We start from the raw sequence: 568,115 nt of genomic DNA, 5'->3' as shown, positions 1-568,115 counted from the left end.
CGGTTGTGTGGGCTTTGTCTAGGTAACAACTATTGATCCAAGAGCCTCTTCTCCTGCATAAAAGGCTTTGGCTGTGGAAACACGTCAATCCTAACTGTCATTATGGGAAGACTAAAGCCTCTGTTCACTGACAAGATCTATTGCATCCATCTTGTGGCATAAGAGCCTGAGTTACCTTGCTATGTGGTTAAGTAAATGTTAAGATAAGGTTTTCTCAAATTCAGTTGTGGCATCTGAAATGGCACTAGGCATGCTCTGCAGACAGAGGGCGCTATCAACATATAGATTAACAGAAAATCCTGTTTTTCACATGAATTTCTCTACTGTCAGTATGCCTGTATGGGCTTTCTTGATTTTTACAGAGTCAGATGTTTGAGCATCTGGGCCATGTTGCACACAAATGTCAACTGTTTCATATTTTGCAAAATAAAAGTGTTTTGAAGATTTTTTTTAAGGTGCAGCACACACTGAGTTCAACCTGATTCATGTTTTTGTTCATTCTGATGGGGTTAATATATTAACACCTGGCAGGAAGCATCAGTATGCAGGTGAAGTTATGGCAGCAGCAACTGGTGGCAGATGTCAAAAGACAGTATTGATCCCTTTAGTCATCTAATTTACCGTTAACACAAGACTCTAGTATAATAAGAAACAGGGCACAGCTTTCACAGTTGATTTTTTGAGACTAGGAGGTCTTAGTTCAGGAGAACCAGTTTCAAATCACTAAAAATATAAAGAATGCCTGCATAGCATCAAAAGCAGCATATTTGTCCTGTCTCATGAAGGTTACTCTGCAAAGGATAAACTGATTATCTGACCTCAAAATAAGCCCCACAGTTCATAAAACCCAAAAAGCTTTTTCAAGCTCCTCTCCATCAGCTGAATCTCCTCATCTCTGGGAGGAGATAGCAGCCAATATCAATATTTCATAAACAAATGAAAGACTGGATGGAGGCTAGCATCAGAGCGGCCCCGGAGGGGAGAGTCGATCAATGGTAGGATAGCTCAGTCCACTGATGTCTGCCAATCCTGGCCCAGGATAATGCTATTACCCCTCAGTCCGAGTGGACCATCGACCAGCCTGCTGCTTTTTAAGTGGACTAATCCGATAAAAAGCATTAAAACATTTGTTCAGTGACACACTGGCTTCAGGTTGGCCCAGGAACCCAAGAACTTCTCTAAGGTCCAACTTGATCCCTCCTGCAAAAGTTTTACTCCTGTAGGGCATCAGTACCGCTTTGTAAGACTATGGTGCATTACAAACCTCCAAGTAACCACTTCAGGTGTCATTTTGAAAATCCAGTAGAATGACTTTGTGCAAATGGTTTCTGAATATACAGCAACATGAAAAAATAAATAAAATGAAAAACATTTTCTTGGTATCAATAATTTTATAATCAAAAGTGAACGGTATGATTAATTTAAGCTGTAGCTTGGAATGTATAAACCAAATTTGCCTTAAAAACCTGATTTTTGGTATTAATTGCCAACTAATAACCAGCAGGCTAATTCAGGAAAGAAGCAGCTGTTGTTTATGTTAATGCACAACTGCTAAGCACTATTAAAACTACTTCCTGCTATAGCCAGCAGGCATTTCAGATGCTATCATTATCTAAAAAACACAAAACCACAATCAGATGTGTCAGTGTCAATGGTGAAAGGATCAGTTTCAGTCCAAGAAAAGAAAAAAAAATCATTTGAATGTTGCTCAGATGAGCTGTACAATCGGACACAAACCCAGCTGAGTGAGTGGTGGATATGGTTTTCGGATGGCTGGCCTCAGAGGGAAACAAAACTTGAATCCTGACAAGTGAAAAGTGCCATGCCACATTCCTAGAGCTGCAGAGGATCTCTGTGTTTATGTGCCTGGAACGTCTGGAGAACCCATCTGTGTGATGAAGTTTAAAAGTCAAAGCCTGCTGAGTGGTGAACATGTCTCTTGGCCATCTGCAGCGCCTAAAAATTTCCCTCATGTTTTCCAGCTTCCTTTCCGCTCTGATGCCCTTTTTGCCTGCCTTCCCTCCTCAAGGCCCCAGTTTTGTGTGTGTTGTGTGTCTGTGTGTGGTGTTGCTCCACTTACCCATCCCCTTCCCCCACATGCTGCTGTAATCTCCCCGAGTTAGATTCCTCACCCCCTGATTAGCAGCAGGTCGTAGACTCCATCAGCACTAAGGAATCTCAGCATTTTTCTCTGTCTTTGTTCTCTCTAACCTTTACTTACCTCCATTTTTCTGTCTTGGCAGCTAGCTCATCTGTCTTTCTTCACGCTCAGTCTGCAGCTCTCTACCTGTCTGTCTGTCTCCTCTCATTCTGCTCTTTGTTTGTTTATGTGATACAAACTAGAGCCCCTCTATGCTCTTAAAAACTAACATCTGATGTTCACAAATTGTGCTGATCTATGACGGCAACCAAAGATTAGCATCCCATTAATCTGTTAAGTTCACAGTAAAAATCCTGAAAATCACATTGCAGATACTTGTTTCATCGATCAATAATGCAGGCGTATCGGTAATCTGTGATGAGTTACATGTTGAAATCAACTTTCACAATCCTCGTTTGGAGCTAATCATTTTCTGAGCAGTTAGAAAATCCAGTTTCTTGGGTCTTATTGACTTCAGCAGAGGGTGAGGGGTCTGCTGTAATGTCCCCAAGGATGTGGGAGCAGAGCGTGAGAAACAGGAAATGAGAAAGAAAGAGGAAAATCAGGAAATATTCCATCGCAGTATCACTGCCTACAGCAAACACAGCGTAATCTTTCGCAATCTACACCAGAGGATTGCATGCAGGGGCGGGCCTAGGGGTATGGGGGCCCCGGGCAAAGACAGGCCCGGGTTCCCCCTGAATACCAGTCCTTACTATTTTCTTTTAATCCATCCTTTAGAGAGAAAGATTTTTTGCCTTTGCCATCAGGAGGTCATGACAGTGTGGATACCTGACAGAAAAAGACACTGAATCCGCTCTACTTAGAACCTTCTTAAGCTCCAACAGTGCAAAATGTAAATTCTTGCAATTTCTCAACTGGTCTTAAGATTTTGATCAGGAGTGTATATATATATATATATATATAGATATAGATAGATAGATAGATAGATAGATAGATAGATAGATAGATAGATAGATAGATAGATAGATAGATAGATAGATAGATAGATAGATAGATAGATTCAAGTTGAGACACAGCAAGGTCTAGTAATCTATGGCAAGTGGCAAAACGGTGACACACGTATATAGTGTCATTGCTATATTTGGGTTCTGGCCATCATCTTCCTCATTTCCGCAATATATCTGCTGTTGTTTGCCCTTGGCTCTAGACATCATCTTGTCCAGAGTTTACATTTACTTGAGGCATGTTTATCTCAGTGGCAGCAGTAACCTACCAAGTCGTCTCTGTGGTGGAAAGTTTCTTGAAAAAACCCTATTTCTCTTGCCTCATAGCCGCTATCGAGTCGGATGACACAAAGAGAGACTGAGGGGTTTGAGATAAAGACGCCACGGGTGTAGGAGTAGAGTGAGTAAAAGCAAAGAAGAAATGACAGCGAGGAAAGTCATGAAATATTCCATCACAGTGATTCAGCCATCACAGGGTCATATTTTGCAATCTGCATTAAGCCTGAATTAGTGATTCAAGGGCACAGGGCAAAAGCACGGGCATATGAATATCAACATTCACACTTTTGTTTTCACTGTTTGCTCTTTGAGTGTCTTCTTTTTATACTGCATATTCAAGCACTAAAAAAATAAAGGGCCCAGCTGTTGCTACATGTTTTTCTGCGCCATTCACATAGCTTTACCACAGTTTTCTTGCTCCAAGTAATGGATTGGTAAAGAAAAATAGCAAATTAATTTCCAATGTGCTAGAGGGCAAGCACAATAGCAAGTCATAGCCTGAGTGAAAGAAAAAAAAGAAAAAAAACAAAAAACAATTTACTGTACCAAAAACAAGAGCTGTGTTTCCCAAAGGTTACCTTTATTTTACATGGTTAAAAGATAACTTTATATCAGTTCTAGACTTGTCTTTTGTTGGGCCTCCTGACTGTTTGGGCCAGAGGAAGTCACTCATGTTTTCCCTAATACTCTATAACTAACACAGTGTGGTTTTCTAAAGAGATGGTATAATTTTAGACGCGTTCCAGGGGATGTTGAAGTTAAACCTCAGCATCCAGGGAGGCTCTAGGAGTTTCCCTCCTGGTAAGACTGTAAACAATCCCTTAGGCGTTTTTTCAGTCCACAAAACCATTAGTGAATTAAAGTTGTAATTGCTATATTGATCTGCTCTGTAAAACATGTTCTCTCTCTCTTGCATCAGTCCCTGGCTTTGCATAGTCCCAGCGGCTGTTCGATGGAAAGACGCTCCCAGAAAAATGTTCACCATAAATACAGCCGTTAGAGTTTGACAGGAATGTGTTTTCTTTTGGTAATTTTACCATTTTGCCACATTGTTCTTAATCATTTGCCCACCTGGTCAGCTCCTATTGCACACCTGAGTTTTTTCTTGCCTGCAATGAGAGTTAAGTGACGGGGCTGTTGTCCTGTTTTGTTTCTGTAAACCTGTGGGTCTGCAAAGTCAAGACTGTAAAAAAAAAAAATGTTTTTAGGGCTCTAAATAAAGAGAACAAGACAAAAAATAATAAAAAAAAATCAATACATCTTCATGTATTGCGCCCTGTCTATTGTTGAGTGTCAAAACCAAAGTACAAAACTGAACAAACGACTGAACAAAAATCAAATCAATGCAATGGTTTTTGCCTTAAACATTGCTACTGCATTACATTTCTGAAATCAGAAATGTGATGCAGTGAAATTTCTTTGTTTGTTTGGCTAGGGTTGAAAATCAGAGACAAGTCAGTTGACGAATGGGACAGCCACAAAGAAATCGTGTAATCCTCAGCCAGCAATACTAATAAACCTGTGTATAAACTGGAAACCAGCCCACTCGACTGTATTGTGGCATTATAGAAAACAGATCAATCAAAAATTAACATTACTTATTTTTTAATACTCTGAAGTCGGCTCAATCATTGCATTGTCTGTAAAGTTAGACTGTACAGGCCTTTTTTGGAAGCTCTCAGTAAGAGGCAGTAAATCGAGAGTGAAACAATATGATTAAACAAAATGCTTGACAGCGAGAGTAATTGGATTTCCAATTTACATGGAGCTTGAAGGTGGTTTGACTCGGTTTTGTAAGGGCAAAGATAGACTCTGGGGTGAATTTTCCTGTAATCAATAAGCTGCCCCCTCCCAGCCCCCTGAACCTTTATCTATTTCCTCAGATCGAGCCCGAGTTTGTATTGATCTGTGCCAGTGACAGATGGGCTTGTATCCGCCTCCGAGGTTGCCGATACAGACTGACGTTGCTCGCTGTGGTGGAGTCACTGTTGTGCATACAGATCAGCGGGACACATATCAGGCAGGTCAAAGTTCACTTGTGTTATGCATCATGAGCCAAATGTACATAGCTACACAATAAAAACAGGCCACGCAGAGGTAAGTCCAGGATACAGTAAATTTACACTGTTACACTTCAAATGGGCTATTAATGATACTCAAGTAAAATAATGGTGTCTTGAAATAAGAAGATGCTGACTGGATTGATGGGATTATGTTAGGAATAATGAATGATTCAGGTCATGTTTCTTTCTTTTTTTGCCTTTTGGTTTCCAAAATGCCTATATTTTACCTATGCTTTTTTATATATATAACTTCAATACAGTCTTTCCTTTGAATAATTAAATAGTAGGTAGTTAGATAATGCAATGGTTTTAGTTTAACAGTTTTTAAAACATTTGTATTCTCTTCTTTGCGATTTCTCTCACAATACTGCAATATTACATCAAAGGTGGGCTTCATGTGCAAGATTAGCAGTGACCGATCAACAAAAAGCCCCAGACGGCTCTTTGGAAAATTTCTATTTTTTTGTGGACCCGCCCTTTAATCCAAATGAGGAAGTACTTTCCGTCCATTCCCTCCTTGGGGTTTGTCCCAGTGCTCACACTTGCGGTCTTTGTGTCTAACCACTTGAGTTGTGCATTTCCAGAAACTGGCCAAAGTGTGTAAGCAGGCATGAGGACTGCAAATGTTCAGAGGTTTTGTCAGCGCACGTCAAGACAAAAGGAAGGAAATGATGTCTGCACTGGTTTTTATGACCCTAAGATGAAATAGACAGGATACATTTTCTATGTACTTAAAGGCCAAATTAGCGATCCAAACAGCAGGGTGACTACAATCATAATACAGAAATAAAGATGTCAGTAAACAAGGTAATTATTAGATCACACTTACCTACTGGGGATAGAAGTTAATGTAAGTTTTACTTGCATAGAAATGTTTTCTCACTGGTATCTAACTTCATCGAGGCATACAAACTTCTGATGAAGTTTTAGATGCACTTGCAGACTAAAATACTGCTCCCTAATTAGGAATAAAGGTCATTAAAGTGAAAGCACACCTATGTTCGGGTATTTTCAGACATGTTATGGTCTCTAATACTTCCTCAGTATTGTGTGAACACACACTCAAGGCCGCACGACTACAAGTGAGAGCACTGGAGCACAGCCAGTGCTCAGTCTGTCACCGTCCGCCCTGTCGTCTCTGACCTGGAAACATCTGGAGAGGGACGGGGGATGGCTGGCGCTCAAGATGAGTTAAACACCACCTGAAACCAAATCTAAAGAGACATTCCTATCAAAATATATGGTTACAGGCTGTGTTGTTTCATCACAAAATTCCCTCAGGCTAAAGTTCAGACACAAATGAGTACATATGTTAAATATATTGCAGTCTCACAAAGAATAAAACTGTGAATGTGTGCAACAGCAGGAGCAGAAACGTGATAATAAAATATTTAAAAGTGCAAAAGTGCATACAAGCCACAGTCTGTCTCTCTTCACTGAAAATAGTGTTTACAATCAAACAGGATTTTTGCTTATTTGTGCACATTCAGGGGAGATATTTAGCTTTCCAGGATATCAGATATAATATTGTGTAAAATGACACTTGCACGCTGCACTGATGTTGTCTCGGTAGTTCACTGAGCAGTGTTACACGTCAGCAGGTCTTTGTCAGGGAATCCGTTTTCCATTTCATTGTCTCCGCCTCTGTCTCAAACACTTGTGAGTACATTCCCTCTTGCCATTCAAATCAATGCAGTTTTGATGGAATAAAAGCTGATAGCGTGAACATGACCCAGCTTTTCCTGTTGGTGTTTGGAGCCTCTGGCAAAATCCCGCAGTTAAGCGGTCAGTACACCAAGAATACACTTTTATTTTGGCAACTGAGCCATATTCAAAGGACCTGGCAGTCCGGCCCACATTTATTTTCCCACGGGAGTAAATCCAGGATGACGGTTACTAAATCCTGTCTTTCCCAATAACCACTTTCTATTTGTGTAGCAATCCTTTCTTACACTGGGTTAATGCCAGAGTACAGATATGTGGAACAAAAAAGCAAATCTGTGTAAACACATTGTTATCGCTTAGCATTTAACCTGTCATTATCGCCTGCGCCCTGGCCTACATTGTGTGCATGCAATCTAACAAAATGGTTTGAAAATTTGATAGACACTTGTGGATACACAAAACATAATAAAACAGTATTTATCTTTGCTGATCTACCCTGTCATTTACATTTTTCTCAACTAACATTTGCATGGCTCTGCTAAATGTCATTTTCTATCATATATCTACCATCTCTTTTCCCTGTGTACAGTGCAGTCTCTTCCTCTTTCATATGATACAATCTCTTATAATAAATACCTATTATCTCTTCTTATGTGCTCGTGCTGTATCGTCACATCATGAATAGCGCTACTGACATTATCAAATAGCAGCCCCTCTGGAAAATAACATGTATGTGCTGCCGTGGGATGAACCACTGGGGGCTTTTCCTGTGAACTGAAGAGACATCTTGTGGTGAGGAGGAGACAAACCTATAGGCCAAGGTCAAAAAGATAAAATGTGATCAATAGCTTGACTGGATATGGAAGTCATTTATCATTTCAGCGTCCAGATGTGCACCATAAGGACAGGACAACCTTTGTGATTATTTTTCATGATTTGATTTATTTCCGTGAGCTAAAACAGCTGAACTAGCTCAAACTGCCCGTATGTTTAAGGAAATAATGGCCTCTTAGTGTCATATGTAATAGACTTTAATATGTGAATGTGCAGGCCTCTTATTTAGGTGTGCTTTGCAATCAATAATTTGATTAACCACTTACCGAAAGATGATCTCCCAAATTTCAATAGAAAGCAGTGTGATGAATGAAGGTTACATTTATCATTTGATGGACAATTTTTTCATCTTATCGTACAACTAGTGCATATATTTCTGCTGTAGTGGCGCCAGAGTAAATAAAACCTCAAATACTCACAGAGTTAATGCCATAGTCTGCCCACTCAGTCAGTGTGCATAAAAGACCACATACTGGTGCATTAAAAATGAATCTGTTACTCTCAGGCAGGAATCCCTATATTTCAGTTTTGCAGGCATCGAACATGGTGAACGCAGGATTGTTTACCTGATGCATCTGCAGGTTAAGTAAAGCCGGGCAAAACAACAGCTAGACGTACACTAGACGTATGTCTCTGTTCCACCTTCCTCAGCCGGTTGTCATTATCGCAAATATTTTACCAGTGTTCCACCTGGTGCACAAAACCACAAACAACAAAAGGAAATACTCTTCTGGGCAGAAAAAAAAAAAAAAAACACTTTCCATTGAAGCTCGTTAAAAGCCCATGCTTTCTTGTTCAGCTCCAAGCTTCTAATGCTGGCTCACTGTCTGTGTATTATGGATCATGTTCATACTTTTCCAATATAAAAGGAATTTTCTGTCTTGGAAAGAAGGGGCAAAGGAATAAGTGCACAACCCTCATAGAAAGGAGGTGATTTTTCCCAGCAGAGTGACATCACACTTAGGCCTCCACAGTGTGTGTATGTGTGTGTGTTTACCGGCATCAGTGTGTACCGCCCATCACGCCACATACTGTTGAGTCCCTGCGAAGCCTATTCTCCCCTTTCTGATGGTACCAAGCTGGGATAGTGTGAGATCTGACAGTGGGACGACACAGGGAGACCCGAGAAAACAGGAAGTGCTGGGCGGCCTCGCCGAGTCCTCCTCTGCCCAGCAGACCAGCATCATTTTTCTTTAAATGTCACCTCGTCCTCTTCCTCGCTCCACTTCCCTGTGTTCCATTTAACAGTAGAGCTGATGGTGATATCGGTCTGTGTGTGCCACAGTCTGGTTTATAATGCACAGCGGCCATGACTGAGGGCTGACTGTCATGGTGTGTGCTCACAAACACAGAGGCTCTTTCACTGGCTGTCACTGTGACGGACTGATTTTGAAAGTGCTGCTTCTGCTGGGGGGGAATTTCATCCCTTCTTATGATGCTTGAAGTGACCAATAACTTCCTCCCACTCCTGATGTCATTCCCGGATTGCGGCAGTTCAACATCCCACATGATCACAAAAGTATTATTCTCATTTTCCTGAAATAGCATTTTGGCTGCATGACTGTGTAATGTTATTACACTACTTGTCACTTCTTACTTACCGTGAACACCAAATGCCCAAAAATCTCTGTGGCTGGGTTATGTTTTTGAGCATGCACACTTTTGAAAAATTTAGAGGAACCGGTACCGTGGTCATGGCAACCATGGTGAAACTGCAACAAGAAGGGTTTTGTCTTAGTGGCAAAAGGGCCTCTTAGCTGCCCCTACTGTGACTGGCCTCCTTTTTATGCAGTCTGTGTCTGACTCTCTCTCTGTCTCTTTCTAGCTCTCTCTCTCTCTCTCTCTCTCTCTCTCTCTCTCTCTCTCTCTCTCTCTCGCTGTCTCTCTAGCTCTCTCTCTCTCTCTCTCTCTCTCTCTCTCTCTCTCTCTCCCTCTCTCTCTCTCTCTCCACGACACAGGCACAGACACTGAGAAACCAGTCTATTTTCTTTATTTTCCCAAGGTGCAGGGTGTCCCTGCATGGGGAGTGTTTACAGGATGTTATCTGTCTCAGTGCCGGCCCCTCATCCATCTGAGTGGGTTTCCGTGGAATGTGTGAGGGAGAAGAGTTCCAAAGGGGGAGTGACAACAGGGAGAGAGAGAGAGAGAGGGAGAGAGAGAGAGTCTATATATACATCCCAAGGAGGCTGGTGCGCAAAGGCACAGCTGGACTGTTGGATAAGTAGACTGGACCCCACTGGATACTTTAGCTTGTAAGGTGAGTTTTTATTCTGCTCTAATTTGTCTTTTTCCTGAAAATGGAATAAAAACATCATTAAGTTAGTTTTTCTCAGATTTTGCCACCATTATTGCAAGCTGACCTTGATTAACAGCTGTGGGAACTGGGAGACTTTGGAGAAGCTGGATTGAAAATGTATTTTTCTTTGGACTTGTGCAGCAAAACAGGCTGTGTAATACAATTTCGCTGAAACTGCTATGTCACAGGCAGAGATGGTATATGGTTGACGGATGTGGTCTTGTTGATGCCTTAAGACTTAAAGGATGTGGTCTCCACGAGGCTCCTATAGATTGGTGGTTGATCAAGCACTGTGTGGGACTCGCCTTTTTTTTCTTTCTCATAAAGTAATTATATCTTTGATATTCCTTTAAAGAAGACAAACTTTGATTTTACAAGGGAAGATATTTCCAAGCACAAACCAAGACAGTTAATCAGTAAGTATTTTCTTTCACTGTTTTATTTATTTTTTTCTTCTTTAGCTTAGAATGCCTATAGTTCAATTTAAAATGAGTCACAATTAAATTCCACTACTTAATTCCGAATTCCAGTGTACAGCTGTACCTTTGTTGTCATTTACATCAACTGTTTCAAATAGGAATGTGAAAAATTGTTTAGGCTCTGATGGTATCTGACTGAACAAAGGAAAATGTAATTAGTGCAGTGATAGTCCTTAGGACAGCCTGTAAAATGACACCATTGATCTCATCACTGCAGCAATTACTGGTAAGAACAGGATCAGTGGATGTAGATATTAACCTGTATTTTTTTTTTTTTTTTTTTTCTGTTATTTCATACCTGATGGTTATAAAACACAGTATATTGTATGTGCTTGGTAGTTTTGGTTTCAGTGACATTAGAGGTTGTTATTAGAGGGGAAGTATGGTTGCCATTACAGAACAAGTGTAGTAGTGGGGATTTTCTTCTTTCAGACCTGGGTGTGCCTTTTTCTGAACTGGAGATGGGCTCCAGGGACTGAGACATGTGTTAGGTCATCTCTCCTGTGTGTTTTACATAGAAAACCACAATACAGTTGGCAAAGTAAATCCCCGTTTTTCCCATGTTGTGAACATCTGTGTTTGCTTTGGGTCTTGGCTATTGTTAGAGCAGTAATTTACATCCCAAAGGGCTGATATACTGCCATGTTGCACAATATACCACGTCATAATTTGTGAATACACATACCATGTTTGTTATTTGTTCTGAGCTGCCACACTTGTTTACTCTAAGCTTCATTTGAGCAATTTCATCCGTTTTTTGCTATGTGCGTCAGTGCCACCAAGGCTCTAATCGAGTCCCTCTCATTAAATGAGGGTGCGGCATGAAACTGGATACCTGCATGTGCTGACATGACCTACCGTTTGCTTTATTGTAGGGTTTGTTTGTCAGAAAGGTGTTCAGTGAAAGAATGACTTAATGTCCATTGGTGTTTCTTCAAAGTGGGTTTATTACTGTAATAAAAAAGAGGACAGCTAAAAATTATCTGAAATGTGATATCACACTACAATCAAGTTTACAAGGGTTTCATGTTTCTTCTTCTTTCAGGCACCGGCATAGTCTCTGGCGGTGGAAATTCCAAGGTTGGATTAGTTAGACTACAACAAATAACCTAAAGATGAACAGTGTGGCAGATTGGCTCCTACAGAACAGGGGCAAGATTGAGAAAGGCGTGGAGATCATGGGGCAAGCCTCTGAAGTGCTTGCAGCCACTGTAGGCCAACTTCACCCGGTCTTGGAGGCTGTGTTTGTTGCCTCTGCCGAAATCCTCAGCAACCCGGAGGGGAAGGAGGCACGCTACCTGACGGAGCAATTTGACCTGGTCAACCAGAAACTTGAGGGAATCCAAGATGAGATAGATAAAATTGGCCTGGAGTTGCAGAGAACATCTATGAACAAGCAGAACTTTGATCGAGAAGCCCAGATGCTCACCCAGTATGAAAAGTTCCAGGATTTTGTCAATGCTAAGCCAAAGTTCAAAGAGAAGAAGATGGAGAAGTTCCTCAGCCAGTACGAGAACACAGATGGCGACTTGAACTTGGACGCCCTCTACAATGCTGTCACTGGGGAGAACACCTCAGGAGATCCCATGCTGGATACTGTAGTCGCCATAGAGCAGAGAAGCAGAAGGGCAGTTGAGGATTTCTGTGCCCGGCTGAAGAAGCTTTTTGTGGTGGGCATTATTGCTGTTATGGGCTATGCCGCCCTCAAAGAAGGGGTCGTGGGGGAGGAGATGGTCAAGAAGTGGCAGGACCGAATGGAGGATGTGGAGAAACGAATGAAAGCTGCAGTTGACGACTGCACAGAGAACTTTGCTGATCAGGCCAAACTGGACATGGAGCACCAGGTTCAGGAGAAACCCGGCAGCGTCGACCTTGACTACACCAAATCCCTTTTGGATTCACTTGTTAAGAAATACGATTGGGTGAACTGGTCCATCAGGGTCTTCAATGACAAGGAGCGCATTTTCTTTTTCAACTGGCTGGCAGGGAAAAAGTACCACGGAAGTGGAGGCGGCGTTAACTACTTTGACATTTTGACCAAGAACAACATCAAAGTGGTGATCTCGTTTTGTGTTAACCCCAAGCCTATTAACAAGAGTCAGATCCAAGAGGAGATTGAGAAGCAGAAGCTGAAGGGAAACATGATGGATGTGGCACAGTCTTTGAGCAGGAGGTTCCCGAGCTGCCTGGTCCATGCTGTCAGCCATTACAAGGAGGTGGTGGAGGCCAACAACTTCCTTGAGGATTGTTACTACTATGGAAAACACAAGAGAGCCTACTTATGTATCCACCCTGAGTAATCTTACGACAACATAGAATAAAACATATGCATATGAGGAGAACCAGCTCCAAATACAATTCATGAATGTTTTTCTTTCGTTTTTTTTTTTTTACCAGAGTCCTATAGAGATGTCTTCATTGTAAAAGTGATTATTGATAAATACAATCATTGCTCATAATCTGCTTTGCTTGGGGTCTGGAACGTGAATCGCTTCACTTGCATTGACTTTTATCCTTCAACAGAATGTGTTCCTGTTCTCTGTGGATAAGACACAGTATTTGCCTTGACAGCTTTGGATTTATCTACAGGTGTTTAGTGTGCCATAGAAGTTTCACTAATGTGGCATTCCAGCTTTTTCAGAGCCATACATATCCATGCCAGCTTCAACTTAAATGTGTTATGGAAAACATAGAATGACTTTCCACCCACTGGGTATTACAGTATATATATATATATAAAAAAAACTTCCACTCCAAACATGCTGTTGTGGGTGCAATAGATTACTGCAGGGTTATAATCTCTTTAGTCCACTTTTTTTAATGACTGTTTATTTTCATTTGTAATAAATCAAATATGAATGATTTTGTCATCATTGGTCATCATTAACTGCTATTAAATATCATTTTTAAATGTTATAAGCTGATTAGCAGGCCTGTCACCATTACTGAAAATTATTATGCACTAGGAAATAATTGTTATATTTGCTTTTCACCAAAGTTTCATTAGAAGATATTATGCTTTAACTACGTGCGATTATTTATCAAAGGGGTGGAGGTGCCGCTGTAATAATATAGCAGCAGTCCATTATGTTCAGCAACTTCGTTTTCCACCACCCAAGTTCTGTTTTTTTTTTTTTTTTTCTCCCTTCTGCCTGCCTGGGTGTGTCTCTCCTAACATGAGAACCACATGACCAATAGAAAGACAAACAGTCGGGAAGTTAGTGTGTCTTCCGCAAACTTTTTTAAGGTGAGTTCATCTCTGATCACAATGATTAAACAGCGGCCACGGACATTTAACGCAGCCTATGTGTAATAATTAGTGTCTCCTTGACGCTTTAAGAGTAAATGTTGGATTTATTTGACTCGGGTCGCTCGTTACATAACCGAGCACTTTGCACTTTTTCACTCTGGCCTGGTCTGGATTTAAATGCCTTATGCGTCTTCATTTTCAATGAAGTTTCAGCTTTGTATGGTCTGATTAGATGAAGTAGCAAGTTTTTGCGCTGATAAAACAATAATTTCATTATGGGCGTTGGCTGCCAGCTCTATCACTGCTTCTTTTTTTTTTTTTTTTTTTAATTCCAGGAAGTGTCCAACTTCTAAGGCGTAATACTGTAGGCTTGATGTGGCAGCGTTGTAACATAATCCAATCCGCCGTGTTAACCTTTGGTGTTTGTTTGTCTCGCTGTCCTCGGGCGGTGTATGATACAATTAGAGCCCCTTGTACACGTAGTGATCAATACATTTTCCATTAAGTGGGCGCATTAACAGACCGTTTAGTTTTTATGTCAGCTGCAGGGCTTTCCCTCGCTGCCCGCAGGCTGGACGGTCAGTGCTGCCGGAGGAGCCGCTTGGCCCTCTTCGTGTTTAGAAAAAGCGTCGACAGACAATCTGAAGTGAAACATGAACTTGTTACAGCCCAACAAAGCCGGATACTCTAGTGCTTCCATGTATAACTCCCCTATGCCGTCTTGTGTATGTGTGCAGATGTAGATGGCAGCAGACAAAGCCACTATGTTGTGGTTCAACATATTAAATAAATATATAAATAAATAAATACTGAATGTTACTAAATTAAGTGGTATTGCTAGTATGCCAGAAAAATAACAGATATGAACATTATGAACATATTATGCAAATTAAATGTAATAAATGCTGTATGCAAATATGTGCATATTATTTCATAAAAGTGAATATTGCTGTTTGGAAAATCTGTGTGGTTATGCTTGTTGCCTCCATCGCCTTGCATCTGTATTTCTGTTACATGAGCTGCAAATGCACCTCCAGCTCCTTGTGTCTGAGGATGTGATTTCTCCAAGCACTGTCTGGTTATACTTGTAATGTCTGTGCAGAGGTGCCTGGCATGCACTCAGTTTAACAACCTGCGGGAACCTGAGAGAGGAGATTTCAGTGGGGAAAAACAGGAATCACATGTTTTAGCATGGCCAAATCAAATGAGAAACAGGATTATAAATGCTGTTACATTCGACTGGCATTGCTTGTGATTTTTGGTTTTGTCCTGAACAATAAAAGGCAACCATGCAAGTAATAGTTTTTGTATATTCCACTGGTGACTGTTTCAGTTATGTGGCCAACATTCATAAGATGCTCATGAATGTAAATGGGAAAGCATCAGACAGATAGCTGCGTCCACAGCTGTGTGTCTGTGCTGCAGTTTAAACAGCAGTGCGTGTTTTCTGTGGAAGCTTCACTACCCAGGGCTGCGTCTGACAGCTGCAGAGGTGTGTGATGTGTCGAGCTGAGAAATGGGTGCCATCTCACTGCAATCCTCTGCAGTGTAAAGAAAACCCCCGGGGACAGACATCAGCAGTGGGCTGAACGAGCTGACAGAATAATTTCCATTGTCTGGTTGCCTTGGTAACTTGCTGAGTTGCGATGGAAAACGCACCCTTGCCCAGCAAGTTTAACCTCTTCCAGTTAATCACTTCCCACGCCCGCTGCACCAGTATTGACTAGGCTGGCTGAACGAGAGACAACACTGCTGTTTAAATGTGCACACCACTCGGTATAAAAAATAGAATTGCAACACCTCTCTTTCAAAGCCAAGAAACAGAAAACCGAGACACAAACCTGTGATAACGGGTATTATTTTTAGAGCTGCACCAGACAGCTGATGTTAAGATTCATGGAGCTAAAAGAAGATTATTTGAACTCCTGTACCAAAGTTGCCTTTCCTCTTGTAGACCTTAAACTAGATTGCACATAGAGATGAATTTGCATACCCGGAAAACTGACCTTCGGTGCTTTTCAAGTTTCAGTCTTAGTTCTCTGTTTTCTGGCTTAATGAGGAGTTGTTTGTGTGCACCAGTACTGATTTGAATGTGCTAAACCATGAGAATAACAAGGCCTGCACAGCCTTAATCATTTCACCCCAGCTGGGTTACTGCGGGGAGTTCACATTTTTAAAGGGCAATGCTCTTGACTGGAAATACTTTATCTTGCATAGCAATAGTCCACCTGTTTCAGAAAATACATTCACCTTTGAAAAAATAATAACTTAACCTTTACATAACTATATTAGTACAACTGAGATCAAGTATGTCTCTGAGTAAAAGAGCAGCAGATGTATTTAGAGACAGAACAACAAAACATTTTCATCAAATGTCAATACATAAAGTAGGGTGAAACTACCATTTACCATTTTTTTTAATCAGTCAATTTTAATTATTTATAGTGTTATACATGAAGCAGTTTTGGATAACATAGTGAAAACCTGTGCATGATGAAACCAAACTGTGCTGCTCCATGTTTCTCCATGTTCAAGATAGGAATCCTAATGAATGAACTGGCCCTTTTACTTAATTGTTGGTATCCCAATTGTGAAGCCATTTGCAGGTACAAGTTTCACAACTCCTGTGTGTAACTCTATACCTCCTGGTCTTCCCTCACTGTTGAATGTCTGTTGCATTGTTGACTCATTGCTCATAGGGTGTGCCCAGCTACAATCCCAGCAGGCACTGCGCACACAGCACTGAAACTCACTTTGCTTGTTGTTTTCCTTTTTCCTTATCAGTTTTCAGTGTGTGGTAAGAAGAGCAAGACAGCCGGCCGCAGTCCAACCACACCAGAATAGTGCTGTAAGTAAAATAAGACAACCATGTATTTGGTTTTGTTGGTAAATTGATACAGCTAGTTTTGTCTTCCTTCTGTTTTTTATGCTTTAAAGCTCAAGGTGTATTGTGCTTTTTTGAAATGTGTTATTTTAAATCAAAAGTTTGAGACATTGTTTTGACCATGCCACTATTTTTTTTTCTTGTTAGAGTCTCCTGGAATATATTTTCACATCGCTTAACCTGAACTACATCAGCAAAGATGACAGACCAGCTACAGAAGCTAGTGGCAGAGAAGAAGGACATGGTGGAGACGGTGATGGAAGTGTTTGAACAAGGAGCTGAAGTAATAGCCAGTATCGCTGGTGACCTCTTCCCTGTTTTCTCCATCGCTGCTCCAATAGTGAAGCTGGCGCTGGACAATGTTGAGAGCAAAGAGGCCGCGTTTATGAAAGAGCAATTCCAGAAGGTCCGTGACCGTCTGGAGGTGGTCTCGGAGGAGATTCAGCGGATCAATGATGAAATCAAGAAAAGTGGAGTGGATGCTGCGTATTTCTCAGTGGAGGAGAACATCACCAACCAGTTCAGGAAGTACATGGACATCCTCAATGCGAAACCCAAGTTCCGTGAGGTCAAGAAGAAGCTTTTCCTGGAACATTTTGTCAAGACTGGTGGTGACAAAAACCTTCACACCCTCTACAGCGCTGTGACAGGAGACAACTTCTCCGGGGAGTCTGTGCTCGAGATAACTCTAAACTATGAGGAGAAAAGTCGGCGACCGATGGAGGACTTCTGCGCCAGAATGAAGAAGCTCTTCTGCATCGGTATCATCGCCTTGATGGGCTACAGTGCCCTGAAAGAATGTGATGATGAGGACGAACTTCTTAAAGACTGGGGTGCGAAGATGAAGGATGTGCAGGCTAAAATGAATGCTGTAATTGAAGACTGCATTATCAGCTTCCCCAAACAGGCTGAGCTGGATTCCCGTCGACTGGTGAGAGACCACTCCGACCTCTCCAACCAGCAGCTAGCCGATGCCCTCATACAGAAGCTGAAGAAGAAATATGACTGGGTGTGCTGGTCTGTGCGTATATTCAGGTCTCCTTCCGGCTTGTTTGCCAGCAAAAAGGAATTCCACTGCCAGACAGGGAAGAGTCGCTTCCAAGTCCCATCATCGGATGACAAACTTAATGTCATGGTGTCCTACAGTGAGTCACCTGAGCCTGTGGACAAGACGCGTATCGAGCAGCTGATCCAAAGTCAGAAGAAGAACACCGTGGTGAATGTAGCCGAGCTTCTGTTTAAGGAGTTGCCTGGTCAGTGTGTGGTCCACACGGTCAAAACCAGCAAAGACCTGGCCTGCTCCTGGAGCTTCTCCGAGGAGCTTCACTACTGGGAGGAGCACAAGAACTTCTACATCTGTGTTCACTCTGCTTGAGGTTTTAAATAGCTCAAGAATCAAAAGCAATAGTTCCGAGGTTGATAGGCTATTACATATTTGCACAGATTCTGACTTTGCCAAGCAATCTGTTCTGCCTCTCTACTGTGCCTTTGCATCCAAACACTACACAGTAGTTGCCTTAATGTTGCACCTCTATCCTGTTTTCATTGAAATATTTCTCCTTTCTTAAGAACCTTTTATTTTCTTGCATACAAATGGGTCATTCCAAAGAAACCTAGATAGCCTCCGTATCTAATAATAATTTATCACTGTCATCCCACAATATAATATAATACAGTTCTTTTTTCACGGCAGCCTTCCTCCAGCCTTTGTGCAGAATACTAATGATGTTTACAGTATTACAGTGTCTTCTATTAGTAATCAGTGTAGTTGTTTGTGAAATATAGTAATCTTCTCCAAGTTGTGCAGTTAGGAGAAATTATTTCATTATTTTGGAAATCTATTGCATTATATGCACCATTATAAATTTGAATTGGGCAGATGACTTTTTTGCTTGTCGTGAGAAGTGTCAACCATCTGTTCCAGCTAAATGCTGCAACGTATGTTAGTTTGAGGGATCGAACCAAGCTGTCGCAGAGAGATTACATTATGGTGGTAGTGATAAGCAGTGAGGCCACCATGCTGAATACATGTAGACCACAGCCGCATGAAAAAAAAAAAAAAAAAAAAGCCACTCCAGAGCCGACATCATGCACTGGGTGATACAGTGTGGACAGTTTCAGTTGAGCATAGATGGGAGCTTTGATGCAGCTTGCAGAGCAAAGTGCATTGCAACTCACAGCACATGACAGCAGCTCTGTGAGCATCACCCTGCATGGTTGGTACCCATTGCATGAAATTGCATCTTCCCACTGGAGAGGCACGCCAAGGCCTAGTGATGGTGTGAGGATGGCGGGAGTGTGTTAACCCTAACCCTAACACCCTAGCTTGGATGTTGAAATCTTTACCTGTGGTACTCTGCAACAGAAACTGGAGTCCTGTGGCTGCTCGAAACTCTCCAATCTAGTGTCCTTTCACTTTAAAAGAACATTTATACAGAGGGTATTCCTTTGCTGGGGAAATTGCACATTTAGACCAATACGTTTTAAATCTTGTCATTGTAAATCCTCTTAAATCTTAGGCTATTTTTTTCCTAAGATTTTGATCACAATTTGCATAATATTGTCTGTCTGGGTAGCATTTCAATGTGGAGATATAAACTGACGCTACTTAAAAATGAAAATGAAAATATAGAAAAAAACCTACATCTTGTCAACCACTGAGTTAATGTGCTTCCTCTGTTTTTGATATACAGATTTTTTAAAAAAATATTTTAAAATCACTGCATTTTGTGATTTTCCCAGCACATCTGACGTTTTTCTTATGTGTAGTGTTTACTGTATACTGTGCACATGTTTTTTAAGTAATAAATATACATTTGGTTAGCTGAACAAAACATGCAACCCATTTAAAATTATCAATACAGAAATGTTATTGATAAAGAAAAGTTATTGATAATAATGTATTTCTATTTTACAACTGTTTAAGAAATTGATATCTGATATATGCTTGTCTCCAAGAATGAGGAGTCAAGTTGATTTGATTGATTTTTACTTTATTTTTCTATATTCATTGTTTGCTGGTGTCTCACAGAGAATATTCCTTTATGAAACACTCCGCCAAAGAAATGAATGTAACAAACTTTCAAAATAAAACATTCCAAATAAAACCCATTTCTTTGAGTGTGCATTTTTAACTTGGAACTGATGTGATAAAAGTTTATGAATGAAGTTTCTTGAATGAAGTTTACCTCAAGCACTTTCTGTCAGAAAAAAAAAATTGCACCGTCCATCCTTAACCTTAACCCTAACCTTAACCTTAACCTTAACCCTAACCTTAACCATGACCTTTACTTTATTTCCTGAAAGAAAGGGCATGAGTCAAATGTCTGTGTTACAACTCCGGGGGCTGACACATCAACATCTTCTGTGCGCACCAACTGAAAAAACATGCAGAAAAAAGTCATACTGATGATGGAAATACCATTTTTTAAGGGGAATTTTTAAAACACGTCAGAATTGTTTTGCAATTGTCATCGTCCTGCTGTTCAAGACAAGGTGAGGTAATACAGGTATATGGTCGCCGTTATTTGTTGTCACTGTTGAAGAGCACTTTATTTACCCAGGGAACATGTCTTCATCGTGCTTACTTCATCATCGCCCCACTTAGAACTATCAGAGTGTTTATTTTATTTTGTTGTTGTTGTTTGGAATATTTTATCGAACTGTGCAGAACAGCAGATGCTCACTAACATGTAGCACTGACACCAGAGTACTCTTAAATTGCAGCTTATTTAGGCCTCCTTTAGTCCAGTAAACACGCTGTTGCTTTGGATATTTACGTATACATAATTAAGAATTTATAGCCAGCAAATAGATCTTTAAAAATGCTTGAATGAGACTGAAATATTTCTGAATATCTTGTTCACAGCAGGTTTTCTCAAACTGTTGTTATGTTATTTTTTGGATACAGTGGAGAAAGACAGGAGAGAGGGGATGATTTGCAGCAAAAGACCCAGGCCAGAATTGAAAGGATATGGCCTCAGTTGTAGTTTGTATGCGCCGTACATGGTGAATCACTGGGGCGCCTCAGTCACACCATTTATTCTAATTACAACAAATTAGTGTGAAAATATGTAATCTTGTTTGAGAAATACCATTTGAGCAAATTTTTTTTTTTCTCAACGTAACTCTTGGTAGTGAGGTAAGACTGGATTCTACTTGCTTGGATTCTTGCTAAACAAAAAAATAAATAGTTTTTTATTGGTATGAAAAGGGGGGCAGGGAATGAGCTGCTCTATCTGCCTGTGCCACTGAGCCGGTGCCATTGAGCAAGGCATTTAACCCCTGATTGTGCTTATGGAAACTTTGTCTTATGGCAGACGGCAAAGAGAACAAGAATGCTACGGTTTGCTAGTTTGGAAACACCCATGGTGCTCTGTAATTATGTGGCCGAGGCCTTTCTATCTTTGGGATGTGAAGTCTCGTGTCCCTGTTTTACACAGGCGGGTCAAGCTCCCCACAGAGGAGCAAGTGCACAAAAAACAGCCCAATGTCAAATTTTATTTAGTGTTTCAATGTATTTTTTGCACTCATACTTGGATATGAGCAAAAGGGAAATCATATTGGTCAGGTTAAGAGAAATCATCAACATCTCTTTTGTGGATGAAACAGTTTCTCTGGCCCTCAACGATCATATTTTGACATTTTGACCACAGGAAACATGCTGCCACTTTTCAATCACCAGCTCCTCCTGTCTCCAGTCAGCTTTGTCAAGGCTTCTCTGCACTGGTGACCATGGTGTTTCTGGTCTTCTTCCACAAAAACAAAGACAAACTAAGAGTACTAATGAAGAGCTTTTTACAAAACGTCATCACAAAGTGCTTGTGAAAACCTGCTAGTGGTGTTGGTCATGTGCCACTTTCCTCTCTGTGCAGTCTACACATGTGGAAAAGTCTGCAATATCATCAGAGACTGCATCATAATCTTGGAGATCAGGTTATTCTTGGAAAAATAAACGCCAACCTTGAGTTTTAGGACTGGACCTTTTTTGTTTGGATTCTTGTTTGCCAGTGGAACAAGACTGAGATGGAAGAAAGTAAAACTGTCTTTTTGGCTCTTTATGGATCAACTCCTGAGTCCTGAATCAATCCTGAGTGTTTTCCATATTTCCAGCAGCTGGTGATCCAGTTACATTTATGCTCCGTGATTCCATCCATGGCTTCATCTGAAACCAAGAACACATTTGCACCATATTTGCTATGATGTAATGCTCAAGACTCCTGAAGATATCTGTGGTTGAACTGGACTGAAGTCAATGAAATCCACAAAGTGAACACAAGCGACACCAAGACAATGACCAGCATGATCAGAAATGGCTAAATAAATTGATGCAGAGACACAGAGTTGAGGAAAAGGGGGAAAAATCGATCTCTATATCCGTATGTGTCCTTATACAATATATATTGACTGCGAGAAACCATGTTAACACATTATACTGCTTTAAAGTCTTGAAATTATATAATTATGAAACAATATAAGTTAGATTTCTTAGAAGATGGAATAAAATTCAGCCAACAGAGCTGTATATGGCAGCTGGCAGCGTTTTGTCATACACTTCAGCTCTGTCCTCCATCTGGATAGGCTCTACAGGCCAGTTTCTGTCCACGCCCAGGTGGGTCGGGTTCTGTCCACACAAAACTAGTGAATAAGCAAAGAGATGCTTTTAATCAGACCAGAATTACTCTTACATGAATATGATTTGGCCACACAGCCCTGTATTGAGACCGGCCCATCAGGTGACCTCAGGAACGCAGAAAAACATCACGTGGCAACGAAACGATTCGCCCGCCATGCAGGGATACATTGTACTGCCACCCGTCACCTCAACCTAACCCTCAATTCAGGCTTAATTTTGTCTCAATGGAAATAGCATTCAGTTTGTCTTTAAAAAAGTACCCATAAATTTTAATCAGGTGGTGGGTTCCAGCAATTTGCTGGCTGCATCACAAGGCCCTAATGCTCACTGCTGGGAGTGGCCGGACTTTCTGAGACGCATCAGATGCTCGGGTCTCTGAACGCAGCACAACTGAAGACCTGCAGTCATGCTTATTGGGTTTCTATCAGGAGGAACTTAACAGATGTTGCATGTCCACTGATGTTTAAAGAAACTGAGGAGGAAAATCACTGGAGAGACTTCAGAGGAAATCCAATCCAAGCAAGGAAGTTGCCCCAGCTCGTGTTTGAATCAGTCTTTTCACTGAGAAAAGACTGATTGGTCAACAACACTCAAGCTATGTTGTATGTATGCATATATTTATATCTATATCTATATATAGATACAGATATAGATAGATATAGATAGATAAAGATATAGATACAGATATATGCCTTTAGAAGACCGATAAGTTGATTTTTTTTTTTTTTGACAACAGGTATGGTACAACTAAATAAAAGAGTGCGCTTACAAGAAAACTGCCTTTTTTATGCTTTACTAGATACTTTTCTTCTTGATCAAACTTGTTGTTTCATATGAAAGTGGATTTTTTCTACAACATTGTGAATGGCTTTTGTTTCAAAAAAAAAAAAAAAAAAAAAACATACAGTAATTCAAAGCAAAGCCAACAGCTTAAACTGAAACCTTGTCCTTCCTTTTTCATACAGACTGCCACATACAGTAAGAAAAGTCTTGACTGGTGTAAAACCCTTGCATAATGAAAATGTTATGACTCAGGGTTCTGCCTCGCTGCCTAAATATAGAGCTGTGTCAGTAAATGGAATTTGTAAAAAGAACATCTGAGAGGATAAACTCCTTGACTTGTAATATCTGTCTTCAAAAACCATATAAGTTTCACTCCACACCATTTGGTCCCCTTGTTCATCCATGTTACTGCTGTCCTCTCGTACTCCCTTCCTTGCATACCGATTTCTGTGCAAGACCCGACAAGTTCGTCTGACACTGCCATCCGACTGTGTGTCAAAGAAACCCTCCACTAAGGAATTTTGCAGATGCTATCACTGTGACGTCTGGTGTTGTTTGCAAAATGTGACCCAAGTTTTCCTCCGGAGCCTTTCATACCCTCTGCCTAAAAGACACAGCGCAAACAAAGTGTTCAATGTCTGTTATTGACTTAATTACAAACAATGATGTCAGCACAAAGTGAGGCATTGTTACTGTAAGTCCTTTTTTTTTTTTAAAACCTCATTATGGGTTTCCCTCCCAAAAAGACACTAAGCCATGGTCTCATCTTTATTAAACCATGGTGAACACCCTGAGCACTTTCTCTGAGAGAGCACAGGCATGAAAATGGAGCTGGAGGTTGATGCCTGGGAACTTGATGTTTTAGTAGAAGAGAATAGAACAGAATAGAATATCTTTATTGTTATTGTACATGTGCAACAAAATTGAATGCAACCTTCTCAGTGCAAAGATCAAGCTTTTAAAAATTAAAAAACAAACAAACAAACAAACAAACAAAAACAAACAAACAGATAAATAGTAAAAGCAAAGAGGTTTTTGAGTGGCTGGGAAAAGCTGTACATGGGAACTGATGGAGTAACATCCTCCCCTCCCCACCGACAACTGTCAATGTGCCCTTGAGCAAAACACTCACCCGCAGCAGCACATCTACAACTTGACAGTGGAAGACTGTGTCGTTTCATGTGCTGTTGTGAATGCTCGTATGAAGGAGGGCATCTCTGGAAAACATTGTGGGCGTTCAGGGAAACTTCCCTAGGTAAATAAAGGTTAAATAGGAGAGCCTCACCATTCCTGATTGATGAGAAGCACAGCCATAGCTGTGGCTCTGCTTTAAGACACTCTCTATGCAACAGGAATTCAGCGTGCATCGACAAGTCCAGCTCAGGCACCTGCTGCAGGAATCGCAGAGTTCAGAATATTTTTAGATTGTGCAATATATGACAGGTGCCTCAATTTGCTCCTGTGGAAATAAATGAGTATAAGAAATCCTGAAAGAAAAGAATCCAAGGCATACTCTCTTAAGTGAAAAAAGTAAAAAGCCTTTACTGAAGTGGCTGATGCATGGCAAGATTAAAAATGTATTGATGCAAATAAGTAAGTAAATAAGTACATAAACAAATAAACAGACAGCATGTATGGTTTTGTTCTGACATTGTCACTTATTTAGGTGAGTGGTGAGTGCTAGAGGAGGTATCTTCCAGTAGCATACCAGCAGTGGCATCTAGCTGTATCCGGGTCACTCAGAGTTCACATTGAGAATACCTGCTGTCAGACAAGAAGTTTGACTGACAGATGAACCAAGTCAAATATGAGCATTCCTGCAAAGTAGTTTGGGTGTGTTATTTACACAAACAACATTACTTTCAGGATTGTAGGAATGTGATTTAAGTTTCAAGTTAAGTTATGTTGTTATGTCATGTGAAATTGAATTTTGAAGTGTATCATCACTTGAAACTTCCCTGCAATCAAACTGCTCTCAGTCATACTGACTGATATGGCAACAAAGTATTGAAAGTTGAAATTTGAATTTATGATCTTTGATTGTAAAGCAGGTGCAGGATTTGTGTTTACTTCTCAGATCTTTCATATGTGGAGTTTGCATGTTCTCTTTGTATGTTCCTGTGTGGGCAAGTCACACACACAGACAGAGCAACAACCCTGTGATGGATGGTGACCTGTCCGGGGTTTCAACCTGTGTTTCACCCAATGCATGCTGGGATAGGCCACCTGTGACCCTGAACAGGAAAGGGCAGGTAAAGACAGTGAAAGATGTGTGAAGTAGTTGGCCTTGAGGGTGGCTTTTAATTCCTGAAGTGAAACAGGACCGGCCCACTGTACACTCTGAGACGATCTCTAAATTTAATTCTGGCCCATAAAAATCAAGCCCTGCACCGAGCTGCATCAGGATGAACTGAGGCTTGGACTTAAATCCAAGTTCAAGTCAGAAATATACAGTAGATACAGTATATGCTCAGAGTCCACTCCATCAGCTCCACCTATACAGTCTAATGCAGTTCAGTGCAACAGCTCGGCCTTAAATTCTACCTTTTAGGAAAGTTTATAATGTTCAGTTTCTGTTGACATTGTGGAGAATGTGTAAATTTAATTATTTTAATTATTATTGAGGTTGTAGTTTGCAGAGGTCTTGATCTGGACTACATTATATTGAGAGGTTTTTCTAATTTTTTGTCCACCTTATATATATATACATGAGGGGGACAGAATAGTGGAAACACCCCTCAATAAAAATGCAGTCCAACAGCAGCACTAACTATGAGCTCAATGCCAAACATAGAAGTGAATGAACACCTCTATTACTGTGACAAAAAAAAAAAAAACCTGAGCATTATAGGCAGCAGAAAAGTAAACTTTATGGCAGAACAGCTGGATTGGATTAGATTATATTGTACAAGTGGAGCTGATGAAGTGGCCACTGAGTGTATAAATTCACCTATGGAAAACAACAACAACAACAACAACAACAACAACAACAACAACAACAACAACAGCAAAACATGGCTGTTAACCTATGACTGACTTGCATAGCCAAATGTGCTCTGAATATGCTCAGAATAAAGTCTTTCTGCAAGTGAGAATATTACATCTGATTATAGTAATTAGAGAATTATAAAGCAGTTCAAAGCTTAATCGAGTTCAACTGGTCCTTGACATTTGTACAGTAAACCATGTGCATCTGGTTGACTAAACTGCTGCTCAAATGAGTTTAACACTTAATCTAATGTTGTGAGAGCAAAAAAAAAAAAAAACGTTTCTACAGTAGAAATAAGAAACAGTTTAACAGTAATAATACAAATTTGTCGAGCAGCCAACCTTGGCCTCCAGACGCTCAGACAGTCTGGTCTACCTGGCCTGAGACAGACTCAGATAATCCTGCTCTCGACGAGGACAAAGCAAAACTGTTAGGGCTTTGTGATAATAATGGTTTGTTTAGACTGTCTCAAGCCATGAGTCACTTTTCATTCTAACAAGCAATCATTTGTTGATGGAAGTGTATGATGCAGAAACTTTTAAAACTTCCTTTTATGTTATTAAAAAAAAAAAAAAAAAAAAAAAAAAAAACACCAAGATGCCTCTTTTATTTCCTATGAGCTCATCACCAAAGTTTAAATACACAAGTATGAACCGAGATTTGAAAAATGTCATGAAAAACCTGATTTCTTGTTCATACTTAGTCTCTTAACATTTACATTTGGTATTCCATAAACTAATTTTCAACTAATTTCACAGACTGAAGCCCAAAACATCAAGTTATGGCCAGATTAATGTTTCCCAGTCATAATTAACAAAATAATTTAATTTAAATATATAATCCATTTATGTGTGTGTGTGTGTGTGTGTGTGTGTGTGTGTGTGTGTGTGTGTGGACTGTATAATGAGTGTATGCCATCTAGTGGCAATGTTTAGAAAGCATTGTGTATTTACCTCAAGTACAGTATTGTCATCACAGGTTTAATTTACAGGTTGGGTAAAGTCACCTGTTACTTTAGATTTGATAGAAATCAACAACAATGTTTTAGCATACACACAACGCTTACTAATGACAAACAAAGATAAACAATCAATAGATGAAAAATCCCATTATGAAAAGGCTTACAAAGAAAACAAAAGAAAAAAAAATCAAAATATCCTCCTCACAGAAGGCCTCAAATATTTAATAAAAAATCGTCAGCTGTCATGATGTCTCCCTTATAGGTGAGCCCTAAAATGTTTGAAGAAAAAAAAAGAAAAAATCATCCACAGGGTTGTAATTTTTGGATTTAATTGCGTCATTCGACATGGTAAATTATTCTAGGAAGTGTTTTGGGCAAACAGACATCCCGTACTTTCTGGCAAAACACATCACCTCTAAACTAAACTGACTTACTGGGCCTGCATACACAGCATGCCTACTCTGACTCTGACTGGCTAACCCTAAACCTAACCTTAACCAACCCATAACCAACAAAGCCAATGATTACAAGCCAATCAGAGGCAGAGTAGGGCAGGAATGGCTGCCCAGCATGTCGACTGAGTCTCTCCAGTCCCCATTCACTGATTTTTTTTTTTTTTTCTGTGATGGTGAAGGCATGACCTTGTTGATTTACCCACATTCCCTAATCATAGCCATAACCGACTTATGCCTAAACCTAACCCTAACCTTAAGCTATCTTTTACTTAATATTAACCTTGATCAATAAGTTAAATGAAAACTCAAAATGTAAACAACTGACTTTAGCTCGGCCCTCAGAGGGGCGGAGGGCGGAGATGGTTGATTATGTGAGCATTTACGATTCTGGGACCCTAAGACCCGGATGTTTGGTCAGACTCAAATTCTGAAAAATGAAGAGCTTTATTGGTTTGTCATTTGGCTCTTGAGAATAAAGTTATCATAATAAATCTGAAGGACAAATGCTGTTGAAGAGAGTGAGGTGACAGAGGTACTGAGCTGCACATGGTGATAAATCAAGCGCTAAAGGTAACAGGACGTTGCACTTCCTTATGAATGACTGACATGTGATGTTTCTGATGAGCTTCTGTTCTTGGGTTTGGATTCGGGCCCTTCTGGGATTATTTTGCTGCAACATAATGTGAAAGTTTCGGCTATTAGTCAAGTTTACAAGAGTTTACAACATCAGTGCGCTGGGAAGGATGGAGTGGCAGGTGTGTGTCTGTGTGTATTACTGCACCACAGGCCTTAGACATTTCTGATCAAACGTTTCATTCAGTGTTAGAGAGGTTCACCCCTTTGTCAGAGGAACAAAGTTCAAGCACAGATGAACAACCTTTTCAGCGCTGATTCAGTTCTTTCACATCCTCTTTTCCTTTCCGTTTAGGTTCTCTGCTTTGGGTAGATTGATCCTGTACACAACCATCCTCACCTCACTAGTTCAGTTTGAAAGTAGGCACGTTGTGGTACAAATTAAAGCCCTCAGTGGTACAGTTTTTCTTTGAAACTGAAGGCTACTTTTTGCAAAACTCTCCACACACTAACCACAAAACCTTGTACCAAACCAGCAAAATATTATACAACTCTTGCAATAGATATTGAATAAGCACATGAAGCACCAACTACTAAAGCACTGATAGAATAAATAAATAATAATAATAATAAAAATGTGACTTTTGTTTTTTGGCTTTTTTTTTTGCAATAAAGTTTTCCATACATGAGGTAAACGCAGACACACACACACACACACACACACACACACACACACACACACAGGTACCTAAATGTGTAAAGTATGGATGTGTATCACAAAACAATTTTTTTTTTTTCCTCAAAATATTCTATTGTAACACTCCTCAAACAACAAAAGCACAGTGGAAGAAAACAAAAATATTGCTAGAATAAAAGAGCAAAAAATAACATCCCCTCTTCATCCTCTTCCTCCTCTTTCTCCTCCTCCTCTTCAGCCTCTCTCCCCTCTCCCCCTCTGTCCTCCACTGTTGCCCAAACCGAATATGTACCTGTGGTTCAATCTGATCTGATTTGTAAGTGAGCTCATTATTTATGTAAAAGTGTTTTCACATGTGTCCGTGTGGAAACTGTCAAAATAGTGTGGCAAATTGCAAACTGACAGTAAAGCAGTGAGTTGTGTTTATAGTTATAGTTTATAGTAGCTGCAAGTGGTTTCAGAGATAGTGCTTCATGAAATACTGTTAGTGTTTACACGCTCAGGAAAAAAAAAAAAAAAAACGTAGCAGCGTCACTGCTCCCCCTAGTGGGGGTTAGGCATGATGTGAGATCTGACTGTATGACTACAAATAGAAACCCGAGGTGAAACCGGGTGATCTCACTTTGATGCAGATGTCCCTTCCTCATCTTCCTCACTCCTTGCCTTTGATTTAACAGCAGCTGATTGTGGTATCAGGCTTTGAATGCCGATGTCCTGTGTGAAAAGCACAAAGGCCATGGGGGAGCACTGACACTGTGCTTGCACTATCTTTGAAAGTGCAGCCTCTGCAGGGAAAATAGCATTATTTTCCCGAAATAGCCATTTTGGAGGATGCATAGAATCTAAACTTTGGCTGAATGACTGTGTGAAACCATTAGTTAGGCTATAAACCTGCTTTGAATGCCAGCTAGCACAAAAAGAAAACGAACAAACTGAGGAGCTGAATTAAGCTTTTGAGCATGCACGTTCTTGAAGAGTTTAGCGGAACTGGTGCTGTGGTCATGACAGCCTTGGCCGAACCACAATAAGAAGGGTTTTGTGCTGAAGGCATAAAGGCCACTAAGCTGTCTGGTCTCCTTTTCATTATCTCTCTATCAGTCTTTATGTCCTCCTTCCTCTGTCTCACGCATACACACAGAGACATGTATGCACAAGCAGAGTCCATTTTCCCTCTTTTCTCTGCATCTGAGGCTCTTAAGGAGGAGTGTCGAGAGAGAGAGAGAGAGAGAGAGAGAGAGAGAGAGAGAGAGAGAGAGAGAGAGAGAGAGAGAGTATAAATACATCCAAAAAGGTGGTGCACAAAGGCACAGCTGGACTACCGGGGAACTAGACTGGACAAAACTGCAAACTTTAGTTGCACAGTGAGTTTTGCTCCTGCTCTAACCTGCGTTTTTACCTGAAAACAGAATTGAAACAAACAAACAAAAAAAAGCAACCTTAAGCTTTGTTTGCTCAGAGCTTCCCTCTCCATTATGGCAATCTGACCTTGTTTAGGAACTGAGGGAACTTTGAGACGTTTGATGAAATGGAGAGTGATCATATTACAGGCTGTTGGGAGGAAAGGAATGTGGCTGTCTAGAGCACGAGCAGTAGTGGGGTTTTCTCCCCAGACTTGGGTGTGCCATTTTCTGAATATGGGCTCCAGGGAATGAGATATGTGTTCGGTCATCTCTCATGCGTATTTTGCACCGACTACTTTGGGTCTTGGCTATTGTTGGGCGGTAAATTAATCCTCATTAAGGGCCACTACTGCAAATGTTGTAGAAACTTGGTGTTATAATTCACGAGTGCTCATAACAGGCATGACATTTCTAATGGCATACTTGTTTACTGAGTGCCTTGTCTGTGAACTTGCATGCACTTTTTTTTTTTTAATATGTGGTCCTGTCATTAAATTAGACTCCAAGGGTGCAGCATGAAGGTGAAAGCCTGCATGTTCTGACAAGAACTGCCATTTGCTTTATTGTAGGGTTTGTTTGTCAAGAAACTGTGAAGAAAAGAAGACTTAATGTTCATAGGCGTATCTTGAAAGTGGATTAAAGAAAAAGTTTTATATGATGTTTTATAAGTGTTCCATCTTTCTTTTTCAGGCACCAGCATAGTCTCTAGCTGTGGACATTGAACGTTTGGAATAGCTTATCTCCAAAAAAAATAACCTAAAAATGAACCGTGTGGCAGATTGGCTCCTACTGAACAAGGATAAGATCGAGAAAGGTGCAGACCTTCTGGGCCAAGCGTCTGAAGCGCTTGCAGGCAGTGTAGGCAAGCTTCACCCCGTCTTGGAGACTGTGTTTGTGACCTTTGCAAAGATACTCAAAACTCCGAAGGGGGGCGAAGCTGGCCACTTGGCAGACACGTTTGAGGTGGTCACACAGACACTCGTTGGATTCCAGAATGATATGGATCAAATTTATCGGGAGCAACAGAGGACGGCAATGAACAAGAGGAACTTTGGGAAAGAGAACCAGATCCTCAACCAGTATGAAAGGTTAGAAGACTATGCGAACGCGAGGCCTCAGGACAAACAGAGGAAGAAGGAGAAGTTCCTCAACTATTACATGGAGAAAGGTGGTGATTTGAACGTGAATGCCCTCTACAGCGATGTCATCACAGACAACCTGCTGGAAAAAATAGCCACCATAGAGCAGAAAAACTCAAGGGCAGTGAAGTATTTCTATGCTCGGTTGATTAACCTGTTTGCAAAGGGCATTTCTACTGTGCTTAGCCACGCTGCTCTCACACAAAGCAATGATAGAGAGGCGCTGGCAATGCAATGGCGGGAACGAATGGTAGATATGGAAAATCAAATGAAAACTGTCTTGGATGACTGTACAGAAAATGTTACTGATTAAGCCAAACTGGACAAGGCGCACAGGCTGCAGGAGAAACCCGGCAGTGTTGACCTCGACTTCAACAGATTGCATTTGGATTGACATCTGCATGATGGGATGAATAGGTCCAGAAGAAACATGCTGCAAATTCTAGACATGTTTCAGTGCAATATAGGGAGCATTCATCCATGTCAACTATGCTTATAATCCAATCCAAAAAAGTAATCAAGTAACTCCTTAATTTCTACTAATTTCTCTCTCTAAAATGTAAATACTCTTTTTGCATTCATTTTTTCCTCTGTAGTAAATATTTGTTGATAAAAATCTATCACTCTGCCTGTCTGTTTATCTTGTTAGTTACATCAGTACTGGATATACTTGTTTTCCTCTACTTTTAATTTTCTCTTTTTTCTTTGTTTTTGACAATACATTGATATCCTTCATAGTTGTGTTGCTAAACAACATTTCTATGTCATCAGTTGTAACTATAACACTGATGTCAATTGCTTGTGGTGAGGACACACTGAAAATTAAAGGACATTATATTGAAAACTGTGTCCTTGGTTTGTAACATTAGGGGAGCTAGTTTTGGTGCTACATGGCATCCATCCATACCCACTTCTTTCTATTCAGGGCGACGGGGGGATGGAGTCTCACACAGCCCCAGGAAAAAAATACCAAACAGAGCTGCAACGTTCTCTAGTCTCCCATTCCAGGTGTGGTGAAGGGCCAGCTTTCCCAAAGTGAGGCAGGGGCAGCGGTCTGGGGCCACCAAACACTTGGCAAAGTGTTTGCTATATGTTTTTGCAAAGGGCCAGTGAGTAAGGCTCATATCTTGCTAGCATTTTGATGTAATCTCTGATATAATCTGCACTGTCCCAGTTGTTTTAATTGTTAGAGTAGCCTTTAGGTTCAGTGTTAAAACTTACATCCACTCCACCTGTACAGGTGTTCAGTTTCAGCCACAGCCCCTTTCCAGGGTTCAGCTGTCAGAGGGACTCAAGAAGTCCAGAAGGAATCAAGAAGAAATGTCCTAAAAGTCCTTCCCTAAGGAAATTATTTTAATTTGCACAAACATCTATAGGACTTTAAAGACAGGTGTGCATTGCTTTTTCATTCAAGAGTGGGTTTAGCTATTATTAGTAGTAGTAGTAGTAGTAGTAGTAGTATTATTATTATCATTATCATTTTTTTAAGCTATAAAGTGAAACTTTAGCATGACATACAAGTTTAAAGCCCTGAGAACCATATCTTTGTATTACTAATGTGAACAAAACTGAATGTGTGAAAACCACTTTGGAAAAGTGCTCCTCTTAAATACAGTCAGAACAAATCAGTTTCTTTTTACAAACATTCAATCTCACAGTAAGAGGGGTGGCAGGAGCCTCAAGGTGACCAGCCAGTTGCTGGTTTGAACCTGAGGCTGACTGAATTGGGGGGAGGGAGGGGGTCGGGTGAACACACTCGCCTTCCTCAACAACTAGACAGCAAGGTGCCCACGAAGAAGGCTACTAACCTGAAACTGCACCAGTGGAGCTGCTCAGTGCACAGTTTCTACATGTTCTTAAAGGAATACTCAAACATTTTGGGTAAAATAGCCCTTTACCAGTTTAACCAGACTGAGAAGAGATTTTCGGCACCACACCTGAATCCGCATGTCGATGGTTCAGTTCCTATGGCTGGTAATTTATACCCACTGCTTTTTTTTTTTTTTTTTTTTTTTTTTTTTTGCCACAAATTGGTCGTAATTCAATTTAAAATAGTGTAAAGAGTGTTCAAATGACTTAAATTTAACTTGATAAAATGTGCAGCAACCCTGTCAGTGGCCAACAGTGGTTTCACAGCCTGTGGTTTTACTGGGCAGCTCCCAGGTTCCCGTGTGTGGAAGTGAGTTTATATGAGGCAGGGTGGGGCTGAAAAAGACGATACATCTATCCGTCATCTATCCCCAAATAAATAAAGGTTTATGTCAACAACTATTCACATGTGTCTGAGCTGTAAACTGTTTTAACCTGGACTCCAAGTGCCTCTTCACCATGTAGTAGGGTGGTGGCGCCACCTGCAGTATTCTTAATGGTACTACAGGTGTCTAGCAGACAGGCAATGAACAATACCCACGCATATACCAAACTCTCTCTCTCTCTCTCTCTCTCTCTCACACACACACACACACACACACACACACACAGGCAGTAAGGCTACACTATCAAACAGTCATTCGTTAGACTGAGCAGAAAAGTTCACAAAAATGTTATGGATGATGCCTATTTTACAGAAAAAAATGCATTAATTTTCTACATTTTCTATCTCAAATGTCTTGAGGAAATATGTTAGAAACCTATGTTACCTAAAACTCTGCTCTGCTCTATAAGGATCAACTCTGACCAGCTGCATGGTCCTGTTCCCCACATATTTGAACCGTAACATCTCACATGACATCTACCACTTTCACAGATTCAGAATTAACACACAGAAGATATTAAAAATCGGATGTTTTTCCAGTTATGTGGCCAACTGTTCAGTCCTGCTCCCTGTAATGAGTGTATTGGACGTATGCTGAGAATGAATACAGTTTGTATCGTGGTTTAAAAAAGAAAAAGGAGAAGAAGTAAAAGAAGAAGGTGGCAAGGTGGCTGTACCTGCGTGGGGCGGCTGGTCATGTGACTCCTAGATGGAGAGTTCTTGACAGATAGGCTTCTTGCTTCTGTCTCTCTCAACACACACTAAGCCTAACCCTCTTACCATTAGATGTAAATACTATCTATCTATCTCTATCGATCTCTATCTGGGTTGGTCAGTGGTTCTGTGCCATTGTCTTACAAAGTCCTCATGATTAATAAAATGAAACTAACCTCTTGAAAATTACAAACTTCAGCTGGAAGTCCTCTGAAAGTCCTCGGCCCCACAGCGCTGGACCCTCATCTTAGGAAAAAAGGATGATGAAGGAGTATGTTGGACTTTTTTTTAATAAACCCCATGGCCTATTTATATCATGACCATTTCCCCATAGCATCCACTTGATGGCAGTGTAAGATCACAAAACTCAAGAAGGCCAGGAAGAAACTGCTGCTGGACATCATTTCTGATGTTTAGTTTTGAAGATAATGGTGGTGGGTGTGAATTATAATTTACATTGTGACCACTAACCTATGTTTTAAAAAAAAAAAAAATCAGCGGAGGCCTTTGTCTTTTTATGAGTATGTTCTGGTGATTGTAAAAGAGAAGCCTTCAGTCTAGAGCAGCATGTTCATGTTGATATTTGAGGATAGAGGTGGTCTGCTGTTTATGCTCTAAAAATAATCTGTTTCTTGTTCTCTGACATGAGGTTACTGTAAAAAACATGAAGGTGATGAAATAGTTGATAAGAAGTAGTTTTCATGTGTTATTGTTGAGAGCGGGGTTAGTCTGTCTCACAGATGAAGTGGCTCAGACTGCAGGCGCAGCGTTGTGGATGGACCAATTTTTTAAAAGTTTAAATTAGTTAAATATAATATCAAATTAAATATTTTGGTTCAAACAAAGTGGTGGTTCAAATCTGTAATTCCGGAAACGTAACTGCAGAAGGCAGTCCTGATTGGAGGGAAATATTAATCAACTTTAATCGGTTTTGATGCTATTATACAGTGTCCTGATTGGCAAAGTCCTCTGACAGCACTCATGCCGGAACTGTGCCGATACTCACAACCACTAAGCATAGTCATTACGCACAGCCATTACGCACGGCTTTATCTATTCATGGGGCTTTAAATGACTTATAATGACACATGCGCCTCCACATCAGTCCGCAATCGCATCTGCATGTGTGACACACTGCAACAGACATATTTTCACTCAAAATGCAAAAATAAATAAATAAATAAATAAACAGGCTTGAACAAAATCATACAAGCACAATGAAACTGGATGTTAAAGGTACTTGGAATGGAATAACAAAGTTTAATGTCGCGTAAATTCCCTCTGTCATGTTGTTCTCTGCCACCTTTCCATCAGCCTGCAGCCAAGAAGTTTGTGTACACACGACGTGACGTGTTGTGGAGGAACGCACATTCTTTTTTTTATATAAATCCCAATTTCTGTGTAGAAAGCGATGTGTGCAGGTTTATGTGTATGCGCAGCGTTTATGCAGCGGGCCCCAGCAGGTTGTGTGGCTGCTAACAACAAGATCCAGGCGGATTTATAACATGTGTAGAACCCGCGGGTCAAACGCACATATATGGGGTCGATAAATCAGAATAAAATGATTTCCATCTCAATTGTTGTTGGTGCTGCTTCAGTGTAGGAGGAGACAATGCAAGATATTACACCTGAGCAATGTGAACATATTTTGTTTTTATGTGAGATGTTCGTGCATAAGGAACAAATGCAGTTTTAAAAACAGTAATGTACAAAGTGTTTACAGATTGTGTTTTAACACACGGCACAGGGTCAGTCACATGCTATCTGAGGAGCTCATAATGAAAGTGAAGGTAGTGGAGTAGAAGGGGTAGTACTGCGGTTGCTCCTTTCATCATAAGTTTATTCTCTGGAAGTGCTGTTATCACTCACCTGTGATTACACACGTCTGACCTTTGCAGATTCCATGGAAGTGAGGCGAATTGTTTGCACTCCACAGGGTAATAAAACAACAAACAAAAAAAACATCGCATGCTCTCAAGAGTGCCCCTTCATGCAATGAGTAAATAATAATAAATAATGATAAATGAGGTGCTCCTCTAATGGAGGAATAAATAAAATATGATGCAGTGCTGTAAAGGCTGTCCCTGCATGAGTGAGAATGTGGAAGTTTTAAGTTTTACTTAGTTGAACCACCTTTGGCAGCAATTACAGCCTCAAGGCTTTTTGGGTATGATGCAACAAGCTTTGCACACCTGGATTGGGGGGTTTTCTGCCATTTTTCTTTGCGAATCCTCTCAAGCTCGGTCAGGTTGGATGGGGACCGTCGGTGGACGGTCATTTTCAGGTCTCTCCAGTCATGTTCCATAGGGTTCAAGTCAGGGCTCAGGCTGGGCCACTCCAGGACATTCACAGAGATGTCCCTAAGCCACTCCTGTGTTGTCTTGGCTGTGTGCTTAGAGTCACTGTCATGGTGGAAGGTGAACCCTTGCCCCGGTCTGAGGCCCTGAGCGCTGTGGAACAGGTTTTCATTGAGGATATCTCTGTACTTTGCTCCATTCAGCTTTCTCTCAACCCTGACCAGTCTCCCAGTCCCTGTTGCTGAAAAACACCCCCACAACAGATGCTGCCACCACCATGTTTATTGCTTCACTGTTGGGATGGTATTGGGCAGGTGATAAGCGGTGTCTGGTTTCCTCCAGATATCATTTGGAACTGAGGCCAAACAGTTCAATCTTGGTTTCATCAACCAGAGAATCTTGTTCCTCACAGTCTGAGAGTCCTTCAGCTACTTTTTTACAAACTCCAAGCAGACTTTCATTTCTTTTGCAATGAGGAGAGGCTTCCGTTGAGCCACTCTGCCAAAAAGCCCAGCTCGGTGGCGGGCCACAGTGATGGTTGTCCCTCTGGAGCTTTGTCCCGTCTCCACACAGGATCTCTGGAGCTCAGTCAGAGTGACCCTCAGGTTCTTGGTAACCTTTCTTACTAAGACCCTTCTCCCACAATTTCTCAGTTTGGCCGGGCGACCAGCTCTTGGAAGAGTCCTGGTTGTGCCAAACTTCTTCCATTTGAGAATTATGGAGGCCACTGGACTCTTGATCTTGATCTGTGTCTTGCAACAATCCTGTCTCTGAGCTCTGCAGGCAGCTCCTTTGACCTTATGGCTTGGTTTTTGCTCTGACATGCATTGTCAGCTGTGAGGCCCTCTATAAAGAGCTGTGCGCCTTTCCAAATCATGTCCAATCAATTTAATTTAATTTACCACAGGTGGACTCTAATCAAGGTGTAGAAATATGAGAAATGGGAGGCACCTGAGCTAAATTTCAAATGTTGTTGCAAAGGGTCTGAATACTGTGATATTTCAGTTTTTCCTTTTTAATAAATTTGCAAAAAATTCTACAACTCTGTTTTCACTTTGTCATTATGGGCTACTTAGTGTAGATTCATGAGAGGAAAAAAATGAATTTAAAAGATTGTAGCATCAGGCTGCAACATAACAAAAGTGAAAAAAAGTGAAGGGGGTCTGAATACTTTCCGAGCACATTGAATGTGGATCTGTGTGTGTGCCTGTGTGTGTGTGTGTGTGTGTGTGTGTGTCTGTGTGACAGAATGGACTCAACTACGCTGTGCCACTTATCTACCTGTTCATCATTTCACCTTTGTTTGTTGAGTTTCATTGCCTGTTAGATAATAGCACCAATAGACATTACTGGGCTGTTCATCATTCTTAATCTCCTGGGTCAACACAGTAAAGATAGACATATCATGAAAGTGAAGGTGTGTATCTGGTTTTAAAGGGCCTGCTCCTACCAACAACAACAACAGCAGGTTTCATATTAAGTTTATTCTCTGGGAGTGCCGTTATCACTAACCCCTTCTTCCATGTAACTGTGATGAAACACGTCTCACCTTTTGACATATTTTTATTATTCTCTCTCTCTCTCTCTCTCTCTCTCTCTCATTCTCTTTTTGTTTTTAATTGCAATTATATTTAATTATTATTAATACAAATTATGTTATTTGTTCTGGACTATTTCATCATACATAATGCATCATATCGCCCTGTGAGCGCTGGGATTGGCTCCAGCAACCCCCCGCGACCCTAGTGAGGATAAACGGTTTAGAAGATGAATGAATGAATCAATAATGCCTCATAGCTTTTTGTGCACTGGTAGGACCGCCTGTTGTGCAGTAGGTGCCTTTTTAAATTTTTTTTCTCCCCTGCTGCATCCTGAGTCTGCCGCTGATCAGACTCACACAGTCACACTCACATGGAGGGGAATTTTAGGGTCCCCTGCATGTCTTTGGACTGTGAGAGGAAACTGGAGCAAACCTTTGTGCTCCAACCCGCTCAGTTCACAAAAACGTTGTGGATGATGTCTGTTTTAAAGAAAAAATACATTAATTTTCTATAAAATGTGTCTCAAATGTCTTGAGGAAATATGTTAAAAACCTATGTTGCCTAAAACTCTGCTCTGCTCTATAAGGATCAACTCTGACCAGCTGCATGGACCTGTTCCCCACATATTTGAACCGTAACATCTCACATAACATCTACCACTTTCACAGATTCAGAGTTAACACATACAGGATATTGAAAATTTAAATTATTTAAACCATCTGAGGAGCTCATAATGAAAGTGAAGGTATGGGTAGGTATGGGGTTGTACTGCGGTCGCTCCTTTCATCATAAGTTTATTCTCTGGAAGTGCTGTTATCACTCACCTGTGATTACACACGTCTCACCTTCGCAGATTCCATGGAAGTGACACTGACATGCTTTTATTATTTGACTCTATTAAAAAGTTGAGGAAGGATGCTGGAGTGTGTTTTATGACTTAACTCCAGGATGTCCTTGTGTGATAATGACACAGAAGGTGTGTATCTGGCTCTGCTGCGGTCACTCCTGTCAGCAGCTTTCACAGTTATGTTTCTCCAGAATTGCTGTTATCACTTATTACCCTTTTATTTATAACTTGTTACACAGAATTATACCTGGATTGCCTCACTGCCACCATCACTTTTGGGAAGGAAGGGCCCATGCTGGCAATTGGGATACAGTGCCCTCTAGAGGACCCAACAAGAGTGAAATTGTCTGCCCTCCACATGGCAAAAAAAAACATTGCATGTCCCCTAGACTACCCCTTCATACAATGAATAAATAATAATAATAAATAATGATAAATGAGGTGCTCCTTTAATGTTGAAGTGCCCCTCCGGTGGATAAAGTGTGATGCTGTGTTGTAAAGGCTGTCCCTGTGTGAGTGAGAATGTGGAAGTTACTTTATGGATGAGCCTCCAGTGGAGAAAATGTGATGTGATGCTACAGGACAGGGGCCCAACAGGAGAAACACGAGGTTCCCCAGGTGCCTTTCTGATGAAGAAAACTCAGAAGGTGCCCTCTCAGATGCCCTTTCAAGTGAGAAAACACCATGAAGTGCCTTTGCAATGGAGAGAAAAAATACCAGTGAAAAAATATTAGATGAGGCGCTCTCTAGTCTCCATTCCAGGCGTGGTGTAGGGCCAACATTCCCAAACTGAGGCAGGGATAGCAGTATGGGGCCACCAAACACTTCACAAAGTGTTTGCTATACATTTTTCAAAGGGCCAATAAGTTAGGCTCTTATCTTGCTAGGATTCTGATGTAATCTCTGATATAATCTGCACTGTCCCTGTTGTTTTAATTTTTAAAGTAGCAGTTAGGTTCAGTGTTAAAACTTACATCCACTCCACCTGTACAGGTGATCAGTTTCAGCCACGGCCCCTTTCCAGTGTTCAGATGTCAGAGGGACTCACAGAGTCTGAGCTGGAACCTTTTTCACTTTTTCATTTAATGTAAGAGTGGGTTGTGTGTTTGTGTGTATATGTCTGTGTGTGTGTGAAACAAATGTTAATGGTTGCTTCTGTGTTTTACTTCGGAGGCATTTGTGAATAAAAATGTCAAATTTGGTAACTTCCCTGCATGTGTATTTTCTCAGTGTTTTACTTTCTTATCTGCATTATCTAATAACAATGCTGATCTTAATCACTGCCACTCTGCCATAAAGTCCAGATCGGTGGAGGGCCGCAGTGATGGTTGTCCCTCTGAAGCTTTGTCCCATCTCCACACAGGATCTCTGGAGCTCAGTCAAAGTGACCATCGGGTTCTTGGTAACCTTTTCTTACTAAGACCCTTCTCCCACAATTTCTCAGTTTGGCCGGGCGACCAGCTCTTGGAAGAGTCCTGGTTGTGCTAAACTTCTTCCATTTGAGAATTATGGAGGCCACTGAGCTCTTGAGATCCTTCAGTGCAGAGGAAATGTTTTTGTTGCCCTCCCTGGATCTGTGCCTTGCAACAATCCTGTCTCTGAGCTCTGCAGGCAGCTCCTTTGACCTCATGGCTTGGTTTTTGCATTGTCAGCTGTGAGGCCCTCTATAGATAGCTGTGTGCCTTTCCAAATCACGTCCAATCAATTTAATTTACCACAGTTGGACTCTAATCAAGGTGTAGAAACATCTCAGCAACCATCAAGAGAAATGGGAGGCACCTGAGCTAAATTTCAAGTGCCGTTGCAAAGGATCTGAATACTTATGTCAGTGAGATATTTCTGGTTTTCCCTTTTTAATAAATTTGAAAAATTTCTACAACTCTGTTTTCACTTTGGCATGATGGGGTACTGAGTGTAGATTAATTATATTAATTAGATTAATGAGAGAAAAAATGAATTTAAACAATTGTATCATCAGGCCGCAACATAGTGGACTCAACATTTTTCACCTTTGTTTGTTTAGTTTCATTGCCTGTTAGGTAATAGCCAGGTAATGGCACCAATACACATTACTGGGCTGTTTGTGGTTAATGTTATCTTCCATCATTCTTAATGATCATTCTTAATCTCCTGAGTCAATACAGTAAAGATAGACATATCATGAAAGTGAAGGTGTGTATCCGGTTTTAAAGGGCCTGCTCCTACCAATAACAACAACAGCAGCTTATCACTAACCCCTTCTACCATGTAACTGTGATGAAGCACGTCTCACCTTTCCATGGAAGTGACAGTGACCTGCTTTTATTACTTTCTCTTTCTCTTTCTCTCTCTCTCTCTCTCTCTCTCTCTCTCTTTCTAATTTACTTTTAGTCTTAACATTATTTTTGTGCAATTTTTGTGTAGATTATTTTTATTTCCTAACATGTTATTGTTACATCTAAGTACTTTTTTAAGTGACACTATTTGTCACTTATCGACCTGTTCATTTCAGCTTTGTTTGTTTAGTTTGATTACCTGTTAAGTTAACCACAAATTCCAGTTAATAGTGCCGATATGATTACTATCCTGTTTATGTTTAGTGTTATATTCCATTGTTCTTAATCTTAGGTCAACACAGTAATGATGGACAGGCATTGTTGTTGTTTTTTTTTTTTTTTCTATGTTGGAGTGTGATAGAGTGTGTTTTAAGACATAGCTCAAGGACATTCACATTCTGTTCGAAGAGGTCATAATGAAATGGAAAGTTTTATCTGGTTGTACTGCAGCTTTCATAACATGTTTATTCTCCGAAGTGCTGTTAAACATTGACGCCTATATCTGATTCCAGAGAACTCACACTCCTTCTTCGCAATAACACACCATAAACGTGACACTGAACGGTGTGAATTTCCCCAAATTGCAAGAAAACCCTCTGTGAAAAGTTCAAAACCAGGTCAACAGACCAGTGTTTTCTCACGCGTTAATTTATCAATTTTGAACATAAGACTGATATCATGACATGAAATGGGTATCAGAGGTCTGTAGGAATGTGTGCGCCCCAGAACATTCAACACACATGGAAGTGTCCTTTTTTCAGAAATTGTTGTGAAGAGAAAAAAGGAGGCTGCTGAGGTTAGGGCTTTGGAGAAGGGGGTCTATGGAGAGGCACTCTGAACAGGAAAGAAACACGATGTTCCTCTGTGACTAAAGGCACTAAGAACACAACTCAAACAAGCTCTGACTTGTGTATCTGAAAATTTCAAGTTCAAGTTCAAGTGCATATGAATTTAGATCACAATATCAATTCTCAACAGGATGATTTTTTTTTTTTTTTGCCTGCTATGTGTAAGAAAAAACTGCCAACAAAGCAGAGCATAGCTGAACAGGAAAACATGGAAGAAATCTTGAGAGGGAGGCAGAAGACACACACACAGGACAATGACCAGCCAGGGTTAGGGCACACCTGAGAGGAAGATAGCCAGGCTCTGGAATACACCGTGCCAGCAGGGGGAGCAGGACCTGGTACAGCAGGGCACAGGGACAGAGCCAGGCAGTCGACCTAAAGCGGCAAAATGCTGTGGATGCTTGTGGAAAACAGCTCCACTGCTCACTTCATTGTCTTCTGTCTTCTTCCATTGGAGCAAACAGATTCAGGGCCTGTGTCTTGTCTCCTACAAGGTGAGGGGTGGAGGGCAGGAAATGATGAGGAGCTGGTCAGTGTAGCTTCTGGATTGTTTCTGATGGTACTTCCTGTTATTTAGCGATAACATTTCATTTCAGCCTATTGTGTAACTGTTTTTTTTTTCTTCCCCTGTTGAGCCAGTGCTGTCCCGTCAGTAGGCTGTAGACCCACAACATTCAGAGACATTATAATTAGGGTTGGGATCATGGGTGTGCAGGTGAGTGCAGGTGCCCAGCCCATTGGAGGTGCCGTGGGCCAAATTCAATCAAACACCTGTAAGAGGAGGTGCTCACCTCATAATCCCAGTGACTGTGGTGTACTGGCACATTGCTGCAGCTCTAATAGTTTTGTAGATTTATAACAGCATAACCTGATGGCCTCCACAGTGGCAATTAGCATGTTAGAGCATCATTCTGTTGGCATCTGAATTGGGCCTCTGAATGAATGCGTGTCCTGGGTTAGGGCACGAGGGATTTTTACCCTCACGTGTACCAGTGCATGTTTCTTGGAGTGAAGCAGACTTCTATATGCACACCGTGCAGGGTCACAGCAACACAAGCTCACTCTCTGTGCAGTCTTTAAGCAAGGCCTCGGTCATGTTGAACCTCAGCGAGATCAAGCGAGATCCCTTGTCCAGCCTCGCAGTATGAGTGTGTCGTTCACAGTCACGTCAGTCCTAAACAGATTTGGAATGGTGCAAACAATTTAAAGTCAGAAACACGTGCACATACCAATGGGAGTTTTTCATTGGTTATGTTAAAACATGTGAGTGTGACTCTGCAAACACACAGCTGACTATGAAAAGGAGAGAGAAACTGTGGTTGTTGACTGGAGTAAACCTCACACTGAAGGACACTGAGGGCAGGAGGAGACTGTACACAAAGGGTCTAGTTGATCCCTCTACAAACCCTGTACTGCTCTTCATTAGGGAGCTCTGCCGAACACACAAAGGGCCTATTAAAGATAAACAGCTTCCACATATTGCCTAAATTATGGACAAGAGGTCTGCGATTAGAAATTCAATTAAATGCCAATCAGCTGATTCTGTGAATTCTTGAATGATTGCTGCATCATAATGCAAGGTAACAGTCTATCCTTTGGTACTCACTTGATTTCTGTGGACCTGGAAGTCCACAATGTGTGCAATGTGCTGAGAATAACACATGAAAAATTTGAATAAAAAATAACAAATTCCACGTTGTCAACTAGCTTTCCAGAAAAAACAAAGTGAGAGACTGAGGAGAATCTGACAAAAACTGGGGCGTCGGCAGAGATGTCTAGAATCGCCTCCTCATCCTGCAAGAAAACCGACAGAAGTCGCAGCTCCATCTTAAACACAGGGGTTCACAACTCTGCCTGTAGATGCCTGTGTTTGTGTTTGTGTGCTTGCATGAAGAACTGGCACATTGTTTCTACTCACAGAGGAGCCGTTTTGTGCTGATGAGAAGCAACATAATTCGTCACGAGGAGCTGGCCAGTGACAGCCAGGTCAGCTGTGCTGTTATTTTAGATTGCACGTTTGACACTAGATAGTGGCTACAGAAAGCTGACCGGCAGTGTTTTGAGGCTTTAATGAGACCCGGGTTTGAAAACAAGACTTTTGAGAAGACTTACATTTAAAGACAAACGGCAGTCCCATATAACAGTGAGCACCACACTGCTGGCTGGCATCAACATAAATATTAAGCCGCCTGCAAAGCAGACACAGTGTAAGGGAGAAAGCATATGAACTGCGTCACTGTCAGCTGGTTTGTAAGAGCCACCATGCCTCACAAAGTGTCCTCTGTAAGGTGAGGGTCTACTTCAGATTTGTGTCCTCTTGCTCATCTTTATCTGTCTTTTGTAACACAAGCTTCCTCTGTCAGAGAGCGGATCCACTGTATCCTCATTCTTCAGGAAGAAGAGCTGTATTCTGAAACTCTGGTGAACAACTTTCCCCTGAGGATGAATAAGACAGACGACGTTCACACAGAAGAGCAAAAGGTTCTGTGTTTGATGAATGATACTTGGTTGTTTATATGACTGAAATCTCAGCATCTGCTTGTGTGGGATAGGAGTGAAACCTTCCATAGTGAATAAGGAAACAAAAGTTTCCAACCCAAGGTGGCATTACAATTCATAAAAAATGAGAGACTAAAAGGGATCAAACTATATTCTACAAATGCAGAGAGGGTTCATAGGTCCATGTTTACTTGTAGTCTTTTCATTCTCATGAATAAAACAGAAATTAGTGGAAATGAGGGTGGCAGGCTGATGTGTTAAGGAGAGCTATTTAATGTCCCCATGCACAACAATGAGAGTTTTCACTTGGGTGGTTTATATCTGAGGGAAAGGAATGTGCTCAGTGTGAACTGTGGCTGTGCACTTTCAACAACAGAGGTGCAAAAAAAGAGGACTGACTACGTTCCTCATAATCTGTGGTTCTATGTATGGCTCCGTCACATGTGCCGTCCAGTGAGATGAGTAAGGAAAGACCAAAAGACAAATATTTCCTGTCACGATCAATATAGTAACATAAAACAAATAAAAAAGAACACAGTTCCAGGGGCAAAAGACACAAAGTCCATAGGTAAAAAAAAAAAAAAAAAGAAAATTAGCCAACAAAAAGAAATAACTGATGCAGATAAACTGATGATGCTGTTTCTCTTGACTTAGCAACTTACTCAGTAGCAGTCCAGTTCATGATTATAAACATAAAATCCATTGTAAAACCAAGTGATTCAGAAAAACAAAAGTGCAGCTAGGCCTCATACCATAAACAGGGGGTTACGAGTTTTGCCTTTGCCACAACTGCTCTGCACATCTATACAGTAACATTGCAGTAAGAGTCATATCACTTGAAACTCATTCACTAAACACACACTCACTCATGTGGTATAAAAGATTTTTTATTTATAAGGATAATTGCATTGCTTTGATATAGTGTATGATGAAGGAATTCTGTTTATGAGACACTGATAAACCATTAAACAATTTTCAGTACTGATTATTAGTATCTTAAAATATCTCCCAGTATTTGAAAAAAGAAAATTGAATATGTGCAATGTTTCAGTAATAATTCATAGTAGAAAATCAGATTGTTGAACATAATAGGTTGTTATTCCGGCTATAGAATGATAGAAAAACCTCCACCCGTTTTATTTAAAAAAAAAAAAAAAAAAAAAAAAAAATCATGTTATTAAAGCATAAAGTGTTTTTTTTAATGTATTTTTATGCATTTCTCATATTACACACATTAAAAAAATATACCTGAAAATTATGTGTTACTGATGACAATAAAAATGTGCACTGCAAAATTAGTACCATTAGTAGCAAAAATTCTATTGTATCTTATCATCGAAGAAAATGAAAATTGTTGAGAACAAAGAATTCAGTGCAGGTAGTTAATCCATTTCAGACTCACGTCTTTTGTGAAAGACGTGAATTTCTGTTGATTTGTATGTTGACACGACTCTGTGACCCAGTCCTTTACTGCGTTTCTCGACTGTATGAGCTCATCCAAGTGCTGATTGTAGATTATAAAACTAAAGCTGTAGTCAGGATCAATGCATCAGTGAAATCAATGAAATCAATATGGGTTTCTGTTGCCAAGAGTACTTTGGGCCATTTTAAAGTCCCCATGAAATGACCACACATAACTTCTACTTTCTGTTAAACAGAGCATCTTATAAAGTGACAGCGTCCTGCACTAGTGGATGAAAATTAATATTTCAACCAATAAAACCCTCTGAAAACTTTACACATCCTCTCTCATCCACCTGTTTATCTCCCAAACTGTTACTCTACTGGGTTAGAGTTAGGTCTGTCCTGCTTGTGAAGGATCCTTCCCTGCACCATGTCCCGCCCAAACATCCTGTTTCAACAGGACAAACATCAAATCAAGAAAATAAGAGTCCATTTCATTTCATGGGGTCTTTAAAGGGTACATGCACCTAAAGTGCTTCCTAATTAAGAGATGGGCGCTAGATTACATTTCTCTATACATTTAATAACTGGGTCTGGTCATACTTATTACCAAATCATCCTATATGTTGAGTTTATGTCAGCTTTACTCTGAGTGCACGTACACTGCCACGTTCTTTTTTGTCCCCCAGTAGTAGCAATCATCTGGAAAGCTCCATTCAGCTTTACCGTTCTTTTCCGGACTAACAGCATGGATCACAAACCCAGGGGGGAGCTGATCCTTCAACATATCAGCCACTGCCTGGGCATCTCCCTTCTTCGCCTGCTTCTCCATCACCTGCTGGATGAGGTTGTGGGGCACCTGCTGTGGTTTGGTGCTGTATGACACCACCAGGTTAACTTTATTCACCGGGGAAACAGAAAAATGGTTCTGCCCAATCACATGGTGGAAGTGTTTTCCAGCTCGCCATTTCAAAAGGGAATCTTCTGACTCACTAATCCGCAGCACTGACCAGCTGACCCAATCATACTTCTTTTTCAGGAATTCAAGAAGCTCCTTGGCGGTACCTGCAGGATCCTTTTCTCCCTTCTCTACAAAGAGGCACTGAGTATCCTCTTCTGCATGCTCTGGGAAAGCTTCCATACAGGACTCTATGGTCGACTTCATCTTTAACTCTACATCTTTTAATTTGCTGCGCCATTCTTCGGCTTTCTCCTTTGCTCTTTCTGCGCTCATTTCCTGGTTTAGGGCGCAGTGGCCCAGCAGAGCAGCCACGCCCTTCATGAGAAGATTCATCAGCCGAACACAGAAATCCTCCAGGAGGCCTCGATCCCCTGCTGCATGGCTGCAAAACAGAGGGAACATTTTACATTATATTCAAATTTTAGACATGTGGTGGTGGTCAAGGCCAACTTTAGAATAAACCCAAAATGTAGATTGGCAGTATTACAGCACTAGTACTGCGAGTGTCATGTCAGTTCACCAAGACCACTCATCCCGCTGGTGTGGATGATGAGAACTACAACACATGCAGAAATATATATACATTTGATATTTAATATAGTAAACCTTTACCTTTTCATTACATCTAAGACAGACTCTCCAGACAGGCCTTTCCCCATCACAGCATTATACAATGAGTCCAGATTGCTGTCTTCACCAGCGTGGACAAACTGTTCCAGAAAAATTTCCTTCTTTTCCTCCTTGAACTTCTCCTCTGCTTCCAAGATGTCAATGAACTTCTCATACTGGTACCGAATGTTGCTCTCTATTTTAAAATACTTCAAATCCACTAAGCTCTTTTTCATCTCACTGGTGATTTCCTTCTGTTGGGCAGAGATCACATCAAGATTGTTCTTCAAAGTCAGGATCTCCTCCTTGACGAAGGAGACCTCTTTGCTCTGAAGGTTGTTTAGGAACTGGCGTAGAACAGGGGCAGCCTGCTCAAGAAAGGGCTTAGCAAAATTCACCACTTTCTCAATGGTCCCCACTGTCTGGGTCACAACTTCCAGTACACTGGTCATGTTCTGAGAAACAGAGACCAAATCAGGTATAAAATATAACAATAACAGATAGATTAAAATAACAGCCTCTAGTTTTTATCATATGAAAAGCTGAAGAACCGTGCCCAATGTGTTTGGTCCCATGTCTTTCATCAAGCATGCAAAACTCATATTCTGTGAGCAGAAGACTAGTGCTTTCTTAGTCTCAGGCAAGCCTCTAGGCCAGAGGGCAGACAGCTTTTCAATCTAATTTGGAGATTCTCCACTGTCAGTATTTGTGGGCTAGAAAACCCTCTTCCCCACAGAGCATCAAATTCTACTGGACCGTATGACATATGCTAGGAAACCTTTTCACCTTTAATGTTCACAGAAATATTAAACAGAACAGTTTTTACTAAGCTTGTTCGTGATTTTGCTCTTGGGTTAGGGTTAGGGTTAGGGTTAAGGTTTAAGGCTAGTGTGAATGTTTAATTTTACTTACTTACTTACTTATTTATTTATTTATTTATTTATTTTAAATGTCTTTAACTCCAGAAGTTGATGTTCTTACTATCTTTAAGAAAATAGCCAGAAGCTTCACAGTAACTAATGGTAATCTGCCCAAAAAGGTAATGACATCATAGGTGGACATGCTATGCTTCAATGAGAAAATGACACATTATGGTCTTCAATGTGTTAATGATTCATTTCAGAGCAGCAAACCATGTTTAAAAATTTCGTTTAAACATCTCTCGCTACCTGACATCAATTATTATAATCAGATGTTTACAAAATAGTTTATGAATGGACCCTAGATCCTGCATCATCCAACTTTGCGGAAAAAAATAATTCACTGCAAAGGACATCACAGAATTTTCATACGTTTCATACGAAAAATACGTTTCCATTTTCTGTAATTCTATAATTTTAAATTAAAACGGCCAAATCAGAAAAAAATAATATAGCACACCTCAGGCAGACCTAACAGTATGATCATACATCAAGAGAGAGAAGAAGTCTATTCCAAGTCTAGGCCTACCTGTAGCAACTGTTTGTTTTTCTGAGCCTGAAAGAAATTAGTCGCAGTTTGATGAAATTCGCAGGTTTTCTCACCCACTGTTGAGTCGAGGACTGTGCAGGGAGGATGCAGTCAAAGAAACGATGCGCTCCATTTATATGAAATCCAAAGAGAGAGAGAGAGGGAGGGAGAGTGAGAGAGGGAGGGGAGGAGGGAGGAGGGTGCACGTTTTCGCACCTGACACAGCCACATCACTAAAATATGCATGGCATAAGAGGATCTCTGGTAAACTGCATAGGGAATTACATATTTAAATACATTTGTGTGTATGTTTTTGCCTCCTTTGTTTTTATCCAAACACCCAGTTTGAGCTGTAGAAATCCCACTAGTGGCACACTGTGCAGACCTGTTTCTGGAAATGTGTCGCGGTGCATCGGTCCTGATATTGCAGCATATATATATTGCTGCTATTTGCTATTTAATTGTTATTATTTATTAATAATTACTAGAGTAGTGTACTGTGCATGTGTCTCATCCAAATATGGTGAGGGCAAAGTGACAGTGTGCGTTTCCACTTGTTATGCATGGTGAGTTACGGTTCCCTTGCCACTTTTCTGACTGCAATGATGCGATGAACTGAAGACTAATGGCGTTTTCATCAAGTCACCTTCTTTCATAATTTAATTATCAGTTCTATTCTTAATTTTTAATAAGGGCTGCAGCTCTAAGTACACCTGCAACAGTGGTTTTCTGAAAGATTTACCGATGAAGCCCCTGTCAAAGACAAACTGCTCACCGCATCCTTACCGAAACATTTTTGCGCCTTCATGAACTTTTGGGAGTCCTCTGGGTCTTACCTGCTCCATCATTTCAGCTCTGCTCCGACTGAACAGCCTGCAAGTCAAAAGCTCCGCCCAGCAGCCTAAAGGCAAACACACACGACTGTCATCACACAGTCGAGGCAGGTGCGAGGCAAGTGCTGTCTGCGAAGTGCAGTAGGTGCAGATTATACAGCACTCTAAATATAAGGGCCTTTTTACTCTATTCTAAAACCAAACCAAAACAAAACAAACAAAAAAAAAATCTAAATGCATTTAACCCTCCTGTTCCTTTCAGATGTAGCCTACTAACATTATCTAATTTAAACCTCCAGAAAAATAATAAGAAAAATACAAAAGTTGTCACCCAAGTTTAGGTGCCATGTAATCATCTTTTCCCACTCACTAACTAACTATCTATCAGTGGTAATCACTATGACAGGTGTGGGTATTTTAGGTGAGAGCCCTAAAGCAGACGAAAGTTTTTTGAGGATAAATTGCAAGGGCTGTCATACCAAAAACACAGTATTTATTTAACAATATTAAACCTGGAACTAGTCAATGCATAAAAAAAAAAAGAAAACTCAACACATGGGACACAACAGGGGTGCGAAAGTAAAGAGGTGAGCATGAGGGTTTACCCAAGACACATCACACACCACATGATGAACTTAAACAAACAGCAAATGACGGACAAATTGCAAACAAGGTTGCGCCAAACAAAGCAACTTTACACAATTCAGGGCAAATTAATGCACACCAAAAGAACAAACAACAAACAAAAAAACAACCTGAACTGAATGAATGCAGGGAAAGAGGCTGGGGTTGCCCCCGTTCCTCTTGACCTCTCCTACTCAGCTGGGTCCTGGTGCCAATCACTGTCTTCCAGTGAGGTTTCCCAGTCCCACCACTCTCCCCACTACGTGTTTTATACAACTAAAACAGTCTGGGGTCAAACTGACTCCAAATAAACACCCATGAATTCAAATTATATAATGTGTAAATTTCATGTTTACCCACTTTTCCTCATTTAATTAGGAAAGGATATGAAATATGAACCTTAAAAAAATATATATGTTAATCTATAATGTATTAAGAGGTGTTTGAATTGAATGGGGACAAATTGTCCCCAAGACAAAAGGAGGGTTAAGTATGCAAATCTAGGATGTTTACCAAAATCCTACTGAAACCCAAAATAATATCTGAGATATCAGTAAGTAAGTAAGTTTAATGTACACACATGCACGCACACACACACAGACACACACACACAGACACACACAGGCACACACACACACACACACACACACACACACACACACACACACACACACACACACACACACACTCACACACACACACACATGCACACACACACATAGATACACTTGCTTTGGTGCAAATGAAAGACAACAACAGGTGCAAGGGAGAGGCAACAGCAAGACAACCACCAAAAAGGGAGTGGTTTTGCATGTAGTGGCAACAGACAATTGCTCTTTCTTAATCCTTCCTCTTGGGGTCCTGTTGATGTCGTACAGCTTCAAGCATTCCAGTATCCATGTGTGTGGTGAGTCATAGGCTTTCTTCCAGTTGATCCAGGCAGTGTACTGGTTGGTGTTTCTGGTCTTGCAGTCCCGAGCTATTGGTCTATTGACCAGTAGCTGGTGTTTGGCCCCATTGGTGATGCTGTCAATTCTCTTCTAGTCTCTGCTCATGTTTAATACCATTTCTACCCAGTGGATGTCATGCTATTGATCTGGTACTACACACTGTTATTGGCTGGGAGCTGCACACCCACTGCCCAAAGGTCAACACCCAGAGAAGTCTCGTACAACTAAAGAAGTTTTGGCCCTTACGGTCAACTGATAGGTGGGTATGCTTGATACACTTTCTGAATGTGTGGTTTACTTCATCCAAGGTCTTACAGATGATATTCTGAACTGCAGTGACAGCACTGAACTCATCAGCCTTGTGTTATAATTTGTAGAGCGTGGTCCTTACCTGCTCTACCTGTAAAGCGTCATGAGATAACTTCTGTTGTGATTTGACGCTATATAAATAAAGTTTGATTGATTGATTAATTGATTGTGATTCTGGTTTTCACTGTTTCTCCATTCCTATAAAGAAAAATGTCTATAGTATTGTTGCTGTTAACTATAATATTGTACACTGATGTCACTACAGTACTTAAAGGCAGAATCAGTAGGACTTTCCTCAAAAACAATGTATACATTCATACAAAAATAATCCCTCTCAATCATCACTTATGAGCCACTACAAGTGTGTGTTGGTGTGTGTGTCTGCAGAGACCCAGCCCTCTGCCTGGATTTTCTTGTTTTGAAGAGGTAACTTAAGACTCTTCGCACATACAGCCTTTGGGCAGTGGATGTGTTGCTCCCAGCCAAAAGGTCCATAGTATTGATAGTACAATATCTAAAACAAATATCTAACATCTAATACAAAGCTGTGGAAATCACGGACTGCAGAATGTGGAAAAAGTTAACCATTGCAAGGGGGAATGCAGGGCAGACAAAGCTTGTTCTTTAACAAGAGTGAATCTGGGTTTTGGCTTTCACCAGCTGGTGTGCACTGAGGATGAGGATGAGGAGTGATGTGGTGTTTTGCCAGTGCCAGTTTTCTGTTGGACAGGAAGGTGCCAGCAGGTGTTCATTCTGTCGCCATTCTTTGAAATGAAAACTCGCTGCCAGCAGTTAGCTTAGCCGTGGAGGAGGGGCCAACTTTGAATGTTGTGTTTCTGCCCTCAAAAAAGAAAAAGGGTCATTCCATGTCATTTCAACAAATTTTCAGGACATCCCACGCACTTGGGTCTCAAAAAATTCGGAACTTTTCACCAGTTGTTTCGTATATTTATCCAATAGGCATTTTTCTGTCCTTATTTTTGGTACCGTAATACACCTCCACCTACTCACTCTCAGAATATACAAAAAGATCTGTCATGGGTACTTTACTGTGGAAATAGCCATTTGGAAACAGAAACCCAAACTGTATGAATGTGCAGTTTAAGAGATTAATCTCTTAAGCTGCACATTCATACAGTGAATGAATGTGCAGCTTCACATTCATTCATACAGTGAATGAATGTGCAGCTTCACATTCATTCATACAGTGAATGAATGTGCAGCTTCACATTCATTCATAGAGAAACAATTTTTCTTCATGCAAGTTCATTTTTTTTTTTTTTTTTGATCCGAAATATGAGGCTATTTCACCACTTGCAAATATTGAAATTCCTCAATATTAGACCATTGTAGCTTCCTTCTGTGGCTTATATTAATTTATTGCTTATTATTTGTTCATTATTAACCTAAAATATAATGACCATTGCATCAGAAATGCATTTATTTGTCACAACATCAACATTTTCATAAACTTTTTACCAAATCTCTTAAGCTGCACATTCATACAGTTTGGGTTTCTGTTTCCAAATGGCTATTTCCACAGTAAAGTACCCATTCTGAATTTCACCGCGGCCACCTGGTCAGGTCTGCCGGATCTTACAGCTGAGCGGCCGGCTCGGCCGGCTCGCCTGATGCTGGCTGGTGCCACGCCCACCCGGTCAGGTCTGCCGGATCTGACAGCTGAGTGGCGCACACATACTGCCATATATACCTTTCATTATAAATCAACTTTTTTTCATACGCGGCTGCAGCAGCACAACGGACAATGACACAGACAACATGGTTGATTATTGACTGCGCAATGCGGCCATTCGCCGGTAACCGCGGCATCAGGCGAGCCTACCTACAGTACAATACATGTGTATTTGCTTAGACCCCCAATATTAGACGAGGGCGTTTTTTCAGGGCATTTTCAATGGAAAAAATGTCGTCTTATGTTCGGATGAATACGGTAACTTGATATAGCTGTACAAAAATACTACCGTGTGTACAATTCATGTCTGGTGTTGCCATCTAGTGGTTGAACATGAAAACCACATTAAACAATGCAATGCAATGTAACAGTGTAAAGTTAGCTATCTGACTTTTATTTATTATTATTTTTATATTTATTATTATTATTTATATTATTATACTTTGAAGCTGAGAATCCGTGTGTCCAGCACAGATCCTCGTTGACTTTCAGTGGACACTGTTTGTGTGGTGACAACACGGAATTAAAACCATAGAAATCTATGATTAAAACAGTTTTCGTGCGAGGAGCACGCAATGCGTTATTAAGAGGTCGTGCTCATTTCACTGATTTCTGTGAGAGCAGGTTGGGCAGACTCTATTTGGTCTTTAAGTGTGACGTAACACCCTTTCAAAATACTATTTCCGGGTCCAAACGCTCTGACCGATACTCAAAACAAACGACAATGGCTTAACCGGTGAACTTGTTTACAATCACTACTTTCTCCGGTGAGGTACCTGCGAGGGTGAAAAAAGGCTAAAACTCCTTCAATTCCAACAAAAAAAGAGTTTACGAGGTTGAGGTGAGTTAGAAGTTAGCAGTAAGCTAGCTAGCTAGTTGACATCTTAAGATGATATGCCAAAAAAAAAAAAACGTCCAGGGGTCCGTTTCACAAAGCAGGTTTAGTGAAGACTCTGAGTCTGTTAACCCTGAAATGAGGGAAACTGAGAGAAAGAGGGGTAACTCCAGCCTGTTTCACAGAGGGAGGTAACTTAAGCTCTCGGTCAGTTACTGCAGTAACAGACTCCATGAAACTAACCTGGTCGGGACCGTGTGTGGCTGAAAGAGTGTCCGCCCTCTTTCAGCCACACACGGTATTTAACTTCCTCATTCATTCAGTCAGCAGGCCAGTTTTGGTGTGGCATATTTGTTCTGCCGTCTATTATTAAAAAAAAAAAAAAAAAAAAAACAGTCAGTAGGCCTTTATTAGAAGTCCATTAGTAGTTAGGTGGAGACTTTTTTTTCACGAACATGGCATGTCCTTTCGACAGCGATCCCGTGGATGAAGGTGCAGTGTTACTGCGCAGAGAATTAAATATTCGTCGGGAGATGGTTACAAGACCACGCATGAGATTATGTCGGAGTCTTACCTGTTTGAACAATGTTTTTATATTTCATCTTAAACTGCCGCCAAGTGCCCTTCTCCCCCGCGGGATTGCACCTAAATGATATAAATTAATAGGCTACCATTCAAGCAGTTTTCCCCTGTAATATTATTGTGATTGCAACGGACTACATTTAAACTTACGCATTGACCGGAGCAGCAATGTCCTCCCACGCCGTCTCCTTCTCCTTTGCAGCTGCAGCGGTGTTGCAGTTTTTTTTTTTTTTTTTTTTAAACATTTGCAAACTCGCTGTATGAATGCATTAAGATTTCCAATTCAGCTGTAGTGAAAAACGCAGCCCGACGCTTCCCCGTTGCCATGGTGACTCGTCAAATCGGGGCTCCATTGACGCTGTCATTTCTTTTTATAGTTGTGGTGCACACACTTAACTCCAGGTGAAACTACTCTGAGTTGATAAAACTAACTCAAATCAGCTGTTCTGGAACTGAAAACTCAGTGCTTCCTATCTAGAGTTCAGGGTAAGACTCGGAGTTTGTTGAACCTGCTTCGTCAAACGGACCCCTGGACTGCTATAAAAACTTAATATTTATATATGTTTTCTTTCTCGTCGCTAGGAAAGCGTTAGAATGACAATGGTATCGTTTTTTAGACTCAGATCTGTTAGAACAACCAGGAACACAGCACTGCGGCATATTGAAATGACGAGGATTGGACCCGGAAATAGTATTTTGAAAAGGTGTTACGTCACGACTTAAAGACCGGATTACCACGTTATATGACGCAGAAAACGTTACGTTACCATGACAACAAAGAGAGAGAGAGCAACTCGGTCCGTGACCGACATCAACTTCCTTCCGGTTCGTTGTTAATAGCGTCCGTGGCTACCACCTTAGCAACAACAAAAACGTATTTTTACTACAATTTCGTAGAGAGATCTGAAAGAATGCACGTCGAAACAACAAAACTACGGCTTGTATACATAAACCGAATGGATACTATGAAAAGAAAGTGTACATTTGTCGCTAGAAAAGTTATCAAAACAAAGCTAAAGCCACAAGCTATCTTAAAATATAGCAATTTCCACCGAAAGTAGAAGGGATGTCCGCCATGTTTTTTGTTTACGCCGGGGAGAAACTGGGCAGTCACGTGACCGAAAGTATGCCCACAGAAAAGACTAGGCAGATAAAACGTACCCATGTCACAATTTCAGAGCCGTTTTTGTGAAATGACTACGTTTTGCCTTGTGGACCAACATAGCTATTACACAATTTGGAGTGAGACTGGGTTGCAAAATCGCACCAAAATCGACACATAACCCCCTCATTAACTTGGCCATATCTCAAAAAGTATCCATCCGAGCAAACTAAAATTTTACAGTGTGCCTATTGGATAAATAAGGAACAACTGGTGATTTTCAGAATTTTTTGAGACCCAAGTGCATGGGCCATTTATTGAAATGACATGGAATGACCCAAAAGAAATAAAAAAATATACTTTACCCTACAAACTAAGCATCACACAAAAAGTAAGGAAATTTGTGTTTGGTAGATTATTTCTTTGTTGTAACAATGCTTCTTGGCAATAAATCTTATACCGTTGGAAAGCTTGTTCATTTCCCTTTTAAATGGTGCCACATTTGCAAGGAACATGCATTTGTGGGATGTGCTGTAGAGCTGAGAATGTGGGTTGCGCCCATGAATAATTTGCCAAATCTTCTCTGCCAATGCCAAACAGCTTATTTTGCTGTTGCTACTGACTCTTGTTTTGAGCTTCTGGTATCCCCAGGTGCTGCAATCAGGCCACGAAGTGGGCGTCTCAAGAAGACGACACCCCAAGAAGACCATTTCCTCACCCTGTCAGCACTTAGGTACCGTAGGCTGTCTTGTACAGATTTGCAGTCAAGGTCTGCAGGATGATATGGCTGATGGCTCTCTGCCCAGAAAATCCAGAACAGACTGCATGCAGCCAATCTCTGGTGTGGAAAAGACACGGAGAACGCTATGCTGATTGTTGCACCGATAGAGTAACATCTTTTGGTTAAGGCAGTGTGATGGTGTGGGGCGGCATCTCCCTCACTGGAAAAACAAGGCTTGTCATCATTGGAGGCAATCTCAATGCAGAGAGATATCGTGATGAGATTCTGCAACCAGTGGCAATCCCATATCTCCACAGTCTGGGACCAAACTCTCTCCTCCAAGATGACAACGTTTGCGCCCACAGAGCGGGGTTTATCAGAGACTACCTCCAGAATTTGGGAGTGGAGAGGATGGAATGGCCTGCCAGCAGTCCTGACCTCAACCCCATTGAACACTTGTGGGATCAGCTTGGGCGTGCTGTTCATGCCAGAGTGACCAACACAACCACGTTGGCTGACTTGCGACAAATGCTGGTTGAAGAATGGGATGCCATCCCACAGCAGTGTGTGTCAAGGCTGTAGACCAGCATGAGGAGGAGGTGCCAGGCTGTTGTGGCTGTGTATGGTTCTTCCACACGCTACTGAGGCTCCTGTTTGTTAATAAATTGTTAAATTGCCAATATGTCCTGTTTCTTCAAACTTCAATCATCCAATCTACCAAACACCAAACAAGAGTCAATGGTAGAATAAGCTGTTTGGCATTGGCAGAGAAGATCTGGCAACTTTTTCATGGGAACCCACATACTCAGCTCTGCTGCACATCCCACAAATGCCAGTTCCTTACAAATGTGGCACCACTTAAAAGAGAAATAAACAGGCTTTCCAACGATATAAGATTTATTGCCAAGAAGCATTGTTACAACAAAGAAATAATCTACCAAACACAAATTTCCTTACTTTTTGTGCTATGTTTATTTAAACTCTTAACTACAGACCTTGCGTTAAACCAGTCTATTTATAATTTCTTCTTCCTTGTATGTATTAAGTAGTGAGCAGAGCATGTATCTCATTGTGGTTTTCTCACCCAGCAGGTTCTTAGACAAGCTCTTGCCTCATAATGCAGGTCAGGAGTGTGACACATAATGTTAATCATTCTGATTGAGTCAGAAAGATCATGTTTCCACCTGTTTGTGCCTGGCTGACATGCTGACAGTGGTGGAGAGAGTACCACAAATTGCCCCAAGTAGAAGTACTGTTACTTTGCTGCTACTTTACTTACACTATATTACCAAAAGTATTCGCTCACCTGCCTTTACTCATACTATGAACTGAAGTGCCATCCCATTCCTAACCCATAGAGTTCAATATGATGTCGGTCCACCTTTTGCAGCTATTACAGCTTCAACTCTTCTGGGAAGACTGTCCACAAGGTTGAGGAGAGTGTTTATAGGAATTTTTGACCATTCTTCCAAAAGCGCATTGGTGAGGTCACACACTGATGTTGGTCGAGAAGGCCTGGCTCTCAGTCTCCGCTCTAATTCATCCCAAAGGTGTTCTATCGGGTTCAGGTCAGGACTCTGTGCAGGCCAGTCAAGTTCATCCACACCAGACTCTGTCATCCATGTCTTTATGGACCTTGCTTTGTGCACTGGTGCACAGTCATGTTGGAAGAGGAAGGGGCCCGCTCCAAACTGTTCCCACAAGGTTGGGAGCATGGAATTGTCCAAAATGTTTTGGTATCCTGAAGCATTCAAAGTTCCTTTCACTGGAACTAAGGGGCCAAGCCCAGCTCCTGAAAAACAACCCCACACCATAATTCCTCCTCCACCAAATTTCACAGTCGGCACAATGCAGTCTGAAATGTACCGTTCTCCTGGCAACCTCCAAACCCAGACTCGTCCATCAGATTGCCAGATGGAAAAGCGTGATTCATCACTCCAGAGAATGCGTCTCCACTGCTCTAGAGGCCAGTGGCGGCGTGCTTTACACCATTGCATCCGACGCTTTGCATTGCACTTGGTGATGTGCGGCTTGGCTGCAGCTGCTCGGCCATGGAAACCCATTCCATGAAGCTCTCTGCGTACTGTACTTGGGCTAATCTGAAGGTCACATGAAGTTTGTAGCTCTGTAGCAATTGACTGTGCAGAAAGTCGGCGACCTCTTTGCACTATGCGCTTCAGCATCCGCTGACCCCTCTCCGTCACTTTACGTGGCCTACCACTTCGTGGCTGAGTTGCTGTTGTTCCCAAACGCTTCCATTTTGTTATAATAGAGCTGACAGTTGACTGTGGAATATTTAGGAGCGAGGAAATTTCACGACTGGATTTGTTGCACAGGTGGCATCCTATGACAGTTCCACGCTGGAATTCACTGAGCTCCTGAGAGCGGCCCATTCTTTCACAAATGTCTTGTTTCACAGTCTGCATGCCTGAGTGCTTGATTTTATACACCTGTGGCCAGGCCAAGTGATTAGGACACCTGATTCTGATCATTTGAATGGGTGAGCGAATACTTTTGGTAATATAGTGTAAGTACAAATGGAACCTCTGCCCAAAATAAAAGTAAAAAAAAAAGTGTCTCATTTGAAATGTACACAAAAGTACTTCATTTTAAATCCGATCCATTACAGAGATCAAATGATCAGTGACAGATTTATTCCACATTTGTCAGCTGAGTCTACAGAATCCTCACTTCAAGCAACCCTCAGTTTAGCGTAATGCCCCTTTAAAAGAAAGTAGTTTGAAATGTGTTCCCTCCTTATTTTCTAACTGCATGAAAAACATCAAACCTAACACAGTTACTGTTTGGAAAAAGTAACTCAGTCACTTTTATGTATTCTCTTGCATGGAGCACTGAGCTATGATTGTCGTTCATCAGAATAATACCTGTCTCTGGCAATTCTTTTTACAGTTTAATGCCTGACAGGAGCTCAGGTCTTTTGGGCCTCCCCCTTAACTGGCCAAATGTATTGTTTGATATAAGCTTATTTGAGTTAGTGAGAGAATGACAGAGAGCAGGTCATAGTTCATTGAACATGGTCTTCACTGAAAGTTTTCCTCATGAGGCCCAGCAGTAAACTCCACTGTCTCACATTTTGGAGAATGGAGGTACATGTTAAGTCATGATCTACGTTGAGCCCTGGATGGCAAACGCTCAGCAAATAGCTATTGTGGAATGTACCTGCAGTGTTTTTTCAAAGTGCTTCATCCATATCATCCTGTTTCACCTGAAAGTGTACTGTTTCACAACAGTACCATTGCTTTCCTTTCCACTTCAAATAAGTTTCCTCAGTATAGCTCATCAGATTTTATAGTGTGGTAGTGTTTACAGTGCCAGATCAACCATTACAATGAATCAGATGTGTTATTATAACCATCTTACCCAGTTTAATCCCTTAGGATGAGGTATGATAATTTGCTGTGGTCTCTACTTGTGGTCTTACATTCATATGACATGGTAGCCTAAACTCATTTCCTGTTCCACTTTTAATTCAAATTAGTTATGCCTTTAGTGTTCATGTTTAAAAAGTGCATATCATTATGGATATAAATGGCTTATTTTGTGAAACTGGGATATATGTACAGGGCTTGACACAGACACACATGCACGCACACACACATATAAATTGAACCACAAAGAAAATCTTCATGTTTCTGAAATTCATTTATTTGTTGATTATTATTCTTTTCCAGCAGCATTAAATGGATCAAAAACACAGCCAAGACATTGCTAAATTGGTACCAGAGAAACCACTCCCATCACATTGAGCACAAGTAAAATGAAATGTGTTGTTAACTGAAGCTAAAAATTATCTCTCAGTTACTACAGTATCTACAATTGGCATCTCTACATTTCCCTAGAAACTCATCAGTGACCTGATTTGAGAGATGAAGGCTATTCCATGAGTGCCAAGAAACTCAAGATCTTGTACTAATGTGTGCACTGCTGTCTTGAAAGCAGATAGAAAACTGGATGTAGTTGGACAGAAGTGGAGAAGTGAAAGGCCTGCAGCTGCCAGTTGATGACTTGCAAGGTTAGGGTTGGGGTTAGAGATTGTGTCCTCTTGCAAAGTCATGTAATTGTGCTCTCTACTTATTTTTCGATTCTGTTAAATCCAGTTTGATCTGTTCTTTCTATCTTTCTTTCTTTTCTACAATTTTTTTAAGTAATTCAACGACAATATGCATGCAACTCTATCATGAAATGTTTGCTAAATATATTCATTCAAAATGTGCAGAAAATGAATGATTATTATGGCTACTGCTAAGTATTAAGCACAATCTTCCCCAAGTGACGCTGTGTTCTGGTAATCAAACAGAATCAGACAAGCAGAGGAGGAAATAACCCTCTTTGCCTTCACTTGCACTTGGCAAGAGCCTCCTGCATCTTCTTTTGCACCTCATTCATCTTCTCTTCCCACTTCTTTTTCGGTTCCTCCAGGTCATACCCTTTGATGGCGACATAGCCCATGTAGGTGATGACACCAATGGTGAACAGGGAGTAGAGGTGTTTGCAGAGCTCCTCCATGATGCAGCGAGCGCCGTCTTTTCCTTTTGTGTAGTCCAGATAAACCTCGAGGATTGGCTGGCTGAAGGTCATGTCGTTCTTTGTCACACCATCATAGAGCGTATTCAGATGTTTCTCTCCCATCTCTCTGGAATATTTCTTTTTAAACTCGTTCTTCATTTCCTCACGGCGGGCTGGGTCTGCTTGCATAATACCCTCGTACATTTCAAAATGCTGGCGCAGCTTGGAGACCACCTCAGAGTATTGCTCATCGAGTGTATTCTTCCTGTTCTCCAGCAGAGAGTTGTGATGCTGCTTGGAAAGCTCATCCAGGGTCTGGTTGATTGATTTGAACTCACGCTTCAACTCAGTGCAGCTGTTCTCATCATTCACACCTTTCTGTATCACCTTTATCAGGGAAGCAGCAATGCCAAAAACAGGGTGGATCTCAGAAAATACTGAGAAGACAGCTGAGGCAGCTGAGGCAGCAAATCCTAGGATCTCAATCAGCTGCAGACTGCCTTTGTCCTCGATTTTGTTTCCTGACATCGTGGCAATTGGAGGTTGGAGATGTTCGGGTCAGACTGTAAAGATGTAAAGATGAATGTCTGTGTGAAAGAGAGAGGAAGAGAGAGAGAGAGATGCATTCACAGTCATTATTTGATATCACACATTTCAGAGAACAGTTGACCGGTGCATGAACTGCAGTCACATAAATCAAAATGCAAAATGAGCGGATCTGAGAACAGATTGCTTTGTAAGTCAGTAATCCTGGCACACTATTCAAAAGCATTCAGCTTTAAAAATGTTAAGGTGGCACATCCCGATAATCTTTAGTTAAAAGGGATGCAATACATTTTCTCATTTCACGCTGTTTCAGCCACAAAAGCTTTCAGACAAAACTGCATGGTTCCCAGATGCTTAGTCAGTTCATATGTCATCACAGCCGGCTGTTGGGCCCACAGGGTAGTCAGTCACAATCATGGGTGTGATTGCAGGATAGCCAGTCATTGGATATTTTTTGGATTCACTTCTGACTGAAAATCACACTGAACTTCTACTGATCTACTACAGAGCATTCATTGTGGGGAAACTGGGAGTAGAAAAGACCAGACTGACTTAAAAACTAAATCACTGCACAGACAGTTTGCAGACATGCTGTGTCGTCCTGGGTATGTGCTTTCATATATTCTGTGATTTGCATTGATTTGCCAATTGTTTTACTAACATTTTCTCATCCAAGTTATGGAAGTATTAGTAAATCTCCTTTTGTTAAACCACCAGATGCTGTGTTAATGGTAAGCCCTTAAGAGATTGTCCTGTCAGTTAAAATGTCCATTTTTAAATTTAAAATGTAATTTTTTGAAATATATACATTTTCTGTGCAGATACACATCAAAAAATAAATGACCAAGTTTGAAAACTTTTTTTCCTCCATGTATTAAATATATAGCATGTATTTCAGTACACAGAACTGGATCAAATACTCAGAGAGAAACACTGGTCTTCAATATGATTTCCTGTACTTTCTTTACATTTATCTTTTCTTTAGTTTTCAGGTATTTGGATAGAAAAGTTGCTTCTAATATGTTTGCCTTCCATTATTTTCCATTTCCCAGGGGATAAAATGCACATAATAACTTGGGTCAAGAGAAAATGATATAAACTCCATTTGCAGCGCATCAGTTTCATGTACTCCACTGGAATGATGTTAAATGTTCAAACAGAATCAAATTAAATAAAAAAAAAAAAAAAATAGATAAATTCATAAATACAATTAAGTCCTAAGACATCAAAAAACTACATCTGTGAACCATGCCATCTCTACCACTGATGTGCCACAACAATTTAGGCTTTTTTTCTGAGTACAAAACACACTTAACTGCATGTGCAACCAAGTTGTCTCCAAGTTTCCACAGCTAAATCAAAGTCACCTCACCATTGACAGAAAATCACAGCAAAAACTTAATCTTGTTCTGTTTTATCATCATTATTACCGTTTGTATTCTCATCAATCTTTATTGTTATCATTACAATTGTTATAAAAAAAAAAAAATAGACAAATCAGAGCAGAATCACAACTCACCTTACTAGCTCAAGTGTCCAGTAGGGTTCAATCCAGTTATCAAAAAGCCCAGCTGTACCTTGGAGTATCAGCAGCTTTGGAATGCATACATATATATACATCCCAAATATGCATAAATCTCTAGTCACTCCTCCTTTTGAAGTTATCCATCCCCCTCAAGAAGTCCTGAAAACCCACTGAGAATGAGGGGCAGGCACTGACTCAGATAATATCCTGTAAACACTCCCCATCCAGAGATATGCACTCTGGGAAAACAGACAAATAACTGGACAGGCTACACCATTTCTGGATGTAGGGGTGTTTTTTTTTTTTTTTTCATATTTAAATGGCTGAAAAGCTAAATATTCATTATAAATGGCTACATGCACATTTTTTCAAAAATACTGTGTTTTCAGAAATGTGTTAACACACAAACTAAATCCAGATTGGATTGTTTTTAACTCAGGTGCTGAGCAAATATTGGACAGCACACATCCTTATTTCAACCCAACAGGTTGGGTTAGCCATTACAATCCAGCACACTGTTGTTGTTTTTTTTATTGTTACCATCTGATGGCTGGGTTTTATTAACTAATCTGGGTCAACTAAACCTTTTAGATGGTTTATATTTTTCATTTTATTTATTTATTTTATTTTTATTTTTATTTACAGTGCACTCAAAAAAGTGTTGGGTTATTATTATTTATATTGCACCACAAGTGTTAGTCTACCTAAAACCTGGGTTAAAGCATCAAGTGGAGAGGTTTATCTTGTCAATGACAGCCAGCAGAGATGGCTGAGAGGTAGACCCTGATGTTAGAGAAGGACCTGAGGTTTAAACCAATCAAGTTCAATCAGGAAGACTCTCTCTATCCTCTCATTTCCTATAGTGAGCCACTCCGTGCAGACTCTCTCAGCCCATCAGTGCTTGCCCCATTCACTCCCCCATTCACAATTCATCATCATTCATCTGTTCCTTTTGAGGCACTTGAGGCGGCCTAAGTGAAAACCTATCAGCTCACCTGCCTTTCTCATCAAGCTCCAATCAGAGCCCCTGCCTCCCACTCATCTAATTACTCCCATTTATATGAACGCCCGTCATTCCTGCTTGCACTGTCATTTAGATCTGACTCATTGAGCGCTCCTCCAGCTCCCCAACTCCACCAAAGTAAAACCTCAAGAAATATGTCTATTTGCTCCTCAAGTGGACATTTTCAGTTTAGTGTCTCCTAATTGAATTGCCCTCACACCATGGTCTGGGTGAATACCCCTTTCTGATTGGCCAGCAAGTGTGTGTTCTACAGCACATGCATAGCGGCTCAACATGTGCACTCAAGTCATCCGCTACCGAGCCAAACCAAAGGAAGGAAACCACACCGGCCACACTATTAAATGGTTTTGACGCACACCTTAACGCACCCACCATAACTTGCTTATCCATCAAGCATGTCCAGACCCACTGATGGTGCACCACATTTCAAATCCTTACCTTCAGTGTATTGTGAATTGGTGGAGAGTGGCAGTAACAATGCAGGTGGAAAGTCCAAATGTGTCTCTTATGGGACTCACATAGGAGAGCCATCTGATTTGGATGAGGACTGTCCTGTTACCTGTGACAAAATACATGTGAACTGTGAGAAAACAAGGCTGTGTATGAAGGAGGCGGATCTGATGGGGCAATTGGGAGGAAAAACACAGACAAGCACATTAGGCAATTCGTAAACCGGTGGATCAACCTCAGAGGTGCATTCTTGACCTTTACAGCCGGGAAGTATGTAGTAACAGGGTGTAAGCACATGATGTCACTGTAGTCAAGAGAGAAATGGACATTTACTGATATGACTAGGAGCTCCAGCTGGTTGATACGCTTAGGTGGCCGCATCCTGTACACCAGTGGTTCCCAAACCAGTCCTCAAGGCCCCCCCTGTCCTGCCTGTGCTGCCCTGCAGGTTTTTGTCACAGCTCAACTCTTTCACACCTGATCCATTTAAAGGCTTCATGAACAGGGTTAGGGTTCATGCATGCCCTCAAACAGGGCCATGAGGTCTTGTAGCCTGGTGCCTATGTGAAACCATGCTCTCAAGTTCAGGTTGAATTGCATTCCCTGATTGATAAAATCAGATTTGCAGATAGACAATAACACAGTGAGAAAGAGTTTAACTGAATATGTCCCTACATGGGAAAAAAAATTAATCATCCAGATCAGTTCACATGAGTCAGTCAGCCTGTAATTGAATGTGAAAGGGTAATTTACTGATTTTTAGGTTGTATTGACTAAAACGTTTTCTCGGCACTCTGTAGTTTATTATAGTCTACAAGACGGATAACAAGAGGAGAAACTTGAATGGCTTTAACCTCAGAGCAGCACACAGATCATATCATCATTCCAGTGAGGAGATTTCCTCCTACAGTAGCTGTGCTGAACTCTCTGTGGTTGGAGAATAAATGACAAATTGCTTTAGTCTGTTGTCTGTAGCACCTTCTCCAGGGGCAGCACAGCCTGTAGTACCCGAGTGCTGCTCACAAGAGGCCCTGCTGCTGCAGCACCCAGGGAGCATGCACAACCAGGTGACACCACGTTGAAAAGTGGAGCTTGTGCGCCACCCAGTGGGGAAACAGGGCAGGGGTGTTGATTCCATTTTATTTCATGTTACTTTATTTTTTTAATTTATTCTGATGTCTACAAGCAAATTGGGAATGTCAGGGTCGTGTTTTGCAAACTGTGTTGGAAACACTGCCTGTGCATTTACTGTCTCTCTCCCATGGACCCAGCAGAGCGCAGGGACGGCAGACTGTGGCTGGGGTGTGTGTGTGTGTGTGTGTGTGTGTGCACTTTTTTTTTGCCCGACTTGAGTGTGGCAAGCAGGAGTTGGTTGTTGAAAACTGGAGCTGGTGCTCCACCCTGTGGTGAAACAGGGGAGGGTTTATACACTTATTCAGAATTGATCTATCTATCTATCTATCTATCTATCTATCTGTCTGTCTGTCTGTCTGTCTGTCTGTATGCCTTACTGCAAAGCAACAAATGCGTACAATTTCCTGATATTCTTTGAAAACACTTCTCTAATATTCATTTATGAACATGAACATTGGGAACCCTGTTCGATAACTTCCTTGGGGAAAAAAAAGGTGCCCACTTTATGAAAATGGTTGCTTGATCTAAATTAGCGTTGTTTTTCTTGTCCTGTGTGTCTCACTTAATGCACATGTACAATATGTGCAGTAATCACTGATTCATGGGAATTTGGATAAATCATGTCCCACTAAGAAAAAATGCTATTTATGTTGGAAATTTAGAACATTTTAGTGAATAAAAAGAATCAAGGGCATAATCAGGGGGTCCTTTGCACATTTGTAAGGTTCTTTTATAGGTTTATTTTTAATTTTTATTAATTTAATGATTATATGTTGGCCCATGGCCTACAAAACCAGTTGTCCTCGGATAGGAGATAATCATTTCAACTTGAGTAAAACAACAAAAAGTAATAATTTCATTGAATAATATCTTTACCACATGAAAGAGTACATCATAATATGTTTTAAAAACTACAAATGAGTTTTGAACAATATTTACTATTATTTTGTGGTTGCTCAAAATGTGTCCCACATATCCGTCACCACCGTCAGATATTGATTTAAAAAAAAAAAAAAAAAAAACTCTACAAATATAAGGTCAATACAAGGTCAATTACATTCCTGATCCCTTTTCAAACCTTCAGCTCTACTGCATGCTTCAAGACCACCAATTTGCTATTTTCTCTTAAATCTCTTCATATTTTGGGACACCGCTACTGTCACAACCATAACATGTCAACACTGTCACTTTTGTATAAAAAATACTAGATTATGGCATAAATGTATACTTTTTAAGAAGAGGTCTGATGTACAAGCTGGCTAATGTGAACAACTCATGCTTATCATGTGAAAGAGCAGGTTTTTGTCACCACCGTCAGACGTCACCACCGTCAGGTTTTCTGTCTGACAGTGATGACTGAAGTCTGAAAAATGCTTATAACAGTGCTCAGGATTGTTATTTTTTGTACCAAATAGTTAAATAAAGTTGTTAAGCAAGAAGCCATTGACTTGAGTGATATAAATTTTGGAACTGTATGTTGTAATGAGGCCACTGTCACCACCAGATTAGTGTCACCACCATCAGAGGCAGTTATATTTGTTTTAAATGAATATACGTACAATATGTTTCTTTGGTGCTGTTGAGTTATTAAAGTATTAGTCTATTTTAATACAAAAATATGTTTTTCAAATAAAAAAAAAAAAAAAAAAAACATTATGGTGACGGTGTTGACAAAAGCAAAGTAGCCTAATAACTGGAAAAACACCTATTTTATGAAAAAAATGCAAAATGAGGAGGTTGCACCGGTACATTGCTGAACAGCCAAGACCTTGGCCTATAATGATATACCTTCAGATTTTGCAATTTATCTCACTTTTTTTTTTTTTTTTTTTTTTTATTCAAAATTAAAACCTGTTTTATCCAAATTCCCAAGAATCAGTGTAATCCAACGTCATCACATCAGGGCAGGAGGGAAATCCAAGGAGTGAACAGCCTACTGTAATAACAAGAAACATTTTGGAAAAAAAAAAAAAAAAAGAAAGAAACATTTTGGATATGAACCAGGTCTGTTTCTGTAGACGTTCATTCTTTCTTGCTCTCTTAACTAATTTTGATCACTATTAATTATGTTACATGTCATCTTGTAATAATTTAGTGGTGATTTCTATAAGCGCTGACTCTCAAGCTCAAGTTACCCTTAATTTGCAAATGCATTTTTTTTTCTGATTGCATTGGCAGTATCTCTAAAACTAGAAGCTATTTTTGCAAAACTCTACACACTAACAGCACATTTTTATTTTCAAAATGTATGACTGTGGCTGTCCTCAAAAAAAAAAAAAAAATCACAGTAGAAGAAAATAAAAAAATGTTGCTTTTGTGCTACAAAAAAAGACAAGAACCTCTTCACCTCCTCGTCCTCCTCTTCCTCACCTCTCTTCCTCTCTGTCCTCTGGCCTACGCTGTTGTCCAAATCAAACGTTCACCTGTGGCTCCAGCTCTGATTTGTAACCATAACCTTAACCGTTTCAGAAATAGTGCTTCAAGAATCACTGTTAGTGTTTAAACATTCAGAAAAAAAACTGTTATACCAAATAGACAGGGGAGGAAGGAACTGCCAACTGTAAACTGATAATATAAAAACTGAAATGAGATGGGGAAGAAATACTCAGCTGCATGACAGAAACTAAACAGCCATGGCCGGCTTTTGGCATAGGCGGTATAGGCAGTTGCCTCGGGCACCATCTGCTGGAGGGGCGCCGCTAGTGGAGTGCCACCATAGGTAGAGCCGGCACTGTAAACAGCAATAAACTCCAGAAGGAAATGCCATAAAACGACAAATATGGGAAACAGAAAACTGGGAAACACGCTTTTCAAAAAGAGACTGCAGGTCAGAGCCACAAGCATCAAAATATCCCAAACTATTTTTAAATGTTGTCATAATCAAACCAGATTAAATTTAGTGGTGATACAGTTAGAAGTCAGTGATAGGGACAGAATATTATCATCTAATCCACTCTCCCATTTAATGTGTTAACACCTCTAAATACACTGCTGGCATCATGTTTGTTGTTGTCGCACTTATTTAATGGAGACATTTAAGCATAAAAAAAACAAAACATGATGGTATGTTTTCAGTGTCCTGTACACATTTGCCATTGGGTGCAGTTTCACCCCAGGCTGTGTAAAACATATCAGAAATATCAATATTTTACACACATTTGCTGGAGTTGATTGGGCAACACTGAGAAACTATAACATGCCATGTGATTTGTAATTTCACTTTTATTGAAGGGAGATTAGATTTTATTCAAAAAGCTATTTAGGTAGTCAACAAGAAACATAAAGTACCTGACATATAAACTTATCTGGAGGTTGAAGTAAATTTGAAGGTACCGGGAGGGTTAAAGTAACAGCAATAAGAGAATAGGCAGCAACACATGGTTACATATCCTGCAAATTCATCCTGTAAAATTAGAAACCTGTAAACCGCAGTAAACTGTAAACTAAAACTAAACTGTAAATCTATTAGTAACACATAGTAACACATTAGTAACACATACTAAGTCATCATTTTATTTGTATGCTTTATTGGTGCTGTTTCTATCCTCTTTGTTCACAAGGCCTCACCTCTATTCTGTGCTGAAGCAAGGACACAGCTGCTCATTGTAACATTTTGTTCTTTTTAGCCTTTTTTTTTTTTTTTTTTTTCTTAAGATGGCTATGTGAATTTGCTCTTAGTTTATCAGAAGAGGAATTTTGTACAGGCCCTTCTCTGCTGAGTTCATGAGGTCTTCCTTCAGAAGAGGCTCATCATCCTGGATAGTGAGAGAGAAGATAAAAACAGCCATATATCACCTGATTAATATTATTATTAATTATTATTATAATTAGTATTAAGAAGCAGAACTAGTAGAGCTAATAGATTTAAGTCATGTGGGAGTAATAGAGATAGTCTAGTAGTAATTGTTTGTTAGCAGTAATATGATTAGTATTTGTACCAGTGTTAGTGTTAATATCACTATCAGTACTTGTATTACTGCCCTTTACCTCGTCTTCCTTGTTTTTGTTGTGGCTCATCGCCTCCATAGCAAACACGGAGGTGCTGATGTTGATCCCAATCTGGAGCAAAGCAAGGACTGCCAGCACCACCCTCAGGATGCCGTACAGGTTAGCGATGTAGAAGCCAAGGCTTGTGAGGGCCTGCGCAGCAGCTGCCAGGTTCACCACCACACTGAGGAACACCTGCACAGCAAGCAACAAGGAGGCGTTCACTGACAAATCCTTACCATCTGAAAAGGTGTATTCCACAGTGTTTTGCCATCGTGTTCCCTGTAGTCAAGATTCAAACTAAATCTTGAAGGAAGATCCACCTCAGATTACAGTCACGCTGTTAGACGCCATCATTAGTCAGGGTATTAATTACATTCCAGGTTTTATTTTGTGATTAAGTGTGGTTTTTCTTTTTTGGTACACCCACTCTACTTCCTCTGGTGATTTCCTACATTTCCCAGAATGACTCAGTGGCAAGAGTAAGTTATCCAGAGAGACACAAGTGTTTGAGTGTTTGTTTGTTTGTTTGTTTGTTTGTTTGTTTGTTTTCTCCATCTGTCATTTTGTGATAGCAGGTATTACTTCTTTCACATGATTGACATCTGAATTTGGAGCATTTGCCTGATGAAAACACACAGAGATGAACACCCTGAGGTGTTGTTTAATGACTTATTGTTTGTACTACTGAGGAATTACAAGACAGATGTTTAAGTCACAGCTTTGACAAACACGATTCAGTGCTGTTGCAATGATATGCAACAGGAGAGAAAATCTGGAAACTCTTTTGATTCCCATTAATGTAATTAAAGCAAAGCAAAGCAAAACAAAACAAAACACATAAAACAAACAAATAATTCATTTTCTGTTTCATGTTCCACAGCACTGTAATGCTGCATGGTACGAGAGTTTGACCGGTACTTTAATATCCAAATAGCCACAGCAAATAAAATGAAGACCTGTTCAAAGATGGTGGGACAAACCTCTTGAGAAACTTTATGGAAAAAAAAACAAACAAACACATTATTAAAGCATTTTTATTGCATCAAACAACATTTGCACCCAATTATTGCCAACTATGTTTAGTAAGCAAAAAAAAAGAAGTTATGATTATTTGATTTATTTATTATTAATGATAATAATAATGATAATAAATTGAGTACAGAATCGTCCAGAAGTAAAGGAAAAACCAGCAGGCTAGTTGCTACACAGAGCAGTTCTCTATTCTGCTCAATGTAATTCTACATTATGTGTTATTTTTGTGGGCCAACATGCAATTTCTCACTGACTGGAGGGCTACAAATCAATTGATTTAAAATAACAAATGAGAAAATAGCCTAAAATTTGCATGTGTGGCTCTCTACCTGATATGAGTCTGACACCCCGGGTCCAGACTGAAGCCCTCAGTGGGATTTTTTTATGAATAATGAGAAGAAATTAGTGAGGATCTGTTCATGCTGTTACTCACCAAACAGTGGGAGGGCCTTTCCTCTGCACGAACACTCACAATGCCAGACACAAGCACCTAAAGTAGGACAAAAATCAATGGATCAGGTATTGCAAAGTCTTAGCTTGGTGTTTATAACTGAATGAGATATGTCATGCTACATCGTATTGTATGCAATAATAATAGTAATTATAACAAAAACAGTAATCTCCACAAAAAGAGAAATAAAGACATGTTTAGGCTTTTAGGCATGTTTTTTTAAATCAGTGGGTCTTCTTGAGACTTTTAAATTACAGGCCATAAAAAGTAGGCATCAAGCCCGAAGTTTCATGCATAAAAATGACATCCATGTTATCCATTTATCAAATTGTATAGTTGTTATATTACATGCCTACAGCTGTTGAAATTCAACGGGATGATAAAATATGATAGGCCTACTTTATTGTCCTTTTAGGCTATTTTTTTGGACTCCAGTGTCACAGATTTACAACCAGTCATCATATACCTAAATACAAGTAGCCTAACAAATAATACTTTGAATGAAACATGCATACATACTTAGACATACCTCAACAGTGTGATCAAAGAAACCTTCAATAGCATAATACACAGTTTCGAGCATACACAAAAAAATAAATAATGGAAAAAATGCTCTTGTATTTTGTGCCATGATGAGGTTAAAGAGCAGTCCTGAAGACAACGGAGCTGAAAAGTGTCAACCTATGGCCCACATGAATTTGGCAGCTAAATGCTAAATTAGTTTTGGAGACATTAATAGGCGAGATTTAAAGAAAAAAAAATCAACTGCTGGTGTCAGATTTCTCTAGGCAACATGAATCCTGTCTGCAAACTTTATGGCAATCCACCCAGTAGATGTGATTTGAGATGTGCCCTCTGCACATGACTGACTGACATGATGGGGAAAAAAAAAATTAAAGACATCTCACCACAATGTTGAGCCAGTTCATGCAGGAGAACGAGAGATTGTTTCTGTACTCGGCCATCAGAAACAAGTTTGCGATGCCCAACAGTATCTGCACAGCCTGCAAAGAGAGCAGGGGATCATGACGTAATGTCAAACCTCAGGACAGTGTGTATGTGTGTGTGTGTGTGTGTGTGTGTGTGTGTGTGTGTGTGTGTGTGTGTGTGTGGTTGTGTGAGAGAGGTGGATATGAAGTGGAACTTAATAGCACCACAGTGATAACCTCTGACCTCTATCTCAGGTTTTTACAAGCTTATCTTTACAGCGCTGGGGTCTTATCTTCTTGTCGTTATGCTGTTGCATATGCAAATATCTTTGCCTCCTCTACGGCAAAGAGACACAAGCACAATAACACCTAATAATATTTAAATGTACAGATGATGAGAACCATGGGAACTCAACCATCAAATTATGAGTTCATTCCATTTCTTTTTTTTTTACACAGCCTTTAACTGTCCCTTTTTGCAGCTGACAAATTATGCATAATGCACCTTTAAATCTACTTGAAAATCACTCGGCATTTATGACTTCTATCAATCTCTGTCTGCATCAAGAAGGAATTACATCGACAACACTTTCCCCTGGAGAAGATTGGGAGTGGCTAGAAACTGCAGTGGCTACAGCGGTTAGGTTTCATTTGAAAACAAAGCATGGCCTGAAAAGAGAGTTTTAATGCCATTATTGTTGTTGTTGTGGCTACAAGGCGGTAAGTCTTACTTTTGCCCTTTTTGCCCCACTGATGCCAAGACGTGATATTTCAGAGGCAGCTTGGGGTTCACTTTGGGCTGTGTGCCTTTGAACTCTAGTGTCTGACTGTGTATTGCGGTGCGGACGAGTCACTTACTCCCAGAGTTCTGTGATGTCGCACGTGGAGACCGAGCTTCGCATTCGCCTTAAGATCAGGGATTTTCGGGCTCATGTTCCAAATGATCTGGCACAGGGGTGGCCAGTAGCTCTCTGGGTCAGAGGTCACCTTGACCACAAAGAGCCCCTGTTCCCTGGTCACAGTCAGTGACATGCTGGTCAAAACAACACTCAAATATCCTATAAAAGCAGAGGAGAAGTAAAATGAGTCTTCTTATGCACCAGCAGGTTCTTTTAAGCCTCATCCTCATGGATATTTTCTCTCTCAGGTATTGTTATATTTCATCCTACATGACATTTAAGGATGAAAGTGAAACTGTAAACTTAATCACATGTTACATCACAGCTACATGTCACAGCAGGCTTTTGTTCTGACAGAGAAGCAGGATTATTATGCATATTTCAATATCAGTTGAGTTTGTTTTGCTTTGTTATGTAAGTGAAAGATTTTCCAGGCATTTCAACTAGCAGATGTAAATTTTGAAAGTCATTTTTATTGTTTATCATTGTGATATTGGGAAATGAGTTGACTATAATCTAATTGACAGAGTTCATGATAAATGCTATCAAGAGTCAGTATCATGGTTGATAAAACAATATATCAGACATTAATTAAAAACAGTGTCACAGAACAAACAAACAAATGAAACACTAAGTATGTGTTTTAATAACTTCTGGCGGTGGTTGTTTTGCTGACGTGCAAATTTTATCATGTTTATAATCTCATTTGTCAAAACTATTTTAACCTACCATGAGAACTAACATTTAAAAATTGGAAAAATTCCCTATTTCAAAGATTGTCACAATCTGTGCAATGTAAACATGCGTGAAGAACATTGTGCTCACCTGCTGCTGGAGTGCGTGGTTGTCGCTGCAGCGAATAGTCTATTTGTTTCACTTACAAGGAAGTTCCCATCTATCACCCACCATTTCCTGGGCAAAGTCTGCCAGGAAAGGTGGGTGTAACAGGTTTGACTAGTACTGTGTGTGTGTGTGTGTGTGTGTGTGTGTGTGTGTGTGTGTGTGTGTGTTTGTGTGTGTACTGTAACAGGGTCACTGACTAGACTGACTAGACTGAGCCCTAATTTCGTTGCATTATTATACGTATATGATTGTGCAATGACAATAAAAATCTATCTATCTTTCATTTCATTTCATTTCATTTCATATACTTTATTGTCCCCGCAGGGAAATTTGTCGTGGACTCTCTGATGTTCCTGCAGTTAACAGTACAAAGGACAGCAGCCTTGTGTGGTCGCACCAGGCAACACACAACACACATAAAAAATCAGTAAACAAAACAAAAACAACGTAATAGTCACTGCAATGCAGTGCAATGCAGACAACATCAGTCCATATCAATACAGTGCGCAGCAACAATAAATAGCAATCATTCGCACCAGCAGCAACGATAATTGTCCATCCATCAGTTACCCGTGCCATTACAGCACACGGCGGCAATGAGTGTTAATCAATCAATTACCCGTACTGTTACAGCACACAGCAGCAATATATAAATAAATCAACCTGCACACAGCAGCAATATATAAATAAATCAAATACCCGCACCGTTACAGCACACAGCAGCAATATATAAATAAATCAGATACCCGCACCGTTACAGCACACAGCAGCAATATATAAATAAATCAGATACCCGCACCGTTACAGCACACAGCAGCAATAAAAAAAAAAATAAATCAGATACCCGCACCATTACAGCACACAGTGGTCAGTAGGACAGATAACAATCAATCTCCCACACCCCCCCGGCACACAGCAACAGTAATGTCAATTACCCGAGCCCTTACAATACACAGTGTATCTGACAATACACACTAAACTACATATGAGTGTTAAGGATCCTAATCGATGTTGGGATAAAAGAATGCTTATAGCGGTTCAGCCTGCTCCTAGGGACTCTAAATCTCCTCCCAGAGGGAAGCAGCTGGTACTCTGCATGGAGAATATGAGATTGATCAGACAGAATTTTCTGTGCGTGTCTCATAATGGATTGCTCATAAATGGATTGAAGAGAAACATGATGTTTAACATTCATAGTTTTCATGGCATGTTGTACCAGACGGTTAATCTGTGTCTTCAGCTGTACAGACAAGTTCCCGTACCAGGCCGTAATTCCGTACCTTATAGTACTCTCCAGTACGGCATGATAAAACAACAACATGAATTTCTGCTCAACACCAAAAACTCTCAATCTGCGCAGAAAGTACAATCTCTGTTGCAGTCTGGAGCAGAGACTCTCCACATGGGCCCTCCAGCTGAGTGTGTCATCGATATAAACTCCCAAATACTTATAAGAAGAGACCTGAGTGATGGGTTCATTGTGGATGACCACCGGCCTCAGATCATCCACAGCTTTAAGGTTGAACACCATCTCTTCAGTTTTCTTTACATTAAGCAACAGATAGTTAGAGTCACACCACTGAACAAACTTACAGATCTCAGAATGGTAAGCTGCTGGACTGCCATCTTTATGCAGTAAACCCAAGATCGCAGTATCATCTGAGAATTTGATGATGTAATTATCAGGATGGACTTTTGTGCAATCATTTGTATACAATGTAAAGAGCACAGGGGAGCTCACGCATCCCTGAGGGGCACCGGTGCTGGAGAGTCTGGGCTCAGAAAGGGCATTGTTGACTCTGACATGCTGTATACGTTTAGTTAGGAAAGACATATACCATTTCAGTATGAAGGGATTAACATTCATGTTCTTCAGTTTCTCAATCAGTAGATGTGGCTGCAGCGTGTTAAACGCTGAACTAAAATCGACAAGCAACAACCGAACATAAGCTTTGGGGTCTTCCAGATGTTTAGTGACCAGATGAGTAATGCTGTTAATTGCGTCATCTGTGCCACGCCCCTGCTTATATGCAAACTGAAAAGGATCAAGCAGTGAATTAACCTCCTTCTTGAGTGATGACACCATGATTCTCTCAAAGCATTTAAATACATTTGATGTTAGTGCAACAGGACGAAAATCATTATTTTCCTTTGGACAAGGCTTTTTTGGTATAGGTGTTATAACTGATTTCTTCCAGAGGGTGGGAACAGTGTGCTGATCTACAGATTTCTGGAAAATAGGACACAGTGCAGGTGTCAGCTCCTCTGCACAAGTTTTAAGAAGAAATGCAGAGATGCCGTCTGGCCCTGTGGCTTTTTTAGCACAGCCATGTTTAAAAAAAGACTGCACCTCGCAGGGGTCAATCAACACTCTGGCGTCCTGGTCGGTGACACATATGGATTGTAAAATATTGTCACACTCTGCGGAGAAATCATGGGTCTCAAATCTCATAAAGAAGTCATTTAGTTCATTTGCTTTTTGCAAGTCATCAGGAGTACTAAGACATTTCTTGGCTGGGGTCATGTTAGTGATGGCCTTCATAGTATCCCACAGCTTCTTAGAGTTCATAGCAAGACAGTTTTGTTCAATAATTTCCTTATGTCTGTTCCTCGCTTCCCTGAGCATGCAGTTAAGTTCTTTTTGTACAGTTTTCAGTTGCATTCTGTCCTGGTTCTTAAATGCCATCTTTTTGCGATTAATGCACTCTTTCACCTCTTTAGTTATGTAAAGTTTGTTGTTTGGGTATACAGTTATTTTTTTATGCGGTATAACATTGTCCACACAAAACTGAATGTAATCAGTAACAGTCTCAGCAGCATCATTCACATCCATCTTATGAAAGATGCTCCACTCAGTAGACAAGAAGCATCCTTTGAGGGCCTCAATACTGTCACTGGTCCAGATCTTAACAGTTTTGGTTTGTGGTTTGCTGCTTTTGAGAGCAGTTCTGTAAGTGGGGATGAGATACACTGTATTGTGATCCGAATTTGACAGTGGAGGTTTGGCTCTGCCCACATATGCATTGCTCACGTTGCCATAACATTTATCCAAAATTTTGTCCTCTCGTGTACCACATTTGATATACTGTTGGAACCCCGGAAGTGATAACTCGAGTTTGCAATGGTTGAAGTCTCCTAAAATAAAGATAGGTGCCTCGGGGGTGCGTAGTAGTTGTTCTATCTATCTATGTATCAAGTATTCAGTGCAAATTCTTCCCCATGACTTGTAGCTTACTTTGGAAAGGCTGATTCTTAACAAATGTATGTAAACTTGCATGGCCTCCCCACTTGCTCTCAGATGTGCTCATGCTCACCAAACTTTGCACAAAGGTCCAGTCCCATGCCAGATTTCCTCAGCTCAAAACTTTGAAAATTTATAATAAATCAACCATATGTGCTACAGCTTTGCAACTTTCATCAAAATGTAGCCCCAATACTGAAGAAACCTTTGTACCTTTTACACTTAAAGCCAGTTTTTCACATGTGGAACAAATCAATCATTGTTAAAAACAAATTACCAACACCTCCATGCTGTTGTTAGCACCCGATTCTTTTGTTGAAAGCCCAAGAACAAACCGGAGTAAATCTTCAGTTCTCAGATGAAATAATTATTATGGTCACATATTAAGCAGGCAGCGCTGGGCTCAGGGTGACAGAGCAGTCGCAGGATCTCTGTCAGAATGAGCCCCGATATTAGGAAATGATACACATTTATCCTCTTGGGCTGGGCCTGCCCCGTACAGAGGTTGGACTTACAGGCAAACGAGTGTAATTGGCCAGTTACCCGGACATGGACAGGCCAACCGCTGTCCACGTCTTGTTGCTAGAATGTGTTATGCTAGTGTGTGGATGTTGACTGGGCGTGTATCTAATGCAGCAGACCTAACTGACAAGATAGAGGAGTACATCTGGCTTACAGTACATCCGGTTTTATCTGTTCTCTGTTATGCTGAGCTTCAAGTGGACAAGCTGTTCTATAGATATGAACTATATGATGCATTGGATAATACTACGGCCAATTATAACACTGTCTAGATGCAATATGTGTATTTTCAGATTTTTGTCTTGATGACTGATTTTTTTTTTTTTTTTTTTTTTTACAGTGGTTTGAAATCTGCCTTTCCATGCATAGGTGACTGCTGTCATGTGACAGGCTTAGTCAATTTGTGAAGCCTCACATGAGTTGATACTTGTCAATTAGCTCAGCGAGATAGAGCATTGCCCTTCATGCCAGAAATTGTGAGTTCATGCTGGCAATTCCAAAACATGATGTGTTTTGCAATAGCGGATATGGCCCAAGGGATACAGTGCCCTCTAGAGAACCCAACAAGAGGCAACTTGTCTGCCCTTCACATGGCAAAAAAAAAAAAAAAAAAAAAAAAAAAAAAAAACATTGCATGTCCTCTAGAGTGGCCCTTCATGCAATGAATAAATAATAATAATAAATGATGATAAATGAGGTGCTCATCTAATGGAGAAGTGCCCCTCCAGTGGAGAAAATGTGATGTGATGCTAAAGGACAGGGGCCCTTACAACAGGAGAGACACGAGGTTCCTCAGGTGCCTTTCTGATGAAGAAAACTCAGAAGGTGCCCTCTCAGATGCCCTTTCAAGTGAGAAAACACCATGAAGTGCCTTTGCAATGGAGAGAAAAAATACCAGTGAAAAAATTAGATGAAGCGCTCTCTAGTCTCCATTCCAGGTGTGGTGTAGGGCCGACGTTCCCAAACTGAGGCTTCGTATCATCACAGACAGAAATTAAGTAGTTACAAAATTATAAATTACATTATACTTTTTGTTACACTACAGTCATCATAGTTACCTTGTGAAATAGACGAAGCTGTTTGCTTTTCTCCTTGAGCTTCTGGAGAGCTCCGGGAGGCTGAGCAGAGGCTCACTGGAAACATACAGGCCCTCTCTCTCTGATAATATGAAAATGTAAAATAATACAATTAATTACAATTAAAGAATCTCTTTGAGAAAGATGGGGCTGGTTTGGCCAGTATGGTTTATCTTTATGTGGTAGATATACAGGTATATCTATCTATCTATCTATCTATCTATCTATCCCTCAAGAAGTCTCCATCCAGGAGTCACAAAGTCCTTATGATGATTAATAAAATACAACTAACCTCTTGAAAATTACAAACTTCACCTGAAAGTCCTCTGAAAGTCCTTGGCCCTACAGTGCTGGACCCTCATTTGACACCCACTGACCATCTTAGGAAAAAAGAGGAAGTACTATGTTGGACTTTTTTTTAAATAAACCCCATGGCCTATTTATATCATGATCATTTCCCCTGAATATCCACTTGATGGCAGTGTAAGATCACAAAACTCAAGAAGGCCAGAACAAAACTGCTGTTGCACATCATTTCTAGTGTTTAGTGGTGCGCAGGAGTTTTGAGGATAATGGTGGTGGGTATGAATTATAATTTACATTGTGACCATTAACTTATGTTTAAAAAAAAAAAAAAAAAAATCAGCTGTCTTTTTATGAGCATGTTCTGATGATTGCAAAAGAGAAGATTCCAGTCTAGAGCAGCACATTCATTTTGTTTATAGAAAAATGTAGATATTTGAGGCTAGCAGTGGTCCACTGTTTATGCTGTCTTGTTCTCTGACATGAGGTTACTGTAAAAACATGAAGGTGATGAAATAGTTGATAAGAAGTAGTTTTCATGTGTTATTGTTGAGAGCGGGGTTACTCAAGTCTGTCTCACAGATGAAGTGGCTCAGACTGCAGGCGCAGCTTTGTGGGTGGGCAATTCATTCATTCATTCATCTTCTAAACCGCTTATCCTCACTAGGGTCGCGGGGGGGTGCTGGAGCCAATCCCAGCGCTCATAGGGCAAAGTGTCAATTTTTTTTTATTTTTTTTTTATTCAAATTAGTCAAATATAATTTCAGGTTAACTATTTCAGTTGATAAGTGGTGGTTCGAATCTGTATTTCTGGAAACGTAACTGCAGAATGCAGTCCTGATGACCATCGGTTTCTTGGTAACCTTTTTTACTAAGGCCCTTCTCCCATGATTGCTCAGTTTGGCCGGGAGACCAGCTCTTGAGTTCTGGTTGTGCCAAACTTCTTCCATTTGAGAATTATGGAGGCCACTGTACTCTTAGGAACCTTCAGTGCAGAAGAAATGTTTTTGTAGCCCTCCCCAGATCTGTGCCTTGCAACAATCCTGTCTCTGAACTCTGCAGGCAGCTCCTTTGACCTCATGGCTTGGTTTTTGCTCTGATATGCATTGTCAGCTGTGAGGCCCTCTATAGAGAGCTGTGTACCTTTCCAAATTATGTCCAATCAATTTAATTTACCACAGTTGGACTCTAATCAAGGTGTAGAAACATCTCAGCAACCATCAAGAGAAATGGGAGGCACCTGAGCTAAATTTAAAGTGTTGTTGCAAAGGGTCTGAATACTGTGATATTTCTGGTTTTCCTTTTTAATACATTTACAAAACTTTTTACGATTCTGTTTTCACTTTGTCATTATGGGGTACTGAGTGTAGATTAGTGGGAGAAAAAATGAAGCATCAGGCTGCAACATAACAAAAGTGAAAAAAAGTGAAGGGGGTCTGAATACTTTCTGAGTGCACTGTATGAGGATCTGTGTGTGTGCGTGTGTGTGTGTGTGTGTGTGTGTGTGTGTGTGTGTGTGTGACAGAGTGGACTCAACTACGCTATTTGTCACTTTTCGCCCTGTTCATTTCACCTTTGTTTGTTTAGTTTCATTGCCTGTTTGACTGCCTCATTCTTAATGATCATTCTTAATCTCCTGGGTCAACACAGTAAAGATAGACATATCATGAAAGTGAAGGTGTGTATCCGGTTTTGAAGCGGCTGTTCCTACCAATAACAACAGCAGGTTTCATATTAAGTTTATTCTCTGGGAGTGCCGTTATCACTAACCCCTTCTTCCATGTAACTGTGATGAAGCACGTCTCACCTTTCCATGGAAGTGACAGTGACATGCTTGGATTACTTTCTCTCTCTCTCTCTCTCTCTCTCTCTCTTTTTTTTTTTTTTTTTATAAAAGATGTAACTAAATCATAAGGGGAAAAAAAACCCAGAAGTTTAAAAACAAACTCAGGAAGGATGACAGGGTGCATTTTAGGACCGTCTGTTTGAACAGATCATAATGAATCGTGTTTGACTGCGGCCCCTCTTACCGGCAGGTTTCACAATAAATGTCGAGAAGCGAGGTGTGGTAACAGCAGTTACCGCACCTCGCTTCTTCCTTGTATGTTTCTGTGTTACCCTTAATAACATGTGCATTTTCTCAAGGTCACAAATTTGTCACTTTGGAGCAGGAAAGTGGACTCAAATACACTATTTGTCACTTATCTACCTGTTCATTTCAGCTTTGTTTGTTTAGTTTGATTACCTGTTAAGTTATCCACAAAGTCCAGTTAATAGTGCCGATATGATTACTATCCTGTTTATGTTTAGTGTTATATTCAATCGTTCTTAATCTTAGGTCAAAACAGTAATGATAGACAGGCATTGTTGTTGTTGTTTTTTTTTCTATGTTGGAGTGTGATAGAGTGTATTTTAAGATGTGCCCACATTCTGTTCGAAGAGGTCATGATGAAATGACGAGTTTTATCTGGTTGTACTGCAGCCTCTCTTGCCAGCAGCTTTCATAACATGTTTATTCTCTGAAGCAATGTTAAACACTGACACCTATATCTGATTCCAGTGAACTCACCCTTCCTCTTTCTTTGTAATCGCAATAACGCACCATGAATATGACGCTGAAAGATGTGAATTTCCCCAAATTGCAAGAAAACGCGAAAAGTTCAAAACCAGGTCAACAGACCGGTGTTTTCGCAAGCCTCAATTTATCATTTTTGAACATGAGACTGATATCATGACATGAAATGGGCATCAGAGGTCTGTAGGAATGTGTGCGCCCCAGAACATTCAACACACATGGAAGTGTCATTTTTTCAGAAATTGTTGTGAAGAGGAAAAAAAAGGAGGCTGCTGAGGTTAGGGCTTTGGAGAGGGGGTGTATGGAGAGGCACTTTTAACAGGAAAGAAACACGATGTTCCTCTGTGACGAAAGGTGCTAAAGGTTACAGAAGTATGATCTATATGTTAGATCATCTTCTTGGGAAAGAGGTTTTCAGACGTAGTTTGTAACACATTCCTGTCTCCTTAGTGGTTGGGGTCGGCTTCTCTGCAGAAGGGAGTACCAAGAACACAGCTCAAACAAGCTCTGACTTGTTTATCTGAAAAATACCATTTTCAAGTTCAAGTTCAAGTTCAAGTGCATTTATTTAGAGCACAATATCACTGTTTATTCCCAACATTCTCAACATGATGACACCCCAGACTTTTTTTTTTGCCTGCTATGTGCAAGAAAAAAACTCCCAACAAACCCAGCTGAACAGGGAAAAATGGAAGAAATCTTGAGAGGGAGGCAGCAGACACACACGCAGGACGATGACCACCTACAGGGGAAGCTGCAGCAGCAGGATAAAGATAAAGGGGATGACAATGACAAGCAGATGACAGCAGGGGGGCAAGAGTACTTTGCCGCTACTTTGTTTTCCTGTGTCGCTTTTATATTGTTTTAATGCCTTTATGTTCAATGTAAAGCACTTTGAATTGCCTTGTTGCTGAAATGTGCTCTACAAATAAACTTGCCTTGCGTTGCCTTGCCTTGCGAAGAGTACTTTGGGCCCTTTTAAAGTCCCCATGAAATGACTACACATAACTTCTACTTCCCGTTAAACAGGTCATCTTATAAGTTGACAGCGTCCTGCACTAGTGGATGAAAATTAACATTTCAACCAATAAAACCCTCTGAAAACTTTACACATCCTCTCTCATCCACTTGTTTCTCTCCCAAACTGTTACTCTACTGGGTTAGAGTTAGGTCTGTCCTGCTTGTGAAGGATCCTTCCCTGCACCATGTCCCGCCCAAACATCCTGTTTCAACAGGACAAACATCAAATCAAGAAAATAAGAGTCCATTTCATGGGGTCTTTAAAGGGCACATGCACCTAAAGTGCTTCCTAATTAAGAGATGGGCTCTAGATTACATTTCTCTATACATTTAATAACTGGGTCTGGTCATACTTATTACCAAATCATCCTATATGCTGAGTTTATATCAGCTTTACTCTGAGTGCACGCACACTGCCACGTTCTTGTTTGTCCCCCAGTAGTAGCAATCATCTGGAAAGCTCCATTCAGCTTTACTGTTCTTGTCCTGACTAACAGCATGGATCACAAACCCGCGGAGCTGATCCTTCAACATATAAGCCACTTCCTGGGCATCTCCCTTGTTCCCCTGGTCCTTCATCACCTGCTGGATGAGGTCGTGGGGCACCTGCTGTGGTTTGGTGCTGTATGACACCACCAGGTTAACTTTATTCACCGGGGGAACAAAAAACCAGTTCTGCCCAATCACATGGTGGAAGTGTTTTCCCGCTAGCCAATTCAAAAAGAAATTTTCTGAATCACTAATCAGCAGCACTGACCAGCTGACCCAATCATACTTCTTTTTCAGGAATTCAAGAAGCTCCTTGGCGGTACCTGCAGGATCCTTTTCTCCCTTCTCTACAAAGAGGCGCTGAGTATCCGCTTTTGCATGCTCTGGGAAAGCTTCCATACAGGACTCTATGGTCAACTTCATCTTTAACTCTACATCTTTTATTTTGCTGCGCCATTCTTCCGTTTTCTCCTTTACTCTTTCTGCACTCATTTCCTGGTTAAGGCCGCAGTGGCCCAGCAGAGCAGTCAAGCCCTTCATGAGGAGCTTCATCAGCCGAACACAGAAATCCACCAGGAGGCCTCGATCCCCTGCTGCATGTCTGCGGAACAGAGGGAACATTTTACATTATTTTCAAATTTTAGACATGTGGTGGTGGTCACAGCCAACTTTAGAATAAACCCAAATTGTAGATTGCCAGTATTACAGCACTAGTCCTGCGAGTGTCATGTCATTTCATCAAGACCACTAGTTCTCTTCATCCACTGGTGTGAATAATGAGAACTACAACACATGCAGAAATATATATAAATTTGATAGGTAATATAGTAAACCTTTACCTATTTACTACATCTAAAATAGACTTTTCAGACAGGCCTTTCCCCATCACAGCGTCATACAATGAGTCCAGATTGCTGTCATCACCAGTGTGGACAAATTGTTCCAGAAAAATTTCCTTCTTTTCTTCCTGTAACTTCTCCTCTGCTTCCAAGATGTCAATGAACTTCTCATACTGGTACCGAATGTTGCTCTCTATTTTAAAATACTGCAAATCCATTGAGCTCTTTTCCATCTCTCTGCTGATTTCCTTCTGTTGGGCGGAGATCACATCAAGTTTGTTCTTCAAAGTCAGGATCTGCTCCTTGACGAAGGAGACCTCTTTGCTCTGAACGTTGTTTATGAACTGGTGTAGAGCAGGGGCAGCCAGCTCAAGAAAGGGCTTAGCAATATTCACCACTTCTTTAATGGTCTCCATTTTCTTGGCCACAACTTCCCATCGACTGGTCACGTTCTGAGAAACAGAGACCAAATCAGGTATAAAATATAACAATAACATGAGGAGAATGCAGTACTATAGATTAAAATAACAGCCTCTAGTTTTTTCATATGAAAAGCTGAAGAACCGTGCCAAATGTGTTTGGTCCCATGTCTTTCATCAAGTATGCAAAACTCATATTCTGTGAGCAGAAGACTAGTGCTTTCTTAGTCTCAGGCAAGCCTCTAGGCCAGAGGGCAGACAGCTTTTCAATCTAATTTGGAGATTCTCCACTGTCAGTATTTGTGGGCTAGAAAACCCTCTTCCCCACAGAGCATCAAATTCTACTGGACAGTATGGCATATGCTAGGAAACCTTTTCACCTTTAATGTTCACAGAAATATTAAACAGAACAATTTTTACTAAGCTTGTTCGTGATTTTGCTCTTGAATTTTGCATCTTGGTCTCTAAAGTAGCACTGCGTTTTGTGTGACTTAAGGCTAGTATGAATGTTTAATTTAATTTATTATTATTTTTTTTTAAATGTCTTTAACTCCAGAAGTTGATGTTGTTACTATCTTTAAGAAAATAGCCAGAAGCTTTGCAGTAACTAATGGTAATCTGCCCAAAAAGGTAATGACATCATAGGTGGACATGCTATGCTTCAATGAGAAAATGACACATTATGGTCTTTGATGTGTTAATGATTCATTTCAGAGCAGCAAACCATGTTTAAAAAATCTCGTTTCAACATCTCTCTCTACCTGACATCAATTATTATAATCAGATGTTTACAAAATAGTTTATGAATGGACCCTAGATCCTGCATCATCCAACTTTGCGGGAAAAATTCAAATAAATAATTCACTGCAAAGGACATCACAGAATTTTCACAGGTGATTAAATGCGTTTCCATTTTCTGTAATTCTGTAATTCAAATTAAGACAGCCAATTCAGAAATGCCTCATGAGAGATAAGAAGTCTTTTCCAAGTCAAGGCCTACCTGTAGCAACTGTTTTTTGTTTTTTTTGTTTTTTTTCCTGAGCCTGAAAGAAATTAGTCGCAGTTTGATGAAATTCGCAGGTTTTCTCACCCACTGTTGAGTCGAGGACTGTGCAGGGAGGATGTAGTCAAAGAAACGATGCGCTCCATTTATATGAAATCCAAAGAGAGAGAGAGAGGGAGGGGGGGTGAGAGAGGGAGTGGAGGAGGGAGGAGGGTGCACGTTGTCGCACCTGACACAGCCACATCTCTAAAATATGCATGGCATAAGAGGGTCTCTGGTAAACTGCATAGGGAGTTTTAATTACATATTTAAATGCATTTGTGTGTATGTTTTTGCCTCCTTTGTTTTATCCAAACACCCAGTTTGAGCTGTAGAAATCCCACTCGTGGCACACTGTGCAGACCTGTTTCTGGAAATGTGTCGCGGTGCATCGGTCCTGATATTGCAGCAGCTGCTATTTGCCATTTACTTATTATTATTTATTAATAATTACTAGAGTAGTGTACTGTGCATGTGTCTCATCCAAATATGGTGAGGGCAAAGTGACAGTGTGCGTTTCCTCTTGTTATGCATGGTGAGTTACGGGTCCTTTGCCGCTCTTCTGATTGCAATGATGCGATGAACTGAAGACGAAAGGCGTTTTCATCAAGTCACCTTCTTTCAACATTTAATATATGTTCTATTCTTATTTTTTAATAAGGGCTGCAGCTCTAAGTACACCTGCAACAGTGGTTTTCTGAAAGATTTACCCCTGTCAGCCCCTGTCAAAGACAAACTGCTCCCCTCATTCTTACCGAAACCTTTCAGCCTTCATGAACTTTTGGGAGTCCTCTGGGTCTTACCTGCTCCATCATTTCAGCTCTGCTCCGACTGAACAGCCTGCAAGTCAAAAGCTCCGCCCAGCAGCCTAAAGGCAAACACACACGACTGTCATCACACTGTCGAGGCAGGTGCGAGGCAAGTTCTGTCTGCGAAGTGCAGTAGGTGCAGATTATACAGCACTCTAAATATAAGGGCCTTTTTACTCTATTGTTAAAAAAAAAAAAATTAACCTGTTCCTTTCAAAGGTCTGTATTTTGTGTATTATTAACGACCTAAAAAGCCCTTTAAACAAAACTACCACCCCACCCTCCATGCATCACAGACCTTGTGGGAATCATCTTTTTCCCACTCAAATGTCACATTAACTATCAGTGGAAATCACTATGACAGGTGTGGGTATTTTAGGTGAGAGCCCTCAAGCAGAGGGAAGTTTTTTGAGGATAAATTGCAAGGGCTGTCATACCAAAGTATTTATTTAACAATATTAAACCTGGAACTAGTCAATGCATAAAAATAAAGAGAACTCAACACAGGGGACACAACAGGGGTGCAACTGGACAGTAAAGAGGTGAGCATGAGGGTTTACCCAAGACACATATAGTCGGGCTGCAGGGCCCGGCACCGGTCCGCGGACCGGTGGTTGGGGACCGCTGACGTAGATTATCAAACAGATGCATTGTTCGGCTTTTAAATAAACTCCATGTGTGCCAGTTGTTTCGTTAAATTTGACGTGTTACCTCCCTTGCATGACATTGCTTTAAGGCATCTGTTGCGTGTCCAGAGTCTGCATCCTCCTTAGACGTGAAATGTAGCCAAACCTTAGACGTTTTGCCTTCGGCATCTTTATTCATCCTCTCACGATCAGTTCTGATCAACAAGTGTGCAGAGTAGCGGCGCTGGCGTCACCTTCAACAACCGCAAGTTGTGAGACGAGAACACCAGCGGCCGGTCTCGTTACTACCGTTTACGTCGGAACCGGTGCCCTATTGGCACCGCGTTTCGGTACCCAACCCTAATTCACACACGCACGCACACACACAGACACACACACACACACACTTGCTTTGGTGCAAATGAAAAACAACAGGTGCAAGGAGAGGCAACAGCAAGACCACCAAAAAGGGAGTGGTTTTGCATGTAGTGGCAACAGACAATTGCTCTTTCTTAATCCTTCCTCTTGGGGTCCTGTTGATGTTGTACAGCTTCAAGCATTCCAGTATCCATGTGTGTGGTGAGTCATAGGCTTTCTTCCAGTTGATCCAGGCAGTGCACTGGTTGGTGTTCCTGGTCTTGCAGTCCCGAGCTATTGGTCTATTGACCAGTAGCTGGTGTTTGGCCCCATTGGTGTTGCTGTCAATTCTCTTCTAGTCCCTGCTCATGTTTAATACCATTTCTACCCAGTGGATGTCATGCTATTGATCTGGTACTACACGCCATTATTGGCTGGAAGCTGCACACCCACTGCCCAAAGGCCAACACCCAGAGAAGTCTCGTGCACTGAAGGTGGGTACATAGGTGAGTATCCTGGATACACTTTCTGAATGTGTGGTTTACTTCATCCAAGGTCTTACAAATGCTATTCTGAACTGCAGTGACAGCACTGAACTTGTCAGCCTTGTGTGATTCTGGTTTTCACTGTTTCTCCATTCCTAAAAGGAAAATGTCTATAGTATTGTTGCTGTTAACTATAATATTGTACATTGATGTCACTACAGTACTTAAAGGCAGAATCAGCACGATTTTCCTCAAAAACAATGTATACATTGTTTTTGAAAAAACAATGTATACATTGTTTTTGAAAAAACAATGTATACATTGTTTTTGAACGTCAAGTCAAGAAAACTGTTTCTATGTGTATTTCTATCCGCAATAGATAGGAACGTCTGAACGTCAAGAAAACTGTTTCTATGTGTATTTCTATCCGCAATAAGCCTGTGAACGATCTGTTTGAGGTGAAGATTAGAAATGAAATACTTGCTGAGGTGAATGAGGTCAAATACTTGGGGATTATATTAGATAAGAACTTAAAATTTGATAAACAAGTACAGTACATCTGCAAGAAGGTTAAACCAAACCTCAACTGTTTTCGTTTTATCCGAAAAGACCTGTCATGCAAAGCAGCTCAACTTTACATGCATGCTATGATTCTCTCTCATTTGTCATACTGTATCACATCATGGTCACAAGCTTCTCAAGTCATTTTGAAACCCGTAGTAGCAATATATAAGCAAGCAATAAAAATTATGGATCAAAAACCAATGAGATGGCACCACTGTGGCATCCTGAGAAAACACAACCTTCTTGCATTTGAAAACTTCATAATTTACATCAATATCAGATTGGTTTTTAAATGTCTTTATAATTATGTATCACCCCTGTTTTCTGCACTGATAAAAAGACGTCAGAGCTCAAGCCAAATAAATACACGGGCCTCCTATAATGGTGACTGCATTGTTCCTAGGTGTACAACATCATTTGGACAGTCTGCCTTCTCAGTAAAAGGCGTTAACCTATGGAACACTCTACCCACTCACCTGAAACTGGAGACCGATACAAATGCTTTTAACAGAGGACTAAAAGCATGGTTAAAAGCAAAACAACAATGTTCACACGTATAAATATTAGACTTAGTTTATTATTGTTACTAATATCACTGTTGCGAACATGAATTCTGTTTTTATTATTGTTGATCATATGCTCTGTGTGTTTTAGAAAAGCCGCCTATGGACTGGTGTTGAAAATTAGCACGTGTGCTATAATCACCCAAGCAAAGCATCTGGTCTGTCCACTGCGACAGTGTCAATGTATTTGTGATGTCCATATCAAATAAAAACAACAATAAACAATAAACAATAAACATTCATACAAAAATAATCCCTTTCAATCATCACTTATGAGCCACTACAAGTGTGTGTTGGTGTGTGTGTCTGCAGAGACCCAGCCCTCTGCCTGGATTTTCTTGTTTTGAAGAGGTTAAGACTCTTCACACATACAACCTTTGGGCAGTGGATGTGTTGCTCCCAGCCAGAAGTTCAATAGTATTGATAGTAATATCTAATACAAATACCTAATATCTAATACAAAGCTGTGAAAATCACGGACTGCAGAATGTGAAAGAAGTTAACCATTGCAAGGGGGAATGCAGGGCAGACAAAGCTTGTTCTTTAACAAGAGTGAATCTGGGTTTTGGCTTTCATCAGCTGGTGTGCACTGAGGATGAGGATGAGGAGAGATGTGGTGTTTTGCCGGTGCCAGTTTTCTGTTGGACAGGAAGGTGTCAGCAGGTGTTTATTCTGTCACCATTCTTGGAAATGAAAACTCGCTGCCAGCAGATAGCTTAGCTAGGGAGGAGGGGCCAACTTTGAATGTTGTGTTTCTGCCCTCAAAAAAGAAAAAGGGTCATTCCATGTCATTTCAACAAATTTTCAGGACATCCCACACACTTGGGTCTCAAAATATTCAGAACTTTTCACCAGTTGTTCCTTATTTATCCAATAGGCACACTGTAAAATTTTAGTTTGCTCGGATGGATACTTTTTGAGATACGGCCAATTTAGTGAGGGGGTTTGGAGAAGATTTGGCAAATTTTTCATGGGGGCAACCCACATACTCAGCTCTGCTGCACATCTCACAAATACCAGTTCCTTATGGCACCACTTAAAAGAGAAATAAACAGGCTTTCCAACGATATAAGATTTATTGCCAAGAAGCATTGTTACAACAAAGAAATAATCTACCCAACACAAATTTCCTTACTTTTTGTGCAATGTTTATTTAAACTCTTAACTGCAGACCTTGCGTTAAACCAGTCTATTTATAATTTCTTCTTCCTTGTATGTATTAAGTAGTGAGCAGAGCATGTATTTCCTTGTGGTTTTCTCACGCAGCAGGTTCTTAGACAAGCTCTTGCCTCATAATGCAGGTCAGGAGTGTGACACATACTGTTAATCATTCTGATTGAGTCAGCAAAGATCATGTTTCCACCTGTTTGTGCCTGGCTGACATACTGACAGTGGTGGAAAGAGTCCCACAAATTGCCCCAAGTAGAAGTACTGTTACTTTGCTGCTACTTTACTTAAGTACAAATGGAACTTCTGCCCAAAATAAAAGTAAACAAAGTGTCTCATTTGAAATGTACTCATAAAAGTGACTGAGTTACTGACACTGACACCAGCAGTAAACTCCACTGTCTCATATTTTGGAGAATGGAGGTACATGTTAAGTCATGATCTACATTGAGCCCTGGATGGCAAACGCTCAGCAAATAGCTATTGTGGAATGTACCTGCAGTGCTTCATCCTTATCATCCTGTTTCACCTGAAAGGTGCAAGAAGTCACAAACTTGAGAGAAATTGGTCTTTATTGATCTTTATTGTTTTCCTTTCCACTTCAAATAAGTTTCCTCAGTATAGCTCATCAGATTTTATAGTGTGGTAGTGTTTACAGTGCCAGATCTACCATTACAATGAATCGGATGTGTTATTATTTAACCATCTTACCCAGTTTAATCCCTTAGGATGAGGTATGATAATTTGCTGTGGTCTCTACTTGTGGTCTTACATTCATATGACATGGTATCCTAAACTCATTTCCTGTTCCACTTTTAATTCAAATTAGTTATGCCTTTAGTGTTCATGTTTAAAAAGTGCATATCATTATGGATATAAATGGCTTATTTTGTGAAACTGGGATATATGTACAGGGCTTGACACAGACACACATGCACGCACACACACATATAAATTGAACCACAAAGAAAATCTTTATGTTTCTGAAACTCATTTATTTGTTGATTATTATTCTTTTCCAGCAGCATTAAATGGATCAAAAATACAGCCAAGACATTGCTAAATTGGTACCAGAGAAATCACTCCCATTACATTAAGCACAAGTAAAATGAAATGTGTTGTTAACTGAAGCTAAAAATTATCTCTCAGTTACTACAGTATCGACAGTCATGCACTGGCATCTCTACATTTCCCTAGAAACTCATCAGTCAGCTGTTTTGAGAGATGAAGGCTATTCCATGAGTCCCCAAGTGACGCTGTGTTCTGGTAATCAAACAGAATCAGACAAGCAGAGGAGGAAATAACCCTCTTTGTCTTCACTTGCACTTGGCAAGAGCCTCCTGCATCTTCTTTTGCACCTCACTCATCTTCTTCGCCCACGTCTCTTTCCGACTCTCCTGGTCGTACCCTTTGATGGCGGCATAGCCCATGTAGGCGATGAGACCAATGGTGAACAGGTAGTTGAGGTGTTTGCAGAGCCCCTCCATGGTGCAGCGAGCGCAGCTGGTTCCTTCTGCATACTCCAGATAAACCTCGAGGACTGGCCGGCTGAAGGTCATGTCGTTCTTTGTCACACCATCATAGAGCGTATTCAGATGTTTCTCTCCCATCTCTCTAGAATATTTCTCCTTAAACTCGTTCTTCATTTCCTCACGGCGGGCTGGGTCTGCCTGCATAATACCCTCGTACATTTCAAAATGGCGGTGCAGCATGGAGACCACCTCAGAGTATTGCGCATCGAGTGTATTCTTCTTGATCTCCAGCAGAGTTTTGTGATGCTGCTTGGAAAGCTCGTCCAGGGTCTGGTTGATTGATTTGAACTCACTCTTCAACTCGGTGCAGATGTTCTCATCATCCACACCTTTCTGCATCGCCTTGATCAGGGAAGCAGCAATGCCAAAACCAGGGTGGATCACAGATAATGCTGAGACGGCAGATCCTAGGATCCCAATCAGCTGCAGACTGCCTTTGTTCTCGATTTTGTTTCCTGACATCGTGGCAGTTGGAGGTTGAAGATGTTCGGGTCAGACTGTAAAGATGTAAAGATGAATGTCTGTGTGAAAGAGAGAGAAAGAGAGAGAGAGAGAGAGAGAGAGAGAGAGAGAGAGATGCATTCACAGTCATTATTTGATGTCATCACATTTCAGAGAACAGTTGACCGGTGCATGAACTGCAATTACATAAATCAAAATGCAAAATGAGCAGATCTGAGAACAGATTGCTTTGTAAGTCAGTAATCCTGGCACACTGTTCAAAAGCATGTAGCTTTAAAAATGTTAAGGTGGCACATCCCGAAAATCTTTAGTCAAAAGGGATGCAATACATTTTCTCATTTCACACTGTTTCAGCCACAAAAGCTTTCTGACGAAGCCGCATGGTTCCCAGATGCTTAGTCTGTTCATATGTCATTACAGCCAGCTGTGATGACACAGGGTAGTCAGTCACAATCATGGGTGTGATTTCAGGATAGCTAGTCATTGGATATTTTTTGGATTCACTTCTGACTGAAAATCACACTGAACTTCCACTGATCTACGACAGAGCATTCATTGTGGGGAAACTGGGAGTAGAAAAGACCAGACTGACTTAAAAACTAAATCACTGCACAGACAGTTTTCAGACATGCTGTGTCGTCCTGGGTATGTGCTTCCATACATTCTGTGATTTGCATTGATTTGCCAATTGTTTTACTAACATTTTCTCATCAAAGTTATGGAAGTATTAGTAAATCTCCTTTTGTTAAACCACTAGATGCTGTGTTAATGGTAAGCCCTTAAGAGATTGTCCTGTCAGTTAAAATGTCCATTTTTAAAAGGGATTTTTTTGAAATATATATATATTTTGTGCAGATACACATCAAAAAATAAATGACCAAGTTTGAAAACTTTTTTTTTCCCTCCATGTATTCAATCTATAGCATGTATTTCAGTACACAGAACTGGATCAAATACTCAGAGAGATAAACACTGGTCTGTACTTTCTTTACTTTTATCTTTACCGTAGTTTTCAGGTATTTGGATAGAAATGTTGCTTCTAATATGTTTGCCTTCCATTATTTTCCATTTCCCAAGAGATAAAATGCACATAATAACTTGGGTCAAGAGCTGAAAATGATATAAACTCTATTTGCAGCGCATCAGTTTCATGTACTCCGCTGGAATGATGTTAAATGTTCAAACAGAATCAAATTATATTTAAAAATTAGATAAATTAATAAATAAAATTGAGTCCTAAGACATCAAGAAAGTACATCTGTGAACCATGCCATCTCTACCACTGATGTGCCACAACAATTTAGGCTGTTTTCTGAGTACCAAACACACTTTTCTGTTTCTTTATTGGTATCATTACTATTGTTAAAAAAAAAAAAAAATAGACAAATCAGAGAAGAATCACAACTCACCTTACTAGCTCAAGTGTCCAGTAGGGTTCGATCCAGTTATCAAAAAGCCCCGCTGTACCTTGGAGTATCAGCAGCTTTGGAATGCATACATATATATACATCCCAAATATGCATAAATCTGTAGTCACGCCTCCTTTTGAAGTTATCCATCCCCCTCAAGAAGTCCTTGAAAACCCACTGAGAATCAGGGGCAGGCACTGACTCAGATAATATCCTGTAAACACTCCCCATCCAGAGATATGCACTCTGGGAAAACAGACAAATAACTGGACAGGCTACATCATTTCTGGATGTAGGGTTGTGTCTTTTTTCATATTTAGATAACTGAAAAGCTAAATATTCATCATAAATGGCAACATGCACATTTTTTCAAATATACTGTGGTTTCAGAAACATGTCAACACAAAAACTAAATCCAGATTGGATCGTTTTTAACTCATCATTTAATTCATCATTTTCTCTTTGTTCCTTTTAAGGCACTTGAGGCGGCCTAAGTGAAAGCCTATCAGCTCGCCTGCCTTTCTCATCAAGCTCCAATCAGAGCCCCTGCCTCCCACTCATCTAATTGCTCCCATTTATATACACGCCCGTCATTCCTGCCTGTACTGTCATTTAGATCTGACTCATTGAGCGCTCCTCCAGCTTCTCCCGATCCGCTACTAAACCAAACCAAAGGAAGGAAACCACACCGGCCACACCGTTAAATGGTTTTGACGCACACCTTAACGCACCCACCATAACTTCCTTATCGATCAACCATGTCCAGACCCACTGATGGCGCACCACATTTCAAATCCTTACCTTCAGTGTATTGTGAATTGGTGGAGAGTGGCAGTAACAATGCAGGTGGAAAGTCCAAATGTGTCTCTTATGGGACTCTCATAGGAGAGCTATCTGATTTGGATGAGGACTGTCATGTCACCTGTGACAAAATACATGTGAAATGTGAGAAAACAAGGCTGTGTATGAACGAGGCGGATCTGATGGGACAATGGGGAGGAAAAACACAGACAAGCACATTAGGCAATTCGTGAACCGGTGGATCAACCTCAGAGGTGCATTCTTGGCTTTTACAAACAGGAAGTATGTAGTAACAGGGTGTAAGCACATGTTGTCACTGTAGTCAAGAGAGAAATGGACATTTACTGATATGACTAGGAGCTCCAGCTGGTTGATACGCTTAGGTGGCCGCATCCTGTACACCAGTGGTTCCCAAACCAGTCCTCAAGGCCCCCCCTGTCCTGCCTGTGCTGCCCTGCAGGTTTTTGTTACAGCTCAACTCTTTCACACTTGATCCATTTAAAGGCTTCATGAACAGGGTTAGGGTTCATGCATGCCCTTGAACAGGGCCATAAGGTCTTGTAGCCTGGTGCCTATGTGAAACCATGCTCTCAAGTTCAGGTTGAACTGCATTCCCTGATTGATAAAATCAGATTTGCACATAGACAATAACACAGTGAGAAAGAGTTTAAGTGAATATATCCCTACATGGGAAAAAATGAATCATCCAGATCAGTTCAGATGAGTCAGTCAGCCTCACTGATTCTTGAGAATTTGGATAGATCATGTCCCACTAAGAAAAATGCTATTTCTGTTGGAAATTTAGAACATTTTAGTGAATAAAAAGAATCAAGGGCATAATCAGGGGGTCCTTTGCACATTTGTAAGGTTCTTTTATAGGTTTATTTTTAATTTGTATTAATTTAATGATTATATGTTGGCCCATGGCCTACAAAACCAGTTGTCCTCGGATAGGAGATAATCATTTCAACTTGATTAAAACAACAAAAAGTAATAATTTCACTGAATAATATCTTTACCACATGAAAGAGTACATCATAATATTAAAAACTACAAACAATGGGTTTTGAACAATATTTACTATTATTTTGTGGTTGCTCAAAATGTGTCCCAGATATTCGTCACCACCGTCAGATATTTATTTAAAAAATAATAATAATAAAAAAACTACAAGGTCAATTACATTCCTGAGGAGCCCTTTTCAAACCTTCAGCTCTACTGCATGCTACTGCAACTCTGGAAGTTTTCTATTTTCTCTTAAATCTCTTCATATTTTTGGATACTGCTACTGTCACAACCATGAATTGTCAACGCCGTCACTTCTGTATAAAAAATATTAAATTAGATTATGGAATAAATGTATACATTTTAAGAAGAGGTCTGATGCAGGTAGCAACAGGGCGAAAACAAGCTGGCTAATGTGAACAATTCATGCTTATTATGTGAAAGAGCAGGTTTTTGTCACCACTGTCAGACGTCACCACCGTCAGGTTTTCTGTCTGACAGTGATGACTGAAGTCTGAAAAATGCTTATAACAGTGTTCAGGATTGTTATTTTTTATACCAAATAGTTAAATAAAGTTGTTAAGCAAGAAGCCATTGACTTGAGTGGTATAAATTTTGGAAATGTATGTTTTAATGAGGCAACTGTCACCACCGTCAGATTAGTGTCACCACCATCAGAGGCAGTTATATTTGTTTTAAATGAATATGCTTACAATATGTCTCTTTGGTGCTGTTGAGTTATTAAAGTAATAGTCTCTTTAATACAAAAATATGTTTTTCAAATTTAAAAAAAAAAACATTACGGTGACAGTGTTGACAAAAACAAAGTAGCCTAATAACTGGAAAAACCTATTTTATGAAAAAAATGCAAAATGAGGAGGTTGCACCGGTACATTGCTGAACAGCCAAGACCTTGGCCTATAATGATATGCCTTCAGATTTTGTAATTTAACTCACTTTTTTTTTTCAAAATTAAAACCTGTTTTATCCAAATTCCCAAGAATCAGTGGCCTGTAATTGCATGTGAAAGGGTAAAGTGCTGATTTTTAAGTTGTATTGACTAAAACATTTTCTCAGCACTCCATAGTCTTTTATAGTCTACATGACAGATAACAAGAGGAGAAACTTGAATGGCTTTAACCTCAGAGCAGGACACAGATCATATCATCATTCCAGTGAGGAGATTTCTTCCTACAGTAGCTGTGCTGAACTCTCTGTGGTTGGAGAATAAATGACAAATTGCTTTAGTCTGTTGTCTGTAGCACCTTCTCCAGGGGCAGCACAGCCTGTAGTACCCGAGTGCCGCTCACAAGAGGCCCTGCTGCTGCAGCACCCAGGGAGCATGCACAACCAGGTGACACCACGTTGAAAAGTGGAGCTTGTGCGTCACCCAGTGGGGAAACAGGGCAGGGGTGTTGATTCCATTTCATTTCATGTTACTTTATTTCTTTAATTTATTCTGATGTCTGCAAGCAAATTGGGAATGTCAGGGTCGTGTTTTGCAAACTGTGTTGGAAACACTGCCTGTGCATTTACTGTCTCTCTCCCATGGACCCAGCAGAGCGCAGGGACGGCAGACTGTGGCTGGGCTGTGTGTGTGTATGTGCGTGTGTGTGTGTGTGTGTGTGTGTGTGTGTGTGTGTGTGTGTGTGTGTGTGTGTGTGTGTGGAGCTGGTTGTTGAAAACTGGAGCTGGTGCTCTACCCAGTGCTGAAACAGGGGAGGGTTTATACACTTATTCAGAATCTATCTATCTATCTATCTATCTATCTATCTATTTGTCTGTCTGTCTGTCTGTCTGTATGCCTTACTGCAAAACAACAAATGCATACAGTTTCCTGATATTCTTTGAAAACACTTCTCTAATATTAATTTATGAACATGAACATGGGGAACCCTGTTCGATAACTTCCTTGGGGAGAAAAAAAGGTGCCCACTTTATGAAAATGGTTGCTTGATCTAATGCACATGTACAGTATGTGCAGTAATCCAACGTTGTCACATCAGGACAGGAGGGAAATCCAAGGAGTGAACAACCTACTGTATTTATAAAAAACCTTTTGGATTAGCCTGCATATGAACCAGGTCTGTTTCTGAGGGACGACTTCTGAAAATAGACTTTTTTTTTTAATTTAATTTTATTTTTTTTGTAATTGTCGTTGTTTACAGACAGATTTTTTTTTTTTTTTTTTTTTTATGACTGTGGGCTTTTTCTACACACCGTCTTGTTGGAAACATGCTCTGTGGCATTGTAATTTTTTTTTTTCTTTTTTTTTTTTTTAACAAGGACTTAGTTACAGGTCTGTTTTTTGTGTGTGACTGCCACCTACTGGCAGAACAGCTTACAGTTTTTCTCAATTGCTTAGACACAAGTCCTGGAACAACTCACCATTTTCTCAAATCTTCAGCAACGATTTACATCGTTACATATTGTAAAGCAAGTACCAAAAGCCAATATTTCCCTCAAACAACTCAACTTATGCCCAAATGAGTAGATTCCTTCAATCAGCTCTACTGTACTGTAACACAGGTGACAACACAATACAAAATACAGCGATCAGTTTGAACAAGGTTCTCCTGTGTGCTACACATTCAAATGTGAACTTACTGTAAAGAATTGCATCCAAACTCAGAAAAACTTTGAAGTGAAATTTTACTGTATTGATGGCAAAAACTGAAATACTGTAATTCACATACAGTTACACAGAAAAAAATACAGAATACAATTTATAGGCCCCTTTTTTGTAGGTGCATACTGATTGATTGGTGAATGGTGATTTGTGGAAAGGGTAGTGATGCAGGTGGACTAGTGATTTCACAGTAATGCAGGTGCAAAAGAGTGTGAAAAATGTGTGAATCCAATGAAAAGGTATGAACACATTTACAAAAGAAAACTTCTGCTGTGGTTTGGAGGTGAAGTTGATGACAAAGTGGATCCCAGTTTCATTATACTGGAAAAAGTGATTGAAAAAACTGTACTGTAAAGTACAATATACTATATACTGTACACAATTGACAGAGTTGACACCTTTCGTATTTATTTTTAGTTTTTGGTTATTTTGGAAACAGTTGTCACTGTGAAAAAGATGCTTAATTTCTATTTTGAGCTTTGCAGAACTCTTTTTGAAGAAATAAATGCAAAGCAGTAAAAAATGCAGTGTTTTGTGTTAAGTATATTATTGTGTTGCCTGCTGCTGTGAAAGTATGTTCATATGATGGAAATGTGTATCCTTTTGTCATCAGAGTTACATTTTGACAAAGGATTGTTAAGTTTTGATGACTAAGTTTCAGTTTGCCATAAATGTGAATGGTTTATTTCCAGGTGTTGTGTCTTACTTGTGTTGTGTTTAGAGTTTTGGCACAGTGAGCGAAGCATTTGCAAAATGAGTTCAAGCAATCAAAAAAACTGTAATAGAGACATGTAAGCATTAACAAAAAAAAAAAAAAAACATGATAGTATGTTTTCAGTGTCATGTACACATTTAGTACCACCATTAGAAATATCAGTATTTTACACACATTTGCTGGAGTTGATTGGGTAACACTGAGAAACTATAACATGCCATGTGATTTGTAATTTTACTTTGATTGAAGGGAGATTAGATTTTATTCAAAAAGCTATTTAGGTAGTCAACAAGAAACATAAAGTACCTGACATATAAACTTTTCTGAAGGTACTGGGAGGGTTAAAGTAACAGCAATATAAGAATAGGCAGCAACATATGGTAACAAATCTTGCAAATTCATCCTGTAAAATTAGAAACCTGTAAACCACAGACACTTAAAACTGTAAATCTATTAGTAACACATACTGAGTAACACATTAGTAACACATACTGACTCATCATTTTATTTGTATGCTTTATCGCTGGGGTTTCTATCCTTCAGTGGCTTTCACTAGTTGTTAATAAGGCTTCACCTCTGTTCTGTGCTTCAGCACAGAACAGAGGTAACATTTCTTTCTTTTTAGTCTGAATTTCTTTTTTTTTTTAAGATGGCAATGTAAATTTGCTCTTAGTTTATCAGAAGAGGAATTTTGTACAGGCCCTTCTCTGCTGAGTTCATGAGGTCTTCCTTCAGAAGAGGCTCATCATCCTGGATAGTGAGAGAGAAGATAAAAACAGCCATATATCACCTGATTAATATTATTATTAATTATCATTATAATTAGTATTAAGAAGCAGAACTAGTAGAGCTCGGAGTAATAGAGATAGACTAGCAGTAGATGTTTCTTAGCAGTAATATGATTAGTATTTGTACCAGTGTTAGTGTTAATATCACTATCAGTACTTGTATTACTGCCCTTTACCTCGTCTTCCTTGTTTTTGTGGCTCATCGCCTCCATAGCAAACACGGAGGTGCTGATGTTGATCCCAATCTGGAGCAAAGCGAGGATTATCAGCACCACCCTCAGGATGCCGTACAGGTCAGTGATGTAGAAGCCGATGCTTGTGAGGGCCAGCGCAGCAGCCGCCAGGTTCACCACCACACTGAGGAGAACCTGCACAGCAAGCAACAAGGAGGCGTTCACTGACAATCTTTACCATCTGAAAAGGTGTATTCCACAGTGTTTTGCCATCATGTTCCCTGGAGTCAAGATTCAAACAAAATCCTGAAGGGAAGATCCACCTCAGATTACAGTCACGCTGTTAGACGTCATTATTAGTCAGGGTATTAATTACATTCCAGGTTTTATTTTGTGATGTAGTGTAGTTTTTCTTTTTTGGTGCTCCCACTCTACTTCCTCTGGTGATTTCCTACATTTCCCAGAATGACTCAGTGGCAGAAGTAAGTTGTTAGTGTAGTAAGTGTTTGAGTGCTTGTTTGTTTTTTTCTGCATCTGTCATTTTGTGATAGCAGGTATCACTTCTTTTACATGACTGACATCTGAATTTGGAGCATTTGCCTGATGAAAACACATGATTTAGTAATAAGGCTTCTCAATAATGCACTCAACTGAAGGAACAACTTAAAACAAAAGCACACAATTATAAATTAGTGAGAAAATAGCAAGGCAGCAGGAACAGCGAGGCAACACAGCAGGGAGCAGCAGGGTACGCTTTCACCCCCTATTTTAGGTCTTTACATTTCACATTGCAAGCACTACAACCATCAAACAAACATTGATGAGCTTCTGGTGATTTATGAATGTGATTTAATGACTTATTGTCTGTAGAACTGAGGAATTACAAGACAGATGTTTAGGTCACAGCCTTGATAAACACGATTCAGTGCTGTTGCAATGATATGCAACAGGAGAGAAAATCTGAAAACAGCTATTTTTAATCAAACATTAAACTCTTTCATAAAATCAATTTCCACAGTTCCCTTTTGGTTCCCATTAATGTAATTAATGCAAAAAGACCAAACAAATCATTTATTTTCTCTTTAGCTCTTATGATGCCAGTAAACAATTTCTATTGTTATTTTTGTACTTCTGTGATTATGCATGTTCCACAGCACTGTAATGCTGCATGGTACAAGAGTTTGACCTGTACTTTAATATCCAAATAGCCACAGCAAATAAAATGAAAACCTGTTTCAGATGGTGGGACAAACCTCTTGAGAAACTTTATTGGAAAAAAAAAAAAAAAAAAAAAAAAAAAAAAATCAAACAAACACATTATTAAAGCATTTTTATTGCATCCAACAAAAATTGCACCCAATTATTGCCAACTATGTGTAATAAGCAAAATAATAGGTCATGATAAATTGATCAGTATCTTATTAATGATAAATTGTGATAAATTAAGTACAGCATCGTCCAGAAGTAAAGGAAAAACCAGCAGGCTAGTTGCTACACAGAACATTTCTCTCTTCTGCTTGATGTAATTCTACATTATGTGTTATTTTCATTTGCCAACATGCAATTTCTCATTTATTTGAAAGCAACAAATTAACTGATTTGAAATAACAAATCAGAAAGTAGCCTAAAATGTGCATGTGTGGCTCTCTACTTGACACCCCTGGTCACCCCTGGTCCAGACTGAAGCCCTCAGTGGGATTTTTTTAGGAATAATGAGAAGAAATTAGTGAGGATCTGTTCATGCTGTTACTCACCAAACAGCGGGAGGGCCTTTCCTCTGCAAGAACACTCACAATGCCAGATATAAGGACCTACAGTAGGATGAAAATCAAAAGACCAGGTACTGCAAAGTACGGTTACACAGGTACAAGTACAGTTGTGAATTCCAGCTTCTCCTGTTCAGACGGAGCTATTTGGTCCCTAAATGCAAGACGAAACGTTATAGGAGCAGTTTTGTTCCTGCTGCCATCATAGAGCTATAACTACATACTGTGCACAGGCCTTATTTATTCAGTATTTATTTATTTATTTATTTTGAATCTTTGTTATCTGATTGTATCTTAGTATCCGGGTTTTTAAACTCTTTGTAGCCTTGTTTTAAACTCGTTCCCCTCATCATTTTGTGTTTTAGGAAGTCCGTGTGATTATTGGTGGAGCCTTGACCTATGGAGCACTTTTACCATGGTTTCTGTTCATTATGTTTGTATGATGCAATGTCTGTATGTGTATGTGTGTATGGACAACTCAGTGCAGGACAAATCTACCTACGGATATGAATAAAGTAACCAGAACCTGAACCTGCAAAGTCTTGGCTTGGTGTTTATAAGTGAATGAGATTTGTCATGCTATATCTTATTATATGCAATAATAAAAAACAGTAATCTCTGCAAAAAGAGAAACAAAGATATGTTTAGGCTTTGCCCCAACATCCTGCTGTTAAGCTTTTGGAATACAAGGTTTTTATTGAGTTTGATGGTATTTTTACCCCCATGTATGGATTTTATGGGCCTTTTGTATTTTTGTAATCTTAATCTTAATTTTCTCATAGTTTTTCTCACGTTCAGAAAACTATGACTCTTGTTTATATTCCACTTTTTTTTTTTAAATCAGTGGGTCTTCTTGAGACTTGTAAATTACGTGCCAAACACACCATAAAAAGTAGGCTCGAAGTTTCATTCATAAAAATGACATCTGTGTTATCCGTTTATCAAATTGAAGGGTTGTTACATGCCTACAGCTGTTGAAATGCAACAGGATGATAAATTTTATTGCCCTGTTAAGCTAATTTTCTTTGGAGTACAGTGTCACAGATTTACAACCAGTCATCATAACACATAAATACAAGTAGCCTAACATAATAGCTTGAATGAAACATGCATACATACATAGACATACCTCAACAGTATGATAAATGAAGCCTCCAACAGCATAATACACAAAGCATACAGCATACATAAAAACATAAATAATGCAAGAAAATGCTCCTGCATTTTGTGTTATGATGAGGCTAAAGAGCACTCCTGAACTCCTGAAGTATTTCTAAGTTCTATTATTTTGAGAATAGAGTATATATTCATCATTCTTTACCACATCACAACAAGGTGGGATGGCCTCCCATTTGAAACTGCATCATCTGCATTTAAATTACTGAAGTTACTTGATTTTTTAAAATAATTTTGAACGCTGTGCTTCACATTGCTTTAATGGCAGTCCATTACTGAGAGAGTGTTATTTTTAATGCAGATAGGCCGGGTGGTGGCACTACAGGAGGGAAGGTCATGAAGACAACGGAGCTGAAAAGTGTCAACCTATGGCCAACATGAATTTGGCAGCTAAATGCTAAATTAGTTTTGGAGACATTAGTGTGCGAAATTAAAAAAAAAAAAAAAAATCAACTGCTGGTGTCAGATTTCATTCTCTAGGCAACATGAATGCCATCCGCAAACTTTATGGCAATCCACCCAGTAGATTTGACATGACTGGACATGACTGACTGACATGATAGGAAAAAAAATTAAAGACATCTCACCACAATGCCGAGCCAGTTCATGCAGGAGAATGAGAGATTGTTCCCGTGCACGGCCATCAGAAACAAGTCTGTGATGCCCAACAATATCTGCGCAGCCTGCGAAGAGAGCAGGGGATCATGACACTATGTCAAACCTCAGGACAGTGTGTATGTGCATGCGTGTGTGTGTGGTTGTGTGAGAGAGATGGATATGAGGTGGAACTTAATAGCACCACAGTGATAACCTCTGACCTCTATCTCAGGTTTTTACAAACTTATCTTTACAGCGCTGGGGTCTTATCTCTGTGTTGTTACGCTGTTGCATATGCAAATATATTTGCCTCCTCTATGGCAAAGAGACACAAGCACAGCAACACCTATTAATATTTAAATGTACAGATGATGAGAACCATGGGAACTCAACCATCAAATAATGAGTTTATTCCATTTTTTTACACAGCCCTCAGCTGTCCCTTTTTGCAGCCAAATTTAGCATAATGCACCTTTAATTCTACTCGAAAATCACTCGGCATTTATGACTTCCATCAATCTCTGTCTGCATCAAAAAGGAATTACATCGACAACACTTTCCCCTGGAGAAGATTGGGAGTGGCTAGAAACTGCAGTGGCTACAGCGGTTAGGTTTCATTTGAAAACAAAGCATGGCCTGAAAAGAGAGTTTTGAATGCCATTATTGTTGTTGTTGTGGCTACAAGGCGGTAAAAGTCTTACTTTTGCCCGTTTTGCCCCACTGATGCCAAGACGTGTTATTTCAGATGCAGCTTGGGGTTCACTTTGGGGTGTATGCCTTTGAACTCTGGTGTCTGACTGTGTATTGCGGTGCGGATGAGTCACTTACTCCCAGAGTTCTGTGATGTCGCACGTGGAGACCGAGCTTCGCATTCGCCTTAAGATCAGGGATTTTCGGGCTCATGTTCCAAATGATCTGGCACAGGGGTGGCCAGTAGCTCTCCGGGTCAGAGGTCACCTTGACCACAAAGAGCCCCTGTTCCCTGGTCACAGTCAGTGACATGCTGGTCAAAACAACACTCAAATATCCTATAAAAGCAGAGGAGAAGTAAAATGAGTCTTCTTATGCACCAGCAGGTTCTTTTAAGCCTCATCCTTATGGATATTTTCTCTCTCAGGTATCGTTATATTTCATCCTACATGACATTTAAGGATGAAAAGTGAAACTGTAAATTTAATCACGTTTTATATTACAGCTACATGTCACAGCTGACTTTTGCTTGACTCAGTTTGTTTTGCTTTGTTATGTAAGTGAAAGAGTCTCCAGGCATTTCAACTGGGCCATAGGCGGAAATCCCAGAGGGGTCAGGGGACAAGACCCCTCCATCCATAAAGTTGTCCACCCTCCAGGGAGAAAAAAAAAAAAAAAAAAAAAAAAAAATCCTTGTTAACACTAATAAATAATTTTGAATAATATAGCAATATTCAATGAAAGCAAAATGCAAACTGTGCTAATTATAAATGTAAAATAGTGTGTTTTTAAGTGTTAAAAAGTTCCTATTCTGCAGCACCAGCCCATGCTAGCTTTAAACTCAGTTCGGGGGATGTTGAGCTCTGTGCAACTTCAAGTGCTTTTTGCTGCATCACAGCCCTCGTACCTGGCAGTCCTTCACTACGTTTCTCATTCATTCACAAAATCGCACACCCTCCTGTCAGTCTCGTTGAATCGACCAGTTTTTGCACCACGAAAAGCCCTTCTCTGGCTGTGGGCATTTTTTAGCTCTTCTTTCTGAGACCGCCACCGTCTCACATTGCACTCAGGGCCATGCTTAAGGGATGTTTATTTACCTTGACAGTTTCGGAGGTAACTTCAGAAAGCGTCCAACTGACAGCTGGAGCGGCACGTCAGCTGGCTGCTACATTCAACCGGGTGGCGGCCGGCACCGCGCCCACCCGGTCAGGTCTGCCGGATTTGACAGGTGCGTGGCGCGCACAGACTGCTCTATATACCTTTCATCATAAATCAGCTTTTGTTTATTCGCGGTTGCAGCAGCACAATGGACAATGACACAGACAACATGGTTGATTATTGACTGCGCGACGCGGCCATTCGCCGGTAATCGCGCTGCGCATTAAACGATTTTGCGGAGGCAGGAGGAAAGTTGCATGATTTACGTTGTATCCACGTTCGCGCGCTGCGTGCGTGACTGTGCATGTGCTCGTGCATGAACGCCCGGACCGTGCTGGAGCACACCCCTTCCAACCGTGCCAGCTGAGAAGTGTAGCCTACTGTATTCAAGCATGGAACAAGTAGCCTACAATACATGTTTATTTGCTTATTCCCCCAATATTAGACGAGGGCGTTTTTTCAGGGCATTTTCAATGGAAAAATATCGTCTTGTATTCAGATCAATAAGGTAATGTTGTACACCTGAGCTGCTTTGACCAAAACAGGAGATCAGCTCCTTGACTTGCTTACTTTCTGTAAACAATGAAATAAAAGTGTAAACAAAAAAAATGACAGCTCTGAAATAATACTACAGTCCCATGCTTTATGACTTCTTCTACAGAGTAAATTAAAGCAAAAAAACAAAGAAACTGGGAACTGGCTCGTTCATTTCAAAGAGCCGGTTCAATCGTTCACTTCAAAGAGCCGTTCAAAAGAATCGACTCGTTCGCGAACGACCCATAACTAACCTTCAGTCAGTCCGTCAGCCTGAGAGGCAGCAGCCAGTGGGTCATTTATCACACCACTTGTTCACCAAGCACAAGGTTGTAATATGAAAAGCGATATTTTTCCCCTGCTTGGTCCAAAAGCTGCCTCTTTCAGCTCACTGGTTAGTTGTTAGGGTTAGCGGGGGAGGCTCACATTTTGCTGACCGCATTGGCAGTGATTTTAAATGTTGTTTGGTTCACAGTTTTTAACAATAAAGGTAGGCTATGAAACGCAGCATCGGATAATCGCTTTATTGGCAGCCAGCCAGCGAGTCAAGCAGGTAAAATTCCCTCGTCTTAGCCTCTCGGCTATATCAAAATGGTTGTTGATAGTCACATAATAGTTGGCGAAAGGCAGCACATGTTCCTTTGTTCATAAAACATGCTAAGTTAGTAAAGATACTGTAGTTCCGCACAAAATGGTTTAATTTAGCACCAAACTGTTATCCCGTTCTTCTCTCTCTCCTTCTGCTTCATGCCTGCCAGAACCCGAAGCCCTATAGCCTACCTACCCGACCAATTCACATACATTTTAGGCCCGACCCTACCCGAAAATGTCGGGTTCGGGCAGAATTTGAGAACTCTTGGACAGACCACAGGAGGAGCAAATACTGAGCTTTTTATTCTTTCAAAAGGTCTGTCAGGATATTAATGTCAGAGATAGTTCATATTTTACGGATATTTTGAGTTTGTCTAGATAGATAGATATTTTTTTGCATTTTAAGTTGCATTATTTTGTGGCATAGTTTCATTTCATTTTCTTCTGTTTCTTCTGTTACCTAAAAGGGACAGTGTACAGCTCAAACATATACTGTATGTCACCATTTGATGCCATATCTTGCTTTGTTTTTTGTTGACACTGCAATAAATGTTTTTTGAAGAATAGTTTGCTGTAGTTGGATTATTCAAGGTGTTTCCTCTAGTTTTTGAGCTTATTTTGAGTTTCTAGTTCTTGTAAAGCTACTTTGATGGACTGTAGTGGAAATAGAACAGTGAGCAAAGAAATTTGTTCAGAGGATTATTGCTTTTAATACCATTATTTAAAACATATGAACATGCTGAGGGCTCAACACTATACGGCAAATTTCAAAGGAGCATAAGAGAGAAAGAGGGAGCTACAGTCGTGCCAGACAGAAATTTTTTCATGTCCTCCCCGGGAATTACTCTCTGAAGTTTTGTTGTTTATTGCCCCCCCCCCCCCCCCCCCCCCCCCCCCCCCCTTCACCCTCCCCCTCCCCCCCACCAACAATGAAATGGGATTTTCACCCCTGCAACTGGCAGATGTAAATTTCAAAAAGTGATTTTTATTGTTTATCATTGCGATATTGGGAAATGAGTTGCCTATAGTCTAATTGAGAGAGTTCATGACAAATGCTATCAAGAGTCAGTATCATGTTTGATAAAACAATATATCAGACATTAATTAAAAACAGTGTCACAGAACAAACAAACAAATGAAACACTAAGTATGTGTTATAATAACTTCTGGCGGTGGTTGTTTTGCTGACGTGCAAATTTTATCATGATTATAATCTCATTTGTCAAAACTATTCTAACCTACCATGAGAACTAACATTTAAAAATCGGAAAAATTCCCTATTTCAAAGATTGTCACAATCTGTGCAATGTAAACATGCGTGAAGAACATTGTGCTCACCTGCTACTGGAGTGCGTGGTTGTCGCTGCAGCGAATAGTCTATTTGTTTCACTTACAAGGAAGTTCCCATCTATCACCCACCATTTCCTGGGCAAAGTCTGCCAGGAAATGGTGGGTGTAACAGGTTTGACTAGTACTGGATGTGTGTGTGTGTGTGTGTGTGTGTGTGTGTGTGTGTGTGTGTGTGTGTGTGTGTGTGTGTGTGTGTGTGTGTGTGTGTGTGTGTGTGTGTTTGTGTGTGTACTGTAACAGGGTCACGGGTCATGTATCAAGTATTCAGTGCAAATTCTTCCCCATGACTTGTAGCTTACTTTGGAAAGGCTGATTCTTAACAAATGTATATAAACTTGCATGGCCTCCAGCCTCCCACTTGCTCTCAGATGTGCTCATTTGTTCAACTGAAGACAACTATGCAGCTGAGTCAGTTTTGTGTGGAAAAATGATGATTAAAGTCTGTACTTTTTTTCTGTGAACTGCAGTAAAAAAACAAAGTCAAAAGGAAACTAACTCCAACCTTAACCTTAACCCTGACCTCAACCAAGTTTCTTCCCTTGCCTAAACTTAACTGTAAATACCAGTTTATCAGATCCACCTGTATACAGTCTAATGCAGCTCAATGCAACAGCTCTGCCATAAATTCAAACTTTTAACAAAGTTTATCATGTTCAGTTTTTGCTGACATTGTAGAGAATGTGTAAATCTGATTTTATGTTTATTATTGAGGTTGTAGTTCACAGAGGTTTTGCACAGGACTACATTATATTGAGAGGTGTTTCTAAATTTTTGTCCACCCTATTCATATACATTAGGGGAGGACAGAATACTGGAAACAGCTCTCCACATAACAGTAGCACTATTTATGAACTCAGTGCTAAACATAGAACTGAATGAACACCTCTATTACTTATTGGATTGTATTTGATTGCGCAGGTGGACCTAAGAAAGTGGCTGTGTTTGTGGTCAGTTGCTATAGCGACAGTACACATTTATGGCTATCTGACCATCTGGCTATTTGAATTGGAAAGTCGGTTTTATTCCAATCCAAGGTCTATGGCCCTAATTTTGTAATACTTACTGTAAGCCAAACACCAAATTCTGAATTCAGGGGGTGAGAGAAATTTCATGTGATGAAAATCTGAAAATGGCATGTTCAACTGCTTCTATGATCCCATAATCCTCTTGTGAGTTCAAGTATGTCACCTCTTCAGAGTTCATGGTTGTTTCACAAAATGTTGTGACCACAACAGGAGCACTAACACATTCTGGATGTCCTGAACCAGCCTACCATATAAAGAGGAAATTAAGATACCAACAAAACCAACCATAGTTACTGGAATTTCTTGCTTTATTGAGGAATATTTTCTTTAAAAATTCATTCCCATGCTACTGCAGTGGAAAATATTTCAACATTCGACAAACTTAAACATTGTGAAATACCAATTTCATTGATCCAGAGTGAGAATTTTCTATACAAAGCCCTGTGATGCATGAACTATGACACTCCATGAATTCCGTGACCTACATATAATTAATATATATATATATATATATATATATATATATATATATATATCATCACAAAATAATGCAGTTTGGAAAAATAATACATAGGTGTAAACCTAGATAAAAGAAAAGAAAAGAAAACCCAGATGATTCTGTCCCCAAATCATTGCGTAAGAGAAGATGATATGGAGGGATATTGCTATTTATAATATAATGCCTTTGTAGTACACCATGACGTAAAGTTCAGTAGGGCGGTGTGTTTTAAGCGGTGATGGTGATGTCCTTTAGCAGCGGCTTATACCGCTCCACATCCTGGCCCCCCTGTCGGCACAAAACAAAAACTCAAGCTTACACAGCAAAAACAGGACAAAACCAACCAGTGTGAACTTTAAAATTCTCCTTTCTTGAATCAGTTTAAACATTTCAAATTGCATGATCTCGTTGCTCATACTGTCACTAAATTACTTCCAGCACCATGAGTACTAATACTAAAAACTAAATAATAACAACACCAAGGGTTTCATAAAGGCAGGTACAGATGAGATCTAAAAAAATACAGATATTACTTCAAAAGGTGAATGTGGTGAGTGATGACTTAATGTCCATTTTATCAGCCAGTAAATCATGGAATCAAGATAAACATATGTGCTGCATGTTGAATAATGTGTCTTCCCTTTGTGGAATTTGTTTACTTTATTCATCATTACTATTACCAGCATTAGTATTTAGTTTTTTGTTGTTTTTTTTTTTTGTTTTTTTTTGAAGGGTTGGCAAGTTGGACAGGATAGTATTTATTAGCAATTCATTTATTTACTGGTGGGAAATAATGTAAAATTAAATTAAATTAATAAATATATAAAAAATATAAAATGAAGTAAAATAAAATAAAATAAAATAAGCCTGGACAATGGATGCATTACTATAGCAATTATCAATAAAGTTATTAATTAATTCCCCCTGTCTCCTTGTGTGCATGCTGTTTTTAGTTCCTACCTCTCCACTGCTCCCCACACGTCTGATCAAAGCCTTGATGCAGAGAGCAGCGACGCTCACACTGACACACAGCTGAAGAACGGCCAGGATGATCAGGGTGATGTCCATGGACATCAGCAGCCTCTGATGGAAGACAAATGAAGAACAGTTCAGTCTCAAATGCAGGAGCTTCTATCTTGAATCACAATTTTCACTTGCAATTTAGGTCTCAATCATTTAACCAGAGCAATCAATCAGCTCATAAATAAATAGATCAATATATTCCAAGTCTAATATGGGAATGCTGACATTGTGCAACAGCCAAATTAAATGTCAAATCAGATTATCAAGTTGCAGGTCAGTAGTGCCTCTGGTATATTGCCAGTCAGGCCATGTATGATCATGTTCTCAGGTCTTATTTCAGGTGTCGCTCACCTGGGCAAAGAACACCACACGGTCGCAGTTGTCTTCGTAGTGCTGCTTCATTTTCAGTTGCATCGCCTTTTCTGCACTTGTGTCTGTCTCGTATCTGCGATAGTATCCGTCATAACCATAACCATAACCATAATCACTGTAGTAGTTCCAAGACCTGCACATCCAGGTGAGAGAGTCCTCGCTCAGGTCGATGGCATACAGCACAATGCCAGTGATGGCAAAGATAGTGCCGACGATGTTCATGAACGCGGTGAAGCCCACCTGGAAGACAACATTCCTTAAATTAATTAAAAAGCTCTTTTCAGGCAACTTAGCAGTAAAAAACATAGGGAAATTGCACCACTATGATAAGGAGCACAAAGAATTCAGGTCCAGGTCCAACTGTGGGTTACAAAATTAAAATCTTGATGCAGAGGGCAAAGAAAACATCAAAAACACTGATGCATGTCAGCACTGGGACTTCCTCAGGAATTTCCTTTGATATTTTAATATTTGGCAGTGCTTGGTATGTCACCTGATGCAGATGACACATTTCTCTATTGAAGAGTTGTGATAATATAGGCCAGTGATACTCAAAGTCCGGCCCGTGGGCCACTTCCGGCCTGTGACGCATTTTTGACTGGCCCCCCAAGCAATCAATCAAAAATAAAAATAAAATGACAAAATACAAAATAATAATAATAATAATAGTAATAATAATAATAATTAATAACTCATATAAACAGGCAAGACTGCCCTCACTCAGAAAAGACTTGTGTTGAATGTGGGCCAAGTTTTAAATGACAGTGAATTGAAAGAGATGAGCTCAGGTATCTTCAGTGTTAACCCACCTGACAGCAGACAGACGTACACAAAGCTATTAATGTACATTTGTTGTTCATGTAAAAATTGTTTGTGTTGAATGTACAAATTGCACTTACAGAATTATTCAACATTGAGGAAAAATGTGGCAAATTCATTTGATTACAAACTGTGTCGTGGACATAATAGAAATGAAAAGCCAAGCCATAAAAGACTATCATTGCACTTACTTTTTGATACGTTTTGTGAAAATATAAACAAATGAAAGAGAGAAGTAATCAAGTATCATTAATGTTGTCATTTTATCAGCTGGACCCTGGCCCCTTGCCATTTTCCTAAAGTGGCCCCCATGTTTAGCTATTGAAGTAATATGCACTTTTCAATAGCTTTTAGTAGATTGTATAAGTAAAGAGGATTTCACTCACCAAGCAAGGGGAAGGATACACTCCAGCCAAAAGGCACAAGATGCCTGAAAGGATGTACTGAAGCGAAGTGAGAAGACAGTCCCAGTTAATGAAAATCAAGCATAAAAAATATCTATTGTTTCATGAACAAAGGAATGTCTTCATTAACTGTCTCTAACTCTAAATGTTGGTTTTGGAACTTATTTATTCTAGTGCTTGATGTTGGTCCAGTTTGTTCTTATGTTGTTTTGTTACACCTATGTAGCCTACATTATAGATTAAATACTAATGCATGCTTACATATAATTATAAAATATTGTTCTGCTTCAGCCATAATGGTTTTTACTATCATACTACACACTGTGTGGCCACTTTATTAGGTCCACCTACACAGTCTAATACAATATAATCCAACTGCTGTGCCATAAAGTTTACTTTTATGATGCCTATAATGCTCAGGTTTTCTTCTTGTCACAGTAATAGAGGTGTTCATTTGGTTCTCTGTTTGGCATTGAGCTCATAGTTGGTGCTGCTGTTAGACTGGACTGCATTTTATTGAGAGCTGTTTCCACTATTCTGCCCCCCTCAGGTATAATAAATAGGGAGGACAAAAAATTAGAAACCCCTCTCAATATAATGTAGCCCGGCACAAGACCTCTACAAAGTACAACTGTACAGGTGGACCTGATAAAATGGACACTGAGTGTAGTACTGTATAATTACTATATAGTCTATACTACAATACTGACGCACCACACCACCAAGCCAGTAAGCAGCTCCCAAATTGGCCAAATCGTCAGGATGTGTGCTTGTGCGTCCTGGCCCCAGTCCAATGTTGAAGAGGCCCACCATGATCTGTAGAGTCTGTAAAAGATTCAAAACAGTTTAATTTTCTCACATTCATGCATCTAACCATGTTTAAATCATCACCTTTCTGAATAACATTTGATCATAAATCTAAATTTGTCTTTGTCTGTGTTCTTTAAATTCCTCTCACCCCGAGAGCAGCCGGCACACAGGCGTGCAGCATCTCTGGGGACACGGAGCAGCATGCCGGGCTGTAGCAAAGAGCTTTAAAGATTTCCCACAGCGCTGGACAAGTGCTGTCTCCGTTGGCTGCGATGGTGACCACCGTCACCCCCTTGTTTTTGGCCACCGTTACCGACATCCCAGACACTCCTGAGGGCACACCTGTGACACAAAATGGAGTCACATGTCAATCACAGATTATTAGAGCAATGGAAAACAGCTGGGACAGGGGTGTCAGACTTGAGCCATGGAGGGCCAAGAGGCTGCAGGTTTTCATTCCAACCAAAAACTCCACCAAACTGATTTCACTGACTGGTTCCTCCTTTCCTCTTGGAGGTGAGGTGATCAGTGAACTCACCTAGTGGAGTTTTTGATTGGAATGAAAACCTGCAGCCTCTTGACCCTGCATGGCACCAGTCTGACACATGTGAGCTATAGGATCTCCTTTCCAAAGAACATATATCCTCCTGATATATCCATGCACACACACTCCTCCAGTGCCCTTGATTTACAGTTCTTTGTAATTCACACAAACAACAAAGTCACATTTACAATTTTTTTTTTTTTTTTTTTTGAGGTTGGGAATGCTTTTTTTAACATTTTCAGCATGTCTTGCAACTATCATTGATTCATTATAGTATCAAGACAAAAAGATTTTGTGTGTGTGTGTGTGCTGGGCAGGAAGGAGTCAAATGTCTTGAACGTGCTGGTAGTGCTATCAACATACTAAAATGCAACGTACCAGTCGCCATTTTAGTTGCTGCATGGCTGGAGCTGGTGTGAGCTATGAAACAGCAAAAGTCAACCTCCTGCCTCCCTAAAATATAAAGGCTCCAGCACTTAACTTGTCTACATTTTTTAAAAAGTGCCATTATGGAGTCTTGTTATCACACCTCTGCCTCAGCCCTCTGTCTCCTTTTTTAAAGGCTGATATGTGAAATGTGAAATGGAAAAAAAAAAAAAAAAATCATGGTTTGAGGAAAAGGAGCAAGTGGACAATATGGATCCTTTCCTTTCCAAAGCAGACGCAGTCACTGCAACTGTATTATTTGAAGTATTTGCTGCTTGATGTACTGTGGTTTTGTTTTGTTCTCACTCTTGAGGCTCTTTCTCCCGCAAAATAAGGGGGGGTATGGTATTCCGTTTTGAAGCTGACTAATAGGTTGTGTTTACTGGAAGCCAGGAGAGTTTCAGATTCCCAGAAAAATGGGACATTTTTTTTTAGGGAGCGTCACTTCCTTGTTTACTTTTTGCATGTCTTTGTTTGCTGCCTGAACTTCTTTGTGTCAGCTATCCAAAAGCTAACAATAAAGTGAATTCAACACATTGAACGTGAACTTGAATATGGTCCATGGATATGCATGCACGCGCACACATGCACGCACTCACTCACACACACACACACACACACACACACACACATACACACAGATTCATAAAACACACAACTTGTAGGCATAAATCATGGTGACATCGTATTCTTCATTACTCACTTCACTCACAGTCTGTTGTATTTAAATATTAAAAAAAAATTAACATTTTTTAAAAAGTCAGAAAAAAAAGCCAAACTCTCACAGCATAGCATTCACCCAAAACCCATCGTCTATTTAATGCTCATGTCTTACAATCTTAGATGCATTTCTTAATTATAGATTGTTATAAGTTTTGTTCAAAAAGCTCACCTGCTTCTATATCGTGCTTGCGGCTTCCTTACTGTAACAGTGACAGACGACGCTGTGTGTCTGATTTCCCAGCATGCAGGATGAGAGGAGGGACCATCAGCGTGGTTACAGTCCCTCCCTCCCAGCTGAAAGTGTTCAATTTCAAACACGACTGCCTGAAACTGAGGTTGAGCCCATTTTACACAAACAAACCACGCCAGGTTTCTACTGTTTCAAAGCTTAAAATCCCTCTCTGACTGATCTGCATCTCCTCTTCTGTTCTTGGTATAGATTTAATAAAACACTGAAAAAAAACTTAAATAACAGAAATCAAATGAGCCTGTCTTGATCCTCTTTTTTTTCCTTTTCTGTTTTCCCTTCGTGTCTCTTGTATTTTCTCTCTCTCTGTTCCTCATTTGCCCGTGCTGCGAGGTTCTGTTCCTTTTTCTGTCTTTTTCCCACTGTGATGCATTTTTTTGATTCTCGTTTGCTGATTTATTTGCCTCGTTGGACTCCTGCTGCCTTTATTGGTTTCAGCGATAATCATAATAAATAAAAGACCTTTTCTGCCATCTGCCTGATCCTAATCCTGAAACCCTGAAAGAAATTAAGAAATATAACAAACTTTGGAACAACAAGCAAATAAAATAAGCACTGTACTGGAAAAAAACATGATGTCAAATTATTATTATTAGCGATTTCAATTGCTCATTTTATACTCAGTTTGTACAATTATACCCTTCATCTTTTGTCTAACTTTTGAGTTTCATGTTATCTGATATTGTGATTAGCCAAACATTATATATACATATAATTACTATATGCATGTACAACTAGAACATAATTTAAAAGAGATCATGTAGCAGTGATATTCCAGATCTCATCCTTATATCGTCTGAGGAACGATCTCCACAGGTGGCAGCTTGCAGGCTCCAAATGTGGCCTCATTCTGCAAAATCTACATTTCAGACTAAATGAATGACATTTATATGATTTAAATCAACGGTTCTCAAACTTTTTTTTTTTTTACTAATGTGCCCTCTTTGAAATATTTCTGCTCCCTAACCAGTGCAAAAAAAAAAAAAAAAAAAAAAAAAAACCTTTATAAAGAAGTACAATGCAGCTCCCCCGGGGTCTGAGACAACAACCTCATACTGATGACATTTTGTTTTGTTGGCTTGTTTTTTCTTCTTTTTCACTTCTTTCTTGTGGTTTTTAGTTGCTTGGCTGCTATGTTTCAAATCCTTCTTTTTTTTTTTTGTCTTGGCTTCCCAGTCACAGATTTAAGGGATTCAGGGCTCACAATTTTGTTTACATGCAGATTTACTATACAAAAATGCATCTACTACGCTTCTGTTTGATTCATAGTCCCCCAAAATGATTTTTATATTCTTGACATGGTAGCGTTTGTGTATTAACAAGCTCCGTCAATGTAACCAAATATTTCTGGCAGGACTACACTTTTACTTTTCAGACATTTAGAGTTAGCGTGTAACACTGGAATAATCTAAATTATCAACATGATACGCATCAGGCAGGTTTGGAGACTTGAAAACACCTCAGTTGTGTAATGTGGGAATTTCCAGAAAAATCCCACAGATGCCAAAACACAACGCAGCCACCCAACCAGAAATGATGAATCTTCACACAGAACAATTTAGGATTTGCTGGTGGGGGTCAGGGTTAGTTTACTTTTTAAATTATTAATCCTAAAAACAAATCAGCACTGCTCTGCTAATGCCAGATTGACTCACTGATTGATTTGATCATAGGTGTATTTTACAGTACAAATGTTTAAAATGTTGCATCCTCTTTCTTAACTAAATCAGTAAAAATTTGAAGCCTGTTTTCTGTTGCCATGTCAACACTTGACCCTTTCCATGTATTCATTTCATACAAACTTACAACTTACAACAACTTACAACAAACCATATTCTTTGGTGGTATTTACAGACATTCTATGCCAGTACTGGACATCTATTGATGTGGGGTTTATTCTTTTTCTTTTGATTTTTTGTATATTTCCTGTGGGATGCACATCCTCCCTTTTATGACATGTCAATATGGCCTTTAGCGCCCTCTGTTGTATATACATTGTGTCAAACTGAACATCAACTTCACCTGTATATAATTGAGATTGATTGATTGTCAGACCCTGAAGACTGTTAGTCCAATCACGAAGGTCTGCCAGTTGCCTTGCTCCAAAATTATTCACTTAAAAATAATTATTGTTTACCAGAAGACGGAGTGCCTCAGTTCCTTTTCCTTGGTTGTCTGCACTTTTTACAGAGTATAGGACTTCCTTGGTTTATGTTTGAGCTCTACTATTCACCTGCCCAACTGAAGAGCACCTGCCGAGCAAAAAGCCCTATAATATCCAAGCAGCGCTTCCTTTCTCTCTTTTTACAACAAACTACTTTACTCAACACTAATTTCACACAAGTGAGCTTAATGTAGTTGGTTTATTTGCATAGGAAAATCACACAACACAGAACAAAGACGGCAAATTAATATAAGGTAAAGAAATTCTTTATGTCATGTTTATAAAATCATCTCTCACTAAACAAACGAACAAACAAAAGGCTCTTTGGGTTGACCTCTTCTACAGGCAGACAGTTACTTTTTTTTTTCACTGAGATCTGGAGATTTCACTTTTTTCATACTCACTGTGATTGAAATATTTAAACCATTTTTTTTTTTTTTTTTGAAAAATCACATATTATTTTATTTCAAGCCCCAAATCATTACTGCTGATTCAAACCTAAAGTGTACTTTCAAAGAATACAGGAAACTGTTCAGAAAAAAAACAAAACAAAACAAAAAAACAAACAAACAAACAAAAAAAAAAAAACATATGGTATACCAGTTCCTTTACATGAAAAAGTTATTGGATGTTGATTTTTCTCTACAGAGGCACAATTATGTCATTTCATTTTGACTTTCATTTGGTCAGAAACCTTAGTAGATACTGGCATTAAAAGCATACCCGCTGTTTTATTTGTTTATTAATTTTCAGTTTTTGTAAAGGGGTGGGGGCTTCATTTTCTATTAACTCATTGAATTTCTCACATAAACCAGTGGGCACGGCCAGTAGAATATCTGCTACTGTGTTTCCCAGTCAAACTTTAACATAGATCTTTCAAAATAACTGCATCCCATGAACAGAAATTTCAAAACAACAATAATGTGTACAATCATCTATATGCTGGGTGCCTTTATTTCTTAACACAGGCTTCTACACTGCTAAAAATAACCTAAAACCCAAATCCGTTTGTCAGTCTCACACTGTAAATGAATAACACCTGCAGGACACAAAGTTGGACTACAAAGAACCGAAAAGACTGAAAAATAATCAGTGGTAACATAGGTATAGTGCCAATATTGGGCTATAATGCAGTACAAGTACGGAAGTGCAGTATCATATGCCATTTGGTGCATATTTTTACCAAGAGCGCTCTAAAATACTACAAGTGTGTTCATTTTTAGAGGAAGCAGGCCCTGCAGGAGAAGACCCATGACCCTGGTAGAGTTTATACCGGCTGAATTTGTGTAATCACACAGGACTTCAACACCACGGAGCAGGATGTTCTCCTCTAGACTATGGGGTTAGCGGTGACCTCCTCCAGCAGCGGTTTGTAAGGCTCTGTTTCCACAGCGCTCTAAAGAGAGCAAACAAACAAACACATTATACAAAAAAAACAAAAAAAAAACACACACACCAGAATGAAAAGTACAAACTTAAAACTTAGCCATACACTTTAGGAAATGCTCAGAGCTTTGGCACATAGTCCTCGTGAATCTCTCTCTCTCTGCTCTCACTTCTGGGGTGGATTTGATAAGAATCTGTGAGCAGAGTTGTGACGTTGCTACCAATGAGCTAAATTTGGTAATTTCTTCCGTTCTCAAGAAATTTTCAGAGGCACTGATAATTTCTGTTGCGGTGATGCCTGACGATGCAAACAGTTTACCTGCTCTGATTGGTGCATCCAATGTGAGTGAGAAACACACACACACACACACACAGACAAGCACACACACACTCTCACCAAATATTCTGTCCACATTCATTGGAGTGAGGCACTTGACCTGCAAACATTAAACTGTGGCTGAACTGAGCTGCGTGAAACTGTATGACTGTGATGCTGAAAGAGAGCAAGTGTGTTCGTCAACCTCTCCTGAATGAATTAATTAAAAAAAAAAAAAAAAAAAATTAAATAAAAAATTCTGCACGCCATACCGCTTTCATGTCCTTTGCATTCTTCCTCAGAGACTTGATGCCCAGGACGGCACAGCTGATGGCAACGCAGAGCTGAAGGACTGACAGCACAATCAGGATGCCGTTGGTGGCTCTCATAAGAATCTGGAGAGGGGGGGCAGAGGTACCAGTGTTAGTTTTCTTTATTTGCCAACTTTTAATTCAGCTTTTAGTGTTTCTCTCATTGACTTCTATTTATTTGTTTTGTTCTCTGCAAAGCACGAGAAGTCTTCATTCGAAAAGTACTTCATTATATTATTAAAATCAAATGCACGCAAATGGAAAATGTGCCTGGATTGCGTCCATTATTAAAAGATTACCTGTAAATTATTTCAATCTGAGCATTTTTCACCTCATACAGCTGGATTGTACTGTGTCCCGACGTTGTCAGCGCTTACCAGAATGATATCTCTGCCCTCCTGACATCTCTCCTTGAAGAACATCTCCGAGGAGGAAGGAGTTGGTTGTGTCTGTCGATCGTACCAGTAGTAGTCATCACGGTCACAAAGCCACCAGAATCTCATGTCCGCGATGTTGATGCTGTAGAGCACGATGGCCGCGATGGCGAAACAAACTCCCGACAGATTCAAAATCACATTGGTGATGACCTAAAGTAGAAGAGATGCCGGCTGAAATGTTTGTGTAGAGTATCAGGATGTAACCAAATCCAGTTACCATGTTTTACAAGAAGCAGTACACTTAAAGAGTACTGCAGTATTTAAGTAATTAATTGAGTGTTAAAGGGATACTCAAAGGGGATATGTGGAAAGACACATTTCATTTACCCTCTGTCAAGTACTGATCCATTTTATTACTCAAAAAAATAAGTCCTGTCAGATAAAACTGTTTTTAAAAAAAGAGGTTACAGAAATACCAGGCACTCTCCAAAAAGGACTTATTATATGGTAATTGATGAGGATTTTTTTTTTTTTTTTTTTTTGGTCTTTTTATCTTCTCAGGCACTGTATACACTTTTTTTTAGCGATACATTATTTTTGAGCTGTATTAAATAATTTACTGATGTTTTGTTTTGATTTGTTTTGTTTTGTTTTTAATGTAATGGTAGTGGCATTAATTGGTTGGTAGTGACTTATGGGGATCTAAATAAATAAATGAATTAATTAATCAATTAAATAATGTGCTATATTGATAAACTACTCACCAGGCATGGACTGGGGAACTTCTCAGACAAAATGCAGATGATGCCGAATACAATGAACTAGAAAAAGACAAAAAAAAAAAAAAAGTTTGCATTAAGCTCCATACTTAAATTATGTTATTTATATTTCCTTTAACAGAATGAACAATATTAAGTTTTTTTGTTCTTTTTCCATACCATTTAATCTATCAATACCACTTCATGTACATAGTAAAGAGAGTACATGTACATAAGTACTGTTCTAGTTTAAAACTTGTTAACTCACTTGTAAAATGTAAAATGGGTCAAGTGTGTAATTATCATGAAGTGCAACACAATTCAAAGCATTTTACTGACATGTTGTGCTTGCTGATGTCACACCCTGCATGCAAATAATTCTCAACTAGGAAACATGCAGAATCACAGCAGGTCAACAAAGCGGCTCATGAAAATATTTCTCATGATGAAAGTCAACGCTATGTTCTCTTGGCTCTAACAATAAAAGAGATAAAAATGTTTTTGTCTGGTAGACTTTGGCTCTAAAAACAAACACATTTTACAAATCAGTAACACCAAAGCAAAGAACGTTAGCTTGCTTACAAAAGCTGCAAGCCAATATGGATATGCGTATACATCCATTTCCCAGCCAGATCCACCACCGCTGACGCTGAGGATGACCCCGAGGCCGATGTTGAGCAGCCCTATCATAATCTGCACAGCCTGTGAAGGAGAAAACATGATGTATAGCATTAAATATAATAAACAACAAAAAGACAGTGTGTGTTTTGCCTCTTTAGTCCACAGTTTATGTTTGTAAGGTTAAATGACGTGCTGGTTTCGACATGTTGCTCTGCCTCATGAACAGGACTACATCTGGTGGCCCAAGCCAGGAACAGCTTCAGAATAGTTATGGTGTAATGGAAAATCCCAGTAAGGGTGTAGCAAATAATCACCACATGCATATAAACAATGTGCCTGCAGTGTGATTGAGTAAAAGAATAATTAGGAGGACTTACAATTGAGGCAGGACCCATTTAAACACTACACTGTGATCGTGTGATTATATTGTTTGTTGGAAAAAGCACTGCATGTCCAAATGACCTGAATTCTCTGTTTAGGCGTCCAATTCAAAAACACTCATTCCATATGTAACTCGGTGTTACGTGTCACTTTGTAAAAATGATGCAAATCCACTATTCTCTTACTCTTATCATTGGCAGTAGTAATACAATTGCACATGTGTAAAAAACAAAAAACTCTAGATGTTTTGGTCAATAAGTCAAAATGAGTAATGGAGACAATGCCTCTGTGCAATGAAAAATGTCATGTAATTTGAGCTGTGCCACTCACCCCCAGTGCTGACTGAGAAGTGCTCTGGATCTTCTTCAGATGCTGGGACACAGAGCAACATAGTGGGTTGTAGCAAAGGGCCCCCAACATTTGGCACATTGGAGGGCAAGAGCTTTTTGGGTCAGAAGTCACGGTGAACACCATCACCCCCTGGCCTTTGGTAACGGTACACGGCATCCTGCTCACTGCTGGGGACTGAGAAAAGAGTAAAAGTACAGCATCATTAGGTGTTGCTACAATGTCTTTTCCACAAAAAAGTTCTGGTTCGGTTCAAGGCGCAAACTAAGGAACTGACCCACATTTCGGCCAGTTTTTGGACCGGCATCATCGATGGTGGGCGTGCACAGGAAAAGTTAATGCTCTAGCTGGCAGCCTGCTATCAACCGCAGCACAGAGCCCGACCTGTCATACCCATTGGACTAATTAACCTACAAAATCTGAGCTTGATGGGGTTCACATTGAGAATAATAAGCTCTAAATCATGTCGGTACTTTAGCCAGCGTGCTGATTCTGTCCTGGAGAAATAAGGAGGACGTGACAAGACAAGCACAGCTGCTGCCCGTAGACAGGCTTCTGTAAAATGTTTTTATTTGCAGACGCAAGTGTGTGGGAATCTGTTTACTGTTGGCAAAAACCTGTTTAACCGGACCACAACGATTCTTGCCAGTCATCTTTATCCTGCCATTCCTCGTAGAATAATACATGCCCAATCGGTTCACACTTGACGACGACTATTTTCCGGTACCAGCTGAGAACCAGTCGATTTTGGCAAAGAATCTTTCAAAATCTGATGCGCGAACCAGAATGGAAAGCTGGTTGAAGATTTGAGTTAGAAGATTATTAAACATGAGATATCTAATATTAAAAAAACAAAACAAAAAACAAACAAACAAAAAAAACAATATGGACTCATTTTTAGCTGCTCTGACAAAATGATCAAAGTGTTTGACAAGACAACTGTGGTGGGCACTGACTGCAGTGTTTGAGGCTGAGATTTTGGCTCAAACTTAAGTGTTGCCCCTTGTGGTTGTGAAGCTGGGAGTGATTTCATGACGCCGCCCTCACTGGCTGGTTTAGGAGCCTGTGGCATTACTGATCTATCCTTATAATTTATGAGGCGTGCACAGACGGTGCCGTGAGCGTGAAATGTGCCAGAGGTGCTGGTAAGAACTATAGTTCAGTGATGTGGGATTACTCTGCGTGGGATAATTGAGCCAATGTTATAAGATATGGTATAATACACTCTGATGGAGCCAAAAACAATTATTTTTGGGGGCCAGAGCAGAGATCCTCATGCATACCATACGCAATATACAACAGATAAACTTGTTAACCATATATGCCATCTGTAAGAATAGACAGCCAGTGTTTTCTTCGTAATTTTGTTCACTGTACTATTAGCCCTCATGAAATACAAATGCTCTGACAAACATTTTCATGTGCCTCGTCATAGTCAAACAGTAATGGTAGCAATTCATAGGCTCCGGAGGCCGGGAGGGGAACCAACCCCATTTACGTGTGCAATTCACAGGAAGATTAGAATGCATCATACATCAAGCTATCACAACCAAAACTAAATTACAACATACTCAATAAACAGTATTCAGTATTTAAAATGTTGAACCCAATTGTAAAAGGGGACCCGGTTACAGGAAATGTGACAGGTTTCTATCTTTGTTTAGACAAAATGGCTCCACTGCACTGAATTCCAACCGGACGGATCATGTTGACAATGTCTCCTCCTCTTGAGGAAGTATGGACTTTTTTGATTCCTCAAATTACAGTGAGGCAAGGGAGCCATGTTCTGAGAGGAAAAACAATGGCATGCAACTGAATAAACCACAACATCCCCTGTAAACTGCTGCCACCCCTGCCTCCTCCACACTACATGGACATTTTAAAAAGCTGAGTAGGGTGTAATGCTGCTATTGATTACTGAACTCATTTAATATTTTCTAACAGTAGGATAAGACAAGTATTAGATAAAAAAAATAATGGTTCTGTATCGATAACTCTCCGTAAGACCCATTTGCTGATTTCACTCTGAGATGACCACAATATCAAATTCTTATTAACTGTAATTTTCTCCAGCACTTTTCTTATTCAGCTTTCTCCTCCATTCAAAACTAACATTTTCCCCATGAAATAAAGATATAATAATATAACAGCCTGCATGGCTACTCTGAGATTTTCAAACTCTTGCCTTTTGTCTATGAGAGCAAAGTAAATACCTTCATAAATGTTAATCAAGGAGCAAAGTCCTCTGGAAAATCATTTCCAGCTGTAAATAACAACCAGACTAAACTCCTCCCTTTCTGCCATCAAATTATGAATATAATCTGAATCCCACCGAGCAGTTTCAGAACTGCAAAATCCTGGTTTCTATTAAATTTGGCCTAAACATGAGCAAGGCATTATTTTCAAATCACATGTTGTGAGTTTAATCACTCTGCTCAAGTCTCTAAAACAACACTCATACGCTGTCTCAGACTCATTTAGGTTATTTCGCTACTTCACATATCAAGAGGAAGTTCAGGACTTAAATTAAAAAGTGGTTTTAACCTGTTCTGGTGGATTTTGGTCGGGCAGCTCAGCCTGAATGTTGCTCTGCACTTCCTGAAGTCTGGCTGCTCTCAGGGTTTGTTGCGCAGTTTGTTAATGTTGGGAAGCGGAGCGGAGCGCTGCCAGCTTGTTACCGGTAGTCCCTCCCTCATCCGCAGGCAAACATTTGGAAACTTAACCCTTCTCTGGCTGAAAATAATGCATTACTGTCGCTTTCAGCAGTGTCATCCCAAAGATAGACATTTCTCTGTTTGATTTTCACCTACTGATTTTCAAAATAAAATCAAGATTTTAAGAGGACAATAAAAACTGGTGACATGAAATTGTTTCCAGTATCATCCTGACCTTAAATGGCTTTACAGTTAATAGCTGAAGGATGTAGGCTGTAAACTTCATGGATGGCAAATTACATATGTTCAATTATTACATTGCATTTGGTTTAAGCAGTCCATTCGTGTATATTTTTATTAGAACAAAAAGTCTTTATTGTCATTGTATAACAAATTAGCAGCGCTCCTCCTGAACAGTGCAATTACTAAGACAATTAAAGACAGGCAACAAGCACACATCCAATAAATGTGAAACTAAAATAAATACTATTTATTATATAAAACAAATTTTTTAACTCTTTGTCTCACTTTGAAATATATTTTTGTGCATGATTCTAAGTTGTCTTTTTGGTATTGAAAAGACAACAGCTGCAGGTCGTGTGTAGCCTGCAGTGTTAATTGGTCATTAGAGACTGCAGGCTGGGGTTTTCTTTACCCAGGTCCCATGGGGTCAGAGCCCGCATCTCTCAGCCTTGTTTTAGTCACCTTGCATGCAGTTTGGGTGGCTGATCAGAGGACACACTTGCAGCTAGTTGCTGATCAGGGGGGACCAACCAGTGTGTCAGGCAGGAGAGCACCCTCAATTTCCACCTCTTGGCCACTTGGACATGCCTTGTGTTGCCCAAGCTAAAGCTTTGTGTTGCTGTTGCTGCTGTGATTGACTGGGTTGTCAAACTTTTGTGCTGCCATTTCATTCATCTGTCTCTTTCTCTCTCTAAGTTTTTAGAATTTTTAGAATACTTCAAATCAGCTTCTCAAAAACAGAGCATACTTTTGGGATGTAATCCCTTACTAGTCATATTAATGAAGAGCTCTTGAAGGCAGCATTTTTCATCTCACCAGCAACACCGTGGTAACTCATTTTATTTTGGGATTATATAATGCTTTGCTACTTTATTAGAGAGTATGCAGGTAGGAGAATTGGGTATTTTGAATCATGTTTCTCATGCGGTATACAGTATACTGTGGACAAAGACACTGACAGCATCAATTTGTTGTTATTTTTAGTCACGTCTGCTTTATTAGGCAATAACAGAAGATACATAAAGCACTGGATTCAACCCTTTTTTCACTAAGACACACACAATAGATTTACCACCAGTTTAAACCAAGCACAGTTTGAATGAGGTCGATGCCAGGGAAGTCCATGGCAATGACGCCAAAGCATGGTCTGGGCTGATTAGGGTAAAACTGCCTTAGGTACTGATTTAGCCATGGGTTCACCTTTTCTGCCAGCCTTTTTGGAGTCAGAAGCATGCCCCAGAACGTACCGAAGCCAGTACCACTAGAGAAGGTGAGAACGACATTATCGCCTCCACAGGCATCAGTGGCTTGGTTCAGCTGTTTGATTATTGCGTTGTCTTTATCTTTAACGTCGGTAACTTTAATGCTAGCTTTACTCTCAGTATCTATGAGGGGAATTCCTAGTGTGAAGGTGCTTTGCTGCACAAACACTATTTTCCCTCTGACCTGACCCATGTTGGGCATCCCAGAGCTCACCCAGACATGTTTGTTGTTGATAATAAGACTCTGCACCATCTGGTTGACGCTGCTTTTATCAAAAAACTCTGGTCTTACTCGGATGAGAACAGCCTCAGTCTTAAACTCTGACAGGAAGGCTTGGACGGTGTCCAGCACTTCCCTCAATGTGCTGTGCTGGTACATCACCCCGTGCATGACATACAGGGTGTCATCCACTGCAAACACCTTGAGATCCAGGAAGCGTATGCCAGCCCTCAGCTGGTCCCTCAGGGGCAGCGCCTGACATTCAGCCTCTGGGCCTCCGTGCAGAGCCATGCTGTCGTGGGTACCAGGGATGGTGATGAGAGAAAGGGTGCGGAAATCCTCGATGCCTGCCATCCAGGGAATGTTGTAGGACCCTGGGAGTATGAGATTTCCCTTGTCGTTGAAGAAAAGGTCTTTCCCATGGCACAAAATCCTGAATATAGATCAAGATTTAAAGAGGAGCACTAAATCACCAAGCTGTAACACCCATGTACCATAATCTTTTCAGCTGCATAACTATTAAAACTATACTTACATGAGAGAGAGCACAGTCAAGTGGAAAAGCAGACACCTGCGGCCGGTCTCCATTTTCACAGAACAATCAACAATCTAGCAAAGCATTTGAATGAAAAAAAGTTATGCATGGCTTGTTCTTTTTAGAAAAATTAAGATAACTTGCAGTAAATTAATTTGAAACAGCCTATAATCCAAGGTAAGGCTACACTTGTGAAACATTTTATCAACAATATCAGCTAAAATGTCCTAAATTTGCTCTCATACCTTACAGCCCGGAGGATTTCACAGCTCACACACTCAGACGGTCAGGACCATGGGCATCTGCCTCAGTGGTGAACTGGACGAAAACTTATATTGCCTGGTTATCTGTAAAATTCTGGGTGTGGGCTGTGAAAATTTATCATATGATGTTGACTTTTTGTTAATGGTTGATCCAGGTCAGTGGAGTATGTTTGTATTCCCTGCTGCTCTAATTGTTTCAAGAGTATTTGTGAAGGTGGAACCCTGCAGAAAGTCAATGCGAAATAATTTGGGCCAGATTAGACTTGATTTCTTCATTATTATGCTAAACAAAAAATAGAAATTATCAGAATGTAGCCACGCCAATGCAACGAGAAAAGATAACTACAACATTGGTGGTAATCTTGATACCGCAGTGTGCAATAGAAGCCAAAGAAACAAAAAGGTGTAACTTTATGTAACTGCTGAGATTTGAGAGTGTACCAACAGGTCCTGACTAACCAAAACCTTATCATACATCGACTGAAAACAGGCCAATGTTGTGAAATAGTTAGATGTTTCCAAGTTGGCTTGAAATATACAGCTGTCTAGAAACAAATTAGAAATAGACTTTTATATACACTATATTACCAAAAGTATTCGCTCACCTGCCTTTACTCATACTATGAACTGAAGTGCCATCCCATTCCTAACCCATAGAGTTCAATATGATGTCGGTCCACCTTTTGCAGCTATTACAGCTTCAACTCTTCTGGGAAGACTGTCCACAAGGTTGAGGAGAGTGTTTATAGGAATTTTTGACCATTCTTCCAAAAGCGCATTGGTGAGGTCACACACTGATGTTGGTCGAGAAGGCCTGGCTCTCAGTCTCCGCTCTAATTCATCCCAAAGGTGTTCTATCGGGTTCAGGTCAGGACTCTGTGCAGGCCAGTCAAGTTCATCCACACCAGACTCTGTCATCCATGTCTTTATGGACCTTGCTTTGTGCACTGGTGCACAGTCATGTTGGAAGAGGCCCGCTCCAAACTGTTCCCACAAGGTTGGGAGCATGGAATTGTCCAAAATGTTTTGGTATCCTGAAGCATTCAAAGTTCCTTTCACTGGAACTAAGGGGCCAAGCCCAGCTCCTGAAAAACAACCCCACACCATAATTCCTCCTCCACCAAATTTCACAGTCGGCACAACGCAGTCTGAAATGTACCGTTCTCCTGGCAACCTCCAAACCCAGACTCGTCCATCAGATTGCCAGATGGAAAAGCGTGATTCATCACTCCAGAGAACGCGTCTCCACTGCTCTAGAGGCCAGTGGCGGCGTGCTTTACACCATTGCATCCGACGCTTTGCATTGCACTTGGTGATGTGTGGCTTGGCTGCAGCTGCTCGGCCATGGAAACCCATTCCATGAAGCTCTCTGCGCTACTGTACTTGGGCTAATCTGAAGGTCACATGAAGTTTGTAGCTCTGTAGCAATTGACTGTGCAGAAAGTCGGCGACCTCTTTGCTCTATGCGCTTCAGCATCCGCTGACCCCTCTCCGTCACTTTACGTGGCCTACCACTTCGTGGCTGAGTTGCTGTTGTTCCCAAACGCTTCCATTTTGTTATAATAGAGCTGACAGTTGACTGTGGAATATTTAGGAGCGAGGAAATTTCACGACTGGATTTGTTGCACAGGTGGCATCCTATGACAGTTCCATGCTGGAATTCACTGAGCTCCTGAGAGCGGCCCATTCTTTCACAAATGTCTTGTTTCACAGTCTGCATGCCTGAGTGCTTGATTTTATACACCTGTGGCCAGGCCAAGTGATTAGGACACCTGATTCTGATCATTTGAATGGGTGAGCGAATACTTTTGGTAATATAGTGTATATTGTTGAAATCATCTGTGGAGAAAATGCACTTGCAATACTGAAATAGTTTTAAGAAAGATCCCATTCACTTTTTTAAAATGAGTCAAGTTTAGACGTTCACCTTCAAAATCTGGACAAGAACAAACCAAAAAAAAAAAAAAAAAAGACAACTAATGCATACACACTGTTTATCATCAACTTTAATGTTTTTACAGTTTTTACAGTATCTCTAAACAAATATCACTGTAATCTTCTTAGAATATTGGGAATACACAATATGATGTGTTTGTGTCTTCTCAAGGCAGACCTAATTATAGTACTTTATGGTATCTCTATGCTATGGCATTCCAGTAACATGAATAAAAATTAGAGGACAAAACTCAGAGAGGATAGATGAGTGTCCTGGTGTGTGTTAATGTGTTAATGGATCTGTGAAAACATACTGCATGAAAGCTCTGCTCTAATTTATCAGCCTTTAGTGGAATGAAACTACTTCTTGCTTATTATTTTATTGCCAGACTCTCTCTGAGACATTCAACAGACATATTTTTCATATCATCCTTAATATGAAAACCTGTAAAAGAGCTGATGGCTGATAAGGACACTGGATAATCATGCAGAAAAAAGGAAGGCAACACTGTGCCTCATGTTGCCTCATGCATCAGTGACATTCAACCCCCACTGCATGCTCTTACCAAACAATGAATTTTGCTTTACATACTTGTTATACAGCGATAAGAGGCTTTTACTGTGATGTTATGTGACCCAAATAAGGGAGGTGCTACAGAGAACTGTGTGACAGGTGTTTATATCATGCAGTCATAAGTTGATTTGCAAGTGTTGCCATTTGCACAGCACCAAAGCATAAGTCAACCCAAAGTAATGAATATCACACAGTCATCCAAACAGAAAATACACCACACCAAATCCTCAGTCTACTGTAAAAAGTATTTGTAATATTGTATAGTCATCTGAACAGAGAATACATCATTACCACTTAATTATTTTTAAATTAATAGAGTAATTCTACAAAAAATGAATTAATAAAAGGATTTAAAAAAAAAAAAAAAAAAAAAAAAAAAAACAGTATCTCTCTGCTCTGAGATGTGTCTGCAATCTTCCAAAAGGAAAATGTAAAGTTTTACAGTTACTGAGACAAAATATATGCCACTAGGCTTCACTGTTGTGATTCTCGCTCAGTGTTTTTACTCAGCTTTGTCATTCTTGTCGGCTCGATGATGCTTATGAGGCCTTCATGTGGTGTCGGAACAAAACCACGAGCTAACTCAGATTAAGGAAGCGACAAAAAAAACGGAGAGAGACTGGACTTAGTATGATGCCAAATTGCGAAAACCGCGGGTGGCATATTTGTATGCTGCTTGATTTCTAAATTAAAATGACAGCTACCAAAACCTGCTGTTGCGGAAGGACAAGCCGCATTTTAAACACCCACCCGCAGAAATGAGAAGTGACGAGGGACACCTGAAGGCGGCACAAGGAGTAGTAAAGATGGCGGAGAACAGCGGCACAGACCCCAGTGTGGATGCCAACGTAGATAAAAATGCTGCTCAAGACGGGACCATGATTGTGGTCACTGTCAAAACCCCGAAAGATAAAGAGGAAATTGTGATTTCGGAGGATTCTTCAGTCGCTCAGGTACGCGTACCTCACATATTTTCTTCACATCTGGCAATGGGAGTAACGCTACGAGTCTGCCCTGAGTTAGCCTGGCTAACTTTACGTTACGTTACCGTTAGCCGAGCATTAAGAACTAACGTCGGCGTCAGGTTACTGTCTGGAAAATAACGCCAACTTCAAATAATGACGGCTGTTTCTCGTCACGATGACTGGTCATTTTCCTTCAGGTGTTTATCAGTTTATCTTATCATGTTTTCCGGACTAGACCGATTAACGTCACATTGAGTAGACTGAAGTTAAGGTAGCATCAGAGCTAACGCTAAGGTTTTATGTGTGGGGTATTGCGACAGTCAAGTGCGTTACGTTATCAAAGTTAAAATAACATCAAAGCAAAGTTGCTTTTGGTAACCCAAATGTCGTGTTGAAGCAGCGCTGAAGCTTGTTTGTTATATTCAGATAGTTTATAGTCACTTGGCCACTAAACGTCAAGTCAGTGGAGCAGGTCACTCGCCTCTTATCTCGACGGGAGGGAGGGCTGATTCCTGACTGACATCAGCTTACAGTGTGATAGAGATCCACATGGTTACCTTTGCCTTGAAACACTGTGCAGAGCCTTGCTTCATTTTTACCCCTCTTTTAACCCATTCATCCAGTTTAAACAAGAGATATCCAAGAGGTTCAAAGCCACGCAGGAGCAGCTGGTGTTGATTTTCGCTGGAAAGATCCTGAAGGATGGGGATACTTTAAACCAGCATGGCATCAAAGACGGACTCACTGTTCATCTCGTCATCAAGACCGCTCACAAGTATGTGGAACAGACACAAAAAGAAATCTAGTGGTTATGGGGGAAAAAAGAAACATGCCTGTTAAAGTCTGATCTTATGTCTCTCCAGATCCACGGCTGGTAGTGCATCTCCGACGACGAGCTCCGGTGCTGCCACGCCACAAGCCAGCAGCAGTAGCCGCACCAGCCCCGCTGCAGCTTCCAGCACAGGGGGTGGCGCAGGCGTGACACCAGCACAGCCAGCTAATATACTGAGTAAGGATTTGCACACATATTATTTCAGGTTCTGTTTTTCACATTGCAGTGAGGCCTATTTTCTCCTAATTACCATCTGTGAAGTGATACTTAGATTGTCAAGACTGTAAACTAGATCCCATCACATCAGTTTCACTGTCATCTTCCCTAACCTGTGCTCCTTTATGCCATAAATAAAAGTGGGCGTAGGGGCGTGGATCACCAGAGGCCCCGCAATATAATATTGTCATGATACTTAAGTTATAGTGTGACAGTATTGAGGTTTTAAACATTTTGTGATATCCTGAGTATTGTGGTAACATGTATTACAATAAATTACAATTTATTACCTTATTTCACCTGCAAATTATGTCCCCAAGGGAAAAGTTTGTCAGCATCTGTTTTATCTAACAAGATAAAGTTTTCATTCGCTTCATCTCACTTCAGTCATTTTTTGATTGCAGCGAAATGGGATTTTCAAGCAGACAGACTGACCAGCACTGTCATAAATGTTGCATAGATTCTTGATGATACAATTTTGATACTTGGCAGCCATGTATTGATACAATATTGCTACACAAAACATTGCAATACTGTGCTGTATCATTGCAACACCTAGGCTGGCCCCCAGCAACACGCGCTCACACACACACACACACACACACACACACATTTACACATAACTGCCAGTAACTAATCTCCAGCGTTGCCCATCCTCAGGTGGGCTCGGCGACCTCTCCGCTCTGTCAGGCCTGGGTATGGGGTCGTCCAACTTCATGGAGCTGCAGCAGCAGATGCAGAGACAGTTGATGTCCAACCCAGAGATGCTGTCTCAAATCATGGAGAACCCGCTTGTGCAGAACATGATGTCCAACCCGGACCTGATGAGGCAGATGTTTGTGGGCAATCCTCAGATGCAGCAGCTCATGGAGCGCAACCCTGAGATCTCCCACATGCTGAATAACCCTGAGCTCATGAGACAGGTGAGCGCAGAGCTTCTCTTTAGGTCAGTGTTGGAGCTCATAATTATTTCATCACCATTTCATTTTTTTTGAGTCTGTGATTCAGAGGTTGCATGTTTTGTCCTCTCCCCTCCCTTTCCCTTGTACTTGCAGCTGATCGTGCTGCTGTCATTTATAATTTCTGTGTGGGTCTTGTTTTTTGCCTTTGTACTTCTCTATTGTTCATGGCTGTCCTAGGGATAAAAGAATATTTGTTTAATCTATTGTTTTTTCTGCTTCTCTGGATTCTTATGTTCCTGACTCTTGGCTTGTTGTCAATTTTGGGGATTTGTACGCATGCTGCTCCACTTGTGCTGTTTGTCTTGTTTCATTTCAAGCAATATTTAGGGAAGTAAAATTCAGCTACTCATATTAAATGTACAATTACATTCAGCATTCAAGTATGGCACCAGTCCTATTAGCGTTAGCAGAGGATAATCCACAGCTCCTAAGCATTGATTGTTTTTCCCGACATTTATTTATCCAGAGAAGTTTAACTGGTTTACTTGATAATTTTGCTCATGTTGTTGCAAAGATTCACACCCAGGTGTGGGAGCAGCACAGATTTTGCCAGCAAGTGTAGGCTTCAATGTAATGGCTATCCAGTTAGATACCTGCTTCTCTAACCTCTAGGCTACTGCAGCTCTCATTGTTTTTGTTATCTTAATCTTCTTTTGCTTCAACAGACTATGGAGTTGGCAAGGAACCCAGCAATGATGCAAGAGATGATGCGTAACCAGGACCGGGCGCTTAGCAACCTTGAGAGCATCCCTGGGGGTTATAATGCTCTACGGAGAATGTACACAGACATCCAGGAGCCTATGTTCAGTGCTGCTAGGGAACAGGTGGGTTAGAGCTGCCTGTTTTTTCTGTCTTTGTTTATATCATTTCTTGTGAGTCAATTCTGAAGGCAAAAGTTGAACCAAAAAGTACTTTTGTATCAAGCTATTCTTGTAAAGCACGGTCATTCCCATGTGTCATAGTTTGGAAACAACCCGTTCTCCGCCTTGGGGAGTAACGCAGACAGCTCTGGAGCACAGCCGTCCAGAACAGAGAATAGAGAGCCGCTACCAAACCCATGGGGACCCCCAGCAACATCAGCATCAGAGAATCGAGCAACAGGCACCTCTACGTCATCCACCTCCACAGGAGGCACTGCCCCCAACCTCTCAAACCCCCTGGGTATCAATGCCATGGGCCTTGGCAATGGTAAATGCTTCTCAGCTAATATGGAATATTGCGTGATCCTCACTACTGGAGGTTCTGCAGTTTTCTGATGAGTAAATCAGTGTCATTGCAGTCTGCTTAATCACTGACTAGTTTCCTCAGTACTATTCACACGGTCTCACACAACACCATGAAACAGAGTTTTAAAGTCACAGTAAAAAGAAAAATGAGCAGAATAGGAAACGGACAGCATGTTATCTCATTCTCCTGATCATATCATACACATATTTCACCATAATATTTGGCATTTTGGCATTTTGTTGTTTCAGAAAGTTCATACTCAATTTCCTCTGTCTAGGTGTCTTCAGTAGCCCTGGTATGCAGAGCCTGATGCAGCAGCTCACAGAAAATCCACAGCTGATGCAGAATATAATGTCAGCGCCATACATGCGCAGCGCAGTGCAATCAATGGCACAAAACCCAGACCTGGCGTCACAGGTTTGCACAATTTTTTTGTTTGTTTTATTTTTATTTTTGTATATTTCACAACAAAGAACAATTATTTGCTGGGTTGATTAAGTGGTGTCAGGAGGGAGAGGGCTTCATTCACGTTTTTTAAACAATTTGTGTCACATGTTCCTTCATACTCCACAGGCCTTGCTGAACAACCCACTATTTGCTGGTAACCCCCAGTTACAGGAGCAAATGAGAAGTCAACTTCCTTTTTTTCTCCAGCAGGTTAGCTTTCTCACACTGATCCTTTTTTCTAGTGGCACCCTGCGATTTCTTAAGTTAGTAATTTGAAGTGAGCTATGTAGTGTGAAACTCATCAATTTATTCATATTGATGAGTTTCAGTGATTGAGCATTAATAATGACAATGACAAAGATAGTACTCCAACCACTAATGAAATTCTAATAATGTACTGTAATATGAAACAGTTATAAAATAGGAACTTATCTAGCACCAAAATGGCATACAGACATCAAAGCAAAAAATAAAAGTCAGTAGAGAGGAAAATGGATAAAATTAATGGTCTAAAATGTTTTTAAAGGTCTATACAGAAGTAATATACAGATGTGTTTATATTTATCTTGAATGGGAAAAAAGGTTTTGATTAGATTACACCTGTGTGTTGTTTGTCATTAAACAGATGCAGAATCCTGAAGCCCAGTCTGTGCTGACCAACCCTAGAGCCATGCAGGCCCTCATGCAGATCCAGCAAGGCCTGCAGACCTTACAGGCGGAGGCCCCAGGCCTCATGCCCAGGTTTGTCCACCAGCCACATCACTCACCTGTCTGCTCAAAGTCAAATACCGTCATAGATTAATATGTCAGAGCCAACAGAATCAGCAGGTGTAAAACAAACCAGCCACCTCTAAATACAACATACAAAAAAACAAACCTGAAAATTTTAGCAAACAAACTAAACTGCTGTAACTGGGGTTCCAAGAGTCACTGCAAAGTAAAGACCCCCTAAATAACAGTGAGAAAGGGCTCCATCTAGAGAAAGCAGCTTTGACAAACTTTAGACAGTTGGCTTTGTTAACATTTGGCTGAGAGGATGTGGGCTGCTGAACAGGAGCATGTGGTTTACTGTTTACCTCTCTCTACCACTTGGAGCCGCCAGCATGCCAGATTGCCTACTGTAGCTTTGATTTTCAGCTTGATACAAAAAGATCTAGTAATTTTTGAAGAAGTAGTAGATCAAATAACAAAAATTATGATACCGATAGCTCACAAAAACAAATATTTGTGGTGATCATTGTACCGTTTTATCATGGACTTTGTAAGTCATAGAATCTATTAAGTGAGAATGTGTAGAAACCCTGTAAAATGCTGTACATGTTTGCAGAGAATGTTTTTTTTTTTTTTGTCAAATGAAAAAAAAAATGACAAACTTCTTTCTTCTCCCCCAGCATGATTCCCACAGGTCTGCCTGTAGTTCCTCCCACCACAGGGGGCAGTGTGCCTCAAGAGAACCCTCCTGCCTCAGCACCAGGGTCCACTCCCTCTCAGCAACAGCAGCAGTTCATGCAGCAGATGTTACAGATGTTTGTGGGTGGAGAGCCACCAGTAAGTGTCTTCTGCCGGTCTTAACTTTGTATTTGTCAGAGTCATGGCATTACATCCTCAGTAACCAAGGTTTGACTGATTGTCTTTTGTGACATTTCCATCAGATAGTTAACATGCAGTTAAAGTAATTTTTGTTTTGAAAGTGGGCGTGTGGCTTGAACACACCAGTTGAGATCCAGTACATTTCTAAACATTTTGATACTTTCCAGGTTTATAAATAAGTAAATAATGAATGAATGAATAAATAAATAATACAGAAAGTATGTAACATACTCCTTGGGTTATTACTCTTGTTGAAGGAATAGTAGTCCAAATAAGTTAAAGTGATAGCTGATGTTTGCCAGCACAAGACGAAGGCAGCCGCTTGGCAAACAAATTTTTTTTTTTATGCTGTATGTTTTAGTCAAGAATATCTGACTTTGCACCAACACATTTCCTCACAATTAAAAATCATCAGGGCACAGATAAGATTACAACAGGATGTGTGGCACAGTATTGATTAATATCATAGCTGTATTAAGTAAATAAACCGATTGTGATAGGATTATAATTAGAAGTGCAAATGTTATGTACAAATGATAGATCAGTTGGTATAATGAAAAGGCAGACATGTTTAGAAAGCCATGGGGGGGAAAAAGTCAAGTTTAGTTGTTGCCATTTGAACCATTATCCAAATCTCCACAGTGTCCAAAAATTTCCAGCATTTTTGATGTTCAGTATCTGAGTTTGTTCCTCGTCTCCTTCCCAGTCTCAGACCCCTGAGGTTCGGTTCCATCAGCAGCTAGACCAGCTCAACGCCATGGGCTTCATCAACCGTGAGGCCAATTTGCAGGCACTCATCGCTACAGGAGGAGACATCAACGCTGCCATTGAGAGACTGCTGGGCTCTCAGCCCTCCTAACTCAACTCAGCCCCCCTCAGCTCACTGTGGGGGTGTTGGGGGTGGAAAAAAATGACAAAGAGAAGGGGAAGCGGGATTCTGGGGGTGAAGTTTGAAGACTGGTAGGGTTGAGGGCTGGGATGGGAGATCAGAAAAATAAACGAACACTGTCCTTGATCACATGCAAGTCAGCAACCCTCAAACGGACTCAGTGGAATTCCAGTCACTTCTAATCTCTTCAGCAGATCTGTGAACGATAGGAAAATATAGACAGGCAGGTTGGGAGGTCTTAGTGGGAGAGGGCGAGGGATAGTGTTGCCGGTTTCAGTCCCTAACAGAAATGGTCCTGTGCTAATGCTGTGCAATGACAATATCGCTGTGAAACGCCGCCGCAACTAACGCCGCCACCATCGCCGTGTTACTCCCGCCAGCGAAGCCTGAGATGATTTCTGACATGACGAGTGCTCATTCATTGGACATCTGCATGAGGGTACCAAGGAATTAACACATAATTTTTAACATTGTATTTAGGTGGTGACTTAGAGTTTTCAAAAGTGCGATTTGAACTGGAGTGATGTTGCTGTTGTTTGGAAGACTCACTCTGCTCTCTGTCTGGAGAACGTGCTTGTTTTTTCATCACTTTTTTTTTTCTTCTGTATCCTTAATTCTGCCTGATTGACTAGTATTTATTGCAAGAGTTGTTGAAATTATCCACTGTCTCTTCCCTTACATTTCTGGATATTTTGTCTTTTGTTTTGTTTTCTTCCCAAAGTCTAGGGTTGGAATAATGTTTGTATAGTCCTCACAGCTGCCTAAGATTTTTTTTTTTTTTTTGGGAGGGAGGGGGGGGTCGTCAGGTTGATTTTTCAGGTTGAGAGACTAGTAAGGTAGTTCATCAACCCTGCAATAACTATATATAAATATATATATATATATTATCAACAATCTGTTGTAATGATCAGTTGAGGCTCTTACGGAGTAGACAATGTGAAAAAATATCGGTGAAATGTTTTTAAACTGATTAAAAATGAAAAGATGAATCCTTTTACCTTAACAATGTTGTGTATTTTCATACAAGCAGTGTAGTGCCTAAATATATCGCATTGGCTTCAGCAATACATGGCAAAATTATCTATCAAATCTCATGGTAGCTGTTTGCTCATATCTAATTTTTTTTCTGATCTGTTTCCCCCTTAATCCAATTCATTATTTCGAATACCAGCCCTCAAAGGAAATCAGTTCAGCTCTGCCTTTTTTTTTTTTTTTTTGGACTCCATTCTCTCTATCTTGCTGAGTAATACCCTTTTAAAAATCTGAAGTATGTATGAATAATTTATTGTTAGTTGAAATTGGGAAGGTGTGCTATTTAATTCTTGCTTGGCGTATCGATGTAGACCTGCAGTGTGCGTTGCCTTGAGGTAGTAAAACAGAGTGGCCTATGACGGATTGCTTGCTTCTTCCAGTGATATCTGTATGGTCTGACAAGTATATTACTACTCCTCAGAGATCAAAATAAATGTTTATACACACTGTGGCTTGGAGGAACGCGCTACTGCTGTGCACATTTTGTGGGCGGATGTGTTGGTCGCTGACCCTCATCGCTGGTGCAATCGTGTGTCACATGAAAGAGTGGTCTCAGACACTACAGCAATAATAAACTTGACATGCGCATTATGTCACACTTTTCCAAACTGTAAGTGCTTCACAGGACAAATTTTTCAATGGATACATACAATTAAAGTGCATGAAAAGGGAAACAGGTACACATCAATATAAAAGAAACCACAAAAATTAAATTATAGATAAAAAGTACAAGTGGTATCATTTCCTAAATCTATTACACTACTCACAAAAAGTTAGGGATATTCGGCTTTCGGGTGAAATTTCAGGATGAACCTAAAATGCATTATAACCTTTACAGGTGAACTTAATGTGACCTTCTGTAAACTTTTGAATGCACATGTCCAACTTTTCAGTGTTTCAGTACTTTTTGCACAAGTTGCTGTTCTCTAACAAGGAGTTTAACGGCAAAATTCACATCAGGTGTCTGATGCTCCAGCTCATCGAGGTCGTATCATTAGGGAACGGCTGCTGGAGACTGGGGTACCTCAAATGGAGTGGCCTGCACTTTCTCAGACCTGAATCCCATAGAAAACCTATGGGATCAGCTGAGTCGCCGTGTAGAGGCTCAGAGCTCTGTACCCCAGAACCTCAATGTCCTGAGGGCCGCCCTTCAAGAAGAGTGGGATGCCATGCCTCAGCAGACAATAAGTCGACTTGTGAACAACATGAGACGTCGTTGTCAAGCTGTAATTGATGCTCAAGGGCACATGACAAGTTATTGACACTGACATTTTTTGTTGTGGTATATCCACCACTGTTGTTGGCTTTTGTTTCAAGAAATTGTTTGAGATGAGGAAATCACCAGTGTATGCTTCTACTTAAATGCCCTACTTTCATGATATAATATCACTGTAGCGTGAACTTTTTACATTTTCCATAAATTTCACCCAAAAGCCAAATATCCCTAACTTTTTGTGAGTAGTGTATTTAAATCAATTTGCACTAGTGGAGTTTGCAATCCAGTTAAAAATCAGGGCTTCAGAGAGATTTGTAAACTACAACTCCCAGAATGCACTGCGAATGTATCCGTAAAGGGAAGAAAACATCAGCTGACTTGATTGTAGTTGGAGCTGAGTTGAGGAGGTTGTGTGAGGATTTATCGGCAGAGTTACAGCTTTTAGGCTTTAGGTTTCCGTAACGTAATAACAGGTTAGTGAATAGACAGCCATGTTACGACCAAAGGCGCTGACACAGGTGCTCAGCCAGGCCAACACCAGCGGCGTCCAAAGCACACTGTGAGTACTGCCAGCTAGCAGGCTAGCTCGATGCGGCTAGCTCACCAAGCTAGACACACACAGCCTAACAGTTCAGTCACTTTTTTTTTTTTTTACAAACACGGAAATTTTGTACCATTGACTGCTTCTCCTGATGAGTCAAGTTTTCTCCAGAATGATCTTGTAAAACTGGTCAGCCGTGGCATACTCGTCAAAGTGTTAGCTTGGTGTATCCTAAATGAAAAATGAGGGGGAAAAAATCAACTTAATTTCTATCGTACTAACGTTAGGTGACCGTCTCAAGGCCAACCAACCAACCAACAGTGTGAATAAAAAAAAAAAATAAAAAAAAAAAGGAATTATTGTGACTTTACATAGACTTTTATTTTGTAAAAGCCTTATATTCGTAGCTGCAACTTTAGCTAGCTTGCGTTTCTTTGAGACTTGCCCTGCGTTCCAATACCCATACTACCATACTATTTAGTAGGGGAAAAAAGAATTAGTATGTCCCAATACATACTAAACTACATACTTTGTAAGGGCAGCTGCAGTACATACTAAAAGTAAAAAGTATAAGTATGCGATTTGGAACGCAGGGTGGGTTTTCATCCTTGGCCAAACATTCAAGGGACCAATGAATTTTATGCTTAAGTCTGCTGATGCTGATGAAAGCATAAAATAATAAATTCAGTTTATATGGGTGAGAGTTAAAGCTTGACTAAAAACATGTCACATGCCAGGCTGCTGGGTGATTAAATGAAATCCTGTGCTCTCTGTTTCCCCCAGATTACTGAATAACGAAGGCTCGCTTCTTGCCTACTCGGGGTACGGGGACACGGACGCCCGGGTGACAGCTGCTATTGCCAGCAACATCTGGGCAGCCTACGACAAGAACGGCCATCAAGCCTTCAATGAAGACAAACTCAAATTCATCTTGATGGATTGTATGGTAAGAGCTGCAACACCTCTGCTGGGATGACATGTTTATCTCCCACTTTGGTACTATCACAGTACTTTGGTGTTGATTTGATATGCATTGCGACCCTACAAGTATTGCGATACTTGCAGTATTACAATTTGTTGTGTCTTTTGTTTTTTGCATTATCCTCTAGTTTGTGGATGTAAAGTTTAATGAGGCTGTGATCATCTTAAAGGTGACATTGGGTCATTTTATACAGTGACGTCAAGATCTAAAAAATGTCCTCACTACTATGAGATGTCTACTATAGGGCTAACATCATCACACATGAATCAAATGTTGCTCACTAAATCCACAGTTGTGTCAGCTTTCCAGCCAAACCCAATTTATACAACTCCAAGGCTGTTAAGGCCCCAGCATGCAGAAATGCACAGTTTTAGAATATCATGCATCCATTTGTACTGCATGCAAAAAACTGCATGGTTTGTGCTCCAGATTGCGTGGGATTAGCATAAAACGTGCATGTTTGCAAAGGGGAGAGCTGTAGGTGCCCAGAGAACCCATTTTCATTTAGATATCTGAAGGTCAAAGGTCAAGGGACACCTTTGAAAATAGCCATGCTATATTTTCTGTCGCCCTAATTTAGCCTAACTTTGGAGTGATATTTATCCACCACAAAAGCCTAATTAATAAAAAAAAAATTCAATCAAAAAATCTTAAAAAGAATAGCAATACTTAAGTGAATAATTTTCTCCCCATTCCTATGCAGCACTATCATTTTGGACATCTTTGCAGTGGTTTATTCTCCAGCACATGCTGGTGTGTGTTGTGAGAAGGATTTGGGCTATCTTATCCCCAGTTTGACAGAAGGATCCTCTTTTCTTTTCAGGAGGGCAGGGTGGCCATCACACGGGTTGCCAACCTGCTCCTGTGCATGTACGCCAAAGAGACAGTGGGCTTTGGAATGCTTAAAGCAAAGGTGAGACCTTTACAAACTTTGGGTTTCACACCTTTTCCATCATCGCTGAAGTGTGCAGTGTAATACAGCAAATACAACACAACAAATGAACTTCAAGCTGTTTCACTATCAACTTGGGTCAAATATGTTCACTTTTCAGTAGATATACGTCAATATAAAATAAATGAGCAGTTAATCACTGAAATTAGCTGTGTATATAATAAATAGGGGCTGCCAACATTCAAGATTTTTTTCCTTCAAAGGCTTTTTGGACCTGCAAGCAAAAAGTTTTAATAAGAGTTTGAAATAATGGAAAATTTTAAAAAATCGCAGAGTTTCTACTACCATGCATGTGTTAAAGACTTTGAATCATATTTCAAAATCAATTCCAGTAAGCGACCAGCTCCAGCTTTATCCTGAGCAGTTTGCTTATCTAAAGATCCTATGAAATGGACTCTAACCGGTAGAATATCAAAAACACAGTTTTATTTGAAGGGATAGGTGGATGAGAGATAAAGTTTAAAGATTTATAAAGTTTTTTATTGGTTGAAATTTTAATTTACTCCCACTAGTGCAGGATGATGTCACTATTTAAGTAACTGATTTACAGCAAGTAAAAGTCATGTGAGTGACTTTAATAGTGAACCTGCTACTATAACAATGATGGTAAATGTCGTAACTACTGAACACACAGTGTCACAAAACAAGACGGAGCTGCTTGCTTGACTTAACAAGTAAACTAACCACGTGGTGATCATTACCTGAGGAAATACTGCATTTATATCTCCCCTAAAATTCCTCAGCTGGCCTAGGTGTGACAGTATTAACCTAGTTATGGCAATATATACTTCCATTTCAGACTTGTCATTGAAGCTCATATTCAGAGCATATTTTAGAGGGAAATCAGTCATTGTAACAGCATTCACACTGGTTAACAGCAGAAAGCCCCTTAGAAGTCACATTTGGAGAGGTCTGGCTGTAGAGACAGGCATACATAAGGGCAAAGGCTTAACAAGACAATCTGATTACTGCCTTTAACACCGTGCTGCTGTACATCCATTGTTATATCCGTTCTGTCCGTGTTGTATTTGCAGGCAGAAGCCCTGGTGCAGTACCTGGAGGAACCTTTGACCCAAGTGGCAGCTTCATAGGGAAAATCAGGCTGAAGCTCCCAAGTTTTGGCTCTGTCTGACTTGCCAAGAAAGCGTGGTGTCATCCAGTTTATACATGGAGTACTGTGACATTCTGTGTGTTTGCATCGTATACATGGGTATCTGAGTGAGTGAGGGTGTGTGGTTGTGTGTGCAGAATGTGTGTATTTATAATCAGGCTATCAATACTAATCCTGTGTATGGGTTCCTAACTGTTTGTCCCCCCCTGTTGCTCCATTCACTTCAAAAGTCCAAACAGTATGTCGGCGGCAAGTCTGTATTTAGAGCTGCTGAAGTGATTCCACTCTCAACTGGTGCAATGATCAATTCAGTCAACTGCAGCTTTATTTCAGATATGCTGATCATATTTAGCAGTACAGAGAATATTTTGAATCCTTTAAGGGGGTAAAGACATGTAAAGTGTAAGGAAATTTATTCAGTTGAAGTTTTTTTTCACTGGTAAGACAAGATCAATGGCTATTTTTTGTTTCAAACTTGTATAATAAACAATTTGTGGATTGATATTCACAACTTGATTTGTTTGTTAAGATCTTTATTGTCACTTAATGGTACACGACCTGCATACATGGAAGTGAAACATCTCAGCAACATAAAGCAAGCAACACACCACAAAATGCCATTAAAAGAAACAGTAGTGATAAATATTGTTAAGTGCATTAAGAAATTACTTCATCAGTCCTATAGGAAGAGAGAAAGTGGTAGGTTTAGTGTGGGCCAGTTCAGATCAATTCAATTCAATTCATTTTTTTTTTTTACATTGGTAAAGACAAACTCATACATCAGTTAGGATTTTCATCAGCTCAGTCTTACGTTACATGCTGTCACATTTATTCCAGTGGCAAGCCAGCTCGGTATATAAACAAATGTCCTGTCATCGAGGTACATTCAATCTCTGCAAAAGCCAAAGTGTCCATCGCTGTTGACCCTGAGCATGGCTGAACCTCTGCCTTTTTGTGGGCATAGCTCTCCTGTTTTGATCCCTCCAGTGAAATGGACACTTGTACTGTGTGTGTGCCTGAGTGAAATCAATCCTACCTGTGATTGTGTAAGTAAAAATATCTAGTATGGGAGGTAAAATGGCATGATTTCTGCTCCCCTGCCCAGCTAAAATATTACACCCTCACTGTCAGGATGTTTTTTGGATTCAATGTGACACCGGCTACCTCCTTCACAGTCCAGCAGGAGGCGCCTGGGAGTCCCTCTCAGCTGTACCTGTGAGTCACCTCACCTGTCCAACCTGCCATCGTCCCTAGGAAACACCTCCCTCCTTGGCCTGCCCCTCCCCGACCCAACCTCCCTGCACTGCAGCAGAACAACCTGGCTGTGCACAGCACGTCTTGTTCAAACAAGCTAGCTTTCTATTAACAAATAGGGAAGGGTAGTGAAGGACAGGCTAGTGGTTGGCATTCATGTGGCAAAACATTTTTGCAGCCATTTTGTTACCTGGAATCTGAGGATTCAAAGGAGAGTTTGCACAGTAGTTTGTATTAGTGTCATATTACATCTTCCTATCAATCTGTGGCTGCTGGAGTTGGAGAAAAGGCAGCGCACTGTGCGGCGGCAACACTGAATGGGGAGAGTTATGGGATCAGATGAGGCCTACAGTTTTGTCTTTAAAGGTGAGTGTGTGCAATCTCCTATTACACGATTGAATGCCCAAATAGACACTTTTCTTAAGTCTTTTACAGGTTTCATTTTATAACCTTCCTTGGTTCACATTAAAGTGCATAGTTTTTGATATCATATGGGGGATGTACAGAGACATTAATGTTTGTTGTGTGCCAACAGAACGCATTAAATCCCAGTTAGCCTGAATGTCAGTTAAGGTCCTGAGTTTGTGTTTATGTGGATGCAGGTACGGGCTTTTGCAGGATATAGCTTGTAATGTGTTTTAGAGCTGTTTATCTCAAAACGTAATGTAGATATTATTCTCAGTGCTTAAGAGTATCAAAAGATCTTTGAATAAAAGTTGTACAACCTGAATGAAATCACCAATCATGAAATCACCGGCATCTTGTCTGTGCTGATGCATGCACATAATATCAGAGGGTCTTTTGTTGCAACCAGGATGTTTACTTGTAATCCTCTTTATCAGTAACTTTCCATTCAAAAAAATTGCAGCATGCAGAGGACCTTGGTGTCTAAACAATATATCCACTTACGCCACACAGTGTCTCCAAAATTGAAAGGATCCATTCTGCTAAAGTGTTTTTTTATTGCATTGCAACCGTGGACTTGATAGTTGGCTTAATACTGTGTTGCCAATCACTGTAAGGTCAAGTGAGACACAAAACACTCCACTTATTCTCCTCTCAAATAAGGAAAACATGTGATAGGCTTCATTACATGGCACGGTGATTGATGATATGCCACCGGCTCATGTAACAGATGTCTCTTAACAGACAGAAGGGAAGTGAGAGACACACGCAAAGAGAGGGAATATGATTCACGTTAAGGTTAAGTGATCCAACAACAGCAAGCACTCTGGTGCTGGTGGGAGAGTGGGGTTTGCACATTTTGGCCTGAGGGTGATGCTAGGGGAAAGGTCAGGATGTTACCAAAGTTGCCTGGGTCCATCCAATGGGAAGTGTGAATGTGCTTTGCAAATTTCATGACAACCTGCCGAATATATTTTGAGATATTAAATTTGACATTTTGTCCTAAGGTTGAGGCTAAAGACAAGGTGATGAGGTCATCAAAATCAAGGGGAATCCTCCTTTGGGGAGAATGAATGCTCTCAGCAATTACTATGACAATCCGCTGATTAGATTTAGTGATATTTCATGTGCAAGGTTGACATTTTGGCACTATAGGAAAGGTCAAGAGGTCACCAAAATTGATTGGGTGCATCATTTGGGGAGCATGGATGTGCTCACCACATTTCATGACAATCTGTCCAAGAGATCGTGAGATATTAAATCTGACATTTTGGCCTAAGGGTATAGGTAAGGTGATGGTAATGGTTAATTCTCAGGGAAGCACGACTATGTTCAACTAATAACTCGGTAATCTGTCCTTCACATTTATGCAGTATGTAAAAAGTTGTGCCACATACTGTACAGTAGCTAAGGTCATGAAAAAGGAAAATTCAGTCCTTTGGGCAAGGCGTCATGTTCTTCCCAACTTCCTCAGAAGGGACAAACCCGACCACTGGAGAGTCTAAGGGCCTCTTGTCTCACATCACCATGGAAACCAGGGGTATTGTTTGCATAAGAAGTTACTCAGTTGTGGAGGAGAGGGGGAAAAAAAACAACCATGCTCATTTCAACAGGACAGCGATCTGGCTGCAGAGTGAACAATTACCCAAAACAAACCAAAGTAATGGCAACTTGTAAAGCATTCTTTGCCGCTGCCTTTATTTGCACTCCAGGTTAAACATAAGACCAGAGCTGAGCACGGGCTACACTCCAGAGTGCGCTTTTATGAGAATGAGCAGATGTTTGGGTAATGGTGTCAGCATTTCTAATCACAGTTCTTTGAAAATAGCAAACAAATGGTTTGTAGATGCCAAGATGAACTCCAGTTTAATATGAATTTGAATTTACTGTAACTTTAAACAGAGATCCCATTTCTTTTATCTCTAAAAAAGCAGAATTATTGTGGCCTTGGGCATTTCAATAAATATGTGAGTGTGGATCTAAATACCACAGTCTTGTTTACCGTGTTATTGTTATTTATGCATATGATGAGTTTTTCTCTTTACTTTACTTAACTCTGAATTTTAAAAGCAATCCAGTTTCATTTTTCACTGTGGTGTTGTTACAAAGATTTGCATTACTATCTTAGCACTGTACACAAACTTCAGCCTAAACGCTCGCAGAAAGCAGAAACTGCATCTTATCCAGCTGATTGATCCAAGTATCACAGTGACTTCATGGTGTGGGCAAAGTTTCTTATCTGTGTCAAATAAACCAAGCCTGTTTCTTTCTGAGTCAGCAAAGGAAGTGAAACCCAAACATGACTCACTGAAATGCAGGGAAAGGTGGTCAGTTGTTCCTTTGTCCTACCATTTACCCTAACAGAGAGGCTTCTCCAGCCAACATAAAAGGAAGTTGCAACTTAACCTGTTCCACCTGATTTGGAGTTGTTTCCCCTCTTAGAGAAACTATTCAGTGCTGGAAACAAAAGTACACCTTTAAGAGAATTTTCTGTCCACGCTTTTCGGGTGTTTTTTTTTTTTTTTTCTTTTTCTTTTTAAGAAGTAAGGTGTGTATGAGCATGTGTTTGCATGGACATTATGATAGCCGTCCTTGCTCCTTTGCATGAGCAGCTGATAAGTCAGTTTTTCTTTAACTGTTTGATGTCCAAAATTATGTCATTTCCAAAATATCAAGGCCAAAATAAACATATACACTAATGCCCTGTGACTTAACCAAATACTTTAACCTTTTGAGCTTTAATTTCCTTGAACTTTTATGGGCCTTCACACCCTGACCCCCTTTCTGGCAAATGTCTAGTGAAGGGTAAATCACCAGTAAACTTTAAAAAATATCTAATGTGAAGCCCCTCACTTCTGAAACTACATCTGTTCTCTCACTAACAAAGGTTTGAAGCCTGCCAGAGCTGTGAATCCTCTATTTTATCCAAATAGATTCCACTGTCTCTATAAATAATTTGGAAAAAAGTACCAACGGTGAACCTCATAATGTCAAATTCCCTCTTTCCCAATCAATACTTTGTTGTTTTAAGTTATCGCTCCTGGACATATTTTGCTCAGACGGTCCTCTGCCTGCGCCATGTTTGTTCTCAGTTGGAGTTATTGTCTCATTTACTATGCGGGTGTGGTGCTGTTTTTAAAATAGGATACCATCGCCCCAGTGATATAATAATAAGCCACAGCATCAGACAGCTAAGGCTAGGGGTTTATGTTAAGATTAGCGAAATCAAGAAGGACACACCTAGACTGTAAGCGTCACTTAATAATGGCCCTGAAATGGAGGAGGAGCAGGCGGGCATCACAGGAACAGCTCATGTTAAAGTCTGTGAATGTAGAAGAGGAGTTTTGTCTACTTGGTGTACTCTGTAGGGTGCTGAAGACATATTGGGTGTAGTCTTTCAACAGACAAAAATAAGACACTCAGAACCATCACAAATGTGCTTTTGTGTCCAGGAACAGTGTCTTCAAGTGCTGCACTCAACACCTTTTCTTCCCACTTCATTTGCAGAAGCTTTTTGACACAGAGCAAAAAGAGAGGGCCTTGCAACTGCAGGGGATTCGTACAGCGATTATTCTCCCAACATCAGCTGTACAAAGATATTCATTTGCAGCAGCCTATTACCTTATCATGCATCTATTGGGGAAAAAAATCCCTTTCAAATTAAAACTAATGTGTGCATCTAAATCTAGCTTGGATGTGAGAGGAGAGGGAGGGATGCGTGTCCTTCGGGTTAACAAGTCAGATTTGTTCTTGACGATGCCTGTCCACTCTGTCCCATCTCTCTTCTCCAGTGGTTCTCATAGGAGAGTCTGGTGTAGGCAAGAGCAACCTGCTGTCCCGCTTCACCAGGAATGAGTTCAACCACGACAGCCGCACCACCATCGGGGTGGAGTTCAGCACTCGGACGGTGCAGGTCCACGGCCTCAGCATCAAGGCCCAGATCTGGGACACAGCTGGGCTGGAGAGATACCGGGCCATCACCTCTGCGTGAGTACCAAGGTTATGACAGTTAACTAAAACTAAACTGAAAAGTAAAACTGTGTGTGGAAAAAAAAAACATTTTAGTTAACTGAAATAAAAATAAAAATAGACTTTAGAGAGGGGAAAAAAATCTTAAACAGTACTGTGTACTTAAAAACTAACAATAAAATGTCTTTAGTTATAGTCTTTGTCACTTTGGTCAAATTTATCAACACCACAAGCATGAGGAGGCGTTGGTGCTGATGTTTACTGAGACTGGGACGTCGACATGACTGGTAGCCTTCATAAAGTGTTGTGTTTGTATTGTAATGCCTATTCTGAACTTCTTGAATATTACCCCTGACAAATACCTCCCATATAATAATAATAATAATAAATGAACTAAAACTAATTAAAACTAATAAAAACTAAACAAAAAATGAAACATTTTTAAAGAATAAAAACTGAACTGAAAAGAGCAAACCCATTTTATAAACTAACTGAAATTGAATTGAAAACAAAAAATGAAAAACATAATAAATAATACAAAAAAAAATACAAAACTGTAAGAACTCTGGTGAGTACAGAGGGCCATCACATCCTTAGGCAGGACGCCTGGTCTAGATTTACACATGTACTCCATCTCTCATCTTCAATGTACCTGTCAGATAAGTCTTTGATATAATCAATTTGTCATGTTCAGTGCATTCCAGGATCGTTGTTTTAATTTATTTTTTGGTGTACCCACTTCTCCTCAACCTGTCTTATCTACTTTTGCTGTAGTTGTGATTTCTTGCATTTCCCAGGATGAGGGAGTTAACTTGTTATTTCACTCAAAAGTGGACATATGGCTGCATAAATCTACTTAACATGCTTTCAGTTGAATTGTTTCAGTGGGTTATGGCATCTACAAGTGAACATGACATCTTGGGGTTTGATTCTAGACCTGGACCTTTGTCCCTTTTCATGCCCCTATCTTCCCTGTCTCTCTCTCTGCACATTGAACTGTTCAAAAAGGACAAAAAAGATAGCTGAAATATTTTCTGTTACCAAACTTCTCCTTATCTGTGTTGACAACATCTTTACACCACCATACAACAAAATGAGCTGAGGAATACACATGGCAGATAGTTCCCTTTTTAAACAGTAGTGCAGTGTTTTTGAGTTTGTTTCCTTTGAAGCACCATTAGGTAAAGTGGCATTTTGGCCGCCCACAGGGGAAGAGGGAAGTAGCTCCGAATTTGATAAAATCTGAAGGCTTTCATTACCCAGAAATAATATCAAGTGAGTGACCTCAGTAGACTGATCATTCCTAGTACCTAAAATTTCTCTTTCTAGTTGCTGGCAGTGGTGGAGGAAAAAAAAAATCACAGTAACGTCAGCCACCACTGGTGAATCCAGTTCTTTAAAAAATGAAAAACTGGCTCACTTCTCTTTTGGGAACAATTTTGTGGTTCATTCTTGCATTTTAAATTGTGACTCCCTGTATGTCACGGTAGGTCTCCCACCAGTGACCGAACCCAGCACCTTAAAGCAATTTGGGAAAATAGGTTCACAGCTCAAGTCTATCTTTTAGTCTGTGTATTTTTACATAAAATCTTTCCAAGTGCAGCCATCAGAAAGAACATACAGTACATGTATTTTCCAAGTATGTGTTATCCCACACTACATGCACTAATCTGATTGCAATTGTACAAACATACCATGCTTGTCTTGTTTGTCCCACAGTTGTTAGGCAACCTGTATGTTGATGGTAGTGCTGGGAAAAGTAGTCTTGTTATCAGTTAATACACACAAAAGGGCAAAAACTGTTCATCTGTTTCCTCCTAAATAATCTGGAAAACAACCAACAGATTCTCATTTCTTGGCTCTTTCAAACTGCTATACTTGGTTAAAAAAAACATCAACTTGGTTCGAACAGAGACCTTAATTTGAACGCTCAACCCTCAGAAACTCCGTTCTAGCTGAGGAAATCCCCGATTTGTTCATTTTGTAATGAAGCTGGGGGGATTACCAGTGCGGAAGCGTATTTTAAAACAATAGAGCCATGTCCGTTTAATTTTTACGACACGAAAAATCTAAGGATATGCTACACCACTGTAGGATTAGCTCTTTTCTGACAGCCTGGCTTTTTGAGTAATTACTTTGCTGACTTATTCCACTATGCTAATTTCCACTCCCATGGAATTTCCCATTTGTACTTTAACAAGTCGCTAAAACCTATTAAACTGGAATTAATCACGCTGGAAGTGAGGAACTTACAAGGGGAACTTGTAAAAGAAGGAAATATTGATTGGTTTATGACTTCAGAGCAGTCTTTAGTGACAGAAAAATCTTTGAAATGACACCAAAAAAAAAAACCTCTTGCTATGAATGATCCTATTATGCTTAAAAAAAATATATAGTTGACTTAAATTTAACTATACAGCTCCATCAGCCATGAAAGCAGCATCATGGAACAGCAAATAATTAATCACTGTACTGTCAATCTTCTCTAACCAGGTATTACCGAGGGGCTGTTGGGGCCCTGCTGGTCTATGATATCACCAAACACCTCACCTATGAGAGTGTGGAGCGCTGGCTGAAGGAGCTGTACGACCACGCTGACCCCCACATTGTGGTCATGCTTGTAGGCAACAAGGCTGACTTGGCATCAGAGAGATCTGTACCTACTGAGGAGGCCAAAGACTTTGCAGGTACAAGTCCAGAGTCATAAAGGAACAGTCCATCTACAATGCAGAAATATATGTATATATGTTTCCCCACTTCCCCCCAGTGCACTTTATCCATCTAAATAGCTCCTGTGTGATTTGGCAAGGTTTTCCAGTCTGTCTCGCTTCACCGGAATACAGCTGGGCTGGGTGGGTCGTTCATTCATTTTGTGGAGCTCAAACTGCCAAAATTTTTTACACAACAGCAACAACTCTCTCCAAAAATAATGACGCATACACCTGACTTAATCAACAGCCCTCGAGAGTGAAGAGTTTCTTTGGGGATTATTTGGTACCAACTAACACTGGGAAACTGTATCTGTCCAACTCTAATTTGACTGATTGGGGGCAGGTAGACACAGTTTCCTCTTCAGAAATACTTCTCAATGAAACTCTTTGCCGCATACACACATACAAATAATAATAATTATTATTATAATAAGCTCTTCTATTAAGCCCAAGGGAGACAGAGTGGAAACCTGGCCAGTTCACACAGAAACTAGCTGGAAAGAGACTGAACACAAGGTAAATGGGAGAGTATGTTTTTTTGTATTTTGGGTGAAGTGTTCCTTTAAAGTGTGAAAGTGTATGAACCACTGCAAATGGTTTGTATGTTCATTGCATTTCTTTTATGAAAAATGGGCTCTTGCTGATTGTTAAATGCTTCCATGTAGAGCTGTCTAGTTTCTATAGCTGCACTGCCACTTTGCACTGTGTGTGAGCTCTTTCTTTCTTTTTTTTTTTTCCTGCATCGTGTGCCAGTACATACTGTGAAATTGTGTTAGCTGTCACGGCACCGAGATCACAAGATGAATTCCTCCTCGTTTATTCTACTCGGCGATTAAAGTGACTAAATCTGATAAGCAATAGATTGTTTGGAAGCATGAGGTTCACTACATTTCTTTTGTGAACACTCATCAGTTTCAAATAAAAACAGTGGATGAGCTTGGAAGCAACAAAAACATGCTTTTGATGAATAATATCATATCAATATTCATGAATTTATTCATTCATTAGATTTTTTAATATCTCAGAAAACACATTGAGGGAGAACCCTCATTTTTAATGGGATAAAGATGTACACAATAAATGCAGACACAACTAAAATCTAAAAGTGATTAAAAAAAATACATGGTTATATTACTTAAAAACAAGGTAAAGTTAAGGAAGGTAAAATGTAAAAGTGTACAAATTGATAGTGAGATAAGAACAATAAGAATAAGAACAATAAAAACAAATAAAAATAAAAACAGTGACAATTACAGTCAATACCATTAGCAATTAAACCTTGAAAATGACTCAATGATATTAATGAGGTCAACTTACAGTTCTGTTGAAGCATCTTCCAAGTGTGTAGGGCAAAGTAACAAGAAGCAGATTTTCCAAACACCCTATATAAAAATAATTCATTACTTTTTTTCCCTTTCAGATAAGAGAGGTCTGCTGTTTCTGGAGACCTCGGCCTTGGAGTCCACTAATGTCGAGGCAGCGTTCAACGATGTGCTAGCAGGTCTTTAATATACCTGTATTTCCTATACTTTTCAATCAGTGTCTGGATACTTTATTTTAACCTTCATACTAGTCTTTTCTAAAGCTCATGAGATCAAGAGAAATCAGGTGGACTGGAGACTCTAAATAAATGTGAGTCAGCATGTTTGCACTGATAGATTTCCAGCCACGTCCCAGCATGCATTACTTCTATTCCATGCATACTGGGACAGGCTACAGCACCCTGTGACCCTGAATAATAACAGCAACATAATCATGCACTCCCTTTTTAACACCAAGGTGCTATGCCACTATTTCTGTTACCGGCTGGGCACACTGCAGCCTCTTTCAATGCCACAGCATAATATATACACTCAGTGTCACTTTATCAGGTCCACCTGTACAGTCTAACGCTGTTCAGTACAACAGCTCTGGCATGAATTCTACCTTTTAAGAAAGTTTATAATGTTCAATTTGTGGAGAATGTGTAAATTTAATTCTGTGTTTATTACTGAGGTTGTAGTTTACAGAGGTCTTGTACTGGACTACATTATATTAAGAGGTGTTTCCAATTTTTTGTCCTCCCTATTCATATAGACATGAGGGGGACAGAATAGTGGAAACATCTCTCAATAAAATGCAGTCCAGTACAACAGCAGCACTAACTATAAGCTTAATGCCAAACATAAAATTGAATGAAAACATCTATTACTGTGACAAAAAGAAAACCTGAGCATTATAGGCAGCAGAAGAGTAAACTTCATGGCAGAACAGGTGTATTGGATTGTATTAGATTGTGCAGGTGGACATAATAAAGTGACCACTGAGTATAGCTACTGCATCATATATGTACTTCCCCTCAGAAATTCACAGGAAAGTGAGCAGTAAGGAGGTGATTCGGGGCTCCATCAATGCTGTGTCGCTGACCAGCCCTGGCTCAAAAGGGGAAAACTCAGAGGAGAAGAAACCCTGCTGCAGGAACATCTGATTACGCTCAGCTCCCAGCTGGACAAGGGCCTCAGGGTGGCTGACAGGGGAGCTCGTCCTCCCACTGCCCTGTACTGCAGCCTGATGAGAGAAAGGCATCAGGGAAACCTTGGGTACCTTAACACTACAGTACTGGCTCAAGTGATGCCAGTCTAAAATGACTGATGTGTAAGCTGCACTGCTACGTGGTAGCATTGTACATTCAAAAGGTTATGAAATGTGAATGAGTGTGGCTGGAGTTTTTGTTAATTATCTGAATATAGGCGAAAGGAAAAAAACACCAACACTGTGTTACGTGTAAGATGATAGAAATGTTTTGAATCAACCCAGAGGAGGGCAAAAGCTTAGGCTTATGTGTGTGTGGCGTGAGATGTTTTAAATGTAAATTACAAGTGAATGTTTTATGTTTTATTCAACTCTGCAATTTCCATGTTATTTACATATGATGTTTTAGGTGCTGAAAATGAGTCTTGCTGTCACTGCTTTGAATGAGCTCCAGCTGATGATCCATGATGAGACTGACTGCATTCCTGTTTTTAAATATGATGATTTATGGTGACAAACTGAAAATAAATTTGCCCTACATTTCATTTGTGTGTTGCAATAAACATCAGTAAAACTTGCAGATAATTATTTTAGTTTGATTTAGCCTGCCCGGAGTACCAAATGAGCAGGGTTTTCCCTCATCAGATTCAATTTCAAATGTCACATCATGCTCGCTGTCAGTGACAAAGGAATACACCACTAAACCACTTTGCTGTGATAATTTAAACTTTCTGACACAGAGAGTATAATCTTGTGAGTCAAAAAAAAAAAAAAAAAAAAAAAAAAAAAACATTTCTCTGCCCGTTGAGTCTTCTCAAAATCTGCTTGCATCAGACGTTCCCAATCTTATCTCACAGAGAGCCCTATTATTATTTTTCACCACAGGAAGTCATTCCTTCCTGTGACCATCAGACTTTTTAATGCCTCCCAAGGAGAGTCAGATAACCCAGGTTATGGGACTATATAACTGTACACTATTTAAATTGTTTATTTAACCATTTAACAGTGCAATAATTTATACCTGTAGGACTTGACAGCATTTCAACAGCACAATATCCCTGTGTATATATGGTGTATAAAGGTTGACTTCTTAATATTTCTTATATCTGCATTTATTGTTGTAATATTGTGTAGAGTCAATGCACATATTTAGACATAATGCACATACCTTTTTAACTAAAATTATTGCACAATCATGATTAATGCACATATTTTTAACACTTTTCTAAACACATTTCTAAGGTACTTGTCCTTATATTTATTATTTCTTTTTCAGTTTCTTAAAATTTAATTATTTTCTTCAGAATTTGAGCAACTGCAGCTGACCCAGTTTCCAATCAATAAAGCACTTCTTATTCTTATTCTGATTATGAAATCTGAAAGTTCTGAAATGTAAAAGATGTGAGAATTTTACGATGGTGGGAGATGTCATCCCAGTGAATTCAACTACAGTCCAAGTGTGTGTGTGTGTGTGTGTGTGTTTGTGTGTATGTGTGTGTGTGTGTGTGTGTTTGTGTGTATGTGTGTGTGTGTGTGTGTGTGTGTGTGTGTGTGTGTTTGTGTGTATGTGTGTGTGTGTGTGTGTGGGGGGGGGGGGGGGGGGGGGGGGGGGTCCCTGGATCTCAATTTGAGATCCACATAATTATTCTCTGTGTACAGACGGCAAGATTTGGGTCACCTTGAATTATGTGTCCTCATTGAAGGAAGAGGGGGGGAGATTTGATTAAATATGGGTTTTCTTTGACCTCTCCAGGGAGCCTCAGTCTTCTCGGATCTGCTGTGGCTGCACTGTGGGCTGCAGTGACACGTGTTGCAGCGACATAATTGTCATTCTGCTGTATGCCGGCTGAGCTCTGCTAACCTGAGGCTCAACATACCTGTAGAGGCTTGGGGGCTGAAGACGTCAGCCGAACAACGACGAACGGTCAAATCATGAGCGACGGCAAAGCGGACCAATCGCATCAACGTCAGCGGGAGGAGTCGATCGGCGATAGACCAATGGGAAACGAGAAAGGGGCGGATCTACAGCAACTGACGCTACGTAGTTCGGAAATGGCAAATGACAGAGGGTGAGGAAGACGAGGCGAAAGTTTTGGAGGCCAGTTAGTAGGCTAGTTGTTATTGGAAATCTGATGCTTGTGAGCAACAACAGTGGTGTATCGTGTTTTGTTTAATTTTCACTTTTAATAATTCCGCGTTGCTGTCAAAGTCAGCGTTGACCTCTCTTGTGAGACGAGAAGTCGTGTTTAAACGGCGGCGGGTCGGTTGAAGCCGAGATAAATAACAAGAGAAGTTTGTTCGAGGGACGTAGCGATAAATTCGCAGCGACTAGCCGGAGAGAAGAAACTATGACCAGCAGAGAAGACGAATATGACTATCTTTTTAAAGGTGAGTCGTTGTTTGTGACTGGTATGTTCGCGTTTACATTATATTCCCTTTACCTTCAGCGGTTCCCTGTGAGTAAATTTCATTAGCTACCGAGTTGTTACCCGTGTATCACCGGCAACAACTTGTCAAACGCTGCCATACTCCAACGAAAGGTCGCCAGCGGATAAAAAAAAAAAAAAAAAAAAAACAGGTTTAAGGTAATAGTGTGGTGTGTAACTTTGTTTCTGTGTAGTTTTGTGGGACAGGGACATATGGCATTGTATTATAGCGAGGCTGGCCCGTTGATGGCAACAGGATGGGCAGCTAATAAGGGCTCTTAAGTATCGTATTAAGAAGCATCTGCTGTGGAGTCATCATCTTGCAGGCCGATGATGCAATCATCTTGGGATGCAGTGCTGGTCAACAAGGGGTCATAAGCTGTGGCAGGATGACACATCAAAATAGGGCTGATCCCGACTTGTTTTGGGGGAGAAAACACAGTCAGCTGTAACACAATACGCATAATCTATTGTATTTGAGAACAAAACACAGTCTGCTGTAACATAATACGCATAATGTATTATATTTGAGCACTTCATTGTCTACAGGAAATCATCCTAGTGTGTGTGGTATGAATTTGTTCAGATCTTGGCACTTGAGCTAAGCCATCTCTCTCTTACTCTCTCTCCTACTGTCTATAACAAAGATTTAACGCCAGCAATTACACTACTTAACATTTGTAAATAGGCCTTAATGAATAGCTCTTTAAAAGATACTTGATGTAGATGTCGCTAAGAGGAAAAATCCCGTATAAACAGTAGTTCCCTTGTATCTTGTGGGGAAATTAAGTGCTCATGGTCCTTTGTTCAAATGTGGATCACCAAACAAGCATGTGTAGTCAAACCTGAAATACCTGCATGCAGTTAGAGTGCGTTTGTCTGTCTCTTTGTCTGTCTCTTTGTGTGTGTGTGTGTGTGTGTGTGTGTGTGTGTGTGTGTCCATACAGAAGCTCACTGACAAAAAAAAGAGAGAATATAAGAGATCAGATTTACTCAAATTTTTTGGTGGCCCTGCCCACATACAAAATTATCTCTGTGTAGTAGTGCAACACTGCAAGGACAAGGTGTCAGACTGCCATTGTGGTTCAGTATGAAATAGCTGGTGTACCTGTTAAGACTTATTCAGTAATATCACTTACGTTATCCCTGGTTGTTGGATAGCATGAGTCAAGTCAGGTGAGTTGTCAGTGAGTCACAGAGTTTGTTACTGGGGTAAATTTCAGCACAGCGAGTCACCCAGCTCTTGTTTTAGCCCTACCTTAGTCCACACAGTGTTAATTGCTGTTTCAGTGATTATGTATGAACACACTAAGATGAGTCACTGGGGATGGTCAGAAACGGTTGAATCGGGTACAGATTTGAATACCTCAGATTCAGATTTGTTCTTTTTTTTTTCTTTTTGATGGGCATTGTCAAGGGATAGTTTCAGTGAAAAAGCTGAAGACTCAGTGTAACAAAGCATTATTTTTAAGCTTTCTGATAAATTTTGAAAACTTAAAATCAGTATTGATAAAAAAAAAAAAAAATACTACTGTATTGGAAGGTATTACTTTTTTATTACAAGTCTTTGCCAGATGTATCATACCTCACTTTCACATGAATGGAAAGGAATGCAATGGATGAACTTAAACATATGAAAGTACTCTTTCTTTTCATTGGCATGGATTCAGGGGATATTGACAGCTCTCACTACAGAGATGGACTCAGATTCTCACATTGCATTTTTCATCCATCTGAAAATTTTTTTGATGTGAATTGTCCCTTTAAACTTCATTCCTACAATCTCGGGCAAACGCAGGCCATGCCACGTCATTTGTGCAGGGTTACATCCTATAATAGAAAGGTGTCGTATCATTTTCAGCTGAGGAATGCAAAGCTACACAAAAGGCTGGTGAAAGGGTGTGTAACTTGGCCATGCTATTACATTTCTGATGGCAAAGGACCTGGAAATGGTTGCATAATGATTTTTGTCCTCCACCCAAGATCTTTTGTGCCAGACAAAATGGAGAATGTCAGTGTTACCTTTTTGGCATGTTGGGAAGCGTAGTCCCCAGAGGCCTACAGTTGAAAGAAACTGTGACTCTTTCTTGTTTGAGCTACAGTTCTAACCAAGGCAGCGTTAAACAGAGATGGCCTTTTGGACAAGAGGACAAGTATTTGACTTTTTCAGGTAGAGCCAGCTTCACCACTGTCAACAGGTTTCTGCCTGCCTGTTACACCATAGTTGCATGTGAAGAACGTTAATGCACACACTTGGTGTTGAGCGCTGGAGCATTGCTTAAATGCACATGTAGACACAGTGGTTGATTTGTTAATGTGATTTCAACATTTCACAACCAATTCCTATTTCCTAATAATAGGGTGGTGTGCTGCTGAGCTGGTGGAGGTTCCTTCTGACAGACTGACTCACCTGACAGCTTCCCCATTGTGCCTGCTCCACTTTTGGGGAGGGAGGGGCACAAAGTACAGAAACTGTCATCATCATGATTGAATACTGCACATTAATGGAATAATTTCTACTTAATGACTGCATTTTAATTTGGGGTGAGGGGGGAACTATTCCTTTATACACATATTCTGCAACAGAGGTTTTCAACGTGGGGGTCTGCGGACAGCCAGGGGTACTTTAGTTGCTTCCAGGGGCGTCCTCAGCAAAATGAGAAATAGTGGTACACTATGCAAAATTATCATGGGTTGGTTAAAGTGAAGACTCCTTAAACTCAACTAGCAAAAAATGTGAAAGTCGAATTAATTTTGATGGTTGAATCTGCATGATCCTCATAATTGACCTGATTCAGTTGTAAATTATGTTTTAATCCACAATCCGTGATCCATTTTTGTCAGCTGAGTCCTAATCGTCCTCATTTCAATCTACCTACAGTTTCCCAAAAAATGTAGCCTATACTAGGAGAGATTACTGTAACATTATGTTCTAATCTCACCACTTTGAAGTTGTCAGTATACATGTACGACACCGAAACTGTTTAATACACAGACCAAGATATCTTTTCATGTCAAGGTCCCTAGAGCAACTCAAAATGGGGGTCTGTTGCTTAATTAAAGTCAGCTGTGGGGTCTGGAGCATGAAAAATTTTAGAAAAAGAAGTCTACAAAACATTACAGTGACCATACTAATATTAATTTGCATAACACTGCTGTCCAACCAAAACCTTGTATAATATCAACTTTTCAGACACTAAGGAAAACAGTCTTCCCTCTAGGTTGACAACTGTACATTTTTCAGTTCACATAATTAGTTTTGTAAAGGTTTCATAGCCCCAAGAGTTGTACCCTCTGAATCTATAGAGGACCTTGCAAATACTCAAATTAAATTAAAACATGAAAATCATCAAAATTGGAGACACAAGGTTTTGCCCAGGACAGCGATGACAATCTGTCTCAGTTTAAAATCTTTCTTAGACTGGTTTACTCCCCTTTTTTGATATCTCTGTATGACTGAAGTGAATATGATGGCTGAAATCTGTAAAGGATCACTGGTTTCACCTGGATTACACTAAACTGTCTGTTTCTTGGAAAGAACAGGTGGTTCTAGCGTTTTGCACTCTGAGCTGTATCCCCTGAGTTTTCACTTGACCTTGGCTGAGAGCTGTCGACATATAAGACTTCATTTGTGATGCTTTCTGTCTCCTAGAATCACAATGAATGTCTCCTTTACACAATGAATGTTAGATTCTGTCACACTGACTAGTTCATAATTGTCATTGGCAGACTTAACAATGAACCGACCCTGATGCTGATTGTGTTTTTTTTTTTTCTCTCTGCCTGAACCCCCCTTCCTCCTATAGTGGTGCTGATTGGAGACTCGGGTGTAGGGAAAAGTAACCTGCTGTCCCGCTTCACCCGGAATGAATTCAATCTGGAGAGTAAAAGCACCATTGGGGTGGAGTTTGCCACCCGTAGCATCCAGGTAGAAGGCAAGACCATCAAGGCTCAGATCTGGGACACAGCTGGGCAGGAGCGTTACAGAGCCATCACCTCCGCGTGAGTGCCATGCAACAGCCGTCATCGCTACACACTCTTTTCTTCTCTCTTGCTCACACATGCACAAACACAAACTTAACGCAAACTTGTACATATGTACAGAAAATAACGAATCTTTTTAAACTTTAAAGACATTGACTCTTAGTCATCAATTAGGTAGAATATTTATGACATCTTCACAGCTGAAACAGGTATGTTCTCAACATGGAGATTTGTACTAAACAAAAGGCTTCTTTGACCAAAAATGCTCCAATACAAATGCAGATGTCCTGTGACATCCCTGAAAACTTGGGTTGGATAGCTTTGATATAAAAGTGGGCACATGGCACTGAGGGCAGCTTCATGCACTTACATTAATCAGTAATTTTGTCATCTTGTCTCAACAGAACAACGTTCTCTTCTAATTTAGTGATATTGGTCTGGACACTAGAGGTCACAACTTTTTAAGCAATAAAAACTGATTGTAAAACTAACCTTTTTGACAGTTTTATCATTTGTAAAATAGCTTTGAAGGGGATACCCTAAAATCCTTAAAGCTACATCTTTTAGGATTTTGCCCTGAGTTAGCGAGATGTTTGTTAGTTTCTCCCTTCTCCTTTCTCTGTTCTCTTTTGGTCAAGTTCTTACATCACTGTTTGTTACTCATCTTGATGAGCTGTTTACCTTGAAATGGCATCTGGCTTGAGGCTGAGGTAGTCGGCATGCATAAATTTGCCATAGGTGTCAAAGCAGCAGACGACCAACGCCGCCAATCTGAAATAAGAAAACAAGTGCCAGTGTTCATTTGTGTTGTCTAACAAGACTTGTCTGCAGAGTTGGTTTTTAGTTTCTTCCTGCTTCCTGCCACAGCTACAGTTGTTCTGACTTCCTTGCCCTTGATTCCTACAAGCTACATGGATGCTGTCAGCTCACCACTGACTGCATCCATATGACACACACCTGCACAGCAAATGGTACACCCAAAAACACCAAACATCATAAAGCCAGTTTCAGGAAAAAGGGGAATTTAGGCATTGTCACAGACAGACACACAAACTGACTGACTGTTAAAGATATTTAATTACTGTTACTTCAATGTGAAAAAGGATATATGCTGAAGTTTTAACTGTGGGTTAGTATTTGTACCTGACATAAGAGACAAACCTGTAACCAGAAGGTGTCAGCTCTGTGGAACAGTGTTTGAGCAAGACACTGAATCCCTCTGGGCTTCTGGCACACTGCTCTGTCTCACCCTGGTGTTTGACCTCTCTGTGGAGGTGGACAGGTGACAAAGATGAACCCCCCCCAACCCTTCTCCTCAAGGAACAGTACACTGTGTGGGGAAAAAAAGATTGTGTACTCCAACTTATGTTTTTTTCATCTCTTCTTCTGTTGTTCAGGTACTACCGTGGGGCAGTTGGAGCTCTTCTGGTGTATGACATTGCCAAGCACCTGACATATGAAAATGCTGAGCGTTGGCTAAAGGAGCTGCAGGACCATGCCGACAGCAACATTGTCATCATGCTGGTGGGCAACAAAAGTGATCTACGCCACCTAAGGGCGGTGCCCACAGACGAGGCCAAGGCCTTTGCAGGTAGCCTCACTTTAATGGCATTATATATGTATGTGGGCCAGGCTTTTGATACGGGTAGATATGTGATTCCATTACTCTGCCCTGCTAAGTTATTGCCAGGGTAAAGGTATGGTAATGAGCATAGTTCGGCTGACCCCACCCGCTTTAATAAGGTCCTCATGTCGCCTCAGCTACTGTATAACACATTATCAAGTGTATTGTTGACATGGAGTGTAATTAATGCATTCTTAAGATTAGATTCCTTTTCTTGTTATTTTTACTGTTTGTTATAGTCTCGTGGTAACACTGCCAAAGTTAGGGGCTAAATTCTCTCTGGCAGCACCCATGTTGCAGATGTATGCACTTGTGATACTGTAATGTACTTTATGTTGTATGCACTCAGCTCTCATGGAAACACACAACTAGGTCAAAAGGACTTGATTTGAATTCACTGAACTTCTCATTTATCTTGGCCCCAGGAGAATTCCAGGGCATTATTTCAGAACAGGGTTAATTTTTTACAGGCAGCCTGGCAGTCCACTCATGTATGACTTTGTCAACCTTTTGCCATTTTTATTATTGTAGATTGTTTGGGCCTGTGTGTTTGCTCTTGACCTTGAATTCATTGGCTTGTGTCCGATTCAGTGTGTTGCATATGCTTTGACTTGTAAATGACTCTCGATAAGAGTGGCTGGAACAAAGACAAATACATGAGTCCTCTTGATCCATTTTAGAATCCAGTGAGAAAGTAAGCAGGTTTCTTTGCTAGATAAATTACTTTATCATTTTATTACAGTACTATTTCTTTGTCCAGTGCATTTTTCTGTGTGGTCCACTGATTTGATAACTACTACACCGATGTCATCCGGCACAGACCTTTATCAAAAGTGTATTCCAATGTCAAGAGTGCACACATTTTTGCATGAAGTGGGAATCAAACCTTTAATCCTTGTATTGCTAATATTATACAGGATCAGTACATTAGAGTCAGTCAAGTGGATTGAAATTATGAAATGAAAAAGGCCTATCGGCAAATCAGTATGCTGTGTCATATCATTGTGGGCTTGTTTGTTTCACAGAGAAGCATGGCTTGTCTTTCCTGGAGACATCAGCGTTAGACTCATCCAATGTGGAGCTGGCTTTCCAGACTATACTCACAGGTCAGTTTCACATTTGTGTTTGGTTTATGCCTTGTTTGAGCTTATTTCACTTAACAGCAGAGGGGTATTCCAGGGTTTAACAAACTCTAACAGAAACCCAGTAGTCAGGGTTGGTTAAACCAAATGTGGCATACTCAGGGTTAGGGGTTGCAAAACAGCTGATCATAATGAGTTCACTTACCTCTGATTTGTTTGAACCTAACTGAGGTGTGTGAACTTCATCAACATCATCAGTGAAGCGTAGAGAAAAAGATTCACAACAGCAACCAACAAAAAGGAAACCAGAGTGAAATATTCTATGCCTCTTGAATTGGAAGTTTTAATGCAATGCAATGGGAAGTGCGAACATAGGTGATGGTAAGAAAAAAGTATCACAGCAATTCATAAGTTTCATCAAATGAGCACAAGATTTGTTTGTTATAAATGCTATTCAGTTGAAATCTGACTAGCAAACAACCCAGATTGGCAGCAGTTTTAAATATAAAAACATCATTCAGAATGGTTAAATATTTTGATACTGTGTACCTGTGGCAGAGGTATGGCTGGTGTGTGTGTGTGTGTGTGTGTGTGTTAGCTTGTGGCGAACTCTATATCAAACACTCAAGCCTCAGTTGAGTAAATTTGAGTAAAAATATTATGTTGTCTATTTTGACTCTGAAGCAAATCTGAAATTATTTTCTCTTTAGCAACCAATGATAAAATAATGAGAGAAACCAGAGTTGTCACTTTCTTGTCAAGCAAGGAATCCAGACTTTATAACAATTTGCAACTAAGAATCTTGTTACTGTGAACAATAAAATGGACTTCACTGTGGACGGACTACCAAAAAGGGCACGTCATGTCCTTGACAACTATCTCCCAGTTTAAATGCTGCAGGCTCAACAGGTTTTCTGACCATATACTCAAGGTTTGTTCAAGTAAACCTGCTACCAAGTAGGTAAGCTTCAAAATGTAAGTTACCATAGTGACTGTCCAGAGTTGATAGAATCTCGCTTCTTGGAACCGAAATCCCCAAGTCTCCCTAAACTCTGGCTTAATAAAGGCAGTTTAGTCCGTAAACTCATTCTCTGGAGGACACCCCAGAAATGCAGTTGATTGTGAAGGGTACTAATATCTGGAGCTCTCAAGGCTCTGTCCTGAGAGCTTGAGTGTTTTAATATATTGATTCATTACAAAGTTGTATCCATCTGAGAGTTGGCTATAATGCTTTACATGATGGTGCCTTCCTTCCACCACTAGATGGCAGCAAAATCCAGCACATCAGTTAGCTGTGCCCATCATTAATGTGCAGCCACTGGCATGAACATCACCTGAATGTTTTTTTAAGGTCAAAAGCATAGGTAATTGGCACACTGAAAGGCCACTCAGACAGTTAGGCCTGGTGAGAGCCTCTATGAGGATGGCCATTCCCCATCAAACCACTAAGCCCTTGTCTTTGTTTGTGGTCGCAAAGCCACTCTGGAAGTCCCAACCTGCCAGATGCATCTGCTTGTTCAGAAGGACATTTTTATACTGGTTCACAGATATGTCCTATTAAGGTTACAGATATGTCCAAGAGGCATGTTTAGTCACCCTAACAAATACATTTGATGTTAGTAACACAGAGAAAACAGCAATTTCCAGTGACTGTCTCAACCCCTGGAGTGCCTAAAGGCACGGTCTAACAGCTGAATGTTGCTTCCAGTTCAGTTGCTTCAGGGGTTATCAGTCAGTGAGTGTGCGCTACCTCCCATCTGTATTCTGTGTCTCCCTGTTTAAATGCCCCCTGCCTCCATTTGAACAATTAGCCATTCTGCCCATGCCACGTCTTCAGCAGTAATTTCTAATACATAAAAACTTCAAACCAACAAGCCCCATTGAGCTAACGACTGTGCTAATTAACTCATTAAGGGAGAAGAACAAAGGGAGCTAGCAGTGCATTAGCAGGTCAGAAGGAACTGAACTTACGATCCACTGGAGCAAAATATACATGCCAGGTGTTGACAGAAGCAACAGGCAGATTCCAGGTTAGCAAGGGTCATCCTGTCAGGCCTATACTCTGAGCCAGGAGCAATTTTGTTTTTTTGTTGTTTTTTTTTTGTTTGTTTGTTTGTTTGTTTGTTTTCTACATATGGAACCTTCCTGTTCCATATGTAGTTTGTTCCTCAGTGAAGTGTTTTTAGTCCCGCCCTCCTCCTCTTAGTCTGTCAAGTTGCTGCCCCAACACTTGTCACTCATCTTGATAAGCTGTCTACGTACAAACGGCATCCGACTTGAGGTTGTGGTAACTGGCATCCATAAAGCCACCACAGGTGTTAAAGAGGCAGATGGCAAACACAGGCAATTTGTAACAGAACAGCAATGCTAAAGTTCTCCCTGTTGTTGAACAGGACTTTTATAATATTCTTGAGCTCCACTGTACTTTATTTTACTGCTTTCTGTCAGTGTTGTTTCTGATAAAACATGCCAGCACACCGCACGCTACCCTCTCGTGGATAGTCACAAACCAGCACACTGGGAATGTTACATACCCCCGAAATGCTACAAATGTCACTGCAAAAGCCAAAACTTTAAGTGGAATGTAAACATGAACACACTGGGCCACAGAAACCCACAGATTGGAAATGAACAGTATATCATATTATTTACTGTTCTTTAATGTGATAAAAGTTGCACATTGCAGGTCTAAGGAATAAATAAATAGCCCTGATGTCACCAGAGGATGTTACAGTGTTAGTTTAAGATGCAGAGTCTTATGCGTTGTGGTCCATATGTTACCTTTTTTGTGTTATGCCATCCTATTTGTCATTATCAAACAGACTTCCTTTATCTATCTGTTACCAACTCTAACCCCTTCCATCTCACCTTTCTCTCTCCCACAGCCATCTACAACATTGTGTCACAGAGGCAGATGTCAGGACGCAGTGACTCGGACTTCTCGCCCGGCTCCAATGTAGTACCCATCACGGTCCAGCCCACCCAGAACTCAGCCAAGCAGGGTCTCTGCTGCCAGAACAACTGAGACCTTGCCATCGACCTCCACCTTCCTTCACCTCCAGGCAATGGAGAAACAGCCAGATAGAAAGACAGAGACAGACAGATGGACAGGGGAGACGGGGAGACAGGTAGCGAGAATCATTTCACATGAGGATACTTGTGCTGAGGTTGATTTGGTCCATTGTTTAAGAAAAATGTATTCAAAGAGGGGAAACATGGGAGAAGTTTAGATAAACAGACAGGGAAAGGGGGCAGGATTAGTACAGATGGAATGAAGGCAGCAGGTGACTATCAACTTTGCTTCCTTAACATGTATATTGTATTCTTTCCACTGAGACGGTTGCCCGTATCCAGTCCACTATGCTTTGCAGTTCCGCTTGGAGCTTGATCAACTTTTAAATGTGAAAGAGGCACATGAGCAGAATTGGATACACAACAAAATGAGAAATCAAGCACATTGTAAGGTTCCCTTGTATCTTGTCTCATTTTCTGTCATTGTGAACTACCCTCTCATTGAAAGCTCTATTTAACAAGCCTGCAAAAGCTGGCTCTCATATCTCCCCTACTAGGACAATGGGCAATAAAATCTGCATTGAAGAGACCTGGCATCTCTGAACTGTAACCCCTCTGTCTCCATAGTCATTCCCATCATCCCAAAATGTATTTAGAATTTATGTGGCTTTATAATATTTATTGAACACTAGATTAAGGTCTCATTTGGCCAAAGGATTTGCGTATTAACATTGGGTGGTTTCGATTTTCCACACTGATTACTTCCCAGTGAAGGGAGTTCTCTTGCTTTCTGCTTTTGCACATAATCAAATCCTCTTTATGAAGGAGCTGTTAAGGTCAACTACCCCACACTAATGGAGGAACAAGGAGGTACAACCATCCTCCAAAATGCACCTGCTGGAATTTGGTTGAAATTGATTGGTTCAAGTAGTGTTCCACAGGGCATCTCAAAGCAATAACCTCCGTCCCTAATCTTGATGTATGTAATTTCTCTTTTGATTGCTTTTGATCTGTGCTTGGAAGACATTCCTGGTCTGTGCACACTTTGTATTCTACAGATAAGCCGTGTTCTTGCAAGCTTTTCAGGGTGTTGTATAAACTCTAGATAGGATGGGATAACCGCATTGTTGATATTTCGTTGTTGTTGGATGGGATAACTGCCTCACAATTGGATGGGATAACCGCATTGGCACTGCTGATGACCGTTTTACCCCTGAACCTTTGGGTAGAGGGGGAAGAGATGAGGGAATTGGCGTAAATGCATGGACAACCCTGTGCTGCTGCCTGCGTGCTAGCTAGGATGGATGGATAATGTTTCAGGGGATGGGGTAGTGAGGGCACTCAGCCCTGCCCTGCTCCCGTGGTCTCTGATGTACCCAAGATGGCTTGTTTTACTGTAAGTGAAATCCTCCACTGCCTGCCCGCCTACTCCCCTCTCTCTCTACAGCGTATGTAACTGGAACAGGACTATGCCTTCTGGGATCTCCCTGAGGAGTGTCCCCACTCTCACTTGTCTTTATTTCCTGGAGGGTGGGGGGTGGGGGAGCGGTGGGAACAGGAATGCTTTGGTTGGTATCTAATAGTCTGGTAGATGAGGAGAAGGAGAGGGATTGATAGTGTTAAGGGCAGCATGATTAAAGCCAACAGGCATGCACACAAATGATTATTATCCTGCTGAGGTGTTTCCACATCAACACGGAATTCTGTTGACTTCACTGGTCCTCAACTGGGTGGTGTAGGTTAGGGGTTTTTAAATGTTTATTGTAATATCTGTATATTTTGACTGCGTATATATATGAATAAATCTCATTTGTTAATAGCCGGCTCTTCTTATTCCTCTTTAAGATTTGGATTTTTTTTTTAACAGTTGTAAGTAGCAGCAGCGGCTTTAAGTAGCCGCTCCCCTGGCATTTCATTAGTGTATCTAGGAGGGATGAATATCTGATTGGATATAATTGCATTATTCACCATAATTTTAGTTACTTCAGTTAACTGTAGAATGTTGACATGGCTATACTGAATAATTTTACTTAGATTGTCCATATTTGACAATGCACAGAGGAAATGCCATAAGTGATTATTGTCACTAAGATCACTGAGGCTAAAACCTCATCAATTACACATGATAACGCTATTTCAGGAAATGATCAGGTTTATCATTTCAGCCATAATTTCCTTCCCGGAATCTTATGACAAAAAACAAACCAAAACAAATTACACAATGAGTTTCAATTGGAGATTATTTCATTTTTGTTTTATTAGAAACATTTACAATACATCTTGAATCTTGGAAAAATAACAAAGAACCAAAACTAATATGGCGCAGATACAATAATAATAAAAATGTCTCCAAAAGATGTAATTCACAAAAAACATGTGCTATAAGAAATAAACCTGCAATATCACATGCCTTGTAAGGGCACGGTACACTGTAACAGAGTTCAAAGACTTTTTTTTCCATCCATCAAAGTTGACGGTCAGCCACGGAGGGCCACATGGGGAACCCTCTCTCACTGTTCACAGAGAAACCAGAAACTAATGCCAGATGATGCTGGCCCAAAAACTAATGCACTAAGACCACTATTAGACCGGTATGAAACACCTCTACTGTGCTGGAAGAATCGGAAACGCTACCAAAGACAAACTGTCAGACTGTATCGGCCCCTTTGGAAGAGGTTGTGAGTTTTAACAGTGAGTGCCACTTCAGTCCCCATGCTTCACATGTGGCGGAAAACGTGCCATTGTAGTGTTTTTTTTTTTTTTTTTTTTTCTTTTTTGTCAAGTTTTCTCTCTATTAAATATCTACTCCTACACCAACTAAGAACTTCAAGTCAGTCCATAAGATGAGGTGCCTGCAGCTTTTCAACCTTTTCTGGCAACTGAACAGAAAATCAGGTATGGAAACAGACATGGGGACTGAAATGGTCTCTTTTTGCCTGGCCTCAAACTCGTCAACATTCTTGTTTCCAAAGAGACTCCAACTATGAAAATCTACAGAGGAGAAACAGCTCCAGAGTGCTGATGTTAATGCAGGATAACACAGGACCTGTGCTATTTCTCCCATCTAAGTGACCATACAACATACATGCAAACTAGTACAGATATGAATCTGCTGTTGTGTGTATATGTGTGTGCAGCTAAGTTACATAGATCTACTACACGGTGCACTGTTCTCCACTCTTAGATGCCTCCGCTCAATTTGCGCACTGTCTTATTAACACATTAGGGAAACTCACTCATAAAGGCTTTGATTCTCTCTTCCTCAAGCTAATTACGCTCTGCCACTATTGATCGCAAACTGTCCCGAGTAGTAGATATACAAAATGCATGAATGAAAATGTGTACAAGTTATGTGTGACCCTCTTGAAAGGGTCACAGCTGCCTCATTCATTCCAAGCATTGCAGTCATAACATGTTTTATACGTTTGATAAGTAAAAGCGAGTTTAGATTACAGAGGAAATGAGTAATGGGTTCAGTCAGTAACATGGGGTTAGTTGAAGGGGGAGAAGGGTTACAGCAAGCAGCACTGCACAAAGAATGCTGATGCAGGAAAAATATATAATTGAGGCACAAAATTGATGCTCTGTGACTAAAATATCTCCAAATCCTAAAAAATATTATATTATTTTCTGTCATTATTCCATCGTGAATGCACTGATGTTTGAAATAGTGCATGTCTGAAGTTAAAATTTAAGCTATGGGGGACTCGCATCCCATTTACTTCATTTACCTTGAAGTATATGGAAAAGGTGAGTGTCCATAACTTTCATAAATAAAACTTCTAAACTTTTCTCACTTTAATTATTAGTAGAAACTGACTTCCCTGTGTTTAGAAATATATTAACTTCTTGTAATTTTAATTAAAAAACAAAACGTCTTGAGGTTACTCATAAATATGTTGCTTCATATTTTTTTTAATTTTTCATAAATAACATCCAGATACTGACTTTTTCCTCCGCTTTCTATGAAATAATAACCCATGTTAGCAAAATAGATTTGAGAAACTGTAATATGTTTTTTTTTTTAATTCATTTTAAGTTACTTTCTATAAATGTACGTGGAAGAACTCAAATATAGTCTACGTTGAAAACCTCTCGCAAATTCTTTCCAAAAAACAAACAAAAACTTAAAGCTCACTTGTAAATTGACAAAACAATAAGCGTAAGGAGTGCATTAAGTTGAGTGGTCATTTTTTTACATTCAAATGCATTACTTGCTCACCGTGTGATTTAGACAGGTTGGTACAATTGCTTAAGTGCATCGATCGAAATAAGGATTTCCTATCACTCCTTAAAAGGGATTCTACATAAATGCATAAAGACCTTTTCATATAAAGAGAAGAAAAACACCAACAGTTTCTACCATTACTATTATAGTAAGCTTAATACAATATTGTAAATAATACTAACAAGAAATTAATGAATCAAATGTCACCATATGAGTCGTCCCACATCTTTGTTTCTCCACTGTATCAAAGTGTATTTCATACTGGGCGAGTTGGATAAATGAAACTTACACCTTAGCATATTTATAAGAATCATAATTAAACTTTCTATATCAATTAGTTAAACTACAAGGTAAATATATGAATTTAAACTGACGTCCATTTTAAGGTCTTAAAGCTTTTTATACACTTCGGGTATCAGGTTGATGAATTCTTTATGGGATCTTAACTTTTTTCTGATAAATCTTACCTACTGTACTATATTGTCCTAACATGCAATTAAACTTAAGAATACAGTTAATGGCTCTAAACGATATTAAACTAAAACCACAGTGTCATTTCATTCAAACAAGGTGGTGCCATTACACTTTAAGCTCATTAACGTCTTAGATACCGGATTACTGCTTACTCTGGGAGTCCTGAAAATCAGAAATTCAACCTGAATGTTTACTGGCTTGTCCGCATAACTCCATATCCTTTTTTTTTTTTTATTATTATTATTACTGGGGCACTCTCGTTCATCTTCACTTTTTCAGCTGGGGCAAGGTATTCAAAGACATGAATACATTCCCTGGATATTATTTTTCAAAATCAAACCTGGACAATAGAAAACTACTCGTAAAAGAATAACACACCTGTATAAGTGCCATGATGTGCTATAAGGTGGCCTCTTTGGGGAGTAGTAAGTCAGTTCCCGGTGCCTCTGTAGTATTAAACTAATCTTACAACACTGAAACATGATATGCCTTCATTTCACAGATATTGATTGACTGCTCTCTCTAAGACTTTTGGATAAACAGTCAAGAGGAATTATATGAAAGCTGATTATTTATTACATTAAGCTTAATCATCCTGATTCAATAAACTCTAATCCATGTTGATTTTCAAACTAAAAAATAAGTTAACTGATGCGTTAAGTTAGCTCATGTCCTTGAAACTCTCCTTGTGTTTTGTTCTTTGGCTACATTTGACCTTTTTCTTTCAAAAACGATACAGATGGGAAAAAAAAAAAAGAAGTCGCAGCACTAAAAAGCATCAGTGCCATGAAGTCGGAAACTTAACATCTTCACTAAGTAAACACAGCTAGTCTCAAGATATGCTTTATCTGAGAAATTTGTCTCTATCTATAAGTAAATACAAAGTAATGATTGTAAAATAACAGCTCACCATTAGGCTCATAACATTTCACATGGACGACATAATGATTGCAGTAAGGGTGTGAGAGGTATACGTCAGCATGGAGTCCTACCTCCTAATTCTTACCACTGTGTCTACATTTTTGACCAAAGCCTCCAGAAACATCAATCTGTCACAACTGGAGCAACCAATTCCCACTTTCTGACAAACAGGAAACACCTCAGTGTTCATGCTGTATTCTTGAAATGCATTGTTTGTTTACACTTGAGTGCTCACTTTACAGCGCATGGAGGTTTTCTTCTAAGTCACAGAAATTGCATTCTCATAATTTCACAGCTACTCGAGGGAAGGAGTCTTTAAGGTTGATGTTGGCCCACCCTGGCTGTCTTGGAGTCTGATTGATATTCAACATGAAAAGACAGGGAATTAAGCAATCATAAATGACTAACAACCTGATGAACACAACAAAAACAATTACTGTGCCTGAAACCGTTACTAATTAATTATATCTCTCTTTCTACATTGGCATGAATCCATAATGCATTTAAAGCAGATATGAAACAGAAATGCGATGGTATTATTAATCAAGGTCAAATTCTGAATAGCGTATGATTTTTAAGAACAGACTAAGCAGGCTCCTCTGTTTAATGTCCCAGTATAGTCCTATTATTGCTTTTCATCCTATAAAAACATAGAAACTGATTCATTCAAACTGTTTTGGGGATAAATTATTACACATACTATTCATTTTTTTCTATTTGAGAATTTGGATTTATACATCAGCGGGTTCATAAAGGATATTCATCATTACTGTATACGTATAGTAGTGTCTGGTTAATTTCTTTATCTACATACTTGGATGAAATACTAAGTTAATCCGCTTAAATAATATTTCTTACATGTATGGATCTATCTAATATACTATTTTAATTGAAAGGATGAGGGGACGTGTATATAAAAATTTGTTCTCCCTAAAAGTCAGAGACATTTTTGAATTTCATACGCTAAAAAGGTTGACAATGACATTTGCAGTTTGTAAAAATAATTAAAACCTCACTTTTAAGTGGGCCTTTGTCTGGATGTTCATAACTGATACACATATATACATACGTAAATGCTCAGAGTCCTTTCCCATAAGGTACAATACTCATTAACTTATACAGCGTCTAAACAGGGAGAATGTCCAATAAGCCCTCTCTTAATTAAACCAGTGCAAAACTCAACCAAGTCATCAGTATCGACTGAATGGATGAGAGGTCTCCCAAATTACCACTAGTACTACTATTAGGAATAACAAGAAACACCATAATACAAAAGATGATAGGGAATCCTTATGTGCATGTCTCAAATCCTATGAAGAAATATTCACCATCAGTGGTCGGTTTGGTATTAATCAAATGCGCATGTTTTGTAATAAGGTGCTTTACTCTACGTTTTAAGTAAAGTGTTTTAAGAGCCTAATTTCCTGAATCCCTCTAATCCCCACCCACACAGGTTGATTCACATTCTTTTCTCTAAAAATAAGTACTTTAAAAGTTGTTTGGGGGGCAATACTATCAAAAGACCCAAGTTGCTACCTTGCATGCCAAAGTGAAGGCAATATTAATGTAATAATACAAAACATTAAGGCGGACAAAAAAACCAACAACAAAAATACTAAGTTCAAAGAACAGTGTTATACTGCCTTAAATTTGACATTAAAAGCTTAGGCCAAACCACTGTGCAATTTCCCCATCCATAAAATGCTTGCTATTATTTATTTCTAAATCTGATAGAATTCAGGGTACTTTTTGCAAGTATAGTGCTTTCTTTACAGTCCACACACAAAGTGAGTGGTCTGCCAATAATATAAAAAAGACAAGGGCGAGGGGCTGTCCTTGTATAATAGACAACAGTTTGCTGTAATTATTCATCCTTTTTTTTCCTGTTTTTTTTTTTTTTTTTTTTTTTTTTTTTTACACAAGCCGAGCCGAATTCTTTCCCAATACAATAGATGCCTGCTGAATCACTAGTGTTCACCTGTCATCACTATTGGCCCACATGTGGCAGCACCTCAGACTCTGCAAGACTTGAACGATCCATAAAAATCACCGAATCTGCAAGGTCTTCCTCACTCTTTTTTTTTTTTTTTTTTTTTTTTAAAGAGCAGACTTCTCTCTGTCTCTCCCCAAAACGAATATACCCCCCTATCCCCCAACAGCTTTAATCCCTACCCCCATCCCTCTCCTCTAGCCCTCTGAAATCCCCAGGCCGGGGCTAAGGCAGACGCAGAGGGTGTGTAATTTGATTCAGCATGAGTGGTGGCTAAATGGGGCGTTTCCTCTGCTTTCCTGTCAATTACAATTGTCTGATTTCATTCTGGAAGCTCGAAGCTGCCATTGGCTGAGGCCCGGGTGACCATGGTGAATGGGCAGCTGCAGGATGTCCCATACAGTAGGGAGATGGCAGGGGGAGCCTGGAGGTAAGGAGGGGCGTGGGCTCTGTGGAAACTTCGATCTGCGCTAGCACTGTGACACAAGCAGGCCTCCTTCCAAATTTCAGGGTGGTACGCTTGGGAGCTAATGCTGCACCCCTGATCATGTAATCGTGTTGATTCTGTAGCGTGTGAACCCATATTTTTTCGCCGTCTCGAAAGGATACACTATACATTGTGTGTTTCAGTAAAGTTGAAATAGGTAACTCATATATCTACTGATAACTGGAGATTTATTTTGCTCCTAAGCCTCCTCATTTTACAGACGCTGCCAAATGCGGCTAGTCTCTTTTCTTTCATTTTATTATTTTTTTTTTTGTGTGTGTGTTGGGACAAAAGAGGCCCCTCTCCCCAGTAGGGATAGCACAGAGCAGCAGAGAAGGAAAGGAAAGGGGAGGGAGGAAGGGGCAAGGAAGGAATGGAAGGAGGGGGTCCTATTCGCCCAGCTGCATCCAGTCTAGTCTGACTAGCCCCCTCCATGCTTTTAACAGTGGGGCGGGGCAGTGAGCGGCTCACTGCGGGACCCTGTCCTAGCCTCTATACAGCTCCAGAGTCCCCACACGGTCCGCACCTGGACCAGTCCATTTGCCTAATTATCAATGAGTAGATCCAGGCCGTGTCCGAGCACTCCGCAGCCCACGCCACTACTGGGCCCAGACAATACATCCACTCAGGGAGGCAAGGCATTGTGGGACGGCTGCAGTCATTATGGCCTTCGAAAGCCAACGATCGAACTGTAAGCGGGGGGGAGGAATAAAGGCCACTCCCAAAGAAAAGAGAGAAAGAGAGGGGGCTAAGCGACACCTCCAACTTGAGGTCACAGCCACAGTATACCATGAAACACCTGCTCCTGTACAGCTCTGCTAATTACAGGGGAGACAGCAGGCCCCTCAGAGCTCGCATACAAAGCTGCTAGCATGGGAGACGTGGAGTAAAGATTAATGATTTGGGCCTCCGTAGTTTACAGTGTTGACTATTTGAATTCTTTTGCTAAATCGGGAAACAGCTATATGTTTTACTTTGCTTCGGTCCACACACTAATTCTCTTGCTTATTTACACTGTGTACACCTCAGAGAAATGCTTGTTGACTGGAGCTCTGGTTTTGTCCTATATCGTTCAGCGATTGTGGCCAAATGACCACATAAGACAATAAAGCGCGGTTAAGGTGGCTTTGAAACGAGTCCATCAGGGAGACAGATCTCGAGAACTAGCCAACTGGATGAATTCCAAGGCTTTCGGCCTCACAAATTAAATCAGTGCTTAACGCCAACCGAGGAACCACATGCTTTTCAAGTGCCACGAGGAGCAAGCATTGCTGAATCTTTTCAACAAACTGCAGTGACCAAGGTGTAATCAATGAATATTGGAAAGAAAATTGTACTCATATATTTTGTATAACTTTCATCTATCTCTGTGAATAGTGACACCAATAAAATATAACCAAATACTATAAATAAGTGATGGAATGTCCTAACCCTATGAATTGTTAATCTGGTTTACTACCAGGTATAAGAATGCACTAGGGGTTGCTTTTTCCTCTTTTTCATAAAGATGACAAAGCTTTGACCACAATCAGTCTATTTTTTCCCTTCAATTTGTTAAAATGAATATCCATTTGGACCAATTATATCAAATCACAATCACAATAAAAAAGAGCAGGCTGAATTCACCTTCACATCAGCTCCCTAAATTTGAAGGTGTGATTGACAATCCTATTTGAGACCAAGATGATTGTAAGGTGCGATGATTTTTTTTTTCTCTCCTTCTAATAATTACATATTGACTGGCTAGGTCAATCAGGTGCAGAATGGGTACCTAAACAATCATCCTCTTCCTTCCATATAAACCCACTTCATGGTAAAATAAAAAAATTTGAATAATAAAATGTTCACATTACTATCTACTCCTGCCCACACTGTGATTCATGAATGAAAAACAGCAGCAGTCAAAAAACTGAAAATGCAAGGTACTATACTTCTCTTATAAACAAAACTTTTATAAAATATATATGCATATATATATATAAAAGAAAAACTTAAAAATATTTCTTATACTTTTTAGTAAAGCAAGCAGTGCCTTCTAAAATATCTGCTTGGTTGTTTTAAATTTTCTGAAAAACAAAAAAAGTACTTACGTATAATAATAATAATAATAATAACAATAACAATAATAATAATAATAACAGTAAATAATTATTGAACAAACACTGATGAAACTAATGATAAAAACTGATGTGGTTTTTCCTTAAGAGAATATTCGGATGGCCTGTGTGACCAGGGTGTGGCACACTGGGCACTCTGGGTGGTTGAGCTCACAGATTCGGATGGCACACTCCATGCAGAAGAGGTTATGGCCACAGGGCACCAAGGCAGCCGTCACTTTGCTCTCGAAGCAGGTCATGCAGTCCCGCACAGTGGCCGGCGGTGAGTCCGGCACCGGCAGACGGCCAGGGAAACCCCCACCAGCCGAAGTGGGCTCACTGTGGGCACGGCGGGCCTGAGCATGGGGTGAGCCAGCCACGGCCACAATGCTGGTGACTGAAGAGTTGGTGGTGCTTCCTCCCCCGCAGGGCTCAGGCAGACCTGGAGAGAGTCTGGTCAGCGGGAGGGGCAGGCCTCCAAAGCTCTTGGAACGCTGCTGGGCATAGAAGGCCACCTGTTTGGGATAGTCGGGGTCACCCCAGCTCTGGGTGCCCTCTGATCCAAAATAAGAGCAAGGCTTCTCTCCGGGGCTGGAGAAGTTTCCCTTGGTGTAGATTCCCCCTCCCTCACTTCCTCCTCCCCCTCCCCCTCCAACCATGGCATCTGAGAAGTTCTGGCGGTAGCTGCTGGTGAGAGGCTTGCGCTGGCCCCCCTGCAGCCCCCACACCTGCTGTAGCCGGCTCTCCAGACCACCGCTGCTGCCCGCTGGGCTGCTTCCGCCATCCGGCCCCAGACAGTCGTTCTCATTATTGTGGTCATGCAGGCCTCCTGTGCGGAAGGCGATGTGTGCCTCAATCTCCTCGCGGGCCCGTTCGGCGTTGCTTGGTGACCCGGTGATCTCAAAGACAGGATCGCGGTCCCGACTTGGAGTGACGATGTAGGTGCAAGTTTGCTGCTGGATGCGTTTTATGGTAGAGCCCTTGGGCCCCACTACCAGCCCCACAACACGGTATGGCACTCTCACCTGGATGGTGGTCTGGCCTGGCAGAGGCGTGGGCGGGGAGCCGCTGAAGGACACACCCAGCTTGTTGCGGGATGCCCGGAGCATGGAAAAGTGCTCTGCAGCAGAGATTATTTCACGGCGGGCCAATGCAACATCTTCCTTCCGGCCAGTGATTAAGAACACAGGCTCCTCTCCTCTAACGGGGGTTTTGATGTAGGTGTTAGTCTTGGCCCGCAGGGCTTTGATCTTGCAACCTGCAGAGACACCAGCACACATTTCAACAAAGCCAAGTGTGATACACACATAAATATATGTGTGTACTTTATTATGATACTTTCTGTATCACAATACACAAAGTATATCAAATGACAAAATTAGAAATGTGAAAACACACAACTGTTTTTGTCAAGCTGAGCTAGAAGAAATCCTAAATTCTCCTTTGTTTGGTACATCTTCATATTTTTCACCTTTTCTGACCAGTTTATGGTAATCATGTTGTAATATCTTGCATAATTTCCTTGGCAAGAAAGTTACAGAATAATCTACCGTAATTTATGATATTTCCAACACCTAAGCAGTAGTGTACTTATCAAGTGTACTTATTACTGTCTAGTAAATCAAATACACCACTTTCAAAGAGATACATGGATGCTGCAGAGCTACTGGCCAGCAGAAAAATAATAGTTTTGTTTAAGTGTGAAAGCCAGCATAGATGCAATGAATTTGCAGTATGCTTGTAAGCAATCAGTTTCTGACCTCTCCTTGAACTTAAAAGAGAATACAGCCAGGCTAAACATGCATCATTTTTGTGCCATTCTTTGCTCTGCATTTGCCCTGTTTTTTGATCAGTGTGTAATAGCTTACTCTATTAAGTGCTTTTAAGGGAGAGTCTTGATGTGAGAGAGTGCAGGTTAATGTTATTTCATGTCATATTACCTGAGTCTGTGCTGGCATTGGAATGGGACAAAACAGGACATAAATGAGTAATTGTTGAGGATTGTCAGACACATTCGAGGTCAAGAGGGACATGTTAAGAAAAGACACAGCATTCTTGTTATGGAACACCCTATGAGCAATGGATCAAGCCATTAAGCGCGTCCATTTCCATTCAGAAATCCAAGCAGCTTTCTCATTAAGACTGACGCAGTTATTGACGAGTCGACCGTGCCTTTCCTGTCTCAGCAATGTCTTGAAGAAATCAGACTGTCTCAGATCTGGCAACAATCATTAGGCGTCTATTCAATGAGCAAATCTCAGCTCATCTCACCAGACTCCAGGTGCATCAGATAACACAGCGTACCATTACGTTAGCTGCCAGAAAATCACAGCAGCATGTATCAAAAGGTTTAAAGACACCTCAGGTTGAAGACAAAGTCTCTCCCTAATGCTGTTAAATAGCCTCACTTACTTCTGGAACACTTACTTCTCTGGCAGTTACTGGCAGAGAGTAATATTCTGGGGTTTACTAGTTCATACTCAAAATGTGAGAACACCATTTGTGGCCAGTGCCTGATATTAGGCTAATAAACTTCTCCATGCCATTTGGGGTCAAACACCAATTGTCAAAGCCATAATCTTAAGAGTACATCACACATTGAAATCCACATAAATTGTTAACGTCACAATTAAAGAATAATCAGTGACCAAAATTTGCAAGGATTAATTAATTATAACAAACACTAACGGCCATCACAGATAAAGACTACATGAATAGCTAAAATGAATTTCTGGAAGTCATTCACTAAAGTCTGTAGCCTGTAACAGGTGAAAGACAAAGATCATACAAGATCAGTTCAAAGCTGCATGATTTGTGGTGTGTTTCTTCCCCTTCAACTGGGCTGGGGAGCATGCTTTTCATTGCTGTGATGTGAGGGGTGCATGTGGTGCAAATAAAGCCCACCCGTTATTTGGTGTGGTAATGAAAGAGTTCCAGAAAAAAGGTACACGAGTATCCCCTGGAATCAATGTCTGTGACTTTGACAGAGGAGAACACAATCATATCCATGCCTTTTCTCCATGACCGGATGCTCCACTCGCCGGATTCACCAGGCGGGCTACGATGCATGGTCCTGAGAAGAAGGGGTGTGTAGTGCCAACTAACGAAGGCCCTGAATCAAAAGCAGCTCATCTCAAATCCCCCCAAATCAGCACTTCTTCTCGGTCAAGGCAAAAGGGCCCTCTTGCTGCACTTGTGCTCACTGGATCCACCCTCCGGCTGTCTTCAGTTACCCCATTAAAATTCAAAGCTTACACTTCAGAGTAACGAACAGGAGCCGCAATGGGAGATGAGGGGCACTTAGCGGCACAAACTAAATCCACATTACCACAGCAGCAGAGCAGGAAAGGGGAGTACAGCTAAAAGAAGCCATCCCAACTCCTCTGGACCCACTTGACATTGTGGAGACCTGTTTATTTTGTGGCACAAAGATAAATTAGGATTCACTGATGATACCCTCCCACCCCACTGTCTCCCTCGCTGTCTCACCTCCTCTTTCTCCCTTTCCTCCTGACTTAGGCGACCATGTGGTATTGAGAGTGTGCAGTGAAGTAGGGCTCATGAGGAGCCCTTGTGTTGAGCTCCTAGGCGTGACACCCATTCAGCTTTTGGATGCGACTGCCCCCTCCATCCATCCGTCAATCCCTGTTTTTCCTGCCACTCTCACCCAATTGGGCTCATCACAACAGTCAACAATGGTTGCAGCCATATAAACACCACCACCAAGCACAAAGAAAGGGAGAAAAAATCAACTTCTGGTTCTTCTGGGTCTGAGAGAAAATCTGCTGAGGTCCCAGCTTGTTCAACAACTTGGACTGACTGAAAATTTACCTAACAACAGCTTTACTAAAATGAGCTCAAACAATAGGCTATTCTGTTTTTATCAGAAAAAGACAAAGACTAACCCACAGAAAAAAAAATCATATGATTCCCACTTAATGGTGTAACTTCTCGCTGAGTCACCCTTCAAGACCATCCCGTGTGCCAAGTAGCAACACTGTCTAATAAGGCGCCCCTCCCCTCACCCCCCCACTTTCACACCTTTGTTTGACAGCTGCTGTCATTCAAGTTCACATACTGGTTTTTTCAACAAAAACCTCCTACTGTAAGAAAAACGGACCGAATCTGAACTTTGACTGGGATTCAACTTTCAAACTCACTCCCCTAAATAAAGGGGGAAACAAACTCGCTCTATTGTCCAATTGTGTCACTGGGGCAGTGCGCAACATAAACAATGAGCTGAATAAATTTGGAGAGAAGCAAAACAGCTTCCACCACCACAACCAAATGGGCTAATTGTATTATTTTTTCAGTAAAACGTTCAAACCGAAACACATTCCTCTTTTCACCAGCTGCACGTTGCCTTTTTTGAACAATCTGGCGCGTTTCAGACGACAAAGGAAGCAAGTGCTCTCCCTGCTCCAGTGTGCGTCTGTGCGCTGACATTGATGGCGTGGATGTAGAATAATGCGCCCAGGAGGGAACGGATCCACTCATGCTTTTGTGCTATTCACTTAAAGCACAAGGAGCACAAAGGAGCGAACGACTTGTTACAATGGATCACCGTTATGATGAGTGCACGGGAACTTGCAACATTGTAGCAAAAGTGGGAGGCTGATGTCTCGGGGGAGTACAAAAAAAAACCACACACGCACACACACCACTCCCTTTTCTTTGTCAATAACACCAGGTAACACTTAGGGAACAAAAAACAAAATACACTGGAAACCACGGCAATGATAATGCAGCACCGTTAGTAGGACAATAGAATAACTTTGGAGGGAAAGATTTTGCAACCCAGCGGTTTACCTTGTCTCCCCACTATTTCGGCCACATGTTCAGAGCTGGGCACTGGGACGCATTCTGTTATGTTGCAGCCTCGTCCTTTCGTCTCACTTGAGGAGCTCTCGTACAGGGCGCACAACTTGCTTTTCCCTTGCAGAATCCCCGTGTCCCCGCCACCTCCGACGTTGTTCGTATGGTTGTGGTGGTTGTTGTTATTGTTACTCCGGTCCTGTACTCCTGTTGTTGGGGCTCCGCCGCCGTCCTCGCCTTCCCCGAGCCCCAGCAGAGACAACTGGCCCAGCGCGACCCTGAGGGCACGGGAGTCGTCTTCCTCTTCATCGGGCGGCACAAGGAGACCCTCGCTTCCGAAGCCGGAGCCGGCCAGATCCCCGCCGTAGCCCCCATTTTTCTCCATGATCCCTGCTAGAACCAGCAGGCTAGGCATGGCTAACAAAAGAGTGTGTGAGACAAAGACAGGGGAAAGAGACTGGAGAAACAGCACCCGTGCCGCCTCCTCCTCGCCCCCCTCCTCCTTCCAATTCCCCCCTTTGCGCTAGTCCCTCCCATAGACCGGCCCCCTCTCTCTCCGTCCGCCAGACTTTCAATACAGCAGTCTCTCTCCAAGCTCTAGGCAAACGGGACACAAGGCCGTCTGCACGATAGATGGGGCTAGGCGATGTATTGCTCCACCCAGTCTGGTTTACACAGTCCCCCTCCTCACCGAGACAAAACGAGCCGCCCTCCCGTTGTACCATTCCGTCTCAGGTTCCCAAGCCTGTGGCATCTCACATCTAGCAGCCTGCTTTCACCTATAGAAAAGAAGAAAATAAATTCCGCCGTTTCCCCTCTGCACCGCACTCATATTCGTTAGAACCAGAGGCGCTATTGCTGCAACGTAAAGACCGCATTTTGGCGATTTATGTAAGGATACGAGGATGGAAACAATTGCGCATTAAAGGTGCAAAGACCGTGTGCAGTTATAGTCTGCACGTGGTCACCTAGAAGAGCTGTGGAAAAAATGTCAGCTGTATCATTAATAAATAAAATGAGCAGATTCTTTGTACTGGACGCTATATTATGGACTATCCGGCATGTTATTCGAGAATGAAGGAGTTAAAGTGACATTTTTTTGGGGGGGGGGGGGTCCGCCCACCTCTCTCTAGCCGTGGTTTGCGGCAGGTCACCGCGTTGTTGTCTCCGGCGCCGCTGCGCATGGGGCTGTTATGTATAGGAGAAAAGGGGGTATCGGGGGTGGGGACTCTATATGAGGAGGAGAAGAGAAAGGGAGTTGTCAGACAGGCGTTGCAGACCCTATGCAGCGGGGGAACATCAGAAAAGCCCTCGTACATTTCCCGTAAAAGCGAGGCTTTTGCAGCAGCCCTGGTGAACAAAGAACCGCGCCGTTCGTTTCGCGTAACAGACTCCCCAAGATGTCCTCGACAGAGGCCACGCCTGACGGCATGGTTGTACAATAACACAAAGACTCAATTGCTATAACAACAACTGCAACTATAATAACAATAATAAAGGCAATGCTTTGATTTTTTTTTTCTTTTTTTTTTTTTTTTAGGTTTCACAGGGGCGTCAATTAATTAGACTACAGGGAAGGGCAAAGTCCCTCCATCTCATGCCGTTTGTCATAAAAACCTGAAAAAAAAATATTTATAGCCACAAAATTCACTGGCAAGAATTCTGGCAAGATATTATCATTTGATTATCATGTGGTAAATTACTGGACCGACCAATTCATCAGGCGGGTACAGCTTGGAGGGAACATGAGGCCACGAGGCTCCCCTGATGTGAATTTTTGGATACTGCCTCCAAATTAATTTTTGGCAACCTTGGCTTGACCCCTTGGTCTTCATTACATTGATAAAAAAAAAAATAAAAAATTAATTAAAAAAAAAAAACAGGATCAAATTTGAACTGACTAACTTAGACAAAGTGGTGAAAATCCATCCATGTTTTCAAAGGTTTCCACCTCTACAAAGTGACAGACACTCACACTCAAGTGCTAAACATTACCTGTCCCCACTGCCTGTACATGGTTGGATGTACAGTATAGATGTGCTTGACAAGGGTATCTGAATGGCACAGCAGGCTCTGGGGATGTCTGCACTGAGAAAACATTAGACAGTTCATTTGAACAGAAACCAGCCATCTACTTTGCCTCTCCATGCCACAAGAAACTGAGAACCTCCAATTTTTTTTATATGCATGCTTTCAAAATAATCACACCAATTGGTTGATGGGTTAGGTACCTGGAATCATGAAAATTGTTGTAAATTGCTGTTAAATTAAATTGCTTTTCAATCTGTTGACTGTAAACTGTCCTCGTGTGTGTGTGCATGTGTTTCTTATGTGTGTGTGTTTGTGTGTGTGTGTGTGTGTGTGTGTGTGCTTTGTGTTCCCAAGGGAGGTGTTGAATTCACTCTGTTGTCTTATCCAGATTATCTGTGCATTTTAACCCCATTTATTAAATTCAATTTATCATTCACCATCATATGTGTTTTCCCACACTGAAACTGGGTTACAGCTCTAATAACAAAAACAACAACAACACAAAGTCTTTCATTTGGGCTTATATGACAGACTGAGTGTGGCATGTGACTCAGCATGAATATTTTAGCGTTTCTAGTGTGAATGCCTTCTGCCTTTTAATAACACACAGAACAGAACAAAACAACCACAAAGTTCCAAGCTCCGTGTCTGAAAATAGAAACAATCTAAATGTTGAGATAAAATGTTACTAGAAAGACAAGAGCAGGTGTATTTACATGCATAATCATAGTCTAGACTTCCTCGCTGGGTGCCAATCAGGAAGGGGCTCATTCCCCAAGGGCACGCTGCAGATGAGGACTCACAGGGAGACTCCTGGTATGAGGCCAGGATTAAACCATCCTCCATTCCACCCAATAACACAGATAAATAAAAAAAATAAAAAGCAGCAGCAAGGGGAGAGCAGGATGGAGTGATGCATGAAGGACCAGCGGGTACGCCCTGGGGGTCTGAACACCCCCACCCCCACCCCCCAACACACACAAATACATCCACACACCCTTACTCAGTGGAAATCTCTGAGAATTGGGTGAGAGCATGGCAGGGATGAGGATGGGGTTGGGGATGGGGACGCCACAAGGGCCAGCTTTTCAGTGGTGCGCCAAGTGTGCCAGTGTGTCCAAGAGGTCATCTGGCTCCATTAAATGGGATCCGCTGGGAGCTGAAGGCCCCAATCAATAAACAGGATGGATCAGGGATAGTGTTTCCCCCCTCCTTCCACAAACCCCTCTCTGTCTGGGTGTGTGAGTTTAGTGTGGCTGTTGGAAGCCTTGTTTTGTGATGCTGCCGTGCCTGTTTCCTCTGTCTGGCCCGTTCTGTCACACATGACCTGCGTGACCCGGAGATGAACCTGCTTCACTACCAGCTACACTTCATCTGGCTCTGAAATCTAAACAGGGCACTGCAAGCCTGGTTTATATTCAGACCTTAATGCCTAGTTGAAGGCTATAGTTTCAGTTGTACGCATGTGTTTTGTTTGTGCGTATGTGTGTGTGTGCTGGTTTATGTGCGCAAGTATGTGTGTGTGTGTGTGTGTGTGTGTGTGTATGTTATGGGATACTTATAAAACTCAGAGTGCTGAGGTCATGTTACTTGCACATAAAAAACTCTCAATGATCTTGACCATCTGGTTGTCAGACCAGTCCTTTCTCTTTTTTTTTTTTTGCCCCTATGAAAGAGAGGCTGCATCTTCGGCAAGATGCTTTGGTTTTACAATGCCGAAGAGACAGACACCAATCTCTTTGTCCAACAGCCCATGCAAATATAGTATTCACCTATGGACAGTATCCTTCTTTCAAAGAAGACAGGCTTAATAGGCTGTAAAGACATCTCTGAGAATCCCAAAAGGGCATCTCTTTGACTTCCATGGCCAGATGTCCTTTTCATGACATTTCTGGTGCCCCGCTGTCACTTGAATGAGGCTGCCGAGAGCACAAAGGGACATGTTGGCTAAGCACCACGTGCTGATGCCATAGTGAACCAGCACTCAGGGATGATGTAAGACTTCATGCAAATGATACATCTTGCACTCCGTAGCTGATGAGAGCCCTGCCTTGAGAAAAGTCGATAGACTGAAACAATGAAATGGCACATGCGGAGGTGACGTTATGTGCCAGGCTTTCTCTGTTATATATTAAAGGAGTCAAACCTTTTGTTTATTTATTTATCACACAATATAAGACATTTAACATTTAAGTATAAAATAAAACAGTTTAAACAGTGAACAGAAGGAAGAAAGAGGGGGAAAGGAAGGATGTCATTATACCGAAAGCACTGACAATTTGTGATAGATTCATCTTCCCTTGATTTGCAGTTTTGTGGGAAAAAAAAAAAAAAAAAAAAAAAAAACCTCATTAAGAGTCACCAGTTCCTTTAGTTTCAAGTGTTTCTGCAGGATTTTTCCTGCAGTGGAAGAGATCATGAGGGTTTTCTTCCCAAACTCTGTGTGACAGTCAGCAAAAAATAAATCCTGAGATCTCAAAACCGTACAGAGCTCCACATATAAAGGCACACATTCCACATATTACAGACATTCAATCACATTATTGGCAGTAAAGCATAGTTATCTCTGTGTTGTCTTCATGGATGCTCTTTTCCCTGAAACATTCCAGACAAGACTTGTCATGCAGGCTCTCCATAAGGGGTTCAGTTACTGCTGATTATTTTCAGGCACAGCCAGATGAAATCACTCTCATTTACATGTAATTCGTTTCAAATTTAGGTTGTCTTTGCTCCCTGGAGTCAGCCCTATTGGTTTTGCTTATTCACCTGTATGCCTCTTGAATGCTGGGGGATTCTCTGAATGAGCTGTGTGACCCGTTAGTACGGCCACGGCAAACTCCAGCAGTTCATGCATCTCTTGTTCCCAGTGCCGGCTGTTTATGAGAATGTGTGTGTAGCGGGGGGCTGGTGCGACAAATATCCACTCTCTCCCCCCACAAAAACCAGTGCACTTTGTTGACCCACACACTCGGGCAAACACAATCTCCCCTCACCTGCGAGCAAATACATGCATACACCCCCACACAGAGGCTGTTGACCCACACAGATACAATCTTCCCTCACCTTCTGACAGGCACACAACACACACACATACACACAAAGGGATGTTATGATTGGGAGAGCTACTGTCAGCTGGGAATATGAGTCAGGTGCAATGACTTCATTGCTTTTTTCGGGTATTAGGTCATCTCTCTCTCACTCACTCTTCCCCTCCTTCTCCCATCTCTCTCTCTCTCTCTCTAATCACATTGATGCTGTACAGCTACTGACACGCCTAGTGATGAGTAAGGTTCACCTCACTGCTTGCTTCCCGTACGCTGGTGATCTCACACACGTTGCACCGAGCTTTGAACTGAGAATCATGCTTGGGCTTCACTTACCTCTGGCATCCATGTCTCATTTTATTGAATGTAATGTAATGCAGATAATGTATTATGAGGTTGGTTCAGATATTGTTCATGCTGTACTACACCGCAGCACAATGAAACAGCGGGTGAATATTAAAGCAGTACTTTTAACTACAAAACACTGAGTCACAAAATCAGTATCACAGATTGAAAAAAAAATATTGATTATTCTGAATTTTAATTAAGCATTTTTATCAATGAAAAAACTGTAATGCTAAATTAAAATTAAACCTCACACACTGACATTCCACTAACAGCGAATGCAACTATAATGTAGTGTAGGCTCTTTGGAGGAAATTGTGGGTGGATAGGCCTACAGTGGGTGAATATTAAAGCTGTGTTTATTCCACTTTCAGACATTTATCATGCATGAGGAGTTGTAAACTGGCTTCTCGCAACTTTCTCACCATGATACCTCCAAGTGACCCACAGCCCTGTTGTTATCCATCATTTATGAACATTAGAAATGTAAACAAATCATTTAACTGCTTGGTAACATCAGCCATGTAATATTCATGGTCAGCTGTTACATAATATGCATGTCCATGAAGAACTGTGTGTGTGTGTGTGTGTGTGTGTGTGTGGGAGGGGGGGGGCAACAAGTTTAGTTTATTATAAGGATCCTCCAGCAAGTCTTGGGATTCAAGTCAACATTAGTCAGCACACTTATACAGTCTAATTGGGGTGGGGGGGGGGGGGGTCACTAACGCAGTCATCCCTTAAGTGGAGTCTGGAGCCCTTGAAAAGGCTCCAGGAGGTTCCCAGGAAAATGAGGAACATTTTAATTTCACTTTTTTGAGGTCATTTCATCCATCTGAATTTAGTGTGATAATAGTTGAGGGATGGCTTTTGATCGGAGGTGTTATCTTCCCTCCTAAAAAGCTGCCCAGATTGTCCTAAATTCAATAAGCACAATGCCCCTCAGACCAAAAAAAAAAAAAAAAAAGGATCAAATTATAACCACTGACAAAGTTGTATTGCTTTGTATTGACAAATTGCAAGACATAAGAACTCCGACAAAAAAGGCGTGTAAACACTTTTCATAGTCTTTGAAAAACCTTACCTCTATTTTCATCAGATTCCCCATCCACTAAAGGCTACGAAGCGGACGGAGGGATTAATTATGGTCGCCAGGTGGCGCGTTAGGCTGCAGTGTAATTAAAAGAGATTGGCAGTCCAATCAAGTATGTTGATTTGCAGGTGGCTGCTGGCACGGCTTTAACTTGCCTTCACCGATTCGTTAAAACCAAGTCGCCTCAGTGGATATTTTATTTAGCAGGACTGTCGACTTTCAAAAGGTCCACAGTGAGAGAGGTGAGTGAAAACACATTTTGACTGACAGTGAGGCGGATAATCGGTGTTATTTCCCAAAAGAGAGAAATTGAAAGCAGTTAAATTGACTGCACTGTTTAGGCAAAGCTTGTCTCAGTTTAATATGTGTGCAGGGTGTAATATTTTTGCTCAGTCTATATTTTGCAAGCCGACAAACTGCTGAAATGGTTCATAAACTCAGCGACCTACTCGGAGATGTATCACCCACTTGGCAGCATAACTTTTCATTCTAGTTGTTAGCCGGTGGATGGCGCTTATTATCTTTTTCTGTGCTTGGGGGATGACTTGATGTGTGGCTCCCTGCTCCAAAACAGCGAGCAAGAAAAGCAGGGGGCGCCCAAGCTGTGACAGTGTGGGAGCTGCAGCATCACTGATGAGGGAAGCAGACAGGAACATCAGGAATATGTCACTAAGAAAGGATGAAAAAAGTAAATTTATTGCCTTTTTTTTTTTTTTTTTGCAGTGCATGTGTTTTTTTTCCCGAGAGGATAAAGTCAGCAGCTCTCTCCCTTGCCCTGCTGTGTGTTCTCCCTGTGAGTTTCACCAGGCATCCACTGGTTTTTGAAAGGACACTTGGCAAGTCCACTCCAGTTAGTGTTTCTTTACTGAGACAGCAGACCAAACTTTATTTAGTGTGCCTTACAGTTAAACAAAACAGAACATTAAAGAGTATTTAAGTACAGGAAATGTCATAAATGCTTATAGACTGTAATTTAGTACAGAAAAACACTCTGTTCCCTCGTAGTACAGCATAGAACAAACTCTATACCAATGGGAACAAACCTCCAAACAAATTAATAGACCCTAAGTCTCATAAACAATAATAATAAAATTTTAAAATGGAATACAAATTTAGTAATAAGTAACAGAAAAAGGCTGAAGAGAATATGAATACACAAATAAAAGCAGAGTGAGAAAAGAGAGCAGAAATGATGCTCGGAGAAATAGGAGTCTTGTTCCAAGTCCAAAACACCAAGGTGCTTTTGAAGAAATGGTGCATGGATAGAGAGCACAAAAAAAAAGAGGCTTGGGGCAAACTTCGGGAAAAACGTCATGCACTTTGGCGTTCAGAAGAAAGGGCAGATGTGAAAGATGAGTTAAAGTACCTTGATTAGAAGTGGCATGTAAAATCTCAAGTATAGGCACAAAGCTCAAAATAAATAGGCAGGAAGAATCAAAATAAATGATAATGCCAAAATGTCAGAAATAAATGAAAGCAAAAGGCAAAAAAGTAATTATGAAATAAGATCAACTTCAATAATAAAATGAAATAGCAGAGAGGAAGAATAAAGTAGAGAAATGGGGCAACAGTTTCTGGCAGGGACACATGTGGCTCCAGAGGTGATTTCCCCATCCATCACACCAACCCCGTGCACTCAAATATGATTTTATTTAAGATTTATTTAGACTGGATTCCAGCACGCATGCTCTCTCTTACACAGTTTCATTCATTTCTCCTGGGACAGTAATCTTGTTGTGTAGTTAATTGGCCTTGATGAGACTGGAGTGTTTGATCCTTCCTCCCTTGTGGTTGCATATCTGGTAGGACCCACCCAAGAAAGGATGTCCCCTCAACAAAGTTAATGCATTGTATTGCTTATCCCAGCAGTGTTTTCTCCACTTTGTCAGCATGTTATGAGCATTCAAATCGGAGATTACATGAATCCCGACTCGATAGTTTTGACTCATCATTTGCATCACAGAAAGCCCAGAGCAATGCTAACAAAACAACTCTTGGAAGTGTTTTGACATTGCACACATGCTCTCAACAGAATCCAACCAAACATCAAACTCAGTGTGACTGCATGGGAAAATCACAGAGGTATTTGTTCTATCTATCACTCTCTATTTGATTGTGATTTCCAAAGCAAATCTGCAACTTGTGCTTTGGCTGGGGATACAGCAAAGGTCTTTTATAAACAATTTCATATAGGTGATGTGTGAACAATGCACCCGGTTCAGCAGATGTATGGAGGATTACTCATTTGGTCCCCAGAGATAACACGGTGACAGAGTGTTTTACAATGATATTGTTTTGGCACAAAGCAAGCACAGATGTACACTCAAGGGCAGTTAACATGCTTTTGAGTAAAGGTGAGCATATAGGTTTGTAAAATGACTGATAAAGGTGCATGCAGACAATATGACTCCTCAAATCAGTCGTTGCATTGCCACGTTATCTGAGATATGATAAAGATTTAGATATACATCTGGGGGTGTCAATGGAGCCGAGGTGATAAGGAAATTAAATGAACCAGGGAAGTATTCATATGCTGCCAGTGTGAGTTGCTCCTCAGGTTTTGAAACTAGAATGACTGCCCCTGAGAATCAGACAATGTTTTGAATACTTGCCTGCAAAAAAAGAAAGAGAAAGAGCATTAAATATTTGCATGGCCAACTTCTTCCTTGTTGTTGCCCTTTTCTCCCAGGGCAGTAGTACTTAGCCTCTAGATTGCTCAATGGGCTCGTGTTGTGTTTTTGTTGCCCTCTTGGAATGCAGCCGTGGGGGTGTGTGGAGGAGTGTGAGCATACTGTTCGTTGCTTGTCATGTCTGGTGAGTTGCATCACAGTCTGTCATGCCTGCTCCTGTCTCTTGACTTGATGCATGCGTCCTGGATTTAGACTCCTCCTGTGTCTCGAACAAGCCTGCTGAGGACATGCATGCACTGTTGCCAGTCTGCCAATAGTTATGAGATAATCGTTTCCTCTTTGAAATTGCCATTATTTACCATTTTTAAAGCAGCATTTCTTGATCACTGACCCATAATTGCCTTTTAGTCTGTAACTGTCACAAGCAACAATCAGCCCTTTTCACGACAGAAACAAGTAGGCTAGCTTATTAAAGGAGAGAACCAACAGAAATACCCACTGAAGAGGTGATAATCTTAATTAGTGGTGGACTGATATGGGTTTTTCAATGCCCGATGCCAGTATTTAATAATAAATAATAATACATTTTATTTATAGGCACCTTTCAAAACACTCAATGTCACCTTACAAGGCAGTTAAAAGAAATAATTAAAAAAAAAAAAACTAACAATAAATGAAACGATTTAGCAAGACAAATTTACAATGTATAAAATCATTTGTGATGTGTATGATGGATAACAATCAAACTGAATATGCCAGTTTAAAGAGATGTGTTTTGTGATGAGATTTAAAAATAGAGACAGAGTCAATGTGAGTGTATTGATGTGGAGGAGTTCAGAGAGGTACACAGGAGCGAGGTTGGGGATGGCCTTAAAGGTGACGAGCAGAATCTGGAAATCAATGTGATATTTGACCGGGAGCCAATGAGGCTGTTGAAGGACAGGAGAGATGTGATTAATGGAGGGGGTTCTGGTCATGATGCGAGCAGCAGAGTTCTGGACCAGTCAGAGTTTATAGATGGACATGAGAGGGAGAGGAGAGAGTTACAGTAGCCGACATGTGATATGACCAGGGTGTGAACAAGAATGGCGGTACTGTTAGGTGTGAAGGACGGGCATAGACGATTAATGTTACGTAGATGGTAATACGCAGACTGAGTGACATTATTGATGTGAGCTTTGAATGATAGTGTGCTGTCAAGGATGACACCCAGACCCTTAACGTCAGGGGATGGAGAACTGAGGAGTTGTCTGTGGTGATGGAAAAACTATCAGGTTCAGTCAGGGTGGATTTTGTGCCTATGAGGAGAACCACGGTTTTATGGCTGTTTCGTTTAAGCAAGTTGCAAGAGAACCAGGATTTGATTTCCTGTTGGCAACCAGAGAGGGACGTGGGCAGGAGGATGGAGGTGGGTTTGGTAGACAGGTAGAGCTGGATGTCACCTGCATAGCAATGGAAATAGATGCTAAATTTATGGAAGACACGGCCAAGAGGAAGTAGATAGATGATGAAGAGAAGGGGCCCCAGGACAGAGCCCTGCGGAACACCGTTAGTAACTGGAAAAGGCTGGGATTTGAAAGTTTTGAGTTGGATGAACTGAGTGCAACCAGAGAGAGAGAGGATTTAAACCAATCCAAGGCTGTACCAGTGATTCCAGTGGAGGCTACTCTGTCAAGGAGGATGTTAGGAGAGATTAAGTGTCAAACAGAGAGAGCAGAGTGGACGATGGCCAATGCAGAATGCTGTTAATGTTGTTTTTGGTTATGTGCTTGTTTGTTTGTTTGTTTGTTTTTGCATCTGATAAAATACAGCAATTTAATATTTAAAACAAATGAGACAAAATTATAGAACAAACAAAATAACAACTTATGACAAGTAAATAAAATTTTAGTGCACTTGACGACAGCAACATTGTGTCACTGCTTGCACTGTGCTGTGCAATGCAGCAGGCACACTGACAGGCTTTTCTATTTATCGGCCTGGTGAGGCCAGATATCAGCCAGTGCTGATTAGCTCAAAATGCCAGATATCTGTAATCAAAATGCAAAGTAAAAATCATCTTTGTCTCTGCTTTATAAAAATGTGATTTATTTATTTATTTATTTATTTATTGTTGTTGCTTAAGAATAAGACTTTTCAGCCTTTGCAGCTGAAATGTCTTGTGATGCTTGTCCCTTGCTTGTAGCTCTGTTCTCCATTACTGAACATTTGAAAGTGGGTGCTGGTGTGTATGTGTGTTTGTGGATGTGGGTGTGTGTGCAGGGTTGGGCCTTGGGAGTGTCTTCAAATTCCAGTGGGTGGAGAGTCTTTGTTACAAAACCAAGAGTCTGAGCCAGGGATTGAGTTTTGAAATGCAGAAATGTCAGCATCAGGTTAAGTATTCATTTTGTCATTAGCAGCGATCAACAAGCCTATCAACCCCCTGCAGATATAATATGGTTAATTTGTTGTATTGGGTGCCAGAGATATTACTCTTTGACCTTTTAACCCTGCTTTTATGATTTAGCTCGCTTCATAGCTGAGCATCCCCGTGTCACTGTGGCAGCTTTTGTGGTTGAGAGAAAAAAAAATTTCATTACTTTTTGTTGACACAGACAGTACATTGCTCCCATAGAAAAAGATTTCCAGAGTCGAACACAAGCTCGTTAAAGAGAAATATTTGGGCTGCCGAGCTTGGCGTCCTTTTGTTGCTGCAGATTCCATGGAAACACGAGGGCTGAGAAACAGAGAGAGAGAGAGAGAGAGGCAGACGGGAGGAGGAGGAGGAGGGTGCTGAACAAACGGGCTGTTTGTATAGGGATGTGTGACTCAGAGAGGCAAGGCCAGAGACTGACGGCTCCTTTCCACTGCAAGGCCACAGCCGGGATACTCCCTCAGCCACCGGGCCTGCCCCATGCCCAAAAACAGAGATGCCGTCTAGCCCCTTGTTTAACCGCATGCACACACACAGACACACACACGCAAATAGACTAACTTTAATTTCCATGGTGAGGAGACACACATTCATGCACTCACACTGACACACACTCAGCTGTCTATTCGCTGCATCAGAACTTGATTGGACCTGTGATTCCATTAACTCCACCCCTAGGCAATAAATATGAGACCAGAAACAAGTTGGTGTTGAGTGTTAGACCTGTAGATTTTGAAGATGACCTGTGGGCATTATCCCGTCAGTCAGTGGGAATACAGCAGCAGAGACTTATGGATTTTTTCCTCCTTGGATTCGGTGGACTACTTTGTTCACAGGTTATTTTCCTCCTATGGATAACACCAGAGCTGCATTATGAGGTGATAAAGGGTTTGCATGTACTTTGGACTTTCCTGATTACTGTTCTTTGTAGTGTGCGAGTGGCAAAATTGTATTTGCTCCCTTTTGCGGCATTGAACTTTTTTTTTGCCCTGTGTAATAAAAAAAAGGAAAAAAAATCCTTCAGTCGCTTCCTCTCTGCTTCCTTTTAAATGGAAGGCTCTGAAAATCTTTTTTGAAGTGGCAAGCGGATGAAGAATACATTTTAGTTTGCAACCGGAGAGGTGGTGTAGCTGCAGGAGGTGGAGGGGTCCACAAATTCACATACTCTCTCACACAGCTGGGAGATGCGGTGTATCACCAGTCACCACTTTTCCTGACAGAGCACTTGCAGCAGCATCAGCAGCTGAGGTCAGTCTGTCTGCAAACTGTCTGTCTGAAAGAAAGAGGAAATGGAAAGCTAGGGACAGCGTAGAGAGAGATAAAGCACAGCAGCTGCTTTGTGTGTGTGTGTGTGTGTGTGTGTCCACTGTCCTGCCAGGCTCCTCCTTGCAGCCCCACCCTCCCTCTCTCCCCTCATTGCCTCCGCCCCCTTCTCCCTCTTGAGTGCTAGGTACATGTGCAGTGTGCGAGTGCTAAGAAGCCAGTTCAGGGCACAAGCCAAAGGCGCACACACCCACCAGAGAGCACGGCTGCATTATTCAACAGATCCTCTTCCCAACGCTTCTCAGGGGTACGACACACACACACACAAATACAGACACTCACACCAGCAGCTAAACTTCTAGAAAGGTCCGGCTGTACACTCAGTCTCAGTCCTTCCAGTAGGCTGCAGCTGAGAAGTTCTCACACAACCAAGGTAAGACTGAGAGAGTTGACTTTGATTTTTTTTTTTTTTTTTTTTTTATTGGAGCGGTCATAAATTCAGTTTTATTGGCATTATATAGTCGTGGTGTTGATGCTGCAGTGATAATGTAATGCTTGTTGAGGTTGTAATGGTATTCTTAGTTCAAAAGTATGAACTTTGAAATAACTAATTGGTGTGGTTCATTTTAATGCATGCCCTCAGTCAAGAGTGGAATATTAGACAGCACTTAAAAATTCTTGGTATGTTTTTGGGGCTAAAATGGAAGTGCGGTTTATTCAAAGTTAGTTGTGGTAGTGTTGGACTTGGTAGGTATGTCTTTGCTTGTGTGGGTGTGTGCACATCATGTACAAGCATGTGTGCCCCCACCCACATGGGCGTGCATGTCCTTACGTGCACTTCTTGTAATGGCCGGTGACGGCCGGATGCATGGCAAACTTTGGGAATTAACCCTCTGCCACACCAGACTGGAATCGGCTCCCGCATAATCTAATGATGGGAAAGCTGGGAGTGGAGCAGCCACATACAGATAAAGCATGCCATGTGCTTGGCTGCATGATTTTTGTAATACTCAGGGTTGGATGATAATGCGATGAATAATAAATAAATTTTACTGTTAAAGGCCTTATTCATAATAGCAGTGTAGTGCTCTCTAATGAGACAATCAAGCCCTATTGCTCTTTTATCTACTGGGCTTTTATGGAGGATTGAAGTCATTTTGATTTACTGTCTGATACTGTCTGTTTTTGATAAAAGACCAGCCAATGTGTGACACATAAATATGAATTCTGGGTTTTAAAAGTAATGTTTTGTTTGTTTTATATTTGTAATATTTGCAAATACTTTTGAGTTGTTCTGTATTTTAAAAAAAAGTTCAGTAAAACTACAAGTGAGACCAAAGTCCGTAATGTGAATTTACTACAAAATTTAAATACAGTAAATTAAGAATAAACTCTGGTTTGTGTTTTAAAAAATGCTCCCTCATTCATTTTACTAGTACCGCCCATCCAAACAGGCACAAACTGGTTTCATGTCCTTATCAGGGAATCCTGCTGTGTTTGTTTAAATAATGAATCAACACTGTGGTATTATGAATTAGGATGAAGCAAGTGGATGTGGGTGGAGACCTCCTCTAAACACATCGATCACAGTTAATGAGTAGATGCAATTAGCCGCCTGTTTATTGCTCACTGCCTCCTTTTCACTAAGAACTACAGTATGTGGACAATACAGATGAACGAGGAGAATGTTGGTATTTATTTTGGTGTTCCTCGGGTGCGGTTGCATATTTTCGAGCTCCTACGAATGTGTGTAACCACCTTGTGAGCAAGTTTTAGTAGGCGTGTATGTCTGTGGGAAATTGGTAGTTGCAGAGCAAGCTGAACAAAGTGGTTTAACTACACGGGCAAAAATATAATGAAGCCAGACGAGGTGCAGTGTTGATTCAAGTGCAAGTTTTATGTGACCGTGTGTTACACTTTGCTCTGTAACTGCTAATCTGAACAAGGGATGTGATCAGCAACAGTGCAAAGTCATGAAAACTGCACTGTCTTACCTTTATAAATGAGTAGGAAATATTAATGCTGCACAATAGAAGTATGGCATTAAGGGTGGTTTTTGAATGAAGTTTTACAATAGCTGTGACTCACTATGGAAAAATCATCCTGAAGTCAATTATCATGCATAACCATAAACAGACCCAGGGCTTGTGGGCAAGGATTGAGGTTATGCAAGACTGGAATTTTTTTCAGTGCAGAAGCCATTGAAATGTGATTCAGCTCATGATTTGGTGTATTGTGTTACCAACATAGATAGAGTTTGAACCAACTCTTTTTACTTCTTCCTCCTCCTCCACAGCTCGTGACTCACCCCTCTGCCTGCATCTCTTGCTGAGCCACCTCCATCATTACCATGGAAACCCCGAGCCAGAAACGCACCAGCCGTGGTGCCACCACCCCGCTCTCCCCAGCCCGCATCACCCGGCTGCAGGAGAAGGAGGACCTGATGAACCTCAATGACCGGCTGGCCATCTACATTGACAAGGTGCGCTCACTGGAGGTGGAGAACGCCGGGCTGCGGCTGCGCATCACCGAGTCAGACACGGAGATCAGCCGCGAGCTGTCAGGCATGAAGGCAGCTTATGAGACAGAGCTGGCCGACGCCCGCAAGACCCTGGACCAGGTGGCCAAGGAGCGGGCACGCCTGCAGCTGGAGCTCGGCAAGATCAAGGAGGAGTACAAGGAGCTCAAGGCCAGGTAGGAGGAGCATGTGGCGATATGGAGAGGTGGAGCTTGAAATGGGAGGGACCTTTGTGTTCTGGTAATGCCGTAAAGTGGATGTGGTTACACATGGGCCTGCATTTGATTATGATCAGAAAAACAGAATTTATTATGACTGTATCTACTAGAGAAAACAATATAAGAAGAATACTATCTACCCAGGATTCATCTTACATCTTTTTCCTCTTTGCAGTGCATCATCTGTGATAATGAAGGCGTTATTGTTTATATGGCAAACTTTGTGACAATAAGACCAACCTGCGTCCACACTTCCAACTCAGCAGATGCACCATTATCCATCCATAAATATTTCATGTTCTGCAGTTTTGAAAACATAGCTTTCATTTGTTTGGCTACCTCAGTCCTTCATGTGGGAATATGATTTAAGCAGGCATTTGTCATTATGTCTGGAAAATTCCTGTGCTCCTAGTTCTTAAATGCATAAAAAAATCTATGTAATTTGTATTGTTTACATTTTACATTTAAGGATAATCATGAAGTGAAGATAATCGTTGTTTCATCCAGTGTATAGGGGGATAAAATCAAAGAACTTGCTTATCTTAATAAGACATATTTTAAGGTTACAGTATATCCTCACACAGCCAGTGCAAGTTTCTTCTTGCACTCAAATTACTCTGTTCCTCTAACATCAATATCATTCTGAATGCAGTGTTGCAAAGGCATCAGCATTTCAACCTGGAGTTTGACACTTTGATGTGTTTCCAGCCTCTAACAGCACTGGTACAGGCAGTACATCAATCATAACAACTGAACATGTAAAAGTGTAATTTTATCTTTTGTGGTGTTCTGCCTTCAGTTCACACCTGTTTTGCAATACAGTTAAAGTGGTGTTACCTGTTAATCTTCTATGAAGAACACACAGCAGGCCACTGGTCCAACACCCTCAGCCTCAAAAATGTTCTTTTGTTCCTCAAAAATTCCTCTGAGTGAAGTGTAGAATTTGCCATTTGTAGTTCACATTCCTGGTGTTTGAATGTGCATGGGATCCCTGGCTGTAAATACAGTTATGCCACTTTTAAGCCCCTAGGGGTGTTGGAAGTGACTCAAAGGAGCTCCACCTTTAACACACACCTTTCTTTGTTAAATTAGAGTTACTGATCTGTTGGCTTATTGTCTTCTGCTGCAGTGTATGACTAGTGCTGTGCAAGCAGCAGAGTTTCAGGCACTTACTCATCATATGCATAATTACATTTGTGTTTTTTACCCCTCATTTCTCTTGAGACACATGTATGCTTTTCTCGGGAGGAATGCAGTGACCAATGTCACCAGCTTGCTTAGAGTAATTTTTTTTAATTTGGGCAGATTGCCATAGTAATGTCAGCCTCAGCGTTGATTACAGCTATATAGGTGAATCTTTAGAAGCCTTAGCATTTTCTGCTGCCGCAGGCCTCAGCCTGCAGTGACTTCCCAGGAATGTGTCCTGGCAAAATGCACTTGACATTAGAGAGAGATAATCTGAGAAAATGAAAGTGTAACTGTAAGTTATGCATTTGTACTCTTCTTTCTAGAACACAGACATATTTGATTTATCTACTTCTCAACTCCATATGTTTTTTGGCCTGTGCATGGAGATAAAGGAGAAGAAGCATATAGAACTACAACTCTTGAGACACAAACACTGTCGATAGCATCATGTTCAAAGCATCAAGCAAATTTCAACATGGTTTATTTTCAGTATTGAGACAACAGAGTTTGTACACAAATTAAACATTAAAGGGTGGGGACCTAATGTTTCAAAGCTCTGTTGCATTTAGCATTATTGTGTTCTCATCAAGTTAACATTGCTTTTGAATTTGAACTGAAGCATATCCAGATTGATGCTCCGTGCTGCGGGTGTGGTTAGCCTGGGATAACTTGTATCGTGCAGCCCTGTGCTCGGGTGGTTGTGGTGTTGGCAACAATGGTGTCCTATAATGATTTTAATTATGGCATGGAGATTTGTACATATGTTGTTGGGGATACTGACTTTGCTGTGAGGCAGGGATAAAGCAAGGTTTTACAAAATAATACTATTAACCTGTGTTCACGTCCAAGTTGTTCCCCATTGTATTGTCATGTTTATAGTTCAGAGATACATGGCTAGAAATACAGCAACGGCCTCCACCGCTGTATTGTTTTCCTAAAGGAAGTAGACCTTTTGACGCACGTGCGGTGGAAAGGAATCACTCAGTCCAGCCTGGGCCAGCTTCGTCGGTTACCCGACGTGTTATTGTCAGTGTTTGGTTGCCATGCCGCCCCGGGAGTTTTGGCATTGCCTTGTGACGGGGTGGTGACTCAGAGGTTTTTCATGGCCTCTCAGCCTCTGGAATGAGCTGACTATGGGCTCACTGTATTCCACACTAACGGGAAGTCGAGCACTGACGTTCAAGAACAGGAGTTGTGTGTCAGGGTTATTAATACACCCTGACAGGCTATTCTGAATTGGCTAAGTGCTGGGCTTCAGGCAGCGACAGCAACAGACGGCGGTGCAACACATACTGGACAGCTATGTCTCACCACAACATGATTTTTTATTATTAAACATTTTGTGCAGTGTCCTTGTCTATTTCTCCCAAGTCTGACACACACCAGGCACAGCAACAGGTGGAGCATTCAGTACTGAACTCTGTTGACTGGACACACCTGTTTAGCCTCCAGCCACGACGTTGTGTCTTTTCCACACAGACGTCTTTGTATGCATAACTACTGCAAGAAACACATGCTGTCCCCCCCGAGGCAAGACCTCAAGCTGTTGGGCTAGGATGCCAACCGTTTCCCTAACACATTATTTGACTTGTAAATAATTAACAACTGTAGAAGAAAAATGCTTGGCTGAATCAGGTGTAGGTGGAATGTTAACTTATCAAAGGATGCCTAAACCTGAAGTTTGGTTCCAGAAATGGAGGTGGCAAGGTGAGAAGCGGGAAAAGCATTAGCCCCCGAGCTACAGCGAGAGCAACAGGACCTGGCCCCGTGTTCACAGATTTGTCAGGGCCCTGTTTAGTCATCTTTCCTTTCATACTGAGGAAGGGCGCCTGTCTGGTGTCTCGTGCCCGATCTAACCTCCAGCTCTGCCGGTGGCTGTGAAACATGAGTCTGTGTGGGGAAACCGGCTCCTCGGTTTCACTGGCAAGACTTGATCCTTAAATCCCTCCCTGACACTCCACCCAGGCAGATGAATATGTATTATTTTCTGTGATGAGAGCAGAGCAATTGCATACCAAATTTGCAGAAACACATCTAGATTGCTTGCAATGATTTCCTTCATTTGTATTTAAATTTTTGCAAAAGGCAATGCAATGCTTATATCAAAAAGGAATGGAAATAATAAAATATTAATTATTGGTGTCAAATGGTGTGAACTACATATTGCTGAATATTTACTGTAAAAGTAAATTTGCAAGCTAATGCCTCTATTTAATGGATATTCTAACATTTGAATGACACCGGACTGAAAGGTTTCAAAACTAAACAGCAGTTCCTATCTCTGGATTTTCAAATGTGCTTTGAATACATGAAGGCAGGGATTTACCCAAGCTTAGTGTGCCACACCCATTGGCACAGAGTAGTATGACTCAGGGTGAGGCAGAAGGTAGATGAAGCTGTTAGACAATTGCAGTCAATTTCACCAGATGCTCTTTTATGGACAGGGCTGCAAAAAAATGATTAAATAAATGCAGTGTACAGTGGATATAATTTGGCAAAACATGTCCTGCTGCAGCATAGAATGAAACTGAAAGTTGTAATGTTGTATTCAGGAACTGATATATAATGTGGATCCCATACAAACGTCTGGCATTCACAGCTATCAGAGAACACAGCAGGAAATGCACTTATCATGTAGCACAACCCATTTCCTTAATGCATACCATTTTCTTTAAAAAGTAAATTATAACTGGTATTATATTTTTATTTTTCCAATACTATACATTTTATTATAATAATCCTTCTAAATGATGCATTCTCTCTAACCTTTGCTTGTTACCGGAGAATGACCTCATTAGCCAGGTGCACAAGCTATATATAGGAATATGTCTTGTTACTGAAACAAAGACATATTGAGTTCACAGTACATACTGACACTTGTAGTACACGGAAAACTTGACTTCCCACAGCTTTCATTATATGGCCACCTTGTATCCTGTGCGGAAAAGGGGGAAGGAAAAAAAGGAGAGCTTAATGGAGAGGTTGAAGGGAGGGGAGGCACTATCACAAGAAATCAAGTGCTCTATTATTGGTCATAAATATTTGTGATAGCCATAGTTTCAAGTGAGTCAGTTCCTATTTTTAACTCAAGGGAAATGTTAAATACATCTCCAAGGTAACACAATATACATCCACTCCATTATTAGCCTGAGCCAAATTATGGATAACAGGAGGACTCGTTCAAGCTGTTGATGTCAATTTTGTTGAGATAAAATGTCTTTAACGTCTCTCCCTAAAAAGGACAAGAGCGAGCTTGTAGGCTGCTTCCACGGTGATTCAGTTAAGCCTCTCAAATGCCTTTGCTCTTTTTATGGCTAAGCCTCCTTTCAACTGTCTGGTGGTCTGCAGAACGTCACTGCTCTCACTGTACTCCTTCACTGGAGTGAATGGGAAAGTGCCAGACAGACTATGGCATTTATTGATAAGTAATTGTTTTGAAGGACAAAATAAAAGACATAATTTTAGATAAAAGATCTTTAGGGAAGGTTTGGAAACTGCCAAAGTGATTAACAACAAAAAGTCTTCTGTTCCTTAAGTATAATTGAGAGATAAATTACACAGCCTTTGTGTGATAAAGATTTTTAGAGAAACATCCTTGCATCAAAATCTAAACTATGGAATGTTGTAAGACATAATCTCTCATTAAAAAAATATTATCTAAATGTTTTGGGGAATTAGTTAAGCAATAATTGTAAGCAAGCTATTATTAGGATAGTGCAGTTAATAATTAATTAGTTGAATAAGTCAGCCTTTATTCCAGTGTAGTCAATCTTTAATCAAGTGTAATCATTCAAATTTTCGGTCTGAAATTCATAACTTACAGTAAATCTGAGGTGGAGCTCACAGATCAGTTTTGAAACCCACCTCTGCAGGCATGACATCTGACGTTTTCACGGTTCACCTCATCCCCTTTTACACAGCGATAGTAACCATCAGAGAACTGTTCACGAGCACTGCAACAGCCACTGCACTCTTTCCTTGTTTTAATGTTGAGGACCCGTTGAATTTCATGGAGCATAATCGGGCTCAAAGTTTTATGCCCTTCTCCCTGAGGTAAGAAATGTGACAACACATCACCATCCACTCCACCGCCATCAGATTTTATTGTGCTATAACTTTTCCCATGTGGTTTGATGACATTCTCCTTTGTTCTTCTGACTGCCTCCAGGGGGAAAGCCTGTGTTCCCCCACAATGACCTCAGCATGTATTATGTGACAGCAGACAACTCTCTGTCAAGTTGAGTCGTGCCAGGGCAGACTGGCGCTCACAGAGCATCGCCTGATTTTTGGATGTCATCCAACGCTGATGTGTCTTGGATCACATCACTTTTTGTAATGGTGTCACGACATTGCTGGGTGTCTTTCATGTTGAATAATTGGCTAGTAAGAAAAAAAAAATGGTTTAGTCTTTCATGTGTAGGGAACGGTGTTGATGCGTAATTATCTTAACGAGACACATTCACACCTTTTATTTTTGTTTTTTTTCTTTATGTAGGTTAACTGGATATTTTTTGGCATGCAGTGTGTCCCTGTAGTGGCTTGTAACATTGTTGGCATTGATTGTTTGAGCCATGGGGCACAACCGGCTGCAAACTGGCCCTTCAGCTTCAATGAGGAATGCTTATAAAGCTGACAACAAATTTAATGGAAGTTGAAGGAGTATTTTTTTTTTTTATCTGCAATGTGCCAAATGTTTGGAGAATAACACTAAAACTCACATTATTGATTAAAGTTTTCCCTTATTTACAGGCAGTTTACTCTTTATGCTATCAGGGGTCCAACTGTGCACAGCGCAGTGTGCTAGGAAGTCTATTCACAGCAGCACTACGATGTGTAGCCTTTCTTGTAAATCTCTTTGTCTCCTCAAACAGGTATTTTGCAAATATTTTAAATAGGTGCCATAAGTCCACCCGAGTGTGTGGCTGTTCCAGTCCTGTGGCTACTTGTTCTTCTAGTCTAAAACAGAGTCCTGGGCGATAGAAAACAGATGTGGCAGGCCTGCAAATGTGTTGGACGGCTGTCTCTGCTGGGTTTAGTGTTGTGTGAGTAATGAGAGAGTTGGGCTTGGAGTTCGGTGGACCAGAACTTGGTACCGAGCGGTGGTTTTGGCAGACTGCAGAGTGTGTGTGTGTGTGTGTGTGTGTGTGTGTGTGTGTGGGGGTGAGTGGAGTTTATAGATCAGAGTTTCCATAGCACAGGGTTCTCTTTACGATCCCGCCAAACTGAATGAGTCACTCACTTCTCGGACTGAGTAAATCACTTAAAGATGATCAGACTCCACGGAGTAATACACACACACACACACACACACACACACACACACACGCATGCTTTTTGCTCAAGGACGTTCCCATCTAGGAGTTGGCAAGGTGGGTGTAACCCCAACCATTCCCATCTGGTTAGTTATGTAAGAGCTGTTGGATTTCCATAGCCATGAAAGCTCGTTTACTCTCAGATGCATGTGAGATGAATAGGATGTTTGGAACATTTCCATATAATCTAAACATGGTGCAGAGTTTGTATATGGGAGACCTTTCAATCAATAGGAGGCATCCCCACATGTTGTGCATTAACAATTGTTCTTGTTTATTTGAGCTGAGGAAGTGAATTAGGAGTTTTGGTTTTGATGTGGTTGCTAATCAGTTACAGTTCTGCAGTCTTACGGTTTATTCCTGGAAACAAGGGGGGACTCTTTTAGTTTCGGCAAACATTTTTATCCTATATCAGCTGGTTTTGAGTGCGTCTGTGTTGCGCTTTTGCACCCACTCTTCCACTCTGACTCTGCTTCTGTGGCTGCAAGTGTCTTTTTAACCTTCTCACAGTTTCCCTAAATTGATGGTTTCTTATTTTTAACCATTTGCATATTCCCACACTCACACTCTCATTGCTCAACTACTATTTGGAAAATACTTTGCATGTTTTTTTTTTTTTTTCCATAGTGTGTGTCATTGCCAGATGGGTGGGGTTTGCCACACAGAGCAGTACACCGAGTACCAGAAAGTTTAGACAATCACAGGAAAACTTATATATCAGTGTTTTCTGTTTTACAACTCAACTAACACTCTCTGAATTGTCCTGATGCAGTAAAAGCCTCCTTTTTCCCTGATGGGTGGTGCTAAGAACTTGTTTGAGGTATTGGTAACTGTTGTACTCTGATCTGTGCCCAGTTTTTCCCTCTGCCTGAGCTGCCGCTGAATGAGTCAGTGAGTTCCCCATTGTTTCCTGTATTTCCACATGAGATGCCAGTGTACTGTAGCGTCGCGTGAGAGCGCATCACAGGCAGGCTCATCCCAAAACCACAGCTTGGTCGTGCTCCAGACTTCTTAGGCTAGCGCCAGCTAAGGAATGCTCAGTTAGCCGTCCTCAAAACTCCTCATGGCTTTTGTTTAGCTCTATGCTAACATTAGCACCACTCCCTCCTGTCTGCTCGTGGAGCTTTTTATTGTATCTCAGTGCAGCTGGATATCACTGTAACCTGTTGTGAGCATAAAGGAGGGCGGCAGCACACCGATCAGTTTTCTTGGTCATTTGGACGACAAGTAAATTGAGACACTGGGTCAGAAACATTCAAACCAGAATAACTGAAATTACCAGCTTAAGAAACACAACAAATGTACAGCACGTGTTGGTGACATTGATGCAGAAACCCACTGACAAGTTTCACCGCATCAAAGCAAAACTGCTGATGTAACTCAGCTGATAGTGGCACCTTAAAGGTTGCCAAGTTTATTGGTGCCTTGAGGCTGATAAAGGCCGCGTACTCCAGCGCTTAATGAAAAAGATCATTTGGGTGCAGGTTCAGATGTAATCATTGTTTAGCTTGCAATTAAAGAACATAAAACTCAATTACCTCTAAATCTGTTTTTACTGGGAAGTTTAGGGATGAATGTCCACTCCGAACAGTGTGTGTTTTGAGGATAATGTATGGTTAACATAGTTACCATTTTAACGTTTCTTATCTTAATACCTGTGTTGGTGTGCACTGTTGCCTGAACAACGACTCTATAAAAAGGGCACATGAAAGGGCAAAATGGCCGGTTGTGTACCCGAGCCCTGGATTTTATCACCACAGATAATCTAATCAAATGCTAGTGAGAGCTGGCCCTTATGTAAACACACAGACACAAAGAGCGGGCACCAGGCTGACAAATCACACAACGATGATTCATCAACTAATCATGCAAGGAGGAACAAAGGCTGTGTTTCATATGCCTTTGCTGTTATGTATACACAAACACACACACACACACACACACACACACACACACAGAGGATAAAATACTTTATCAGTGGGCAAAACGATGCTCTTTTTCTTCCCTCGCTGGCTACCATTGTTTGGCTGGCGCTGTGTTTGAAGAAAACATATTGCAGGATGCACATTGCAATAGGCATGAATGGAAAAGTACGTCTCTGTTTTTTTTTTTTTTTTTTTCTCCCAGTTTGAAAGTGTTTCTTTTCTTGTTCAATTGCGTGACATCCTCAACAAAGCCATGAGTTTGAGATGAGAGAACATTGTGGCCTCTGTCCTCTCGGCTTCCCCTCCGTCTGTGGTCGTCTTGTAGAGCTCGGTTCCCCGGAGGCTCACAGCCACGGTCAGCATTTGCTCTGCGTCAGGAGCAGCAACACTAAGAACTCTGTTCCCATCTGCCGCATGTGGATGTGTATGGGTGGCCCCTGGCAAAGGCCGCGTTGTTGTTGGTTTCTGGTGAAGTACACACACACACATACACACACATGAATATACACACACACACACACACATTTAAAAGCAATCCTGTTTAGTGTGCTCTTCATCCTGATAGACACATGAAATAGTCATGTGCCAGCTTGCATTTTTTTTTTTTTTTTGGTATTTTTATTGCACACATTTTTTTGATTATGTGAGAGCCCATGTGGATTACTATTGTTTTGAATTTGTGACCTGGAATGACTTATCCTTCTACTTCTTCTTCTTCTTTTATAATAATGATAATAATAATAATTATTTAATCATATCAATCCTCAGTCAATACATGTGACACATGTGTTTCTGTTAATTGGGCAGGCCTGGTGGCTCACCTGATAGAGCACACACCGCATCATCAAGTCTGTGTCCTCACCACAGCGGTCTGGGTTTCTCTCTGAGCCGAGCCCGTGCGGCACGTCATCCCCTCTCTCTCCCCTGCCTTTCCTCTCTCACTCTACTATCGCTATCAAATAGAAAAACAATCCGGTGGGGAAAAACCCCTCCCTGTTCATCTAGGTGTGGGTTTGGTGGGTTACACCTATGGAACACATGCCATCATTTTGTTTTTCTTAGTGTATTGCTTATTAGTGCAGCAATTCATATTTGAGGTGTCCCAGAGGCTGCAATCATCCTCTGTCTATATGTCAAAGCATGTCAGTGCTAAGTTGCATACCGTTGGATGTAGTGGTTTATTGGAATGCCCATTATTAAAACGGTGTGTACCCTGTCTGGTGTTATTGCCGTCAGTTCTATTCCTGGGCTCGTTTGTTTACTAAAAGACCCCATTATTCAGGAGCCTTCCTCTTAGTCATTTTTTCCTGTGAGTGTCCTCCATACACAGCGGCTCCACGAGCGGCTAAACTAAATGTAGTGAAAAAGAATATAGGAAAGGTGGGCTATAATTGGAGACTGGAACCTTTGAAACAATCCATAGGGAAGCTGGGGATCCCCTTTTTCCCCCCTCGCGAATGTTTGAACAGTGACTCACCGAGGAACCCCACCCACATGTGGCCACACATGCCTGCCAGACGTTGTGTGTGTGTGTTTGTGTGTGAGTGTGTGTGTGTGTGTCTGCGTACTATCATATGGATCAATCAACACTCACACCTCCCCTGAATGGATTTTATAGTTGGTGCGTCAGGAAATTAAAGAGGTGATGAGAAGTGTTTGCAAACAACGCCCTTAATCGTGTGGCAGTAAGTAACCCTTAAGGTTAGAGAGGAAAGTGTTGACCAGAGGTCACTGGTGTGAATGCAACGCACCCTCCTTTTCCCCCACAATGTCTGTAGTTGTGTCGAGCTGCTCGGTGGTAAATACAGTACAATAATGCAGTTATACTGGACAGCTCCCAGGTTTGAATGTATGTATTCACCTCTTGACCTTGCAGCTACTTCCACAAGCCAGGGTTATAACTAGGAATATATTTGTCGACTTTTCTTATTAAATAAACGTTGATAGTAAGTAGTTTTTACAGCTTTCCTGATTGAGCGCTGCGTCAGAGATTATGGCATCACAGGGATTTTGAATTAACCACTGCAGCACAGACTAGTAGTCTGTGTTGAGTTTCAGAAATGGAGCAATGATTTGGTTTGCAAAACAGATGGGACAGGTCTCGGGTGCAAGGCTTAAAAGTGTGCTGAGCGAACCATGAGTTTAAAAAAAATATTATTTACACAGATTTTATTCTGTCAGTACTTATGTTGTTGTTTTGTGAAAATCCATTGTAGTAACTGCACACAGCAACAGTGCCACAGATGCTATGCATTATGAATTACAGGCACAAATGTCATACATTCCTCCTTGCTTTCTCATGCAGTCGTGTTGTTATGGATTCACACATCTATTTACTCTAAAATGACTCAAATCATATGTCTGAGTTTTAGGTTTTGTTTTAGTCCCCAGTAGTGATAACTACCAGGTACTTAGGCATCAGCATTGCTAAGGTCTTATAAAACCCTTTTAGACTGTGTGGTTTGAGTAATGCTTCTGCCAAATTGTTGAAATTATAGGTTAGAATTTCCATCAGAAACATAGAAGAAGGGAAGGTTTTCCACACACTCTGAGTCTTAAACATATTTTAAAAATCTGCAGAGAAAAATCTACTCCCTTTTCCATTGCGTCCACAGCGTGGTGGAAAAGGCATACTAGCAGGCCTGATGACAAGGCCTCGGTTGTCATGGCAACGGTACAGCAAAACAGGGAATTGTGGGCTTTTTTCTCTCCCTCTCTCCACGAGGCGGGCTTTATTTCTCGTTACTGTGGTGGACAAAGATAGCTGTGAGTCATCCTTGAGACTGGGAGCTGAGCCGACACATTCCTCCTCCTCTTCCTCTTTGGATTTCTTGTCTCTATTATTCCTCCTCTTTCTCCTGTTCTTTCTGTTTCTTTCTTTTCACATTTCCATCTCACACTGTCCCTCCCCTCCACCCTCTCCTTCTCTCCCCCATCTCACACTATCTTTCTGTCCAATAGCTCCCATTTTGTCTCGGTGCCGCAAAATGTGTCATTCACTCGATTTGCTCTGTACAAGCTTTGATATTGCAGCTGAAAAGAGTGAAATGATGCCTAAAGGTTTTTTTTTTTTTTTTTTTTTTTTTTTTAAAGACTGCAGACATTGGTGTGTGGGAGTAATGCTGTTGACTACATGATGAAAGCATGGCAGTCAAAGAAGACAACTGGTCTGCACTCTAAAAACAAGATTCAGCCTTGCCTAATTTGCACTTATTTTCCTCTCTTTTATTCAAATTATCAGTGCAAAATCCAAAACATGCACAGGCCAACCCTTTTGACTCTAAAGGCTTCCTCGCTTGGCAGGCTTCAAGAAAGTTCTGCAGCCTTGTTATGTATGCAACAGATTTCCCATATCTTGATGAAACAGGCTGGTGTCTATTTATCCACTCTATTTACCCCATTTCCCAAATCTGCTCTGCATTTGTTTACTCATCCTTTGGCTCGCAGCCATTCCCAGTACCATATTTGTTGGTCTCATGACGCTGACAGTTTACTGTATTGTAAATATTAATAGTGTGATTGTGAGAAGTAACTGCAGAGCGACTCCATGCACATCTGCTTTTGAGGCAGGGTTTGGTGGCTTCGAGCTTTGAAGGAGCAGAATGTAAACAGCATAACACAGAATTCATACTGAGGCTCTGTAATTACACAATTCATACTGTGTTATGTAAACGGGTTGGCCCAGGCAAACATATGCATGCAGGGACACATGCACTGCACAGGATTATGTAAAGTAAGAGAAAGGGGAACACATGCATACATGAACATGCACACGGACCCATGCACTCACAGACACATTTCATAATGCATGAAATTAACAGTTGATGCCACTTGAACACACACAACACGACATAGATGCACACAAACACTTAAAGCCCACCAAACACACACCAACCTGTACATGTTAATACACACAGATGTTGCTGTCAGCACTCCCATACACAGACGGTGCAAAATGTATCCAAGCAAGCACAAATACACCCACACACACACACACACACATGCATGGATAAGCGCACACACACAGAGAATCAAGGTTTTCTACTGTCCTCACACTGTCCTTAGATGTAATAAGCCTACAGTGTTTTAAAGTAAAACCTGGAGCTCTGGATCCTGCAGAAGCACAGAAAAAGACATTCCATCACAGTACAGTGTAGACTAGAGCATTGAAATCCTTTTTCATCATGTGTGCATGTATACATGTATGTTTGTATATCTATATATCTATAAATCTATATTTAGATAGATACAGATATATACATGAATAGATAGATAGATATACACACTCAATTCTGGCGACATCTTTTGTCTATACAGTCACGACAAAATAACTTGTGTGTGGCATCTTCTCCTTCCTTTGTTTATTTTCCTGAATTTTTGTGTTTGCTTTCTTTTCTTTTCTTCTGTTAACTCAGAACAAACTGCTTTTAATGCCGCTTTCAATGTAAAACACACCAATTCCTGTTTGCCATAGGATTTTTCCTATCATCGCATGTTGACCGCACCAACCTGCTGCGGCTCCACAGTGCTGTTTGAGCTCAGAGGACCACTGAACAAGCTAATTATGTGTTGACTTAGCCATTACAGTTAGAATATGTCACCAGGCTTCTTCCTTGTATGTGAGCGCACCTTGTTTGACTCCTACTGCGCTGCCTGGTGTGTGAGGGCACATTGCATTTCCCTTATGCAGGGCTCTGTGGGACCTAAAGAGAGCATGCCATAACTCTCCTAAGCTCTGCACATTGCAAAAACGCTATGCATGCACAAATAAAGACAGTCATAATTAGACACTCCAAAGTACATAATAATGATACTGATAATATTAATAACTTCATTGGTTCTCAAAGGGAAATTCTCTTGTCACACCTCTAACAGAGAGGTCAGTATAGATGCTGTCTATGTTTAAAGGCTGGCCCCTTATCATTGTACCGCCCTGTGGTCCATAAATGTCTTTATGGTTTTATGTCATTATTTTTATTTTATCAAAATGCACTGGGCAGTGGATGGCACTTACATTGCAGTGTTAAGGCCTCCATCTCCTGTGTAGTGTAATGGATAGAGCTAACATCAGCACTGCCATGGTTAGGGGTTTCATTGTCACCGGGGCCACCGATACTAAAATTATAATCATGGTGCTGTAAGGTGCTGATGTAAGGTATCCTCTCTGTCTACATTCCGTCCTGCCACATTTATGTATGAGGAGAACACAAATATTCATGTAGTATGTCACCATACCCATTTCCATCCATTAAGTCACTGCTGGAGCTGATCCACTGGGCCCATTAGCCCTAATGAACGTCATCGCGGCCACCTACACACACTCAGAAGCATTCATCTACCCACGGAATTGGACTGCTAAAATGTCTCATTGAAACAATATTAATGTCTAGACAAAGGGCTTTATAGTTTCAAGCAATGTTTAGCTCGGGTTGTAAACAAATGTTGGATATGAGTGCACACATATACACACCAATGTCTAATGCATTCACACTTCACACGGTCCAGCTCGATAAAAACCTTTCTCCTCATCACACTCTTTCTCTCTCTCTCATTACACAATTCTGTTTTGGTTGATCTGAGTTTATCCAAGTCCATAATATGTTAATGACAAGTATTGTGGTGAATTTAAAATGTTCCACAATAACAGCAACAACAGCCTCTCAACATTTGGAAAAGTGAGGTTTTATCACAGCCATGTGTTCCTTTGGGAGCATGTCCTAACCACAGGTGGTTAAACCCTATTATCTTTTTTTAATTCTGATCATTAAAGCATCATTTTGCAGTAGCAGCTATATTTAATTTTACCCTGGTTACCAATCTGCCTGTCTAATGTAGGCATTTGTGGCAGAGATTGATAGGTGACTTTAGTGTGCGGTAACAGTCTGTCTGTCATCTCCGATCCTTGCATATTCAAGAAGTCCTGGAATGTTCCCAGGTGTGAAGTGGTTGTGTATTTACTAGTATAGACATTTCTGCAGGTAACTTCTTCCGCGCTACTCTACTTTCAGTGTGCTCTTGAGCAAGGCTTTTAGCACCAACTGCTCAGTGGCCAACAGCAGAGGACAGCTCCTGGGTCTGAATGTGGTCAACTATACATGTGAAGCAGGGCATCGCTGAAAAAAAAAAAAAAAAAGAATGAAAATCCAGACTCTCTGAAAAATGACTTAAGTATTTTAATGCATGTCTGCAGACGGATGTGCTTTTGCCAGCATTTACAAATCAATAATCCACCCCACCTTCTATAATTTAAGTTGCGTCATCAGAAATAAAAGCAATAAAATGAGTAATAAAAATATGTGAATTAAAAAATGCACAACATATTCAAACAGTATCGCACCCGTGTAGTGGTGAGTGCATTCATAGAAAATTATCCCAGACTAGTTCCTCATTGAGTCCTGACTGAAAATAGGCATGCATGGTCAGCAAACCTTCCCTGGAGAAGTAAGGGTTAAAAAAAAAAAAAAAAAAAAAAAAAAAAAAAAGCAAAAGCTGGTGGGTTGAGCTGTTGGCTCTGTTTGACCCCAGCATCTGGTCGTAAAAATTGGGTTAAGGGGTCTTCAGTCTGGAAAAAGCATGAATTGTTCTGTGAGTTCCCACAGAACAGATAAGAAATCCATCCAGATCCTCTCTGATCCCTTTGTTCTGTGTGGATTTGCATATCGAGAGCACGTGTCTTCATTCACTCTGATACAGATGATTGAGAACACATTGATGCAAGATGTGTGTGTGTGTGTGTTTGATTCTGGGAGTTACTGATTTGTGTGTGTGTGTGTTTGTTATTTTAGTTGATTTGCATGCCTGTGCTTTGTGTGTGAGTGAGTGGGTGGCCATGATGGAGAGGGTTACTAGGTTTGTACTCGGTTACACAGTTAAACACTGGGCTTTTCCTTTTGTAATCTGAGAGATGACTGGTCTTAGGGGCTGTTTTTTTCTTTGAAAGCATAATTATCTAGTACAGTTGTGATGCAGTGCCCCTTTGTGCGTAAGATTGTACATCTGTGAAGCATCAGATATTTGATTTTAGATTTTTTTTTTCCCTTTCAGAGTACGTCACCCATTCATTTCTTTTTTTCATTTCTAACCCTAACCCTGCTTCTGATTACAGCCCTGAAGCATTCAACAGTGCTACAGTTTTATTATACCACCAGTATGCATTGTCTGTGGCTCAGTACGTGACAGAAAGTGGATGATTATTGAAACATTTCGTATCAAAAAGGCTTACGTGTCCTATCTTGAATGCTGTGATTGAGACTGAGGCCATGTTGTCAACCAATAATAACAGTTTCACTTAAAGTTTTGGGTTAATTGCTGGTGAACGGACTCGAGCTCTGCTGTGAATCATCAGGAAATCTGCAGTGAAGTGTGTCATTATGTGTCTGTGCCTGGGTGAAAGTGTATCTGTCGCTCTCCCTGCATGCTCGTCCCTGAACTGGCTATCCTACACCAGGCTGGCAGTGACCAGGGAACTGTGAGGTCTGTGTAAGCAGCCTGGAAGCCATCTACCCTAGCAGATGGCCATTATTAGTGACAATGAAGACTAGACCACAGGGGCCAAATAGAATAACAGGGAGTCCATTTCCTTTTTGGCTGTGCAAGAAGCTATACTACAGCCACTGTCTCTCTCTCTCGTTCTCACTCGCTCATATAATCTTGTGCTGTGGCTATATTGTTTTTCCATGGGCAGATCCAAGGTTTTTTTATTTTTTTTTCTTAACCAGTACTCTAAGTTGGCTCCTGTGGAGAGGGTAGATGAGAGGCCTCGCACACAAGTGCAAGCACATGCACAACAAACGTGAATTCTCTTAATTCAACACAGATTCCCCCGAGAGAGAGAGAGCTTAATGGGCACTTATTCAGTACTGAAAGCCAAGAACAGTAAGTTGATGTGTTGGCTTCAGTTCACTTCACATCAATAGTGTTGTACAACTGCTGCGCTTACTGTACAATGGTGATTTGTGCCTTCCACAGCTCAGTGTATCATTCTGGAGACGCTCATTGCATACACTGTAATCACCGCTGTAATTTCCACTTATCCACTCCCTATCAACTATCTCGTTGTTTGTTCAGAATGAATGGGAAGAGACTGTAGGTTGTGTATCCCTGTTACTATTACCACAACATATAAGAGTCTTTGCTAGGCAGGGTTAACACTTTACTCAGTGAAACCTCATGTGAACTGAAAATAAAATGCAGCTCAATGTTGCTGATCACTTGAAACATATTTGGTGGACAGTCATGTTTACTCAAACGGCAGATTGACATACACACGTTTCCTGGCTTTTGTCTCTACAGGAACAGTAAGAAGGAGTCTGACCTGGAGGTGGCCCTGGCCCGCCTGAAGGACCTGGAGGCTCTCCTCAACTCTAAAGATGCTTCTCTGACCACTGCCCTGGGGGAGAAACGCACCCTGGAGGCTGAGGTCAAAGACCTGAAGGCCCAACTGGCCAAGGTAAGTACAGTTTTATCTGAACTGAAGGTGTAAACGGTGCTAACACAGTTGCACAGTGCTAGAGCACAGATGGGCAATCATGAGCCACGCTGGGCTGAGGGCTTAGCAGTCCAATCGCTCTCTACAGCAGGTGATTTTTCTCTGACTTGTGCCTTATTGGTGGATGAAAGTTTGCTCATCGCTGGAATCGGCTGGAATCTTTGGGCTGGAATGAAAAAGTGCATACTTATGGTTTCCTTTCCCTGGCCTAAACCTTATGACACCCATTCCAAAAAAGAAAAAAAAAGATTAAAACAAAGCAATTTATTGTCATCCAACTGAAATTAAATGTCTCAAAAAAATAGAGATTTTGAAAAAATAAAGTTTTCATGCTGAAGCACTTACAAGCAAACTGTGCACCAATGCCAACATGATAGTCTAGTAGAAATGGATTAATCCCAGTAATCTGAAATACTGTTTAGGTGTAGAAAGCAGCTGTACTCATTCCAGCTAACAGGAAACATCATCTCCATGAGACATTACTCTGAATTATGTACCGTATAGAAATACTTTTATGATGTTTAGCTGACTCTGCTCTACTCATGGGCTTTCATTGATTGCAACAGTAAATAAGTTAAAAATCCTAAATCTCCGAACGACAGCAGAGCTGCTGGTAGTTGTAGGAGTGCAGCGGTCAAAGCTGCAGAGTCTGACATTTGGAGATGATGGTGATTTCTGTTCTTCATTTGTGCTTAAATTCCTCAAAGAAACTGGTAATTTTGCTGAACCGCTCCAGGCCGTTGACTGTGAATGAGGACAAGAGCTCATGCAGCCTCTGCTGTTTGTTTTATCAATGAAAGTTACAGTACCACACTCACATGGGCAGAATTATAGCCTTGCCCCACCTACTGGTCAAAATGAGGAACGACAGGTTTTCTCAAAGATCATGAATTGGCTCTCTCTGTCATAGTTAACAAATAACAACAAATTAAAATGCTACACAGATCAGACACTGAATTGCACTTTATTTAATCTGTTTTGTTGTTTTTGAGTTGTGTATTCGCTTACATGCCTAAACTGGATAACATTTCCTCTCTCTCTGTCCTCCTTTACCCCCCATCCCCTCCTCCTCCTCCTCCTCCTCCTCTATCTCCCAGTTGGAGGCCAACCTAGCCGATGCCAAGAGGCAGCTCCAGGATGAGATGCTGAGGAGGGTGGACGCTGAGAACCGCCTGCAGACCCTGAAGGAGGAGCTGGAGTTCCAGAAGAACATCTACAACGAGGTCCCACTCTTCACCTCAGCCCTTCTATATTTATTTAGCTATCTAGTCATCTCTCCCTTTGTATCTTTTGCACAAGATATTGATTTCCAGCCACCTACTTGTTTGTTTTTCATTTCCCCTTCAAATCCATTTGATGTAGTCTATAATTTTATACTTGTCCCATTTTATCTGCTTTACTTTACCTTAAGTGTATTTTAGTTTATTTATTTGCGGATTTAAAATGATAAAACTCGGAACTGAATTATTTACAGATTGTAGGGATGAGATTAAAAAAAAAAATTACCTCAGAAGACACAAAGAAGAGTTTAGATTTCACATTTTTTATTTTATGTTTCATCCTTAATGCCATAAAAGACCAGAGCCAGAACGGCATGACTCCTGTTCAACACCAAGACATGATATATCTACATATGAATATAATAATTAAGGTGTTTCTCAAGGCTCAGCAAAAATGCAGAAGTACCTGCAGGGGCTCTGCACTGAAACTTTCAAGATTCAAATAATTACTGTATAGGAATTGACTGATCAATACAAGTTTATGGATGAGGTTTCTACAGGGGAAATCTAGTCCCTGGGAGAAAATACACCAAACATTAAGATAATGACCCCCTTTTATAGGATTTGGATGGGAAAGAAAAAGCTGATACAAGTCAGTGAAAACAGGCACGTGACTGAGACAAATCCAAGATGTCAGGAAAGTGTTTTATGAGAGCAGACTTGAGCGTTACGGCCCTGGCTGCTGCCCATAACCAACAGTGAGTATGTGTTTGCCCGGCACCTTATGTTCGTCTTCCTCTCCCTGACGGTCTGAAGGAGCTGCGTGAGTCCAAGCGCCGCCACGAGACTCGCATGGTGGAGATTGACAGCGGGCGGCAGTTGGAGTTTGAGAGCAAGCTGGCCGAGGCCCTGGCTGAGCTGAGAGCGCAGCACGAAAACCAGGTCCAAATCTACAAGGACGAGATCGAGAAGACCTACAACGCGAAGGTGCGCCTCGCTGCTGCAAACACACTGTTATGGTGCCACCTACAGATGAACCAGTGGTTTGTAGCAGCCTGAGTAGCCTGCTAGTTTTTTGCTTGTTTTGCATTTGAATGCATACAGATACACCCCCCACACCCACACACACCCACACAGACACACACCCATATCCAGATAATGTACCAAACTGATTTACACCCCTTTCTAACAGACCATATCTCAGTTTATCTTGGTGCTTAAAGCCCTTTTTTTACTTCTCTCCTCCCTTTCATTCACCTCTTCCCAAGACGTTGTTTGCACGTTGTCAACACATTTGCACATTGTTAGCATGTTGTTAATGTGTCAACTTTATTACACACAAACATCAGGTCGTACAGTTCACAAACAGCATATTGACATCCATATAATTTGAGAATTTGGCCACTTTGTCCATTTTGAATCATTCCAAGATGCCTTTCTGCGAAGAACAGCTGACATTTACGTAAGTCATTGAATATGTCCAAAAGAGTGGGACCCCTGAAAGTGATTTTAATTAGCAGAATCATTGTTATGTGGAAATCTTAGTGACTTGGATAGCTGACTTGGATAACTTGGATAAACAGCAGATTTTGTCACCGCTCTTTTCTTGTAAAGGAAACTAAATGAAACCATTCATAGATTATCAAAGTAGATTTCCTCAAATTAGTCCAGTAAAGGAGTCTTTGCTGTATAGGTTTTCAGTTTGGCTTACTGTGCATTCATCAAAAACACAGTAAAACCTTTAATGCATTTCAGAATTGATTTTACAAAATAAGTCACAGGTACATTTCTCTTGTGGTCCTTGGTTTTGAAACTTGTCGTTTCATCATTATCATAAAAATCCATCTTCACGCCACATTTTTTAAGGTGCTAACTGGTGTTGCACACCAGCACAGTTTTGCTTAGGTGCCCTGTCGGCAAGCTCTTCCTGTTTTAAACCGCTGCCAACAGCTGACCCGCCGTCTGTCTGTCTGTCTGTCTGTCTGTCTGTCAGCTGGAGAACGCCCGTCAGTCCGCTGACAGGAACAGCCACTTGGTCGGTGCCGCCCACGAGGAGCTGCAGCAGACCCGGGTTCGACTGGAGAGCATGTCGGCCCAGCTCAGCCAGCTGCAGAAACAGGTACACACACACACACACACACACACACACACATACACACACACCACACATTTCACTCTCACACATTTACACCTCACTCTCTACACACATGCAGGCTCACACACGCACACACATGCACACAGTCTGCGGGTCACGCCATCTGTCTGTCAGGGTTTTCTGTCTGGTGGTGATTTCAGTGACTGTGCTGTGATGCAGCCGACTGATATCGTCATGTATTGAAACATTTGAAGCAGCAATTCAATGTTTTTTCTCCACATCTAAACAATATTGATATTGTTAAGCTCCACTTGACCCATCAGCCACACTAATCACTGTTGAAGCACGGTCGGCAGTGTTTGAGCTGGTTGAGCTGTGTGCAGACTGCTTGATTAGCTCGTTTCACCTTGTGTGTGTGTGTGTGTGTGTGTGTGTTTTCTCCAAATCAGCTGGCGGCAAGGGAGGCCAAAGTGCGAGAGCTGGAGGAGGCTCTGGGGCGGGAGCGGGACCTGATGCGGCGGCGGCTGGACGATAAGGAGCGGGAGATGTCTGAAATGCGAACCAGGATGCAGCAGCAGCTGGACGAGTACCAGGAGCTGCTGGACATCAAGCTGGCCCTGGACATGGAGATCAGCGCTTACAGGAAGCTGCTGGAGGGAGAGGAGGAGAGGTGAGGCGACCTGTGAAACAACGGATACACAACATAAGCCATCATTTTGAAAACTGCAGAGGAAGAGGAGTTGTCCTGTTTGAATCATTAGGTGAATGTTGGCACTGGGAGCTTTGGTACAGTACAGTTCCCACTCGGGCCAAATGCATTAAATTAAGTATACAATCATAAAGTATATTGTGTTTGGACACTGTCCGAACCCAAAAAGGGAGATGAGGGCCGCGGCACAGAAACGAGCATAAACACTGTCAAACAAAGTCCTACAATTACTCGATTTAAATTATTATATGTTTTTAATTTTTAATTAACTTTTATAACTGTTTTATTGTCTTAAATCATTTTTATGTTTCTGTGTTTAAATTGGTGTATTTTTTAATCCATTGTTTGCTATATTTTATTTTGTTAATTATTTTTTTTATGTGAAGTGTTTTGGAACTGTGTGTTTTTAAAAATGCCATAAAAATAAAACTATTCTCATTATACTGAGATGAATGGGGCTCTTTAGGAAGTCAGAGTAAAAGAGGAGTCACATACTAACCAGTCAGTTTGTTTATAATGGAGACGTACTGAAGTCATTAGCTGGCATGTTATCTTTGCCATTCCAATGTGCATACGTGTTCTGTAGTGTGATAAATAACCTTTTTAGAGGCAACATGGTTGTTTCATGAACAACCAACAATGCAAACTATTTCTGAGAATTATTTTGAAAAAATGAGCAAACATATGCAATTCAAATTTATCCTAGATGCTGTGTTCATTTAGGGTATATCTATATTAATATTACATTTGCCCAGCTGGTCTCCATCTACAGTCTAAATCATATCCACCATCCCTCCCCAGGCTGCGTCTGTCCCCCAGCCCTCCGCCCACCAGGGTCACCGTCACCCGGACCTCCGGCTCGGGTCAGAGCCACACCAGCCGCCTCCTCCACTCCAGCACTGTTGCCTCCAGCAGCCGTAACTCCTCGGGCACCGCCAAGAAGCGCCGTCTGAACGATAACGACAGCGAGACGTCCAGCATGGCAGGAGGCACCGTGACCAAGACGCGCATCGCCCAGCAGGCCTCGGCCAGTGGCCGCGTCACCGTGGATGAGGTCGACCTGGAGGGCAAATACGTCCGTCTGAGCAACAAGGCCGACGAGGTAATGTGTGTGTGAGTGGGTGTGTGCTGTACGTGTTGGCGGAGGAGGAAAGTTTGTCTGGGATGTGCTGTGTGTTTCTGAGTGTCTGTGTGTGGTTGCCTGTTTCTCACTGTAGTAAAAGAAGTAAAACATGATAATTTCATGTAAATAAATGTGAGTTTCGCTGTTCTCACTAAGTCACTCATATAACAAGTAGTGATTCAACCTGCTAGCCAGTTTATGAAAGACAAAGAAAAGAACGGTTCCTGCACAAACTCAGTTTTTATCAACAGAAAATCTAAGGAACAAAGACAGGATTGGCACAATGATGTTTGACTGACAGCTGATCTGGAAATCTGGAAAAAGAAACAAAAAAACACCACAGCGATGGGTGCTTATCACCAAAAATGTCATCAAAATAAAAATAAAAAAACGCTTATTTTGCAGATTAGCAGTTTTTATGCAGATGTTTCACTGTGTAGAAAGTAGGTGACGTGTTTGCAGTCCTTGAAACAGTGACTTAAAAGACACTTTACAGTCCTGTTGGTATAATAATATTAATTTGTAAGTCATGCTCCGTCACTTTCTCCTGTTTTTTCCCCACACAGGACCAGCAGCTGGCCCACTGGCTGGTGAAGAGACAGGTCGGGAGCGGCAGCCCCATCGTCTACAAATTTCCTCCCAAGTTCACCCTGAAGGCCGGAGGCACCGTCACTGTGAGTTACACACGACACCTTGGTGTGTGTGTTACATCATCACCTTTATTTGTTTTACAATCTTGGTTTGGTTTGGTTTGTTTATTTACACATATAAGAAACTTTATAAAAGATAGAATATAAAATGAACAGGGAAATGTGAGGGAGAATTGCCTAAAAACCCTCAGGGGGCTTGAAAAGTGGCGTTCTCCATGCAGCGCATCACTGGAAGTAAGCATGCACAAATTATGTGTCATACCAAATAATTACAAAAAGGTAATAGAAAAGAAAAAGAAACACGGCATTTGACAACAGTACATCCCATAAATACCAGTCTGTTACACAGTTGTACTGAATTCAGTGATGGTCATAAGACACTCATTATCATTAACAGACAAATAACATGCACTCATGCGATATGGCTAATAGATCCATAAAACAAGAAGGATAAAATAACATCATCACAAACAATTTGAAAAAAATAAAAAATAGGCAGTATTCATAAAAGGCCTTTGGACTTTGACACATCGGTGTGACCCAGCTCAAATAGGCAGTCCAAATGGAAAATATTAAATAATAAAATATTTTGTTTATTTGCTCTTTCATTGATCCTTTCATTTTGTTTCCTGCTTTTTGTTTTTTTTTCTCTTTTTCAAAGTATCTTGTGACTGCTCAGGCTCACGTTTATGTAGAGCCATTAATCACTGCTTATGGTCTCAAAGGGCTTCACACACTCACAGTGTGTAGTAGACAAAATGACCCCCTGACCTGAATCTTCATGGCTGTTAAGAAAAAACTCCCCCAAAACCAGTAATCGCTAAAAAAACGGAAAAAAAAATGGGGAAAAAAAATATCTTGGGAAAGCTCACAGAGGGAGGGAAGCCCCTTCCTGGCCATCCAGGAAAGCAACGGGTGCCAAGCGGGCAACTGTCATCTCAAATCAAATCCAGTCAGCTCAAATAAAGTCCTATCGAATCACATCTAATCAGGACTAATTATGGCAATTATGACAAAAAGAAAAAGAGCAAAACATCAAACAAGTACACAAAGAGAAAGGAAAGATCAAGCAGGAGACGGCATTAATACATTTGAATTTGACAGATTTAGTTAGTAAGTAATTTATTTATGTAGCGCTTTTCACAGATAAAATCACAAAGTGCTTTTTCAGTGCATACAAGGAGTAAAAAGCAAAGGCAGAGCATCACTTTGTGTCCCCACTTCCTGTATGTCAGCTGCATTCCAAGCCAAAAAAAGGAGCTCCCTCTGACCCTGTGACCTCTTGTCCTTTACAGATCTGGGCCTCAGCCGGCGGTGGAAGCCACAACCCCCCCAGCGACCTGGTGTGGAAGACCCAGAGCTCCTGGGGCACCGGCGACCTCCTCCAGACCACCCTGATCAGCGCCAACGGAGAGGTCTGACCTCACATCAGCTCACATCAAACACCCCGACACTGAATTATACATCCCACCGTACTTTCACACACGTCTTTATTTGAGCTGATCTTCCCTTTCTGCTCCATTTATCAACGAAAATCAGACCACTTTGCTTCTTTTCCCGTTGCTAGGAAATGGCCATGAGGAAGGTCACACGCACGCTGTTCCAGGATGACGACGATGATGACATGGTACGTCTCTCTGAATTACACGGCGTGTTTGAAGTGAGACAGCATACATTATACACCGGGAGCGGCACGCGTGACAGCAGCTCCCAGTCACTGCAGCGTCTCTCACTTGAGCAACAGTAGGAAGTAACTCATCGTGTCGCCCCCTGCAGGGAGCTCACAGCACGAGCGGTGTAGAGAGCGAGTACAACCTGCGGAGCCGCACGGTGATCTGTGACTCCTGCGGGCAGCCGTCGGATCGCGGCTCGGGCTCATGCGGCAGCGGGGGAGGTCTATCAGAGGGCCTTGTGGGACACTCCTTCATCATGGGCACCAACCAGCCCAGACAGGTAACAGGGGGTATGGTTAATATGGGGGGTGGAGGGTGGGAGTGTTAAAATATGAGTGAATACATGAGAGGAAGCAGAGCGATGCTACACAGCTCATTATATGGCTCTTTATCCAAAATGTCAGTATTTGGACTCTGTGTATGTCAAAAAATAACATTTAAATGGTTTTTAATGGTCATTAAAATCGGCTACGCAGCTCAGCTAAATAATCAGAGAGTCAGTACTACTACAAATTGTACTGTACGTCGGAGCTCCCTTCTTGTTTTACTTGGCCAAGTCATCATCCAGTCATCCTGTAAGCCTCGGATGGCAAGTTTTTGTTCTGTATTCTTTTTTTGGACTTGTACCATTTGATGTTATGTCAGCTCTTTTATGCATAATAACACACAAGAGAAAGGCTGATCGCACAAAATGGCCTGTTATCGGGAAATGACAGATCTCAAAATGCATTCACTGACCCAAAAAAAAAAGAAAAAAGAAAATAGAAAACCCTGAGCATTCAGCAAAACTATAATTAAATAATAATAGGCTTTTTGTAGCTGTTTTGTAACAATAGTACAGTCACAAATACATAATAAAGAAAAAACATCAGTCCTGACTGTAACAGGTTACCCAAGTCGGTTTATTTTAACCATTTAGTGACAGCTTCACTCTGCTGAGCCTCATGTGCCGGTGTTGTAGCTGCCGTTAATCCGGCTTCTTTGTTTGCTTAGCTGTCCTCATATCCTCCTTCCTGTCTTCTCACTTCCTCTTCCTTTGTGTCCCATTTGTCACTTCCTCTTGCAGGGGCGCGCCAAACCGGAGAACTGCTCCATCATGTAAAACCAGACACCTCACCTGAATCCACAACCTCCTGCACCCCACATTGAAAACTTATTTTCTACCATTGGAATGTCATCCTTGGTGTTTTTTTTTTTTTTTTTGTCTTTACGTTTTATATGATCTTGTCTTATTTTGTATTCAGAATAATCTGCAGGATAGATTTGCTTCGAGGTTTGGCAAAGGGCATAGGATTTCCTTGTTTTACTTTTGAGTTTGTATATTCAAGTTATGCAATTGCATGTGTGCTGCGCTGCTGCTTGTCCTGTATTCTGCTCTGCCCACAGGCACACACACACTCACACACTCACACACACACACACACACACACACACACAGCTCCATTGACCAGCGCTTTCCGCCATGATCTGAGCTGGGGTTTCACATCTAATAGGCAGGCTGTCAACACTCAACACGCACAGCTAGTGAACCCTGTGAGGAGCAGGTCTGGGGGGAGGGGGGCGTTCAGGCCTGCTGCAGCCAGGGGGTCAGGGCCCTGGTACACCCACACACGATACACACCCTCTTTCTGAATCCTGCCTAATTGAGGAGGATTTAGCCCCGTCCCAACCTGGTGGATTAGTGGGCAGGAATTACATGCAATGCTTGTCTGTTTTTGTACAGCGGTGCAGAGGCGATGCACACCAAAGGAAAATTCATACTGTGGGGGGTTTTTTCATTGTGTCCATTGAATATGGTCATTAGATATATCCAATCTTTCCATCAAGTGATGATGAAGTTTACAATTGATGTGTTATTATGAAACAAAATATATTTTCCTCGAGTTTTGAGTTTTGGTACAGTATTGCGCTGTTTTTTTTTTTTTTTTTGTATTCTATGGAGATGGTAAAGTTTTTTTGCTGGAAAAAAAAAAGAAATAAAAGTTGCAAATAGATCGCACAGGAAGGAAGCAGAAATACTGTACGGTCAGGTTAAGGAAGCTCAGGGTGTTTAGTAGGTGTTTCCTTATTTCATCTATCATCACCTTTGCCTTAAAGAAACGCACGCCCTGCTGCATTTTCTGTTCAGATATTAGTCGTATCACAGGGCAGCTCTGGCTTAGACGAAGAAAAGAACGATTTCAGATGAATATTGATTGTCAGTTGAAAGCCTGATTTCGAAAAAAAAAAAAAAGGTTTTTGTGTATTTTGAAAGTCTGTGGACATAAGGGATTGTTTGATTCATCACAGTGTCACGCTTGGTTAGATGTACATTAGAAGCTTTTTTTTATGACGATACCAAAGATGTTTTTTTCTTGATACCAGGAAGTATATTTTTTTCTACCTGTATATGGAATAGCTAGCTCGTACTGTGGAGTTATTACTGACTATTTTTCAGCATAGCAGAAGATGGTGCCATATATTTTTACAGGATTTCTCAGCCTATTTGACCGTTATGTCAATATTATCTTTATAGAGCGCTGTCTGCAGCTGTTTGCAGTGTACAATGGCTACTTTTTGTAACACTTTAAAGACACTCTTTATTACAGATTCACTGAACACACAAATGTGCCTTTGTACAGTTTGTAGAGGACAGAAAGTATGTACATGTCGTGGCCCTGGTCGCACTCTCTGCTCACCCGCTTTGAGTTGCAGTCTCGTGACTGTCAGTCGTCCGCTGGTCACTCTCCCAAAGACTGGTCATAAGGGCTTTTTTTTTTCTTTTTTCTTTTTTTTTTAAGCTTACTGGCTTTGCAAATCCTCAGGCTTGCTTCTGGGACGTCAGCTGGGTTGTGGGACATGTATTCCTTGTGACTTTGGCTTAATGTGCTGCATTTATTGATGGCCTTGCCACTTATGCACAGCAGGTAGATTTGTACTGTAGTGTGGCAGCTTGAATTGTTAATTCTCCAAAGAAAAGCATATCGAAGCATTTACGGAGAGTACTTGATAGCTTTTTTTCTCCTTTTGTTTTGTTTTGTATTGTACTTGTATGCAACATATTACTGCAACATTTGATTATTTTTTCCTTTTTTTTTTTTTTTTTTTTTTACTGTTATAGCAGTGAAACTGATGAAAATGCCTTGAGTAGATGTCTGATTATGACATTAAGAACCCCCAGGTGCCTTAAGGAAGTCCACATTTCGATGCTCATTATAGACAGTAATGAACAATATGTGACGAGAAATAGCCAGCTGCAAAGAGATTTAGTATAATTACAGAAGATATGATTCCATAATTGCATGGTTACCGTCTGTAGGTTTACATTAATCAGACGATTACTGTATGTTCACATATCATAACCAAACCATCAGCAGTGACTTAAACGGTGCAGTCAGGGTTTCCAAAGGCCTGTCTTACTGATAACAAACAGTCTATAAAGACGATTTAAAAGTATTTTTTTTATAGTTTGGTGAAGAAATTAACAGTGGCCCTTTGTTAACATCTGCCTGTAGTTCAAGAAAAAAAAAAACACTACACATTTCTATCACAGTCCCTCTCAGCCTGCACTTGAGCTCAAAAAGCTGGAGGAATAAATACTGGACATTCAGAAAGACCCGCAGTGGAACGGTTCAGCTCCCCTGTGTCATCCACTAGCATTGTTAGTAAATGCTTACAGATGCCTGATGCCACAAATAAACCTCTTTGAAAGGCCTTTATGAAATCCCAAATCTGCCCTTTTTAAGTCTCGATGTGCACTACATGAATCATTTGTAGTACTTGAGGCTTTAAAATGTCACTGAAAGGGATTTAATGTTAGCCTTCATCGCCAAGGTTATAATTTGCAGTGGAATGTGTCGTATCTGTCGTAACAATGCTATCGCCATTGTGGAGAAGCCATGCAATCAGTCGTTGAATGTCTGTTAATGCCTTTTCTCTTTTCTAAAATAAGCCAAAAAAAAAAAAAAAAAGTAAAATATTTTTTTTTCCCCAGTGATTGTGGTCTTTGTAATTATTCCCATTATTTTTCTGGATTTGATATAAGTACATTTGCCATTTGAAAAAAAAGGAAAAAAACAACTCATGAAAAGTGCAGCCATTTTTATTCACATTATATACATCATGTTGCATGGTTACATTCAGAAATATATGGACATACATATGTAACAAGCAGGAGCGCTACTGTACAAAACTATGCCATTTAAAGCACAGATAAAGACGTCTCTCTTACAGGGGGTTTCTGTGTTTGTCCACGGGAAGTTAACTTGGCAGAAATATGAAAGAGCATGAAAAGAGTTCGACTCCAAAATGAAGAGGAGCAACATTCGAGAAGTGCAACACCTCCTCCCACAAAATAACTGACAGCACAAAACTGAAATGTATTACAGGTATTATTTTACAGGTTTTTTTTTTCTTTGGCAACTCAAAAGCTTGACAAAATAAAAGCTTGGACTGGCACATCCAAAAGTGAAGAGAGGCTTGATATGTGCGTGTAACTCTGCAGTGACATTCGTGATGCTGCTTCGCTTTGGCTTGTTAATACCAATTTGGGTGATTTTTTTTACAGCATTTCCTTGATTTCACATTTTGCATGTTCCTTAATGTTTTGGGCAGCTCTCATATCCCCTTGGTCCCACAGAAACCATCAGAAACCTGTAACACACTTTGAAAATCAAAAAGGCTGCTCTTCTAAATTCTTGTAAAGCTGTTTTTTATATATTTTTTTATTTTATGCTTTGGTTTGGTTTTTGGAGATTTTATAAGGTTTTCATCTGACAGCAGCAGTAAGTAAGCCACATTTGGTTAGAAAACAAGGCACTCATGCATCCTTGTGTCCGTGCTGCATTCATGTCACATGGGGAAAATGGTAAAAATGAGCTTACTACTTCAAAATACTGTCCAGCTCAGGTTTCAGGAGGTAAACTTGACTTGGGAACTCTTTGTACTTCATGTCTGACATGGAAATGCCAGTATCCAAGTGTAGGGAATGGTGTGCTCATTTAAAAAAAAAAAAAAAATCAAGGAAATAAGCAATTTTCGTCAAATACTTTGATAATTATTACTCTCGAAAACTGCTTGCTGGATTTTTCATTTGTGGTTGACGTTGCAGTGTTTGGTTTTCTGTAACCCATGAACTCAAATGTATCACTTACTAAAGACACATATTACAGGTCCCTTTTTTCAGTTTTCAGCATTTTAGCAGCTGTCGAGTGGTGGGAGCCAATCACGACCAAATCTAGGTGTGTTGTGTTGAGTGGCTTTAAAAAAAAAAAACAATTTTGAAAATGACATACCTTTACGTTTAATCACTGAAACAGAACGACATTATAGATTTATACATTAATTATCTTTGGTCATATATGTTTATGAATAAAATTAAACAATACTGTAGGGCTCCTTTAAAGGTGTGAAACAGCTGATTAGTAGCAACCAGAGATTACAAAAAAAAACTTGAGCTCTAGTGTTTTGACAGGTTCAGTTGAGTTCAAATACATTAAGAGTTTCCGAAAAATGGTGGGTTTTTTTTTTGTTTTTTTTTTGTCGTGTAAAGTCAATTGACGGTTTTTCCCTATGGGACATGAATGCAGCATTAGCCCCGCTGGCGTCGCCACAGCCCAGCCTTCCGCACCGCAGCCCTCTGGCTCCTCAGTCTGGATCACAAGTCTGTCATGGTGAGGCATGTAGTACCACTTTGGTCCACAAGGGGGCAGCGTTTCCTCCCAATACATTGACTTGAATGGGGGCATCCTCGTAAAATAAGTCGATTCCTCTGCGGGACAGACCCAACCCCCCTCCCCCCGGTCCCTGCTGGTCTGTGGGTGGTCTTTACTGGGTGGGGCTCTGATTGTCAGGCAGGAGCTCCACTCTCCTGGGAGCACAGGCGTAATTTCATCCCCGCAGTGATGAGGGAAAGCGTAACTTGCTCCACCGTGGTCACTGAGGTGTTCTCCTGCGGGACGGGGAGGGGGGTCGGCGGACCGGAGGCAGGTCGTAGTGTCCCGGGATGTGGCTGTTGACTGGGAGGTCGTAGTGGTTCTGGGTGTCCTGGTCTGGAGCGTGACCGAGGGAACTCTGACGCTCTGGTGGCCAAAAAGAAATGATCAAATTTTATAAGGTGTCTTTCTATACTCTTGCACGTTGATTTTGTTAAATCTAAACTCACACATCGTACTCCTTTCTTCACTACATTTAATAAATCAAATACAAGGGCTGCAGTGTTTGAAGTCCAGTCCCCTCTGTGTCATCTTGGACTTGTCTCAGTCTCGGTCTCTGTTTTGAATCAGACTTGTTGTTGCTCTTGACCACTTCATGTTGACGCAACTTTTTCCAACCAACCCATTTACATTTTGTTTTCACTTCATTTCTCACCACACCTGGTTCACCTTATTTTAGATTCTCCTCAGCACTGCAAACAAATTACAGGGCTGTGTATAATGCATAATGGTCCTTAAACGTCTTTGCAATGATTAGTTAGTTTGTATGCACTGAATACTTGGATTTACGACTGTGTTCATCCTTAACTCACTCCTCCAGCTTTATTTTTACATTTGGAAAAGCACATCCAAGTTTTTTTCTTCTTTTTTCTTTTATTGATTTTGGTCTTTCTCCAGAAGAGGACTTCATTTGCTCTGGTCTTGACTCAAAACTTGCCTGGATGTGGTATTGCACTACCTTGGACTCAATTGTGTTGATTTTAATTAAAACTCTGTATTATTCTACTTATATGCTAACACCTCAGGGTAGAAAAAGACATCATGCTGCTATTACCCACATTTATTATACAGCTACTGGTGGAGAGTGTCTCCTGGACAGAAACCTCACTGGGTCTCAAAGCAAATATCCTAGAAAATACGTTTACTTTTAAAGAACTATACAGCAAAATCCTTGGTTCTTTGAATGAAAAGCATTTGCATAAAAATGATGAAATAAGTTAATAACGACGCTGACCTTTCCCATGTAAAGCCAATCAACTTCAAGAGGAAGCAATCAGCAAATTTAACTGAGCCATGGTCGTCTTTAGTTCAACCTGAGGAGGTTAATGCTTCAAACACAAATCACTTCCTAACTCTGGACTCCAAGTGCAGTATATGGCTGCATACGATCGAATAGTTAAATGTGGGAACACGCTATTAAACATTTAGAGACGCGGGCATTTGTGTTCTTTTTCTAATGCTTTCCACAGTCTTTAAGATTTAAGCAGAGACTTTCAGGCCAGGCTCATTAAAGACATTATGTAATGTCAGTGGCCTGGTTTTTATCTGCAGCATCACTGCTGATAAGTTATTTAATACTTAGTCCGTGTCTAGCTTGTCTGTCTGATGGAGCTTGGCTTGTGCTCACGAGGTCAACAGGATCATTGGGTTTATCAAAATTCAACAATTAATGACAAAAATTGATCTTTATTTATTTATTCAGTGAAAATTCACTGACTATGCACGCTTTTTCTCAATAACCGCAGCTTTTTGCTTCCATTAGAGCCAGCCAGGGTCAAGTGTCAGTGTTTGTTGGTGAAGGAACGAGTTCCCCACCAAAATTTTCTCAGCCAATCCAGCATTCATGTGATGAAGCTCTCTAACCTTCTGGCTGCTGCAATCTGAAGAGAAACAACAAACCAGAAAACAGACCGAGAGGGAAAAAGCCACAGTATTTCCATCTAATCTGATTCTCCTAACCTGCTACAACAGCAGTTTCCCAGCCCTCATGACAATAATTGAAACTTAATATGCTGATGATTTGTCCAGGTCTCCCTGCTGTGCACCCTTGGCCTTCATTAACCCAGATAAATAAATGTTTAATGAGATAAAATTAAAAATTATGAAATGAAAAGGTAATAAAATTTGAGGGGAAAAACACAGGAAGATAATAGTCTAGTGTGGAGGCAGAAATGATTTCAGAGCTCAGAATGGCTCTACCCCCTACCCTCATCTTTCTCCTCCTCTTCCTCCTCTAAGTGGGGGCTCCTGCTGTAGGGACACTCATTGGCTAATTCCTTTTTTTTTTGTAGCCAATCAACATCAACCCCTTGCTGTGGAGAACAACCCCCTTCGCCCAAGTATAAATCTTAGAGCCCCAAGCTCACAGGTGATTTCTTTTGTGGTGCATTGGGAGCTTCTCCTTTGTTTGTACTTACTGTCCAAATTCAATATCAAAATACATTTCATAAAAGATTATTGGCCTCATTATCGAATTCCACAACTGGTTTCCATCTTCAACATGGCCTTTGCTGACTTATAAATGGTGTTTATTCATCTGGCCTTGCCTTGAGGAAGTCCATCCTTCCCATCTGTCAAACTGCTCATAAGTTACAAATGTCCTGCTCTCGTGTCGTTTTGGTCAGGTCTCTAGAGAAAAAAGTTCGACTACACACACAGTTTTCTGCAAAACTTTCCAGCAAAAAAAGAGGTATGATGCATTTTGGCAGTGTGATCTGTCGTTTAAGGAGCTGCACTGATAGACTTGAAGGGGATGATAAGAATTAAAGGGTTATTCTGCCAAATATGACTTCTTCAGGTTTATTTGAGGTTGTTATTTGCTAAGATTTTCTCTCTTATGCATGATCATTCTCGGTTCAGACTCTTGCACTGTTAGTTTTAGTTGTTTGCAACACTGCTCACCCAACAAACAGGCTTATTCTACCATCGCACTCACTTTTAATCACTCCAAATCAAAAACTTAAAAATGTTAACATCTATCCTCAAAACTTCCTATGCTGCTAACTGAGATGAAGAACTTTTCTGGATCCTGAAAGCTGCACATATCAGTACGCTGAACCTCAAAGACCTGTGAAGTCTTGCTCACCCCTGCGTAAGGTGGCAGTGTTGAAGGGCGGAGGGCTGATCTCGGTGTACGCCCGCTCTCTGGGCACGGCCGACTTCATCTCCATGTAGCTGCTCTCCGGCGGACAGAAGGGCAGGCCGGGCAGGTCTTTGATGGTAGCGTACGGGTTCTCGCTGTTCAGAGAGCTGCTGCTCACCGCCACTGTGTCCTTCAGCTCTGTCATCAGGCACAGGAAGAGAAGTTAAAACTCGTCTGAAGCACCGGAGAGTCCGAGCGCGGCACAGCGGCGCACTGCAACGGAGCTGCCGCCGACTGAGTGCACACGCTGAAAAATTAAAGTGTTACTCCATCAAAACTCACAGTAGACATCTTCCTTAACACTTCCCACGCACTTTTTTTTTTGCATTCCCAAGGAGAAGCAAAGTGCAGTCATGAGATGTAAAACACATAAGAAACTGCCTGGGATGGTTTAAAGAGAGCTTGATGGACAGCTGTTTATTATGAAACATGAATAATGCAATCAAATCTTTATGCAACCCATGTGTTTGTGGTATTTTCCTGTGCATTATCTGTAGTTTGTCCACAATTTTCCACGGCCTGTAAGTTGTAACATATGTGAAATGATGTCAGCTGTCAATTACAGTGATAAAAACAAAAGTGTCAGAGAAGGAAATTTATATATGAGATATTATTACCAAGGTAATGAGTTGTTAGATTATAATCTGGGATCAATATTGTGTGAATTTGTTCAATGTGTTGTTTTACGTCTTCCACAAAAGAAGGATTTTTCATTTTGTAGACTAGGTAATGGGACAGGTAATGGGAAAATAGGGTGATAAAGTACCTTTGTTGTAATATTTCCCGAGGCTGGCACTGTAGCTGTAACTCCGATCAATTCCAAAAGCCCCTGTAGCCATTAAAAGACAAATGTGGCATTTTCATTTTCATTCATAGCGAGAACTAATAAAAAGCAGATAGTCTGTCTTGGAAACATGCAAAATCAATACCAGGTGATGGCGTGGCAGTGAGTGAATGTTGGCCCCGCACCTAATGTTTTTTTATGATGTCCTTATTGTTTTTATTGTCTCGTATTAACTGTGTCTTTGTGTCTGTCTCGCTGAGCCCATGACTAATAAAAAGGATTTTCTATCCAAAGCAAATCTGATGGTCGATAAAGTGTCCTCAATATGGGGAAAAAAATCTACATTTTCTCCTCAGCTCTTGTTTTATTTCCTCATCTTGTATTTCTTTTATGATCTGTCTACACTGACAGGAATATTTTGTTACATCTATTTTTCATACCTTTCATTTCTTACTTAATTTCACCCCATATGAGTTTTTGAAGGCTAAAACCAATAAATTATTCTGTCACTGAAGTCACCAATATCTGACATTTTCTACCAATATTCAAATGTTTTAATACCATTTGATGAAGTTTTGGCTCTGGAGGGGTTGAAAAGACACATGGCACAAAAACTCTCCATGGAAATCCAGATTACAAGATTATTTTAGGTGACTTTGCAGCTTTACAGCACTAGATTGAGGGAAACTCAGGATATATCATGAACTTAAGTAAAGAATTCATTCACTAAAAACATAATTAAGCAACATAATGTGCAGAGGAAAAAAAGTGTTCTTGCAGGTTTTACAGAGAGTTTGCCTTTTTTATGTTGATGCAGTCAGAAAAGAAGAAGAAAATGGCCCAATAATATCTGCAAATGACTGTTTTGCTATAATGTTAATCCAGGAATTCAGTCTTATTCTACTGTTGCATGTTACTCCACCGAAACATGACAGCTAAATGCATCAAATGTAAATAGCACAGATGACCGACCTGAGTCTTTGCGGGGCTCGTGGTGTTTCCAGTCTGCAGGCAGGGTGGCGTTGGTTTCCACCCCAAACAGGCCCCGCCTCTCCCTCTCCATGTTCTTCACGCTGCAGAACAGCTGGTTATTGGTGTTCTGCATGACGACACATAAATAACCAATCAGAGGTGATACGTGTGAACAAAACACACCCAATATTGCTTCGGGAATGCAGTGACAGCAGTAAAGTGTAACAGCAATGAGTCAAGGCTGTGATTCACCGGGAAATATTTTGGGTGGTGCCCTTGCAATGATTACATAGCGCCTTCCTGTTGGCTGGATATGCTGTGTGTGTTTTTTTTTTTTTTTTTTCAGCGGAGGGTTTCCTGGGATCATGGCGGAGCTGCGGTGCCACAGCAGAGCCGACACTCACCTTGATGGTGCGGTCGTGGTTGTTGGGGAGGTGCGGCAGCGGGGGCCTGTTCTGACTCAGGGTGTGATAGCTGGGGTTGGAGTAGTAGTGGTGGTAACTGTGAGGAACATCTGAAAACCAAAGCAGATACAAGGGATCAAAGTTACCCCAAGCTCAATAACACTTGGTTTGGTGCTCCATATTTTCTATATTGTTTCAACATTCCAATGCTTTGCAAGCACGGGTCAGAGGGCATCACTCCGGTCCTCATTTGCATTGGTTACAGGTGAAATACATTGTTTTTTTTGTTTGTTTTTTTTAAGGTCCAACATGGATTAGCGCCACAATACATTACTGATGTGCTGATTCCACAGTCTGCTCCCCAGGTCATTTAGGTCAAACAAACTAAAACTCCTCTCACGCCTCAAAACCAAAGTTGACCAGGCTTTTTCTGTCGCTGCTCCCAGGCTCTGCAACAGCCTCCCGTCCCAGATTAAGACACACTTTTAAATCAAAATTAAAGACTCGCTTTTTTTCTCTCTTCTTTTTAGTTCATTCTGAGGTTGCCCAATTTTTTTTCTACGCTTAATTTATCTCTTAGACCTCTCACTGCGATTTAATATGTTGATGTTTTTATTTTGTTTTTCTGGTTTTATTCATTTCCTCCTTTTTTTTTTTTTTTTTTACTGTAAATCGTTCTGCCGTGGTTGTAAAGCACATTGGGTCAAGTCCTGTTGTTCTTAAATGTGCTATTTACATACAAGTGACTTTGATTTGACTTAACATTTACAGGACTGATGCTGCAATCAGTTTTCACAACACTGTATCAGCTCCAGCCCCTTGTACTGACATGCATTGTTTATACACTTCATTTTCATATGATGAAATGTTAGCGCACTGTGTTAATTCAGCACATTGTGTTGATTCTGTTATAACGAGTTGGTGTTATGCAAGTGATATGCAGTCGGTTCTGTTTTAAGCTCTGCTAATACATTACAGTAATACATTAATACCATATCATGACCTGTGATCATTGCCTGTACTCCGACTTATATATACAGTATTTTATGCAAACAGATTTAATAATTATTACCATATTACTTTTGAAACATTCATGTTTACCATAAACAAACAAAGTCAAATCCAAGAAGAAATGTTTGGTATGATATGAGAGTGTTTGTGTGCTGTAATTATGTGTTACAGTACAAATAGTTTCTGTACCTGGAACGGCGTACTCGGAGTTGACCGTGCGCGTGGTGGAGAAGGAGACAGTGGGTGTGTTGTTCTGCTTGTCTTTCTGCCTGCGGCGGTAAAGCAGCAGGAGAGCGAGCAGCAAGACCACCAGGATGACGAGCACGACGATGCCGCCGATGGCTCCCCACGACTCCCTCTCACCAGGCGGAAGAGGCACCATGACGCTCCCTGACAGCTCCGTCGAGTCTGCCAAAGAGGAGGTGGAGAGAGAATTCAATTACAGCGAGTGGAGCACTTTTCATCATTAGATATTTTTCACCTCTTAATGGAGGCACGAAACTGTGACTAGGAACAGGGAGGGCACGTTCTTCATTTTCAGCCATTAATTTACAAACTGTCAAGGCAACGGCGTGCAGCTTTAGTCTGTTAAAACGCAGGATCGCTGGTGCTCTCCATGAGACAGGCTGACCAGGTGAATCCAGATGAAAGCTATTATCCCCTCCCAATTTCAACTGTTCAAAACCACTTCCATCGTGAAGAGCTGACACGCATAAAGGAACGGAGACAGACGGAAGAGGTGTGAAGTGGGTGTAATTTCATATTATTTTTGCTAAGCCCATGGGACAACTTGTTTGTGTGTGTACCTTGTTTACAGTCATCTCCAGTCTCGCACAGGCAGTTGCCAGTGAAGCGGTCACAGATGGAGTTGGGTGGACAGGAGCAGGTCTGCGTGCAGAACGGGCCAAACCTCCCGGGACTACAGGCTGCAGACACCAGGTAAAAAAAAATTCATGAGGTCCATGCATACCTGACAACCAGGTAAACCCATGTAGCAAAGATCTAAAAACTACTGTGCAAGGATAACATATTTGAGTAAATTAAAAAATACTGCAGTTTTGGTTAAATAATCTAATTGCACAGAGACACTTTTCAACGATGCTGACAATGCCCATAGAGCACAGCACAGAAAAAAAAGGAATTGGCTGCAGCGCTCACTTCTGCAGGGATCTAGTCAGAGATCTTTCATAAAAAGCCAGTGCAGTGATTTCCTCTCACTTGGGACACGTCTGATGTTGATTTGCTCGTAGGACTGAATGAAAGCCTAACCATCTCTATCATTTTGCCGTCCAAATATTTCTGTCTGTAGGGGTCCAGTGTTGGAACTGTGACTTTGGCTACTTTGGAAAATAGTTGCCTGGCTGTGGGCCACCTCCTGTCAACCAATCAGTACACTCATTAAAACCTGGATGTAGGTAACACCATTTACTTCAGGAAGTGGACAATTCTCCAAATCTGTTTTTCATTCTGTTCTGTTGACAACCAGAGCAGAGTCTCTCAAAGGGCATTAGTCAAATTTCCAAAAAGCTGACAAATATAATAATCTGGCTGAATTAACATTAACAGGTCCTTTATTAAATTACACTGTGAATGAAAAAGCATTTTTCATTGAATTGGCCTTTACTCATGTTTCATCCTTATGAACAAATTTTTTCACAGAAACATGAGACAGTAAATATGCATTGGTAACCAAAGCCACAATACCTAAGAATGTCATCACTGCAATTACCCCATGGCAAAATTTAGATTATATTGAAGCGCCCTTTGTGGCTGTTTTTGCTGTATCTAAACATGTCACACTCACGTATGGAGCAGTCAGTTGCGGTCCAGCCAGGCAGGCATTCACAGTGACCGTCCCGGTGGTCGCATGTCGAGTTGTTGGCACAGTTGACACACACCTCAGAACACTGCTTGCCATAGTAACCGGCTGGACAAACTGGAAATTAAACCGATTCGAACGTTAAAACACACAACAGACTCGCATTAGTTCACCGAGCACAGTATATAATTTTTCCTCTAAGCCATGTTTCTTTGTGGGTGCTCACCCTGGGTTAACAGCACAAGGCATAGCCACATTTAGAGCATGCATACCAGCAGAGGCAAAGATCCCCAGGCTTTGAACATTTGCATACAGAATGCAGTGTTCTTGGTGTTAATGCTGACCTTGATCGCAGTGGGGTCCAGTGAACCCAGGGAGGCAATCACATTCGCCCGTCACATGGTGGCAGCGGTAGGTCTGGCTACATGATGGGCACGACATGCTGCACTGGTCGCCGTACATCCCAGCTCTGCATTCTGAGAGGAGGGAGAGCGAGAGAGAGAAGACACTGCTAAGCTGCTATAAGAAAGTATTATAGGTATTTATTTTAGACATTAGGAAACCAAAATCCCTCATGTGTTATAAGTCAAGCGCACATCAGGGTTTGTTGTGACTTCATTTCTGCAGCATTTCAGCCGCTCTAACAGCACTCACTGGTCTGGCAGGTGATTCCCCAGTAGCCGGGGCGACACACACAAGCCCCGGTGTCCTTTGCACAAGTGTCACTGTTAAGGCAATGCTTGAAGCAGGTCTGGTTGCAGTGGGGCCCCCACAGGCCGTCCTGACATGGCTTGTTACAGCGGGGACCTGGGAAAACATTCAGTGATGTGGGTGAATGAAGAGATGGAGGGTAAGAGCGAGGCTAGGAGCAGGAGTGAGGAATTAGTGAACCATCTCTAATTATCCTGAGCTAGTTTCAAAAAAGCATCTGTGACGGGTCGTGGTGTGAATCTTTGTCTCAGCCGGGATTCAGTTCAATTCACGACTCACTACTGTAGTTGGTGATTTGATTTAAGAATAGTTTTTCTTTTGTGGAATGACTCAATTTGATATAAGTTTGTAAACCACAGTTCAAATGTCCAAATTGATTCAGAAGTTTTAGCAAGTTTTATATCCAGTTTTAGACAAAAGTAGAGCTTGAACATTAATTATTAAAAACAAAATTGACAAAAAACATGATTGATAAAAAAAAAAGAAAAAGATCAGCACAACATTTGAGCTTTAATTTTTACGGATAGTGAATGAATTGATTCAAAGCATTTCATAGTGCTTCAGGCCAAAGTCAGAACGATTTATTTTGTTTATTCATTTTAGTAGACTGATGCAGTTGAATTGGCAGAAATTATAATTGATGCATCAATGCAATGAATGAATCATTACACCTCTAGTAATGACAAATGTCAACTTGATAAACCCAGAAACCTACCTTCCCTCACATTTCCTTCTTTTCTAAAATGATAACCAGGTTTATATTTATTTTTGTGTTTATTCCTGTAGCACACTGGATCATTTCATCATATCCAGTGTATCGGTAAATGCAACTTACTGGTTTCACAGTTTGTTCAACACAGAGATATCAGCTAGGAAAAAAGGGACAGGGCTGTGAAGTCAGAGATCAGTGCAGTCAAACGAAGGCTGGAGAGAGAGAACGGTTGAAAACCTGTGGCTCACAGGTTTTTGGACGGGACTTATCGCTGGTATGAAAGCCAAGCTGGGAGGGGCAGCAGGAGAGCGTCATCACTTACCCGACCAACCTGGCAGACACTGGCACTCTCCGCTGGTGGCTTGGCAGCCGTCGGCGTGAACACAATCACACCTCTTCAGGCAGCCTGGCCCGAACGTGCCCATCTGTACATGTGAACCAATGCCAATGGGCAAAGCATCGTCAGGGGAATCTCTTGAGCATTTGGCCAACTCAGCCAGAGTCAAACAAAATACTACATTGGCAATGTGTTGTTGTATAGACGGCGTGGCTGGTTGGCATGGCAAAGACAAGAGGGGTGCACATGCAAAACACGGAAAAGTTGGACAACACCACTATAATACAGACCAATCCAATCAGAGCTGCCAGGAACAACTGTATCACGGTGAAAGCCCTTGTGACTGTGTGTTAGTGTTATCAAAGTTTGCTTCATTTACTCAACTTGAAATATTGCACTTGTCTTCTATTATGCAGTCCTTATGTCTTTTTTATGAAGCAGAGTGTTTTTGTATATTGCAGTGGCCTGAGCCAGGGACATGTTTTGTTGTTTACCAATCATTTTTGCATGATACTGACAATAAACTGATATACAGTGCACAGTGATACAAATTTTAGGTGGGAAAGTATTAATAAATTAATGCAGTCTTGAAAATCGAACTGATTTGTAGTCAAGTTGGTGTCTGTTTGCCTTACGATACACCGACTGAAGGTCATATTTTACCCACCAAAACATCACTGGTGATATTTATAACCTACTCTCTATGTGTAGAGTGTATGAGTATATATGTTTGGGCTAATGGACTTTTGCTTACATTGGTGGTTGTTTGACTTATGATGAATTTCCCCTCCTAAAGCCAAAAGATCTGTACTAAAAATAATCTTTTAGTCATTATACTGCATGTTAAACATTCATTCTAATTCTTACCCTAGTGCCAGGCCTTTTTTTTTTTTAGCCTGTGAAACATGCACTTACCTGGCATGGTTGGTTGCACAGCGCCCCCTGCCAGCCGGCTGTGCAGGTGCAGGATCCATCTGCAGGCTTGCATTTTGCCCCATTGGCGCAGTGGCAGGTGGCGTTGCATCCGGGGCCCCAGGTTCCCTCGGAGCAGGGCACGGAGCAATCCCGCCCACGCCAGCCTGTACACACACACACGAAGGACGGTGAAAAATCCTGGCTGATGGAAATGACTTTCCTATTCTTTAATGACAAGGAACATGTGGTTCAAGTAATACATTTGCAAGTCTGTTGATCAGTCGATGTGTGTGACCTCCAGGCAGCTCGTCACTTAATCCTTAGATCTCACCTCTATCTAAACGTTACCTTCTTTGCAGAAGCAGGTCCCGTCGATCGCTGAGCAGTCGATGAAGTTTTTGCAGGAGCATTCCAGGGAGCAGTTCTTGCCGTAGGTGCCGCTCTTACAGGGTTTCTCACAGTGAACCCCCTGGAAGATAAACACATCTGAGTTAGACATTTAAGACATCTTTGTGGTCCTGTATAGGTTAGTGTGAGGAGCACGGCACTGACGGTTTGGTTCCCACTGAGCCTGAGAACGTGCACCAACAGAGTTTGTAAGGCACTGTCGGATCTTTTAGCTGATAAAATTAATAAAAACACCTAAATGTCACAAGCAATTGATGGCAGAGGATGACAGAGGATGAAGGGAGGAGAGGATGTGTACCGGGGCAAAGGAAAGTTAAAAAAAAAAAAAAAAAGAGGAAGACAATAAATAATAAATACTTCTTGAAGACATGAGTTACAGGGTTACACACCAGCAAATTAATATTGCACATGATGCTTAATGGTCTATAGCGAACAATGCACACCTGTATTTTCTACACTGTTATCACCTGATCTACAGGCAGCGACTGAGCAGGTTAAGTTAGTAGATCTGAGAGCCATATACTAAAAAGAAAATGAAAGACATGTAATTAATTCATATTAAATGAGTAAGTGCATGTCCATATCTAACTTCACCACTCACCGTGTACCCGGGCGCACACTGGCATTGGCCCGTGGCACTATCACACACCCCTCCATTCACACACAGGCACGGCTCCAGGCAGCCGTGACCATAGAAACCGTGAGCGCAGGTCTCGTTGCAGAACAGTCCTGCCCACCCCGGCTGGCACGTGCACTCGCCTTTCATCGGGTGGCAGCTTTCCAGTGAAAACAAAGGCACATATTAGTTAATGAAGTTGCTGAGCTAGCACATTAAATAAAGAGCTGATTTACAAAACACTTAGTCTGCACAAAAAAGCAGTATAACATCTCTCTGCAATGAAAAACTGTACCTGTAATTACATGCTGTAAACTTTAAAACTGTGACTAATGTGCACACTAGTGATTTTGCACATGTTTAGCAAGTGTGTGTGTGTGTGTGTGTGTGTGTGTGTGTGTGTGTGTGTCATGCTTATTATATGCATTCACCCTTTTCCCTGCAGGTTGGAGTTTTAATTGTGTAAATGTTTCTTGAAGGCAGTTTTTAAGCTAACTGGCAAATCTGATTTGCAAAGAAAGAATACTGGTCAAAAATGCAAATTTTAAAAATGCAAATCAAAAAAATATTATAATTGGAAATGAGATTTTCTAATGAATGCATGGAAATGAGAACCCTTCAGACTCAACTGACAAAAAAAATGTGAATAAACATAGGAATACGCATTTAATTTATTAAGGACTGGCCAATTATGAGAACCACAGGGACTGAACCATTAAATGACATGCTCATTTCTATGCTGGAGCCAAAAAACTGTTTTTTCTATCTAAGTAAGGTTAGAGTGAAACCTAATGAAACATTAAGGGGAGTTATCAAGCCCATCACCTCTGCTGCAAACTGGAAGCACAGTCTGGTCACACTAACAAACAGCTAATTAGGCCTAATTGACCTTCGTAGATCAATGAGCCACACTGAGGCGAGCTAGCCTGTTCAACTTCCATGATCAGTGCCAAGGTCATGAATAAATGATAAAAGAAAACATTCCCATTTGCATTTTTATTTTTACCAGAGCTCCTTTGCCTCCAGTTTGCCAGTAGCTAAAATCTGTAGCAGGTTCTGTTGAGATTTAACTCGACCTAACAGGCGATCTCTGCCTCTAAGAAGCGCTTGTGCAACTAAAAGTCCGGCGCCCTCCCGACGCCCACCTGAGGGTGTGCTTGTCTTGGCAGAGGCATGTGCGTTCACAGTGCATGCCGTAGGAGCCGTGCGGACACATCCTGTCTCTGCAGTGTGGACCTCGGAAGCCCGACTCGCACAGACAGCCTCCGTCGATGTTGTAGCACCGTGCACCGTTGGCACAGTCGCACACACCTTTGCAGTCCTGACCGTAAGAGCCTACAGGGCATTCCTCATTACACCTGAGGGAGGAGCAGAAGAGGTCACACAAATATCCAGAAAAGAGGGAAAAAACAGGAAATGAAACACACGTCTGAAACTGTAGCTTCCCAGCCGAACCGCACAGTTACACACTTGTTAAACTCTATCTGCTGCATATATCAATTTTGTTTTGTTGTTAGCCTGTCATGATGTTATGTCAGCTCTAACATATTTGGCCGCCTTCACTGTCAGCAGACTGTAAAACAGTAAGAATTAATAACTTTGTAATAGAAACAGGCATCGAGCTGCACTGGGGAATTTGGGTCTCTGGCAGCTGGCAGCGAGAGCTTTCACTTGTTTGAAAACTGTTTAAACTTTAATATCCAGAATTAGTATTGTGTGATTTTTTTGAACCAAAGGGGCGAGGGAGGCAAAGGATCAAACACTGGTGAGTCCAGCTCTTCTCTGCATGAATACAGTTGTTGAAGAGACAGTTTTGTGTTTCTGTTCATCATTTTGTGGCCTCTGACCGTACCAGCCATCACAGTCTCACAAATCTACATGGTCTCTATTGAAGGCAATTAAACACTCTTCTCTGTTCCAATCCCACTTAGGTTGATGGGGCAGGTGTGCTTTCATTTTGTAAAAAAAAAAATATCTAATGTATCTAAGCTGTTAGTACCCTGCAAGTGTCCAGATGGCATGTGTGAATATTTGGGCAGGGTTAATGCACACAGGTTGGCACACACCCGGTCTCACACAATGGCATAAAAACACACACGTACCTGTTCCCAGTGAAACCCTCGGCACACTGGCACTGTCCCGTTTCGGGGTCACAGTGGCCCCTGTTGTGACAAACACACTCCTGGGTGCAGTTTGGTCCGTACCTCCCCTCCGGACAGCGCTGCGTACACACAGCGCCCTGCAGAGAGAGACGGAGCGAAAAGGTGGAGAGAGAGGAGGAGATTACAATGAAAGTGAATGCATCACTCAGTGAAATATAAAACAAAAAACAGAGAGACATGTAACAGCTGGAGCAGGTTACGCTGATTTATCAATGCCAGCATTTGTCATTTTTTTTTAAATATCTCATGTCTATGTCTTCCCTCCAATACAAAAAGGTTTTCCTTTTGCTCTCTTTTTTATTTGCATGTACAACATTCTCTTTGTTCATTTTGTTTATTCAAACATTTCATAAAAAAAGATTTACTGTAGTTATATTTCTTGCATAGCAGCTTGCAAGTGTAAAGATACTGAACATCAACACAAAATATTGGCTATAAAAAGATCAGAATCAGCATCAGTCTTAAAAAACATATCAGTGGAACCCTCAGCTGGAGACAAGTTTATTATTCCTCATTGTTTTGTCTGTCACGCTGGAAAATAATATGCTATTTTGCTTGCTGAGGCGATCGCAGTCATGTTTCTTTGCCTATAGGTCTTTCATAAACAAAGGGCTGTGGGAAATGAAAATGAAATGGTGACCTGTCAGCATAACACAGCACTGTGCGTGGTTTCCAGAAGTGACAGAGTATGTCCAAAGTGTTTCAGCAATATAAGTGTGACAGGCTGTGTAAGCGTGTGAGGAGAAAGAGCCAGCTCATTCACGGATTGGGAAACATCATTAGACTGCTTATCCAAAAATCAGGGCCAGCTGGAATGCAGCGCAAGATTGAATTTAAAATCTGGCAACCTCCACGGACATGACGAAGGTCGGAGTCCATGTATAAAACTCCATCAAACTTGGAGACGTACCATCCATCCAGGGGGGCAGGCACAGACCCCTTTGCCTTGACAAATACCGCCATTCTGGCAGGGGCATCTCACGGGGCATCGGCTCTTGGGACACGCCTTCTCACAGCTGGGGAACAGGATGGAGACAAAGCTTAATAACAGCCTAATGGGCCACTTTAGTTAAAAACACTCCGCTGCAACAAAACATGTGTCCTGTGACATTCCCGAAGGCTTGAGTAAATGTTTTGTTGTACACAAAATAACTGTTTTCTCAAAATCAAAGAGGTCATATTCAAAACAAACAAATATCAGTGTCACAGCTGCAGATAGATAACTCCATAAAACTGATATACATCACAAAAGATCGTCTCATATTCAGCCTTAAAATCTTGTTTTTCTTAAAAGAAGTGAAAAACAAACTGCCAATAGGATGAGCTAATCCCACTTGTTTCCAATACTGATCAACTTCTATCCAACATTTTTTTGAGTCATTTCATATCTTGACACTAGTGGGCTGATCTGCCTTATTCTGCCTAGTTTCAGGATAGTTATACTTTATCTCATCCCACTTGTTTCAAGAAAAAACACAATTTTAAGATCGAATATCAGACTAAATGTTGTTAAGATGGAGATTTTTGCAGTGTAGTAATAGCATATATTTATAATGACAGTGGATTATGTCTTCATGGGCTTTCAGACAGTAGTTATCAATTCATATGTATAGTCTAAAACCGTTTCCTCATAGTATGTTGGGAGCAAACAAGACAGACCAAGAAAAAAAAATCAAATATAATGGCTTCTTACTATTTCTGCAAGGGGTTTGGCAATGGCTTTCCATGTTTTATGGGAATTATCAGCGTGGATGGAGCATGTATTTGACCAATCAGATCGTTTGGCTAACAACCTGTCATATACTGATGGGATAACATATTTTCTTGATACACCCTGGATGGACTTCAAATGTACAATATTCACCAAGGAGCTTTATGCCTTAGTTGCGTGCGCCAAACCCTTTTTTATAAAGCGCAAAATGGTGTATTGAGTTTTCACGTTGGCTGCTTAAGAGTTTCCACGAATGTGTTGCGGTGAAGTGTTTTCATTGTTTACTCATCCTCAGGGATATGTAAAAAAAAAAAAAAAAAAAAAAAACAGGGTGTAACAGATGACTCATGCACTATAATGTAGTACACCGAGGTCTTTTTTTCCCCTTTTTTAAATGAAGCAAATAATGCCCTAAGCCTCAGCAGAAGTATATCTGACAGTACTCGCCGTCTACCTCCTTGTAAAATCAAGATGATGCATGAGGAGTCTCTCTAAAATGAGATAACAATGTGGCGTAACACTTAAACACGGTTTCAAAGGAGTCATTTTCACTTTACTTACAATGTGCCGGTGAATCCCTCCCAACACACACACTCTCCGGTCGCTTTATCGCAGGATCCGCCGGTCCCACACTTGCACCTCTGCAGGCAGCCCTTCCCGAAGTTGCCCGCTGGACAGGGATCCTCGCAGTAGCGCCCGATGTATCCCGGCGGACACTGGCAGGTTCCTCTCACGGGGTCGCAGAAAGCTCCGTTCTCACACTTGCACTGCTGGCTGCAGCTTGGCCCCCAGTGCTTGTCATCACACGCTGAAAGATAACAGCCAAAAGAAAATAATCTATGTCGTCTATGTCTGTGTTTACTAAAGATATAGTAAGATTTGACTCCTAATCCTTGTGGTGTGTTCTTATTCTAGTGTCTTTGTGCAAGACTGTGGTATATTTAGACTTTAATATATTAATCTTTAGTCAATTTAAGCATCTTGCATTGAGAGATTATATATGATATACTAGCAGGTGATGTAAATTCATTCAGTTCTTTATTAAATGTTCTGCTCATAAAACCTGTGGTATGCTTATGGTAATATGATGTCATTCAAAACTGACATGAATCCCATTAAATTCAATTTGTTTTGCAGCGTGGGACTTTCATATCAAGCAAGAAAGCAGAAACGACAACAAAACGGGAACAAGAGAAGATGAGTGCAAGTGATCACTCTCCAGGGGCGACATATATTACATACACACACACACACACACACACACACATTACTGAGGATCTCCAACGTGCACTAATGTTGCTTCCATGTCCAAGTCCGCCCCTTAGCTCAGGAGTGTTATATTACCGGCATGTGATTTACAGTTGGCAGGGAGATTTGCTTGGGGCCGACAAGACGGATGAGGTTTAAATAGTTAATTTTACAGAAGCCTAAGGAGCAGCTTAAGGGGTTAGCCTGCAGTGGTGATTCACACAAGGTTTGGATTTCAATCATGATGAAGAGATCTCTGTCCAATAGGCCTCCTTTGTGAAAACCCAGATTGGTCATACATGCATTCCTCAGATTTCTCATCTATAACTTCAGCTCTCTTGGGCATTGGGAAAGAGTGATATCCAATATGACTGACATCACAAATGGTTGGCTTTCCAGTTATCTTCTCTAACACTAAAACGGATAATAACACTTCCAGCCTGGACTCCTTGTTTTTTGCTCCAAGATGTTGTGGTTTCACCGATGTGGTTTCACCGACGTGTGAATCATCGCTTTTACAATATTTTTGCTGGACACACAGAAATCCAAGCACAAAACTGACTCCACGCGCCGCACCGAGGCTGGAGCTACACCTCACCTCTGCCTCTGCCGCACATATGCTCTGTCACAGCTTTGAAAAGTACAAGGACTGCTTTGACAATTACACATAGGGTAAAGTACAGCCAAATTTGGCTTGGATCGAAAGCGCTGCCACGGGGTGTAGTGTTTATTGCTCTAACTCAGAGCAGGACCTTTGCCTCTTTTGTTTAAATGAATCATAAATTCACTTGTTCTCTGTGTGGGCATTGGAGAGGGTTTCCGTTGGCAAGTGTCACGTTGAGTAATGAGAAACTCAGCTGGAGCGGCAATAATGTTTACACAGACATTCTCCAGGACAGCAGTGGAGATTACTGAAGGGTCTGTGGGGTCGTCCGTATAAGAGCTAAGGGCGGATAAAGCCAGACATGGTGGGCGAGTGAACGGGTGGAAATGAGCAGTTTGGACAAGCCTGTTTGCTTATTTGTACGTAAACACAGATCATAAAGTGCAGCACTCTTCCCGACAGCGTTTCTGAAAGTGTTTACCTGTATCTGGACTTCTGATGGATGTCAGCTGGATATGGCAGGAACATCAGCTTGCCACATCCAAACCAACACATCAGAACAGCCATGCCTGCCAAAAATGTATTTGGAACCCCTACCTAACCCAAAAACTAAAACAAACTAAACTACAAATAAATAAATGCACGAATAAATAAATAAATACATACGTAACACAGAAATAAAGAAAGAAATTCCAATCAGGGAAGCATTCATAATTAGTCCTATTTCTATGTGAAAAATAGTTTAATTATTTATCAAACTGACCCAGGAGTAGTAACTCGTCAGTCATCAGAATTTAAAGGTATAATAAGTAATTTTACAATGCTTTAGCACCATCTAGTGGCTATATGTAAGTGTCTGTATACAAAATCAGGAGGAGTATTTCATGTATCCTAGTTAGATGCAATATTTTCACCCCACAATACAAGTTAGGATTACAAATAAGATTAAAAATGCCTAAAGGCGACACAAGTAGTATCAGCTCAAGTAACAACCACAGGAAATAAGGTAAATAATACATATAATCTACAAGAAGCTGGGATGAGAGAGCAGTAGCAGTGTTTGGTGAAGCTACACACAGCATTATGTTGCTTGCCTAAAAAAAAAAAAAAAAAAAAAAAAATCTCGTTTAGTTAGTCTGTGATGATACTTGATGTTTTTCCAGGCAGACTCAACAAGTCTAAGCATTGAGCAGCTTGAAATGCACCCCTGCTGCTGCGTTGGTCATTTGCTCATGCAAGCAAGTCAAGCAAGTGCATTATTACATATTGCCCCTTTAATTGGAGCAGCAGTTTTGATGTGAAATTATATTACATGCAGGGGTGTGTTCCCTACTTTGGGGTTTAATGAATTGATGATGCTGAAGACACTCCAAGACACTCAAGCACTCTGTTTCTGAATGAGCGTCACGCACCATTTGCAATGACCTTGATGGGCTCATATCCTTATAATGAGAAACCTGAACATAACCGGGCTACTGAGGCATGAAAACACCTTCTCCCACCCACTGCTGGAGCTGTCTGCGGCCCGTACACGTTCAGTTTCCATAATAATATTCAGGATGTTCCTGCTTATTCGTGTGTGTGTGTGATGAGGACATGAAGATGTATGTAAACAGATGATAGCGAGCATGACCTTCACATGGATATGGACTAGTATCTGGAGTACCATGTGCATGTGTAAAGCCCACCGATTGATGTGCACTTGAAAACTGGCAGCTCTTCACTGCGCTTTATGAGGAATGCACAAAGATATGGTGGGAAAATTCCTCCCTTTCCCCAGTGTATTGTCCGAGTGATGGTTTAGGCCTCGCCTGCGTCCAAACTACACATAATCTCCCAGTCATCTCACCATCCCCGTGATCTGTTCGTTTTTTTTTTTTTTTTAATCCAGCTTTCTTTGGTCTTTCTATCAAAATCTCCAAAATAGGGCATGGGTAAAGCAAATCACCCTATCGTTGACCCACACTCGTTGTACTCTCTTCCCTCAGTCATCGTTACCACCATCTTCCCCTCCTTCGCTTCATTTCTCATTCTCTCCCATGTCTTCGCCCTCCTCCCCTTGCTTTGGCCTCTCCCTGTTTTGCGTTCGGGCCTAAGAGCATGCAGCACACTTCTCTCCCCTCGCCCCTCGCCCCTTCTCTTTCTATTTTCCTCTGTCTTACTTGGGCAAACAGTGCTCAAGGAGTGTTCAGTACAAAAAACCTCAGCCCCTCTCCTCTTTCCCACAGCCAGATAGCTCAACACACAGGCATTCAGGAAGTGTCAGGTCTTATTCTGCCAGAAAGGCTCTATTATAGGCTGATACAGTGGAGCCAAGGCCTGAGAGAGGGAGAGGGAGAGAGTGTTGAAAAAGGAGAGAAACGGGGAATGGAGCAGGAAAGGAGAGGAAAAAGTAAAAACTTCAGTGGGGAATCGTGAGGGGAGATGAGAGAGGTAGGGAAGAGGGAAGGAAAGGAGAGAAGGGGAGGACTGGGGCATGCGAGAGAGTGACAGAGAAAAAGAGAGAGAGAGAGAGAGAGGGAGTGGGGTAACATTTTCCATTTCCCCTTCCCATCATCCCCCTGTCAGGACATCAACCACTGCCTGTTAGAGCCAAATCCCTCTCTCTTTAGAGGAGTAGGGAAAATGGAGGAGGGCCGTGTACTATTGACCCAGCTGAGTACGATGAAACGGGCAGAAAGTAGTGGAAAACTTAATTTCAGTGACGGCACAGCAAGCCTGCGAAATCTGGTTCTGGTTTCACACTGCACATTGTTTTGGTGATTGTATTTTAACGTGATTTTTTTTTTTTACATAACACAAACAAACTTCCACTCACTGGAAGCTGAAGTGCTGAACTCTTGAATTACGACGGGTCTGCCGGCTTTGTTTCTCAAAACCTATCAGCTCAGATTGTGAGGAAAACAGCCGGTTTAACATCTTTATCTTGACACTCTTCCCCTAAACTAAACTGTAATGCGAGTGGTGCTTTTATTGTCGTTGTTAATATTTGTTTGGTTCCTTTTACTTTGCAGCACTTTGTTAAAAAAAAAAAAAAAAAGCGCAATAAAAGTGGGTTATTTTTATTAATGTTGAATAACAGCTGTCAGTGAGCTCGCCGTCCTCCTGGACTAGTAAACTGGTTTCTGGACTGAGGCTGACATTAACGACGCATGGCTGTGTGCTCAGAAAGGCTCCCTCGCTGTTTCCATTGGAACGGCCTCCTGCGTGATGGAACGGTGTACGCGAAGATCAGCCATTTGACTAATGGCCATTTGTCATTTCCTGTTGTGAATTTTAAGTGTTTGTGTGTGTGTGTATGTGGAGAGAGAGAGAGAGAGAAAATGACAGTGAAAGAAAAAGAGATGGTGGAGGGATGGAGGAGAGTGAAAAAAGAGAAGGAACAGCTGTGTGAGAGAGTGAGAGGGTTCAAAATGGGGGACAGAGAGTTAAACAGAGCGAACGAGAAGGAAAATGGGGGAGACAAAGCAAAGCAGAGAGAGAAAGAGAGAAAAAGAGAGAGAGTGAGAGGGCGAGGGGGGAAAAAGAGTTGTCTCATACCACTGGAACAGTCATCGCCTCGCCAGCCTCCCTCACACTGGCAGCGATCTGGGGCGACACACCGGCCGTGCACACACTCCTTGGTGCAGCGAGCTGTTGATGAGAAACACATGTGAGCGCAAATTCTGATACATGTTGCATTAATGTCCAATACGCAAGCGGTCATATGGATTATCTAAAAGTGCGGCACTGTGCAGGGAGCAAAAATCCCAGAAGCATGGCGGAGCATTTGCCCAAGACATTGCATAAGACATTCAACACCAGCTACATGTGTCATTTCTGCTAAGAAGTCTTAGGCTGAAGCCTCTCTTAATCTCAAAGCAACCTGCAGTCCACGTTACAGGCAATATAAAACCACAGGCCTGATCAAACTGATGCAGAAGCACGCTGCAGAGTTTAGGTTTTTTTTTTTATTATTATTATTCTGTCAAAAAAACTATTCGACTCGCTGCACTCGCCCCTGAAAAAAACATTCACTCCACCCATCCCAAACAGTGAAGTCAGCGAGACAGCTGGGCTCATCCATGCAATTGAAGGCATGGCACTGATGTCAGATGTCATTCACGCTGTCAGAAAGCTTCCTCTTCTGTGCCAGTTCACGGCGAACGGGCTCTGTATGCGCTAACCAGTCTGATCAATGCTGATGGTGTCGCTCAAGCTGATTCAGATACGCATTTCTGGTTAAGAGCAAATCATTCTGCAAGACTTCTTTGGCTCTTGTGCACAAGTTGTATCAAACCCACGTGCCACCGTGAGTCTAGCACATCCAGGTTTTCTTTCCAGCCCTACACTGCACCATGTCACTCCACTGATTAGTTTCTCCAAGGTGTGTCGGCATTAGAAACAAAGACGGTTGATAAAATACAAGCTCCTACGCCCACTTCCCGACATAATTACGTGATTACATAAAAAATCATCATCAGGGCGGCAGGAAATCCCAGAGCGGTCAGGCCAGACAGGTATGGCAGCCCAGAAGGTTCAGTGCATGTAGTTTTGTTGTTTGTGCTGAGAAAAATGAGAAACTTGCCGTATCAGTGGAGATATTTTCTATTAGCAATATCTAACCCTAACACAAGCCAGAGTTTCAAAAAGTTGCAAGCATTATTGATAAACTGAGCAAAAATAATGTTGTTGTGTTGAGTAGTTATTGAAAGAAAGACTATTTGAAAAAAATAATTTGAGGGTGGCTTCATTATTATGGTTTTCCTAAAGTTTTTTAACACTTCCAAGTTTCACCAAAGGAGCAGAAGGACTGAGCAGTGACTTCAGGTAGATGTTGCAAGTTTCTCACAATTAAGTGCATTATCTTTGTTTTTTATCCACCATCTGTGGTTGAAAAGGCAAGTGCATTTTGGAGATCGAAGACAGCGGGTCTGCAGGTTTTCATTCCCACCAAAAACTCCACCAGGTGAGTTCACTGATGGGTTCCTCCTCTCTGCTTGAAAGTGAGGTGATCAATGAAGTCACCTGGTGGAGTTTTTGGTGGGAATATAAACCTGCAGACTCTCGGCTCACTATGGCACATAGTTGCCGACCCCCTGATCTAAAAAAAAGGCCAGGACGTAATTACATCCAGGGAGTAAACAGAATTACATCTCCTGGCTCCTTGCAGTGTTTTGTAAATGTAACAACAATGGTTTGTGCAGAGGGTCGGTCCGGGAAAAGGCACAGAGGACATTCTCAAAGCCGAAATTACTTCGATTGTAAAATTCAAACCAGCAGTCAGTCGAGTGCATCTTGGCTTCACTGCCGTTAATCAGTGAAATCAGCGGCTGTGGTGTTTGGTTGGAGAGGAAATGCGGACATGGCTCTCGGCCTCATGTGGTTGGAGGACGGCGGAGTAGACGGTTCAACAATGAGAAATAAAATCAATGCATATTGATCCTGTGTGGTTAAAAAAATGTCTCTCAAAAATGTCTGTTTACTTAATTTATTCGCTAACTTTGCCACTGTGTATATTCAAGTTTATTCAGTTATGTCTGGAAGCGTTTTATAACCCCGGGGATTGCAGAAGTCCCTCAGCCCATAGAGGGCCATGTAATCACAGATATTTTCACCATGGGAAGCCACAGCGGGAATCAAACCTCTAACCTTGATGATGACAGCGCTCTGTGCTCCCCGGCGAGTTGTGAGGTTTGACCTTTAAAATTTTGTTGCACCACACGACAAAACAAATTTCCATCTTAACAAATCATTTAGTCTGATATTGATGCTGTAAAATCATGTTATTCTTAAAACCAGTGAAAAAAAGCTGCCAGTGGGATGAGATTATCCCACTTGTCTCCAATGCTCATCAACATGTTTCCAGGATTTGCTTGAATCAAGTGTCTTTTTCTTGTCTTGATACCGGCCGATCTGTCTTACTCTGCGTTGTTTCAACATATTTACACTTTCCTGAAACAAGTCAAACTGCACTGGAAACACGTGGGATTATCTCATCACTGATTGTTTTGCATTTGTTTTAAGAGAAAAATGTTTTTTTTTTTTAAGTCTGAACATGTGACTAAATGACTTGTTAAGATTTTTTTTTTTTTTTTTGCAGGGTAGGCATTTCCACAGCATCGACAATGTGAATGATATGATGTGAGCGCCTGTTGGACGGAGCTGGTTCGATGTTTGTTCTGGTGATGGCGCAGCGTTTAAGACCTCTGTCTCCGAACCCACACAGCCTCCCTCTGGCCAAGGCCTGAATCCTGCCAAACCCTCTCCTCTGTTACTTCCTGCCACTGTTTCCTCTCTCAGCGTCACTACTGTCCATTTCGGTGAAGACAAAGTACAATACAAAGTTCTGGTTTCACAATGAGTTTTTGCAGGAGGAACCATTACTTACGGACACATTTATCTCTGCTTTCATAATAGCCCGGACAGCACTGGTATCTCCTGCGGTAATCTGTCTTCACTGCCTGCCGGTACGCCGTCTTGTAGGTGATCCTAAAACAAAAACACAAGCAGACAGGACACAGTGACCCTCCAATGGCCGGAACAGGAAGTCAGGCCGACAGGAAGAGAGTGAGCAAACTGTCGCTACCTGTGGCGCATGCATCTGTAGGACGTCCGAGGATCAGAGCAGGGCTCCTCTGTCACCTGGTCGTACGGATGGGAGTAAGACTCCTTCACCGAGGTTGTGAAGCTGAAAAACACAACAGAGAGCACAAATATACATAAATATATCTGGACATCCTGCTGGATTTGAAGCGAAATGTCAAAACGCTTCACTTTTTAACTAAAAACACTTTACATTGATGATGGACATGAAGGAAAAATAGAAAGACATGAATGCGAAACAATAAAATGCTATTATATCAGCAATCGCGTTTCAAAGTGGAATGTTTCACGGCCCCTGAGCTCCTTCTTTATCCAAATATTTCCCTTCACTTCTCATGTGTCTACTCTTTCAGCCCTCTTCTTAGGATTTAGGGATTTCTTGTCCTTCAAAATTAGAAAATTTAAATAAAATTAGTCTGCATAAGAGCACAAAATGGATCAACGGTGATGCTGTTTCTGGCGGCAAAAGCGACATCTTCTCATTTTTATTTTTCTAAGATTTAAGTGACGGCTACATATTAATGTAAAACTCTTAGACAAACAGTAGTGCCCAGCCACCGGTCCCAGTGGTTGTTAATTTTGGTTTTGGCTGATCAGCTTGTTTACTCTTCTGGGCGCTTTGGCAGATAACCAACCACTCCATTTCTACTCCCAAAAGCAGTTTGGTTAGTAAAAACAGCCATCTGGCCACTTTGGTGAATGAGAAAGTTCGTTTACTGCCTCGACTGAGCGAACATACAGTATATCGCTATAGGAGACAATGAAGCATTACTACCTTTGGTGTGGTTTTTGCTCTGTTTTTTCTCACTTCAATTAAAAGCTTACTTAGTCATTTATGTGTTGAGTCAGTTTCTTGAAACTTGCGCACATGAAAACTCTTAAAACTGTATAGTTTGAACAGAACGTGGGTGTCTACTGTATGAGAAAATGCTTATCCTTTCTTTATTCTTTAGAAGCCTCTCTTTTTTTTTTTGTTTGGCAGATGTGCAGTTTTCATCCAACAACAGCGACATTCATTTTCTTTGTTGCAGTTCAATGGGTCTCACCTCTCCCACAGACTGCACACGTTGGGATCTCTTGGGTTTAGGGAGCTGGACGGGCCGATCAGGAAGCTAAAAACCAGCAGGACAGCAGAGCTCGGCACAGTCGGCATCATCCTGAGGAGAAAAAGGAACAGATATTTTCTCATAAGTTACAAAATACAATAGAGCTGCCCAAATGTTTTGGTAAGGAGGGTAAAAAGGCCAAAAAGTAAGAACGTTGGAAACTGATTGGGAACAAATTATATGCTCGTTAATATGCCATTTTTAAAAAATCAAAATAACATCTTACTTGGTTAGCAAACTGAACTGAAGGAAAACATATCAATTACACACTATTGTGCACTGTTTTGAACCGATTGGAGAGCTGAATTCGAGCAGCCTGGAAACACAGCAAAATATACTGTAGTCTAAGAGGCTGTAGTGCAGTGGAAAATTTTTTCGCACACACAGCTGCTAAATCTAAAAAAATACCCACTTTAACTCTCAGCTATGGATTTACATTCACTGTTATTCTTGCATATTTACTCTAACTGAAACTTTGTTTATCCTCACTTCGTCTTAGAATGAAAATGACATGCAACTTAATAGGGTAACAGCAAGAACCATCCATTCAATTCATTTTATTTCTGCTGGTTCTAATGATATCCTCATTACCTATAAATTGTGGTAAAGATTTAGCTCTTGTAAAAAAAAAAAGAGTTCATTAAACACTCAGCAGAGGTGAGGCAATGAGCCAAACTTAAACCGTTTTAACCTTGCCTGCTCTCCACGGAGCTCCACGCTGTCTCAACATGGTACATAAAACACAAGCACTGGAGACAAGCAGACGGGGGGAAGGATGGATGGGTTAGTGAGAGTGAGAGAGAGAGAGAGAGCGAGAGAGAGAGTAAATGAGAGAGAAAATGGAGAGGAGGGCTCAGAGTGAAGAAATGTGACTCCTGGCTTCATCCTGGCCACTATCAATCAGAGCCTGAGTGAGGCCTCCACACTCCTCTGCTGTCCCCTTCCACACTCCAGCAACATCTGGATCTGATCAGCGCGCCGGGCCCAGGAGAGCGCCTCGACATGGGGACCCGTTTAGGCTCTCAGGGAGCAACAGGGAGGAAGACTTCTCTATTTTTTTTTCTCTTTCCTCATAAAAAAAAATCTCCCGTGGAAATGGACAGCAGCCCAGCGGCATGGGCCTCCTGAAAACGGCCATCGTGGGAATGAGACGGCATTTTGAGAGAGGGGGACCGTCATGTTGACACAGGATTGGTCAGGCTTGCTCCCTTCTGTTTTCTCAACAAGTCCCCCGCGACAGAATTACTGCACCGCAGCTTCTCATGTCATCTACTCCCGGCCCGCGGGGATTCCGATACGTTACAACAACAACGCTGCAAACCAGAGTTTTTTCTCGGGTCAAGTGCATCATAAAGAAATTTCTTCATTAGTCATATCAACAAATGCAATAGCTGTGCAATGCATCACATAAACACTAAAAAAGGACATATAAGTGACAACAGATGTCTCCCTTACCCTCACGACTTAAGTCTCTTTTTTTTCATGCTTTATGTCAGCTTTGGTTTTCTCTTCAAATTTACAATCTCGGTCTTTAAGGTGAAGTCAAACATTTGTCAACAGTCTGAAACACAACTCTGAAACGGAGATAACGCCCTGCATGAATTATGTGAAGCTGATGTTCCTCCACCACACATTATTTTGACATTTTCACCTGTTGCTGGTTAGAAAACAGTCAATTAAAGAGCAATTAAAACAGCAGAGTAAGGTTTTGGTTAGGGCTGGGTTCTTCATGACATGATACATGGGGCACGATACGATTGGTATCACAACACATAGCGATACTCTGCAGAACAGCCTGAAAATGCCAAATTAGAGCTTAAAATACACCTGGGTGGACAAATACAATATAGTACATATTAAAACTGACTCAAAGCAGTTTAATTCAAATTTCCCTAAATACTAAACAATGTGCAAATAATATGTACAGATTTTTTTGCATAGCTGTAGTTTCAGTCATGCCATGAGTTGGGTATTGTATCCATATGCAATACTGTGCTGTTTCAGTGTTTCTACTTGTGTCTGCTGCACAATGTCTTTCCATGCATGGTGATGAAATTTTGGGAGACCAGGCTTAAGGGTTTTGCTACATCTCAGAGTAATACATGCATCTAGTAAAGCCAGTGTTAGGGTCTGATTCCCACCCATATAATGTGTTTAAATATGTATATAAAATGTATGTGTTCTGCGAGGTTCTTTGGACAAGAACTTGCTCCAGAAAGTGTCACATTTGATGAGTTGTCAAAGAGTGAACACCCTCCACGTCTATGAAATCAATCACACGTTCATTAAGTAGATTTACATCTGCAGTTATGTGCCCTATCTTCTGTTTTCGATACACTCCCTCTCACCACCCTCGTACCGAGCGCCAGGAGTTAATTCACTCGCTGGCACGAACGCTAACGCCAAAAGAAAGCCTCGCCACAAAAACAGAATTTTATAGGAGCAAGCGTATGGCTTTTATTAAGAGGAGCAATCAACTTCACCAGCCACTTCATTGGGCTGGGGGTAAATATTTTTCATTACCTTCTTCTCATTTTAATTGTGCTTCATTACGGAAAGGCTTCAAACCACATCGGGAATTCTTAAATGCTGAGAAAGAGAGCGGGGCAGGCCTGCTTAATGAGTCGCGGGGAGAGACTGGGCTGTTTTGAAGTCGAGCTCAGCTGCAGTTCGCATTACATGTTTGGGTTACCTTCAGTCGGAGGGCGGGTAGGTAGACGTCTGCTGCTCCAGGTGGTAGTATCATCGCCTGGCAAGGGAGCTCATCAAGGAGGAAACCCCTTCCTCTTGGTGGGGTGAAGGAGGGCAGGTGCTCTGAAAATGATTGCAGAATAATTTTTATATGCAGCTCCACCCCAACCTGTCGACTGATTATTGTTTCAAGCCCTTGGCTCTGCTTCACATAATAGCCTTCAACTTCATTAAATCCAGCTCTAAGTTATCATCATATTTCCCATGAGCTTGTTCTTTAAGACTTCTTTTATTTCCATTCTGATTTTTTTTTTTTTTTTTTTTTAATTTTGACTCAGACAACCTTGGCTATGTGGCAAGAAAAGCACAAGTGCCACGGACATTTCTTTCCAATCGGTTTTGATATCTTCACAGCTGTTTTCAGGCTGTAATGTACACTATTCACACCTCCACAGTTCACAGCCACTGGTCACAGAGGTAAAGGCTGGACCGACTTCAGTAAAAAAACACCATGCTTGTGGTTGCTGAAACACTTTTTGGGGCTTGTTTGAAATGAAGAAAGCAGACAATCGCATCCAGCTCAGTCAAACTTTCATGTGGCCCTATAAAACAGTAGAACATGGACAAAATACCACACACACACACAGACATACTCACACTCATATGAGCACACACACAAAATCCCTTATTCCCTCATGGGCTGATCATTTGTTTTCATGTTCTTGAGACGTTACACACACAAAATGAGTCCCATACGCGCAGCAGAGAAAGGCTATTTTTAGAATCGGAGGACTTTTTGCTAATTCACCGAGCTTCTCTTGGCTCATAATGTCAAGACCCAAAGCGGCGGCCCACGCGCGGTACATGCATCGTACCAACTGAGGAATGCTGCGAGCTGGTTTCAGAGGCCCTGCAACACTGTTTCCAGAACCACACAGGGGCTTCAGTGAAAACAAAGAGCAAATGAAAACAGATGCAGATGGTTTTATATTAATCTCGCCAGACACTCGTGCCCATGTTATTACCGTACTCAGTTTCAATCATGGTCCCTTCAGGACGCATAAGCGCTGACAACTAAAAAATTATTTTGATTTGATTTCATGCATGAGAGCCATTTTCTTGACAGATGAGCATTCCCACTGCACTGGCTGTTTGTGCTGCTTAAACGGTCAGGCCCGTTATTACTGTACACCCATGCAGAGGCAGGACCTGCTTATCTGGCATGAGCCGAGGCATTAAGTGACAACAAAATTTGAGCGGCCCTCCCATTCCAATTTAACCGCCATTTAGGACAGCGTTGAATGTAAAACCACATGAAGTTACAACACAAAATCGCTATTAAGTACCCCTCCAAAAAAAAACTGTCCTGAGTTTCAGCCATTATTCCCATTTAGAAAACCACTTTATTCAAGCCGGTTAATGTCTTAAATGCAGTGTTCAGACCTCGGTGAGGCATTACCTGTGACAGCTGACCACTTGAATCACAGTGAGCAATCAATGTCATGCATACGAATTCAGCAGATAACAATCATTTAACACCAAACACGTCACATTTCTGTACATTTGTAGTATTCTTGGCTTTCTGTGATCTTATTCTCTCGAGTACGGATTGGCTAAATTGGATAACAAGCTACTTAGAGAAGAGAAGTACATTTTTCATTCGGGTGAAATTCTACACAAAGCATATAATCAAACTATTTCCCTCCCACTGACGTCCTATATTTCTCCCTCTCCCCCACTCTCTCTCTTTTTTTTTCTCACTACAGCTTTTCCATTCTGTTTTGCTCTCTCTTTCTGAGGAGCCGCAGTGCTAATTAAAGGAGAAAATATTAGTCACCCCTTGGACGGGAAAGTAGCGGGGGAAAGGAAAATAAAATAGAGGGAACAACATATTGACTGTGCATTGGAGAGAGTGAGAGTGTCTGAGGGAGAGAGACGGAGACGGAGAGGCTGAAAGAGCGAGACAGACAGACAGACAGGCAGACAGGCAGGGATGCCAAATGCAATGTATCCATGTCAAGGTGCTCTTATGTCAGAGGCAGACAAAGAAACTACAGAATATGTTTCTTCTTCCCAGTCCTTATTTCTCAAAGCCGCTCCTGGGGATTGCCTTGGCCTTGCCGAATCCAGCGTATTCATCCAGGATCAATAGCATGCATAAAAACTTTTTTACCAGGCTTTACTCCACGCACTGTTTGAAAACTCCAGCCTTGGTTACTGAAGGTCAGCGGAGAGAGATAACACTAAATTTTGCTGCAGTCTTTCCGCATCAGAGCAACAGAGAGCTCCAGATTTATGACAGAAACACAAGATCCTGCAGGTGGAACTTATTTTGTCTTTGGTGCAGTTGCATGAATCAAACTTCTGGTAGTTAATGTTTTGTTTCAAGCGGTCATGGTAAAAAAAGCAGTCCTAATCCTGGTGTTAGATGCAAACCAAACAGGACAACTTCATAAAAGGGAAACCAACATCCGAATAGGGGACGTTAATGATGGTGCATCCTGGGTGGGAAGGGAAAACTTTCAGAGAGAAATCGAGAAACTCAGAAGGAAATTTAAATAGTAGCAGGTGTTCTACATCTTTATGTAACGTGGCAGGAGAGAAATTGTGCTATATAAATTTCCAACACTCACTTCTAATGAACTTTTGAACTTGAAATATTGTGATTTAAATTATTTAAAATAACCTGTAACTTTTTATCTTGGTAATGGAAAACATTGGAAGTGAAAAAGAAGTCACAAAATCAGAGGAGAATGCTCATTTTGGATTATTTAATTGAATTTGGATGAGGTAATTAGTAACTAGTAACTGTTACGTAATACATTTCTAGGCTTGTTGATACAATTAGCCACTTATTCCCAATGAGGGAAATGAGCAACAGTTACATTTGGATTACAATTGAATGAATCCAATGGGAGAACATTAAAAAAAAGAACGGATATTCTCTTCTAAGGTTTTATTCCCCACTGCTCTCTCCCCCTATAGTGGAAGCTGTGTTGAGTTCAACTGTATCTAACAACTGAAACAGGGAAACAAGGAAGAAGAACAAGGAAAATCTCCTCAAATTGGCCTCGCTGGAACAAAATCTCACCAAATGGAGGTTTCGCGGCTTAATGCATATGCATTTAAGGGTCACTGGCAAGAAGAAGTTCAGGAACCCCAGCACGAAGCTATATTTGGATCATTCTAAATTGTTGAAAAAAAAAAAAAAACACACACACGCAAAAAAGGGAGACTGGGGAATAGAAATGTATTCAAATGTTTCCTGGAAACAAGATGGTCAGTGCATGATTAAAGCAGTGAAGTGCACCATTACACTTCAAAGTTGGCCTAAACGCTGCGGTGTGTATCGGTGCTTTAGGCGGATTTAAACGATCGGCCTCTGATTGTGATCATCGCCGCTATCAAACAAACCTCGACACGAGAATGCAGTCATCCTTGAGCTAAGGTTTGTGTCACAAATTCACAGCTCAGGCCTTGGAATAACAAATCTATAAAAGTGCTCGAGGGCTGAAACTGACAGAATCTGCCAGTTGGAATGAATTATCCAGAACCCTCCATGTGACACACCGACCGCAGCCACAGTCCCCTCTCCCCATCCCACCCTCACATTAAACCAGAGTTACTGTAAACTGAATATAAAACCCATAATCCTTTGCATCTGGGTTCTCGTCTTGGCACACAGGATCGGTTCGGCTCCTCAACCACAGCGAGGCTGGCACACACCGCCGAGTCGCTGCCGTGCCACATGTTGGGGTGGTGCATGGTGGGAGATTGGGGAGGGAGGGGGGCTTGGAGGAACAATGACATGCCACACCCAAAATGTAACGTGAGAACATGTTAAACTCCAAAACACACACACACACACACACACACAGTCACATGCACACATTTCTTTGCATATCACATTACTTTCGGCTATGCTCAATTTCAAGTTTACCCAGGGAAACGCCTGCGTCATAACACACTGCAGACTGTTTACAGCCAGCCGTCGTATACGGTAAAAGGTGGTACTCAGCCGCAAAAGAGCTGAGCCCCCACACTGGAAAAGATTTTGGGTGGAAAACTCTTGGCAGCTAATAGTATTTGACGGTTCTCGTGGGAGTTGCGTGACAAAAGGATGATCTAGGAGGAGGAGACGGCCTCGCAGAGCTCTTGGAGGTCTGAATTTCGCTGAGTGAGCTCTGGAGGATTTGCTATCTACAAGATTGATGCGAGTGAGCCGGGAATGTGTGAACTTTCGACCTTTGAACTCCGTGCACCTTTGCACTTTCAATTCCTGCTTTTTTTTGTCTTATTTTCAGGCATCATAATTATATTATTATCATTAATCCTAATATCTTCTAATTATGTCAGCATTAAATCTGGCCCCTAGTTTCACCGGGGGTTTCCAGGAAAAGCAGAGGGCTGAATAGTTTGGATGCTTTCCAACAAGACACCTCTTAGCAACAGGCTCTTGAATGCAAAGACAGATGCCCAGCGGAGTCCTTGGGTTCAAGTCATTTTAAAAGCTGTGTTAATTACGGGAGTTGCAATGGAAAATTTAATGAAGTCACCTCAAGTCAACTCTATGTCATGCTGTGACAGCCTAATGCCAGTCTACATTTGGCAGCCCCGGGCCCCCGTGGCGTGGGATCATTATTCTGCTGGGGAAAAACAGGATATGTGTGCCCTCTTCCACACAGTCATCCAAGCTTAGGCTCCAGCGGGAACCAACATCTGCTATCTCTGCAGACTCACCAGGCCACTTCTACCTTAAACATCAGAGGGAAAATGGAAAAAAAGCAGAAATGCAGGCGTGTCTCAGCGGAGATGCAATGCACAGCGGCCGCGCCCGTTCCTGCGGCGCTTAAGAGCAGCTTAGCGCCAGGAGATAAGCCGGAGCTGGTCGGCTGTTTGTGCTGGAGAGAGGTCGGAGGATACTGTAGGGCAGCGGTGCTTATGTCACAGCCTCTGTCCCCACGGCGACAGAGAACAGAACCCACTAATAACAGAGGTCGGGGGGTGATAAGGTCACCATGGTAACGCTGTTGTTTTGAGACCACATGAGGACATCAACATGAGGTCAACGCAGTGCAGAGCAGTCAGCTGCGGACGACGTGCCTGGCTCTGGCGGTTACAACCGATGTGTGATCTGGGACTTTTATCAGCCTGTATTGGCAGCCAGAGCTGAAATAAAATCAAGTGAGAAATGTCTGCAAAAGAAGTATTTGTTGTAAAATATGGAAACAAACGAAGCTCGGCTCGACTCAGCTCAACATGTTGCAGTCAGCCAGACCCTAGTGACGAAAAGTGGTTTGAAAACGAATGAGTGAACGTATGAATGAATGTTCCCACGTGCGATGTTAAAGGTGACGGTGCATTTGAGCATTTCCAACTCTTGGATGGGCATGAAACTCTCCCCTCTGAATAATCGGTACAAAGAAATCGCAATGCATTAAAATAATTCATGTTCACTGAAAAAAAAAAAGAAAAAAAAGTCAAAGGTCAGTTGCGAGTCCACAGAGCGATGCCTCAAGAAACATTCAGTCTCCAAGCTTAAAATCCTACTAGCAGCACTCCACGTTGAGCTTTGAAGGTTTGAGCCAATTTTATACAAACGTGCTTTGATTATTTAATCTATTTTAGTGCAATTTTTTGTTCCTATTTGCAAGTATCAATCTGGAATACATGGATACACTGCATTCTGGTTGGTTTCCTTCATCGCACTCAGCAAAGAAGCTGGGGATTCGACTGATCGGATTTTTTTTTGTCATAGTTTTCTATGAGCTAGCTAATGAAACCAGTAAAATTTTGTCACTGAGCTGAAAAATAAGACGAGGTGGCAGTGTGGACTGAATGCTCGCTTTCCTAATTTCATTCAGCGACATCACTATATTACTATCAATAAGGCTTGTGGGAAGCATTTGACACACCAAAAGAAAATTTTTAACTTGTCAGAAACAAAGTTGAAACAGCACGATCATCATAGCATTATCCGGGAGTGTTGTGCATTAATTCACGAGACTCCCGGGACCAAGTGTTGAGCTACTGCATATTGCTCTTATCATTAAATTGGAGAAAATATTTCTGGTGGCCAGGACTCCTCCCATTTTGCTGTATTACATCATTGCCAAGCACTCTGTAGTCCTGAAATAGTGTTCCTTCACATGACTCCTCCTCCAGAAGCATGTGCTGACCCCTTTCAAAAACACACAGATGAGAGCTTCCAAGCCAAATGTCACTGTCAGTTTCTGCCGCTAAATCATCCAAAATGTGCTTGTTTACTGGTTGCTACGGCTCTTTTTAGCAACACCGAGTCACATGATGTCGATAATACTTTGGAGCCCGTGAACGCAACCAAAGTTGGAGATGCTGTATGTCATGCATTCGTAAACTCGAGGAGGCTTTGAGCGCTCTCAGGACATCAAGAGAGTATTCCTTCCAGAGGTCATTTCCCAAGACACCAAGGTTCTTTATACTCACACTCAGGAAGAAATCCAAAGCTTTGAGATGATCTGTGAAGACAAGGGGAGGGAAAAAAAAAAAATCCACTCTTCACACACAGGAAAAGAAAGAATGATGCTCTGATTGGCTGGAAGGGCTGCTGGCTTGAAAACAACACGGCATGTTTGTTTTCAAGCGGCTGAGATCATAAGTGACCTGTCAAAGTCGAGTTGGAAAGTGAACTCTGAAAGCCAGAAATCTCAGAACCTGGTGAAGTGATCGCTGAGGTGCTGTTATTACTGATCAATAACCCACACAATCCCATCACAAATTTTGCATTTGTTTTTTCTGTAGGGCTGTTTGCTCCTTCAAGATTCAAAGGCTTCGATTTTTATGACCAGTTTTATTAATATGATGTGATACATATGATTTCTGGTGCTATCACAGCTAAAAAAAAACAAAACTGTGCTGCAAATACAGTTTTGCTGGGGATTTATGGGGACAATTTTGTTGATGAAAAAATCTGCAAGTCAGGATTGTTTTCTTCGTTTCCACAATGATTCCTTTTTGCAGATGTGTGTGATCTCATTTGACAATAGTGCTCTGTTTTGTTTCATTTTTTTCTGGGTTGTTATACTGAGTCCAGCGGGAGGCTTCCTCTCTCTCCTCTCTCCTCTCTCCTGTCTCTCTGCAGCCCTGACACATACGAGGCTCGTGCGCTGTCGTGCGCGGACCCACAGTGCAAACTACCGCTTGGTCCTCCACACTCCAGACCATAACCACAGGCAGAATGACTGTGGCTTCATCGGTCAGAGAAAGTGAAGGGGTCCTCAGAAACAAACTCGAGCTCTCAAATGCGAACCGTCTGCGACAAATAAACAAACTCCCATCTGCTGTGTACAACAAAATATACAAAAACGCAGATGTACACCTTTGGCTGGAATCGCCGCTGGTATCTTTGAACCAGCCCGGTGTTTTATCCAAACTTCAGCGAGTGAAATGGTGGAAAACCCAAAATGGAGGCCCCGGCTGAGGTTTCAGAAGGACATGACCATACAGCCCTGTAATTACATGTGCTGTAATGCGCTGTGGATCATAATGTGTGCAGAGACACATAGAATCCTTGTAAAAAAAAAGAGAAAAAAACAGCCTTTCCGCAAACCGTGACCGAAAAAACACATTCTGGCATTGTAAATTCTCACAGTAAGAACACAGGCAAAAAAAAAAAAAAAATCACTTAGTATACAACACGAGATCATCATTCATACACCACCAGTACCACTTCAAATTTCACAGTGCAGAGAGCCAAGAGGTTTTATGCTACAATAAACAACACAACAATACGTTTTCACATTAATATGAATAGTGTGCAACGATGTGAAGGATGCTGACTCTGTAACTCCATTCAGGAGAGCGAGATCATTACAAAAAAAAAAAAAAAACTCACAATGTGCATGTATAGAAAAATGAAAACAGCCATTCAGTGTCACCTTGGTGGTAAAAGAAAGAGAGACTCAATCACTTGAATCTAATCGAGTGCACTTCAAAATTATGCAATATAACAAAGAAGAGATTCAAAAAAAGGACTTGCTAATTCACTAGACCATAAGGATATGGTTAAAAAAATATAATATTGCAATTATTTTGACAGATCTTTCAAGTGTGTTCTTATGTTTGCAGAATACCATTTGTGTGCCAGGACAAACACAACACTTCCTTTGTAATGGTGCTCTGTGATACATTTGATCCTTCTCAGATACAACAGATATCGCACTTGGCCATATCACATTTTGAATGATATTTTGATTAATTGCTCAGCCCTAATGTTCATTTTTCAGTTTCCACTTTTTTTTTTCATTTAAACTAGGAGGAGCTACAGGTTGGAGCCAGTGTGTCCAACCGAAAGGCAACAAATAAGAAGGTTTTCCCGGCAATTTTACCCCCTTCGACGACACACGTGCATTAATGTTTCACATAAATCTGCACAAACACAGATTCCTCATTGCACTGTACGTCACAGGATTATTGAAGTGGTTTAAAAATAAAATCCAACCCTTTTATGATGCGCTGATGAAAAAAAAAAAAAAAAAAGACAAGTGACCACATAATTTCAGAAGAATCCGGGAGGTTGACATGTCATGCTGCAAGGCTTTGAAAACATCTCTTGAGATAATGATTTGTGCAGCGCGGCGCTCTAATGGCCGCGATGCTTGATTGATACGCTGGAATGTTCATTGTTCCATTGTTCCTGCATGAATCATTAGCGCAGTGTTTTTTCAGACGCTCGGCTCCTCCTCCTCCTCGCTTCCTGTGCCTCTGCTGTCAAGTGACTCCTCCTGTGATACGGCTCTGCTGTCACACAGGGAGTTCCCTGCACTCTGGATGTGATGGGCGCTGTGACTCATATTATGCTCTTCAATGCCATTGTATCATGTTATAATAAAGCCATGATGCTTCTAATCTTCCTGAAGCAGTCATTTGTATTTTTCTTTTTTTTTTACTATTTCCTTATCGTGATAGAATACAGCATGAGCAATAGCAATGGCATTTAAACAATTTCAACAAGTGCTCTCTCACTTTCTTTCTTTCTCTTTATTTCTTTCAGTCTGTCTAGAAAGGGATTGTTAAGGGTAGGAATAATCTTTTCATCTAAAATGGTAAAGGATGTCCTTGCTTTAAAATGTTTCCAGCAAATGAAATTTTACAAAAGGATACTTTAAAATCTGGCCTTGGCCTAAAGGTAACACATATACCGATCTTCCTAATCACCCCAGTCATTTATGAGAATGAGATTAATTGGTTTTATTGATTCTAAATTTCACAAAAAGTCCCTTTTAGTATAAATTGTGAGTTCTGCCGTTCATCTAATTGGTGTACAAAAAGATAGATGCTTGAGTTCATCCTATTTTGTTCTTTTACATGCACACTGGAAAAACACCAGTTTCTCGTAACATTTGCATGTCATGTTGCGTAAACACAAGTCAACCTCACTGCGATCAACAACCAGAGAAAGTTTGGATGTATGTGCATTAAAGCTGTGACAGCTGGCAGTGCGGCTCGCATGAACAATACCTCGGCGCAGAGAAAAGCCCAGGACGGAGCTGCGACTGCACAGCCACATTTTCCCCAAACTGTAGCGTGTCTTCCATCATGTTACCAACATATAATCCCTCTGACGTGTGTCCCAGTTCCTCTCACACATCAGAGCCTCATCCTCATCCTCAATTTCCTACCATGACAGGATAATTTCCTTAATAATAAGTTACAGCTTGGCATGTGTTTCTCTTTGCTTAATATTGCTCAAAATACAAATTTTCTGTCCTCCTTTTGGGGTCAAAAAGTTGTGGGAAGCAAAGCTCAAAATAAAGATTCATCAAGTGCTTTAGACGCCGTGTCTTCAGCTGATCTTCCCATGATAAAAAGGCAGAGAGGTCAACACTTTTTCATCCGTGTTTATTAGTACTCCCTACATACACAAAAAAAGGGTCAGGGGGTCAAGAGTCTTTGAAATCTTCAGAGAAGCTTAAGGAAACAGAAACAGGCTCCTCTGAACTCTTACAACAACTATCAACTGTTGCTGTTAGTGCTTTCTTTAAGCCGAGCAACTCCTCTGCTAAGAGATAAAAGTTGCAAATCTTATTTTAAAGAGCAAAACCGAGCTGAGACGGTACAGAGCTATAGTGTTCAAGCCCAGTCGCACACTTTTCTGATGAAACCTTTTCTGGCCTAACTACAAATATTCAACAAATATGGTCATTTTGTTGATGTTTATTTTCTCTCCAGCTCCAAAAACAGTGTGAGGGATTTCAGAAACTTAATACAGCCACTCAGACTCCTACAGTATGCATGATGATTAGACCATTCCTACACATTAATTAGTTGAATGTTGAAGAAAACAGTACAGTGGATTCATTCTTATAATATTCGAATGCACATATTTATACATAATGCACATACTTTTTAAACAAATTTCTGATGCACATATATATATATTTTCTTCTCTTGAGAATTTTAGCAACTGCAACAGACCCAATTTCCCCTCGGCAAACAATAAAGTGTTTCTTATTCTGATTGTGATTCAGAGCTGATAGTTCTGCATCTGCTCATCTGCAAGAAAGTTAATAATCATTATTTTTACACTTGAAAAGAAAAGTTCATTGTCAGTTTTGGCCTTGGCCTTGAATGAAACTCAAATGATTTTGGTGTCAGTCTCAATTCTGAAGTCCTTTGGAGCTCCTATTGGAAATGACTTGGATTATACAGCGCAGTGTTTACAGCACAGCCTGATGAACACTTGAGTTCCATTGGCTGGAGGGTATTTATTATATAGACAGCCTTCTCGACTAATGAAGTAGCTCCAGCCGCAGTTCCAAATGACTTGCTGGCAACTTACCTAACCATCACAAGCCTGACAACAGTTTACAAATGTTAGCTTAAAACAAAAAACAAACAAACAAAAAAGGCTACCAAAAAAAATCCACTACAGTAGCTCCACTGCTTGCTGAAAAGAAATACAGCCATTCTCTAACTTACAGTGACGTTATGGTTACATAAAGACTATCAGGGGTTCATATAGATGATGAATTGTCTGCAGGGTGTCATATGTTTATTGCACTTTATGTGCTTTGTGCGCATCTGGGTTTACTACAGCTGTGGTAGCAGATGCAAAAACAATCTTAATCCATGTCGCAGCTTTGCTAAATTTTACAGTCTATCACTCACTGGCCAATCAATCAGTGGGGTGCAGTGCCCCGATCACATGTCTCGACCTGTAGTTTTTTACTGAGGGAAACAGCCGATCAGACTGCAGCCGCTGCGGGGGAAACGCTGAGCCGCTACACGCAGCCAAAACTGCCAAGTCATCACTAAAGTCTCTGCATAAACACAGATGTGGACACAGAGAGCTGGCTTTTATGTGGACCCTGCCTGTTCTGTGCAGACACACACACAAACACACACAAACACACACACACACACACACATGCTTCTTTTCTTTCCACCATGACCTTTGCTTTGGCTGAGGAGCGTGCAGATTGCTTACTCTTGTGGTCCTGACCCCAGTTGTAGGGGAGCAGCAGTCCAAAAGCTCTGTTGGAGAGGTGTGAAATCAAACCCCATCTGCCTTGGCAAATACCTACCACGAGCACAGAAGCTGACAGAGCCACAGTGTCTGCGCTGCCTCATTACAAGCCAGCGTCAATCCTGCAGAGCTCGGGGGGGGTGGAATGCTCCCTCTTAAATTCAAAAGTGTTGCGCATGGGACAAGATCTACATCATAATTCAGTTTCAGCAATTTGGTGTATTGCTTAAATGTGTTTTGGGACAACGCTGCCTGCGTGGGGGGTCTGACTGACTGTAACAAGATTATACTGATTCCTCTGAATATCTGTGGCATCTGACTAATATCAGGAGAATATCTGCGGTATGTGACTAATATCAGGGGAAGCGGTGTCCTTGACTGTCACACATTGTTTGGGAATGACAGATTCCATATTGTGGATAAAGCTCCCATGCAATAGCTTTAACATGAGTCTTTAAGTCATGGTTCTGTGAAGGAGAGAGAGCAATTTACGGTAACACACTACGACCACGCCGCATCTGGTTTCGATTAAGACAACACTCCTAATGTGACTGGATGGCATTTTTTTCCCCCTTCTTCTTTTTGCAGCTGCTGAGATACAGCTAGCTGGGATCCATTTGGGTTGTATCTTTTTTTTTTTTCTGCTGTTTTTGTTTTTTTGTTTTGTTGCTATTCTTTTAAAGGATGGACCTGGGTACTATTTCCTGTCTGGGGGGAATAAAATAACCATAACGATGCGCCACCTGGGTACGTGTATTAGCAAAGACCCGAGCGCCGCTGCCTGCAGGGTGGTTCGGTCATTATGAAAACAGTTTTCAGAGACTGAGAGCTGCACACCAGGACACAGATGTGCATCTCGACTGGTGCCATTTGGTCAAGTGTCTTGCTGTAATTGAGGCACCATGATAACGAATGCAGGCTTCGGGGAACATTAACCCAAGCGGCAGCAGTAGAGAAGCCCCAGGTAACATCACAGCGACATAGCTTATCAGTCACTCCCTCCATCTCTCTCTCTCTCTCCTTCTCTATCTCTCTATTTACAGGAAGTCCAGTCTGGGCCAGTAAATTCCTAAAAGTTAAACCCCACTGATTTACTAGCCTACCTCTGGCACATGGTGTGCTGCCTTTCTGGAGGACTAGGTGGAAACCTGCAACTTATTAAAGTGATCATTTTAGCTCAGTTTTTTCTACACGCTGCTCAAAATGTTCCTTCCCCCATCTCACTATTCTCTCTATCTCTCTCTCTAACTCTCTCTCTCTAGCTCTCTCTGTCTGTCTCTCTGTCTCTCCTGTCCCTCTTTCTCCAGATGGGCTTCATCTTTCAAGCATCTGGAAGTTAAAGCCCTATTTTATTTTCTAAAAAACTCGGGCCACGTGTGCTTACCCTGAAGGTGAACCCTCAAAGAAGTTTGTTTATTCTTTGTGCTTTTTCCCAGCAGTGTCACCGGGCTGCCAAACTCTGTAGGTAGTGCCATTAATTCACTTGCCTGGACGTCTTGGTGGCTGATGAAAGATGAAAGGAACCGTAGGGCTCTGCAGAATGTGGTCAAGTTAATTAAAAACCCACGCATGGTCATCTGCGTGGTGCACACGTTTGAACTGCACCGCGCAACGCTCGCGCCTCTGGGGACGTTTTACTGTGACACCTGCATGTCTGCCCTGCACAACAGGAAGACGAGGGGCAAGAGGAGACAAGAGCCAGATACAAGCCGCCACACAGGACATCCTGGGCAAACAACACTGTGGGCAGCCATAGATGGGAGGAGGCATAGAGAGGGGGATGTCGTTTTGTTTGGGTATGATGTTCACTACTCAAGGAAACCAAGTGAAGGGGAAACTGTTAACACTTTTCTTTTTCTGGATGCCCAGAAGGAAACAGCGTCAGCGTGAAACACAGCAGGTCCACTGTGTGTTTTGGATGCATATCAACTAGTATCACAGTGGAGCTTCTCCCGGCTTTTCAAACGCTTTTCAGCAGGGAAATTATTGATTTCAGGTGGCAACTACAAAGCCGTTTCAACTATTTAGCAGCTAATGCGCAAGCAATTTTGTCGTTAACACACCATTAAAGTAAATGTTACGATGGAATATCTTTTCATGGATGATATCCTTGAAAATAAGATGACCCTTGCTTTTATCAGCACTTTTTACAATAAATGATTACAACCTCTTGGTTCATTGTGTCTGCGTATATCTCTTATTTTCACTTCTGCAGGATTGAACTGAGTTTTACTGACATTTTACTTGCTGCATGCAGTTTCTGCGCTTTAAAAAATGCAAACAGAAAATAAAAAGTGCAGCTATTGATGACGCAAAAACCCTCCCAGTTCCCCATATTCCCCACAGTCCTTCAGGTTCACATTCCCCTCTATGCTCGCTCATCCTTGCAGGGCGCCAGGGGAAAGAAAACTGGGACAAACAATAGGAAGCTGATAGGAAACATCTTGCGAGTAGACCCAGGTCTGCATCCCAACATTCTCTTCCTCTGACATGTAAACACAAGTGAGATGGGAGCAAAGTCAGGCTGGTAAAAGGGAAAAAAGTCCTTGAATGATTTGAATGATGTCAAGCCTGCACTGGCACAACTACAACCACTTTTTTGTCTGACAGTAAGCCTGCGTTTTTTATTCCCAGACAGAACTTGTATTGTTTTGAGTGACAGGGATTCTGACAAATCGTTATAATCTGTCATTCTGCCTTCCCTACACCTCGCTTTTGTCTCTCAATAGCAGCTTGGAAGACGGAAATTTTGGGGAAAAAAAGAGACGGTCCTCTCATAAAATGCAAGATGGACGGCCTGAAGAGTCATAGCTCGACACAGCTGGTGGAATGGATCTGGGTTTTGCTCAAGAAAAACATCAAATAGAGTTCTAGCAGTTCATGTCTGTGTGGTGCCAAGCATGACATAAAGGCCATTTGTTTTTCACATGCAGAATTCGCTTTATGCATGGTAAACTCATGACTTTTCATCTCATAACTGACAAAATAAACATCCCACACTCCATCTGTACAATGGATTTCACTTGAGCAAAGATTTAAAAAACAACAACAAAACAACAATAAAAACAGAAAATAACCACTTTCATCACGGAGATATAAAAAAACAGCAAGAAGCCCTCTGGGACTTGAATTTGGTGCTACATTTCGTCTAACTCCACATCTCAGGTTTCATTTGGTTCCAGTCATCCTGCAGAGACACCACAGTGAGGCACAGACACCAGCAAAAGCCCCTGAAATCTTAATGAACAATGTCTCCACTGCTGCTCCACCCTCTACCCCAAACGCCACCCACCAACCACCAACATAAGCAACTCCAGGAAAGACCCTCACCACAGTACAAGTACTCTGCGGTCACTCCATCAACCCCGTCCTGGCTCCTCCTTCTGTTCCTGCACCAAACCCCTTAACCCCTGTTTTTTTTTTTTTTTTTTTTTTTTTTATGATTGGTTATTTGAGCCAGAGCCTATTGAAACTGTACGTGTTCCACAGTCAGAGTGGAGAAAGTGACCCAAAACCCCCGAGCTGGAGGGCTGCTGTCGAATCTGCTCCAAATTATTTGCACGGCTGCAGAGCACATGGGGTTGAAAGGCTTATATAAGCCTGTGGTAGGAGTATGCAGTCCATGTCACCTTCTTCTCAGTGCCCTGCGCTCTTTGTGTTTTTCATCAAGACTGTTTTAGCATAAAAAAGTAGAAGTCTGGAAGCTGGTCAGAGGGCTCTCTTTTTTTTTTATCTAATTGACTTTCATAAGGAATACATTATCATCAATGCGTAAAAATGAGTGATGAACGTGCCAGTGGAATTAATTCCATAGTAATAACCAGGAATTAATGCCAATTTTGCCACTCTCTATTACTGATACATATAACACAACAGCAGTTCGCACTATACAGCGAGGTCTTTCGTTTTTACATTTGCTGCTCTGAACACGAAGCATGTGAGTGGTATTTCCTTGGAAAACCTCGGAGCACATAACATAACACACACGGAAAAAAAGATCTGGTGCACAAGAAGTGAAGTGCAAGAAGTGCAATTTATATTTCTAGCAGGGGCAGCAGTTGTTTGGAACAAATTGAGGAGGGGCTGGCTAGGTAGCATGAGCAACGTTAGCCGCATGGCTGACCGGACAAAGAAAAGAGCACCACCTATAGACACTCAAACTCCATTGAGAGACAATCCAAGAAAAAAGATGCGATATTCCCGCCCCGCTGGTAAGTGCAGCACAAAAACGCCACAGTGATAAGCGCTGGCACCAAAGGAGACTTTTTTTTTTGCATTTTCATTTTAAAATAAACTGTAATTGCTACATTCAAGTACTTTTAAGCTTAATTTATTCTATTAGATGTGGTGTCCAAACTGGCATGCTCCAATAGAAGACACAAACAAAGACGAAAAGCCGTGATCTCACTTCAACAACATACAAAATGGTTTGCGGCCGTCCATTATAAACTTGTCAGAAAAAGTTGTGGCTTTCAAAAGACAACGTGCAGGCACTCCTTGCGCTCTGTTTGGCCTTCCAATGAGTTTCAGCCAACAAAAACGTCCTGGCGCTGATGAGTCCTAACTACACTTACCTCACCTCTACTATTTCTATTTCTACCTTGGCTTTTGTGTCTCTGGCCAGTGTCATCTCCAACCAAAACATATCCGATAGCTCGCCTGAGCCCAAGCGCTCTCCTGGACAAACAGCCGGTGAGTCGGCCAGATCTGCAGCTGTCAGAGAAGAGTTTGCTGCTAGGCCAGACGAAGAAAAGAAAAAAAAAGGGGTCGCCATTATGCTGCTGATAGCTGAAACAGCCGGGTTCAAGAGCTATTTTCCACTACTGCAGATCTCATATGAACAGGGCAGGAAAAAAAAGAGTTGAAAAAAAGATTTTTGACATATTGTTATGTCTAGTTTAGCACAGCCCACAGTTGTGTGACTTGTCAACCCTATGTGTGCCCAACAATGACAAAATGTTCTTCTTTTATGAGCTGACATTGTGATAAGTAGAGCAAATCGCCTGTATATTGATGTAAACTGGACACACAGCCCTTTTGAAAGTGACACACTCTTTTGATGCACACATGGAGAAAGGGAAAGTGTTCAGACTAGAGGCAGGGAGCTTTCCTGGAGATTTTTGCTTGCTGGAGCAGATGGGAGGTAGGACGTCCAGACCAGGTGGCAGAGATTTACTGAGGAAGTTAATCATATCTCTCTTTCCTCACAGTTGTTTTTATGTGCTACATGGTGCCAGGGTTTCCTTAATCCAAAGGCTTTCATTCGTATATAATAAGCCAACGCAGAGAAGTGCTGACCTTACTCCACTAGGGAGAGGGCATGAGGAGTTTGTTTCCAAAATGGTGGATATCTTTAAAAAAAAAAAAATGTGAAAGTTTCTGAGTTTGATGTTTAATTCTCTACTCGTAATCATTTTGTAAGAGTATATGGCTGTATTTATGGTGTATATGTCTTTTTTGGAACAAACTCTCAATGAAAATGGAAAGATGATCAGTGCAGAAAAGAATGATGAACCTCATTTGCAGCTTTAACTGATCATAACCACGATAATCAATGCACCCTCACACACACACACAGCTGTAAAGCATGTCTTCCATCATGTTTGTCCTGAGCCACACATGCACAACATAAGCAATGGAAGCGCAGCCAGTCCACTGCAGTCCATCCGTTCCAGAGAGAGAGAGAGAGAAACAACGCGGCATCTTCCTCTGTTTCATCTGATAAGCCTGACAGACTGGACAGCTGACTCACGCAGTCACACACACACACAATATGTCACACAGTTGTACGCCACGTTTCACCGCCGTGAGTCACAGCTCCTCTGTGACCAAGACATGGACCACAAGAGTGGATCCGCATCTTGGATCAGGTCTGAACTGCTTAATGAAACACAAACACAACAGAGGAGGAGGAGGAGGAGGAGGTGAGCAGCGAGGAAACAACAGACCTACTCCCATTGACTTCCTCTGCGATGAATCGACAGTGGAGGTCTGCCAGAGCACCGCAGCCTCACTGAGTCACAGTCTCTGATAGTGACTGAATAAGTGCACAAAGGAAAATGGGACGCCAACAAACCAAGTCAGGAAAAGTAGAACAAGTGCATGATGTGCTAACCGGCTGCCAGGAATTAACTGGAGCAAGTGGTTTATATTAACTCACTGAGCTGAGCCAAGTGACAATAATAACCTGTTAAACTGTTTATATACAGTTATGGAGAGATTTTATTATTTGTGTGTTGGGGAGGAGGGGGAGAGGGGGTCATTCACAAAAAGCTGGACACAGAAAAACAAAGAAGTGAGGGACCAAAGTGTGAAGAGAAAGCATACACTGCACCTTCTGTTCATGCTGGCCTCATCTACACCTCCAGAAGTTAGTGCCCATGAGTAAAATAATCAAAGACGACATGATAATCAATCACTGCCCGCGGGGACCATCTTTTAAAAATGCAATCATCTCATAATCCAATTTAGAAGGATACTAAACAAATATCTCAGGAGACTGCACCATGTAGTTACTGTACATCAAAAATGTCCCATAGCAGATTAAAAAATAACCACAAAGTATGGATAGGTCACCATAAGCTCACTACCAAGCATATCATCCTGTAAAATGTTATAAAGATATTACAGTTTTCTTTTCTTTTTGTGCAGCTTATGTTAATGTAAAAACTGGACTCCCTGCATGGCATCGCACTTTAGAGACGGTGGCATGCAGTTTTCCACAACAGCACATTCCCAAACAAATGCATTAATTTATAAAGCCGTTTCAATATTAGGCTGCAAATGTTGTGACATGACGTTCGTAATAAACCAGTGAATTAATAATAATATTTTTTTAAGCGCTGCAAGTTTACAGTCTTCGCAAATATAACACAACATCTCACTCACCTTGCCGGCCAACAATCCCGAGATTATTTGTCGCTTCAGTGTTTCTGTGTATAAACCGACTTCCCGGGGCAAAAGCGAGGAGAAAATGCCGTTTCTTTAAGGGCTTACACACTTGAAAAAATCTTGAAGCGGTGTAAACATTTAGAGAGTGTAAAGAGAGAGAGAGAGAGATCAGTGGCATCCAGTTGGGGAGGGTCCTGAAGTGAAGCCAAAGAAACTGGAAAAACTGTGACAGCTAAACGACTGGAGGAGGAGGAGGAGAAGGAGGAGAGAGAGAGAGAGAGAGAGAGAGAGAGAGAGAGAGAGAGAGAGAGAGAGAGAGAGAGACTGTTGTTTTTGTCTTCAGCAGACCTCGGTGTGTGTCTGTATGTGCGCGCGTGTGCGTGCGTGTGCAGGAATTTTTGTTCCAGAGAGGATAAATATGAAGGCTCCGCTGGGATAATACCTGATGGAAAAGCACAGATTCATGCAGGTGGAAAAGATGTGGCTCATTTTTATCTTCGTGCAGCCAAAACAGAGACACTTTTCTCCATTTAATTTAATTTTGTTTATTTTCACCCACAAAATGAAATGCTACGGAATAAAAAAAAAAAGAAAAAGAAAAGAAAAAACAACAGTACCAACATTGTAATATTTCAACACAACAAATGATGCATGTAAAGAGTTAAAAACCATTAACAACTCTACCACCTTCACACATAGATAGATAGATAGATAGATAGATAGATAGATAGATAGATAGATAGATAGATCAAACACCTTTTATAGTACACATTAGTTTTTTCTATTGTTGACAATTCTTATTTTTTATTATAAGGTTGGTACATTTATTTTATCTCCCTGCCTCCAACTTTCACCCTCACTTTTTCTCTTTTCCACACATAAGCTCACACAAACTCTCGCTTTCTCTCTCTCTCTCTCTCTCTCTCTCACACACACACACACACACACACACACACACACACATACACACAGTTTCACACTTTATTGACAGCAGGGTAATAACCACTTTATTGTGATAAGTGTCAGTGAGTCTGTAGCGTGGCCAGCCTTGATAACTGGCTGCTTGCTGCGGGACAGTGTCTCTGTCCCCCCGCTGAGTGTTGACACAGATAAACAGCGCATGGTCGGCGGCCTGGAGAAGAGCACATCCTCGCTGCACGGAAACTGAAAACAGGGGAAAATAAAACTGTTTCCTGGTGGCCAGATAGGGGCCAGGCAGCAGAGCTCAGTCCACAGTGTTTCCAGAGGACTGGGCTGCATGGCTTTTAGCTGTCTGGGTGAATTCAGAGTGCAAACCCCTTTACTGTGTGTTGGCTTTTGAATCAAGCCAGTTTACAGTAAAGTTTCATTGTTAGGGCTCAGAGTGACCCTCTAAAGGTGGAAAACTCAAATTCAAACATATTCAAAACACATTCAGAGGGTTTTTGTTTGTTTGTTTGTTTTTGTCTGACAGACAGACAAACATCACAGCCAAAAAGAAGCTGTGCCATTTGATGGAATAAAGAGGAGAGTGAAAGAAAAAAAAAAATACTAAAATGCCTGTTTTTCCCAGTACTGTCTTGGAGTTTGTTCAGCACCTCTGCGCAGCTGAGACCCTGAGCCTTTGTTCAGTCAGGCAACATGATGATAGAGATCTGGAATTTGATGAAGAATCTCATGAAGGGGGATCCAATAAGTGCTAACACAGCCGTTTGTTGAATAAAGTCAGTGTCACAGAGGTTTTGTGATCAGAGTAAAGGACAGCCAACTCCTGCAGCTCCCTCGTCAAGATGCAGAGATGTTTGCATGTGGCCAGATTTAATAAAACATTAAATCTCATTTCGTGTGTTTTATTCATATTGTTGGCGTCAAAGAACACAGTCTCTTTGTGCCTGGGAAGCCTTTGTCTAAATGTTTTAGTAACATGATAGTCCCTTGATTTTTTTTATTATTTGTCTGGTGTGAAATGCTGCCATCTAGTGCCTCCCAGGAGCTCCCAACAACTTTGTCCAGCAGATAAAAACCTGACAACTACAGTGGATCAAAAAACAGGGAATAATAATGTTACTACTACTACTACTACTACTACTACTACTACTACTAATAATAATAATAATAATAATAATAATAAGTATTACGGCTGCCGTTTATACCACTGAGTGAGCTTTTAATAAGTTAAATAACCTTTCTCTACCCCCCCCCTCTCCTCTTCCTCCTCCTCCCCCTTCTTCTTCTTCTTCTTCTTCTTCTTCTTCTTCTTCATCATCATCAGCTTCTTCTTCTTCTTCTTCTTCTTCTGTGAAATTTCCCCACCGTGGGACTAATAAAGGCATATCTTATCTCCTTCTTCTTCTTCTTCTTCTTCTTCTTCTTCTTCTTCTTCTTCTTCTTCTTCTTCTTCTTCTTCCTCCAGCTGCCAGGCAGAGTTGTCCTTTGTCTCCCAGTATGTTTTGGATTTCATTTCATATGGTCAGTGTAGGGACTTAAATGCATCCGTATTTTGCCAATAGAAATAAATTCATGAGCTGTAAATGAAAGTACTCATGTTCACCTTTAGCGTGTTTCTGTCAATAAACAAATATTAAAACATTAAGCCTACATTACGTTATTGTACAGCGGAAGAGACGAGAAAGTGCTGTAAAGTGACTCATGTGAGTGGCTCGACTGGGATTTTGATACATTAATTATATTTTCAAAATCTTTAATAATATTATTGCCCCGGTTATTCCAGACAGAGCGGTAATGCCCCTGCGACGCGCCTGGTCTGCCGCAAATGTACACAGAGAAGAAGACGGAAGCCGCAGTGACGTACTTCCTGTGTCATGTCAGCTCTCTGCTGAAGCCGCATGGCTGCAGGCTGATGCCGGATTTCAATGAGCGTTTTTCCAGTCCGGCGGGTTTAGCGATGCAGCTGTAATGATACAAGGCGTCACAAGGTAAATGTTTTATCGTCGGTATGATTGTGTCCGAGCAGAAGGCTGGAAGAGCAGCGACACCGTGTCCGCTGAGCCAGGCTCTGACTGGCAGCATCAGGGCCGCAGCTGGGAGCCACAAAACGGGAAAATGTTATATTTATTGCACATTTTGACGCCAGAATCACCGGGACCAACCAGGTTTCCTCATCTGCCTGCATCCTCGAACCCCTTTCTGCCGCCTGACGTAAACACTGCGTCGGAAAACATCTGTAATTTAGTGTAAAGAATCACTTTGTGGCTGGTTCAGGTCTGGTTTGTACCAGTCTGCAGCGCCCAAAGTGCTGCCTGCCTGTTTTTCTCCGTTCTGTTTCTGTTTAGCTGCAGATGACTGGCACCGTGCATGTATGAAGTATGATGACCAGCACCAGACACATTCATAATATTTAACAGGAGCTGAGTTGCTTTAAAATAGACATTTACCAGCTGCACTGTTTCTTTTTAAATTGTTTTTGAATCGCGGCACAGTATCTCGTTTTTATGTTCCAGCATAAAAATGACACAGTGAATGTGTTTGCACTGCTAAGATCTAATAATATTGGTAGGTTTCAGCTGTGTATTGTTTTTAATGATATTGGCTGGTAATATAAAAGTTCTTTTACTTCATGGAAATCGTTTGTCTGTATTTACTTGTGTATCAAAGCTTATATTTAAGGTTCATTTAATAATATCATCACATATTTTTGGATCCCCGTCCTCTTTGAACTCCGCACCTCCCGTCATATCAAATTTACAACTTCACAACTTAGACAAAACATGTGCAAAGCAATTTTAAACCTATTTGCACACTATCCTCTTGATGTCCCACCCCGAGCGTCTTATTCCAACTGTATATGCCTCATTATGGGAGTGAGACACCATCAGAATGTGATTTTTCTCGTGACTTAAGTCTCTCCTGCTCTCTGTTCATGCAGAAGCTGCCAGACCACGCTCTGTCCACCTTCAGCTCTGACCGGGATATCGTTGAACACAACTTTTCTTTTTTCAATTGTGCATTTATGCAGCACACAATGAAAGAAAGCACACTTGTGTTATAATAGATGAGCTAAAACCAGATGTCTGTCCTTTGCTCAGATGGCAGGAACTGCAACAGAGAAAAGTCGTGGCTTGAAGTTCGCTGAGCAGCAGCTTCTGCGTCACGGCTGGGAACACGGTAAGACTCAACGCTGGTTTCTGGCCAACACACTGTGACTGAGTGTGACAGCGTGTGTGTGTGTGTATCTTACACAAGCCACTCTGTCTTCAGGTAAAGGGCTCGGGCGGGAAGAGAATGGCATATCTAAAGCTATCAAAGTGAAAGTGAAATGCGACAAAGGAGGGGTGAGTATCTCTGCCTGTAAATCAGAGCGCCGCCGTGCAACGACACACAAACCACATTTGGTGCGATGAAGCTCCTCCTGTAATTTTGATATCGAAGCGCGTTCCGTAGAAATTGGCTGTGGTTTGGATGCTGCAACCCGCAGAGTTTTGGTTCCTATTCTGTTTTTATACAGATTATTGTTTGGAAACTGAGACACTGCCTTCCCCTGTCAGGTCGGCCACAAGCAAGGCGAGCAGTTCACCTTCCACTGGTGGGATCATGTCTTCAACAAGGCGTCGGCCAGTCTGCAGGTGGAATCCGACCAGGTAGATCTGACATTATGTCACACACACACACACAGAGCATGATCGGTGCATCAAACACGGAGCTAAACAAGCCCGCAGACAGTCAAGTGTCATGTGTTGTGTGTCTGGTGCAGAACGGTGTTAAGGTGAAGAAGACGGTGGAGGAAGATGACGAGGGCATGATCTCCAATAAGAGGCCAACTAAAGCGGCACTGGCCAAAGCTAAGCTGTATGGATGCTTTGTCAAGGTACATTTACTGTGTTTTCTTTCTTTATTGGTTATTACCTCACCCAGTGCATCACTAACCCGAGGGACATATTTACTGAAGGTGCTTTCTGCCGTCCATAGTTTGTCTGGTATTGAATGTGAGATCTTGTCTTTTTACCACGTATATTGATATGAGAATTTATCATAACACCTCGAGTTGTTATTTGGTTTGGTTTGGTCGTAGTGGGAAAGTTCACTTCCCATTTTTGCTTTTGGCTGGTTTTTGGCTCACACCGCCTAATGACAGGTAAACCAAGGCTCGTAAATAAAAGTAAAGAGACCGGGGCATCATTTCTGCCCTCGGTTCATTTCGCTGTGCTGGGCTTTGCAGCCGTTTTCAAGCATCAGGCAGGATGTGAAAACGTATTTTCACATCTGGACAAACAAACCGAACGAAAGCAGTGAACGCTCCGGAGGTTAAATTAACCACTCCAAACACCCTCTAAGTAGGGCTGGGCCAAAAAATAAAATCTCAATTTTTATTTTAATTGGTTTATTTGATTTTTAGTTCATGCTCATGCGTTTCTGGGCATGCACGTTCTATGTGAGCATGCACACATTCACATGAGATGAATGAATGTGGGCTCGTTTGACAGCGCTTAGTGGCTGGTATATTGTCATAAATAGTACAAATCTTGATTTTACAATTCAGCTGTTTGTTGCATCAAATTAAAACATAAATCCAAATTAACCAGTTTAATTGATTTATCGCCCAGCCCTACGTCTCAGTCATCAGTTTGTTTGTTATTGCAGCTGAAAATGCAGGTCGTTCTTGTGATTTGAACTGACGGTCACTGTTTCCTCCACACTTCCCTCTCAGTCAGCCACGCTTCTGTCAGGTGAGGAGCAGCCGGAGCCCAAGTCCTCCAACTCAGACGACAGCAGCAGCTCGGATGATGATGATGATGATGATGAGCAGCTGGATCTGTCCAGCACCACCAAGTAAGACCTTCATCCTGTAAAACCTGTTTTGACAAATGTCTTTTTGTTCAAAATGCCGTTCAGCGTAAGGGACAAATAAAAAGCTCTTCTTTAAAATTCATGCATCTTCATCGACCTCATACCATCCTTTTTTGTTTGTGTTTTTGTCTGCTGTTAAAATAAAATGAATCATTAATATTCAACAGGCTGTCAGATGATGATCTAATGAAGGCTTGTGGTGGACGCACCGCTCACAAGTAAGACATTTCATAAAATTCTGCAAAATTTGAGTTTTAATTCTCATGAAAGAATTTGCTCCTTTTAGTTGTTATGTTTTAGGGATGCACCGATATGTCTGATATCTTTCCATCCGCTAACAGCCAATAATTGATGAGTGTGTTCGTAAAAACTGGAGTACAGATGCAAATATATCTTCTTTTTAATTATTTAATTAACTTTATTGAAGGGCACCATGTTAGTTTCACCGTCTCGCTAATTTAACAGCTATAAGAAGTGATTTACTTGCAGAATCCAAATTTTTAAATATCAGCAGTAAAAATCATATTAGCCTGATTTTGATATTGCCTATTAAAGCTGATGGACTGACACTAATAGTCTGCCAATATATCGGTCCATCCTTATAATATTTGTGCTTTAATTTCTATATTTGTATAAGTGAAAATCTTAAAGAACAATGAAACACATGCTCTTTGTCTATGTTCCTCCAGAGGAGCCAGGCACGGCTTGACCATGAGCGCCAAGTTAGCCCGGCTGGAGCAGCAGGAGGCGGAGTTCATGGCCAAGTACGGCAAGAAGAGCCAATCAGCAGCCGCATCTCCAGTTTGTGTCACACCAACCACCCAATCAGCTGCCCCGAGCCCCGAGAGGCAGGAGGAGACAGCGCAGGCTTCCCAGAGTAAAAAGACGAAAAGGAAGAAACCTGCTGGAGACGTTTGTGAAAATGGAGCGGCGTTAAATGGAGAAGCGCTCTCAGAAAGCTCTGAGGTGGACATTAGACCCAAAAAGAAGAAAAAGAAAAAGAAGGAAAATTCAGACGAGGGCATTGATCCAGCACCGGTCGGACTTTCCGTTGAGGAAAACTTAAGCTCTGTAGAAACTGGTGGTGCTGATCGTTGCCAGATATCAAAGAAGAAACATAAAAAGAAGAAAAAGAACGCAGAGGAGGATGGAGAAGCGAGTCGCTGCACAACGCCGTCTTCGAATTTGGAGGCAGCTGCAGATGTTTCCTCAGAGGCCGACACAGACGCTAAAACCAAGAAGAAGAAAAAGAAGAAGAAGAAGAAATCAGAGCGTCACAGTGAGGACGCCGTGGCGGCAGAAAGTAATGACCCAGAGCCCGGCCAATCAGAGCTCGTCCAGGACTGCGCTCCAAAAAAGAAAAAGAGAAAAGGTGCCATAACTAACGAGGACGCAGAAGTTGTGGAGGAGGATTCGGCGGTAAAGCAGAGAAGGAAGAAGTGTAAAGCAGACAGGCAGAGGACTGAGGACAGTGTAAACAAAGAGGCAGTTCCTCCAAAGAAGAAAAAGAAGAAGTCCAAAGAATAGAATTACAGAAAACACTGTGGATAGGAATAGATTTGACTCGGCCGATCGGGAAGTACCTTGAATCAGTGAAGCTTGTGCCACATTGGCAGGGTCTCTAACTGGACTGGCCTTCGGACGAATTCTTGACATTGTTTTCCCGTTTGGCTGCAGAGTATCTTTAATGACAACCATCAGCAGCCAGATAGAGGGCGAAAAGCAGCAGACCTGTTTCTTAATCCTTGAACAGCCTCACTATATGGTGTCTTGATAGATTTTTCTAACAATAATTAGTGCCAAGCCGGAGTATTTGTCACTTTGCCTTTCACAAACTCCAAAGTGACTGACAAAATAGGACAGTTTGGCATTTGTTGCAGATGGAGGCTATGGTAATGATACCTGTTACCTAATGATGACGATGATGATGATATCTTTTTAAGACTGTCACATGCATGAAATAAGTCACTCAGTAGATCATGTGGTTCAGTAACACCAGTCGATGTTCACGATGCCACCCACACCCCGTATTTCTGAACTGGCACCAAACAGCTTGCAGTTCAAAATGACTTTTCAGCTGTTTTCACTGTAGGATGAGAAACAGCATTAAGTCGACTGTGTCTGGAAACGCATGGTCCTGATTTTGGAGCGTAACCTGACCACTTTCTAATCTGTGTAATGCACATTTATTTACAATGCAACTTAAAAATGAACATGAAATGCTAAGAATAGAGTGTAGCCTTTGAGAATATTATAACTCGTGCCTCTATCATTGCAATGAAGGTGGCAGGTTGATAATTAATCACTGTGCCACATTTTTTTTTTTTATAAGGGCCAAAGACCTAGAAATACAGATAAGATACATTAACATGAGGTTATAAACTCTGCAAACAAATGACGTAAGATCCACAAATTTGTGATTGCAATGACCCATGTTTTCCAGTTGGTGGTAGTTCAAGAAATAAATTCTGACAGGCAAATTTCATCCAAAACACAACGAGTAACACAAATCCCACTGGTTTGGTTATCCACAGGACTGTGAACCGTTGTGTTAAGTCTCATTGAAATGATGTACACTGCACAGCCGATGAGAAATAAGCTCAAACTTCAGAGTAGGAGATGGTGGAAAAATACACTTTTCATGGCAACCCACCCAAACCTCTTTGAGATATCAAATTTGACGTTTTCCCATCATGCTGGAGACTTGTCCAGCCAGTCTGCAGCAACAACCTTACACAAAGCGAAGGGGAAATTGACATTGTCCATGATTATACTCACCAAATGTCTCAGTAATCTGTCTAATATATTGTGATATATCAAATTTGGCATTTTGGGCTACAGGAAAGGTGATGGAGATGCCAAAATTGGTTTGTTGTGGAAATCTTAAAATAAAGAAGACCATCCGAGGTTGTGTTTTGTCTTTTTAAATATTGCAGTAATGAAGAAGCAGTATACCTGCAGTGTCTCAGGTCCTTGGTGTAGGCTCACAAAGAAAATCTTCGACACTCACTCTGAATTTGATGCTGTGACAAGGTGATTATTAATTGGTCAGTCAGCTGCGGCTGGAGGGCAGAGCTTATTCCCTTTTATAGTTGGGAGTCAGAGAAGTCAAAGCAGGATATGCACATTAACAGTGTCTGTCTCTGCAGGCACATCAAGGGGGCTGTGTCTGAGGTTTGGGTTTTGGCATGAGCCGCACAGACACACACACAGACTGTCTGTCCTTTCCCCACTCCAAGCAAACCAACACTGAACCACTGAGTTCAAAAAATTACCAAAACTCAGCATATAATGGTTTTCAGCTATTACTATTGGATGTGTTAGTGAGTTAAGCACAAAATACTCTTGAATAATAAAATTATCCATAACTTGCCTTACTTTCATTTTAGCAATATTTTGATAAGTGGCAGGTTTTTGTTTATTTCATTTCATTTTATTTTATTTTTTCAAATCGTTCATTTCATCTTGAAACAAAATTAAGAATTGTTGGCAGAGGTAGAAACTACATTTTGAGTCACATCCATGACAGAACAAATGATCAATGACAAATTGTGGAACCTTTCACAATAAAAGCTCAGTAAGTAAAGATGAGAATCTGGTTCTTTGTTGGTTCTACTTTCTGTCATTTCCAAATTTCACTATAAAAGCTGCACAATAGAAAAAAAATGCAATTGGGCAATGAGAGCAAGGACGGTATAGACTCAGCTGGTGAAAAAATGTGGAGCAGGTGTGGACTCAACCATCTTGTGCCTATTCCTCATTTGTCAGCTGAGTCCACAGGGCCCTCACTTCAGTCAACCCTCTGCAGTTTTGCATAATGCACCTTTAAAAATGTAGTTTGAAGCATGTTCTTTCCTCCTTTTCTAACTGCATGGGGGAAAAAACACAGGTAACAGTTACTGTTTGGAAAAAGGAACTCAGTCACTTCTACTCCCAGCACATTTTATGAGCCACATTTCACTTTTACTGCAGTGAATTTTTACAGTACAACTTCTACTAAAGTAAAGTAACAGTATTTCTACTTGAGTAGCAGTTTATAGCGCTCCTTACACCTCTGAGTGTTAGACCTTATCATATTTTGTAAACCTCGCCTTAAAAGTAAAGTTTCTTGATATCATCGTCTAAGTTTGCTTTATCAGTTCAGAATTTGGTTCTTGTCTCCAAAAAATCTCCATGTTTTCATTCATTCCCAACCATTTTCCAAAGGAATGATAATAGTTTTCAATGCAACAACTCCATAGTAACCTTGATAAGCTTGTTTGTAGCCCTCTGCTCTCAGATAAGCTGCTAGGCATTAAGACCATGATTTATTATGACTAATGTAGTCATCAAGCATCATTAGGCAACTTTGTCGTTCGTTGGAGGATGTAGTAATGTGGTCTTTCAGGACTTCCTCAATTAACTATAGATGTGTATAGAAATGCCAAGATTTTTTTTTTTTTTTATGTGCTAGTTTTTTTTATGCACTACTAAAATGTATTATGTCTCAGGTATAACACATGCCATGTACATGTACAAAGGTACAAATCTTTATCAAAACCATCTTGAAACATTCACATTTTAGGAATTTAGATAATGTCCATATCCAGGGTCATACACAATAAGAACTCCCGTCAGTAGAGAAATGTTGTTTTTTTTAATCAGACAACTGGAACTGCACAGATCTTAATTTAACATTTAATTCAACAAACCATAAAAAAACAAGTGACGTGATCGTGAAGTAGTAAGGACATACATACTGATCAAAAAAAAAAAAAAATAAATCACAAGTGCAATGAAACACAATGAAGTTGGGTCATGAACTCTAACAGAACATGTCTTGCCCCATTCTTATGTAACGTTGGAAAGATTTGTGAGCCAGCGCTGCGTGATACGAACACAGAGACTTGTGCTCTGAAATAAATCACATGCAGCCGGATGGTCACAGCGACAAATATTATTTCATCACAGGACAGGAAGCAATTTACAGACCTTTGATGCAGAGGACACTTATTTTGACGAAACTGTGGCAATAATGTGGCAAGTGTAGTGAGAGCTGATGTAACACCTCTACATTTGATGGATTATCTTTTAGAAATATTCTATATATTTGATTATATAAGACGGAATGGGTATAGTATTTTGGAAATTAACTTTTCACATTCACGAACGAATGTGGGCAAAAATAAATTCAGATAACAAGCATAGTCCAACTAATCAGACTTGAAGAGGACTTTACTTTCACAGATGAACTTGTTTACCACCCAGCACCGAGATTCATCCCAGCTGACCGTGGGATCCCTCCCCGGGATCGACAGCGTGCAGTAATTTGGTTTAACATCAGGCTCTGTCTTCCAGTACCTTCAAACACAAAACATGAACATCACAGCCTTTAACAGCAATTCACCCCCCACCCCACCCAAAAAAAAATGTTTGTCAGTAGACGTCAAAAGATGATAGTGATATTGCCACTTTAAAACCGTGTTTTTGTAATGCACTTTGTCAAAATGCCAGAGGAGCAAACATCAGCTGCTGATGTGGCCAACAGACTCACTTTTTCCTGTGGCAATTTCAAGTTGACAAATAGGAAATGAAACACAATCTCTGTCACCTTTGGGTTATGTGTACAAGTAAATCTAAGTTGTTTTCACTTGTGACAATCTCTGCTCGTGAAACGTAAAAGGCATCACCTCCTGTATTTGTTAGGTTTCTCAGATGTGGACAAGTGTCTTTGGGATTTGTGATGACGATAAGAAAGTCAGCAGGGCGGCTTTCACGTGGACTCCTGACACACAGGAGCCTCATGTAACGACGACTGGGGCTCGGCGCTCACCCTAAAAAATGTGTGTTAGGCTTCTTGAAGTGGCTTTAATCCTTTACTGGCAATGGAACAACACTGCAGCAAGTTTTCATTTGTTTTTCATAGTTATATTTTCTTTTGGCTTGGCTGGTGACAGTGTAAGGAGCACTCAAAAGGTTTGTAAAGCCTTTTTTTTTTTTGCGTACTTTTTTTGACAGAGTGTACTTTTTTAAAGTGGGTCCTTTCCAAAGTGAAGATGGGGTTTTATAGTTTATAGTATATGCAGTTTAAAACAACAGCACAGTAGTAGTAGCCAGTGTGATGGGGATACATTTGTTGCACTTTTACAAAGCAGAGGAATAATGTGACTCCAAAAAAAAAAAAAAAAGACCAGGAACAGAGTCTTTAACCTTGACCTGTGATTTGCCAGAAAGGCATAAGGGTCATGATGTTCTGCTGAGTAAACTGAATCTTTCTTGAGGAATTAATTGTTTGCTCACTGTTGCAGAAAACATTTTTTCTTACCCCAGAGTTTGATTACTTCCATCAACCCAGAGCCATTTGTTGTCCTCAGTTTTACTCAAACCAATCCAGAAGCCACGAGAATTATAGTAGTACTCAGTGTGATTATTGATGAATTCCTGAAAAGCATACGATACCGTGGCAGTCAAGAACATGTATACTTTCAACAATGTACGCAGCAATTTTGATCAAACATGAAAACGTCTCCAAAAAAATTAAATTTCCAGGAAACAAAAGACACATTTGAAATCCAGGCTTAAATCTAAATTAATTTACTCTAAACTCTGATTTTTTTTTTTCTTTTTTAAAAAAAAAAGGGGGAATAATTTTGAATTGTTTTGTAGAAGTCACCTGTTCCTGTAGACTTCCAATAATGACCAGGTCTGCTGCGGTCTCTTGGCAGAACAAACGGCTGTCGTGCCACGACCTCCAAACGTCATCATCAACGGAGAAAAGGTAGCAGCTTTCTTGAAACAGAAGCCACCCTTTTGGACAGCGGTTGCACTGTCCTTTGACGTTCAGTGAGAAGAGAAATACAACAAGATTAGTCTGGAGCAAACAGTCCACCTTACTGTAGATATGCCTCTACATACACTGATAGGGCTGTATGTTACATTTAACTTCAATATGGTATCACCACATTCATTTTTATACATTATAACCACAATCACAGCCATTGCTGAGAAATCTGAGAAATCTCCATCAGCCTCTATGCAGCATTTTTATGTGTTTGCCACTAATTTTTTTTCTGCAAGATTGCTTTATGGCACAAAATAAGAAGGAGGGTACTGTTCTCAGCTAAAACATTCACATTTTCTGGCAATAAACTAGTGGCCAACAGAGTAAAATGGCCTCCAACATGTTATCCCCTTTAGCTCAGTGGAAAATGCAAAATAGGAGACGGCACAAACATCCTAACACTAACACTGACGATGCAGATGGAGCGAGACAGAGGCTCTCAGTTGTTCATGCTCTCATTTGCAATAAAAACACTCACCTCTCTGTGGGCAGTATTTCTTTACCGGGAAGCTGTCAGATCCAAAGATGACACCCAGCGTCCAGTTAAGACCGTCGTTCGCTCTGTTCAGCTCCTCTTTCTCTCTGCTCAGCTCTCCTATCCGTCTCTGTAAGACCGTCCCCTCCGTCCTCAGCTCCACATTTTGTGCTGTGAGGTTGCTGAGGTTTGCCCTCTGTTCAGTAACTACCACACCGACTATGGTGAGAAGGAGAAACCACATGTAAGTACCAATCAGTCAGCAGGTGCATTTGCTGAGGTCAGAGAAGCAAACATTATTTTAACACTCACCCTGAAAGCATATATATAGATATTAAATCTGCACTCAGCAGTATATTTATTTTAAAAATACACTTCTCTTATGTGTCTACATCATAAAGTAGGGCAGCAAGTCAGAAAATTATCACACAATATTCCCCCAAATTAAGACAATATTGATTTGCGCTATTTACCCACATTAAATTCTGGTTTTAGAAAATATATATGCATATTTTAGATCTATAAAATACATCAATAACAGCCTCCAAAACAGCAGCAAACAAGCACTCTGTCTAGTCAAAGCTGCATTCACCAGTGTTGCATCTTCTGCCTCTCTCATCTCTATAAAGTGAGTCTTCTGGTTGGTCATCATGCATCTTACTGATGACCCATGACCTTTACTAAAAAAAAAAAAAAAAGCAGTGGATTGCCGAAAGGAACGTCCAAAAAGTCTAAAGCGCTCACTGCAGAGTTACAAATGCATTTGCATGGCTGAGAACAGAGCTCAAACACATTGCAGCTACAACCCATGCACAGTGCATTCTATAGCCCTAATTAAGTTATACTCCAATTTTCCTTTTTTTTAGTACATATGACATGACCTGGAATGGAGGTTCAGAAATTTCAGCAACCCTTCGCTGCCGTTTGGAGCCATACCCGCATGCATAATGGCCCGATGCAGCTTTAAATAATTCAGATAGTTTGATGGAGTTTACACGGCGTCTTGAACTCAGAACTCACAGTGGATGATGGTGATGATGGCTGCCACCAGAAGAACACAAATTATCCCCAAGCATGCAGCCAGCAGCCGAAAGCGCCTAATGTGTGCAGCTGTTCCACCATCTGCTGGTAACGATAAGATCTCATGTTGAAATCATGATGAGAACTCAATCAAGTCATTCATTATCAGCAATCAAACGGCTGCATCAAAGTGTTGCTGTCTTTTTGCATTGTAATGCCCTGGCACACACGCTTGATGAACACTTGCACACCAGAGCCTAAGCAGTACGTGTACCTGTGTTTTTCCTCATTTCGTGAGACTGAACCAATAGATACACACAAAGCCCACATAGGAAATGCATAAATGTGCCACAGAGTGAGGAAAATTATTGGTCAATATGAAATACAGTTACTAAAATTAACCTGTAAAAGGCAAACATCAACATGGCAGGATAATTTGTTGTAAAAATGCACTTTAAGTCATTCAAAATTTCAAACCACTAAGAGAAGGCCCTCATATTTTAAAGTTTTTTTTCTGGGTTTCCATGAATGATGTAGCAGATGATGATGTACAACAACCAAACTGTTGCAAATGAGAGGAAGGTGCAGTACTTGTCAGTTTTCTGTAACATACTTGGCACAGGGGTACTTTTATCAGCAGCATCTCCTTTCTTTTTAACTTCAGCATAGATTGTCTCGTCTTCTTTTTTCTCTAGATATTGGGAAGAAAAGCTAGATGAGATACAGTTCAAGTAATGACTGAAAGTACACTGAAATGGATTTGACGTAAAAAAAAAAAAAGTGCTTTGGTATTGTTTGTTTTAGCATGGGAATAATGTAGAGAAAAGTCATTCAAATGTGTGAACCAGTGGGGTAGAAGCAAAGTACAGTTTTATTTGACGGGTGGAAGCAGAGATATGATGCATTTCAAAATCCTGTCATGGTTTCATTAGAAGGATTTTTTTTTTTTTTTTTTTTTTTGTACATGTTCTATTTATGAGGAGGCAACCACTTTCCAGGATGTTAATATAATGTGATTTTGCTATACAAATACTAGAAAATCAACACGGTGTAATCTTTTGGCATTCATAGTGACGTAGATACATTTAATGGTATGGCAAATCATCTTAAAAAAGACAGAATTTTATTACTTCCTGCCACTCGGAGAACTTACAGAAAACTTAAGTACTGTAAAACAAGATTGATTATGAATTACAAAAAAAGAAAAAGAAACACACACACACACACACACACACACACACACACACACACACACACACACACACACACACACACACAGAATTAACCTTGTGCATTGATTTCAAATTCTAGGTATACCATAACTATTTTTAGTTAATAAAGATGCAGGCACTTACTGATTGGTGTTGGGCCATTATTTCTGAAAACCACAGTGGAATAATTGACCTCTTCCTCCATTGTTAAAATTTGCTTGTCGCAGCTTGTACTTTCAGCCGCACACAACATGAGATCGAACAGAAACAGGTGGCTCTGTCTTAGAAGGAAAGGACTGGACCAAAATTCACTCTCTTACCACAGAGGAAATTAATAGTTCCTCTTTTTCTTGTGCTTTGCGTCGACTGAAATATGCTCCAATCGTGACGTCAGTGAACACATTTTGCTGCACACCACAAAACATGATGCAAGAGAGGCAAATTGTTATTTACTTGCATTTATCCCTGACGATCAGTGTCCACATAAACAACATGTCAGCGTAGTATAAAAGAAAGACTGATTCAGTATCAATTCTGTGCCTCAGAATTTAATTTATGTGTGAATATAAGCAGATTACAACATCTAGTCATGTACAAAAGAGCACTTGTACTACTACTAGACCATTAGCAGTACTATGACGACCACACAACTTCGACTACCACCACTGCTATTGCTGCTGCTAACACAACTACAGTAAGCATACTGCTACTAATATAAAAAATAATAATAAATGCTTATATGTAAATAGTTTAATTCGCTTTCTGCTCTATTCAGTATGCTATATACAAACTTTCCTTACTCCATAATCCAGCCAAATGATTTGCGTATTGAGTATTGTGTCTTGATAACATACTCTGCTAGAACTCTGTAGAACTGAATACAAGCATAAAGAAAAAGTAAATAAGTAAATACTAAATACATACATACATACATACACAAACACATATATACTGTATATACACTGTATATATACACATACATGGGATTAATATAACAGCATACACTGCTTGCATAGCAATTTACTCTGCATTTCATGCTCCAAAAAAACAAAAAACAAAAAAAACATTAATGCTATGCTGTCAAACACAAACACCTGAAGTGGTAAAAGCAATACAGAGTGGACCACACTGCATAATACAGAACCAGTCCTGTCTTTCCGTCAGCATGCTCATATCCACCTTCATGCATGCAAAGTAAAAATAAAATATATATTAGGTATGAGAAAAAGTTATTTAACCCTCCTGTTAAATTTTAATTAATACATTTTCTAACACCTTTTATCTTTAGGGTCAATTTGACCTCAGCAATTTAAACCAATTTAAATCTAAACCAATTTAAACAAAGCTGCAATTAAAATTGTTCACTACTTAAACAGCCCCTTAAATAAAACATGGTCCCCCTTATGAATCAAGGTTCTTGTGGGAATTATGTTTTCCCCTCTGCAATTTCATGTGATCTGTCAGCGGCTCTAACATACAGGTGTGGTTGTGTTTGGCAGAGGGAAGTTTTTTGAGAGAGCTAAAAATACCTGAGGTCAAATAAAAGGTTACAAGAAAATAACCTGAAAATTTCCAACAAAAAAGAAAAAGAAGAAAGCCAAAAAAAACAAGAAAATGACCTGAAATTAAGCAATCAGAGTCTCAAAAACTAAAAACAAGAAAGAAAGAAAGAAAGAAAGAAAGAAAGAAAGAAAGAAAGAAAATGATCTGAAAATCAACCATTTTTCCCCTGTAACATAATTTTCCTGGAAATTTTAGACAATGGGGACAACTGATATCAAAAAGGTTTTGGGGGGTTAATTACAAAATTCAGTGAAGATATTTATCATAAGGCTCAAATAACTAATAGGCTAACTTTAATGGTTCTCTATAATGAGTTTTACTTTATGACTAGCACTCATTTTGCCAGATCAAGTGTCACATGTCACCTGCAGTAAATGCTTTGTGTTAGTAATGGCTCCCTACTAAGACTTGATCAAGGCTTTGGTTTCACAGATCCAGCGGTTCTTCATGTCACAGCCGACTTTGTCCCAGTTGTCCAGGAGGTTTTTCTGTGGCACAGTTAGCATGCAGGAGCCGAGCTTTGCGCTCATCCAGTATCTGGTGAGGAGAAAGATGACCTCACATGCAGGTCAAGCTTTACTTTTCTCAGGACAGAACAATACAGCTCGCTGAAATGTGAATATAATCAAAAGCTAGGCTGGCTGATTAACGTAACATATAAGTAACCTATTGTGAAAAATTGAAAACATGGTTTCTACTCCACATGTAGTGATAAAATTACCCGCTTAACTCAGTTGTGGTATTAGCAGATACACTCAGCAGTTCAATGCAACCATAAATTTTACCTTTTAACAAAATTTATAATGTTCAGTTTTTGTTGACATTGTGTAAATGTGTAAATTTAATTATGTTTATTATTGAGGTTGTAGTTCACAGAGGTCTTGTACTGGGTGACTTTACATTGAGAGGTGTTTCTCTTTTTTTGTCCTCCCAGTATAAATTTACATGGGGGGGACATAATATTGGAAACAGCTCTCAATAAAATACAGTCCAGTACAACAGCAGCACTAACTATGAGCACCTCTATTACTGTGACAAAAACAAAACCTGAGCGTTAAAGGCAGCAGAGAAGGAAACTTTATGGCAGAACAGGTGTATTGGATTGTATTAGATTGTGCAGATGTACCTAATAAAGTCGCCACTGAGTGAATATTTTGACAATTTTTTCAAAAGTGGGCACAGGGGGTGGGAGTGTGCTCAGGAATATCAGTGCCCTCTTTGTATTTAGTGCTGCCCTACAGATTTCACTGCAAACTGGACCCAGTGTCACACCAACTAAATTAAATTAGAGGCAGGGAGAGGCTGCCAGTCCTCTGGTTTCTTCTTGTCTCAAGTTCAAGTCACAGAAGTTCACGCTTGAACTTCCTCTGGTATCAGAATGGCAACCTTTACTGTGATTCTGGCTCTAAAAGTGACTGGCTCTAAAAGTGACACTGGCTCTGTTCCCACCTGGTATTAAAATGCGTCCTTGGTAATCAACCTGTAATATTTCTGTGGTATTCCTGTAATAACTGCAACACACACAAACACACAGCCACTTATAATATTTCTGTAGCATTCCTACAGTAACTCTAAGAGCATGTTTAATCCCACCAGTGCACGAAATTTAAGAACGGCTGATGCCTCTGAATTTTATATGGAAGAAAAAACCCTGAATATTGTCAATGCATATTTCAGACACTCTGATTCTCATTGTGTTTGTGTGTGTGTTTGTGTGTGTGTATAAGTGTGTGTGTGTGTGTGTGTGTGTGTGTGTGTGTGTGTGTGTGTGTTACTGTAGGACGTGGTGCTTACGTCACATTGGTGGAGCTTCCATCGACCCACCGCCATTCTCCATCCATCTTTGAAAAGCCAGTCCAGTAACCATGCAGGTCGTCATGGTACCATGTGCTGTGGTTACTGATGAATTCCTGCGTATAAGATACAGCTGCTCAGTCTCTCCATCCTCGAGTATTTTTTATCAGGCCATGTGATACACACTTACAATATTTAACAGCAGTTAGTCACAGCCAGTGTTTCCTTTGTGACTGTTTTGTAGCAGCAGTGTTTGGGGGTTTAGTTTTGGTTCGATACCTCTGTCCCTTTTTTGTTCAAAATTATAGTTTCAGTACAGGTTGCAATGTCAAAAAAAAAAAAAAAAGTTTTTGTTTTCACCAGCAGTGGTGGTAATTGTCTTGCTACAGGACACATACAGAGACAAAAAACAAAACAAAACAAAACAAAACAAAAACAACTGCTATGGATTTCATGCATCTCCTGCAGTGTATAAATGTTTAGTTTTGTGTACCTGCTCCTCTTCACTTCCGATCACCACCAAATGTGCCTTGTATTCTCTGCAGTGCTGTTGACTTTCCGTCCAGTTCTTCCACAGGGAAGAAAAATTCTGCTTTGTAAAAAAGTAACAGCTGGACTGAAACAGCTCCCAGCCCTCCAGGCAAGGTTTACACACTGTGTACAAAACAAGAAGCAGAAACCAATTCCATAAGTGTTTGTTTGTTTTTTTTTTCTTTAAATCAACCTCTACTTAACCAATCAGTCCCACTGAAATTAAAAATGTATTTTACCAGAAAGGTCTAGCCAGGAAGGTTAAGCCATGAGAAAAAAAAAAAAAAACTCTCAGACAAACCACCAACAGCAATGGACTTGAGCAAGAATACCACCAAAATAAAAAATTGAATGAAAGTAAAATGAAAATGTAAAATTCACAAAATGCACTTTTTTTTCAGCCAATGTCCGATAACTTCCCACCCATAACAGCTTCTACTGATGCTGAATGTTTTTTTTTTTTTTTTTTGGTGAAGGAAGTAGGAAGTAGGAAGTGTAGGCAAGTGCAAAAGACGCTAAAATTTTTAGATAATCTGTTTTAAGAATTTTTTTCTCCAAAAAAAGACCTCTGTGGCTACTCTGTTATTAATTTGACAGGTTTTTATAAAACTAATCACTAGGAAAAAAAAAAAAAAAAAAAAGGTCACACAAATGCCAATTCCACAATCAGCCAAACATCAGCAATAAAAATAATATTGGATTGATATAACATTGCTTTTTAAAGCTGATACTGATTGATACCAATATCCTGTCCATATGACAGAAGTCAGTTGTCGGCTGCTGGCCCAGCAGGCCCAGTCAAGCCTAAATAGACCATGGATAAACAGATAACTTTGTTCTCTTTTGGGAAAGACTTTGACATACATTTTATATACATTTTCACCTTTTTGTGAGCAGTAGGAGTTTACTGAGAAGTTGTCATATTCGAGGATGATCCCAACAGTCCAGTTGAGGGCGTCTCTCTCTCTGGTAAGTTCCTTTGTCTGTCGCTCCAAGCTGGTCTTCTCGGCCCACAGCTGCTGATTTTGTGCCGTCAAGTTGTTGTAATGCATGCGGCTCTCAGAGGTAGCTGCTTCCACTGTAGGCGGAGGAGAAACCATCACATTTCCACTCGCATGTTAGTGTCAGACTGCTCGTCATGGCATAGAAAGACAGACATACATGCAGACTTGTAGTAGACGGTGAGGAGGACGATGACTGATATCAGGACGACACAAAGAATCCCCAAACAAGCCGCCGCCACCTGAAGAGGAGTAGAAGATGGAGCTGTCTTCCTGTTTTCTACCAAAAACAGCAACCAATCAAATTACCATTTAAAGTCACCTCTGGCACATAAACATCATAATTCATTTGAGCTGTCTTTACAAACTTCAGATAACCTGATATGATTGGAGGGGTGTCATCCCATGTCTGCTCATGCATCTTCACCTCACCGTAGATCGTGTTTTCCACATAATTTATGTGTTTCTCTGAAAAAATGGAAGGCAGATGATCAACAGTGAAGCCCATAACTCTGAACAAGTGTAATAAATCTGCAGGGTGTTAATAAGGTTGTTGTTCAGTATCATTTACTTGATAATTACTTCACCAGGTACTGAGATGCTCACTTTCTGCCCTATCCCTTATTTGTCGTAAAATAAAAAGTCTATACTGGACAGTGGGTGATTTTTTTAAACATCTGTGCAGACTGGAAGGTCTAAGATGGAAACCTCCTGTTTGACTTTGAAGGATTGACCTCAAAACCTGATCTTTACAGTTGATAAATAGATTGGTGAAAGAAAAAATGCATCATATCTTCTATGCTTGGCCTGTTTTCTTCTCTAGGAATGAGAAAATGCAACATTAAACAAATAAGTCCAGACATGCAAAGTACACCACTAAAAGTAAAAAAAATAAATAATAATAATAATAATAAAGCAGTTACACAATTTTAGGGTGGATTTTTCTACTTAAGCCTGTATATAATCATTTTTTTAAAAACTTGATTTGCTGAACTGTTGTTTTTCATAATGTCATACTACTGTGTCATAGTACACATTCGAACACTTAAAAATACGTGACAGTGGCCCAGTAAAGGCCCTAAAGTAAAGAGATTACTCACCCTGTGTAGAAGCACCATTATACTTGAAATTCACTGAGGCGTAATTAAGTTCTTCCTCCATTCTTCACAGCCGTCATGAACAGCATTCACCTTCTCTCAGCAAACATGGGATCATTCATTTATGACAGCTTTAATTTTAGTCTTTCAAGTATCCAGAAGATGTTTTTCTGTCACACAATGACACAGAAAGAGCGGCCTCTTCCTGCAACCATGTAGTTCTTCTTTTTGACAGGATGCATTACGACACTGATGATAAATTTGCCTATGTTCCTGCTAATATTATTATCTCACTCACGTATTCATTTTTTCCTACAGTTTTGATCCTTTTACGAGGTCAGGGCCTATTGCAGCATAGACCAGACAGAAAGCTAAACACACTGAAATACAGTTAAAATGATGAAATTGTTAACAGTGCAGCTCTCCAGACCTTTTTCCATGGTGGCCACATGGTGGCTTTGGAGGGGGAATAACATGTACTGATTGTCTTTGTCACATGCCAGCTCCTTTTTCACTTTCAGCAGTCCTGTCACCCTGATATATTAAGACTTGTCAAGTCTCCGGCTGTGACTCTACTTTTTCCTTGTGTTTCTTTGAGTTTCTCTGTCTCCCTTGTGTTCTTGTCTTCCCCTGTTTGTCACTGTGTCTCTGGGTCTATGTGTGTGTGTGTGTGTGTGTGTGTGTGTCGAGGGCATGGCTAGCGTCTCTCTCTCTCCCAGACTCCTGCTTCACCTCCTCACCTGCCTTCAGTCAACTCATCAGCCCAACAGTATGAGAATGCCGGCACTGCCTCCACTCATCGCCAGATTTTTTCAGCCTGCTGCAGTGGAAGCGACTCTCTTGGCCGCTCCACTGTTTCCTTAAGATATTTCTCCATGTTGCCTTCGTGCCTCCTGGGTTTAACCCGGTGTATCTCTGGGCCCAGGATCCCTCCGCTTGCCTAGCCCTCTACTTGCACAGCCTCAGCCTCTGCTCGCTCTCCAACATCCATGATGCACCGGGACTCCAACCCTCCTGCCTCCACAGTCTGACCTCATCACCATCTACAACAAATCCCTCATTTTTACATCCGCTCTGTGTCTGGGTCCACGTATGGGTCCTGCCAAAACTACTACGTAACAAGATTGTCTTTCAAACATCCTCATCAGTCCAGACTTTAATGTCATGTCTGGTCTTTGCACATATTCTGAGAGAAAAGGCATCTTTAGTGCACAGAGAAGCTGGAACTGAAATACAGTGAGTGTAAAGCGAGAAAGAGAATGATGACTCCTGCTCCCTCTCCTTTATCCTGACAGCTGCTGCAGGGTCACACCTTGCCTGTCAATCTGAAAACATCAATGTCACAATTTTAACCGTAAAAGTTTCACTGTGAACCCAAACCTGTGATTGACTCCAAACTAGAGAGCTTATGGTTATCAAATAGAAAAAAATAATAATTTTAAGGCAGATTTGAGGACCAGCTCCTGAGGCGTCCACATCTACACCCTGTTTCTGCCCCCTGCTGACTCATGACTTGATAAAACTGCACTGCTCATGCCTCATGGGCCCAAATTATATCTGACAAGATTACAGTAATTAGATTTTATGAAATATGACGGTTGAGTTTTCCAAAAGAAACATGAAATGCTGATCCTTCAGGTGGAGCAAAACAAAACTGAGATATATTTCTGAGGCCAAAAATTAGGTTCAAGTGGATCCCACTGGAATTGGTAGATTCCTGGTGCGGCTACAAATGTTAAAAAATTATAATGTATATTACATAAAACTGTGACAACTTCTGAGAATAGGAACATTCAGCTTATCATGAATATAGATGAAAAATACAACTTAATGAACAAAACCTTTAAAAAAAAAAAAAAAAAAAAAAAAAAAAAACAGGACCAGATGGACAGTCAGAGAAACAGTAGGCCTACGTTTTATTGTGAATCTTGTGATAAAGGGCTATTACAGTTTTTTTATGGATCACTTACACACCATAACTGGGCCAATTAACTCGACATCCCAAACCATAACGTCACCTACCGAAAGCCACACATCTCCCAAACCTGTGTCCCTGTTTTCACACATTATCTAGATTTGCTATTGTTATTATTATTATTAATAATAATAATAATAATCAACCTTTATTTGACTTCGAAAGACCATTGAGGAGGTTTGTGTCAGTGTCAGTCTTCACTCATCTGCTCTGGTTCAACACTTGTTCACTGAAAACCCAAGTTTCAGCAACACCTTTCTCCCTGAATATTCAACCCCATAGAGGAGTTTTATTTTTCCAGCATGGTGGAGGAAGGTCTGTCGCCAAAACCCTTCTTCCAGGCCATGAACAAGGCTTGTTTAGATATTATGGCTGTGGCTTGCCAGGGGTGGAGAAGGTACACAAGGAGCTTTTTGGCCTGACCTGGCCCAGAGACAGGACGCTGACCTGCTTTTAGTTTTTTATGAATGTATTTACTCACTGATTGATTTTTAAATTTGTTTATTTTTGTAAACATATGGAAATTATTCGTCTGTCGGCTGCATTTTTAATCGATATCAGGTTATTCTGCTACAGTAGGCTAGATGTATACATACAGTATACATGTTTTGTGTCTTTATATTGTGTTTATTATGTAAAGAGGCCCTGAGGTGAGAGGGTGACATAGGCGCCATTATTCATTGCAGTACCAGGTTTTTACAGCAGTGTTTTGGACTTACCTCAGCAGTGTGTTAAGTCTAGTGTGTGTGAATTTGATGGCTTGTGTGTGCGATGTCTGAAGGCAAAGTTTAGTTCCCACTGAATGAGTTTTTGCATTTGCATATTTATAGTTTTAGAAAATGGAGCATTATTTCACAAAATACCGCAAATATGGATGCAGACTTGATCTTGTGCAATTCGCCTCAAAATAGTCCTGATCTTTTTTTTAAACAAAACTTACAGCAAGATCAATTGAAAATAAAAAATCAACTAAATGAGCAAAATCCAGCAAAACCTAACCCCTTAGCACATAAATATCTTGTAAATGCAATGATGCCTTTGCTGAAAACATATAGCTCCACCTCATATTCTCACTAATAAAACCTCTGAAGTGTGTGTGTGTGTGTGTGTGTGTGTGTGTGTGTGTGTGTGTGTGTGTGTGTGTGTGTGAGTGTGAGTGTGAGTGAGTGAGTGAGTGATTCATCTCATGGATCTGAGGTTTCAGTGACACAACACGATGGAATTATTCGCAGGAAGGTCGGAGGGGGATAATTTCTAACTTCGAGTTACAACTTTGAGACAATTGACCAATCAGTGTGCAGACTCATCAGGAAACGCTGCTGTATTGGCGCTTACCACTTTATTTTTTCTCCCACCCGCATTCTGAAAAGACCCGCCCTACTCTGCCTGTGATTGGCTAGAAGTCGTTGCCTCTGTTGGTTTGATTGGTTAAGACTAGGGTTAGCCAATCAGAGGCTGAATGCGGGTGGGTAAAAAATTAAGGCGTCTGTACCTGTTGCGCGGCAGGAAGCCAAGCAGACACCTGACCACAGAGGTTTATGATTAAAGAAGTGTTTTCTCCTGTCGTGTCGGGAAAACTGGGGAACTCTAGAAACAGAAGTAGTTAGTAAAAACTAATCTAGGAGCAGCGATGGTTTGCGGCGGCTTCGTTTGCACCAAGAACTCCCTCTGCGCTCTCAATGTGCTCTATGTGGTGAGTAGGCATCGCCCTCTTGTTACCATATGTAGGTTCAAGCCGTGTAGGGCATCTCTCCAGACACTGTAAAACTGTGCAACTATTGCGCCACTGTAAACATGACAGATCTTTGTCCAGTCTTCCGCGTCTTTATTATAGAGCAGTGTTATGTATACCAGTGAACTTGTTATTTTAACAGAGAAAGCGCATTTGCCTCATTCTCTGCGTGTTTCCTGGCCAGTTTCGTTGCTGTGGAAATGCAACACACAGGTGATACATGGATAAATGATTACTGGGAGCCTGGCTTGTGTGTGTGTCTGTAAAATCGTCACAGTCAACTGAGCTGACTGTGTGTCAAAAAAAAAAAATCAGCACTGTCACTGTTTACACATCCACACCCATCAGACAATTTGACGCTTAGTTTTTCATCTCAGTGAGAAAAACTCCCCGGTCAGCACCTGCCAGCATCCTTTTATTATTGTCCCTCTGGGAAATTTATTGAGAATCGATCCACAGTGACTAATATGTTTAATGACTGTCAGTCAAGTGTTAGAACAGGTGCAGGTTTTCATCCCACAGACACACAGATCAGTAATTGATTAGTTAATGAAAAGGTGGAGGACAAAAGCAACTAATTAATTCAGCAGTGCACAATTTGTTGTAATCATTCTGCAGGTAAAAAAATATCAAACATTTGGTGATTGCAGCTCTGCTAAAAGCACTGATTTTAAGATTTGCTTACTTTTTTGTTCATATCATTGCACTCTATATTATATATCTGTCTATCTATGTATTTGAGCTGCTGGTCAGACTAAAGCAGTAATTTTAAGACATCACTTTGAGCTCTGGTAACTTCCAGTGACCATTTGTTTTTTGACACTTTATAGACTAAATGATTCATTGGTTAGTTTGGAAAAAAAAAATAGATTAATCAACAATGAAAAAGTTTAGATGCAGCCCTACTGTGCAGTAACAGGGGTATTAGTGACTCGACATGATGGCTGCCTGCTCCTGCACCACAGTCTTCCTTGGCAGGACTGCGACCTTTCAGACTGCTTCCTTCCTGTAGTCGTCTCTCATCAAGCTGGCTTGTTTTGGCTCCTCAGCTGGTCAGCCTGCTGCTGATCGGAGTGGCAGCCGGGGGGAAATGGTTCGGCCTGGTCACCAGCATCAGGGTGGTGGCCGGGGTCATCGGCGTGGGCGTCTTCCTGCTCCTGGTGGCCTTCGTGGGGCTCTGCGGGGCCCTGAGGCACCACCAGGTCCTGCTCTTCTTTGTATCCTTCAGTGTGTTTGTTTGTGAGGTTTGTTTGCAGGAGAGCAGGAATGAGTCTGTCACCTTTTGAGCATCATTTTTTTTGCTAAAGTAGGAGGAACAGAAAAGCTTAAAAAAAAAAAAAAAAACTATACTGCTTGGACTATCTGTTCCAATTTATGGAAGAGAAAGTAACTAATTACATTTACTCATGCTACTGTAAATGAGTAGCTCTTTGGTGTATTTTTTTTTCTTAAGTCAGTAATTTTAATTTTACCCAGGTACATTTCTGTTGTCTGAGTATTGTAATTGACTACATTTTAAATCACATCCATTACAGAGAGCAAATGATCAGTGGCAGATTGTGGAACCTTTCACAATAAAAGCTCCGTTAGTAAAGATGAGAAGAGGAATCTGGTTCTTCTTTGTTGGTTCTACTTTTTGTCATTTCCAAATTTCACAATAAAAGCTGCACAATGGAAAATACTGCAGATGGTCAATGGAAACGAGGACTATTTACACTCAAATGGCAAAAATGTGGAGTAAGTTTGGGGGTAAAATAGAGAAAAATATCAGTGAGTTGACCTGACGATGAGAACCATATAGACTTAACCATCTTATTATCATGCTTATTCCACATTTGTCAGTTGAGTCTGCAGGGTCCTCACTTCAGCTGAGTGTAATGCCCCTTTACAAGAATGTAGTTTGCAGCTTGTTCTCAGCCAAACACAGTTACTGTTTGGTTGTGTAGCAGCGGCAGTGTCGAGTTTCAGGATATTTTTCAGGACGTTTACTGCCATGTTGAGTTTCGTTAACTGGCTCCAGTACATGATCATCTTGTTCATGGTGTTCGTCGTGCAGTTCGCAGTGTCCTGTGCTTGTCTGGCCCTCAGTAAAGACCAACAGGTTTGTATTTTTGACTTAAACATAAGTACATAAGCCGAAATATCAAATATTATTCCTGTGTTGGTTGTTTGTTGCTGATCCTAAGAGGTGATGGTGGTTAGTTTTATTTGCATAAACCAGGGCTCGTCATGTTCACATTTGTGATTTTATACTAGAGTGCACGCAGAGTTTCTACACTTGAAGAGATACATGACCGCCAGTGTATTAACATAAAGATATTTTTAAATCGTTTTTTTTGGCTGTGACCACAGGACCACCTGCTGGAGGTCGGATGGAACAAGTCGGAGGCCACTCAGAGGGATGTGGAGAAGACGCTGGACTGTTGCGGCTTCTCACATCTCGAAAGCAACACCACGTGTGCTGCTGTAAGTAAATGTCTTGCATTTTTTAGTTGTTCTTTTTTCCTCCCCCTCAGCAGCAACTTGATCTCAGAGAGCAGTGGGAACTGTTGAGTTTCCTTGTTTATTTCCTCCTTCTCTAGAGCTGCTTTCACAGTCAGCGCCCTTGTAAGACCTGCTCAGCAACCATCGAGGAGTACACTGGGGAGGTGCTGCATTTTGTGGGTGGCATTGGACTCTTCTTCAGTTTTACAGAGGTCAGTAAAATGTCATGGCAACAGCGCTAACATGCTTTAAAAACGTGGAATTCGGTGAGAAACATTGCTGGTGGCGAAGATGTTGCTCTGGTACAGTTTTACCTCCCACTTTCTGAACACAAGCATCCACACTGCCTGAGATTTACTCCGTTATTATTCTGTTTTTATTTCAGATCCTGGGAGTTTGGCTGACCCACAGATACAGAAACCTCAAGGATCCTCGTTCAAATCCTGGAGCCTTTCTATAAATAATGAGAATTTAAATCACCAAATGTTGCACTACTGATTTTTTTTTTTTTAACTCTGTAAATCGCATGTATCAAATTGTTATATTTCATTTTTGCTCTGAATTATTTTCATAGAATTTTTTTTTTTTTTTTGCCATTTGTGTTAATGAAAGCTCTTGGCCAGTTAGGTCATGAACATTACCTGCCTCTGTCTACGTGAAATCTGAGAACTGTTTGTTTAAATTGTGATCTGTGTCAAAGAGATAAGAGTCAGGAGCAATTGTGTATGTTCACCTCACACACCCTTTGCAAATAAAATGCAGGATCAAGACTATGTTGGCTGATCGGCTGTGGACTCGTCATTCCAAGACAAACTGTTCCCGGTCGATCACACACTGGAGTCTTTGTTGCAGACTGGGTGTCGGGGTATTGGATGTCACAAGGCCCGAGATTCAGCTCTGCCAGGCATGCTGAGCTCCGGTAAAGGTCAAACCTGTTGCAGCTCGAGTGCTAAAAACAAAAGACAAATTGTATTTAATCAGGTTTTATCTCTTTATATGTGTATGATTCCTCTTTGATATTGTAAAGCACATTTACATACGCGTTTATGCGGCGTATCTCAAAACTGGAGTTCTGGTCATTTTCCTCGTCCTAAGCAAACATGGACGCTTGCATGGTACATGGTGTGTTTTAATGAGTTGTTCAGTGCCTCCCATGCAGATCCACAATTAACAGCAAGTGTTTTCACTCCGCAGTAGGTGACGTGGTGCCACACTTGACTCCCACACATTCCTGTAACCCAAACAGGATGTCAAGCAGGAACTGCACTCGCTGTTAAGATTCCTCTGCAGACTGGACTCTGTGCAGGCAGTCCAACCTGTTCGCCAGCGAAGGTATTTACAGAATCTCCACGCAGCAATTTTTTTTTTTTTTTTCAAAAGTCCTTGAATTCTCGGCATCGGACTGACAGATGAGATAACATCCACATTTAGATATGGCGATAAACTATTACAAGTTTCTGTTTTTGCAAGACAAGATGACATCATTCTACAAATAAAGTGGGGTTCATGGCCCCATATTTACATCTTTTTCTATCTTTCTTGTAAAAATCATAAAACCCACAAAAGCCAGAATGATCCATGAAATATCTTCAGGTTCGTTTGAGGAGAGGCAGATGGGAAGCGCAGACTACCTTTACTCTTCATATTTCATAAAAGCAATATTTTTTTATTTATTTACATTTAGGTGTTTACAGTTTACGCTACTGTGACAAAATGTGCGACTTTGACAAAAGGTTGGGGGCTGCTGTCACTGTTTTTAAAGAGTTCATACACACTAAATCACAAATGGGAGAAAACGTCTGCTGCTCTGCCCTCCAAAGCCTGAGACTTTGAGGCGTGTTGGACCTCTGGCCACAGCCAATCACTGACGTCACGGTGACCGCACCTGGGGACACACACCTGACACATACCTGAGAGTTTCAACCTTTGCAGGGCCAGTGCGGCAGAATATTTTTCTCTGCTGGTCTGTGCAGATTCTTTAATCTGAGAGATCTGAACCAGAGGCATTTTCCAAATGTCAGCTTTCAAGGAGTTAAGATACTCAGCCTGGCTTTCAGCTTGACTATGCTGCATTTTTGACTTTATTCTATGACCTCCCAAAGGTTTCCAAAAAGGTAAAAGTGACAGAACTTTCCCAGTCCATAGGGAATATAGCACCATAGTCCACCACACACCCTTTTAAACTTCTTCAGCCTCTTTGAGCACAAACATCCAGGGAATCCAGGTGTGATAATTACAACTACAAGAGCAGAATTAGACAGAAAACCTGCGAGAAAAGCCTCAACAGTTTGATGTTGGTTTGTAATGAGGAATGCAGCCTTTTCTGAGTCCATCAATGCTCTCATCGTGACACCTTCCATCAAGTTATGCTTCTGAGGCGTCTCGGCGTTAACAGGCTGAATGAGGGGCTCCAGACAAAACCTCAGTGACGGTGGAGTGAGTGAACATCCCGCTCTCAAACTCCAAACCTGTGAGCTCGAGTCATAACTCAGATTGTTCAGATTTCTCCCTTTTTTTTTTCAGCAGAATCTTAGTGTGTGAAATTCTTCTGATAACCTGTCACACCTCAGCCACCTCAGCGGAACAGATCCGTCCACTTCAGCGTCCCTGCATCGACTTTCAGTCCAACTCCTGGAGTCGGTCGTTTGCTGTGTGTAGCGTTCTTAAAAGCATCAGTGCACGCTTGGATGCGGTTGCCACGCCTGTGTCGGCCTGGATTGCGAATGTGCTCCATGACACTTTGCAAACTCTCTGCAAAAATCAAAGTCAAAATCTTGCAGTCGGTGTTAAACACGTATAAAAAGCTACAGTCTTGCACGTTCACCTGCTGTGGTTTACTCTCTACAGTAGTTAAGGTCATTTAATGCGGTGGGGTCGACGGTGAAGTATTCACTGAAAACAGCTGCTGTGAAACGGAGCTGGCATGTGAAACCTTGGTAGGATTTGACATGCAAACCATCAGGAAGTGGTCTGTCTGAATCACTGCGGGACAGGATGCCTGAAAGGATTTCTGCCTTTGTGATTTCCTCAACTAGACCTGCTCTTACAAGTGGATTGTAGTTCCTCAGATTTCATTGTGTTGTGCAGTTTGTCTTAGTATAATCCATACTCTGATTCTTTACTCAGCTTTACTCGGAGACACTGCATCCCTCACTGAGGCTGGACCTATTAATTAATAAATAAAATAAAATAAAATAGAAAACAGTGAAATCACATTGTAACAGCTACTTGCTCCTTTAATGTATCTTGCACCCTCACACCCTGTTCAGGACTTGCAGTGGGACAAAGAAATAGTCTTGTCTTGAGTTTCCCTTCCTTGAGTCATCAAAGAAAAGCAGCATTTTTCCTCCAGGGTAAAGACATCGCCGCTCGTTAACTAAGTTGAAGACTTCTAAAAAGCCCCTCAGCGTTTTTAGCATGTGAGCGCGGGTTTTAATACTTGACGTCTCAAGTCTGCTGTTACAACCAAGTTATCAGACTCAGTTGTCAGACCCAAGCAAAGTCGATCTTTTTGTCTTTTGGGCAATAGACTTTAACAAAAAAAAAAAAAAAAAAAAAAACTCCCTCTCTGAGATTATACAGAATATGTTGGTGTGAAACTCAGCTGTGAACTCTGAGCTGTAGCTAGAAGAATGTGAGAGAAAAAAGTTTGTGTATTTGTATTTGGAGACCCTAGGGACCAAAACAGTGATATTTTACATGTTTAGTGCAATATCTACAAAATGTATACTTCAATTTTCTGCTTATCTTTTCCCAAAGTTGTACTACATAATTTTTCCTACCTTTTATCCAACCATTGATTCCACCACAATAAGAAAACTGTACTGCACTGTTGTGTTTTGATGACTTGACGGAGAATTAATTATTAATTCTGTGGTTTATGAATGGCGACAAGCTTGTTAGACACTGATACAGAACATACAGAATATAAATAATAAATATCTGTATAAGGCGGGTGTTTCAACCAAAAATCATAATTGAAAATCAAAGGATTTTGATTGTATGTTGTGAAATATTTAGTACCCCTACATGATAACTGTGTTGGAGGGTTAGGCAAAACAGCTCATTTCTAGCTTCAGACAGCTGTCTACAGTATAATTTTACTCTTGGAAGCACATGTATTCATTTACCAATAGACTGGATATGTTATTACAATAGTCCTTCTGTCATAATGAAGGTGAGCCCTCATACAGAGGCTCAGTTCAGAGTTTAACAAAATGATATGCTGCCATGCAAATGAGCACCATAGGTAACAGACTATACTGCCGTAAGTCTACAGGGCCATAAGACAGGCAGCAGCACTCATCTGCTACCTACTCTAGTATTCATAGAGTGATTGTATGCAAGTTGAACCAGTATTTTTTTAACTTGGCTCTGAAGGTAAAAGAATTTGGAGTCCTGGCTACACAGACATGAACTCGAGTAGAAAAAACCTGGATGTTATTTTAGACACAGATCATAGTTTCAAAGCTTGTTTTAATGCCTTAACTAAAACTTCCTTCTTCCTCCTGTGTTAACATAGCCCAGGTCAGACCTTTTGTTAACACAGTGTGATGCAGAAAAGCTTGTCCATGCAGCCCTCCAGAGTTTTCAAAGAAACTGGATTTGCTGCCTTTACTCATTGTGCCCTGAACTCTTGAATAGTCTTCTTATAAATATTAGAGTGAAGGATGTATTTATTTGGTCTAGCATTTTTTTAAAATATATATTATAAATGTTTTCCCTTTCTTTCTGTAAAGCACTTTGACCTAAAAACTGCAAACAACTTCCTTCACAGATGTTTTTTTTTTTTTTTTTATTCGACACACCAAGAATGGTCAGTTGCCAGCGGCCCATAAACACACCTCTCTTAACACAGTCCTGGTCCAACGTGCCGCTGTCAGCTGCGTGTTTCTTACCAACTACACTACTTCACACAGTGCGATCAATATTCCTTTTTATTCCACAACGTGCACCTTCACACTGTAGCTGTGCACCACATCACCCCACACAATTACACACTATAGAAAGTGCAAGCTGCATCTGAACCCAGCAGAGCGGGAGCCCAAAAAACATCAATTTAACGGGAGTAGTTGTGTTCACTTAGAAAGTGAGATGAGACACTCAAAGTGGTCTGTATGTGTGTGTGTGTGTGTGTGTGTGCGTGTGTTTGAATGCTATGTGGTTCCTGTGTCTGTCTTGGAAAATGTGTAAGCGTATCCCAGTGAGCACGACTACTTCCATTAGGTTTATTTATTTATTTTTGCATACAAGGAAGCTCTGCCCCTTTTTTTTAAGCTTCATTTGAATGCCATGACCCACAAAAAGGTGTGAAGCCACCCTCATTGCTTACCAAACTAAAGCTATGGCAGTAATTACATTTTACTGAAAAAAATGACATCATGACATTGCTCTACATGGTTACTGTAACAGAGGCTTAATTTTTATAGTTTGTATAGCTGAAATTTGTATGCTAAGATTTATGCTGATAGACAATGTGACTGTCACTCTCTCTTTATAGCTGAAGATGATTCTTTGGCACAGCAATTCCCACAGAAATGGCGGAAAGGTAGAGGCTCCACAGTCACACAAAAATATAGTCATGTTTCTCCATAAAAATTTAATCTGTTATGGAGCTGCTAAGGTCACCATAAAAAGTAATGTGATGTAATTTTCGGAGAAAAATGTAAAGATACAGCAGGGCCAGTTGAAGCTGCTGGTAAATCTGAGTAGCAAATGATTTACTGATTTAAACATATCGTTTTAAAGATGACAAGATGAAAATATTAGTTTCATTGACCACCGATTTCCAAACCTCCTAAAAGCGGGCATTCATCCAGAGAACTACATTCGACTCATGTTCGTGATAAAGGACTACTCTCTTGTGTGTCAATAGTTTTATTAAGCTTACTGTACATTTTTTTTACCAATTCTCATCAAATGAAAGAGGAATCTTGAACTAGAAAGTATCAAGAGAGGAAGGTAGAAATCCATTAAATCATGATAATCCAGGCTCAATATTAACATAGCAACACAAGGATAAGAAGGCAGACGGATAACAGTTGTAAATGGACTTTGTACAAATGTATCCATAAAGAAATAAGGTAACCCGATTTAGTTCAACTTAAATCCAACAAAACACCTTTATTAAGGAACATTCTCTCAGCAAAAGGTGGACAAAAAAGAAAGAAAAAAAAAAAACACAAAGCAATAAATAGGCACTAGGAAAGTAGTCACATAGAAGCCAGAGGCAATTAGTCGAGAGAGGTGCTAAGTGTTCAAAAGGTGTAAAGGTAGCTCTGGGGATGAAGCTGCATCGAGTGGTACTCAAACAAGATTTAAAAAAAAATAATAATAATAAGTTGAGGGTGAAAAGAGCTAGAGTGCTTGCAGATTAGTTATGAGCTGTACTTGTTCAGGTTATGAATCTGATGAAAAGGCTCTGTGTGCGTTGGGGAACTGCTGAGGGCTGAAATCTGGGTCTTCCCTCACTCGTTTCTTGATGTCTGCTTTCACCTGGAAGGGGAAAAAAAAAACAGGGTTGTTATAATGGGACAATCGCTATGTCAGCAGAAGACAAAATGTCTGTCCTGTTTCAGTGTCCTTGATCAAGACACTGAATCTCTACCAGGTCCAGCGTGGCTGACCCTTGCTTTGAACCCCGAGGGAACTAAGGCCAGTGAAAAGATGAATTTTTCCTGCAATGATCAATGGATCACCATAAAAAAAATCCTTCCCATGATGAATGGCAGATTGCAGAAATCATTTGACTGAACAGACTGAAAAACCTCAGCATTACATGAAGTACTTTACTACTGACATTTGAAGAATGACTTCTTTCATGTCACAATGCACAAACTTTTGATGTTAGCCGAGTTCTAATGGCACAAAATCCCCTTATTTCACAAAAACAGGAACTTTTGGGCAATTGTACTTAAACTGTTGATGAAGTTTGACTTTATGTAGTTGGGACTTTTTCTTCACCTGTTCAGCCAAATCGTTTATTGCTGCTCATCCTATCTATCCAGTTTTTCTTGGTCTTTCCCAAGAAACAGAACTAAAACATTCATGAAAATGGAGGACTGGTCTTACCACTCTATGTAAATCATCTTGTGCTCAACTCTTACTGGCTATAGGCGCCTCTACCAATTTGAGCCACTGACCAGCTCATACTGAAAGTGTATATCCAGTATATCAGACGGTTTACTCTTTTTGTGCTCTCTTCTCATATTTTTCCAGACAAAATGAGTGAGCACCTTACATCTGTTTCTGCTTTCCCCAGCAGGAACAATGCAGAAGTTCACTGCAGTTTCCAGACAGTTTAAAAAAAAAAAAAAAAAAAAAAAAAAAACACAAAGCAGCGGCGTTCACTTCATTTGCTGATACTCTCTGTAAGTATGGGTATCTTCACTGAAACTACTGCCTACTATTTATTTTTTTCAAATTCGCTCCCTCACGTAGCATTTTGTTTATGAGTAGGCTGAAGCACATTTAAGATCTACCTGTTCTGCATAGGCCTCCTGGAGATCGTGGTTCTCTAGCTCCTCCTGCAACCGATCAGCAGTGGTGATGGGCTTCACTCCTGCTGTCCGGGCAGCCTGACTCACTGCATCAGAGAGGGAGAGGAGGGTTCCACCCCCCTGCCCTGTCTGTAAACAAACACACACACTCACTAAAGCACCCAAAATGAGGACAGATGACAGGCAATGAGTAAGGAAGATTACACCAGTCAAATTACCTTCCTGCGTTTGGCGGGCATCCCATGTAAATAGGCATCAGACAATGGAGGCTGAGCCTTCATCTTCCTCTGGGTGACCAGGTCACATCTGATGATGGGCACCCATTCCTACAGCATACACATGGACAGGGAATAAATGGATCATGGGTGACCAAGGGTAAGGCTAAACACTTAACTTCAGCAACATTACACAGTGCAGTCAGGAGGAATTACTGTCAGGCTCGTAATGATCTCCAAGCAGAAGTTCAAAGTCCCCTCTGTTTCAAGTGGTAACATGCAACATGCACTTTTTTCATATTTGGTCCTAAGTGGTCATTAAGATAATGGTTTTGTACTGTGACATCTTTGTAATTGGATTTTCTGTTGAAGAAGCTGATTTACTGTAGAGGGCGCTCTTTTCCTTATTTGTTAATTTACAGAGGCTATGACTGTTTATGCCAGCCACCAAGTTCTGCTTCTATTTATTGTTAACAAACCACTGTTGCTGTTTCTGGCGATGTAAAACACATCACTTCCTGTGTGACAGAGAACTTTTCCCCGTGTTGTCATGTGCTTAAAAATGCTAAGAACAGTCATGTATAGAGTGTTTCCTTGTAGAATCAATGGAAACTTTCATTTTCTGTAATTTTGTGATATGTTTTCAAAGCCAAGCAGCAGAAAACAATCCACAACAAGGGGATGCTCATTTTTAAGGAAAACAAATTCTGATTCAACCATGGAAAACAGCTTCTTAACACTGCTAAGAGCAGAAATATTTACACACATTCATAAACTGGGTGTAGGTTGTTGTATCAATTTGCAATAGACAATAGAAAAACAGATAAAAAAGTACAAAAATGTCAGGCATCATTACTTAAACTCTGTAGGGGCAACCTTAACAAGAGCATGGAAATATCTGCATGTGAAGCAGCATGGTGCTATAAAGTGTTTATAGCAGATAAATAAATTAAAAACGCGGGTTGAAAAAAAAAAAAGACAATAAACAGGTTGTGTGAACTCTTACAGGAGGTACAGCAGCCACCCAGGCCTCTGATTCTCTACTAGCCTCCTCACTCCCTCCTTCAGCTCCTGCTGCTGCCATGGCGCCACCTAATGGTGCAGCTCCTCCAGAGGCTCCCACTTCTCCCGGCAACACCCGTGTTTCCTGTGATGACGCCCTCGTCTCTTGTGATGCCGACATGGCCTCCTCGGCTGTGGTAGCTGCAGCTGGTGAGTGGGTGTCCTCAATCTTGGAAGTGGAGGAGAGCAAAAGGAGGTCACCGAAAACAGCAGCATCAAGAGGTAATATATCAGACTAAGTTCATCTGGAAGGATATCAAAGATAAACCGTACTTACAGTTACACTTTGTGCCCGTTCAGGCCCTTGTGAGCCACTTGCAGAAGACTGCTCTCTCTGTGAAAGAATGTCATCCAATATTTATTAGCCATTTCAGACGAGTTGTCTGATGTAACAGGATATGTAACAGCCATCAGACACTTTTAAGAGAGACTGGTTTCTCTTTGTGTAACCTGTGCGTGTGTGTTTTGTTCTGCAGAACGGAAATAAAATGTAAAAACATCAAATTCAGGAAATAAAACTGAGACTTGAATACTGGAAAGCATAATTTGACAAAAACAAAGGATTTGAAAACACTGAGTGTGACTTTGTGCATATTGGTGGCCTGGAGGCTACAGATGCCACAACCCATAACAAATGGTCACAGGCAGAGGCTGACATTAGATCAGTCATCCCATGGGACATGAGGGGTATCCCATTTTGATGCTAGGAGTGGGACAGGGGGGGAAAAAAGCAGTGAGAGTGGACGGAGTTGAGAGGAATTAATGTCTGTTTGGTTATGATTATCTGAAAGAACTTTTAAAATGTGTAAAGTTGTCATTTGATAATTGTCTTGATTTATATGTAAAAGGCTTTCATTTACACACCCCCTCCCAATCCCCACACGTTTAGTCAGTGTCGTCTCGCTCACTTACTGGTGCAGCTGCATCTTTAGTCTTTCATTTTCAAAATTAAAAGGGTTACTAGACTTTAAGGTTGAAAATAAAAGGACAGCAGGAATGTTTCTGGAGTCCACCAATCAACTGGTGTGCTCTGGAGAGGGGAATACAGTTGAGGAAAGGAGAGAAGGAAAGTTAGGTCCACATAAAAAGTGATACTGTCTCAATAATAATACTACTACTAGTAATAATAATAATAATAATAATAATAATAATAATAATAATAATTAAATAAAAAAAAAAAAAGAAAAAAAAATTATCCAGGAACTCAAGTGGATTACAAAAGTTGCTCCCTGAAGAAGGCATTTTTTCCATTATGAGTGGGTGTATTTTTATTATGGTGTATTTTTAACAATATAGTCCTCAGAGTAAAGACTGCTTAACTTTTGTAATCCACTTGAGTTTCTGAATTTTTGTGCTACTATCACTTTTTATGGACACAATTTTTCTCTCTTTTCCTGACCTTAAGATTGTTTGGGGAGAAAGTTCTGTGACTGCAAACAGGAAATAACTGGGCTACAACAGGAATAGGAGGGGACGATATTGGCAATGGCAAAAGTCATGGGACCAGGGTGGAACAAATGAATCGGGATTGGGCCAGATGGGAAAACAATTTCGCTCCTGTGTCACGCTCTAGTCACAGGTTCAGTCCCTGCAAGAGTCAATGTTTGTCCATCCATACTGAAGTAATTTACTAAACTGACCTTGAGCAAGACACCCAGAGCTAAAGCCCTTCAATGCAATGTCAGTGCAGTATGCGGTGATGTGTGTCCAGTCCATCACCTGTGTGTGGACTATGTAGGCCTGGATCTGCTCCTGTGTGACGGGGATGTGCTCCAAAATGACCTGCAGCCTCATCGTCATCATGCTGGTCATCCAGTTGACCAGGCTGGGGCTCATGTCACTGGACATCCTCCTCTGAAGCCACACAAGAAGCCAGGGTAAGAAAAAAAAATGTAGCTTTTTGCAATATAGATAGGTACATCATTATATTTCCCTATATATTTTTGTTGTCTCAGTACCCACATTCCTCTCATAATTGTCTAAAAATATCCCTCTACTGCTGCCCTGAGCTCTTATTTCCTTTCCTAGCAATGTAAAATAATGTCATGTCTATTAAAGGTAAATTTTATTGAATTACCTGTGACTTTTACATAATCCTTTGTGGCTCAATAAATGTAATCAAGTTCAGTGTCAGAGGTACAGACCTAATTTCTAAGTCAGTAAGCTGTTTAATCCAGAGGAAGCTACAATAAGCACAAACAAGCCATCGCATTTCCCACTGTCAAAATCTGTCTGTCTTTTCCCTCTCACAACACACATCAGAAAATTGGTCTTCAATTTGGACATTACTTTGAATTTTGCCATGTACAATTTATTTTGATCGCAGTGTGAGCTAATGCGAGAAAAGCATGAACTATTTAAGTATTCTAGTGCTTTGATTCAGTACAAGTCAACTACTATTTTATTTTTGCAATGACACGTTGCTAATTACTGGTCAAAGTATTGTAGAAGCCAATACAAGTGTTTTGCTTCAGCATAGGGTGAAATGGGGGCACTAAAACAAAAGCAACATCCAGGGATAATTGGTCAGACTAAATTCATCTTGGAGGACATTAAAAGGTACATCATACTTACTCCTAACATCTTGTGCCCAAAAAAGATAGACCAAAAAATAAAAACTAAGATAGTACAATCAACAGTCTTCACTTTCATTCACAGGAATCAGAAGAGCCAGTGTAATAGCCAGAACAATAAAATGTTTTTTTTATTATTATTATGGGAATTCCCCATCTAGATTATTTTTAGTAGACTTGCCCACCAGTGATGGTTGGTGACCTGGACAAGTGGCTGGTAAAGTAGGCCAACTGCCAAATTTACCAGCATTTGACTGGTAGCAATTTTCCCCTCACTAAAACTAAGTGAGTTCAAGTATAGGGCAGACATTCGCCTTACCAATTCACCACTTCTGACCCAGTGACTGAGAATGTACCAGACCACAGATTTGCTTCTACACTAACTTGTGACTTAAGCAACCTGACATGAACTTATACATGATTTTAAAATGAGAGTGTGAAAAAGTGACTAGACAGAGAGCAGTTGAATGAAAAGGGGGTGGACAGAGGGAAGAAAGAAAGTATCAGAGAGAGAGGAATACTTAAGCAAATAGAAACTGGGTGAGTGAATTAGTGAGTCACTGTGGGCACTGACTATGCGGTGGTTGATGACTGCGGTGAGGGCGCCCTGGTCTCCTCTTAGGCAATGTAGGTTGAGGGCCAGACACTCAAACAATGCCTGGTTGCACATCTGCAGCAACCGAGGCCCAAATGAGTCATCTGCGTGGGACAAATGTTGATATAAAATTACTAATAAATAAATCTCTCAGTCTTCGTTCATTCATTCCCTTACTTTCAGTAATGTATCACACTATAGAGAACGGGAAATTAATAATTTAGATTTAGCCAATTCACTTTACAAAACATGTATGTACAGCTGCAGCATTCACTGTTCAGAAACCATTCTTTGTAGTCTAAGAATTAATAAAAAGAAACTTTAATGTTGCTATCAGCACCTGAAAACAAGTCGAACAGTTGTAAAACCTAAATCATGATGTCAAATCTTGGGGGAAAATACTAACAAAAACATTATCAAATGGTTACACTTTTCCGACCCTACATGATACAACTGATTCACGCTGTGTTTTGCTTACCAGTGCAACACAAAATGTGTGTGGCAATACGTGTCAGCTGTTGTCTGAAGAAGGACATGTTGGTCTGTGTGATGTCGACCCCCTCCAACACAGTGACTGAGGACTCTCTCTGTGTGAGATGAAGAGTGAAGTGCAGTGATTATGAGTTACATTTTTTTTAAAGGAGATGAATTACACTATCTATTTTGTTAACTTTCATTTCACCAGGAAAAAATCCCATCAACATGAAAAACCTCTTTTGCAAGGACAACAGAGAGACAATAAGACGCCAATAAATAAGAAATAAAAGGGAAAAGCATTAGAAACATGTGGCCAACAACTTGGGCTGCACCCATTGATTGGCCTGAGATCAGAATCAGCTGATTTTACACCAGATTAGCAGGTCTGTCTGACTATAAAGCCAGTTGTATTAGCTGATCTCAGGCACCAGAAAATGAGAAAATGGATCAACTGTGCATCAATAGCGGCTACAACCAGGTTTTTCCACTACCAGGCACTGACTTTAAGTGAACATCTCTTCTCTTGCTGTGACTGTTAAAAATCACTGGTTGTCCCCCTAAGTTAACTGACGGTCAAGACCTGTGAAAAATATGATTCTGATGTTCTGATACCAACCATTCTCCCCTGTCAAGCGAGTCAAACAAGTTGTTCTGACCATCAACACCGGGGAACTGCATATTACCCATATACAAAGTTTGAAATTTTGAGTGGTTTGCACTGACTTAAGGATAGATAAAATTGTTTTTCGGGATAGAACAGGGACAGTGGTGAAAAAGGTTAGTCTGAAGCCTTGCCATCACCCTGATGAGCATACTCGCTTTCTAGGTATAAAAATCCTTTTGCAGACTGTTATATATATTAAATTAAAGAAAACTGGAACTGTGTGGGATCGGTTTTGACAGGTCAGGCTTAATCGAAAATTAGAAGCAGCCCCAAAAAAAAAAAAAAAATTAAATTTTTTTAAAAATTGGTGTATTCTTACTAACTATATAGAAGCATACCATGTGCTCAACACCCAAGTGAATCTGCCTCCAAATCTTTCATTTTACATTTAAAAGTAGCCAGTGAGATCAAGTCTTTTAATTTTATTGTAGCAACGCCTTAAGTGTATCAGCCATCCATTGTCTAGAGCACGCCATCCTACCACAGTGTGTAATAATAGGCCAGTTACCAGACAATGGTATCTAATCTATCTGGCTGTAAAATATCTGGCTGCCACATACTGAGGGAGGGTGGTACGCATCTGTTTACTTTTGTTAAATCTAAGCTAAGATACTTTAAAGCTTTGGCAAAGTAAGAGTGATCTTCTTGTGTCAGTGAATCCTCTTGTCCTGAACATGATGTGGTGGCATTTAATCACATTGTCTGCACTATGAAAGGAGGATAGATGAACCCCGAGCACTTACAAAGCTCTCAGTGATGTACTCCTCCAGTTCGTTGACAAGACCCTCAGCAGCAGCCTGGGCACAGAAAACAGACAGCATGGCAGGAAGAGAAAACAGAAAAACAGATACATGGAGAGGGAAGAAGAACATCAGCAGTTAGTGAGGCCTGATAGTAAAAGGAAAAATCCACCCTTGAATATGCTTCTGCTGTTAGATATAATCAATGTGTCATGTCTAACACATGCATTCCAGGATTTATTTTGTGTTTATGTATTGTGATTTACTGTTTTGGAGTAACCACCTTCCCCTAACCTGCTTGGTGTGCCTTTCGCTCCAGTTATTGATTTGTGATCTTTCCCAAAATGACTTTCATCAGCTTGGAAGACTGACAGTCACACCCCTAACTAAAAAACAACATGGTTTGGGTTTACACTGCAGTCATCTACTGAAGCTACAGCAGCTGGACAAATAGGTATTTCTGATTGTTGAAAGTCAGTACAAAATACTGAGCCAGGAAAGTCTCGTTCTTTGATCTTGAGAGGCTGACACCAAAACCTGTTTTTTACTGCTGACAGTTTGTGATTTGATATTTAAAAATGTTTCTGCTATCCAATTCCAGTATGGCTGTGCCGAAAATGTCAATGTCACATGATGTCACAGCGATTGTGTGGCCAGTTATCCATGGGAATAAGCAAAATGCAAGGTACATCACTGATATCCATTTTTAAAAATAGTCTAATGGTGGACTTTTCCTTTGAGGAAATCAGGATCTACAAGAAGAGCCCATCTATATTGCAGATGGTGAGAGGTACTGACAGCGATGTTCTCGTCAGTGGGCTCTCTGCCATTGAGGTAGTTCTGGGTGAAGAACTGGGCCAGCTGGGGCTGGATGCGGCCCAGGGGATGATGCTGACCATGGAGGAGTGCCACCAGGTCTGACATCGTGAATGTCTGGCACACCAACGTCAGCAACTCTCCAAAAAACCCTGGGAAAGATAAGACACAGAAGGGTCAACAACTGAAACTGAAACTGTGTGTGTGTGTGTGTGTGTGTGTTTGACTGAGACCAACGGTTAATTAAAAAAAAACCCAGTGTTATTACAATATTTACAAACAGGGTGGCGGTGAGTGTGATATGAGAAAGAATGAGGAACAGAACTGGTAGCTTTTAGAAACTAACTGTGCAGTGGTTGAAACAAAGTTGATACAGACAACCACACAAAGAGAAAAACATGAAAATGAAAACAAAACAACCAACAGAAAAAATGAAAGAGGCAAGTGCAACAAAATACAGAAGAACAGTTCTCTGATCTGCTAGTTGACCATCAATAAAGACAATCATGACCCTTGGCTGCTGTGCTGAGGTTAACGTGTTTGTTATGTACCAGTAGGATCCTCAGGGCTGATGAAGATGTTGGTGGTCTGAGAGAGCCTCTGCATAAACTGGGCGATGCTCTCCGTGTCATTCTGGGTCTGGCCCAGTGAACCCATCATGGTGGTTAGGACGCCGCGAACAATGCCTGTGAACAGCTCTGGGTTGAGGGCCTCAGCTGCATTGGGGGCGTTGGGTGTGGGGGTTGTCCCTGCAGGGGGAGGAGGAGCAGTACCAGTGGGAGGAGGGGGCGGCTGGAAGACCGGCTGGGATGCCTAGAAATGAAACAAGTAGAATGAGCAAGGACATGTACACACTATTCCACATTTTCCCTCAAAATGCCAGTGGCATTTATTTTAATACATACACAATTTACAATTCCCACAGAAAAGGGGGGAATAGCTTTTTGATTATTAAGCTAAGTTGGTGTGGGAACCGAATGGCTATGTGTTTGACGGATGTGCCAAAAATCAAACTGACCAAATACAATTTGCAAACTAAGACTTTGAGATGACATCATTCCAGTGGAACAATCATCACATATGGTCTGCATACAGGTTCTACTTTCATAAGAAACCATATACAAAAAATAAAAGTCTTATGCAAACTCAAACAAGTATACCCATTCACATGGTAACACTTATATTCAGCAAGTTACCTGCTGCATGAAGTCTGTCACTCCCTGGATAAAAGCTGGGACACCTGATGTGGTGACGGTGATGGATGGGGCCCCTACTGGCCCCACACCAGCACCCCCCATGAGAGAGCCCAGCAGCTGGCTGAGGTCTGGAGGTATCCCCTGGGCTTGGGGCTGGCCTGGGGTTGCCTCAGGTTGGCTGGGTGCAGTGTTGGAGTCTGCGGCCGGAGGAGGAGCAGGGCCCGAGGTGGAGAAGGAAAAGGAGGAGGATGTGGAGGAGGAAGAGGAGGAGGAGGAGGTGGCTGTTTGACCAGCTGTGAAAATAAAATAAAAAAATGGGTGTGAATAACAGAGGTTAACAATTCCATCCTTCTTCGATTCTTTTTTTTTAATTAATATTACTATCATTCAAATCTCTGTTCTCTCACAAGATGTGACTTCATTCTTTATTCTTTAGAAAGATATTACAATTACAGTGAATTATTGCTACTGGAGCCCAAACCAAGTCTAACAAATGGACCAGCTTACCCATCTGTCCTGGCATCAGAAGTTGTCCAACCAATCCACTAATCATCTGGTTGAGAGCAGCAGGGTTGAAAGGCTGTGAAGCAAAGATTTTTTTTGTTGATCATAAACATTAGCAGCCTATGCACACTTAATCAATAAGCAAAAAAACAAGAATTCCTCCAATCTCCAAAGACATTATTCTCACCTGTCCTGGCTGCTGACCCGGCATGGCTGCACTCACATTGATGGTGGCTCCACGGGTGCCAAAGACTGGAGGGGGCATGCGGGCTGGGCGGCGGAACGACATCCTGGCCTGAGGCCGGGGGCCTGTATCAGGAGGTGGAGGGGCAGTAGGGGTGGTGGTGGGTGTATTTGGACCTGTGGTAGCAGTTGAGGAGGTGGCTGTGGAGGTGTAGCCAGGAGCAGTGGGCTGGGGTGGGACTGGTTGGCCAGTGGCAGCAGCGGTGGTGGCGCTTGTAGCCACGGCAGCAGCATACTGGCTGATCTGTTGCATGAGATTCCGCATAAAGTCGGGAGGGAGGGTGCCTGAGGGAAGAGGAGACAGCAATAATAAAGATTTAATTAATCTACTGCTGCTGTCGGTCGGGAGAAAAGTTTTCAGGGGTTAAAAAGATTACTTAAGTTTGTCATAAATACCCATATATTTTATGTAGTTGAGGCATTTTGCAAAAGAACTGTCTGCTATTAAAAAGATTGACGTGCTATGGCACATCATCTCTGGTGTAGTGGTGGAGAGAAACGAAACAACTAAATCAGTAGTATGCCAACACGCAACGCCATACCTGGCTGCCCAGGAACCTGCTGGCCAGCTGTTTGAGGGTTAGGGCCAGCGCCTGCACATAAAACAAATACACAACAAAACAGTTTGAACTCACCTAAATATTCCTGCAGCATTTATCAGTGTAATATTCTCCACAGAACCCCGCATGCAATAACAGCCATCATTCAACAAACATGACAAAAAAATCCTGTATGATTTGAGCCTACAAATCAGACAAATCCCAAGCTCGAGCCCATTTCATTCTTTAGATCACTGCAAACTCAGCAAATGCAGTGGAGATAATGCATAAAGGATGCAGTGGTGTAGTAAGAGCAACCATTTAACTCTAATGTGCTGCCACATGGCAATCTGACCAACAGCTTTGGTGTGGTGGACAATTCAATCAGTGGCGGGTAGGGGACAACACACCGTCCGTGTTCATCTGCATCATGACCACCGGAACTGCCTGGTGGCTGATCCTGATGACCCGGGGGCCAGCCTGTCCCTGTCCAGCCTGCTGATTGGATGGGGGAGTCTGTGGGGGGGAGGTCTGTCCCTGACCTGCCTGCTCCGACTGGCTGGCTGGCTGGGTGGGCGGGGCTTGTCCCTCACTGCCATTAGCCGCCATAGTCACCGTGGCACCCAGGTTCATCTGAGGATGAACATGCAAACACAGTTTGGTTACATTGGATTTCACAGAAAGAACAAAAACAAATAAATACATGAAAATACAAAACTGATTCCTAAGGGTAACAGTGTGGTAATTGTTTTTTTTTTGTTTGTTTTCCTATCAGCATTACAGCATCCTGGGTGGCATTCCAGATAAGACTTTCACTAACTTTAACCAAAATGATGTAGTTACCTGTTCTTAATCTTATCTGTTTTACTTGTCTGAACACTAGCAGTATTTTTGCCACAGTCTGAAGCTACTACTGTCATGATAGGAAAAAAATATAATAAACTTGCTGTTATACATGATATATTTTTTGTCACAGCAGCACTATGTGTCTGTTTTCAATGTATTTTTGACAAAATGGACATGCCTGATTTCCAGGAAGTATGACAAACTTGCAGAAGTACAGACAGTAGTAGGTTCTGTGGTTAACACACTGGTTTTCGATTTCACAGGTATAAATGGCAATAAATATCTAAAGCAATAAAGTTTTTCTTTATTGTGACATTTTTAGGAATTCTTAAACAGAATGAGTTGTGTACACTTACGTGCAGTGGGATGTGGTGATGCACAGCTCCGGGCAGAGTGACTGGGGAGGTGTAGTGGGACATGGGCCGGACCACATGTAGGTGGCGAGGCGGGGGGCTCAGCAGGTTGCACCGCAAGTCACTGAGGGCCACAAGGGCGTTACCAAGGAGACGGAGGGACTCCCCCACCAGGTTGAGAATGCGCTGGTCCTCCTCTCTCTCCTGTGGTGGAAATGAAATAGTTTGAGACACTTTCTGACTTATAACTATTGTCTGCCTTAAATACAAAGTGGGACTTTGATCAAAAAAGGAAAAACAACTTGTATAAAAACAAACAAATGTTATATTTGAAGAGTTTTGTTCCAAAATCAGATACATACTCTTTAAAAAGTGCAATTCTGATGGTAATGATGGTAAAACTGCTCCTTACTGCTTAAATTAACAACACTGGATCCAACCATTTGGATTTTTTAATTATTAAACAACGTTTTTGTTCTAGAACAGATATGGCATCCTGACTTAAAGCTTCATTTTTTCAGATCAACAGTAAATATAAATAAATTTGTCAGAATAAAATTTACTGTATTGTTGTATTCTGCTGTGGTGGCTGTCTCCAGGATGGTGTGAGCTCTCTGAATGAAGGGCTGCAGCCGCTCCTCCACTCTCCTCAGCTCAGACAACATCTCCACCAGTTCAGCTGGGCTTGGATGACTGGAGGAGGGAAAGAAAGACGTTCATCAGAATCAAATACTGTACTACAAACGCTCGACAGTTTGTCTTGGTGACAGTGGTGCACACTTCAGTTCACAGAACACCTAGACAAACTGTACAAGGACAACAAGGCATCATATACAGACCATCGTATAGTATGGAAAGGACACAATACATATCAATTTACATGTAAAAAGAGCTGACTGCTGCTGATACAAACAGTGACCCTGCTAATCTGCAATACGTTTTAATTTTGCCCAGTTTAGGAATTATCTGCCTTGATTTTGTGCAAACACTACAAAAATCCTTATGATAGAGTGGAACGTGAATGCTCAAAGTGGATGTTGAATATCATGTGACAATTATAAAGTAACGAAACATGTTACAGTTTAAATTTCTTAATGTAATCTGGAGTAGAAACGCAACAATCTGAATGAGTGAGAAAGGTGCAGTCTTACTTGGGTCCAGCATGTGTTGTTGGTCCCTCAGATTGGGCAGAAGAGGTGGGGGGAGGTGGGGGAGAGGATGGAGGTGGCGAGGTGTCCATGGGCTGGGCAGAGGGAGAGGGAGTGGAGGTGGTGGATGAAGAGGAGGGAGGAGGGGGAGCAGCAGCAGGAGTTGACTCTGGTTGGAAGGATGTGTCACTTGATTGACCCTGAAAAAAAGACATTTATTACTGAACAGCTACTGTATGTGACTAAAAAGGCAGCAAACTGTCAGTGATTTCCCGGTGAAGTCATGGAAAGTTTGAGCTCTCACCTCCATTCTTTGGATGAGATCATTGGTATCCCTCAGCAGGTTCTCAGCCAGGAGCAGCCTCAGTCTGGGCTCGCTCTGCACTGATTGGTCCATATCGATGTGTACATTCATGGACCCATTGTTCTGGGAGAGTAAGAAGAGAGTGATGATTAACAAAAATCTGGTTATTGTTAAATAGGCTAGTATGCAGTGGGCAGCTATATTTTCTTACCCCAGTGCTGGTTGTGATTCTTGCATTCCTTCCGTTCTCCCCCAAGCCTGACATCATCTGCTGAACTGACATCTAAATGGGAGATGAAAAAAATACTGATGGTTTAATGTGCCTTTGCTAACAGCAGTCATCATACAAGAAAAACCACCTGTAAGTGATGTGTGTGACCATAAAAGGAAACATACCACACATCTGTAGCTCTACCTGTATCTGCTGGGGGTCCATGAGGTTGACTGGGAGGTTGAAGGTGCCCAGCATGACATAGCTGTTGGCATTGCGGTCGTGTGGAGGCACTTGGGAGGTTCCCTGGGAGGTGGAGGAGGAGGCTCCACTGTCAGCTGAGGTGCCTCCTGACCCTGAACCAGACTGGGAGGGTGGAGGCGGTGCCCGCTCCACAAGGTGGATGACCTTGCCACCCACATCTGGGACAACAAGCGAGAAATACAGTTAAAGCTGCTCAAATAAGACACTGGTTCATCTCATGATAGATTTTCATTGTGGGAGACAAAAGAGAATGACCGGTAATCTATATGATTAAAGACCCTGAATCATGTCCGGTTACTTATGCAGGCAGTAGTATAGATGCAACACCATTAAACCAAAAAGTGCTGTTTATGACATGCAGAGATGTTATGTTGATTAAAAAGCATGCATGATAACAGTAGTATAAACATTTATTTTAATTAACACAGCTGCCATTTTCTAGATACTTCCATGTTGTTGAAGATTCCTTGCCGTAACTGCAAGTTGGTTATTGACATGAACACTGTTTACAGGTTGGAAGTTGGTACTTAGAGTATATACCATATGGCAAGAACGCAGCATAAGTGCAGCCCGATAAAAATCATGTGTGTATACGATAAAATATCTTAGAAAATCGTGTTCATAAATACAGCCTGCACTAGGACAGTAATCTTACGAGAGGCAAAACAGAGACGTGTGGAACCAAGACTAAGATTGCACTTGAGCACCCAGTCACATTAAACAAGTTCTGCATTACTTAATTGCCCGTTAATTGCTTACTATAGTCTGTCAGGGTCCTTTCATCCTGTAGGACTCTGCCCTGGTAAATCAGCCTCTGTTTGTCCACTGGGATCCCCACTGAAGGGGCGATGTGCTCCTTGAACTCTTTCACTGTCAACTGGGGGGAAATGAGACGGGACATGTTTTAGCCTTTGACGGGGGCTGACTGAAAATCCACTAATTTAATAGCAACGGGAACTGGAGCATTTACCTGCCCACCAACAGTGTAGCTTCTGCTCTGGGAGTCTAAAGTTTTCACTGTCACTTCTATGTCAGCAGTTTGCTCCTCCATGGTGTTCCTGTACCATTACACAGCAAAATCCAAAGACATGTCAGTGATGTGCAAGCAGTAGATGGAGAAACGTTAGCGAAAAAAAAGTTCTGTTGTTGTATAAAAACAGACAAGTAAGAGACATAAGCACAGCAATAGGAGCTGATCAGCTAGCTAACGTTAACATTAGCCGATGTAAACTAACGTCAGCAAGCGACATTAACCAAAGGCAACTCACTGTGGCCTGTTGGACAAGACTGGCATTTAAAACCACATGTGTCACTGTGTAATATTGTGTTTTAATCGATGACATGTAAGGGTGCACACGGGCAGACCGATACCGTTAGCCAGTAGCTGCTAGCCGGACGTCAAAGTTGGTAACCAAGCTGACGTTTAGAGCGACGCTAACGGCAGACAGCTAGCCGTGAAGCTAAGCTAACTAACCGAGACGTTACAACCAGCCAGATATAACAAGATGTCAACCAGACAGAGGAGGACTGTGAATTTAGCTGCATGTGAGCTTTGCGTGTCGGTGAAGAGTTACCTTTAAAAAAAAGATAGATGATTCTTTCTACGTATCCAGTGTATGCGCCTGTTTCTTATCAAATGACATGCAAATGACTTCCTCTTAGCAGCGAGCCCTGGTACTTGCCAGAAGCGACGAGAGGACTGCGCGTCAAATCTCGCGAGAGAAACAAACAACCTGGCCTGTAGAAACAAACCGGCGACTTGGCTCTCCAAAGCAAGTAAGCAAGTAAGTAAGGTAGGTAAGTGAATAAATAAATAAAAGTTATGACAGACAGAGGCCAGTTGCTCAATATATACATCAATATATCTGAATTTATTTTGGATTTCATAAGCAACCTTTAAAAAAAAAAAAAAATACAATAACTTGTAATTTAACATTTTTTGAGTAATTATATCGGTATATGAATTCAAAGCTTAGATAACTTGTTGGTCTTTTTACCAATGCAATTGTGTTCTGTTAATTAAAAAAAAAAAAAAAAAAGAAAAGAAAAATTCCCCTCATACAACCACAACACAAGAGACAGAGGCGACTGGCTTTATTTGTATATGAATGTCTATGAATTTATTTTGGATTTCATGAGAAACCTATAAAAAAAAAAAAAAAAAAAACATACTGTAACTTAAAATTTTTCTTTTTAACTCTAAAGATGAATAAAACCATCTGCCACATAAAAACAAAGAGTGAATAAATGAATGAGTGAAAATCAATAGTTAAGAAGTTGCATGTATGAAGTCATTAAAAAACATTTATATTTTGTTGGCCTTTCTGCCTAAATGCAGTTCTGTACTGATAATCATAAAGAAAATAATTCCTCTCACACTGTGGGCCTTTGATTGGCCTTCTCAGTTAATATATAATAAAATCATAACTCTTGTGCAACTACACCTCAGAAACAAGCCAAAAAAAAAACAGCATCTTGTGACTTCCAATATTTGTAAGAAACAGAGAAACAAAACAAAGTGGCTCATAATGAGCAGACTGAGCACCAATGGCTGCCTCCCATTCCCTTGAAAATGCTTCCTACCCTCCTTCACTACCTCCTCTTTCCTCAGTGATCTGGAAAATGAATTTCATCTGTCCTAAATCTTTAGGACACAGCATCAGACTCTCTTCGTAGGAACCTTTGAGCAAGGATACTGAGGAGGATCCTACCAGGGAGGATTTTTTTTTTTTTTTAATGCAGCACTCAGCGCTGATCAATATGGCCTAATGAATCAAATCCTGTCCAATAATTTAAAATATTGATTTTGATTTTATTTTTATTTATTCAAGTGTCTTGCATTGTTATGATCCCCACTCATATAAATGTATTCTCCAAATGAATAAAAGAATAAATTAAAAAAATATACACATTTAAAAATTAATAAATACATAAAAGGCAAAATTACATAGCAAAGTAAAAAAAAAAAAATAGGGGATAAAATAAGAGGGAAATATCAATTCATGTCACATTTCATCAGTTAATTCCTACATTTATTTTATTTTTATTTTTTTAAATTAATTTATTTGTTGAGTCATTTATTTATTTTTTGGAAGCTGTGGTCCTAATACACACCGTATAGCGTTCAATAAAGGACAAATGCAAACACTACTCTTTTTTAAAACATTATTAGGATATTGGCTGTCTTGTTTTCTCTTCCCAACGTTTTCTAAAACTCCTGCCAAAATCAAAACATGAACTATTATTATTTTTTTTTTTTTTAAAAGCCCTATTTTAAAGTGTATTTAGTGTGTTGTGCAACATAATTCTTATTACAGCAGAGCACTATAAATTTATTTTTGAGGAGTCATTGTAGATCTTTGTCACTGACAGTTTTTCATCTGTAATGATGATAATGAGACGCAAGCATCCTGAAACTGTTCACTTCTGCTTCCTTCTCTCCTCTCCTCAGGCCCCTGAAGTTTAGGGGGGAAGTGATAGTGAGCGAGGAGAGGAAACAAGCATTTTTCTAACTTTATTTTTCGAAGAACATACCACAACAGCTGCCAGGAACAACGAAACGGCACAGCAACTGTACAGTTTATTAATACAATAGAACAACTTTATTTTCCAAATAAAGTGCGAAAAAAGAGGAAGCAAGAAAGAAATTACAACTAAGCATTCAGCTTAAAAAAAGTGGGGGTATCCATCCTTATTATATCACAGTTTCTGTGAAGAAGTCATCATAGTATTTTAGCAGAATGGACTAATGGACATGATGCACATACTTCTTTTTCTTCTTTTTTTTCTTTTTGTTCTTCTTCTCCTTATCTTCTCCTCCTTTTTTTTTTTTTTTTTTTTTTTTTTTTTTAAGGGTTAGAGATAGCCCAGGACACTGACTGGTCTGCTCTGATCAGATAAAAATATTTTGTTAAGTAACATTTTCTCCACCCAGCTGGTATTATTATGGTGTTGTGGTTTTTTTGTTTTGTTTTGTTTGTTTGTTTGTTTTTGAAGAATGCTCACTGTTGCTATACTTAAAATTTCAAATAAGTCTGAACCCACAGTCAACTGTTTGCCCTATATATATATATATATATATATATATTTTTTTTTTTTTTATATTTCTTATTTATTTTTTCTATTTCCTGTAATTTAATTCTTGAGAATCTGAGCAGCTGCAGCTGACCCAGTTTCCCCTCGGGGATCATTAAAGTATTTCTGACTGTGTGAGAACCGGACGCGTCCTGAAGCGGCGTGCCCGGAGCGGATGTGACGTCGGAGCGAGAAGCGGAAACTCTCTTTTCCTGCGTGACCGCGGAAAAAATGGCGAACCTCGTAGAAGCAACTTCCCAGCAGCAGTTTGAAGACTTTTTAGCCAAAGCTGGAAAATGCCTGACCGTGGTTCACTTCCAGGCGGCGTGGGCTCCCCAGTGCGGCCAGATGAACGAGGTGATGGCGGAGCTGGCCAAGGAACACACGCACACCACCTTCGTGAAGCTGGAGGCGGAGGCAGTGCCGGAGGTGTCGGAGAAGTATGAGATCGCCTCGGTTCCCACTTTCCTTTTCTTCAAAGGAGGGCAGAAGGTGGACCGGCTCGACGGGGCCCACGCTCCGGATCTCACCGGCAAGGTGCAGCGCCTGGCGGTGGCGGGGGGCTCGGGCGGCGGGGAGGGCAGCCCCACGCTGGATCTGAACCAGCGGCTGAAGAAGCTGATTAACGCGGCGCCCTGCATGCTCTTCATGAAGGGCTCATCTCAGGAGCCCCGCTGCGGCTTCAGCAGGCAGATCGTGGCGCTGCTGAAGGATCGCAGCATCCAGTTCAGCAGCTTCGACATCCTGTCCGACGAGGAGGTCCGGCAGGGGCTGAAGACCTACTCCAACTGGCCCACATACCCTCAGCTGTATGTGAACGGGGAGCTGATAGGCGGGCTGGACATCGTCAAAGAGCTGGCCGAGTCCGGGGAGCTGGAGAACACCTGTCCCAAGACCGTCACCCTGGAGCACCGCCTGAAGAGCATCATCAACCGCAGCCCGGTCATGCTCTTCATGAAGGGCAACAAGGAGGCTGCAAAGTGCGGCTTCAGCAGGCAGATCCTAGAGATTATGAACGGCACCGGGGTGGATTATGACACTTTTGATATTCTGCAGGACGAAGAGGTGCGTCAGGGTCTGAAGACTTATTCAAACTGGCCGACCTACCCTCAGCTGTACGTGAAAGGAGACCTGATCGGAGGTTTGGACATAGTCAAGGAGCTGAAAGAGAGCGGAGACCTGGCGTCGGTGCTGAAGGGGGAGCAGTAGATATTATTGTTTTGCCATTACCAAGAAAACAGGGAACAGGAGCTACTGCACATGCCCAGATCAGCTTTCCATCACTGTGCTGCTGTAACATTGCGTAAGGACCCGGAGGTGAAAACAGTCAGCCATGAAGACAAACAACATGCAATGAGAAAACTACTCACTCTAGCCACTGGATACATTCACTTTCAGTTTGCACTCAAGTTAAATGAAATGGCAATAGAACAACAGGAATGGACATTTATTTTTATGTAATGAGTATATTGATTAGCACAGGTATGTTGGCAAGCTTTTATTATATTTTATTTTACATATTGAGCATATATATCCAGAAATGTTTAAACTGAAAGTCAAGCAATCCCAGATTTCGTCCAAGATGGCAAAGCCTCACTCACTCATACACTCTTTACTTTGGTGAAAGCACTTCCCTCGTCGGTGTCTGTCTCTGGGAATTCATTCAGTTATAGCTGGCTTTGGCTGGTGCCGTCTGTTGTCTGCAGCCATGGATCACATCCTCCCCTCCACATTATCAGAGCTGCCGGCTGACCCACGTGCTCGGTTCACCATCTTGTGCTGACTCGTCTCGTCCCAACCCGTCCAGCGCCTGCCAACTCTTTCCTCCTTTAGACTGCTGTCTCTCTCTACCTTGAAAGACTGATCTGGGTTAAGTCCTTAGAACTAAAATGGTGGCACTTATTAATACCTTACTCAAATACAAGATCAACAATAAAAGATTATCTTCATATGTGGGTGTGTTGTCTTTGGTGTTACCTTACTTAATTTAGCCAGCTAATATGAGTGTGCAGGATCCGCAGCCAACTAAACAAATTCCACATCCGATATGGAAATACAGGGGCCGCTGACTGCTTTATATTGTAGTTTGTGGTGTGAAAAGATAAAATGCTGCATTATAATGTGGACAACATATTCAAACCACACAGGATGAATGTTTTTATTCATGCCTATAAGTCATTTTAAATTTCGTATTATGAAACTATGTGCTAACAGTGCATGAAGTTCAGGTGTGTTAACATTCAGACAGTTTTTCCCCTTTATTTCCAGTGCTTGGTTGATAAGTGTGTGTTGGGTGTTTGTAGTGTGGGCTGGCAGGTTCAATACATGTTATAGCAGTTTGGCAGCAGGTCAGCTAAATGTAAAGTCTGGCAGTGCATGAGTAAAATATTACTTTTTGTCATTTGGATGCAATGATGTTTGGCACAGTTAAGTGTTTTTGCCTATAAATCAAAAGAACAGATTTGCATTTTCATCCTTAAGTTGTGTGTCTGATATTAATGTGGCCTTACAGATACAGAGGACATGCCTTGTGCCTTGTTTCACAGTACTGTTTTTCTTAGCATCCTATTGGTGTTTTTGCAGTCATGTCATGTTTACATGATATGCAGATATAAATGTTTTTCTAAAGCTGCTCTCATAATCACCTGACTGTTAAAATAAGTTAAAATATGTCACATGCAGTCAATAATCCTCCTGAACTCTGATTATTGACTGAATACAACATTTGAACTCTCAGAGGCAAGGGTGCAAACAGCATTAATCATTCCCTAATGGTAAATTTTCTGTGGCCATGTAACATTCTCTAAATGTAGGCTGGAAACTTGATTCAGTAAATGGTAGAACTCATACATCCGAAAAAAGTATGCAGGGGAAGTGTCAATAAAAAAAAAAAAAAACTTATGCTTATGCAAACACTCTTCCAAAACCTTGATTCACACTTAACATCCTATTTGCAGCCTGCACTGTGTGAAGGAACGCTCTCTCTGTTGGTGAAATGTGTGATCTTTTTGCAAACGGTACACTGCAATCTAAACAGAGGCCCGTTGAAGTGTCATAGAATAAAATTGTTCTCAGTTGCACAGTTGTGGCAAAGGAAATGAGGCGTGTGAGGTGTGATTCAGATGTGCTCTGCAAGCCTTCACCTGATAGTATTTTATGTAAATATCCAAATGCAAGATGCTGAATGTCATGGCTCTCCAAAATCTAATTTTCTTTTCCTCCATCCAGTTAGAAGAGAGGAAACTGGCATCGTTCTTTACACCCACCGCCTCTTCCCTATCTCCTCCTCCGTGTGTGTGTATTAGACATCATCACACTGCAGGGTAAAAGATATGAAAATATTCTAAGAGGAACCAAGTGCAATGTAGCTGATATATTCATAAAACCCCTCATCTGCATGTTTTGGCACAAAGGGTTGATCTGTGTTCATAGCAAGTCAGTCACAGACAAGTAAACAAATGACATGCACCGGGATGAAACCTGTGGTAAACAACCAAATATATCAAAATAATGAGTCTACTATGCACAAATGCTTTGGGAGGCATATTTCCCAAAAACTTGGTAAAGACCAAAATACCAGTGTGGAGTGGATCCAAATAATTGGTTAATGACTCCTAGTTGTCATATACATGTCATTGAGAAAGATTACCCAAATAAATCAAATATAAATATATGTTTAGAGAGGATAGATGTTATCAAATTAGTAATGCTCTCTTTTTTGTACCTTTATAGGTGTACTTTCTCTTTCATGTCAGAGGTTGTTACACATTACTTATAGTGTAAATGGACTTTTGAGGGCAAATACCAACCCTGTTAGACTGAAGTCACTAATAGCTGCTGTTTCGTATGATAATCAGTATCTTTAATTTTGGCCATTTTAATTACGTAAATTACAAATATTGTGTGTTTCTTTAGTAGGGTAGAAAAGGTTTTAGAACAACAGTGTGAGACCATCAAGTGATATCAAAGTTGCATTATGAAAAAACAGTTTTCACTGAAATGACAAAAGAATAAGGTGCTCATACTCCGGGGAACACTACTCCTCAAATTTTACGGCAGTTATTTGAAAACACAGGACCAGTGTGTTAATTCTAGCTTTGTTGCTGTGATTTTAAATATATCATACCCAAACCTTCAGCTGATAATGACAATGAAGATAACTTACTAGTGTCCTAGAGTACGCTAATTAAATATTTTTGTGTAAATGTGAGTGATGGTACGGAAATAAAACATTTAGGTGATACAAATACATTTTCTTTCTGAAGTTGTGGTCTTGTTTTTTTTTTTTTTTTTACTTTTAATCACAAACTCAGTAGTCTGGTTCCTTTGTAACTCCGTACCCTGTGGTGATGCGGCGGCGCCCTGTCGGGCTGTTTGGCACTGTGAGCTACATCAGGTCGATTTCTTGGAAGCATCTTGTCGTAAACCCCAACAGTACATCCTTTACCCGGGTCGATATCTCGCAGGAAGGTTAATTCAGTCTTTTTGAAATGTTTTTCTTTTTTTTCTCCAAAATATATGTGTTCTGGCAGTAAAGGATAGAGACACCAACAAAGATCAAAGGCCTTGCATCTGCCCTGGTGGTTGATGATTTACCTGCACCCACAGTCTGTAAAGTGACATGCTGGAAGAGTACACAAATCCAGAAAGTGTCCTATCAGTTGATAGACATCTGACACAGGTTCATTTCCAGCACCTGGCGCACAGTCATAACGGACAATTTGTTGTCATTTTTTCTCTGTTTGCTCGGTGCAGTCTATCAGATTTTCTTACTCTACATGAGGTCTGACCACCTGCATGACAGAAATCTCGTTGAAAAGGTGAGACGCAAGATGACATTTAGCTTTTCTGTTTCTGTTATGAATGTGCAGCGCCTGGCAAGACTGAGAGGATGCTCAGACAAACCTCTATGTGAAAGACCATCAGTTTAACCTTTCGTTACCCAAATCAGTCGTGAATGAAAGCAATGTCAAGTTTGAATAGCTTTTGCAGTTAATTGTGAAACAGAAATTTATTTTTATTTACAATCTATTTCACCATGCAAGTCTTGCTGTTTTAACCTGCATTGCCTGATTGAATCTTCGGTGATACATGAATTTGAGGCTATTTTAGTGTTGGACATGTAAGAAACTGGTGGTTAAATGTGTCTGGTAAACGCCTGCAATTAAATTATTAGGGAATTCGTGCTGACTAAATACTTTAATTATGGTTAATCATGAGCTAATGCACGAAAACTTTCCCTGGTCTCTTTCCACATGAGTGGTCTTTCGTGTAACTCGTGGGCTTCTATCTCTTATATCTTTAAGTATAAAAATTCCCTTTCATATGTCATTCTCACTCCCTCTCTGTTATTCCACCGCAGCCTTTATCTTTGCCTCTCTGTGTTTGAGTATCTAGGGAAACTGCGCTTAATAGCAGCAGTCTGGTTTCTGACATGTTGACGTCCACATGCTCCGTGAGATGGACGGCTGTGTGTTAACTGTGGAGCAGACCTGAGTCAGCGACACTCTGAGGATGACCCCATGCAGCTGCCTGCATGTGAGACACACTGACGGGATGGACACACACACACACACACACACACACAGACACACACACACACACAAAACATCACATGGGAATAGACACAACATCCTCAAATCCTTACAAACTGAAAAAGAGAAATGAAAGAAAAAGAAGTATTCTATGTTTCTTCAGAAAGATCACAAAGCTCATTTAGAGCATCATGTGATATTAAAGGTGCGTAACACAAAACTGCAAAAAGGGCCAGCTGACATGGGATCATGAATGTGCAGACCAAATACTGAACAAGTAAGCAGTGTCTTCTGCTAGAGCCCTGCATGGTGCAAACAACCAGGGCATCATCACTGAGCAAAATATTGAAGTTAAATAAGATAAATGATGGATTTTCCACCCACAGTACAACCTTCTGCCTACAAAACCCTTCTGCGCCTCTACTTTGGGGCTGCACGTGTTAGCCGGAGAAATCTGATGGGTTCCTAAAATGTCAATGGAGTTTCCCCTGAAATGAATGTGAGTAGATAACGACTGAGTTAGTTTCATTTTGTGGCGAACATTTAAATATCTTCACCATCAGAATAACCACTTTATTTACTTAAGTGTTAATTCTGATGGTGCAACAGATACTGTATTGTGATGATGTAAAACATAACAGACGCAATATTCGTTTTTTTTTTTTTTTTTTTTTTTTTTTTTGTCAGTTGCTTTTCACTGAAGCTCCTGTGAGTCACGTAGACTGCACTGTGGTGGCAGCATTTCAGATCATAACTGTACGACATTTATGAGGTCAACCCCAAAACAGATTTGTCTTTTAGATGAAGAAATTGTAATTCCCCGATGAGATTAGATTCTGCTTTTGAATACCAAGATGTTTTTTGTTGATGTTGTTTTTTTTTTTTGTTGTTGCTGTTGTTGTTTTGAGGGGGTGGGGGTATTCACCATTTGACAAATATATTTGCATTTATAGATCCCTGCACCTAGATATTATCACAGAGGGAGGCATGATTTCCATCTCTAACTTAACCTGTTTATTTTAAACTTCATTATAATACAGCCTCATTCATCTCCACAGATTATGCAGGGTTGTGCAGCAGCGGGGGAGCCTGCCCTGGATGACCATAAACACTAATGAGTTGGTTAACCTGTGGGAACCCCTGCAAGAGTTTAACCTTAAAGCAGAATAGCTTTTAATCGAGAGGATCCACCCACATCAACCCAACACAAACCAGGGAGAATTCCCATGATGCCGCTGCTGACCTATTCACTTAACCTGCATGAAGGCAGCACAAATCTGAAGTTGCTTTGCGGTAATTAAATACTCATATGTACTCACAGTTTGAGTTAGTTCACACATGTTAATGGAAACACTTTAGATATGAAAAATGTGGAACGCCCAAGTTAGGTGGAATTATCGGCCGCTAGAAGTGTGGAAGTTTATTTGGAGAGGTCAGAGCCATGCAAACACAAAATTACAACCTCAACACACTCGACTCACCCCACTCAGCCATGCACATTTTGAAACAGACAGACAGAGAGTGAGAGTAGACATGCAACAGTCAGGAGGCCGTCCCTACACCTGCAGACTTCTAAATATAAACTTAGTAAAAGCCATGAAACAAAAAAGAGACTGTGATGGTGCCAGGCTGCACCATGGTGGGCCTCACTGTAAGAATAAGCAAATAAGTAGGATTTGAGTTTGGATTAGCTTTCCTAATCACAAGAGGAAGTTGGTTCAGTGGATAAAGTGCTCTATAGAAAAAGAAAAGAAAAGAAAACCTCTGCTGCCTGCTGATATTTTCCCCACTCTATGGTCATTCTAGCAGCATGCCATAAGGGATTATGAGATCCAATAAATGTGGAGGTGCAAGCTCCCATAGCAATTCATATGTTAGTAAAAGCACCTTCAAGTCAAATCTGCCTTTAACTGGGAGCCGGTGATGTCAGGGTTGGTGTTGACGTCATATTTTTCAATGCTAATTAATATCCTGGAGTCAAATTTTGTACAGATTAAACTTTTTAAATACAATGGTTTGTATGATGTTACAATAACCAATAATTAATCTGAAGAGCACCTGTGTTCACTCTCCACCTACTAAATTTTTCTTTGTCACTTTTAGGCTAGATGTTTTCAGACATTACTTAAGGTGGATTTGAAGTTTTACTTTAAAACATAAGAGTAATGTGTATATGCGGACCTTCACAATTCATTTTAGCTTAATTAATGTGATTTTAAAAACAATCACATGCCCAAATCTTGAGCTGATGATAACTAATTTTTGTTTTCACAAGTACTTTTTGGTCAGGGTCTCTTTAACTCAGCAGTGTTCATGACCTATTACAAATATGCTGTAGGTTGCAGTGGGTAAAGAAACTCAGCAGCTCCTGTTTGGTCTACATGGAGGATTTCTGTTGACTGGGGGCTGTATGAGTCAACAGTAAACACTTGATAGCTAGGCAGATGTTAAACCGAGTTTGAGTTTGTATCCTGGGCTGGGATATGCTGCATAGGTTACAGTGTTGACCTAAAAGGTGAATACAACCCGTGGGAGGAAGAACACAATAATTATTAACCCATGACCACGTTATACAAATGCCAGCTGTAACCTTATGAAGCACATTTGTGAGTTTTGGTCAGTGGTTTGAATAATGTGGTGCCGTGAGCTTCCTGTTTCTGTTTTGAACACACAGGTTAATTTGTTCATTTTAATTTTTTTCCCCCCAAAACTGTGTCCTGACAGAAAGAGAGACCAAGAGACCCATCAAATATCACCAAACGCCCACAAAGATCAAGGGCCGTGCATCAGCCTCTCTGGTTAATGATTCACATGGATTCATACTCTTTAAAAGTGACATGCTGGAACAGTAAACAACTCCCAAAAGTGTCATTTCAGTCGGGTTCACTTCCAACGACTGACGCTAACACTTCACAGTCATGTTGGATAAACTGTGGTCATTCCTCCTGTGTGTGTATGGTTTGGTGCATCAGGCGCTCGTTCCTTGTCCCGCTCCTGACCTGTTGCCTGCCAACAGTCTCAACACTCAACAGGTGAGACAATCGATGGACGTTTAGTTTCTCCGGTGGCGTCGTGAACGTGCGGTTGTGGTGCAGTGCCAGGCAAAAAGAGAGAAGAGAGGAGTTTAATCTCATGTTTTACTCAAATCAGAGCTGTGAATGAGAACCATACCAAGCAAATCTGCCACAAGAGTAAGAGACTACATAGTTGATATTTTTTTAAAAACTTATTCTACTGTGCAGCTGCTGTTATTTTTCCCCATAATGCTTGGCTTTAACATTGATGACTCATGAATTTAAGGCCGCCTGACTTTTTCGATGGTTAAGCATAACTGGAAAATAAATGCCTACAATGTAAATGACTGAGGGGTTCCTGTTGACGAAACGCTCCAGTAAGACCACTGAAATCAACTTTCCAAAATCAGATGGAATTGTGGAGGTGTCATAACGAATTTTCAGACGTGTCAATAGCACCCACTTCCACCCGCCCTCTGTTCTCTCCATATTAGTTACAAGATGTAGGTTAACACCTCAAGATAAAATGTTTTTTTTTTTTTAACAACTTTGTCACTCCCGCTCTGTTATCCTATCTCAACCTTTGTGTCTTTGTGTGTGTGTGTGTGTGTGTTTCAGTATCTGGGGAAATGGTACTTTATAGCAGCAGTTGGTTTTAGAGACGCTGACATCCACATGTTCAGAGGGATGGACAGCTCTGTGTTTAGCGTGGAGGAGACCTCAGTCAAAGACACACTGCAGATGACCGCTGACATGCGTGTGTAAGACAAAAAAAAATATACAGGATGTATTTGTAAGATGATGTTTGAAACCTGTGTGTTTGACTACGTGGTGAAAATCAGTGTACAGACGTTATTTGCTTTGTGTTTTATCAATTAATGTTTAACTGCCTATAAATATTTGAGTTTCATATTGATGGCTTGTTTTAGACGTGATCAGTTTACTGTAACGGATGTGATTGGGCAATAACTAACGGTGAAGGTAGTGATGTCTCAATACCAGTCAAACCAAATTTGAATTGATCTATTGGATTTGACCAATTATTTGACTAAAAGTGGCAGAATGTGTTAACATAGAGTAGCAAATATTCTGCAAATATTGGCTAAATGTCAAATGAAATTTACACTCAATAGACAAAAAACATGGAATCGTCGTCAGGTTTTTTTATCACCTGATGATGATAATATATCGTCAATATTCAACCATAGATTCGACATTTGTCTTGCCTTGCCTTTGAAATATGTAAAACAATTTAATGATCTATTTTGTTTGGTTTCGCCTGGTTTTAGAGGAGATTTGTGCTTAAAACAGACATGGACCTATTACGTACGTCCAGAGAGAGATGACTTGGAAGTGGAAGGTAAATATCATAGCGTGATGATGGTAACGGTAACTCAAAACACACACACACACACACACACACACACACATACACTTGCCCACTACTTGCCACTCAGCGGGGGAAAATGGGTGTGAGTCCAAAATCAGAAATCTGGGTCAAGAGCCGACAAAGTGCACAGACCTGAGCCCAGCTGTATCTGAGTGGCATCGCTCGACCTCCCGCACCAGCTCCTTCCTTCTTGTGGTGTCCCAGTTACCGAGAGCCAGTTTCCACAGCCAAGGTCCAGTCTACCAGGGCCTCCGCTCCATCCCAGCCTGCCACCCGACTGGCACTGCACCTGGACCCCACTTGTCCTGCTGCAGGTGGTGGAGCCACTGGAGAGCGGCCCCATGTCACTTGTTTGACCTGAGCCAGACTGAACCCCGTGTCCAGGTCACTCGCCTACAAGCTGCCCTCTCATAAGTCCTGAGGTGCCTCGAAACACTCCTTAGAGGTTTCTGAATCACTCTTAGCCTGAGACCGCTTTGTCTTGGGAGAAGGTGACGATTCCAGGGCCTTTCAAGGACCATGCCAATGATTCTGCACGTTCAGCCTAATATCTACAAAACATATATACCTCATGGTTCTGCTAAATCTTTTCCTGAACCAAGCAGTCTTTAATTTTTCCTAGCGTTTACCCAGCTATCGGGTTCAATTCATTCCACTATGCTGAACGCTGAATAAACTTTCAGAGACTTCCCCAGAGACGTCCACATTAGTTCTGCTAAAAGCAGTGGTTTTGTTTTGATGACTTGAAATTGGGCGGAGTGAAACTTCTACTTGACAGTTGTGAGGAATTTGCTGCGGTAAGCTCCTTAAACATGTGAGACAAAAACATGCATCCATAAAACAGGAAACAAAACAGCATAAAGCAGCCTAACGAAGGTGAATCAGCAACCTAAAAGAGCCGTTTAAAAGAAACATGAAAAGTTAGAAATTAAGATTCAGAGTACGGTAGTAAGGGCCAGGTGCGAATATCTTGATGGTGTAACCTGAACACACACACACACGCATACACATACTCACACACAGACAGACATTCCTGTATACTTATTTGGTGCATAATAAGTTTTTTAATGTCATGCACACCTGCTCAGGTCAGGTGTCTCTTGCTGACTGCTGCTGCTGTGGTTTGCTGCTGTTTGTGGCAGGAAGGCCGACGAGGCGGACGCTGATCTGGAGCGGCAAGTGGGTCGGCTGCCCACAATGCATCATTCTCCAGGAAATAGAGCCCCCACGCAGTGAGACAGAGGCAGTGGACTCCCTCAGCAGACACTTGCTCTATGGTCAGCCGTTGTAATTAAAGGAGCAGTTCACCCCAAGATGAAATTTAAACCACCATCTCCTTATCCCAGTGCTAGTTTTACAGCTCTGCCAAATGTAATACAAAAGTCTCGTTTTGACCCCATTATCTCAGGTTGTTACCATGGTAACCCAACAACCGCAAGAGTCTGTGGGAGATAATACACATGTATTGTGAATTTTTATGGACATTTCATACCTTTTTTGGAGCTATAAAAAGACGTGTGGTTTTTGGAGCTTCTACTGGCATGGGTTTGAGCAGATAGGCTAATGAATGAAATTGGGGTGAACTATTCCTTTAAATATCTTCTAAGTAATTGTTGTGATGGTTTGAAAGTAACTGATTATTTACTTTTTTTTTTTTTTTTTTTTTGGTCCATTGACTTTGACCACAGCTCGTCAGAGTGATGTGGACCCCACGGTGGTGGCAGCATTTCAGGAAAATTCAGCTTGTAATAATTTGACAGCATTTGTCAAACTACCTCAAACAAAAGGTTTGTCTTTACGATATCTTACATTATAATCGTGTAGAGATGATTGTGATTAATAAATGACATGTGAGCATGTGTCCTGTTTGTTTTATTGATGTTCATTGTGCACCATTTAACTGTTGTGTGTTTTTACAGAGTTATGCCATTAGATAAACACACTGAGGTAGGCACAGTTATTAAATGTTACTTTTAGTGTCATTTTGATGCTATTTCCATCTTTTTAATCAGCCTGCACAGGTTGAATGTATTTACAACTCTCTCTCTCTCTTCTTCACAAATAATTTCAGGGTGCTGCAGTGGACATGGAGCCTTTTTTGGATGATGAGCATAAAATGAGTCAGTAAACTTGTGAAAGCCTCCTGTGAGGGTTTACCACAAACCCTGTGCAGTTCCACAGAAATGTTTAATCATGTTCGTCCCATGTCGCAGTTCACATGGAGAACAAGGAGAAAACATTAAATCACTTTCATTCTAAAATATTTATGAGAGCATTCTTTTCTGAAGTTTCTGTGTGTCTTATTTTATGCACCAACCACTTTTTTCCACTCGCAGAACAACAGGCTAAGATTCTCCATCAGGGTTTTTTTCAAACACTGTAAACCAGTTCCAGAAGCCAGCCGCAACCTTGTTTCGATAAAATTATCATCCACCAAAATCCCTATCACTTTCTGTCCAAGGGACCAAGGTGAGACACCTTGGTGAAAATAACAACCCCCTGTGGGGGAGGATCCGCCCACATCAAGCCAGCAACAGTGATGGGGAATTCCCATGATGCCGTTGCTGACAGAAGACAACCTGTTCACATAAGATGCATAACATAAGATGCCACACAAATCTGTGCTTTCTTTACAGTGACTAAACATTTATATCCACTGACAGTTCTGCACAGAAACACTTTTGATCTGAAGAAAGTCTAAAATGGCTGTGGCCAAGTTCAAGGTAATTAGTGACAAATAAAAGTGATGACGTTTATAAAGGGAAGAGCGGGTTTAAGCAAAAGTAAACATATGTACTTTTTGCCACTCTTTATAACCAGTTAATATAACCTAACAATGTTTTAACCAAAAAATTCCAGTTCATGAAAACTTTTGCTTTCCTGTTCTAAACAGCCAGTGTCTAGTTGTTTTTTCCTGGGAAAAACCCTCCATACACAGGATGTGATGTGTTTTACGCCACTGGAAGCAGCGATAGCAAAACACACGGGAATAAACAGAACAGTTAACACCAGCAACTCTAAGTTTGTTGATGTGGTTGCTGTAACCAAGGCTGTATGGCAGACATGCAGTATCAGAGCTGCATATCTGACAATGTCTCATAACTCAGCCCTGTTTGTGTCAGGTCAAATGTGATTCCCAGAAAAACCGGAGCGGCAGCATACAGGGATTGTGAAATCCATGTTCCTCCCTCTCTGATCTGCGTGTGTTTGGTGCATCTGAAGCTGACAGACAAAAACAAACCAGTTCAAACTGTGGACGGCACGTTTTTTCAAACCTGTTGAGAAAACAAAGCATGGTCACTTAGGAACACATCCTCATTCACAAGATCACCCAAGACAACGGAAATTCACATCTTGGCAGAGCGAGGAGAGGATTAAAAACTGTTAACCATGAAATACTGAGGAATAACAATAGAGAGTAAAACAAGATAAATGAAAAAAAAAAAAAATAGAGTACAGAAAACAGAAGTTGAATTCCCCTCGTCTATAATGTGTCTGTCAGGCTGGTTTCTTTTCTCGGCATTCATTTGGTTAACTGACTCCATTGTGCCATTTGTTTTTTCTCTTGTTGCTGTAAAAATGTCTCAGTTTCCATTGGCCTAAAAATCTGAATTGTTACTGTTGTTGTTTTGGGCCAAGTGTCACTTAATCATCATTTAACGCCTTACATAGCCACTATAGTGTGAGGTGGTCTGTCTGCTCTTGTTCCCATGCAACTAAACTGCATTCTTAATTTAGGTTAAGGGGAATTTTTGTTGCAGAATACGTTTGTTTCTGATGTATTACAAATAGGTTTCTACCATCTATATGCCAGGTGGCATTTTATACAGTTTCATTACCTTCAGTCATGAAAGATATTTGGTTAGGGAAAGGTTTAGGTATAAAGGGTTAGACGTAAAGTCCTAGCAAGTCCCTACACGGCCATCAGAGTAAAGGATTATGAACTTTCTTGTGATTCATTGCAAACAAACGTAATCTGCAACAAAATACATTCCCCTCAAAATGTAATTGAGAATGGAAGTTTTAGGAGACAGGGCTCATGATTACAACAAATATCACAGTCAAAACTGTCCCCTTAAAGCACATTCAGATGTAGATCAACCCCTGAGGGAAACATTTACTGGAGGTTACTTTTTCTGCAGTGGATATTTAAATGTTAAACCAGTTTATAGGAATATTTGTTTTGTTGTTATAGAGCCGTCCAAAATCTTCCCAAGACCTAAAACTGATATGCATGAAAAGTTACAAGAGAAGAAGAGAGATCAGCATTATGTTGATTAATAACAAGAAGAAAAAAGGCAAGAACCCCATCCCAAAGATTCCCATCCCAAGGACTGTAGTTTCTGTGGCAACTGTATTTGTTAGGGTTTCATCAGCAACCAAATTCGGGTTGATTCAAGATGAAACCCTTCACTCTCAGTTCAGTTCCTCTTATCTTTCCGCAGCTATGTGCTTAAACCAAGGCAAAAGTTGAGTTACTGTGACAATTCAGCTACAAATTCTCCCTGCCATTCTTATATTTTCTCGTTTATATAGAGAATGATTCGACACGAGATCTTTGTAGGATCACGAAACAAGACTTTCTCACACATTCTTTAGATATGATAAAAAAAAAAAAACACTGCTCATATGTCTGTATTTGTTGTAAGATACAATACCTAAACGTTAAGTTGCTTATGATCAACAAGGGAACCAATGAGGCTGAGTTCATGTTAAACTAAACCCATAAATAGGTCCACATCTTTCTGGACCCTATAAAGGAGACTAGTAGGGCACACTTTTGTTTGTACAGTCTTAATATAGATCCATGTTGCATAATTTCTCAGCTGCTCACAACATCAGACAATAACCAGATAACCACTGCTATCAGGAGGTCTGAGTAGGAAATTAGAAACAATATGGCACACAGCTCAGAGTACAGTACAAGGCTGATCGACACTTTTGCTTTCTACAAATAGTTTAATTATATTCCTATATGCTGTAGGTGGACGCAGAGGGAAAATGAAAGACCTTGTTTGTTCCCTTGTTGTTTTGAGTTGGGACAGCACCCAAGCCACAGCACCTACATTCACAGCCTGTTGATCCTCTCTCTCTCTCTCTCACATATCGTGTGCACACACTGTATGTGTGACTGTGTCTGACACAGAGAGAGAGACACAGAGAGAGACAAGGTGGGAGAAAGTGGGTGACATTTATATTGTCCAGGAGATTGGAGGCTGGTTGGCTGGGGACGCCCCATGGAGCACGAAACCAAAAACAGGAAAGTGAAATGGAAATTGATCAAGATTCACTGCGTCCCTTTCTTTCTGGTTCCCACAACTTTCTTGAAAACAAAGTGCAACTTTTAGTATTACTTTCAGAACAAGTGTTTAAGTCTTTGATTATCCATAATATCTGACCGACTGACATGGTTGTGATGGAGAAAATCCATCTCCTCCTGTCCTTCAAGTAGTTTACAAAAAAAACGGAAAAATAGCTGGAAATGCCCTTTCATATTAGTAATGCAATCAAAAGCCCTGGCATCCCTCCAGTTCCATTTTTCATCGGATAGGTAGCCTTGGTGCCATTTGCCCTGTAGTCAAACAGTCAGTCTAACAAACAGCAAGTCAAGGAGAATAAGGGGAATTTCACTTTAATACCATTTTCGAAATTACAGTCTCAAAGTAGTCTGACCTTCTAAATTTTGACTATACTTACAACATTGCTTAAAAGATTTGGTTGACTGATTTTTCTCGTTGCATGCGGTGTCGTCCCACACCTAAAGTTCAGAAAATACATTTTGCAGAGAAAACCAATTCAGCACATCAACATGTAATCACAGCCATCATTTAGGGAAGCCATAATGAGCTGCAATGGATGGACCTTTGACTAAATATGATAGTTATACATTTTCCTCATCACAGCTTAAACCAAATGTATAATTTCTGGTGTGCATAAAAAGTCCCTGTCACATTTGTTTGCAGCCTGAACTCAGTGACACTGACCTATAAACATGGGAAATCACAAACCACAGGCTGCATAGGTGACAGTGTGTCAGAGAGGGATCGCACCGCATGTATGTGCTTAAGTTATTTCTCAAGATCAAATTCATGGTATTCAAATTTCTCCTTTCCCAGCGTTTCGTCATGCAACATGAAATATAATCATGAACAACTTTCACACTTGTTTTGGGTGAGTAATTTAAGACCATTTCCTCTCGATTCCAAGTTAACACCAGCAGTGTACTATATGAAACTACATGTTGGTTTCAAAAATCTAATTAAGTCTTTCAGCACCAGTGCACTAGCTGTGGAGTTTCAGTTTTGGCGTGGCCAGCGTGCTCTATGCTTTTGTAGTCCATGTGTGTGGGGCCACCTACAGCTCAGCCTCCCTCCTCCTCTCTGTCTAACTAAAACTCTCTCTCTCTGTCTTTGATATAGGAAAAAAAATCTCTTGTTAACTATAAGCTCATGTCAAAGGGGAAACCCTGTCAACCTTAACATGTCTCTCAAAGAGACACAGCAGCCAGATGCCCTTGGACACTGACACTACAACACACACTGGGTGAGTCAAGACAGGTCTGCTTCCTTTATTAAACTGCTGAATGATGTTAAACTAATAATAATGTGAAACTATGTTATAATTCTGTAAATATTATATTCTGTTTTCATTCATTTCATTCATGTTTTTTTTTTTTTTTTTTTTTTAAGGCAGGTTTAGACAGTTTCTATGATCCACTGATGAACTGATATGTGTAGAATAGTGAAAGCAAATGCTTGGATTTTTTTTTTTTTTCTTTTTCGTATTAGATCATGATTTTACCGTCCCCTCAGGGCCAAGGAGCTGTGTTGCCTCTGAAGAGATTATAAAATGCCAGATTAATTTAAAGAGACAATAAAATGCTGGCCAATTAAACATGACAAAAAGAAAGAGAGAGAGAGAGAGAGCTGTAGAAATGCAATTATTTATATCTGTGACCATATGTTTCCTGCCATGTACACACACTTGTGTGTGTGGTCTAAGATTCAGTGTGCTGTTCATAACAGTGTCAAACACACTAGATTTAATATAGAGTCACTGTCATTTGATTTGATCAGATTACTGATTTTTTTTTTTTTTTTTTTTTTTTTTTTTTTTTTTTAAATGGTGCTGATGTTCTGGTCCACATGTTACAGAGTCATGCACAGGAGATTCAGCTGTGATGTTAAAGATTGGCCGTCTTGGGGCGATCACACCTGATTGATCCAATTAGCACCAAACCTGAACAGATGCTGCAATTTTACACTTGTCATTCCTGTTGATAGTTCCAACAACACATAATGAATTTTAATTTTTTGTTATTCACAACTCCTCTCAAATATAGTCATGAAAAGGCAACCATCTGGGAAGCAGTGGCCCAGTTAAACTTGTCAGATTGCTGTTAAGTGTCACTCAGTCCTTTTGCTTTTCTGATTGGTGATAATGTATCACATGTGAAGTGAATTGCTAAATATATGAATGTCATAAATGCTGTGCTGTGAGAAGCACAGCGTATCGTGCGCCCCACAGAGTATGCTACAGGAAACCGTCGGTCTACAGTCACTTCTTAGAGTTTATGAGAAACCCCTTATCTCAGTGATCTGTTCAAGACCACTGACCTTTCAACAGTCAGTGAGAGTTTCTGTAGGTCTCTTTGTAATTCAATTAGGCAGCCACAAACGATATGGTGGCAGGCTAGACTTTGGTCAAGGGGAAATGCCTATCAAGGTGAAATCCCAGAGGGGGTACGGACAGAGCCTACAGGTGCATGCATAATATGTACAACATGATCATGCTGGTACTCACACATTTGTCTCTGTACACTCTGTTCCCGCGTGTGTTTCTGTGTGTATGTGTGTGTGTGTGTGTGTGTGTGTTGTACAGAATGGGGGGTCAATCAAGGTGCACTAGGTACCTGGTAATGCAGGTGTGGTGCGGCCTGCTCACCGCGGCAGTGGTGGTTTTGGCTGCAGTTCTCGTCTCAGTCAAGCTAAGTTTGACTGAAAAGGTAAAACACTCTCTGGTGTATGTTCACATTCAGGGTTGGAGTGTGTGTGTCATGTGGTAGAAATGGCACACACCCCAACCAAAATGGCATTATAATCTGTAAAGTAATCAAATTTGATGTTGATGTTGTCAGAACTAATATCTAAAATTTGGCAATAAGCTGTACGCAGACTCTAAGTCATTTGTGTAAAAAGATTCTGCTTTCCACAAAATAAAATCAAATTGAATGTAAAGTTAACACGTGATATAGCAGTGGTGTCCATGTGTGAAAACATATTATACGGGTCTAACAAGAACTGCAGGTGACAATTAAATCAAATTGCGTCACAAATCAAATCAAACCAGGTCGCACACTTTTGCTTTTTCTCATGCTGTCACATATGTGACCATGTGGTTCATGTGATTATAATCAGCACCCTGAGGTGATAACATATTTCGTAATATGACATGTCAAACAGGTACTACCACAGGTACTACTCTGTGGGGTTTTTCCATAGTTTCATCATCAAAATGCCGTTTCCCCTGCAGACATGAGTTATCTCACCTGGGAGCCGTGAGCTGAGCCGGCTGATCCTGAGCCGGGCCGGTCGGGTGGCTCGTAAATTAGTCTGGATCACAGCCGTCCAATTATAATCCGCTGCTATTTATAGTCAGACTACGTGATGATGACACAATATATTGTTGTTGTTGATGATGACGATGATGTTGCATATGAAGATGATAATCCATGATGAAGATGATTACAATGATGATGGTGATGTTGTTGCTGCTGCTGATGATGATGTAATTTGTCCTCTGTTGTTTTCAAGGATCGTGTCTCCACACCGAGCCCGGGCAATAGCACTCCAGGTGCTGTGCTTTGTATTTAATGTTAAATTTTAACATATTTATTAACAATAACGACCATGCTTTCTAAAGATATCGCACCAGTCAAACAAAATGCTTATGAGTGTATAACAAATACATGAAGCTGTCTATTACCAACATGAATGGAAACACATTGTGACATGAGGCCATTTCTCTTGCAGACAACCCTCCTTCGAAGATAACAAGTAAGTTAAGTGTATTTTCATCCTATAGATCTATAAAGTTTATGGATATGAAAATAGAAGTAGGTCTCCTTGTGCGGTCAAACTGACTGCACTGATTTACAGTAAAGTAAGTTATCATTTCCATTGTGTTGAATCAAAAAGCACCAAAGTTTCCCAAAACCTCAAACATTAATAAAATTTTGACATCAGGAAGTGAAATTGTCATCATAATGCTTTCCAGGTGATCCTTTCTCATTCATCCAGCTAATTATGGGTGAGTGCCACTTCTTCTTTTGTTTGTCGTTGTTGTTGTTTGGTCAGATTTAACACTTATCTGTTGTTTTGGAGTTCTTCTTTCGTGGTAAATTGATGTGCCCGGATGATTTTGGACTTTACAACAATGTGGTAACTATTTATAGTCATTTCCTGCTACCTTGTCACATGTGTCTTCAGACTTTGAGGTAGCCCTAAACTCTGTGTTACTGACAGGAGCTTTGAATTGAACTGAAATTTTGAGCTTAGATAGACAGAGTCCAAACCCATAACATGCATGTCTTAACATGAACGATGTCTGAGAGCTTTCATTTTTACGAGCCCAGACGCTGATAGTTGTGATGAGGAGCTGAGCGGGTAAAGGAAAAATCCACTCTAAAACAATACAGTGATATACCTTGTATTTCTGGGTCAATTTTATTCTTCTGATGGTCAGGTTTTTCTTCTTGCCATGGATAACTGTCCCAAAGTAGACAATGTCAGATTACGTCAAGCTATTTGCATGAGTGAAAACGAGGTTGTGGTCTCAGTCCCTCAAAACCAAAGAGGAACGGTGTATTTCTAGAGCCATTTTACACCAACAGCTAACCACAGGCAGAAATCCAAAAGGGGCACCACTCACACTTTTTTTAAACTGGAAAATCTTGCCCTTTTGGTGTCACTATCGCTATTGTTCTCTCCTCCTACACATTCTGAATGCCTCGTGTTCAGGCCCCTTCTCTGGGCGCCGTTGAACGTCATTCTGGGAAATGTAGGAAATCATTAACTGAAGCAGAAGTAGACGGAGCAGGTTGAGGGAAAGTGGACACACCACAAAAAACATTTACAGTTGGTGGCAAAAATAACTCCGAGCATCATAAATTGACGATATATAACAGTGTAAGAGGGGATTTTTCCTTTGAACCACAAACTCCGGGTCATTAAGCTCCTCAGCTCTGTTTGGGTTTGTCTTTGCTTGAAGGCCTTGGTTCATTCTACATTTTTCTAAATTTTAGAGGATCACTGCGTCACAGGGAAAGGTGTATAAAAAGAGGTGCAAAACATCTAGTTATTTTTTATGTGATGTGATGTTGCAGCAAAACTATGGCATTTTTGGTTGGTGTAAGTTTAGCTTCAGTGAGCAAATGCAGGATAGGAATGTGACTTTTTTTTTTTTTTCAATCAACCTCTGGTTATTTGCACATTTATACAACATCTTGTGCACAGCCTTGATCTACCTACATGTTCAAATCAACAACATTTTTTAAATACTCTATGTGTCAGCCTCTAATAAATCTAAAAATAGACATAGCACACATTTACCCACTCACAAACAGGTTAACCCACTGCCGGGAGAGAGAAAGATATAGCCTCGTCATGTTTCCAACACCATATATTGTTTTCCTCCCACTTCACTGTGTTTTTCCTTTGTGAAGTGGGTTCCAAAATCTACAAATCTAGAACTCATAGCAGCTCTCTAATGTGGGCGACACCAACCTGAAACAGCAATATATAATTACAGCCCACAGCAACAGACATCATCAATATGTTTGCGGCGGCTTCATCTGTCAGCTAAAAGCAGCTGAGACATTAACTGGATGATCAGCTTTCTTTATCGGATGCCTTCATATAAACTTGTGATGATAATTTGAATATGAATGCTCCAAAAGTGCCTTTTTGATGGGTGTGTCATGAAACCGAACCGACGAGGCCTCATTGTGTCACTCGCCAAAGTTTTATGGATGAGTTGAGAGCAAGAATGCTTTTTTTTTTTTTTTTTTTTTTACAGCCGAATGCCTAAATAAAGATTTGTTTAATCTTCTCCCTGTCAGGTCTTGATCATCGCTGGCAGACAGACAGAGAAATTTCCTCCTGTGACTCCTGCTCGCTCGTCGTGCAGAACAACTCCATCCACTGCTCAAGAGGAGGCCTGTACTTCTCCTATGCTCACGTTACCTTCATAGAGAAGAAAGGACAGCAGACGAGAGGGAATGTGACTCTGTACAAAAACGCCAGATATGGCAGAGTGGAGAGGCTGCTGTTTATGGCAGTCGACTCAACTGGGAAAGGGGGCTCTGTGTCGGTGTCCAAGATCATCAAGCTTGAAGAAGGAGACAGTGTTAGTTTAAGCATCTCAAATGATTGTCTTACAGAGCCACATGACACATATTGGGGAGCCTTTCGAATCCTGTAGCACTGAGTCTCCAGGCATAAAATATCACACAAGAGAGAAGAGTCTAATGTTTGGGATGAGGTTTTTAAGGTTGTTACTAATGTTTTTAAACCAAAGATACTGTATATATTTAAATCTGAACATTTTCATGCCAAAAAGATATCCAAAATTAGAGGGATTCACTCTGAATTTCATCTTGTGCAGGGTGGTAAAGTCTCTGAATCATCACTTATACAATGACGGGACACTAAAGCTCTCTATTGAAACCCATTCTGAGGAATTCATGGCTTGGCTGGCAGCTCCATAAAACATGGTGAGGCAGGTTTCACTGCAGGATTTGTTGCCTGAAATCCCAGAAGCTGTCGGGTAAAACCCCATTTTCATCTTCATGCAGCTGACACTGAGAAACATTGGCTGGCATTTACAGGAATTTTTACTAAAAGGTCAATATCTGCCAACTATACCAGCAAACCACCATATTAGTGTAAAATTAGAGGATTCTGTACTGTTGCATGTGTTTTCATTCAGGATTTATCTTAACATGAGATGTTTTTTTATTATTATTATTTTGTCTTTAAGCTATCTGTCTTTTAAATAAATGTAAAGTTGTATTTGTATGGGGCTTTAGTTGGATTAACTTATGCTATGAAGTAATACACTGTGGCAGTTTAGTTTCAAATACGGCAAGCAAATGAATGTGTTATTAAAAGTAATGACGGTTATTTTATTTTTAAGTCAGAAAGCCATTGTGTCCATTTCTTCACTTTTTACTGTTAGGCGCTATCTGACCACTAGGTGGCGCCAAGTCCCACCAAATCAGAGATTAACCAAATCACACTATCATTTTCTCAAATGAGTTGCACTCCTTGACAAGACCCTTTAGCCCCTCAGCAAAAAAAAGAAAGACAGAAAGAAAGGAAGAAAGAAAATCACTCTTCTGTCTTTCCTGCTTTAAGGGTTCAGGTTGCCAGGTTGCCAGGTTGCAACACTAAACAGGAACTTGGGCCTATACAAACTGGAAATATTCAAAGACATTATATCTGAATAATATTGGCACCTGCTCTCAGAACCTCATCGGTGCCAATATGAAAGCGGTTGTTCCTTAATTTTCTGGCTTGAGGCCAGCGTACCCACGCTTGTTACTGTACAAGTGCAGTGACATTTATTTACGCCCTGTGTGGAGCGGAAGGTTCAAAGCAGGAAACCTCAAATTTGGTGCAATATTAATCATCCTTGTTGTCATACATCCTCTGTAAGAGAGTGACACACTTGAACTTAAAGCATCCTGTGATCCGGCTCCCTACAGCCTGTTCTTGTAAATTTCAGCAGTTGAGTGCTACATGTGTATAATCCAGATTACGATCTATAATCTGTCCAACACTTTCCCTTTGCACTACTTGTGAGATCTTGTTCTCGTACCGTGAGCGCACACTATGAAACTCGGAAAGCTTTTAGTGTGCACCAACTCGACCAAAATCCCTCAATTATTGCGTTTAAATGTGATTAATTCTGATTCTATCTTAATTATTCAGATGAATAGAACTGAACAACCCAACAAACATGAAAGTTTAATTTTGAAAATGTCTCACGAGCCCAAACGTCTTGTGAGTGTCTGTGTTACATTCAAATCTAACGGCTGAGTGTGCTTCAGAGAGACAGACGAGGCAGGAATCCAGGGTGCAAGGTTTATTTTCATTTCTTTTTGGAAAGAGAAAGGAAAATTATTAACATCAAAACAGTCTCAACGGAAACGGTGCACAATAAAGGGCATTAAAATATTAACTAAAGACACACACAGCATGGCTCAGGTCAGAAAGAAAGAACAAAAAGAGGAAGGCATGATCAGTAACCTCTGATCCAGGTGAGGGGGCTGCACCTGAAGGGGGCGGGTCCCAGCCTGACAGGTGCACTTGTGCCCTCCTCCCAGCTTCAGGTGTGGCCATGTGACTCCCACACGAGGACGTCTTGACTGTCTATTTTTTGACACAGGACAAATTCCTCTGCATGTGTTGCATTTTAAGCACAATTAATTCAGATTTTTATTCAATGTACATTTTGTAAATTTGGAATTTTAACAAGCCATCAAACACGGGCTAAATGGCTAATTAGCCGATAAGGGCACTGAGTGTCATTTGCTTCTCCGGTTTTGCCCATTAAGGCACACACACAAACACACACACACACACATCCACATGCAAATGCTGGCTTCTGTGATATTGTTCCTTTTTATGCAGTAAAGCACTGAAAGGTGAATCTGTTCTGTTAAAATCACTTTGTAAACAGATCTGACTAGGCGTAACTCGACTCATATCTTATGTATCTCGTGTAAGAAATGTGTGTTTTGCCCGTCGTCTCCTCGTTATTCACAAACGCTGCTGGCATGTCAGGCCCAGGAGAAGCGCTTCCTGTTTTAGGTGAGGGGGATGACGTCAGATCCATCAGGGATCTCGAGGCTGACTTCATCACACATGCACAACACTGCTGCCTTTGTTTGCTCTGGCCTCTGTAGTGCCTTGTAATCTATTGTCTGTAATGTCCGCTGTGTGTGTGTGTGTGTGTCGGCTTTTAAGTGAAGCCTCTCGTGACGAGAGATTTTGAGATTCACTGGTTTGAACAGGAACTTCGCTGGCCACGTGTGGAAGTTTGTCTTTGATGTAGAACTTAAAAGAAAGTAAATATGAGCAAGCGAGACACACAAATAGCAACATACTGGAGTTTCTGGTGCACATTCCAGGTGATTTTTTAAGGATGATAAGGGGAACATTCAGTAAGGTGAATTGCATAAAGGGTAATTGCTTCTTGAAAACAAATGCATTGTTCTTTTCTTATACCAGTGGTTTTATTGGCCATCTTCAAAATAACCGGGACTTTTCTCATATTTTTAGGGGCAAGGGATTAAAAGTTCAACCAAACCAAAAGTTTCAACCAATTCTACCATTTCTACTGCTGCAGTAAAAATATTCAGCCTGTTCAGGAGATGCAAATGTTGCATTTTTTTTTTGTTGTTGTTTTATTTTGTTTTGTTTTGTTTTGTTTTTGAGGATGTACTCTAAACCCACTGTGAGACCCTGTGCTTGCTGCTCAGATAAGTGCTTAAATATTTGACATCTTCCTATTAAAACAAGCTGCCTAATTATTACATGAGCAACAACCAATAGCCAATTCCGTTGCTTTTATTAGCCGTCATTAGTCCTGGAAATACCTAATGCGGTCGAGCTCTGCATCACCTTCCTGTCATAACGAACACCAAGTTGCGTGATGCAGACTTCCTTTCTCACACAATTTAATATTAGATATGGTCTCTTTCCACAGAAAGAGTGATAAATATATGTACATATATATAAAAAAAAAAAAAAAAGAAAAAGGCTGTCATCAGATCTTCAGTGTTGTAATTTCCCTGCTGTGAATCACTTGACTTTAGGTCAAGTGACTTAAAGTTGTTGTTGGGATGTACTTCCAGTATTCCAGTGTGATATAGTTCATGAAATATCTTCCACCCAGCTGAAAGTGTTTCTGTAGGCCTGCCTGCCGGTCTGTCTGCCTGTCTGTCTGCCTGTCTGTATGTCTATCTATAGCTCTATCTATCTATCTATCTATCTATCTATCTGTAGATTTAGATATGGATTTTTTTTTAATACATGTAATATATCACATGATAATGGTCATGATGGAGGAACCATTTATCATGTGATTTCCAAGAGCAAGGACAGGCCTAATAGCTGTAGGAGAAAAAAGAATTCTCTCCTTTAGTGAATAAGCCATTATCTAGACATTTCTTTCTTCTTAGCCTATTCTTTTTTCTTTCTTTTTTTTTTAACATGATGACCGCATTATTAACCTGAGAATATAGCCACTGAATAATTTTAAAGCAAATGTCAGACTGTCTGTAACATGAAAACAAGATTTACTGAGGCAATGAGTTTGAGGGAAATGAGTACTATTTTGTTCTTTCATTTCTTCAGTTAAGCCGTTTTTTTTTTTTTTTTTTTTATGCAGGAACTGGTTACTTTAAGATTAGAGAAGTGGGCTTGTGTCTGGAATGTTGTGAATTCAAATCCCTGAAATGGCCAGGAACATCTGAGCACAGGAATAAATGTCGTTCGCCGGCTTCTTCAGAAAATGAAGTTTCACAACTAAGTTTGGGAACAAAGATCACGTCTTGAACACATCCCGTTTCTGCACAAAAAGGATTTAGGTGCACCTTAATCCGTTCCTCTTCCCTTGCTCTCAGTTTTTGCATCACCCCTCGACCCTCATCCCTCCTCCTTCCCTCCACACCCTCAATGCATATCTCAGTTCTCCATCATGCAGTAAACTATTTCAAATTTGTATCCTATTGGCCCAAAATCTGCTCAGTAGCACACAAAGACAATTCTGATTTTGCACTCTAAAAATGTTGTGCAGCCGTGTGTATGTGAAACATCACTTCACATACATGCTGCATACACACTCAGTGCCCTCATCCTCATCAAATCCTCTGCTACACTGTCATTTTGCTTTAAATGTGAAGGCTTGTTGTCAAAATGTCCTGCAAATCTCTAATTCTGATTGATATGCCACTGCATCAATTCCCCCAAAACAAGTTCCTCTACGTTTGTTGCATTTTAAATGGAATAAATTCAGATTTTTTTTTTCTTTTTTCAGTGTAAATTCTGTAATTGATATTAAACAGGAAAACACACATGAAGCTTCTACTTAAAAACAGCTAATTAGCCCATGAGGGCATTGAATTTCCTTTTGGGTTTGCCTGTCAATTACACATACACACACTTACACACATACACACACACTCACACACGCAAATTCATACGCACACATTCACATACAGGGATATGCACAGCAGCTTTCTAACCTGTTCCAACTTTTAAAATATTTTATAACTCCAAGGCAAAACTGAACGATTCTCCAACTTGATACTGAAAATATATCGTTCCTATCTTTTACATTTTAGGTTAAATTGATTTCTAGGCCGTGCAAATGTACCCTCAGGATTTGGAAGGAAGTATTTCTCTCCCCACTACTTTTATGGTTATGTCTAAAGAAAAAAAAAAGGGCCTGTGATCTTCCAAAAATGATGGTTGAATCCTACAAGACTAAACAGACTGTTGAAGGTGGAATCCACCTTGCCTGTGTGGTTAATCCTCATTTTGGCCTTGTTTGTTTCCTTACATACCGGCGGCTCCCTCTAAACACATGGGAATACTGAAGAAAGATCGGTGACTAGGAAACCAAAGCCTTGTGATGTGGGTCTTTTGTCTCTTCAAACTTGCACCTTTGATTGTGCAACCACGCAAATGTGAAAATATGGCGGCGCAGCACATCACATCACACAAACACTATGTCTAATTCTCTCAAAATAACTCCCCTACAGCCATCGTTTACTTCCTTCCTTCCTTCCTCCCGCCCGCCCTCCCACCCACCTTCCCTCCATCCTTGGTTCCTTCCTCCATTCTTTCCTGCCCTGAGGTACTCATAATCTTATTTGGCATTGTAGTTGAGCTTAATCGTGTGATGACCACACTCTGGGACCTGGTGATGCAATTCCTGGGCAAAATCATGACAGAACAAAAGGGGGCTTTTCCAAAGCGCTCATAACATCGTATGTGGAGAATTTGCCACCGCACAACCGGGAGAGGCCTGATGGAGATAAAGGCATTGCGAACAGGATGGGGAAAAGGGCACCCAGATATGAAGCCCTTACCTGTGGAGCTTGAGTTTCCCATCTTTGATCTCATTAGGTTTATATTCCCCAGCGTCATGAAAAGAGGTATTTGTCTCCGTGTGGAATCCGGTGGGAGTTTGTGAGTTACATATTACAGATGACCTCTGACTTTGTCACACACTGGGAAAACACAGGCTTTTGTCAGGTGGCAATGACTGAACAGACCACAGAGCCAAACAGTTATGAAGCCTATGGTGCAATGTCAGGTGGCAAGTAACGGATAAATTCAATCAAACACAAACTGGTGTTAATTTCAGTTAATATGCTGGGAAATGTAGCCCACATGAGTTTCATGTACGTGGTCGCCATGTATCGTTACCTAGGAGCTCTCGCTCGGTGTCTTAAGCTTGTTAATTAGAGGGCGTAAGAGCGTGAAGAAGCAGGAGGAACTGTGAGGAAGGAATTTGTGTATCGGTGTGTTTGTGTGTGTCTGTCATGTGGGTGTGCATGATGATGATGATGATGATGCTTTCATGCAACTTTTTGCGGTCGGTTTGTGACTGCATGTAGGAATGAAACAGTCAGTGCCAGAGATGAAAAGATGTGATATCACCACTGTCCCACACGTACAGATGCAGATAAAACCGCAGCGGTAATACTCAGTGTTGTAACTCCGGGGCCCTGTCTTGTTTCCAGGATGCACAAATATACAGCTCGTACAAGTGCATGCTGTGAGTTTGAGCAAACAGCCATTTGGAGAACCATTCACCAAACCAGGGAAGTACGATGGAAGGGAAAGCAAACGAGAAAGACAGGTGCTAAAAATAGCATAATGACATGAAAAACGCAACTTAGCACACATTTCAGGAATGCATCATGAAAAGCCCATAGTCTTGTAGGTTCTGTTTCCAACAAAGGCGGCCGAGTAAGAAAGTGAAATGGGGGAAACCAGAGGAGAGACAACGATGGATAAGGAGAAGTTTTGAAAACCTGTTTGTTCAGTGGTTTGGACTCGGTTGCATCAGCTCCAAGAACTGAAACAGAAAGACGAAGTTGCCTAAGCCCTGTTTTCTCTTTTGAGACGGAGATATTCAAATGTGTTTACATAAAACTAGAGTACGATGATGATGTGTCTAACTGTACATCGGGGTTAGTTTCTCAACATGAAAAAGGAACTTGGCTATCCTGAGTGTCTGTGGTACATGATCCACGCTGCATACTTTACCCAGGAAAAGTTTTATTTCACCCTATTCACAACCAAATATCATGTTCTTCCCTTTTTTATGGGTGGTTGGGGGTGGGAGTGTATGTGTGTGTGTGAACCACTATATCAATACTAATCCTTAAATAATGACACTTTTGACTCTTTAAATCACTGCTTTGCAGGTGGATTCATGTAGTTACAGGACCACATACTTACAAGACCATGAAATGGGATTTCAGGGCATCTGGTCTGCTGTGACATCAAAGTATGCACGATGACAGATGGATTCAGATAGCGCTCACATTCTTTTGGTAACCCAAGCCATAATAAAATCTCACCACATAAGCTCACTGTGTGTTTGTGTGTGAGTTTGTGTCTGGCTCTGGGTGACTGCCTGTGTTCGTGTGTGTGTCTGTGTGTGTGTGTATGTATGTATTTGTCTGTCTGTCTATTCTAGTGTTGCCACACTGTGTAATTTTTTTCAAAACGTTATAAAGTAGCAGCCAAACACTTTCCCATCCTGAAACCACGATTCCCATTCAGTACCGCACTCTGGTAAAAGTCCTCTCAAATTTCTGTGACTTCTCTTTCCCTCTCCGGTCCCAGCTCTTCCTCCGTGGCCCAGGCTGCACTGCTCCAGTCTACACTTACATGACATCACTGGAGTTTCCCTTCTGCAGAAGCAGCTGCTACAGCATAAATACTACAAGCTCCCCTGGCAGAAGTTCACTCTAACACAAAAGCAACACAAAGAGACGTACCATCACAGAGCACTGGAAGCACCTGACGATTCTTCAGATTCAGATTATTCACTGAGGTGTTTCATTACGGCTAATTCTTCTCAGCAGCAAACAGTAAAGCCTTTGAATTTAGTGGCACACACTATGGCTTCATACACAATGGCACCGGGCACCGTGGAAGCTGGCCTTGGAGAGAGGACGGTGGTTGTGGTTGAAAAGATCGCATCTTCACGGTGGAGGTGGCGGGTGTGCAGCGTAGTCTTCATCGTGTCCCTCTGTGTAGCCGGCGCCCTGTTATTTGCTTGGTACTGGAGCGGAAGGCCAGAAAGGATGGTAAGGACTAGTTCTCTGTCTTCAGTTTCATTAGAAAATGTTTTAGAAGCCTGTATTTGTTGGGACAGAACTGCTGCTTTCCAAATCACTCATCAAACTGCCGGTTTGCTCCCTTGCCTACAGATGCAGTCAGGCCAGAAAGAAGCACTGATCGAGAAGGAAACCAGCAAAGCGACAGGTGATATGCTTGGTTGCTCTTTGCCAAATGCCAAAGGTATCGCGGGATGTTTTTTTTTTTTTTAGCTTTCGTGGATTATTTGAGACAAGCTCACATTTGTCTACCTTTCCTCAGATCCCCACAACACACTGAGGCAAATCAGCAGCAAAGCCAAGGCAGCCATCCATTTAGTAGGTGAGTCACACTGTAGCCTACCTTGATTTGTTTTTCAGAAAACAATGGGCCCATGGTCTGCAGTTTCCACCGGGTCTTTCGAGGACTTTTTCTTGCTTCTGTGATATTTGAAGAGCGGCTGAGGAAGTTTCTTTGCCTTTTCCTTCATTATATTTCAGTCTGACCTCCACATAACCTACCTGTTGATTATTCACTGCTGTGTTTGACCTCCTGCTGAGAGCGGAAGCGAGACTTTTCAAAGCAGTAACATTTTTTTTTTTTTTTTTTTGCTCTGGTTCTAGGCTTTTATGAACACGACAGGAATTTCAAAGGCCAGGTGGAGTGGAAGAATGATCGAGGTCCGGCATTCGCTCAAGGGGGGTTCAAGCTGCAAGACAACAAGATAATCATCCCACGAACCGGGCTCTACTTTGTCTACAGCCAGGCGTCGTTCAGAGTCACGTGCAACGACGAAGACGACAACGGGAACGCGGGAAGGCACTTCACGCCACTCAGCCACACAGTGCTGCGCTTCTCGGACTCCATTGGTGGCGACGCTTCTCTGATGAGCGTAGTGAGGTCGGCCTGCCAGAGCTCTGCCCACGAAGACAGCACCAGAATCGGAGAGGGCTGGTACAATGCGCTTTACCTCGGTGCAGTGTTCCAGCTGAACAAGGGAGACAAACTGTGGACGGAGACCAATCAGCTAGCAGAGCTGGAGACCGAAGGGGACAAGACATTTTTTGGTGTGTTTGCACTTTAATGTAGAAATAACTCCTAAGAGGGCATTCTTTACTCTGAGATTGTGGGCGTGACAGTAATGCAATAGGTACAAAGTTCAACTGTGTGCCTTGGGTTTTGGCATATCTTTTTTTTTTTTTCTTTTTTTTTTCTTTTTATTGTAACTCATCTTCATGGTGATCTGGAAATTTTAAATCTCAATGGAGATAAGCTTTGCAGCCTGTCAGGCTACTATTCTAATTGTGAACCGTATAAACTGCAACAGTTTTCAATATGATTGCTATTTTAGGCATTTTTGTACATTATTTATGTTGACCTAAGATTGTAGGCTAGACTATCTGTACTGTACCAGAAGATGACGCAGCTCCTCACTGGAGAGTCTAGGTTTGTCAATGGATTATTGCGAATTGTTCTCTTTCAGTTACCATGATCTCCAACCATTACATTATGTATATATTTATTTGTATTTATTTGTATTTAAGTCATTAGGATTAGGTGTTAAATGTGATTTTTTCATTAAAATTCCCAAAAAGTTCTCAATACCCAGTGTTGTGTTGCTTTTACAAGGACAAAATCATTACATAGTTGTGATACCAAACAGAAATTTGTGGCTGAGTAGGCAAACAGCTTCAGCTGGCCTGGGCAGTTGCTTACATATTGCAACAAGCTCAGTCTGTTATTTGGCTTGGCCACTGTGAAATTCCTCCACAGCCAGCAAATACTTCCTTTGTTAGATCAGACAAGACGAGGGGAATTTCCTGCTTTTTGTGTCTTTCTGAGTGCTGTGTCAGGTGGAGGCCCACAGAAGCCTCAGCCCAGAGCGGGTTTTCCCCGTGAGACAGCACCCCCACCCCACTCCCCTCCCCTCGCCCAGCCCCCGCTCTGCTTCCTCCTGTACGTGCACACACACCCCCTCCCACACACACACACACACACACACACACTCACACACACACACACATCACACACACACACACATCACAGCATACCACAGCTTCAGTCAGCTGGAAAAGGAAGGACCTGGCAGTGGGTGGGGGGGGGACTGCTGGTTTGATTATATTGTCATCCTGTATCATGTAAAAGCAGCAAAGCAGACTCATATATAGAGTGTACTTACAGTATATGAGCTACTTTCATCTATAAACAAACAATGAGGTTCCCATGGGCCTTTGCAGCTGGTTATAGTGTTGAAAAAAACCCACTTCCCACTTTCATTTAATGATCTCATCCCTGGGGGTTTATTTGCTTTTTTTATGGAGTGACTGCAACAAGCCAAGCTGGAGAATAATTACATGTTTCACTGACAAAAAGCCTTAGCCTTTTAGACTTAATTGCTCCAAGGTACTCATGAATCATAAAAAGCTACAAATAATTGGTGACATCTAGTGGTTGACATAAATGTGATGTAGCACTGCATAGTAATAATGCTGAGACTCTTTATCTAAAATGAGCAAGCTTCCATATTAAAATGTGACACCGACACTAAAAAAATAAATAAATAAATAAATAAAATAAGATTTACAAGATAGTCAGTAAGCTGTTAATGGATTAAAATGCTTATACAGACTGGAGTGTCAATAACTGTGACATCTTAAGTAATATATTTATGTTAATTATATGTTTTTTTTTCCCCCACAATGAACTTGAAGTGTTCTAGAAAGGAACTCAAATTCCACATTGTTCTCTAAGTCATTTTTCTTTTAACAATGAAGATAACAATGAAACACAAACATACCCAGTGAAAAACAATGGATTTATTTGACATTAGTCTCCATATATTTGCATACACATACTCTGAAATATATTAACATTTAAGATCTTAGATATAGTGAATACAAATATCCTCAAATTCAGGTATACTGTCATATATGTGCAAGATTATAGAACATTTCCTAAATGATTTCTGCATTCATATGTTACACTATCTGATCCGAGTACTGCACAGTTAATGAATATGAGCTATTTCATCCATTAATGTTCTGTGACTGGATTATGTCTTCCCTCTTCATACCCTGAGCTAAGTGTATTATTATTATTATAACAGCAACATAAAGTTGAAGAACCATAGTTTGAGTTTTAAAGTGCACAATGAAATATATATTCAAAATATATTTGTCATCGTATTGTCTCACCTGCCGATGAAGCCGCTGCGTATCGTTGTTTTTATAAAATCTGAAAATAGCTCATGAATGAAATAGTACATCCAGATTAACTGCTGAATAAATATATCAGATTACTTTACATTTATCCCTCTTTGATACATTTACAACTGCGTTACCCAACTAGTTATCCAAAGGCAAAACGGGAAACAAATACAAAAATCTGAAAGAATTCAGTGTAAGAATGAGCATCTGCGTTGATCCAGATTGTCTTTTATGGGAAAACATAACTAGCATTCATTCAAAATTAAATAAAAAAGGCTTACAAGATTGATGCGTAGCAGATGCACCTATATAAAATCTCGAGAAAAGACTGTGCTTCGTCTGAATATCTACAGATGTAGCCGTTGTAGAAGCCCCACATTTTTCTGCATGCTCGCTGCACTACCGCTGCAGAAAACTGAAATTGTGTTTCTTTTTCAGGTTTCAGAAGGTACAAAGATTTGTTCTGGCAAGTAGGAGTTTTTTAAGATTAGTTTTAGTTTATAATATGCCTATATATGCCTATAAAATTTGACAGAGAAGAGGCTGTAGTGGCTGTTGCAGCACTAGTGGAGGATTTTTGCAGGATGGGAAATTTATTTGAGAGCTACCACTGTACAACTAAATAGATAAAACACCAATCTTGGAAAATACATTGTAAAATGCTTTTTTCATATGGCAAAACTATCAAAAAGTATTAATACATCATTAAGTTTTGATAATATTATCCTACCAAATGGGTATCATATTCCTAGGTTCATACATCCGCAAAGGACTGGATTTAAAAGATGTGATGCTGTCCTTGAATACACAGTCCTCACAAACATCCATACACGCCAAGACTTATGGCCTTTCTTAATTATGGCTATTGAATAATGCACGTTATCACTTTTTAGTGAAATCAGTATTCCACAATTCTGAGCTCTGTTGCCCTTCAAAGAACAAATATCGGGGAAAGAGAACTGTACATTGCTTTGTCCCCTGGTAAATTTCCACAATTCAGTTTCCACAACTCTCTCCGAAAGTAAACAAATAGTTAACAACAACTCCATGACGAAAACAGATCAGATATCACAGAGTAACAATATAAATCACTATGTGCTTGTCTAGTCAACAAACTCGAAAGACAGAAGGTGGAGATAGATAGCAAACACGTACATAAAGTTTTCCTCTTAAGATCCCGGGAGCGATGTCTCTACAACAGAACAAGATAACGAATGGAGGGAGAGGAATGACTGAGAGATCTTGTCCGTTCACTCGACCTTCAGGAAGGCCGTGGGTGGTGCTAGTCTGGGATGTGCTTGTCGCCGTGTTCGCCGGTCACAAGTGCCTTTTAGCTGGGTTTAACACAGTGAGATCAAAACTGTGAGGACGGGTGTTACCTGCGTGACTCTCTGCAAAAAGCTGCCAAGTGTAAAGCACTCCTGTGTACTATTTGTGCTTCCACGCCGTTAGCGGAAAAAAGAAAAATTGTCACTACACCGTTGTGCTCGTCACCGAAACAAGTGAAAGTCACAGTGTCTCGTTGTGTTTGTGGGCCCCCGTGCGCACTGTGCGACTGTCTCCCCCGGGTCTCGCCTACTTGTACAGCAGGGGGATCTGGCTGTTGTGACAGTGGTTGCGGCTCATCTTGCTGTCTGCCTGGTAGAGGTTGGAGGAATTGGAGAAGGACGGGGGGAGGGAGTGATTGTCCGTGGTGGGGTTGGGGTAGCCCGGCGGGGGGAGCAGGGACTTGGGATCCGCCTGGGACGAAGGCGGAGGGGCGTTGTGGTTCTGATTCTGGCCCGTCGAAGGTCGCCGGCGGTTGCGCAGGGCTTGTCGCTCGGCCAGCTGGTTGCGAAGCGCCGATACCCTCTCTTCTTTCTAAAAAGATGCAGAGAGAGAGGAAGAGGATTTACTGTAGAGTTGTCACATCTACACAATATAGCCATTTATAACAGAGTAAGAGTAACTTCATCTGTACAGCGGCTTTTAAAAACCAAGTGTAAAGACTGGAGACAATCAAGACAAATGGCACAGAAACAAGGTTACATAAGCAAAGAGGAGGAGCAAAAAACAAAGAAACACTAGCAGAAAAGGCGGCATCATTAACTAAAATCATGTCTGTGGAAGCAGAAAAAAAGTTTAATATATCATCTTTGGAAAATGCAGTATTCTTAGTTGAACAGCAGCAGCAGTCAAATCAGACAGTGTTGTGTCATGCATCTGCATCCAAACCCACACAACACACATAAAAAAACAAGAAAGTACATATTTTATGTCTATACATGTGCATGTGTGTTTTCTTTTAGGACTCTGTATTAGTAAGCGCCTCATGATCCAGCTCCTATCGATATCATGATATGTTCTGCATCATGACACACTGCAATAATCTTCAGAAATGACTGAAAATCCATAACCAGAGTTTAAAATACGACCTACTGCATCACAACTGGATAGACTAATAAAATATACAGTAAATATACAGTAATAAAGTTTTTATATGATAAATCAGGTGACAAGCTGATTCAAAATAATGTAATACAATATTCCCATTCCATTGTGTTAAAAGAAAATTAGCACAATGCTCTTATGTTACAATAAAATGTACATGTCATAACATCACATTAAATCAAAGTGCATAGCTGATGCGTATCAATACAAAGAGCCAGAAAATCAATACAGTGTTAGGAAAAATAATTCTGCTGTATTGATTTTTTTTTTTGCACAGCTCTATTTTCTATGTAGATAATGTGCAATATGTGCAACATACAGTACTCACCCTCCTGGATGATTGTATGTGTTTGCGCATGCATATGTACAATGTTTTTGTGTATATTTGCATGCGTACGTGTATTTGTTTATGTGTATTTGTCTGCATGTTGTAATGCGTGAGGCCTCACCTCCTGGATGATCTTCTGCAGCTCCCGGTTTTCCCTCTCCAGCTGCCTGGATTTCTCCTCGTCGTTGTTGTTGGTGGAGGAGCCGGTCTTCAGCGTGTCCTGCTGCTCTGACTGCCATTCACCGCGGGTGATAAGACGGCGCATCTGGATGACCACAGGAGCAGGAAATCAATAAACAACAGGACGCAGAGCCGGTAGGTACTGTAGAAGACGAGGTCTGACAGTGAAACAAGTCAAACTATCGAGCTGCTGGGTTGTACGGTCCGGGCCAGGAACCGGCCACAACAGAGGGCAGTTTCTGCGCCAAAACACAAGACGCTAAGGCCCTAATTTACTAAAGCCCATAATGTGCAAAAAATGTTTTATGTGGAAAAAAGAAAAGTGGCATTTCCCCTGATTGACCAAGAAGTTTGTGTATATCTGTACATTGCAGTGTGGTTATCTGTGTGTTTCTGTGTCTGTACAGGCCGAGAAAAAAAATTCCTGCGGGACAATAAAAACTATATTTATCTATCTAATGCTGACTTTGAACTCTGAAAATGTTTCAGTGTACTAATTATTTTAGTAAATCTCAGCCTGAGTGTACAAAGTGCACAGTACTTGATGTGCCGAGTGCACATCAAGAATACCTTCTCAGTATTTACATCCTCTTTTACCCAATTAATGCCACACTTGTTTCAAGACTTAAAAATCCCCTTATGACTGCAGTGGATTTAACACGGTGATCTTTGTGGTGGTTTTTATTCTTATTTTGGTGACATCTTTGGTGCTCAGCAGTCATTCCTGTGGTGTTTTTCTACCGCACTTCCCTAAGATCACCTGTCAATCAAACAGTGGGTTTTCTGTCGATGAAAGTTTGGGTTTTCTGTAGGCATGCTATTCTTTCTGTTATCACGGCTCACGCCAACTTCCCAGGTCCTCGTCTATTGCTTACAAAGAAACTGCTGTTGTTGCTGCCAGAAATGTAAAATGCATCGCTTCCCAGAGTATTTTCTCCCAGGAAAGACCTTCCGAGCACCAGCAGGTGTTTTTACAACAGAAAATGTTAAAGCTGTATGAAGCAAATGGATATCTGATTACATTAAAGGCACACTATGCAAAAGTTCAGAGGATCGATTTAAGTGAGGATGTTTAGACTCAAATGATTAAAAAAAAACAAAAAACAAAACAAAACATAGAATAAGCATTTCATTTTATGGCCCACATGGCTCTCATCATCATCCTGACTCACTGACAGCTTAGATGCTCATTCCATCTTTCTTTATCTGTTGACTTTAAATGGTTAAATTAACCCTTGGCAATGCTGCATAGCGCACTCTTAAGTATCTATAAATATATGTGTGTGTCACAGATTATTACTTCAATGGGCACCAACAATGGATTGGACTGGGATTCACATGGTCACGACATTCTTAAAATTTCAAGTTCATAGGCTGTCCTTGTGTGGAAAAAGTCATTTTCTTACCAATGTACCAGAAATAGAGATGTCTGCCTTTTTATATGACATTGCAACAATCCAATTATGCAATGCACTCAAGCATCAAAAACAGTTTTTTGCAAGTTCATAAACAGTGAACTGAGCAATGAGCCATGGGGACTGGATGATACGTATTTCTGAAAGTCTGACATTTTCATGCACGGTGCAGTTTAAGTTCTCTGGACCAGCTTCCCACAGAGACTGAGGCAATTGTCTTTGACCTTTGGTTGTAGCGTGCGGTGAGTGTACTTTCTGTGTGTGCAGCAGTTCCTAAAAGTGTCAGTCATGAGTCAGAGCACCTTGGGCACAAAAAGCACCACCAGAGTGATGTAGGCTGAGAAGACGATTGCTAGAGAGGCAAAGGCAAAGGAGGCGTCCTGCTGTGAAGAAAGGATCATAGTCACTGGAGCCGTGATCATGCACAACACCTGCAGGAGGAGAGAGAGAGAGAGGGTAAAGAAATAGAGACACAGAAAAACATGGAGAAGTTAGTATACAGAAGGAAAATTTGAACAAGTGAGGTTTAAAGCAAAGAGAAAGAAGGGGGCGCAGAGGAGTGGAGGTGGAGAAAAAAAGTAGAGTTGGAGAGCGAGTGAGTGAGAGGGGAGGAAAATCACATCCATAAAAGCATTAGGCATCTGTTTATCATTCCGAGTAGGGCTCCCATGTGAAAACAGCATTAAAAAGTCATGACTGAAGTGGCGATGGTGCACTGACAATCACCACATTGTCATCTCATCAGGGCCTGAAGAGCTCACAGCTTTTTCCAGATGCCATTAACCACTGTCACAAACTCAGAACTGCCTGAATCATAAAATCAGATGGTACAGCTGACTTGTCTAATTTATGGAATAATGTGAAGAAAAAAAAAAAAAACATACAAAAAAAATCCCACTTTTAGTGCTCTTATAAATAACCATGAACAATAAATCAGTGATAAATCCTGTCCATTACATCACGGAGAGAATCAATACATTTGTTTGGTACAAGTACAGAATGATAAATGGCAGCACACGGCACATTAAATTGTTTACTTTTAATTATTTATTCATGTATTTTGGAAAAATGGGTGACTAGCTAAGCAGAGGAAATGATTTAAATGAGGTGTTGGGAGCTAATGAAACTGTTTGCATGCTGTTGACCAAAACAGTTAGAATCCTCTGACTATGGATAAGCAGCTGATGTGACAGAAAACACTTTTTCCACGCATTACGCATCAATTCCAAACTTTACATGTGTCAAGAGTGTCAGGAAATGGCAGTGAATATTTGCCTTGAGTGCTGAAACCGAACATAATGGCAGCTATTTCAGTGGAGAGTGCATCCTAGGTGCCTCCGTTTAAGATGATTCACTTGCTATTAACAGCCGCTGAAAATGTTTTCATGACTGACTGCTGCATGTACACTGTGCTTTAGTGCCCAGACGGGTGCATTTTTAAACCCATTCCTGTTATAGGGCGAGGTAATCGCTCTGTGCAATGCACTGTGGGAGTTATCTCCACCAAAACACACAAGAGACAATTCATAATCGACACTCTCCATCGCTTTGCTCCAATGTATATAGTGCACAGCATTCAGCGACAAGACTGAGGCACAAAAGAGATTTTCGGTACCAAACCCTGTTCGCATATGTAATATAAAATGCTCTGAAGTATGAATAATTCATGCAAGACTGTATGTGGACAGGAATGTAGTTCAAAAAATCAAATTCAAAAAAATGTTCAGTGTTAAAAGCTTGTATTTTTTTCTTAAAACTGAGATAATCCCACTTGTTTTCAGTGCTAATCAACGTATTTGCAGAATGTTCTTGAACCAAGCGTCATTTTCTTGTTTCATTTTCTTCTGCCATGTCTCAACATATTTAAATGTTGTCCTGAAATCCTGAAAAAGGAGAAAATGCACTGGAAACAAGCGGGATTATCTCATCCCACAGGAATATTTTTTTCACCTGTTTTGACAAAAATACTACATTTTAACACTGAATATTAGACGAAATGACCTTTTAGGATGAAGACTTTTTGCAGTGTATCTGCAGTTTTCTGAAAATAAAATCATGAGTCAAACCTGAGGCTTTAGCTTGCAGGTTTGTGCTATGAGCCTGTTCCATTGTTTTGTGCTGCTCTGTCAGTTTGCTATAAATCAACATGTATTTTTTCAGTATTTTTGCTGCGGTACTGGGAATCTTCACATGATGTGGGCATGCAGAGCAAAACTGTAGCACTGCAACAACCTCAGTAAGCACATTGCTCATCCTTAAAGGAAAATGACCATTTCATATATCATCAGTGCATGACGCATGGTGGTGTACCCACTTTCCCTCAACATGCCTTGTCTACATTTACCTCACTTAGTGATTCAGGCCTGAAATTGTTGCATTCAGCTATGAATTTTAAGTGTAGGCGGAAAGTGCAACAGCAGTAGCAGAGAAAGAGCAAGAAAGAGACTTTTGGCTGGGGACAAAACAGCTCAGAGTGGAAAGTGAATTCTGAAAGCCAGCAATCTCAGCAAAAGTAATTGCTGAGTCACTGGTATCGATCAGCAGCCCTATCAATCCCCAACAGATATATTATGGTCATTTGGTGCTACGGGGCAGTAAAATTCTTACTTATTGCCCCTTAAATGTTATTCAGCACCCAACAGCATGTTCTTTGCAGGGAAGGCAAAACAGCAGAAAGCAGACACTGGCGCCCAGACACAGGAGTTTACAGGAGTGTGAGAGTGTCATTTCGTTTTTGGACTCACAGCAACATTGTAAATAGCCATCCCCACGGCCCGATGGTCATTGATTTTCTCTGTGGAGACAGATTTGGTCTCGTAGGCCAAAAATATTCCCAGCAGCAGCAACAGACCCTTGTAGCCGTACACCACGCCTGGATGAAGAGAGGGAACAGAGGGCAAAACAGGCTAAGAGTGAGCGAGTGACAGCGTGAGAGAGAGAGTGTGTGAATGAATGAGTGAGTGACTAAAAAAATGGGATTATAATGCACTTAAGATAATCACTCAAATATAGCAAAGTCACTATAAACCTTGCATATGTATGCCGTTGCAGTCTTATTCCAAGCCAGCATGATCAAGTCGCATTTCCTAAACTTTGTTCAAGTGGCACATGAGTCTTTACACTCGACACATGGTCGGGTTACACATTTTGAACTGGAGAACTGGAGAAGTTTTTAGGCGACCGTATTGGTGACATTTTTAGACAGGCGTCATAAAAACACGAGGGTGGATTTGTCCAAGTAACAAGGTCATATCTACTGGAAAGCCTCGCAGGCTGTTACGAACCTTAAAAACAAACTTTCCAATACAGAAATGTAATATCTGTACATATGAGGAATATATGCCCATATTAAAAGCCTTGAATTTAGCACTTTTTCATGTATGACCAACAATTATTACAAATATATGCATCTATCTATATAGCATGTCTTATATGCTGTGCAGGTATGGGTGCAAATACTTAACCATAAGGATAACAAGGACAATATGTTGTTTTCATATTTGCACATAAATACGTTGTATACAAATATGTTAAACATATATGAACTACACATATATCGCCATATTGTGAATAGGTATATACAGTGTTTTTGGCCCAGATATGACAAGATATGTGACATTTATGACAGGATTCCTTTGTTACAGCAGTACATAAGTATTTTAGATTTATTTATTTATGGGGAACCATTTGCTGGCAGTCCCATCGGTGGGTTTGTCATTGCTGCACGGCCGAGCGTTGTTCAAACCCACAGAGGTTTATTGTAAATTATATTAAATAAATATTATTATAGTACATCCTCAAGGTTTCCAGAGACATCAAATATGTCCTCGTGAATTACAGGGACATGTGTATAACATGATGGCCAAGACATCTGGCTATTTATATTTGATGGTGCAGCTATAAGATAATGGCATCTTGGGTTTGAATATTTCAGTCAGTGTAAATGTAATGCAGCTACAATGGACTGTTGGTACCACCAGATAATGATACAATAAAAGATGTATGTGCAATTATATATGGAAAAAGGCATCCTTTTAAAAACTTTGAAGTTACTTTATAGGAAATTAAAGGGAAAAATCATGATTTAAGGGGTTAATGAAATACAATGTATTTTTTAAGCCATGAAAATTATTTTCCCCACAGTTCTGTCTGGGTGAAGGAAATGAGACCTTCACTCATCTAATCAGGATGGTTATGGGATCATGTAAATGAACAATCGTCTTATTTGCAGAGTTGCAAATAGTCACATTACTGTGCAAAATGTAAACGCCGCCGGTGAAAGAGTGGGTGAATAAGTTAGCAGACAAAAGACAGAGTTAGACAGAGACAGAAGAGCAAAATTTAAGATTAAATAGATACTGTAGAGCTAAAAAGCTGAAGAATGTACGGTAGAGTGAGAATCAGAGCCAGACAGAATGACAGAGAAAAGAGAATAAAACAGCGTGGAGGCAAAGAGAATCTAAGTTCGACTGAAGAGGTTCGACACTTCCTCAGACCGTCCATTGTTTCTTTATACCGCTTGATATTAATCCACTATCTTTTCTTCTCAGAGAGAGGAAATGCTATGGGGCAATGGCCCAGTTTGTGACCCACATTATTTGAATTTCAACATCATTATACTTTCATAAGAGCTGCCACGCTTAGAAAGACAGGAGAGAGAGAGAGGGACTGAGGATAGTGACGGAGGGGGAGATGAGGGGAGGCGATAACATGAAAGTGCGCGAGAGGGAGATAAAGTGAGGGAAAGAGTGACTGACTGGGAGAGTGAAGAGAGGGACGAGGAGAACGAGTGGGCTGACAAAAAGAGAAGCGGAGAGGGAGGAAGGAAGGAGAGCAAGAGCGATGAAAACAAAAAAATAAATAAATAAATAAAAAATCAAACGTGGGGGCGGCGTGGGTGAGGGAGGCTCTGATAGGAGACCTGTTTAATTCAGAGTGAGCGGTGCATGACATGTATGCGTGCGTGCACAACTTCCACGTGTCTGACAGAGATATTCAAAAACAGAGCGGGAGGCAGATTGAGATAGGAGCAGAGGAGAAGAGGGGGGGTGGGGGGGGGAGAGAGAGAAAAAAAACTGTGTGAGAGCAGAGGAAGAGTGAGATTAGAGTAAAGAAGGGAAGCGAGGACGGATACCGAGCCACGTGTTCATCTTCTCTGAGCTGCAGTGTTCCAGCAAGGGCTGAATCAGGACGTCCAAATCTCCTTTAGGGGCCTCCTTAGTGAACTTCTGCTCACATGCAGATGGAGAGAGAGAGAGAGAGAGAAAAAAAAAGAGAGAGAGAGCGAGAGAGAGAAGGGAGGGATGGAAGGACAGGACGCAAGAGGGAGAGAGAGAGAGAGAGAGAGACAAGGAAGATAATGAGAAACGATGAGACAGCAGCACGGTGGAAGAGAAGGCAGGAACGCACAGTAAGCAGAAGCCCCAGTGGCTGTATCGTCGGAGTCCCTCGGGTAAAAACAGGTCCTGCCCGCGTGGACGGCTGAACGAACGCAGCACGGTGTCAGCGGCTCAATACACATATGAAATATTAACTATCTGCAACCTACGAAAAAACAGTTATTCCCACCATTCGATATGTTCAGACTGACCTTTGCATTTTCCTGAGGGTAATGATTTGTAAAAGGTTTGCACACATTGATCAGGTTTGTATGATACTGTCTCGATGCTTAATTGCCTCTATGCAAACATGTGGACAACATTTCCCCCTGTAGGACAATAAACTTAATAACTATTTAATTAAAGATATGTCCAGGCAACTTCATCTAAACCTGGCTGACTGACTTGCTTTTGACTGAAGTTTTTGTGATAATCCCTGCTATCAAATGCTAAAATGTCTTCTATCATCGTTCAGGCGGTGAATTTTTGAGACATGATTCTAATTTTGTGCCTTCGAACAAAACACTGCAAAACGTCTCCATCTAAAAAAGAGGAAAAAAGAGAAAAAATATCTGCTTGCGGGATCAGATAATCCCCTTTGTTTCCAATGCAGTTTCACTTGTTTCGAGATTTTTTTTTTTTTTTTTGTCTGGGAGTATAAATATGTTGAAACAAAGCAAAAAAAAAAAAAAAAAGGCCAGATCAGACTGCGACTGTCAAGAAAAAGACATTTGATTTAAAAAAAATCTGGAAATTCGTTGATTAGCATCGGAACAAGTGGGATTATCACATCCCGCCGGCCGAGGCTTTGAGTTGTTTTAAGGGAAAACAGATTTAAAGACTAAATGTCTCGTTAAGACGGAGGTTTTTTTTGGCAGCAAAGCCTGCTCTTCGATACGACGGGAGGATGAAATCGAGGATAGAGCCGAGGAACACCTCTCCAAACAAAGCCCAGCGTCTCTCCGCTGCGTTATTGATTGATGACATTGGCCGCGCCGCCTGGGCAAATGAACTCTGACGCCCGAATGATCTCATCTGTCTCTCAGACTCTACCTCCACCGTGATGTGCAGGGGATCCACGATCTGCCAGATCATGAGCGACAGGAAGTCGACCGCCAGCAGCACTCCAACTGTTGCGTAGAGTTTCCATGGCTCCAAGTGCTGCTGGGAGTTGGAGCACAGGCACACCCACACACACACACACACAAACACACACACACACACACACACACAGACCATCACTGTCCAAGGGCATCGCAAGCCGGCTCACAAACAAAGACAAACAACCGGAACAGATAATACGACAGGCGTCCTTGTGATTTCTGGATGACTGGGCACAAATGGTCTGCCTGAATGTGTGGCTGCGTGCATGTGCATGAAATATGTGTGTGTGTGTGTGTGTGTGTGCGGTTTGCGTGTATTTCGGGAACAGTGGCGGCGTGGGCGTGTTTTGAGGGTGTGTGTCATGCAACACAGGGGCAAGATGCAGCGTCTATATTTGTGCTGCCGCCTGAAATCATTTGTGCACGCTCAATCGGCATTGTTTTTTTTTTGTTTTTTTTCGCGCGGATGGCTGTCGATGCCACCAATATTCCTCTGTATTATTCTCAACCGCGGCTGTAATGGAAGAATTACAGCCATAACCGACACGAGCAACAGAAATGAGCCCTCCCACTTTGCTCCGGCTCCCCTTCCACACTCGGCTTTATTGAACCACGCGGGCTTACAAAACACCGTGACAACAATTCAGCTGTGCGGTGACGAAAACTGAAAAAATAAAATAAGAAAAAGAAAACGCATTACACAGTCCCGGGCGCCTCCTCGCTTGAGTTGCATGAAAATTCTTTGAAAAGCGCCCATTCTCCCCTCGACTCCTGACGCGCGGGCAAAGTTTCTTTAAATACTCTCGCACAGCTCTCTGGCAAATTGCCCTTCTGTGGACATGAAGAGAGTTGAAAGTCAACCCGATTCGTTGTGCTTTGGCTCAAATAATAAAGCCCCCGAAGGTTGGATTTCTGCATAGAACTTTAATACTCATCCATATTCATAAATATTCCATAAATGGCTTAATCTCGTATTCTTCTGATTAGGTCTTAGAAATTCCCACAACACATTGCAGACTGGCAGTATCTCGCTGGCTCCAGGACACACTATCTTTGAGAGGAAGTGCACACACACACTCACAAACACACACACCCACACTTATGCTCAAACATGCTAGCATACATAATCAAGCTGATGACGTGGGTATCAAGGGTCTTGGGTTTGTCTGTGTGTGTGTGCCCAAACTGTGTGTCTGTGTGCATGCATGCATGTGTGTGTAGGTGCGTGTGCTTTGTGTGTGCATGCACGTCCAGTATGTGTACCCGGGCACTGTATCTATGCCAGCGAGCGTCCAAACCCCGTTATCCCTGCACTCTTGCTACAACTCGCTGCAGAGAGTGACGCCGGGCCGAGCCGGCCTCTCAGAAGCTTAGGCTGCGAGGGAGCCCGCAAAGTTTCGAGTGGCGGGGAAACGTTTTATCAGCCGCCGCCACACATGCCGTACGCCGCTTGGCCCGGCCTCCCCCTCCTCTCCCCCCCCCCCCCCCGCCGCTCGCCCCTCCCCTCCCTCCCTTACTGAGAGACCTCAGAGGGGCTTATCCATCCCTCCCTCTCTCCTTCCCCTTGACGCTCCTTACCTTCTTCTTCTCCTTCTTCTCGTCCTTCTTTGTGAAGAGGGTGTGGACCCACCAGATCTTGGTGAACATGCTGCCGTAGGCGAGGCTGAAGCCCAGGCCGAGCAGCCACAGGCGAAACTGAGCGGGGGACACAGAGGAGGGGAGGGAGGAGAGGAGCAGAGATTGAAAAAAAAAGTGCTCTTGGTGGACCACTTTTACACCAAGCTGGCAGGGTTATTCTTACCCTGTCTTAAAAAAAAAAAAAAGCTCTGTATGCATAATTCACCTCCAGGTTAACTGCTGTCATCATCTTCAAACCTGACCTGACCTTCCCTCTCAACCACACGATGAATATCAGTCAGAGTCCAATCCAAACGGGTGATTTATCGGCAGTCGTCGTATTTCATAGGTTAAATTTACACCGAGGTTAAAGCTGCCTGCCGAGAATGTAGAACATGTCATCTGATCTATGTGGGTCACAAATCAGCAGGTAGCCGGTTTACACTTCTGCTGATCAGGGCCGATGATTTCCTGGGACTGCTGCAGAGTGCAAGAACGCGCGACCAAAAATTCTGGGTTACCCGCTTTACAACAAGTTCAAGTCCTGGATGGCGGTGGGATTTCCAGGTCAAGGTAAAGCAAAGTAACACAGCTTCCCGGCACTGACAAGGAACGAAAACAGCATGTGGCCTGTGTCGGGGTTTGACAAACAAAACAAAAAAAAAAAAGTGTTGTTGGAGGTTCCTCTTTCCCAGGAAAAAGAAAAGCGTAAACAGATGGGAGGAGTTCAAATGGAAGAGGAGAAGGTGCATGGAGAGTGGAGAGGAGGGATGAAGGAGGACGTGGAGAGAAACTCTGAGTTCAGCTTGTCTCGAATTCAACATTAAAATCTTGTTTTTTTTAAACAAGTGGGGAAAAAAATCTGTCAGTAAGATCAGAAAATCCCTCTTGTTTCCGATGCAGTTTCTTTTTTCGTTTTTTTTTTTTCTTTTTTTTCTGGGAACAAGTATAAATATGTTGAAACAAGGCAGAATAAAGCAGATCAGCCCACAAGGATCAAGAAAATGACAGTTGATCCAAGAACATTTCTGAAGCAAGTTGATTAGCATCGGAACGAAGTGGGATAATCGCATCCCACTGGAAGATTTTTTTTTTTTTTTTTCACTTATTTAAAGAAAACCGAGATTTTTAAAACTGACTACGAAACTAAACGAGTTGCTCTGGAGATGCAGTGTGGGTGAGGAGATAGAGATTGGAAGAGAGAGAGAGAGAGAGAGAGAGAGAGAGAGAGAGAGAGAGAGAGAGGACGGCTAACCAGTGAAGAAGAAACCAGAGTTGAGCGAGGGAGAGCAGGAAGAGTCAGAGTGGGTAATGAAAAAAAAAGACAGATGATAAGGAGTTGCAGCGAAGAGATAGAGAGAGAGGAGGAGGGAGATAATAAAAGTTTAAGTTCGACTTTTTTGAGGGATTGTAGAAAGAGAAAAACGAGTCGGAGTGGAAGGTCAGAGGCAGATGGAGGAATGAGAGAGAATAACCAGGCGGGGACGGAGAGCAGAAACGCGAAAAAGAAATGCGAGTGTACAGCGAGACATCTCCCTCTCAACATGGCTGACAGAAACATGCTCCTGCTCCTCATTAGAGCTGGAGGCTGGACGGGCGGCGCTCGTGTGGCACCGCTTCCAAAACACCTTAAAACATTCAATGCCGATATTTGGCGCTTTGGTGTTCAGTCTTATGTGGTCTTTTATCCGATCTTCATCGCCTATTTGAAAACATAATGTAAATGCTGATTGAGTCGGTAGTCGTCCACCTGCAGCGGGAGAGGAGAAGCCAACCTGTCAGGGCGTCTCGATTCCTTCACCTCTCAGTTTCCTCAACGTACAACAACCTCGTCGAAACAGTCCAAACTCTGGATGCGTTTTATTAAACCTGACAGTGACAGTGCGCAGTGCAGTGTTTGTGATGAGAACTGAACTGCCAAGTCCCAGCAACACCTCCAGCAAAATTAAATGAACCAGTGTTAACCCGAGGCAAGAGAGCTGCGCTGTGTTTGACTGTGAAAAAAAAAAAAAAATAAACAGACAAAAAAAATTCTTTAAAAAAAAAAAAAAAGTTCACCATGAGATGTTGTTGACAAGTTGTACATACACATAAAATTTAGGCGGTTAAATAGCTGCAACAAAGTTTTGAATATGATTTTTTCAGATGGTAAAATTGCATTTTGAACAGATGAAATACTTTGTTGAAAAGGCTCTGCTCTATACTTTTGAAGCAAAGAAGGAAACTAAATACAAATCATACAAATACAATTATACACATTTCAACCCTTCAAATGTCCATTAATTTAGTTGGAAAAATTGATAAAATAATAAGGTCAGATGAAAATCAACAAAACGAAGCTTTAGGAAACAAATTAAATCCAAGGCAGCAGCTATTTGAAATCAAGTTAACTAGTAAAAAACAAAGATGTCATCATGCAAAAAAAAAGAGATGTGACAATACCAGACTTTTGGTAGTTGATACCAATATCAATCAATCAATCAATAACAGTGAAATTTAACTATTCTAAATACCTGATCTGATACGACGTCAAAAAGAAAAAAAAATATCTCTTTTAGCACACGCTCCTTTGCATAAACATGACTATTAGTAACTGTAACTGTAAACTGTAAAGGTACTTAAAGATAAAAGCTGCATTAGAATAAGAGTTAAAAGAGCAACATCAGCCTGGAGCCTTCAAGTAGAAAACAAACAAAACAAAGCATTTCAAATTAGATGAAGTGTATGAAACATCCTTCTGTCTACAACAAATACAGTGTTTCAGTATTTAAACATACAGTTAAGAGTTACAGGATGAGGGATCAAACACCACTTGTAGCCCCGGTATCGTTTTCAGATTTCTGGCACTGACTTGGCATTAGGGGCGGGCGCGAGTCATGTTTTCCCAGATTGAGTGATTGCATGAATTTCTCGAGGCGGGGATCGATTCCTCGCGGAGGGAAATCTATTTTTAGAACGCATCTTGTGGCAGCGGCAGGAACAATTCACAGCAATACATCAGACGCATGATGCTTATGATTAATCAAAACCGCTCACACAGACGAAGGCATTAACTATGGAAGGCGGACCAGGGCTACAGCGGTGTGTAAGTACGGGTAAACACGGCAAATAAAAGCTGCAGGAAGTGAATTAGAAAATAGCATTTACCTGCCAATATGGGAGAAAGCCTGGAAGAGAAATTAAAGCAAAAGAGGCGTGCATGTGTAAAAAAAAAATAAAAAAAAATAAATAAAATTGAATTCCTTCATAACACAGAGGAATAGAGGAATCGATTACTCTCCCTACCTCCCTACTTTGTAACCAACTATTGATTATTGTGATGCCCATCTCTCTCTCTCTCTCTCTCTCTCTCTCTCTCTCTCTCTCTCTTCCATTACCTGGCAGACGACAGGAAACTGCGACCTGTGGACGTGGTGGCCGTCGATCCCCAGCGGGAAGACGGCGGCGAGGGCCATCATGCAGCCCACCGCCGTCATGTTGTTCAGGTACGGCTGCGAGTTCTGGATGTAGCTGGAACAGGGACGAAAACAAAACAAACACATTCAGAAAACACTGATACACTGACAGTTTACGTTTCCGCTCAATTTCCTCTTAAAGGAATGCTCAAACATTTTTGGGGTGGAATCGCCTTTTTGCAGCTTACACAGAATGAGAGATGAGGTAGCATTTCATGTTAGCTTAGCATAAAGACTTAAAGTCTATGGGAGTCATTAGCCTAGCTCCGTCAAAGTGAAAAAATAAACCTTACAGTGTGTAAATAAGACAGCTAAAACACTTACTTTTTCACTTTCACACAGAATTCAAGTGCTTATGCCAAGTAGAGTGTGGACACCCGACCCAGGCCTGTCAGGACCTGAGTGGTTGGGCCGGGTTCGGACAAATATTTAGAAATTATGTTCAGGTTCAGGGCAGGCTCGGTCATGTCCACATTATTTCAGCGAAGAATGATGGACCTCCTGTCTGTTCCTTCCTGTGTAGTGCTGGAGTTTACATGATGACACTGAAGGCAACACATTCAGGCGGTGTGGATGACAAGCAAAATCTAAGGCTCGGGATGGGTTCAGACAAAAATATGCGTCCTGACTCTAATGCTAACACAAAATGCTCCGCATAGGAACCGAAGCATTGGATGTACAGACGTGAAAATGGGATCAAACATCTCGTTTCAGTCTGGGTCAGTCTGAAAAAAAAAAAAGATATTTCACCCAAAACGTTGCACTATTCCTTTAAGATCCCCACTTAGCCGAATCAGACGTAAGCAAAACAACATTACCCGTACGCCAGGTGGATGTGATGGAGATATTGTGTGTCTGCCGGCTCTAGTACATTTAAACTGAGATATCACTTTTCTACGGCTGCACCACTTCATTGTGGACGTCTTAAGCTCCTTATCAGCCGCATTTCCCCGCTTGCTTGCGTGACATATTGATACCAGCTGAAACTTTGTAAATCTCGAGTTTCACTTCAAATCATGCACTATAGATTCCGGTGAAGCGTGTCTGTGGGAATAATGTTGAAACACTGAACGCGAGGGTACAGACGGGGTTTAGAGGATTAAAAAGTGAAAGGTAATTACCATAATAAGAAATGTAATTATGATGCGACAGAGGAAATGTGTGTACTTAAATGCCACATCAGGCACAATCTCTGCATTCAAGTTCGCGCTAAAGAGCGATGTATTTAAGGCAATCTGCAATCTAACACAACACCCACCCACCATTCCAGTCTTCATTACCGTAGTGTATATCCACACACATCTGCACACAAGAACACACACACACACACATATACACACACACTGGGCTCATATGGTAAAAGAAAGCCTCCTGAACTATAATATCAATGCGATCTGAGAGTTATTTTATGATGAAGCGCTGTAATTTCCTCTTTTTTGGGCAGTGTGCTCTCTTTACCTCAACTTCTACTTCGACTTTTATCTTTTACTCGAAATGCAGCACGCCTCGCAGCTGCATTGCATTGTGGTCTACTGAGGCTACCGTATCTCTGAGTCTTCTGTGATGGATTTCTCCAGGTACGATGGACGAGCGTCGGTGCAAAAACACTGAGTCTAGATACAAGCCCCTGCTCTTTGATTCAGAGGCGAATGACACCAAAACCTGTGTCAGATAACCGAGAAATATTCTGCCACCAAATCCCTTTGTAGATTTATGTCGTTTCATCTTCATTTGGCCAAATAAAATAAGAAATGAGAAAAAAAGAATCACCACCAGACGACAAAATGAGCCCAGAAATGCTAAACAAATCACCAGTAGGGTCCGTTTTTTAAGAAGTGTCAAAGTGTTTTAGGCTGACTTGAAGACTGTCACTGCTTTTAACGTTCTCTTGCTTGTAAAGTGAATTGGTTATTCACTTTTGTTGCCCAACAAGCCAGTTTGTGGCAATCGTGTTTTGTAAGAAGTGTTTATTGAATAAATTTGATTTGATCTGATTTGACTCGCACTACTAAACGCAGCCTTCAGTTAAATTGTGTTTGAATTAAAATCAAAGCTGGACAAGGACCTGACTGGCACATCGGAGCCTGTCAGATATTCCCACAAGAACAAACCGCTCCAACTCTGAGAAAACTACAGATAAGCTCGCGGACTTACGGGACTTTAAATCACTTTGACCCAGGTCAAACATAAAAATACTGCAGTAAAAAGGCATCAGAGATACACCGAGAGTGGGTTCACAGACATGGATTAAGCCTAGAAATCCTAGATCAAAAGGCGTTTTTTTAAAGGAGGTCTATTTGCATTTAGTCTAGGACTATGCTTAAACTGTGACAATGAAACCAGCTGCTAGATTGCAGAAGACACACCCAAATCACTCTATTTGCAGCGTCTGAGCTCCAGAAGCTAAAGTGCTGCTCAACATTCCCATTAACCTTCAAACAGAGAAGGATTTCTGCAGTAAAAAAAATCAAATCTATTTTTTTTTTCTTTTGTACACATTCACACGTTCACACACACACATTCACACCTAGCTGCCGAGTACTACAGTCTTCTAATGGTGCCATCTGAGAAGCTCCACTGGGGGTGAAGTGCTCTGCTCAAGGGCACCTCAACACAGTAATTATTAAATGTGTGTGTCTGGGAGGTAATGGTACCCGTCCCCACTCAGCACCCTGCAGCAGCTCTCCAAAAATCTCACCTTAATGCCACAAACCTGCTGCTCTCCCACCTTTAGGCATAGGTGGCGCTATTACAAAGCAAGGGAAAACTTGGCTTCCCCATTATTTTCTTAAAAAAAAAAAAAAGAACCTTCCTCATAATGCCATGATATTTTATAGTAACTAGCTTGCACCAAAGATTCACGACAAGATGGGATATTGTTTCCACAGCAACGGCTGTCTTCATGTCAGTGTTTCTGTCAGCTTTCTGCAGCCGGATAGTTTGTAGCGTGGCTCCATGCTGCCTTCACAGGAACGGGACGTCCGAGTATTATCTGTAAAAGTCAATGTGTCACCTCAGGAGAACGGACGCTCTCTTCCTTGGTGCTCCCCATGGAGGACATTTTTTTCTAGAGAAGATTCGTCCTCTTGAAAATAATAATGTCCCATCGTGGACGCCGTGTTATCGCCGTGGTTAGAAATGAAAAAGAGGGATGTTCTGCTAATGGACCTCCTGAGGAAGCAGCTTTCTGTCTCGCCTCCACACACACACACACACACACACACTAATGTTGCTATAGATGTACAAAAGCTCTCAAAACAGACACATGCGACTTGCCAAGGACAGCCATGGAGGAACGTTATCCTAAAACTGTTTCGGGCAACAGATTTGACCTTGTAACTATTAAAATTTTGAGTATAGTAAGCAAATAGAAGCCGGATCCTGTTTCCGAGTTTATGTGTAATTACGGACCCAGATTCCACTATCAGACGGGTCGGGGACTGGAGAAAATATGAACTGCGTCAAGTTTTATGTACAAAGCAAGACTTTTTCTTATGAAAATCCTGCGAATTTCAGCTTCCCTGTAGCCTTCCTGGTGGGCTTTAGGTCACTGTTTTATCCTTCTATCCTTTCTCATCCGCTGTTGGTGAACTCACCGGACGTTGCTGTTGTAGATGTTAAAAGTGAGACAGACGATGCCCAGCAGGATGCCGAGGCCGGCGAAGACCGAGACGGCTGCGAAAAGCTTCTGAGACAAGAACCTGAACTCCTCAATCACCACTGTTCGATCAGCCGGAGGCCCAGCGCCTGACAGACAGAGAGAGAGAGAGAAACAGAGAGAGAGGGAAAATGACAAACAGTAGTGGGGAGAGGAGGGAATGAGAGTTTCAGACAGACAGAGAGGAGAGAAGTAAGGGAGGAAAAACAGAGACAGAGAAAGATTGAAAGAAAGCCAAAGGGAGAGGGAGGAAAGATTAAGAAGAGGGGGGAAAAAAAGCAGTCGAAATGGTGGGAGAAACTCAAATTGTGCCCACACTGAGGATAACAGTGACTTTGTAATATCCTGTAGACGATCTGCGACACACATGGCAACTTAAGCTAAAGCGCCCGAGGGGAAAACATAATCCCATCGCTGTAGGAGACAGGACTTCTGCTCACTTAGATCAAATGCAACTTGTTTTGATCCTTTATTTTGAACAACCAATTTTATAAACCAAACTTCTGAGCTAAGTGTAATCAGGGTCCCTCTCCTGCGCCTAAAGAGGACGGGTTAAGGGCCAATCAGTGTCAGCGTCCACAGGTAAACAGTGCAGCCTGTGTGTACGAGTGTCTTCTGAGGGGAAACTAGAGAGCTGACAGCAGCATGAGGCTGTAACCCTCCAGTGAGCTGTTAGCAGCACTCGTTTTTCTCACTGTGGGATTTGCTGACCACACCGATGTTTGGACAAGATTTCCAAGCGTCAAATTATAGAAGAGAGCCCACCACCGCAGTGGAAACCTCGTAACTACGATTTCGACGGGACATGTTCGGTGTTAAAGCTGAAATCCGTAGCTTTCCATACCTTTCCCGTGTCCAGCAGAGTGAAACAGAAACCCTAATATATTATTTACTTGAGGTGCTGACATTTGACAGCTAAGATAAGATGGGGTGATGTAAACATGTTGGGCATTATGTGTTTCACTCAGGTTGTCCAAAGATAATAAACTGTATCTGAGGTTGCAACTGGAGCGTCTGTGGTTGATTAATCTGGTGCTACATACTCCATGGATATCGTAGCAATATATTTATTAAAACACAGTGGATTTCAGTTTTAATTAAGATTACTGTGCCTGTTTGAACTGAGTGTTTATGTGGGCACTTGTCTGCTGAATAACTGCCATCACCTTTGGACCTTTCCATTCATTACTTTCATAATGTGGATGTTATGAAGTCCCGTGAGACAACAACGATGACGGCCTTTATGAATAAATTTAACTTTGCCTATGAAAACTACACATTTTGCACTTTTTAAAATGTTTGAGCATTAATTCGAAGTAGGCGCTCTTTGGATGCAGAAGGTGAGAGCCACAGGAACATTGCATTGGATGATACCTCGTTGAGTTGCAGCAGCATTTGAATGAATTCTACATATTTTAACAGTAGTAATGTGGTGTTATGCTACACTATATCTGGGGGTACTGGGATAGACTGAAACTCTGGTTTGAGCAGTTTTAACTGAGGTTAGTTAAAGTAAATTTAATAGGTTAATGCAATTAAAAAAAAGTGTTAAAATGATCTCAACATTACTGTCCTATACTTATCAACTAGACAAAGCAATAAAGCAATGCCCATACTCTGAATCTTACTTTTATGGGAAAAAAAGTCCCTTACCCTGCACATTACATGAAGATCAATGCACAATTTGCACAATTTTCCGAGCCAAGCTATTAAAAAAGGCAAAAAATTGGCAACCAGGTGACTTGTCGAGGGTCACTTCTAAGATGTCCTGTGATTTTGATGTTGATCTAAGAGACTGAGGAAGGCCAAAATAAAAGTGTGAAGTCTGTAGCTCTGTGTAAGTTGTTGGAGTGGAGTAGGTCGTTGTAGGCGTTGTGTCATTTTAGCACCTGACATCATGACAAAAATGTATTTTTTTCACAGGAAGGTGATAATAATAGTATAATATGTGATCAAAATCCTATGAAATTGCCCTTCACTCATGGCATCAATTTTACTTGAAATGTTATTCTCATGCATTAAATAAAAGGCACCATTTGCGCTTGTGCCACAGGTGTGCGGAGACTTGTCGGTGCTTATACACACACACGTGTGTATGGTTATGTAACATCCACGTAACTTTTGCACTCCAGCTCTTGCGTGAAACATTTTTACTCACCCGGGCACAAAAAAACCCCAAAACCTACAGCTCTGGCATGTCACCAGTGATTCATGCTCAAATCTCAAATATGCATAATTATCACACAGTAGTTTGGGCAACATTAAAGTTAATTAAGAGATGGAGCTTTAGGGTTTTAAAGAGTGTGTGAGGATGCTAGTATACGCTAACTCACTTAATTATTCATGCTTGTATAGCTTTAAAAGAGAGGCATTTCTGAGGGAGGATGGTTCAAAGTGGGGCAGATGGACCGGGAGCCTCTCTTTACGCTCAACTGCCTCTGACTGTCTGTCTGTCTAAATCTGGGATTGCCTGCAGATTTTTGAGTGTGTGCATCCATGTCTGTGGGCGTGCATGTGTGTGTGTGTGTGTGTGTGTTTGAGTCTGAGTGTGAGTGTATGTGTGTCTGTTTATGCGCTAGTGAGTGAGCCTACATGTATATGTAGGCGTATGTACAGTATATATGCATGTAGGCCTACTTGTGTGTGTGTGGGAATTCTCTTGGGGGTGTATATGAGTGCAGGAGAGCAAGTCTGGACATGCCTTTATGCATGTGTGCATGTGTGAGTATGTGTGTGTGAGTGCGTGCGTGTGTGTGTGTGTCTCTGCATGTCAGAGGGAAAGAACAGCAGTGGTGTCAGCGCTGTGTGAAGCAGATGTGTCAGATGTCAGAGGGAAGTGTCAGAGTGTCGCCCCCCAAGGGTCGCAGGGTGTCAGGACGCCCCTCACGCTCTGTTTTGACGCTTGTCAGCGGAGTCACAGCACCGAAACGTATCTGGTGACATCTGACAAAGGCCTGACGCAATAAGCTTTTCTTCGAATACGCAGGCAGGCAAATGGATGTGTGTGTGTGCCTGTGTGTGTGTCTGTGTGTGTGCCCTTACATCTACACATGCAATACATAAAAGAGAATAGTGTATGATACTTTTAAAGTGTTGACCTATATACCTAGATCTGGGTGATCAAATATCATAATCAAATATCAATTTATCTTTTATGAGATGACCTTGATACCAATATTGTGACACTACTGAACAGATGACTTCATAAGACATTTACACACAAGACATGTTTGATTGACAGTCATTAGTATTGTGGATATGATGGCCACGCAGGTACAGGCAACTAATAAAAAAGCTGCAACAATTTACTCAATTCAGCATCACTTTACTGTAGTGCAGCCTTTTAAACCAGGAAAAGACATGGTGCCAATTCACCATATTACATCCAGACAATATCAAGCCTCATATCCTGATATTGATCTAATATCGTTATATCACCCAGCTCTAGTCTGACCTACATCGACGTGCAAGCATGCACTCTTAATAGTGTGTTAACACAGCTGTTAATGTGCTGAAAGTAACACAAATGAGTATTGATTAAATCCAGACACATGGACTTGTTGGAAACAGTTCAGTACAACAAACAGCGTGTGCATGTGTGTGTGGGTTGGAGTGTGTGGGTGTTTAAGCATGTGTTTGTGTGATACATGATGCATGAAAGGGAATATAAAAGATAATCCACGTGAATGAATCAATGTATGCACTAGTACACACCCACTGCTCTGTGTGTGTGTGTGTGTGTGAGTGCGTGCGTGTGTGCACGCGTGTATCATATGTGTATACTGTCCATTCAGTCAGTGTGTTTGCATCATTTAAACCCTCCTCCGTCCTTGATCAAAGAATCAGGACAGGGTGTTGCCATGGAGACCCAGCTCTATAACAGTTGCCACAGCGATTAGAAAAAGAGCTGAGCTGAAGTGGTTGTTAGGGCGACCATGAAGTGAGTGAGAGAGAGAGAGAGTGAGCGAGGGAGGGAGGTGTCTACTAAACACAGAAGAAAACAAGTGGAGGGGTTAAGTTGAAAACACCCAACCATACTCCACCCTGTCAGTGTGCAGTAAATCAAGCGCACCCCTGTCAAAAAAAAAAAAAAATCTTCCCCAAACTAAGCCAGTTCTAGAAAGCAAGAAATTCCTTGCATTTCCTTTCAACAAGTGGATGTCCTCGGCTGGTTAATAGTAAAAATTACAAACGTATCTGCTGAAAAATAAAACTCACCTGCGACACTTTGGAAAGCGAGCTAATTTCTCCTCTGCAGGGTTTAATCGCACTAATGTTCTGCCCGTCACGTCGCAACGAGCCAGATTGAGGAGCCTGGCAGCCGGCCCCCGCGAAGGACACGTCTCCGACACGTATACGGGTCAGCCGTCGCCTGCCACACAGCTGGGCTCGCTTTCCTTTTCTGGGTGCAGTTAAGCCTTGGCAACAGATCATTTCCTTAAAAGCTTAAAAAAGGTGGCTCTCTACGGGTGCCACCAGCATGCAGGATTGATTAGTGGCACAGTCAGTCCAGGCACAAGTGTGTCACCTCTCCGGGGAGGGATGGGCCAGTAAACAACCACGGAGTTGGTCTTGGTAAGTGAGGCAAATCAACAGTAATAGCTTTTCACAGCAGGCAAGAATATGGGCAGTGCAGCACCGAAACCTCAACTTCCTATCAAGAGTGGATGGAAATAATAAGCTCTGGTTTGTGTGACGCAAGCTCGAGCCTCTTTAGATTTGGAAGAACGATGACAAAACCACACAGTCTGTTTTACTTGGTGGCCAATCGGACCCAAACCGTCGTCTCACTATTAGATCGCCGTGCATCTGCTGTGCTTGCACCAACATTTTAACACATGTTGGACAGCGGGGTGTGCTGCCAGCTAATTTTGGGTGCGAGTCAGCATCCAAATGACTGGCTTCACCCAAACTAGTGATTAGACATAATTCAGAGCGGTAACATATCATTTGAAGAGTAAGGAAGTCTAAATCGAGTGAGCCGCGGGAGGTCTAATGAGACACACTGCTGACTCACAGCATGACAAACACAGATACAGGAAGCCGGGCGAAGACAATGTCATGAACTCCATCTCACCTATCCAAACATCGTTACCGAACCAGGAGAGGTTTTTCTGAGAGCTGTCGTAGTAGCCAATCTTCTTATAACTGCCTCCTAGGAGTTGGAGAAAGACAGAGATACAGCAAGAGAGAATTACAGAGCAGGCGAGCGAAAGAAAAGTGAGAGAGATTTCAAGAGAAAGAGAGAGATAAAGTGCAATTAGCATGATTTGTGTAATACTTCTTCTCCCCCCGCTGTTCGGAGGTTCCTTTCAAACAGCAACCAACAATACCGCTCAATTTTGACAGAATTGAGAAACATTCATATTCATATTACTACCATTCACTTATCATTCCGGTGCTTTTAAAATAATCAGATGTACCGCACAGAAATTCTACTGTGGAACCAATAAAAGAGGAACAGGAGATGAAAGGGTGCGTAACGAAGGACAAACAAAGAAGCACCAAGGGGAGAAGAAGGAGAAAAGGGAGGGAAAAAAAGAAGCTTATGTGGCAGTCTTGACCAGGAATACTGATTAGGCCCCAGACTGCTTCAGGGATTCAAGTCAGGTCATCTCATTGTGGATGTCAAATTATCTCGACACCACAACAGGAAATATGAGACAGAATGTGTGGGGAAAAGATTATAAATTCTCATCTTTTAGGACACCAGAAAGAACAGAGGTAGAAAATAATCCTCAACCTTATCCTGCGCAGGCAAACTCATTAAGTCACTGGTGACAAATAGGATGCCATTTCCAGAAACAGCTTAAGACGACGGCTTGCGCCCAATTAGACTGAAGCCTTGAGTCAACACATTTCTGCATCGGGCCAATTCGTGTGTGCGATTACGGGACATTGAGACCAATTGCAGAGCAATTTGGCTGCATCCCTCAAAAAGGAGGTTTGGCGCTGAAATGAGCCAAGAGTGGGAATCGATAAATGAAAAATACAGTTATCAACGATTTTTTTTTTTTTTTTTGATGAACGAATGACATTTAGTGTTCACACCAGCTTGATAATGCAATATGGACAGAAAAAAAAGGTAGCAGAGGTTTCTACCTTGCAGTTGTTCGATGAGAGTCATTGCCATCCTGGAGCCCTGGGCATCAAACACCACATGGCCCTAAGACACAGACAGGAGGAAGTTTTAGTCTAAATAATTTCCCGTTGTTTGACAAGACAACTTGTAATTAACACCAACACATCCCTAATTACAGGACTGGCCTGGGGAGTGTTTGCAGGGGTGGGAGGACTGTGGAGGCACATGTACCTGATAGCTGCAACCACAGTCTGCGACCACACTGGCCATCTCACAGTTCATGAATCTTTAAATATGGCAGGAAGGGAAGGCTCAGCAACTTTGTGTATGTTTAACCCTCTGCTAGACACATTTAGTTTTTTCCTGGAACAAATATTTGTTTCTATCTTTTTTGGTGATAATGTATCAGTGACTTTCTTTCTTTCTTTTTTTTTTTTTTTTTAAACCAGCGCCCCAAATTATTTTGTTGCCTCAGGGTAATGTTGTGAGAAAAGGGTACCACAACAGAGAGAAAAATTATATATTTCCATGACATTTATTTAATGAGGAAAGTAGAGACAATTAAATTTTCCATTAGTTTATTTTCTCAGAGCAGATCTCATTTGTGCTGTCCAGTTCAGTGTCCTCAGTATCTAAAGGAACAAACCAAACGGCGCCATCGGACTCCTTTCTTCCATAAAACAGTTTTGTGGCCATAACCTATGAATACCAGTTCATTCACTGATCAGTGCTACTTTACATAAAATTATATGTTCTGAACTGAGCATGACATTGCCAGGAAAGGTGGCCCTACCTGCACAATGTTGACCTGAGTCAACAACATAAAAATGACCCTTTACTATTTTTCCTGACTTATATGGATGCATGTGTTTGTGTTTCATGGTGTTTGTGTGTATGCTGGTAAGACTGGCTAATCAGGGGACTGTAGTCAAACACAGCTTCCCCGCTGGTTGACAATAAATGGTGCGAAAGGCACCCCATGTAGTTTTCCTTACAAACACACTTCATTTTTTCTATTTTCAAAAACACATTTTTGAATGTTGAATTTCCCTCAAAAGACATTTGCAAAGCCTTGTTTTGGATTATTTTGAGAGTTGCACTGTTTTACGTTGGTATGTGTAATATGTCGCCCCTGTGCTCATGGTCAGTGTGAGCTACAGCGCCACTAGTGGTCAAAAACTAAATTCATGTGCACGCAGATGTGTGTCGGTACATTGAGGTTTGTGAACATGTTGACGTAAGAAACCTGAAGGCATATGCACCTACCGACAAAACGTACAGCTTAGACCTAAGAATAAACATAAACTTATATACAATGTTTTTGAGCCTTGCCGCCAGCCATATAAAGTGTGTAATGTGAGATGAAATCCACCCTGAACCACTGCCCTAAGACACACACACACACACACACACACACAAACACACACACACACACAGTTGGGTAAACCATTTTAATAAATAAGAACAGGTACACAGAGGTGAGTTGAGTTTACTCTCCTCTGAATCCTGGCTTTTATTTTGCTATTTTTTTTCACGACTGCTGAAGCATGAAACGCCGGGCAAACTTCCATGCAAAAAGACATTAAAGTCTTATCTTATCTTAACCTTGATTGATTAACCTTGATGTTACTCTTATTTTTTTTTTATTTTCCTCTTCATTTTTTCTTTCCCTTCACATGATTTTTTCATTTTCACTTCACCCTTTGGACATTTGTCTGATGTTATTATCCACAGTAACCGCAGAGTTACTTTAAAAACTCCTTGATCACCAACATTACAGGCAACCAGTGGGATTTTAAAGGTCAAAACCACAAAAAACAGTCAGTAGATATAACTGGAGATGAAGACTATACCAAATTGAGTGTTTTTGGTATCGGTACTTTCTATATAACTTGATCTGTCACTGTGTGTCTCTGTGTTGTTATTTTAATGTGGCCTTAGCCTTTATCTTTAAACACTGAAGCACAAACTTTGTTCACTCACTTATTATTTTTTGACAGAATTTCAACATAAAGGCGTGTGTGCTGAATGCGATGCTGTTTTTGCTGCAATAACAAATCAGGTATCGAAAACTGAGGAATTTCACCACCAAAATTCTGGTATTGTAACATCACTTGATATATAAAACATGCACCTCTCATCATTCCCTTTTAGCAATTTTCGATACCGGTATCAATAGCTTGACTTCGATACCGGGTCCTGAACGATACCAATTTTATAAAATCTTGTTTTAAAATCAATTTTATAGCATCTTTGGGTGTGGCATAGTGTTTTTCCGGCATGCCTCTATGATGTGTAATGTTAGACAGCCAATCATCAGTGTTATTGGATCTTGGTACAAACATGCTGAACGCTTATTGGCTCAGCACCACGGCATTTTTCAATATTCGATAGTATTGAAATAATTCAGTCTAAGTTTGGCATGCAGTTCCTTCTCCTCTTTTCCCCCTCCCGCCTCTCCCTGCACTCACCGACACTCCCTCGAAGGAGCTGGTGTTCAGGGCCCTGTAGATCTCAGAGGTGATGTCGTGGTTGTTGTAGTTGAAGTCCTCCAGGCGTCGGCCCCTGGCTTTCAGCGGGGCCACCGTCTTGTTGAGGGCCAGAGCCAGAGCCCACACGGCGTCGTAGGCCAGCGGCGCCTCCTGAAACCCTCCGGTCTCCTCGGGGTTCATCCCGCCCAGACGAGACATCAAGGCAGCCAGAAACTCCTGGGACGTCTGATTGGAGAGGAACGAGGGCAAGAGGGATATCAGGTAAACAACAGAGTCCATCTCAATTGTTTTTTTTTTTCTTTATTTCCAAGGATTATGTTCTTTCTGGCCAGTCTGCAGTGCACCAGATTTTTATCTCGGGTTAATTATGAACGTTTTTTTTTTTAAGGAGAGTATTGAATCCCCTCAATTTTGCTAATACCTCACACAGTGGTAAATTAAAGAGGGGGAGGCGGTGTAGGTCTTGGGTGCATATTGAATTCAAATATGGATTTTCTTTTATTTTCACTTCCTGTGCTGACACACAATCAGTTTTAGAAGCACGGAAGTTTGCTCCTATGCTCGTGTTTTATCGTCTTTTCCCTCTCTCTCTTTAACTTTCTATTCGATTTAACCACAAAACCCATTGTGCTGCCCTTGATGATGCAAAATTTGTCGTATAAATAAAGTCTGATCAACTGATTGTTTTCTCATATGCACATTGTTATCATGCTTTCATGCCAATCTTCTTGATATCAACAGGATTTGAAAGAACTGAATGGCACCGTATATAAATATAGGTGAAAACTGTATTCCCTCTGAAATAAATCTTCTTGTGATTTCCTCCTTGTTGTTGCACATGACCTCCACTGGTTTTACTAAACATTTGATTCATGGAATAATGACTGGCAGGGCTGCTTTCAACTATCTCTGGACAAATGAGTCCTCACTTCAGCTGGAAACTTAATACTTTATATAAGAATTGATTTTCAAGTTCATGCCAACGTGTTCATTTTCTTGCAGGTGTACAGCCGGGCCTTTTTGGAAGCATTTCTATAATCGAAATAAACACCAATTTAACAAAACTACTGCGAACTGAAAGGCGGGACTCATGCGGGACAGGAGATAATTGTCACCAATCTCCAAGGAGCCTCTGAGGTCAATTACACACTTCCAATTCACTCACGTCAAACTCTTCTCATTGAAATTCCAGGCTTGGCATTTACCATTTGAATCTGCCACTACCTGCTGAAAACTAGCTGACAATGTGCTATTGCAAACCCTGCAATATTGGCACGCCGGCTTAATCTGAGCTCTCTATCTGGAAGAAATATGCCAATTCTAAAGTTGGAAATTGAATTTGAATAGACTGGGTATGAACGGGAGTTGTGGCTGTAATTCTTATCGCCCGTTGAGCACGTCAACAGCTAAATCAGCAGGTAGCGGCAGGTACTGTATGAATATAAACAACAGCTGCTGATGAAGTGGGAGGGAAGGATGGGAGGGGTGATAAAGCGAGGGATGAGGAGGGTTTGAGGGAGAGGCAGAAGGAAGAGGTGGGTAAACAAGAGGAATGAAAAGATGATCCGTGAAAGAGCAGCCGAGTCGGAAGGGGGGGTCACACGTCGGGAGAGAGCGAGAAAGGACGAGACAGGCTGAGCGGATTAGCGGGGAACAGAGGCGAGCGGCGGGCAAAAGAAAACAGAGGGATGGGATATAAAAAAAAAAAAAAAGAAATAAAAAATGACACCTGAAAAGCAAAGCAATGGTGGGTTGGACCAGGGCAAATCGTGAAGACTGATATTAAGGTGAAGCGTGTGACATAACAATAATTTAAAGTCATAATCCGTGACATTTTCATATGAATAAATTTCCATTTTGCTCCTGGTCTCCGTCGCTGGCAGATGCACAGCAACACAGCGGCGACGCCAACCTATAGCCAGTTCACTTACGACGCTCTCGACGCCCACAGACAGGTAGGCCGGCAGTCAGACGGGTCTTCAGAGCGAAAAAAATCCTCCACGTGTGACGGCGCGTGTGATTTATTTCACATTACAAGGAGGAGCAACAGTTTTGAGGCTCTGCTCTTGCTTCATCTGATTATTTTTATTTATTTTTTTATTTTTTATGATTTATTCACGTATTTAGAACACGCATTTATTATTTTATCTTTTAGTTTTTATCTTTTTTGATCAGTGTATTCTATTGCTGTTGCTGTGTTTTTTTTTTTTTTATGCATTTCTCAGCACACTTGTAAAAGCAGGCATCCTCCTAGTTGAAATAAAAGACTGATGACGATGAGGATTATGGTTATGATGATGAACAGTGGTTTGTTTGGAAGTTATGCAGGAAAAAGAAGAAAGGGGGGATAATGTAGCATGAGCAGCCACAGCCTCCACCGCTGAACAGACAAAGAAAAGAGAAAAGAGCGCCCCCTACAGAAAGTCACACCTCATTAACAGATAATCCGAGGAAAAAGACGCCACAGGAATGAGGACACTTTGGCGAGTGATCCCTCGGAGGTGCAGCGCAAAAACACAACAGTGCCCGGATACTGCAGCACTAAAGATGTCGGCAAAATTAAAAAATAAAGATTGAATCATTAAACACGCAATAAGTGGGATTTTTACTACCCCGCAACACTAGACGACCAGAATTTATGTGCAGGGGGTCGATTGGGTCATTGATTAGTACCAATGACTAAACAATTACTTGGCTAGCTGAGATTTCTGGCACTTGAAACTCAATTCTTGGCCCCGAACGCTGTTTTGGAACAAAAACCCCTCACTCATCATCCTGTCCGTCCCACTCGCTCTTTCGACTCCTCAACAGTGGAGGACAACGCTGCGAGGGAGCACCTTTGTTCTCAGGCCCAAAAGGCAAATGACAAGGCAGTATAATTAACAGTTTTTTTTTTCAATCGCAATATATTTCCTCCTCACAAAATGTTTGCCTCCGCTCTAATTAGTGGACCTGGGAGTCGATTCCAGAAAGAATCAATTCTTCGATTCCAGGCATGGCGTTCAAGAGTTGACTCCAAAGCAGGGGGAGTCAATTCCACGCGATCGATTCCAGAAACGCGGATTCCCTGCAGGCGCGCTCAAAGCCAGGGTCGGAAACTTTGAGGAATTAGCCAGAATTTGAAGGCAACAACAACGGCTAAAACTCGCCCCTTGCACGGAGCTTTCCTGTCCGGTGCAAAATGAGCGAGATTTCGAAAAAACCGCCATAACAACGAAACATCCGCCCTCCCCTCCTGCGAATCAAATCGCAGAGTTTGTGGTTTAAGTTTTGTCTGATCTCTCCCCAGCTCTCTGACTGTTGCTAGGCAAACCTGAGCCACCACCTACTGCTTCAAAACAGAAACACTCGCAGCCTTGTAGTAAATATCTCACTGCCTACAGTATCTCCTCTTTATTGTTGCTATTCTGGATTGTTTTTTTTTTCCTGCCATGTTTCTCTGCTCAAGCCTCCTGGGAGACGGCTTGAGGACTGGAGAAATGCATCGATACACTGAATACATGTATTTTTAGATCAATATCAATATCCCCTGTCATTCATCACATCAGTCTTAATATTTTAACATGCACTAATCAATATTGCACTATTTATTTTACAAGATCGCCCTGCATTACCTACATTTTAGTTTTTGGAATCAAGAATGGGGAAAATTTTTTTTTGGAATGGAATCAGCTTCATCAATTCCCAGCACTTGCAATCGCAATTGGAGCAGATTCCAGCGTTTCTGGAATCGAACGGCCCCGCTAATTAGCGAGCCTACTTATGAAAATGTGAATTTGCCATGAGTGCCAGTTTAGAGGCTGCGGTGCGTCGTGCCAGGCAGGTGTCAGAGCTATCGCCGGTCCCCGTGCCGCCGACTAAAACGATAAATGACTTAATGAAGCTTTATTGTCGGCGTGAGAGCGCGAGGTGCTCTGCGTTCCCACCAGGTTGGAGGCGCCGCGCACGGTCTCGGGGTTCAGCATGACGATCTCGGTGGTGACGTGTCCCTCCACGGCCTCCGTCATGTTCTCCACCGTGCAGTTGATGGCCGGGTCTTTAATCTTGAACCAGTTGTCTGCGTACCAGCCGATGAGGAACCACACATACTTCTTCCCGTAGAGCTTCTCCTTGAATACCTGCAGGCAAGAGAGGGAGGGGCGGAGGAAGGGAGAGAATGATAAATACGAATGAGGACAATAATTCCCTGAAAACAAGAGTGCATTGCATCGCTGCCAAACAGGTAAATTCATTCAGACACTCAAGCAGCTCATTACAGAGCTCAATTTCTGCTAATCGCCGGCGAGGGTCAGCCTGTCGGGATCAATCGAGCGGGAAAAGGTACTAACCTCGCAAAACACCTTCCTGGCTTCGGTCTCATAAAAGAGCCCCACGATGATCCTCGCATCCTGGCGCTGTGTCAAAAACATGAAAACCAAAAAAAAAATCTGCTTAGTCACATGTAGAGCAGCAATATAACTCGACAGTATGAGACAATACCACAGCGTGATGCGGCAGCGCGGCGTGCCAAAGTTCCTGCTACTTCACAGGGCGGCACGTACCGCTGTTTGGGAGTCGCTAATTAGCATGGCGCATTAATTTCCTCTATCAAATCGCCTCTATGCTAATGGTATCGCGCGCAGCTGTGAGCCGGGGGAGGAAGGAGAGGGAGAGAGGCGACCAGCAGCTGAGGTGAATTTTTAATCAAAGCACCTTGAGGTTTTTGACAGCGACAGCCGGGTCGGTGAGGAAACTCTGACGAACGCTGATCTCGATGCCTGCCTCCTTCACCCTCTGCTCCAGATCATCCAGAGTCTGCGAGATGAAAGGGAAGGACGGAGAGAGAGAGAGAGAGAGAGAGAGAGAGGAAGGAGACAGAGAAAGAGACGGAGGTTAGAGAGGCAGCGGAGGGTAAAGCATCTGGAGAAAGACAACAAGGAAAGCAGCGATGTCCGGAGGCGCCGGAAAATGGATGTAGCAAAAAAAAAAAAAAAAAAAAAAAAAAAAAAAAATCTGAGGTGAATATCAGAAAAATGGAGAGAGTGAGGAACTGTACAAAGGGACAAACAAACAGAAACAAGAAGAACAGGACAGGAAGGCATAGATTTTTTTTTTTTTTTTTCTTGGACAAGAATGGGCGGAAGAAAAGAAGAATGTGCTGAGGGGAGAGGGAAGAGTATGTGAGAGAGGGATCATTAACCTCCATTACAGGAACCAACCCAAGTGCCACAGTATCGACCGCCATGCCTGGGAGAGATGTATTGCTTGATCAATATTTCTCACAACCAATATTCCAACAAATTACTTCAAAAATCCTCCATCAATTGCTAGAAGTGAATGCTTAAAGGAGGATTGTATAGCCTGAGAATAGAGGAACAGTCTCTCACACACACATATACACACACACACAGGCAAGCAATCATGCAAGGCAGTTTAATTCAGGCATCTGAGCGTGCACACACACACACATCGTAGACACACACACACTTTACCAAAAAAAGTGAGGCCAAGTTGAGGACACACAGAGCAGATAAAAAGAGAGTGAAATTTGAAGAGGGAGATAAAAAATAAAAAAAAAAACTGGGGGGGGAGAGAGAGTGAGAGATAAAACGAGGGTGTAAAATTGAAGGTGAGTTGAAACAGATTAGAGCCACTGACTGAGGTGAACACTTCGGTGGTCTGCTGGATGGTGGCGATGCGCGTCCACTTCCACTTCTGGAACAGCTGCACCCGGGTGGGGTTGTGCAGGGTGGCCGACGGATGGGTGCGGAAGAAGGTCGGGAAGCGCTGGCGGTTGGACAGGGCGGGCGAGCTGGAGCCGTAGGACAGCTGGGAGAGAGAGAGAGAGTGAAAATCGGGGGAAAGACAGGATGAGTCGGAGCAACAAAAAAAAAAAACGGGGCAGAAAGAGAGAGAGAGTAAAATGGATGTAGTGGAGGTGCAAGGAGCAAAAGATGCAGGATTGAAGGAAGAAAAAGACACATAGGCAGAGAGATATCATGAGGGAAAAAAATTATATATATATATTATGTACTTCTGAAGGCTTCCAGGCAACACTAGTAAACAGACTTCAATCAAAATGTATTCAAATCAGGATTTTTTTTTTGTTCCTTCTCTGTGCACAGTGCGCTTTGAAGGCGAATGGTTCAAAAAGCAAACAACAGAGAGACACGGAGACGGATGGAAAGAAAGACAGCAACAAGACAGACAACCAGAGAGACAATCTCAATTCCCCTCTCCTCATTTTTTACCCACAGCCCTCACACCCCGTCTGAATCCCTCCGGCAGGTGGGGAGTGTTGATACACCCTGTAATTTCACTGAGGAGACTATATTTTCTCATGAATACATTGCCATAAAAATTGTGATGGCGGCTTGCACTATGAGAGACAAACAAACAAACAAACAAACAAACAAACAAAAAAAAAGTCTGACTGTTGTTGGTACAAACAGCCGCTCGAGTGATCATCGGCTTCTTTCACTTGGCCCAATATAATTTGAATTCTCAGGCTTGATTCCCAAAAAAGGGATCTTTCTGGTAGAAAGCAGAAAGCACTGCAAAAAAAAAAAATCATTTTTTACATAGTTTAGCCTTATAGTGAGTGTGAAAAAGGGTTCGAATTGAAAATATATACCAGTGAGATGAGATAGTCCCACTTGTTTCCACCAGAGTTTCAGGAATTTTCTTTCAGGGAACAAGCATAAATATGTTAAAACGAGGCAAAATAAGACAAAAATGCCAAAAAAAAAATCATTCTGCAAACAAGTTGATTAGCGCGGTAAACCAGTGGGATTATCTCATCCCAATGGCAGATTTAGCTTCTTGTTTTAAGAAAATCATGAGTTTAAATGTACAAAAGAGACTAAATGACACAATTAAATGGATTTTTTTTTTTTTTTTTTTTGGAGCGTAGGTTACAGGGCCAAAGACGTGGGTAATGGAAGAAGAAATAACTGAAGAGATATCGATCATCCAACAATTAATGCGGCAATGACATATGAAGATAAAACCCTGCACAGGTTCCCTTTAAAAAGGAAAGACACGGTGCTTGGGGGAACCATTAGGCCCCATCCTGTCCTCTGAGGCTCATCTCAACCCCGTCATGTTTACAGCGACGGGACGTTCACCGAGGGGTCGACGATCGATGTCAAATGTCGTGTACGATCCGGACTCCCGGCACTAACAAATCCCTGTGTGTGTGCGCACAGGTAGACGAAAGCATCAGTGTGGCGGACGGGAAACAACACAGAGAGTGACAGCCCATCTTGTGATGCAGCAGTGAAAGGGCAGGAGAAAAGTCAAGACGAGTCAAGTCGATTGTATTTGTATCGCCCAATATCACAAATTACAAATTTGCCTTATGGAGCTTTACAGCAATACAACATCCTCTGTCCGCACTGAATAAGGAGCAACTCCAAAAATCAGCCTTTAAGCATCAGGGAGAGCAACAGATGAGGGATCCCTCTCTTAGGAAGGCCAGATTGCGTGTAATAAACACACTCAGCAATAGAGATAAGACGTGCACAAAGGCAGGTGCACACAGACAGATAGATAGACGCATACACAGGGGGATGTCAAAGTGTACAAGCATATTGTCAGTGTGGGGTGAAAACCTTGTATCTCCAAAAGAAGAGAGAAAGAAAGAAAGAAAGAAAGAAAGAAAGAAAGAAAGAAAGAAAGAACCTTGTTGCCTGCTTGATCACCGTCGTCATGTTTTACAGCTCATCCTCACAACAAATACATGCCGAAATTCCTCAGCCACGTAATTATCATTTAATTACAGTCGAAAGCACATTAAGTCGGCGGGTTTTCACATGACAAGAGTGATGTGCACCTTCGCAAAAGCACACACACACACACACACACACACGCACAAACGGAGTGCCAAAATTAAAATAGAGCAAAAACTACGGGGGCAGAAATAGACCGATGCAGCAGTGCTCTGCTGGAGACGAGCAAAGTTCCACATTGATGCTTTCCACAGACCACAAACAAAACAATATCTTTCCATTCTCGCATCATCTGTTCCTCCTTAGCCTTGTAGTAGCAGATCAATGGCCGTCTATGGCTTACAGTGCCTTTACAGGAGGCGATGGGAGATCAAATTAACACTGTGCGACTAGGAGCCGATCGAGAGCACCTCCTTGATCAGTGTCCAGAAATGGATGTTGCCTCTGCCTTCCCCGCTCTCTGATGAGCTTGTTTGACATGCGGGGAGGCTCCTGAAGGCAGAACGCATACAGAAATAATTGAGTGTGGCGGTTAGGAGGTTGTGCCGGTGGTGGCGTGTAGTAAAGAGAGACAGATGCCTTTGTGCGAGGGGAGAATCGACAGCTCGGATTGAGGGAGCGCGGCGGAAACGAAGAGTGGGAGACAGAAAGGGAGACGGTGAAAAGAAGGAGAGGAGAAAGACAGGAAAGGAGAGAGGGAAGGAGGGAGGAAACGGGGCAGACCAGCTCCAGGCGGCAGAGGCAGACGTGGCAAAGCGAGAGTGAGGAAAACACAAAAAAGTCAGAAAGTGGGAGAGAGTTTTAATGATGAGGAAAGAAACAAAGTCCAGAAACAAGATAGAGCGGCGGAGATACCAAACCACTAGAACTGGTTGTTCTCAATGACTAATCTCCAGATGAAAGTTGAATTATAGGACAAAGCTAATTAGCAGAGCGCTGTGAGTGACAGAGCGCCGTGATCAAGAGGAGGAAGAATGAAATGAACCGAAAAATAGACCAAGACGGAAAAAGCAGAAACACCACACAAAAATAACGGTAGCAGGAAGATGCCATCAGTTGGCACTCTCTGCCTTAGAAATCTGGGATATGCTCATGCTTACATTTTATTAAATCTATTTTCAGCCGGTATGTGTCACATTGTATGTCACATGCTACAGTTTTGTCCCACACTTGTCTTGTATAACTACCCTTCTCGTGCATTAACACCAATTAAAGTCGCCACATGTAGCATTTTCACATCAAATCATTAACACATTCTTTGGAACATATGTGTCTTCTGTGTAATTAATTACCATAAATAAACACAATCGTCCCCACGTGTCTGGCAGCGTCATGGCGCCTCTTCACTGAACTGTACATTGTGTGACACCACGTGGGGAAACCTCTCGATTACATTTTCCAGCAAAAACGAAACCCCTAAAACTTTCATTTTCTTAAATGTGAGCGCATTTCTGCGTTTATCAAGGGATGTTATTGGTTCTCGTCCTTCTCCGTGGCAGAAAGCAGCAGGGTTTATGGAAAAAGTGGTCTTTTATTTTGAAAAAAACACTAGCAGAAACAATACTGCTGGTGAGAGACAGAGGCTCCCAATTGCCTCATCCATGCTCTCATTCATTAACACTAATTATACTATGGTATCACAATTAATTTGACCATGGCAGATTGATGTTGCACGGACAAAATGTTACATGCAGAACACTGAACCGGGTCGGGGACCTTGTGCACTTAATGCACCGGGCGAAATGAGGCCAGTCTCATGTTGATTGTGAGGTGTCCTTGGAGGCTTTGTTTACTCCACGTTTTGTTTTGTTTGTGTCCTCTGCTGCTCTGATGAATTTGACACGACTCTGCCAGGTTACTTAGCAACAGCCACAGAGCATGACAGAGGGGCTAACATGGCTGCCACTGAAGAAGGACCTAACTGTGTATCGATCCTTGTGGAAACGGCGGCGGAAACAAGGGTTCGACCGAAATGTTTTTCACTGAAGGCCGATACTGATTTTGTATGACTAAAACTGCTGATAGCCAATATGTTGTGTCAATATTGAAACCTGTGCAGAAATCAAATGAATCTATGACCAAGGTAAACCTCTTTTTGAAGGTGCACTATGCAAAATCAATACAAAGTCAAAGTGAAGTGAGGACAATTTAGACTCATTTGACAAAAGAATAGAATACCATATAATCTATCGGTGAGTCGGTAAAACAATAAGATCTGTAGATCAAATTACACACTTATTGTCAGCTGAGAGTAAGCGATCCTCATCTGAGCTGACCCTCGGTGGAAAATTTTGCACAGCGCACCTGTAATGAATTGTTTGAATAAACAAAATGAACAAAAAATACTCCAAAGAAATAACTAAATAATACATGAACAAGAAATTTCTGGAGGGAAGACACAGTAGGACACACTGGGGCTGGGCGAGTAATCGATTAAATGATAAAAACTGATTTGTTTGAGTTTATCTTTTAACAAAATGAATGAAAATGAAACAAAAATGGCTAAATTTCATATGTTATAACGCGAGGAAACACAGCTGCTGTCAAACAAGCCGAAACTCACTCATCTACGCACATACCCAGAAACACATGCGTGAACCACCAGTCGCATGATCATGCCAGCAAAGATTCCCATCACTTATGCAGATATCGTAGCCCCATTATTGAAAAACAAGAAAAAAAAATTAAAGTCATGCAAAAATTTGAAATCTAATTTTTTCAGTCCAATTTTATCACCCAGCCCTGGGACACACTGATATCCGACGTTGATTTTAAACTAGTTAACCAATAAATCGGTCTCATTCCAAAAGAAACTCACCACTATGAGGTTCCACATGCGGGCCGCCTCTGCCACCAAGGTGGAGACGCCGCTGCAGCCCGGCATCAGCACGATCTTGATGGGCTCCGTGTAGAGAAGGTCATACAGCAACTTGGTGGCTTCCCCTGGGTCACACTGCAAGGACAGACGCATCAATACATTGAATTATTGAAGGGTGAGTGGATGAATGGATGAATGAATGGATCAGTGGTAACAGTAAGGAACAGTAAGAATAGAACAGAGGTGACAAAGGGGAATTCAAAAATGGATCGAGAAAAGGTAGGGAGCAGGAGGGAGATGAGATGAGGGGAGTCACCGGGAAAAAAAGTGGGAGAGATAAGGTTGAGCGGGGCAGAAAGGATGGAAAAATAAAGAGACAGCAGGGGCTGAAGGAGAGAAAGAAACAGAGAAGAAAAAGATGGAAAGTTGGAGATAGAGGGAGACATAAGGGGAGACAGACGAGAGCAGGGGAGATGAAGACACAGATGAAGCGAGGAGCGACAAAGAAAACGAAATGTGTTGGCGGAAGAAAAGGGGAAAAAACGTTATCCACAATAAACTTCAGAATTCATGGCCAGACATTTCACCGTGCATCGTCAAACACACAGCACACGCTCCGAAGAAAGAAGGAAAACACAGAAGCAGAGAGAAAGAGAGAGAGAGAAGACAGACAGAGACCAAACAAAGGGAGCCTGGGCGAACACAAGAGCAGCCATCACAAGTCGTTACAGCCCTCCAATAAAGCCATTTACGGCATGTCTGGGTGGCTGGAATGATCCATCACCGCCCCGTCAGCCAGATTACTGATAGGGCCGTCGCCGTCTTCGCGCTCATCAGAGTCCAAGCTAAACTAGCCTGACACCTCTAATGATGATTCAAAGAGGAGGAGAAGATATGGCTCCCCAAGACACACACACACACACACACACACACACACACAAATCCACACTCCAGATGAGTGTCACAAACAATCGCACCACGTCCAGCGGCAGCAACAACCAATATGGCTCCTAATTGGGGTGTTTGTCTCGACAGGCGAATTGTCTCTTTTGAGGCGGCTCTGTGATTTTTCTGAAGTGGTAATCGCCTCTCAAGATTCAACAACATGTGGAATAGCCGGGCTCGTGAGTAATTGGTGTCTTTTCTCCCGTCGAGTCAAGATTGGCTGGAATTATATTCGTGTCATGTTATCGTGTAAACTAATAACTAACCCAATTAAGGCAATACCACCGTTGGAACACCAGCTACTGAAAGGCACTTCAATTATTGTAATCAGCAGAACATCATAATCAGAAAAGGCAGTTAACACAAAGACGTTTATGCTCAGACGTCTGATTTGTTTTACAGCAATCAAACGGCATTTATTATTATTTCTTTGTATGCGTTTTATTGTTTCAAAACTGCAGTTCATCACCGCATGAGAGGAGAGGAAAGAAGAGTGGAGTGGAAATGCCTGGAGAGGTGTTACCTTCAGCCCCACAGATGAGTTATTAAATGAATCCATGCTAACCGGGTTATTAGAGAGGGTGTTAAGCTGATTACACCCGATAATCGGAGTATTGGTGTGCATGTAAACGTGCGCACTCGCTGAGATTATTCCCTCCGCTCTATGCCCATGCACACCTGATTGCCTTCAAAGGACCATAGTGGATTAACAGCATTAATTTTGATATGGAAAGCACCGTCACAATATTGATGTAACCCGGCGGTCAGCAACTCTGTGCCATGGAAGGCCAAGAGGATGCAGGTTTTTAATCCATCGGCTGATGTGTGATTTAACTGATTTGTCCGTCCTCTCTGGTTGAAGGTGTGTTAATCAGTGCAATGAGCCGCTGTCGTGCTCAGTTGGAACAAAAGCCCTCGGACTCATAGCCCTCCGCCGCCGCTAATCCGTGGTGTAACTAATTGCTGTGACAACATCTAGGCCTCTTCATGTCAGGGAGATGCACATTGACGAGATTTTTTTTTTTACATACTGTCTTACCCAAAGGTTGTTTGTGTTCTCTGTCAGCGAGGCAGCGGGTCGGCTGCCGAGAGGAGCCCTGTTAGCTTTTCTCGTCTTATCTGTGACAGTGTTTAACTGCACTCTGGTGAGCGGTGGCTTATTTGCATGTAACAGCTGTCTTTGAATTTTTTAGTCAATCAATTATTAACTCCTTGAACTCTTATGTCCCTTAAACTTACCCTTAAGCAGCTTCAGAGTTAAAAAAGACATATTGTTTTACATATTGAAGACATATTGTCACATACATATTCTGTGTCAGCTGGCTGCAATTTCTCACTGAAGCTACATCACATTTACACTGAATGAAATATTCAAAGTCAAGGAGCCATTGTTTTATTGCTGTACCATTACATCAAACAGAAAATATTCTGTCTGGTGCATCATGTTATACCCATCTCCCTGTGATTCAGCAGGACATATTTGGTATCTTTGGAAACCTTGGGATCTCCACTATAATTTAAAATAAAGTTCTGTGGGTTTGAAGAAAACTTGGCTCTCCAGCAATGACAAACCCGCCAATATGAGCAGCAGAGCTGAAGAGGTGAAATTCATCAGCCTGTGAGTGTTACTATGGGACTGAGAAAATGGTTGAAATCAATATTACGATACACACAAGTATTATGACTCATGTAAGCAAAATCAAGTTAAAAAACCAAATGAATGTTCATCCCACTGAGGAAAATGGCAATTTTAGGTGTGATGTTGAAAAAAATAGTCCTTAAAATGTTAAATGCCTAATTTCGTCAGTTTTTAAATAAGAAAAATTGCAGGTCATATACGGTTTAGGCAGAAGAATTGTTTATCATGATATCTCAAAATTACATTACCCTCATGGTATGATTCTACACATAGACAATAAACTGTAATAATGAATTATTCCCAATCACGTTACTGTGTGCAAACTTGATGCATGATTCCAAAACCTGAGTGATCACTAAACGGGAACAAGCTGCCGAAAAAAACGCCAGGTCTTTCTAATGAGGACAAAACAAGAAAAACATAAAAACAGAGGTGCTGGCAGGTATGCAATAAAAAGCTGAGATATTTCTTCTATTCTTAGAGGTCTGTGCTCTAAAAGCCCCCGGGGTCATCACTGTTTCCACTCTCATCTCTAACACCCCCCCATTCACAGAGCGCTCATGGGAACGCCTGGATTGACGGCCTCCAGTTCCACACACACACACACACACACACACACACACACACACACACTGTCACACAGATGTGTGTATGCAACCATAAAAGTGCACTGGCACAGCTATTGGTACCACACACACACACACATGCATAACACTATAAAAACCACCACTGGGCTCTGTCCTTGGTGCTGAAATTCCCCAAACCAATATCATGTCTATGTTCACACGCCTTTACAATCACTCAGCCGCTGCCTGCGAGAATCTTTGAAGGGAAATGAAGATTCCCTGCGAAGAATGGGAGAAGACACAGCCTCGTCTCAATACTCTCTCTAATTATGCTCCAGATTGAATAATATAAAAGGGGTATGAAGAGAGAATAAGATAAGGGCCTGGGGGGGGAAAGCCTATGTATTGAATCTCAAAGCCTGTGTAGCTACATCTCCTAATTTCCTCATAATTGCGCCTGGCTCCCCACTCCAGGCTCGAATGCCAGCGGACACGCATGACGCGTGGGGATGAATGCAGCGGGTGCCACGCCGGACTGGGAATCGTGTCCCAGCTGCCAATTAAAATAAAGGACGGAAGTGAGGGAAGCACCCGATCTTGCCATTTCTCTGTACCTCCACTGTCTCACTCCATCACTGTTAATAATTGATCAAAGTTTGCAGTCTCTGCTTTGATATATCCATGGCAACGGTCTGCGCGGACTGACTGAGCGTGTGTGTGTGTGTGTGTGTGTGTCTGTATGTGTGTGCACAGGCGGGTGTGTGCGTATGTGTGTGTACGTCCGTGTGTGTCTGTGTCCGTGCGGATCTCAGAATGCTGTAAATAGTCTGGTGCTGTCGCCAGAACAGGCACAGAAGCGAGCCGTTTCCCCACCACAGGGTATCTGCATCCATTAAAAGGACAGGCTGGGATTAAGTGTTCAGCCTCATGAATATTGCATGATGTTGAACAAGCTGAGGACATCACTTGACACCCCAAACCCTAATGGTCGAACACTGGAGTATGTTCAAACACCTATTCACCAATTCCAAGTCACAGGGAGCTCAAACTTAAACGCCTTGCTCAAATCTCCTATTGTTGTTAGACTTCAAATATGCAATCAAAGTTCCTCATCGTGGAAACTAAATCAGGTCAAGACGGTCTGCTGCATAATCTCGCTTCTCCAGCCTTGATCTTGAGACACGGCTAATAAGACAAACAGCGGGCCAGTTATGCTCTTGTCTTAATCTGCTGATTAAACAAGGAGATGTGATTTCTGCTCGCCAGGTGAAGATTCGCTCCTTGACCAAACAAGATGTGGACTGAGTAGAAATAACTGGAAGTAAATATCACGCCCAATTAATCCCTTTTCATCTAATTGGTTTTCTGTCTCTGCAGAGGGTAAGCTTCTCATTAATATTTCAGCCAGGTGAAAAACATTTCCAATCAGAAACTGAAAGCGTGCATTGCAATGAAACTGTACAAAAGGGAGGAAAAGAAATATCTCCCCTTGATAGTATGATTTCCACACTCTCTCTATATGTTTATATTCACAGTGGTTTCCAGGGGTCATAAGCTCATTATTTTCTTATGGTCAAATATGTTTTTTTTTTTTGTTTTTTTTTTCTCCAATTTTGTGGCCAAAAACCGGCGCCATCAAGTCTGGTAAACAAGCGATATGATCTCTCGGTATAGGAGACAGTTAATGTCTTCCAGATGTGTTTTAGGATGACGAGAGAAACCAGATGTTGTTTACCTAATGACATAAAAAGAAATCCTCTCCTTCTACCACAGTCATTCTTATGCTACCCGCACCAGCGACTCGAGCTCGTTAATAAACGCCTGGAATGATCTACATGTGAGTGTCTAATTTCAACTCTGGCCATGACAGAATCGTCATCCTTCTAATTCCACCCTCACAACCCTTGACTTGATTCAGGAAATTAACCACTGTACCAGCCTCTTCACGCTGCTCTACTCTGTTTCTCAAGCCAGAGGCAGCAAACGATTCCTGAAACGCGAGGAGAGATGTTTTCCAATTCCTGTGAAATCTGTTTAGAGAATTGTTATATCTTGTGATAACGGCAGCTACAATCCACAGCTGTCTGCTTCAGTAAACTCGTAATCAGAGGCTACACACACACACACACATACAAACACACACACAACGTGCGCATAGACACGTTTGATCTGTTTAGCATATGAGCACACTGCATCCAACAAGGTGTACACATAACAGAATATGAATAAGCATGCACTTTGCCATACGCTGTGCATACATCTACCGTATGAATTTGCACACATATTTTCACAGCCCTGAAACCTGTTTGTTTCTGTGGTTTAGCTTCGAGAGTAACCGTGTTGCCATGCCAACTCTGTCTCTCTCTCTCTCTCCCTCTCTCTCTCTCTCTCTCTCCTATTCTTTTTAACAGGATTCCAATGCAGAGCCTTATACACCAATCAGAACAAAGCTCGTAGCAATTTCTAACCAGTCACAGCACGGTTAACTGTTTGGTGCCCAGGCTACTCTCCAGGCAACTGTCCTGCAGTATGATTGATAAAGACCCTGAAGGGAGGAGACAGGATTAAAGGGGTAATCCTTCAATTATTTCCATGCATTTCCCCTCAGTCCATTCTTGGAACAGAGTGGACTACAGTGAGAAAATGTGTCTCTTTCACGGAGCGAATTCCAGAATAACAATTATTGACTGGAGCAAGACCCAAAGAGAAATATCATAACTGACAGGAAAATCTATATATTTATATGTTTATTGGAATTTCTCATTTGAAGTCAATGGCAAAGGAGGAGGCAGCAAAGTGGGACAGAAACCGGCGGGGGGAGAGCGGATATTGCAAGTATAGTGGTTGAATAATGCTGACATTTTAAAATACCACCGTGATTAATGATTGATGAGCAACAAGCAGGAGGTGTTTTGCTCATTTAACACAAAGCAATACAATGCATGGCATGGCAGCTCCCCTGTCAGGAGGAGTGAGGATTGTTAGGGGAAGTGAGCGGAGACAGTTGTCAGCGGGGCGACCCATGATGAAATATCCCCTTTGAGATTTGATATTTTGTAAAAGGACAGTGGCTCATCTTCTGCAGTGATATTTTAGGAGAACTGGGATGGAAAATAAATGAATCTCCACAGAAACAAGGAAAATACTGTTAACTAGGAGCATCCACATGGATTTTTTTTTTCTTGGTAAAAGAAATCAAAATAAGCACAATGATTATGATACACAAAATTTGCAGCACAACAAGGCTACTTAAAGTTAAACAGTGCAGTGTCAATTACTTGTCACAGTAACAACATGCAGCACATCATTAGATCTCTGCCTGTTTGGTGAACACTGCTTGGTGCACACCTCCTCTGACTCTGAGCATCGTCTCCTCCACATGCACTCACCATGCTGTCGTAGTGGATGAGCTCCAGTTCATAGTCAGGCAGGATGTCGCTCCTGTTGTTCACCAGGTCCAGAGCCATCTGAGCGGAGGGCAGACACGCCTGACCGCCGGGCCAGCCTCCACTCATGGGGAACAGAGCTCCGATGTACAGCTTCTTCTTGCCTGTGGACGGCCGTGGCCAGAGGAGGAGGAGAAGCAGGATGAGAGACGCCCGGAGGAGCCTTGCATGCCCGCAGGCGACCCGAGTTGCCTGTCGCAGACTTCTTCTAACTACCAGCATGGTCAAGGTGAGGTGAACTGGAGCCAGTTGGCCCCAGTGCTGCAGTGGAGTTAGGATTACTGTTTTATTTCAGTGGAGACTTAGTCTATTGCTTGGGTGCGAATTTTGAATGAATTTTGCCACTGGTTGCCTGCAGTTAAGTCAACTCAACACGTGTTTGGTCCTCTCCAAAAAAAAAGAAAAAAGAAAAAAAAAGAAAAACAGCTCTGCTTTCGATTTTAACCTCAGCTTTTGTTGTGATGTGTGAGTGAATAGTTCATGTTCAACAGCGCGTAGCGAACCAAATCAAATTGAATCAAAGTGTAACGTAGCATAATGCAAGGTTACATATACAGGCTTGCCCATGCTGCGTCGATTTTTTTTCTTCTACATCGGGGACAAATTCAAGCTTTCTCACATGACAGAGTCGCTTTATGGGCAAATAAGGACACGGCGCCACTGAGGTCATCAGTCAAGTTTGGATCGCAGATGCGCGGCGGTCCTGCAATGCAACTACTTTCCATGCAGTTACGCACATTTTGCGTTGCTAAAATTAACGAAAGCAACGCCGTCTAGTTGCAATCGGTCAAGTATGCACAGTGGACGTCACATCTCATACTCACGACTTTTACAAATGTAACAGAACGCGCGCATTGATTAGCGCCGGAGTCCGTGAAGAATAGCCTACGTCACTGGGTTAAATAAGTGTGGCTGGAGAGGTGCAGTGCAAAGGACTGGCTTGTGAATTGAAGCAGCGGGTGGAAATCTTCTCGCTCAACCAGCCGTATATTCCAACAGATGAAACGATTTGCCGCGGAAAGCAGGCGCGCCAGAGCTCTGCGTCTCATCCACTGCAGCACTGGCTGGCTGAGTGTGAGAGAGGGAGCCGGGACAACTCTGAAATGTGTGCTGAGAGACTGGGAGAGAGAGAGAGAGAGGGAGGGAGAGAGAGAGAGAGAGAGAGGGAGAGCGTGCGTGCGTGTGTGCGTGCGTGCTGCTGGGGGCATGGTTGGGAGGGGGCTTTGGGCAAAATCTCTTCAAAGATTTTCTAATGACTTACACTCTGAGATTCATTCTTTACAGTGTATTCACCCCCCCCACACCTCCAACTTCCCCACACACCCTTATTTTCTCACGTTTCACCCTAATTTGCCTCCAGGCTTAGGGCTACAAGGTTAGACTAATGCAGTCCTAATCAATATGTGATCAATACATTGATGCCTCTGGCTAAATAAAGACCCAGATTAAACGCCAGTATCAAACCGCTGAATACCTTGATCGCTGCTTTGGCCAGTGAGACAGATTTGTTGTCTGCCAAAACAGGCGAGCTCGGCTCATCTTTTTTGTAACAGCCCCTACCAGGCCACTTCATAGATCGTTTTCCCCCCCATCCATGGCCAAGTCTATAAAACGCTACAGAAGCCGCTTTGAGAAATCAGCAAAATCTGGCAGGCTCTATCAATCATCACAGATTTTTGCCTTCATCTTCATCTAAGCCGAGTGAAGATGGTGATGTGCAGCTATGAGGGACTGGACTCCCTGCCTACCTGCTGTTTGAACCTTCTGTTCACAGCCAACACACTCTCACACATTCTCATACACACATATAAGCATGCACAAACATGCGCATAAGCAAGCAGACGCACAGGAAAGTATATGTATATATACATGCATGCATGCCCACACACACACACACACACACACTGGTCTTTCAGCAGCCAATGCAGCACGTTTTTCCTGCCAACTCCCAACACTGAGTTAAATCCCCCGGCAGGTCAATGGGTATAATAGAATTAGAGACAGAATTGAATTATTATGCAGCTGGCTTTGGTTTGTGTCCTTTTCCAAAGTGAGTACATTCACTTCCCTGGAGATTTTGAAGAATCTTATAGCTAATAGTTAATTGATCATTATCTAAGAAAAAGTGGGCTGTCATCATTGCGGAAGAACAATGTGCCATTTTCAATATAGACTCTTTTATTGATAATACTTTTTTCCATTAGTGTGCTCATGTTTTTGCAGTTTCTCCATAACTATTCTAATTGCACTGTGATACTGGTGTCAAAATTCACTTTTGAAAATTACTTATTGCGGCAATTGAGAGAGAGACCATTATTTCTACCATCCAAATTAAAAACCTCTACAGTCAGTCGGCGGAGTATGACTATTATATAACCCTAGTTTATTACCCAAATCTCATTATCGGAATATCCCCATGTAGGAGAGAGAGCTTTTCAGATCCAGCTGCTAACAAGCCTGCAGAGACGGAGGTGAGTCTAGTGATCATCTGCTGGCATTTGCCCTCCACTTCCTCCTCCTCATCCACACTCCCACCCCATGACCGATCCAACACAGCATCAATTATTCAGCCATGAACTTTATATGGCGTTTCAATCCATACCAGCAACAGCAGCCAACACAGACAGCATGCACGGCCTCGGACAGTGCAGCGTTAACAATCCCCGCAAAGGCAATTGTGATATTCAGCCAAGGCATTAGCTGTGGCATCAGCCTGGAAGATGCAATGGAGACACGAGCGCTGCAACATGTTGCTGAGCCAGTTTAATGAGGGACTTTCGGATTAGTGTGTCTGCAGTGTGAACACAAGGCATCCTTCAGGATAATGGCCTGTTTTCCCACTGTTACATGCGTTGGTGGGAAAATGTTGCGCTTTGCATGTCCCCTTTTTCACATAATTGCCAGCCTACATTATCCTCCACATGCAGAGACGTATTCCGTGACTCAAGAACCAATCCATTGTGAAACCGCATTGACAAAATATCAACCGTATGCAAGCATCACTGGTAAAAATCAATCAGCCTTTTCATACCCCAAGAAACTGATATTTTGTAGATAAATGTTTTTTTTCTGCAGTGCTGACATTACAAGCCATATCTAGATTCTTTGTGCACAGATTGCAAACAGGCAAACAGTTTTTGAAAACTGTTAGATGTTTATGTTATTGTTTGTTTTTATGTGCTTATTGTAGATGGACGGGGTTTAAAACTACAAAAACAATTTAATTCAGATAGTCTCAGGTGAGGTACAGTGTAGTATAGTAGTATAGGATAGGGTAGTATTGTAAAGCATACATATGTTAACACTGAAATATAGTGGATCCAAATTCTAAGTTCTGATTTTTCTAAACTTGCATCATCCTATTTTCCAAACTACATCCATATGAAACCTATTTAAGCATAAAATTATGAAAACTATTTGTACATGTTACTACTCCGATTTTATTCGGAAGTATTTTTGTTATCGTGTGTGTATAGAAGCTACAGCACTTCAGGACATAGACATAGCCAGAGACAACCAAAGATGCTGTAAAACATGGCATGACTAGCAGGTTAGGAAAAAACATAAAATATACATTTACACTCCAGTTTGACGGAATCTCGCAACAGGAACCTTGTGTCTCCCGTTGAGCTCTGACTGTTTGCCTTTCTTGTTTCTTTTCACAGTTTTTCTGCAGCTTTGCTACTCTGAAGAACTTGGAGAAAACAGGACTAAAGCTAAAGGATGCAATCCTCTACAGATATGGGCTCTGCAGCTGTGGAGGTAAACAAGCATATGCACTCTGCTGCGTGCACGGGCGCACGCACACACACACACACACACACACACACACACAAACACTCACACACACAGACAGACATACAGAGTGAGGCAGACATAGACAGGAGCAGGGTATTAACCTTTCTCCTGCTGAGGAGGCAGTAAGTGGGTGGTGATGGCACATTGAGTATAGAGAGAGAGAGGGAGAGAGAGAGGGAGAGAGAGAGACATGGGAGAGCCAGAAAGAGGTCGGTATCGAGACAGTAGACAGAAATTTCTATTTGAGGAAACAGCCTTTTCTGCTGCTTTGTTAATTATGTTTTTGTCAGGTCTGTCCATTACGTTATGTGAGTTTTTCATTTGGAGCTTCTGTAATTACCAGCTAAAAGTATCCACTGGTTTTAGTGTTGCATGTTCTGTGTGTGGGTGGGCATGTGTGTGTATATGTGTGAGCGCGCATGCATGCGTGTGTATGCACTGTATAGTATGAGCATGTGCGGATTGGAGTGGTTTGCCTCTTGACAGGCCTGAACAGAGTTTATCCCTAATCCATTAGAGTGCCTGTGCGCCTGTCCGAGCCTTCCAAGAATTGCATTAAGTGTATGGTTCAATATCTGGCGCCGATCCCTAATTCACTCGTGTACCTGCGAAACAGGGTGAACCCTTTAACAACAGAAACAAATGTAGTCATTATTCTTACAAGGCTTCTGATAAAATAGCATTTTTTTTTTTTTGGACATTTGTTTATCCGTGGAAGGTTGACTAAGCACATTTGCTCATTTTCAGCAATGACCTGTTTCATTCTCGTACAGTTACAGACTCACACCAGTGCAACTACAGGCTTCTGCTTCTGGTAATGGATCAGTTCCACTCGAGTAGTTAGGGACCGGGGGTGGGCAACATTGAGTCAGCATCCATCCCAGTTGGAGGAGAAAAAAAAAAAAACAGTGCACACCCAATCATATTCATCCCTGCATGGTTACACACTCAACTGAGACCTGCTGTACTATGCTCCTCAACCCTCCCTCTTTACACAGTCCCAGTTAAGCTTAATGGTGAGCAGGTGCATTGCAAAAACAAACTGGAGAGATGGTGATGCATAATTTACACTAAAGGATTTTGACGCCGTGGGCAAAAATGAACACAGGGTTGATTTGGATGAGTTTGGTTTTGGAAATGCTACCTGACAGATGATGCTTTCAAGTGAGTTAAAATAGGCTTAATCATCTCTCTCGGTGGTCTCGCTTTATAGGAGGGGAAGTGGCTCAATGCCGGTGGTAGGAAAATGATGTTTTTCCAAGCAGAAGGCTAGTGAGGAACCAGGGGGAAATGCTGTCAGCAGGTTTGAAGGCCTGATAATGTGCATATTTTTGATATGAATACTAATTTGGTTAACTGGTGTCTCCCAAAATGCCCAGAGTTTATACTTTGTAATGAATATTGAATGACTGAATTAAATCCCAAAGCAGTAAAAGCAGCCCGGCCCTGAAATTAAGGTTAAATTGCATCAGCTGGTTATAGAGAGAGGAGGGGTGTTTTTTTTTTTTTTTCCCCTGCTGGTCTTTACATTCAAACGGACGGCCTTCTGTCACAAGCTGGCCAGTTCTCCAACCTGAGGCTACTGCTGCCCCATATGGAGACACACCCCTGTTTGGCCTTGTTAGATGGATCACTGCTGCCCTCTAGTGGAGATAGCCTGCATTGTGACTACAGTACAGCACTGAGATTTTGGTGGCATGCGTTCCAGTGCATCACGGCAAAGACAAAATGACAAAATAAGACATAAAAGTTCCTACCTGTGTAGTTCCTGTCATCTGTGGCAAGCAAAGAGCAAAAAAGAAGGAAAAAAACTGATTAAACAGCGAATTTGGGGTGAAAACAGAAAAAATCTGCCAGAACCACATGGGAATATAGGCTTATATTTCATCATTTCAAAAGATGTCAGTCTTTAATGAAAACTCAAACCTATTACAGTTACACAGTTCTCTGGAATAAAACTGCAACGTACAAGTTTGTCCCAATTTTATGCAGTCATTTTAATAATTCATATGATTTCACTCCACCAGATGGCAGTAACAGCAAACCTAAGCTGTCCTGCATTGTGTTGTACTAAGCTAGGGTATGCTATGCTCTGCTTCACCATACTTTGTGTGGATTTGACAGATATAGGAGTATTGTTCAAATATCATAATGAGTACAAGGTATTGTATTGTATTATGTATTATGTAATTCATACTGAATCGTACTGAAGGATTTCATTCAAAAATCACAGCAAAACATAAACATCTCAGGCAATTTCTGTAGGTCAAAATATCATAGAAAATCCTAAAGTAATACTACAGGAAAATATTACTGTCATCATAAACCCACTGTCTGTAAATATTGTTGATTTTTTTTTTTTTTTTAGGGATTATACAATGAGCAGTTTGGATAGCCAACTGTTCTAATAATTCCCTCTATCATCTCTTTTTAATACTATCATTCCCATAGCAACTTTACTGGTTGCTATGCCAACTCTCGTGGTAACCAGGAAGCTAGCTGGCAGTCTTTCTTCCTTCCTCCAGGTTTTTTGATTCATCCATTCTTCCAGATTCTCATTGATGTGCGCTGCTTCGAAGAAAACCTTTTCACACAGACATGCGTTGGCTACTGTTGTACCTGAGTGTGTCCTCCAGGGTGTTGTTGCTATAACAAACCTCTCTTTCTTTCTGTTTTATGCTGTTGCACTGTTCGTTCAGTGTACAGTTTGGTGCACAGGACATTAAGTTTGCATTCATCATCCAGCTCACTTGTCAGGGCCTAATTGCACAGGCTATCCTCTGTGGGTTATATCCTCTGATTGGCTGGATCATTTATTGCTTAGCAACGCCGGTGGACTGTTGGGAGAACAGGTGTTTGTAATTATGTGTCATCTTTAAAGCCTTATGTCCCCACTCTGTTAACCAGGCTGCAGGAGCCAAGTGTGGCATACCTGCCTGTTGTGATGGGCTTGACTGAATTGGCTGAGTACTTTTATATTTATTTATTTGACTACTTTGTACCTTCCTATTAGCAAGAATCAGCCAGAAGACTGGGATTGGATTTCATTTGCACTGTAACAGCATGAATTTCTCACCAAAAATAAGAAAACACTGCTGTTAAATTTATATGTATTAAAAAAAAAAGTCATGTAGTGGTAAAAGGATAGGTGGTGGGATTCTTCCAGTTGGTGATTTGAATGAGGCAAAATCAGAAAAGTCATATGTTTTCCCCCTTAACAGTTAAATACACTATTTACTCAGTGTATTATGTGTTATTATGTATGTATTATGTGTATTATGAATTTTACATCTTAAAGGTTTATGTCAGTCTTAAAAGTTGGAGTTTAGGTGGGGTTTCCCTGCACTAAACTCGGCTGCTGATGAATGTTGATGGTTCACTGTGCACTTAATTGTGTTTGCCAGCCTCTACATTTCCAGACTGACTGCTCTGTTAATGTAAAAGGAAATGTCACTGTGCTCTGTGTCACACTGTGGTATGAGGTCGTGTGTGATGTGGTGCCTCTCCTGCTGACATTCCCTCAGGACAATTTGTCTGCCTCATACAGCATCATTACACTGTGTTGCTGTAATTTGAAGCTTTGTTGTTGTTATTTTAAAATTATTTTGGAGGCTGAGGGGGGCATTTCTGCCTTACTTGACAGTGACAGGAAAAGCAGGGGAGAGAGAGGAAGGATGGTACGCTCTCTACCAGATGAGCTACCGGTGGGCCTGTAATGTGAAACGTAATGTCAAATCTCATTTAGGAGCGCGAGCTGAGACACTCACAGAGGCAGGTGGGCTTGGGCGAGTCCCACTTGCCCAGCTTGGTGCAGTGACTGATGTTTCTGCCCTCCAGGATGAAGCCGTCGTGGCAGCTGTAATGGAGCACCGTGCCCTCCACCGGCTGCCCTGGGGGCTTCACCGCCACCCGGCCGTTCTCCAGGGACGTCCACACCCGCGGGCACAGCAGCACTGGGAGCGGGGACAGGGAGGAGGGCGAGACACACAGTTAGAGAGAGGTAATCACACAGCTACAGAGACTGGAGTTATACAGTACTTATACATGTGTTAACGTTCAGTGGGATGAGCCAAAGCAGGCTGGCTTCAAACTCAAATGGCACAGAGGGAACTCAAAAAACACGGTGGACACAAATATAAATATAAAAATATGTAGTAAATAATATGAAATAAAAATTTAAATTTAGAATATTTAATAAAAAATGCAAATATATTAATGGCAATAACTATGAAATATATATATATGGGGTCCCTTGGGAATAAAGTCAAAATTTTAAGACTAAAGTTGGAATAAAGTCAAATTTTGAATTTGAATTTCAAGGGGAAAAAAACTTCAACACTTTGAAAGAATCTCAAAGTAACAGTTTGAGAATAAAGTCAAAATTTGAGGCATGAAGTTGAAATTTTGAATTCAACTTAAAGTTTTAGTTAAAGTTAAAGTTTTGAGGATAAATTCAAAGGCGTTTCAAAAACAAAGTTGGCATTTTAAGTTTAAAACTGAATCTTTTAGGCCAAGGTGTAGCAGTTTGGCTTCTGGTAATGCTGAAGTTGTACTCTGTTGGTTTCTATAGCAAATGTTTTATTTCTATTTTCGCTCATGAGCACAGGATCATAAGTAGACAGACCTTGAAGAAGAATTTCAGATTTTTTATTTATTTATTTCTTCATTTATTTTTTTAACAGATTTTTATTTTTTAGTTAGAAGTGAGAATGCTAGTCTTCATTATAGCGGTTATTTCCTCTCTTAACCCCACTCCTCATCGTCTCAGTCTAATGTTATCTGGAGCTGTTTGGTTCTGCCTCCTGAGGTATATCTGCTTCCAGATCAGCCCAGCCTCCAAAAATGTTTTGGTAGAGCTAAAGCTGCATTGACATGATGTTGTATCTGATGTTTCACACGCATGAAAGTCAGATGACGAGGTCAGAAAGTTAGGGAAAGTTTTGTTGTTTCAGGTAATGACACAGTAAAGGCTTTTACCCGTCTCTACATGGTGGACGGGACATCTTTATCACACTGTGACTGAGCTGCACCAACATGGATTCATTTTTTGAGTGTCAAACACGGCAGTGAAAGGAATGCAGCTGTACCTCCAAAACTCCAACTCCCTTTTCTAACTGTCTTGTTTTTGTATCTTGTGTTATTACATATTGATCCATTCATTTGGCCCAAAGGTTTTTTCTCAAAAGAGGAGAAATCAGAGCTTGCCATGATAAGCCCAACTAACTTCTTTTTAGTCAGCTAGCAGCTTTTAACCAGCTGATAATGTAACTACACTGTCAAGAAATAAAGTTAATGTTTTTTTCCTCTCTGTTACACTTACTAGCTTCTGGCCCTTTTATGATTTAACTTTTTCAATTTGGGCTTAAATCTTTGAATTGGATTTGCTTAACTAGTAAATTGTGAAACACAGCTATGTTTAATTTTAAACCTGAATTTATTCATTTTAACCTAGTTTTGCTAAACTCTGATTAGAGCTAATCGTTATTAAATGAATCCTTGTTGGTGCAACCCAGCCAGTGTTGTTCGCCAGCCTAACTGTTTTACCTGACATTTTGTTAAAACTGAGTTAGCTTGTTAAGCTGCAGCATCCGTGTCTGCTCAGTATTTGTTTTCCGGGTTCGATTTTCTGGCAGGGCAGCCTGTGAATGTAATGCTGTCTAGCAGTCGTTTCTCAAACTGCACCGTCCCGGCGGCACATGAACGCTCCAACTCCTGTCTACACAGTGTCGCTTTCACTCATAAGCCAAAGAAAGTAAAAACCCCGCTTCAGCAAAGATAATGTTTTCCTGGGCAAACAAATCCACAGACGCAAAATATGGGAAGAAGGAACAAACAAACTGAAAGCAGATGACTGACTGAAACGGTGGCTGTATTTGCATAGCTGCGTGATTGGAGCAGCAATAAACTCAGGCTTCATCGTGCCATAAGGGAAATCTGGTTTGGCAGACGAGGTTTACAGCAAAAACACAAAGAAGTCACACAGAGCAAAATCCACAGTTCAACACAAAGCAGCCGGCCACAGCAGCTCACCGTGTAGCAGCAACACACAGCGACGCAGGAGACGCCGCTTTCCTTCATGTACAAACCGAGAAGTTTAACTACAATAGAGATGAAAACCTTGGTTCTTTTAGCATTTCTAAAGAAGGCATCAGCTCAGGCTGCCCATCACAGAGGCTTGACTGGCTGATTATGACATATAAATATCATGTTTTAACAAAAAAAAGTCAAGTGGCGTTCATTTTTTTGTATTTTCTAGATCATTACACGCTCTACATTGGTACCATATTTAATGTAAAATCACTAGATGATGCCACTAATATTAGAATGATTCCACCATCCAAGCACTTATTATGTAACATCTAGTGTTGTAATGCTTTAATCAACCCACGGTGCAGTCTGGATTGCAGTTTTTGGGTCACGATTTCGATTTCGGTTCTGCTTGTTTTGTACATCACGGAGGAAAAAAAATACCGTTTCTAATGTTTCTGTATTTTGTATTATTTGCAAAAGTTTTTTTTTTTTTTTTTTTTTTTTTTCATTCAGAGATTTGGGATAACAATGTGAAATCAACAATCTTCTCTCAAAGGAATAAGTCTACTTAGATTATTTAAAACAAACATAGAAATACTTTCAGTGTATTTATTAATTCAGCAGCTCAGTGTGTGGTGCTCATACAGTGGATCTGTTTGTAACACTGCACTTTGTAGGGGGTATTGTGTATTAAACAGTTGAGTTTTTTACGGCTCTGTTTTACACACCTAGTGACATCTAAACTCTAAAGTCGCATCACTTCACTGAGGATTTCCATATTGGTGCCATACGATCACCTTCAGCCTTATAGAAGACTTTGGGGGAAAGATGCACAATATCTCACGGTGTGGGCTATTTTTAGTCTAGTGAAACAGGGATGACAGGAAGTCGTACTCAACTCATCAGAAAGGAACATAACAGCTGAGATTTTATTTATTAGCTTTTATTTCTTATTAATTTAGGACATGTAAGAACAAATTATTCACATGGATGGGCTGAAAAGGGAAATTTGGAACGGGATACTGCAGGGAAGGGAGCGGTAAAAATTGTAAAAAGGAGAGAAAATGGGACCAAAGAGGACTTACAACATCTGCTGTGCTGCGTCATGTCTGTCCATGTGCCGTTGGGTAAGCACTTCCTGACCTTTGGCCCCACAATCACCCGGTTTCCTCTGCAGATGTACTCTATCTCATAATCCACAGGCAGGATCTGCACACTACGGATCTGTCAGAGAGACAGAGAGAGAGATGGACAGACAGAGAGAGAGACAGTCATTACACTGTGATTGATGGTCTCTCATACCATTTTTCATATTCACTTAGGGAGACACTTCATTCTGTCTTAATTCACCGCGCTCTGGAGCCATATGGCACTGACAATAGAGCTGTGCTGTGAAAGACATTATATCGTAATATTGTCTGAATTTATGAGCTCCCATGCTTCTAAATTACACCTCAATTTTGGATTGGTGTGTGTGTGTGTGTGTGTGTGTGAGTTGAATCTCTGGGAGCACAGCATAAAAATTCTCATGTTAAAACGTCCCACTCGTTTCCCGTGTTAACTTATTTCCAGAATTTTCTTGAATCCAGTGTTGTTTTCTTGGTACTCGCAGGCTGATCTGTCTTATTCTGCCTTGTTTCAAAATAATTATTAGTTGAAACAAGGCACAGCTCCCAGAAAAAAAATCCTGAAACAAGTGAAATCGCATTGGAAATAAGTGGGATTATCTCATCCCACTGGCAGATTTTTTTCGCTTGTTAAAAAAACACAATTTTAACACTGAATATGCGACTAAATGACTTGTTAAGATGGAGATTGTTTGCAGTGAGGGCTAGGCTTTGTGTGTGTATATGTGTGTGTGTGTGCGTGTGTGTGTGTGTGTGTGTGTGTGATGTCTTCAGCCCACAAAACTGATATCCACCAAGCGCTAAATGCCACTAAAACCATCTTCTGTGGATAAATCAATAAGAGTCATGCACACCACACTGACCGCTAATGTTTTGAGAGAAAAAAAAAAAAAAACAATATCTGAATAGCTCATTTATTTTTCAGGCTTTTGTTGTTCATAAACTGCACCTCAGATTGCAGCTTTATAATCTGAATTCTGCTATAACCCACCGCTGTGTAAAAGTGGTAAAGACAGAACACGCGATTCTTTAGTTTCTACTCTATTTTCAAAGCAGCATTCAGTATTCCATATTCTGTGTTATTCTATTAATATTCAATATTGTGCTCTCAAAATTGAATCTCAAATGGGTACGGTGACATGTTTAAATGAAAAATTAAACCGTGCATTAATTAGTTTTGTTTTCGGTTTTCAGTGTTTGGCTGGTGAGGCAAAAAAACAACAACAAAAAAAAGTTGATTTCAGACACCAGGTGCATGAATCTTCACATTTTGGTTGTGTCTGTCTTTTATGAAACACAAAGTGTGATTTGTTTAAAAATATTTTGTCGCCATATCTGCCTTACTGGACAGTTATCAGTGGAAGGAGACATGGGCAGATGGGAGAGAGAGGAGGAGGAACGAGCGGCAAACGTCTCGGACCGAATTCAAACCCGCGATGGGACCGGTACATGGTGAGGATGCTCTTGATCCTGAATCTTTTACATATGCAATCAAATGTCCCTTTAAATGGCTTTAAAATGTAGTGAAATAAAACATATCCATCTCAGTAAATCCCTATGAATTGACATCATATCATTACATTAACCAGCAGTTAATACCTCATAAGGGTGGTGACATTATGTAACATATTTTTGACTGATGTAAAAATAATAAAATGAACTAATAATGAGATATCTCAGGGCTCATTACTCTCATTACTTTCTTTTTCCTCTCGGTTATTTTTATTAGACAACCATTATATACATTACATAAAGCTGATGTGATGTAATGTATCTAATGGTTAATGTAGCAATATCAGAATCAGAAATACTTTATTGATCCCCGAGGGTAAATTGGCTAACATGATGTTATGTTACTCTGCATGGGAATTTCCCTACATGGATATGTTTTATTTTATATTTCCAACCCATCCACAGGGACACTGTAGTGCATTTTGACAAGTTATTACAGGGGTTTTCCTTTTTTTTTCCTACTGAAGACCTCAAAGTTGACTTTCATTAAGCGACAGATCCCTGTTTGAAGTTAACGTCACCCTAGGGACCCTGACAGGGAAAGATATTTTAGTTTGTGTTTGGTGTTAAATTGTGAAGTTGTCATACTTGAAGAGTGACAAATAGATTCAAAGTGGTGAGACGAAAACACTGAGGATTTTTTTTTTTTTTTTTTTTTTTTTTGGCATGGCAAACATTTCCAGTGAATTAAATTAGAGTGCAGTGAAACAACTGCTCATGCTGCTGGGGGTCCACTGTGTTATTGCGTTATCTGGCAGTTATCACATTATCAGTTGCTACGTGGCTCCAATCCTCATCGCTATTCTGAATGATCTGTAACTCAGCGCTGCTTTGATGTGTCCAGAATCAGAGGCAGGGTGCTTTGATTGAGATGCAGTGCAGTAACGACAGCCTCTGTACCTGCTCCTGTGTCAGGCCTCTGTAGCGGATCCCCCCATCCCTTGGAGGCCGGATGATAGCACAGCCTGGAAAAAAAAAAAAAAAACAGAAGAAGAGGAGGGAGGATGAAGAGATGAGAGAGGAAATGTGATCTTATAACGTAGATATATTACAGTAACGTTATATCTGTTTCAGCTGATGCCTTCCTGCATGCACAAATTACAGCGCTCCATTTAGGTCACTTAGCAATCTCTGTGGAGTTACTTCTATCCATTAATGCATATAAACACGGACACACACACACACACATACACACACAAAAAACTCAGAGGCACACATTCCCATGCATATCCAGTCACAAACAGAAGCAAATTACCTCCAGCTGATGAATTATGTATGGGCACAACAAGAGATGGAAGAGCATAGAGAATTATCAGAAACAATAGCCGTGCCATCTCTGGATCTGAGAGAGAGACAAAGAGAGAGAGAGAGATGGAGAGAGAGAGGGAGGGGGGGGTTGGAAAAAGAAGCGAGTATGACAGAGAAATTGTAGGGTTTAGAGAAAGTAAGATAAGGGAACAAGAGGAAAAGAGAGGAAATAGTTATTGAGAACACAGTCTAACAGGAGATACACCACACGATCATGACACAGTCCTCAGATACAACCGGTCTGGGCCTACTCCTGTCACTTGGAAAGAAATGCATCGACTTTTTGGCAAATAAGCTTCCTGTTCAACCTGCTGTTGTGCACAAAGAGGATCAGTAGGAAGGCTGATAATGATATTTTTGTACTGAGGCTACCCATTTCAACAATGTCATATCAGTCTTCAGTACACTTAGATATATTTTTTTCCAGTATCTTTACATTTTTTTAAATTTTCATACCAAAAAAAATGACAAGTACTCGGTGCTTCCACATAATTTTATCCTCAGCGGGGTGGAAAAGCTTGTGATATTTTAGAATATTAGACTTTTGGACACTGAAACTCTCCACTGAAATCCAGACAAATTATTTTCAGTGGGTTTGCAGCTCTTAAAAGTAGGCACCTTGTCTTTAAGAGCTGCACTCCTTCAAAGGCAGAGAGGCTCTAGTCCTTTACATCAAGAATTCACTTATAAAAAATATACATGAACAATTAAATCAGTGAATAAAATGTGTACACTGCTTTTATCCATTGTATCAGTGAGGAACCGCCATTGTGTTGGCAATGGATTACATGACTGGCTGATATCTGATATTTTCCACAAGGAAGAGCATCAGGCACAATGGTATATCGGCCTAGCTCTATTTAAGTATGTCTACATAGGCTCCACTCCATGAGCTGGACAGAAATAGTGAAGAAACAGGTCACTTAAACATCAAAATGACTGCCTACTGTAAAGATTTCATGAGCACGCGGCCAGTGTGGGAGTGAATGAGAAGAGGGTGTGCTATGTTAACCTGTGATAAGTCAAAAGACTTTTGACTCCAGTAAGCTACAGTGCCTCAAGTGCTGACACACACACAGGAAACTACACAATTGCAAATGATAAACACAGTATGTGTATGTATAGCTGCTCATTTGCACCTTTGAATAATAAATGTGGCCTGATGACGTTGTCACACATGCACAAACATAAACACACAGCAAGGTGGTAAGGGGGTAAAAAAGGGGGTGGGGGCCTTGTAACAAAGCAGAGCACCACAGTGAGGGAGACAGATGGCAGCGAGGCTTGGTTGTGGAAGACAGACAAACTCTGCTGGATACTTCATTAGCATTATCCAGTGTATTTTTAGAGTTCACTGACAAGAAGCATGCAGGAGGTAGACACCACCAAGAGTATGTGTATTGTGTGTATGTGTGGGTGTGTGGGGGTGTGTGTGTGTGTGATAGTGTGAGTGTAAGTACTTGCACAAATACAAGAGAGTATGTGTGTGTATGTGTGCGTGCACCCATGTGTGCAGTGTGCATTTCTGTGTGTGGGAAAGAGGAAGGGAGGTGGGCAGGCAGGAGAAAAAGGGGAGAAAGGAGGACATAGCAGCAGGAGAGATTAATATCAGCAGCCACACACAGAGCAGGATAAAAGCAAACTCTGTGAATGAGTCTAGCTTGGATTAGGAAGCCTGAACGGCACAAAGAAAGCTAACTCCATCAGCACCGAGGCTGTAATGGCACAGAGCAGACATGGGAGACGGGCCATCAACAAGCCGCAAGCTCTGAACGCAATTAAGGGCCTTTTCAGCACCGCGGACAGCGCCACGCCGCTCCAAAACATTGCAGCGAGGTGAAACAGCTTGTCAAGTGTTATGTTGATTCAAATTGGTTTACAGCCCGGCCGCTATTACCTCCACCCTGCATGTTGCTGAGGGATAGACACTGCCCACTTCCTTGTGTCTCACGGTGCCGGAAGCTGCTCTGGGAGTGTGAAATGGACGCGTTTTGTCCATTTCAGCATCAAAGACAGCGCACACCTCGTGTTAAAAGGCAGTTAATGCAGACGTCAACAGCCTACAACCCGGCTCTGCTGCATGCACTGGCTACTGCCAAGCCACACGGCCAGTGTGATACATGCACGATAACTCAGATACTGTATTTTGTGCATGAGTAAGCACGAACTATTGAGACGTGAGGGTCACAGTAAGGGTGCCACCAACCGTATGCTACCGGTAGTTACTGGTCGGCTGTTGACAAGGGAATCCGTGACGGCCTGTGGAGGAAGGCCGACCATATTTACAAGACATTTCGCCCAGTCCCCATCGTAAAAGATCTCAAAAGTAGCCAAATGGATGCACCTCAAATTTGGCATGTCGTTTTGCCTGAACGGACCGGGTGTTATTCAAAAGCGTAAAAATGTCAAGCCGCTTTTTCCAGCCTTCCTTTTATAAAGCAAAAGGTAAATGCAGCAGCTGTGTAGGATTGCCATGGTTTCTTGCAAGGAGAAACTCGAAACAAACTGGCTTCAGCCTAGAGAAAATGTATGGCCTTTGCACACAGAAACAAGGACGAAACAGGCATCGGTGTGTATTATCTACCATGTGAAATGGAGCATTTTCTTACAATAATAACAATCTAATGTTGCGACCTACAATAACAGTATAGCCCCCCTGAAGCAAAGCTGTAGCATGTGTACTTACTATTAGTTTCGATGCGCTCAGTCAAGATAACAGTACGTCCTCCGGGTGGGACCCGTCAGGGAATGCCCAGTGTCGGATTATTTGGTAAAAACATGCATCTTTGCAACGAATTATATGGCTATATTGATATGGCTATAAATGTGCAACCTGCTCCGTGCATAAACAGAATGTTACAAAATCGAAACCTATCTTATTCGGGCTTTTGCCATGTATTGCAGTTACGCACGCCAAATGTAAGAAATGACAAATATCCATAGAAATATACATGCACTATATACAAACGCATCCCCATAAACGACGAAACACCGATTCACCACACTCCCCTCCTCTTTTTTTTCTCTCCCCCTACAATCTTGAGCTAATTCACGACGTCATGATGGAGACGCACCGTGCGTAACAGTCCCTCTCTCACGCATCCGTTTTTTTTCCTCTCCTCCCAAGATGATGCACGCTAAGGTGTAGGCCCACAACAAATTATGATAATAAATCTTAAAGAGGAGGCTTTGGATTTGCGATAAGCTCAAGGATTTATCCCTCCGTGAATAATTATATCAAGGCATGAAGACTAGACACGGGTGGAGGTGCAGATATGGCGCTCTGGTATTAACAGTGACTACAATGTTAAGCCTTTTTCTAAAGCCCTCTGGAGCTTAAGTCAACGAAGCAGCAATCAGTCGTTTCTACAACACTGGTCATCTATTAAATCAAAGCCGACTGACTCCCTCTATCTCTCTTTGTGACTTTTCCACCATTATCTGCTCCTCTTCTCTTCCCTCCTGCCATCTATTCTGAGATCAGCATTCTCCTTCATATTTATATCTCCGCTGAATAATTGAAGCATGGTAGAGGAAGACACAATCTCTCCCTGTGTCTCCCACCATTCCTCTTCCTATTTCTGTAAAACCATAAAACATCACTTCGTATCGATCAGACTTGCGATTCTGCGTGATTGAGAAGAATATAACCACAAAAAAGCAAGGTAATGAAAATATGGCAGCCACACGAGCTCAAGGTCTGTTATCTTATATGTTTTATTGATTATATGATGTTGCATAAATGGCCAAGTCAGTGAAATTTAACAGTACAGTTGGTGACATAACACAGTCACAAATGGTTAATGTCATTAAGAGACAAAATGTTAAGACAAAGCAGTGACCGAGAGAGAGAGAGAGAGAGAGAGAGAGAGAGAGAGAGAGAGAGGATGGAGGAGTGTCATTTAAATACATGAGGTAAAATTGAAAAGGCCTAAATAAAATTACAGCTTATTCAGAACATCTGCACAACAAATCTGTCAAATGTTCAAATCAGCAGTGTGTGTGTGTGTAACTGTACATTTCACTATTTTCCAACTTTGTAATAATTACATACATTTACAAGTCATTTCTTGACTTCATTGTTTTGCATTTTACACTTTGACAATCAAAGTACTGTACAATATTATTTGTGGTTAAAGGACAAAAAAAAACAACAACCTCTTCCGGTCTCACCAGAAGGAGTGCTTGGGTGACTGAGATGATTCAAAATTAAAAAATAATACTCGTAAAAGGGCGCACACACATATTCTTCAAATGTTTCTAAACCGAACTATGGGTTAATATTACTCAGTTCACAATACAGTATGATACTATGTAGGCTAAATTTATTCTGTATCCTGTGAAAAGGCACACTTCAAATTACAATTAAGTTGAAAAAAAAAAAAGGTTCACAATAGAGAATGCATTTTTGCATTTCCTGTCAATGAAATTACACCTTTAAATTACACTTTTCAAAAATGTAAACAAGATCAAAATAATGTCAAGTTGACAGAGGCTTTGAATGATAACACTACAGCAGGATTCAGCAATTTAAAAACAAGACATATGCCTAATGACCGAGCTTCATCATATTAGCATAAATGTTCTCAGTGTGTATTTCATCAGAGCCCTGAATACATGTCAGAGATGCCTACATGAATAGCTAATTGGGCGCGCATGCTGTCAGTATGGAAAAACTCAGTCCCAGGCTGTCTTTAGTGTCTTAAGGCTCCACTCCATTCTGATAACCGTTTCAGGGATTATCAAAAAACGCGTATTCTTCCGTGCCAAGTTAACAAAACTCTACTTATGTCACAGCAAATAAATATGTGAAATGTGAATTCCGACATGCTTTCGCTTTGCACAGAAAGAGAATCGTTTTCATCATTCTTCCCCGCAGACTTATCTCGGTAAGGTTTGATAAAATGGAGATCTTGGTGCGCATGGATGGACCCTGCCACCCTCTACCTTGAAGCAATCACTGATCGGACTCGACATGACCGGGGGAAAACAATGAAGAGTTTGTTTTGACCAGTCCAATCAAATTAGATCAACAGTTACCCCAGGAAAGGAAGGAATGATGCCTTTCTGAATACAATGTCCATTCAAACTGGGATTTTTGTCTTTTCTCGCAGCTCCTTCATGCTCAAGGAACAAATTCTACCCAGTTTCCTTATTAGCGGAGGAGAGGAAATTAATATATACTCATCTCAGATGGGTGGTCTGGGAACTCCAGGAGTGTTTTAACTAGTTTGCAATACTAATGTGTTTAATGTCAGCCATAGAATAATGTGTAGGATAATATGAGCGTCAGTCAGCGTACCTGTGCTTCTTTACAGAGTATCATACACCTGTAATACCACTGCACTCCAGTTCTTTCACTTTTGCAGCGAATCCACCATCAAATACTTTGGTTTTTGCCAATGTGGTAGGGCAGTTTAGCCGTTCTCATGTTTTGTCAGTGCGTTAAATTACAGTCTCAAATTGTACATTTTTTCCAGTGTACTATTCTAATTACTTCAGCCTCACAAACTGAAGCTTCGGTGATGCTGCTTGTGGAACTGCTGTTGCCGCTCTTTGGCGGTCGCTTCCATCGGCCTGTCTCTTTTATCCATCACTCCGCCTCTCTCTTTCTCCCCCTCATCCCCAGTTACGCTCCCCACATCACTGAAGTCCCCAAGGTGTTCGATGGAGTCGCATTTCTCCAAGTCGGAAGCGATGGTTTGCAGGCTGAAGACAGAGAGGGAATCCGACCCCGCCCGCTCCCTCTCTTTCTCATTCTCCCTCTCCCTGTATTTCTCCACCAGCTCGTCGGCTGTGTCGACTCTGTCTTTCCCTGTCGCACCGCCTCCGCAAGCTCCGCCCTCTTCCTGGATTCCGCTGTCGGACTCTGCTCCCACCGGGGGGCTCCGCCCGCCGCAGACGGTGCCTCGTCCCCCCTTGGCTTGGTCCCGCCCCCTCTGAGCGTGGATCTGCTCGCTGATTTGCTCTAGGTTGCGCAGAGCGATGGAGTAGCGGGTCTTCACTTTGGCCACATGCTGTTCCAGCTGCAGCACTTTGGTCTTGTGCTCCTGCAGGCACACAGAGGGCAGAGCAGCTTTTACTGCCAGTTTCAGAGTTTAATTTGGTAAACTGTGTTTTATTGATTTTATGCCTACAGACAAAAATAGTGTACATTAACCCCTAGTAAATCCACAGGGTCATATATAAATCACAGCACATTTTGTCATGTCAGCAACACCTGGCAGAATCTGATCGTGAGCTAACAAGAGAGTGTGTGTGTGTGGTTTCGGAGAGTTCTTGACTCTGGATGTGTGTGTTTTACCTCCAGTATGTGGTTGAACTGGGCCTTCAGCTCAAAGTAAGGTTTGGACTTGAGGATGACTCTCTTGAGGGACTTCTGCAGCGTCTGGACCCGAGCTTCAGCCTCCTGACAGGCATGGGTGACACGCATGTGCTCCCTCTCACTGCGGAGACGCTCCTCCTCAGCTTCATTCACCTGGGAAACACACACACACACACACACACACACACACACACAGTGAGACAGACACAGACAGGGTATTAACACATCAAGTCAAGGTCAGTAAACATAAGACCTGTTCAATGGGTCTGCAACTTGCTATCATATCCAGTGAAAAAACAAACATCTTAAACAACACTCATGCAATATCACAATATTACAACATCCAAAATCCCAAATATCACTCATTTTAGAAAGCTATGAAACAGAACAGCAAGCAAATATGAGCATTTGTGAAGCTGGAACCAGCAACTGTTTGGTGCTTTTACTTTAAAAAAAAAAACTCAAAACTCCATTTAATTTATTTTCTGTCTGGTGACTAATCCGTTAATCTAATCATTTTAGTAGTGCTGCTCAACCATTTAAGAAGTGTCGTTCACCCGAGAGTAGAAATTCAGTCGGTATCAATCAGACAAAACTCCATTGAAGTTTGTAGGACCATCAAACAGAGTCACCTTTCTCCCAAACTACTGAAGTTAACAGGCCACCGTTTCACAGCTCCATAGAAACACTAACTGTCCCTCAGATTTGTATCCACATCCCGCTGTTTACTGCTGTACTTTGTGACACTGAATAAAATGTACAAGATAGTTACAAGCTATTTGGAGCCATTTGAATCAAGTGTTTCCAAATAAAAACACTCATCAAATGATCTGATGGTTATTTTATGTTTTGGTTTTTATTTTTGAGCTGTAAAAAGATGGTCCTGATAACTTCAGCAGTCTGGGAGATGCTCACTTCATGTTTGGTGGTGCTATGAACTTCTATGCAGTTTTGACTGATCTGCGTGAGTAGGCAATGACTTAATTTTTTTGTTTTGGGGTGAACTATTCCTTAAAACGCTCTCCAGGGAAATCTTGGAAAGTTTACACTGACCTGAATCAAACCATATTTGCAATTCTTTGTTTTTTCTTTAGTTTAGTTTTGTTTTAATGTTTTGTCTGATCTCTCATTTGGTACAATATGGACGAGGTTTCCTGCATATAGGGCAGATCAGGTAATGTCAGGCTCCAGTCAGCAAAAATTATACTAACCCGACTTTCAAATATTTTTCTAACCTTTCTATCAGACATTGTCCCATGTAACAAGCCCCATCCTGCAACTACAAGCTAAAATAAGTACCACTTCATCCACTTCTGCTGTCATGAAAATTACCACCCCTGTTTAATGAGACACTGACTGCCTCTTTACCTTGGCGGTGGCATGGTTGAGCATCTCCTGCCAGGTGGGATCCAGGGTGTTCTTGCCATCAGCCATCAGCCCCTGCTCTGCCACATAAACCATCTCCCTGGCAGCTGTGTGCATGGAAACAGCTCTCTCATAGCTCAGAGCCGCCTTCTGGGTCTCCTGCTGTGCCTGGAGAGGGCAGACAACCAATCACAGAACATGGAAGTGGAATATGACAAGCAGCCAATCCCCTCTGCTGGAAAGTCAAATTAATATCAGAACTATGTCAAAGTTATGTATAAATATTTCTTCTTTTTTTAAATGCTTGGCATGCAAAATTGGTGGGGTGAACTGTATTACGCCAGACCAGGTAAGCTGTCAATCACAGAAAACTACTTACCTGTTGTCAAAAATGTCTGACTTTTGCTAACTTTACCTGTCTAGTGCTTTGAGGGAGACACCATTTTTCTTTGGTCTGAGCTACAGTGTAAAAGTGTATTTTCTTGCATTTTTGTATGAGGTCCATTTAGGTTCTCACTGCCTGATTAAAAAAAACAGGGCTTCAAAACAAAAGTTGTTTCATCCATGTTTGAGTGAGGTTAGTGATTTTAGTGGCCAGCCTAGCAATGAGTGATGGATTGTCTGCACTCTTTCTAAAAGTACTTTCCCTTGTCTCTTACCTGTCAAAAACACACTACAAACAGCTGAATATGAGACTGGGGTTTACCCTCAGTTTGTTTCTCATTTTTGAGAGCATCAAATTGTTTTTTGTATGGTTTTCATGGATGCAAGGATTGTAGAACAGGGCTTTTTCAGAGCAGCCGCTTTGACATGACTAGGAGGGCGAACACAGGTGTTGGTAATGACATTAATTAAGGTTCAGTTAAGGTCAGAGCCTCGGGGCCAGGTGGTGTTCATGCTGGTTCATTTGAAAGGCTCTGCTGACACTTTAAGGGGCAAAACCATAAGCAATATTTTTAGTAACACCTGTGTTTCCCCCGCTATTTCATTTCAAGATGACTTGTGAAACCAAGTCTATTGTTTCAACCCCCCAAGGAATTTGTGATCCTTCAACTGCAATTAAAAAGATAAAAATCTCCAAAACAGTCATTACAAATCTGTCACCTGCTGTGGCAGTAATTATCTTTGTGCCTATTTCATTGTATATTTCAAGGTAGTTGTGGTTGTTTAAGATCACACTGTTATGCTTCAGGAATTGCACCACAGTTCTCTTGAATGATTGACAGATGTTGCAGTGAGATTATTTGGTGTCACGTGGCTTTCGGTTTCACCTGCTAAAATGAAATTAATTCAAGAAGTAAACGCTCCACAGAAAATAAAATAAAATTAAATAAATAAATAAAAATAAAGGCTTTTCTCTTGGACAGATCGGAGCACAGGGTTGGCTGCAGAATATCATCCTGAATCTGGTAGGAATCAGGTGTCTTGCTCAAGAGCATTTCAATAGGCAGACATTTGCTGACACAGAGACTTGAACCCGAATCCCCAGGATGAATGACAGTCAAAGCACAAGACAACCCCCACCATGTGTTACTGATGGAGCTTAATTTGGTAAACTGTGTTCCCAACTCAGATGATTTATTTAAAAGAGAAACTCACATAGCCATGTTTTCTCCTCATCACACACATGCACACTTTTAATTACATACACATGTTTGCGCGTACCTCTTTAGCAAGGCGACGAGCCTCATAATATGGTCTGGCTTTCTCTATGCAGCTGCCAAGCTGGGAGCTGTGGGCATTCAGTTTCCTGGCAGACTCTGTAAGGATCTTCCTGTATCCTGACCTGGCATCCTGGATGGAGAATGTAGGAAAATGTCAAGATCAGATTTTCCTGTAATTAAATGACTGAAAAGCACCATGTTTTCACAAAGGAGCATGACTGGACGTGAGCAATCAGTTCAGTTCCAGTACTTTTTTTGGGCATTTCTGCTTTATTTGATACCAAAACTAAAGACAGGAAAGGCAGGGGAGAGAGAGAGGGGGTGACATGCAGCAGAGGGCTCAGACTGTAATCAAACCTGCGGTAAGGACTTAGCCTCCACCAGGTGAGCCACTGGGCGTCCCACCAATACATTTTCAAATTTAAAAATTGTACTTTTCCAGACCTTAATTTTTTTTTTAAACCACAGACTGCAGACTGTATCATCATTGATTTTTTTTTTTCAAGACACACTTGTAAAAATAGGACATTTTCAATATATTTTCCCATAATTTCCAGTAAAGAAACAAAACATTTCTTATATGGAGGCAAAACATGTCAAACTTACATCCAACTGCAGCTCCAGTTTGTTGATTTCTGCACTGGCTTCATTAAGGTGTTCCAGCTCTTCCTGTGGGACAATGAAAGGATTTAGCTCCTTCTGTCCTGATTAAATACCACCAAAAAAAGAAAAAGAAATGGTGTATGTTGTTTGCCTTCCAGTCTGGAAGGAGTTGAAGAATATCACTCCAAATTGAGCTATAAGCCATTTCAAAAATATCAACACCCACTTTCCCATATTGACTCAATACTGTTTGTGCTGAAGTTAAGCACGCTATGGATTATTATTAAAGTTAAGAATGATCTACACATTTTCTTACAAAAAAAAAAAAAAAAAAAAAAAAAATCAAAACATAATTTATATTTTCTAGATACAGGATGGTGAATTTCAGGTGGCATTATTTACAAATATTTTATACTGTGTCTTAGAATTAAACCCTTGTTTCTCAGATGTGTTACTAAGCTAAAATTGACATAACGGCACAAACTGTTTGCAGAGCACAACTAGTGCCAATTGGCAAGATAATCACCTCTGATCTCAGAAAACCTGGATTAGCACGGATTACGACATTATGAAATCAGCAGGGGTAAAACTCTTTGAGTCACCAAAACAATTTCATTAGTCAACCTGCTGTATTAGACGTAATCCCATGGAATCCAACATCGCCCAGGTAACTGTTATCCCTCCTACTATCTCTGAGGTCAATTTGACTCGATATAATGTTCATTCACTCATTTTCCAAACCGCTTATCCGTAAGGGTTGCAGGGGGTGTTGGAGCCTCTCCCAGCGCTCACTGGGCAGACGGCAGGGGAAACACCCTGGACAGCTGGCCGGTCCATCACAGAGCAGACAGACAAACAAGCACATTTACACCAAGGGGCAATTTATCATCTCCAATCACCTGTCTTGCATGTCTTTGGACTCTGGGGGGGGGGGGGACTGGAGCTTCTGGCGGAAACCCACACAGCCACGGGGAGAACATGCAAACTCCACACAGAGAGGACCCTGGCTGGCTGGCTGGGAATCGAACCCAGGACTTTCTTGCTGTGCACCCTGCCTTTTTTTTTTGGCTTTTTTTTTTCGCAATTTGTACATATCAGTGTTTCATTTGTTGTTTTAGCTCTATTAAACGAGAAATGTCAACATTTTACACGTTTGCTCTAGTTGTTTTGGGCTATTGAGGAACTATAACACGTCATTTATAATCTTCAACGAAACTTCCTCCTAACTGAGGGCCCTCACCTGTCGTAGTGTGAGAACAAGTCTAGTTCATATGACATTTGGGAGAGAAAAACATGATTCCCACAACAACAATTCAGGTAGTCAATAGGACACATAAAGTACCTGACACATAAACCTGGGTAACATTTTTTTATTATAATCATTTGCTGGAGGTTTAATTGATCCCTCTTGATTAATAATGTTTGTCATGTGAAAGTAAAGGGGGTGAAGAGGAACTGCTTTAATTTAACTGTCATCACATCTTGGCTCTGTTGAGAAATGCCTCTTTACACAGGAGTTACAGCCACATTTCATACCTGGATCCTGGGGTCCAGCTCCTCCTCGTAGGGGCTGTGTGGCTGCTCCCCCTCGTCTTTCAGCGTTTCTCCACTGTCCTCTTCGCCACAGGTCTCTTTAAACACCGTCTCCTCCGAGGCTTCATTCGTTTCAGCAGCCTTGACTTCATCATCATCATCATCATCATCATCAACCCCACCGGGGATTATTTCCCTCCAGTCCCCTGGTTCTGACTCTCCGGAGCCGGCGGGGCTTTCTCGCAAGTCGCCTGGCTCCATTCCAGGCCAGCCAGCGACTGAGTTGGCACTTTCCAGCGGCGTTAGCTACCTTTACCTTGCTACCAGCAGCCTTATCAATAACTTAAAAGTGTGATCAGACGAGCAAAAACAAATTATACATCCAGCGGCGGTGAGAGTCATTTAGTTTGCAAGCTGCCATATCAGATCACATCGAAGTGCAAAACCTAATGAAGCCCTTCTTTATGTTGACCAACCGACGCTAGCAGTCTGGTTAGCATAGCTCGCTAGCAGCGTGATGCCGTCAGTGTGAATTGTTAACGTTTGCTTCGCCGTAAGGAGATGAGAGGAAATGTCTTGTTAAGTTAAAAATCAAAGTAAATGGAGGTCCATCGCTGTGCCCCTCCCTTACCCGGAGTTTTCCCTCCATCTCCTACGGAGTCCTCGTTAAAGTTAGCCAGGCAGGCTAGCTAGCATCTCTGCCCATCATTGTGATTGAGGTAAACACTGAAGTGATCAGAGCGGCGACGGACGCGCACACACCGTTTGGACCTTGGCGGCACCCGTAGACAAAAAAAAGATAACCACAATGTTTCACACAGCTGTTTAAATGTGTTAATTATCAGCCGCACGCGAAAATATAAATGGTACTAATTAATTACTTCTTTCTCGATGTTTCGTAAGATCCTGTTGTGTAGCTTAACGTATAATTTATCTCATTTCTGAATATTTGACCTGAGAACAAGATGTTCTTTCCGTGAGATTTTTTTAATGAATGAAATGACAGGTTAGTAAATGTGTGTGTTGTTTTTATTCCAAAAATATAGCGACACAAAAAATAATAATTATAATCATTTTGAATGGCGACAAGACTGCAAGGACTACTCATTGGAGTATAGTTAAACAAATTCTCGTGTAATTATAAAGTAACCAAAAAGAAAATTATTGCCACAGAAGACCAAGACAAATAGATCTCAATTAATGGATTATACTGCAGTTAATATCGGTGATCACATTCACCACCATTAACAAACCACAGTTTAAGTATATACATTTGTACCAGACAAAAGAAACTCAATAGCACAGATAAGCTCCCCACCCCCAACCCAAAATTGCATATAATTTAAAGAAAAGTGACAAAATAGGTCATACCCTTTGAAATGTATTAATGAGTGTCATGTGCACAATTATTATAATATAAAAATAGATCTCTTAAGATATACAGTAATCCTGTCTAATGAAATTTTTCAGGCTGTATCCTACATTGTAAAATATGTTTTGGAATCATGAAAAAAAAAAAAAAAAAACGACCTGAGTGGTATTGGCAATAAGTCCTGCACCAAAGAGAGGGACAATCCATTCTTCATTATCAAGGACACTGGGCTTAAGTATTGATCTTAGCATTCACCGACAGAGAAAAATTAAGCAAATCATTCTTTGGACTGGAATGGAAACAGGGATTATAAAAAAGGCTACGGCACAGAGGCTGCCTCGTGCATCATCAGCTCCAGGTGGGGTCATACTGGGTCCAACCTGGAGGCGGCGCCAAGTAGATTCTCTGCCCTCTTAACATGAAACTGACCACACCCCTGTACCCTGCCCTCGGGACCCCGGACTTCAGGTCCTCCATGATCCCCAAGTTTTTAGCCATGAGTTTAAAACCATCCTTACTAGAGTACTGTAGACGAAAAGGCCCAGGTCCTTTGAGCTGACCCTGCTTCACCTCCTCATACTTCACCACGGGGGCGCTGTAAACCTCCCTCTCAAACTTTTCCCTGTACGCCTCCTCCTTCAAGTAACTCAGGTCTAACTGGGTGAAAGGCACAAATTCAGAATTCAGTTTGATGAAACGCAGGTACTTGTCGTAAAACTGGCCCAGGCTCACTCCCCTCCGACCAAAGGTGATCGTTCGTGAGATCTCTGGACGGATGCAGGCGCGGTCGCGGCGCTGCTCTGGCTGACGCATCCAGTCGTCCCAGAACGAGGCGGGCCACTTGGGCTCCAGCTCGTCCCACAGCTCCCTGAGCAGCATCCAGCCCAGGCCAGGGAAGAAGTCTGTCCGGTAGAGCAGGTTGGCTTTCCCTGTGTCCACATAGTTTTCCCTGCCATTGTCATTCCAGGCTGACGCACACCACAGACTGGGGTCCGATTTCAGGAGAGGATAAAGGGCTCGGAAGTACTCAAAGAAGTCTGGCGCCACCTAGAGTGGGAGATTAAATATGTCAGGTTACACGACCCATATCCAATAACTGTATCAGATAACACTTGTTTTGCTAACATTACAATATCGGGTCAGCAGTGAAATACAGAATCCACGCCTTATTTACACACTACTACAATGCAAAAATCAATGTCTAAATGTAACACTGGAATTTCTGTATGCAACACTTTGCATTAAAAGCATTAAATGGAGCAATTTAACAACACTGTTATTACCTCGAGGTCATCTTCTACAATCACAACAGAGGAGTGGGACAGGGTCTTGAACACCTGGTTGAGAGCCCAGTGGTAATGCCTGGAGATTTTGTAGTAACCCTGAAACTTCCTGTGCTCCGGGCGCACCGCAATGTCAGACAGGTCCGGCTGCCTCAGGTGAGTTACCCGACTGCCATACGAGCCGATCACCTCTGCCGTCTCAGCGTGTCCACAGTCCTGACTGACTATGATGGGGTAGAGCTCTGCTGAGGGGCGGTACTCCAGCAGTTTGTCCAAGCAGCGTTTCACAGTGACCCTATTACAGGCGATAACCAGGATAGGAATGACCGGTTGACTCGGGGTGGCCTTTTGCCCTTTTTTGTCGGGCAGCTCCCACACTGAGCGATGACTCTTGATCTGTAGCAGGATCTTTTTCTGCATTTCAAGCTCTGCTTCAAATGTGTCTGCCATGCGGAGCATATCTGCCATCATATCAGCAGCTGGCTCTTTCTCCAGCTCCCTCTGCTCTCTGCCAGGCTCGCCCGGCTGGCCAGACGGGGGTCTCCCCCACAGAAACAGCACCAGTATGGCATTCCAGGTGACAAACAGGAGCGTGCCACAAAGGATGATAGAGCCTCTCTTACGGAGCATGGCCCAAAAACTCAAACAGGAGGAAGAGTCAGGACAGGGTTTGAATAGGAAGAGATGTCCTCACAAGGAACAATACAAAAAGGACAAGGGAGGGACTGTTTGTGACTCATCACAATAGCATGATAGATGATATGGAGTCACAGCTTTCTGCTAGTTGGAAGTTTCTATGTAGCTGTGAAAAATATCAAGACATAGCGCAGAGTCAAAGATGGGGGAAATCCGAGGCAGGACGAGATTCATTTTGGATGTGAGGTGGGATTCTGCCAGAGTCAACTTGTACCATCCTCTTCCCCCTAAAATAATAATAATAACTCTTTATTTATATAGCACCTTTGCACCAACATAATTCACAATCAAGTGAAAAAAAACAACAACAGGCAATTTAAAACAAATGTGAATATTGTGTGATAAAACCAGGCAATCAACTGAAAAACAAACAAGAATTTACCAGAGTGAACTGGAAATTGGCAAAATTTCAGGTTAGCCTATAACAAGGAACTTAAATCAACTCAAGTCAGCTTTATTAAGGACCACAAAGAAGGAAGGAAAAAGGACAGGCGTGGACAGGAAGCGTGACAGTTACTTAAAAGCAAGGCTAAATAAATAAGTTTTCAATTGTCATTTAAAAATGTTCACAGAGCCTGCACCTTTTACAGCCCTGGGTAGGGAATTACATAACTTCAATGTATAATTTAAAAAAAAAAAAAAAAAAAAAAAAAGCCTGATGTTCTGATTGTCTTATTTCTATAAATAATACGAGCACAGTATCAGATACTCGGACACCAAGTATCGATGCAACATTAATGACAGGTTTTTATGATAATGTTGGTCAGCGTGTGAGCTTGATAATCCCATTACTGCAAAAAAGAAATAAAAAATGAGTTAATTGAGATGAAAAGAGTGAAAACTTTTTCCTCGGGGACACAATTTGGAGCTTAAAAAAGTAATAAATCGAGAAATGTTATCGCAATATGCAGCACATTGCAAACACACACACACACTCATAGATTGACAGATAAATAGACAGACATATGGAGAGAGAGATTATAAGAGAGATCATTTTTACATAACAAACAGTAAGAAACAGCACCATGAACATGTAATAAAATATAATCGGTTAAATTGGAGGCTATCGAAGAGCAATCCAGCAGATCAAACATTAATTTAAGCTGGGTCCTTGGTGTTTTTCTGCCAGTTTGATCACATGGCAACAGGAAGTCGCTGCTGTGTGAAACGAAGATGTGGCACTGAGCCGCTGATCGATTTTCTTATCACCTGTGGCTACCGCACCGGAGAGGCAGAGCCGGGAGCGACTCAAACTGGAAAAACAACCTTGAATACACATTTCCCAGCTCGGTGTGTGTCTATATTGTTTTTTAAAAAAGACGCTCGGCTCGGTAAATAGCCGTATTGCAGCTGAGGAGGAGCGTGTTCACTGAAATTAGCCCTTACCCTGCCAATGTGACCATTTCTTCCCCCTGTGGCCTTTTTCCGCTCCGTTTCTTCGGTGACAACCAGCGCGGCCAGACGAGGCGAGCGGCCGGAGCGCATCGGGTCGCCGTGAAGCCGCTCTTTTTGCCAGTTTCCCACCAATTCAGTCAACTTAATCTCGTTAGTTTCCCCTCTCTCGTTTCTCGCAAGAGAGGAGAAGTAAGGAAGCGGCTTCCGGATGTGAAACATTCACCGGAAGTCCCGCCCTAGCTGTCACCTTGAGAAATTACACAACTTGTGATGTGTGCGGCTCTCCGAGGAGCTAATTAATAAGAGACGGGCTTTGATGTCTCGGTGAAGCTTCACATCCCATTCAAACGCTGTGGTGATGTGATATATGGTAATGAATAGGAATACAAGCTGGGGGAAAAAAAGAGCATCATGATGCCAATTAGTCAGATATGAAATTTAATTCGATGTAAGATTTTTTTTTCTGGATAGGTTGCAGACAAGTACATGCAAATTACATCAATCTTAAGGGACAAGAGGCAAGTATATTTTGGTTGCATGAAAAAAAAATCATCATCCAGAGGGGTGACGTGGAAAAACAATCTAATAAATAAATTTCACCTCTTCCTGGCAGGACCTCAGTTTTTGCTCATTTTACAAGAAAGAAGGAAAGTCTGGAAATGTTGCAAGTTTTCAGTGATAGGCTACTATGGTGCCTGTCACCCCCTTATGCCTTCAAAACATCTTCCAAAAACAACCAAAACACTGTTTAGATTTAGATATTAAGGGGTTGAAGTTCAGATGCTTTGCGAAAGCCACGTAAAAGTCAATAAATAGAGTTATTTTCGGTGCTGCGGCCTTGGACTCCCTCAGTCAGGCCTGTCCTCTGTGATCTCTTGTCCTGAATTGGAGTTGTCCTCATGGCTACGGTCAGTGGGACTTGGTGTGTCTCCATTTACCTGAAAGTGGACACAAAAGGAATTATTTTCGTAGTAAAGACATTGTGTAAAACAATGGAAGTTTTGTGAAAGAAGACTTTTATTTAGAGCTCACCTGCAGGGCACCATGTTCTATATTTTTCATGTTCATGTCCTGTTCCGCTGTATGAGGCTCTGGCGCATCATCACTGCTGCTCCTGGACCTCCACAGTCCTCCCACTTTCAAAAACATTAATTCTGACACAAGAGCAGTCAGAGATAAGCAGGTACTTTTCAGTGTCGACCACCCGCTCAACAAGAAAAAGGCTATTTGTCCACCACTCGCCCTCGAAACCGGGTAAATTATGGACACTTTCAGGACACCAGGTGGGAGTTCAGTGAAATTCTGGTAAAATAGTGCTTTACAGAGGTGCGCCGCAGAAGCCTCCTGTTTAATCAGTCGAATTAACTGAGAGCACTGGTATATTCCGGGTAAACTGCGTGTCAATTTGCGCTTTGCCGGGCGCGCCAGTGCGTTTTGGGCACCTGGCGCAGCAGAGTGCGCGTCCTTTGGGGCGCACACTCTTGATTGCGAAAGTTTTGGGTCACGGCAACATGTCTCCCAGTCGCCTTTCTTTCTCGGTGTTTTGTGGGTTGATTTGTATGCCACTGCCACTGCCAGTCCCTTCCCCACCACGACGCGCTCTCCTTGGAGGAAAGTTTCCCACGTTGAAGCCTGGTTGGACCGGGTGCGCTCACTTGTCGACTCTCGCAGGGCCCCGCCGGCCAGACCGAGGCTGTACGCCGAGGCGGCAGGCCGCTTGGTCGGTGGGTTCCTGGTGAGGATATTCCCCCGACACCGGACGACAGCAGACAGGGCAGAGGCGGAGGGCGTAGAGGCCATGGTTGTCGATATGTCCACTGTAATCCGGTTTCTGGTGACAGTCCATGGGACACTTCTCCAACGATTGCCTCTAGTTTACGACACATTCAATCCCTATCCAGACTGCCACATTACGTAGGGCTAATCTGCGTCAGGACCTGGTTTGTGGGGGGCGGCTGGGTCTAGTCTGCTCTGGTCCTCCCGACCATATTTGCCTCGACCGTGGGGGGCAGCCAAAGTGGGTGTGCTTTTCAAGACGTGTGTGTGTGTGTGTGTGTGTGTGTGTGTGTGTGTGTGTGTGTGTGTGTGTGTGTGTGTGTGTGTGTGTGTGTGCGGGTGAGTGTGTGGGTGGGTGGCCAACAACACAGAGGACATGCAACTGTTGAGCAGGGTCAGGGTTACAAAAGAAAAGTCAAAAGCACACCAAAAACTCGGAAAACATGAAGAAATTAAATAAAAATAATCCTCGATCGGATCCCTAAAACTAAAGTGTGACTCATTATTTAATCGGTGCTGTTTTCATTGTTTATTGTTGGGTGCTGTTCTTCAGGATTATTTGGATTAGTATAAACAATACCGATAAATAAGCGGAAATTTTATAGCCTAAACGGGAAAACTCATATTCAAATATTAAACGCCTACCTGATTTCCCTTGGTAAGGAAATGCCCTGGAAGCAAGGACACGCTGGCTGTCAAACAGGTTTTTCCATGCAACTGAAAAAAAAGCGGCCGGAGAGGAAGAGCAGGCACACAAAATTAAAGTGAAATTCCCCACTCAGGCCCCGTGAACAGGTCTGTTTACTCCACTGGGGGAATCAGATGTCCAGGAGCACATGGACGTTTCCAAAAGATAAAGATAAGACCACATTAAGTGAGTTTTCCTTCTGGCGAACGTGGAAACAAACTGAAATTCCCATCATTATTGTCAGAAAAAAATTATGGATTATCTTGTCAGAAATAGTTTTAGTTCCACCTGATACTACAAAACATAATGTCTAATCTTATACCAAATTGTGTGTGAGGCTCTCTTAAAAATAGTGACCTTTTCAGGGGTTTGGTTATCAATAATAACCTATTGAAATACTTAATAATGATTTTTCTCCATACTGGACATAAAACCCTTTTAGAAGAAAAACTTTCCCAGTGTCTCAAAACTTCTTTATTAAAGACCGAGGAATAAAAGAGAAAAAAAAAATCCTTCTTTACAAATATATCATTCATCTGTGGCTATGTACAATGATACTGGAGGCTATAAACAAAAGTTACAAGAAGTAGAAAACCTGAGCTGGACATTTTGATTGGCCTTAAGCAATCAAAAGAAAGTAGTCTACTACAGACTCTTCAGATCAGAGTTTAGTGCATTTGAATATTTACATCTTATTCTTCATTACAGACAGCTTCCTTACAGATAATATCCATGGCCTTTACTGCAGCATCTGTCCCATTCACAGTCATCCCAAACATTTCCTCTGAACAGTGGAATGTTTAGAAAAGAACAAAAAGGTAAATAAAAATATATATATACTGTATGTCAATATAGTCTTTCACTATTTCCCCCTTGTGCAATTTTGAGTCTCTGTCCTTTGTTTTTTTTTTTTGGTTTGTTTTTTTTTTAAAGATGTTGACTCCCTTTTCCTTCAATTCTTCACTTCATTGCCTTTGAACCAGGTTGAATGTGTCCCAGTGCTATTAGCTGTTCCTTCACCATCACTTTCCCCAGTAAAAGAGCGAAATGAGACAGGATGCATTAAGTGTCACTGACAATGATAACCACTGTGGTGTAAGTGATATTGTCTCCCGCTTCTTTCGTCTCATCTCCACACCCCATTCCTCTTTTTCCTGGATGGTCTTATATATTTGGACAGAAGACGATGCCACTTCCTGGCTAATCTGGTAGCGTGTGGTTAGTCTGATGGGGAGGCCTCTTGTGAACCATCACATTTGGCATGATCACAAAGGCCAGAATCCCCACCAGCATTAGTGCAACAGTGATGGTGATAATGGTCGCCACCACAGCGTAATAGCACTGGTCCGAACGAAACAGCCTGCGCAGGCGACCTCTGACCCTGTTAGGAGGCCTGCCCACATCCACCATGGTGGCTGGGGCTATTCCCTCCTCCATAGTGCCCAGGTGAAGATCGCCACCCTCTACAAACTGGCCGCCCTGCGGTTTCGTGGGCAGGGTGAGGGTGTTTGACTTGGTCGGGCTGGTGGGAGGCGGGTTCTTCAGGACCAGTTTGCCCTTGCTGCGTTTGAAGCGGATGGACAGCGCCCTCTGCATCTCTGGAGGGAGTTTGCGGAAGATGTCCTGGTTGTTGCCTAGCTGGGGCAGGTCCCGGCCGTGGGGCAGCTCTGTCACCATGCGGCACACGGGGCAGGACAGCGTCTTGAGCTCCAGAGAAGATACGTTGATGCGTGCGAGGCACTCCAGACAGAAGGTGTGCCCACACGAGAGCAGCTTTGGGGTCTTAAAGATGTTATCGTAGGAGCAGAAACACACAGCACACTCCGTATCCTCAATGTCATTTTCAGGGGGCTTGGACTTGTTCAGCTCACTCTCACCCTCCTTCCTGTCCCGTCTACGGGCCTCCTCACTCCTTCCACGCTCCCTCCTCTGTCCATGGTGCCTCTCTCGTTCTCTCCTCCTCCCTCTGTCTTTCTCAGCCCTCTCCAAGTCGATGCTCCTGGATCTCCTCACTTTGGCGGGCTTTTCTTTCTTCCCATGGTCCTGCTTGCTGTTTTCCTCTTTGTAGTTTGGTTTGGGTTTGACATTGGAGGCCTGCTCCCGGCTGCCTTTGCTTCCCCGTCTCTCCCTGTCATCACTCATGTTGGTGGGACGAAGTTGACTCTGTCCTGCAAGCTGGAGTCTGATGAAGCGTGCGGTCTTTTTCACAGTTTCTGCAAAATGGAATTTGAAGTCAGGCGATTGGTTCCTGATAACCAGCAGAGCAGGAAAAAGACAGGAGTTCACCTGCACTGCCATGCGGAAAGCTAAACTTGAAAAATGTACCTATGCTGTTTCATGATGATAAAGCAGTAAGATTTAATCTATCAGAATGTTAACACGTTCTATTGTGCTCCAGTGCTATCTGTTGACTTTGATTTCTTTCATTTACTTAACAAGCATGTTGTAATTTTGCCTTGATAATGGGTTGCTGTATTTGTTTTATAGGCTTTCCTGTACAAAAGTCATTAGCAAACATGTCAGTATAATGACTGCTGCCTACAGAACTGGAAGTACCTCAAACACATTTCAGCGCATTGAGAAGATTTTATGGTTCTGCAGTCTTGGCACGATGAAATGTATTAAGCCAAACTGAGCCCGTCTTTTGTTGCTGAAGCCGTTTCCATTGTTTTGAAATGTCATAGCACACATTCCATCATGCCAGTCCACCTTACATAGACACTCAATTATTAACCTCACACTTATAACTTTCAATAACCCTAGTTAGCAAGTTATAGAGCTGATTACATAATTTGTTTTAAATAGCCTATATTCATTAATATTTGCAACAAGTGTGAGTTTCAGTCAAAGAAACGGAGACATTGAAGCGAGTGAAGTCATTCTAAGTGAGGCTTTTATGAGCCGCAGTAAAAACATGGCTTTATCACTATAAACAAAACTTTCTAGACAAAATTTAGACACACTGACCTGCTGAGGTAGATGCAAATTAGATCACTCCGTCAGAAACAATCTGCTCCCAGTGGGTAATGGTGCGTTCACACCCAAACAAACTTCATTTCTTTGAACATTTATGCTCACACTCCTCTGGTCTGTCTGCAGTCCCTCTTCTTTTACTGTTTGTATCTCTTTGGTCTTTTACTTTTTCCTACTTGTGACACAGCCCTGCCTCCTCTGAATGTCCCTCCTCCTTCTCCTCGTTGCCTCCGGTGTCTTGCCGCCTCCCGCCCTCCCTCTCGTCTGACCAGTTGGACCAGCTGATGTGGAATTTATGCCATTGCTTCAGTGTGTGTATATATGTTTGGGATACGCAGATAAAAACCTTCACCTTGTCTTGAGACATTTCTGACATGGTTGTATCTGTGTTTGCCCTCACACAGTCACTTGTCACATTCACAGCAGGCCCTGCCAGTGATGCACGGCTCAACTTTCTTTTATAAGTCATCATACTGCGAGACGCTCACTTTACTTTATTTATCTGTGTGTTACCTCAAGTTTGGAGTCAGTCACATGACTAGAGAACTCTGATCACATGTTAGAAATACATTTTCTTCCTGTATGTGATAGCGCCCATGTGTGATATGGATCAGGGAGATAGTGGTGGCTCTGTGGAAAATTCCATTGTCGCAGCTGCAGAGACAAGAGGCCAGGACTGTCAACAGTGCAAAATACGCACTTCATAAGACACATACCTGTCATACCTCCACTGGTCCTCTGCCACTTTGTGGGTTTACCACCCAAACGAGAAGAGCTGCTTACTCTAACCTTTCAATTCTGCTTCATGACAGTAGAAAAAAAAACAAAAAAAAAAAAACAAGCAATTGTCACTGTGAGTCATGCCCCACTTTTTAAGGATCAGTGAATTGAACTTGATTCAAAAAATAACTGCGCGATACTGATACTATACACAACAGGACACCACACCACGACACCATTTCTGTATTTTCTTTGCCATTTAACTCAAATATTAACACAACATGGAGGCTTGTTTGCTGAGTGAAGCGACTCCTCCTGAAGCCAGTCTATGTGCCATGCTTCATATATATACATATATAAATAAAAACTTTGTCCTGCATCTCTGACAGAGATACTGAGATACCCACCATGTCTAGTTTTGGATTATAAACATTTGCATTATAATAGCTTGTATTTGCATACATGTTGAACAGTAATACAAATATGTGTTGTCCCAAACAAGAAAAACAGACGTGATTAACCAGGTCAAAGATTCTGTTTACCGGCTTTACAAAAGGATGACAGAACAGCATTCAAACCAGCCATCTAAATATATCCTTCCTGTCGCATATTTGTGAACTTCCGGATGCAAATACAACCATAGAACTAAAATCAACAGTAACTGGGTTAAATCTTGAGCCCACTGACATACTTAAAAAATAGCATGTCATCACTAATTATTTGTTTTGCAAACAATCTGACATGTCTGCGGTCCCCAAACCACAAAGACTCTAGTTACAGACAGAAATAAGTGGCTGTAAAAGTTTATTGCCATAGAAAAATAACAACAGGAGATAGGACGCCTCCCACCAAAATAAAACACATCATTTGGATATTAGTCATTCTGGCTTGATAGAGACTTGTCAGTAGTAGTCCAAGCCACCCCACGTTGACAATGCTCTGCTTTCATCCACAGAAGATCAGCCAAAGCCCTTCATGCAGGCTAAGTAAACAAGCCCTCTGGTGGGCGTTTGAGAGCACTTGAAAAACAACGCAGTCTCACGTTCACTAATGAGCTGAAAAAACAACCCAGTGAGTCCACCTGCTGCCGTGAAGCACAGCTCTGCTGATACAGGAAACTCAAATCCAAGTACATTAACATTTCCTTGTTGTGGCCCAGCTCACACAGCTGGTTTATGATTAAGCCAACACCCATGAGTTTGTGGTCCACTTGCCCCTGGGCCAGTCTCTCACTTCCCTGTGTGAGCAGGCAGGCTGTCCCACAGTGTGGGGCTCCCTCATGCTTTCCATTAAAAAGATCTATTGTGTGCACTTGATGAATTTGGTCATTATTCAATTATGAGTCTAATTCTGACACTGGCATGTAAAAAAGACTATCATATTATAACAGAAACCGTATTTTCTAATCAACTACAATCACAACATGTGAAAAGAGGCCTAGAGGTACATGAAATGTGTAGCTGTTTTTGTTTTATGACTAAACAACAGTGTCCTTTTTGTTCTTTCTTGACTTTTGTGTAATTCCAAAATGTTAATATTCATTTTTGCAGACTTCTCAGTGCTTTGTAGGAACCCTGAGAGTGGGAGGGAGTCCACCTCTGTGTTGTCGTTGCTGTTAATCCCCTGAGCCTTGGTCATCCGCTCAGCCCAGTTCCTCTTTTGTTTTGCCCTGCTTGCGGGGCATCTTCTTACTGCTGCTGTCCTCCAGCTCTTTGTTCTTGTAGTAGTGAGGAGCCACTTCTAGCAGCCAGCCGCTCTCGATCTCAATCACCTGAGAGTGAGGCGGAAATATGAATCAATCTAGTGCCATTTCTGTCAGGAATACTGTCAATACTGTACAGGAATGCTCATCAGACTTCCTCATTGCCATGCAGTCCCGTTTTCAGATAAGGCCACATAAAAGCAGTCTTTCTGAGAAGGCCCTCTGACTGGGCTCAATGAAAGGTGTGACTCTTTCCTGTTGTTTGAACAATGACTATTGCTTTTTCTGTGCTTTGCAATTTGTGTTTTAGTTTTATATTACCAGGTAAGGTCCTAAAACACACAGACTGCTATGAATTTAGATAACAAAATACTACTACTGCCCGTTGCTACCAACTCACAGTCTTAACTGTGCAAATACTACAAATACAAGTAGAAATGTAAATAAATATTTAAGAAAAAATACCAGGAAGGAAACTGTATAGCAGGGATGGGAAACAAAAAAGGTCCCTTGCTACAATTCACAATACTTGGATGTCGATTTGATAGTGTGTTGCAATTCTGCAGGTATATTATTATATTTGTAATGTGAAATTCTGGATAATACTGGACTATGGAAAACAGCTGACTCATACTCCAAAGAAATTCATCATGAGCTTTTTTCATTTATTGCAGGCCTAACAGGAACCAACCAGCAAAACAAAGCATGATATGGGCGATATGAGTTTGCACATTGATTATATGACCACGTGACTTTTCAAAGAGGGACAGTTTACAAATAGCAGTGCTCATGTTTAACCAATCTTTACCTTTGAAATTACCAAAGCCACAATACTTCCAGACTCTTGATTTAATGTGGAGGTGCAGCACAAATCCAGTCTTGAATTCCTGTGATCATATGCTTAATTATGATAATGATGATTCGAAGACCTAAAGTAACTGTTACCGCATGGTATGGAAATACAGAAATCCCCCCTCCAAAAATAAATAAATAAATAAATAAAAGTACAAAGTAATTTGTAACTGACTCAATTCTTCCTGCCCATCCCTGTGTTTCCCTCTGGCAGTGCTGAGAGGACACACCTGTCTCATGAACTCCTTGGTGGTGAAGACGAGCTCGTGGTAGATGAGCCAGCGGGGCTGCTCCTCGAACAGGGAGCTGTTGGGGTGCACGTAAACCGTCTGCTGATGCTTCACGGTCTTGTAGCCGCCTTTGCTGAGTCGTGCAGTGTGATAGAAATACCCCGCCGTCACCGCCTGGGAGGGAGAGGGGGAGATGGACAGACCGAAAACATTTTTTTGATTTTTTTCTTACCTTATGTCAACTTAAATAGATAAAAAAAAGTGTTGTTCTTTATGGCTGTCACCGTTTGCTACAAACGTCACCATGCTTATTTTGGTCTTATGATGGATTTATCAAAGATTTATACAAGATGAACCACACTTCTAAGAAATGAAGAAATGAAAGTCAAAGAAAGTAATAAGTGAAAGAAAGTCTGGAGTTTCCAACTTGGAACCACCAGACCACGGGATAGTCATGTGGGTTTTCCATAGTCTGAAGTCGGAAACTTCCCAGTTCCAACTTCCTATGAACGCAGTATAACACCACTGTGGCTGGCAGGGATTCAGGGCCTTGCTCAAGGACACTACAGCGGGCAGATGCTGGTTGAAAGAGGATCTTTCTAATCAAGGCACCGTGCTGCCTCAAAGGTTAGTGTGAGAATCATAAACAGTGACTAATTCATGCTATGACAGACAGAAATATTAAGTCTGGTGGATAAAATAGGCACAGGATGGAGGGAGTGCAAGGACAAAGGATGAGAGATGGTTTTTTTTTGTCCATCTCCCACCCATTTGAATGCTGCAGCACCTACTGGACACGTTATAGAGTTTTGTTTTGTTTTTCATTAAGAAGTCCCAGCTTTATTAATCTTTTTCTTCCTATGAAAGTTTACTTGGCAGATTTTATGGATGGTGGTGCTGGGTAGGCAAGACTATGTAGGACAGCTTGCTGTGTCCTGCTAGAACTTTCCATTGTTTGTGTTGTGCTTTATGTTTGGTTTCTCCTGTCTTTGTTTCATCACTCTGGTCTGATTTGTTGTCGACTAGTTAAATCTAGGTAGGCTCATTGTTTGTACAGTCACCAGAGACTTAAATTTGAACTTGGGAGTTTTTCAAAAGTTCTAGGCAGAGATAGTGCAGTTTCAGTACCAATGGGTATTGAAGTTGGGTTGTGTATGGGATGAGCTTGCAGATAACACCCAGATGCATTTCAGCTTCACACATTTGGCTGTGCTTTTACAAGTGTGTTTCCCACATATGCATGCAAACTGTTCAGGCAGGTAATTGAGACTGGTCAGTTTCACAAGTAATTCTCAGTAAGACATCCTGAAACTGTGAAACTCACCAGAAACTTGGCATGTTGTTGACAAAGAAATTCTGTATTTGTCCTTCCACTTCCTGTAAATGATTCCGCTTGTGTTTAAGTTTGCAGGTATACGTGTCATTTGTTTAAAACAAGGGATAGAAATTATGCTATCAGTGCCAATTTACAGTAAAGCTAAAGGATTACTGTATTGTTACAGTAAGTTTCAAATTCTAGATCATCCAAATAAACAAATGAATGAATAAAGTGATTAAGGGTCAGAGCCATGGTGCCCTTTGACTGTAACCCTGGAGCAAAGACAACTAATTAGAAAGGGAGGAGTGATTTCTGCATTTTTATCATTTTAATAGCCATGAATTTACTTTTTTCAGTTGTGTTCACTTGGTTTAACTAAACAGGGAGAATTCATATTGTCATAGGATTGCTTGAATCTTTTTGTGGATGTAAGTTTGTTGACACAGGCAAAGGCAGCATCTGACAGGTAAGGCGTCTCCCAGTTGCCAAACAAACACCGTCTCTTATCTCAAGTGGTTTTAGCGGTGAGTTCACAAACCACATGCGCCCTGATCGAAGAACATTTTAAAGCCACTTCAAATGGGCCATTTGCACCCATCCCACACCTTTTCCAGGCTCTAGATGTTCATTCTAAATGTTCATCATCAGCAGTTAAATGTATCGAGCACATTTTTGTTATAAAAAAAAGATCCTGAAAAACAAGTTGCTTTGCTGTTTTTATATTAGCATTTTATTGTCTTAAGCATTACATGTTGAACCTAAGAATTAAACAAAGCGTGACAATGTCACGTTTTGTCGCCTCAGTTATCATGTAAAACTTGAGTTTCCCATTTGTAACACTTTATTGGGTCTTATTCAAGTGCCTCCCAATTGTAATTACAATATTTCCAACAGTGCTAGAAGGGAGCATGTGTTTGCTGATGTAGTGATAGCTGGGGAGGTGCATAAAAAGTCAGAAAAGTCTGGGAATTAATGAAGTAAACCTTGTATTTAAAGATGCACAGTTCAAATAATATGACTTCAGAACACTTGGGTTATGTTGTTTGAGGTTATTTTTGGGTCATTCTTTGTCCTTTTTGAAACTCTAAACAAACAGTTTCCATTCAGTCCAGTCAGTTTTGGAGAACACTGGCACACAGCCACACCAGATAACTCCCTGTGTGTGCTGGAACGCATACAAACATTATTTCAGCTGACATAAGGGTGAATAGAAAATGACAAAACTTTAATTGGTGCATTGCTCCCAAAAAAGGGCTCATGTTTTAACTCATAAATCCAGATTAAACCCACTGGGACAGCAAGTTCAAGTTTATTTAGAGCCCAAAATCCTGGTTTACAGTCTGAAACTGCTTAAGAAGCCACAAGTTAAGAAAACAAAAGCACGGCAGGCCAATACTCCCTGACTTTATGCTCATAGAGGACAAGAAGAAACCAAAAACCCACAGATCAAATGGAGGAAACAAGGAGCGACCGAGAGCAGGGCCCCCTTCCTGGCAGGTCAGGTGTGCAATAGGTGCCAACCAGGTGGACAAATGATCAAATTAGGTTTGCCAAGCCAATCAGACCAAATCCAAGAAGCCAAAAGTGTCCTTGAACAAGATACAGAACCTGTCACCCTCTCCTTCAGGGATCAACAGAGTATGTGAAAAAGAAATGTAAGTTGATGATGGCTAATTTAAGCCACAAAATGGAGGCCATCCTGAGGCAGGAAGTGTTATTATTAGTCCTGCCCTCTTCTCCTGCCCCGACACCTGTCACTCATCTTGAGGAGCTGTCGTCTTTGAAACTGCATCTAGCCTGAAGCCGAGGTAAATGACACGCTTAAAGCAACTACAGGCTTTGAAGAGGCATACCAAAAATCCAATCCATCTGCACAAGAGAAAACACCCAAATCTCAATGCTCACTGTTTTTTTTAACAGGTTTGGTCTGCCACTGTTTAACATTTGCAGTTCTTTGGTTTCTCACTGCTTTCAACCAGCATTGTTGCTGCGGTAACTTTACTGTGGCTGCAACTTTCAACTAGCCACAGTAAATGATACACCCAAAAACAACCGTGACAGCTTTAAAAAGTGAATTTCAGGTTTGCAGGATTCAGGCATGCACACACTGGGTCACAGACAGACACTGCTTTAATAGATCATATTAAATAAAGGACCATACCAGTGATTTTCAATGTTTGGCCCGTTTACTACAATCTACGCACATCTTCTATTGCAACAAACCATTTTGCAAATCATGCATGTCAAGTCAAATTCAAATTTGAATTTTTGGTTGAAAAAGCCACCTTATGATATTGCTTCTGCAGCTAACACAGTTGTCACAATTTATAAAGAATGGAACTGATAATTCAAGGTATAAAGTTTCCCTTGGGACTCTGCCTGGTTCACTCTGTCCAGTTTCAAGTCATCAATACACAACAATACTGCTGCTTTTCAAAACTTTTTATGGCATTTCTTCCTTAATTTGATAGTGACAGTAGAAATAGACAGGAAAGGCAGTGGACAGAGAGGGGACGACATGCAGAAAAAGGCCCAGGCTGCTGTGGTGAGAACTTAGACATGATATGTGGTGTTCACTCACCAGGTGAGCTACCGGGTCGCCCTACAACACTGCTGAAAACTAATAGGGACACTGTAATTACCGTGATGGAATAGTGTTGTGGAGAAAGTTCGAGGTCTTTGAAAGTTCATTTTCATATTGTAATGGAATGAAGAGATCCAACAGCTGGATAAAAGGAAGGAAAAATGATATCAGTGTTCTAAAACCTGACTGCTTTGAGAAGTAGATATTAGGCTAAAGATGCAAACTCACTGGTATGGTCCTTTAATGTCTAAGAAGTGCATATGGCAGCTTTTTAACAAGGGCACAGCACAGTATAGCAGTCAATAAAAAAAAGTCCAAATTTGTGGCCCTGACCTTGCGGATGGGCACGCTGTCCCCCTGGGAGCTGACCACCTCCACCTCGATGCGATCCATCAGGCCCTCCAGCTGCTCCCGGACGTCCCGCGCTCGCTTCATGGAGCGGAACTGGATGAAGTTCTCATAGCACCACTGTGTGGAGTAGCCGCTCTCCACCCACTGAGGGACAAAGGCACCAACACCACAGTCAGCTCAGAGCTCCCGTTTTAGATTTAGGACAGGGAACTAACTGCACATGATCGCACATCATAATTTAGCTTCTACAATCAATAGCCATAGGACACTGAAAGAATTTCATTTGGGAAGTCCTCTGTAGAAATTATTCAACATGTAAGGCACATTTTGTTCTTCAAAACACAAAGAAAAGAGTGATTAATAACTGTGACCAACACATCTTGCAAGATTATGTAAAAAAAATCTACTGGGTATTTGGATACTTAATCTTCAAGTACAGAAACAGATCTGGTCAAAAAACAGAAAATTGTTAAAAGTTTCAAAAAACATAAATGACAACTGATTTACTGTGTTTGCCATAGATTTACATCCCCAATCAAATCCAGGTGATAACCGTACTACACAATAAAACTTAGTGATATTACACTGTGGCAGCCCATTGAATAGTTTAAATTTTATTTGACCTACTAGTTTTATTTTTGTTAACTGGCATCTGGCACAGCGGTTAACTGACCAGTGATTTAGCTTGTCCAGTCTTTAAATTCAAATGTAATGCAAACACAACAACTAAACTTCTATAAACATCAAAAAGCCATTTTTCATTGTGCTAATCTGCTGGTATAATCGACGAGAGTGTGTTTTGGACACATATCTTCAGCTATAACTACAGTCAACCTGCTGTCTTTATACCTGTGTGTAGACGTTGAGCAGCACCAGGTGATCTCCCCCCGGTACCACAAAGTTCATCCTAGCGTTGTCGGCGTGCACCACCTTGTCTTTGGGCCGGTAGAAGATAGAGTTGTTCACCGACAGCATGGCTGCTATGGTCAGCACTTCCTCTGAGCATTTGTACCTGAGAGGGAAGCAGAGAGGGCGTGGTGAAATGAAAATCCAGAGAAATAAAGAGACAATGAGATACAAGGACAGCGAAAAATGGTGAAGGTGAACTGATGCCTTCTAAAAAGGGAGTCTCGTTTAAAATAAGTAAGAGACAAAATCTATTTTTCTCTGTATTTTGGGTCTACTTGTCCTTTAATGTGGCAACCAGCTGCTGTAGAGTGAGGGCTTATTTTAGTATCAGCACAGAGACTTACTGCTCGGAGGCCAGGATCATCTTGCTCAGCATGGGGTCGACCGGCAGCTCGGCCATTCTGCGACCCAGCTGAACAACAGAAACACAAACACACAGTTATTGACCATTCACTAATTCAACACTGACATTTTGCTCCTTTAATGATGAGCAATACTTATTATAATTTCTGATGACACTTCCTTCCTTCCTTCTTCCTTGATAAACACTAATTTACAAGGCTGGGTTGGTAGCTACTGTTTTAAGTCAACACTGTGTCCCAGCCCTCACATCTATCAGTTTAAGCGATCAAGGAAGTGAGTGACTTGGAAGCACACCACAGCATCAGAAGTGGCAGGTATGTGCTTTATGTAAGTACGCAAAAGAACCAAAAGAAGAGGGTGGAGCTGCTGCATATGTTACGTAAACCTTTTTTTGCGATCAAATAATTATTTTGTTTTACAGTTTTTTCTCAATTGCACAACAGCACAACTACATAGCTCACCTGCAAATGGTGGGAGCTCACCCAAAATATTTTAACTCATTTTGAATTACAGTTTAAATTTAATTTTGGGTGTCAATAAGCAAGTCAGCTCCACCAAAATACGAAGTTCATTTGACAGCGTGTAAAACTAAGGTGGTCAAAATGTTTTGTCAGTGTCACAATGGACCCTAGAGGTGTGTTCCCTATCTCCAAAGTTCAGTCTCCCTGTAGTTCTCTGCGGACACCGAGTGCTCACTGCTCATTTTTCGGCTGCTATTGTGTATTAAAGTGACACCCTGAATCCTGATCCCTGTAGACTGGAGAGAGTCCAAGACAGGAGGAGGAGATGTTGGGTGTTCTGTTGCCCTGCGATAAGAACATGTGTACTCCCACCAGCTGCCCCAGAGCAGATTTCACGTTACAAGGTCTATGAATGTGTTTTAGGGTGAATGATACTGCAAAAATCCTACTGCAATTAATTTTACAAGTAGTAGTAAGGATTTTTTTTTTTTTTAACTTTCATTTTCACTGAAAAAGCTATTAAAATAATAATGGTGTGATTTTTGCTAGGGACTGTGCCAAACATGCATGTTTTCTTACATTTGGAAAATACAATTTATATGCCTGCAGATCTCTGTAGCAGCATATTCCTACCTACAACAATATTTTGTCATGCATTTTATCTTTATCAAAAAACTGCAGAAACTGCAACTGTAGCCAACTGTACTGGCTCATTGGCATCAGTGTGCTGAAACATTTGCAAGTTGTTTGAAAGAACAAGAAATTCTCCTCTCTTGTGAGCAAGTGACCAAACAGTGTGAAGCCTTTTACATACTGATATAATATCAATTATCATTTCAGAAGGAAGCCAAAGCAAATTGTAGTGCACAATCCAAAATGTACAGTAGCAATCAAACGGTGTGTCAACGATGCTGCCACTTTTCTCACACACATTTCCTGCAGAGGAAAAGTGGATGGTGGGTAAATTGCAAAAGAAAAATACCGGTTACCATTTTGAGCAGGCAAGCTAAGAACTTATTACTATTCACTACATGTTGTGTTATGAGCAATATAAGGCTCTGTGGAACAAGCTGAAGTGGAGACTTTGGTGACTGGAAGACAGTTCGCTCTGTTATAAATCTGTTTTCAAGGCAAATGGATCAAGAATGATTCATATAAAAAGTATTTTAAGTTGAGACTAATCCCCTACTTTCACCTATTTTTAACATGAAAAGATTAAGAGACACGCAAGTTTCTTATCTCAGAGAAAACCTCTCACCAAAGAACACAGGGTGATACTGTTCAAATCTAGAAACGTGTGCTGGCCTTGTCTCCATGTGTATCTTTGAGATCACAAATGACTCTGAGTTTACGTAACAGTGAATGCTTTACTGATATCATGGCCCTCAAATCTTGTGAAGGCACGGTGCTTACAGGCCCTCACCAAATAAAAAGTCAATTTCATTCTTTTTACTTTAACTTCACAGACTTCCTTCAATGAGGAAAGCTGTAGGCAGTTTCTTCTTTCTTCATCTGTGAAAACAATGTGGGAGATTCAGGAGTACGGTTCCCCCTGATGAATTGCATAATAGTCTCAAAGATATGAAAAAAGTGAAATCTCCAGGTTGGATTGGTGTCCCCATCCCTACCCACCGGTATTTTACGACAGAATCTGGGAGAGGCTCAGCCCATATTTGCTAAATATGTTTCAAACAGGAATTAAAGGAGGCTCAGGTGGGAATAATGCAAACCTTGCACTGATGTCCTTAAATTACCCTTTAAATTCACTTCTTCTTGGCAATCTTCTATTGTAAGTGCCTTATAAATTTCTTCTGAGCCTTTAGGACTATACATATTTAGATTTTAGATAACAGTAAGACCAAAATACAATGTTTATTTTAATTAACACATAACATTTTCATCACAGTGGTAGTAATTGCTGTAGAAGCACACCACAGCTTAATGAATACACACTGCACTGACATTATTATCATTATCATTAACATTAGTAGCATTATTATTGCTGTGATCAGTAAAGGAGTCAGGAAAGCTAAATACGTGGCCACGCTCAAGCACAACTTAATACACAAGACTCTTTTCTTTTTTTTCTCCCAATGATCTTTTCATGATAAGTAGACATTTCTTTGGTGTTTTTCCACTAGCACTTCCCAGACATCACCTGTTAGTTTGACAGCGTAACGGGTAACATGGTATCTATTTTTGTCTTTGGCAGTTCGACAGTCGTGGTTATCACTTTTCATGCTTACTGCCCAGCCCTGTTCTTCTTTTATTTAGTCTGAATAAACTGGCCTGCTTTTGTAAAAAACACATCTCTTCCTGGATTTGCTTAGGAAAAACGAAATGTTAAGCATTCTGAATTTAGAATCGTAATTTCAGTAGTCAGATTTGAAATACTTTTGTTAAAAACTGGCAAAGAAAAACCAACAGTATTCATTCATATGGAGATGACAGTGATTATCATTTTGTGCATTAGCTGTTTGCTACCTTGGTGAGCTCTCCCAGGTGGTTGAGGGCTCCCAGTGCGTAGAGCTGCTCCAGAGCCAGGACCAGAGTCTCGTGAGGAGGCGGGTCCATGAAATCAAAGTGAATGAGGTCATTGATACCTGCGGGCAAAGAGATATTATGCTTATCAGACTGATATAATATCTATTAAACATGAATTGCATGCACATCTCCGTGACACAACCTTTTGTTCAGTGTTTTCAACAACAACTTAATAGATTCACTGTTGTTATATCTTCACTACAACCTCAAAATAAAGCCCCTCTTCCCCTCACCCAGACTCTTGAGCAGCAGGACTACATTGCCCAGGTTGGTCCTCTGAATCTCAGGCACAGTAGTCTCCTCCATCTCATGCTTAAAAGCCCAGGCCGTGTAAAGCCTGAAACATTTCCCAGCAGCCACTCTGCCTGCACGGCCTGCTCTCTGGTTGGCCGAAGCCTGAGAGCAGAACAAAACAGAGAGCAAGAGTTAACAGTTTGAAAACAGTGCATAGTTTTCAGGAATACACAATACACAGAGGGGAAATAAAAGTAATAAAATGTAGTCACACTCATAATTTGCTATATTAAATCAATGGCAATTTGCCTTTTCAAAAACAGGTGGTGGCCCTCAGGTGTTTTCTGTCCTCCATCTTTTAAATATAAAATAAAATTTGTTTTTATAATCTCTTCATATTTACTTAGGAACATTTTGATTATGTAATATTTCAGTCTGTGCTAACACACTGTCCAACGTGTTGCTCTGTGATCTATGCTACAAATGCATCTATAAAAAACTCTGAATTTAATCTATCTTTAATAAAGAAAATTTTATTCTACTTTAAATTCTAAATCAATACTAAATTGCGTTTCTATGTGAAAATGCTGTGAAAACCATGAAGTTACCCGTGAGCAGGGTGTGACTATCAGTGACTCCATGCCAGTGCGGGCGTTGTAGCTCTTCTGTTTGCAGAAGCCCGGGTCAATGACGTAGATGATGCCGTCTATAGTGAGCGAGGTCTCTGCTATGTTAGTGGCCACAACCACCTGGAATTGAGAGTGAGAAAATGCACAAGATTCAGTGCTAAGAGATAAAATGAGTTGGCACAGCACTAGAATCAAGGAATCAACATCAGGATTAATGGTTTAAAAAAAAGCAGAAAACAAAGGTTTGATCTAACACTCAGAGATTACGAGTCAGCGTTACCAACCACTCAAAGTCATTATACTTCAGCTCCCCCTAATGGTAAATATCGGCATGGATGTTTACAGCCACTAGATGTGTAGTTGAGAATAAGCACCCATTTTATTATTTGTGCTGTATATGTAATATGTTACAGAGTGGTCTACATCAGTCTCTCAAAGCAGAAAGCATTAATGAACGGCAGAGGGAACGCAAACAAAAAGGGGGGTGGCTACATGAATACTGATATGACTATAGTCACAACACGTTCACAATGTGGAAAATTTCCTTTGGTTTCACCAGCTAAGACATGAAAGACATTATAATGTTTAATGTCTAACATAACGTAAACACAAAGTCTCATGGAATCTCTGCAGAGTAGACCTTTGTACTAAATGCAATGTGCAATACACCAATGTGCGATGTACAAGTATAAAGAAGACTGTCCTGTCCTGTGGAAAAAAAAAAAAAACTCCTGTGGCAAAGTCTCAAGAGCACCACACTGTATCTGTAGACTAAGGCGTGAATCCAAGTTTGATTTATAGCCTAAACAGCGCTCTGGACAATACTTTAATTAGCTCTCAGTAATCTATAATGTCTCTCTGGGGTAAATTCAGGGGCAGAAACAGTACAGGCTGTACTTACATTTTACATTGAAACAGTAACTTGCAACCTGCAAACCACAAGAAATGCAACTACAATACAAAACCAATTACATATAGTAGTGGTTTATGCATTCCAAGACTGCTCTACCGACTACACTACACAGGAAGTGACATCACAGCATCTCACCTTGCGAGCTCCGGGTGGGGTAGGGTTGAAGATCTTAGCCTGCATGTCGGATGGCAGGTTGGCGTAAATTGGCAGCACCAGCAGCTCAGAGATCTTGGACCCAAGTCGCCTGCATCTGTCCTGCAGCAGCTCACAACACGCCTCAATCTCCTCCTGCAAGACAAGATTACATCAGATCTGAAAAAGTCAGTCATCCCTCTGAGGTAAATTATAGGATTTTACTTAGTGCATCAGTATAATTCTGTTACAGAACAAGCCCTGTTGAGATAATGGTGAAGTATTATGACAGTTGGTTATGCTTAGGAAGCACACATGGAGGCTGATCTGTCTGTGATACAAAAAGTATGAATTTTTGTGACTGAAAATACAAAACAATATGAACAGCACCTGGCCAGTGAGGAAGACCAGGATGTCTCCAGGAGGTTGGGTGACGTGGATCTGCAGCACCGACACCACACATGCCTCCAGGTAGTCTGCCTCTGGAGCCTTCACAAAAGAGTACAGACACATCAACAGAAATAACTATTAACTATTGTCTTTTTTGTTAAGTTTTGTTTTGAGGGACGGTTACATATGTTTCTTAATTCTCTAAATCCTCTTAATCCTTTGGTGAAACTGTTACTTTTGGAAGAAAAATCACTAATTCCTACTTTGGTGTAGTAGATATCGACAGGGAATCTCCTGCCGGGGATCCTGAAGACGGGCGCATCATCGAAGAAGCAGGAGAATCGCTCGGTGTCCAGAGTGGCGCTGGCCACCAGCACCTTAAGGTCCGGTCTGAACCTGGCAATGTCCTTAATCAGGCCGAACAGGATGTCTGTGTGGAGCGTCCGCTCATGGGCTTCGTCTATGATGATGACACTGGCAAGAGTGGAGGAACAAGTACAAAACATAATACTCACATGTGTTTTATAGACGTATGATATAAATCAAGGTCAGTGATAATGTAAGAATCCTGTGCCAAGATGGGAATTCAAATATGTGGTTAAATGTTGAAGGTATGGTTAGTGATTATTTTCTAACAGGCTAACCTGAATGACAGAGCCTCCTACATGAATTATTGTCAAACTGTAGTAAGGAACTTTGGGAAGGGAAAGGTAGATGGGTAAAAAAACATAAAATACTAGGATTTTAACAATCATACATCAAGTAGAGCTAGTTATTATTAAAGTGAAGCATTATTTAATCACCCCAACACAAAATGAGAAGTGAATTCTATTATACTGTGATGAGGAAAGTTATCAGGAACTCAAAAACATAAGAAATGAATTAATTTTGTGTCATGAAACTTGGAAAAAGCACATACTTGTGAAATGGGTTGATTTTTATGAATGATTATTATTTTCAGAACAAGCACCAACTAGGAGCAGCTGGATGTATCGTCTCACCTGTAGCTGGCCAGGTCAGGCTCGGTGAGAAACTCTCGGAGCAGCATCCCGTCTGTCATGTACTTGAGCACCGTCCGCTCCGAGGTACAGTCCTCAAAACGGATACTGTAGCCCACCTACAACACAAAATGAACAAGAAAACACGTTTTTAAACCAAAGCACTTTTTCATGTGCATTATTTCACAAAATGCCATGATTCCTGGAAATGAATTGAGTCCAATTTAACAACAGAAGTATAAAAAGAAGGGGCTGGGTTAGGTTCCCTGCACCTGAATACAGAGGGAAAACAGAGTGAGACAAACTCACCTCATTACCGAGCTTGACGCCCACTTCCTCTGACACCCTGGCTGCCACAGACATGGCTGCCACCCTGCGAGGCTGGGTGCACCCAATTTTCATGCCTCCTTTAGTGTAGCCCTGAAAGAGGAGCAACAACATATTAATACTCAACATTTAATGTCTAAACCTGGCAAACAGCGCCACACAATGGACCACTGGGTTAACTGCTGACAGAGTTGATTAATCTATCCATTATTGTTTTGATTTATTAATTAGTCATCTCATCTATGAAGCATTAGTGGCGAGTAGTCATGTTAGGACTGGCCTATTAAATATAATGAGGTCTGTAGATATGCAGCCATCATAATAGACTGTGACATAGTGGCTGTTTGGCAGCTGTTCTTTAATTTCCACTTACATCCTCCATGAGGTACTGAGGGATCTGGGTGGTCTTGCCAGATCCCGTCTCCCCCTCAATGACCAGGATCTGGTGCTCATGGATGGCCGCCAGCAGGTCTTCTCTGTAGGGGAAGACCGGCAGGCTGCGTCGCACCTCCTGGATGGACTGTTTCTTCAGCTCCGCCTGGGACAGAGCCGGGGCTTCATGCTCCTGAACACGACACGGAGGGAGGAAGTGAATTTAGGTCCAATGCTTTTGAATCTTCTCTTTCTGTTATGAAAAGGCATCTTTAACCAAATATCACCCTCATATACAAATTCAATAATCAATAATCCAGGAAGAACATTTTCTTCTTGTTCAAAATCTGAAAGGGATTTGCCATAAAAACTGTTCTTATATTAAAGACTCTCATCATTGCTTTGTGAATTGCAGTTTCAGTTTATATTTTGGGGTTATGGGTTCATCCCGACCTGAATCAATACGGAATCAAAATGAAATTGGTATTGAATTAAATAGGGACCTTGTGAATGAGAATCAAATCAAATTGGGAAATCAGTGCTCGTATCCAGCCCTAGTCAACAGGAGTATATAAAACCCACCTTTTCTGAAAGGGTTCCCTTCATGGTGACAGCAGTGCTGACGAAGTTGATCATCTCGTCCTCCTCCAGGATCAGCTGGTACTTCTCCCTCTCCTCCTTTATCCCTCGCTCCCGCTCCCTCTTGGCCCCGAAGCTGAGGGAGGCCGTCTTCAGCCTCTCCTCCTCCCAGCGGCCCTGCTCTCCTCCCAGCTCCATGGGTAATTCTTCCAGCTCCAGGTCCCTCTGGGGCACCTCCTGGTCGTGGAGAGAGAGACAGAGACAGGGGAAACAAGGGCAGGTGCAGGAAGCCAGAAAAGGGGGTAGAGGAAGAAAAGCATAAGGGTGAGTGTCAAGAAAAAAAGAGACTACATAAGAGGCAAGCAAGCACTTCAATCGATCACAGCATCAGATTTTCGCCATTACACCCCACACCCATACCTTGCTCCTCTTCTCTTCTGGCATGTAGTATCTGTTCTTCCTCTCCTCCTTTTCCTTGGCACCGGCCTTCTTGTAATCCCTGGCCAGGTCGCGGAGGGTGCGTTTGTATTCTAAATCCCCTTTCTCCCTTTCCGTCAGCTCCTCTGTGGAGAAAAGGTACTCGTCATCAGCGATCTCTGCCTCCAGGTCGTCCAGCTTCTCCGCCTCTCTCTTCTGCAGGTATTCCCAGCGAGATCGCTTCCTCAGCTCCGGCACCTGGAGAGTCGGGAAGGGAGAGAATCACAAACTGAGTTATATATTGAGTTTTATTTGATTATACAACAAATCATTCTTACAATCAAAGGAAGAAGTGCTTACACTCTGGTATCCATTGTATGTCAAAGTTTAAAAAAAAAAAAAAAAAAAAAAAAAAAAACAGCTGCACAGAGCAAGAGTGAGAATATTTGGCTGAATACTGAAATGAATTTACTCTAGTTTATTAGAAGTGAAAAATGTGTTTCGCTCTTGATAAACTACGGTAAATTCAACCGAGTATACGATTGTTTATTTAGATTTTTATCAATTGAGTTTAATTCAAAATTCAACAGTTAGCAAATCAGTTTATGTATGTTTTTTTGGAACAGTTTATTTCAATTGGAGTTTATAAACTGTGATTCAAATCAACAATTCACTTCAGCAAATTGAAGCCAAATATTACATTGATTATTACACAATAATGTGAGAATATGCTTTATCCTCTAAAATGTGAAAAAAAATAAATAAATAAAAATAACTGAATTTCTTATTTTTGGCCAAAAATTGCCACCCCCCAAAAAATAATTTAAAGCATTTTGTAAAAATGCCACAAAGTTAGTTCTTATTTTGTTAAGAATCATGAGTACTTCTATTCAAAGCTTTTCATATTCAAGCCAGTGCGATTCATTCTGTTCATTCATTCTGCATTTGAATCAGCAGAATTTATTATGGATACATTATTATTACGGAAAGTCAGCACTCACTAATTTCTTCTGATCCTCTTCTGCCATCCTCAGCCTCTTCTGAGCTTCTTCATAAGCCTGCAGAAAAACAACAAACAACAACATGGAAAAGATTAAAAAAAAAAAAAAAAAAAAAAAAATGACAGCAGGTGATCTTTGGCAAACCACACCACTGTGTTGTAATTCACCTTTTTGTCAGTCCTCTCCGTGATGTTGCGCGTCTTATCTTTGTCTCTCTGTTTCACTCGCTCGGCGAACGCATCTCTCTCCTCAATATCCTGCAGGCGCTCTCTCTCCTCCTTCTCCCACTCTTCCTCTTCTTCTTCTTTCTTGACAGACTTCCGGTCCTCTTGGCCTGAAGCACTCCTGATATGAAGAAAGCCTCATCATACCACTGTTTCTCATGTTTGTTTAAATCAGCGCTGCTCCTTGAGATGCAGTTCAAAGGGATCTGTGATAAATATTTACTGTTTTCTGCAGAGGAATAACTTTCTCTGAGATTAATCCAAATCTAACATACTGTTGGAATAAGCAAAGTCATCTCGCCAGGCCTGGACAAATTCTCTGTGGTCCTACAAGACAACCTATCCTGTTCCCTAATGAAAGCACTGTTCAGGTGTAACTGTATGCTTTTGGCACATCTATGACAATAAACAAATACAGAGGAAAAGCAAAAGCTAACAAGCAGCAGGATCAGTGGATTCTAGGCAATGATATGAATAATTACTACAGCACAGCCTCTCATAATGTTAAAACTATTCAAACACAGCCTCATGTTGATTCATGTCAATGACAGCAACACATATAGACAAAAAAAGAAAAAAGTATGATGAAAACAGTGCGAAACATCTCTGTTACCGTTTTTGAGATTCCTCTTCACTTGATGACTCGCTCTCCTTTTTCTGTCTGATGTGTTTCCTTTTGTTTCCTCGGTCCTTGTCTTTGCTTTTCTTCTTCCCTCTCTCCTTCTCCCGAACAACCTCTCCATCACTGTCGCTGTCCTCCAGTAAGGTGTACGTCCGGTTCTTCCTTTCCATTTCTATGGCTTGCCGTTCAATCACTCGGGACTGTTTCTCAACCACCTGCTGGTGAGGAACCTAACACACAATCATAAGAGGTTAGAGATTTGATTGCCACTGAAAATATCAACAATTACAATACAAATAAATGCGTTGTGTAAATGTTCACATGGAGAAAAGACTGTAAGACTACACCAGCTACGAAGGCATACCTTATGATAGAGCTCTTGGGCGAAGGCGATCACATTCTGATCAATATCAATGGTGCCCGTCTGCTGGAGGCGGGATACAAAGTCCTGAGGGCCGGAGGATTTCCGCGCTGTGCCGATCATAAATTGGGCCACGTATCTGTCGCTCAAGCCGAGGATGTCATGGAGACGGTCGTTCACCCACTGCTCGAGATTGGCCATGTTGGCTTCTGTGGAGGGACGACACAATGTGTGTTACACAGCTGCAATCGAGACGTGAGCCAAGCTGCGAAAGTACATCAGGTAGCTACGTCTGCACGCCCGGAATCAAACATCCAAAGTTACTATCATTATTATCAGTAGTCAAAAAGTTAAAATAGCTTTGTTGTCTTGGCATAGTCATTTTACAACCTTTAAAACAAACATCAGGCATTTGTAGTTTTTTTTTTCTTGTGATTTTTAAGTGTACATGTATCCCTATCCATTCAGCATCACAAACAAACCCAATATGAGTCCAGAATATGTTACTACACAAACATTTTCCATCATTATTATTGATATTACTATAATTATTTTCACATTTAATGATCACTGAGGGTCACTGGGCGGTTACTTTCTGAGAACATAACATTTGAACGTTTCAAATAAACTGGATTCTGCTGCACTTAATGATCAATTCCCAATATAATCCATTTAATCCACACACTGCCTGTGTCCATGCATGATATAACTAGCACTAAAATGGGTACGGAGACATATTTCAATGACAAATCAATGTTATTTATTTTTTCCTGACAATAATTACTCTTGGCAGGTGTTTTAGTGAAGTGCCACAGGCTTTAACTTCCACTCAAATAACTTCATGTCTGCTTTGTCAGGCACTGTCTTAGCTAGCCGTTTGTTTTATTTAACGCACATGAAGGAGAAAACAAGGTCGCTACGATTTAGTGTAAGCACAATTATCTGTCGGCTGGTTACAGGAGTTGAGACAAACTAATATTAATCGCTTAACTAGTCGACAACATCTTACCGCTTTTCAAAATGTTCACAGAGTTGTAACTGCCAGGCTAACGGCTAACGTTAGCTCAAGATTATCCAACTGCTAAGTTCAACGGCAGCTCCGCGGGTCACTAAAAACACACTTAAACATTACGTGCATCCTTCCGTGATCATGTGTACTCATTTGTAGCCGTTTTAGAAAGCAAAAAACCACGATAAATTAATTTATCAACGCATGTTTTGCTAAGGTGTACCGAAATCGGAAGCGGATTGGCGTCATCTACACACCAAAGAAGAAGACACGGCGGACAGAGCTACAGGATGAGCTTTGCTGCCCCCAGGCGGCCAGCTGAAACACAACATGTCATTCAACAGCCGCGCGGTCCTTGGAGAAAAATAAGAGGTAGTTGAATTTTGTCAGTATATCACCAAGTGGAAGTTAACACAATGTTTGAATGTGCCTCACTAGTATAAAATCACTATATACTAAAATTAAAATAAGGTTTAACATAGTGATTTTTTTTTGTTAATCAAGCCTCGAGATCTAGCCTGCGTCCCATGTGCCACAGATTGGGCTACACTGCAAACACTGACGTCCAATTTTCCACTCAAAGATACAGCTTGATGACTTTATCTCTCAGAAATAAGACTCTACACTGTCTGCACACTCTTCTGATTAGAATTCAAATACCGCCCAGCACCTACACACTTACATTCGTATTTATCACCTTATGCATCTCTTATTCTTTCATAAGATGTAGAAAATCAGGATGTTATGCCCTGAAATACTTTTAAATATAGATATGGGCATGAATATCATCAGGCAGACATGTATATTAAGTATAAACAAACAAGTGGACATACTTCTATAGCCTATCCATATTTAGATTTACAGTAGTGAGCTGGAAAGGGCCTGACATCACTATTCCTGTTAGTTTTAAGGTTAGGGCTGGCGTCTGTCATTCATGTGCATGTGTCAATAAATCAGAGCTGCCTGCCTTATAAAGTGGAAGCTCAGATATCGCACATGTGATGAGGACGGTGATGAGGAAGAAGGAAGTGCAACACACTGTTCTCCTGGTTAGTCTACAAACAGAGGAAGTGGATAAAAAAGGTCGATATTTATTCATCAGCATCAGACTTCTGATACCTGCGGGGCAAAGTCCCTCCTCCCTCCTCAGTGCCCGCAGCTGGTTCCACACCGGCGGGCGGCACTTTCCTCCATGACCCGCAAGAGATGAGGAGATCTGCAGTCCCCAGAGGGTCTCTGCTGCTGCCGCCGCCGCTGCTGCTGCTGCTGCTGCTGCTGCCGGCCCACAGCACCCAGGGATACAAGCCTGTCATCATCGTGCATGGCCTTTTCGATGGACCCAAGCAGTTCAAGACCTTGACACATTTCATAACCAAGGTAGTTAAAAAAAAAAAAAAAAAATCTTACTTATAACCGTGCAGTGAGTGTGTATAGGCACAAGTAGAGAGTTACAGCCTGTTCCAAATGAGTAAAGGAGAAGGGAGAAACACTGAAGTTCATCATTTACTGTCTATGTCTATCTTTAAAAATGTTCAGTTTTAAGTTAAAGGCATTTTAAATTAGCACAATTTGAGTAATTCTTTTGTGAAATTCTCAATTTCTACTAGAGAATAGAACTTCATATGTCTCTTCTTTGCCTAATTTATGGTAGGCTATATCTATCTTATTTATGTGAGGAAATATTCTTTGGCGAACTCTAATGTTGCAATTTGAACTGAGCGTCACTAAACTCCCACAGGGAAGTAACTGAAGTTTATTTTTTGACTTTTCTGGGCCAAAACGTGCACTCAGAAACATTATTTTTAGGGCAGGGAGCGAGGTTTCAAGCAAAGTTAGAATCCCAATGAGGAAATTCAAGAATCGATTTCTGTTCCTGTACCACTTTCCATTCCTCAAGCCACTTCTTGTGGTCGGCCTCCACCCTGGAGGCGGAGGCTGACCACTTTCCAACCAAGGTAGCTGCTAACCTTATGTCCTCATGCTGGGGAACAGTGAGTTTGAGTGATTACTGTACTTCTCTATGTCTGTTTTTTGTTTGTTTGTTTGTTTTTGTTTTGTTTCCAGCTCCATCCAGGCACCGAGGTCTCCGTGATCGATCTGTTCGACAACCTGGCCAGCCTGAAGCCCATGTGGAGGCAAGTCAGAGGCTTCAGGAATGCCGTCTACCCCATCATGCAAAAGTCGCCCGATGGCGTCCACCTCCTTTGCTTTTCACAAGGTCTCTGTCTTACACACACACACACACACACACACACACACACATGTATTCTGCACAGAGACACAGGCACAAATGCGGCCACACACTCATTCGCAGACAAACACTCTGGCACACGTGCACACACATACCTACACACACAGGATGAATGCAAATATTTAATACACACATACAGAGGCACACATTCCATACAGGGGTCGATGGGAGTTGAATAAAATGTTTATATAGGAGCTTTCACTTGAACTCTCACTTCCACATTTTTAACAGAACAAGAAAAGTGCTGGGTAAATCAGAAATCAAAATCAGAATTCCTGCAAAGTGCTGCTGCAGCTTTTGCACTTCCATAATGATAAGTTTACAAGAAGTGGGAACACATTTAATGTAACTGAAAATGCACATCCAATTAAGTCCTTGTTGGATCATTCCTACACTGTGTGAATTTATTCTTGGGGAGGAAAAGCCATTGTTTCACCAAGTGGAACAATGGCTTTGTCTTGTTTTGGCGGAAAAAAAACTACAGTGAGTTTATAATATTAAAGCTGCATAATAACAAACTCCATTGAATTAATGGACAAAACAATGCTTGATGGTCAAGCTAAAATGAACAACTGCTTTGGTAAACTCATGAGAAATTAACATTTTTGGAGATTTGATGTTTTCACCTGACCATGAGTGGATTTATATTTTCACAACTTGCTGACATACCTTCCCTGTCTTGGCATCTACACCTGATTTCCACAGAGAAATTCACTCCAATAGCAAACAGAAAGCTTCACACACTCTGACTCTAAACACTGGTAATGGCTCTCAAACACTGTTGATTCCTGTGTTGGATGATGTTGGCCTCCTCTGTCGCCTCACTCTCCTCAGGCGGCCTGATTTGCCGAGCGCTCCTCTCCACTATCCCAGACCACAACGTCCACACCTTCATCTCTCTCTCGTCACCTCAGGCCGGCCAGTACGGAGGTCAGCTGCTCCTCAACACCCCTTAACAGTCCATGACACTTTACAGTTACACTGACATGAAAACTAGCCCGAGGAAATGTCTTGTGGTGAAATATTCAGATGTGATGCAAGATGCAAGTTCTGGTAAGCTCTGAGTCAGCTTCCTCAACTTGCATCATATCAATACACAATATAGTAGGAATCACAATCCCTTAATTCAATTGGATCCTGAAAAAAGCAGCTCTGTGTGTGGGTTAAGTAAATTTGAGGTGCTAAGACGTGTTTTAACTTAAATATCAGAGACAGTGCATGAACTTTATTCTTGAAAAATACGCTTTAATTTGATTTTTTCATTTTTAAGAGATCGACAGCTGAAAAATTAAGGGGTAATAAGGGGAAATAAGGGGTTAAATCTTGAAATTAAGAATTTACTGTACAATAAGAAGTGTGGCGCGCGTCTGTGTTGAGGGTAAAGCTAGGAACATATTAAGGGTTTTAGGTGGTAATAGATGATAAAATGCAAAAATGAAGAAACAAAAATAATGTATTTCATGTAATGCATCACATAAATGTATATAATTGTCCCCCTCCACAGACACGGACTATCTGAAGTGGGTTTTTCCTGACCACATGAAGAGCACAGTATTTCACATCTGCTACAACAGATTCGGACAGAAAGTGTCTATTTGCGACTACTGGAACGGTGACAGCAGAAAAATGACCTGTATCTGAGAATAAACTGGACATGACATTGAGTTTTCCCTCCAAACAGACACCAAAATTTATTTACATCATGTTGACTTTTTCCCTCCAGACCCTCACGAGAGATCCCGCTTCCTGCAGAGCAGCAGCTTCCTGGCACTCCTCAACGGTGAGAAACCGCACATTGGGATGACAGGTAAAGGAATAATCTCCCCTCATGGCTGCCATATTGGAAATTAAACAAGCATGCTGGATTTACTCGAGGTTTTATTCCAACATCACGTTTTCCTCCGCAGCCTGGCGGGAAAACTTCCTGCGCATCAGGAAGCTCGTGCTGATTGGTGGACCAGATGATGGCGTCATCACACCGTGGCAGTCCAGGTGTCAAGTTGTTGTTTTTTTTAGTAGTATTTTTTTAATCCCATGAACACTGTGTGTCCTCTTACCCTCACAAGTTTGATATTTTATGTCTATGATAAATTCATTTATCAATCAAACCAAAAACTCAAACCACCAACTTTCTCATCTCGTCTCCATGATATTTTCCCCCTCATAATAACACCACTAATATTACTTTGACTATTATAACTGATAATAACAGTCATTAGTTCTTAAATGATTCCCCTTGTTAATGAAGATTATAAGTAATAATGTAAATCAGCCAATAAATACAGCAAATAAATACATAAAGTAAGAAAGTATTTTCATATAGCATGTTTTGTGCAAGGAAAGCAATTTACACTGCTTTAGAGTGATTAAAAGAGAGTGTGAAGACGATAAATCAATATAAAGCCAGTTTGACATAGAAAAGAATATAATTAATGTAAGAATAAATTTAAAAATCAAATATTCTGGGGAGCATACTTGTTTAGCAGAGTCCTGATCGCAGTGTCCTGGGTTCGAATTCAACCTCAAGCCCTTTGCTGCATATCATCCCCTCTCTCCCTGGCCTTTCCTGTGTCTCTCTACTGTGACTGCAAAATAAAGCAAAAATGCCAAAAAAAAAAAACAAAAAATAGTAATAATAAAGATTGGAATATACTGTCAAAGGAAAAGATTCAGAGTAAAAAGAGATAAGAGTGAGAGAGGAGAGTGAAAAGCTGACGTCTTGTACCTGGGAACTATAAAATATTGCTATCAGAGCTACTGAGGGTTGCAGTGTGTTCCAGTGTTCATGCAAATGAAAAGAAAAGCACATGGGGATTTTACCCAATGCAGCTTTAATAAATATTAGGTGTAAGACCATGAACTGGTGTCAAATCTAACAAAGGGATTTTAATATCACGTCTCCAACTAGTAGACACTCAGTGAAGAGATTTCAAAACGCTGCAGAATTAGCTGCACAATTTATTAAAGTAGCCTCTCTGCTGTGCAGGTTCTGTTCACCTGGACTAATGCCCTGCTTCCTCTTTTTTACAGTCATTTTGGATTCTATGACCGCAACGAAAACATTGTCGCCATGAGGAAACAGGAGGTACACTGTCTCACTTCCATTAGAAAAAAACATTACCAGATGCTTGTAATTCACTTTTTAAATTTACAAAGCACACTTGCACTGGGGAGCATTTTTATGTTGTTTATGTCCTGTTTTACCGCTTTTTATACTCCAGTCTGTCTGTGGACATAATATCATTTTATAGGCTGTGATTTTTCCCAGGATCCTCATAAAGGACTGTTTGCTTTAGTGACAGTAGGTGTCGCCCTTTTCAAATGTGTGTGTGTGTGTGTGTGTGTGTGTGTGTGTGTGTGTGTGTTGGGTAACCATTCTGTCCTCTCTCTTTGTCAGTTTTACACCAACGATACTTTCGGGCTGAAGACCCTGGATGCCCGTGGCGACGTGTCGGTGTGTGTGCGCGCAGGAGTGCAACACACTTCCTGGCACTCCAATTACACCGTGTTCAACAGCTGCATAGAGAAATGGCTCACATGACAACACACACACACACAGTTAGATTCAGTCTTATCAATGTCATTGCAATGTATTATCCAGCTGATGTACCATATGTCTGATCAATACTGGCTGCACACAGAGGCACCACCATATGTCTGTCAGTGTCATGCACATACGTTTGTACAGACACACACAAAAGCACACACAAAAGTTATATTTTGCTTTCTACATTTAAGAAAAAAGTTTTTTTTATTTCAATGATCCATTTTACTTTTGCACAGGCACTCTGATTTTGTATGTGATGCGGCTTCTCTCAGTATTTGCTTGCTTTCAGCATCTCCTGATGCATCGGCTGCAACAAAAAGGGACAGACAGAAAAGCAGAGATGGTGCTGTAAAAGAAGCCTTTTAGAAATGCTCTCCGTGCAATCATGATCAAATGCTCCTTTATATCATGGGTAATTTCAGCCTTGTAGTACAACCAAACAAACACACACATCAACTGTGCTGATAATTCCCATTGAACGTGGCCAGCCACATCGTAGGATAACATCAACAGCAGTCAAAGTAAGCTATTACAGCCCCCGGTGTACTTTTGTGGTGCTGGAAATCCTTTGAGAATATATGAAATGTTCCACAAACAGTGTTAAATAATGCCTTTTTTAGGAGAATAAATCTCTGTATTGTTATTTTGTGAGTGTATTTTGTTTTTTGCATAAACAATATGATACAGACTCAGCATCATGACTTCAAATCTGATTTTGATACAGTTGTTAAACTTGATACTAACACTGACACCATGAAATGAACAGTAAATTTGGGATCTGTTAAAGTTGACATAAAACACCACATGTTGAGGAAATCAAAAATAGTTACTCAAATATTGGGAGAGAAACATATAGTGCTATTAAGCCCACAAAGAGCCATATTTCTCATTTTGATAAATCTTATTAAGCATCTATTTTTTATATTTTCAACACAATCCATATTTATGCCACAACACTGCCTACCCATGCAGTTTGTCCTGGTAGCCCATATACGTTGGAGCACAGTGTACACTCGTCCCCTTTGGCCTTTACGCATGATTACATCAGGGCAGTGTCGATCGGTTAAAACCGATTGATTTTCCTTTGTAAACCCATTGATAAGAGGAAAACCATGCAATGTACAGCGATGGGAAATGGGAAACTGCATTTTTTTTTTTTTTTTTTTTGAGAATAATGTTAATAAGGCACTGAAACTGATTGAAAACAAATCATAATAAAATTTCACAAATATAATGCACTAAAATAATTGATTGTGTTGCTGGGGCCTTATCAACATTATTGGTTTTATATATTTCTTTATTTATTATTTGGCTGTTTATTTTTTTACATTTTATTTTTTGGGGGGCATTTCTGCTTTATTCAATAATGACAGTGGAGTAGACAGGACAGTCAGCTGGGACAGAGGGGATGCACTAAGGACAGGTGTATAATCTGGGCATCCCTGGATTATCACAATTTAACAAAATTAGCAAAATAATAATAAAATACTTCAGTTTCATATTTCAGTTTCTGTCCTAAACACCAGAGGTCACTCATGTTACAAAATAGATGGCACCATGTTTAAAGGCAGAATGAGTAGGATGTTCCTCACGGCATCGCTGATGAGCCACTGGAAGTGTGTGTTGGTGTGTGTGTCTCTGCCCTCGGCCTGGGTTTTCTTGTTTTGCTGAGCTCGGGACTCTTCTGAGCATCGGCCTTTGGCCAGCAGATGTGTCGCTCCCAGCCAATCACAGCGCAGCAGTGCCAGATCAATAGCACAACATTCAATAGGAAGATAGAAAATTGTGGACCACAGAAAAAAGGAAATATAGCGAGGCGAAATGCAACAGTTACAAAGATCGAGAGTGGATCTGGGGTCGGCTTTCATCTGCTGGTGAGCGCTGAGGGAGAGGAGGAGGATGAAGAGTGATGAGCTGTTGGCCTGCTCTCTATTGGACAGGTAGGTGGTGGTGGGCAGACTGAATGGTGACTGAACGGTGACGGTGGGTGTTTTACACCACCATCCCAGGAAAAACTCACAATCGGTTGTTAGTTCAGCCAGAGAGGAAAGGGCAGCTTGAATGTTGTGTTTACAAACCACAACCAACAAATCCTTCTTATTCTGCCTATAAATAATAAATGATTGATACATGAAAATATCTTATTTTTGTTGGTGGTGGTGTTTTGTTTTGTTTTGTTTTGTTTTGTTTTGTTTTGTTTTTTAAACCAATTTACCTCAATCTGAATCAAGTCAGCTTTGGATTTATCCAAACTTTTTGACAGTTTTCCACTCCTGTCTTCATTTGAGCATAGTTTCCTCCATTTGTTTTGTTTTTAATCATTTATTTTGTGTTACTTCCACTCCTCATAAAATAAAGGGGTAAATAATGAGAGGAGAGTGGGTGGCTGGTGGGGGGCCCCGCTTGTCCACAGGACCCATAACTCCTAGCTTCGCCCCTGGCTCTTGAACGCACCGTGAACGCACTAGTCCTCCCACGCGCCCGTCCAAACAGGTATGACCGCTGACGTCAGCAAGGTGACACCCAGCTCCCTTCCTCCCTGCGGTGTGCTGCGGCGCTCCGGCGGCTCCCGGCTCAGATCCAGTAAGAAAAACTTTTCCGATATATCTCCATGACTTTACGTGTACAACTGAGAAGACCTTACCGATTTATGGCGTGAACGGCCCTTAACCATCGGAGAAGTGTGAGTCAGATCGACTTAATCCAGATTTCTCAACTTTATCGCGGTCAGTGCGCTAAACCCGATTGAACAGTGAAGATAAGACGCTTTCAAAATGCTTTAAACGAATTCATGTAGCCTGTGTTAACCGATTGGGCTGAGATAAATTTGTAAGATTATTCGTGTCCTGTGGTGTGAGATTATAAGCCGTCTCTCATAGCCCTGCTGTGACTTTTCACATTGAATCGCTGCACCTCAGTTGCTTAAAATAGAGCCGGATCGGCGATAGTTCAACGTGTTTCCACTGGACGGGTCTGTTTTAGCCGTGTAGCTAAAGGTTGACATGGTGTCCTCACTCTTGGTTTAAATAAGGCCTAATTTTAACACACTGTCTGCCAGTGTCGTGGATGCAGTTTAACATAATAACTTGTTAATCTAAGTCGTTGTACGCAGATTTCAGATATGAACGTTTTCACCATGAATTCAGTCGCGAAAATGGGTTTATTTGCGTTTGAGCTGGATTTAAGTGGCTCTGAGGTGTGTTCAAGTTAACTCTGTGAAACTTGCACAGTTCATATTAGGGGAAATAAGTTTTCAGAGAGGCTGAGTGTTGAAGAGAGGATCCACTGTCAGCGTGGCTGAAGGTCGACGTGTCCCGCCCTGTGGGAACCTGCTGTAAACACCCAGCGAGTGTGTGTGTGTGTGTGTGTGTGCTGCAGAGAGCACACACTGCCTGGCCAAAACAACCAGCAGGGAACAGACAGACAAAGCACAAAGGAGACACTTAATACTTCAAACTAACCAGAGCACATAGCTGCATCAAGCTGCCCCTGGCCTAATTTCTCCAAAGAGGGGAGAGATGTGGAGCCAACTTTTTTTTTTTTTTTTTTTTTTTAGCATCCAGCTCTGACTCCAAAGATCCGCTTTGAAGCTCAAGTTGAGCGGCTGCCAGCATTTTGGCATATTAGTTGTTTTGTTTGTTTCCTAGAATTAACACTGAGGATCAAAGAAGTTGCTGACACAGTCCTACTTTTCCTTTGTCCAGTATTTGAGACATCCAGTGGACATCAAGGGGGACAGATCAGCCCTCTGTCCGCCATGTCTTCCAGAGGTAAGAGTGACTGGTGTCGGATTTGCGGGGGAGCCCTCCAGGGGAACCAGAGACGATGGCTGTTTGGGAGCCAAAAGAAGAGGGGTGGCCAGCCTCCCACCCCGACTGAGTCCCTAAGAGGAGGAAATCTGTCGCGGTCCTCACAGAGCAGCCCCTGGGGTGAGCGTGGAGGAGTAAGAAGTTAAAAACAAGCTTTAGTACACATATTGCTATTGAAAGTCTGCATGAATGTCTCTCATGACTATTTCCCTGCCCGACACAGGTAGCACATTGTCCCTGGGGTCCTCAGTGTCTCTCTCCAAGTCCCAGTCATCCCTCTGCTCCCCCTCCAAAGGAGTGGACCTGCTGTCGGTGTTGACCCACATCCTGGGCCAGTCTGTCCCGCGGGGCAGCGGGCAGGGGGAGTTTTTGTGCGGCAAGTGTGTCTGCGTGCTCGAGCGGGTGTTTAAGTTCGACGCGGTCATAGCGAGGGTGCGCGTGCTGTCGTCCGAGAGGCTCCAGAAGTTGGCCCAGGAGCGGGACAAGATCAGACAGTGGGTACGCTACAATTACTGCCAGAGACACTCGCGGGAATTTCAGAGCAAGGGCAGCACGAGCGAGGAGGATGGAGAGGGCGAGAAGGAGGGCTACAGGGAGATGCTCAAAGAGAACATGGCTCTGTCAGAGTTCGAGTGCTGGTCCGAGAAGTGGGACGCCTGCCCGTATTTCATAAGAACGGGCAAAAGGTGCAGAAAGGGTAAAGGCTGTGAAGGGTGTGATTCCTTACGGGTGTCTGACTCAGACTACGAGTCTGTTTGTGGGGTTCCCCGCCGCATGCCCTATCGGCCCTTCTCCCCGCTGGGCCTGTCGCGGGACAAGTCCCAGAGCATGCCTCTCCACTGGCACAGGGTGTCCTCCGTCTCCTCCAGCCCGGCTTCACTGGCAGGGTCCAGTCTCTCCTTGCGGGCGTCTTCCCGCACAGAGTCCATCCAGTCACTGGACTCTCTGGAAGGCACCGATCCGTTCGATTCACCGGACGATCAGTCAGTAAACTTTGTGATTAGAGAGCTGAAAGGTATTGAAGGAAAGCTGCTGTGCTCGCCGTCAGGGTGCAGGATTCCAGTTCTGGGCAAAAGGGAAGGGAGATACTTCAAAGACAGAGGAGAGACGGTGTCGCCTAAAGTGAACCGGGTCCTGAACTTTGGAAGTGTGGAGAATGGAGAGAACGGAAGGGAGGAAGTGGATGGAGAGGACGGCGATATTCTGACGGAGCTGAGGGACGAGTTCATGCCTCTTCATAGAGAGGTGAGTAAGACAGATATTGCAAATGTGATAAGATTCATGATTTTAGAGGGAGTGCATCATAATTTTCATTTTGCACATAAAAAAAAAAAAACAATTAAAATGTTGTTTGTGTGATTTTATTTTCTTACATCTGGGGATTACAAATTGTTGGCAAGGGAATCTCTGTAATTTGGATTTTGCACTTGGCCATATTGCAATTTTGATATTATAATATTTTGATGACCCGTTCAGTGCTGTTGTTGAGTGTTTTAATTCCTGTCTAAACATGACAGAGACGATTCTAATGTGAGTCAGTGTGTGTGCCAGCGTGTGTGTGTGTGTGTGTCTGTGTGTGTGTGTGTGTGTGTAGGAAGTGCAGAAAGCTAGCTTGTGGTCACCTGAATGATCTGTCTGTGATAGTCCTGTTTAAATATTGACACAGTGCCCTGCAACAGGTTATCCGGGAGCAAATAGGATCAGTCCAAAAGTCCAGCAAGATTTCAGCTGCGTGCATTTTTACAAACGAATGACGCAACCCACATTTAACGTAAATTTACTATCGCTTTCAGAGCACTACGGGCAGGGTGCACCACGCTGTGAGGCACTTGAGAAGCCAGCTTGATCAAGCCACAGCCCGCATCAGGAGCCTGGAGGCCGAGCTGAAACACGGGAAGAGCAAATCGGCAGCTCACACCGAGGTCAACGGATCAGAGGACTGGGCCTCAGTAAGCATTCACACTTTGTTGTCCAGCACCGCTCCCGTTGAAGAGATGATTGTATGTCAGAATGATTGTTTGTCAGAAAGAAAGCCCCACACAAACATAGTTATTAACAGTGACAAACTGTAAAGGTTGTAGCCAACATGCCACCAACCTCTTGACATAATAGACACTGACATTTACCCACACCGTTGTTGCTGACACGGGAATTGAGTGCCATGAGAAAAACAGGTTTATTACAGAATGCAGTGATGCACACATGCAGGATCCCGTCACGTGGCCAAACAGCTCCACAAACTCGCTATGAATATCGTGTTGACTGAGCACAAACATGACACTATGCAAGCACTGCAGGGTGGGTGTATTGAGCTTTGTCACTCTGCAAGGGTGTGTCCCCTTTCCTTGATGCAGGTGCACATAAAGGCACACACACACACACACACATACACATAGACACTAAGGCCTTTCTCTGGAATCCACCCCGACCAGTGGAGTTTGCTCGGGGCTCAGAGGTCTTATGATACAAGATGTCGTTAGCAGATCCCTCGGCTGCTGTTTGGAGTCAGTGTTCAGCATGACCTCTTCGCTATCAAAATAAAAATCTCTTGATTCACATGACAAGTGTACTTGCATGTGGGGCTATTTGATAAATCACTGATATGAGACTAGGTAATCTCATGCAGTTTGGTTATCGAAATATGATGGAATGGCATAAGTGTTGCTGGTTCCTGGCTTTAAAAGCTGCATTACAGTAAAGGGATGCAATTTTTCTGAACTTATTAGACTGTTCTGTTAAGGTTGATGCATAGTAGGCGACTTTCTCCAGCTGGTTGTTGGAGAGCATGTCACACTGAAACTCCAGTTTGCCGAGCTGCAGTTTGTAGTTTGCAAATTGTGTCCTCGGGGGAGTCAAATTTGACAGCTAGTACTAGGACATGGCAATCCACATGACTCCTTTGTCACGATAGTTTCTCTCTGCTTCTCCTTCATATGTTTTTCGTGTCGGTTGGCAACAGCCCTAAACAGCCCATAACCACCACCCACTGCTCAGCACAATTATGCTGATGGACTTGAAATATCAGAGGCGTTTTTGCTCCCTGCACGTTTTCTCCTCCTGATGCGGAGACCAAAGTACATCATCTTTTTGTGTTGCCCGTCTTGTCTCGTCCACAAGTGTCCTCAGAAACGCCGAACGAGCTGCTTGTGCATCTGTTTCTGCTTGTGATCTCATCGATTTTTGGCTGCTGTATCACAGGGAGTCACCCCTGGGACTAGTTACAAAATCAAAGCATGTTTGATTTTGTCTTACGAGGAATAGTGAATCCTTAGAGCACTAAAACGGCTCTAAAGCTTTGTCGATGGAGTGTCACGCTAGATGATGAGTTCCTTTTAAAACCTCCAGGAAGCTTTTAAAGACTGCAAATAAAAGCAAAGCCAGTGTGTCCTTAGCTTTATTTGCCTCTATTTGCTTGGTCAAAATTACTTGTGTGTGTGTGTGTCTTATGAAAGCTCTAATAGCCATCCCTACAATATTGTCACAATATTGAAATCAAGCTATTTGGTCGAAGCTGTCATGATATTTGATTATGTCATTGTATCCCAGCTCTGCTCGGATCATAATAAGGGAAAGCAAGATTGTAGTGGCATTCGCTCACAGAAAACAATAGCCTACACTTTCTCTTGGTAGAATGGCTTCATGTGCACTGTGGTGTCATCTACCAGTTTGACTTTTGAAAGAAAACCGTGTCATTTTGTCTTTCCCTGTCCAGTTTCCCAGGGGGGAGAGCGGCAGCCCCCTGCTGCAGTGCCTCGGTCACTCCCTCCACAGCCAGGAGCGTCTGATCCAGGTGGGTGAGGTGATGAGGGGAGACAGGAGCCAGTCATGCACGCAGACATGAGACCCTCTGCTGCTGCAGGGGCTCTGGCTCAAAGCTCGCTGGAATGTTGTTTGTCTTTAAAAGTAACTGTACTGCCCTTAAAGCTGCAGCGCTACCCAAGATACATCCCCTTTGAACCTTATTGCTCAATTTTAGTCACGTGAATGTTTATGATCGAGGAATGAGAAAGAGAAAGGTCGCTGAACTGTTGCACCCATTTAAAGTTGCTCTAGATGAAGCTGTCAGCTAATAGCCTGTAGTAAATAGTTTGCTTTATCAGAGAGCTGACTAAAGCTGGTCTTATCAGAGTGTTTAGAGGAACATTTTGCTTGCTAAAGATTTCTAGACTGCCAAAGAGATGATGCAAATGGCTTTTTTTCTGTCAGCTATTGTCAGCTTTTGTTGTGAAATAGTTGTGAAAGGAGTATTTTGTCAAATGTGTATCATAGGGTAGCTGTCTTCTTCAGGCACGTTTTATTCATGCACGCATCTTGTGATTTACAGTCAAAGGTGTGTTCACGGCACATAATTTGCATACACTGGAAAAACACCGAGTTAAATGGCTCATTTCACCGGCTGGGGAAAAAAAAATGCCCCAAGTGAAACCACATCTAAACACTGGCATATGTCCTTAGATAATAGCTCGACTGTCAGATTAAAGCCGTATCCACAACAATTTCATGACTAAAGAGGACGGTCAGGTTTTTTAATCAGATTGACAACTGCGCGTATAATGAGTCTGGAAATGCTTTCATGTGGCTTCAGATGGTGTATTTTCCTCGTGCATTATCCACTGAGCAGACAGTAATTTCCTCCCCGCTCAGGAGTGTTTGGGTCTGATCAGGCGGCTGTGCGTGGAGGAGGGAGGAGGCGCTGAGCTGTCGGACAAGCTCACTGAGAAACTGGCGGAGAACCTGAGGCAGACGCTCTCCGACAACAAGGTGAGGGCGGAAAATGCCCTTTTTGTTCCTTAATAATGTTAAAAGCCCAGTGTTGACTCTTCCTATAGTAACAAAACAATGACGCCCATTTCACTCGAGGACTGCAAAGGCTATAAACACACAGATATATGAAGGGTAGCGTTTTCTCATGGTAACCCAAACTCTGTGATTTTTAGATTCCATTACCCTAATCCTGAAGGCGTTAATGTTAGCAGAGGAGGTCTGGTGATAAACAATGTTTACCGCAGGACTCCAGGAAGTTTATTCCATCCAGCAATAAAATGTCAATAATTTTCCCCGGCTGCCCTGGTAATAATCACACACTGTATTTTGAGTTCACTCTGATTTCCTGGGGGAGTTATGATCTCATCTGATGGACCTTGATATATCAAATAAACGGGCCATAAAGCTACTAGTGGTTGCGTTTTGCAACAGTATGAAGCCACTGAAGTGAGTTATGCCTGTTTGGCTGAACTGCGGGTGACATTGTCTTGTGTACCCTTGGATTTCTACAGTTAATTGTTTTATTGCCTGGATGAGTGACAAAAATAACTGATGTAGGCCTACACAGGCAAAATCAAATTACTGATCTTCCCTCATAAGACTAATGCTGCCTGGAGAGCGCTATTGCCTTTAAAAAGTGTACTCTTCCAAAAAAAAAAAGCTTGACATGGGTGGAAATAAGGATTGTCAAAAATTAGAAACAAGAAACTTGATTTCAGGACAAGGGAATGCTTACTAAGGTTTCTTTGTTGTCTGGGATAATTGTGGTTTTGATCCTTGTTACTATTTGTTGCTTGTAGTGTTGGCAGTCGTGTAATTTACTTAAGCATTGTAATTTAAATCAAAATGATGTGCCTTGAATCTGGTTTTAAAGTGTTTTGTGGTCCACAGACTACCCTGGAGGGCCTGAAGGCTGAAATGGCAGCGAGAGAAAATCAGATGGAGGGTGAGATCGAGGCCCTGAGGAAAGCTGGGAGAGACAGAGAGCGAGACCTCAGCACGCTCAACACCGTGCTGCAGTGCAACCAGGATGTTATCAGTGTAAGAACGTGAACACAACAAGCCCTGGACATGATTTACACGCCTCGCAGTTCAAAAACATGCACCGCCGCCCCCCACGCACACTCTTAAACACACACACTGCACACTTTGTCCCAGGCACAGTTCAAGCCTGTGAGAGGTGTTGTTGACGTAGACCTGGGTTTTGTCTCGACTCCAGGATCTGCGAGAGGCTCTGGGGGAGAAGGAGCGCGTGCAGAAGGAGCAGGAGACGGAGCGGGAGGTGTGGAGGCAGAGGGACCAGGCCCTCACTGCCGTGCTGCAGGAGAAGGAGGCTCTGATCGTCTGCCTCAAGCAGGAGCTGCACAGCTGTCAGAAAGATGTGCAGGTAATGCGATGAAGTCATCTCACAGTGAAACTCACAATAAAAACCAGCTCTCAGACTGTGGTGTGTAAATAAAGTCCAATCCCCAGTGAAAAGCCATGTAAAAACATATTCAGAAACAAAACCTATTTATTTATAGGCTCAAAAGGGCTAATTGATGTGTTTTTAAATCAGTATGATATACATCAGGATTTTTGCAATGTCCATACATATCACAATGTTACACATATATGCAAAATCTTGTAAAAATAATCACTTTAATGTTTGTCCCATTGAAATGAATGGTAGTATTAGGTGTGACACCAAACAAAACTTTTAGATAATACCCTTCAAAAATGTTTCATAGGTCATTTTGGCAGTTATTCGATTAAAAAAAAAATGCTTTTCACAAGTATATATTCCAAAATCACCCATGTCACCCAAGCCCTAGATTAACAGCACCACTTTAAATTACCAAAACAGCTCAACATATATTACCAAAAGGCCATTTTGCATGTTAGGGAAATACACTGACATGTTGCCATGGATACAGGGAGTGGAAAAAAAGTGTGAAAATTCATTTCACCAACATAACTCTGCCACATGGATTGTGCATGGAGCTTGTTTTGTGGCCTTTTTTGAAGCTTCAGTTGTTTTTGTTTTGATCGTTTTTTAATGCCATTGGCACTTTGTGTGCAAGACGACAGATAACCAGTGTGTTCTGGTAACCTGCCAGTACTTTAGGAATACGAAATCCCATTATTGATAACATAGTTATTTGTTTTGCATGATTATTTAATGCAAATGTTCAGTAATTGCAGTTGGTCGCACTTGCATCCCATCATTTGCCTCTACTTGTAATATTTAAAGCAGCAGGTCACTGTGTGAATTTGAGCAGCAACATTTCCTGACAGAATACCAGTAAAACCTGGCACTTTTAGGCACTTTTCAGCCAAGAACATGATACTATTCACCTGCTAAATTTGCATCATGATAATTGAAGAAAACACCTTAGAGGGGATCACAGAAGCAGGACAGGTGCTCCTTGGAGATGGATGAGAAAACACATGTGGAAAAAATTCCCTGTGGGCATTCTAGTGTAAGGTAATCCACGTGCATTCCAGAAAATATGAAAAACAAGGAATCCAAGACAGAAAAAAGACCAGGAACAGTCTTGGATCCTTTTTGTGCTGGGAGTTATTTGTCATATTTGTTGGGATGCACGTGAATTATGTTACATTACAACTTCCACTATGAAGTTGTTTTGTTGTTTTTTTTTCCCCATGAGACTTACTAACCTGTCTGTAATCATAGATAGCCTGTCTCTAATAAAATCCTGCTACTTCTGTTAGGTAACTAGAGGCAGCAGCCATACTAGGAATTTTTTACTGAATTATTTTTAGCCACAGACTGGACAGAAATATATCAGGTTGGGGAAGGAGGTTTTTAATGTACAGCAGTGTGGCCGGGATTTAAAGTGACATCAGAGTTAATTGCAGCTCGTCCACCTTCACTTAGTTGCATAGCAGTCATTCCTCCAGTCACAGTGAATGAGAGGCTTGTCCCGCCGTCTGCAGCCCCCTTCGCTGGCAGAGGAGGTTTTCAGTAAATATTGACTTCACCGCCCACAGGGAAAATTTCTCTCATAACTTGTCGTTTTTTCCCCCAGGCCCTCTCCGACTCTGTGATTGGCCAGGGCTTGCCAGGGAGCGGGTCTGAGCCGGCTCTTGCTTCACAGCTGAAGGAGAGAGAGAGCCAGCTGGCAGCCTGGTTGCAGAATAGAGAGGAGAACGGCGCCACCATGTGCCAGGAGGTTGCCAAGCTCACCGCAGCCCTGCAGGAATACCAGGCTGTTGTGCAGGTGAGAATTTGGCATGAGGAAGCTTTGAAAAATGCAGGACTTTTATTTTATTCCACAGCGCAGGGAGCACTGAAGTTGTGCTCAATTTAACATTTTTCTTTGTGACTTGCGGGCAAAATTACAAATTCAAAAAAAGTAAATGTTTTCTATGTTTAATTGTCAGGCTATTTAATGTAAAACTCAGCTGCTGTTAAAAAAAAAAAACTTATATTTTCCCTCTTACCTGCAGGATAACTTGGCATTTAACTTCAAATTTCAAATAGATTTTTCGTTTTTCCCCTTCTTCCGATATCTGTAACATCTCATTGAAAATTCATTGTATGCCATGAAATAGTCATAGAAAAGTTGTGAAATATGAGGCAAAATTATGTGGCTACCTGTCAGGTGGTTTTGATGTCTCTCTAACTTGGTTCTTTTGCCCCGATCAGAATCAGCAGGAGAGTCACAGTCAGATGGTTTCCTCTCTGACGGAGCAGCTCAGGGACACTCGGCAGGAGCTGAGAGAGAAGTCGAAGGAGAAGAAGGAGGCAGAGAGAGCCTGGCAGAACGAGAGGGAGGACAGAGAGAGAGAGGGGAGGAAGCTGAGGGACAGTCTGGAGAAGAGAGACAAACTCATAGAGGTAAAAGAGCAGGGGCCACGGGCAAGTTATGGTCTAAAAAATGAAATATTCAGATACAGAGAAATCAACAGAAGATAACACAATGCAGCTACAAGAGACCCTGCATTTTGAGTAAGTGAATAAGTGAGTAACTTTAGTAGAGGCAGATAAGGGAAAGTGGATCCTCCAAATAAATAAACTAGAAAGCACTAAGTAGAGCGTGTACCTCTGTCAAGATATGTCAGTTCTACATGTTGGATATTCACCATAAGTTAATCAGGCCCATTGCAGCACCCACCTTTGCACAATCAGTGTGAAAAATCAATCAATTCCTCCCAAGTTCCTTGCCACATCCAAATCCTTTTCACAAAGTTTCATGCAAATGCATTTATAACCTTTAGAGATATCCTGTTAGCAAACAAACAAACAAACAGAATGATGAGAAATCATAACCCCGTCTGATTCTTGTTGGTGGAGGTGATGACAACACTTGAATGCAGTGACCAGCACAGGTTGATGTATCATTGAAAGAGGAGGCCCTCTAGTGGCTGATCTATGAACTCCTACTCAAGTCATTTGAGTGCTGCATCGTTCAGTGCAGTTGAAATTATTTTAACGATACATCTTGGTGTTTGAGATCAAAATTTAACAAGCAAATTTCATCCGTCAACACCGAATCTGCAAATAGTGAAGAGTGAATATCATCTTGAAGTCATAATTTTAATGCACTGGCCTGATGATGGTGATTTTTGTTTTTTTCTTTAATGTAGCAAATCCTCCTGGACGCTGAGGAGCGGGACTGTATGTTCAGAGAGCTGCAGCAGAACCTGCACAACAAGTATGAGCCCGTGTCTGCCGTCAAACACACGCTATGAGGGAGGACGGCTGCGTTAACACACTGACAAGATGCACTCGTACTGCACAGAGACGGGAGAGTAACTTGCACTTTCTGCGCCACATTTCGCCTCAGCAGCATATTTATTGTGGCGCATTTTTGAGTCTATTTAATTTTTTGTTGTTTTTTTTTTTGTTTGTTTCATTTTTTTTTTTCAATACTATGGTTTGTATTCGCAGGCATGCATTGTTCTGGCGTGGGCCAAAGGAGAATTTAATATTCCATATTGACTACTTAACCCTCTGAAGTGAATCAGCACAGTCATTTCAGTTTTAGTGGAACACAACCTGATTGTTTTCAGTATGGAGCGACGTCAAGGTCTAGTGTCTTGTCGCTGGATATTCGATACTTGATATAAAATTGATCACATTGCTGTATTTAGTTGATTTTGAATGTATGGGGTATAATGGCTAGGCGATGAGGATTAGATTTCATTTCATGTGGTGGGATGGTTGCTGACGCATTTCTAACTGGCATGAATGGACGTGGAATTTGCGTGAGCTATTGTCTATAGTTTGTCCTTCAGGACAGGAGAGGGTACGAGTCAATTTTCTCTAAACCTCTTGGTGATGTTTGTCCTCTTAGTCAGTGCTTTTGTTTTTTTCTGTTGTTTTTAATCTTTTTTGTCCTGTTGAGCCCTGTAGTTTCTTGGTAAAGTACTGCCATTTTTTGTTTACAGTACTTGCTGGGCACTTTAAATGTCAAGGAGGGGGAATATGGTCAGGACCAAAGTAATTTATTTTACATTGCTCTTTTGTCTCCTTTTGTATGTGGCTTTACTTTTACTTTTTTGTAACCTTTATTGAATCAACTTCATTGTTTACATGTGTTGTTTTTTTCTCTGTTTCTGGTAGTGGATCTGTATTTCCTTTCTTTTAACTCAAGAGAATAAAATACTCTGATCTAAATCACATTTGTGTTCAGAGCTGCTTTTATTTCATTTCCTATCATATGGCCAGTGATGCTGTGCTTGGCTTATAGGTGACCTGTGGATGTTTCTATTGGTCTGCATCATATAGTCCACAGGCAATATGATCTCGAGCTATTAAATTGCAGTCAAAGTCACTGCTGACTGACACCATTCCTCCCCTGGTCTGCACGATCCAATCACCAGGCTACCCCGAGTTTCTGGTTACTAAAGAAACTGTTGCTATGGAGTTCAACACTTTATAAAAACACGTTCTCACAGCGGATGGTTTGCAGTGCGCTACAGATATTTCATCACATTACTCTGGACGGTACAAGCCGATAGTGACTCATATCTTAAGGATCAAACTATATATTTAATAAAATGCAGGTCCTGTCTGTTCCTCTCGGCTCGGTGACCATCGGACCGCGGTCGTGGCGCGACGGGACGGTGCGCTCCATCCGACGCGCGGAGCGCATGGTTGGGCAGACTTGGGCCAGACAGCCCGGGACAAGCGTCCGCCCCCGGAGCTGCGCCGCCGGTTTCTCCCCACAGCGGACAGATGCAGAGGAGGCCGAAGATAAGATCGCGGAGGAGGAATGTGGAAACAGACGAGACTCCATCTGCAAAACTAAGATGTCGAGACCCCAAACCACAGGGACGATGGTGAGACAAAAAGACAGATGTGCCAACACGGGCGACAAAAAGCCCCGTGAATATTCATGAAACCAACATTTCTAAACCAGTTTTACCTGACGACAAGTGGAGCAATGACTCATGTTTCACAAGAAGTTGATCAAACTGATAAATTGGAAATTGGTCACCCAGCTGAAGCCACACAGCTTAGAGGATAGGCCTAACACTTGAAAGTCTTCCTAATAATCTGATACTGACATATTTCAGCATTATCAGTAAGAAGTATAAGATACCCTGGGCTGAGGAGAAAAAGAGCTACAAGAAAGAGCTACAACCATTTTATAATAAAATTTTAAGCCACACGAGATGAAATATCAAGTGCAATAAAATCATTATTGCATTATTGCCTTACTTTAGGTGTAATCTATACTAAAATATAAAATTGACTTTTTCATTTGGTCAATAGCATCAGTATCTTGGCTGTTATGAGATTTTACAGTCATACCCAATCAGCCATCGTAAGAAAAAGGAATTTCTGGTCACATTTAACTCAAAATCTCTAATTCCACCTATCTCCCATTTTTGAGAATCACAAGTAATTTTCCTTAAATTCCCTAAGGCCACCCAAAGGACGTGTGTGGCCCCGTTCCCCCCTCCCAGCTTTCGTGAGCAGTGTGCGGGCGCCAGTGTTGCGGTAGCCGCTGGGTACATGCGCAGGGTGAGGGAGGTGGAGGGCCGGCTGCGCAGGCAGGCCGGGAGGGTGACGCAGGAGGGCACCAAGCTGCAGAGGGAGAAGGGCCACCTGGAGAGGATGCTGCGCAGCCTAAGGGCCGACCTGCAGGTCAACAGGAAGAGCATGGAGTGGAGGAGCAAGAGGCCGTCCACTGCTGAGACGGTGAGGGACGAGGGGCTGCAGAGGGGATGTGGACCCTCTCAGGGGTGAAGCTTCAATAAAACCCAGTGATGTGAAGATCAGGCAGAGTCGAGATTTTCATGTGGATCTCTATTGTAGAGATCATAAAGATAAAACAAGGCCAATATAAATAAGACTAACATTTACTGTCTACTAACATTTTTACAGTTAGATACAAGTATTAACTTCTGTAGAGAGAACTAAATCCCTGTTTGTCTTTGCAGAATTATATATATATATAAAAAAAAAAAAAAAAAATTTATATTTGGGAGTAAATATTCACTGTGTATTGCTTATTTTAGTCTTAAATGGGACTCAATCCCACGTGGACCTCATTCAGAGCCTGGTCTTTACTAGACTTTACTAGACTGGACTTGATTACAACCTTGAGGGTCAATAAAGTATCAAACATTATGCCTGCAGTATTCATAATGGGATCACAGCACTGTGTGTTTTGAAGTGTTTGCAGCAAGGACTGTCATGTATCTGTTAACCAGCAGAGTGTCACCTCTGAGCCTTGAGTATTACATAAACGTCCCTCAGCATATGCATTAGTGACCAGGTATGGTGTTAAATTTAGGTCCGCTGTGTTGCAGGAGAGAGACGGAGCTGATTACTTGATGGAGTGTGAGAGGCGAGAGCTGGCGGAGCTGAAACACGATCTGGAGGAGACACTGAAAGACACTCTGAGCCAGCTGCAGGTGTCTCTGCTGCTGCTGTCCTGCCATCATCTGGCTCTTTTCTTTTGAACTCCAGCCACCACTAATAGTTCCAACTACCCAAACCCAAGCGAATACCAGTTCCCCCTTAAATTTCCCCCTTAAGTAGTTAGAAACATTTTTTTTCCATATTGTGCAACAATGTCACATACATGTTCTGTGTCTTTCAGTCGCCATGCTTCACTGAGACAACATCACATTTATTAGATTAGATTAGACAGAAAATGCTTTCATAAAATAAAAAGCAACTTTCAAACACAAACAGAGAAGTGAAAAGTAGACACAGACAAACAGAAACTTCTTGGCCATTGGCTGTTGTTTTCTGGTTACTGCCAAAGACATTTCAGACATGCACTTTTCAAGAAGGACATTTTAAAAAATCCTACAGTCTTTTAGCTACAGCAGCACATACAGATGTGCATACAGATGCCTATGTGTTCAGCCTTAATGTTGCCCCTCCTTGCTGTGTCTCAGGCCCTGGGTCAGTGCAGCCGGCAGCTGCTGGCCTGTGCCAGTGAGAGAGCTCGTGTCCTGGAGCTTCTGCCTCTCTCCGGCACTCCACCTCCTTCATCTCAGACCTTCACCAAGTCAGACTCGGTCGGCCCCTTCACTCCAGGTATACCGACAGAAGTTACTGACCGTGTGAGCCTTAAAATCAGAAGAAAGAGTGCTGTTTATACTTGCATTCCTTAGTCTGAGGCTGACCTGATCCCCCACCTTACTCTATTGCCTTTGTCTGAACCCTGATTCTAACCCTGATTCACACCACAGACCATAACCCACAGTTTTGGTGATTCATCTCCAGAAAATCAGAGATAAACTGCTCTGGAGTGGGTTTAGTTAGCCCTGGAGTAGGAGTGGGGATATCCCACATTTTAAATTGCAAATGTGAAGCGACTGTTAGTACAGAGCCATTTATTTGCAGTTGTTACGCACAAATGTTATCATAAATATGATTGCTTGTCATGAATTACTAAATAAGACATATGTGCTGTATCAAAAAAAGAGGGTCCACCATCCCATGTTAAGCAAATTAGTCTTTGAGCCATCTGGATTTACATGTTTGTGTCTCCACAGAGTGCAGGCACGTTTTAGAGTCGTCTGCTCTAACGGTCAGCCAGTCCCAGTCGCTGAGGGAAAACATCAGGCAGGTCCTAAGCAGTGCCATCGCCAGGCAGAGAGCCGCTCACCACACTGTCAACGACGGCCTGGTGAAGAAAATAGCAGAGACAATCGCTCTCAAGGTAGATAGCAACACAAACATGAAAAAGAGCGAAGTGTTATACGTTTGTGTGTGCAGTGCAGAAATACACCAACTCCCTTTCTTTCTCCTCTTGCAGCAAAGCCTGACTTTGATGTCTGCAGCGACCAGGAAAGCCATGTTCGGCAAGCAGAAGGAAATCAACTGCATTCTGCACAGCCACGGCCGGGCGCAGGTCAGACTGCACGGCTTGACTATCAGTCACAGAGTTTATTTGAGCTCCAGGGATAATGTGGGTGATGTTTGTTGCCGTTCTCTTCTCAGGGTCCGGTGTACAGTGGTGATATACTGTCCAGAGAGAAACTGAACCGGCCTCTGGTGCAGGTGTACCAGAGGCACCCCGGGACAGGGTTACCTGAGGCTGCTCGTCTCATGCAGGTGTCATTGCTGTCAAAATGTCTGCCATGCCTCATCACTGAAAGACACTCACCACTGATGGGGTCACAGCATCTGGAAATATTGTGAATTCATGTGTTGTTTATTTAACAAAACTTTAGGGGATGATTTTGAGGCATACAGGCAAGATTCTGTCCTCCCATGCACCCCCAAAAAAGATGAATGACAAATCTAAACCAAACCAAAACCAAATCAGTCTGTCTGTTGTTAATTTTTTCATTTATTTATTTTTATTTTTTCAATTTAATTTAATTTAATTATTTTGTCTTTAGTATTTTATTTTTATTTTTTAATTCCACCAGTTTCCAATGCAGTTTCACTTGTTTCAGAAATGTTTTCAGGAATTAAAGTTTATTAAATACATTGAAACATGGCAGAATAATCAGGCCACTAGGATCAAGAAAAGTTTGAAAATGAGTTGATTAGTACTGGAAACAAGTGGGATTATCTCATCCCACTGACAGATTTTGTCACTTATTCTGAGAAAAACTAAGCACTCCTAATACTGAAATACATTTTTATAGCATGTATTCTCCTGGCAGACGTTTGCACCATAAACATCATTAAAGCATGCAGTGGTTTCATATTAACCTCACACTTGATAATAGCCACAGTGATGCCAGCTTTGCCTCACCTGCTGAGTGCATGCAAACACCACATCAGTCTTGTAAGTGACTTGTGTGTGTGTGTGTGTGTGTGTGTGTGTGTGTTTTGTGTATGTCTCAGGGCAGTGCGGTGCTGAGGCGCTGCCTGACAGCCTCAGAGGGTGAACTGGCCCGGCTGCAGGGCGTCCATCTGCAGCTGCAGGACGACCTGCAGGGCAAGAGCACAGCAGCCCAGGTGGACTCTGCCGTGGTCCGCATGAGACGTCAGCTTGTTGACAGGAGAGCCATGCCTACTTTCCTCCAGCAGGGGGCGTACTGAAACCAACTGCATGTAAGCAGAAGAGTTAAACTGAATTGCAAGTGTGATGTAAGTCAATGAGAGGTGGTGTGTGAAAGGGCCAGTTCAACATGCAATCTCATGCTTACATGGAAATGTTTATTTCTAGAAGGCGACCATCAGTTCTGAATGAGTGTTTTTCCCTGAAATATTTTTTTAAATTATTAAAGTTAAAACTAAATATCAAAAACCTGCATGGCAAGGCTGTTCTTGTGAAATCTTTTTGTTTCTGTTTCTGTTTTTGATGAGCTTCAGGAGTTTATACAATCACAGTCAGGTTCTAAGGTCTAACGTGAGGTCCTTGGCTTCAGTATAGCCTAAAAACATTCCTGTGGATGAAAAGGGGACATTTTCATAAGATTATATTAAAAATACCGCCAGCTGACACTTCCGTTTGACACAGTTACACTCTCACTTAAACTGCTCCCTGTTTAACAAGTAATTTGAACCAAATTATTAGAATAGTTAATTTAGCTGATTACATACATAAACCCAATAGCTATTCTTATACACTTCTTCTTATACATTGAATGACAGCTTTGTAACATGGGCATTGGGCTCTGTTAACACAGTTTGATACTGTATATAAACCAAAAATTCCCTGTGCAACTCAAACCAAAACAGTTACCAGTGCTTGACAACCTATTTTTACCTTTGAGCCAACATGTCTTACATTTGGTATGGCTGTGACAGTGTCTCTCTGCTGATCCCTGCCTCCTATTCACTCACCCAGTCATGAGACCGCAGGTCACTTGACAGCCCTCCCAACAGACTTCACGTCTTTCATTAAGAAATAAGAGATGATTTAATAAACCTGCCCTGCTTTACCTCTGTACAGTGCATGTATCTTTTCAGTTCTTAAAAACATCTAAATTATCTCCATAAATATAAATATGTTTCATCGAGATACCAGCATGGAGCATTGTTTCCTTACAAAGCTCTATTTAGAGTTAATTCTGTCAAAATGGCATGTTTATACGGGACTTTTCTGTCCGGGCTGCAGTGGGCCCTACCGGCGTTGGGACTAAAGGGTTATCACTGGGAAGCTAATAACCTAATTGAATCAGAAGTGTTGGGGTGGGGAGATTCTTGGAGTTAATTAGCACAATATCAAGAGAAACTGGACCAGATTTTTCATCAGATCTCTGAAGCTCGGCCGGCAGGGGAGAGAAAGCCAAAGCTGAGGACGCCTGGATAAAGCTGATAAGGATTATTAGGATAGGAGTTAAAGTGGAAGACAGGAGGCTAGGCCAGGTTTCTTCAGTCCAAGATGAAGACGGCAGCTTTGGTGTAGACGACAACAAGCTAGAGAGGATCTGAAGAGCTGAAGAGGCGAGGCGCTGTAACGTTTGTTAAGAGGGACACGAAAAACACTCAGTGATGTCCAAGCTGGTTTGCCCCTTGCTTTTCCTGTGTTTACTCCCAGCTGTAGGTAAGTGAACAACACAGTGTGTGTGTGGTGTGTGTGTGTTTGCATGCCCGTGCACATGTTCACCTGCATGCACTTAAAACAATAGACACTGTATTGTATACTGTTGTGGCTTTGCAGCAATAGATAAAGCATGTTCTCCATCAACACTGCAGTCTTGCATTACTCAGCCTTTGTCTTTAGGAAATTATTTTACTGCATAAAAAATCCTGTTTAATATTAATGTGATTTTTGCAGCAATTAAGTAAAAAATATATATATAACATTTAAGGAGGTACTCTTCTGTAAATCCTGAACAATGAATATCAGTTTTTGTCTTCTCCAAAGTAGACTGCATTTTGAATGTCCTGCAGCAAAACTCTGTTTCTCAAAGCCTTTTTCTGGTTGTAATCAATGTGATGTCTGTGCTTCAGTCCCCCTGTTCTGTTACACCTGTGTGTTCCCTGCCATCTCACCTCTGGACTGCATCAGGTTCCCCATGAAGTGTCCGCCGGGTCAGGTCTGTCTGTCCAGCAGAGCTGTGGGAGCGAAAGGTGAGGGCGCTTCATGTTGCTGAACAACATTTAAATGAATCAAAACTGAGAAAAAGAACTGAAAGAGACCGTGACAGGCATGGAGGGAGGCATGTGAGTGCGACCAGGGGGACTGTGTGTAGGTGGCTTGCTTTAAGTGCATTTGAGAGAGAGGGAGAAATAATAAAATACCCGTGACAGGACAGTTTTTTTTAAAGTACACATTTTCTTTTTTCTTCTTTTTTCACCTGAAAACCATGAGAAAAACAGTGATGTATGAATATTGAATTAAAGGGCAAACACAATCCTCCCTATCGTCTCATGCCAAGTTAAAAACTCAGCAGTCAAATCCGCAACCAAAATGAAAATGTCTCCCAGGACGTATAAAGCCTCATTTATCTCATTTTTAAAGGTTTCATATGAAATAAAATGCATTATTCAATTTGTAAAATCTTACCCAAGGCACTTTACAACACCAAGAATGTGTTCATTTTTAGATGCACCTGCAGAGCTACACTGATCACTAGTGTTTGATTCTTTTGGATTTGTCTTATCTGAAACTTGATTCCAGGACATTTTCCTAACTTTAGGCCATCTGACCTACATGTGATCATCCATGGGACTATTTATACATTGAAAAGAATCATCTTCACATAAAAATAGGTGGTGCATTTTTCTTTTTCCTGTCTGTAACTGGCCAAACAGGCAACACGTCGCCACGCTGAGACATTTCACCAGATTTTGTTGTCAGTCCCTCAGAATCAAAGAGCAAGGGACTCACTATTTGCACTGTCACTCAGCAGTTTGACAGGGAGAAATCCACCAGAGAACAGGCAGAGCTACTAATGTCTCCACTGACAGCAGCCTCGATTGACCAGAATGCAGTGCAGCCACGAGTCGTTGCATTTTGAGCTTGGGGGGTGTGACTCTTGTTTCAATCTCTCTCCTCCCACACATACAACCAACAGCTGAGTGCAACAAGGTCATGCCTGCTCTCTGTGGGTTTCCCAACGTCATTCTGGAAAATGTAATGAATATGTATGAAATCGCTAAGTGACGCAGACATGATAGGTTGAGGCTAAGTGGGTTCACCACAAAACTAGATTACATTGCCTTATGAAAAAAAAAAAAAAACTCTTGCAATACATCACAGAATGATGATTTCGAACATTATAAGAGGATGTGAGGATGGAGCCGGCGCTGCCATTCTAATACACTGCAATTTATATTTGTAAAACTGTCCGTATACCAAATGGCCAATCTCTGCCAAAGAATATTAAAGTAATAAAGTAAACACAATGAAGAGATGCAACTTTTTGAGTTTATTAGACTGTTTAGCTGTTCTTTTATTTGCCTCTACCTGCTTGGACGTTATATCCACATTACTAATGATTGTTTATCAAAAATGTTATTGTGTAAATATTTTGTGACAGCACCAAGAGTCATCCCTAAGACACTGTCACAATATTAATATCGAGATATTCGGTTAAAAATATTATGATGTTTGATTTTGTCCCCATCACCCAGCCCTTGTTGAGACCTGTGTGTGAGTATGTGTGAGTGAGTGAGAGTTCACATACACACACACACTGCTGTTCACTCTGAGCTCTGGTTTGCAGGAGACTTCCGCGTGGTGCTGTATGAGAAGAGCTGCATCCTCCCCGCCTTGTGTGGTCTCTCTGGTGAAAAGTTTGCAATGGGACTCAACTTCACCTTCACCAACGAATGCTGCAACACACACCTGTGCAATGGAGCCGCTGCGCCTACCGCCCCCTGCTGGACTGGCATGCTGCTCACACTCCTCCTGTCATACTCAGTTTGGTGATTACCAAATCAGGGCAGAGCCTGGAGGAGAGGCTGACATGTGGGGTTTCACCTTGTATTTGCTAATTACATTTGACAAGCTGCAACACACACTTGTGTAATCAAGCTGCCTCTATTAGTGATACTGTACTCACCCTCCTCCTGGTAGTTTTCCACTAATCTGTAGATACCTCCACACCAAGACTTGATTTACCAAGGGCTTAGATTGCAGAAGAAACTTTTTTGTCTTTGGTAACGGCTGGCAAACAGTTGAATGCGTTTTTGATTGCTTAGTAGGTGTTTTTGCTGCTGTTCCCATAACATTGCAGCTGCAACAGTTAAATCATGTGCAAAGCAAATGAGTGTGTGTGTGTGTGTGTGTGTGTGTGTGTGTGTGTGTGGGTGGGTGGATGTGAATGTAAATGTGAATGACACACACATACCGTATAACCATAAGCATGCAAGCACACAAAAATACTGGCACACAACCAATGCATGTTTGAGGTTTCTAGCTTTTTTTTTTTTTTTTTTTTTTTTCTAATTAAAATGAAGCCAGCCTCCACACTGAAGTCATTTCCTTCATGTTTGTCTCTGTAGGTGAAAAAAAAAAAAAAAAATGTCTGTAGGCCTGTATTGCCTTTGGTATAATTTACTGAAAAGAGTGACTGACAAATTGTAAGGGCATAAAATGAGAAAATTAAAAGTGTTAAAAGGTGTATGTTATATTATCAGAGTAAGAATATCTTATAAAATTCACCCCTTACAAAAAACATCCATGTAAATTCAACCTGTTTTTCCTTTTTGGAGTGATGTTGCTTTTCATGTTGTATATGTGAACATGTGACACAGCTCGTTTCCCATCTGAAAATGAAATTTCCCCCCATGAATAGTCTTTTTGTACATGAATTTAAGTTTTCACATGTGACCAAAATATTGTCATATGTAATGGCAGGTGAAAATGTGATGATGTAAAAAAAAAAAAAAAAAAAAAAAAAGCACGATGATGGGCTATGAATTCCCATGTGCATTTTTCACGTGTGATTTTGTTTTGTGAGAGTAACCCATGGCTCCAACCAACCTTGGCCTCCGATAAGCTTTATTGCCTCAGCCCACTGTGTTGTGTTTTGCATCTGGATGAAGACATGGGCCTACTACCTCGTCATCCCTCCCGGAGACCTTGTATTTGTATAAACTGGCCACATCCGGCCTGCAGAATATTAATGAAATCAGAAAATGTGAGAAGATTTTTAGGTTTAGGTTATGTATTTAGGTTATGTAGCATTTTTTCTCCCTAGATTGAATCAACACAACAACTTAGATGGAAATTATTTTTGTAGGAATGATTTATCGACCCCATACATGTGGCTTTAAACATGTTTCTTAAGCCACTTAGCAGCTTATTATTAGTTAAAGCTGGTGGCCGCACAGCAGGAGTCAGGCCTACCTCCCTCACAAAGGTGAGCTTACTTCGCCGGTTGTGCAGGAGCCTCGGACAGGTGTAGCTGAGACGGATTCCTGTCTTTTATAAATGGACTGCGGTTTCCACAAGTGTCCCACAAATTAAATAGCCAATTTAGTTATTATCACGGATTTCCGATGTTTTTATAAGTCTACTCACAGTGCGGGCTAATAAAAAATAGCATTAATTTTGAACGAAATTGAAACCATTAAACAATAACAGCCTATTTGAAAAGCTAAAAGCTTTGGCTTTTAGTCAGGTAAAGGAATCTGCAGAAACATTTTGTGTCGTCAATTAGTGACTACCAGGTGCGGTTAATTTTCGCTTCACCGAAAGCGCGTCAGTAGGCTAGCCTGTACGATTTTTTCCTACCTACGATTAATGTTTAGGTTTATATTACCTCGGGTTACTGTTAGTTTAAAACGTGATACATCTGGGCCAACAGTTATGAACACAGCGCACCTTTCCTTGTGTGCTGTTTTTGCGCTGTTGTCTCTGCCGGCCTCCGCAGGAGCGCCTGGCTCCTCTTGGGCCTCCGGGTTTGAGTCCCTAAAAAACACAACACGACTGACGACAAGGCTCTCCAGGGCCCCTGACACCGGGACTCTGCCGCCACCCTATCTGCGACTGCCTGTGTTTGTACATTCACGGATGCCGATCGTAAAGAAAGATTATTTCTCTCCGAGAAGCGGCATCGGGCAGGAGCCGCTGCCTCACACCGTGAGGGAGGCCCTGCTGCCGGCGTTTCCCAAGGCCGCTCCGCGCAGCCCCTCTGGTGTGAGCCTGTACGTGAAAGCCAAATGCAGCATCAACAAGATGCATGTCGAGGTGCAGAAAAGCGTGTTAGGTGCCGGCGGATTACCTTCTCAACTCAAACTAGGGACTTGCCAAGCCAGCAGAGACACCCAGGACTCCCTTTATTTTGAATATGACCTCGGCCTGTGTGGAAGCAAGCGCACGGTGAGTTTTAAAGGTTTTAGTTCATCTTTATTTTACAGAGTCCCGTTTCAAAGCGCGGCTTACAAGCTGGACGTTTCGTGACAGATCAACTTCAACATAGTGAGTTTTTCCAACATCCTGCGTTACAACCCACCGAGCCTCCCTGGACCAATCAGGCGAGCTGCGCCCTTCAGCTTGCTTGTTGCCTGTCACTACAACAGGTGAGACTGGGCGTGCGGTACATTTCACACCAAACACGCTGTGAGCACAGTTCTTCGACTTCCCTTTTTTTTTTTTTTTTTTTTTTTTTTTTTTTGAACAATGTATTTCCACGCTTTGTTTTGCGTTACTTTTAGATTCCAGTACTCGTACAAAATTGGCTACACGCCCAAGATGAGAATGCGCACGATCTTCAAACCAATGAGGAGCAAAGTTAAATTCATTCTCAGCCCACGAAATGGTAAGCCATAGCATGTTATTTATTTACTGTTTGCGAAAGAAGGATCTGCCCCTTGCCAAATTACTAAAATAAATTCGTGGATTAGAGGGAAAAAAAGCCTCCACGAGGTCTCTGATGTCCAGTTTTTACCTCAGTGTCTCAACCTTAGATGTGCTGATGTTGAGACTTTGAATTTCGCCTTGAAAATCTTTGAAAAGTAATTAAATTTCATGTGTAAGTGAGTGCGAGCAACCTGGATTTCCTCTGACAGTGTCAAAAATATGACAAGGAGTCCTGAAAGTGGATTTTTATGTTTTGTCTTTCAGCTCAGTGGGAGAGGCTTTCCCCATCGGATCACTATAACATTGGGAAGCCCATGTATTTTGAGCTGGAGGCTCCATCCCTCTCCACTGATGGAAGATTATACGTTCACTCCTGCCACGCCACCCTCAAGAAGTCGCACACCTCAACACCTCAGTTTTCAGTTGTGGAAAACTTTGGGTAATGTAACATCTCCCACTCACTAATTGTACAAATGCTCTGGAACATTTTTTTTTTCTTCATTTTTTTGACCACTGTAGTGTTCAGGTGTTTGATTCCTGGCTTTTCTAAACACATGTATGCACTCATAATGCCAGGGCTTTGGATAAAAACATCCACCACATGGCCTTCACTCTGATGAGTATCTTTTCTCCTAATAAAGGTGTATGGCTGAAAGTAAAGCCAGTCACTCCAGATTCATCCCACACACAAAAAATGTTGTGAGGTTCAGTGTCGACGCTTTCCTGTTCAAGGGCATGACCGGCCAGGTGAGCAATGATGTCTCAGATAATGGTGGATTTAAAGTTTCCTCTCTTGGTGTTTTTATTGAGCACTGCATTTTGGGACATGTATGAGGATGCATTAATATCAATACTGATTTTGGTGCTAGTACTGGGCAGAAGAGGAGTATCTATCTGAGATTTACCCAATACAAATATCTGATACTAAAAGCCTCAATTTACATATCAGAAATAAACAGATTGTCTTGATTTTCTCTGTACATAAGCCTGAATTTCTGAAATTGTGGGGAAAAGGATTTTATATTAACTGTTTTGTGTAATGGCCCCTACATTAATTATCCCCAGCTACATTATTTAATGAAAGAAATAGATTCAGTCGATGCAGATTGATACTCAAAGTTTAAGTTTTGTGTTCAGTATCACCTTTTACAAGGGGTATTAATGCATCCCTAGTTATTCATGTTGTTTTTGTGCAACCTTTGTCATTATTGTGGGATAAATAAAGGCATATCTTATCTTATCACACTGCTAGATTGATGCATGTAATTAGAATAAAGTCTTGACTGCAGGGCAATTTTTTCATCCACAGCAACTGTACATGCACTGCACCGCATCTGTGGGGCCGTCTGACCCGACTCATACAGCCAAGGCCTGTAACTATGACCAAAAAACAAGAAGGTGAGCTCTGCAAAAAAAAAAAAAAAAGCCAAATAATAGTGTTAAATAATATGTGCCATGCATATATTTATGATTTTTTTCTTATATTTTCCTCCTTCACACTCCCTGGTTTCCTCAGATGGGTTGAGCTGTATGGATCAGACTCGGTGTGCGCCTGCTGTGACTCCAGCTGTAGCTCTGCTGCCTCCGCTGGTGAGTCGACACTTCTTCATGTCAGTGGAAACTCAAAGATTCACTGTATCCTCACTGTATCATTACCAAAGTCACTGACTACACCCATCATAAAATCATAAAATACGTGGCAAAAACAGATTGACAGTTTACAATTTTATTCCAAAGGTATGAAAACGCGGCTTTCTCCAGTGACCAAAATGATCAGCAGCAAAGCGTGGACGATAGAGGATAAAGCCAAACCCACTGCAAGCCTAAAGAGGAAGACGACCACAGCAACGAAGAAGACGACCACGACAACCAAGAAGACGGCCACGACAACCAAGAAGACGGCCACGACAACCAAGAAGATCACCACGACAACCAAGAAGATCACCACATCAACCAAGAAGATCACCACAGCGATGCCTAAAACAAGGACGACCTCACAGCCAGAGGAGAGAAGGAGGACTCTGGCGGAGAAGGAGATGAAGAGGCCGTTTGGAGGAAGAGGAGGTGTGAAGCGGGTGGGGGCAGCAGGTGAGGAAAGGCAGGTGAAGGGCTTCGCTGTTGTGAAGGAGGAGCAGGTCACCAAACCTCGCCTAGTGTTTGAAGAAGTCTTTGGGTTGGACAAATAAAGCTAAAATTTGTGTTAATTTAATATTAATCCATGCTTGGGTTTTGGTACACCTCTCCTAACAAGCTGAAAGCAATAAACTATAGTATTTAAAAAAAAAAAAAAAAAATTGTGCAGTATTTTTATATGTTTATTGTATGAAACATTGTAAAGTCAGCCTTAGTGCACAGTGGTTGCACTTTGAAACACAAAACCTTTCATATGTCTGCAGTTTTTACCTGAAAACACCACGCTCCTTAACAAGTTCTTAATTTAAAGATTGACCCCCCCTTATTTCAAATAATTTAAGACAAATGAATTTTCAAAATTCAGTCGTTTTACTTGAGTGGCAGTCAAGGCTCTCTTGATATACCTCAATAGATCATTTCAGGGATAACTGAAATAAAATACCTTAAAAGTGTAATGAAAATGTTTAGTTGTAAATTCAGTGGCATTTCAGGAATATCAAAATTCGTCAAAGCCCAGGAGGAATTATTAACTTTCAATTTACTCTTTCAGGAATTAAGTGAGGGACCCGTTAAAATGATGGCATTGTAAGAACAGGTTCAAAATTTCTTAATCCATGAACAAAACCCCTTAATTTTTTTCAGGGGCCAATTAAGAATATTTTAAGGCATTAAAAATAAGGGATCATGTTTCCTAGTGTTGGAATTCGATAATTTTTATTGGTCAATGCACGTTTAATGCCAAGTTTCTGCTCACAATCTGTAAATGATTACTGTCACAAGCCCATTTTCAGGTGTAAGCATTATTTATTAGCTTTACTTAATGAGTAAATGTTTTATTGCTACATGATATCAAACATTCTGTACAATTAAACTTTTACACATGTGAGGCCAATTAATGTGATAACTGCAAATGTGACCTCATCACAACAACACTGCAATGTTGATGCTACACACACAGTATTTATGACTGTTGCTATGAAACAAGTTACTTACAACTGGAAAAAAACTTGGAAAACACTTGAAAAAACTTGGTGTCCTACAAACTGAATAACTGTAATATATCAGCAGTATATTCACAAAAAGAGCAGAATAGTATTTTTCCACTCATCGCCACCATGGAGCTAATTTACTCTGTCCGTTTTACTGAATGACAGGATTACAGTGACAACATAATACTGCCATCTTTAACAAAGAGCATAGCGTCATGTCACCTTCATTTCAGGGAGGACTCAGATCAGATGCATCCCGGCTGGGTTGTGCTCATGTCTCGTAGGATGTTGGGTTACCCCTCCCAACTTGTCCCGTTCCGGTGTGAGAGGTCCCGTCCTCAGTAGTACGAGTTCAGGTGGGAGTGCGCCGCAGGATGTCTGGGCATGGCTGGCCCGGAATAGATGGGGCTGTTGGCTGAGTTCCAGTATGTGGTGGGAGGCCCGAAAAAGTTGCCGGGGGACATGGGCATGGGACCGGGATGGCCACCCATGAAGTTCATTTTGGGCTGGTGGCTGTGGTAGGGCTGGACGTAATTCACCTCAGTCTGGTACTTAACAATCCCCCCCTCTGCTGTGTGATTCTGGTGCGCCTGCGAGATTCCCTGGAAGTCAAATTTGTAGGCGTAGCGCTTGCCGTGCACCTTAGTCATGATGTTCTTGTCGTAGTAGTAGCGCAGGGCGCGACTCAGCTTGTCGTAGTTCATGTTGGGCTTGCTCTTGCGTTCGCCCCAGCGCTTGGCCACCTCATCGGGGTCGGTCATCTTGAACTCGCCGTTGGTGCCCTCCCAGGTGATGATGCCGGCGTTGTTGTTGTCAGACAGCAGCTCCAGCAGGAACTGCCACAGCTGGATCTGTCCTGAACCTTGGAGGAGAAATCAGGGAGTTCAGGGAGTTATATTGCAAAGACAAAAGCATAAAGATCAGCACTACAAAAACCATGCACAGATTTGAGTAGCTAGTTGTTTAAAGTATGCATGGCATTGGGGACAATAACTGTGGCCTGAGGGGAGTTGGGTAAAATACTGGTGAAGTGTGTGTGTGTGTGTGTGTGTGTGTGTGTGTGTGTGTGTGTGTGTGTGTGTGTGTGTGTGTGTGTGTGTGTGTGTGTTTGTAAGTTGGGAGTTGTATAAATGAAAAATATATTGCAAAAACAAAACTCTTCAAATCCACTGGACACAGCCAGATATCCCATGCTGTTTTTCATTCATCCCACTCAGGAGCTAACCTAAGGGGTGTCATTGTGGCTGGGAGTCTCTTCCAGCAATAAGGATACACAGAGTTAAGACCCTGGAGCCTAATATTTTCATCAAATGTGACCTTTTCACTGTGTGGCTTGGAGGAAGTGACAGACAGCGGGCAGAAACCTACCCACAGGCCTGTGAGCGCTGGGGTCAGGGACCCTGTATGGACTTTGTTTGCCTGCTCGGTTCTTGGATGAGCTGAGGGCTTGGCCTTCTGTGAGGAAACAGCAGGGCACACAGTCATTTTGCTGAGAGGGAAGCCAGATTTTTGTCTTGCAAGTAAGCGTAATACAGCTAACTCAAAGCTACTGCTGTCTTGGCGGTCTTGGCGCCATGTTGGAATATGTGCATGTGTGGTGAAAAGTGCCAGCCCTGCTTGCTCTCATTTTGCCCAAAGCAGACAGTGTAAAGGCCTCATTTGCTTCATTTTCACTTGTTTTTCCTGTAGTGCATTACGCTCTCACCTGGATTGGCTAGTCGACTGCTAATGGGCCCTAATGTCTGGTACGGATCTGTGCAAAGGAGAAATGATATAATTATTTTTCATGTTCCCTCTGAGAGGTGTTGAGGTGTTTAATAGTTGGGAGGAGAGGCATTCGCACCTTGCACAATCCTCTGAGCCGGCTCTGTGACTCTGCTGTTGTGTTGGTGCTCCATGGAAGACCCTGCAAACCATGAAGGAAAATAATGGTTTGAAAAATGTCAAATCTTCAGTTGTGGCCTACCTGAATATTTAAAAAGAGTAGTTTTCTGTATGCAAAAACAGTTTTCATTCATGCATGAAGATTGGTTTCATATCGCCTCTGGTTTTCTGTTGTCGTACCTTTTGGTGCTGCAGTCATGGTGTTCGTTGGCCAGCTGTTCCTGCGGCTGATGTCTTCAAAGCTGCTCTCTGCACAGAAAAGAGCCAAAGATGAGACGAGACGCTTGACGGGCACACGGCTACAATAGAAGAAAGGCTTTGAAGCAGACATTTAAGCTATAGGAGGAAGGAAGTCCATAAATGGTGACCCAAAAGGAGTGATAAGAGTTGGAGAGCAGACATGGGCGAGCTGAAGATGACCCACAATTTCTTGGGGTGAGTGTTCTTTTGTTCAGGCCACCCCTGTCGCCAGAAGATTGTGAATTGTGTCCCAAAGCGGGACCTATACCCCCCATTTCCTGTGCCGGTGCAGCTGTTTCCTGTCTGAAACTGGCTGTTGAATTGTGGACTCATCAAAGACTCGTCAACTGCGGCCACAGTTGTGCCAAGAAACCTTTAGACTCTTGAAACTGTGTGACACGGCTCTGAAACTCAACACATTATTTTTAAAACCCTAAATCATTCAAGTAGCTTTCCTTACTGCTCCTTTGTGATAGTTTTGAGATTGCGACCCTGAATTCTGTGCATTGGTTCATACCCAGAAACTCCCAGACAGGCCGTGACATTATGACTGCTGGCCGCCACCAGATATACAATGCTTTTTGAAGTAGGCATTATTTCAAGAAATGCCTTTGTCTTCATCCATTTATTTCCTTTATTTGAAGTATTTAAAGTCATGATGATATAATTCACAATTATATATTCCAATTTTAGAGATTATTCTGTAATGATTGTCTTAATCTGCTTTTGGTTTGGTTAATTTTGGTTGCTTAATTGTATTTACTTGGCTGCACTTGACTTGTGCTAATAATTGCCCACTTTGCACCCACTGCACCTAAGATTTCATTCACTTTTCCCCGACTTCGGATCCTTTTTTGGGGGGTGGAGCAGACGGAGAGGTTGATTTACCTGCTTTCACCTGTAGTCTGGGCTGTTGTGGTGTGTTGCTGGTGGGAGTTGTGGAGTAAGAGAATGTGGGGCTGCCTGAAAGAAAGGACATAAGACACTAAAGTGAGTTAACATCTTCTAGAGACAGAAGAATCAATATCTGGGTACCATTTTGTACAGAATTATTAAATAAAGGATAATAAACTTGTTCAAAATTCAAAGTAATTCACACAGAGACATGTTTGACAGTCTCAATTTTTTCATCTTATTTCTGTGCAGATACTTCTGCCGCAGAAACATTTGCGAAATTTGCCAAGCGAGGAAGTCCAAACAATGTTATCAGCCGGAGCTTATATCTTGGACGGCGAGGCGGGCCTTACTCTGCCGGAGGTAATTGAGGTGCGAGAGCAGGATGTCTGCGTTGTAGGCCGACGTGAGGCGCATCATGTCCTCCTTGCTCATCTTGCAGAGCGCTTTGCCGTCCAGCGCGTGGAACTGCATGACGTCCACCTCCTCCAGGACGTACTCCTTGATGGCCCAGTCCAGCCACTGCCGCACGTGGTCGTGTGTCCAAACCTCAGGGTCTAGGACGGACCAGAGACAGGACGGAGGAGAGTCAGAGAAAAAATAAATAAATAAATAAACTCAGTCAAGGCAAACTTAGGTGCTTACCAGACGTAGTGAACATGAATATCACTGAGAATATATAGACGCCAGTATCAGTTGTGATACTTCTCCTTTTGACACCGATTCTTGTTTCAATACCTCTATTTGTTGGATGAAAACACATTTCATTATGCAATGAGGTAAATGTTTTGTAGTTGTTTGACTTTTGTACATGAACTCTGCTTTTTTAAGTAGAAAACAACCCTGATGGTTGGTTTGCTTGGTTTAAAAAGAAAAAAAAACTCCCATTGACAAGAAGAAACCCAGAGCATGGAGGAATGAGAGTCATACAGAAATATTGATAAGTGTCTCTGGTTGAGCTGATTTGTTGATATGACATGGCTGAGCTACATACAACAGGAAATACTACCATACTACCAGTTCTGACACTTTTTTTTTTTTTTTCATACTGGTCCTAAAGCAGTCCTTGTTTTCATAGATAATTGCTGAATGAAAACATGGTTGATTATGTGAAATTGTTTTAACATCTCTGCATAGTACTATCTACTAACTTCTGTTTATTCCCACAGAACTGACCTTTCTTAATCTTTCGTGGCACTTAGATGCAAATCGTATCGTTACATGAATTATCATCAGCCCGGTTCAGTTAAGCAAACTCACTTCCAGTAGCAGATAATGACTGTGCACTGTGAATTGACCATAATATTAGACGTGTGGTGAGTGTGAGACGTGTAACAGACGCAACCACACCCATGGGCCCCGATTGTCCTTGTTTAACACATGAAGCTGTGATGTAATATCCGTGCATTATAAAGTATAATAACTCGCAGCTTGTGACTCATTGGCAAAGCTCGTTGGATCCCACCGCGTTGAATTGAAAGAGTCCACTTCACCTCCCAGGAGAGTAAATGCTGTCTGAAGTGAGACTGACTCACTGACTGGGTACCATTTTTAAAACGTGCATACTGGTCATGCACGCTGCTGTTAACGCCTAATGACTCACAAAGTAAAGCTACTGTATGGCAACCATGCAGGAGAGACATAATATGTAAGGAATCATCATATATTTGGTTTTGTACAGTTGGAGAAGTTGCAAAGTGGCTGTTTTTAAAGCCAACCTGCCTGTTATCAAGGATTACGTGCACTAAATTAAAGCGGCCGGACAAGTACGTCTTTGTTTATGTAAAATTTCCTGACTATAATCTACTCAGATAGCAATGACGCATCATCGCTGTCATTTACGCAACAAAAAATATCCCATATAAAGCATTGTTTCATGTCCTTTTCATTCTTTTTATTTTTTTAAACAAATGAAAATAAGAGATAATCCCACTTGTTTCCAATGCAGCTGCACAGGTTTCAGGATTTTTTTTTTCCGACTTGGTATAAATATGTTGAAAGAAGGCAGAATAAGACAGATGAGCCCACTAAGATCAAGAAAATGTCGCTTTGACTCAAGTAAATTCTGGAAACAAGTTGATTAGCGATGGAAAAAGTAGGATTATCTCATGCAACTGCAAGGCATATTTTTATTGTTAAGAAAGACATTATTTTAAGACTGAATAATTTGTTAGTATGGAGATTTTTGCAGTGTTGAAAACCCTTTGATACAGAATTAGATGGGTTTTCTGTAGGCTGAGAAAAGCCTGTTTTTTATACGTGCCTAAAAAGCTAAAAAGATATTTAATAGGAGCAAGGTTGACTGACAATGTGAATTTAAATGTTCTGAAAGTCTTTCTGACTCACTGCCGTTAAAGCTGAAAAGATGCTTAGATAAGCCTTGGCTGTGGCAGTGATAAAGTTGGGTGATTAAGAAGGAAATTGATCACATCAGCACATCACACCTCTCCTCCTACTTGCCTGCTCTCTCTGTAATTAACATGACCATGAAAATTTACATGTAACGGAATATATGATGGTGTTAAAAGCTGTGGGTGCTACATTGACACTTCAGACTTATGTGTTTATGTATTTTACATCTCTCCTCTGAACCCCGTGTCCTTATTCAACCCGGCATGAAATATATTCTTATTTAGTAATGGCATGAGAGTGTAGTAGCACAGAGAGGAAGTGTGACATGAACACACACACGCTGTGCCCATGCATCTCTGATTTAATTATTGATATTGCACAAGCGAAATAATGTGCCAGCTCTTGTGAAACGGCCTTCTGACTATCTCATGTGAAAGTGGAGGATGATCGAGGGTGACTTCCAACTAAAGTGTCGCAAACACAAGTGAGTCAGCTCACCTGCCGGCACGATGACCCTCTTCTCCTCGGGGGCGTTGCTGGGCGGGGTGGAGGTCTGGGGGCTGGCACGGGGCTCGGGGTACGAGGCCTGGTACCCCATCTGGGCCCCGTCGTTGCTGCTCATGTGTCTGGAGCGCTTGGTCACGCTGCAGTCGACTGGGGACTCACGGCTGGACCGGGACACAGGAGACGGGGTCAGGGTGAGAGTTTACTCCCAAAACACAGCAAGAAATCTCCACCTTAATCTCATCTTCACAGTTAGAGGTCTTGTTTTCCTTCAATCATGCTATAAAATCTATCATACATCTAAAGAGAGCCTGTTCTCTGTCCAAACCAGTCTCCTGGGTTTGTGTACGTTGCAACAAGTTTCATCTTGATAAGACATTTCTTCTCATATTCTGCTAGTCCACTTGTTTCCAGAATTTTCTAAAAATCCCCTCAAAAAAACTTAAAACAAGTGAAACTGCATTGGAAACAAGTGGGAGTTTTTACCTTGTAAGAGTATCACTGACCATGAGAATAAATGACTTGTTAAGATGTTGTTTTAATACAAGTGTGTGGAAGAGGAATTTAATCACTTTCAGGGCTTGAAAACATGCTTGGAAAAGAAATTTTGAAATGTTGTTATTCAGTGAGTGGCTGTGGGACTATTATTGCTGTTATTTGTTACTGTGGAAAAAGTTTACACTGAATGCTAAACCCATCTGTCCATTCAAATCTGAGAGAGCAAACCATTTGCAGGATTAAAATTAACTTTGGATCCAGCCCACTCAGTATTAGTAATGCTACCAGGAGGATTAGATAGTAAAAATGAGCTACTTTTAAGAAGACTGTAGCTTTGTATAACCAAGAACATGACTACAGCCTCCAGGCTAAAGCTACAGCCTCCAGCATCACATCATGTTTACCAAATGGACAACAATTAACCCACTTATTTAGTAAAATTATCATAATATTGCATTTGTATCTATTAGTTTGGTTATCATGAAGGTTTTAAGGACATGGTAGAGCACAGAGAGATGAAGAATGTTAATTAAAAAAAATCAAAAATGTTGGATCCTTTACTTTTTTTTAAAAGGATGCTTTGTTTTTCCAAAATGCCATGAGCATGTAATCCTGTTATTTAAATTAAAACATGAAAATCAAGAAAAGTGGGGTTACAGTGGAACACAAGTTTTATGCCCACCAGTGACTTTATGGTTGCACCTGTCGGGGAAAATAAAAGGAAGTTTGAAAAAAATAAACCGGGGTCTGGAAAAACACAGAATTGTGAAACGGAGAGTGACAAAGAGTCAGAAGTGCAATCCGTGGGAACATGTGACCCGCTGTGACCCTGACCCGTCCTGACTCACCTGGTCCCGTTGACGTGCTCGGCTCTCTTCCCAGAACCGGGCGCCGCTGACCCCACCCACTCGGGCTCGGTGGGCTCGGGGCTGTGCTTGGAGGCCTGGCTGAACCCCCCGGGTGACGTCATGTCAGCCTTCATGTGCATGGCGGGGGCTGCGGGATAGGGCGTCTCAAATATGGACTGGTCCTCGCTCACCACGGACAGCGCTTCCTGTCCACGCACACAGAACGGGCAGAGTCAGGCAGAGCCGTGCGGGGTCACGGCGTGTGGCACTGATGACTGCAGGGAAACTGACCAGAACAACCACAGCCACTCTTTTTTCCACTCTGTAGGCTCAGTGGGACACATGTTCATACGTGACTGACGACTGGCAGATTTCATGTCAGGATCATTTAAATTTAAAGCTTTTAAATTCATTCTTATAAGCCTAAAATGCATGAACTGTCTGTGCCGAGCCAAAAAATAATAATAAAAATCATCAAATTGTATCTAAAGCCTGAAGAACAAACCTAAAGGACTCGAACAAGATTCACCTCATCAGTTTTAGATGAACTCAAGCTGTAAACTGCAAAAATCTACATTTCAGCAAGGCGTTAGTTTCATAATCTGCGGGAAGAACTTGATTTTCATAAAAAATCTGGCATTGGGATCAGATTATCCCGCTTGTTTCCAATGCTAATCAACTTGTTTCCAGAATTTTCTTGAATCAAAGCATCATTTTCTTGATCCTACTGGGCTAATCTGACTTATTTTGCTTTGTTTTAACATTTTGATACTTGTTCCCCGAAAGAAAAAAAATCTGAATCAAGTGAAACTGCACTGGAAACACGTGGGATTATTTCATCCTACTGACAGATTTTTTTTTTTTTTTTTTTTTTTTGGTACTTGTTTTGGGCAAAACAAGATTTTACAACTGAATATGACATCAGATGAAACTGAGCAAAATTTGGCAGAACAACCCATTAGTATCACGAAAATGACACTTGAGTGAAGAAAATTTCTGAAACAAGTCAAACTTAACACTAATAAATAATTATAATGTAACAATTAATAATGATAACAATAAAATTAAGACTGAAAAGGAGGCTAAATGACTTGTTTTCTTTATCAGTTTTCTCAGTAAAGATGTAAAATGTTTAAAGATTGACAGAGTATTTCTGCGGGACAGGAGCTTATCTCATAGTGTGGAGGCTTCATTAATACAAGTTTAACAGCACCACCCAACTGTTTTCTTTTTTCTTTTCTTTTCTCGCAGCTCCCCACATTCACACCTGGGAGCTGCCCAGCTAAACCACAGACTTCTGTACCGTTAGTCACCAAACAGCTCCAGAGAGAGAAAATGTTTAACTGCCCTGCTCAAGGGAACCTCAGCAGCAGCTTTTGCGGGTTTGGAGAACATTACTCATTCACTTTCCCAGCTTAGATTTTTTTTTTTTTCCCAAGTGGAATTTAAAGTTAAAACAAAGCAATCTTCCACTTTCTTCCCCTCCAAGCTTCACTGCCACAGATGAACCGAGAGTTTTTCAACACAAGAATGAGATTAAACTGTTTTATGTTCAGTTCTGATGCGAGAGAGATTTGGCTCTGTGCACCGCAAAAAAACATTGATATTTGTCTGAAAAAATCTTGTTTTTCTCAAGAAAAGGTAAAAATCTGACAGCAGGATGAAATAATCCATGTAGATTCCAATGCTAATCAACTTGTTTGTGTGAATTAATTGTCTCAATCTGTTTGAGGATCTTGATTTTTGTAAAATAAATAAATAAATTAATTAATCAATAAAAAATCTGAAAGTGGGATCAGATTATCCCTCTTGTTTCCAATGCAAATCAAATTGTTTCCAGAAATTTCTTGAATCAGTGTTATTTTCTTGATCATAGTGGGCTAATCTGGCTTTGTTTCAGCATATTTATACCTGTTCCTAGAAAAAAATTCTGAAATAAGAGAAGCTACATCAGAAAACAGTGGGGATTATTTCGTCTGATTGCTAGATTTTTTCATTTTTCATAAGAAGAAGATTTTAGCTCTGCAAATGAGACTAAATGTTTGTGCTGCAGCTTGTCTTCGACCATAAACCAGTGATTCAGAAGGAGAGTGAAAAACGAGCTGTTTAGCAACAGTTTGCAAGCAGCCACTCTGCAGTACGCTGATGTCTGTAATCTTAAAGAAACTCGATGATCTTCACTGCAGTTTTATTTCGTTAGGACTGAGGTTGCGGGTAGCTGGCTTGAGGTGGAGTCTAATCAAGATTTGACTCTGTCTCTGCGCTGCTTCCTGTGTTTAGCTGCTGACAAAAGCCTCAGAAATGCCACGCCAACTCAAGATGGCACTTGCTCGAGTGCGTGGGTGTGGATGTGTGTGTGTGTGTCTGTGCGTGTGTGTGTGTGTGTGTCTGGCATGGGTGTGTTGTGTCTGTCGGGGTGGGTAAGAGGTAAGGACGGGACCTGTTGTTCTGTGTAAGTGTGTGCATGTGTGTGATGCGAAGTGAGGCAGCCTAAGTGAGTGTAAGTGCGTGTTTGTTTAGAGGAGTCGAGCATTGTCTTTGGGCCTTGGACGTCAGCGCCGTGCTTTTTCAGTGGCCTACAGGAAACCTGGCCCCCATGTGCAGAGGAACCTTTTGGCACAGGCCGCGGGAGAGGAAATGGGGAGGGGAGGAGGGGGGCACCGTGTAAAAAATGTGGGTCATTTTCAAGCTGGAAAACAACCTGAAGCCCCGTGGTCAGAGACGGGCTTGAGTTCACTGCGAGAAGAGTGTAGGCCTGATTGAAGTTCTAAGCGCCGCTCATCCATTGTATACGTGTGTGTGTGTGTGTGTGTGTATGGGTGTGTGTGTGTTTTTTTTAGCTCAATTGTTGCCTGAACATTGTAAGCCAGCTCTTAATGCATGGCACGCAGTTTGGCATTTCCTCCTGGATGTACACAAACTGATACAGAAGTCAGCTGTGTGGAACCTGCATGAAGCCTTTGACAGATTAGAGTGGATTTGCACATAATCTGAGGCGAACACAGACAGTGGGCTTCATTTCAGAGCAATATATACTGACTTTGTGCAAGAGAAAGACGACAAAAACATGTAAAGTGCGACTAGGGGCTCTAAATGTCGGAGGTGCGCTGCACAAATTTCCACCTTGACCAGTCACTTACTGCATATCATGGATTTAAATCTTATTTTTGATAAAGAAGGGTAAAATGCCAGTATAGGATGAGAGTGCAGTTCACTTTTTTTTCTGTGCCTAAGTATAAATATGTTGAATAAGGCAGATCAGAAATGACACTTGACTTAATAAAATTGTGGGAATAAGTGGGATTACCTCATCCCACTTGTTTTAAGAAAAACAAGATTTTGAGAATAAACAAGACCATGACACAAACTGAGCTGTTAACGTGCAGATTGTGATCGTTCTTGCAGACCTATGACATCTCATTGACATTTTGCACTGAAACTCCACTCCTACAAGTGTGAGGAACACAACTTAAAATGTGTGTGCACTTGGTTTTCACGTGACTCGAGGCTTAGGCCAGCCTACACACTGTTTCTTGTCAGTTTTCTTTTGACTCCCCTTTTTTTCTACTTCCACTGATGTTATTAGAGTGGCGGTAATGTCCTCTTTCCCCCAGTCTCCATCTTTGTCCCTCTTCTCTCTTTCTCCTGCAGTCTGTCTGTGTCCCCTCTCTCGCCTTTTGAGGCCCTTCCTCAGTGCAGAAGTGAAACAGTGGGCTGACAGCGGGGTAAAAGCGGCTGTGCACAGCAAATTCTCATGAGAAGTAACGGCAGTGAACAGCATTACACCACTGCAAGAGCCTGCTTTGAAAGCCTTTCTTTTTAGGATAAAAACTAAAAACTCTTGATATTATCCTGACTAGCAGCAGCTCGTCTGCTTCAGCGCTCAGCTACATTTTCAGTGACAAGCTCAACCACAAACACATACTCCCGCTCTTTCTTTATCTCCTCTTCGTGCTCTCTTTCTCCTCTGCACACTGATACAAATATATCAAAATGTGGCCTGACCGCCAATGCCACAACTGACTTCCTGTTAAATGTGTTTCAGAGCGCAGGCTGTTGCTCAGTGATACAAAACAATTTTAAAAAACATGACCTTCCTGAAACTGCCTGTGCCTCGATGTCCTAAATATTATACCGTTCATCTTCATAGTAAACAATGCACCTTTTTCTTCGAGCTATGAGAATCAAACTCGGCCGTTCTGGATGGAAACTTTGGTAAGCTTTCGAGTCAGCAGCTTTACAGGTTGCATCACGCAGTCTTGCCCAAACTATCAGCATTTTGAAGCATGAACATCATGAACGGTAAACTGCTTACTACATGCATCCATTTTTACTTCTTCTACAGTGATCAAATTTTAGTTAAACATAAGCCACTATCAGCTGCTGTTGTAGATAAGATATAAAGCATAAGATAACCTATATGGAACAACAAGATACATGTGGCCTCATCTGGCTATTTATATCTCAGTGAGCTCATTTTTGATCCCAGCAGAGGAAAATATCAGCAAATTTCTGTCACAATATCACCAGTTTTGGCACAGATTCCTTGTTTACATATCTCAAAGTCATTTTTTTAATCTTTTTTTTTGGGGGGGGGGGGCTAAATGCTATAAATGAGATGCTATTAGGTGATGAAAATGTCAAAATACCAATGATCTTGTGGAAGTTGATCCTACTGCTCCTTGGAGAGTGATCTCTTTATATCCACACTGATCCCACAATAATATCTTTCCTTTTGTTAATCAGATCCAGGTCTTTATATAATCATTTTAAACTCCCAAACTTTTAGTTATGTATTGACATGCAGTAGACACTGTCCTTTTGTACCAAAATAGTAAAAACAGATTTCAGCAGTTGTTAGATTTTGCTAATAAATGAGACTTTAAAGACAGGGAGTGGCTTTTTTTTCACCACGCAGGATCCCACATAGTAACTACTATTGACACATTTTAGGACCATCATCCCGCTGTGAACTGCCACAGGAGGAGGTGGTCCCTGTTTCATTCCCCCTGTGTTAGTGAGGTTAGTTAACTATCTCACTTCATCATCATCATCACCGTCACCATCATTTCAGTCTTGTTGCTGAACTGAAAAAGGAAAAAATTTAGGTGAACTCTCAGACTTTAACCTTTGCATCTGATGCTGCATGTTGTTCCACCAATAAAGGCCTCATGTTTTCATCAGAGGCATTTTCAAACATCCAAGTAGCACCTCATGTGGGATTTCTTACAGCAGGCTATGAGTTAAATAAGTGAGAGTAACCACTCTTGTTTGATGTGTAGCACGTTTTCACTGTGTTTGTAGAGGTTTATATTTGTTACCAGATGCACTTGAGGTTGTGTTGCTGTTTTGATTCTACCAGAAATGGCTTCTAAATACCTAAAAATACTGCGCACTTAAGATTTAGGTATTAACTGCTCTAAGGGTTAGATGCCTACAGGAAGTGGCAGTATTTGTTCTGTAAATGATGGTTTAAAAGCAGACACATGCAACATGAAGCGCCTGACAGCTACAGCAGGGCACAGGCCGAGTTAACACAGTGTGCATGTTATCAGGCTTCTCCTCAGTGTGTTGGAGAGACCGGGGAGAAAGCAGAAGTAAGAGTTAAGTCAAGCTGATTTTGCAAAGGCCTCAGCAGCTGCGCCCTGAGCGACACAAACATGATGCGGTTTTCACAACTTCAGCCTGACAACAGCAGGGCCTCCGCAGGCCACAGGCAAGAGACAAACACGCAGAGCGCTTTGTCGAGCCACTCCGTCCATGTCCATCTCCATGCCTGTGCGAGTGGATATAAACTCAAAACAATGCAATTCCTCAGTTTATCCACGCATTTCGATTTAACAAGGCTTTGTTGCCCTTTTTTTCGGGTCCAGGCAGCGGAAATGTGTGCGGAAAGTCTGAGGTTTGAGACAGGAAGCCTGCTGAGTTCAGATAACGACACCTGACAAGTGCTCCTGTTTGCAGCTATAAATTATACTTAAAATAACTTTACTTAAAAACAGCGTCTACTTCAGTGCAAGAGTACAGACGAATAAAATAATAATCAAGCCTATATAATTACAACAGTAATGTCGTTAAATGAATGTGTACCAGCACAAAGCAACAATAAGGCAACAAAACATTGCAAACTAGATTGAAATATTTTTTTAGTAAAAGAAAAGTAAAGCCAAGAACATTTTCGTTTTGCAAAGCACCAGCAAATCTTGATTTAATTCTTATTCTCGCTAGACTGGAATTACTTGCCTTTTTCAGTAGATTTTAAATGAAAAGCTGCGGTGCTGGAGAGGAGCCAGTGTCCATAATGTACCAACCTATTTTTTTTTTTTTTTTTTTTTTTTTTTTTAGAGAACAATCAGCAGCTTAGAGAGGCCGCACTTATTAGTTCCCCAAAGTGTTTCGTAATCTGTTTAGACCCATTCTTTTTTTTTTTTTTCAAACGCTCCATTCTTTCGTTTTGCAATGAACTGAATTAGTAAAAAAAAAAACACTTTTGGAAATCAATGTATTTACCACTCACACAAATTAATGCTATATTATCGCATCGAAAATCGAAAGGGTAGTTAATACGCTGAAGGTATAGTGCAAAAATACTAAAAAATAAATAAATAAAAATGAGAGCCTATCTCAACCATCAGGCCAGGCCTTATGTTGCAGATTGAAGCCCTGTGCAGAAACACACTCGTTTAAAATATAAAATAAATTTGATAGTTTTATGTTGCTGGTATCATCACAGAAATACCCCCTTCAAACGCCAACTATTTGGCCTATCTTATAATTTTCGGTTTCTTAATATTCAACATCCAGTGTTGGTTTCAGCACAGAAAGCACTTTAATGTAAATTCAGTTTATGTGCAGCAGGCCTTTCTTGCTTTCTTTTTTCCTTGACAAGCAGTAAAAACGATTATGTTGCAGCGGTTATTCCGAGAACCTGAACAAGTGTTGTTATAAATAGAGTATAATGTGAAATACCAGTCATCTGATGAAAATGGATCCTCTGCTCTCTGAAGACGGATCTTATTGTATCCAAGTGGGTCCATGGCGCCTTCAGAGACACCTGCCTTGTGCGCACCAGTAATGTCTCCTCCTTAATTAAATCTAATTCCTCATTAAAACGCAGTTTTTATCAGCCCCTTGAAAAGTTCAGTCATCTCACAATCCAAGCTGTTTTGTTTTGCGGTCCCATATTGTTGCGGGATCAAGCCGAATAAACGCAGCAATAAAAAGTAGGCTATATAAATTTTTTTTAAAAAGAAAGAAACGCGTGTTTTGGAAGTCCTCTTTTACGCGCCTACAGCGGTCACCAAATAGTTTTTTATCTGAGTGTAAAGATGTGGTGGTTAGTTGTGTTATTATAGAGCCGACATACAACCACGAACGGGAAGGAAGAGGAAATTTTGTACAAGAAGGAAAGAGTGGGGAGCTCGCATCACCGCCTTGACTCTCTCACTCAGCAGACACGGGGCTGATGTGGGTGGCTGCCTGTCATTTTCACCAGCAACATTAAAACCAGATCAAACACCTACCTTTATCGTACAGTCCATTGCAGCAGCCTCGCAGTCTTTGTCATTTAGTCGTTTGGAAATGCTGCCGCTAATATGGCCTTCTAACCTCTCTTCAATTCATGCAGGGGTGCATTGGCTCTATGGCGCAAACCATTGCAGTTACAATTTTCGCTCAGAGACCATAACCGGATGGCAACTTTTTTTTCTCCCTCTCTCTCTCTCTCTCTCTCTCTCTCTCTCTCTCTCTCTCTCTCTCTCTCTCTCTCTCTAAATTGGGAAGTGAAGTCACTCTTCAGCAGCGCACTGAAGCTGCACTCCTCATGAAACCAACACTGTTACTTCTTAGAGAAAATAAAAAAAAAGAAAAAAGAGACTCGACTACTCTTTATGTGTGATTAGTGTGATTGCTGCAGTGATATCCTCAAAGTCAGGGGACGCACACCTGTCCAAAATGTCATAGTTTTACCTTTTAAAGTAAATGTTTAGGGGAAATTTAGAGTTTTGCACTTTATTTTAGTCATAATGGGGGAAATTCACAATTCTGAGGTGCCTTGAAGTGAAATGAAATGTACTTTCTCGTCCTCAAGAGTACATTTCTTCATAACTACTTAAAAGTATTTTATACTTTAACATTGCTCTGAGTTGAAATCTACAAAACCCCAAATAAATAAAGCTTTCTAAATATATAAAGGCCTATTAGAGCGGTTATTGTTGTGTTAGCAGAAACAAACTGGAAGCAGCAGGAGAAATATTTGGCTATAGGTTGTTCCTGCGCAGACAGAAACAAAAGTGGCCCTCCTGGGCTGATTTTGAACACGCCAGAGTCTGGTAACTAAAAATGTCAGCACCTATAATATCAAATGTGTCGTGTGCCTGATAATTGATCGGTAATTGAATGTGTGGAGGTGTGTGTGGATGTTTGTGGATCATAGATGGAATAATGTTGGTGTGGGTATAGGAGAAAAGGTGTGTGTGTGTGTGTGTGTGTGTGTGTGTGTGTGTGTGTGTGTGTGTCTGTGGGGGGGCCTCACTACATCCACTGTTGCTCTCACCCACAGTATAGACAGTTATGCAAGTCTATAGCTTATAATTCATTTTATCTGACAACAAAAATCAGCTAAATTTCTTCGCTTTATTAAGAAAAATCTTGCGAAAAGGCCTAGCCTATACTCTGAATAGTGAGGTTCAAGTAGAATATTGAACAGTTTTCTCAGGCTCCATATGCACAAGAGACATTGATCTCTCCTTATCGGCAAAATGTGCCACCCAACAACTTTCAGTGAATTTGCATTGGCAAATCCCCATCTATGGACAGAAAGGAGAAAACGCACCAATCCCGTCACCTTGACAGACATCAACATTTATTCTGATGAATCATGCAAATATAAGGTAGCTTACATATTTTCTGCGTGGCATCCACAGCTGCCACACTGCAAACCCTGCGGTTTTAATAAGAGCTGATATCCAGTGACACTCCAGTGATGATTCAGTGAGATGTAAAACTGTATCCCAGTGTTAAATTAACTCCGATGAATACTGGTTTGTGTTGATTTTTGCCACCAGAGTTCAATTAACACTGAAGAACCTGCCGTGCAGAGTCCAGGCTTCTAGCTGCATTTTATTTGTTCCGCTTTCAATAACTCATTATTACTGGAAGATTTGGGCCTTTCGGTTTAACCATGCAGGAACTGTGCGTTTGTTTGTTTTTTCCCCACGTCAGGCCCTTTACTGGTAGCCTATTCCAGACAACATGTTGTTAATCAGCTCCTGTGTTGTGTAACTTAATCCCGGTTGTGTCCTTGTCTTGAGGTGGGGGCCTCAATCACGACGCTGCTCTCCCACAGACGCGCACGATTGCACCGCTCACTTTTCCAGATGGAGGGTGTGTGTGTGTGTGTGTGTGTGTGTGTGTGTGTGTGTGTGTGTGTGAGGAGAATAGCAGAGATGTTTGTTTATACAAGGCCCTGGGTCCGGCCTTATCTGCTGCAGCCACTCACGCCGTGATTTGAGACTTTCTTCGGCAAGTAGTTTTTACGGGCCATTGTTTTGTCGACTGGTTTCTAAAGATATAGAGATTTTTTCCCTCCCACCTCATTAGAAACCCACTGGCACGTTGCGATTTCAAAAGCGACCACTTCTGCCCCACCCAAATTATGGCTTCGTTATTTAGTCCCGGGTGTCAGGCTATCAAAGTGACCACATGACTCACATGTTGAGGCTATTCAGCGATAGAAAGGAAAAATATGTTGTAGCCTATTATGTGGCCATAACTCAGACCTACCCATGTTTCCAACAAATGGCTTTAAATCTCGATATGCCGCCAATTTTCTCCCTTGCTCTTATGAAGCAAGAGATACGATCATCTTCAGTGTAGATCTAGAAACAATAGATTTGCCTCCTGAGGCCTACAGCTGTTGGAAGTTTACATTAATAGCCTCCCGATTACATAATAAACTTTATGGAGTTACATTTATAGGCTATTTATAGTAGCTACAGTGACCCTTATGTCTAGTACGGTCATTTGCTCAAACGAAATAGCGTTTTCATTATTATATTTCCATAGAAAGAGTTTATAATGACCTTATTGTACTTGGTGGCGTGTTTTTGAATTGAAATGCTGTTATTATAACATGCCTGTGATGCGTATGTGCGGCTCCTTCGTGAGTAGGCTAAACTAAGTTGTTTTGTTCTACTTTGGCCTATCTGATATTTTTAATATCCATAATGTTATTGGAATATTCCGAGGCTATAGTGTTTGTGGTGCTTAATAGTAATTTTATAGTGACCACACTATACTTAATGGTATTTCTACTCCCTTCTAGTACTATTATTTTAATATTCCTGTAATTTTTCCACAGGGACATTATGTGTCTGTTACTCCGTGGTTAGGTCAGTTTATATATTTATATTTAATTTTTATTTTTATTTTTGGGTGTTACTAAATTTTTCCTGTTGTGTGTCTGTGGTAATGGCCCGTTGTGAAGTGTTAGTATAGTTTTATTATAACATTTATAATATAGTTTTATAATCATATTATATAGTTTTCTTATGATAGGCTATTTATATTTGGTTGCTAAAGTTTATTACAGGACTGAAACGGCTGATAACAGACTGAAGGCAGTGAGTGATGTGTTTTTTTTTTTTGTTTTTTTTTTTATGAATGAATGTTTGGCTGCCTGACTCCGTGATGGGGGGAATCGTGCCTGACGTCACGCCCTATTAAACCTCGCGCTGGTCACGACGCAGAGCGGGCACGCGCCCCTCCCACCTCCGCTGCGTTATAAGTGGCCAGGGCCGCGCGAGACTGACCACTCGGTTTTATTCTACCTCTGAACCAAAGTGACTTTTCCGACCAAAAGAAGAAAGAAAGAAAGAAAGAGAGAGGAAGAGAGAGATGTACTGGGACACTGTCATCAAGCCAGGCGACAGAAACATAGAGAGCAAAGACGCGAAAATAAAGGTAGTTTTTGTTTGTTTTGTTTTGTGTTGTGCAGTCTGAATGTTAAATGGATATATGGAAACTTGCCATTGTTTATATTAGAAATCGGACAAATTTTAACATGCATAATGCAGGGCAAAAAAAAATGAAGAAGGACGCATATAAACACAGCACAGGGAAGCATTTCTAACCAGTAGTGACCTGGAGCTTACATTTAATAATTAATGACATAGAATAAACCAAAATAATGAGCTAGTATCTTGTCAGCCTTTAGTAATTGCTCTGCTTTGTGATGCTTTGGTTGCAATTATGTTTCAGGACTTTTCCATGCCTTAGAGTGTGTTGAGCTGATGGGCCTACCTATCTCTGTGCCTCTTTCCTCTTTAATTGATTATTGTGGACGCTAATTAGTCACAGGCATGTGTGATTTCAAAAGAAAATGCTTAAAAAACAAGTCTGGCTGTTAATGGATGCTGCCATTTACACTGTTTTGATGGAAAGTTGTGCCTTAATTCACTGAAATGAACTCATATGTTTGCTTAGATGGAGATCTGCCAGTCTGGTTATTACACAGAGGACTTCAGGACACAGGAAGTGCCCGCTGGCTTTGACTTTGCATCATATGGTAAGTTTGACACTGGTCATTTGACTTCACATTGCTCCATCACATCGTGGCCGAAGCAGCATCACACCTCTCGTGGTGGTGTTACAGGTTCAGTGGTTGTGTGGGCCCCTGCTTGTATTCTCGGTGATAACAGACCCAAACAGATGATGGGAGTGATTTTGGAGTTTTTCAGCCCTCTGTTTCCTCTGAATCTGAGCAGCTGAAGGACAGAGGAAATATTTTCACAGCCAGTATCATCACATCTGTCAGAGCTCTCTAAACGGGACCTTGACATGAGGGGCTTTTGCTCAAACCAGTGGCTGTGTCAGGATAACGGGGTGCCAGAGTGTATTCACGTGCCTGTGTGTGTGTGTGTGTGTGTGTGTGTGTGTGTTTCCCTGTTGTATGAAGAATGCCTGAATGGGGTGAGGTAGTGAGAGAGCGAGAGAGACAGGGTGGTCAGGTTAAAGATACTCTCTGTGTTTTACTCCCTCTCTCCCTTTCCTAATCCTTTCCTCCAGACTTCCTCCTCCAACAGATTTAGAGGACCCCCCCCCTCCTCGCCTTTCCCCTCCTCCCTACCGCCCCCCTTCCCTTCATCACTACTCTGTCACACTCCCTTCACTGGCGCTTCCTCCTCTCTTCCTCCCTGTTGTTTCCTCCTCAGCCTCCATTGAGCTAAAAAAACGAGTTGGGCTTGAGTGCCTGGCGCTGATTTGGCAGTAAAACGAATGGCCTTTTCTTTCTTTCTTTCTTTCTTTCTTTCTTCTGTGTCAACAGTCCACCATTGATATAATAACCCAAACAATTAACTCAAGCTTGTGAATTCACCCCATCGTCCCCATTCTTTTTTTTTTTTTTTTTTTACTGCATTTTTGCTGCCTCAAGCCTATGTAACCCCTTCTCAAAAGCCATGTACTGTGCTTGTGTTTTCTTCCGCTGTCCTTACACACTCACTGACTCCATCTGTCTGTATCGTGTGCGACCTCCAGACTACCCTGGTGAAGACCTGTCTTTTCTGTTAGACAGCAAAGCGCCCGGACAGCAGCAGTACCCTGCAGAAACCTATGCAGAGCCACAGAAAACCCCTCGCCTGTACAACAACAAAGGTTAACCCTCAGCATATAAAATACTTAAGCTGCCAGTGCTGGCATAATTTTTGTCTTATCTACCTGCGAATTAAATCTTACACCAGTTTTCCATGTCTTTCAGTGAGTGCCAGTGACTCAGTGCTCTTCAACCTGGATTCATACCCAGAGGTCAACTGGTGGGCCTCATACCCGCACGGTGAGGCTCCTGTAACTCATGGGCACTGGAATGAGTTCAATATGTTTTTTTTTTTTTTAAGAGTTGCATTTTCATTGGTAATTCCTTCCTCTTGCAGATGGGCTAATGCTAGACCAGACACAAGCGGGGTACCAGGAGTCTCCCCAGACATACCAGAGTCTTGTGCACCAGACGGGGCAGTTCAGCCCGGGCATGGAGGACGGCAACAGCCACTTCCTCCCTGGAAAAGGAGGAAATACATTGCAAAGTAAGATTATTTAACACATAGACATTATTTTTATAAATGTTTGTCAGTTTTTTTTTTTTGTTTTGTTTTTTTTGATGGTCACACATTCTGATATTCTGCTTTTCTGCCCCAGGTGAGACCGACCAGAGCTATTCCTGTCACTCAGCTGACCTGTACGACTCTGAAGCTCAGAGACGGGCGTCCTCCTTCTGGTCTGACTACCCCTCTTCCAGCTTCACCGCCCCGCTGCCGCACCCACACCCGCCTCCAGCCACATGCCCCTCGAACCCTGGGCATCAATCCTCGGAGCAGTACTGCCCCCGTGTGGCCAAACGCAAGAACACACACTCCCAGAGGCCTGAGAGGGAGGGCCAGATGACAGGAATGTCTGCTTACCCAGGTTAGACTTTGCTCTCTTATCTCTGAAGTACAGCTTTTTTTTTTTTTTTTTTTTTTTTTTCAAATTTTCATGTGTAAAAGGTCATTCACAGAGTTTCGTCTAAACACTCCAATGATAATAAATCTGTGCACAGGTTAGGATAATACACATTGTGTCTGTGGTTCTGTGATGACTGGGTCCCAACCTAATTAGTCCAAGTTTGTGATTTTTGTGTTTTAACTTTGACTGAAAAATCACTTCATCCTCTATAGGATGAGAAAATTCGCCTGGGTTTCTGAATCCCTTTACAACTGTGCCGTTTAAAATTTATGGTGGTAAAGGTTAAAACAAAACTCTTTTCTTTAGTTACTGAAAACCTGACTTTTTTTTTTTTGCCTGACAAGTGTGAATTTATAACAACACATGGCATGTCTGTATGTGTTTCTACAAACTGGACACATGGGTGTGTTGACAGCTTTCACATTTTCGTCACATGTTTGAAGGGAGTAGGCCTGTGTGTGACCTAGACAGTTCTGAAGAGGAAATTTCTCTAATCAAATGAGGGGCACACTTAGACAAGTTTTGATTGCTGAGTATCTCTACTGTTTATCCAAAGTCTATCTGTGACATTTCCGATTTGAGTGAGCTTGTAAAACTAGTCGCAGCTGGAATTGAAACAAGAATTTCTGAATACCATCTCCCCACAAACGCTTATAAATGTTGGCAATTTACCACAACAATGGATGGCTGTGGCTTCACCACAACCGTATGAAATTATGTTTCTTATTACAAGGTTATAAAAATAGGCTGTTATCATGACACAGCTGGTTTGTAGTGTGCTCTTTTCATTTATCCATTCAATCATCTATCAATTCAGGTTCTGGGCCAATCCAGCTGTGGCAGTTTTTACTGGAGCTGCTTCTGGACTCGGCCTGCCGTACGTTCATCTCCTGGACGGGAGATGGCTGGGAGTTTAAGATGTCCGACCCCACGGAGGTAAGACCGCTCCCTGTTTTGTTTTAGGACACCTGCTGAGCACCATGAAGTATTTATGTTGAGGGGCTGTTTGAGGTATAACTACAACTGAATCCCACATTTCACCTAACAGGTGGCCAAGCGCTGGGGCCAGTGCAAGAACAAGCCCAAGATGAACTACGAGAAGCTGAGCCGAGGCCTGCGCTACTACTACCACAAGAACATCATCCACAAGACGGCGGGCAAGCGCTACGTCTACCGCTTTGTCTGCGACGTGCAGGGCATGCTGGGAAAGACTGCACAGGAAGTCCTGGCAAGTCTGAACGTTTTGCCCACAAATGTAGAGTCCTGGCAGTGTCCTGCGGTACCGGCAACAACGTCAGAGCACAGCAGCGAGACGTGGGTGTCACAGTAGTGAATTGTGCCGGGACTGTGGTCTGCACATGTTGGTGTTGTTCAGTTCATGCTAATTGATGTTAAATATCCTCACTGGTGTAGTTTGACTCTGGGCAGAACGGTTTTGGGGAAAGAAACAACTTCAACATTGCCTTAAATTCACCCTCCAGTCGTCATTTTCCTCTGCACATGACGAATTGTTTTGGGGTGAAAATCTTGTAATATACCTGCTCCATAAATGTACTGGGTAGTCGACCTCAGGGGTACATAAGCAATTAAGTGGATCAAGTGGGGACATTTCAAGCACTATAAATGAATGATGTTAGCTACAGTCGGGGCCATGTTTCCATTTGACATGGTTCAATGAAGGCATCACTCTGTAAATAATGTTTATATGTTCTCTATGTAGAGGTTTGTGCATTTAGATTATTTTTTATACAAAACTCGTGTCTACCTCTGTTGCTAATCAGACTAAATAAACTGGGATGAATTTATGTCTTTCGCTGTGAAAGCTTTGGCATGTGTGATGATTCTTACATGAACAAATAATATGTATGGAAAATGTATATATTCCAGTTGGTACAGCTTCAGTATTCCCATATATTCCTTTTATTTTTTTATTTATTTATTTGCACAATAAAAGCAAAACATCAGAACAAAAATGAAATAGCAATACATTGTTCAGGTGAGATACAGAAAACCCTGAGGGGCCTATAGGAGAATCCCACCTCAAAATTTGATTACATTAAAAAAAAAAAAAAAAAAAAAATCTATGTCAAAAAATGTCAACAAACCAACAAAAAAAGCAAATATACATTAGATCAATGCAGTAAATGTGTGTAAAAGTGTGTAAAAAGTGTATGGACCTATGTGAGTATGTGTGCATGTGTGACAGTACATGTTTCTGCATGAGTGTGAATATGAGTGTGTGGAAGCAAAATACGAAACAAAAACACCTAACCCCAACTACCAAAATACTAAGTTACAGTTTGGTTCATCAGACACGTCCTTAGTCGACATTTATAGTTTCTTAGAGAGGTAGATTGGAGTGCAACTTGGATGTAACTGACATAATCCAGTGCGAAACATTGGAAGGTGTAAACATTTAGCATGTCTTGTATTATAATTATGTACATTTGTATTCAACTGGAAAAATGAACTACAAGGCTGGGGAGGAGAAGCTGGGTGATGGAGGATTTTAAAAATGAATACACAAGTTATTATGTATGTTATTATACATTATTATGTATGTTTAAACTGTAGAGTAGATTAGATCATAGTATGTCTCTAATCAGCCTACCTGCTTGACCTGCTAATCAAATTGACAAATGGTTTTCAGTCACTCATAAAAATCACTGTCATAACAATGCTTTTAATGCGATTTTTGTGTAATACCTTTCTTAAAGTATAGGGTTCGCTGTAGCGTTATTATAAAACACAGTAACTGCTTCACAGTGACGTTTGAACTCAGTGCCAAGTCCATGATAGTAGGCCACATTTAAATGTAGGCCTATGCTGCCTTCAAGTGGTGCATGGAAGTGTCTCCCCCCATGGTGGAAAGTTTTAAAAGAAGTTGAAATGTAAAGCAAAACTGATTGTAATTGTAACAATAGTAAAATTTCTAAAATGCAGCTCCTTTGCCATTTGTTGCTGTCCGCCCACTGAAGAGGGTGTCATAAAAGTTTGGCTTTTTCCCAAGCCTGACTACCGCTTTGTAACATCACGTGAAGGCAACACAAGTTGAGAAACCTTCACCCATTCCGGGAACTGGCGTTGCCTGACCCAAGAAGCCTGGAAATGACACAGGTACCAAGCGTCAATTTACCCCCTTGAGACAGTTACACTGAGGAGAAATGACGACCAAATCGGCCCGACTCGCAATTAAAGACGCGCTGGAGGATCTCACGGAGAAGAAGTTGAAGAAGTTCCGCGCCGCGCTGCTGGACCGGAGGGGGGAGCCGCGGGTCAAGACCAACGCCGTGGACGGAAAAGACCTGCTAACCATCACAGACGTCCTGGTGTCCACATTCACCGCATCCAGAGCGCTGCAGGTCACCGTGGAGCTGCTCAAGGAGATCGGCTGCAACGACGAGGCGCAGAGACTCGGTGAGCTTCATCCGGCAGGGCTGCAGACACGGAAACAGCTTGCACATTAACAACAACAACAAATATAATAATAATAACAGAAAGAAAAAAATGCATGCCCGCTCAGAGAGCTTAAGCATGAGACTGCAAACGTGTCCAACACTTTCTTTTTTTCTGTATCTCCCTCTCTCTGTTTTTTAATTTTTGTTTTACTTTCACTCGGCGCATAACTCCTCCTACCTGCAGGCGAGAAGTGAAATTAGACAGCTGGTGTAAGAGATAAAAAGGGAAGTCAACTGCACAATTTACTCAAACTTCCTGAGTCTCGCTACTTTTTTTTTTTTTTTTTTTTTTTTGAGAGAGAGAGAGAGAGAGAGAGAGAGAGAGAGAGAGAGAGAGAGAGAGATTTAACCACCACATTATATAAATTCAAATTATTAACTATTATTACAGTTTTTTTCAATCGCTTTTTCGAGTGTAATGAAACTGGGATCCACTTTGTCGTCATCTTCACCTCCAAACCGCAGCAGACGTTTTCTTTTGCAAATGTGTTCATACCTTTTCATTGGACTCACATTTTTCACGTTCTTTTGCACAACACTTGTGTCATATACATGGCCATGACTCCATTGACGTCACTATGATAGTCAAAATCAAAACATCTGCTCACAGCTGAATTACCTGCATCTCTGTGAAATCACTAGTGCACCTACATCACTACCCTTTCCACAAATCATCATTCACCAATCAATCAGTATGCACCTACAAAAAAAGGGGCCTAGCAATTGTATTCTGTATTTTTTTTTTCAACTCCTTTTAGTTTTTCTGTGTAATACTGTATGTGAATTACAGTATTTCAGTTTTTGCCATCAATACAGTATGATTTCACTTCAAAGTTTTTCTGAGTTTGGATGCAATTCTTTACTTTGAGTTCACATTTGAAGGTGTAGCACACAGGAGAACCTCATTCAAAATGATAGCTGTAGGCCTATTTTGTATTCTGTTGTCAACTGTGTTACTGTACAGTAGGCTATAGCTGATTGAAGGAATCTACTCATTTGGGCATAAGTTGAGTTGTTTGTGGGAAATATTGGCTTTTGCTACTTGCTTTACAATATGTAACTGTAAATTGTCAAAAAAATATGACTGCAATACACACAGGAAAAAGTAAGGTTGAACCTGCATTTTGGGTATGTTGCATTTTGGTGTTGAGTATGAAGTGAGTGAGTGGCTGATTTACTCGCTTGACTGCAAGTTGTACTGGGCGGTGACAAAATGTGCTTTTGCTGCATGTTTGAAATGTTTTGCCATGGTAAGAGCCTTTTGCGAACAAAATGTGTTATTTTGGGAAGAGGGCCCCTCATTAGGCCTATGTAGGCTATTAACTGTTTGATACCAGGGTTTCTGAGTTGACAGAGGAGGTAGAGCGACTGAAAAAAGCCTGTAACCATCATTATCTGTATAGCAGACCTACCCGCTGGGCTGTATGTAGCCCACTTCCCTCTTACTTAGCAATCCCATATTCAACATGCCTTATTAAAATCTATTTCTTTGTTTGTTTGTTTGTGTTTGTATGTTTGTTGGTTGGTTGGTTTAACAGAAGAGGAGACAAGTGGGCGGTCCTAGACACCTGGTTCTGGCCAGCAGACTGATACAGGTATGTAAACAGCTGCACAGATGTCACTCATTCTCCCTGAGTTTTTTTTTTTTTACCCCCGATGAAGTTAAAGTCCTGTCATCTTGTCATCTCGGCTATAGTTCAGTCTGATATTGATAACTTTTTCATGGAGGAAAGGCGAAATGATGACGGGTTGTTCTCTCTCTTACACAGCAGCTGTGAGCACAGAGTTGTTGTTGTTGTTTTTAATGAAATTTCTTTTCATGTGATTTTGTGATTTCAGATCGATCCCTGTCATCACTGGCACCGAGACAGCAGCAGAGGTCAGCAGAAATGGAAAGGTGTTTCCGAAAAAGCGCAGCACAGTCCACCTTAACTGCTCGGGCAATTGATGGACTTTGAATGGCCATGCATGTTAAAAGGAATCTAATCTGACTTGTGGACATTCAGGATCCCCAACTTTTCCCAATGTGCTTTAAAAATCTCACTCCGTTTTTGAAACCTTTTGCTACTATAAAATTGAATTGAGTTTACATTAAAAAAAAAAAAAAAAAACATCTGACTCTGGTTTTATTTAAAGAAAAGAGAATCTAATGAAATGTTGATGTTTTGTTATTATTATTATTTTTTTTTTTTTCGCATGGTCGCATTCTAAATAGGCTACCTCACGGTTTTAGGATTAGGAGTCTTGAATTCGGATCTTCGACTTGAAAATCCGTGTGTTTGGCCGAGAGCTGGGCAGTTAATCGCAAATTAATCGAAACCGACATTCAGAACTTCTAAAGGTCGAAATTTTGAGATAAAAAAGTCAAATTATGAGATTAAAAATTGAAATTACGAGATAACAGGTGTGCGTGGTGCATCCAGGTGTAACCGTGGCTCCAGGGTGGGAATTAGCCTATACCGTCATGGCCTCTCGCTCTGGCCGTAGTGCCCTGAAAATAGTTAATTAATATAAAATAGCCTAATTAATAATTGTACCCCTCGCGGCCAATTTGGCCCGTGTGCCCCAAACAGTCAATCTCTCAAGGTTATCAAGGATGCAAGAAAATCCCGAGGGAAAAAAGCGAATCCTGACCCAAAATGAATTGAATTTCTGCTCATATTGGTGGCTTTGAGGCAATGCAATGTTTTGCATGCGCGCAACCATTACAAACCATTACAAAGACGACAGCGTGCTAGTTGGATAGTTGGCAGTATGGTGTATCACAAACTTTTGGTCCAAAGAACACAGACAGTAGCCTATACAAAGGTAGTCTAATAAAGACATCCTGATCATGAGACCGTGTTTCAGTTCATGTATCTTCTATTCCAGTATACAGAGTATCATTTAATGTTCCTCTATATTCTGCCTGTTGCTTATGAATGAATAAATGCCTATTTTATTGCATTCTTGAAATATATTATAGAAATATTATACGTTTTATTTTAACCTACAGAGTTGTTAGGGTTTTCCACTATAGTCTTTATAATGCTTAGTAACGAGTTATGTGTTTAATTAAGTTTCATTTTATTTTTACTGAACAAGACAATTGGCCTGACCCGGTTTATTACAGGAGTCTTTTCATATGGTTTGAGTTAACGTCCCTTTAGTGACACTGCAAGCTATCTTACGATGCCTTCGAGTGCTGCTCGTAATCGCCCACTCCTTAGGGATGATTTCGCTTTGGGAGGTAAAAATCGCCTACCACACCACGCTACGGCACATCTGGCCATCTCAGGTAGGGCCAATCACAGCAGTGCTGCACTTAACCAGGTTGTTCTTGCGAGCTCCTTCACAATTAACATGTTTCCGAGTTGACAGGAAGGCAACAAGGTCGGGGCTACACGTTTTCTTCCCCGGGCGCGAAGGGTTTATATCTCCGGCGACCAGGAAATTGCAGCTCGTTGGTGGTTTTCCACGGTGAAGAGGCTCTGAGATCAGGACAGCGGTTCACTTCCAAGAGACTGAGGAGAAATGCCACCCAAAACCATCAAAGCGGCGATTAAAGACGCGCTGGAGGATCTTACGGAGAAGAAGCTGAACAAGTTCCGCGCCGCGCTGCTGGACCGGAGGGGGGACAAGCGCGTCAAGACCAATGCCGTGGAGGGACAAGACTTTCTGGTCATCGCAGACGCTCTGGTGTCCACATTCACGGAGTCCGGAGCGCTGCAGGTCACCGTGGAGCTGCTGACGGAGATCGGCTGCAACGAAGAGGCGAAGAAACTCGGTGAGTTCACCCAGCATGAGCGGAAACACACACCAGTCATATCAGTGTCAAAAAGAAAGTATCTCATATCATTTGCATTTGCATTTTTTTAATCTGCTCGGACTATGTGAAGTAAAGAACAAAGAACCTAAGTTGCAAAGGCTACATTTGCTCACGGTGTGGAGCAGGCCAATAGCAAGTTATTGAGTAGGATTATTTCACGATCAGGCCAAGTTAGACATTTCCAAGACGCCATAGTGGCATAAGTTGCAGTAAAACCATCAGAGGTGTGGCCTGTGAAAAATAACCTATGGTCATATTTGTGTGTGTGTGTGTGTGTGTGTGTGTGTGTGTGTGTGTGTGTGTGTGTGTGTGTGTGTGTGTGTGTGTGTGTTCTCTCGTTCTTGCAGGTCAGGATACAAGAGGGTTATCCACGGATTTTGGTGAGTGTTTTCCTGTTTATTTCGGAAGACTTAGACTCGCACAGGAAACATACCCAGGCCAAGCCCTATTTTTCATATGTGCCTTGTTTGCAAGAACATAATAATAATAAAAAAAACTATTTAAGGGGCATGTGGACGAATAGACATACCTTGTACATAGATGCACATGACAACCTGTCCCATATTCATTTAAATAACTATAATCATGATATGAAGAATATTAAATCAGCTCTACAATAAGGCAAGAAGACACAGAATCAGAGTAGAGAGTAGGAGAATTATTCATTAATCTTTAATTTTTTCCTTTGCCATTTAATTTGTTGTCTGTAAGCCCCAGGACCCTCAGCTAAGCAGAAAATAAGCAGGACTGGCTTATTTCTGCATTTACTAGGCTACACGTTTTTTCTTTTGAATGAGCTTAACTCAATCAAGAGTTCTGAAATTTATCATGATCAGTATAAGTCACGGTATAAGTATCACATTTTTAGGGCTTTACAAAACTGGCCTTTTTAAAGAGTCCTCTAGTGTGCATCTATATATATGAGATACAACAAGCAATTGCTTGCATCAAAGAAAATAACTTAATGAGATGTTACTGTTACATGGATGACAGATGTCATACAGCACAATTATGCATATGTAACACTGATGTATAACATTTTGGCAGTGAAACCCCTCATATTGTAATTTTCAAAAGCAATTTAGCCTGATAAAAGCTTATCATTTCCCTCATTTGTTTTTTCTAAAGTGCTGCCTCGTTATGATTTAAAGTTGCCAGGAAGGCATTTTTGAGCTGTAATCCCAACAGTGACCCCCTGCTTTGTTCTTCCAGGTGCTACAGCATCGCCCACGGAGGCAAAGAAACAAAGACAGGATGATGAAGATGTAGGTCTATCATAATCATGAATCATAAATTTAAATGTAATATAAAACATTTGATATGGTCTGAGTTAGTTGCCAGATTTTGTGCATACAGTGTTATCAATGTCATATATTGATGTTTCACTATAAGGTTCTATTGTAAGCTGCATGCAAAATCTTCAAATCATAGAATTAGTTAAATTGTAATGTCACTGATGGATGCACACTGCATGTACTTGATGCTTCCTTTGAAGGCATATTTATGTTGTGGAAAAGGAAAAGTGTGACATTTTAATTTTTGCAGGTTCACACAATGTATTTTCTGTCATTACAAACAGACATTACAAAATTGATCCATTCAAGGTGTTGTTTTTAACCGTGTCGTTCAACGGTGCACTAAAACACTGCTGCCTTTTTAATTTGTTCTGGTAGGTTTACCGCGTGGATGAGAAGTCCTTCAGGAGTCGGCTGGCTTTGCTCATCGTCAATCGGGATTTTGACGATCCGGACATGACGAGATATGGAGCCGAGAAAGATGAGCAGAATATGGAGCATCTTCTCAAGGAACTGGGTTACAAAGTATTTAAATACACCAACCTCAGTGGACAGGTAATATTTACCAGAGGGGGGAAAAAATCTGCTATTAAAAATTGTTATTAAAGGATTCCTCTGGTTGATTTGGGTGGCATGTTGTGGTCTTGCAGGAAATTGACAAAGCCGTGAAGGAGTTCTCGCAGCTGCCAGGGCTCTCCCAGACAGACAGCGTCTTTGTGGTCATCATGTCTCATGGGAACTTGGGAGTCATCCACGGCATCCACTGGATGAAGAATAATCCAGATGAGTTCTGCATCGAGAATATCTACAAACACCTGAACTCTGAGAACTGTCCGGCTCTGGTGAACAAACCCAAAGTCGTCATCATCCAGGCCTGCAGAGGAAGTAATCCCCTCACCTTTATTATACAAACACCAAAACGGCTCTGACCCCGAGTCAACCTAACTGACTTGTCCTAAGTCCCGCCCCCCCCCTTACGGATGCTGTTGCTAGGTCGCACAAGGTTTATGAAAGCCATTTTCATTCAGATGTTGTGAGGTCAGGGGTCAAGCTTAATACACACGTCATATTTTGAGCATCCTCTGCTAAATCTAAGCATTTTGTAGCAATTTGACCTCTACTTTTTACACGACGACCTTCAAAGGGGTGGCTCCGTCATGTCCAAGCCCCACTTTTCAAGTAGAAACTTTCCAGATTTAAACAGCTCTTTCTTTCTGTGTTGGTTCCCATAGTTTCAGCGGGAATTAGGATTGATCAGTTGTTAGACTAATCACACTAATCACTTTAATATCCAAAAACTGTCATAATCTATGAGCAAGTGAAGTTTTCATGCACTGTATTCAAGGTATGTTTTGTATTTTTCAGAGAAAGATGGATCTGTGTTTATTAGCGATGGGGACAGTGCCATCATGGCCTCAGATTGTGAGCCGCAGCCCAGCCAGGCAGACGACATGGTGGAGGACGGCTTCAGAACACACAAAGAGAAAGACTTCATCTCCCTGCTGTCCTGCACCCCTGGTCAGTTCATAGGGGAGAGGAGAGAGGAAAAAAAAGGATTTCACTTATCAACTATTCATAAACAGTACTGAGAGGGGCTGATATCCCTCAAACATCAATTAATTTATTTTCAATGTCTGTGTTAAATCCTGCAGATACTGTGTCATACAGACGGCCGCAATTTGGGTCTCTTCTCATCGAGTACATGGCTGACGAATTCAAGAAATTTTGCCGCGAGGACCACATCGAGGAGCTGTTCAGGAAGGTAAGTTTTGCAATTTTAAAAGAAGAAGTGGAACTTTGACTTAACACTGAACTGTCATCACTGGAATCCAACAGGTAACATCAGAAACAATCGTGCAACTATAGCAACAGCACGATTATACGAATGACTCAGTAATGCTGGATGATTTATCTGATGTCTCTTCGTCTAACCGACTTACTTTCATCCACACAGGTCATGAAGCGCTTTGAGAAATTTCCCTGTGTCGACAAAAGGCAGATGCCAACCAAAGACCGATGCACTTTAACAAATCGGTTCTACCTCTTCCCAAGACCTTGAGCCGCCGCGCGCTATTGACCAATGCAGATTTCCTTTCTATCATCTGTTTCAAGCTTAATATGTTTGATGGGTTGCTACTGGTGTAACGTAAAATTTCTTATTGTTTTTAATCATGCAGTTAAGAAATCTCTGAATCAGTGGTTAAGAAATTAAGTTTACGATCATTTTCCAGCCAGTAATTGCAATTTCCCTTCAACGGCATGCATGACCTTTATGAACTTACTGCAACTGTATTTCCTCCATAATCCATCACTAAATTGTGCTGAGAGGGTTTACCACACTGCTTTACATTTAGTCTTCTTATAGGGGAACTATATTTAATCATTGGAGCAAGGGATTTAAATCCATAAAATGCATGGAGTGATACGTATTTACTTGTGTAGCACATAATTTGACTTAAACAAATTATGCTGTCAAGATAACCATGAATGAACCAATGTAATAAGGAACACCTGGTAAAATGTGGAATTTTGCAATTTTATTATTATTATTTTTTTAATTACTTCAGAATTGCAGTACTCCCAATTTATAATGTGAACATGGTTTCACTGTTTTTTGCGTTGACACCAGTCGGGGTCCAGTGCACAGAAAGTGTTTAAGCTAGACTTTACATGTGGTATACAGCCGGAAGGCGTGTCTCTTGGTTAAACTGTACGACGCCTGCTTGTTAACTTGCTCCTTGATGAACTTCTACTGCATTTTGTTTTATGGATTTCTTATATTTTTTAGACTGCATGGACTGTAAAATCTTATTTTTTTTACATATTTTTTTTAATCACACTTTCAATGTGACTGTCATTTTAATGTGATTTTTATTGTTTCTTAAAACTGACAGCTGCAAGGCCAAACACAATTTTTCATACACAGACAATAAAGTATCTTTCCTAAAAGCTCATGTAGTGTCTCTTGGAACATACAAACATCACCATGAAGACATCAGTTTGTGAAAATGTGCAGGTTGCTTATGGAGAGCTATGTGCATTTAGATATCTAATTGTTGTTTGTTGTTAAAGAGCCAGAACCAGTGTGTTCATTTCTGCCAAATATAGATTGGTTCCTGAACGGGAGAGGTTGATGCTCAGCTGGGAACCAGAAAATATTGGTTCTCAAGCAGGAACTGAGCGGCAGTGTATTATTCTACAAGGAAAGATGGAGATGACTACCAAGAAATCTGCTCAGTATGAATCCTCTTGGTCTCAGATTATGTCGTTTCATCATTCCAACAGGTATACTAAACTGTTCAAAACGTGGGCCAGTTCCTTAGTTTGCACTTTGTCTCCATGAGTCTTGAACTCCACCAGCGTATTAACCAGAACTTTTTTTGTGGAAGTGGCATATGAGGGCATAACCTGATGTGTTCAGAAGAATAAAGGCGGTGAACGTATGATTGTATGCTGTCTGAATCTCTCGTTGATCATTTAATCTACAGTTCAAACCGCCATGCTTAGCAGCCTTTGACCAAATGAGTTATTTACTCACAGACCTGAGTTAATTTTCTCATTTCATTTTATTCTTATTATTACTTGCTAAACCCTTATTTTACTTAGTGTGTAAAGTTGAGCTGACTCAGACAAAGAATGTCTTCAATTGTGATGTTTGCATTGTTAAGTGTAGGACAACAAACTAGTCAAATTAAATGAACAGGATTTCTTTCATTTATAATTACTGTCATAGGATTGTGTTCAACTTGGTTTGTGTGTTGTCAGTCTTAAAGGGCTTATTAAAGGATTATGAGACTTTTCCTATAGTTTGTATAAGGATTTGTGGGGAATTGACTGTAGGCCTGCCCTATAGCGGCTTTAAACTCCAGCTGCATGCTTATCATGATGAAGCCATAAAGTGCATTGTTCATAAGCGTCAACTTCTGAGGTCCAAGAGGATAACAACTGAGACCTTATTTTCATCATAGTTCAGTCTGAGGTCGCTGACGATTTTAGCAAGTGCTATGATGTTTTATAAAGCCTGATTGAAATTCCCCCAGGATGTTATTTTCCCCCAGGATGGAGGTTACCCTCCATATAGCCCATAAAATAATCACACAAGAAAAAAAAAAAATAATAATTTATTGGTAATAATGCCACAATAAAATTGAGAACTACTCATTCTTCCACCAAGCAAGATAGCGTGGACAGAACGGTTGCCAAGCAACACAGACGCTAAGATAGCTTGAAAAAGCGGCATATATACCAGCAGTTAAATTATCAACAACGAACGTCAAATTGATTTTGCCAGGCCTAGGCCTACAACATAATGTTTATCTGGTGCGTGTGCATATCTCCGAGACGGCTCTGATTCCAATGAACAAGCCAATAATGACATCCATATCCTTATTTATGCTGTTTACTTGGCATTGTAGTAAACTGTCAAGCAACTCCGTACAGTTGTATAGCAACTACAAAGCAACTGCAGAGAAAAATGTCTGGCTACGCCCATGAAAAAAAGCCGTTAGAATCACAAGATCCCTGGCCTGTTTCCCCGGCTTGTCCATGCGCGTGCACGCAAGACAGTGCATGCACGCATATGTGCGTGCACGCACGGCTTTGCATGAGTGTGCCTGTACACATAAGAGCAATGAAAAAAAGTCAGGGGAATCACACAGGCTTCTGTTCCTGCTCCTGTTGTGCATATGCGTGCATGCGAAAACATATTGAGGTGTAACAAACCTTTAATCAATTGTTAGTATGTAGTATTTTGGTGTGATAAACGTTAAACCAGTGCAGTATTGGGGTACAATAAACATTTAAACTGTTAGAATTGAAGGTGTAATAAACCTTCAAAGCTTCTCCTGTACTGATCCCCGAGGGAAATTCTTGCAGTTTTGCAGTCATCCAGTAGGTGGCGCTGTCGCGGGAAAACGAGGGGCCTAGAACTGCGGGTCCTGTACTGCGGGTCCAGTCCAGTAGGTGGCGCTGCGAGGGGCCTAGAACTGCGGGTCCTGTACTGCGGGTCCAGTCCAGTAGGTGTCGCTGCGAGGGGCCTAGAACTGTAGGTCCCAAAACTGCGGGCCTGAATCTGCAGTCTCCGGGTCTGCAGACATATACTATTGCCCTGTACTTTTACAGTGTGTACTGTGAAAGTAATGCACAAGTTGACAGTAATTTACTGTGAAAGTAATGCAGATGAAGTTTCCATTTAGTGTGAATTTACAATCATTGTACAATTAACACACCAACACACAACTCTGAGGTAAAGTCAATGTTAGCCCAATGGCATATTTATTTACAAATAAAGGGTTATTCAACATAAATGCCAAGAAATTCAAGAATTCAAGAAATTGAACTTCCTAGTCCTAGTCAAACTTTTCAAAGCCATCTTAAAATGCAGAGAAACTGTGCAGAAACTTGCCATTCAACTACCCAGCTGTGTCACAATAACAGTAAGAGGATGGGAATGAGGCCTACATGGCAAGGTAAGAGAGGAAGGGAGAGAGCGATGAAGGGATGTCGTGAAGGGGTCAGGCGCTCCTCTCAGTCTCAAACGTTCTATAATCCACACGCAACAGCGCTGTACAAAAATCTTGTAGTGCAAGGTTGTCTTCAAAAAAAGTACAAAAAGAACTACTCAAAACTGAGCCTGACAACTGCTGCAGCAAAAAAAAAACAAAAAAAAAAACTATGATGCCCACTCAAAGTCAATTAGTTTCCTCAAAAGGTGCTCATATGAGGGTTCATTGTTGTCCGCTTCCTGGTCTTTGAGCCTCTTTCAGGATTGATGCCCAAGAAGTACCTGTTAATAAGCAAAGATAGTTTCAGTTTTAAATAGACTTATGCATTGCAGGCAGCATTTATCAAGTTGAGTCATCATCCTTCATAATTTTATCATATGCACACTCAACAGTTCAGTAAAAGCATAATGTACAGTATTTAGGTATTCAAATTTAAATAATAAGATCGGCTGTGGTAAATAGCAAACGTTAGCTAGCCTATATCAGACCACATAGGCAAATGCTACAACTAGCTAACGTTAGCTAGTTAGCTAATAGTGCTAATATCATTTAAAATACCATGGGTGTTCTGCAAACAGACGTTATGCATGCAGCTCACCTTCTCCATTCAGCCCAGAGGAGAAGTAAAGAGGGAAATGGCCTCTTCAGGTTCAGTGCTGAGTTTGGTAATGTCATATGACTTACCAGGGAATATTTGAATACAAAATTTCACTGTAATAATACTGTTGAATGCTGTGAAACCCTTGCATTTTTTTTTTTTTACTGTGTTGCTGTGATATTACAGACCTTGTTGTGACATAACAGGGGTGTTTTGATTGCAGGATTTTACTGTAAAATAACAGTTAAATGCTGTAAAATCCAAGGATAGTGTAGTTTTTACAGGTATTCATTGGGATATTACAGGGGAACTTAATTACAACAAGTTACTGTAAAATAATACTGTTAATTATTGTGAAATGCTGGTAATTCTCACAGAAATCTCACAGAAACAGTTACAGTATACATTACTTTTTGTGAGGCCCTGGTCATCCCCCGTAAACATATCTCCATCTATCCCAATAACAAACCCTGGGTGTCCAAATCAATCAAAAACATAATTAACCAGTGCAATATCTGTTACAAACAAGGTGATACCATCAGGTACAGAGAGCTACAGAAACAAGTTAAGAGGGAACTTAAGCTTGCTAAACGTAGCTATAAGGACAAAGTTGAGACACATCTACGCAACAATAACTCCCGCCCCGCTTGGGATGGGGTTAAGTCAATGATGGGAATACAGTCCAGGAGACCCCCAATCACGCTTGGAAATAAGTCCGACCTCAACCTGTCCAATGAACTCAATAGTTTTTACAATCGCTTTAACACTCATGATTTTAGTGCAGAGCAGTCTCCCTTCAAGGCTGCGGCACCTGGGCAGAACTCCATCCATGTCAGCCAGGGCATGGTCCAGAGGCTCTTCAGGGCCACAAAGGAGAGGAAAAGCCCTGGCCCTGATGGCATCGGTGGCCGCGCCCTAAAGAATTGTGCTGACCAGCTGGCAGGGATCTTCTCCTTTATTTTCACATGTTCTCTCCACCTCCACAAGGTCCCCAGCCTATGGAAAGACTCCACAATTGTTCCCGTGCCAAAAGTTAGCGCACCCAAGCAGCTTAATGACTTCAGGCCTGTCGCACTCACCTCCTTAGTAATGAAAACATTTGAAAAAATTGTGAAAACTGCTCTGTTAAACTCTGTCATTGCTGATCTGGACCCGCTCCAATTTGCATACCGGTCGCGTAGGGGGACTGATGATGCACTATGCACTTTACTGAACACAGTAATTGCACATTTAGAGGGGGCCAAAACTTTTGCACGTCTTATTTTTATTGACTTTTCTTCTGCTTTTAATTGTATCCAGCCACACATTTTAGCAGAGAGGTTAAAAAACTTACACAACATTGACCCAGGAATTTTATGCTGGCTAATGGATTTTTTAACAAACAGATCCCAACATGTTAGGGTCAATGATGTTTTATCTGATGCTCTTATCTCCTCCACTGGTTCACCGCAGGGCTGTGTCCTCTCACCTCTTTTATTCGTTTTATATACAAACATGTGCCAAAGCCAACACCAAGGTCGTTTTATTGTTAAATTTGCTGACGATTCTGTCATGGTGTCTCTTTTAAACTCGGATGAACAAAACCATGGCCCTGTGGTGTCAGATTTTATCAGATGGTGTGAGTTATCTTTTCTAGACATCAATGTCAACAAGACCAAGGAGATGATTATCGACTTCAGGAAAAATCAGGATGTTGTCCCCCCTGTTATTATAAATGATCTGGCTGTGGAAGTTGTGAAAAACTATAAATACCTTGGGACTGTTATTGACCACAAATTAACCTTCGAGCATCAGATTGACCAGGTATGTAAGAAAGCTCACCAACGCATGTATTTTTATCGCAAACTCAGGCATTTTAATGTGGATAGCACCTTTATGAAGATGTTTTACTCTTGTTTTATTGAGTCTGTTCTTACCTTTTCTTTTATCTGCTGGTACGGGTTTTTAACTTTAAAAAACAAAAAACGTCTGCAGAGCATTGTGCATGAGTGTAGCAAGATTGCTGGGGCTACCCTAAATGACCTGCCATCCACCTACAAAAATAGAGCCATTAAGAAAGCCAGATCAATCCTAGATGATCCTAGTCACCCCCTACACTCAGAGTTCACACTGCCTCCGTCCGGCCGTAGATTTATATCAAAAAGATGTAAGACCAACAGACACAAGAACTCTTTTATACCCACTGTCACTAGTTTTTTAAACACTATCACATGACTGTTTTTTAACTAGTACGGTTCATTGGTTTGCATTGGTTTTATTGTATTTTTTTTTTAATGTTGTATTTATTTATCATGTCCACTGTCTGATGAGTTGTATGTCCATGTATGTATGGAGGAGTGTTCTCTCTGCTGGCTGCACAACAAATTGCCCCATTGGGGATAATAAAGTTACCTTGACCTTGATTTATCACAGTGTAGCTGGTCAACAGTGGAGAACAATATTGTAGAGTTTCCTGAATTCTCTGTGATAATCTTGGAAAAATGGTTCATTCTTGCCAGGCGTATTTCTTTGTCATAGGTGTTCATGGCTTCTTTGTATATGTTACAGTGAACTGTGAGCTTGGTTTTCCTCCATTTTCTTTCAGCTGCCTTACATGTTCTCTTTGCTTTTTACTTGTGACAAAACAATGACTTGGTCCCACCTCTGCTTATAACCACATTTGTACTCTTAGCTAGTTGATTAGCAGCATTAGCACATAGCCTCATCCAAGGGCGTAGGTTTGGTTGGGTGGGGACGTAAAAGCGCTCCAAGGCGGCGCCCCTGAAACTTGATCTTTTTTGCATTTATGACTGCAATTTCACGTCATGTATTGCTGATCAAATAAACAAGCAAACGATCATAATCAGAAAAAATAAAAACTAGTAAGGGATTGACATTAATGTTTATACTGCACATATGAATATCTGTACTGACTACAAGTATTTAATAATTCTGTAATGTTGTAAGTTAAAGGCAACTAAAGAAAGACAAGCAGGCAATTCAACTGAGTTCTTGTCTTTAGTGCAACTGTGCATCATACTGTACATCAACAACACCGTACAGAAATAAAATAAATGTTTGACACTACCTAAATACAAACAGATTAGTGTCCATTGCCTTGCTCTTATTTGAAAAAATAAAATCTCTGTTGTTGAGGCTCTACAGTTCTATAAGCTTGACATTTTAAAACATGGTTAGTAAAAATGGATAATTCCTGCTTCCCTAGAGACAACAGGCCAATGTGCCTGATAAGAGCTCTCATGTCAAAGAAGCATGCTGAACTGTTGTTCTAACTGCCACCTGACGAAATAAACAGTGAAGAAATCAGTCAGTGTGCGTAGCTGCTGACCAACCAGCCAAACAAACTCAGCTGTGCGCGTCCTCCAGCTCTTTTTTACAACCACATGGAGTGACAGCGGGGACGACCAATCATGCATTAGCAAGAAACGACAGAGCCAATCGATGAGCGATATTAGGTTGGAGGCGGGACTTCTATCTGAGACCGGCTGTTAACCCTTTGTGTACCAGAAGAATTGACTAGACACTGACTACGTTTACATGCACACCATATTCCGGTTCGGGTCAATATTCCGGTTAAGATAACTGCGCTGCGGCAACTGGAATATTCCGTTTACATGTTACTTGGCATGCCCCCGTGTTTCGGCGTATTCCACTCTCTGACGTAATGCGACACTCAGCCACGGGGGGCAGCAGTACGCGTATAGGCGTCTGGCCTGCCGGAAATACAGACGAAGAAGTCTTCTTCTTTTTCTTCTGTCGCTAGTTCTATGTTTTCTCCCATCTATATCCTCCATGATATTTAAGTCTTTCATTAGCTGAAGGCGGACTACAGTCTCCTGGCTCTTGCTGCTGTTCGTCATGCGGTTTTCCCCGCTTGCAGGTAACCATAGCAACAAAGACGCCACAGAATTCCTTGCAGGTCGAGCAGGCGCAGTCGTGACTGAATATTCCGGTTCGGGGCATTTTCCGGCTAAGGTGTTTACATGCCCCAATATTCCGGTTGGAACAGGAATATGCCAGGGGGCTTATTCGGAATTCTCTCCAACCGGAATATGACCTTAATCGGGTTCGGTGCGTGTTTACATGACACGTGCGCAACCGGAATATTGAGGATATACCGGTTAATACAGGAATAAGGTGTGCATGTAAACGTGCTCACTGACGGACTCGCTTTGAGTGTTTGTTGTCTGTGTTATTTGTGAAGCCGTGCAAGCGCCTGTGAGATGTCATAGCAGATTGCCTGATGTGTAATCACATGAGTAAGCTCCCCAAATCAGTCATGGGAGACACTTAAAAACGAACACAGTGTTTAGTTCACAGTTTAATGCCCCTCCCCCAAAAAAGTTTTTTAAAAATTAATAATAAGAGAAAAAAATACATTTCTGTGAATTTTTTCGCGGACCCCCTGGCTATGCGTCGCGGACCCCACTTTGAGAACCGTGGGCCTAATGAAATTACTTAATGTGTAAAACTAATGTGTTATGTGTAAACTAAACTAAAGGAATAAATATTTAAAAAGTATTTCAAAAATAATAAATAGCTCCAACACTCACCACCCAAACATTTAAAACATGCTGAAATTTTGCTCGGCGCTGCTGGACCGGAGGGAAGGGCCGCACGTCAAGACGAGCTCCGTGGAGGGACGGGACTACATCACCATCGCACAGGTCCTGATGTCCACCATAGACATATATACGTAGACGCCGCGTTGAGTGCTGCTGCCGATTGGAGCGATGTGCCTACGCGGCGGCCATCTTGGTAGAGTCGCTCGCTCCTACAGTTTATTACGTCTATAGAGGAATTACATGTTTGCACTATAAAAGTGATCATAAATCGATAAATATATCAACATATATTCACGCGGGTTGTTTGTTACAAAAATCAGACATTGAAGACAGACAGGCAGACATGAATAGAACAAAAGGAACCTTTATTCAGGATTTGCTTGTAGGGTAAAGGCTGAATTATGCTTCCGCGTAGGAAGAGCGTACGGAGGTTGTGCGAAGCTTACGGGGGTTGTGCGACCGCCGCAGAGCCTTGCCGCGCGCCTTGCCGCGCGCCTCCCAAAAATTGTGACTACGCGGACCCTACGCAGCCCCACAAGAGCTGTGATTGGTCCGCCGAAGTGGACAGTGTCTTTCGCAGAGGTATGTTGGACACACACGCGCTGCGTAGGAAATGCGTGCTTCGCACAACCCCCGTATGCTCTTCTAACGCTGAAGCATAATTCAGCCTTAATTATTGCATTTGATTATTATTATAATTGCTATTATCATCATTTTATTATTATATCACTATTATTATAATTATTATTGTTATTATCATGATCATTTTATCATTATTATCAATATTATTATAATTAATATTGCTATTATCATTGACATTTATTATATAACTATTATTATAATTTATATTATTATTATAATGATCATTTTATTATTATTATCAATATTATTATAATATTGCTATTATCATTGTTATTTTATTATTATATCACTATTATAATTAATACTGATATTATCATTTTATTACTTTAATTATAATTAATATTATCATTTAATCATCACTATTATGATTAATATTGCTATTATTATTATTGCTATTATAATTTAATTATTACTAATATCATAATCAATATTGCTACTATCATTATCATTTATTATTATTATCGTTATTATTAATAGGCTCCAGAGGGTTAAGCAGAACAGAACATTTAAGAGCAAGAACAAAAAGCCCCCTAGAAAAATATTAATATAACATTTACAATATGTACAATATGTAAGGAGGATAAGAGACAAAATGAACAACATCCTGGAAAACCCCTTCCACTCCGTCTATGAGGAACTGTGGCTGAGAGGGAGCACCTTCAGCCAGAGGCTCACTCTCCCCAGGTGCAGAACAGAGCGGTTCAGGCGCTCCTTTGGGAGCTCCAGGTGCTCCCAGCACCTTAGTGCTTTTACCTATACATTTACTTATTTATTTATGACTATGATTGCACCCTGATCTGCGACCATATTGTTGTTATTTATTTATCATGCCACAGTGTTACTGTTATTGTGTGTCCTGTCTGTATTTGGTGTGTCTTGTATGTATCTGTTACTTTTGCCACTGTGACAACTTGAATTTCCCCTCTGGGGGATTAATAAAGTCTTATTCTATTCTATTCTATTCTATTATATGTACAGTAATTACAAAGGGAGCTAAAACCCCTGAAAGAGAACGGTTTTGCACAGTTTCTTTCTTGTGCTCCCACTCTGGTACTCGAGTGAAGCCATTTTAGCAATGTGATGCAGCCTAACTTTGAGAAACACAGACACTACTAGTCTCAGTAGGCTTGAATGGTGGTTGTCAATACCAAATTGTGTTTCTTCAATGTGTTCCCGGAGCAAAAACACATCCTCTGTGCCAATCTCTTCCCGGACAACATGCGTCACCACTGACACCTTGACAGCTTGCCCTGATTGGAGCTGGCGAATCACCCACTCTGCTGCCTTCACCACCTTCACCGTGCCATCCGATGGAATCATCAGCCCACCATTGTTTTTCAGCACAAGAAGGTGGTAGCTCTCATCAAAGGATGTGGGTATAGCGTCTTTTACCAGGCTGGCACGGCACACATCACAAGAGAGCCTTCTCAGAACCTGCCGAACAACAAATCCTGAAATATACACCAAAGCATTGTCCACAAGACCACCAAAGCGTGTGGGAAGGTAGCTGTGGTCACACATGATGGCTGCAATGTTGGCAAACAGGGGATCTAGCTCTTCAGCAGTTTCAGCTGAGGACATCTCCACAGCAGACAGGGACACTGTGCCATCCTGTGCTGCCACGTTGCCTCGCCCACTTGGTGAGACACCGCACTAGACCATCAGACGCCGGAAGATGCCCTGGAGCTGGCTGGCAGATGGATTGTTGTTCCAGCCCCCTTAAAGAAAAAAACAAAAACAACACACACACACACAAACACATGCACAGTTATTTAAAAGATCTTTTCTGGTTGCTTTTTTTAAACAACCAGATGTAAAATGTGAACCCTACCTGATGCTCTGATTGAATTAAACAGAAGCTCCAAGTGATCTTGGCTAAACCGGTAGGTGCAGACATACCGCTGGACTTGCAGCAGCTCAGGTATCATCAGCATCAAGGTATCAATGTTAATGACGAACCCGATGACAGATAGGTACCTTCAAAAGAAAATGTTTTATAGCCCTTATCATGTTAAAACAAGACATCTCAATGAAGCACCTAGGAATTTTGTTCACTGAACATGGTAAATTGATTTTGCAACCATATCCCACAGAAGTGAAAGGGTGACGGGGATGGCCATAGTCATAGATCTTTTGCCTCTGTGGCATCCCTTGTGGATAAACTGTACTGCCAATTTACTGGAAACAAAATTACTGTGTGCTTCTTACAGGGTTGCAAAGCTTATTTTCTTCTAGGATGCTGCACCAACTAGGAACAATATTATAACAGAACAGGGAAAGCTTAACAAAAAGAACATGCAATACTCACACCTACATGAAATGAACACAGTGTCATAGTTACCATTTTAACACCTGTAGGACCTGAAAAACACAAAACAATACAAATAGAAAAAATGCATACAGCAAACAGATTGGAACAAGACAGCACCATATTATCATATAAACTTTACTGGTTTGGGGGAGGGCAGCTGTGGAGGAGTACACAGAGATGCTAGTTATGGTAGGTGTCATCTTACCTTCTGCATACCGTATTGACACCTATATGACCTGAAAATACACTGAACACTGAAGATATTTCCAACAGTAAAAAAAAAAAAAAAAAAACTGCATACATGAAAAACAAACAACATTGGGGCATCATTAGGGGCCGGGCAGCCTAAGCTGCCAGGACCCTCTTGTATTCCTGCGCGTTCTTCTTCTTCTTCTTCTTCTTCTTCTTCTTCTTCTTCTTCTTCTTCTTCCGAGGAAGTCCTACTTCCCATGCACAAAGGTCCAGTCCCATGCCAGATACATTCAGATGCAAACTCAAGCCAATAGTCCTGATGGTGGCACTATAGCAAGCCTTTAAAGTTTAAAACTTTGAAAATTCATAACAAATCAACCATATGTGCTACAGCTTTGCAACTTGTAAATGTAAGTGTAAACATACAATGGTACTGTAAACATACAGTACACTTGCAAATTCTTGGTAAATAAATCAGCACAATCTTCAATGTTCATGAAAAAAAATTTCAGAACTGTATCTCAAAAACTGAATTTTTGACAGCATTTTGAATTTTGCTCTCGTGAACAATTGGAGTCAATGCAAGAATGGCATTTTTAAACATCAGTTTTTCACTTATGGAGCAAATCAATCATTGTTAAAAACAAATGATCAACATCTCCATGCTGTCTAGATGCAATATGTGTATTTTCAGATTTTTGTCTTAATAACTGAATTTTTGACAGCTGTTTAAAATCTGCTGTCCTGCATGTCAGTGACTGGCTCAGTCAGTCTGTGAAGCTGCATGTGAAGTTTTAGCTCAGTGAGATAGATACCAGTCCTCGGTGTTGAAGATTGTGAGTTCAAGCCTCAGCTTGTGCAACATTCCCATGTGCGAAAATTCACCAAACTTTGCACAAAGGTCCAGTCCCATGCCAGATAATCAATGTCAGATTTTTGTCTTGATGACTGATTTTTTTTTCCTACAGTGGTTTGAAATCTGTCTTTCCATGCATAGATGGCTGCCTATGCATGGAAAGTGACTGGCTTAGTCAATTTGTGCAGCCTCACATGAATTGACACCTGTCAATTAGCTCAGTGAGATAGAGCGTTGTCCTGCATGTCAGAAACTGTGAGTTCAAGCCTCAACTGATACAAAATGCACATTAAAATGCTATCTTTCTTTTCATCTTCCAATTCTCCACTTGTTGCTCAGAATTGCCTAAAATTGCCCAGCCCCGACCATTGCTGCGCAGCAGCTATAATTTGAACCTGAATCAGAACAAGAGTACAAAGCATCTTATGAACTCGATGCAGAACATCGGAACAGAACATTATATGAACTTGTGTCATGCAAACAGAATATTTTCTATTTTAAAAGACCTCTTTGATTGGTGAAGGGACAAACTGATCAAATATTCCCTGGCTCTCAACAAGAACACCACTCTCTCTTCCCAATTCAAAGCCCCTAGGGGAGCTTTGAATCCTTTTGCACGGGGATTGTGGCTGTTCATGGTGTCAAAGAGCCTGTCAATGATCTAAAAGCAAATATCTGCATTAACTTTAAGCATCTAAAATCATATCCACAACAATGTCTTAAAAAGGTGACATATCAAATTAAAATTAATCTATTCATTTCAGTATGTTCAACATGCAAGTATTTGGAGCTTCCCTCTACTCCCTCTATGGCCCTATGTACATCCCTGATCATATGACCTCAATGAATTCAGCTGTTTCTTCACAGTCTTTAAACTGTGAGTAGCCCAGGTCCCTCAATGTGTGGAGAGCAACTGTTACTGAGCGACTCAAAGTCTGAGCAGCCAAAGACACCTTCATCTGTTGGTTGTCAAAGTGAACATGCTTGAGCGTGATTTTGTTTGCAGCATGCAGTCCGTCCTTCGTCTGAACATCATTGAGATGAATGATGTACTTCCAGTCAATGGGGCCAGTGGTGTTCATTATTGGGCTGTGTGCCTTTAGAATCAGAATTAGAATCTTCATTATTCACAGCTCACGCAAGTACAGACAGAAAAATGTAAAGCATCACATTCAGTCATAATTATGTAAATAGAAACACCACAACAATAAAATATAATAAAAAGCAAATAAGCTAGAACAACAATCAGCATTTACCTGTAACATGTTGCGTGCAAGCTTCAGCATGTGGCAGGCGTCCCTCATGACAAACACTCTCTCACCAGTCACTGGATGTGCAAAAAAGGTCTTCAGGGGTTCGTGAGGGTTTCCCTTGAGCTCACAGCCAAGTTGGTTGCACATGCTGATGTTAGATGCATGTCCATCCATTGTCATGCACACCACTCTCAGACCATGAGCATGAAGTTCTTCCAATGCATGAACAACTAAGACCTTCAGTGTTTCTGGTGAGAGAGCACTGGTCAGATAGTAAGCAATTGGAGCTTTCCAATGCCCTTGTATGCCAACCACCATAAACACGAGAGCCTCAGAGGCAACATCTGTCTCATTGAATCCATCCCCCATATCCACAAACCCTGACATTGTTTGAGTTTGGGGATTGTATTGCATTGTATTTTTTTTTTATGGCCACAGCATCCAGCAACAGTGTCACGCATCCATATTTAGTCTGGTCCTCCTGGCATTTTCTTCCCAGCATGTCCAGCATCATCTTATTTAGGCCAGGCTTAGCATCGACCGAAGTCAGCCACCTTTGTAAAAATAAAAAAGTAGTAATTTAACCAATTTAACCATTATAGAAGAAACTAAACAGAGAAAATAGCATATCTGAAAACACAAAATGTATCAGAATGTGTTATGTGATGTGATGATTTGATGTGAGCTTTTAGATTGGTAATTTTCACTTTTTGTCACAAAACATACTCTGTAGGACTAAGGTGGTTAATGTATTTAACAATTAGGCAACATGAAGAATACTGTTGCAATGTATGGGGATGCGGGAGAGGAAGATGTTGAGACTCTCTCAGGTAAGTATATGCCTTCGGACCATGAAGGTGTACCGTGAGGGCAAATTCTCTCTGCTGTCTGGTGTACTCATGGCCCTTTTTAGCCAAGAGGTCTATCTGAAGATCTGAAATTAAATTAGCACAAACTAATTAGTAAGACCCCTTTAAATAATACGGAAGGAGGAGTCTAACACAGAGTGTAAACATTAAGTAGGCTACCTATATAAAATATTCAAATTAGTATTTCCATTTTACCCGAATAGAAGTCAAGTCTGTCTTTCAGCTCTTCATTTATGAGGTTCTTCTCCCTCAAATCCTCAAGAAGAGCGAGCATATTTTTCTTTGCCCTTCGCTCCCGGATCATGCTGTTCCTGTCCTTGCGCTCCAGACTCTCCACTCTAGCCAGAGCTTCACCAAGTCTGGTCTTTAGAGCAGTGGGAGAAGCAGGCAAAGCATAATTGTGGTCCTGGTGGAAAGAGAGATGAAAATATTGAGTGATTTTTCAAACTCAACACTCACAGATGTAGCTGGCCCACTGTTGGCGCCTTGGGTATAAGTGTCTTAGTGTGTCAGGGACACATATTCAACAACTACAGCATGTTTTAATGTATGCTTATGTGTATTTGAGTATGTCTAAAATGAGTGGCAGAGAGCAACTGCGATAGAGGTTTTAATATGACCAGGGCCTTGATCTTCTCATGTGTTTGAGAAATATTACATGCAAATACTTACAACATTAGACTGAGGGTCAATTTCATGGAAATGCTGGCAGGCTCTCTTCAGCTTTCCTTGAAGGTTGTGTGGTCCTTGATGGTACTTGCTAAAATGTAAGAAACATAATACAACATTTTTAAAAAAGTTTTAAGTGTCAGAAAGTGTACTGTACTTCATTCCTAAACATGCAGACAGAAAAAAAGAAATTTAGAAACGTGTGGCATTAAGTTGTTATGCTTACACAAACATATGAATCATAGACATAAACAAATGAATGAATGAATTCTTTAGCCAAATAGAACACAGACCTTTTGTAAATGAGATGGGAAGTTAAAGACAGATGGTTTGACTCCATGTCTAAGCCGGACAATCTGCCCTGTCCTGTCAAAGTCATCTGCCTTAAAGTGCTCACTGCAGAGCAAGGACCTCTGAGTAGCCACAAAACCTTCCCTTCTCACTGCCAGTTCCCATTCCCTTTTAAGACCACTGTCTTTGGGAAACCTTAAAAATGTGAGAAAAGTAGCCAGAGATGTAAAGAGATGCCTACAACAAAAAAGAATTGTCATCCTTCACAGCCTTAGCCTGCTCCGGACCAGGCTAGAAGACAAGCTTAAATTAATCCAGTGCCCTGTTGTTCAACTTTGTGAAATTACTATTAGTCAATGACTCCAATCGTAAACCAATGACTTTGTTAATTCAACACCTGTTAGTATATGGACTAATTTCAAATTATGCTACATTCAAATAAAATGAAAATAAAAGCATTAAGATATAATCAATTTAATTATATTATTCTAATAGTGTGTGACCATGAATCATAGTTGTTTCACAGTGGCTCATGTGATATAATCATTGTCACTCTCAGTCTCTCATAATCATGGAAGTACACATTTAATTGGTATTGCCATGCAATCGTGACATTGCACGGCACTGCAGATAGATAGAGCGCATATAATAGGCCTATAGTTTTGGATATTAGTAGGTTGACAACTGCTTAGCCTATATATTTATGGACTAAATAATAAAAATATAAATAGGCTAATATATATATTTTTGGACGACTTATGCATTAAGTTTGTCGCCAACACTTTGCCACGCTTTCTCCCTTGCTTTACGTTTTTTTTTTTTTTTTTCGCTTTTATTAGATCAAAGTCAAGTCAAGTACATGAATTATAAAGGCAACACACATTTTTCCGTAGAGACGTTGCTGTAAATACACTTAAGTATAAAAATAGCAAAAAAGAAATTACAATGATTTATAGTGAACAACAAATAATGTGGAGAAAGGAACAAAAGAAACAAAAAACTTCAGGGTCTGTAAATGTGAGATCTAAGTAATTTCTGATTTGTGATTTTTGAGTTTTAAACAGTAGTTAAATGTGATTTAAATCTTTTTTAAAAATAAAAGTTTATGCATAAAGATTATGTTGTAGTTTTTTTTTTTTAAGTTTATTAAGAAGGTATAAGATAAACAACTGTGGCATTTTCCCATCATATATAAATCAAAGATATAGGGGAAAAAAAGGCAAGGAAATATAAAATCAATGTTAGTGCAGAATCCCAAAGTACTTCAGTAAAAGGCAAGAGTAGATTAAAGCAGATAGCAAATAGGTAGGCTACAACGAAAAGAAAATGAAAAATAAAATGAATGAACAACTCCCACTCAAAGTGTAAAGTAAAAAGAGCAAATAGTCAAGAAAAATAAAGAAAGGAATATAAATATAAATATAAATATATATAGAATAAAAAGAAAGAAAAAAATATATGTACAAGTGCAAGCATGGACAGGAGTTATTGCACTATAGGTTATTGCACATAAGTATGGTATTGATTATGGATTATTGCACAGGTTATTGCACATAAGTATGGTATTGAATATGGATTATTGCACAGAGGGAATTTGCACAAGAGTTAGTTTATGGGGCCAGCCCACTGACTCAGAGTGTCTGCCACTCAGAGTGAGGAGTTGTACAGTTTGATGGCCATAGGCAGGAATGATTTCCTGTGTCGCTCTGTGGTGCATCGTGGTGCAATCAGTCTGGTGCTGAAAGAACTCCTGTGTCTGACCAACACGTCATGGAGCGGGTTGGACACACTGTCCAGGATGGCTTTCACCATGTGAAGCATTCTCCTCTCTAGCACCACTGTCAGAGAGTCCATCTTCACTCCCACAACGTCGCTGGCCTTGCGGATCAGTCTGTTGAGTCTGTTAGCGTCCGCTACCCTCAGCTTGCTGCCCCAGCACACCACAGCATAGAGGATAGCACTGGCTACCACAGACTCATAAAACATCCTGAGCATAGTCCTGCAGATGTTGAAGGACCTCAGCCGCCTCAGAAAAAAGAGGCGGCTCTGGCCCTTCTTGTACAGGGCATCAGTGTTCTTCCTCCAGTCCAGTTTATTATCAATGTGAACCCCCAGGTACTTGTAGTCCTCAACAATGTCCACATTGACCCCCTGGATGGAAACAGGGGTCACCGGCACCTTGGTCCTCCTCAGGTCCACCACCAGTTCCTTGGTCTTTGTCACATTGAGCTGTAGATGGTTCTGCGCACACCATGTGACAAAGTTGCTCACAGTAGTCTTGTACTCCACCTCATCACCCTTGCTTAGGGTGACCACCTGTCCCGCGTAGCGCGTGCACGTACAGCGTTTGAAGCCTATTTCACGCGTCCCGCAAATTGAGACCGTGTCCCCCATAATCAATGCTTGCTCTCAAAAAAAAAAAAAAAAAGTTTTTCTCCTCCTGCACTGCTGTCTGCACACGCCGGGGCGTATGTGTGTGTGTATGACTGAGGAGCACACACCCACCGGCGTAGCGCGGCGAGAACAAAGTTAAAACAGCAGCGCACTGACATAGATTATTAACAAAGTGAAGAGTTGCCACTCCGCTATATTTTCACTGGCTAACAGCAGCACACTGGTTTAGCTTGTCTATTCAGAGAAGCGTTATCACTTCGGCTTATTTTTCAATCTATGTTATCACATGCATACTACTGCTCATTCATTGGTAGTTGAATTGTTAGGTCTGTTTGATAAGTAATTTACATTTTTAAAATAATAATAATAATTTAACATATTGTTAAATTAAAAAAAGCCAACATGATGCAGGTCAAAGACTAAAAAAAGACTATTGACTAAAACTAGACTAAAATGCTTTGGATTTTCTTCGACTAAAACTAGACTAAAATGCTAAGACTTTTCATCGACTAAAATATGACTAAACAAAAAATATGACTAAAACTAATAAGGGCATTTGACACAAGACTAAGACTAAAATTAAATTGAAAAATAGCTGACGAAATTAACACTGTTTTAAGCTATTTAATTTTATTTATATTTTCCATTGCAATTTATTCACTTTAAATAAAAAGTAAATCTTAAGTAGAAGTTCATCTGTCAATTAATTGAAATGTTTAAAATATTATGAATACCTTTTATTTAGAAAAAAAAAAAACACATTGAAAGCTAAGGGCTCATTAACAAGGGTGGCCTATTCATGAGCATACAGCAGCAATTACATATGTTAGGGGAACAGGGCAACATTAATAAACCATGTAAAGTGGTATCTGCTAGAAATCGGTAAACCGGTATCGGTGAGTCTGTCCGCCGGGTGGGGGCGCCGCCACGCCGGGCGGTGTCCCACATTGTCCCTCAGAATCATACCCCTTGTCCCCCATTAGGCTTATTAGCAGGTGGTCACCCTACCCCCGCTCTGGCACGGTTGGAGGGGGTGTGCTTCAGCGCGGTACGGGCGCATACACGAGCACATGCACGGTCACGCACGCAGTGCGCGGACGTTAGGGCTACTTAAGGCTCAGGGCTTAGGGAGGAGGCTTCAGTCTGTGGTGTCCACTTTCACAGAGCCGGAAGCGCTGCGGATGTTAAGGAGCTGTTGAGGCAGATCGACTGCAACGAAGAGGCGCAGAGACTCGGTGAGTTGCCGCATGAACCGAAACGAATATCAATCATATCGATATCACAATCAATATTTGCGCACAATGAAGATGATTGAGTTGTGCAAACTGAGATATAGAGTATACAAAAGGGGGTAAAAGATTTTTTTTTTTTTTTTTTTTTTTTTTTTTTTTACTGCCTAACATACACACAGGATGCGCTTGTTCTTTGCTTTAACTTTTGAACGCATTCGCGCGCGCGCGCGCGTGTGTGGCTCTTAGAGCCCACTCACATTGGCAAGTTTGATCCGCGCCCAAGCACGTTTGCCCCTAAAATCCAGATTCTTTGACCAGTGTGATCGCTCAGTATCGTGCTTGAATACACTTCTCCCGCTTAGGGTGACCACCTGTCCCAGGATGCGCTGATTGTTCTTTGCTTTAACTTTTGAACGCATTCGTGTGTGTGTGTGTGTGTGTGTGTGTGTGTGTGTGTGTGTGTGTGTGTGTGCGTGCGTGCGTGTGTGTGCGTGTGCGAGTGAGTGAGTGTGTGACACACTAACACATTTGTTAACAGGTGAACAACAACGACACTAAATTAAAATACCACAAAGCTCTTCACAGCTATGTGCTAAACAGAAGACACTGTGAGCAATTAATCTGTAAGCAAATTCTCTTTCTTTTTGCAGGGCGTGTCATAATGGGAGCACCGCCGTCTCGTCCCTGTGAGTGCTTACCTCATATCAGTGTTAGCTCCCGATTCTTTTGTTGAAAGCTCAAGAACAAACCGGAGTCCATCTTCAGCTCTCAGATATAATATTTATTTGGTCACATAGAAAGCAATGCAGCGCTGTTCTCAAAGTGATAGAGCTCTTGCTGGATCTCGGTCAGAAAAAAGCTCCCCGATATCAGGAAATGATACACATTTATCTTCTTGGGCTGGGCCCAACCGAGAATAATTGGCCAGTTGCCCGGACATGGACAGGCCAACCACTGTCCACGCCTTGTTCCTGGAATGTGTGATGGTAGTGTGTGAATGTTGACTCGGCGTGTATCTAATGCAGCAGACCTCACTGACAAGATAGAGAAAGAACATCTGGCTCCTGCTTTATTTGTCCTCTGCTTAGCGATCAGGCTGTCCTGAACTATATAATACATTGGATAATACGAGAGACATTGAACTATAAGGCCAATTATAACACACTAAACAGAAGACACTGTGAGCAATGGGAGGATCCACGTCGTCTACTTTCAGTGAGTGTTTTCCTGCTTTCTTAGTCAGTGAACCTTTATCTCCACAGGATAAACATATTATGAGAAAGCCCTTTTCTTACAAATGTGTGTATTCATAGCAGGAAATGTGAATAATAGATAAACACACAGACACAACAGAGAGAAACTGTTACCTCATATCGGTCGTAATAATAACACTAGCACTACTAATAGTAACAATATTAGATTAGGAATACTACATGTAATGATTAGAGCTAGTAGCTGTGAGAAATAGGAGCACTCGGTAATAAACAAATCCTCATTTCAACTGTTGAATTGGAATGTGTGAAACGACCTTCAACTTGTCCTGGCGTTTCATCCTGACCCACCTGAGGGCATTTTTGTTTAACATTATGAATACTCACTGCAGGCAGCTGTAGGAAATGCAGTGTTTTTCAATTTTACATTAAATATTCAAACTTGCCAAAAGTTGGACGCGTAGATTCATCATAGATGTGAGCCTAGTGCAGTGTGGTATCCTTGTACTTACCACCGTTTTGTTAGCAATATTTCGTGTGTGGAGACATAAGCAAGTATAGAGTTTCACTCCTTCCGGGACATAAACTGCACCACTGTTCTTCATACAGATGACTTTTATTTAAACCACTTGTCACCTTGTTGTCACCACGTCACCAAGTCACCGTCGAACTATAAGCACATACGCAAACATAAATACAGAATTACCGGATAATTATACAAAAAGATATCAAATAAAAGTACAATAAAATAACTAACAATATTGCTGGCTAGCAATGTTACCTCAATGGCTGCATATGACCGTTAGGGAAATGAGTCCAGAGGAAATCTTCAAAACTTTCTTCTTCCAAGTCCAGAGATAAACATAAAACTTAGGGCTCTAGTTTCCTGGCGCAGCACGGGGTGGCGCAGTGAGGCGAACCCCGCGCAGAGCTAGTTTCGACCGGTGAAACGGGAGAGGCGGACAGTTTCCAAGTTTCGCAGACCGAGGTGCGCCGAGATGGGAGTGGCGGTGCAGCGGGGGGAGGTGCCGACAGATTCAGCTTGGCGCAGTGACAGTTTCGTGCCAAAAGCTCGCCATCTGAAACCAGGTCTACTTTCAGTGCAAGGCGCAGCGGAGCCGGCGCAGTGGAAGTTTGGCTGGCTGGCGCACATCACCAAAACCTCACAATCAGCACAAACGGTGCCAATCTCCTATTGATCTGACATCAGTTGAGATGGGACAGTTGATATAGAGATATATGTATGTGCTGATTGTGATCGTAGCATTGAATAGTGTTTTTTGTCGGTATTTATTGCATTGTTCATGTGTCTGACATTCCGGGAGCCTGCCTGTGAGGTTTTGGTGACATGTCCGCACTGCTTGCCGGTCTCTGCTCCGCGCCTGTCTCTTGGGCTCCGCTCCGCCTGCGGCAATAGACCTCCATGTCAGTTGTGTAAACTTTCATTACGCCTTCACACAGCGCATTTTAAAGGCGAGGATGGGCTCATTTGATTGGTTAAATGTGAATCGGCTGTGTCAAACCCACTCCACGCCTTCTCTCCTATCCTCCGCCGGTAGGAGGGACGGCGCAGTACTTGCGCCACCGAGAACGGCGTGCCAAACTTGGAAAATCCGCCTGGCCACACCCAGTTGACGAAGCGCATCTGCGCTGCGCCCCCGCCTCGCCAGGTCTGCGAAACTAGAGCCCTTAGTCTCTAAATGAGCAAATGTCCTTCAAAATGTAAATAAAACAAATAGGCTGCCACCACAACTTATTGACAGCTAAAAACATGTCGGAACAACGCCAGCTTAGCAGTTGTCCGTCTTCACCGCATCCAAAACCAATGCATAGCTAGCACATGTGAAAGACAGGTAGGTGTCGCACCAAAATATGTCCCCCGTGCAACAAACCATAACAATTAGGAAAGTCCCTCATAAAATCAAAAAATACAAGTCAAATAATAAACTCTACATGTAAATTATTAATTTAAATCAGTTTGACTAATTGGGTTTGACAAAACAATAAAATTATCACAAAAACAATGACAAATTACAGTTTGGCAGTTAAATAGAGTCTAAGAACTGTTGGCTTATCCATTTATGATGGAGTTTTAATTTTCCTCCATTGTCTTGCAGCTACGCCCCCGAGTCCCATGGCCGGAGCATCTGCTGGATGGACCATGTCAGGAGGTAAGTGAAGGACATGCTTGGTGCATTGCCTGATCCGGCTGCGCAGTCCTCGCTCTATCAGGGGCTTAAAATTATCTGCAGAAAGTAAAAACCTGAAAGTGTGTGTGAGTGTGATACATTGACACATTTGTTAGCAAGTGAACAACAACAACACTAAATTAAAATACCACAAAGCTCTTCACAGCTATGTGCTAAACAGAAGACACCCTGAGCAATAAATCTGTAAGCAAATTCTCTTTCTTTTTGCATCCTCGGTGTCTGCTCACAGTGAGTGCTTTCCTGCTTTCTTAGTAGTCAATGAATCTTTATTTCCACAGGATTGACATGTTATTTGAAAGCCCTTTTCTTACAAATGTGTGTATTCATAACAGGAAATGTGACTAATAGATAAACACACAGACAGAATAGAGCAGGGGTGGGCAATTATTTTTCCCAAGGGGCCACATGAGAAACAGAAAATATTGTGGAGGGCCGGGCCAATAACCTGAACTCAATTCACTCAATTTTATTTCTTTTTGACGAGCTGTGTCTGGTAAGAGTAAATGTTATGATTATTAAGCAATGAAAAAGTGAGATTTCCTTACAAGAAATGTCATTTATTCAATCACATTTTCATAATAATATATATATATATTTTATTTATTTATTTATTTATTTAGAGAGGACAATGCACATTGATTGACATTACTGTAAATGCGCCAGTGTTAGCCAGAGGCTAGTTTACAACCGCAGTCCTCTGGCATGATGTTAAAGAACCATTAAAATATACAAAAACGGGACACAAGGGTCATAATACATAAAAACAAGGACACAGGAGACCTAAAATTTACAGTAAGAATACAACATATCCATGTAGGAAACAGAGACCGGCAGACAATGACACTAAAAGAGAGACATCAATCATGCAATTAAATAAAATTGGCCAAGATGAACTGTCAAGGATGGATAAATGAGATGGAGATGCAGCAATGCAAAGACCAGAGCAGGGTTTCTTGCTGGAGTTGTGCTAAGATGGATTAAGAAACACAACGAAACCAAGGATATACAGTGTATAAAGTGCTACAGTGCTCATGGAAAGTGCTGCAGTGCTCATAAAAATTGTTGGGGTTAAGGGTTAGCTGTCAGAGGTGAGTAAATGGTATGGAGGTGCAACAATGCAATGACCAGAACACGATTTCTTGTTGGGAGTTGTGCTAAAGATGAATTGAGAAGAGGTAACATTTGTAAAGTGCTGCAGTGCTAAGGTGAATTGAGAAGAGGTAGTACATTAAAGTACATATCAATTTCATAATAATATAATATATAATATTATACATAATATGAAATATAAGCAATGAAGTTTTAGTCCACGCATTAGGTAAAATCAGAAAATACTGTAACAACTGTTATGTTCAAGTTAAATGCTGTACAGTGCAGATAGTCTTTAATTTCCTACTGTTCGTGTGACATTGAATGTGTTTCAGAACTGAGTCAGGCAGGGGGTGAGGGACACGACACCTGCGAGTGTGTGCGTGTCAGAGCGGATGGCGAGGAGAGCAGCCGATAGCCAGGTTCAAACGGAATGCCTATATTGTTTTTTTGTTTGTTTGTTTGTTTGTTTTTTTGGCGTGGTTAGGGCCGGCAGTAGTTCAGTTCAGTTCAGTAATAAAGTAACATTAACTGATATCTTCTGCGATTATACAACTATTACCAACAAAATAAAATGTATAATCAAAATGTATTCATACGGTGGGCATTTCGCTCTCAAAACATCAAAGTTTTTTGCTAGCATTCTCTCCGTTTCCGCGGAAATACATGAGATCTGACGTTAACTAGTCCTTGTCAGCCAGCCAACTTGAGCTAATCATGTTTTCTAGACATTGTGATTCCCCAAACTGAATAAATTCCACATATAGCAACACAAAACTGTTTTGCTAGCTCAGTCATGTTGTTACTAGAATATCCGCTGAAAAAAATATTTTCATGGACTGATAGTTATACTTCTACCGACTTCTCAGTCATTTTTAATCTAACAGGTGCCCTGACAGCAACTCAGCAGCACAGCTGATCTTTATCTACAACCAACTTATATTAACAGTTATAGCGCCAGAAAAACAGTTTTCACAGATGTGTTGATTTATTAAATGTTCATTTCAATGTAGGCTACAGATGCAAACAAATTGACAAATTTATTAAATCAATGGCCTAGGCAACTCATAAAGAATAAACAAATGAATAACGATTAATAGGCTATCTCCTTTTTCTCTTCTGTCTTGTTTTCCTCGTTCAGCCATTTATCCAAACTTAGTTCACCAAATAAATCAAGATCGACAACAAAACGGTCCACTATGCAGGCGAACAAAGTTGACAGCGGCTTTTGATGTGAGTTTCGGTGAAACGTTTCGTGTTGCCATGGAAACCACACAGGCTCTGCGGATATAGATATAGGCGGAGTAATATTTTATATATATAGGCGGAGTAATATTTTCAGTGATGAGTTTTTTTTTCATTTGCCGTGCTCAAACGCTTATTTGAGCACATTCTAAACGTCTGATTGACCAATCAGATTGCTCGGTCGCATCTACGTGTTGTATAATTGACCGGCTTACAGGGGCCGGTCACAAGGATGGCACTTAATCTCTGTCTCAGGTCTACATTTATTCTCAGCTGACTATATCTCAGCTTACAGAGATATCCGCAAGGACGGACGAAATCAATTACACTGAACAGGCCACTATCAACTACATTACTGCCAACATCACCCTACAAAATATGGTACAGGACCTTCTTTCCAAATGTGACAGAAATTAAATTAAATTTAAAGAAATGCCACTTGCCACAAACAATGCCCCTGTATGTCACATGCTAACCCTCCTCATGCTTTGGCCACAGGACAGCGGGGAAGACAGCCTCTTTGATTTGAACAGATGCATTCAAGTCATGCACTGTTCCTATGAGAATTCATACAAGAAATACTTACAATCGAGGTACCTTCACCCCCTGGTTTTTCTTAAAGAAGGTCATGGTCAAAGCAGAATTGTTCACGGAAGTGTCGTTGAGGAATTTTTCCTTGAGGAAAACATGGACGCAACATCTGAAGACCTGAAAAAACAATGGACCAATGATGGGATTTTCAAAAACCTCAGGGCCTAAAACCGTCTCAAACTTTGAGGAGTCTGCAGAAATTAGAGTGTATGCAGCATCTGGGGACAAGGAGATTGAGGTGAATGCCAATCTGCAAGACAACCTCTGGAAATCAGGCCAAGTTTCCTTTTACCTCAGATTCAACATCTGAGGTCATGTAGCCTTTTGCATCCAGAGAATCGATGAAAAACCCGCTAGTGAGGGTAAGAAAATTATGCAGCCAAAAATGATAAGAAAAAGGCATGGCTCTAAACATTTGCTGTTGCAGCAAAGAATGAAACAATCATGTAATACAGCAATTCTTAACATGGGGTCTGAGGTCCCCCAGGTTCACCATTGCCTTACATATTTGGTGTTTTTGCCACACCATCATCCAACAATAACACCCAGTTCATTGGTAAATGGAATCGCAAGCAATGCAGATAGTACCTCCTATGCTGTTGACTGATGTAAGATGGCGGCGCCCTGTCCGGCTGCGGCTGTTTCGGCTCCCGGTAACACAGCCACTTTATCAGTAATTTCGCCATCTAAACCAGTGTTTTTAGCATCAAAAGTTCAGCGAAATGGTGCAAGAATAGTATATGACCGGCAGGTTATCATTAGTCTGGGGGGCAATCATAGAGTTTATGATTGTGAGATGCAGACCTCAGACCACCTCTCTGTTATGCTAATTCCTGCACACTAATTCCTGCAGGAATTAGTGTGGCCTGAGGGAGCCATGTCTGCACTGCAAGACTGTTTTGGGTGCACCGAATGGAGCATGTTCAGAGAGGCTGCAACAGGCAATCAACACACCAATGTGGGGGAGTATGCGGCATCTGTGTCAGGCTACATACAGTTGTGTATGGAGGAGATTACAGTCACCAAGACTATCATCACACGGGCCAACCAGAAACCTTGGATGACTAAGGAGGTGTGCGAAAGACTGAGGGAGCGCAATGCTGCATTCAAATCTGGTGATGCGATGGCACTCAGATCAGCGAGGGCAAATCTGAACTGTGCCATCAGGGTAGCAAAGCGTGCCCACAGTCAGAAGATCCAAGGCTTCTTCCAGGACCCCAGCAACACCAGACAACTGTGGCAGGGCATCCAGACTGTCACTCACTACAAAGCTACACCCACACCCTGCCAGGATGACATCGGCTTCCACAATGAGCTCAATAACTTCTTCGGAAGGTTTGAAGCTCTGAATAACAACCCTGCAAGGAAAGCTACCCCCCAGTGTTGCCAACTCCTCAGTCCAACTCCTGTCCTAAAAGTCGCTAGAAGTCGCCAAATGACGTCATCGCCTTATTTGCATAATTGGCAATTTGCACGTGATTGTAATGGACGCTGTAGGAGAGGAATAACGTCATGGGAGAGACAAAAAGTGAGTAAAAAACATCCTAAATATGTTTTAGAACTACAAATTTACGGGAAGGGCGGGACCAACGGCGGCTTTGCGCATGCGCGATTCATCTGCTGCCTGGCCGTGGAGTGGTGCGTCTCCTCTCTGCTCCTCTCCTGACTGCAGCTGCCTGCGACTGCCGCACGCGGCTCGAGGCTGTGACCACCTGTGAGGACTTTGGGGCGGGGGAGGGGCTCGCGGCAGCACCCGCTGCTCGCTGAGAACAGGAACTGCAGAGGAACAATACGAGCTTTCATGTCAGTCTCCAAAATACAAGAAGTCTCCAGTAACACCAGGAAAAGTCGCTAGATTTGTCGCTAGTCGCTTTTGACAAAAAAAGTCGCCATGGGGAGTTGGAAAGTCGCCAGATTTAGCGAGAAAATCGCCAAGTTGGCAACACTGCTACCCCCCACCCCAATGAACAGGCACTCAGGCTCGAAACCACTGCAGTGTGGAGAGCCCTGAGGAAGGTCAACGCACGGAAAGCTGCAGGCCCTGACAACATTCCAGGACGGCTGATCAAGGAATGTGCAGACCAGCTGGCCCACGTGCTCACAGACATCTTCAACACCTCACTGAACCAGGCTGTTGTCCCCCCATGTTTCAAGTCAGCCACAATAATTCCAGTGCCCAAGAAACCAGCCATCACATGCCTTAACAACTTTCGTCCCGTTGCACTCACATCCACCATCATGAAGTGCTTCGAGAGGGTGGTTAAGGACCACATCATCTCCATACTCCCCCATCACTCGACCCGTTCCAGTTTGCATACCAGCCAAACCGCTCCACTGAGGATGCCATCTCCACTGTTCTCCACCTGAGCCTGGAGCACCTGGAGGAGAAGAACACCCATGTACGGATGCTGTTCCTGGACTTCAGCTCAGCATTCAATACGATCATCCCCCAGGACCTGGTATGCAAACTGAAGCCCCTGGGCCTCAAGACCTCTCTGTGCAATTGGCTGCTGGACTTCCTCACCGACAGAACCCAGTCTGTCCGAGTGGGTAACAACACATCCAGTGTCATCTCCCTAAACACCAGCTCCCCCCAGGGATGTGTTCTGATCCCACTGCTGTTCACCCTGATGACCCACGACTGTCGCCCCAGGTACAGCAGCAACCACATCCTGAAGTACGCGGACGACACAACAGTAGTGGGCCTCATTCAGGACAACAACGAACTTGCTTACAGGGAGGAAGTGCAACATCTTGTGGACTGGTGTAAGGTGAACAACCTGGTCCTGAATGTCGACAAAACTAAGGAGATCATCGTGGAGATCCAGACCCAGCCACACACCCCTCCTCATCAACGACACAGCCGCGGAAGTCGTGAGCACAACCAAGTACCTGTGGGTGCATATCACCGACAACCTCGGCTGGTCACTCCACACCTCCTCCTTGGCGAAGAAGGCACAGCAGCGCCTGCACTTCCTGTGGTGGATGAGAAGAGCCTCCCTCCCCCCTCCCATCCTAACTACCTTCTACAGAGGGACCATTGAGAGCCTGCTGACCAGCTGCATCTCCGTCTGGTCTGGGAGCTGCATGGCCTCAGACTGGAAGTCTCTGCAGAGAGTGGTGAGGACAGCGGAGAAGATCATTGGGACCCCGCTCCCCTCCATCCAGGACATAGCAGACAGCCACTGTTCGGGTGGGCGCGGTACCGGCTCGGTACCGGCTGGTGCCGCGGCTGGCTCGCCTGATGCCGGACGGTGCCGCAGCATGTGCAGGTCAATTCGGTAGTCTGGAAAACTGGTGATTTTTTTTCTCGTGCGCCCCCAACTAGATTGCACCCCGGGTGGTTGCCCACACTGCCCATAGCAAAAACCATCCCTGCCGCAGGTACACCATGAGGTGTTGCTGACCTTCTCCTCGCTGGCATCTCCGCCCGGAGCAGCTGCAGCTCCCTCACCCTCCGGAAAACATTGGTCTCTTCACTGTTCTCCTCCTCACTGGCTCAAAGGCAAAGGCCATTGGATATGATGGCACAAAAATGACCCTTTCTACCTCATCCTCTTGACATTTTTCCTTCTCAGTAGCTCGCTAGATCACTCGAACTAAACCAACCTCAAACCGAACCGTTAACACCAACCAATCCCGTGACATAGGCAGTGACGTAAAATAAAGATGGCGCAGAGGTCACCCCAAAAACCTACCAGAAATGCATTTTTAAAATTTGATTTTCTTTAAAACGGATAGAGAATATCTCTCCATCACATATAGAATATATGTTATGGGATTTACTGACATTCTAGCAGCTGACGTGAAAACGCCTACCGTGGCTTCCCCTGCGCCCTATAAATAAACCCAGCTGCGCAGGGATCAGCTGATTCACTCTGATTTGAACGGGTCCCGAGCGGCCTCGATATGGAGAGATATTCTCTATTCTCAGAGAACCAGGGTTACACTGTAACCCCACGTTCTCTATCGTATGAGAATATCTCTCCATCACATATAGAATATATGTTATGGGCTCTGTAAGACACACCGTGAGGGTCCCAAGGAGACAGAGCAGACACCACTCCAATAGTAACCCCATGAGGTAGTTTCGAATGAGACGTCCCCACCCCGAGTGCACAAGATTTACAATGTGTACAAAATCACCACCTTAGAACTATATACAAATGCACGCATGTGAGGTGGCAACACCGCAAGACGCTATGTGCCACCACCAGCTGTGCGTGATTCTTGCATACCCAACCCTGCCAGACGCAAGGGCTGGGTGCAAGGAAGATGTCACTCAGACGGCGCGCACTCTGCTAGGCCACTGACTAGGATCTTGACATCACCCTGGCCAGGCCCGAGGTCGACTGGCCAAGGGTCACAGTGAATCAACGTTCAGGTTGACATGGCCCCCAGCACACGCTCCCCGAAGGAGGTACTGGTGGCCACGTTCAAACTATAAAACCTGGTAAAGGTATTTGGTGTGGCCCATGTGGCGGCTGCGCACACTTCTGAGAGGGCATCCCCGCGCCACAATGCCCAGGAGGTGGATACACCTCGTGTAGAGTGCGCTTTCGCTCCTTCTGGCACCGGCTCACCCGTCTCACTGTATGCTCGGTGGATAGCCTCCACCACCCAGTGAGAAAGCCTAGCCTTAGACACCGGCTTACCCCGACGCTGAGGCTGGAAACAGACGAACAGCTGATCAGTCTTCCTGAATGCAGCTGTACGCTGAACATAAATCTTGAGTGCCCTAACCGGGCACAGCGCTGACCATTGCAGACCCCTGCCTGCCCCCTGGGAGGGCCTAAGGGCTCGCAGCTCCACTGATTGATTTATGTGAAAATCAGTGAGCACCTTAGGTAAGAATGCTGGGTTTGGACGGAGGATAACCCCTGCATCCTCTGGAAGGAAGCGGCAGCAACTCTCCTGCACAGAGAGAGCCTGCAGTTCCCCTACCCTCTTAGCGGATGTGATTGCCAGGAGGAAAGCCAGCTTGAGTGACAGCCACTGAAGGCTCACATACCCCTTTTCCACCAGGGCTGGTTCGGAGCCGGTGCCTGACTTAGCACCAGTTTTTTGGTTTTCCACTGCCCAAGCTGGGGCCAAACTGGTGCCAAACTGGTTGCAAACTGGTGCTAGGCAAGCACCGACTCTGAGCAGGGGCTAAACAGGAGCCAGAGAAAGAACCGATGACGCGGTTCCCACCGCGTCATTGGTGGGCGGGGTTACAAAACAAAACAGGAACTGCGAACGCTATAAACATAAACAATAATCCCCGAGAAACCACGGGTTATACTGATTTTACAACGGCATGGAACGCGGCTCAGCAAATTACATTCAAGGATGAGAAGCACCCGTTTTATAACTAAACATAGCTGTCATTCGTTCCGATCACGAATCCGACAGGTAGCCGGCAATAATTGTGTTTTTCGCCTCTGTATTGAAATGTAGGCTTGTAAAGACACAAGCAGTATTTGCATTGCTAATAAATCCAGATCCTGCTCCACCCGGGGCCAGAAACTGTATCGGGAAAGCAGCATTATATGCTTGACTGAGACGCGGCTCATGAACATCATCCCCGACTCACTGATCAGTTTCCCCGGCTTCAGGACAGGATGGGCGGACAGAGACAGAGACGCTGCAGCCACTGTATTATGAGTGTACAGTTTTATGTGTGTTGAAGTGATGAAGCTGCCGTGACAATGTAATTTCCTGCAACGGATTAATAAAGTATCATTCATTCATTCATTCATGATGGTTATTGTGATTCTGAGCAAGCGTCTCGCGCACCCGTCATCACGTTTTCCGAAGACGTCATGACGTGGCTCTGAATTGGCTCCACTTTGCTCTTGACCGGTGGAAAAGCAAACCGGTTCTTCGTTGGCACCAGTTAAGCACCGGCTCTAGCACCAGCTCCGAACTAGCACCAGGTTTTTTCTGGTGGAAAAGGGGCAACAGTTTCCAGGGGCTCAAAGGGCGCCTGTCCCAAAGCTGACAGGACCCTGCCCAGGTCCCATGTCGGGATGGTTGGCCTATGGCGAGGCACCAGCCTCTGTGCCCCCTTGAGGAACTGTGCTATGAGACTAGCATCCTGTGCGGTTAGCTTATCTTCCCCAGTACGAGAGGCTTTTATGGCCGCTACTACACCCCTCAGGGTGGAGCATGACTTACCTGACTCAAGGAGCTCTTGCAGGTATCTGAGTACCTCTGGAGCTGAGCATGACATTGCGTTGAACTGGTTGGCATTGCACCATGACACAAACAGCTCCCACCGATAGGAGTATGCCGCCCTTGTCGACGGGGCTCGAGCATTCTGCAGGGTGTGAACCACCGAACCTGATAGCCCCATACCTAATAAGCTGGCCCTCTCAGTGGCCAGGCCCAGAGATTCAGCCCCTGTGGAAAAGGGTGGAACAGGGTCCACCCTTTTCCACGAACTGGGAGCTTCCATGGTGTCCCATGCAACAGCGGTGTCACCCATGAGAACCATGTCATGTGTGGCCAATCCGGTGCCACCAGAATCACCTGAACTTCCTCCTGACCAATCCTCTGCAGCAGGTTGGGCAGGAGGCTGAACGGGGGGAAAGCATAGAGCAGCCCCTGAGGCCACTGGTGTGCCATGGCATCGCAGCCCAGGGGAGGCGAATCTCTCTCGATGGAGTAATACAGTGGGCAGTGAGCGTTCTCGCTCGAGGCAAACAGGTCGGCCACCGCTCTTCCAAAGCGGCGCCAGATCTCCTCCACCACTGCTGGATGGAGCCTCCAGTTCCCTGGATGTGGTCCCCTCCTGGAAAGGAGGTCCGCCGCCACATTCACCACACTGGGCACATGCATTGCCCTGAGTGACTGGAACTGCTTGTACGCCCACGTCCACAGTTTGTGTGCTATCCTGCTCAGGCGCAGAGGGCCCATGCCTCCCTGCCTGTTTATGTATCAAGCTGCCGTGGTGCTGTCGGTTCTTACCAGCACATGGCAGTCCTGCACTACCGGGAGGAAATGCACCAGGGCCAGGTGGATTGCCCTCAGCTCCAAGGCGTTGATATGGCGGCCCTGCCACAGGGCTCCCCAACGTCCACTGGTCCCTCTGCCTTCGTGGATGGCACCCCAGCCTTCAAGGGATGCATCCACAGAGATCACCTGGCGGCGCAGTACAGGGCCCAGCCTGCTGCCTCTCGCCAAGTTCTCTGGGACCTTCCACCACTTGAGAGCTGTGCACAACCTCCCGGTAACAAGCACCGACGCCCACCGATGCCTCTGAGGGCAGAGCCCAAAGCCGTACAGGTACCTCTGTACTGGCCGCATGTACAGGAGAGCTAGTGGGACTACCTGTATGGCAGCGGCCATGAGACCTAACAGGCGAAGACACAGCTTCCATGTGACCCTGGCCCCCAGGTGAAACTGCTCCAGACATTCCCTGAGGGAATCCTGTCTGGCCCGAGTCAATGTCACCAACCCAGTCTGGTATCCAGCCACATACCGAGGAACTGGGTGGCCTGAGATGGCTGCAGACTGCACTTTTTCTCGTTGATGCACAGACCCAGATACTGGATGTGCACCAACAACATCTGGACATGGCGACGACACTGCTCCTCTGTCTGAGTGCATATCAGCCAATCGTCCAGGTAATTCATTACCCTGAGACCCTGCTGCCGCAGAGGCCCTAAGATCGCATCCATGCACCTGGTAAAGGTGCGGGGAGCTAGCGATATCCCAAAGGGGAGGACACAGAATTCGAAGATCTTGCCGTCGAAGGCAAACCTTAGGAATCTTCTGTGGCCCTCCCAAATTGGAATTTGGAAATATGCATCCTTGAGGTTGACCGTTGCGAACCAGTCTCCCACAAGGACCGCTTGCTTCACCCGTGGGATGGACAACATCCTGCACTTCAGGGGCCGAAGAAACTTGTTCAGGCCCCCGAGGTCCAAAATGGGCCGGAATGTCCCATCGCGTTTTGGGACCAGGAAGTAACGCGAATGGAACCCCGCCCGCCTGTCTTTGTGCCCCACTTCTCTGATGGCCCTCTTGGCCAGGAGACTGGACACCTCTGAGCGCAAAATCTCTCTGTGTAGGTGATCTGCAACGATGGTAAAAGCAGGTACCGAAGTCACAGGAGGAGCACTCAAAAACTGAAGACGATACCCCTGAGTCATTGTTGAAACGACCCAGGGGTCTGCCCCCAGGGACTCCCATGCTGCATGAGGCCCCTGAGGGCTTGGCCCGACAGGGGAGAAACGGCGTCAGGACTGGGACTTGGGGGCCTGGGGTGTTTTACCCCCGCGCCCTCTTTGTCCTCTCCTGCTGCGCTGCCCTGCATCCAGCCGGACCCTCAGATCTGGCTGCACCTGACTGGTTTGATGCTGCTGTTGGTGCCCCTGCTGTGGCCGACGCACCTCCTGCCAGCCCGTGGTCTGCCTCAGGGCATTTGACATTTCACGAGCCGCACGACGAGCCTCCTGCGCCTGCTGGATCATTATCATCGCATCTGGCCCAAACATAGCTGTCGGCTCCACAGGCAGCCTGAGCAGACATGCCCTGTCGTCAGGCTGTAATTGGGACTGTGACAGCCACAGATGACGCCGCGCTTGCCAGAGACCTGACAAGGCCTTGCCAGCTGCCTCCCCTTGCTCTCTCATAAGTTTGGGAAGAAGTGAGGAGACCTGCTGCAGTTCCTCTACGAGCTGCCCCCCACACTTCTCTGAAAGTTGCTGGACTAAGTGTCGCTGATACAGGGACAATATGGCCGCCGTGTTGGCCAGTTTCGTCTGGACTGCCATAGCCCCATGCATTTTCACCAGCAAACCATCCGTCATATTGCAGTTCTTGCTCCGGCTCTTCCCTTTCCCCAGAACTGACTTTGAGGGAGCCACCAGAGGTGCCAATGCTGCGTCCACCCAGGGTGGCGGCCCACAACCGATCCTCTCTGGAGTGTGAACTGCAGTCATGGCCCGACAGAGCCCGGACCAGTGACCCAATGCCCGTGGGGCTCTAAATTGCTTCCTGACCACCTCCTCAAAGTCTGAGAGGAGGGGCACCAAGAAGCGTGTTGAGGGTTGGGACCCCCTTTTTTCATCATCAAACCGTGACGGGCCGAGCCCCTGTATAGGCGGCATGTCAACACCCAGAGCCGCTGCTGCCCTACTAATAAGACCTTGCAGGAGGGGTGACCGCTTCTCATCGAGCTCCCCCTCCTCTTGCTGATCCGCAGCGAACATATCCTCCTCTTCGGAAGGAAACAGGGAAACCTCCTCGTCATCCCCCTCCACGTCTATCAACGGGGATGCAGGGCGTTCCTCATATGAGGGCCCTGGGGGCGAATGCACCACCTCGGGTGGGCCAGACCTGGACACAGACCGCACCCCCCCCACTGTGTGCACAGTAAGTGGGCCTGGAGGAGAAGCCATGCCAGCCTGCCCAGTTTCTACAGCTGTAGGCTTGAACCGCTTGGTAGCCTGTAGGCCTACAGTAGGGGTCTCCCTTATTGTGCCCTGTTTCTGAAACAACCAGCAACGTGCTTCCCTTTGCCTTGCTGACATGCAAAAGCAACTCATACATGCAGCAGGATCCTCCCGTGCTGCCCATGCATGCTCCCCTCCCAAGCAATAAACACATAAATCATGGGAATCATCTATGGGGATCTTCCCCCCACAGCCCAGGCACCTCGTCATTGCGGTGACGTCACCGTCACGTGACCCGGAAAGTTTGTGTTTGCGTTTTGTTTTGCTAAGTTTGTTAGCTTTATTTTTGTTTCCCTGTGAGTTTTATTTTCCTACAAGAATCGACCTGGAATTGGGATGGGGAGAAATGGACGCTGTTGTGCCACTGCCGACATGACAACACAATACACGAGGAAGCTTTTTTTTTTTTTTTAAATGGCAAGATAGCTGCCCAAGAAGAGAGTGCTGGCCGTGCACGCGACTTGTCGCTTCTCCAGCCAGCTGCACCTGTACGGCACAATCTTCCTAACGGACAACTTCCCCACACTAAAGGGAAAAAAGGAGATATGAGAGAGGACGCTGGCTGCACCCGCGACTTCGTCGCTTCGTCAGACCAACTGTACGCTCAGTACCCCCAACTCAACTCCTTTCCCCCAAGAAATGCAAGGGAGCAAGAAGGCGACTTTTCACCCTGAGGAGTCTAACACAGACCAGCTCTCTACCCGAAGGTATGTGGATCGCACAAAGCCACCGTTCGTCTCCCTCTCTCAAACTTTCGTCTCTCTCTTTCGCTCTCACGTCTTCTGATCTGCAGTGAAAATCAGAGAATCAGCTGATCCCTGCGCAGCTGGGTCTATTTATAGGGCGCAGGGGAAGCCACGGTAGGCGTGGTGTGTCTTAAAGAAGTTTTCACGTCAGCTGCTAGAATGTCAGTAAATCCCATAACATATATTCTATATATGATGGAGAGATATTCTCATACGATAGAGAACAATCGTTATTATCATTGTTGTTTTTGTTGTTGGGTTAGGGTCAGTGCATGGGTACATGAGGCTGTGGTAAACCTCACAAAATGTCTGATTAACCCTTTGGCGCATAGCGGTCACTACAATGAACAGCTTAAAAGACATTTTCTCCTAAATGCTATGGTTTCTATGGCGGAATTGCATATCAGCTGTTAGAGTGCTCTCTGCTGCTCCCCTACATTGACGTTTATGCAGAGACTGTCAGTCCTTGTTGCTGAAAACATATTAATACTAGTACAATGACATGGTAATACCAGTCCTGCATCCTGAAAGAAGTATGGAGACTCACAGAAAGCCCTAAGAAGTGTAAAAACACATAAGAAAAAAATCTGGCCTCAGGCTTTCATAATTAATGTATGAAAGGGTTAAAAGAGCAAAAATATATAAAAATGCAATTTAAATGTATTGCGAGGCAATTTAGGAGTGCAAACTGCGATTATCTCTGTGAGGTATTCATAAAAAATGTAAATGCCCTATATTTGCCCAACAGTTGTATTAAGTCTACTTTATCTAGAAAGGCAACTCTGTAAAATTGCATTGTAATAATATTGTAACATTTTCTGTTCATTTGTGTTTCAAGGCCATGCAGGAAGCTGTACCTCCTGTGACGGTGCTATGGTTAGTTGTCTTAATGTTAGTTAGTTTTTGTTTTTTTTTTTACACAAAAGTTTCATTTTACAAAATGGTTCGGCCAACAGAAATCCCACTGACTGTCAAAACTATGTCTCCTGTAACAGGACTCCACTGACTGGATTAAAGTTAAACCAGAAGTGATCAAAACAGATGGTGTCCTAACCTACAGGTAAAATGAACATATTTTGTAATAAATATGAAATAGAAATAGTGGAAAATAAAAAATGGTATGGATCTTGCTGATTTTCTCACAGGGAGAAATATGGAATCACAAGTTTCTCTCAATTAGTGCTTTGTCACATGTTGGCAATGCTGCACTGACCAAATAAAAACATGGCACAATTTATTTTAGTTCTCATTTTACTGTCCATTTAACAGATTATTTTATTGCATACCCAACCGCACTTCTTTTCTCCTTCACAACTTTAGGCTACAGTCTACAGCAGGTGGGTTTGAATGCAGTGTGTCTGCCCTGCGTTGGGTTTGTGACAATAATGTCAGCTTCCAGTACCAGTTTGGATCCTGGGACAGACACATGGAGAGGCTGGCAGCATACAGACCAGCGGGTCCCCTTCTAGACATCAAAGTCATTTCTGGAAAGCTGAGAGAAGTTTATCTACCTCACTGGATCTGTTTAGGTAAGTAGACATTTAATGACATTATTTTAAAAATCATTACCGTATTTTTTGTTTTAAAGTAAATACACTGAAGCAATGATTTTCTTCCTAATGCGTGCACCTGTGTGTTATGCAGATCACAGCCCTGACGTTTCAGAAAGTTTTGCAGTTCTGCATGTGCACTCTGATGGAGTTTCTGTAGAACGGGGGTCAGAGGTCACACAATGCCACATCAAGCTGTTCGAGACAGATTTCTCTCCAAGAGGAGTCCTGATGAAAATTGGAATCAAAGTGAAAATGCGCTGTAATGTGTTAATTTATAAGACCAACAACAAACATGTCAAGCTACATGTTTACCTGATCCCACGAGACGCTGCTGTCCTCCAGGTAATTTCAGTTCTCATAAGCATATCACTCTACAGAATATTATTATAGATTATCATGCCAGAGGGAGCAATGTACCACCTCATGTATTCTCACATAACTTCATCACATCACTTTGACAACATTAATTCTTTGCTTTGAGAGAAAAAAAGCAGGCTAAACGAGTCTGGGTGTGGAAATGTTTGAAGGGACACAGCCAAAATGGGTTGTCCGTACAACTTGTAGAGGTTTCTTCCCAGACTATTTCAAAGGTCCTCCCCATCTCATTGTAGACTTGTCTCTCTCATGGAAAGCAGTGACATAATTATCTGGATTTTAAATCCTAAATTACCAGGTCACCGCCAGTCAATCATCAAACTGTTGGAGGTTTAAGATTGGATCCATAAAGAACTCACACTGACTGAACAAGGACCAAGACCAGATTTCTCCCCCAATTGTTGGGGGGGGTTGAATTGGGGTTAAATCCCAAACCATTCCCTAACCTTAACCAAGTGCTACTGGTGGCAAAGGGGACAAAACTGGATAAAATGCTGCCCAACAAGATATGCTAGATATATTTATTGGAAACATTATTTGTAGGGATGCACTGATACCCGATACCAGTATCGGGTATTGCTACCGATACCAAGCTTGAGTACTCTATTTGTACTCGTAAAATATGTGCCGATACCACAACACTGATACCAGTTTAAGGGAGCACGCAGTTTATGTTAATTGACTGCAAGGCGGGCAGTGTGGAGTCATGTCAGCGGTGTGGAAATATTTTCAGGTGGATGAGAGTGAGCGTGACAAAAACAAAGCAGAATGCAAATAATTTTTAGCAAAACTGTCTAGAGGAGGGACCAAATCTGCAATTTACAACACAAGCAACTTGATAAAAGATTTGAAATCCCAGCACCACACAGAATATAAGTTCACTAGCGGCACCGACAAAAGACAACTAACTTTGCGGCAGACGCTGGCGAGGCGGGAGAAAATGTCCAGAGGCAACCCACGTGCGGTCAAAATCACAGATGCTCTTGCTGAGTATATTGCCCTGGATGACCAGCCACTGTCCATGGTCGATGATCTAGGATTCCGGCGTCTTCTCTGCGTACTGGAGCCAAGGTATGAGATTCCCAGCCGTCACCATATCACAGACATGGTGCTACCGAAGCTGCAAGACTCCATGAAAAAACACATCCACATAAAACATCAGGGCTCTCAAGTCTCACGCATTGGGCGTGAGACTTCAGAGCAAAGGCAATGGCAAATAAACTTTTCAGGCTACAGTAGCGCACTGACATGGATTGTGTAACAATGCGAAGAGTTGCCACTCTGCTCTGTTTTCACTGGCTAACAGCAGCACACTGGCTTAGCTTGTCTATTCAGAGAAGAGGTATCACTTCGGCTTATTTTTCAATCTATGTTATCACATGCATACTACCTGGGGTGTGGCCACCGGGGTGGCTGGGAGTGGCACCGGCTAGCCCTGGAATATGATTGGCCACCCTGCCTGGCCACCCCCATTCGGCATCAGGCGGGCTGGCCGCGGCCCTGGCCAGTACCTGGTCAGGTCTGCCGGATCTGACAGGTGAGCGGCCGGGCTCGCCTGATGCCGGCCGTTGCCGCAGCGGGCTCGCCTGAACAGAGTTATATTATTTCAACCCCACCTTTCGGGGTTTTTTGCTAATCACCTTTTCAGGCTGTTATCAATTTACCTCTGAAATAAAGACGACAGTTTTCACAGATGTGTTGATTTATTAAGTGTTCACTTCAATGTACAGATGCAAACGAATTGACAAATTAATTAAATCAATGGCCTAGGCAACTCTTAAAGAATAAACAAATGAATAACGATTAACAGGCAAATTAATAACTGATAACATTAACACATTAATAACAAGATCAAAGTTACACCCGCACATCTCCGTGGAAAATTATACAGGTACTGTCCGTGGCGCTGACTCTGCTTATTATAGAAATTAAAGCTCCATAAAATTCACGGAGGATCTTGTTCAGCTCTTCTTTCCTTACAGGTGAGAAATCAGCTGTTTGTCATTGTTTGTCAGGTAGTCTTGTAGACATTTGACGGCCCAAGACGTTGACCGGGCCGTACTGGCTTCATTTCCTGACCTCCCCAGCTGATCCAGCTCTTCACTCGTCACTCTCGCATCTCTCCTTTCAAAGTCTTGAATTAGAAAATCAAATTTTAAGGCCTTAAAAAGACATAAATTCACAGAATTTATGTCTTAAATAATTTTAAACAGGTCTTAATTTTCATAAGTCCGTAAAGCTACCTCAAATGCTAAATGAGAAGCTCCCGAAACAATTCATTATTATATTATGACTACAACGATAGTAACACGATAGCTCACTGAATGCAAATTTAGCGAGACCTGGCTTGACAGGCCTGAAATCGGAGGGCAGCAAATCTGGGTGGCACAACCCCTCCAGTGGTTTCACTGCACCTGCACCACCAAGAAAAAAACATTACAACAACTGCACCGGCACCGTATAGGGTTACCACCTGTCCCGCGTAGCGCGTGCACGCACAGCGTTTGAAGCCCAGTTCACGCGTCCCGCAAATTGAGACCGTGTCCCGCATAATCAATGCTTGCTCTAAAAAAAAAACCTCGTTCGCAGGGGCGATGCACGTTAGTTTTTCTCCTGCACTGCTGTGTGCTCATGCCGGTGTGTGTGTGTGTGTTGGCTTATTTTTCAATTTACGTTATCGCATGCATACTACTGCTCATTCATTGGTAGCTGAATTGTAAGCAGAGGTGCAGTTTGACTTTTTGACTTGGGGGGACAACACAGGGGTGGGGGGTGGGGGGTGGAGGGGGTGTACCCCTCCCCCCCGTTAGAGATTTTTTTCAACTGTATAGTGAAATGGTGCAATCTGGTGCCATGTGGGGGTGACAGACCATGTAACAACTGACACACGTTTATCCTGCTGATACAGTAGGTTCACCACATATCAGCCTATTTTCCTCTGAAATCTATAATAATCCGTTTTCGGAAAAATACTTTTTATATGGACAAAATCTTGTTTGAGTAAAAAAGCCACCGGCACCAGGCGGTACCGCGCCCACCCGGTCAGGTTTGCCGGATCTGACAGGTGAGCGGTGCACACAGACTGCCATATATACATTTCATCATAAATCAACTTTTGTTCATAGGCGGCTGCAGCAGCACAACGGACAATGACACAGACAACATGGTTGATTATTGACTGCGCAATGTGGCCATTCGCCCGGTAATCGTGGCAAGTACAATACATGTGTATTTGCTTAGACCCCCAATCAGTGGCGTGCACAGGATTTTTGAAGGGCAGGGGCGAAAATGAAAAAGGGGCACTCTCCCTAGGGGGGTCAGGGGGCATGTTCCCCCGGGAGAAAAATTTTGAAAATTGTACATTTAAATCCATCAATCTGGTGCCTTTTGAAAGCAAAATCAAGCTAAATAGAATAACAGTAGTGCTCCGACCTATAGGTCTAGGGCTATGTGAAAATACAGGTGCAAAAAAAACTCATGAATCACAACTCTACTGTGACCAAATAAACAGCAGCAGCGTTTTTTTTTCAAACCTGCAGCCTCTTGGCCTTCCATGGCACCTGATTGGTGACCCCTGAGTAAAAGGTTAAAAACAGAATTCCAAAAAATTAAAATGGAAAAAACGGAATTTCCAAAAATTGTTAATCTGTTGTTCATGCAGTCGGGCAGAGTTTTTTTTTTTTTTTTTTTTTTTTTTTTTTAGCTCAGTTAGCCGTGCTCAATTTCTTAGTTGAGCACATTCTAAACGTCTGATTGACCAATCAGATTGCTCGGTCGTGTTGTATAATACACGTTTAAATGTTGTTTTCAGTCTTCAAAAAGATTTATTTTGTATACATGTGCAAACAAGACAGCTTGAGGTTGCTGTAACATATCATTAGAGGATGATATAATTGCGCGTGATACCTATCCTGTGTGTTTCAGTTTAAGGAAAGTGATTTTCTGACTTAACAATGTTATTTCTAACCAAACAATATGCATGATTTCTTCAGGGGCAGACAGTGATAGGAAGAGAGAGAAAGCAGGATGAAAAGGACTCAAAACATTGAGACCTTTATCATTTCAAAGAAAAAAAAACTGCAGATAAGGGTGATCAAGGTATCAGTCACTGCATCCTGAATCGCTAGAGAAGCAAATCCCGCTTCTGCAGGATTTTTTTTTTCAAAGAAACAAATAACATTTTACTCAGTATGATAAGATTTCTAAATGCTGGATGCTACACTGCTCTGTGTATTATTTGGGTAAATAAAATCGTTCTGTTATTCATACCTCAGCCTACCGTTTATTATGATATAAGACTGTGGGGCATTTAAAAAAATGTCATTTCAGTGTGCCACCCTTCCACAGTCTGTGCCCCTACCTTGCCCCCCCAAGAAAAAAATTCTAGACATGCCCCTGCATACTACTGCTCATTCATTGGTAGCTGAATTGTTAGGTCTGTTTGATATTGTACTGTTGATATTGTAATTTGCATTTTTAAAATAATAATACCAGTAATAATTTAACATAACACTCCCTGGCGCCGCCACCACCAAAATCTAACTCTGAACTCAGTTCAAAACTTGAGAGCCCTGAAACATCCACATAAAACATATCCGCAGTATATGACTGTTTTGTTAAATTTGTGTTTGTACTGCAGTGAAACTTGTGACAGTCACCCATGTTCAAGAAAAACATGCTGAGGAATGTTGTTCAAATAATAATAAGAAAAAAAAATCAAAGTAATTCTATAATGTGTAATGGCGTTATTAAGTACTCGGTATCGGTATCGGTGAGTACAGAAATGCAAGTACTCGTACTCTACTCGTTCTGTAAAAAAGTTGTATCGGTGCATCCCTAATTATTTGTGAAATGTCAGAAACAAACATAATTTGCAACAAAATGTTTACCTTTAAACATAATTAAGAATGCAGTTTTGTTGTTTGGGAATGTAACTTTTAGGAGACAGGGTTGTTGAAAATGAATGTCTGATGTAGGCCAATCTTATCAATGCTTCATACTACTTCATCTACAAAGAACACAGTAACTTTATTGTTTAACGATGAAGGCAAATGAGAACAACAGTTTCTCTTTTTCCACAGGCCATGGAGCAGATGGAGAAGGATGACGGATACCGAAGAATCAAAAAGCCAAACCCTAACAAGTGCTTTCAAATGCAAGACTATTTCATCCTCACAACAGACATGGCCACTGCAGAGATTATCCCAAGGGTAAGGCTTCAAATAAACTAGCATAAAAACTAAGGAAATTTGTGTTTGGTAGATTATTTCTTTGTTGTAACAATGCTTCTTAGCAGTAAATCTTATACCGTTGGAAACCCTGCTTATTTCCTTTTTAAATGGTGCCACATTTGTAAAGAACATGCATTTTTGGGATGTGCAGCAGATATGAGTATGTGGGTTGCGCCCATGAATAATTTGCCAAATCTTCTCTGCCAATGCCTAACAGCTTATTTTTCTGTTGCTATTGACTCTTGTTTTGAGCCTCTGGTACCCCTAGGTGACCCCTGTGAGCCCGGTGTCTGTTCCAAGAATCGGCATGCGACGTTTGACTGATCTGGATAGGGCCTGTGCGACATGGCAACTTCAAGCTGGTGTTCCTGCTGAGACTGTTGATGTTTTTAAGCGCAGGCTCAAGACCCACCTTTTTAATTTGGCTTTTATCTGATTCTATTTCCACTCTTTTATGCTGCTTCTATTATTTTTATTGCTTTTAGTTGCTTGTTAAATAATTTCTTTTTTACTTTTTAATACATATTTATGTTGCCTGTATTGTTTTATTGTTTTTAATTTTATTGTTTTTAATTTATTAATACTCACTCATTTATTACACTACTTTTTTTATATCGCTTTTTTCTATTCCTTTTAGTATTGATTGTATTTTACTCTGTTATCTTTTAGTTTTTAGCTCCAGTGTTTTCCTCATGGGGGCCCTGTGTTTGGCCTGCCTGCAGGGGATGCCGTCCTGGGGGCTGTCCTGGCCTGGATGGTTGGGGGCCCTGTTCCAGGGCCTTATGGCCGTGATGTGGGCTCCTGTCTGTCTGGGTCGGGGTGGTCTCTGCGGTGGCGCCCCCTGTAGTCGTGGACTGGGACATCTCTCGGTGTGGATGTCAAACTGAATCCACAAAGCGGAAACGGTGACAATAACAAAAGTTCTTTAATTGAACAAAGGTTGGCCAAATACAAAAACGTGACGGAGATATCCTGGGGAGGCTGGACGTGGCAGGCAGGACACAGGAGAGGCAGGCAGGGTCTAGGAGCAGAGGAAAAAGAGCCAAAATTCAAAAACAGGTAGCAAACAAGCAGAGCTGAATACTCAAGAGTAGCTGGGATGTTACCACGCGAGGGTACAGGACGAACTGGCGGTGAGTGGAGGTCTGAGCCAGGATTATAAAGGCAGTAGAGTGGTGGAGATAATGATGGGATGGAAACCAGGTGCGTGAGCGGGAACAGGTGAGTAAGAGGAATCAATGAGCCTGCCATGCCCAGCCTAGAGGGAGAAACACACACAACACAGGGGGAGGGGAAAACAGGAAAAACACAGAGACAGGACAAGGGAGCTCCTAACAGGATGGCTCCCAAAGAATGAATGGTGTTTCCTCATCTGGGGCCTATTCCATCAAGCTGGCTAACGGGATAGCCTGGCTTATTTCGATAAGCCTCGCTAATTTAAGTGAGAGTTCCGTTCCATCAAAGTGAAAAGAACATGAGGTTAAAAAAAAACAACAAAAAAAACAAAAACAAAAACATTTTATTTCCCACCCGCAATTTGCGATGATCTGCCTCTATTCTGGCCGAAGCCAATAGGTTAGTTGATATAGGTGAGGGACGTTTACAAGAACACATATTTCAGTTAATCCCAATTGGATTCATGGTTATCCCACTTTTGGAATGATCCCTTTTTATTTGGATTTTTACATGTATAATTTAAGAAAGACTGCCTAAGTTTTGAAATCATTTATTAACCATGAAAAAAAACAACAAAACAAACTCAATCATCATCATTTTGTTCAAGCTGTGAAGACAAAGAATGAAAGCATTAAATACAGTCCAAACCATGGCGTTCTGTTGTGTTTAAATTTATACTTAGCCTACTTCCTTCTCCAGTTTTTTTATTTCCATATCCCGACGGTGTCGCGCCGGTCAACAGTCCCGCTTCTGGCGCCCCTCTGGCCACTAGTGGTGCCCCTCCAGCAGATGGCG

At 41.6% G+C, this 568,115-nt stretch overlaps 39 protein-coding genes and 2 long non-coding RNA genes across 54 annotated transcripts; 23 read left to right on the top strand and 18 right to left on the bottom strand.

Moving 5' to 3' along the window:
- Positions 1–10,140: 10,140 nt before the first annotated feature.
- On the top strand, positions 10,141–13,587 carry rpz5 (rapunzel 5). The gene is made up of 2 exons (XM_030072358.1): positions 10,141–10,201; positions 11,770–13,587. The coding sequence occupies exon 2, from the start codon at positions 11,840–11,842 to the stop codon at positions 13,022–13,024; it is 1,185 nt and encodes a 394-aa protein (XP_029928218.1). The 5' UTR covers positions 10,141–10,201; positions 11,770–11,839; the 3' UTR covers positions 13,025–13,587.
- rpz4 (rapunzel 4) lies at positions 10,148–18,937 on the top strand. 2 transcript variants are annotated; one of them, XM_030072360.1, is made up of 3 exons: positions 10,148–10,206; positions 16,759–16,822; positions 17,006–18,937. In XM_030072360.1, exon 3 carries the CDS (start codon positions 17,058–17,060, stop codon positions 18,231–18,233), a length of 1,176 nt encoding a protein of 391 aa, XP_029928220.1. In that variant the 5' UTR covers positions 10,148–10,206; positions 16,759–16,822; positions 17,006–17,057; the 3' UTR covers positions 18,234–18,937. The 2 variants fall into 2 exon arrangements, with proteins under 2 accessions (XP_029928220.1, XP_029928219.1); XM_030072359.1 differs by lacking the exon at positions 10,148–10,206 and adding an exon at positions 13,679–13,971.
- An 11,325-nt stretch (positions 18,938–30,262) lies between these two features.
- On the top strand, positions 30,263–32,030 carry LOC115374016 (uncharacterized). The gene is made up of 2 exons (XM_030072714.1): positions 30,263–30,312; positions 31,042–32,030. Exon 2 carries the CDS (start codon positions 31,114–31,116, stop codon positions 31,801–31,803), a length of 690 nt encoding a protein of 229 aa, XP_029928574.1. The 5' UTR covers positions 30,263–30,312; positions 31,042–31,113; the 3' UTR covers positions 31,804–32,030.
- Positions 32,031–60,628: 28,598 nt separating this feature from the next.
- LOC115373956 (protein rapunzel-like) lies at positions 60,629–65,035 on the bottom strand. Of its 2 annotated transcripts, none has more exons than XM_030072617.1 (2): positions 64,938–65,035; positions 60,629–61,991 (listed from the first exon to the last, which is right to left on the bottom strand). In XM_030072617.1, exon 2 carries the CDS (start codon positions 61,930–61,932, stop codon positions 61,234–61,236), a length of 699 nt encoding a protein of 232 aa, XP_029928477.1. In that variant the 5' UTR covers positions 61,933–61,991; positions 64,938–65,035; the 3' UTR covers positions 60,629–61,233. The 2 variants fall into 2 exon arrangements, with proteins under 2 accessions (XP_029928477.1, XP_029928476.1); XM_030072616.1 differs by lacking the exon at positions 64,938–65,035 and adding an exon at positions 63,470–63,614.
- Positions 65,036–83,357: 18,322 nt separating this feature from the next.
- Positions 83,358–86,612, bottom strand: LOC115373706 (protein rapunzel-like). Its single transcript, XM_030072209.1, has 3 exons — positions 86,557–86,612; positions 84,293–84,744; positions 83,358–84,054 (listed from the first exon to the last, which is right to left on the bottom strand). The coding sequence occupies exons 1-3, from the start codon at positions 86,566–86,568 to the stop codon at positions 83,358–83,360; spliced, it is 1,161 nt and encodes a 386-aa protein (XP_029928069.1). The 5' UTR covers positions 86,569–86,612.
- Positions 86,613–91,352: 4,740 nt separating this feature from the next.
- Positions 91,353–94,637, bottom strand: LOC115374496 (protein rapunzel-like). 3 transcript variants are annotated; one of them, XM_030073453.1, is made up of 2 exons: positions 94,529–94,637; positions 91,353–92,377 (listed from the first exon to the last, which is right to left on the bottom strand). In XM_030073453.1, exon 2 carries the CDS (start codon positions 92,316–92,318, stop codon positions 91,641–91,643), a length of 678 nt encoding a protein of 225 aa, XP_029929313.1. In that variant the 5' UTR covers positions 92,319–92,377; positions 94,529–94,637; the 3' UTR covers positions 91,353–91,640. The 3 variants fall into 3 exon arrangements, with proteins under 3 accessions (XP_029929313.1, XP_029929312.1, XP_029929314.1); XM_030073452.1 differs by lacking the exon at positions 94,529–94,637 and adding an exon at positions 93,728–93,827; XM_030073454.1 differs by lacking the exon at positions 94,529–94,637 and adding an exon at positions 93,733–93,787.
- A 14,420-nt stretch (positions 94,638–109,057) lies between these two features.
- On the bottom strand, positions 109,058–114,575 carry LOC115373872 (uncharacterized). Its single transcript, XM_030072485.1, has 7 exons — positions 114,515–114,575; positions 112,801–112,994; positions 112,557–112,667; positions 111,825–111,881; positions 110,599–110,859; positions 110,185–110,307; positions 109,058–109,512 (listed from the first exon to the last, which is right to left on the bottom strand). Exons 2-7 carry the CDS (start codon positions 112,969–112,971, stop codon positions 109,453–109,455), a joined length of 783 nt encoding a protein of 260 aa, XP_029928345.1. The 5' UTR covers positions 112,972–112,994; positions 114,515–114,575; the 3' UTR covers positions 109,058–109,452.
- A 2,361-nt stretch (positions 114,576–116,936) lies between these two features.
- Positions 116,937–123,935, bottom strand: tmem176l.4 (transmembrane protein 176l.4). The gene is made up of 7 exons (XM_030072909.1): positions 123,799–123,935; positions 121,237–121,431; positions 120,487–120,606; positions 119,911–119,967; positions 119,147–119,356; positions 118,731–118,853; positions 116,937–118,152 (listed from the first exon to the last, which is right to left on the bottom strand). The coding sequence occupies exons 2-7, from the start codon at positions 121,411–121,413 to the stop codon at positions 118,087–118,089; spliced, it is 753 nt and encodes a 250-aa protein (XP_029928769.1). The 5' UTR covers positions 121,414–121,431; positions 123,799–123,935; the 3' UTR covers positions 116,937–118,086.
- Positions 123,936–125,149: 1,214 nt separating this feature from the next.
- Positions 125,150–127,078, bottom strand: LOC115373959 (1-phosphatidylinositol phosphodiesterase-like). Of its 3 annotated transcripts, none has more exons than XM_030072619.1 (4): positions 127,037–127,075; positions 126,414–126,536; positions 126,169–126,242; positions 125,150–126,066 (listed from the first exon to the last, which is right to left on the bottom strand). In XM_030072619.1, the coding sequence occupies exons 3-4, from the start codon at positions 126,219–126,221 to the stop codon at positions 125,220–125,222; spliced, it is 900 nt and encodes a 299-aa protein (XP_029928479.1). In that variant the 5' UTR covers positions 126,222–126,242; positions 126,414–126,536; positions 127,037–127,075; the 3' UTR covers positions 125,150–125,219. The 3 variants fall into 3 exon arrangements, with proteins under 3 accessions (XP_029928479.1, XP_029928480.1, XP_029928481.1); XM_030072620.1 differs by having other exon boundaries at positions 126,414–126,515; positions 127,037–127,068; XM_030072621.1 differs by lacking the exon at positions 126,414–126,536 and having other exon boundaries at positions 127,037–127,078.
- A 2,629-nt stretch (positions 127,079–129,707) lies between these two features.
- On the top strand, positions 129,708–137,556 carry ubqln4 (ubiquilin 4). The gene is made up of 11 exons (XM_030072894.1): positions 129,708–129,893; positions 130,529–130,680; positions 130,769–130,914; positions 131,614–131,876; positions 132,581–132,739; positions 132,878–133,103; positions 133,420–133,559; positions 133,716–133,799; positions 134,215–134,330; positions 134,981–135,137; positions 135,886–137,556. Exons 1-11 carry the CDS (start codon positions 129,747–129,749, stop codon positions 136,036–136,038), a joined length of 1,743 nt encoding a protein of 580 aa, XP_029928754.1. The 5' UTR covers positions 129,708–129,746; the 3' UTR covers positions 136,039–137,556.
- A 1,101-nt stretch (positions 137,557–138,657) lies between these two features.
- On the top strand, positions 138,658–142,416 carry lamtor2 (late endosomal/lysosomal adaptor, MAPK and MTOR activator 2). The gene is made up of 4 exons (XM_030072806.1): positions 138,658–138,875; positions 139,641–139,803; positions 140,663–140,752; positions 141,826–142,416. The coding sequence occupies exons 1-4, from the start codon at positions 138,808–138,810 to the stop codon at positions 141,880–141,882; spliced, it is 378 nt and encodes a 125-aa protein (XP_029928666.1). The 5' UTR covers positions 138,658–138,807; the 3' UTR covers positions 141,883–142,416.
- An 819-nt stretch (positions 142,417–143,235) lies between these two features.
- Positions 143,236–153,126, top strand: rab25b (RAB25, member RAS oncogene family b). The gene is made up of 5 exons (XM_030072804.1): positions 143,236–143,522; positions 147,353–147,548; positions 150,024–150,217; positions 151,662–151,742; positions 152,584–153,126. Exons 1-5 carry the CDS (start codon positions 143,474–143,476, stop codon positions 152,706–152,708), a joined length of 645 nt encoding a protein of 214 aa, XP_029928664.1. The 5' UTR covers positions 143,236–143,473; the 3' UTR covers positions 152,709–153,126.
- Positions 153,127–154,787: 1,661 nt separating this feature from the next.
- On the top strand, positions 154,788–166,713 carry rab11al (RAB11a, member RAS oncogene family, like). The gene is made up of 5 exons (XM_030072803.1): positions 154,788–155,140; positions 158,985–159,180; positions 160,560–160,753; positions 161,812–161,892; positions 164,754–166,713. The coding sequence occupies exons 1-5, from the start codon at positions 155,101–155,103 to the stop codon at positions 164,891–164,893; spliced, it is 651 nt and encodes a 216-aa protein (XP_029928663.1). The 5' UTR covers positions 154,788–155,100; the 3' UTR covers positions 164,894–166,713.
- Positions 166,714–173,949: 7,236 nt separating this feature from the next.
- mex3a (mex-3 RNA binding family member A) lies at positions 173,950–180,377 on the bottom strand. Its single transcript, XM_030072802.1, has 2 exons — positions 179,886–180,377; positions 173,950–176,334 (listed from the first exon to the last, which is right to left on the bottom strand). Exons 1-2 carry the CDS (start codon positions 180,304–180,306, stop codon positions 175,181–175,183), a joined length of 1,575 nt encoding a protein of 524 aa, XP_029928662.1. The 5' UTR covers positions 180,307–180,377; the 3' UTR covers positions 173,950–175,180.
- Positions 180,378–186,570: 6,193 nt separating this feature from the next.
- Positions 186,571–223,794, top strand: lmna (lamin A). Of its 4 annotated transcripts, none has more exons than XM_030072273.1 (13): positions 186,571–186,643; positions 195,004–195,401; positions 212,161–212,317; positions 213,454–213,579; positions 214,393–214,563; positions 215,570–215,695; positions 216,121–216,341; positions 217,182–217,482; positions 218,070–218,177; positions 219,449–219,568; positions 219,721–219,780; positions 219,930–220,106; positions 220,893–223,794. In XM_030072273.1, the coding sequence occupies exons 2-13, from the start codon at positions 195,058–195,060 to the stop codon at positions 220,926–220,928; spliced, it is 1,947 nt and encodes a 648-aa protein (XP_029928133.1). In that variant the 5' UTR covers positions 186,571–186,643; positions 195,004–195,057; the 3' UTR covers positions 220,929–223,794. The 4 variants fall into 4 exon arrangements, with proteins under 4 accessions (XP_029928133.1, XP_029928134.1, XP_029928132.1 ...); XM_030072274.1 differs by lacking the exon at positions 186,571–186,643 and adding an exon at positions 192,267–192,322; XM_030072272.1 differs by lacking the exon at positions 186,571–186,643 and adding an exon at positions 192,909–193,014.
- Positions 223,795–225,030: 1,236 nt separating this feature from the next.
- On the bottom strand, positions 225,031–272,031 carry pear1 (platelet endothelial aggregation receptor 1). Its single transcript, XM_030072270.1, has 24 exons — positions 271,852–272,031; positions 253,459–253,580; positions 250,707–250,817; positions 249,644–249,745; positions 249,446–249,546; positions 246,616–246,708; positions 241,785–242,031; positions 240,423–240,528; positions 239,453–239,589; positions 238,496–238,708; positions 237,336–237,510; positions 236,675–236,795; positions 236,327–236,490; positions 235,397–235,499; positions 234,306–234,458; positions 233,996–234,127; positions 233,637–233,768; positions 232,639–232,758; positions 232,022–232,240; positions 230,822–230,931; positions 230,418–230,544; positions 229,428–229,490; positions 228,605–228,799; positions 225,031–225,885 (listed from the first exon to the last, which is right to left on the bottom strand). The coding sequence occupies exons 3-24, from the start codon at positions 250,814–250,816 to the stop codon at positions 225,740–225,742; spliced, it is 3,069 nt and encodes a 1,022-aa protein (XP_029928130.1). The 5' UTR covers position 250,817; positions 253,459–253,580; positions 271,852–272,031; the 3' UTR covers positions 225,031–225,739.
- LOC115373746 (uncharacterized) lies at positions 247,455–249,869 on the top strand. The gene is made up of 3 exons (XR_003929562.1): positions 247,455–247,574; positions 248,580–248,748; positions 249,158–249,869. It is a non-coding gene; the product is annotated as an uncharacterized LOC115373746 (long non-coding RNA).
- Positions 272,032–274,600: 2,569 nt separating the features above from the next.
- gpatch4 (G patch domain containing 4) lies at positions 274,601–280,544 on the top strand. The gene is made up of 8 exons (XM_030072919.1): positions 274,601–274,769; positions 275,880–275,958; positions 276,052–276,125; positions 276,339–276,431; positions 276,545–276,658; positions 277,499–277,620; positions 277,806–277,856; positions 278,328–280,544. Exons 2-8 carry the CDS (start codon positions 275,880–275,882, stop codon positions 279,163–279,165), a joined length of 1,371 nt encoding a protein of 456 aa, XP_029928779.1. The 5' UTR covers positions 274,601–274,769; the 3' UTR covers positions 279,166–280,544.
- A 2,286-nt stretch (positions 280,545–282,830) lies between these two features.
- LOC115373701 (C-type lectin domain family 5 member A-like) lies at positions 282,831–287,369 on the bottom strand. The gene is made up of 7 exons (XM_030072205.1): positions 287,309–287,369; positions 286,567–286,644; positions 285,954–286,055; positions 284,937–285,152; positions 284,291–284,448; positions 283,943–284,058; positions 282,831–282,978 (listed from the first exon to the last, which is right to left on the bottom strand). The coding sequence occupies exons 1-7, from the start codon at positions 287,367–287,369 to the stop codon at positions 282,831–282,833; spliced, it is 879 nt and encodes a 292-aa protein (XP_029928065.1).
- Positions 287,370–289,128: 1,759 nt separating this feature from the next.
- LOC115373700 (asialoglycoprotein receptor 2-like) lies at positions 289,129–293,214 on the bottom strand. Its single transcript, XM_030072204.1, has 7 exons — positions 293,154–293,214; positions 292,432–292,521; positions 292,214–292,333; positions 291,936–292,121; positions 291,015–291,175; positions 290,522–290,637; positions 289,129–289,264 (listed from the first exon to the last, which is right to left on the bottom strand). The coding sequence occupies exons 1-7, from the start codon at positions 293,212–293,214 to the stop codon at positions 289,129–289,131; spliced, it is 870 nt and encodes a 289-aa protein (XP_029928064.1).
- A 3,379-nt stretch (positions 293,215–296,593) lies between these two features.
- Positions 296,594–300,114, top strand: LOC115373836 (tetraspanin-13-like). The gene is made up of 6 exons (XM_030072426.1): positions 296,594–296,818; positions 297,907–298,074; positions 298,878–298,958; positions 299,210–299,323; positions 299,440–299,553; positions 299,727–300,114. The coding sequence occupies exons 1-6, from the start codon at positions 296,756–296,758 to the stop codon at positions 299,799–299,801; spliced, it is 615 nt and encodes a 204-aa protein (XP_029928286.1). The 5' UTR covers positions 296,594–296,755; the 3' UTR covers positions 299,802–300,114.
- A 5,088-nt stretch (positions 300,115–305,202) lies between these two features.
- On the bottom strand, positions 305,203–321,298 carry bag6 (BCL2 associated athanogene 6). 2 transcript variants are annotated; one of them, XM_030071876.1, is made up of 25 exons: positions 321,165–321,298; positions 320,561–320,648; positions 320,350–320,467; positions 319,531–319,748; positions 319,327–319,398; positions 319,116–319,238; positions 318,815–319,011; positions 318,227–318,356; positions 317,667–317,867; positions 316,875–317,097; positions 316,468–316,518; positions 315,870–316,210; positions 315,686–315,758; positions 315,179–315,471; positions 314,534–314,795; positions 313,965–314,134; positions 313,170–313,223; positions 311,764–311,872; positions 311,265–311,389; positions 309,837–309,971; positions 308,395–308,451; positions 308,062–308,286; positions 307,059–307,166; positions 306,823–306,969; positions 305,203–305,836 (listed from the first exon to the last, which is right to left on the bottom strand). In XM_030071876.1, the coding sequence occupies exons 2-25, from the start codon at positions 320,639–320,641 to the stop codon at positions 305,741–305,743; spliced, it is 3,609 nt and encodes a 1,202-aa protein (XP_029927736.1). In that variant the 5' UTR covers positions 320,642–320,648; positions 321,165–321,298; the 3' UTR covers positions 305,203–305,740. The 2 variants fall into 2 exon arrangements, with proteins under 2 accessions (XP_029927736.1, XP_029927738.1); XM_030071878.1 differs by having other exon boundaries at positions 317,007–317,097.
- Positions 321,299–323,805: 2,507 nt separating this feature from the next.
- Positions 323,806–325,613, top strand: glrx3 (glutaredoxin 3). Its single transcript, XM_030071879.1, has one exon. The coding sequence runs from the start codon at positions 323,896–323,898 to the stop codon at positions 324,871–324,873; it is 978 nt and encodes a 325-aa protein (XP_029927739.1). The 5' UTR covers positions 323,806–323,895; the 3' UTR covers positions 324,874–325,613.
- Positions 325,614–332,116: 6,503 nt separating this feature from the next.
- apom (apolipoprotein M) lies at positions 332,117–335,535 on the top strand. The gene is made up of 6 exons (XM_030072203.1): positions 332,117–332,230; positions 332,831–332,973; positions 333,502–333,572; positions 334,745–334,879; positions 335,291–335,389; positions 335,522–335,535. Exons 1-6 carry the CDS (start codon positions 332,117–332,119, stop codon positions 335,533–335,535), a joined length of 576 nt encoding a protein of 191 aa, XP_029928063.1.
- Positions 335,536–352,812: 17,277 nt separating this feature from the next.
- tnfb (tumor necrosis factor b (TNF superfamily, member 2)) lies at positions 352,813–354,095 on the top strand. The gene is made up of 4 exons (XM_030072382.1): positions 352,813–353,001; positions 353,125–353,179; positions 353,294–353,353; positions 353,635–354,095. Exons 1-4 carry the CDS (start codon positions 352,813–352,815, stop codon positions 354,093–354,095), a joined length of 765 nt encoding a protein of 254 aa, XP_029928242.1.
- Positions 354,096–355,807: 1,712 nt separating this feature from the next.
- gabbr1a (gamma-aminobutyric acid (GABA) B receptor, 1a) lies at positions 355,808–418,269 on the bottom strand. The gene is made up of 24 exons (XM_030072945.1): positions 417,940–418,269; positions 415,201–415,287; positions 414,846–414,910; positions 412,392–412,530; positions 409,044–409,229; positions 407,034–407,051; positions 401,422–401,582; positions 394,883–395,017; positions 389,993–390,163; positions 389,048–389,149; positions 388,684–388,749; positions 388,282–388,473; positions 384,335–384,580; positions 381,884–381,947; positions 380,859–380,936; positions 375,720–375,870; positions 372,046–372,178; positions 368,630–368,746; positions 367,002–367,109; positions 365,705–365,798; positions 363,315–363,442; positions 360,873–361,001; positions 359,097–359,240; positions 355,808–358,077 (listed from the first exon to the last, which is right to left on the bottom strand). Exons 2-24 carry the CDS (start codon positions 415,277–415,279, stop codon positions 357,793–357,795), a joined length of 2,991 nt encoding a protein of 996 aa, XP_029928805.1. The 5' UTR covers positions 415,280–415,287; positions 417,940–418,269; the 3' UTR covers positions 355,808–357,792.
- LOC115374169 (uncharacterized) lies at positions 408,127–415,215 on the top strand. The gene is made up of 4 exons (XR_003929598.1): positions 408,127–408,243; positions 409,114–409,276; positions 413,785–413,885; positions 414,861–415,215. It is a non-coding gene; the product is annotated as an uncharacterized LOC115374169 (long non-coding RNA).
- A 683-nt stretch (positions 418,270–418,952) lies between the features above and the next one.
- Positions 418,953–427,004, bottom strand: sh3bp5la (SH3-binding domain protein 5-like, a). The gene is made up of 6 exons (XM_030072748.1): positions 426,747–427,004; positions 425,214–425,276; positions 424,609–424,737; positions 422,947–423,111; positions 421,558–421,731; positions 418,953–421,303 (listed from the first exon to the last, which is right to left on the bottom strand). The coding sequence occupies exons 1-6, from the start codon at positions 427,002–427,004 to the stop codon at positions 420,758–420,760; spliced, it is 1,335 nt and encodes a 444-aa protein (XP_029928608.1). The 3' UTR covers positions 418,953–420,757.
- Positions 427,005–427,754: 750 nt separating this feature from the next.
- On the bottom strand, positions 427,755–431,730 carry mgat1a (alpha-1,3-mannosyl-glycoprotein 2-beta-N-acetylglucosaminyltransferase a). The gene is made up of 3 exons (XM_030072938.1): positions 431,481–431,730; positions 429,399–430,321; positions 427,755–429,162 (listed from the first exon to the last, which is right to left on the bottom strand). The coding sequence occupies exons 2-3, from the start codon at positions 430,026–430,028 to the stop codon at positions 428,464–428,466; spliced, it is 1,329 nt and encodes a 442-aa protein (XP_029928798.1). The 5' UTR covers positions 430,029–430,321; positions 431,481–431,730; the 3' UTR covers positions 427,755–428,463.
- A 198-nt stretch (positions 431,731–431,928) lies between these two features.
- LOC115373901 (uncharacterized) lies at positions 431,929–433,519 on the bottom strand. The gene is made up of 2 exons (XM_030072535.1): positions 432,522–433,519; positions 431,929–432,427 (listed from the first exon to the last, which is right to left on the bottom strand). Exons 1-2 carry the CDS (start codon positions 433,287–433,289, stop codon positions 432,338–432,340), a joined length of 858 nt encoding a protein of 285 aa, XP_029928395.1. The 5' UTR covers positions 433,290–433,519; the 3' UTR covers positions 431,929–432,337.
- Positions 433,520–434,803: 1,284 nt separating this feature from the next.
- On the bottom strand, positions 434,804–437,062 carry rnf183 (ring finger protein 183). Its single transcript, XM_030072022.1, has 2 exons — positions 436,921–437,062; positions 434,804–436,166 (listed from the first exon to the last, which is right to left on the bottom strand). The coding sequence occupies exon 2, from the start codon at positions 436,093–436,095 to the stop codon at positions 435,154–435,156; it is 942 nt and encodes a 313-aa protein (XP_029927882.1). The 5' UTR covers positions 436,096–436,166; positions 436,921–437,062; the 3' UTR covers positions 434,804–435,153.
- A 1,371-nt stretch (positions 437,063–438,433) lies between these two features.
- On the bottom strand, positions 438,434–457,410 carry dhx16 (DEAH (Asp-Glu-Ala-His) box polypeptide 16). The gene is made up of 21 exons (XM_030072021.1): positions 457,169–457,410; positions 456,163–456,368; positions 455,790–456,028; positions 455,120–455,297; positions 454,953–455,009; positions 453,955–454,209; positions 453,538–453,771; positions 452,957–453,148; positions 452,566–452,676; positions 452,260–452,375; positions 451,522–451,732; positions 451,259–451,357; positions 450,872–451,024; positions 449,803–449,943; positions 449,194–449,356; positions 448,901–449,019; positions 445,937–446,004; positions 445,533–445,695; positions 444,666–444,827; positions 440,431–440,604; positions 438,434–439,417 (listed from the first exon to the last, which is right to left on the bottom strand). Exons 2-21 carry the CDS (start codon positions 456,358–456,360, stop codon positions 439,289–439,291), a joined length of 3,162 nt encoding a protein of 1,053 aa, XP_029927881.1. The 5' UTR covers positions 456,361–456,368; positions 457,169–457,410; the 3' UTR covers positions 438,434–439,288.
- An 812-nt stretch (positions 457,411–458,222) lies between these two features.
- LOC115373860 (lysosomal thioesterase PPT2-like) lies at positions 458,223–463,549 on the top strand. The gene is made up of 8 exons (XM_030072461.1): positions 458,223–458,545; positions 459,233–459,386; positions 460,254–460,349; positions 460,924–461,031; positions 461,143–461,226; positions 461,327–461,411; positions 462,450–462,504; positions 462,817–463,549. The coding sequence occupies exons 1-8, from the start codon at positions 458,375–458,377 to the stop codon at positions 462,958–462,960; spliced, it is 897 nt and encodes a 298-aa protein (XP_029928321.1). The 5' UTR covers positions 458,223–458,374; the 3' UTR covers positions 462,961–463,549.
- Positions 463,550–465,461: 1,912 nt separating this feature from the next.
- Positions 465,462–477,168, top strand: LOC115373698 (uncharacterized). The gene is made up of 11 exons (XM_030072202.1): positions 465,462–465,549; positions 466,671–466,895; positions 466,999–468,020; positions 468,569–468,724; positions 470,488–470,565; positions 471,420–471,536; positions 472,431–472,580; positions 472,759–472,926; positions 474,572–474,763; positions 475,192–475,383; positions 476,133–477,168. The coding sequence occupies exons 1-11, from the start codon at positions 465,462–465,464 to the stop codon at positions 476,235–476,237; spliced, it is 2,493 nt and encodes an 830-aa protein (XP_029928062.1). The 3' UTR covers positions 476,238–477,168.
- Positions 477,169–477,548: 380 nt separating this feature from the next.
- tektl1 (tektin like 1) lies at positions 477,549–482,013 on the top strand. Its single transcript, XM_030072200.1, has 8 exons — positions 477,549–477,830; positions 478,420–478,695; positions 479,310–479,414; positions 479,907–480,048; positions 480,510–480,676; positions 480,773–480,868; positions 480,958–481,071; positions 481,816–482,013. The coding sequence occupies exons 1-8, from the start codon at positions 477,549–477,551 to the stop codon at positions 482,011–482,013; spliced, it is 1,380 nt and encodes a 459-aa protein (XP_029928060.1).
- Positions 482,014–483,411: 1,398 nt separating this feature from the next.
- On the top strand, positions 483,412–485,943 carry LOC115373596 (sperm acrosome membrane-associated protein 4-like). Its single transcript, XM_030072086.1, has 3 exons — positions 483,412–483,463; positions 483,874–483,993; positions 485,592–485,943. The coding sequence occupies exons 1-3, from the start codon at positions 483,412–483,414 to the stop codon at positions 485,795–485,797; spliced, it is 378 nt and encodes a 125-aa protein (XP_029927946.1). The 3' UTR covers positions 485,798–485,943.
- A 1,055-nt stretch (positions 485,944–486,998) lies between these two features.
- On the top strand, positions 486,999–490,962 carry zp3d.2 (zona pellucida glycoprotein 3d tandem duplicate 2). Its single transcript, XM_030072080.1, has 8 exons — positions 486,999–488,194; positions 488,279–488,394; positions 488,530–488,633; positions 488,939–489,113; positions 489,316–489,421; positions 489,984–490,072; positions 490,191–490,264; positions 490,412–490,962. Exons 1-8 carry the CDS (start codon positions 487,616–487,618, stop codon positions 490,858–490,860), a joined length of 1,692 nt encoding a protein of 563 aa, XP_029927940.1. The 5' UTR covers positions 486,999–487,615; the 3' UTR covers positions 490,861–490,962.
- A 414-nt stretch (positions 490,963–491,376) lies between these two features.
- On the bottom strand, positions 491,377–506,692 carry fli1rs (Fli-1 proto-oncogene, ETS transcription factor-related sequence). Of its 3 annotated transcripts, none has more exons than XM_030072081.1 (10): positions 506,540–506,692; positions 499,017–499,222; positions 497,665–497,834; positions 495,168–495,371; positions 494,809–494,883; positions 493,861–493,929; positions 493,640–493,702; positions 493,502–493,549; positions 493,165–493,251; positions 491,377–492,658 (listed from the first exon to the last, which is right to left on the bottom strand). In XM_030072081.1, exons 1-10 carry the CDS (start codon positions 506,555–506,557, stop codon positions 492,135–492,137), a joined length of 1,464 nt encoding a protein of 487 aa, XP_029927941.1. In that variant the 5' UTR covers positions 506,558–506,692; the 3' UTR covers positions 491,377–492,134. The 3 variants fall into 3 exon arrangements, with proteins under 3 accessions (XP_029927941.1, XP_029927943.1, XP_029927942.1); XM_030072082.1 differs by lacking the exon at positions 506,540–506,692 and adding an exon at positions 505,986–506,394 and having other exon boundaries at positions 491,378–492,658; XM_030072083.1 differs by lacking the exon at positions 493,165–493,251.
- Positions 506,693–509,845: 3,153 nt separating this feature from the next.
- On the top strand, positions 509,846–514,299 carry etsrp (ETS1-related protein). Of its 2 annotated transcripts, none has more exons than XM_030072085.1 (8): positions 509,846–509,978; positions 510,501–510,582; positions 511,587–511,670; positions 511,774–511,848; positions 511,946–512,095; positions 512,208–512,474; positions 513,331–513,449; positions 513,562–514,299. In XM_030072085.1, exons 1-8 carry the CDS (start codon positions 509,913–509,915, stop codon positions 513,841–513,843), a joined length of 1,125 nt encoding a protein of 374 aa, XP_029927945.1. In that variant the 5' UTR covers positions 509,846–509,912; the 3' UTR covers positions 513,844–514,299. The 2 variants fall into 2 exon arrangements, with proteins under 2 accessions (XP_029927945.1, XP_029927944.1); XM_030072084.1 differs by having other exon boundaries at positions 511,554–511,670.
- A 1,266-nt stretch (positions 514,300–515,565) lies between these two features.
- On the top strand, positions 515,566–524,373 carry LOC115373696 (caspase-13-like). The gene is made up of 9 exons (XM_030072199.1): positions 515,566–515,930; positions 519,483–519,737; positions 520,127–520,165; positions 520,992–521,044; positions 521,453–521,629; positions 521,725–521,959; positions 522,440–522,592; positions 522,727–522,836; positions 523,029–524,373. Exons 1-9 carry the CDS (start codon positions 515,678–515,680, stop codon positions 523,131–523,133), a joined length of 1,380 nt encoding a protein of 459 aa, XP_029928059.1. The 5' UTR covers positions 515,566–515,677; the 3' UTR covers positions 523,134–524,373.
- Positions 524,374–559,827: 35,454 nt separating this feature from the next.
- Positions 559,828–566,595, top strand: LOC115373281 (NACHT, LRR and PYD domains-containing protein 1a-like). The gene is made up of 6 exons (XM_030071581.1): positions 559,828–559,861; positions 559,981–560,045; positions 560,306–560,514; positions 560,630–560,880; positions 565,995–566,123; positions 566,413–566,595. The coding sequence occupies exons 1-6, from the start codon at positions 559,859–559,861 to the stop codon at positions 566,578–566,580; spliced, it is 825 nt and encodes a 274-aa protein (XP_029927441.1). The 5' UTR covers positions 559,828–559,858; the 3' UTR covers positions 566,581–566,595.
- Positions 566,596–568,115: the final 1,520 nt, after the last annotated feature.

This window comes from Myripristis murdjan, chromosome 16 (genome assembly GCF_902150065.1).
Source record: "Myripristis murdjan chromosome 16, fMyrMur1.1, whole genome shotgun sequence".
Taxonomy (NCBI): Eukaryota; Metazoa; Chordata; class Actinopteri; order Holocentriformes; family Holocentridae; genus Myripristis; species Myripristis murdjan.
This window is presented reverse-complemented; position numbering and strand designations above follow the sequence as displayed.

What these genes read in the sequence shown, in the direction of transcription:
- LOC115373872 (XM_030072485.1), bottom strand. Translation starts at nt 112,971, where the DNA reads ATGTCGGTAACGGTGGCCAAAAACAAGGGGGTGACGGTGGTCACCATC. An exon ending in GTGTGCCGGCTGCTCTCGGG is followed by an intron (nt 112,668 to 112,800) that starts GTGAGAGGAATT and finishes AATCTTTTACAG; the next exon opens with ACTCTACAGATCATGGTGGG. An exon ending in CTTACTGGCTTGGTGGTGTG is followed by an intron (nt 111,882 to 112,556) that starts GTGCGTCAGTAT and finishes ACTTCGCTTCAG; the next exon opens with TACATCCTTTCAGGCATCTT.
- fli1rs (XM_030072081.1), bottom strand. An exon ending in CAGACTACAGGTGAAAGCAG is followed by an intron (nt 493,930 to 494,808) that starts GTAAATCAACCT and finishes TTTTCTGTGCAG; the next exon opens with AGAGCAGCTTTGAAGACATC. An exon ending in CATGACTGCAGCACCAAAAG is followed by an intron (nt 493,703 to 493,860) that starts GTACGACAACAG and finishes CATGGTTTGCAG; the next exon opens with GGTCTTCCATGGAGCACCAA.
- LOC115374496 (XM_030073453.1), bottom strand. Translation starts at nt 92,318, where the DNA reads ATGTCAGGAAACAAAATCGAGAACAAAGGCAGTCTGCAGCTGATTGGG.
- LOC115373956 (XM_030072617.1), bottom strand. Translation starts at nt 61,932, where the DNA reads ATGTCAGGAAACAAAATCGAGGACAAAGGCAGTCTGCAGCTGATTGAG.
- mgat1a (XM_030072938.1), bottom strand. Translation starts at nt 430,028, where the DNA reads ATGCTCCGTAAGAGAGGCTCTATCATCCTTTGTGGCACGCTCCTGTTT. An exon ending in TTGTAGAAGATGACCTCGAG is followed by an intron (nt 429,163 to 429,398) that starts GTAATAACAGTG and finishes CTCCCACTCTAG; the next exon opens with GTGGCGCCAGACTTCTTTGA.
- LOC115373698 (XM_030072202.1), top strand. Translation starts at nt 465,462, where the DNA reads ATGACCGCTGACGTCAGCAAGGTGACACCCAGCTCCCTTCCTCCCTGC. An exon ending in CGGCTCCCGGCTCAGATCCA is followed by an intron (nt 465,550 to 466,670) that starts GTAAGAAAAACT and finishes TCCTTTGTCCAG; the next exon opens with TATTTGAGACATCCAGTGGA. An exon ending in GCAACCAGGATGTTATCAGT is followed by an intron (nt 472,581 to 472,758) that starts GTAAGAACGTGA and finishes TCTCGACTCCAG; the next exon opens with GATCTGCGAGAGGCTCTGGG.
- apom (XM_030072203.1), top strand. Translation starts at nt 332,117, where the DNA reads ATGTTGGATAAACTGTGGTCATTCCTCCTGTGTGTGTATGGTTTGGTG. An exon ending in ACAGTCTCAACACTCAACAG is followed by an intron (nt 332,231 to 332,830) that starts GTGAGACAATCG and finishes TGTGTGTTTCAG; the next exon opens with TATCTGGGGAAATGGTACTT. An exon ending in CAGCAGACACTTGCTCTATG is followed by an intron (nt 334,880 to 335,290) that starts GTCAGCCGTTGT and finishes CTTTGACCACAG; the next exon opens with CTCGTCAGAGTGATGTGGAC.
- ubqln4 (XM_030072894.1), top strand. Translation starts at nt 129,747, where the DNA reads ATGGCGGAGAACAGCGGCACAGACCCCAGTGTGGATGCCAACGTAGAT. An exon ending in ACCCAGACCTGGCGTCACAG is followed by an intron (nt 133,560 to 133,715) that starts GTTTGCACAATT and finishes CATACTCCACAG; the next exon opens with GCCTTGCTGAACAACCCACT. An exon ending in TTCCTTTTTTTCTCCAGCAG is followed by an intron (nt 133,800 to 134,214) that starts GTTAGCTTTCTC and finishes GTCATTAAACAG; the next exon opens with ATGCAGAATCCTGAAGCCCA.
- rab25b (XM_030072804.1), top strand. Translation starts at nt 143,474, where the DNA reads ATGGGGAGAGTTATGGGATCAGATGAGGCCTACAGTTTTGTCTTTAAA. An exon ending in CTACAGTTTTGTCTTTAAAG is followed by an intron (nt 143,523 to 147,352) that starts GTGAGTGTGTGC and finishes TCTCTTCTCCAG; the next exon opens with TGGTTCTCATAGGAGAGTCT. An exon ending in TACCGGGCCATCACCTCTGC is followed by an intron (nt 147,549 to 150,023) that starts GTGAGTACCAAG and finishes TTCTCTAACCAG; the next exon opens with GTATTACCGAGGGGCTGTTG.
- LOC115373706 (XM_030072209.1), bottom strand. An exon ending in ATTTTAGATGTAGTAAATAG is followed by an intron (nt 84,055 to 84,292) that starts GTAAAGGTTTAC and finishes TCTGTTCCGCAG; the next exon opens with ACATGCAGCAGGGGATCGAG.
- zp3d.2 (XM_030072080.1), top strand. Translation starts at nt 487,616, where the DNA reads ATGTTTAGGTTTATATTACCTCGGGTTACTGTTAGTTTAAAACGTGAT. An exon ending in TCAAGGGCATGACCGGCCAG is followed by an intron (nt 489,422 to 489,983) that starts GTGAGCAATGAT and finishes TTTCATCCACAG; the next exon opens with CAACTGTACATGCACTGCAC. An exon ending in TATGACCAAAAAACAAGAAG is followed by an intron (nt 490,073 to 490,190) that starts GTGAGCTCTGCA and finishes TGGTTTCCTCAG; the next exon opens with ATGGGTTGAGCTGTATGGAT.
- tmem176l.4 (XM_030072909.1), bottom strand. Translation starts at nt 121,413, where the DNA reads ATGCCGTGTACCGTTACCAAAGGCCAGGGGGTGATGGTGTTCACCGTG. An exon ending in CTTCTCAGTCAGCACTGGGG is followed by an intron (nt 120,607 to 121,236) that starts GTGAGTGGCACA and finishes TCTCCTTCACAG; the next exon opens with GCTGTGCAGATTATGATAGG. An exon ending in AGTTCCCCAGTCCATGCCTG is followed by an intron (nt 119,357 to 119,910) that starts GTGAGTAGTTTA and finishes CTTCTACTTTAG; the next exon opens with GTCATCACCAATGTGATTTT.
- LOC115373836 (XM_030072426.1), top strand. Translation starts at nt 296,756, where the DNA reads ATGGTTTGCGGCGGCTTCGTTTGCACCAAGAACTCCCTCTGCGCTCTC. An exon ending in CTCTCAATGTGCTCTATGTG is followed by an intron (nt 296,819 to 297,906) that starts GTGAGTAGGCAT and finishes TTGGCTCCTCAG; the next exon opens with CTGGTCAGCCTGCTGCTGAT. An exon ending in GCAACACCACGTGTGCTGCT is followed by an intron (nt 299,324 to 299,439) that starts GTAAGTAAATGT and finishes CTCCTTCTCTAG; the next exon opens with AGCTGCTTTCACAGTCAGCG.
- LOC115373281 (XM_030071581.1), top strand. An exon ending in ACCTCACTGGATCTGTTTAG is followed by an intron (nt 560,515 to 560,629) that starts GTAAGTAGACAT and finishes TGTGTTATGCAG; the next exon opens with ATCACAGCCCTGACGTTTCA. An exon ending in GAGACGCTGCTGTCCTCCAG is followed by an intron (nt 560,881 to 565,994) that starts GTAATTTCAGTT and finishes CTTTTTCCACAG; the next exon opens with GCCATGGAGCAGATGGAGAA.
- LOC115373696 (XM_030072199.1), top strand. Translation starts at nt 515,678, where the DNA reads ATGACGACCAAATCGGCCCGACTCGCAATTAAAGACGCGCTGGAGGAT. An exon ending in CGAAGAGGCGAAGAAACTCG is followed by an intron (nt 519,738 to 520,126) that starts GTGAGTTCACCC and finishes TCGTTCTTGCAG; the next exon opens with GTCAGGATACAAGAGGGTTA. An exon ending in CCTGCTGTCCTGCACCCCTG is followed by an intron (nt 522,593 to 522,726) that starts GTCAGTTCATAG and finishes TAAATCCTGCAG; the next exon opens with ATACTGTGTCATACAGACGG.
- glrx3 (XM_030071879.1), top strand. Translation starts at nt 323,896, where the DNA reads ATGGCGAACCTCGTAGAAGCAACTTCCCAGCAGCAGTTTGAAGACTTT.
- lmna (XM_030072273.1), top strand. Translation starts at nt 195,058, where the DNA reads ATGGAAACCCCGAGCCAGAAACGCACCAGCCGTGGTGCCACCACCCCG. An exon ending in TGAAGGCCCAACTGGCCAAG is followed by an intron (nt 212,318 to 213,453) that starts GTAAGTACAGTT and finishes TCTATCTCCCAG; the next exon opens with TTGGAGGCCAACCTAGCCGA. An exon ending in TGAGCAACAAGGCCGACGAG is followed by an intron (nt 217,483 to 218,069) that starts GTAATGTGTGTG and finishes TTCCCCACACAG; the next exon opens with GACCAGCAGCTGGCCCACTG.
- lamtor2 (XM_030072806.1), top strand. Translation starts at nt 138,808, where the DNA reads ATGTTACGACCAAAGGCGCTGACACAGGTGCTCAGCCAGGCCAACACC. An exon ending in AGCGGCGTCCAAAGCACACT is followed by an intron (nt 138,876 to 139,640) that starts GTGAGTACTGCC and finishes TGTTTCCCCCAG; the next exon opens with ATTACTGAATAACGAAGGCT. An exon ending in TTGGAATGCTTAAAGCAAAG is followed by an intron (nt 140,753 to 141,825) that starts GTGAGACCTTTA and finishes TTGTATTTGCAG; the next exon opens with GCAGAAGCCCTGGTGCAGTA.
- gabbr1a (XM_030072945.1), bottom strand. Translation starts at nt 415,279, where the DNA reads ATGGCACGGCTATTGTTTCTGATAATTCTCTATGCTCTTCCATCTCTT. An exon ending in CCAGGAAGGTGTTTTGCGAG is followed by an intron (nt 388,474 to 388,683) that starts GTTAGTACCTTT and finishes TCTTGCCTGCAG; the next exon opens with GTATTCAAGGAGAAGCTCTA. An exon ending in AGTTTCCTGTCGTCTGCCAG is followed by an intron (nt 368,747 to 372,045) that starts GTAATGGAAGAG and finishes TCCCCCGCTCAG; the next exon opens with TTTCGCCTGTGGCTGCTCGG.
- pear1 (XM_030072270.1), bottom strand. Translation starts at nt 250,816, where the DNA reads ATGATGCCGACTGTGCCGAGCTCTGCTGTCCTGCTGGTTTTTAGCTTC. An exon ending in CCTGCCCCCCTGGATGGATG is followed by an intron (nt 239,590 to 240,422) that starts GTACGTCTCCAA and finishes CTCTCTCTGCAG; the next exon opens with GGCGCTGTGTGTACGCAGCG. An exon ending in TGTGCAACCAACCATGCCAG is followed by an intron (nt 235,500 to 236,326) that starts GTAAGTGCATGT and finishes TCACATGTACAG; the next exon opens with ATGGGCACGTTCGGGCCAGG.
- LOC115373596 (XM_030072086.1), top strand. Translation starts at nt 483,412, where the DNA reads ATGTCCAAGCTGGTTTGCCCCTTGCTTTTCCTGTGTTTACTCCCAGCT. An exon ending in GTGTTTACTCCCAGCTGTAG is followed by an intron (nt 483,464 to 483,873) that starts GTAAGTGAACAA and finishes TCTGTGCTTCAG; the next exon opens with TCCCCCTGTTCTGTTACACC. An exon ending in CAGAGCTGTGGGAGCGAAAG is followed by an intron (nt 483,994 to 485,591) that starts GTGAGGGCGCTT and finishes TCTGGTTTGCAG; the next exon opens with GAGACTTCCGCGTGGTGCTG.
- LOC115374016 (XM_030072714.1), top strand. Translation starts at nt 31,114, where the DNA reads ATGAACCGTGTGGCAGATTGGCTCCTACTGAACAAGGATAAGATCGAG.
- rpz4 (XM_030072360.1), top strand. Translation starts at nt 17,058, where the DNA reads ATGACAGACCAGCTACAGAAGCTAGTGGCAGAGAAGAAGGACATGGTG.
- mex3a (XM_030072802.1), bottom strand. Translation starts at nt 180,306, where the DNA reads ATGCCTAGCCTGCTGGTTCTAGCAGGGATCATGGAGAAAAATGGGGGC. An exon ending in CGAAATAGTGGGGAGACAAG is followed by an intron (nt 176,335 to 179,885) that starts GTAAACCGCTGG and finishes GTGTCTCTGCAG; the next exon opens with GTTGCAAGATCAAAGCCCTG.
- LOC115373700 (XM_030072204.1), bottom strand. Translation starts at nt 293,214, where the DNA reads ATGGAGGAAGAACTTAATTACGCCTCAGTGAATTTCAAGTATAATGGT. An exon ending in CACCCCTCCAATCATATCAG is followed by an intron (nt 292,334 to 292,431) that starts GTTATCTGAAGT and finishes TGTTTTTGGTAG; the next exon opens with AAAACAGGAAGACAGCTCCA. An exon ending in CTCCTACTGCTCACAAAAAG is followed by an intron (nt 291,176 to 291,935) that starts GTGAAAATGTAT and finishes TTTTGTACACAG; the next exon opens with TGTGTAAACCTTGCCTGGAG.
- LOC115373701 (XM_030072205.1), bottom strand. Translation starts at nt 287,369, where the DNA reads ATGGAGGAAGAGGTCAATTATTCCACTGTGGTTTTCAGAAATAATGGC. An exon ending in TAATGGCCCAACACCAATCA is followed by an intron (nt 286,645 to 287,308) that starts GTAAGTGCCTGC and finishes CCCAATATCTAG; the next exon opens with AGAAAAAAGAAGACGAGACA. An exon ending in TAAAAGTACCCCTGTGCCAA is followed by an intron (nt 286,056 to 286,566) that starts GTATGTTACAGA and finishes CGTTACCAGCAG; the next exon opens with ATGGTGGAACAGCTGCACAC.
- LOC115373860 (XM_030072461.1), top strand. Translation starts at nt 458,375, where the DNA reads ATGAGGAGATCTGCAGTCCCCAGAGGGTCTCTGCTGCTGCCGCCGCCG. An exon ending in TGACACATTTCATAACCAAG is followed by an intron (nt 458,546 to 459,232) that starts GTAGTTAAAAAA and finishes TTTTGTTTCCAG; the next exon opens with CTCCATCCAGGCACCGAGGT. An exon ending in TCAGGCCGGCCAGTACGGAG is followed by an intron (nt 460,350 to 460,923) that starts GTCAGCTGCTCC and finishes CCCCCTCCACAG; the next exon opens with ACACGGACTATCTGAAGTGG.
- bag6 (XM_030071876.1), bottom strand. Translation starts at nt 320,641, where the DNA reads ATGGAGGAGCAAACTGCTGACATAGAAGTGACAGTGAAAACTTTAGAC. An exon ending in GCTACACTGTTGGTGGGCAG is followed by an intron (nt 320,468 to 320,560) that starts GTAAATGCTCCA and finishes ATTTCCCCCCAG; the next exon opens with TTGACAGTGAAAGAGTTCAA. An exon ending in CAGTCATCAACCACCGCATA is followed by an intron (nt 309,972 to 311,264) that starts GTCAGTGCCCAC and finishes GTGTGGCTTCAG; the next exon opens with AGGAGGATGTCCAGTGACAT.
- rpz5 (XM_030072358.1), top strand. Translation starts at nt 11,840, where the DNA reads ATGAACAGTGTGGCAGATTGGCTCCTACAGAACAGGGGCAAGATTGAG.
- etsrp (XM_030072084.1), top strand. Translation starts at nt 509,913, where the DNA reads ATGTACTGGGACACTGTCATCAAGCCAGGCGACAGAAACATAGAGAGC. An exon ending in AGGAGGAAATACATTGCAAA is followed by an intron (nt 512,096 to 512,207) that starts GTAAGATTATTT and finishes TTTCTGCCCCAG; the next exon opens with GTGAGACCGACCAGAGCTAT. An exon ending in AGGAATGTCTGCTTACCCAG is followed by an intron (nt 512,475 to 513,330) that starts GTTAGACTTTGC and finishes CTATCAATTCAG; the next exon opens with GTTCTGGGCCAATCCAGCTG.
- gpatch4 (XM_030072919.1), top strand. Translation starts at nt 275,880, where the DNA reads ATGGCAGGAACTGCAACAGAGAAAAGTCGTGGCTTGAAGTTCGCTGAG. An exon ending in GCGTCACGGCTGGGAACACG is followed by an intron (nt 275,959 to 276,051) that starts GTAAGACTCAAC and finishes CTCTGTCTTCAG; the next exon opens with GTAAAGGGCTCGGGCGGGAA. An exon ending in GGTGGACGCACCGCTCACAA is followed by an intron (nt 277,857 to 278,327) that starts GTAAGACATTTC and finishes ATGTTCCTCCAG; the next exon opens with AGGAGCCAGGCACGGCTTGA.
- tektl1 (XM_030072200.1), top strand. Translation starts at nt 477,549, where the DNA reads ATGCAGGTCCTGTCTGTTCCTCTCGGCTCGGTGACCATCGGACCGCGG. An exon ending in GGTCGGCCCCTTCACTCCAG is followed by an intron (nt 480,049 to 480,509) that starts GTATACCGACAG and finishes GTGTCTCCACAG; the next exon opens with AGTGCAGGCACGTTTTAGAG. An exon ending in AGGCTGCTCGTCTCATGCAG is followed by an intron (nt 481,072 to 481,815) that starts GTGTCATTGCTG and finishes TGTATGTCTCAG; the next exon opens with GGCAGTGCGGTGCTGAGGCG.
- LOC115373959 (XM_030072621.1), bottom strand. Translation starts at nt 126,221, where the DNA reads ATGGAGACCGGCCGCAGGTGTCTGCTTTTCCACTTGACTGTGCTCTCT. An exon ending in TTGACTGTGCTCTCTCTCAT is followed by an intron (nt 126,067 to 126,168) that starts GTAAGTATAGTT and finishes ATCTATATTCAG; the next exon opens with GATTTTGTGCCATGGGAAAG.
- rnf183 (XM_030072022.1), bottom strand. Translation starts at nt 436,095, where the DNA reads ATGAGTGATGACAGGGAGAGACGGGGAAGCAAAGGCAGCCGGGAGCAG.
- rab11al (XM_030072803.1), top strand. Translation starts at nt 155,101, where the DNA reads ATGACCAGCAGAGAAGACGAATATGACTATCTTTTTAAAG. An exon ending in ATATGACTATCTTTTTAAAG is followed by an intron (nt 155,141 to 158,984) that starts GTGAGTCGTTGT and finishes TTCCTCCTATAG; the next exon opens with TGGTGCTGATTGGAGACTCG. An exon ending in CGAGGCCAAGGCCTTTGCAG is followed by an intron (nt 160,754 to 161,811) that starts GTAGCCTCACTT and finishes TTTGTTTCACAG; the next exon opens with AGAAGCATGGCTTGTCTTTC.
- tnfb (XM_030072382.1), top strand. Translation starts at nt 352,813, where the DNA reads ATGGCTTCATACACAATGGCACCGGGCACCGTGGAAGCTGGCCTTGGA. An exon ending in GGAAACCAGCAAAGCGACAG is followed by an intron (nt 353,180 to 353,293) that starts GTGATATGCTTG and finishes ACCTTTCCTCAG; the next exon opens with ATCCCCACAACACACTGAGG. An exon ending in GGCAGCCATCCATTTAGTAG is followed by an intron (nt 353,354 to 353,634) that starts GTGAGTCACACT and finishes CTCTGGTTCTAG; the next exon opens with GCTTTTATGAACACGACAGG.
- dhx16 (XM_030072021.1), bottom strand. Translation starts at nt 456,360, where the DNA reads ATGGCCAATCTCGAGCAGTGGGTGAACGACCGTCTCCATGACATCCTC. An exon ending in CCCCACCCGGAGCTCGCAAG is followed by an intron (nt 449,944 to 450,871) that starts GTGAGATGCTGT and finishes TCTCAATTCCAG; the next exon opens with GTGGTTGTGGCCACTAACAT. An exon ending in ATGATCCTGGCCTCCGAGCA is followed by an intron (nt 445,696 to 445,936) that starts GTAAGTCTCTGT and finishes CTTCCCTCTCAG; the next exon opens with GTACAAATGCTCAGAGGAAG.
- sh3bp5la (XM_030072748.1), bottom strand. Translation starts at nt 427,004, where the DNA reads ATGGAGCCAGGCGACTTGCGAGAAAGCCCCGCCGGCTCCGGAGAGTCA. An exon ending in AACTGGAGCTGCAGTTGGAT is followed by an intron (nt 424,738 to 425,213) that starts GTAAGTTTGACA and finishes TTCTCCATCCAG; the next exon opens with GATGCCAGGTCAGGATACAG. An exon ending in CTCGTCGCCTTGCTAAAGAG is followed by an intron (nt 423,112 to 424,608) that starts GTACGCGCAAAC and finishes TGCCCTCTCCAG; the next exon opens with GCACAGCAGGAGACCCAGAA.
- LOC115373901 (XM_030072535.1), bottom strand. Translation starts at nt 433,289, where the DNA reads ATGGCCTCTACGCCCTCCGCCTCTGCCCTGTCTGCTGTCGTCCGGTGT. An exon ending in TAGAACATGGTGCCCTGCAG is followed by an intron (nt 432,428 to 432,521) that starts GTGAGCTCTAAA and finishes GTCCACTTTCAG; the next exon opens with GTAAATGGAGACACACCAAG.